At 45.8% G+C, this 466,464-nt stretch overlaps 186 protein-coding genes across 186 annotated transcripts; 97 read left to right on the top strand and 89 right to left on the bottom strand.

Moving 5' to 3' along the window:
- Nucleotides 1–15,096: 15,096 nt before the first annotated feature.
- Nucleotides 15,097–15,507, bottom strand: N7495_003465 (uncharacterized protein; the record flags this gene model as incomplete). Its single annotated transcript, XM_057206134.1, has 1 exon — nucleotides 15,097–15,507. The coding sequence occupies one exon, from the start codon at nucleotides 15,505–15,507 to the stop codon at nucleotides 15,097–15,099; it is 411 nt and encodes a 136-aa protein (XP_057066741.1).
- Nucleotides 15,508–17,134: 1,627 nt separating this feature from the next.
- Nucleotides 17,135–17,925, bottom strand: N7495_003464 (uncharacterized protein; the record flags this gene model as incomplete). The annotated part of the gene is made up of 3 exons (XM_057206133.1): nucleotides 17,135–17,511; nucleotides 17,563–17,665; nucleotides 17,716–17,925. The coding sequence occupies 3 exons, from the start codon at nucleotides 17,923–17,925 to the stop codon at nucleotides 17,135–17,137; spliced, it is 690 nt and encodes a 229-aa protein (XP_057066740.1).
- A 158-nt stretch (nucleotides 17,926–18,083) lies between these two features.
- Nucleotides 18,084–22,561, bottom strand: N7495_003463 (uncharacterized protein; the record flags this gene model as incomplete). Its single annotated transcript, XM_057206132.1, has 5 exons — nucleotides 18,084–18,133; nucleotides 18,881–19,880; nucleotides 20,136–21,080; nucleotides 21,282–21,487; nucleotides 21,550–22,561. Coding segments are annotated over 5 exons (3,165 nt in total), but the record flags the coding sequence as incomplete, so codon positions are not given.
- Nucleotides 22,562–23,459: 898 nt separating this feature from the next.
- N7495_003462 (NADPH cytochrome P450 oxidoreductase family protein) lies at nucleotides 23,460–25,571 on the bottom strand (the record flags this gene model as incomplete). The annotated part of the gene is made up of 1 exon (XM_057206131.1): nucleotides 23,460–25,571. One exon carries the CDS (start codon nucleotides 25,569–25,571, stop codon nucleotides 23,460–23,462), a length of 2,112 nt encoding a protein of 703 aa, XP_057066738.1.
- Nucleotides 25,572–26,551: 980 nt separating this feature from the next.
- Nucleotides 26,552–27,719, top strand: N7495_003461 (uncharacterized protein; the record flags this gene model as incomplete). The annotated part of the gene is made up of 2 exons (XM_057206130.1): nucleotides 26,552–27,579; nucleotides 27,692–27,719. The coding sequence occupies 2 exons, from the start codon at nucleotides 26,552–26,554 to the stop codon at nucleotides 27,717–27,719; spliced, it is 1,056 nt and encodes a 351-aa protein (XP_057066737.1).
- Nucleotides 27,720–33,654: 5,935 nt separating this feature from the next.
- On the top strand, nucleotides 33,655–39,323 carry N7495_003460 (ankyrin repeat domain-containing protein; the record flags this gene model as incomplete). Its single annotated transcript, XM_057206129.1, has 11 exons — nucleotides 33,655–33,736; nucleotides 33,808–36,815; nucleotides 36,914–36,928; nucleotides 36,978–37,112; nucleotides 37,167–37,205; nucleotides 37,288–37,344; nucleotides 37,407–37,761; nucleotides 37,827–38,134; nucleotides 38,187–39,002; nucleotides 39,053–39,158; nucleotides 39,238–39,323. The coding sequence occupies 11 exons, from the start codon at nucleotides 33,655–33,657 to the stop codon at nucleotides 39,321–39,323; spliced, it is 5,007 nt and encodes a 1,668-aa protein (XP_057066736.1).
- A 1,917-nt stretch (nucleotides 39,324–41,240) lies between these two features.
- N7495_003459 (uncharacterized protein) lies at nucleotides 41,241–42,665 on the bottom strand (the record flags this gene model as incomplete). The annotated part of the gene is made up of 2 exons (XM_057206128.1): nucleotides 41,241–41,837; nucleotides 41,883–42,665. 2 exons carry the CDS (start codon nucleotides 42,663–42,665, stop codon nucleotides 41,241–41,243), a joined length of 1,380 nt encoding a protein of 459 aa, XP_057066735.1.
- A 2,509-nt stretch (nucleotides 42,666–45,174) lies between these two features.
- On the bottom strand, nucleotides 45,175–46,045 carry N7495_003458 (uncharacterized protein; the record flags this gene model as incomplete). The annotated part of the gene is made up of 2 exons (XM_057206127.1): nucleotides 45,175–45,837; nucleotides 45,887–46,045. The coding sequence occupies 2 exons, from the start codon at nucleotides 46,043–46,045 to the stop codon at nucleotides 45,175–45,177; spliced, it is 822 nt and encodes a 273-aa protein (XP_057066734.1).
- Nucleotides 46,046–46,943: 898 nt separating this feature from the next.
- On the bottom strand, nucleotides 46,944–47,658 carry N7495_003457 (uncharacterized protein; the record flags this gene model as incomplete). The annotated part of the gene is made up of 4 exons (XM_057206126.1): nucleotides 46,944–46,953; nucleotides 47,006–47,180; nucleotides 47,227–47,481; nucleotides 47,538–47,658. 4 exons carry the CDS (start codon nucleotides 47,656–47,658, stop codon nucleotides 46,944–46,946), a joined length of 561 nt encoding a protein of 186 aa, XP_057066733.1.
- Nucleotides 47,659–49,579: 1,921 nt separating this feature from the next.
- N7495_003456 (uncharacterized protein) lies at nucleotides 49,580–49,849 on the bottom strand (the record flags this gene model as incomplete). Its single annotated transcript, XM_057206125.1, has 1 exon — nucleotides 49,580–49,849. One exon carries the CDS (start codon nucleotides 49,847–49,849, stop codon nucleotides 49,580–49,582), a length of 270 nt encoding a protein of 89 aa, XP_057066732.1.
- A 31-nt stretch (nucleotides 49,850–49,880) lies between these two features.
- On the bottom strand, nucleotides 49,881–50,243 carry N7495_003455 (uncharacterized protein; the record flags this gene model as incomplete). The annotated part of the gene is made up of 1 exon (XM_057206124.1): nucleotides 49,881–50,243. One exon carries the CDS (start codon nucleotides 50,241–50,243, stop codon nucleotides 49,881–49,883), a length of 363 nt encoding a protein of 120 aa, XP_057066731.1.
- Nucleotides 50,244–51,749: 1,506 nt separating this feature from the next.
- N7495_003454 (uncharacterized protein) lies at nucleotides 51,750–54,123 on the bottom strand (the record flags this gene model as incomplete). Its single annotated transcript, XM_057206123.1, has 5 exons — nucleotides 51,750–52,063; nucleotides 52,119–52,953; nucleotides 53,167–53,549; nucleotides 53,595–54,057; nucleotides 54,121–54,123. 5 exons carry the CDS (start codon nucleotides 54,121–54,123, stop codon nucleotides 51,750–51,752), a joined length of 1,998 nt encoding a protein of 665 aa, XP_057066730.1.
- Nucleotides 54,124–55,458: 1,335 nt separating this feature from the next.
- Nucleotides 55,459–56,182, top strand: N7495_003453 (uncharacterized protein; the record flags this gene model as incomplete). The annotated part of the gene is made up of 3 exons (XM_057206122.1): nucleotides 55,459–55,579; nucleotides 55,640–55,897; nucleotides 55,953–56,182. The coding sequence occupies 3 exons, from the start codon at nucleotides 55,459–55,461 to the stop codon at nucleotides 56,180–56,182; spliced, it is 609 nt and encodes a 202-aa protein (XP_057066729.1).
- A 687-nt stretch (nucleotides 56,183–56,869) lies between these two features.
- On the top strand, nucleotides 56,870–57,748 carry N7495_003452 (uncharacterized protein; the record flags this gene model as incomplete). The annotated part of the gene is made up of 1 exon (XM_057206121.1): nucleotides 56,870–57,748. The coding sequence occupies one exon, from the start codon at nucleotides 56,870–56,872 to the stop codon at nucleotides 57,746–57,748; it is 879 nt and encodes a 292-aa protein (XP_057066728.1).
- Nucleotides 57,749–60,960: 3,212 nt separating this feature from the next.
- N7495_003451 (3-methyl-2-oxobutanoate hydroxymethyltransferase ECM31) lies at nucleotides 60,961–62,098 on the top strand (the record flags this gene model as incomplete). Its single annotated transcript, XM_057206120.1, has 2 exons — nucleotides 60,961–61,413; nucleotides 61,475–62,098. The coding sequence occupies 2 exons, from the start codon at nucleotides 60,961–60,963 to the stop codon at nucleotides 62,096–62,098; spliced, it is 1,077 nt and encodes a 358-aa protein (XP_057066727.1).
- A 453-nt stretch (nucleotides 62,099–62,551) lies between these two features.
- N7495_003450 (homoserine O-acetyltransferase family protein) lies at nucleotides 62,552–64,117 on the bottom strand (the record flags this gene model as incomplete). The annotated part of the gene is made up of 1 exon (XM_057206119.1): nucleotides 62,552–64,117. One exon carries the CDS (start codon nucleotides 64,115–64,117, stop codon nucleotides 62,552–62,554), a length of 1,566 nt encoding a protein of 521 aa, XP_057066726.1.
- Nucleotides 64,118–65,467: 1,350 nt separating this feature from the next.
- N7495_003449 (putative DUF221 domain protein) lies at nucleotides 65,468–68,084 on the bottom strand (the record flags this gene model as incomplete). The annotated part of the gene is made up of 3 exons (XM_057206118.1): nucleotides 65,468–67,633; nucleotides 67,693–67,857; nucleotides 67,917–68,084. The coding sequence occupies 3 exons, from the start codon at nucleotides 68,082–68,084 to the stop codon at nucleotides 65,468–65,470; spliced, it is 2,499 nt and encodes an 832-aa protein (XP_057066725.1).
- Nucleotides 68,085–70,205: 2,121 nt separating this feature from the next.
- Nucleotides 70,206–71,291, top strand: nbp35 (Fe-S cluster-binding ATPase; the record flags this gene model as incomplete). Its single annotated transcript, XM_057206117.1, has 2 exons — nucleotides 70,206–70,293; nucleotides 70,345–71,291. 2 exons carry the CDS (start codon nucleotides 70,206–70,208, stop codon nucleotides 71,289–71,291), a joined length of 1,035 nt encoding a protein of 344 aa, XP_057066724.1.
- A 1,226-nt stretch (nucleotides 71,292–72,517) lies between these two features.
- N7495_003447 (uncharacterized protein) lies at nucleotides 72,518–72,850 on the top strand (the record flags this gene model as incomplete). Its single annotated transcript, XM_057206116.1, has 1 exon — nucleotides 72,518–72,850. One exon carries the CDS (start codon nucleotides 72,518–72,520, stop codon nucleotides 72,848–72,850), a length of 333 nt encoding a protein of 110 aa, XP_057066723.1.
- A 515-nt stretch (nucleotides 72,851–73,365) lies between these two features.
- Nucleotides 73,366–74,186, bottom strand: N7495_003446 (A4/G1 family peptidase; the record flags this gene model as incomplete). Its single annotated transcript, XM_057206115.1, is given in 2 exon segments — nucleotides 73,366–74,049; nucleotides 74,067–74,186. 2 exon segments carry the CDS (start codon nucleotides 74,184–74,186, stop codon nucleotides 73,366–73,368), a joined length of 804 nt encoding a protein of 267 aa, XP_057066722.1.
- Nucleotides 74,187–76,870: 2,684 nt separating this feature from the next.
- Nucleotides 76,871–78,059, top strand: N7495_003445 (uncharacterized protein; the record flags this gene model as incomplete). The annotated part of the gene is made up of 4 exons (XM_057206114.1): nucleotides 76,871–77,180; nucleotides 77,459–77,712; nucleotides 77,776–77,846; nucleotides 77,945–78,059. The coding sequence occupies 4 exons, from the start codon at nucleotides 76,871–76,873 to the stop codon at nucleotides 78,057–78,059; spliced, it is 750 nt and encodes a 249-aa protein (XP_057066721.1).
- Nucleotides 78,060–78,771: 712 nt separating this feature from the next.
- N7495_003444 (hAT family dimerization domain-containing protein) lies at nucleotides 78,772–79,986 on the bottom strand (the record flags this gene model as incomplete). Its single annotated transcript, XM_057206113.1, has 2 exons — nucleotides 78,772–79,632; nucleotides 79,684–79,986. 2 exons carry the CDS (start codon nucleotides 79,984–79,986, stop codon nucleotides 78,772–78,774), a joined length of 1,164 nt encoding a protein of 387 aa, XP_057066720.1.
- Nucleotides 79,987–81,518: 1,532 nt separating this feature from the next.
- On the top strand, nucleotides 81,519–81,921 carry N7495_003443 (uncharacterized protein; the record flags this gene model as incomplete). Its single annotated transcript, XM_057206112.1, has 2 exons — nucleotides 81,519–81,589; nucleotides 81,672–81,921. The coding sequence occupies 2 exons, from the start codon at nucleotides 81,519–81,521 to the stop codon at nucleotides 81,919–81,921; spliced, it is 321 nt and encodes a 106-aa protein (XP_057066719.1).
- Nucleotides 81,922–82,543: 622 nt separating this feature from the next.
- N7495_003442 (uncharacterized protein) lies at nucleotides 82,544–82,903 on the top strand (the record flags this gene model as incomplete). Its single annotated transcript, XM_057206111.1, has 1 exon — nucleotides 82,544–82,903. One exon carries the CDS (start codon nucleotides 82,544–82,546, stop codon nucleotides 82,901–82,903), a length of 360 nt encoding a protein of 119 aa, XP_057066718.1.
- Nucleotides 82,904–83,020: 117 nt separating this feature from the next.
- N7495_003441 (phf1/phf2 family PHD finger domain-containing protein) lies at nucleotides 83,021–84,259 on the bottom strand (the record flags this gene model as incomplete). Its single annotated transcript, XM_057206110.1, has 1 exon — nucleotides 83,021–84,259. One exon carries the CDS (start codon nucleotides 84,257–84,259, stop codon nucleotides 83,021–83,023), a length of 1,239 nt encoding a protein of 412 aa, XP_057066717.1.
- A 907-nt stretch (nucleotides 84,260–85,166) lies between these two features.
- Nucleotides 85,167–86,115, top strand: idi1 (isopentenyl-diphosphate delta-isomerase IDI1; the record flags this gene model as incomplete). Its single annotated transcript, XM_057206109.1, has 3 exons — nucleotides 85,167–85,407; nucleotides 85,490–85,828; nucleotides 85,880–86,115. 3 exons carry the CDS (start codon nucleotides 85,167–85,169, stop codon nucleotides 86,113–86,115), a joined length of 816 nt encoding a protein of 271 aa, XP_057066716.1.
- Nucleotides 86,116–86,348: 233 nt separating this feature from the next.
- On the bottom strand, nucleotides 86,349–87,048 carry N7495_003439 (DUF202 domain-containing protein; the record flags this gene model as incomplete). Its single annotated transcript, XM_057206108.1, has 2 exons — nucleotides 86,349–86,763; nucleotides 86,954–87,048. 2 exons carry the CDS (start codon nucleotides 87,046–87,048, stop codon nucleotides 86,349–86,351), a joined length of 510 nt encoding a protein of 169 aa, XP_057066715.1.
- A 1,129-nt stretch (nucleotides 87,049–88,177) lies between these two features.
- On the top strand, nucleotides 88,178–90,120 carry N7495_003438 (MATE family efflux transporter; the record flags this gene model as incomplete). The annotated part of the gene is made up of 2 exons (XM_057206107.1): nucleotides 88,178–89,260; nucleotides 89,314–90,120. The coding sequence occupies 2 exons, from the start codon at nucleotides 88,178–88,180 to the stop codon at nucleotides 90,118–90,120; spliced, it is 1,890 nt and encodes a 629-aa protein (XP_057066714.1).
- Nucleotides 90,121–91,195: 1,075 nt separating this feature from the next.
- On the top strand, nucleotides 91,196–92,292 carry N7495_003437 (isocitrate lyase/PEP mutase family protein; the record flags this gene model as incomplete). Its single annotated transcript, XM_057206106.1, has 3 exons — nucleotides 91,196–91,408; nucleotides 91,463–91,610; nucleotides 91,670–92,292. The coding sequence occupies 3 exons, from the start codon at nucleotides 91,196–91,198 to the stop codon at nucleotides 92,290–92,292; spliced, it is 984 nt and encodes a 327-aa protein (XP_057066713.1).
- Nucleotides 92,293–94,113: 1,821 nt separating this feature from the next.
- N7495_003436 (uncharacterized protein) lies at nucleotides 94,114–95,085 on the bottom strand (the record flags this gene model as incomplete). Its single annotated transcript, XM_057206105.1, has 1 exon — nucleotides 94,114–95,085. One exon carries the CDS (start codon nucleotides 95,083–95,085, stop codon nucleotides 94,114–94,116), a length of 972 nt encoding a protein of 323 aa, XP_057066712.1.
- Nucleotides 95,086–98,151: 3,066 nt separating this feature from the next.
- N7495_003435 (uncharacterized protein) lies at nucleotides 98,152–99,297 on the top strand (the record flags this gene model as incomplete). Its single annotated transcript, XM_057206104.1, has 2 exons — nucleotides 98,152–98,510; nucleotides 98,745–99,297. 2 exons carry the CDS (start codon nucleotides 98,152–98,154, stop codon nucleotides 99,295–99,297), a joined length of 912 nt encoding a protein of 303 aa, XP_057066711.1.
- Nucleotides 99,298–99,532: 235 nt separating this feature from the next.
- On the bottom strand, nucleotides 99,533–101,385 carry N7495_003434 (uncharacterized protein; the record flags this gene model as incomplete). The annotated part of the gene is made up of 4 exons (XM_057206103.1): nucleotides 99,533–99,831; nucleotides 99,898–100,644; nucleotides 100,696–100,878; nucleotides 100,947–101,385. The coding sequence occupies 4 exons, from the start codon at nucleotides 101,383–101,385 to the stop codon at nucleotides 99,533–99,535; spliced, it is 1,668 nt and encodes a 555-aa protein (XP_057066710.1).
- An 830-nt stretch (nucleotides 101,386–102,215) lies between these two features.
- Nucleotides 102,216–104,077, top strand: N7495_003433 (cytochrome P450; the record flags this gene model as incomplete). The annotated part of the gene is made up of 5 exons (XM_057206102.1): nucleotides 102,216–102,371; nucleotides 102,435–103,309; nucleotides 103,362–103,638; nucleotides 103,692–103,861; nucleotides 103,912–104,077. The coding sequence occupies 5 exons, from the start codon at nucleotides 102,216–102,218 to the stop codon at nucleotides 104,075–104,077; spliced, it is 1,644 nt and encodes a 547-aa protein (XP_057066709.1).
- Nucleotides 104,078–106,494: 2,417 nt separating this feature from the next.
- Nucleotides 106,495–107,829, bottom strand: N7495_003432 (glycosyltransferase; the record flags this gene model as incomplete). The annotated part of the gene is made up of 3 exons (XM_057206101.1): nucleotides 106,495–107,126; nucleotides 107,206–107,383; nucleotides 107,437–107,829. The coding sequence occupies 3 exons, from the start codon at nucleotides 107,827–107,829 to the stop codon at nucleotides 106,495–106,497; spliced, it is 1,203 nt and encodes a 400-aa protein (XP_057066708.1).
- Nucleotides 107,830–108,430: 601 nt separating this feature from the next.
- N7495_003431 (transporter) lies at nucleotides 108,431–110,563 on the top strand (the record flags this gene model as incomplete). Its single annotated transcript, XM_057206100.1, has 10 exons — nucleotides 108,431–108,578; nucleotides 108,643–108,779; nucleotides 108,835–108,917; nucleotides 108,971–109,068; nucleotides 109,132–109,252; nucleotides 109,305–109,692; nucleotides 109,745–109,875; nucleotides 109,925–110,258; nucleotides 110,319–110,424; nucleotides 110,490–110,563. The coding sequence occupies 10 exons, from the start codon at nucleotides 108,431–108,433 to the stop codon at nucleotides 110,561–110,563; spliced, it is 1,620 nt and encodes a 539-aa protein (XP_057066707.1).
- A 2,058-nt stretch (nucleotides 110,564–112,621) lies between these two features.
- N7495_003430 (SDR family NAD(P)-dependent oxidoreductase) lies at nucleotides 112,622–113,395 on the bottom strand (the record flags this gene model as incomplete). Its single annotated transcript, XM_057206099.1, has 1 exon — nucleotides 112,622–113,395. The coding sequence occupies one exon, from the start codon at nucleotides 113,393–113,395 to the stop codon at nucleotides 112,622–112,624; it is 774 nt and encodes a 257-aa protein (XP_057066706.1).
- Nucleotides 113,396–114,459: 1,064 nt separating this feature from the next.
- N7495_003429 (uncharacterized protein) lies at nucleotides 114,460–116,499 on the top strand (the record flags this gene model as incomplete). The annotated part of the gene is made up of 3 exons (XM_057206098.1): nucleotides 114,460–114,844; nucleotides 114,897–115,371; nucleotides 115,434–116,499. 3 exons carry the CDS (start codon nucleotides 114,460–114,462, stop codon nucleotides 116,497–116,499), a joined length of 1,926 nt encoding a protein of 641 aa, XP_057066705.1.
- A 1,551-nt stretch (nucleotides 116,500–118,050) lies between these two features.
- On the bottom strand, nucleotides 118,051–119,023 carry N7495_003428 (uncharacterized protein; the record flags this gene model as incomplete). The annotated part of the gene is made up of 3 exons (XM_057206097.1): nucleotides 118,051–118,305; nucleotides 118,400–118,894; nucleotides 118,988–119,023. Coding segments are annotated over 3 exons (786 nt in total), but the record flags the coding sequence as incomplete, so codon positions are not given.
- Nucleotides 119,024–120,642: 1,619 nt separating this feature from the next.
- Nucleotides 120,643–121,026, top strand: N7495_003427 (uncharacterized protein; the record flags this gene model as incomplete). The annotated part of the gene is made up of 1 exon (XM_057206096.1): nucleotides 120,643–121,026. One exon carries the CDS (start codon nucleotides 120,643–120,645, stop codon nucleotides 121,024–121,026), a length of 384 nt encoding a protein of 127 aa, XP_057066703.1.
- An 891-nt stretch (nucleotides 121,027–121,917) lies between these two features.
- Nucleotides 121,918–122,352, top strand: N7495_003426 (uncharacterized protein; the record flags this gene model as incomplete). Its single annotated transcript, XM_057206095.1, has 1 exon — nucleotides 121,918–122,352. One exon carries the CDS (start codon nucleotides 121,918–121,920, stop codon nucleotides 122,350–122,352), a length of 435 nt encoding a protein of 144 aa, XP_057066702.1.
- Nucleotides 122,353–123,231: 879 nt separating this feature from the next.
- N7495_003425 (uncharacterized protein) lies at nucleotides 123,232–123,496 on the bottom strand (the record flags this gene model as incomplete). The annotated part of the gene is made up of 2 exons (XM_057206094.1): nucleotides 123,232–123,399; nucleotides 123,434–123,496. The coding sequence occupies 2 exons, from the start codon at nucleotides 123,494–123,496 to the stop codon at nucleotides 123,232–123,234; spliced, it is 231 nt and encodes a 76-aa protein (XP_057066701.1).
- A 771-nt stretch (nucleotides 123,497–124,267) lies between these two features.
- N7495_003424 (DNA repair protein Rev1) lies at nucleotides 124,268–127,108 on the bottom strand (the record flags this gene model as incomplete). Its single annotated transcript, XM_057206093.1, has 1 exon — nucleotides 124,268–127,108. The coding sequence occupies one exon, from the start codon at nucleotides 127,106–127,108 to the stop codon at nucleotides 124,268–124,270; it is 2,841 nt and encodes a 946-aa protein (XP_057066700.1).
- A 1,288-nt stretch (nucleotides 127,109–128,396) lies between these two features.
- N7495_003423 (uncharacterized protein) lies at nucleotides 128,397–129,178 on the bottom strand (the record flags this gene model as incomplete). Its single annotated transcript, XM_057206092.1, has 3 exons — nucleotides 128,397–128,570; nucleotides 128,666–129,026; nucleotides 129,147–129,178. The coding sequence occupies 3 exons, from the start codon at nucleotides 129,176–129,178 to the stop codon at nucleotides 128,397–128,399; spliced, it is 567 nt and encodes a 188-aa protein (XP_057066699.1).
- A 3,661-nt stretch (nucleotides 129,179–132,839) lies between these two features.
- Nucleotides 132,840–133,187, bottom strand: N7495_003422 (uncharacterized protein; the record flags this gene model as incomplete). Its single annotated transcript, XM_057206091.1, has 2 exons — nucleotides 132,840–132,848; nucleotides 132,972–133,187. The coding sequence occupies 2 exons, from the start codon at nucleotides 133,185–133,187 to the stop codon at nucleotides 132,840–132,842; spliced, it is 225 nt and encodes a 74-aa protein (XP_057066698.1).
- A 617-nt stretch (nucleotides 133,188–133,804) lies between these two features.
- On the top strand, nucleotides 133,805–134,134 carry N7495_003421 (uncharacterized protein; the record flags this gene model as incomplete). The annotated part of the gene is made up of 1 exon (XM_057206090.1): nucleotides 133,805–134,134. The coding sequence occupies one exon, from the start codon at nucleotides 133,805–133,807 to the stop codon at nucleotides 134,132–134,134; it is 330 nt and encodes a 109-aa protein (XP_057066697.1).
- Nucleotides 134,135–134,165: 31 nt separating this feature from the next.
- Nucleotides 134,166–134,852, top strand: N7495_003420 (uncharacterized protein; the record flags this gene model as incomplete). The annotated part of the gene is made up of 1 exon (XM_057206089.1): nucleotides 134,166–134,852. One exon carries the CDS (start codon nucleotides 134,166–134,168, stop codon nucleotides 134,850–134,852), a length of 687 nt encoding a protein of 228 aa, XP_057066696.1.
- A 16-nt stretch (nucleotides 134,853–134,868) lies between these two features.
- On the top strand, nucleotides 134,869–135,209 carry N7495_003419 (uncharacterized protein; the record flags this gene model as incomplete). The annotated part of the gene is made up of 2 exons (XM_057206088.1): nucleotides 134,869–134,906; nucleotides 135,041–135,209. The coding sequence occupies 2 exons, from the start codon at nucleotides 134,869–134,871 to the stop codon at nucleotides 135,207–135,209; spliced, it is 207 nt and encodes a 68-aa protein (XP_057066695.1).
- A 2,385-nt stretch (nucleotides 135,210–137,594) lies between these two features.
- N7495_003418 (uncharacterized protein) lies at nucleotides 137,595–138,485 on the bottom strand (the record flags this gene model as incomplete). The annotated part of the gene is made up of 1 exon (XM_057206087.1): nucleotides 137,595–138,485. One exon carries the CDS (start codon nucleotides 138,483–138,485, stop codon nucleotides 137,595–137,597), a length of 891 nt encoding a protein of 296 aa, XP_057066694.1.
- Nucleotides 138,486–141,305: 2,820 nt separating this feature from the next.
- Nucleotides 141,306–141,680, top strand: N7495_003417 (glycoside hydrolase; the record flags this gene model as incomplete). The annotated part of the gene is made up of 1 exon (XM_057206086.1): nucleotides 141,306–141,680. The coding sequence occupies one exon, from the start codon at nucleotides 141,306–141,308 to the stop codon at nucleotides 141,678–141,680; it is 375 nt and encodes a 124-aa protein (XP_057066693.1).
- Nucleotides 141,681–141,803: 123 nt separating this feature from the next.
- Nucleotides 141,804–143,446, bottom strand: N7495_003416 (cytochrome P450; the record flags this gene model as incomplete). The annotated part of the gene is made up of 2 exons (XM_057206085.1): nucleotides 141,804–143,287; nucleotides 143,341–143,446. 2 exons carry the CDS (start codon nucleotides 143,444–143,446, stop codon nucleotides 141,804–141,806), a joined length of 1,590 nt encoding a protein of 529 aa, XP_057066692.1.
- A 665-nt stretch (nucleotides 143,447–144,111) lies between these two features.
- Nucleotides 144,112–144,401, bottom strand: N7495_003415 (uncharacterized protein; the record flags this gene model as incomplete). The annotated part of the gene is made up of 2 exons (XM_057206084.1): nucleotides 144,112–144,288; nucleotides 144,324–144,401. 2 exons carry the CDS (start codon nucleotides 144,399–144,401, stop codon nucleotides 144,112–144,114), a joined length of 255 nt encoding a protein of 84 aa, XP_057066691.1.
- An 814-nt stretch (nucleotides 144,402–145,215) lies between these two features.
- On the top strand, nucleotides 145,216–146,359 carry N7495_003414 (uncharacterized protein; the record flags this gene model as incomplete). The annotated part of the gene is made up of 3 exons (XM_057206083.1): nucleotides 145,216–145,339; nucleotides 145,398–146,224; nucleotides 146,291–146,359. The coding sequence occupies 3 exons, from the start codon at nucleotides 145,216–145,218 to the stop codon at nucleotides 146,357–146,359; spliced, it is 1,020 nt and encodes a 339-aa protein (XP_057066690.1).
- Nucleotides 146,360–147,166: 807 nt separating this feature from the next.
- On the bottom strand, nucleotides 147,167–147,717 carry N7495_003413 (uncharacterized protein; the record flags this gene model as incomplete). The annotated part of the gene is made up of 2 exons (XM_057206082.1): nucleotides 147,167–147,180; nucleotides 147,243–147,717. The coding sequence occupies 2 exons, from the start codon at nucleotides 147,715–147,717 to the stop codon at nucleotides 147,167–147,169; spliced, it is 489 nt and encodes a 162-aa protein (XP_057066689.1).
- Nucleotides 147,718–148,551: 834 nt separating this feature from the next.
- Nucleotides 148,552–149,336, top strand: N7495_003412 (BTB/POZ domain-containing protein; the record flags this gene model as incomplete). Its single annotated transcript, XM_057206081.1, has 2 exons — nucleotides 148,552–148,595; nucleotides 148,655–149,336. 2 exons carry the CDS (start codon nucleotides 148,552–148,554, stop codon nucleotides 149,334–149,336), a joined length of 726 nt encoding a protein of 241 aa, XP_057066688.1.
- Nucleotides 149,337–150,590: 1,254 nt separating this feature from the next.
- Nucleotides 150,591–152,538, top strand: N7495_003411 (nucleic acid/nucleotide deaminase domain-containing protein; the record flags this gene model as incomplete). The annotated part of the gene is made up of 2 exons (XM_057206080.1): nucleotides 150,591–150,957; nucleotides 151,016–152,538. The coding sequence occupies 2 exons, from the start codon at nucleotides 150,591–150,593 to the stop codon at nucleotides 152,536–152,538; spliced, it is 1,890 nt and encodes a 629-aa protein (XP_057066687.1).
- A 234-nt stretch (nucleotides 152,539–152,772) lies between these two features.
- N7495_003410 (hydroxymethylglutaryl-CoA lyase) lies at nucleotides 152,773–153,892 on the bottom strand (the record flags this gene model as incomplete). The annotated part of the gene is made up of 2 exons (XM_057206079.1): nucleotides 152,773–153,564; nucleotides 153,641–153,892. The coding sequence occupies 2 exons, from the start codon at nucleotides 153,890–153,892 to the stop codon at nucleotides 152,773–152,775; spliced, it is 1,044 nt and encodes a 347-aa protein (XP_057066686.1).
- A 1,821-nt stretch (nucleotides 153,893–155,713) lies between these two features.
- N7495_003409 (translation initiation factor eIF2B subunit gamma) lies at nucleotides 155,714–157,521 on the bottom strand (the record flags this gene model as incomplete). The annotated part of the gene is made up of 3 exons (XM_057206078.1): nucleotides 155,714–157,224; nucleotides 157,313–157,320; nucleotides 157,379–157,521. The coding sequence occupies 3 exons, from the start codon at nucleotides 157,519–157,521 to the stop codon at nucleotides 155,714–155,716; spliced, it is 1,662 nt and encodes a 553-aa protein (XP_057066685.1).
- Nucleotides 157,522–157,952: 431 nt separating this feature from the next.
- N7495_003408 (UDP-galactose transporter HUT1) lies at nucleotides 157,953–159,304 on the top strand (the record flags this gene model as incomplete). Its single annotated transcript, XM_057206077.1, has 2 exons — nucleotides 157,953–158,179; nucleotides 158,233–159,304. 2 exons carry the CDS (start codon nucleotides 157,953–157,955, stop codon nucleotides 159,302–159,304), a joined length of 1,299 nt encoding a protein of 432 aa, XP_057066684.1.
- Nucleotides 159,305–159,524: 220 nt separating this feature from the next.
- Nucleotides 159,525–160,790, bottom strand: N7495_003407 (uncharacterized protein; the record flags this gene model as incomplete). Its single annotated transcript, XM_057206076.1, has 2 exons — nucleotides 159,525–160,181; nucleotides 160,236–160,790. The coding sequence occupies 2 exons, from the start codon at nucleotides 160,788–160,790 to the stop codon at nucleotides 159,525–159,527; spliced, it is 1,212 nt and encodes a 403-aa protein (XP_057066683.1).
- Nucleotides 160,791–161,470: 680 nt separating this feature from the next.
- On the bottom strand, nucleotides 161,471–162,504 carry N7495_003406 (class I SAM-dependent methyltransferase; the record flags this gene model as incomplete). Its single annotated transcript, XM_057206075.1, has 4 exons — nucleotides 161,471–161,977; nucleotides 162,038–162,184; nucleotides 162,262–162,282; nucleotides 162,343–162,504. The coding sequence occupies 4 exons, from the start codon at nucleotides 162,502–162,504 to the stop codon at nucleotides 161,471–161,473; spliced, it is 837 nt and encodes a 278-aa protein (XP_057066682.1).
- Nucleotides 162,505–163,581: 1,077 nt separating this feature from the next.
- Nucleotides 163,582–164,924, bottom strand: N7495_003405 (NAD(P)/FAD-dependent oxidoreductase; the record flags this gene model as incomplete). Its single annotated transcript, XM_057206074.1, has 4 exons — nucleotides 163,582–163,724; nucleotides 163,781–164,302; nucleotides 164,364–164,630; nucleotides 164,681–164,924. Coding segments are annotated over 4 exons (1,176 nt in total), but the record flags the coding sequence as incomplete, so codon positions are not given.
- A 2,205-nt stretch (nucleotides 164,925–167,129) lies between these two features.
- Nucleotides 167,130–168,422, bottom strand: N7495_003404 (uncharacterized protein; the record flags this gene model as incomplete). The annotated part of the gene is made up of 5 exons (XM_057206073.1): nucleotides 167,130–167,409; nucleotides 167,463–167,496; nucleotides 167,553–167,972; nucleotides 168,043–168,182; nucleotides 168,361–168,422. The coding sequence occupies 5 exons, from the start codon at nucleotides 168,420–168,422 to the stop codon at nucleotides 167,130–167,132; spliced, it is 936 nt and encodes a 311-aa protein (XP_057066680.1).
- A 962-nt stretch (nucleotides 168,423–169,384) lies between these two features.
- Nucleotides 169,385–170,636, top strand: N7495_003403 (O-methyltransferase; the record flags this gene model as incomplete). The annotated part of the gene is made up of 2 exons (XM_057206072.1): nucleotides 169,385–169,552; nucleotides 169,611–170,636. 2 exons carry the CDS (start codon nucleotides 169,385–169,387, stop codon nucleotides 170,634–170,636), a joined length of 1,194 nt encoding a protein of 397 aa, XP_057066679.1.
- Nucleotides 170,637–171,349: 713 nt separating this feature from the next.
- Nucleotides 171,350–172,063, top strand: N7495_003402 (haloacid dehalogenase; the record flags this gene model as incomplete). The annotated part of the gene is made up of 1 exon (XM_057206071.1): nucleotides 171,350–172,063. The coding sequence occupies one exon, from the start codon at nucleotides 171,350–171,352 to the stop codon at nucleotides 172,061–172,063; it is 714 nt and encodes a 237-aa protein (XP_057066678.1).
- A 396-nt stretch (nucleotides 172,064–172,459) lies between these two features.
- N7495_003401 (P-loop containing nucleoside triphosphate hydrolase protein) lies at nucleotides 172,460–176,150 on the top strand (the record flags this gene model as incomplete). The annotated part of the gene is made up of 2 exons (XM_057206070.1): nucleotides 172,460–172,620; nucleotides 172,670–176,150. The coding sequence occupies 2 exons, from the start codon at nucleotides 172,460–172,462 to the stop codon at nucleotides 176,148–176,150; spliced, it is 3,642 nt and encodes a 1,213-aa protein (XP_057066677.1).
- Nucleotides 176,151–177,827: 1,677 nt separating this feature from the next.
- On the top strand, nucleotides 177,828–179,018 carry N7495_003400 (alpha/beta-hydrolase; the record flags this gene model as incomplete). Its single annotated transcript, XM_057206069.1, has 2 exons — nucleotides 177,828–178,681; nucleotides 178,742–179,018. 2 exons carry the CDS (start codon nucleotides 177,828–177,830, stop codon nucleotides 179,016–179,018), a joined length of 1,131 nt encoding a protein of 376 aa, XP_057066676.1.
- Nucleotides 179,019–181,151: 2,133 nt separating this feature from the next.
- Nucleotides 181,152–182,758, top strand: N7495_003399 (uncharacterized protein; the record flags this gene model as incomplete). The annotated part of the gene is made up of 5 exons (XM_057206068.1): nucleotides 181,152–181,268; nucleotides 181,324–181,585; nucleotides 181,636–181,827; nucleotides 181,878–182,269; nucleotides 182,321–182,758. The coding sequence occupies 5 exons, from the start codon at nucleotides 181,152–181,154 to the stop codon at nucleotides 182,756–182,758; spliced, it is 1,401 nt and encodes a 466-aa protein (XP_057066675.1).
- A 2,036-nt stretch (nucleotides 182,759–184,794) lies between these two features.
- Nucleotides 184,795–186,241, top strand: N7495_003398 (cytochrome P450; the record flags this gene model as incomplete). The annotated part of the gene is made up of 3 exons (XM_057206067.1): nucleotides 184,795–185,796; nucleotides 185,857–186,023; nucleotides 186,088–186,241. The coding sequence occupies 3 exons, from the start codon at nucleotides 184,795–184,797 to the stop codon at nucleotides 186,239–186,241; spliced, it is 1,323 nt and encodes a 440-aa protein (XP_057066674.1).
- Nucleotides 186,242–186,573: 332 nt separating this feature from the next.
- Nucleotides 186,574–188,187, top strand: N7495_003397 (putative serine--tRNA ligase DIA4; the record flags this gene model as incomplete). The annotated part of the gene is made up of 1 exon (XM_057206066.1): nucleotides 186,574–188,187. One exon carries the CDS (start codon nucleotides 186,574–186,576, stop codon nucleotides 188,185–188,187), a length of 1,614 nt encoding a protein of 537 aa, XP_057066673.1.
- A 365-nt stretch (nucleotides 188,188–188,552) lies between these two features.
- Nucleotides 188,553–190,117, bottom strand: N7495_003396 (putative MFS transporter; the record flags this gene model as incomplete). Its single annotated transcript, XM_057206065.1, has 4 exons — nucleotides 188,553–188,951; nucleotides 189,010–189,151; nucleotides 189,200–189,661; nucleotides 189,717–190,117. The coding sequence occupies 4 exons, from the start codon at nucleotides 190,115–190,117 to the stop codon at nucleotides 188,553–188,555; spliced, it is 1,404 nt and encodes a 467-aa protein (XP_057066672.1).
- Nucleotides 190,118–192,216: 2,099 nt separating this feature from the next.
- N7495_003395 (Erg28 family protein) lies at nucleotides 192,217–192,678 on the top strand (the record flags this gene model as incomplete). Its single annotated transcript, XM_057206064.1, has 2 exons — nucleotides 192,217–192,279; nucleotides 192,331–192,678. 2 exons carry the CDS (start codon nucleotides 192,217–192,219, stop codon nucleotides 192,676–192,678), a joined length of 411 nt encoding a protein of 136 aa, XP_057066671.1.
- Nucleotides 192,679–192,969: 291 nt separating this feature from the next.
- Nucleotides 192,970–194,253, bottom strand: N7495_003394 (UDP-glucose:hexose-1-phosphate uridylyltransferase; the record flags this gene model as incomplete). The annotated part of the gene is made up of 3 exons (XM_057206063.1): nucleotides 192,970–193,838; nucleotides 193,894–194,078; nucleotides 194,150–194,253. The coding sequence occupies 3 exons, from the start codon at nucleotides 194,251–194,253 to the stop codon at nucleotides 192,970–192,972; spliced, it is 1,158 nt and encodes a 385-aa protein (XP_057066670.1).
- A 391-nt stretch (nucleotides 194,254–194,644) lies between these two features.
- N7495_003393 (NADPH-adrenodoxin reductase) lies at nucleotides 194,645–196,349 on the bottom strand (the record flags this gene model as incomplete). Its single annotated transcript, XM_057206062.1, has 3 exons — nucleotides 194,645–195,493; nucleotides 195,551–195,985; nucleotides 196,062–196,349. The coding sequence occupies 3 exons, from the start codon at nucleotides 196,347–196,349 to the stop codon at nucleotides 194,645–194,647; spliced, it is 1,572 nt and encodes a 523-aa protein (XP_057066669.1).
- A 471-nt stretch (nucleotides 196,350–196,820) lies between these two features.
- On the top strand, nucleotides 196,821–199,952 carry cym1 (pitrilysin family metalloprotease cym1; the record flags this gene model as incomplete). Its single annotated transcript, XM_057206061.1, has 1 exon — nucleotides 196,821–199,952. One exon carries the CDS (start codon nucleotides 196,821–196,823, stop codon nucleotides 199,950–199,952), a length of 3,132 nt encoding a protein of 1,043 aa, XP_057066668.1.
- Nucleotides 199,953–200,720: 768 nt separating this feature from the next.
- Nucleotides 200,721–202,749, top strand: sidI (putative long-chain-fatty-acid-CoA ligase; the record flags this gene model as incomplete). Its single annotated transcript, XM_057206060.1, has 5 exons — nucleotides 200,721–201,126; nucleotides 201,199–201,496; nucleotides 201,552–201,931; nucleotides 202,030–202,359; nucleotides 202,412–202,749. 5 exons carry the CDS (start codon nucleotides 200,721–200,723, stop codon nucleotides 202,747–202,749), a joined length of 1,752 nt encoding a protein of 583 aa, XP_057066667.1.
- A 2,739-nt stretch (nucleotides 202,750–205,488) lies between these two features.
- On the bottom strand, nucleotides 205,489–205,819 carry N7495_003390 (uncharacterized protein; the record flags this gene model as incomplete). Its single annotated transcript, XM_057206059.1, has 2 exons — nucleotides 205,489–205,545; nucleotides 205,601–205,819. 2 exons carry the CDS (start codon nucleotides 205,817–205,819, stop codon nucleotides 205,489–205,491), a joined length of 276 nt encoding a protein of 91 aa, XP_057066666.1.
- A 624-nt stretch (nucleotides 205,820–206,443) lies between these two features.
- Nucleotides 206,444–208,087, bottom strand: N7495_003389 (uncharacterized protein; the record flags this gene model as incomplete). Its single annotated transcript, XM_057206058.1, has 1 exon — nucleotides 206,444–208,087. One exon carries the CDS (start codon nucleotides 208,085–208,087, stop codon nucleotides 206,444–206,446), a length of 1,644 nt encoding a protein of 547 aa, XP_057066665.1.
- Nucleotides 208,088–209,994: 1,907 nt separating this feature from the next.
- Nucleotides 209,995–211,246, bottom strand: N7495_003388 (serine/threonine protein kinase; the record flags this gene model as incomplete). Its single annotated transcript, XM_057206057.1, has 2 exons — nucleotides 209,995–210,164; nucleotides 210,376–211,246. The coding sequence occupies 2 exons, from the start codon at nucleotides 211,244–211,246 to the stop codon at nucleotides 209,995–209,997; spliced, it is 1,041 nt and encodes a 346-aa protein (XP_057066664.1).
- A 920-nt stretch (nucleotides 211,247–212,166) lies between these two features.
- On the top strand, nucleotides 212,167–213,719 carry N7495_003387 (HesA/MoeB/ThiF family protein; the record flags this gene model as incomplete). Its single annotated transcript, XM_057206056.1, has 3 exons — nucleotides 212,167–212,362; nucleotides 212,417–212,630; nucleotides 212,684–213,719. 3 exons carry the CDS (start codon nucleotides 212,167–212,169, stop codon nucleotides 213,717–213,719), a joined length of 1,446 nt encoding a protein of 481 aa, XP_057066663.1.
- A 105-nt stretch (nucleotides 213,720–213,824) lies between these two features.
- On the bottom strand, nucleotides 213,825–215,376 carry N7495_003386 (uncharacterized protein; the record flags this gene model as incomplete). Its single annotated transcript, XM_057206055.1, has 2 exons — nucleotides 213,825–215,222; nucleotides 215,272–215,376. The coding sequence occupies 2 exons, from the start codon at nucleotides 215,374–215,376 to the stop codon at nucleotides 213,825–213,827; spliced, it is 1,503 nt and encodes a 500-aa protein (XP_057066662.1).
- A 2,102-nt stretch (nucleotides 215,377–217,478) lies between these two features.
- Nucleotides 217,479–218,168, top strand: N7495_003385 (uncharacterized protein; the record flags this gene model as incomplete). The annotated part of the gene is made up of 1 exon (XM_057206054.1): nucleotides 217,479–218,168. One exon carries the CDS (start codon nucleotides 217,479–217,481, stop codon nucleotides 218,166–218,168), a length of 690 nt encoding a protein of 229 aa, XP_057066661.1.
- Nucleotides 218,169–218,927: 759 nt separating this feature from the next.
- Nucleotides 218,928–220,609, bottom strand: N7495_003384 (uncharacterized protein; the record flags this gene model as incomplete). Its single annotated transcript, XM_057206053.1, has 7 exons — nucleotides 218,928–219,350; nucleotides 219,537–219,575; nucleotides 219,690–219,932; nucleotides 219,978–220,037; nucleotides 220,092–220,228; nucleotides 220,283–220,383; nucleotides 220,434–220,609. 7 exons carry the CDS (start codon nucleotides 220,607–220,609, stop codon nucleotides 218,928–218,930), a joined length of 1,179 nt encoding a protein of 392 aa, XP_057066660.1.
- A 345-nt stretch (nucleotides 220,610–220,954) lies between these two features.
- On the top strand, nucleotides 220,955–221,542 carry N7495_003383 (uncharacterized protein; the record flags this gene model as incomplete). Its single annotated transcript, XM_057206052.1, has 1 exon — nucleotides 220,955–221,542. One exon carries the CDS (start codon nucleotides 220,955–220,957, stop codon nucleotides 221,540–221,542), a length of 588 nt encoding a protein of 195 aa, XP_057066659.1.
- Nucleotides 221,543–223,899: 2,357 nt separating this feature from the next.
- Nucleotides 223,900–225,011, bottom strand: N7495_003382 (NAD(P)-dependent alcohol dehydrogenase; the record flags this gene model as incomplete). Its single annotated transcript, XM_057206051.1, has 3 exons — nucleotides 223,900–224,197; nucleotides 224,241–224,670; nucleotides 224,729–225,011. 3 exons carry the CDS (start codon nucleotides 225,009–225,011, stop codon nucleotides 223,900–223,902), a joined length of 1,011 nt encoding a protein of 336 aa, XP_057066658.1.
- Nucleotides 225,012–226,061: 1,050 nt separating this feature from the next.
- On the bottom strand, nucleotides 226,062–226,576 carry N7495_003381 (uncharacterized protein; the record flags this gene model as incomplete). The annotated part of the gene is made up of 2 exons (XM_057206050.1): nucleotides 226,062–226,349; nucleotides 226,553–226,576. The coding sequence occupies 2 exons, from the start codon at nucleotides 226,574–226,576 to the stop codon at nucleotides 226,062–226,064; spliced, it is 312 nt and encodes a 103-aa protein (XP_057066657.1).
- Nucleotides 226,577–228,751: 2,175 nt separating this feature from the next.
- Nucleotides 228,752–229,252, top strand: N7495_003380 (uncharacterized protein; the record flags this gene model as incomplete). Its single annotated transcript, XM_057206049.1, has 1 exon — nucleotides 228,752–229,252. The coding sequence occupies one exon, from the start codon at nucleotides 228,752–228,754 to the stop codon at nucleotides 229,250–229,252; it is 501 nt and encodes a 166-aa protein (XP_057066656.1).
- Nucleotides 229,253–229,552: 300 nt separating this feature from the next.
- On the bottom strand, nucleotides 229,553–229,802 carry N7495_003379 (uncharacterized protein; the record flags this gene model as incomplete). Its single annotated transcript, XM_057206048.1, has 2 exons — nucleotides 229,553–229,694; nucleotides 229,732–229,802. 2 exons carry the CDS (start codon nucleotides 229,800–229,802, stop codon nucleotides 229,553–229,555), a joined length of 213 nt encoding a protein of 70 aa, XP_057066655.1.
- Nucleotides 229,803–230,991: 1,189 nt separating this feature from the next.
- On the top strand, nucleotides 230,992–232,167 carry N7495_003378 (uncharacterized protein; the record flags this gene model as incomplete). Its single annotated transcript, XM_057206047.1, has 2 exons — nucleotides 230,992–231,665; nucleotides 231,717–232,167. 2 exons carry the CDS (start codon nucleotides 230,992–230,994, stop codon nucleotides 232,165–232,167), a joined length of 1,125 nt encoding a protein of 374 aa, XP_057066654.1.
- Nucleotides 232,168–232,979: 812 nt separating this feature from the next.
- Nucleotides 232,980–233,869, top strand: N7495_003377 (uncharacterized protein; the record flags this gene model as incomplete). The annotated part of the gene is made up of 2 exons (XM_057206046.1): nucleotides 232,980–233,189; nucleotides 233,255–233,869. 2 exons carry the CDS (start codon nucleotides 232,980–232,982, stop codon nucleotides 233,867–233,869), a joined length of 825 nt encoding a protein of 274 aa, XP_057066653.1.
- An 84-nt stretch (nucleotides 233,870–233,953) lies between these two features.
- On the bottom strand, nucleotides 233,954–234,781 carry N7495_003376 (uncharacterized protein; the record flags this gene model as incomplete). Its single annotated transcript, XM_057206045.1, has 3 exons — nucleotides 233,954–234,279; nucleotides 234,377–234,480; nucleotides 234,534–234,781. 3 exons carry the CDS (start codon nucleotides 234,779–234,781, stop codon nucleotides 233,954–233,956), a joined length of 678 nt encoding a protein of 225 aa, XP_057066652.1.
- A 1,069-nt stretch (nucleotides 234,782–235,850) lies between these two features.
- N7495_003375 (FYVE zinc finger domain-containing protein) lies at nucleotides 235,851–236,846 on the bottom strand (the record flags this gene model as incomplete). The annotated part of the gene is made up of 2 exons (XM_057206044.1): nucleotides 235,851–236,255; nucleotides 236,412–236,846. The coding sequence occupies 2 exons, from the start codon at nucleotides 236,844–236,846 to the stop codon at nucleotides 235,851–235,853; spliced, it is 840 nt and encodes a 279-aa protein (XP_057066651.1).
- Nucleotides 236,847–241,319: 4,473 nt separating this feature from the next.
- Nucleotides 241,320–241,652, top strand: N7495_003374 (uncharacterized protein; the record flags this gene model as incomplete). Its single annotated transcript, XM_057206043.1, has 3 exons — nucleotides 241,320–241,355; nucleotides 241,376–241,456; nucleotides 241,548–241,652. 3 exons carry the CDS (start codon nucleotides 241,320–241,322, stop codon nucleotides 241,650–241,652), a joined length of 222 nt encoding a protein of 73 aa, XP_057066650.1.
- A 148-nt stretch (nucleotides 241,653–241,800) lies between these two features.
- Nucleotides 241,801–242,025, top strand: N7495_003373 (uncharacterized protein; the record flags this gene model as incomplete). Its single annotated transcript, XM_057206042.1, has 1 exon — nucleotides 241,801–242,025. The coding sequence occupies one exon, from the start codon at nucleotides 241,801–241,803 to the stop codon at nucleotides 242,023–242,025; it is 225 nt and encodes a 74-aa protein (XP_057066649.1).
- A 690-nt stretch (nucleotides 242,026–242,715) lies between these two features.
- Nucleotides 242,716–243,042, top strand: N7495_003372 (uncharacterized protein; the record flags this gene model as incomplete). The annotated part of the gene is made up of 1 exon (XM_057206041.1): nucleotides 242,716–243,042. One exon carries the CDS (start codon nucleotides 242,716–242,718, stop codon nucleotides 243,040–243,042), a length of 327 nt encoding a protein of 108 aa, XP_057066648.1.
- A 355-nt stretch (nucleotides 243,043–243,397) lies between these two features.
- On the top strand, nucleotides 243,398–243,634 carry N7495_003371 (uncharacterized protein; the record flags this gene model as incomplete). Its single annotated transcript, XM_057206040.1, has 1 exon — nucleotides 243,398–243,634. The coding sequence occupies one exon, from the start codon at nucleotides 243,398–243,400 to the stop codon at nucleotides 243,632–243,634; it is 237 nt and encodes a 78-aa protein (XP_057066647.1).
- A 474-nt stretch (nucleotides 243,635–244,108) lies between these two features.
- N7495_003370 (uncharacterized protein) lies at nucleotides 244,109–244,372 on the top strand (the record flags this gene model as incomplete). Its single annotated transcript, XM_057206039.1, has 1 exon — nucleotides 244,109–244,372. One exon carries the CDS (start codon nucleotides 244,109–244,111, stop codon nucleotides 244,370–244,372), a length of 264 nt encoding a protein of 87 aa, XP_057066646.1.
- A 1,082-nt stretch (nucleotides 244,373–245,454) lies between these two features.
- N7495_003369 (tetratricopeptide repeat protein) lies at nucleotides 245,455–249,352 on the bottom strand (the record flags this gene model as incomplete). The annotated part of the gene is made up of 3 exons (XM_057206038.1): nucleotides 245,455–249,016; nucleotides 249,065–249,212; nucleotides 249,262–249,352. The coding sequence occupies 3 exons, from the start codon at nucleotides 249,350–249,352 to the stop codon at nucleotides 245,455–245,457; spliced, it is 3,801 nt and encodes a 1,266-aa protein (XP_057066645.1).
- Nucleotides 249,353–249,928: 576 nt separating this feature from the next.
- Nucleotides 249,929–251,356, bottom strand: N7495_003368 (homogentisate 1-2-dioxygenase; the record flags this gene model as incomplete). The annotated part of the gene is made up of 1 exon (XM_057206037.1): nucleotides 249,929–251,356. One exon carries the CDS (start codon nucleotides 251,354–251,356, stop codon nucleotides 249,929–249,931), a length of 1,428 nt encoding a protein of 475 aa, XP_057066644.1.
- A 1,313-nt stretch (nucleotides 251,357–252,669) lies between these two features.
- nop12 (rRNA-processing protein NOP12) lies at nucleotides 252,670–254,305 on the top strand (the record flags this gene model as incomplete). The annotated part of the gene is made up of 2 exons (XM_057206036.1): nucleotides 252,670–252,801; nucleotides 252,869–254,305. Coding segments are annotated over 2 exons (1,569 nt in total), but the record flags the coding sequence as incomplete, so codon positions are not given.
- Nucleotides 254,306–254,649: 344 nt separating this feature from the next.
- On the bottom strand, nucleotides 254,650–259,374 carry N7495_003366 (NACHT nucleoside triphosphatase; the record flags this gene model as incomplete). Its single annotated transcript, XM_057206035.1, has 2 exons — nucleotides 254,650–258,037; nucleotides 258,095–259,374. 2 exons carry the CDS (start codon nucleotides 259,372–259,374, stop codon nucleotides 254,650–254,652), a joined length of 4,668 nt encoding a protein of 1,555 aa, XP_057066642.1.
- An 801-nt stretch (nucleotides 259,375–260,175) lies between these two features.
- Nucleotides 260,176–260,724, top strand: N7495_003365 (uncharacterized protein; the record flags this gene model as incomplete). Its single annotated transcript, XM_057206034.1, has 2 exons — nucleotides 260,176–260,241; nucleotides 260,362–260,724. 2 exons carry the CDS (start codon nucleotides 260,176–260,178, stop codon nucleotides 260,722–260,724), a joined length of 429 nt encoding a protein of 142 aa, XP_057066641.1.
- Nucleotides 260,725–261,100: 376 nt separating this feature from the next.
- Nucleotides 261,101–263,010, top strand: N7495_003364 (uncharacterized protein; the record flags this gene model as incomplete). The annotated part of the gene is made up of 4 exons (XM_057206033.1): nucleotides 261,101–261,202; nucleotides 261,252–261,585; nucleotides 261,649–261,969; nucleotides 262,076–263,010. 4 exons carry the CDS (start codon nucleotides 261,101–261,103, stop codon nucleotides 263,008–263,010), a joined length of 1,692 nt encoding a protein of 563 aa, XP_057066640.1.
- Nucleotides 263,011–263,664: 654 nt separating this feature from the next.
- On the top strand, nucleotides 263,665–263,892 carry N7495_003363 (P-loop containing nucleoside triphosphate hydrolase protein; the record flags this gene model as incomplete). The annotated part of the gene is made up of 1 exon (XM_057206032.1): nucleotides 263,665–263,892. One exon carries the CDS (start codon nucleotides 263,665–263,667, stop codon nucleotides 263,890–263,892), a length of 228 nt encoding a protein of 75 aa, XP_057066639.1.
- Nucleotides 263,893–263,910: 18 nt separating this feature from the next.
- On the top strand, nucleotides 263,911–264,130 carry N7495_003362 (uncharacterized protein; the record flags this gene model as incomplete). Its single annotated transcript, XM_057206031.1, has 2 exons — nucleotides 263,911–264,057; nucleotides 264,098–264,130. 2 exons carry the CDS (start codon nucleotides 263,911–263,913, stop codon nucleotides 264,128–264,130), a joined length of 180 nt encoding a protein of 59 aa, XP_057066638.1.
- A 587-nt stretch (nucleotides 264,131–264,717) lies between these two features.
- On the top strand, nucleotides 264,718–264,927 carry N7495_003361 (uncharacterized protein; the record flags this gene model as incomplete). The annotated part of the gene is made up of 1 exon (XM_057206030.1): nucleotides 264,718–264,927. The coding sequence occupies one exon, from the start codon at nucleotides 264,718–264,720 to the stop codon at nucleotides 264,925–264,927; it is 210 nt and encodes a 69-aa protein (XP_057066637.1).
- An 86-nt stretch (nucleotides 264,928–265,013) lies between these two features.
- Nucleotides 265,014–265,543, top strand: N7495_003360 (phosphotransferase family protein; the record flags this gene model as incomplete). The annotated part of the gene is given in 2 exon segments (XM_057206029.1): nucleotides 265,014–265,416; nucleotides 265,434–265,543. The coding sequence occupies 2 exon segments, from the start codon at nucleotides 265,014–265,016 to the stop codon at nucleotides 265,541–265,543; spliced, it is 513 nt and encodes a 170-aa protein (XP_057066636.1).
- A 441-nt stretch (nucleotides 265,544–265,984) lies between these two features.
- N7495_003359 (glycerophosphocholine acyltransferase) lies at nucleotides 265,985–267,671 on the top strand (the record flags this gene model as incomplete). The annotated part of the gene is made up of 2 exons (XM_057206028.1): nucleotides 265,985–266,901; nucleotides 266,969–267,671. The coding sequence occupies 2 exons, from the start codon at nucleotides 265,985–265,987 to the stop codon at nucleotides 267,669–267,671; spliced, it is 1,620 nt and encodes a 539-aa protein (XP_057066635.1).
- Nucleotides 267,672–269,948: 2,277 nt separating this feature from the next.
- Nucleotides 269,949–270,908, bottom strand: N7495_003358 (inositol oxygenase; the record flags this gene model as incomplete). Its single annotated transcript, XM_057206027.1, has 1 exon — nucleotides 269,949–270,908. One exon carries the CDS (start codon nucleotides 270,906–270,908, stop codon nucleotides 269,949–269,951), a length of 960 nt encoding a protein of 319 aa, XP_057066634.1.
- Nucleotides 270,909–273,258: 2,350 nt separating this feature from the next.
- N7495_003357 (putative C6 transcription factor) lies at nucleotides 273,259–275,391 on the top strand (the record flags this gene model as incomplete). Its single annotated transcript, XM_057206026.1, has 2 exons — nucleotides 273,259–274,579; nucleotides 274,631–275,391. The coding sequence occupies 2 exons, from the start codon at nucleotides 273,259–273,261 to the stop codon at nucleotides 275,389–275,391; spliced, it is 2,082 nt and encodes a 693-aa protein (XP_057066633.1).
- Nucleotides 275,392–276,847: 1,456 nt separating this feature from the next.
- On the bottom strand, nucleotides 276,848–278,602 carry N7495_003356 (cytochrome p450 61; the record flags this gene model as incomplete). Its single annotated transcript, XM_057206025.1, has 4 exons — nucleotides 276,848–276,883; nucleotides 276,936–278,181; nucleotides 278,241–278,391; nucleotides 278,449–278,602. 4 exons carry the CDS (start codon nucleotides 278,600–278,602, stop codon nucleotides 276,848–276,850), a joined length of 1,587 nt encoding a protein of 528 aa, XP_057066632.1.
- A 2,719-nt stretch (nucleotides 278,603–281,321) lies between these two features.
- Nucleotides 281,322–283,156, top strand: N7495_003355 (bestrophin family protein; the record flags this gene model as incomplete). Its single annotated transcript, XM_057206024.1, has 7 exons — nucleotides 281,322–281,564; nucleotides 281,638–281,785; nucleotides 281,856–281,940; nucleotides 281,995–282,120; nucleotides 282,174–282,523; nucleotides 282,579–282,752; nucleotides 282,804–283,156. Coding segments are annotated over 7 exons (1,479 nt in total), but the record flags the coding sequence as incomplete, so codon positions are not given.
- A 1,605-nt stretch (nucleotides 283,157–284,761) lies between these two features.
- On the top strand, nucleotides 284,762–286,286 carry N7495_003354 (argininosuccinate lyase ARG4; the record flags this gene model as incomplete). Its single annotated transcript, XM_057206023.1, has 3 exons — nucleotides 284,762–284,816; nucleotides 284,878–285,708; nucleotides 285,778–286,286. 3 exons carry the CDS (start codon nucleotides 284,762–284,764, stop codon nucleotides 286,284–286,286), a joined length of 1,395 nt encoding a protein of 464 aa, XP_057066630.1.
- A 1,807-nt stretch (nucleotides 286,287–288,093) lies between these two features.
- Nucleotides 288,094–290,391, bottom strand: N7495_003353 (TAPT1 family protein; the record flags this gene model as incomplete). Its single annotated transcript, XM_057206022.1, has 1 exon — nucleotides 288,094–290,391. One exon carries the CDS (start codon nucleotides 290,389–290,391, stop codon nucleotides 288,094–288,096), a length of 2,298 nt encoding a protein of 765 aa, XP_057066629.1.
- Nucleotides 290,392–291,246: 855 nt separating this feature from the next.
- N7495_003352 (DSC3 family protein) lies at nucleotides 291,247–292,260 on the bottom strand (the record flags this gene model as incomplete). The annotated part of the gene is made up of 1 exon (XM_057206021.1): nucleotides 291,247–292,260. The coding sequence occupies one exon, from the start codon at nucleotides 292,258–292,260 to the stop codon at nucleotides 291,247–291,249; it is 1,014 nt and encodes a 337-aa protein (XP_057066628.1).
- A 576-nt stretch (nucleotides 292,261–292,836) lies between these two features.
- On the bottom strand, nucleotides 292,837–293,290 carry N7495_003351 (uncharacterized protein; the record flags this gene model as incomplete). The annotated part of the gene is made up of 2 exons (XM_057206020.1): nucleotides 292,837–293,229; nucleotides 293,282–293,290. The coding sequence occupies 2 exons, from the start codon at nucleotides 293,288–293,290 to the stop codon at nucleotides 292,837–292,839; spliced, it is 402 nt and encodes a 133-aa protein (XP_057066627.1).
- A 365-nt stretch (nucleotides 293,291–293,655) lies between these two features.
- N7495_003350 (FMN-dependent alpha-hydroxy acid dehydrogenase) lies at nucleotides 293,656–295,371 on the top strand (the record flags this gene model as incomplete). Its single annotated transcript, XM_057206019.1, has 5 exons — nucleotides 293,656–293,683; nucleotides 293,753–293,811; nucleotides 293,868–295,098; nucleotides 295,150–295,223; nucleotides 295,285–295,371. 5 exons carry the CDS (start codon nucleotides 293,656–293,658, stop codon nucleotides 295,369–295,371), a joined length of 1,479 nt encoding a protein of 492 aa, XP_057066626.1.
- A 669-nt stretch (nucleotides 295,372–296,040) lies between these two features.
- N7495_003349 (UbiD family decarboxylase) lies at nucleotides 296,041–297,599 on the top strand (the record flags this gene model as incomplete). The annotated part of the gene is made up of 2 exons (XM_057206018.1): nucleotides 296,041–297,006; nucleotides 297,060–297,599. The coding sequence occupies 2 exons, from the start codon at nucleotides 296,041–296,043 to the stop codon at nucleotides 297,597–297,599; spliced, it is 1,506 nt and encodes a 501-aa protein (XP_057066625.1).
- A 119-nt stretch (nucleotides 297,600–297,718) lies between these two features.
- Nucleotides 297,719–298,416, bottom strand: N7495_003348 (GNAT family N-acetyltransferase; the record flags this gene model as incomplete). Its single annotated transcript, XM_057206017.1, has 2 exons — nucleotides 297,719–298,193; nucleotides 298,259–298,416. The coding sequence occupies 2 exons, from the start codon at nucleotides 298,414–298,416 to the stop codon at nucleotides 297,719–297,721; spliced, it is 633 nt and encodes a 210-aa protein (XP_057066624.1).
- A 367-nt stretch (nucleotides 298,417–298,783) lies between these two features.
- On the bottom strand, nucleotides 298,784–300,545 carry N7495_003347 (putative CECR1 family adenosine deaminase; the record flags this gene model as incomplete). Its single annotated transcript, XM_057206016.1, has 2 exons — nucleotides 298,784–300,366; nucleotides 300,425–300,545. The coding sequence occupies 2 exons, from the start codon at nucleotides 300,543–300,545 to the stop codon at nucleotides 298,784–298,786; spliced, it is 1,704 nt and encodes a 567-aa protein (XP_057066623.1).
- A 272-nt stretch (nucleotides 300,546–300,817) lies between these two features.
- Nucleotides 300,818–303,022, top strand: N7495_003346 (putative ABC transporter; the record flags this gene model as incomplete). The annotated part of the gene is made up of 2 exons (XM_057206015.1): nucleotides 300,818–301,517; nucleotides 301,578–303,022. 2 exons carry the CDS (start codon nucleotides 300,818–300,820, stop codon nucleotides 303,020–303,022), a joined length of 2,145 nt encoding a protein of 714 aa, XP_057066622.1.
- Nucleotides 303,023–303,653: 631 nt separating this feature from the next.
- Nucleotides 303,654–304,712, bottom strand: N7495_003345 (3-demethylubiquinone-9 3-methyltransferase; the record flags this gene model as incomplete). The annotated part of the gene is made up of 1 exon (XM_057206014.1): nucleotides 303,654–304,712. The coding sequence occupies one exon, from the start codon at nucleotides 304,710–304,712 to the stop codon at nucleotides 303,654–303,656; it is 1,059 nt and encodes a 352-aa protein (XP_057066621.1).
- A 688-nt stretch (nucleotides 304,713–305,400) lies between these two features.
- On the bottom strand, nucleotides 305,401–307,185 carry N7495_003344 (xylulokinase; the record flags this gene model as incomplete). The annotated part of the gene is made up of 2 exons (XM_057206013.1): nucleotides 305,401–306,615; nucleotides 306,688–307,185. The coding sequence occupies 2 exons, from the start codon at nucleotides 307,183–307,185 to the stop codon at nucleotides 305,401–305,403; spliced, it is 1,713 nt and encodes a 570-aa protein (XP_057066620.1).
- A 961-nt stretch (nucleotides 307,186–308,146) lies between these two features.
- On the bottom strand, nucleotides 308,147–308,896 carry N7495_003343 (rRNA-processing FCF1 family protein; the record flags this gene model as incomplete). The annotated part of the gene is made up of 4 exons (XM_057206012.1): nucleotides 308,147–308,228; nucleotides 308,283–308,645; nucleotides 308,717–308,773; nucleotides 308,826–308,896. 4 exons carry the CDS (start codon nucleotides 308,894–308,896, stop codon nucleotides 308,147–308,149), a joined length of 573 nt encoding a protein of 190 aa, XP_057066619.1.
- A 277-nt stretch (nucleotides 308,897–309,173) lies between these two features.
- On the bottom strand, nucleotides 309,174–310,697 carry gwt1 (putative GPI anchor biosynthesis protein Gwt1; the record flags this gene model as incomplete). Its single annotated transcript, XM_057206011.1, has 2 exons — nucleotides 309,174–310,538; nucleotides 310,602–310,697. 2 exons carry the CDS (start codon nucleotides 310,695–310,697, stop codon nucleotides 309,174–309,176), a joined length of 1,461 nt encoding a protein of 486 aa, XP_057066618.1.
- A 501-nt stretch (nucleotides 310,698–311,198) lies between these two features.
- On the bottom strand, nucleotides 311,199–312,647 carry N7495_003341 (TPR domain protein; the record flags this gene model as incomplete). The annotated part of the gene is made up of 1 exon (XM_057206010.1): nucleotides 311,199–312,647. One exon carries the CDS (start codon nucleotides 312,645–312,647, stop codon nucleotides 311,199–311,201), a length of 1,449 nt encoding a protein of 482 aa, XP_057066617.1.
- A 2,319-nt stretch (nucleotides 312,648–314,966) lies between these two features.
- Nucleotides 314,967–320,503, top strand: N7495_003340 (ankyrin repeat domain-containing protein; the record flags this gene model as incomplete). The annotated part of the gene is made up of 2 exons (XM_057206009.1): nucleotides 314,967–316,537; nucleotides 316,636–320,503. 2 exons carry the CDS (start codon nucleotides 314,967–314,969, stop codon nucleotides 320,501–320,503), a joined length of 5,439 nt encoding a protein of 1,812 aa, XP_057066616.1.
- Nucleotides 320,504–321,509: 1,006 nt separating this feature from the next.
- N7495_003339 (uncharacterized protein) lies at nucleotides 321,510–325,617 on the top strand (the record flags this gene model as incomplete). Its single annotated transcript, XM_057206008.1, has 3 exons — nucleotides 321,510–322,833; nucleotides 322,884–324,468; nucleotides 324,528–325,617. 3 exons carry the CDS (start codon nucleotides 321,510–321,512, stop codon nucleotides 325,615–325,617), a joined length of 3,999 nt encoding a protein of 1,332 aa, XP_057066615.1.
- A 7,628-nt stretch (nucleotides 325,618–333,245) lies between these two features.
- N7495_003338 (uncharacterized protein) lies at nucleotides 333,246–333,467 on the bottom strand (the record flags this gene model as incomplete). The annotated part of the gene is made up of 1 exon (XM_057206007.1): nucleotides 333,246–333,467. One exon carries the CDS (start codon nucleotides 333,465–333,467, stop codon nucleotides 333,246–333,248), a length of 222 nt encoding a protein of 73 aa, XP_057066614.1.
- Nucleotides 333,468–333,813: 346 nt separating this feature from the next.
- N7495_003337 (uncharacterized protein) lies at nucleotides 333,814–334,188 on the bottom strand (the record flags this gene model as incomplete). The annotated part of the gene is made up of 1 exon (XM_057206006.1): nucleotides 333,814–334,188. The coding sequence occupies one exon, from the start codon at nucleotides 334,186–334,188 to the stop codon at nucleotides 333,814–333,816; it is 375 nt and encodes a 124-aa protein (XP_057066613.1).
- A 2,161-nt stretch (nucleotides 334,189–336,349) lies between these two features.
- On the bottom strand, nucleotides 336,350–337,228 carry N7495_003336 (uncharacterized protein; the record flags this gene model as incomplete). Its single annotated transcript, XM_057206005.1, has 2 exons — nucleotides 336,350–336,763; nucleotides 336,830–337,228. 2 exons carry the CDS (start codon nucleotides 337,226–337,228, stop codon nucleotides 336,350–336,352), a joined length of 813 nt encoding a protein of 270 aa, XP_057066612.1.
- A 1,033-nt stretch (nucleotides 337,229–338,261) lies between these two features.
- On the top strand, nucleotides 338,262–339,884 carry N7495_003335 (MFS transporter; the record flags this gene model as incomplete). The annotated part of the gene is made up of 1 exon (XM_057206004.1): nucleotides 338,262–339,884. One exon carries the CDS (start codon nucleotides 338,262–338,264, stop codon nucleotides 339,882–339,884), a length of 1,623 nt encoding a protein of 540 aa, XP_057066611.1.
- A 216-nt stretch (nucleotides 339,885–340,100) lies between these two features.
- N7495_003334 (zinc-binding alcohol dehydrogenase family protein) lies at nucleotides 340,101–341,193 on the bottom strand (the record flags this gene model as incomplete). Its single annotated transcript, XM_057206003.1, has 2 exons — nucleotides 340,101–340,795; nucleotides 340,821–341,193. 2 exons carry the CDS (start codon nucleotides 341,191–341,193, stop codon nucleotides 340,101–340,103), a joined length of 1,068 nt encoding a protein of 355 aa, XP_057066610.1.
- An 898-nt stretch (nucleotides 341,194–342,091) lies between these two features.
- Nucleotides 342,092–344,423, bottom strand: N7495_003333 (putative pentafunctional AROM polypeptide; the record flags this gene model as incomplete). Its single annotated transcript, XM_057206002.1, has 2 exons — nucleotides 342,092–342,298; nucleotides 342,351–344,423. 2 exons carry the CDS (start codon nucleotides 344,421–344,423, stop codon nucleotides 342,092–342,094), a joined length of 2,280 nt encoding a protein of 759 aa, XP_057066609.1.
- Nucleotides 344,424–346,022: 1,599 nt separating this feature from the next.
- On the top strand, nucleotides 346,023–346,868 carry N7495_003332 (uncharacterized protein; the record flags this gene model as incomplete). Its single annotated transcript, XM_057206001.1, has 1 exon — nucleotides 346,023–346,868. One exon carries the CDS (start codon nucleotides 346,023–346,025, stop codon nucleotides 346,866–346,868), a length of 846 nt encoding a protein of 281 aa, XP_057066608.1.
- Nucleotides 346,869–348,590: 1,722 nt separating this feature from the next.
- Nucleotides 348,591–350,965, bottom strand: lysF (homoaconitase LysF; the record flags this gene model as incomplete). Its single annotated transcript, XM_057206000.1, has 2 exons — nucleotides 348,591–350,903; nucleotides 350,963–350,965. The coding sequence occupies 2 exons, from the start codon at nucleotides 350,963–350,965 to the stop codon at nucleotides 348,591–348,593; spliced, it is 2,316 nt and encodes a 771-aa protein (XP_057066607.1).
- Nucleotides 350,966–351,256: 291 nt separating this feature from the next.
- On the top strand, nucleotides 351,257–352,075 carry N7495_003330 (class I SAM-dependent methyltransferase; the record flags this gene model as incomplete). Its single annotated transcript, XM_057205999.1, has 1 exon — nucleotides 351,257–352,075. The coding sequence occupies one exon, from the start codon at nucleotides 351,257–351,259 to the stop codon at nucleotides 352,073–352,075; it is 819 nt and encodes a 272-aa protein (XP_057066606.1).
- Nucleotides 352,076–354,045: 1,970 nt separating this feature from the next.
- On the top strand, nucleotides 354,046–354,780 carry N7495_003329 (NAD(P)-dependent oxidoreductase; the record flags this gene model as incomplete). The annotated part of the gene is made up of 1 exon (XM_057205998.1): nucleotides 354,046–354,780. One exon carries the CDS (start codon nucleotides 354,046–354,048, stop codon nucleotides 354,778–354,780), a length of 735 nt encoding a protein of 244 aa, XP_057066605.1.
- A 641-nt stretch (nucleotides 354,781–355,421) lies between these two features.
- N7495_003328 (SCO family protein) lies at nucleotides 355,422–356,471 on the top strand (the record flags this gene model as incomplete). The annotated part of the gene is made up of 3 exons (XM_057205997.1): nucleotides 355,422–355,898; nucleotides 355,971–356,295; nucleotides 356,353–356,471. 3 exons carry the CDS (start codon nucleotides 355,422–355,424, stop codon nucleotides 356,469–356,471), a joined length of 921 nt encoding a protein of 306 aa, XP_057066604.1.
- Nucleotides 356,472–356,739: 268 nt separating this feature from the next.
- Nucleotides 356,740–358,268, bottom strand: N7495_003327 (thiamine pyrophosphate-dependent dehydrogenase E1 component subunit alpha; the record flags this gene model as incomplete). Its single annotated transcript, XM_057205996.1, has 5 exons — nucleotides 356,740–357,510; nucleotides 357,570–357,779; nucleotides 357,845–357,906; nucleotides 357,970–358,157; nucleotides 358,219–358,268. Coding segments are annotated over 5 exons (1,281 nt in total), but the record flags the coding sequence as incomplete, so codon positions are not given.
- Nucleotides 358,269–358,814: 546 nt separating this feature from the next.
- hmgX lies at nucleotides 358,815–359,576 on the top strand (the record flags this gene model as incomplete). Its single annotated transcript, XM_057205995.1, has 1 exon — nucleotides 358,815–359,576. One exon carries the CDS (start codon nucleotides 358,815–358,817, stop codon nucleotides 359,574–359,576), a length of 762 nt encoding a protein of 253 aa, XP_057066602.1.
- Nucleotides 359,577–359,773: 197 nt separating this feature from the next.
- On the bottom strand, nucleotides 359,774–361,301 carry hmgA (putative homogentisate 1,2-dioxygenase (HmgA); the record flags this gene model as incomplete). Its single annotated transcript, XM_057205994.1, has 4 exons — nucleotides 359,774–359,894; nucleotides 359,959–360,609; nucleotides 360,664–361,173; nucleotides 361,234–361,301. The coding sequence occupies 4 exons, from the start codon at nucleotides 361,299–361,301 to the stop codon at nucleotides 359,774–359,776; spliced, it is 1,350 nt and encodes a 449-aa protein (XP_057066601.1).
- A 1,896-nt stretch (nucleotides 361,302–363,197) lies between these two features.
- N7495_003324 (putative importin 13) lies at nucleotides 363,198–366,470 on the top strand (the record flags this gene model as incomplete). The annotated part of the gene is made up of 4 exons (XM_057205993.1): nucleotides 363,198–363,260; nucleotides 363,314–363,504; nucleotides 363,581–364,076; nucleotides 364,134–366,470. The coding sequence occupies 4 exons, from the start codon at nucleotides 363,198–363,200 to the stop codon at nucleotides 366,468–366,470; spliced, it is 3,087 nt and encodes a 1,028-aa protein (XP_057066600.1).
- Nucleotides 366,471–367,188: 718 nt separating this feature from the next.
- On the bottom strand, nucleotides 367,189–367,997 carry N7495_003323 (ubiquitin carboxyl-terminal hydrolase; the record flags this gene model as incomplete). The annotated part of the gene is made up of 2 exons (XM_057205992.1): nucleotides 367,189–367,895; nucleotides 367,946–367,997. The coding sequence occupies 2 exons, from the start codon at nucleotides 367,995–367,997 to the stop codon at nucleotides 367,189–367,191; spliced, it is 759 nt and encodes a 252-aa protein (XP_057066599.1).
- A 216-nt stretch (nucleotides 367,998–368,213) lies between these two features.
- Nucleotides 368,214–369,962, top strand: N7495_003322 (asparagine--tRNA ligase SLM5; the record flags this gene model as incomplete). The annotated part of the gene is made up of 3 exons (XM_057205991.1): nucleotides 368,214–368,482; nucleotides 368,555–368,675; nucleotides 368,739–369,962. 3 exons carry the CDS (start codon nucleotides 368,214–368,216, stop codon nucleotides 369,960–369,962), a joined length of 1,614 nt encoding a protein of 537 aa, XP_057066598.1.
- A 1,766-nt stretch (nucleotides 369,963–371,728) lies between these two features.
- Nucleotides 371,729–373,278, top strand: N7495_003321 (putative neutral amino acid permease; the record flags this gene model as incomplete). The annotated part of the gene is made up of 3 exons (XM_057205990.1): nucleotides 371,729–371,909; nucleotides 371,979–372,408; nucleotides 372,483–373,278. 3 exons carry the CDS (start codon nucleotides 371,729–371,731, stop codon nucleotides 373,276–373,278), a joined length of 1,407 nt encoding a protein of 468 aa, XP_057066597.1.
- A 964-nt stretch (nucleotides 373,279–374,242) lies between these two features.
- N7495_003320 (uncharacterized protein) lies at nucleotides 374,243–376,029 on the top strand (the record flags this gene model as incomplete). Its single annotated transcript, XM_057205989.1, has 3 exons — nucleotides 374,243–374,362; nucleotides 374,421–374,897; nucleotides 374,959–376,029. The coding sequence occupies 3 exons, from the start codon at nucleotides 374,243–374,245 to the stop codon at nucleotides 376,027–376,029; spliced, it is 1,668 nt and encodes a 555-aa protein (XP_057066596.1).
- A 674-nt stretch (nucleotides 376,030–376,703) lies between these two features.
- On the bottom strand, nucleotides 376,704–377,815 carry N7495_003319 (putative mRNA decapping hydrolase; the record flags this gene model as incomplete). Its single annotated transcript, XM_057205988.1, has 3 exons — nucleotides 376,704–376,951; nucleotides 377,012–377,689; nucleotides 377,740–377,815. The coding sequence occupies 3 exons, from the start codon at nucleotides 377,813–377,815 to the stop codon at nucleotides 376,704–376,706; spliced, it is 1,002 nt and encodes a 333-aa protein (XP_057066595.1).
- A 632-nt stretch (nucleotides 377,816–378,447) lies between these two features.
- N7495_003318 (uncharacterized protein) lies at nucleotides 378,448–379,431 on the top strand (the record flags this gene model as incomplete). The annotated part of the gene is made up of 1 exon (XM_057205987.1): nucleotides 378,448–379,431. One exon carries the CDS (start codon nucleotides 378,448–378,450, stop codon nucleotides 379,429–379,431), a length of 984 nt encoding a protein of 327 aa, XP_057066594.1.
- Nucleotides 379,432–380,048: 617 nt separating this feature from the next.
- On the bottom strand, nucleotides 380,049–381,450 carry N7495_003317 (HSP70/90 family co-chaperone CNS1; the record flags this gene model as incomplete). Its single annotated transcript, XM_057205986.1, has 3 exons — nucleotides 380,049–380,764; nucleotides 380,825–381,097; nucleotides 381,156–381,450. The coding sequence occupies 3 exons, from the start codon at nucleotides 381,448–381,450 to the stop codon at nucleotides 380,049–380,051; spliced, it is 1,284 nt and encodes a 427-aa protein (XP_057066593.1).
- Nucleotides 381,451–382,914: 1,464 nt separating this feature from the next.
- N7495_003316 (uncharacterized protein) lies at nucleotides 382,915–384,030 on the bottom strand (the record flags this gene model as incomplete). The annotated part of the gene is made up of 2 exons (XM_057205985.1): nucleotides 382,915–383,637; nucleotides 383,719–384,030. The coding sequence occupies 2 exons, from the start codon at nucleotides 384,028–384,030 to the stop codon at nucleotides 382,915–382,917; spliced, it is 1,035 nt and encodes a 344-aa protein (XP_057066592.1).
- A 511-nt stretch (nucleotides 384,031–384,541) lies between these two features.
- N7495_003315 (aminotransferase-like domain-containing protein) lies at nucleotides 384,542–386,527 on the top strand (the record flags this gene model as incomplete). The annotated part of the gene is made up of 8 exons (XM_057205984.1): nucleotides 384,542–384,655; nucleotides 384,756–384,792; nucleotides 384,862–384,893; nucleotides 384,945–384,987; nucleotides 385,040–385,207; nucleotides 385,266–385,342; nucleotides 385,393–386,217; nucleotides 386,270–386,527. The coding sequence occupies 8 exons, from the start codon at nucleotides 384,542–384,544 to the stop codon at nucleotides 386,525–386,527; spliced, it is 1,554 nt and encodes a 517-aa protein (XP_057066591.1).
- A 629-nt stretch (nucleotides 386,528–387,156) lies between these two features.
- N7495_003314 (uncharacterized protein) lies at nucleotides 387,157–389,782 on the top strand (the record flags this gene model as incomplete). The annotated part of the gene is made up of 7 exons (XM_057205983.1): nucleotides 387,157–387,417; nucleotides 387,481–387,485; nucleotides 387,538–387,722; nucleotides 387,773–387,857; nucleotides 387,916–388,417; nucleotides 388,465–388,867; nucleotides 389,337–389,782. 7 exons carry the CDS (start codon nucleotides 387,157–387,159, stop codon nucleotides 389,780–389,782), a joined length of 1,887 nt encoding a protein of 628 aa, XP_057066590.1.
- Nucleotides 389,783–390,513: 731 nt separating this feature from the next.
- N7495_003313 (THUMP domain-containing protein) lies at nucleotides 390,514–391,718 on the top strand (the record flags this gene model as incomplete). The annotated part of the gene is made up of 6 exons (XM_057205982.1): nucleotides 390,514–390,570; nucleotides 390,624–390,755; nucleotides 390,810–390,969; nucleotides 391,031–391,245; nucleotides 391,410–391,550; nucleotides 391,608–391,718. 6 exons carry the CDS (start codon nucleotides 390,514–390,516, stop codon nucleotides 391,716–391,718), a joined length of 816 nt encoding a protein of 271 aa, XP_057066589.1.
- A 916-nt stretch (nucleotides 391,719–392,634) lies between these two features.
- On the top strand, nucleotides 392,635–393,716 carry N7495_003312 (phosphotransferase family protein; the record flags this gene model as incomplete). Its single annotated transcript, XM_057205981.1, has 2 exons — nucleotides 392,635–393,530; nucleotides 393,593–393,716. The coding sequence occupies 2 exons, from the start codon at nucleotides 392,635–392,637 to the stop codon at nucleotides 393,714–393,716; spliced, it is 1,020 nt and encodes a 339-aa protein (XP_057066588.1).
- Nucleotides 393,717–394,331: 615 nt separating this feature from the next.
- On the bottom strand, nucleotides 394,332–395,471 carry N7495_003311 (SET domain-containing protein; the record flags this gene model as incomplete). The annotated part of the gene is made up of 1 exon (XM_057205980.1): nucleotides 394,332–395,471. The coding sequence occupies one exon, from the start codon at nucleotides 395,469–395,471 to the stop codon at nucleotides 394,332–394,334; it is 1,140 nt and encodes a 379-aa protein (XP_057066587.1).
- A 658-nt stretch (nucleotides 395,472–396,129) lies between these two features.
- Nucleotides 396,130–398,159, top strand: N7495_003310 (NupC/NupG family nucleoside CNT transporter; the record flags this gene model as incomplete). Its single annotated transcript, XM_057205979.1, has 3 exons — nucleotides 396,130–396,491; nucleotides 396,543–397,821; nucleotides 397,875–398,159. 3 exons carry the CDS (start codon nucleotides 396,130–396,132, stop codon nucleotides 398,157–398,159), a joined length of 1,926 nt encoding a protein of 641 aa, XP_057066586.1.
- Nucleotides 398,160–398,547: 388 nt separating this feature from the next.
- Nucleotides 398,548–399,229, bottom strand: N7495_003309 (putative ubiquitin conjugating enzyme (UbcK); the record flags this gene model as incomplete). Its single annotated transcript, XM_057205978.1, has 3 exons — nucleotides 398,548–398,650; nucleotides 398,705–399,037; nucleotides 399,120–399,229. The coding sequence occupies 3 exons, from the start codon at nucleotides 399,227–399,229 to the stop codon at nucleotides 398,548–398,550; spliced, it is 546 nt and encodes a 181-aa protein (XP_057066585.1).
- Nucleotides 399,230–400,118: 889 nt separating this feature from the next.
- N7495_003308 (2-oxoisovalerate dehydrogenase subunit beta) lies at nucleotides 400,119–401,395 on the bottom strand (the record flags this gene model as incomplete). The annotated part of the gene is made up of 3 exons (XM_057205977.1): nucleotides 400,119–400,156; nucleotides 400,210–400,775; nucleotides 400,842–401,395. The coding sequence occupies 3 exons, from the start codon at nucleotides 401,393–401,395 to the stop codon at nucleotides 400,119–400,121; spliced, it is 1,158 nt and encodes a 385-aa protein (XP_057066584.1).
- A 485-nt stretch (nucleotides 401,396–401,880) lies between these two features.
- On the bottom strand, nucleotides 401,881–403,305 carry N7495_003307 (acetamidase/formamidase family protein; the record flags this gene model as incomplete). The annotated part of the gene is made up of 4 exons (XM_057205976.1): nucleotides 401,881–402,736; nucleotides 402,787–403,075; nucleotides 403,158–403,176; nucleotides 403,231–403,305. The coding sequence occupies 4 exons, from the start codon at nucleotides 403,303–403,305 to the stop codon at nucleotides 401,881–401,883; spliced, it is 1,239 nt and encodes a 412-aa protein (XP_057066583.1).
- A 3,637-nt stretch (nucleotides 403,306–406,942) lies between these two features.
- N7495_003306 (uncharacterized protein) lies at nucleotides 406,943–407,326 on the bottom strand (the record flags this gene model as incomplete). Its single annotated transcript, XM_057205975.1, has 1 exon — nucleotides 406,943–407,326. One exon carries the CDS (start codon nucleotides 407,324–407,326, stop codon nucleotides 406,943–406,945), a length of 384 nt encoding a protein of 127 aa, XP_057066582.1.
- A 1,899-nt stretch (nucleotides 407,327–409,225) lies between these two features.
- Nucleotides 409,226–410,611, top strand: N7495_003305 (AAR2 splicing factor family protein; the record flags this gene model as incomplete). The annotated part of the gene is made up of 1 exon (XM_057205974.1): nucleotides 409,226–410,611. The coding sequence occupies one exon, from the start codon at nucleotides 409,226–409,228 to the stop codon at nucleotides 410,609–410,611; it is 1,386 nt and encodes a 461-aa protein (XP_057066581.1).
- Nucleotides 410,612–410,737: 126 nt separating this feature from the next.
- Nucleotides 410,738–412,650, bottom strand: N7495_003304 (uncharacterized protein; the record flags this gene model as incomplete). The annotated part of the gene is made up of 2 exons (XM_057205973.1): nucleotides 410,738–412,175; nucleotides 412,229–412,650. 2 exons carry the CDS (start codon nucleotides 412,648–412,650, stop codon nucleotides 410,738–410,740), a joined length of 1,860 nt encoding a protein of 619 aa, XP_057066580.1.
- Nucleotides 412,651–413,728: 1,078 nt separating this feature from the next.
- Nucleotides 413,729–414,813, top strand: N7495_003303 (uncharacterized protein; the record flags this gene model as incomplete). Its single annotated transcript, XM_057205972.1, has 2 exons — nucleotides 413,729–413,831; nucleotides 414,365–414,813. The coding sequence occupies 2 exons, from the start codon at nucleotides 413,729–413,731 to the stop codon at nucleotides 414,811–414,813; spliced, it is 552 nt and encodes a 183-aa protein (XP_057066579.1).
- Nucleotides 414,814–416,189: 1,376 nt separating this feature from the next.
- N7495_003302 (transcription factor domain-containing protein) lies at nucleotides 416,190–419,299 on the top strand (the record flags this gene model as incomplete). The annotated part of the gene is made up of 8 exons (XM_057205971.1): nucleotides 416,190–416,276; nucleotides 416,329–416,411; nucleotides 416,498–417,430; nucleotides 417,480–417,688; nucleotides 417,743–417,875; nucleotides 417,922–418,134; nucleotides 418,187–418,342; nucleotides 418,405–419,299. 8 exons carry the CDS (start codon nucleotides 416,190–416,192, stop codon nucleotides 419,297–419,299), a joined length of 2,709 nt encoding a protein of 902 aa, XP_057066578.1.
- Nucleotides 419,300–419,426: 127 nt separating this feature from the next.
- On the bottom strand, nucleotides 419,427–420,973 carry N7495_003301 (glycosyltransferase; the record flags this gene model as incomplete). The annotated part of the gene is made up of 3 exons (XM_057205970.1): nucleotides 419,427–419,697; nucleotides 419,757–420,380; nucleotides 420,453–420,973. The coding sequence occupies 3 exons, from the start codon at nucleotides 420,971–420,973 to the stop codon at nucleotides 419,427–419,429; spliced, it is 1,416 nt and encodes a 471-aa protein (XP_057066577.1).
- Nucleotides 420,974–421,702: 729 nt separating this feature from the next.
- Nucleotides 421,703–423,444, top strand: N7495_003300 (uncharacterized protein; the record flags this gene model as incomplete). Its single annotated transcript, XM_057205969.1, has 3 exons — nucleotides 421,703–421,804; nucleotides 421,856–422,132; nucleotides 422,174–423,444. 3 exons carry the CDS (start codon nucleotides 421,703–421,705, stop codon nucleotides 423,442–423,444), a joined length of 1,650 nt encoding a protein of 549 aa, XP_057066576.1.
- A 778-nt stretch (nucleotides 423,445–424,222) lies between these two features.
- Nucleotides 424,223–425,339, top strand: N7495_003299 (SDR family NAD(P)-dependent oxidoreductase; the record flags this gene model as incomplete). The annotated part of the gene is made up of 5 exons (XM_057205968.1): nucleotides 424,223–424,318; nucleotides 424,374–424,489; nucleotides 424,545–425,023; nucleotides 425,073–425,209; nucleotides 425,271–425,339. The coding sequence occupies 5 exons, from the start codon at nucleotides 424,223–424,225 to the stop codon at nucleotides 425,337–425,339; spliced, it is 897 nt and encodes a 298-aa protein (XP_057066575.1).
- Nucleotides 425,340–426,200: 861 nt separating this feature from the next.
- N7495_003298 (SCP2 sterol-binding domain-containing protein) lies at nucleotides 426,201–426,715 on the top strand (the record flags this gene model as incomplete). The annotated part of the gene is made up of 3 exons (XM_057205967.1): nucleotides 426,201–426,216; nucleotides 426,270–426,479; nucleotides 426,552–426,715. 3 exons carry the CDS (start codon nucleotides 426,201–426,203, stop codon nucleotides 426,713–426,715), a joined length of 390 nt encoding a protein of 129 aa, XP_057066574.1.
- A 237-nt stretch (nucleotides 426,716–426,952) lies between these two features.
- N7495_003297 (uncharacterized protein) lies at nucleotides 426,953–427,840 on the bottom strand (the record flags this gene model as incomplete). Its single annotated transcript, XM_057205966.1, has 1 exon — nucleotides 426,953–427,840. The coding sequence occupies one exon, from the start codon at nucleotides 427,838–427,840 to the stop codon at nucleotides 426,953–426,955; it is 888 nt and encodes a 295-aa protein (XP_057066573.1).
- A 4,112-nt stretch (nucleotides 427,841–431,952) lies between these two features.
- N7495_003296 (uncharacterized protein) lies at nucleotides 431,953–432,678 on the bottom strand (the record flags this gene model as incomplete). The annotated part of the gene is made up of 3 exons (XM_057205965.1): nucleotides 431,953–432,252; nucleotides 432,309–432,467; nucleotides 432,526–432,678. The coding sequence occupies 3 exons, from the start codon at nucleotides 432,676–432,678 to the stop codon at nucleotides 431,953–431,955; spliced, it is 612 nt and encodes a 203-aa protein (XP_057066572.1).
- A 236-nt stretch (nucleotides 432,679–432,914) lies between these two features.
- On the top strand, nucleotides 432,915–433,721 carry N7495_003295 (Ser/Thr protein phosphatase superfamily; the record flags this gene model as incomplete). Its single annotated transcript, XM_057205964.1, has 1 exon — nucleotides 432,915–433,721. One exon carries the CDS (start codon nucleotides 432,915–432,917, stop codon nucleotides 433,719–433,721), a length of 807 nt encoding a protein of 268 aa, XP_057066571.1.
- A 48-nt stretch (nucleotides 433,722–433,769) lies between these two features.
- Nucleotides 433,770–434,556, bottom strand: N7495_003294 (uncharacterized protein; the record flags this gene model as incomplete). Its single annotated transcript, XM_057205963.1, has 2 exons — nucleotides 433,770–434,360; nucleotides 434,413–434,556. The coding sequence occupies 2 exons, from the start codon at nucleotides 434,554–434,556 to the stop codon at nucleotides 433,770–433,772; spliced, it is 735 nt and encodes a 244-aa protein (XP_057066570.1).
- Nucleotides 434,557–435,673: 1,117 nt separating this feature from the next.
- Nucleotides 435,674–436,235, top strand: N7495_003293 (uncharacterized protein; the record flags this gene model as incomplete). The annotated part of the gene is made up of 3 exons (XM_057205962.1): nucleotides 435,674–435,680; nucleotides 435,703–435,977; nucleotides 436,065–436,235. The coding sequence occupies 3 exons, from the start codon at nucleotides 435,674–435,676 to the stop codon at nucleotides 436,233–436,235; spliced, it is 453 nt and encodes a 150-aa protein (XP_057066569.1).
- A 605-nt stretch (nucleotides 436,236–436,840) lies between these two features.
- On the bottom strand, nucleotides 436,841–437,443 carry N7495_003292 (uncharacterized protein; the record flags this gene model as incomplete). Its single annotated transcript, XM_057205961.1, has 1 exon — nucleotides 436,841–437,443. One exon carries the CDS (start codon nucleotides 437,441–437,443, stop codon nucleotides 436,841–436,843), a length of 603 nt encoding a protein of 200 aa, XP_057066568.1.
- Nucleotides 437,444–439,264: 1,821 nt separating this feature from the next.
- N7495_003291 (uncharacterized protein) lies at nucleotides 439,265–439,994 on the bottom strand (the record flags this gene model as incomplete). Its single annotated transcript, XM_057205960.1, has 2 exons — nucleotides 439,265–439,842; nucleotides 439,907–439,994. The coding sequence occupies 2 exons, from the start codon at nucleotides 439,992–439,994 to the stop codon at nucleotides 439,265–439,267; spliced, it is 666 nt and encodes a 221-aa protein (XP_057066567.1).
- Nucleotides 439,995–442,063: 2,069 nt separating this feature from the next.
- Nucleotides 442,064–445,094, top strand: N7495_003290 (uncharacterized protein; the record flags this gene model as incomplete). Its single annotated transcript, XM_057205959.1, has 5 exons — nucleotides 442,064–443,433; nucleotides 443,487–443,708; nucleotides 443,750–443,994; nucleotides 444,247–444,828; nucleotides 444,922–445,094. 5 exons carry the CDS (start codon nucleotides 442,064–442,066, stop codon nucleotides 445,092–445,094), a joined length of 2,592 nt encoding a protein of 863 aa, XP_057066566.1.
- Nucleotides 445,095–446,035: 941 nt separating this feature from the next.
- Nucleotides 446,036–446,876, bottom strand: N7495_003289 (putative EF-hand calcium-binding domain protein; the record flags this gene model as incomplete). The annotated part of the gene is made up of 2 exons (XM_057205958.1): nucleotides 446,036–446,757; nucleotides 446,816–446,876. 2 exons carry the CDS (start codon nucleotides 446,874–446,876, stop codon nucleotides 446,036–446,038), a joined length of 783 nt encoding a protein of 260 aa, XP_057066565.1.
- Nucleotides 446,877–447,377: 501 nt separating this feature from the next.
- Nucleotides 447,378–447,963, top strand: N7495_003288 (uncharacterized protein; the record flags this gene model as incomplete). Its single annotated transcript, XM_057205957.1, has 2 exons — nucleotides 447,378–447,393; nucleotides 447,452–447,963. 2 exons carry the CDS (start codon nucleotides 447,378–447,380, stop codon nucleotides 447,961–447,963), a joined length of 528 nt encoding a protein of 175 aa, XP_057066564.1.
- A 334-nt stretch (nucleotides 447,964–448,297) lies between these two features.
- Nucleotides 448,298–450,009, bottom strand: cp3 (carboxypeptidase C PRC1; the record flags this gene model as incomplete). The annotated part of the gene is made up of 2 exons (XM_057205956.1): nucleotides 448,298–449,463; nucleotides 449,520–450,009. The coding sequence occupies 2 exons, from the start codon at nucleotides 450,007–450,009 to the stop codon at nucleotides 448,298–448,300; spliced, it is 1,656 nt and encodes a 551-aa protein (XP_057066563.1).
- A 624-nt stretch (nucleotides 450,010–450,633) lies between these two features.
- On the top strand, nucleotides 450,634–451,697 carry N7495_003286 (guanine nucleotide exchange factor SDO1; the record flags this gene model as incomplete). Its single annotated transcript, XM_057205955.1, has 2 exons — nucleotides 450,634–450,700; nucleotides 450,766–451,697. The coding sequence occupies 2 exons, from the start codon at nucleotides 450,634–450,636 to the stop codon at nucleotides 451,695–451,697; spliced, it is 999 nt and encodes a 332-aa protein (XP_057066562.1).
- A 503-nt stretch (nucleotides 451,698–452,200) lies between these two features.
- Nucleotides 452,201–453,147, top strand: N7495_003285 (Voldacs domain-containing protein; the record flags this gene model as incomplete). Its single annotated transcript, XM_057205954.1, has 2 exons — nucleotides 452,201–452,472; nucleotides 452,565–453,147. 2 exons carry the CDS (start codon nucleotides 452,201–452,203, stop codon nucleotides 453,145–453,147), a joined length of 855 nt encoding a protein of 284 aa, XP_057066561.1.
- A 1,668-nt stretch (nucleotides 453,148–454,815) lies between these two features.
- Nucleotides 454,816–455,927, top strand: N7495_003284 (uncharacterized protein; the record flags this gene model as incomplete). The annotated part of the gene is made up of 2 exons (XM_057205953.1): nucleotides 454,816–454,972; nucleotides 455,029–455,927. 2 exons carry the CDS (start codon nucleotides 454,816–454,818, stop codon nucleotides 455,925–455,927), a joined length of 1,056 nt encoding a protein of 351 aa, XP_057066560.1.
- Nucleotides 455,928–456,533: 606 nt separating this feature from the next.
- Nucleotides 456,534–458,128, top strand: trm5 (tRNA (guanine) methyltransferase; the record flags this gene model as incomplete). The annotated part of the gene is given in 5 exon segments (XM_057205952.1): nucleotides 456,534–456,822; nucleotides 456,890–456,991; nucleotides 457,050–457,124; nucleotides 457,180–457,286; nucleotides 457,301–458,128. 5 exon segments carry the CDS (start codon nucleotides 456,534–456,536, stop codon nucleotides 458,126–458,128), a joined length of 1,401 nt encoding a protein of 466 aa, XP_057066559.1.
- An 877-nt stretch (nucleotides 458,129–459,005) lies between these two features.
- N7495_003282 (DNA-directed RNA polymerase II subunit RPB4) lies at nucleotides 459,006–459,645 on the top strand (the record flags this gene model as incomplete). The annotated part of the gene is made up of 3 exons (XM_057205951.1): nucleotides 459,006–459,196; nucleotides 459,328–459,455; nucleotides 459,506–459,645. 3 exons carry the CDS (start codon nucleotides 459,006–459,008, stop codon nucleotides 459,643–459,645), a joined length of 459 nt encoding a protein of 152 aa, XP_057066558.1.
- A 1,087-nt stretch (nucleotides 459,646–460,732) lies between these two features.
- N7495_003281 (ADP-ribosylation factor family protein) lies at nucleotides 460,733–461,568 on the top strand (the record flags this gene model as incomplete). Its single annotated transcript, XM_057205950.1, has 2 exons — nucleotides 460,733–460,781; nucleotides 460,859–461,568. The coding sequence occupies 2 exons, from the start codon at nucleotides 460,733–460,735 to the stop codon at nucleotides 461,566–461,568; spliced, it is 759 nt and encodes a 252-aa protein (XP_057066557.1).
- A 790-nt stretch (nucleotides 461,569–462,358) lies between these two features.
- N7495_003280 (putative regulatory protein Ral2) lies at nucleotides 462,359–465,028 on the top strand (the record flags this gene model as incomplete). Its single annotated transcript, XM_057205949.1, has 1 exon — nucleotides 462,359–465,028. One exon carries the CDS (start codon nucleotides 462,359–462,361, stop codon nucleotides 465,026–465,028), a length of 2,670 nt encoding a protein of 889 aa, XP_057066556.1.
- Between the last annotated feature and the right edge of the window lie 1,436 nt (nucleotides 465,029–466,464).

Raw genomic sequence — 466,464 nt, 5'->3', positions numbered from 1 at the left:
GGATATTGCAATCATGCAATACCATAAACCCGGAACGGAACAAACAGACCCCCGGTCACGGGGGAACAACTATAATTAGGAACTCAAGTAGCTAGATGAATCGAACACATTTCACACCACTTTGCACAACGTATATACTAAGAATCTAGGACGAACCATACCCTTTTCCAGTGTATATAGTGCAACGTGTGAACCCTGTCCTTTCAACGTAGTTGATCGACACTGATCAGTTGACGAGCTGAATCAGACTTGGAGGTTATATCACTAAGTTATTGTGAAAAATCCTCAAAACCACGAAAACTCGTTACGACGATAAGCCAAATTCGATCGAAGAAAATACGATAAAACACCGTTAAGAGCATGAATTGGCACCGGCAAGCCCATTCACTCTTCCAAAAACACAATTTTCAAGTTTGATTTAGAAAACTACACCCTAGTTTCTACCTTTCAACACCTCCTTTACGACTACTTTTCGAAGGACATTCGACTAAAACTTTTCCTTTTCGCATTGGAAAAACTGGGGATACTCAAAAACCCCTAAAAATCTTCCCCTCTTTGAATTGTGGGACACCAGAACCCACTGGTGACTTGTTCAACTTCTCCACTTGTGACTTGTCCGGCTCCTCCACGGATCCACGCTGGAATACAGCCAATCTCCCCCCAGCATCACCTGCAGGAGCTATATGGCACCACCAGCATACCAGACACCACAGTCAATCAAATCTGCACACCGTGAACGAAAGCGTAACAACCGAGGGCAATTCGCACGCCATTCCCCAATCACGGAAGAAGACCTGACCCCACGAGACGACGACGAAAGTTCAGATCCACTCACCATCATTATGGACGGAACACCGTCGTATAGACCACGCACTCGGGGCAGCTATACACGAGCAAGTATGCCCGGATCATACACGGAACACACTAGCCCTACACCCGCTTTTAACCAGAGCAGAGGCCAAGGGTACCCCGATGAACATGTAGATAGGGACCAGACCTACCGAGAGGCGCACGAATCATGGGGCAACATGACACAAGAGGAGAAAATCAGATTCTACCACAGAAATGGTTTTGACCCACGGGAATGTAACTGGGATCAGCGTGAGGAATATATAACCACACGATTTACCTACTATATAACCACGGGAGTTATGGACCGCGGACTCTGGGCCGACTTCCAAGCAGACTTCAAGAACTGGACCGAGGAGGACTTTACGAAACTCGAACGAAACACCCTCCGATTAGTGTACCATACACTCATCCAGCGCGGAGTTTATGTGAGATGGACACCAAAACTGGCCGACTCCCTAACGGAATGCCTTATAAGGGAAGAAGAACATGAATGGACGGACGCAGAAATCAAAAACGCCTTCAAAGACATCAATGGCGCTATGAGAACTCTAGCACTCCAGGACAAGTTGAATGACACACTGGATGGTCCAAAGGGAACGACCGCCACCCGACGCCCACAAGATCCGGTCAATCCAGCCAGCCAGCTAAGCCAAATACCGAAGGAAATACCCCCCACCCAGCGCAAGACCCAGAACTGGACCTCGCATGTTTTCTCATCACCTCGGCCGGAACCACACGCGTATATAAACGTCCCAAACAACCGAGAGTATATGCGTAAAAGCCAAATTGGAGGCGTACCACCTGCGACCTACACCGGAAACTCAGGAGACGATCCGGGTGACGATGACGATGATGATGATGAGAGTGATCGTACTCCAAGAGGAAACAACGACCCAGACAATAGTCGTCATTCCCGGACACCTCGATCTACTCCCGACCTTGCCTCAGATAACTACGTAAGGCAAACGACAACAGTCATGAAGTCGATATCCGAGAGCCAAAAATACGATGGAAGCACTAGTCTCGACTTCAAGATCAAGATCTTCACCGACATCTGCCAACGTGTGAGACTCCCGGAACAATCGTACATGGACGCATTTGGCAGTTTCCTTAAAGGACCGGCATTGGAGTTTTACTTCACGAACTCCCTACGGGAGAGAACCTTCGCGGAATCGTGCGAGAAACTTAGGGAATTCTTCGAAGGACCAGAGTTCTATAGAAGGCAGAAACAACTATGGGACAGCCAAAACCTTAGAACAACCATCCGAAAGAACCCCGACAAGAGCCTCCACCAATGCTTCAAGATGCTACTCAATGAGCTCTATAAGCTCCGACATGTAATCAATCCCTCATGGCGAACGGATGAATACTTGTACGAAAAATTGATTTCAGCATGTGAAGGAGTTGAAGCATGCCGAATGACCCTGGCACACCTACCACCGAACCTCCCGGGACTCATCAACGGAATGCAGACGTCGATAACCACCTGGGAAAACGAGAGAAAATATAAGGAGCCTGCCACCAACAACCCATCCGTATTCCAGGCGGAGGAACTCCCTACAACAAACTTTGTGGAAAGGAAGTTCATGCGCACAAACCCTATAAAACAACCGCCTGGACGATCAACGAACCCTCCCCGAACGAAATATAGACTGGGAACCGGCAAGAAATGTGGTGTTTGCTATAAACCGGACTGTATCTCATATAACCACACCAAGGAAGAAAGAGACGCGGCCCGAGAACGATTCCAAAGCAAATTTCAAAGAAATCAACAAGGAAGCTATAAACCCGCATACCAGCAATTCATCACCGATATGGAAGGACCACTGAACCAGGAGCCGACACCCGATGATGAGAGCGATGAGGAAATGGATATATTCCTGAACAACTACCCAACCACGAAAAGCATAGGACCCGAAGACGACTCGGACTCAGAAAATGAAATCCTCTTCACGACTGGTTACGGAGCCTTAACGCCAGGATTTGCGGAACAACTCACAACAGAGCTCTCCAATAACATTGTGTTAGAAACCCTCGCAAAAACTCCCTATACACAACAGGAGAACTCCATGGCCCAAGGACCAAACACACCCTGGACAGGAACCGAGGAGGAATCGCCGTTCAGTTACAACGCAACCGCAACGGCAAAAACCAGGTATACAACGACGACTTTCATGGGAATAATCATTGATACGGGAGCAGCCCGTGTATCAACCGCCGGGCACAACCAATTCTTGGCCCTACAAAATTCGGACCCCTCAGCGACTCTAGATACTTCCACAGCCAACCAGATCAAGGTTCGCTTCGGAATCGGAGAAGCATCGTCGGCTGGTTCGGTCACATTAGAGACCCCGATCGGTACACTCACCTTCCACGTTTTCCACTCGGATACACCATTCCTCCTATCCCTTGCAGACATGGATAGACTAGGCATCTACCTGAACAATCTGGAGAACCTCCTTGTCCGAAAAGATGGCCTAAAAGTCCCGATCATACGCCAGTTTGGACATCCGTTCATGGTTTGGGACCAATCACTCAGGGCCTATTTGTCAAACATAACCGGAAATGACACGACAGAGAGCCGATTGACCGATATCGCATGCCACTTAACTGACACGGAGCTGCGAAGACTACACCGCAGATTTGGACACCCGTCCGTCCCTCGCCTACATAGGCTGCTACGCGCCTCAGGACACGAGAACACCAATGTCGCAGCACTCGAACAACTCACAAAAGTATGCGAACATTGCCAGAGATACGGACGTTCCCCGGGCAGGTTTCGGTTTACCATCAAAGATCCAGACACTGTTCGCTTCAATTACAACATTATCATCGATGTAATGTATATTGAAAACTCTCCAATCCTCCACGTGATCGATGAAGCAACCTGCTTCCAAGCAGCACGATGGCTACGCGACCTGACAGCGAAACATACTTGGGATATGTTACGCCAGTGCTGGATTGACACATACCTTGGTCCACCAGACCTAATTACCACCGACTCAGGCACGAACTTCGCATCCAGGGAATTCAAACAGAATGCGAAGACACTCGGTACCCAAGTCAAAACTGTCCCAGTGGAATCCCATAATTCCATTGGACTCGTCGAAAGATACCATGCTCAGATCCGAAGGGCATACGAAATCATCATGAACGAGATCCCTAGTACTAATAGGGAAATCGCCCTTCAGATGTCTGTAAAAGCCGCGAACGACATATCCGGCCCACATGGTCTAATACCCACCCTTCTCGTCTTTGGAGCATACCCACGTATGACAGAACTGGACGCCCCATCACCCACGATTACCCAACGAGCAACTGCCATTCGAAAGGCGATGGGGGAAATCCAGAAGATGCGCGCCACAAGAAACGTGTCCGAAGCCCTAGCGACACGTAACGGACCCAACGTCACCGCAATCCATAACCTCCCACTAAACTCGCCTGTATTAGTATGGAGAGAAGGAAATGGCGGACAACTTGGGAAATGGGACGGACCTTTCGCGCTTTTGGCGCTTGAAGGCGAAACTTGCACGTTGAACCTACCACATGGCCCGACTCCCTTCCGATCGGTTGTCGTAAAGCCATACCACATAGACATCGAAGATGTTGCAACCGAAGCGCAACCTGAACCAACAAGGGTACAGACAGAGAACCCAGCCGACCTAAGGCCGAACGTGGCGGGAGAGAGGATGGAGACAAGAGCATCGCACAAAGAAAAAGAGGAACCCCCCAAACCAAAGAAACCTCGCCTCCAACAAATGCTGCATGTTGAAATCCCGATAATCCACCTGCAAATCGCACAACACACGCCATTCGAGAAATCCAGGCAAAAGGAGATTTCGGGCCTACTAGAAAAAGGAGTGTTTGAATTCGCAAGACGAAGCGACGTCCCACCAGGAACCCGGATATTCAACTCACGGTTCGTGGACGAAATCAAGCACCCAGGCACTGAGAAAGCCTTTGAGAAATCGAGACTAGTAGTCCAGGCGTTCAACGATGCCGGCAAAGAGACGATTCTCACCCAATCACCCACCATCCAACGCGCAAGCCAGCGAATCATCTTGGCTATAGCGGCGATGCAACCGGATATGAAACTTTACCTCCGCGATATCTCCCAGGCTTATGTGCAATCCACAACCAACCTGAACCGAAAATTCTTCGCACGCCCGCCGCGTGAACTCCGGGAGTTGTTCGGATTACCAGAGGACTCGATACTCAGGGTGATCAGACCATTATACGGGATCCCTGAAGCTGGAAATCATTGGTTTAAAACATACCATTCGCACCATATCGAGAAACTGGGAATGACAACATCGACATATGACCCCTGCTTATTGCACCGGAGCAATGCAGGGGAATTTGGAATCGTTGGACTGCAGACGGATGATACACTTTTCCTAGCCAACCTGGCCTTCGCAACCAATGAACAGAAGCAACTAGACAAAGCGAAGTTCTTGGCAAAAGACCGTGAGACACTCGACCACGGAACGCCCTTGAAGTTTAATGGAGGAATGATTTCTTTGAACCCAGAAGGAATCACGCTATCCCAAAAATGGCAATGTAAAAAGTTGTCCATAATTGGAAAAACCCAGCACGAACCGGCCAAAATCAAGGAGCAGTACATTGCCCAACGCGCGAGAGGTGCCTACATCGCGACCGTCTCACAGCCAGAAGCCGCGTTTGACTTGAGTCACGCAGCTCAAATCATCAACCCAACAGCTGATGATGCAAATAACCTGGATAAGCGGTTATCATGGCAGATTCAAAATGCAGCGAGAGGATTATCATTCATACCATTACAACGCGAATCACTCCAAATATTGGCATTCGTGGATGCATCGTTCGCAAATAACCCGGACCTCACATCGCAAATTGGCTTCGTTATTGTCCTTGCAACCCCAGAAGCCGAGGGCAAAAACGCTAACATCCTACACTGGGCATCCGTTAAGTGTAAGAGGGTCACCCGGAGCGTGCTCGCGTCAGAGCTATACGCAATGGCCAATGGTTTTGATGCTGCTATCGCCATCAAAACGAGCCTAGACCGGATACTGAATACCACCCTCCGACTCACCATTTGCACGGATTCGAAATCCCTGTATGACTGTCTCGTGAAACTAGGCTCCACAACGGAAAAACGACTCATGATTGACGTGATGGCACTCCGTGAGGCATATGAGCGAAGACAAATGGAGATCCTCTGGATCGAAGGCGACTCCAACCCGGCTGACGCAATGACCAAGTCAAAGCCCTGCGACGCACTGACGAAGTTGATAGACTCCAACAGAATCAACTTGAAAACCGTCGAATGGGTCAAAAGAGAGGAAAATCTCTCCACATAACCCACCATAAATCGGGCATCACCCGGCGATGACAAACGGCCCTAAAAATATCATCGCCAACCACTTTCTTTCAACCATTTTTCGGTATCCAACATACTTCTTTCATACACCCATTCAATGACAATTCGGCGACGGAAACACCAGGCCATTTTTCCTTTCAGAAAACCAGATCACACGATACCGTCAAAGGAAAAATCCCTGATTTCCCCCGCATCAGACACGGAAATCGCCCTTTTTCCCAGAAATAAAAGAAGAGAAAAGCCCCCTTCTCCTTCTCCGTTCGTCTATCACCCGAACACTCCTCCACCCATTATCTGAAGACCCCAACTGCCGAAAACCTTCCTTTTCCCACAAGAACGCCACCCCCAGAAGCCACTACAAACCACCCGATCGATGGCCGGAAGGGTGACGAAAGCAAAAGGAAAGGGAGCAAGAGGACCTAAAAGAGCGAAAGCTGCAGGTCCAGTGGCAGGTCTAGCGGCAGGTCCAGCTCCAGCAGCAGACCCAGCCCCAGCCCCAGGAGCACCAGCAGTGCCAGCGGAACCCGCCATAGTATTATCGCCGACAACCCCACGGGCGATACCAGAACAGCCAAAGTTCATGACGTGTATTGGATGCATTGGACACGAAAACACAAACTGGGAAGGAGAAACATTTCCCACGTTCAACTGCCTTTTCGATACCATAGCCAGCAAGAAATGCAACCGATGCAGAGGGGCTAGCAAAGCCACATGTCACCCACCACTGTTCGGAATCCAATACGATAGCTGGACATTCCACACACTTATGGACTACGCCAGAAATGCAGACCCTGCCGCAACACATGCGAGTCAAGGACTATCGGCACCATTTGGCACACCGGGAGCAACCAACGCAGCGTTCACCTGGGCAGAAACCGCACCCGAAACAGCCCAGGCGGCAGCTGGCAACCTGATGATGGCATTCCGACAGCTAATCACAATCCACTCGACGGAATCGGGGATCGAAACGGACAAGAAATATGACCCAAAGCTCATCAGGGAATACATAGCCGTCCAGCGGGAAAAGCACAACGCCCAAATCAGACTCCTACCGCATCCGATTCGCTTCCCGAACACCTTATGCAGACTGGAATCCTCAGAAGGAGGGTACACCATGTGGCAGTCCGCCATATTATCCTTTTTCCGGGAATTAGCAACGGCTCAACCTGCGAACGCCGCCGTTATCATGAATAAGGCAACAGAATACCATTTGCCATTCTGATCTCAGGGGATCAGTAAAATGCCGCCAGAGAGGACCACGGATAGAAGACGAAATGGAGACTGGCTTCTCTAGGAAAAGCCCACTTTCGTGTTGTCCACTTTTTATTATTTTTTTTCCCACTCACCACTTTCTTTACCCCGCACAAAGGCTGATTCTTCAACAAAAATCGGCCACCCAACAGATACAATATGCAGGGCACTCGGGGGCATATCGTGCACCTATCCACATTCATTTATTTTATCGATCCATGTATATAGCGACTCGAGATTTTAAAGTTGCTCCAGTGTCGGAACATGGATATTGCAATCATGCAATACCATAAACCCGGAACGGAACAAACAGACCCCCGAGTCACGGGGGAACAACTATATTAGGAACTCAAGTAGCTACATGAATCGAACACATTTCACACCACTTTGCACAACGTATATACTAAGAATCTAGGACGAACCATACCCTTTTCCAGTGTATATAGTGCAACGTGTGAACCCTGTCCTTTCAACGTAGTTGATCGACACAAACCCTCCGCCAAGCCGCGACTGAAAGCGAGGAGACTCGGCACCGCAGGGAGGGCGTTATTAGATATCAGGAAGAGCGCATCAACAGCTTATACGACAAGATTGTTGGGCTCGAAGTCGAAAAAAAATCAGATCCTGAACTCCGCCCTGCCTGCCGTACGAACCCCCCCGACCGAAAACACTCCTGCCCAAGGTATTAAGAACCTAGCAGATATCCCTACGCGAGAACTTGCACCGACTCCTACCCTGGGTCCCCGGTCTGCCTCCCTTAGTGAAAGAATCCCTGACCCGAAAGAGTTTGATGGAACTCGCAGCGACCTCCGCCGCTTTACGCAGCAGATCCATGGCAAGATGAACGCGAACCAGGACCGTTTCCCGATAGCCACTGTCAGACTTACTTATGTCGCGGGGAGACTCACTGGTAAAGCGTACGAACTAGTACTGCCAAAGATCTCGTACGGAGTTCCCCAGTTTATAGACTACCCGCAAATGCTTGAATATCTCGAGAAGGCCTTCGGCGACCCTGATAGAGTCCAGAATGCCCAGAACCGCTTATACCAGCTCCGCCAGAAGAATAACGACTTTAACACCTTCCTATCCGAATTCCAGCGTTTAGCCCTAGAGGGCGAACTACACGAAGAAGCTCTGACTCCCCTCCTGACACAAGCTATCTCGAACGAGCTCCAGGATATGCTCTTGCATAACCCAGCTCCGTCCCGCCAGTTTCATAGCTACACAGCCCATCTTCAGTCGCTCGATAACCGCTTCCGCCAACACCAGCAACAGACACACCGTGCCCGCCAACCCACGCCCTTAGGTAGTACACCCCGGGAGAAAATCGCAAGGACCTCGTACGCAGCTGCCGCGACAACGAATATACTACCTAGGACCCTGACTCCCGCCCAAGGCCCTAGCGAACCTATGGATCTCTCTAAGGCCAAGCTCACCCGGCGTGACCGGGGGGAGTGCTTCAGATGCGGATCCAAGGATCATCTAGTCCGGGACTGCCTGCTACCTGACACCCGCCCCCGTTCCCCTGCCCGCCTATATTCTAGCCGAATAGAGAACCCCGCCCAGGCTGACTCCGCTGCCTACGCTGAATCTGCTGAGTCTGACTACTCTGTACTCCAGCCAACAAATGGAGTAAGCCTGGCCTAAATCGCGACCAGGTGAAACCCAACCGCGTGCTCCGCCTATCCGCAGCTATGCTGGGAGACTCTATCGAAGAAGAGAACCTCCGCGCCGACGCTTTTATCCTGCCTATAACCCTGACCCAGAAAGAGACCCAGATCCCTACGTACGCTATGATAGATAGTGGTGCAGAAGGGAAGAGGTTCGTCGATGAAGATTGGGCCCGAGACCAGAGCCTTATATTCGAAACCCTGAAAGAACCTATCCGCCTGGAGGCCTTCGACGGCCGAGAGCCCGAGAAGGGCCACATCACCCATTTCGTACGAATGAACATGAGGGTAGAGAACCACTACGAGAAGAAGGCCCTATTCCTTGTCACGAAAATCGCTCACTACCCTGTTATACTAGGCCTGCCTTGGCTTAAGATCCACGATCCTAGTATTCATTTCGCGAACCATACCCTCGAGCTAAATAGCCTGTACTGCCAGAAGTTCTGTAACACCCCTGGTAGGGCCCCGAAGATCCGAGCCCTACATGATGTCCCGAAGAAAACCCGCCCTATAAACCTGCCTGATCGCCCCTCTGTCCTAGAAGGCCTAGATATACAGTCTATAAGCCTAAGGGCCTGCGCCGCGTACGCCCGAAGCGAGAAGGGCTATCATTTGTTCTCCGCGTCTATAGAGACACTGGACGAGATACTACAACCGAAACCTGACCCTGCCCTGCCTGACGAATTTAAAGACTTTGGAGATGTGTTCTCCCCTAAGGAAGCCGAACGACTTCCCCCGCACCGACCTTACGACCATGATATTCGACTAATGGAGGGGAAGGCCCTGCCATTTGGGCCCCTCTATGCTATGTCCCGCCCTGAGCTAGAAGCTCTGAAGGAATGGATCTCCGAGAACCTAAGGAAAGGGTTTATCCGCCCAAGCTCCTCGCCCACTGCCTCGCCTGTCCTATTTGTGAAGAAACCTGGAGGGGGTCTCCGATTTTGTGTAGACTACCGAGCCCTTAACACGATCTCGGTCAAGGACCGCTATCCCCTGCCCCTGACTAAAGAAACCCTGAACCAGTTAAAGGGGATGAAATACTTTACTCGCCTAGATATCATCTCCGCCTTTAATAACCTTCGGGTGAAGGAGGGGCAGGAGTACCTGACAGCGTTCCGTACGAGATTAGGTCTCTACGAGAGCCTGGTAATGCCGTTTGGCCTAACAGGCGCCCCTGCTACATTCCAGAGATTTATCAACGATTCCCTGCGAGATTACTTAGACCTGTTCTGTACCGCATACCTTGACGATATACTGATATATAGTCGTACAAGGGAGGAACATATCGGACACGTCCGTAAGGTCCTCGCCCGCCTCCGCGAAGCAGGGCTATTCGTGAAACTAGCTAAATGCGAGTTCTGTGTTTCTGAGACCAAATTCCTAGGCCTGATTGTAGGAGGCGAAGGAATCCGTATGGACCCTGAGAAGGTCCGGACGATCATGGACTGGAAATCGCCGACGAACGCGACTGATGTCCGAGCATTCCTAGGATTTGCTGGCTTCTACCGACGCTTTATAAGAGACTTCTCGAAACTGACTGCCCATATGAACGAACTCACAAAGAAGGATGTTGCCTTTGAATGGACTCCCGCCTGCGAAGAAGCCTTTAAGACCCTAAAGACAGCCTTTATATCCGCCCCGATCCTGGCACCATTTGACTGGACTAAAGATGTGATCCTGGAAACCGACGCGTCTGATTATGTATCTGCAGGCGTTATTTCCCAGTACGACGAAAAAGGAATACTGTTGCGACGGCCGAGAAACAAGGCCATCAACAGACGGAAAGTATTTCGGCCGAAAAAGCTTCTGCCGAGACAGCGACTCCGGAACTGGATTAGTATATCACGGCATCCTTGAACGATATGCATTCATCGCAAACGACACCCTTGAGCGATGTGCATTCGCGACAGTAATGTCCCGTCTTCACCGTCTCTTCTGTCTCGGACGAATGTTGACATTCGTCCAGAGCAGAGGGGCACCCATATACTATAAGTAGCTAGTTCTTTCATCAATGAAAAAGCAGACTTCACAACAACCACAATATTCAGTACTGTAGAGACCACTACACTTGGTGGTTTGTCTACGGTGTTGAGTAGTGGTTCGTTGGAGCTCACCGTTCTCAGACAAGATATTCGAATATCGCCAAGCGAGCGACAAATACTACATCCCGTTGCATTCTTCTCTAAGAAGCACTCAGCAGCTGAGTGTAATTACGAAATCTATGATAAGGAACTTATGGCTATCGTACGCTGTTTCGAAGAATGGCGCCCTGAACTTGAGGGCACGACCTCCCCGATCAAGGTTATCACAGACCACCGAAACCTAGAACACTTCATGAGCACTAAGTTACTAAACCGCCGACAAGCCCGCTGGTCTGAGTTCCTGTCCCGTTTCAATTTTACGATTATCTACCGCCCAGGTAAACAGGGCGCGAAGCCTGATGCACTGACCAGGAGGTCAGAAGATCTACCTAAGGAAGGGGATGAACGACTAAAGCACCAGAGTCGTATAATCCTGAAGCGCGAAAACCTGGACAGCCAGATCCAAGGAGAACTAGGAATACTGACCCCGCCTGCCTCACCACCGCCTGACTCCCCTCTAACCCTGAAACTAGACGCCCTGATAGGCCTAGAACCTAACCCACCTCCACCTGATACAGAAACAGTAAGAAGTGTACGCTTCGCAGACAAACTACAGCTAGAACTACCAGTCGCTGTGAAGGAAGCATACGAGTCTGCCCTACAAAGAGACCAGATATTACAGTCAATCCTAAGCGCCCTAGACGAAAAGAAAACCCGGCACCCAGATATCACGCTCGCGCACTGCGTGAGAGATGGGAACAACCTGCTATACCAAGGACGTATTTATGTCCCAGACAACGACGACCTTAAAGCTGAACTAGCCCGACTCTGCCATGACAACCCAGCAACAGGACACCCAGGTCGCACAAAGATGTACGAGCTTATATCTCGCGAGTACTACTGGCCGAACCTCTACCGTTATGTCGAGCAATGGACCAAAAACTGTCATACCTGTCGCAGAATTACCCCGTCCCGAGAAGCCCGTCAAGGAGTCTTACGACCACTCCCGATCCCTGCCCGCGCCTGGCTAGATCTGTCAATAGACTTTATCACACACCTGCCCGAGAGCCAAGGATTTGACGCAATCTTGGTAGTAGTCTGCCGCTTGACTAAAATGAAACACTTCCTGGCCTGCCACGGGACCTGTAACGCTGAAGACCTCGCCTGCCTGTTCTTGAAACACGTCTGGAAGCTACATGGACTCCCTCGTACAATTGTATCTGATAGAGGCCCCCAGTTTATAAGCCAGTTCTGGAAACACCTGACGACCCGCCTAAAGACTAAGAGCCTGCTATCCACTGCCTTTCACCCGGAAACAGATGGACAGACCGAGCGAGCCAATGCTATCCTGGAACAGTACCTCCGAGCCTATACAAACTACCTACAGGACGACTGGGCTAACTGGCTTCCGCTAGCCGAATTCGCCTCTAACTCCGTACGAAGCGAGTCGACTGGCGTCACCCCGTTCTTTGCTAATTACGGCCAACACCCAGTCGTTGGATTCGAGCCTGTCCGCCTGAGTAATCACCCCGCCGCCCGCGATGCAGAGAGGTTCGCGGCTCATATGGAGGAGATCACGAACTTTGTACGAGCCCAGATCCTGGCCGCCCAAGCTCGCCACGAAGAATTCGCCAACCGTCACCGCCAGCCTGCCCGAACGTTCACTAAAGGACAGAAAGTCTGGTTAGACGCCCGGAACATCAAGACCCGTCGCCCCCAGAAGAAATTAGACTGGAAGAACTTAGGCCCCTTCGAAATCACCGAAGTTCTAAGCCCGTACGCCTGCCGTTTACAGCTTCCCCCTGGAATGATGATCCACCCAGTATTTAACGTCTCCTTATTACGCCCTGCCGACGACAACCCGCTTCCCGCGCAGCAACAAGAACCTGCCCCACCTGTCGAAGTCGACGGAATCGACGAGTGGGAGGTAGAGGAGATCCTAGACTCCCGCTGGGAGAAACGTGGTCGCCGGGGAACACCACGTCTAAAATACGTGGTTAAGTGGACCGGTTACGATGACCCAACTGAAGAGCCTGCTGCTCACCTAGAAAATTGTGGACAGTTAGTGAAGAACTTCCACCTCCGCTACCCGTCTAAGCCAGGTCCTGTCTACGCCTCTACGGAGCTCGGCTCTAAGGAGGGGGATACTGTCACGGTGCCAGCTCAGACGACTACTGATTGATTAGATAGTGCGGGCCACGTGACCCGCAACCTCATGTAAACTCAGAACCTTGTCTGAATGTAGCTCTTCAAGCTACGTCTTCGTCTTAGCCTGTCAGTCAATGCAATACTGTCTGTCCAGTTCTAGTATAATTCTATTCACCTGCCCGCCCCGTGACACTGGGTGTGGGTTTTACTTCAAACCCATACCCAACCCATATGGGTTTTGGGTAAAATTTCTGACCCATACCCAGCCCATTGTGGGTTGGGTTGGGTTGGGTATGGGTTTACCCAACCCAATGAACATGTCTAGGCGCAACCCCGCCTTATGGACCAATATATCCGCTTTCACAAACTGAATTAGCGACAGTCAGGGAACAGATCGATGAAGGCCTACGAACTGGCCGGATGCGACCTTCAAAAAGTCCCGCTGGCGCCCCGATCCTTTTTGTGCCAAAGAAGGATGGCGGTCTACGACTCTGTGTTGACTACCGGGGGCTCAACCGTGTTTCGGTCAAGAATCGGTATCCATTACCCCTGATTTCGGAGATCCTGGATCGCCTTTCTGGATCCAAATTCTTCTCTAAAATTGATATTCGCGACGCCTATTACAGGATCCGTATCAGAGAGGGGGATGAGTGGAAAACTGCATTTCGCACTAGATACGGACACTTTGAGTATCTGGTCATGCCATTTAGGCTAACCAATGCACCTGCAACGTTCCAAAACTATATTCATACAGCACTCAGAGGTTTACTTAATGTTGTTTGTATTGCATACCTCGATGACATCCTCATCTTTTCGAAAACACGTCAGGAACATTCCGAGCACGTTTCGCAGGTCCTTCAGCGCCTACGCGAGGCTCAACTCTACGCAAAACCCTCGAAATGCACCTTTTACCAAAACAAAGTCGACTTTCTAGGATTTGTTATCGACGAAAACGGGATCTCAATAGACCCAAAACGTGTGTCCGCCATCGAATCGTGGGAGATTCCCACCAGTTTTCATGACGTCCAGGTATTTCTGGGTTTCTGTAACTTCTATAGGAGATTCATTCAAAATTACTCCTCCATCGCACTGCCCCTAACAGATATGCTAAAAGGGAGTGTGAATGGGAAAAAACCTGGAAAAGTCGAACTAAATCTGGAACAAACCCAATCATTTCGGGAGCTTATCCAAGCTTTCCAAAACGCACCTCTGCTTCGATACTTCGATCCTTCGAGACCGATTCGGCTAGAAACCGATGCATCAAATCTCGGTATGGCTGGGATACTGTCTCAGCCAGACCCAAAAAATGTTTGGCATCCTATGGCCTTTTGGTCAAGAAAATTTACGGGGCCAGAATTGAATTATTCAACCCCAGATCAGGAGCTATTTGCGATCGTCCAATCTTTCAAAAACTGGCGACACTACTTGGAAGGTAGCCGATTCACTGTCGAAGTGCTCTCGGATCACGCCAACCTCCAATCCTTTATGCGGCAGACCACATTAAATGGTCGACAAGCCCGTTGGTGTCTTTTTCTAACACCATTTGATTTTGTCATAAAACACAGGTCAGGGAAAACCAACCCCGCAGATGGGTTGTCCCGAAAACCAAATAAAGAGAGTTCCTCTCGAAACACTGACGTTCTAGGACCGATTCGAAATAGGATCGCAAGGGCGGAAGCGCTGATCACGACGAAACCCTTGACGCTACCAAAACTCTTCTCTCAGAAGAAAAAAATCAAAACCGAGTGCAAATCTCCACAGCGGAATGCCTCATCGCAGTCGAGTCGTGCGCCATTCGACTACGTTTCGGATGGTTGCCGGGGCCAACTCGCTGTAAACCCGGGGAAAGGAGAACCTGAGCGGATTCGTCCGTGTATGGCCTCCTGTAACCAAAACATTGGGGAAGGAGAACCTGAGCGGATTCGTCCGTGTATGGCCTCCTGTAACCAAAACATTGGGGAAGGAGAACCTGGGCGGATTTGTCCGTGTATGGCCTCCTGTAACCAAAACATTGGGGAAGGAGAACCTGAGCGGATTCGTCCGTGTATGGGCTCCTGTAACCAAAACTCTGGGAAACAATCTCCCTGGAGTGATCCCGCGAATGATGTGTTATCCACCCAGGATTCGCCTGGGTATCGGGACCCATTCGACGAGGACCCGGATCTTAGAGATCCGGCTATCCTTGAAAACCTGGGTCGCTCCCAAACCATTCCTCGCCAAGCCTTAGTTGCAGCAGCGAGGGAGGAGGACATTTTCTCCGAAAACCCAAACCTTGAGTTTGAAAACCTGATCGCCAAGGTCCAGGGTGACGATCCTGAGACTCGACAGCGTATCAAAAACCTTTCCAGTGGAAAACCCGGCCAAATCGGTTGGACCCTTGACAGCAATAACCTTTTACGGTTTAAGGAACGAATTTTCGTTCCGCAAGGAAATTTACGAAGGTATGTTATGGAACTTCACCACGACGATCCACATGCAGGCCATTTTGGTCAAAACCGCACTGAAGAGCTTATCAGGCGAAAATTCCACTGGGTGAATCTCCAACAAGACGTAGACGAATACATAGCGACTTGCGCAGTATGTCAGGGAGCTAAGGCCCCAAGGCACAAACCATACGGGAAATTACAACCCCTGCCACAACCAACTCGTCCTTAGAAAGAAATATCGCTAGACTTCATCACAGGCCTTCCTCCTGCAATATGGAAGGGCCAACACGTCGACGCGATTCTGGTCATTGTCGATAGGTTCACGAAATATAGCCTATTCGTACCTGTTTCGAGCACGATAAAAGCGGAAGACTTCGCCGAAATCCTCTACAAGCACGTTGAACTCCGATTTAGAGTCCCAGACGGGATCGTTTCCGACCGAGGAAGCATCTTCACCAGCAAGTTTTGGTCCCGAATCTGTTACTATTCGAGAGTGAAACGACGTCTATCCACTACATATCATCCACAAACCAATGGACAGACCGAACGGACAAATCAAGTACTGGAATATTACCTCCGATGTTTTGTCGGAACCGAACAGGTCGTTTAGCCAAAACTCCTGATGACAGCAGAATACGCATGTAATAACGCTGTCAATTCGACAACAAATCTGTCTCCATCCGAATGCCTTCTAGGATACCGCCCAGAACTCCGATTCCGCGACAGCTCAAATGATAAAGACAAAGAGGCTCCAAGCGCACAGGATCGTGTGAAAAAACTCCACGAACTACAACAGAAAACGGCAGAGAGCTGGCAAAAAGCAAATGAATCGATGTCAAAACACTACAACAACCGACACAAACCGATGGAATTCAGGGTCGGCGAACTAGTAAAACTCTCCACCAAAAACATACGCCTCGACCAACCATCAAACAAACTAGGTCCAAAATTCATTGGACCATTCAAGATTCTTGCCCGAGTCGGAACCCAAGCGTATCGTTTAAGCCTTCCCATAAAATACGATCGCATTCACAACGTCTTCCCAATTCAACTACTTGAACCCTGGAGGTCCCGAAACGGTGACGAATCAACCATGTTACCAAATCTACAAGACGACGAAGACTGGGAAATTGAAGAAATCCGGGACGAATCTGTCATTGAAAACGAAACATACTTTCTAGTCAAATGGAAGGGCTGGCCATCAGAGTACAATCAATGGGTCAGCCAAGACGATTTAAACACAGACAAGCTTATCAAAAACTTCCGAAAAAACAAAAAACGATGAACCGATTGGAACCCGAATTCTGGTCGAGACGCCCTCGTCAGAGGGGGGATGGCGATAATGAATCAGATCGAATTGGTGTATTTTGTGGCCATGTTCAAAATTGCCATCTCAACATTTACTGGAGGAACCGGAGCCCCATCAGGCAGAACAAATTCTTGAGAAATGTCATAGAAAAAGGCCTTGATCGTAGTATTCCACGAAAGGAACCCTGCCTCCCCGTGACCGATTCGACACAGAGTATCGGGAAAAACGATAGGAAGAACCTTTGTAGATAATTGTCTACGAGCCTTATCCTCCTGAGACGCAAAGTAATTTCGCAAGTTCTTAGTGTCAAAAGCCTTTTGGAGATCAAGCGCATGATCACTACAATGACTCTCAACCAAAGAACGGAACGCTACCGAAAGGGCACCGGTTGCCAATCGAGCCGCCGCCGTTCCTGCTGCAGTCCAAGGAAATATTTAAGGAATCACTCCAGGTGTCCCAAATTTACCTGACAAACCAGTACTTGGCAACGCTACCGCAGAATCAGCGTTCTTAGCCCAGTCCAAAAGCTCGTGAAACACCCAGGACTCGTATAAAATGCTAAACGGAACCTGTGAATCAGCAAAGGAATGATACCGATATCAAGCTGAATCGTACTCACTGAATGACAAACACCATGAGATTGGATACAACTATCGCACTTCTTTGAAGCCACTCTGCTCCAAACACAAGAGACAGTAAGCAAACGCCCTTCACGCCACGCACTCTTGGCCCTCCCGACGCAGGCGACGCAGGCCATATAATCCGCCGAATATATGAAATCTCGACCTGTTGCCTCTGTAGGAGCGGGAGCGGGACCAGCAGCAGCCATATCGAATGAGAGTCGATGCGATTTCGAAGAAAAAAAAAACTGTTAAGGAAGTTGAAGAAGAAAAATTATGGAAGAAAAAACGAGAACTGTCTTCTCCTTAAAACCATGACGGCTTTGTCCTCTGAACCATCAGGCAAACCCCCATCTCTTTGTCACTATCAAACACCCCACTTCTTCAAAATCCAAGATGCGCCCATCTTGAAAACTTCTTCCTAACACAAATCATGGACAACTCGGTCGCGATTCGTACGCAGACCAAGATGTGAGGACGAACCAATCTTTGCCTCACGGGGAAACAAAGGACTCAAAGGAACCTAGCCGACCGAGTCGTTCGGCATTGGGAAGGGGAATAGTTGTCACGGAGTTGATAATCTGGAAATCATGTGACCGTTATGTAATACCCACAACTACTTAACCGATCCGTACCCGGATCCCCCATGATTCTTTCAAGAATCAGTCTTGAAATGTTATCGAGTTCTTGTTCCCATCCTTGTCTTCTCTGTAAAATCCAGTAACCCTTACAGTGGTGAAGACGCTGGGTATCAGGAACGACAATACCGCGGCCTACCGAGAGGCCAAGGACGAATACATCGACAACTTCAACGAACAACAAAAGGACTGAAACGAGGGGAGGAGAATGCTATGAAGGGGGAGAGGGGAAACGAAGGAAGTGGGCTACTGGAGGAGAGCTACAGGTTACGATGCATGGAGGGCATTTTGGTTTAAAGAGGGATTTCGGTTTATGATGGCATGTAGCCATATTTCCTTTGTATCTACTATCTTGACATCCTGGCGTTTGGAATACTCTCGTTTCCGCCGGAGGAAACGCCTGCATAGCCATACGCTACTAGTTAGGCTGCATCAGGTTAATAGAGTATTGATTGATTGATTGATTGATTGACATCGGCTCCTTGCACTAGCAGCATCTGTGCGATCTTGCCGTGTCCTCTATCACAAGCAGCCTGAAGGGCATTTCCGTAATCTCCACCTTGGGCGTTGACATCGGCTCCTCGCTCTAGCAGCATCTGTGCGATCTTGCCGTGTCCTCTATCACAAGCAGCCTGAAGGGCATTTCCGTAATCTCCACCTTGGGCGTTGACATCGGCTCCTCGCTCTAGCAGCATCTGTGCGATCTTGTCATGTCCTGTGTAACAAGCAGCCTGAAGGGCATTTCCGTAGAATCCACCCTGGGAGTTGACATCGGCTCCTTGCTCTAGCAGCATCTGTGCGATCTTGTCGTGTCCTTCAGAACAAGCAGCTTGAAGGGCACTTCCGTAATCTCCACCCTCAGCGTTGACATCGGCTCCTTGCACTAGCAGCATCTGTATTATCTTGCCGTGTCCTTCAGAACAAGCAGCCTGAAGGGCATTTCCGTAAAATCCATCCTGGGCGTTGACATCGGCTCCTCGCTCTAGCAGCATCTGTGCGATCTTGTCATGTCCTTTATAACAAGCAGCCTGAAGGGCATTTCCGTAAAATCCACCCTGGGCGTTGACATCGGCTCCTCGCTCTAGCATCATCTGTACTATCTTGCCGTGTCCTTTATAACAAGCAGCCTGAAGGGCGTTTCCGTAATCTCCACTCTGGGAGTTGACATCGGCTCCTCGCTCTAGCAACATCTGTGCAATCTTGTCGTGTCCTTCGGAACAAGCAGCCTGAAGGGCATTTCCGTGTAATCTACCCTGGGAGTTGACATCGGCTCCTCGCTCTAGCAGAATCTGTGCAATCTTGTCGTGTCCTTTAGAACAAGCAACTTGAAGGGCTTTTCCGTAGAATCCATCCGTAGCGTTGATATCGGCTCCTTGCTCTAGAAGTATCTGAACGGTTTTATCGTGCCCATTCAGTGAAGCCCATATCATCGGGTATCTCTTGGTATTATCTGGTGTATTGACATCCCAGTTGTCTGTAGCAATTAATGAGCTAACCTGCTGCTCATGACCGTTAAATGCTGCCAGCTGTAGTGGAGTCAGTCTAGGCATCTTTTCATATGATCGCTCACTTTCCCTCCAAAAGATTGGAAACCATAGCCCAAATAGCTTTTCACTTATATCATATAATCGATTTAGCCGATCAGTCATATCCTGGTCTGAAAGGAAAGTCATGTTTCGTACATGATCGGCTCAATACACTGCTGAATATTCCAAAAAGTTCTGGGACGCATGCAGCTCCGTTTCTCGCTCTTCCAAGTCCATTATTGATAGGTATTGTACGCAGATAAGAGCCATTAGGTTCTCGGTATCGCTTAGGCCGCATGCGTATGCAAATCTGAGATCGTTCGAACTTGCCTGTTGGATAAGGAATTCCCTCGCTGTCTGGTGGATAAGGTAGATCTTGGAGTTATTGATGAAAACAAAAAGACCACATAAACGACGGAGCTTCTTCTCTAGTTGTAATAGATCTATTCCAGCATGTGCTGCCGCATGTGACTGTGGGGAGAGAGCCAAACCAAGCGCCATTGCCATTTCCGCTGTTGCTAAAGGCCGTCGTGCTCCCACAATGATCTGTAAAACCTTTCTCACGGTACCTTTCTGGCTTGAAGGTACTCGGCTAAGAATCTTTTTGTATGCCTCATTCACCGAAGGAGGTATCATTTGAATTGATTCTTCAGCAGGCCAAAGGCTATTCTCAAATGTAGATCGAATGTCTTCCATGGCTAAATATAGCCAAAGATAAGTACGATGCTCCATATTTAGAAGCTGGTTCTCAAGGCGCTGTTGTATCTCCCATGATAATGGTGCTGTTTCAGCCAGGTCCTTCACTCGCATCTTCACGACCAAATCTATTTCCTTCCGGATTTGATCATTCTCTTCCTCTCCCTTTAAGTTTAGATATGGGAAAGAGTCTGCAATCGGTCGAAAGTGTTTTTGAATATAGTCATAGGGACGGCTAGTGACCAGGAATTTCAAACAGGCATCCTGTGTCGATGAAAAGTTCTGGCGGTAAAAGAACTGGAGCTTCTCAATCAACTGATTTTGATCAACCTCTCGGCACTCATCAAGCGCATCAAATATGCATATCGTTTTTTGTGTTACATTAGCTGACGTTGCCGCTAGAAAAACCCGCCAAAGCTCATCGACCTCCTGTCGAAGCATTTCCCCATTCTTTTCCCATGAGTGCATGGCATAAGTCAGTAAATGAGGCTGCTGGTCAAAAATCTGATGTAGTATAGAACATAGAGCTTGGTCAAGACGGTTTTGCTCCTGATTGTCTTTAAAGAAAAAGTAACATATTGTCACTGCTGGACTCGAAGCTAGTAAGTGGTTATCGACAATTGATTTAGCTAGTACAGATTTCCCGCAACCTGGATCGGCGGATACCCAGAGTAGATCATTAGAGCAGCTTTCCTGCCAACGGACATATTCACGGCTCTGTAACGCCCATTGACAAGTTCCTTCCGCTCGGCGTGGATTGATGTTCTTCTGCTCCTCGTAGTTAGATGTCTTGAAAGTTTGGTGACACCGTTGTTGCTGCTCTGTTAAAGCTCTTATTTTCTGCTCATTTTGGTGTCGCTCTCTCTGCTTATACGCTCGATCTGAATTCTCATTGGTACTTTCCAAAATATCTGTATTAATCAGCGGGTTATAATTTATTAACGTGGCGATCATGAGATTGATCTAGACTAACCAGATAAAACAACACTTATCTTCTCCTCGGCCTCAACCCTATTAAGAGGCATTCTATGTAGAAGGTCTTTGGCGTATGCAGCTGCCGTCATCGCCGCATATCCTTGCCACTGTTTGCTCTTATGCGAGTCCGAGTAGTCACAGATACCCCGGATAACTAGACATGGGAACGTGTTCATCAGCCCGGCCGCTTTCATTTCGAAACAGAGAACGTCTTTTTCAGCAGCTAGTTTATCTCTTATTAAAGCATCCTTCATTAACTGGTTGGCAGAAGCAATCATGCCGTAATGAATTGCAGGGTTATCCTCATTTATAGAGCGCCCACGTCGCAAGACTAAATTTGTAGTATTATTTGCACACGATGCAGCACCGCAATCTGTTTCATGAATGGCAGTAGGCTGGAAGAGCCTATCCGTGATTGATTCTGGACGTTGGTACTTCTTGCGTAGTCTTCCGTTACTGTCAAGAATACTGTTGATAGCTTCTTCGAGCCGGTGTCCCTTCCTCTCGTATTGTGTTTGAATTCCGGTCATAGCAGTCCGCAAAATAGTGGGTGGTTGGTTTAAGAATCGTGTATGCTGAAATTCTTGGCCTTGTATCGACTTACCAAAGTCGTACTGGAAGACACCACCTTGAGCACCACGAGGTGCACTGACCACAACGTCGCCTAGACGAACATCGTGCTTTTCGCTTGGTACGCCGCCACCGATGCCGACCATGAGGCCTATCCTGACGTTGTGGAAGGTGTTCAGCATGTTAGTTGCTACATTGGCCGCAGAAGCTATGCCATATTCACCATCAGGCAAGACGGCGATGACGATGTTGTGCTCGTCCATCTTGCCTAATGTATAGTCGTTGGTGTCATTTGGCGACACAAAACTGGGTTTTTCATGCTCTTCATCGAGGAATTCTTGAGCGACAACATATTCCACAGGCAAGGCACATATCCAGCCTACGGTGTAGTTCGCAGGGTCAGACATGCCTGTTGCTCGAGCAAAAGGCGTCGAAAAAATGCCTAATTGCTGCGTTAAAGATTGGCTCGACGATACGACACGGTACACTGATAGTGTAAGGCTCTTTCTTAAACAGGAAAATTTGAGGGAACGTTTGAAGAAAATAGACAAAAAATTGTATGAGAGAGAGAGAGAGAAAGAAAGAAAAAAAAACCGTCACTATTGGAATGCTCAGCCACCTCATGAACACGAAGCGTAGCAGCGGCAAGATAAAAAATGTCATTGGTGGGAGGGGGGGGGGGGCCTGATTTAGCCCCCACTTCACGAAGAAAACACCATCTTGTTACTCTGTATACTGGATATTATATCTAGCTTTTTAGGGCCTAAGATAATATAAGTTTATAGGAAATTTAAGAGGTCAACTAAACTATTTACGGTGTACTCTAACTATAATTAGTGATGGAGTTTCGCTATATTAGACTAATTCCTACATATTACTTCTGATTACTTCTAATTCCCATCACCCCATGAGTTTTTTTTAGCGCCTCTCGAGCTTTTTATGACTCGTCTCATTAAATGAGAAAATAATCTTGTTCCGGCGTTTTCATTAGTCAATATGGTAGGAAAGCTCGGAGGGTCGCGGGGTCGCGGGGTCCCCGCGACCCGGGTCTGGCTGCTATAAAGGGGAGCCATTTTCGGCGCGGTTTGGTCGTTAGTGGAAATGAAGGGAACAGTTTGCCGAGGCCTAGCACAAATATCAGCTAGAAAAATGAACAAAGGCGTTTAGTGGGTGCAGAATAACGGTGGTCGAGGGCCGTCTAAAATTACGGGTGGAAAGACGGCCGTCCCTGGCTCGAGAAGCTGTCATTTTCGTCGTCATTTTCACAGGTCCTTATATTCTCTATGTAAATTGTAGTGTCGACCATCAAGATGAATATCATGTATTTGGAAGAAAAGACTACCCCCAAACATCCTCCTGCCACTTGTTTCTCCTCTTGATAGCCTTACTCCAGTCATTCACCTCGCTATCCGACCACCCCATTCTCTCTTTTATCGTTGCTCCAACAGTCTTTTCAACCTCCCTCGCCATGCCTGCCCTCCCACAAATATAAAAGCTAGCTCCCTCATCAAGGAGCTTAACAACATCATCACCAAGCTCAGCAACTCGATCTTGCACATATCGGCGAGGTAAATCCTTTTCTCTCGAGAACGCAGTCACTAAACGAAATGTATCTCCAAGAACTCTTTGGAACTCCTGCAGCTCTCCGCGGTAAATGAAGTCCTCATTGGGATTGCGACATCCAAAAAATAAAATCATTGGCCCGACTTCCTTGCCGATTTTCCGTACTTGACTTCTCTCGGAGAGAAATGCACGGAACGGCGCAATTCCTGTTCCGGCGGCTACCATGATCAAGGGTATTTTGCCGGCTATCGGTAACTTGAACTTGCTGCGGCGAATGTGGGCATATACTTTGCTTCCCTCCAGGCTATTTCTAGGCCCATTCAGATGATATGTGATCCCGTGTGGATGAAGCTGTGAGTTAGAATGTTGGGAGATGGAAAGGAGGTAGTTCGATGTTACTCCGTGAACTAACTCATTAAGATTCTGGGGCAAAGATTTTGAGGAGACAATTGCTGTGATTGATGGCTTACGGGGTGAGACCACACTGCTGGATGAGATGGAATAGTAGCGAGGCCGAATGTGAGGTAATGTCTCGACAAGATATGCAAGAGGCAGCTCCGACCAGATCTGACCTGGTGCAGCGAGCTGCAGAAGTCGGCCCAGATTCAGATGTGTATGGCGGATGAAATCTGCAAATGTATCTTTCTCCTGACCGAGCCGGGTCAGGTAGAGCTTCGCTTCTGTCGTTGGGGCAAACTGTGCGAGATCTCGGACATTGTCTCTGTTCACAGGCGCGCAAATCTCGAGGTAGTAGCGGAAGATAGCCGTGGCATTAGTTGGAGTTGGTACAGTGATCTTTGTGGCGGGATCGACGGGTCTGATTATGAGAGGAACATCGCGACGAGACTGAATTCCAAGAACTTCAAGTAGACGGTCAACTTCGCCGTCGGGGTTGCTGGGCCAGATGGCCAAGTGATCGCCAGTTTTGTATGTCAGCTCTGGCTCGCTGCTTAGGTCAATGTCCATGTGGAGGCAGTTTTGGTCAGATGCGGTGAAAAGCTCTCTGGAGCTTATGATGTTTAATGCGCGAATGGGGGAAGATTGAGCCGCTGTCTTGAATGTATCAACTTGGCTGCTTGGCTCACCGTGGTGCAAGTCAATCGGTTCTAGCGACTCGTCTTCGTCAACCATCAGGGTAGGAATATACTTGACTTCAACTTCTTGAAAGCCTAGCTTCTCCTTCAACACAGTGAACAGACTGTCTTTCCAAGCCATGAAGTCTTCCTCTGTAGTACCCTCGGCATCATCAGCTTTCCCAACCGGTAGAAGAGCCTGGGCTTTAAATCTCTCCAGACCTTCGACAACGACATCGACAACTTGATTATAAAACTTGTAGTTGGAGTTACCGAGTCCAAAAGTAGCGTATCGCAGATTGGAAAGCGAGATGTCACTAGCCTTAGTGATCCAGTTCCAAAATTCAGTAGTATTGTCACAGGGATCACCTTCGCCATAAGTTGAGACGATGAAAATGGCCAGTTTCGAGCTTGGAATTTCGGAGATAGTATGCGCATCATAGTCAGAGAGGTCAGCAGCTATACTGTCTTGACCCCAGCGAATGGAGATTTCCCTTGCGAGACGATGTGCAAACCCCTCGGCCGTACCGGATTGTGATCCCCAGAACACCACAATCTTCTTATCGGTTTGATCCAGCTTCTGTGCGATGTTCCTGGTCTCTCTATTGGCATTCGACCCAAATTGACCACCATTCTTCAGTTGTGGACGCTCGAATGCGAGGTGGTATAATGGGTCACGCTTGTCCCAGAGGATGCCTCGGGCAAAGTATGTCGCTGACAGACTAGTTATGACTGCCAAAGCAGCATAGTCAGCCATGCCGGTCGGCGTAGCGAACTTTGAAAGCTCTTTTAAAAGCTCTGAGGAGATGTTCATATTCGCAGTAATTTTGCTTAGTGGGTATGAAAACAAAAAAAAAAAAGATCTTAATCTAAAAGTGAATGTGAATAAATATCTGGACATTATGTGAGATAGAGCTATGTTCCTGGCGCCTAATCAGAATTGGTGGAAGCTTCCCTGTTAGTGAACCATAGAAAGTGCCCCGAATGATGAGAAACATAGGTCAGGAGGAAAATAGACTTTAGGACGGGGAAATATACTCTTCTTGGACGTAAAGGCTTTGATCTGTATTACGATTAACGGACCCTACAGTCCTTTGGTGCACATTGGGCAAGTGGAGCAAAATCCAGATGGGATCGATCGCTTAAGCGGGCAGCATTTCCATTTTCCACAAACCGCGGAAGGAAAGTACGCCCGTAACCTTAGATTAGCCCGAGCCGAAAGGCGGGGAAGTGTGGGGAAGAATATCTCAATCGCCGAATAAACTAGTTTGTGTATTCATTATCCATTCATTCCAATGAATAATAAAGGATTATAAACTCAATGCATCTGAGATGGGTGTAGACTTTTCTTATTTCTACTCCCTGCCTGCCTCGATCCTCCGCCTCTGGCTTACTGAGTCCTGACTGTTTAAAAAATAGTAATAGCTGGCTACACCTTCATGTCACGGAGTTGATAATCTGTCAGACGGTTACTGTTTGCTTTGTTTGCATGTTATTTGGACTATTTAGTTTCTGTGGATTTCCCACGTAATTAGCCAATCAATCAATCGTTAACATTTCCTTCCGCCCAATTTGCTGACAGTTATGAGCCCGGCTCGCTGTTAAATCCATAGAAATCACTGGTTTATACTATTTTCTACTCGATTTTACCTCCGAATAACCCTCAACAGCTTCAATTGGCGTGTTGTGAAGGAAAACCCCCGAATCTTACCCCTGAGTAGTCCTGAGTAGCCCTGAGTGTCTATCACTAGGTTACTCCTGAAAGATCGGACCATACGAAAATTCGATTCCGTAATGAGCAGCGAAAAGCTCAAAAACGTCACTCAATGGCCGAAATGGCTACAGAGGGTGACCACGCTTGCGGAAGACAAAGGTATACTGGAATATATTGACCCAGATCTCTCTGAGTCAGAGATTAGGCAACTTGGCCCAGAACCCAGTGACTTCCCTGAGAAACCAACCTTGAGGAGAGGAGATGATGAAGAGACACACAGAAAGAACGAACGTGCTCGCAGAGAATGGAGAGACGATGTCGACACATTCAAATACCATAAGAATGAGTGGGACAAGAAGCATAAAGCAATCGGCGAACTGAACCAGTATATTACTACGAATCTTGAGCAGACCCTCCAGGATCTAGTTCTATCTCAGAAAGGTCCGTACGCAAAGCTTGTCTTTCTCCAGAAACGCTTTGGAAAATCGACGTCGAAGTACACCAATATTCTTGAACAATGGATGAATGTCATGACGAATCCGCCAAGAGAAGGAACGAACATACTACTCTGGCTGGATGCTTGGGAAACCAAGAGACAGGAAGCCGAATCTGAGGGTATTGTCCTTGCAAAAGACAGCAAAGACTTACGTTCTCTCTTCATTCGTCTAACACGCGAGATTCTACCATTCTGGTGGCAGCAATGGCACTCAAAAGTTGTCATTCAAGGAGATAGTTCTGATATTCAGACTATTCTTGATGATTTTAGGACTACATACGAAGCATTTAACACCCAAACAACTCCCGGAACAGCCCTTAAAGGAGCATTCGCTACCTGGCAAGGCAACCCGGAAGCCGGGAACCAACCTCCTATAGATTTAAAGCCCTCAAGCTTTGAAGAAAGAGGATGCACATGTGGTATGCGACACTCTGTTGAACGCTGCTGGTTCCTAAACAAGAAGTCGAATCGTCCGCCAAACTACAAGCCAAATAATTCTGTTAAAGAGGCGGTCGAAGCTGCGTTCAAGGACGATCCTAAGTGGAAAGAATGGGTGTTCTCAAGAATAAACCGCGCAAATCAGAAAGCATCAAAGACAAGTTCTATCTCTGAGTCCTCTGAAAAATCAACTCCAACCAATACCGCATCGACAGACAAAGCCAACCTGGCGATGGAAGCAGCCTATTTCACAGGCAACAGCTTTAACATAGAATCTACTCGACAGTTATATAATGATCCTAACTTCGATCTAAAGGCTAAGATCACACTCCTGACTGGTCCTAACTCCCAAGGCTTGAAAGGCTCTTGGATCCTGGACACAGGAGCAACGACACATGTGTGTAATAACAGAGAAAGCTTCATCAACTTCAAACCGATGAATGGTCGATTAAACATGGGTAAAGGCTCTGTAAAGACTCTTGGACAAGGAACCTGTGTCATTTCCGGAGTCCACCCAGTGACAGACCAGAGAGTGAATATTACTATCGCAGATGTAGTATACGCTCCAGATTTTGTCCTTAACCTCTTCTCCTACTACGCATTTACGGATAAAGGAGGGGAATGGATGCCGGACAAAGAATACTTGAGAGGGAGAGATTTCAAACCTCTGATGAAGACCATTAGATTGAAGAATGAAAGACTCATTCTGATTGAACCTCCAGCTAAACAAACTGCTCTGGTCACATCAAACCAAAACACCTTACCAACGCGGCGTTCGATGAAGCAGCTCACGTCTGAAGGCAGCCAAGAGCTTTGGCATCGACGCCTTGGACATATCTATCAGGAACCAATCCTACAGCTTCCAAAGCTAGTAGAAGGCATTAAAATAGAGCGATCAGACGAACCTGAATCTCTTTGCGAAACCTGTCATCTTATACGAGCACCTCGACAGATCAGTCGACGCCCACTTGGCCGCAACTTCGGACGATTTGGACAAATCTCATGGGATTTGATTCATATGTCAATTGCGTACAACGAAGAGCAATGGATATCTCATTTCTACGTTGATGGTATCCATATGCATTGGCTGACCACTTTCAAAGGCAAATGGCAGACAAACGAATCTATCAGAATGTTTATTGCCATAGTCAAAAACTGGTGGAAGCTACCAATCAAGACTTTCCACTACGATAATGAGAAAGCTGCAAACATCACAGCAGAGAAATTCCTTGGACAAGAAGGTATCACCGTCAGTCATATTATCCCTGGACATTCTGAGCAAAACGGACCAGTAGAGCGAGCAGGTGGAGTTATTATACTACGCTCAAGAGCTCTTCTTGAGGAAGGGAAGCTCCCAGCAGAATTGTGGCCTGAATCAGTGAGAGCTGCAGTCTATATTCTAAACCGTACACCAACCAAAGTGGACGGGAAATGGATAATTCCTTGGGAGGAAGCTCGTCCGTTCGCAGGAGACAAGATGCCGAAGACAAACCTCTCGAATCTACGACTTTATGGTAGCCTCGCGTACTGCCGTATACAAAAGATTGCGAAGAAGGATAAGATGCATCGTCGTGCAGAAATTGGTTTTCTTGTTGGTTATATGGCATCTAATATATGGAGAATTTGGTTCCCTCACCGCGGAAAGGTAGAGCTAGTCAGAGACGCTATTTTTGACGAGAAACGCCGATATTCACCAAATTTCCAACCTTGGGAGGAAATTCCGATGCCTCTTCCTGCTCAATTCGACCAAGAGCCTGCAATTCTGGATGATACAGAAAGGGAACAGGCACTACAACAAGAAATTGGAGTCAACACTCACGAACCAATGCCAGAACATGATAGTGTACAAGATCTAAGCGAAGATCTAACACAATCAACACTGAATATAGTGAATTCAACACTAGATTCAGCAGATTTAAACATGACACCAGAATTGGATGGGAATAAGGCTTCAAACCCCAAATCTGCGCCAGATCCCATCCAAGTTCTAGACTCGAACGAACCACCAATTTCAGACGAGCAGAGATTACGATCAGATCGATCGGAATCAGTCCCTGGAGCACTTCCACAAGCCCCAGAAACACCGCCAATAAGGCTCCCTGACTCTCCAGTATCTGAGCCTACACCAGATATTAGACACCCGGTTTCAGATCAAGGGGTGGGAGACGCAGAAGATCCTCAAATCGAGCAGGATCTGATACCGGATGAAGAACAACTTCAACGGGATGCAGCAGGTCAACTTCAATGGGAATTTGAAACACATAAGGAGATCGGTTTAGACCTAGACGAGTCTAATATCATCCCTAGTGGGCGAACCCGTGGATCTGCACGTTTCGCCAGCTTTACTGCAAAAGATGAGTCGTACTTTAAAGCAGTTCAGGCGGAATATGAAGAAGAGCAAGAAGCTCCACTTCTATACCAAACCGCTCTCTTTACCAGAATGGTAGAACCCTCTTCGAATCAACATGTGCGAAGACATAGAGACGATTTGCCTCCTCCTCCACAGTCCTTTCGCGAAGTAAAAGGACATCAATTCGAAGATGGTTTTAATGATGCAATGCAGTCAGAAGTGCAAGCTCTGACAACTAAAGCAACCTTTCAAGAGGTGGATCGGCCAAATGACCGTTCAAAACAAGTCCTACCGCTTAAATGGGTTTTTACCTACAAATTTGACGAAGATGGCCTCCTCTTGAAATGTAAGGCACGAATCTGCGTCCGCGGAGACTTAGAGAGGATAACTCCGGACGAAGTCAAATCAGCTACACTTGCCATCAAAACTGCAAGAATGATCTTTGCACTAGTCGCAGCCTTCAACCTGGATCTGCGACAGAGAGATGTAGTAGCCGCGTTTCTGAACAGCTTCTTAGAAAGAGACGTTTACACACAACTTCCTAAAGGTTTTCAAGGGAAGTCAGGCAGAGTCTGGAAGCTGCGGAAAGCATTATATGGACTGCGTATCGCGCCTAAGTTATGGCAAAAGGAAGCATCGCGTGTTCTTCTTAAGCTTGGACTGAAGTGCCTGGCCGAGGACCCCTGTATGTTCGTTGGACAAGGAATCATTGTCTTCTTCTATGTTGATGACTTCCTGATCGCAAGTCATAAGAGCGCAGATGTGTACGCAAAGCTGATTGAAAAGCGCCTTGAAGAGCATTGGGAATTGACCGATCATGGAGATGCAGAATGGTTCCTAAATATTCGCATCATCCGGAATCGAGAAACCCACAAACTCTGGCTATGCCAAGATAGCTATTTGACTAGCTTAGCAGCCAAATTTGGGCTAAATTGTAAGGGTTTGAGTCCAATGCGGTTGGGCTACCGTAAACAAGAGAAGAACTAATATGAGAAGGCTACCAGAGGACGGAGGTGTGGGTGTGGTATCCCATAGGGCTCGATTCCACTAGGGTAAATTGGGGACAAGAACAACTCTTGAACTCCTTCAAGAGTCCAAAGACCTCAGAGAGTTAAATACATCATGAAGTGGCGAATCTCTAACTAGCTTATCCGGGGAACCCCTGCTTCCCTGGCAGCTGGTTCAGCCAGCTTATGTAGAGAGTCCATTGCCTCTCTCAGCCTTCTTGCAACCCACGCCGTTACATAAATGGTCGCCCAAAAGTCTCAACACCGCTCCCTGTTGAAGACATAAGACCATTTGAAGGAACAGCAACTGCGGCAGAAACGAAGCTCTATCAAGAAAAGGTTGGATCAATCCAATACCCTGCTTCGATTACTCGCCCAGACATTGCAAAAGCGGCCACCAAACTTTCATATTTCCTCTTAAATCCAGGACCTCAGCACCATGCAGCAGTAGACAGAGTCATCACCTACTTATACCAAACGCGGTATCAGGCACTCTGTTATAGCACCCCAAAACTAGAAACAGAAGATCTAGCTCTTCAGATCTCAAGCGATGCATCGTACGGCGATCATCCTGATCGGAAAAGCTCTGCTGGATTCGTCTGCTCCCTGTATGGTGGACCAATAGACTGGAAAGCGTCAAAACAGAAAACTGTTACGACATCAACTACAGAAGCAGAGCTTCTGGGGTTGTCCGACGCAGGAAAGACCCTGATTTGGTGGAGAAGGATCCTGACCAACATCGGATTAGAAATGCCTTTTAACCAAGTCACCCTTAACTGCGATAACCAACGCACCATTTCCCTACTCACCTCGGAAGATGGATTCGAAACCAAGCTTAGGCATGTCGACATTCATCGACATTGGCTTCGACAGGAGGTGCAATCCGGTACCATTAAGGTGGATTGGGTCCCAACCGCCCGGATGGTAGCTGATGGTTTTACCAAGATCTTACCCAGACAACGGTTCGAATCTTGGGTAAAGCTACTCAATATGGAAGATGTGGAAGAATTGATCGAGTAAAACCCCTTCATCAAGATTTTCCGCGTCGGTCTACAAAGACCAATCATGTAGGGACCTATGAAATATGGTTTCTATACCACAATTGAGCTCCAACAGCGTCAATTTCAACACTTGTTCAAAGGCATTCAACAAAGCCTCGTTTTTGTGCAATTTTATCGTGATATTAGTGTACTTTTCGCGTCTAGCTGGGCAACTTCGATGCTTACATCCAAAGTTGAAGGGGTGTGTCAGACGGTTACTGTTTGCTTTGTTTGCATGTTATTTGGACTATTTAGTTTCTGTGGATTTCCCACGTAATTAGCCAATCAATCAATCGTTAACATTTCCTTCCGCCCAATTTGCTGACAGATAGTGCGGGCCACGTGACCCGCAACCTCATGTAAACTCAGAACCTTGTCTGAATGTAGCTCTTCAAGCTACGTCTTCGTCTTAGCCTGTCAGTCAATGCAATACTGTCTGTCCAGTTCTAGTATAATTCTATTCACCTGCCCGCCCCGTGACAATACTGAAGGAATGGTTGGGAAGACGGGTTGAGGATAGATTAGGCGACAAAGAACCTGACCCGTCGGTGCCATCATTAGTCCATCAAGTCTTCAGTGGCAACTTCCATGCCGGAAATAATATGATTAACGGTGGCAATTTTAATGGCGGTAATACCTTTTGAAGGAAATATGTCTCTTTTCAGTTGAGGATAAAGTTGACAACTTATAGATGTATCTCGGATTTTATGTGTATGAAAGTATCGATTACTTCGCATTTTCTGTCAGAATTCAAATGCACCTTACTGCTGCTCTATTTATGATAGATAAATACTACATAAATAAATATTAACACCCTTTCCTGTCCAGAATTGCTGCCACGTTGCCGGTATTCTGCACAAAGTACAAACTGCACATACAATTTGTGCCTGCATGCTTATGGCTTTGGTTTGCTTCAAATGGTTTGTTTCTATTGGTGCCGGGATAGTTTACCGATTTCAAAAACAGCCGCACGGTCCGCTCGCATGGCATGATAGTGAGTTTCGCGGTGTGACGTTATGGCTTGCATAGGATCGCCGATCACTCTTGACTCGGTCTACCGGAATGTCTTTAGCGGAGTCTTGCGGATGAAGAATGTGCAGATATACCTTTCTCAGATCGATGTGGACGATGTGGGTGTTGAAAATATCATCTAGAATAATCATTTGTTTGCTACGGGCACCCCTGCGACATATTCAAAATAGTGAGCCCATTTGGATAAAGGAAAAACCGGACCGCAAGCTGGCTACGACGTTGGAAGCGGATGTCTTGCCTATATGAGGCGTGTGAGCCAGTATATCAAAGGACCGATTCCAAGTTTAGTTTAGTGCATTATTCGTCAGCTCCCATACGCTCTTTACTGCTGCAAGTACACACATACATATTTGACTACTTTGTTCCTATTTGCTCGCACGAATCCACTAGTCAGTCCTCATTTGACACAGTAATATAAATTTCACTAGTTACATCACACACATTTGTCAGCCCGCACAGCAGAGCCTCAGCTCCTGACATTGCATCTTCTATGGAGTAGATGTGTTCAATGCGTGATGATTTACAGCCCAATCTCATCAGTGCCGTGACTGATTAACTTGCAGCATCTGACTCGAAAGCTATCACATTAATGCACGTCGCTGTCATCTACAAAATAGACTCAGGTCATAAACCTAGTCTTTCAGAGTGGCGCAGGAACGTCATAGTTTGCCAAGCCTGCATCAGCGCTTAACTGAGGGGTTCTACTCTGCTTATTGAGTACTTATTTCCCTCTTTACTCTGTCTAAGCCTTTTTCTTATCGGAGCAATCTGAAAATTACTCTATTCTCTGAAATCCGCCTACGTATTCGTAAATAGTCCGATGACAGAGATGGCTGGTATTGGTCTTCCTGAGCATACGAGAAACGCCCCAGAAGGATTGGGAATAAGAGATACAACATGCGGTATTTGAAAATTACTTTTGATGCCACTGATTAGAACCCGTCTGACAAACATGATGATTGAGAAACCACAGAACCAGACCTCTCCACCTTAAATATTGACTCGGATCGAATTCTAGACAGCTGGCAGAGTCTTGAAGATGCGATTCGCGATGGTGACAATGTCGAAGCCGTCAAGAAGCTCTGGGAGAATCAAGAAACGCACAAAGCATTGTTTGAAACCGTACTGGTCACATCGCACCCGCGTCCTCAGAAGGGAGTGACACCTTTGATGCTGGCGGCAGCACTGGGCCGCACCGATATCGTTAGGTTTCTTCTTCAGCAGAAAGCAGAAGTCTTGTCAACTACAAATTTGAAATTCACTGCGTTTCACTGCGCCTGTGAAGAGAACCATATTGAGATTGCGGAGCATCTCTTGCGGGTGGATAAGAGCTTCTTAGAAATGGAATTTAGGCATGAGTACACGGCATTGAATCGCGCCTCGACTGTCGGCGAACAGGAAATTGTCGAATTTCTTATCGAAAAGGGGGCTAACATCGAAGCCGCTGATGTCGATGGAAAAACACCGCTTCACAATGCCTCGATTTCCGGCTTCCAGAATATTGTCGGATTTCTTATCGAAAAGGGGGCTAACATTGAAGCCATTGATAAGAATGGAGAAACCCCGCTTCATAAGGCCTCGACTTTAGGCAAACAGAAAGTTGTTGAATTCCTTATCGAAAATGGGGCTAACATCGAAGCCGCTGATGTCGATGGAAAAACATCACTTCACAATGCCTCGATTTCCGGCTTTCAGGATATTGTCGAATTTCTTATCGAAAATGGGGCTAACATCGAAGCCGCTGATGTCAATGGAAAAACACCGCTTCATAAGGCCTCGACTTTAGGCAAACAGAAAGTTGTCGAATTCCTTATCGAAAAGGGAGCTAACATCGAAGCCACTGATAAGCATGGAGACAAACCGCTTCATAAGGCCTCGATTTTGAGCGAACAGAATATTGTCGAATTTCTTATCGAAAAAGGGGCTAACATTGAAACCACTAATAAGTACGGAGAAACACCGCTTCATAAGGCGTCGACTTTAGGCGAACAGAATATTGTCGAATTCCTTATCGAAAATGGGGCTAACATCGAAGCCGCTGATGTCGATGGAAAAACGCCGCTTCACGTTGCCTCGATTTCTGGTTTTCAGAATATTGTCGAATTCCTTATCGAAAAGGGAGCTAACATCGAAGCCACTGATAAGCATGGAGAAAAACCGCTTCACAAGGCCTCGATTTTGAGCGAACAGAATATTGTCGAATTCCTTATCGAAAAGGGAGCTAACATTGAAGCCGCTGATATCTATGGAGAAACACCGCTTCATAAGGCCTCGAATTTGGGCTTTCAGAAAGTTGTCAAATTTCTTATCGATGAGGGAGCTAACATTGAAGCCACTGATAGGTATGGAGATACACCGCTTCATAAGGCCTCTTTAAATGGACAACTTGAGATTATCGAAGTACTTTTGACAGTAGACCGTGACAACCGTTTGATTCTTGCAATGAATTATGAGGATCAGAATGCCTTCATGATGGCGGTCGTGAGCGACAAAGCCAATGTTGCCGACTACTTGCTTCAAAAGCTACCCAAATACTCTAAAGATCAATTGAAAATGATCAGCGTAACGAGCAGATTTGGCATTAGCTCAATTGGATTGGCTGCTGTCTATAAAAACGTCTCACTTTTTCTCAAGCTTTTAGAGCTCCCTCCCTTTTTTCCACTTTCCCCAGCGAAAAATGATCCGTTCTTTGGAGGAACTCATTTTGAGACTGAAATCCACGAGCTGATTGGGGAGTATCTCGATGCCAAGGTCAAACCTGTTTCCGATACCAAGATCAAACCTGTGTCCGATGTCCTGAAGGCTATTTGCTATTACGCTGTATTGAATGGGCATGAGGACTTAGTGAAAGATTGTTTGGCTGCAGGCGGCGAGAATTTGACCTCCTGGAAGAAAGCAGAAGCGACATGGGTTCACGTTGCTGCCATCGGTGGAGCAGTCTCCACCATTCAATATCTGCTGGAAGAAATGCACTTGAAATTAAATGTTCCTGCGGATGGGAATATCACACCATTGCATCTAGCAGTTAGGTATGGGCATGTGGATACGGTGAAGTACATATTGGCTCAACTGGGGGACGACGACGCTCTAGACGTCATTCTTAGACGGACTGAGATTGACGAGTCAGAAAGCTCCAACATGATGAATGGCGAGAACGTAATCTCACTGGCTGTCTCTGGAAGCAATGAAAGGGAAAAAACTAAAACTATCGAGTTACTTCTGTGGGACGAGCTGAAAAAGATATACCAAAATCTCATCGAAAAGTCTAGCGCATCCAAAATTGACTCCCAAGTTGACTCCAAAATTGAGCTCATCATGGAGCTAGCAGCTGAATTCGAACTGCCACGAAAGGAAATCAATTTGATGTATTTCCTAAAGCCTTTGTCTCGCCTAAGGAAATGCCAGCACGATGAGTCAAACGCCCTCCATTTGGCGGTTTATCTCGAGCGCCCCATAGTCGTTTGGTGGCTTCTCTCCAATGGCGGCTACTTGAATCCAATGGATATCGAAAAAGCACTTGAGCTTGCGAAAGGCGACAGAATTAAGCAGAAGATGATAACAAGAATTTTGAAAGACCCTCCTCCCGTCCAAAAGCAGCGAGCTCCTTGGGACGACAAGTATCCGCCCCTTCCTCCCACTCCTCCCCCTTCGCTCACTCAAGGCGGCCCAAAAGGAGCAATAGTTGACTCTTATTCTGATGGAGGGCTTAAATTCAAACTCCGATCAGTGTACGATTTAATTTATGAAGAGGGGCCCCAGAAAATCATGAAGTTGGTTCAGAATTACGATCTCAAATCATTCCAGGAGGAGGTCAATTTTAGGACGGAAAAGCCAAACGCAACGGACAAAGAGGTCGATAATCACCTGAAAAAAAGGCAGTATGAAGCAAATTTAACAGCAGCGGAGACTGGTAAAAAGGAAAAAGATAGTAAAATTACAGATAAGGAAAACTGGAGATGGATCCATATTCCGGTGAACAATGTAAGTGCTCCGGTCCATCAACCTGGTACTCAAAGATTACTTGAGATAGTCAGTGTTACCTAGGGGTCAGTTAGTGGCATTAACTAATAATAAATCAGTTACGCTATGTTAAGGTAAATCCTACGGCACTCATGGCAACTAAATAACTCTAATAGCAAAAAGGATCTCATGACCTGCATCTCAATAGATCAGGGCATCAAAAAAGGGGATCACCGGCCCTTAAGAGAGTTTGTGAAGACGAGCTGGGCCCAACTATCAGCAGGGGGAGGTAAAAGCTACATGAAGCCACAATTCAAGGTAGGGCTTGATCGTGCATATCAGCTTTACCGTACTCGTGGTTAACATAACTAGATTATGGAGAGGGAAAGCGTTGACAAGATACCTAAAGACGTGTGTAATCCGTCATATCTAGCCCACAGTGGGCCTTGAACTTACGCTTACTGCTATTCAGAGACAACCTAATGGTGAACAGTCTAAGAGCTCAGCATCTAAGATAAAAAGCCTCGAAAACAGTTGGGTGGCTCTCTATGTTAGTCATGCCATGATATTATGATATGACTAATTGAAGACAGGGAAGCTAATCCACCATAGATGCCTTTTGTCTTTTGGGTCGATTATGAGGGTGATAAAGTCTTAACGCCCGACAGCTCTCAGGAAAAATCCTCGACAGAAACTATTGAACATCATTCTATGACTCTTGATCAATATTATTACGTGTCTTTAGAAGATACGAAAGAAAGGGATAAAGATCAGGTGTTGTATCGCTACATAAACCGTGCTTGCAAGAAGCCTAAAACACGCAGATATGATAAAGACCAAAGTTCAGCCGAAGAGCGAGGCAAGAAAGAATCTCTTTCAACGAGAAGAGAATCAAAGCTAGTCCAAATGCGCCCTAGGACAAAGATCTTGATGGTTCATCAGCTCTGGCTTTGGATTATTGATGGCAGTATGTACTCCCTGTTATGTTCATTTTGTTTAGATAGCTATGTTCTGAAAGCTAATCTTCTATAGAGACTATCATCACTAGCTCTACCAGCGAACCAGCCGATGCGACAACCAGCTTTTTTCAGCGCCTATTGACTGCTCTCCAATCAAAAGACAGAGTGTCAAACTGTTCTATTGGGCAATTTATGGAGCTTGCCCTTGTTGAGGCAACTAGTCTACTAAACGCCCGGGAGATCGAGATTAACATTCTCAGGCAAGAGAAGTCTCTAAGTAAGCACCCAAAAGAGATTGCGGAGGGTGAAGAGCCTGAAGCAAAACTTGAGATCATGAAAAAGTCACCGTTAGAGGTGTATCGTGAATCAATTTTACATGTCGTGAGTACAGTCTTAAAGCTATATTAACTCATATTTTAACGTAAAACCAAAGCGTGAACAAGAAGCAAATTTATTTGAGAACTTTCGCAAGAAGCTCAATGAGAAGGGGGAGAGAAAAAAGGTATGGAGCCTTAGGGGGCCAGTCAGTGAAGGGGGAGAAGGGAAAGGGAACAAGAAGTCAAAGGAGCAAAACAAAATTTCGATCAGAGATTCAAATGACCCAAAAGAGGCCAGCTATTTACCCGAGCAAACACCTGGCCTGGAATCGAAGCTATCTCAAAGAGCCCAAAATTTCCTGCAGCTTTTCCACTCTTTCAGTGAGGCAGGCCCGGCGAATAAACGCGATCTCGAAGGCGGAGCCCAGAGCAGAGATAATCTATGGACTAGGGCCTCTGTAAGATTGAACGAGGGTCAACGAGCACAAGAACACCACGAAGAAGAGATCGAAAAAGGTGAGCAAACAAAGAGCTCGAAGATAAAGAAATCACAGAAAGTCAGTAAGGTCGATAAAGAGCAAGAAGAGTTGGAAAACCCGTACGGCGATATAAAGGTAGAGACAAAACTATTACGCGAGGTCAAAGACATTATTGATGAGCTGAATATGCTCAAGAATCTCACTGAAGATCAGGAGCGGGTCTGGAGACAGATTTGGAAGGACGGGGAAAATCCTATACCTCTTTTCACCTACGAAACACCAACTGAAATCAAAGAGGATATCATTGAGATGATCAATGAGGCCGAATATGTGCAAAAGTCTCTTGACACTCTACTAGATCTCAAGCAGAAACAAGCAAACATACAAGAGGCACTCAACACCCGAGAGCAGACCGACACAGTAATGGTCTTCACAGTGATCACCATTATATTCGTGAGTAGTTCTACTAGCTGCTATGATTGGCTTTCTTACTCAGCTCATAGCTTCCTGCATCGTTTTTGACAAGTCTCTTTGCGCTGAATGTCTCCGAATTTCCTCATGTGAATGGCAACCTTCAGTATCGAGGAAGCCGGATTTTTCCCATTATTTGTGAGTCTTATAGTTTCGAGCTGCCCTACCTCAATACATTTACAACAATGCTTTAGCGACCTTGACTAACGTGTCACAGTCTGCATCTCTCTTGGTGTATCCCTCGTTTTCTCTATTTTCGCTTTCAATTGGAATTCATTGAAGAATAGTTTGATAAGACGGTGAAGTGGCTCTGGTCCTATAGATGAAACAATTAAGAAGTTTCAATTTGGTAAAGTTCGCCTAACCCATAATACCTAGGTAGTTGTCGGTTCACAGGGATCTCGATGCACTATTACTACTACGTTGATACGTGGAGTAATTATGCGTTGAGATGTGTGTTCGTTCTAAGTTCCCGCGATGGAATCGGATATGCCCCGATTCCACTAGTTCTATTCACTTCCTGAGTCCATTCACTGCAGTAAACTAGATTCCATTGGTTCTAACAGTAGTGTAGTCTGATAGTACTTGGCTTAAAAGATGCTTATTGTCTGCTTTCACCGACAAAATGGACAACGAGACTAATAAGGGATTATTGTCCCTAATCCATGGAGGTTGCTGGGATGTAGTACATCCTACCAAATCTTGCATATTACCACGTATTCTAACTATTTACCAGTAGTTGGGTCAACCCTCCACCCCGCCGCCTGTAGACTCTGAATATTATTCGTTACGCTTAATATGGATTAGTGGTCCTTGGCATTAGGGTTCAAGAAAGAGTCAAAAGAGTGTAAGTGGTGACACCGGTTTCCTGAAGTACTACCGGTGGATTCAATAAGGTTGATGAGAGGCTAACGTCCACTTCTAGCATCTATTACAGGTAACGCTTTACGCCCCTATAATATCTTTGTGTCTTCTTGAAGTGGTTGTAAAGTCTGAGTTTCATTCTTAATTTGCTAGCTATTATAAAGTGTCGATTTGATCACATGACTGCTTTGTTCCATATTCCAACAGCTATTCATAACCCAATTAGTTACTTCTCTATCAATAGTATGAGTCAGTAGGAGTAAGTTGAAGTTTTTTTCCCCCACATAAACTGGTTGCAAAATTGAGCTCTCATCCTAATTAATCAACCATTATGAGGGTACGTTTCGGTCAAAAGTTCCTTAAAGATGCTTAGTGTTGGATAAAAAGCAGTCACCATGCTCAATGATCGTCAATTATTTTCCCTTACCCAAATTTTGTTTCCAGGATGAAACTTGAACAACCTTCTACTCAAAAGCTCACACGAGTGCTTCAAAATGTGCTCACTGGGGCTGACTACTTGACTGCAGATATGGGTCCGGGACTTCTACCTTCGAAGGCCCTTCAGCCCGCTTTCCAATATCAAAGGGATAGAAAATCTAGCTCATTAGACAACGAAGTAGAAATAGGAGCTATTACCTTCGAAGCCAATCTAGGTCAAGCCTAAATCCTTCCCTTCCTATTATATCGGTTCCGATAAGTAGTCCTGTCTTCAGATCATCGACCAGATGGAGCTCCGCTTGAATTCGTGCGAAGTTATCTTCGCCTCGAAAAAATAGAGGCACTGAAACAAAGCGAGTCGAGATATGCTTGAAGCCTATTCCGACGATAAGGATTGGGGGGGAGTCTTGGGGTAAAAGATCCATGGATTCCGCTATTTTTGAATCTGTAATGGACATCACACAGCCTGTATCGAGACAGGCGAGCAGTAAGCGGAAGCGGGTCTGGGATTAATCCCTACTACTGCGGAAACGTATCTCCAGGTCCTGAATTCCGTACCTGGGATTGAATTTTGCGCTCTGTCTGATTGAATTTCGGCAAAGTCGGGGGAACTGCCTCGTCCTCTTCTCCTGGAGTCGTGAAGTAAGCCCAAGTTGTTGCGTCTAAAGCCGCCGCGGGATGCTTTACTTCCTCCAGGTGCCTGTGTAGCTTCTTATTCGACGCGTACTCGTTACCACAGTGCAAACAAGAGAACTCGTTTATGCCTAATTGCTAGGAGGATGGACCATAAAGGTCATCCAGCCCGTCGTGTCCGCCTCCGCTCTCTTCCCAACCAGTAGCGTAATGAACATCATCGCCAACATCGCCTGAATAAGCGTTCTGGTCGTCAGGACTATAACAGTATACGTCGTTCTCGCTTCAGCTATCGACGTCCTGCTGGCTGTTTGTTCCCGTATCTGCATCCTCGTTCCAAGCTGTTGCTCGTCTTTGGAACTGAGTGGATTGTGACGAAGGTCCGGCAACCGCTGGAGAACTTGAACCTGCCCATGGATGATTGGCAATCTGCTTCTGATCCCGCGAAGGAGGCATGTCGGTCTGTGTATCTGGGAAACGAGCTGTAATACGGCGTGGGAGGTTCTGACTCAGGTTTTGAAACGGAGGGTGCCCTTGAAACGGTTGCGTGGTATGCCGTTGTTGGACATAAGGCAGACAATTCTGGTATTGTCCTTGGCGCTGGTTCAGGTTCAGCCACGGATTTAGACGGTTAAGGGTCTGGCGTTGGGCGCTTCGGTGCTCTTCTTGAGACCGCCACTGCTGGTATCGTCGATCCAAGTCTTCTATGAATGTCGAACGAAGAGTCTGCTCGGTGGGTTCTGGGACGTCTTGTTGGAGGTTTGGATCCAGTCGAAGCCAAACAGCCGTAAGTTGTGCTAGCGTCGAATGTGTTCCTAGGGCAGCTTGGGCATCTCGGAAGAGCTGCTGAGCCCATCGGACGACGGAGACTCCGGCAAGTACCTCTGACCAGCCATAGCTAGCCTGCATCACTCACGCTTGGGTAACGGCCGGACGGGTCTTAAATCGTCGTTCTAGACGGATATACCAACCTCGCTCGAGTGGAAGCTCGTTAAGATCTTGGCGTTTGTCGTCTGAAAGCTCTCCTAACCACCATCCGTAGGCTTCATCACGGAGACATCCCACGATATTGGCTCGGATCACAGCTTGTTTCTTTAACGGTTCTTGAGCACGCAACACTGCGAGGAAGGTGTGGACGTTCAGGAAGTAGGTGATTCCGCGAATGGTTTTGATGTGCTCGGTAGCACTAGAATCAGGTGTAAAATACCCGATCTCCTCTGTTTTCCAACGACTACCGCTTGCAGAAGGCTCACCCGGAGCTCCAGCTGGGCCACGCTCGCCTTGAGCTCCCTGAAGGGGCTCTGGCTGCATAGCTAGCACTCTAGCCACTGCCGCGGCTATAGTCTGATCCAACTGTTCCTGGGTGATCAACATGGCGGCCATCAGTGCGATGACACTCGACAATATGTCTTCAGAGGAAGGGCTAGGGGTTAGCGAACTTGTAGGCAGAGGCTCACGGCTGCGACGTGTGTGTGGAGGGGTTCCAAAAACGGAGCTGTAATTTTGACCGGGTCTTAGGTTGTAGACTCTTCGCTGTTCTGTTTCTGGTAGCAGCAACGAGTCCTCTTCAATGGGAAAGCTCTCTCGAGTGTCCTCTTCGGTAGCTGTATCAAGCAGCGGTAACGATTCCTCAATCGAAACGTCTTCTTCGATGGAGCTGCCTTTTGAAGCATCCTCTTCGATAGGGAAGCTGACGTTCCCTTCGGCCATAGCGGTCTCTCTTAGGGGATTCCTGAAGCTCTTGAATCTTTAGTCGCAGTCTGAAGAAGACCTTTAGGGCGGTCTTGAAGTATTTCTGGTCTAACTGCAAGTCGGTCGGATAATCTGACTCTAGGTAACCGCGAGCAAGGGTATGAAGCTGTTTCGGCGATCGTCTGCCGGTAGGAATCGGAGATCTTGTAATCCGGATTCGCGTCAAGGCACTTCTGTAACTGATGTGTGAGCACGAGGGCTTCAGCGATTCGCTTCTTCTGATTTGCTTATCGGCGCCGAAGTGAAGTGCTCGGCATGAAAAAGGGAAAATTGGAAAGGAAAACGCAAAAATTGAAAAGGTAACGAAAGGGATATGAGTGAGAAAACAAAAGTAAAAGTTTAAAAGGTAAGAGCGAGCAAGAATGACGTGGTGGTGGTGGTAGCATTGCTCGAGGTGTAATTTCCATAGTCCCACCCAGACAGTAGATCAACACAATAGGTGGACTCACCAGATCGCTATCACAGGCTGTATTGTTCAAAGACAGGTTGACCTCGGTGAACAAATTGATCACATCAGGTTAGACAGACAGATCTGCGCGCAGGTAAGATGAAGGCTATCCTCATCGAAAAACTGGGCACTGCAGTCGGCCGTTGTACCAGTAGTCACGGGGCTGCCTACTGGGGGAATGACAATCGAACTACCACTGTCATCAGTGGTGGTATTATTGAGGGGCTGGCCAGTGTATTTGCCTCCTGGAGTGGAATTACACAGAGCTGAGCCCTAGTAAGGGACAGGACCGACCAGATTGCTGCAGTTCGCGTTGGGCTAGAGTTGAAATTGGTTACGTCTACTTTGAGAAGATCATAATCGGCGGCAATGGTGCTGCAGGTGACATTAGGCTGGACTGTGTAGATACTACAACAAGTCTGGGGTAGGTAGATATCGGACTATGGCCAGTTGCTGAATCAATTTGTGGGTTCCTTTGCCTTAATACAGCATGAATATATCACCTAGTAAATGTTTCCTCGTCGTTGATATAGCGGTGTTACGGTACTCAAAACTATGAAAGAATGTGCTTTGTACTTGAAAGTTCTTAACTAGAGAAGAAAAATATATAGAGAGAGAGCAGAAGACATCGGATAAATAGTCTTCACTCTTGCATTAGTCCAAGCCTGGACTCAATGGAGGTCATTGAATCCAAATCCCCCAAGTCCACACATTGCTGTTGAGACTCTCGGTCGAAAATTCGGTAGGCAGCACGAGCTGTTAATAGCGGGTACTCCATTCCAGAAAATCGTCGAATCGCTGTAGCTTCGGGTAGGTAACAGCAAGAAGAGCACGTACTGGAAACGATGAAGATTGGATCGATAGTAATCAGCACAAATGTGAGCCTGTGGTAAGATTCGAGTGCAGGTCATTTCGAACGGTGTAGTCACTGCATGTACGGGAGTAGGTGGTCGGTATTGCGGGGGGCGTCTCATGGAGCGGGGTTCACCGTACATGAAATGAAATTTTAGGCAAAAGCTCCGGATCATTAGCCAATCTGGCATATGAGTAGCCAATTCAAATAATACACTTGGTCGGATCCATACAAGGGCTTTTAGCAGAAAGTAGCTGTTGTAAAATCTTGCTGCGCCAAATTGCCGTCCCAGCGGCAGTAGTCCACCATGGCGATAACTTGACCTTTCACACCTCCGTTCTCCGACATGGTATCTTGCGTCTGACAAGATAGTCGATGGCTGGGTGATGAAACCATCAATATGTTCGGGTGAGACAAGTGTCTTTGGGCCTGGCAGTCAAGCTAGCCCTGCGAATTGCTGGAACTGGTCTTCAAGAATACGGATTTGAACAGAAAACTTGAATCGAAGGCATTGTGCACCGGCTGGAGACCACTGACATCTGTGTTATATCGGAGAGATGGGTACCTAGGTAGTCAATAGATATTTTGGATCATAGTGATGCGTATGAACGAGAAATTCTGCACTACCTGTGTTTCAAAGCTTTGAGCCCTACCTGCTTCTAGATGTCCCGATAAATGCTCCAAGATTGTGGCGCTGCAAATTTAGCCGGTCATTTATTCGTACATAACAGGATACTCGTAAGTCAGGACAAATTAAGATATATGGGTAACAATGGAGGAAGCGACTCGGAGAGCGGTTGCCCAGGTGGTTTGTATTGTGTGCCTGGAAAATCCAACATCACCTCCTCTGTCTGTATATTGATTGGGGTTATACCATTACCCGGCATTGCCAACACCCAGTTGTAACCAAGTGATTGCTGCAAATTTCTCGAGAATTAAACTGGGAATTAGTTGCAAAAGAGAGGTGCATAATTCCTTGCAGGGTCAACTTCATTGGAAGTTTGGTGGCGGGAAAAAAAGACACTTTGTTGAAACAGTTTTGAGAAGAGCGGAATGGAAAGAAAGTAAATATTAAGGAAATTGGAAAGAAAATAAATATTAAGGAAATATTTAAAGAAAATTGGAATTGTACATGGCTATTAGAAGTACAGACATAGAAATGACATCTACAACTTAGCTCTTGTAGGCGCAAAGTTCGGCCCAGACCCCTGCCCAATAGCATCCACAATAGCATCAATACTATTCAAAATCCAGACATTACCCTCATCACTCGCCAACCAAGTTACACCTTTGCTTTCCATAGCATCACCATCAAGAGCCTTACGGAGTCCGAAAATATGTGAGAGCACCTGAGGTCCAACTCCAGTCTGTGCGCGTAGACACGACACCGCCACGATGGAGGTTAGAATGCGACCAACTGAGGCACCCGTCTGCCGAGTCGGATCAGAAAGAAGTGAGCCATAGTGATTATTCAAAATTACTACGGGCAAGTCTGGATGTGAATCTGCAAGCTTATTGTAAAGCTTCATCTCGAAGGGCTGGTAGATCGAATCCCAGAGTTCACGACCGCGGGTGCTAATCTCTGTTATGTTGTCTGGTGTCGGTACGCGAGTAGGCGATCGCGAGAGCTGTGCACCGATAGACTCGGGGAGACTAGCTTTGAAAGCATTGAGGCAGTTGATTGTCCGGGGTATTCCATTAAAGCTGATGCATTTTAGCCCAACTTCGCGCATAAGCTCGGCGGTTTCAACGTCATTGGAGGTGGTTGAGGCGAGTTGGTATAGGATACTTAAGGACTCGGGTGAATTCATGGTGATTGTGGCAGCGGTCTGGAATGTAAGTTTGAGTGTTACCTGTCATTTTCCGCTTGCGACTTACTGACAATGCAAGCCATGATGGCTGCGACACATTTTGGGCCTCAGCGGTTTGCTGGATGTTGGCGTATACAGAAGCTATATTGGAAGGTGCCGGTACGGTGGATGGACGGGCGATGGGTGAATTGATCAGTGCCTTGAGTGCACTGGAGAGTCTCGACATGTTGTATTGAAGGTGTGTCTACCGAGGTAGTCGACGAAAGCAATACCGGGACCTACATTATTGAGATTCTGCAATCCCGACCGCCTAGATTTAGAACCAATTATCGGCTGTGTCTCCCACCGTTTTGGTATTCTGGCCAAAAATACAAGAACACATTTTCACTTGTTGGACTTTTGACAAAATTGGCACAAAGGTATAAAAGGAAAAGGGGTAAGAGTCACATCCAAAGAATGAACAACAAGTGAATTAGGGACTTCAGAAACATATATTCAAAGTTATCTCTCTAAGGTAGAGGTTGAGAAGCAGAGAGATGGCCTTTTTTCCGACAATCAATTACGAGTATGATAACCGGGATATCCAAATCTATCTCCGTGATGCACCTTCATACAATGTGCCTCGAGATGTACCTTCACCACCACCACCAGTAGCACCTTTGATTCGACTTCAACGTTGTTGAGCTCGAGGTCGTTGTGGCTGAACACCATGAAGAACCACATGAGCCTCAGCATAAGCAGCCCATAAAAGGTCAGCCATGGTAGGATGGAAGTCAACAATATCAAGAGCCTGTCCTTGATTTATCTTCAATAAGGCCGTCCATTCATTTTGTAAGGCCGTCTCCCATGCTTCAAATGCGTTTTCCAAACGATCATATCTTGTACGTCGTATCGGGCGTTCAGCCTCTATACGCTGATGAAAAGAATTATCATCGAGATCATCATATCCATCACCAAGACCACGAAGTCCATTTATCGGTAGCTCATTCAAGGCAATGGTAGGAGGTACCTGTGGGGGAGCAGGTCCCTGAATACGACGCTGGTAAGGGGTTACCGCCGCTGCTGGAACATGATCCCGATGGAAATTCTCACCCCACTGTCGTTTAAAGGAAGGATGTCTTTGACTAGAAGATACTTTTGTGTCAGTGTAGTCATGATCACTAGGAAATAATGAGGTATAGCTTACGCAAGAAAACTGCAGATGTCGGCGAGCTGCCCAACTATGCTTTGGATCGGGCCGCGACCGGGTTCGGCAACAAATTGGGCTTCGCGCCAGTCTGTGGATAACACATATCGCGCGAGGATATTATTTGAGGCCGCCCTCTCCTCGGCTGTTATAGATTCTGAGTCTGGTGGCAAAACTAGATATACTTAGCAACATCTTAGTAGAGGGCTAGAAGGACTTACAACAGCCAGTATGTTTCTCCCGGAAATGCCTATTCATCCTAGCATTGTTGAGAAAGGCGATGCCACACTGCCGACGATTTATAACAACTGGACACACCAAGGTATTCACCTTAGACCAGGGAAGCATGGGGTTCGGGGGTCCATGACCCCGTTGAATGTCTTCTTTGATGTGAGCGGCGAGGACGGGCTTTGATTCGTCATGGAGGTCGAGCCAGGCCTGGGGTGTCCAGCCTGGGTTTGGGTCCTCGATCGGTCCTGGAGATTAACCAAGGGTAAGTAAGCCAGTTGAGATAATATATTTTACAACTCACCATGGCAATATCCCCATTTGAAATCAGGATTGTAGGCGTCTTGTACATCATCTAAGAGAAAAAATTCTCTGCTAAAGCCTGTGCGGTATAGATATCCTGGGGGAGTACGGTGTAGAGACATCTTGATAATGAATCTTGAAGTTCTTGAGTAGACAGGAAAAGACTCAGTAACCTTAGAAGGGTTCTGTGGATAGAATATAAGAAAGAGAGAAAACGATGTAGATGGGTATATATTCTTTGAACCTCGGGACTATAGTACTTTCATTGAAGACAAACTTGGAAACGTTATATATGAAAGAGAAACTTATGAAAGAATCAATGACCAAATTAAGATCGAATTAGTGAAAGAAAAGCGATAAGAGCTTCAAAGGGAAGTCTAAGGTCTTTATTCTCCAGTCACAAGAGATACTGATGTTTGAAGTCAAAGATATATGGAGATAATTGATCCCTTATGCATCTAAAATGCTATACAAATCTATCTACCATTTAGTATTTAAAATTGCGATCGATTCTGGCCGAGTTCCTTTTTGTCTACTCTAAGAACAGAACTTATTTTTCCGAACCAGCTTATCCAAACCATAGCATAGTTTTCTTTAGTTCCCTCTACATATCCACTTAGACTCATCACTGTTTTGTTCCATTCAATTTCTGTGACAGCCCCGATCGTGGCTTTGTAGATTATTCACTTTCTTTTCTCTAGTTGGAATATATCGGATACCATTGTGCATTTTACTCTGATACCTTTATTGTAAGATATTGACAGCCGTCACAAGTATCGATTGAAAGATTTCCGAAGTTTCGTTACACGTTTGAGTAATAGGAACTTCGATACTAGGTATTCACCGTGTTCGAACACCTTGGGGGACTAGAGCTTGGTTGGGGGAATCGGATTTATTTGCGACCGTGGGAAATATGTGAGTAGGAAGAAGACCTTGTATAAGGTAGTTGAGATCTTTCCAACAACTCTCTCCTTTAGAGCTTCTTCTTCAATCTCCTTTTTCCATTGAGATAGAAGTGTGTCATCGTCGGGGTAGCTTTCATTTCCTTTATGAGTTCACCAATAGAAAGCTTGAAGAAGGCTATTACCAATTTAGAGACTGCGAAAAGATGCCAAGCCCCCATATTATCTGACTTCTAGTGGAAATTGAAAAGATTAAAGTCAGGAGGATATTCAGGAGGAAACCGCAGATTGTTGCTGGCCTCACGAAATGCGGCTTGATCGGTTATCACAATTGATATGGCGGTCTGAGTCGACCTTCCCCATCATCGTCACTAATCACGATTAACTTAGGGACTGTCCCCACGTTGTATACTTCAGTCAAACTAGAGGAGCCCGGCAACGATTGTAGGCGTATGGATAAGGCTTTAATTGCCATAGCCCCTTGAAGAAAACATCCATGCATATTCTTCGACAGGAGGACATAACTCCTTCAGCAGTCGTTTATTGTCCGCTGAGAATGACCCGCCAGTAGTCAACACCGTATTTTATATCCCTTGGGTCAACGGCGTCATCTCCTGTGATGGTCATGATTTTGGTGAGCAGCATTCTCTTTTTTATCAAAATCAGCTTCTGGCACACAGTCTCGGGTGGTACTTGGACTGTATGGATGTTTCTATGTTATGGGGATTCAAGATTTGACGTATGTGATGCTTCAACCACGAATTCAGGTTACTGGTTGCTATATGTGTTATTGGCTCACTTCCATGCATATGCCGTATGTGATGATCACTATATGCAATGACGGGTGCACTCACTCGGTTTTTGATGGGCTGTGGCTGTGGATAAAATGAGATGGTAGTGATATATGAACAGTTAGATTAAAGCTGTATTTATGAGAGAGAGAGTGCGAGAGAGAGTGCGAGAGAGAGAGAGAGAGAGAGAGAGAGAGAGAGAGAGAGAGAGAGAGATTGTAATGTTAAAAAGAAGATAAAGGAATATGAACTCGGCATCTCTCGTATTTGAATCCATTCTAAGATCAAATATGGCTCCAGGATACATGGGAGCAAAGACTCAGTCCCATCAGATATCATCGACGATCTGCTCACTGGACATACTCCTCGTTGTTCCCACCCTCATCCTCATCGTCACCATTTTCTTCAGTCTCCTCACAAGAATCTTCTAATTCCTCAAGCTCAGTGAGCTCCGACAACTCTTCATCAGACTCATTGTGGTCTTTCTCAACAGTCGCCTTCTCGCCAGTAGCGTTCTTCAAATCGTGTCCACCCTTGAAAACAAGCTCCTTCATGTGGAGGCTCAGTCGGCGCCATCTTTTGGCAGCCGCATTGTAGGTTATACCCAAGGTAGAGGCCATTTCGGCGTAGTTGGGCTATCAGCTCAAGGCATTAGTAAAGATAGCAAAGGCTCTGGTGCTTGGAGCTCAATTCATGAGCTGGAAACTTGAAACTTACGTGGGTCTTGCCGGTTGAGAGAAAGGATGCGTACATGAGCACCATATCATCATCGCGTTTGGACACATCACCGTGTACAACCTTTTTCACCCGCCCTGATGTGACGCGATTGGCAGCCTTCGCCTTGCCGGCCAGCTTGTTCTTGGTTTCGGTTGCTTTTGGGCTGGACGCAGGGGTCTTCAACGAGGCCACGTACTTTTCGTACTCCGCCATCCTGCCAGGGCTGCTGGGCTTGCGGCCTCCGATCGATACGAACTTGCGAGACCCGTCCTCCGCAATCCACTGCATTCTAGCCATTCTGAAGCTGTATCAATTGATTGAGAGTTAATAAATGGAACTGTGCCAACATGAAAGGACATCATGATAGATCATGATTGAATGAAAATATCTACTGCGTGAATTGTTGGGTGAAAGAATTGTTGTGGTGCAAAGCGAGGGGATGAGGAAGAAAGAGTCGAAAAAGAAACGTGTGTTGACATTTTATGATATCTGGGAGCGCGTCCCAAATTGAATTCTCCCAATTACCATACCGTAGGCTACCATAGCTATCTCTGACACTTACAGCGCACGCCGAGACAGAATTCAGCAGACGCTAATTATAAACCAACCTCAAAAGCACCCAAGTTGAATCGACCATATGCTTATCCATTTAAAGGTCGTTAGTGGCTGTTATGAATCGGGCTGCTAGTCATGGCTCTATGGCTAAATAAGAGGACATGGAGTGTCGAGTTTCTTGTAAATAAAGTATCATACGTCACATAGCAGTGCTGGAAATGAAAGGAATCCTGAAATATATTTCAATAAAATATCACTTACAACATGGCTGAATTTGAATTAGGATAGTTTCGGGTACGAGCCCAGAAACAACTCGCGTCTGTCGGGGAATATGTTGTCGAATACAAATAGCTGTAAACAGCAAGTTTCTCTTCTGGTGAGTTAACAGTCAAGCCACACGCTCACTGCCCTGGACCTAGTGTCACAGGCCATATTTCTCTCACTGACTCGCCAAAGGCTCATCTTCCAACCGAATTTACGAAGCGAGCCTTCGAACCTGAATAGCGCGTTTGCTGGTAATTGAAACGCACCTTCTACACAACATAAGGGCTTCCAGCTGTTCGTATACTGACAGAACAAGATCCTAGACGTATCCACAGTGATGATTGGACATCGGATCGATAATCATCGTTGGCTCACACTAATGCTCCGCACATTCCCTCTCATCTGTGTCAAGTGGATCGTCTCCGGTTTCTCAGAAGCCAAACAGACTTTGGAGTCAGAAAGAAGCCCAGATTTGCAGTGTAAAAGCAGCTGTAAAGCATAAGAGAGATATTCAAACAATAACTAGCTATCCTCTAAATCTGTTTCCATCTCATCTTCCTCAAAGAATCCATTTTTCTCCCCAAGCTCTTCAAGATCCTCTTTCACAAAGTTCTGTTTCAGCAACATCAACGCCCGTACTGATTGGCTATCCAAAAGAGAACGTCGGAGACTAACAAAATCCCTTCCTTCATTAAACAATTTTTCAACTGCAACTTCAGTAGACATGTTCATTGGGTTGGGTAAACCCATACCCAACCCAACCCAACCCATAAACCCATTTTTTTGCCAAGCCCTATCCTTCACGTGATATACATAAATTATGTGTATTTTTGGAAATTTATGCTGAATCATGATGTATTAATATTCTGTATTTTATTATTAAGTAAAGTGAGCGCCGAGATAATTATTATTTTAATCAAAAAAAAGTAGAATTAAAACTTAAAGTAACTTAAAGTATGAAATATTATTATAATCTATTCTAAATCACGATTCATCATCTGTAGTAATATCACCATCTTCAACATCTTCCTCAGCTTCCTCGCTATCATAATCTAATTCATGTAGAACTATACCTTTCCCCGAATTTTGTTCTGTGAACCGTAGTATCATCAAGTCTTTAATAGTCTCTGCTTGTAAACGACCACGGCGATAATGACAGATATCACGCGCTGTGTTGAACAGCCGTTCTACACCTGCTCCGCTAGCAGGAACAGCAAAATAGTCCCGGGCGATTTGAGCAAGTGTTGGAAATTGTCTAGCGTTATCCTTCCAGAAGCGAAGTGTCTTTGTCGTCGTATCTTTATTCATATTAGTATATTTACTTAGTAAATATTTATGTTTAATATTACTTACCTGAAGTCCGAAAGTGTAAATACCTTGTAAGTTCATCTTCTGATGGTGAAGAGGTGTCCCGAGTTAGCGCAAAGGGATCCTTTTTTTTAGTTCGCTTTCTCTTTCTTGATGTAGCCTCCGTTTGGCTTAGCAGGTTGGCTGGATTCTGAGATTGATACCGTACTAGCTGCCTCTCTAGACTCTCCCGATATATCCTCTTGTAATTCTGACTTTGATCTGTGGTTTCACCAAGATATTCCTTTTCTTGTTCCCAGGAATCTCCATCAAATACTTTGAGTCCAAAATCTGGCGCAAGTATAGTCGCAGTAGAATAGATCTTTCCTAATGTCTCATTCTTCACCTGGCCATAGTACTCTGCGAGTTTCTTGTGTGCTGCATGAAGAGACTGAAGTATTTCCTTTTGTCCAAGCTTTAGAGGTCGCCGCTTAAGTCGTTCAATCTGGGTTTCTAGGTGCTGAAACATCTGATTGTATAATGGAAAGACGAAGTGGGTGGTCACTTTCTTTGTCTGAGAGAGATGGCGAGTAAAATCAAAGAAGGGTTCCGTGATCTCAAGTAAGTATTCCACTTGCTCCCACTCATCGTCGCAAAGTGCCAATAGTGTAAGCTGCCTCTTGATTTTCTTGTCCGTGTCTGAGCATTCAGAACAATATCGGTTTAGGAATTTCTGAAGCCTCTTTGCACGTTGGAGCATTTGGTATGTCGAGTTCCACCGTGTTCGAACATCTTGTATAGGAACCAGAGCTCGGTTGGTTTGGGAAGATTCAGATTGTAAAGATAGAAAGGCTTCGCGGCGTTGAGGACTGGCATTAATGAACTGGGTAAGGGCTCGAATCTAATTATAGAGAATCATTAGTAAAGGGGAAATGTATGAGCATATACTAAGCATTTGCTTAGTATATGTTAAGTAAAGGTGTTGTATATGTGGCACAATTGCGACCGTGTCTTAATTGCGACCGTGGCTTAATTGCGACCGTGGCTCAATTGCGACCGTGGCTAATTTGCGACCGCGGGAAATATCTGAGGAAAAATGAGGAAGAACACATACCTTATACAAGGTAGTTGAAATCTTTCCAACCACTCTCTTCTTGAGAGCTTCCTCTGTATCCTCCTTTTTCCATTGAGATAGAAGTGTGTCGTTTTTCGGGGTAGCTTTCATTTCCTTCATGAGTTCACCAAGAGAAAGCTGTATAACATGATAAATACAAGGAACACGAATGATTGGGACTTGGGGTAACTTTTCTGCCAGTATATCTGTTGTCTCCTTCATTTGCTTTTGAAGGTGTTGTAGCTGTGCTGTATCTGTCTTCCTTAGATGATTTGCCTCGTCCTCGGAAGAATCTGCATCACTGTCTTCTAGATCTCCTTCCACAATTCCTCGGATATCTCTTGAAAGATAGAACACTAAGGTGCTATTGTTTGACGCATTATCTATTTATGTTAGAAAGTCATATAGAAATAGAGAATAATACCTACCAGTAGTAATGGTTAACACTCGTTGCTCAAGCTCATGTTGCTCAAGTACCTTAAGCACTATAGAGGCTAAGTGTTGTCCAGAATGTGCTCCATGTAATGGTTCGAAGCCTAGCAGGACCTCTTGATACTCCCAGTCCTTATCAATAAAGTAGCATGTGACTGCTAAAAACGCTTGTTTAAAGGGCGACGTCCAACAATCTAAGCTAAGAGATACCTTCGCAGTAGATGGAAGCCTCTTAATAAGTTGTTTCTGGACTTCTTCTGCTTCACTTTGGCTTAACCGTTTAATGGTAGATCTAGATAGATCTTCAATTAAGTTAGGATAACTCTTGCAAAACTCCATCAAATCCTTGAATGATGGAGATTCAACAAACTTGAACGGGAGGGATTGTTGAACAACCATTGAGAGGACTTTCTTGCGATAGTCATGTTTAGAAGGGGGAGCTTTTAGAGGATTTCTTGCCTTTATTTGAATCAGTTTAATTAGCATCTACTATCCTTTTACTAAGTGAATATAAAGACGTACCATATTTTGAATGCCCTGGAAAATAGAAGCTTGATGTGTAAAGCTATTGCCTTGTGCTCCTTGACAATGCTCTTTATGGCGCCGTAAGGAGCTTGTTCTAATGGAAGCTCTGGTCTTCAAAACTCTTTCACCTCCTTCTGATAAAACAGTGGTACCAGGTCTGAAATTAGGATGGCGAAGGAGTTTTTTATAATATTTACATCGCACTTTTGGCTCACCACCCCTGAGTGTAGAACCTTGATCAAAATTGGTCCACGCGTCACCTTTCTGCTCTTGCCAATTCAAAGTCCCTTTTTGTCCAAAGTCTGTAGCTAACCACCACTTAATAAAGTCATCCTTAGTCGTCATATCAAAGAATACAAAGTCTTTAGTTTGCCGAATTGATTGGAGAGGTTGATGCTGATTGGTAAAGGGTGAACAAGGTAAGGGGGCGGCCCGGATCGGTGAACTCTGGATGAAAGTAGTATTGATAGAGGCGGTTTCTGAAAATATGTATTCAGATTGTGCCTCAAAGGCAGATGATGATAGTAGATCTGACTCCATTGAATAGTTAGAGATCAACCTATAGTAAAGATGGTCATGTTATTCAAAATTACCTAGAGTGTTGATAATTTATTGTGGGAAGGTTAGACCACTACTAAACTTGATGTAGCTTAGTAGGATACGTGTTCACTTATGCTTCACATATACAAAACATATGCTAAGTAAGTGTGGTATGAAATAAAAATGGAATGAAAGAGTGGTAAATATAGATCAAAAAAAGTGGAAATGTATAAAGAGAACTGAAGAACCATATTTAGTAGTCGAAATAAGCTCTTATGACAGCAGGTAATAGGGTTAGCTGATGACATATAGGTCCGAAAAATGAGTTTCTAGTGAAAAAAAAAAAATAGATCCAGCTGGAATCGATCCAGTACCTTGTTCGTCAACTTATTAAGTTGGTCCAAGTAGGCTATTATAGCATTCTAAGTATAGAGAGACGTATTATTACTTTAATATTCCTAATTTCAAAAATTGGTATTAAATACTCTATGAACAATTAAACACTTCAGTTTTCTGTTCAAAACTTAGTCCTAGCACTCTTCTTTCACTATTTTCAGCATGTTTTCTAATTTAGTAGTATATTCTTTAATGAGAATAATATTTATCTTTCATTGAGCCTATAGAGGCAAGCTGACCATAATTATTCTCTTTGTTAGAAACCACCATGGTTCTGAGGTTCAAACAATATATTTCCCCATGATTTTCCCTCTTCCTAATTCATATTCTATCATCTACAGAACCTTTACTAAGTCTTACCATATTATCTACTCAAGAGTTTCAAGCTTTATTACCAAGATGCCCCTCCGCCCTATTACACCAGGATACCTATACCAAATAGGCCCTGACAGAGAGTTCTTCCTTTTAGATGATGTACAGGATGCCTATAATCCTGACTTCAGATGGGGATATTGTCATAGTGTGTTATAAGACATATTATTCGAAACAACCTTTTTACTAACCATTTGGAAATCTCTAGGACCAATCGAAGATCCAAATCCAGGCTGGAGACCACAGACCTGGCGCGACCTTGAGGACCCAACAGAGCCTATCCTCGTTGCGCATATCAAAGAAGATATTCGAAAGGGTCTTGGTCCTCCAAATCCTATGCTTCCCTGGTCTAAGGTTAATACCTTAGTATGTCCAGTTATTGTGGAAAGAGGTCAGCAATGTGGCATCACCTTCAAGGATAACGGCATGATGAATCGGCATTTTCATGAGCAACATACTGGCTGCTGTAAGACATATATAAAACATTTACTAAGGCATTGCTAAGTATATCTAATATCTAGTTTTACCACCAGATACAGCAGCGATAACATCTAAGGAGAGGGCGGACTCACACAAAATCCTCGCGCGTTATATGGTGAGTACCGACTGGCGTAACGCCCATTTTCTTGCCGAACCCGGTCGCAGCCCAATCGGGAGCGATATTGGTCAGTTCGCCGGCTCATCTGGAATTCATCAAACTCTCGATGGACTCATCAAAAAAGCGCAAGTCATAAGCGATAGAGTTCTTTGAGATTCCCTATCACCATCTCACGTGCCAATAGATCTCGCATCAGCATGCCATGCACGATACAATGATGATCTTCGTAGTTTCTTCTTCCCTATCTAATTCTTGATATATCTAGATTTATAAGATATCATTTATTCCAAGGTACAGTGTAGCAGTTGTCATCCGATCAGGAAACCCCAGAATGGACAACATCAATCTCAGCGCTAATCAATGTTCAATAAGCACCCAAGCGTAGGTTCGAACTCTCATTTTTAAATATCAAAGTCATAGAACGCAGGATCTGTCTTCGCGACAAATTCAGGGTTCCGCTATACTCGGAAGGAAATCTCTGCTACAATGTCGTTGTTTGGAAACGAAGACTTGAACGGCGCCTTACCTTTGCAGTGCTTTGAAGCTAGAATCCATTCTTTGTTCCTCGGCATAAAGAGTGTAAGACAATACATCTCCTCATTGAACTATACTTGATCAATGTTCTTTATTCTATATGAAAGAAACCTGCCTTACGATATCGCCTGCCACAAATTTCTCAACCCTAGCAAATCTTCAAGCTTTGTGAGGGTCTTGCTAGAAAATTATAAATAGAGATCTTCTTCCTCTTGCAGACCCTCCTTAATATCAAGTACGTCAACTCCATTTGTCTTATCAAGAACTAAACAGATATTCTACCTGATCAAGAAAATATTTGACGCAATGGATTCAATGCAGGATCTCGCCATGAAGGTCTTGGCTCAGCCCTATATAAATTGGGATAATGAAGTCCTAGAACTGGAGCGCCCTATTCCCGCTTCACCCAAGTCCCCAAGTACCAATAAAACTCTCGTTTCTCGATTGATGGAGAGCTCCCGCCATCCTTGGGGTGTTACAGACTATAATCTCTACCTTGCCGCTATTGAGAAGGATCACAACACCAAAACCCGCACTATGGAAATATTCTTTCTTGAAAAATATGGATTCAAGCGAATTTCATTAACTGAACTTTTTGACAGAAGGACTTTCGACCATGTTGCTACTGGAGCAAACCCAATCATCACATTCATCCAGTTGCCTCTTCTATATATTGGCACCGACGAGCCATCAGAGCAAAAGCTCGTTCTAGGTCTCAACATGAAGGCCCAACATCTCGTCGGTTATTTTTTCGAACAAGCACCCGACGAGCTAGCTGATTTGAGCGATGTATGGCATGAGGGACAGCTTATCATCGACGTCCACTTCGAGCGTTTTCTAGAGATGTCAAATTACACTTTGGAAGGACATTTAGATATCCTCGGCGTTGGTATATTCTCATATTTCCGCGAGACAAAGAGAGAGTTCAAAACTGGCATGGACCTGGTTGTCGTTATTCAATTCTTACAGTTCCTCAATGACTTTTACGAATTGCTTTTTAGGAATACCCCAGACTTTCGAGATCGCCACGTTTCTTACGAGGAGAAACTCCGACAAATACTGTCCAAATCATCGTATGACTCCTGGTTTGCCATAAAGAATGAGCTCACATTTCAACAGTATCGCGAGCAGAAAGTAAATGAGACTATCCCCTGCGACATCTTTTACGACCGAGCTCCAAATTAAGCAACATACCAAGACTAAGGCCTGGAAGCTCTTTGGCAAATGTCGACGTTCCAGTTCATCTTCATCTTCATCTTCATATTTTTTGCTCACCCATTTATATGAAACATCTTTACTCTAGCCAATTCATTTCTGAATTCTTGATACATATTTTATTTCCAGCTGTCCCACATGTAGAAAAGTTAGAACATTACTATTCATTTATGTAGGTACTTAGAATTAAATCAATACTCCCACCTGAGCAACGTATAGATAGATGCAGACAGGTAAACAGGACTGAACATGAGTAGTAGAATGAAGCTCTCATCTATGCCACAACCCTGAAGGGATCATTGAAACCCATTTCTACTTGATATGACCTCTAAGCTTCCAAATTTCTGAATTACCAAATTCGCACATCATTTATGTTCACATTGATCTAGAAAACATTATCCCTACGCAAAATACTGACAGGCATGGATCTTACAAGGTAGTAGTAATAGAAATCAGGGCCCGAAACAAAGAGATACAAGGGGCTGACAGTCTTGACCTGAAGCTATGATCCTTGGATGATCAATTCTCAAGGAAATACCAATGACTCAGCTCGCTGTAGTGGTAGTAGCTTTAGTAACAGCCGAGCATGCCGAGGCACTTGTGATAGAGCTGTATGACGTAGCAGTCGCGGTGACAGTACCACAAGCAAATATAGTCGGCGCGATAGTTGTAAAAATGGAGTCTAATCGATGAAATGCTATCAGAACTTGCTTGATGTATTCATGGAGATCTCCAGGCCTTCAACCTACCCCATTCGACTGATGCTGTGCTGGTTGCCCCAGAGCCATCAGGACATTCGCAAATAATCCATTCAGTAAGGTCACTGTCGTCATTCACGTCACAATTGCAGTCAGCTCCTCCGCTATTATCCATAGAAGTTAGAAGAGTGTTTGATCCAAGTTTTAGATCCCCTAGAATAACGCTAGAGCTGAAATATGTCTTTGCAACTCACTGTGCTTGTCCAATAATTTTGCCCCCAGAGTTGATAAGACAATCAGCCTCGGCTAGGGAAGCCTGGTATATAGTGCTATCATCGTAAATCCAATTTTCAATGACAAAATCTGGGTATTTGAAGCTGTTTTTGAAAGTTCTCGCGGTTGCAATGGCTGATAAAGCCGAAAATAAAAAGGGGTAGGTGAGTCAAGTACATTGTGAAGTTCAGGTAATTACAAAAGTGAATCTTGGAAAATAAACAATAACTAGATATTGCTAGATAGTTTTGGCGCTATACAAGAACTCTCGTTCGTATTTATAGCTTGCCTGTGTGGCATGTAGATACTTATAATAGAGGGTGAATCCATGAAATCCTGATCTTGAAGTTGAGATCCTAGCCAGGGGCCGGATGCAGCATAAGGCCGAGACCCTGGTGTAAGGAGAGAACCCTGAAATCTAGATTCATGGATGAGGCACCTTGGGATTTCTTCCAGATGTGCACTACCCACATGAAGAGGATTATGGCCCCAAAGAGGATGACATTTTGCCGAAGTGAAGGGTGCGGTGTTTCAAAGACAAGAAATATATCCCAAGCCTCGAAGGCTTGATGTGGGGACATGAGGTTATATAAATAGCCTTGGGACAGCTCTGCGAAGGACTTCTTGAAAGAACAGACATGGGCATCTAACTCCGGGGTTGGTTCTGGAATTCCAGGTGCATTTCCCATTTCTAAGGCTAACCACGGTTTCCCTTTGAACAATCAAATGATCGTATCTCCCCTGGCGAGATAGAATATAATATCTAGGTACTGCCTGGGTATAGACATGTCTATTGGAGTAGACATGGACGTGTGACATAACTGTATCAGGCCGCGAATAGTGTTAAGTCTTGCAACTCATGGAATCCGATCTTGGAACTGCTAACTCAGGCTGTCGCTCAAGACCATGTTTATGAGGAGTAGTCGACCAATTGTATCTGCTCTGTATAAACGATCCCAGGATTTCTGAGTGAGATAGATCTTACCATAGCCGGAGTTGGCGACTCGAAATGGAATTAAATTCACTTTCTAGTAATGGCTACGTGCAGCCTTGGAGGATTGTACGAAGAGATTACAATTGCTATGAGTTGTTTGTTAACTCGTGGATGTCGAGGAGAGAGTAGATGGAGTAGACGAGAGAAGAAGAAAAAGCTTCAATTTTGATTAATTAGCAAAAATTCACCTAATCAACCGGGGCGTTGATTGAGTTATAGACTATGCACGTAGTTTAGGAGATCTATTGTCCTATCCGACTCCTTAAAGTCCTCTTGTCTTCTCTTATATGTACTGAGGTAACAAAGTCCGGTAATTGTGGAGGGGAGACTTGCGCCGGAGATATTTATCGCCAGGGCTCCTATGCCCGAGGTAAATGTCTATTAGGCGATCCCGCAGAGGGAAAAAGTTACTCCAATTTTACCATCGTAACCAACAGGAATGGCCAACCCGAAATTGAAACATGAAGCTAGTGTTTATATTCACGTTGACAGCCCGAAGCCCGAAGCCCGAAGCCAGAACCTTGGAAGTGTGTTGAAGTCTATAAAGCTAAGGTTTCGGTAGAATGGATAGGATATGATAAATTAAGACTCTCATTAATCAGCCCCTTCCCATGTCTCTTTATTTAGTGTTGTCTATCAAGGCTTTGTGTAATCGTTCAGTTTATTGTTCAGTTTAGTTCGTTAATGCTCTGTAACTAAATAGTTCTGACCGTCATTAAATAGTAATGCCAAATAGATGATCTGGTTAAATAGATGCTGATAACATCATGAGACAATCAAAAGACTTATAGAATTAAAAAAATAAGATAAGACCATGATCTCAGATTCATGATCTTAGATTCAGATCTTTAAAGCTCTATATTAACTTCATCTAGATGTCAACATGCAGTGTTAACTCCGAGTGCCTATTACCTAATACCGAATGCCGCGGTCAACCGAGTTGCCTCTGAACGCCCTCACTTTTTTTTTTTTTTCTATGGAGATGCTCCCGTCTACGCCGCATAACCCAGAACGAACACCCGGACGAAAGGAGCCATTACTCGATATAAAATGAAGCTACATGAACTTGCTACCGATATTTAAATGAATTAAAAGACGAATCTCGTTTTCTACCCCTACGAATACCATAGACGGGTGGCGCGTTGCGCAACAAGCAACTGAGGTGTTCGGCTTTTGCGCATCCAGAGTCTCCAATTTGCTCCTACTCTGCTGCCACCATGGCCGGAGTTACAATGCGACCTCTATCGCGGTCTGTTCTAGCTACTCCAGTTAGCAGAATGCGCCCAACACATTTCACCCGACCCCAATGTCTAAACACCATTCTCGACCTCCGGTGCTCCTCCATTTCCTCCACGCCCGCGCTTCCATACTCTCAGACCCGATACAGCTCCTACTCCTCACCAGACCCCGCCCCGAAGACACCGAAGCGCAAGAAGGTCACTCTACAGACATTACGGAACCTCTATAAGAAGGGAGAGCCCATCTCCATGATCACAGCCTATGACTATCCCAGTGCGCATGTGGCTGACACCGCTGGTGTTGATACTGTTTTGGTCGGTGATAGTTTGGGGATGGTTGTGCTAGGATTGGATAACACTGTCGAGGTTAATATGGAGGACATGATTATGCATAGTCGGAGTGTGGTCCGTGGCGCGAAAAGCGCTTTCATTGTAAGTTCTCAGCTTTTAGTTCAATTAATTGAAGGTGGTGCAGTTATTGATGTTGCAATAGATCACAGATTTACCGATGGGTTCATACGAGGTTTCACCAGAGCAAGCGGTTAAGTCTTGCATCAGACTCGTGAAAGAGGGTCGAGTACACGCAGTCAAGATAGAAGGTGGCGCAGAACTAGCACCGACAATCAAACAGATCACTCAGGCCGGAATCCCAGTCTGCGGCCACATAGGCCTAACGCCCCAGCGACAAAACGCCCTCGGCGGATTCTGCGTCCAAGGCAAGACATGCAAAAATGCACTGAAGTTACTAGATGATGCGCTTGCGATGCAAGAGGCCGGCGTGTTCATGTTCGTGCTCGAGGCTATGCCGGCCGAAGTCGCAACGCTCATCACGCAGAAACTGAGCGTTCCTACCATTGGGATTGGGGCTGGGAATGGTTGCTCGGGCCAAGTGCTGGTCCAGGTTGATATGACCGGCAATTTCGAACCGGGGCGCTTTGTGCCTAAGTTCGTTAAGAAGTATGCTGATGTTTGGGGTGAAGCTCTTCGTGGCATTCAGCAGTATCATGCTGAGGTGAAAAGTCGGGCTTTTCCTGAAGTCGAACATACTTATCCTATTTCGAAGGAGGAGCTGGCTAAGTTTGAGCAGGCGGTGGATGAAATGTATAAAAAGTCATGATTGTATGATATCTCATTGTGGATTTCTTTTGTATCAAAATCACCTGTAAATAAATTATTTCGAGCTGTAGGCTGATATCAATAATAGAGTGGAGCCATTGAATCTACGATTATCAATTGCGTCTGTTTTGAAGCACCGAGGTTGTCAACATCGTAATCTGCCATCGAGGATATAATATATTCAGAAACATACTCTTCATAGACCACCTGAAGCTACACTCCTACTCCGATGTTAGCAAGCTGCGCAACCAAGTGCTTGACTTACAGAAGTGATAAAAAAGCAAAAATGTAGATTGTTATAACATTATAAACAAGAAAGGCCAAATGATCCTGGGAAAGAAACGCCAAGAATGCAATATTTTGACAGTCGACGCTGCGAGGCAATATGATACAAAAACATGGTGAAAAGAATTCACATCTAAGGTTAATACATGTTATCCCAATAGTTGAAGCTCTACTGAAGGAATCGGGCCAGAGCACCACCGATATTCTTCAGATCAAGTAAGAAAGTGTCGTGGCCGAACAGAGAGAGTTCTTCCCCGAGTTCGATGTGCTCGACAGTCTTGTTGCCGCCTTCGCGAAGGGTCTCAGCAATCTCTCTTTGCTGCCATGCCGGGAATAGGATGTCACTTGCGACGCCCATGACTAGAACGGGGTGGTTCTTCAGTGCTCCAAGGCCGGAAATGAGGTCTTGAGGCGGGCCGTGGGGTGTTTCAGACGCGAAGGATTGATCGGATGCTGGCACAGAGGCTCTCGCCTCAGGTTGTTCTTCATATGGCTTGTCGGGGAGGGTCAGGCTACAAGCGGAGTCTGAGACGCTGGGAGAGATATCTCCAAGGGCAATACGGGCTGTTATTTCCGCACGACGATTCAGAGTCTCGGTCTGATGGGTGGATCCGAGATCAAACAGGTCCATGGCCTTGGAGACGTAGAGCAGACTATTAGGATCATATTCCAGACAGAACTTCTCGCCAGCGTGGTCGAGGTATGTCTCTATCAGGAAGTCGGGACACAACGCGGGCTGCTTGCTGGGATCGGCGCGACGGCGGCCAAACCGCTTCTCCCACTCTGGTCCACTGCGGTAGGTGACTGTTGCAATCTCACGCGCAAGCTTCATACCGTGGTGGGGCGGGATAGCGTCGTAGTAGAAACCACGTGCCCAATTCGGGTCCATCATAAGCACCTGTCGCTGTGTGTGCCGCATGGCAATGCTGTATGGGTGGCTTCGTGCGCAACCGCTGATGCTGACAATCTTCCCTACGCGGTCTGGGAATAAAACACCGGCAGCCAAGCTCTGCATGCCGCCCATGCTGGATCCGACCGACGCTGCCAGTTTTTGTATACCCAGTCCATCCAAAAGTCGGAATTGGGCTCGCACCATGTCTTCCAGGGTAAGGATCGGGAATCGTGTCGCATATCGTTTGCCGTCTGAAGGGTCTATTGATGACGGTCCGGTGCTGCCGTAGCAGCCGCCGAGCACGTTGGTGCAGATAACGTGGTATTTATCCGTATCGAGTGGCAGACCTGGTCCAATGAACTTCTCCCACCAGCCAGGCTTTGGATTTGATGCTGTACTGTGGGCATGGCTGGAAGCTGACAATCCAGTGTGCAACAGGATGGCATTGCTCTTGTCAGTGTTCAGCTCACCCCATGATTCGTAGGCGATATCAAACTCTGGAAGAACGCCACCCCAGTCTAGGAGCAGCGGACTGTCGCAGTGGTATTGCTCATGCTGACCAGTTGTGTATGAAGGTTCGGGCCCTGATTCCAGCGATCGGGTGGAGAGAAGAGCGGATTTGGCCTCCTGGGCGTCGAGGCAAGGGAATGACATGGCCGGGTTTGTGGAATCCTTGGTCGACTGTGCAGTAACTGATGACTTTCGAGGTGGCACGGCGTGTAATGACCGGGTATACGCCAATGGCCGCGCGCAAGCAAGCTTGGAAATGTGTTCATTTGGTCGCCGCAGAAGCACTCTGGGCATGAACGGGACTTGGCGCACAGCGCTTTGGAATGAATGCATTGCGACACTATGAAATTGTTAATTGAGAGGCGGGGAGTCGATTATTGGAGAAGTCGTCCGTTATATCATTTCCCCGCGGATGGTGAACTTTTGTTGTTGCCTGAGGCATTAAAGCTTGTATGGCGTCATATTTGGTCACGGTGATTGGCGGGGACTACATCTGACGATGCTGGTCGATTTACAGATTAGAAATCATGTCGACCTGCTTTCGTCGGTCCATTCTCCAATCATAGCGATAAATAGTTGATTCCGAGGTATCGAATCTTACGCGCATTTAACCTTGGAAGTTGTAGTGATTTCTTTAATGTGCTGCATTTCTTGATTCACTATCTTCCACTGGGTAAGTGCGTGCGTGCTCGAGACTGTTAAATCTGACTAGGAAGATGGCGATTACCCATTGCTTCATCAACAAGAATCCAAGAAAAGGAATACGTATAAGGCATCATTGGTCCTGTTCAATAGGACATTGGAATCATACCACGTTGACAATGCTATCCAGCAAAAGAATCGAGCATTCTAGGTGGCAAGACGGTTGAGACAGTTGTTTCAATGTAGATCGGGTGAATTAAATTGAGATCATATAGTACAGCTATGTTTACAGTTCGATAATGTCACAGAGTTGAAGAAATCCAGAAATGGCATCCTAAATCGAGACAAGAGATCGAGAGCAGAAAGCTGCTCTGGAAAGAAATAGAGTAACAGAACGAGATACTGAATGGGGCATCGAAGTTTATAAACGGCTGGATAAACGAGAGAGAGATCAACAATCAGGCGATGTAAAGAATGCAAGTGAGGTATCAAAGTAGGCATTAACGTCGTATATCATCAGAGATCAAAGATTGATGCTCTAGGTCGATGCGATGGAGATTATAGAAAATGCCAATTTGAGGGCAATAACGAGAGTGAAGATGGGAGGGGGAGGAAAATGGGAATGGGATTGGGTAAGGGATTGGGTAAGGGATTGGGTAAGGGATTGGGTAAGGGATTGGGTAAGGGATTGGGTAAGGGATTGGGTAAGGGATTGGGTAAGGGATTGGGTAAGGGATTGGGTAAGGGATTGGGTAAGGGATTGGGTAAGGGATTGGGTAAGGGATTGGGTAAGGGATTGGGTAAGGGATTGGGTAAGGGATTGGGTAAGGGATTTGGTAAGGGGAAGGGGAAGGGTAAGGGTAAGGGGAAGGGTAAGGGGAATGGTAAGGGGAATGGTAAGGGGAATGGTAAGGGGAATGGTAAGGGGAAGGGTAGTGGAAAAGGGAATTGAAAAGTGGAAGGATGAATGGGTCTGAATGATTAGCATTCATAATTGAGATGTCACAAGGTCAGGGCCATGCTTGGTAGACGACAAAATCATCACACACTGGCTCGGACATTAGCCTGGGTGGCATTGTTCTCGCTAATCTGAGCACGACCGGGAAGCCAAGCATCTCGCAGCGGCAATATAAGACACGGATTAACGTATTTCTTCAAGCGAAGCCCAAGATCGTGCCCGCCAATTTGAATTGGAAGCGCATCACGTTCCAAGCCCGAGGGCGGAGAGAAGGTTCCCGAAAGCGAAGGGGAGCCGTTGACGCAGTCAGCATCGTTCCGATTGATACTCTTGAGAGCGATGAACTTCATGAGTGGTTCATAGGTGCGAGCAAACCAGTAGCTGAACCATACAGTAAAACCCAAAAGTGGGAGGAGAAGAAGAGGGCGGGTAGTGGTTCTGCGCAAAGCCAGGACTCCGATCATGGCTAGCTGGTACATGACCAGGCCGACAAAAACTCTGCTGCAGATCATTGGCCAGGCACGTCCGGTTGAGTGCTGCTGATGGTCCATGGCGTACAGCAGTTGGTACTTGTAGATGTACTTGCCGATGATGAAGTAGACCAAACCGAAGAAACAGATCAACCATGAGCTTGGGAAAACGCTGTACACGATGCAGATAATCAAAATCAAGATTGTCTGGGGAATCGAGAAGCCGTAGCTGAATTTGGGGGGTGTAGACAGCTCAGAATATTCACGAGGAGTCTTTGCTTTGAGGAGCTGAAACGGGTACAAGGCCACACTTCCAAACTCCAAAAGTCGGAAAGGAAATAGACCTAGTCCTTGTAGGATCAGAAGGTTGATATAGAACTGCGCCAATCCTTCTAGAGAGGTAGCCAACGCGAAGGCGACAGTTGTAGTATCCTTGAATGCATCGCGGAGGTTTTCCCAGAACGAATAGAATCCACTAGCTGTTCCAAAGACAGTGAAGAGGAGAAACAGGTTGAAGAAGGAGAAAAAGAAATTCTTGGAGATGATAGATAGTTCAACATCGCCTCGGGACATCATACCCTGGTTGTTCGAGAGCCATCCATATAAGTACGGAACAGCAACAGTCAACAGCGAGAAGGCCAATGTCGGCAGACCAGTCTGGACCAAAGACTTCAAGATGGGATGAAGGGAAAGAGTATCGGCAAGTCGAGGCACAATCTTGTGAAGAGTCTCAAGGTCCAAGAGAGTAGCGACCGGCAGTAGAAGCACTGACCAGAATACGGTCAGAAATCCAATTATAATTGTGATGGACCATGATTGTGCTATTCGCCGTGAGCGGGAGAGATACGTGTTCTTCCAAATTACATCCGCCGGAGCAGGGGCAAGCCGCGCGAACATTTGCATGGGGTGCGGGTCAAGAATGGCTTGGACGAGCATTTGAGAGGCGGCGGTAGACTCCATAGTCACAAAGGCAATTTCTCTAGGAGCATACTCCTTATCCCGGGCTTTCTGAATATCTTCGTCAATTTGCCGAAGCTTCTCCTCGAAGTAGTCGATGGCGTCGATTGAACGGAATCGTAGCTTGAGCGGACCATACCAAATTCTAACTTTGGGTCTCTCATGGGTACGTCGATATCCATTTGACTGCTGTGCATCCGCCAGCAACCTAGACCGCTCATCATCTTCATCGAAGTAAGTATTGACCGGGCGTGGCGGCTGAAGGGTCAATGGAAGTGTATTGCCATCGTTCCGTGAGTGTTTATATCCCACGTATTTGGTCCATGCACGTTCCAGCTCACGAACCATGTTCATTCGCTTATCGATGAGGGTGTCCAGCTCGCGCCAATTTCGGCATAATGTGACAGATTCCACTTTACCCACTAGAAGTCCTTCCACAAAATCCTTGACCTTGTCTTCGGCCAGCAATTCCGGTGGAACTCCAGAAAGACGAACAGTTCGATCAGTTGTGCTGGTTTGATTGCCGAGATAGTTTTGACGGACGTTGATGATATTGTTTGTCTCTTGCAATAGCAAGTAGATGGCCAAGCCGCTGAAGATGTATGGAAAAATGACGTAAATCCACAAGTACGGGGGGTCTGTGATAGGTTTCTCTACCTCCTTCCCCAATGCGACGAAAGTTTCGTTGATGGGTGAATCGTTGTCCCACCCAGGGACTCCATAATTTCCAGTGTGTTTGAAATGCAGGGGCAGAATGACGCCGACAGCAAAGACGAATACGTATGTCAGGAATCGGATCGCAAATTTAAAGAAAGATAGAAACTACAGCAGATATTGGTCAGCAGTCCTTTTTTTCTGATTAATAGTTTCATTGGACTCACGACATATGCATCTAGGCCGGCCGAGTGCAGAACTTCCTCTTCGGTGATTCGATGTAAAACGGGAATCCAACCAAAGAAGCTGTCCGGTAGTTCAGGTAGTCGTGAGGCTGCATTGCGCTGTCTTCTTCTCGCAGCATACAGTTCTGTCCATTTTGGTCTTAGTACCTTAAATAAACATCAAGGTCAGTAAAAAGGAGCTGCAGAGAACTTCATGGCCAGCCTACGCAGAAAGTTAAGAATGCGCCCAAGCCGATAGCGAAACTAATGACGAATTGGGTGTACAGATCACGCTGAGCTTTGGTCTGATCTCCCCATTTTCGCTCACTGTCAGGATCTGAGGTTTCGGCGAGAGCAGTCCATGCAGCAGTGATCGCCGAAGTTGTCAAGGACATGTTCTCCTTGCTAGTAGTGGCGTCTCGAGCATGCGAGGAATAAGTTGAGATATGCGTTCTTGTTTGTAAAGACAGCAAAATATGAAGAGAGATTCACCCCAAGCACAAAGGGGAAAAATAGACCGAGCAAAGGAAAGTAAAATTAGGCGGTATGGAGATGATGCGGTCTTTTGTTTTGAACTTGAGGCTGGTGACGCGGGACTGAGTCAGCATTTCATGATGTAAGAATCTCAAGTGAGCTCATTCACTCTTTCACTCACTTTTATACTTCTTTTTGTTTGGAATACACAGTAAGTACCATTTACTTCTTTTATTCTTGACCCACATAAATTTTCACTTAAAATTCAGAATGAGACTAGCTAATTTAGCTGATTTAAGCGATCCCGATGCCATCTCATCCATCTCCACCTACGTACCTTTGGTCATCACTTCCTTATCAGCCGATAAGAGATCACCAACAATTCATCAGATATCTAGTGCCATGGAAGATCCATCATACTTTTGAACTCTCTCATTCATTTACTATTTCTGGAGCTGTTATTAACATTGATTGACTTGAAGATGTTGAGACTGAGTATGAGGCCGAAAGAGCTTCAAATACCACGACAAGAAAGGAAAAATGTCAGATCAAGAGTCAGAAAACGACGATCATATGTGTTAGGGTGGCGAGAAAAAAAAGTCGTAAGTACATAATGTTCTCAAATCTTCAACCTTCCAAAGCTTCTTAGCATACATTGAATTTTGTGATGGCGATGGCGAGGACGAAGAAGAGGATGATAACATGGGCTCAACCACTCTCTTTTCACCCGCCTATCAAAATTGTCCCCTTCATCTCGTGAAGTAGATTGTTCTCCTTCTGGTCAACTGCATTAACATTCGTACCCCAGCTGATGATATGGTGAGCAGCATTTACCTGATCTAGATGATTCACTAGATAATGCAATGCTGTGTAGCCGTGTGCATCAGTTTCATTCACATCAACCAACCCAACATGCGGTCAAGAAAACAGGGGTAATTGATTCCGCCCAGCTGTAACTGCACAGTTTATATAGAATGTTGCAATATTTACTATCGCACAAACGGGCATCGGCCCCGCTGCATAGTAAGGTCTCAAGTAGCTCTGATAACTGCTCAGGTCTCACAAAAGCATCTTGAGCCTTGTCGATCACTACTGAGCCTTGGCTATTCTGTGCTTTCAATGTATCTAAGAAGTGGGTTGGCGCCCAAGAGAAACTTGATAGCATACAGTATTACGAGATGGGGTAATCTGGTGTTCATCGCATAATGGAAGACTGAATCATCGTGATCATCTGGCATGTTGACAGCTTCCGGGTTCGCGTTGAGTAGCAGTTTTAAAGTAGAAAATTAGTCAAATCGACCCATAGTCTTATGGAACTTGTCTTTCCCTCCTTACCTAAAGTAGAATAGAATCTAAAAGATCTGATATTGCTGGTTGATATAACATGACGCCATAGAATTAGTTATATATAATTTGACTAATTAGCGCGAATTTTGCACAGGCGATGTTGCGTGGTTTTCGGCTTTTGCGTTAATTACGTGTGCACTTCATACATACTTCTCTGTCCCCTTTGAGTGGTATCTCCTTGTATGGATCCTGCATTTCCGAAATAAGCCACGCCTGAAGTCTGATTTCCCGGAGAACCCTCTAACACGATGATTGTCGATGTAGTAAATATTAGTATGTACAATAAATGAATAAGCGCCCTCGGTCAATTTTTCGCGGAAGGCGATGTTTGGCTGGAGGGCGACCAGCTTGAAATTATGTAAAAATGCAACGGGTGTACAGAAAAAGTAAAGGCTATAAGAATTCTTTTTTCCCTTGGGATTTCTGTCTTTGGGTAACGAAATTGCTTGGCTTAGTTGGTTAGCCCCTCAAGAGATAATTCCTGATGAAAAAACTACCTGAAGTACAAACAGTGATTTTGATGTTGTTTTTCACTTTCAAAAATGAATATCAGACGTTAATAGACACTCCGACACCGCACGCCAATCCTCGCCGTGCGGTTAGTCAGCCTCGGCTTAGCAATCAACCTCCTCCGCCACTTATTTGGTCTTTTTTTTTTCTTGAGACATTCCACCGTTTATATCAATTCAATCGTGATGGCACCTTACGTGGAGGAGCCAAATGAGCGGGCATCATTTGCCACACCCTCAAAACATGCCCCCGACCTCGTAGCCCCAGAACCAGGTGAGTTACGACCCATGCGGGGAAAGTTGAGCGGGCACTAACATGTTCCAGAGCACTGTCCTGGTCCTGAATCAGAACAAGCAGGCCAAGGCGACGCATGTGCCGGCTGCCCGAACCAACAGATCTGCGCCTCTGCACCCAAAGGCCCTGACCCCGACATCTCAATCATCACCGAACGCCTCTCCCAAATCCGACACAAGATCCTCGTATTATCCGGCAAAGGAGGAGTGGGCAAGTCCACATTCTCCACCCTGCTCGCACATGCCTTTGCCGCAAACCCTGACTCAACGGTCGGTATCATGGACACTGATATCTGTGGACCTTCGATTCCGAAGATGATGGGCGTGGAGGCGGAGACGATTCACATCAGTAATGCAGGCTGGAGTCCTGTATGGGTGACAGACAACCTAGGCGCCATGAGTGTGCAGTTCATGTTGCCGAATCGGGATGATGCTGTTATCTGGCGCGGACCCAAGAAGAATGGCTTGATCAAACAGTTTCTCAAGGACGTGGACTGGGGCGAACTCGACTATCTTATTGTCGATACGCCCCCTGGTACGTCGGACGAGCATCTTTCAGTAAACTCTTTGCTGAAGGAGTCTGGTGTGGACGGCGCAGTGGTTGTGACCACCCCGCAAGAGGTATCCTTGCTGGATGTGCGCAAGGAAATCGACTTCTGTCGCAAAGCTGGTATCCGGATATTGGGTCTTGTGGAGAATATGTCTGGCTTTGTCTGTCCTTCCTGCACGCATGAGTCGCAGATTTTCCGTGCTACAACAGGTGGTGGACGTCGGCTGGCCAAGAAGATGGGCATTCCTTTCTTGGGCGCTGTGCCTTTGGATCCTCGCGTTGGTATGGCATGCGACTACGGAGAAAGCTTTGTGGACAATTTTCCAGATAGCCCGGCTTCGATAGCTATCAAGCGGGTTGTTCGAGCTGTTGGTCAAGCAGTTGGAGAAAACCCCGAAGATGTCCTTCCCGATGAGTTGGTTGGCTGATATGGGGATTTACTCAAGTCCTAGAGCGTTGTACATTTAATGGTTGGGTTGACTATCTGGGCGTTTGAACATAGAGCTTTCTTTGATACCATCGATTTTACGACTGACGAGCAATAAAATACGAAACACAAATCTTTCATCAATTCCTCACGAACGCAATGTTTCAGACGATGAGAGTGTACGCGCCAAGAATCTTGAGTCCTACATCACCACAGGAGCTATGTTTCGGGAATCAGTCGATCCCACAGCCTTCGCAATATTTTCTCTTGTCCAATCGAATGGACTTCCTTGTTCCAGTAAGTGAAAGATCTAGTGTTTGCTTTCGGAGTTAGAGTGCTGTCTGAATAGGTGGTGGATTGAGACTTCAGCTGCTGGGATTTGATTATCTGTTGCATCGAGCAGAAATTCCATCACCTCAATATGACCGGCTACAACAGCTAGTGATACAAGGACATCTTTATTCTTCCTTGATAATTTCCTTTTTCCTAGCGATTCATAACACAATCGAGCAATAGCCTCAGCATGTCGTGGAAGATAGCAGATATAAATAATCTCAAAGGCCATGCTTGTTAGCTCAATATTGGTTTCAACACACGATAAACATTGGTTTTAGTGATTGCATTAATGTCGTGATTGACGGAAGAAGCTGAGTTGACAAGTCGACGAGCATCTTGTCTTTTCAATGTTGGTAAGTAAGTAGCACTATCATCTAATCACTCCTAGCCCTGTTCTCCACATTCATCTCCTTACATTCATATCTTCCCTTTCACCACACTGTTCTTACAACAGGTTCCAGTGAACCCAAATTAACTCATTTCAGAAATGAATATATCTATCAAGTTAGTTCCAATCATAAACTCGCTTCCATCGGCTGAGGATGAGACGCAATATCAGCCGAATCCCCATCCTGATAATCTGCTTTCCAAAGCCATTCCATACCACGTCGATTTAACTGTATAGTCTATGGATTGTTCGGACAATGAATAAAAACCAATAGATTTACAACATCAGGAAAGCCTGGGTTCTGAGAGTTTCCTTTCCGAACGGAATTCCCTGGTTGGTATACTGGCTGTGGTCCTGTTTGGAAAAATCCTTCAATTCGTCATTACGTTCCATACTGCGATATATTGGAATCCTTCGAAGAGAGTTCTGAGGACAGTAAATTTCCTATGCCATGCATCCCTGGCTGAAAATTCTCTGTGCAACCTCACATTGCTCCAGACCCAATGCCACATGATGTTGACAGTCGAATCGACAAAAAAAAGGTTGCCATCATGCATATCACTGAGGATCACCTGCCAAATGTCCTCATAATTTTACAACATAACGACACACCATGTGTGAAGTTTATTGACTTAGCCAATGCAAATTATCTTGGCTATGATGTTCCTAGCAATGTTATTGGCGTTGTTCCCCATATCTCTTCTGACAATGCTGCTGACAACGTTCCCGACGATGACTATGACAATTATCGGAGGCTTGGTAAAAACTTTATGGCTGAATGTGTTCCACCTGAGGAGTTTACGTCTCACCTCTTCTTTGGTGGAAAGAGGCTTTAGGAAAAGCATATGAATATATCAAAGACAAGTGACTGAGACCCCTGGCTTGGATACTGATTACGTCCACGAAGCTGCAACCATCAAGCCAGAGGTGATGGCAATGTTTCCAGTAAAAGATCCCTGCAAACCTAACCGATTATTTAGAGCTTATAGGTTGGGAATTTCCTATAAACAGTCCATGTCGAGGTTTGCAGCTCCAAAGTCCCAAAGTACTAATTTCACCATCTGTCGGTTCTGATTGAAATTGCAGATCTACTCAGACTATGGTTTACATGGGACGGAAGTTTTTTTCTCGGCTTCATTTTTCCAGAAGACAATTGGCTATTAAGACTTGACAGCTAATCCGCTTTCTTTGGTTACACAGTAAGTGAATCAATCAGATTTATCCCCTTTCCTTCTTGCTTGACATGCCCGGCACCCCTATCCCCCCATACTGCCACATACCTCTCCACTCTCTTATGCCCTCAATGCAAATCAATCGTTCAATCAACAGCATTGAGTTTATAATTCTATGCTTAAACATAGGTAACAGTGACACTGTCAGAAGAGACAGAGGCAGAGGTAAGAACCTCACCATTCTGCTCGATATCAATGATCGTAGCACCAGATGGACCAACAGTGGAACCGCTATCAGTAGCCGACGCATCCGTAAAAGTAACAGTGCCAAAGTTGGCAAAGTTAACGAGAGAGTCGTTCTCCTCAAAGTCCTCGACAATCCACTCGGCATTGAGCTCGCCCAAGTCACCTTCAACATTGCCAGAGAAAGTGTGAGACACGCTCTTTCCTGTCGTCACGTTCTCAACAGTCGCAGTACCAGACGACTTAGATTTAGCTGTCACAGTCACCTTGATGACATCTCCAGCGGAGATAGTGATGCCGCTGAAGTCGTATGCGTAGTCAGGGTACCACTCGTACCAGGCGTCGTAGCTGACTTCACCATTCGAGATAGTGAAGTCGACGCCGGTTTGAAGGATCGCGTCGCCCCAGGTGTCGCCGTCAATACCAACCCATGCAGAGGCGGCGTAATCTCCTCTGCTGCTGCCACTTGGAGCCTTGGGGGTTGGCACAGTGAATTGACCGGTGACACTGGTGTATCCTGAGCCGATGAGGACGGCACCAGCCCAGTTCGAGCTGTATTCGACGTGGGAAGTCTTGTTGAGCTGGAGGACTTCCTGGGTGTTTGGCTTGTAGGGGGGTTGCTATGACGCTGGACTACTGAGCCCTCAGCACGAGCAAGACGACGAGCTTCAGTGCGAGCTTGACGCTGAGCAGTCAAAGGGGCAGCGAGAGCAGTGGCAGCAAGAGCACTGCCCAGAATCACGGTAGAGAACTTCATTGTCAAGGTTGGACTTGGTGAAGCAGAAGGCTTTGTTCGAAATTGAAGTGTTAGAGAAGATAATTGTTCAGATGTTGGAATGGGGAATAGAAATAGCTCAAAGCTTGAGCTTTATATACCCGACTCTAGGTCTATTGAGTTGAGCGCAGGTCCGATTTCTCAGAAGTGCATCCTCTCACCAGTCGTGCATATTGCGACAGTAATATCGATGCAACCTCAATATTCAAAAGAATCAAATAATAGGCTGATTATGACTGAAGACAGTCACTAAAGCAACCAAAAATCGTGTGCCGTCGGAGGCCGATGGGACATTTGTATATTGCGCCATACGCTAGTGTGATCTACAGATGTATGAAGAAACCTTGGAAGACTAAAGTCCGTCAGCGGTAAAGCTTAGCGGATTTCGTAAAAATAGCGCAATATATCATTGATGAGGGGGAATCGTGCTGCATGGCTGTAGTGATCAACAAGTAAAGCTGTTTATACCTTCGGGGTAAACGGAGGCGTAACGAAAGAAATGACTAAGAGAAGCTCACTTTATCGAGCTCAATGCACTCTCACTCATTACACATATTTACCTGCACATGCGAACTTGTCAAAATTAAATGTACTTGCCAAAAAACGCAACAGAGAACACATCCGAAAGCACCTGATCGAGGAGGCTGAGGGGGTATGGACGGGGCCAGACAAATCTCCGCCTGTGACGTGAGATGCAACATTATTGACAGTATTCTCGGCACAAACGGACCCATTCTATGTAGCTGTCCTTCTATTTAGAGAGAGCTGGGGTGGTATTGGGCCATGACTTTTGCAAATTCAGAATTGATGCCTCAAGTGAAGCGAACAAAGCATGGACATTCATTACTGATTTGTATATGGGGTCTTCTGAGTTGTCGCCATCTGGAGGTGGAATGAGAATTCTAGCATTGCTTTCATGATAATAGACAAAGGATTTATTGGCTAGAAACTTTTCAGGGTGAAGCTTTAGCTGGGTGGTCGATTCTGAGCAGCTGCAACCGATCTCGAAGGCGGATAATATGGGAGAGATCAAGGAAAGTTGGACAATGTTAAGCTCACAGTCTGTTGTGTCTTGATGTAAAAGGAAACCATTGAGATTCACGTCTTGATCTGATTGCACTGACTTGAGTTGTTAAGGGTAATACTTGCACTCATATCCGAATGCTTCGACCAAAGGCCATTATGATTTCGCTCTCACGAAATTATGTAAAAACTCTACTTATATACGTTCAATCCCAATCCTATACTAGAAATTGATAAAGAAATTGTACGGGAAAATTCATCTGTAGCAACTATCTATCTCATTGCATCGACCTGATCTCACTGCTACTCTAGAGTTGATGGCTCCTTGGTATTATCACTTTCAAAATACTTTCGATCTACACACAAGGCCACCCAAGCCATCAAGTGGCCATATTCCAAAACATTCGTGCTGCTTTAGTGGCTATCTAATTGCCTTCCGTTTTCATAAATTTTCGAACTGCAGTGACATATCACCGGTGTCAGCTTTACCGTGAGCTGCATCATAGAAAGCACCCTCTCTCTGAGGCATGAAGATTTCAACCTCTCCAACACTCAAAGGAGTGCCTTTAACGCATTAGCTCGACATCGAATCACTCTTGCCATCAAGTACGTACAAATCAAACTTCCAGTACCTTTTGGGTTCGTACAAGCACAATTTGCGTCAACGAAATCAAAGTACACGGTAACTTTATGACCCCCCATAGATCATTCGAAGATCTTACCATCAGAGAATTTGTTTCCGACGTTGATTACTAGGAATTTATCACCTTCCTAAAGTTATGAATTCAAGTCCGATTCCCAACTACAACTTCGTTCGCCGCGTAATAATGTGTAGATATAATGATTGGAACACCTGCATCAAATATATCCCGAATAACTTCTTTCATTTCCGAGAAGGGCACTCGTCCCAAAGGATCTTTATCTCGGCAAAGACCGCAATTTCATATGGTTCAGAATGTATCGCTACCTTGAGATATTTAACTACTGTTTGTCTTTGCCATGAGATTTTAAAGACGGTGTGGTTTTATCTAGAACATACCTGGCGGAAAAAATGGTATTATGCATTAGCTGATGATAATCTATTCAAACATGGAAAAGGCGAATATTTACTCCACAAATCTAGGAAGAAGAGATGTAAATTTCACATTATGAATATCACAGAGTAAAGCAACCAACAAAGGTTAAGAGGAAGAAAAAGAAGGAGCTCCGAATAGTTCTCTTTGACGCAGTACCAGAGAATTCAGCTTTCCCCTAAAATACCATGAAGTCACGGACCCGATTTCCATCATGGACCTCCTGCCGGCTCGATATTTAATGCAATCATTCTCAACCATGAAACATATACAACTTACAGTGAATGATATCTGGGATTATAGCCAGGAAAGGAAGAGTCACAATCAGTGGCTTGTGAGAAGGTTATTTACCAGCTCAATCAAGATGGCTGTCTTGGAGCCATTTATCGTTTTCAGTAGGATTACAAAAAGCATGACAACTAAGTTGTTGAAAAAGTGTCCAGTTATGGTATGCGCTAAAGCAAATACAGTTAGTCGTTATCTATAATCTCCACTTTCTATACTACCACTTTCTATGCTCCACTCATTTTTCAACTCCCCGACATATTTCCTGTCACAGGAAATTTCATCATGAATTCCGTGAATAATACTGTCCGAGAAGAAGATCAGGTGGATGAGCGAAATCTTCTAAGAGAAAAGTACAAGCGAGCAGTATCAGAACTACTGGAAGAACTCAAGTCTAAGCCAAAATCTGCCTACACCAGCGACGACATATCTAGCATTGGTGTTAGTCTTGAACTATTCAACCCAAACGACTCGAATTTTACTGAGTCAAAAGTTTGCTTTTTCAAGCCCTTCCAGTTGGACGAGTTCAGAAAGTTCTATGGAGAACTTTATGACGATGATGACATCTACCACGAAGTTGACGAGATATACCACAGTCCATTTGCATACAACTTTCCATCTTATAGAAATAAGATATCAAGACTCGGAAAAAGACCAAAGAGAAACCGGCAGGAGAAATTCTCGGGCCACTAAGTATTGCCAAAGAGCATAGTATGTCATAATCTATCTCCACTTCTGTGATGGTTGTCTCTTTCAAAAGAAGAAGAAAGAGTATGATCTTTTTATGGATCGTATTTCATGGGTGCTATTTGGGTAAGCTCAAAAGACCTGTTTATAATACCCATTACATATTCTAGTCTATGATGGAATTAGACATTACAATCCGCTCTACGACAGCGCAAAAGGGTTCCTCCTTGGACAGTCCCCTGTCTTCCATGCTGGAGAGTTCACGACGAACGCGAGTGGAATTCCGAATCAGAGACGATATATCCACATATTATGCTCACCCTAAACACTGCATACGGGCAATACCTGATGAAATGCTCTTCAACGAGCTTTTCTGTGCCGCACAGGCCATCAAAAACCGTATGAACCAAGAAGAGTTCAAGGATACTTCTCTCTTCCCAGTATGTGATAGCACGTTCTCGGGATTCCTACCGACATCAATTTGGTACTTTAAATTTCTATAGCTAGGTGTTTCTCCTTTCGGCTTTTGCACCCTGACATTGGCATGTCCTTCAGATCAATTACGACAAGTCCGGTACTTTGAAGGTGTGAACTTCGCCTATCTACCTTTTGATATATTTCTCCACTACTTTGGATTCATTCACAAGAATGTCCAGAATAATAATTTTACAGCCCAGGGAACGAGGACGATTCGCACCTTGAAGCGGCCAAGTATGTCCCCGTACTAGTATTCAACCAAGAAGGTGTTCCACCTGAGGATACCTCATCTCCCAAGTCCTATCATTAATTACACGAGAACCTCTACCAGGCCCGACGAACAAGTGTACGTTAGTAGTGTTACCGCTGCTTAGCTCATTACTGGCTTCAAATCCCCAAATTAAAGATAGAAGTTTTTCGCTCAATTCTGTTTATCAGGACATGCTGAAAAGCAGGTACCCCCTCCTAAAGGTCAAGTGTGCCTTCCCCTGATTCATTTCTTATCTTCCGTTTTGAGGTTGCTATTTTGGTTTTCCTGGTTATTTTGAGAAACGATCGATAAATATTCTCTGAGATCTTTCCTTCTCTGTCCTTCGCTAAAAATCTGTCAAGTTGCTAGTCAAATTTGCTAGCTGTGTAGGAATCACCATACTGTCACGTCCATTCATAACACTGTTCCGAATAAGTGGGCACTCTTCAAACCGCGCGGCAATGACTGAGCTCAAAAATGCAAAATCATTATGAAGACGTTCACCGGTCAAAGCAATGGAAATGGGCAGCTTACTTTAGATTTTACTTGTTCTAGTTGAAAATATTCGCAAAATCACGACCTCGGACCTCGGGAGCTTCGGCCCATTGTATAAAATGGAAGAGTCTATAAGGTCTGCCAATCATGATGAACTTCAAAACTATAAGAAGTCTGCCGCCGCGAACGTAAAGATTGCCGATTCTAGAATTTCCTATCTTTTGCTTATGTTTGAACTATGCTTAATTCAAGTCAAAAATCAAATTAGACACCATAACTATTGCGCGTGCATCTGAGATTTTAAATACATAGGATCCCGTAAGTTTTCACCACTCAAACGATGTCGACGTACTCCAAGAATATCTCTTTCAGTATTGAATGATCGCTCAACAGAGACTTTAGAGCACGGAACTGCAAGATAATCCCTGGCTACCTCAGCCATACAAGGATATTGATGAGCATTCACCCGCCACCAGTTCAAAGCCCACTGTGCATCTTCAATAAGTTGTTCATGTTCACCATCAATAGATGGCTCAGCTAAATATAGGTCGATATCAAGTTGCTTTGGTTCTTTCAACTTTCCAGCTGTCTTCAATCTATCCAAAATTCTGCGTTGCCCGAAGATCCTTCGCCGTTTGTCGGTTGGCTCTTTTTCTGCGACAGGAGGATTAGGAGGAGGAGATGTGATTTTTCTCCTATTCCCTCCATAGTGCGAATGAAGATATGTTGAGATAGTATCCATAATCATCTGGGCAGATTCACTATCAAGATCTTCATCCAAAATTCTCCTTTTGATTGCAGGTTGAGCGACCATACTAAGATAATAAGTAAGATTTGCACCCATCAAATCATAACACTTATTATACTTAGCAATACTCTCTTTCACAGCCTGCGCGATGTAAAGGGGTATATCTGAAAATACATGCGATCGATCCTCAATTTGATGGAGTAAATCATCAAGTTCATAATAAATATAAACAATATTGGATAAGCGTGGCGAATCTTCTGACACCATCAGTGTGTAAGCCTCAAACTTGCCCAGAATCTTTTCAAGATAAACAAGTTCGTTCCAATCATTCAAGGCCAAAGGTTTAAATGAGGTGTCATGAAAAACGAAATGATTTAAAACTTCTTTCGCCTGTGAAACTTAGTAAAGATTTGACATAGATCAGACATAAGTCAGACTTACATTCAAAGCATCTTGTAACATTCGAAAGGTTGAATTCCACCGTGTCTCAACATCAATCTCAATCAGCTTTTTAGGTGAGTTTGGGAAGTAGGTATCAAAAATCGACTCCCATCTAGTCTGTCGAACTGATGTTCGTTGGATATAGATAGCTAGAATTCGGATATTTGCAAGTGCACTCCCACCTCCAATATCATCCCGTTCTTCATCTCGTTCAGGGTGAGTTCGTGACTCTTTGTACTCCTCTAGTTGTTCATTCGCCTCCTTTGTTGTCCCACTCTTTAACGCTTTTATGAAATCTTTCATAATCAAGTTCAATACATGAGTAATGCATCGAATTTGGCCATGTTCAGCTGTAAACCGGTCGTTTTTCTTCAAAGATGATAATTGATAAGCCAGATCGACTATCATACCATCATTATTAGTAGAGTTATCACATGTAATAGCTAGCAATTTTGAAGAAATGTCAAGATCCTTAAGAAGATCAAAGACCAGGCTAGCCAAATTTGCAGAAGTATGGGAACCCTTAACTTCAATACGCTCGAGAATTTCCTCTCGATAATAGAAGTCTTCTGTGATCCAATGACCATTCACTGCAAGGATAGGGATACAATTTGTACTTGTCCAACAATGAAGTGAAAGAGAAATTGTTTGACAAGTTTCAAGAAGATCTTGTTTTAACTTCATGCACTGTGTTTGGAACCTTTTAATTAGGCTCTTTTGAAGGGTTCTGTGGGAATTGACTAGAATTAAATTAAAATTAGTAATAATATACATGGCATGGGTATAGATTCAACTTACAAGGAAGCTTAACTTTATGGAGTTTCATGAAGCTTAGGAAAGACTCTTGTTCAATGATTCTGTATGGTAACTGACAATCAATGATGAAATTCTGAAACAGATATGAATTTTGTTCTTGTGAAAAATTGGCTTTACTCTTTGACCAAATGTCAAGAGTAGTTTGTTCAGGAGGAAGCATGGTTCCAGGGGGCAAAACTCCATGAATCTTTTTGAGATGAGTACCTAGATCGGATGTGGATCCTTGTAGGCTTGATTTGACCCAAGTGGTTAAACATGGTTTACCCTCAACGTTCAGTTTGCAACTGATTTTGGCATCATGTGCCGTTACTTTGATCCTTTTCTTGTTTTTCCATTCCCATATGGATTCATACTCATGAACATCAAAATGTTCCCATACCCATGAGTCAGGCTTCTTTGCTCTTGTAGAAGAAAAACTTGGTATCCTACTCAAGGATAGGCTTGACAAGGTTGGCGATTGAGGTGGAAACATCGGACAAGAGATTAAAGAATTAGGAGGGAGGTCAGAGGATATAGGAGATTGTTGAGATGGTGGAAAGAAATTCGTGGATTGAGATACATTCTGTTGAGATTCAGTTGGAAGATCATTAGGATCATAGCCATCATTAAGAATATAACAATGGTCTGGATCTTTTTGATGGCGTCGAGTTGGCTCCATTTTTGGTTAGATAGATGAAGGGAATTAGATGAAAGAAAAAAAGTGAAAAATGGGACTTTAATCCGCTAAACTGCAACAGGAAAACATAACGGATTCAAACGGATTTGACGGATTTGACGGATTTGACGGATTGACTGACGGATTGATGGATTGACAGACTGTACAGACAGGTTGACGGATTTTACGTAATCAAAAATTGTTGGCGGACTTGTATCCGTTACCATCCCTACCGGCGTATGATAATAATGTGGTCATTCAGCAACAATGTATCGAGAAATTAATTATATGACAACTTCTTTGTTCGGATAATGAGCAAGTCCTAAAGCTTATCGCACATAGCGTAGACCCTGAACCCTTAAAAATGAGTCTCCCCGCCATCTGTCTCCACATAATATCAAACTTTATCTCTTCTTCTGATCCCTTGCCCCTTAGGTGAAATGACGTAGCCACTTCCACCAGAGATAACTGGCCATATTGTGTCACTTCTTGCCAACCCGTTAACCCATATAAACAGCAAGCTCGAATTGGCTCAATATGCTTCAGTGAATCGCAATTGGCAGGCCGTTGTCGAGGAGCGAAGCTGGGCGACACTACGAGTCAAGACAGGAACTCCGTTGAGTCTAGATCAGTTTGAAAGATTGACAAACGACCCACGACGACAGTCATATATTCGGAACATCGAGTTGATCGTGGAGCTAGAGCCTTACGATGAAGCTGCCCGAGCTCACTTCGAGACAGAATCTGAGCATGAGCGCAATAATTAAATCTTCTCCGAAGCAATCCGTTCAGTCCTTCATATCATCGTTAACAAGCCGGGGACCATATTACCAGGGATCTCGCTCTCCATCCAATCCCAGTCCCCTAGCGATCTGGTCGCTAGCCCTAATAGACTTAGGCGAAAAAAGGCCGCTCGTGCCGAGCGGACTACAGATATTTTGAACCGCAGATTTGAGAAAAACTATCTTCGGCTTGATGCATTTGAGAGCCAGGTAGAGCCACTCCGGATTGTGCACACTTTCACAATAGAGGCGTTATCTGATAGACGACAAATCGAGGCGGCTTCATGCGCTCGTCTTGCCTCTCAGTTTCCTTGCCTATATACACTTAACCTATTGTTAAATGACACCTAAAAACGCGATAAGGGTCTAAGAAAACGCAACCGCAACGGTATGTTCCATCTACAGGCTAAAATACTATTTTTCACTATGTATTAATGGATTAATCAGAACTCGCTGCTCATATTCACCTTTAACTTCACTTTTAATAACGAACCCCCCTCGGGATCACAACTTCTCCCCAGATACCATCACAGACCAAGGCGTGGATTCTCTCAGGTCGCGACTACATGAATTCTCTCAACAGTTAGAGAGACTCGGCCTTTACGGGATGACAATTGGAAATGAGCTTTCCTGGCAACCAGGATCAAGCGAAAAGCGTCCATCATGGCCCGATCTGATAACCATCGACATTCAATACACACCCTCAACTCCGTCCGGGAAATGGCTCTTTGTTGACCGCTCTGATCGCGATGAATACGATCGCTATGAGTCCTCAGATTCCGATCCACATGATGAATTTCCGGAATACATGAGAACGGTACTCGAAGATCGTAGCGGCAAGCCTTTCCGAGAAGTCAGTGTACCGGGTCTCTTCAATGAGTTGTATATGGCTGTGGGCCAGGCAGCGTTATTTATGCCAAAACTGGAATTTCTGAGCATGGAAACGGGCTCATGTTGCATATTATAAAGAATAAAATTGAACCCATCGCAACCAATAGCTCTTTCTGACCCAATCCCACCAATTGTAATGGATAATACTGAGGAATCACAGCCGTCAAGTCCAGCTTAAGACGGCTGTAATTCTTTAGTTCAGCACTTCGGGAATTAACATGTTTGAACCTAGGTAAGCCCAAGTTCGGCGTCCATGTACACTGTGACTGAATGCCAGGTACCCCTCCTCCTCTGCAATGATGTCAAGGTCAATTGGATCTGTTGAGGTCGCAAAGCCATTGCCAGGTCGAGGGTACAGTCGGTGGTCGTTGATTCGTCGGTGATGACCCTCAACTTTGACGCCTGCTTCCACATCTGGCTCCAACTTGATAGGAGCAGCGCAGTTGACATCAATCTCAGTTAACTCGACACCAAATACATCTTCATTCTTCTCAGGGTCAGGAAAATTGGCTGCGTTTCGGAGCGAGGGCTTGTCCTGTCGGGTCTGTCGGGAAGATGGCGCAGTAATAATGGGCTTGGTGACAATGGACTCGGTTCGCGCCCTCTTCCGGGTGGGAAACTCAGGCTCAGGAGCCTCAGTTTCACAGTTGTTCTTTCCAATGATGGCATTCAGCTCAGGCTTTGCAGGGGCCGAGTTTGTTCGGGGCCTTTTGGTGGTGAGGAGCTCCGGTTCTTTACTGATTGCAGTCGTGTTTGATGTCTTCTTTCGGACAGGAGGACCCACAGTCGAATTTTTCGATTTAAGAGGAGCTGCAGACACTGGGAGCTGAGAATGGGCAACAAATTGCGAGGCGAGGAGATCCCGCATGTTGCGAGGAAATATTGGGAGCGTGGGGTTCTGGCTCGAAACATGAACAACCAACTCCACAAGGGCAGCGTGAGACCGGCACGAAGCATACGCCCGGATCTCATCTGATGTAAAGAGTTCACCACCAACCTCCAGTTGAGGGGCGTGCTGAAGACGTGGGTGAACAAGGCGAGTAGATTTGCTCGCAGGTTGTGTAGGCTTGCGCATGAAAGTGATAGGACGACGCTTTGGAGGCTTACATTTCCGGCAAAGCCATTTTGCCTCCTTGACAGTGATCAGTTCATTCTCAATTGGAGGATCATGGCATTTCTGATGCCAGGTTGCGTCGCAACCGTCACAGTACACAATGCTGTTATTGAGAGGACTGTTTCCTCGCTGGCAGTACACGCAAACAACCGCGGTTTCTTTCTTGCGGCAAGCTCGTTTTGCCTTCAGTAGGCCAGTTACTGGAACATAAGGGGCCGGTGCCTTGCTGACTCTTCCAGCGCGAGTGGTGGTCGAGTCAACTGGAGCCTGTTGTTTCTGGCGGCGAGAGGGAACCTTTCCGATGTTAACAGGAGACATCTTGAATGATTTCGCAAGAGAACAGGATATGTGAAAGATCTCAAATTGGAAATTTAGAAAGAAGACAGGTTTGAAGGTGCTGGAGATTTTTTTGATTGAATCAAGAGTTCTCAAAAGGATGAGAGATTTCAATGTAGTCAAGTAAGTCCTTAGTCAAGTCAAGTTGTTCGTTTGAGAAGTTCTTCAAGTGTAAGTATCGAAAAAGGGTCGGAGGTTTGAGAATTCAAAGTTGAGCAAGGCGGGCTACGTAGAGAGAAGGGAAAGAGATAGACGTTTTATATCAGGACCCAGGTCAAGTCGACTTGGGACTTGCAAGTTCCGAGAGCCCTAAGCATGGGGAATTGATTCAGTCATGTGACTAATTGAATGAATTCTAATATTTGGCGTCCACTTGTACTGAAACTTATAATGAAATTTCTGGAAGTTGAAGTGGAATCCGCTACGACCCAAATGTATAAAAAAGCACGTGATGTCCCGTGATTTCGGACCGACCATGTCCTGATACTCTACATATTGATGAGGTTGATTTGAGATTAGTAGGCATATAGTTGATATAGTATATAAGAGTTACTCCCAGTCTCCCACATATGTGAGACTGTCAGACTGTCAGTGCCAGAGTCCAGTATTAGCTATTACAGAACATCAGTTCTTGCCAAAGCCGTTATCTGTTTTGTCACGCTGAGAATCGAGTACAAGAAACCATATGGTCGTCACGTGTGGTAAGCACTGTCATTAGGGGTCGTAGATGTCCTTCAATAAGCGATTCCAATAAAAAAAGAAGTATCAGAAATACCCCGTAGCTTCTGATCGCGGGGCGGCAGATCATTACCGCCTTGGGAAGCCGTAGTACTTTCCGTATTTTTACTCTCAATTAACCCCTTCTCTTGATGACCATTGACATGACACAATGAGCGCAACAACAACCATCACTGCTCCGGTGGAGATCACCGCTGACAATGTCGCCACCCTTTTCCCCGACGTCGACACCTCCCTCGCTCGTGACATTCTCCCATCCGCCACTAGCAACACCTCGCGAGAGGGTACAGAACTCGAGGGGTATGATGAAGAGCAGGTCCGTCTGATGGATGAGGTGTGCATTGTGCTGGACAACAATGACCGACCCATTGGCAGTGCTAGCAAGAAGGCTTGTAAGCTTGCCTCATCCCTATCCCTATATAAATAGCATGAAATTCGTGACAAATATGTTAATCTAACCTGCTTCCTGTACAGGCCACTTAATGACCAATATCGACAAGGGTCTTCTCCACCGTGCCTTTTCTGTTTTCTTGTTTGACTCCAAAAATCGCCTCCTGCTTCAGCAGCGCGCTACCGAGAAGATCACTTTCCCCGACATGTGGACCAACACCTGCTGCTCTCATCCCCTTGGAATTCCCGGTGAGACAGGTGCTGAACTCGACGCCGCCGTTGTTGGAGTAAAGCGTGCTGCACAGCGAAAGTTAGAGCAGGAGCTCGGCATCAAGGCTGAGCAAGTGCCTCTTGACAAGTTTGAATTCTTCACCAGAATCCACTACAAGGCACCCAGTGATGGCAAGTGGGGTGAGCACGAGGGTATGTACAACTGATCCATCACGTTTGAATGGCATCTCTGACTGCTTTTAGTCGATTATATTCTTTTCATCCAGGCCGATGTCGACGTCGTACCTAACCCCAATGAGGCCCGTGATATCTGCTACGTCTCCCCAGAGGAGCTGAAGGCAATGTTTGAGAAGCCCGGGCTCAAGTTCACACCATGGTTTAAGCTGATTTGCAACTCCATGCTTTTCGAGTGGTGGAGTCACCTGGGTACGCCGGCCCTAGACAAGTACAAGAATGAGCAAGAGATTCGTCGGATGTAAGTTCGACGATTCCAATTAGTTCTTTTTTTCGGTCGTGTTTATCAGCCTTCACGCTACATACCTTCAACATTCAGATATTATCATAATCGAGTCCTGTTTGGACTCACCTTGGACTCACCTTCATACATTGGTGTTTAGATAGACCCATGGATGCATTTCGGAACACACAAATTCGGTTATTTAAACAAATCTCCCCAGATCCTGGTTTACGAGTGTACCTCGTAAAATTATAATTATGATTCAGTCGACAAGAACAGAATACAACTTCCGAGTATAACAGTCCCAACAACCGTAAAAACCATCTGCGTCTTCCAACCACTCTGCACAAGAGCAGCCTTGCGACTATATTTCATAACAGTCCTCGCATAGTTAGCGAACCCACTAGCCAGACACATCAAACCTAACAGCCAGAAGATAATACCAAGCGGCAAAGCCATGCGCCGTTCCAGCGCAGTGGGTTGGTCACGAAAGTGAAAGGATATTATGATTGCAAGCGCGACGACAGCTAGGTACATTGATAAACGGAGCCATGAGAGGAAGGTCCGCTCGTTTGCGCAGTGGTCGCGTGCGTCGGAGGATGTGTTTTCGAAGAGGAGGGCGCCGAATATTGGGCTTGAAAAGAGGATGTGGTGCTGGTCTTCTATGTGTCTGGGATTAGGTTAGGGCGGGTCAGGAAGTGCGGGGATATAATAGGTAATAGACATGAGACATCCATGTTGCCTTCATATGGGAGGAGAAAGTTGTTCAAGGATGGACCATTGAAGTCTGATAGAACAGCGTCTGCTGCCAAGCATTCATAATATTGAAGGTATGCGCCTAATGTCAAATTGCGACTTACTCTTCTACCAGGGCCGGCTTGGCATGAATCGGGTTGATCAGTGGGTTGTACGGTCCTCGCAAGCTCCCTCTACCAGAATTGGTGAGTTGAGACATGGTGCAGGAGCAAGCAGTACAGAGACTGCTTATGTACTGGGTAGTTTTTTGTCAAGGTGAGGTTTGAAGACTCTAAGTAATTTGTCATGTGACCTCCAGGTGCCATTGGGGGCAATGAATGAGCAAGATGATGTCGGAGGCTTAAACACTTAATACGCTCCGACTGGGTATCGAAGTCTGTATTCCGTGCAACAATAAGTACTAAAGTACCACTGTACCAACTTCGGAATATACTGACTGTCAAATTAAAAATATACGGGTCAAGAGCTCTGTCCCCAGGGCTAGAAATGGTTCAATGTAAAAATCCAGCTGAATGGGTAACTGAAATCTGACGTGAAATCCCTCTTGTTTTGAAGTCACACCAGGAGCGGTACCTGCTAGTAGTACTTGCCACTTGCCACTTGCTGCACTGCAAACATAGTAGTAGGTAGTTGGTAGTACCACTTGCTGCGCCCATCTTGATATCACTGTATCTTGCAGCGAGTAGGAACCGGTACCGGGGACTTATAGCTTTGACCGTTTTACATACCGCCTTTCATAAGAAAATATATTATTGGCTGAAATCTATTCTGCACGCAGTATAAATGTAAGGATTTGTAACTTATGAAATATATTACAGTATTTCCTTTTGATATACGGAGTACTCCGTATAATAGGGATATCAAATGATTCCTCCCAGTACTCTGTAACAGAAGAACGGATTGAAATCATACAACATGCTTTGTAGGTACTTTGACCTGCACTAGTTTTAGTAGTTTCGATCTAAATGGCATGAAAGAGGAGAAGCCGAAGACTTAAGTTAACGAACGCCGGAACCGGAGATACTGTGGATCTAAATGCGTGGAGAAGTTCATCGAGTAATCGAGTCCGAGTCATCCCACGCACATTCTTATCTATTGATCTGACTTGATATTTTACTCGTTCATCTGGTCCTTGAAACCAAGCCCGCCGCTAGTACTTGCCTCTTATCGCTTAGATTAGCCATATCCATATCACTATACCCTTCATCTCCACACTTCGTTCCACTTCCCTTTCAAAACTTGTCAAGCTCTTATTGCCACTCTTATAGCTTCAGCTTGATGATGCTGGTTCTGATTTGAAACAGGTCCTTTCATCAATCTCCTCAATTATGACTCCTCGCAATATCTTGTATACGGAGTCGGAGCATCAAAGCCCATTCAGCCGCTCCTTTACCTCCAGTTCGCCAATTGCCGCTTCGGCTATTGCACGCGACCTTGCCCACTACGACGACGATGACTCCTCAGACATTGACGACGAAACTTCAGGCTCTTCAACCGTGCGCCCATCTAGTAGCCATGCCGGCACAAATCCTCACTCTTTGGCTGGATCTTATCGCCGTCCCAGTCATTTCACTGCTGGCAGCCATGCTACAGTGATTTCTAATAGCGGCCATGCGCAGCTGACAGATACCGAGCGCGAACGAGCTATCAGAGCCGAGGAGGATCTTCTTCACGATAACTTTGTCATTCCGACACCTAAACACAAAATCAGCAGTGCCATCTCTCACAAATCTTCGCGCCATTATGATTCTGTGCGCAGCTCGAATGGCGCTGGTCCACTCGATACCACACCTCTGCTCGGCGATGATGATGGTATACCACCGGAGGATATTGATCGCAAATGGGAAGAGGCAGTGATAGCAGGCTTGATCAACACGACGTGGAAGCGGGAAACAAAGGTGATCATTCAATATTCCTTGCCGTTGATGGTGACATTTTTACTTCAATACTCGTTGACTGTAGCGAGTATTTTCACAATCGGACACTTGGGTAAGGAAGAACTTGGTGCCGTCAGTCTGGCCAGTATGACCGTAAACATCACCGGAAGCGCAGTCTTTTCTGGTCTCGCGACGAGTCTGGATACGTTGTGTGCGCAGGCGTATGGATCTGGAAAGAGGAAGCTTGTAGGCCTGCAGATGCTCCGCATGATATTCTTCCTTTGGCTTATTTGTATCCCAATCGCCGTGCTCTGGTATTTCTCGGAGCATATTTTGCTCTTGATTGTTCCGGAGGAGGAGGTGGCTAGAATGGCCGGTCTGTATCTGAAGGTAGCGCTTCTCGGCACACCGGGGTACGCTTGCTTCGAAAGTGGTAAGCGGTACCTACAAGCACAGGGAATTTTCTCTCCGTCTTTATACGTGCTGCTCGTTTGTGCCCCGTTGAATGCGTTCATGAACTGGTTTTTTGTCTGGGTAAGTCGACTTCGAAATCTCTTCACATGATATTTTGCTAACACATCATTCAGAAACTGCAATGGGGTTTTATTGGCGCCCCTATCGCTGTGGCCATTACGGAGAATCTGCTCCCAATTTGCCTCTTTACGTGGGTCTACTTCCGAGTCGGCTCTGAATGCTGGTGTGGCTTCACCAAGCGCGCCTTTGAAAATTGGGGCCCCATGATCCGTCTCGCCCTGCCAGGATTGATCATGGTGGAGGCGGAATGTCTGGCATTTGAGGTTCTGACTCTGGCATCAAGCTACCTCGGCACGTCCGCACTCGCTGCACAGTCTATTCTTGGTACAATCTCGAGCATAACCTGGCAAATCCCCTTCCCACTATCCATTGCCGGCAGCACCCGTATTGCAAATTTGATTGGCGCCTCTCTGGCCGATGCCGCAAAGACGACGGCAAAGGTCAGCTTCTGCGGAGCCGCCATCGTCGGTATTTTCAACATGGTCCTCCTCTCGACGCTGAGATCTTATATCCCCATGCTTTTCAGCTCCGATCAAGAAGTCATCGATCTGGTCGCACAGGTTCTTCCATTGTGTGCTGCATTCCAGCTCTTTGACGCCCTGGCCGCGAATTGTAATGGTATTCTCCGTGGTCTGGGTCGCCAGGAGATTGGAGGCTATATTCAACTTTGCTGCTACTACATCATCGCCATGCCAATCAGTATGGGAACAGCCTTTTATTTAGGCTGGGGTTGTGAGGGTCTCTGGACAGGTGTTGCCATTGCTCTCGGCCTTGTCTCTGCGATTGAAGCTTTGTTTATTTGTCGGATCAATTGGCAGCGCTCGGTTGATGAGGCAATGGAGCGGAATGAGTTAACATAGCGATTATGAATCTAGTATGAAGCGGTGTTTTTATCAATTACATGTATCATTTTGAAGTGGACCTGGAATCGCCAGAGGAATGCTATATCAAATTTTCACATGATAGAGCATAACTTACCCAGGAATGATACGCCATCCCCTTAATTTGCAGTATAACGTCAGTCACCGTCAGATACATGGCATTTTTTGATCACAGGCTAGCAAAATAAGTATTCAACACTACGCTGACAGTCGACTCTTCGTTGCTCTAATGCCAAGCTAACGAAAGTAACGGTCTTGATAATGAGCATCTTGGCACCTGGGCATAAGCAACCCTTCCCCCGAGATCTACCAACAACAAGTCGCGAGCGTGCTTGCCAGGAACTTATGTACCACTGCTCTCAACGGAGACGAGTCTGCGCTATCGTCTGATACTTGCTGCCGCTTGAATAGTGTTGACCTCTGACTTTGGGGGGCTGAGTCTGCATCGACTAGGTCCAAAATTCGCGCACTAAACACTCAGTCTGTCTTGTTGGCAATGACGTTGCACCCACATCTCTTTCTAGATATGATCAGTCGTGCTTATCCGTCTCAGGATTGGACGATACAGGTATGTACCTGGTTCAGTAGAACCACGGACCATGCAACCCCTGGTGCTTATTTTCGTACTTATATCATTCTCATGCAGCAACTGATAAGAGGACATTTTAACTTCAAGAACAAGAAGAAGAGTTAAGACGCCTTCGAGGCTGAGCAAATCTCCTGAACAGCCAGAAAAAAAAGACGCAGTCATCCGGACTCACGAGGTCAGATCAGTACGACCTCAAGCTCAAAATCCTTGGAATATAAGTATATTGCGTCTTGGCGATGAGAGAGAGGTTACAATTCCAAGAAATCATCTTTTCTTTGAATTCTTATCTCGTTCAAATGTTGACATCCTTGTTTCTTAGCATCGACCGATTCTGTTTTTGCCACATGGCTCTTGATTAGCAAATATCCCATTGGCACTGACGAGGCAATATAAATTCGATCCTTTCGCTCCTCATCACTCCAACTGTCACTGAAACATTCCTTCAATCCTTTTGTACACATAGCCATGGCTCCTAGCATTATCACCGGGAAAGATGCAGATGGCTACTATACAATGAACGAACCATGCCACTCTACCGTGGGACTAGATCCTACTCTAGGGGCAAGCAAGCTGCGGAGAATGCTCGAAGAAACAACGGACTTGATCGTCTGTCCGGGGGTTTATGACGGGCTGTCTGCTCGCATTGCGATAGAGCTTGAATTCAAAGGTCTTTATATGGTATGTCAATCCACTCTCCTGTCGATCTACGCTCATGTGAATATGTTGTTCCAGACTGGTGCAGGCACAACTGCTTCTAGACTAGGCATGGCAGATCTCGGTCTTGCTCAACTCCACGATATGCGGACTAACGCTGAGATGATTGCTAACCTTGATCCGTACGGACCCCCATTGATTGCTGACATGGATCACGGTTATGGAGGTGAATATTCATCCGATTCTGAGATTGTTGATCTTGGAGATCGGAGCTGACATTGACAGGACCGCTCATGGTGTCTAAATCTGTACATCAATACATCTTGGCCGGTGTAGCTGGCTTCCACATCGAAGACCAAGTCCAGAATAAGCGCTGTGGTCATCTTGCCGGAAAGAAAGTCGTCAGTCTTGATGAGTACATGACGCGCATTCGAGCAGCAAAGCAAACAAAAGACCGGCTGCAATCGCAGATAGTCCTGATTGCACGAACCGACGCTCTCCAGCAACATGGCTACGACGACTGTATCCGTCGGCTAAAGGCAGCAAGAGATATTGGTGCCGATGTCGGTCTTCTGGAGGGGTTCACCTCGAAGGAGCAGGCACGTCAAGCTGTTCAAGACTTACATCCCTGGCCTCTTTTGCTTAACATGGTGGAGAATGGCGCAAGTCCCGTTATCACCACTGAGGAGGCTGAGGAAATGGGGTTCCGGATCATGATCTTCTCGTTCGCGTCGCTGGCTTCCGCCTATTTGGGTATTCGCTCTGCGCTGAAGAAATTGAAGAAAGAGGGTGTTGTTGGAACTCCTGAGGGGCTTAGTCCTCGTAAGTTGTTTGAGGTTTGTGGGCTTGTGGACTCGATGAAGGTCGATACGGAGGCTGGGGGTGATGGCTTCATTGACGGTGTCTGATCAATACCCGCGCACAATAGCTGGCTCAGTTTTATTTGGTTTTGGATACATGCGAGCTTAGTTTTCAGGACGGGATGATTGCAGTCCTAGAAGTTCAGATGAGTTATTAACGAAACACCTGATATTATTTGCTTCAGCAACATTTGTAGAACAAAATAAACCTGAAATGGCTCATTTAAGGACACTTTTGAGTATAGCAGTCGTGTAGACTGATAAGAGAGCTAGGTCAAAGAGTTCAATTATGTTCGAAGAAGAAGGAGGCAACGTATAAGCTTGAAATCAATACAAAGAGACTCAATCTTGTAACAGAAGAGACCTCCAGGGTATCGATTTGAGTAAGCCGCACTTCAAGAGTGACATCTGCATTGTTTCTGATATGATTTCATAACACACTAGGAAGGAGTTATATCTCGAGATAATATTTCTTCCGAAGTTTGCAGGTCCCTTGGAATAGCTGAAGGAGTGAATGTGAGATGATCTGAGAAGTTCAATAGGCATCTGATGCATCCTGAGGTCTGTGAGTGCTAGAAGATCTATTAAGAGTACGGAGGGGCTTGTGTGTGAGTTAGCATCACACCCATAAGTGAGCCCATACGATCAAGACTTTTGAGATGAGAATGGATTTGAAAGAGTGAATGACATCTTTGCTGTAGCTGTCCATATATGAGCTAGTTGCAAAGCTCAATGAAAAATTTGACTGAGCTGAAAGTATTATTGGCATGAAGATAAATTTCACATTATGTTGTCTATGAAATAGGATAAAGTAAAAGGAAACAGCGAAAGCTTTCGATCTTTTCGAGGTTCATCAACGGAAAAGTCCTCCCATTTTGATTTTGAGGCTTATCAACCCAAGATGAAGACAAAAGGCGACTCTCATTGGCTCTCCAGATCTATTGAATAGACTGAAGCTTCGTAGCTGGCACCGCGAACAGTCTGAGAATTCGACTTTGCCAACCGGTTAGTAATTTCTAAATGTTTCAGGAGACGTACCTGCGGTGTCACAGCGTGTTGTGCCTACGGGTGTCAGTGTTCGGGCTGCCCGCGTATCTGTGATGTTCAACATGTGTTAGCTGGAGCTTTTCCATCAGGTTCAAGTTGGACTTGCAAAACTCCGAGCGTGTTCGCATCAGACACTCGGTCTCGCTATCACCATTATAATATGGTCTGCCATACCCCGTCATCTTCATCTCGGTTTGTCTGGTCGTTAGAGGTTGGTAGAGGTCTGTAAGTCGGTTGATCGGTAGGTCAGGAGGAGGTTGTTTGGTCGTGGTCGAGTCGGTCTATTCTGTGTCGTATATTGGTAGTTCCGCAGGGCCTGGGTCATCAAGGTGCATCTCGAAGTTGACGAATGAGAGCGGTGGCGGTAGACCCATGACCCTACTGTTATTTACAAGGCCATCATCAAAGTCCATATCAAGGCATATGATCCGGTAAACGACCTTTCATATTCCCATGACAGAAAGGTCTAAATCACCAAAGACTATATCGAAGTTGGCGATTCAGAAGTGTGGCGGTAGACTCAGACCTCGCTTTTCGTATCTCTAGTTCTGCCGGGTCAAAGTCATATCTCTTAAGTTAGCGGGTGAAAATGAAAGCAGTAGACCCGTTAAAAAACCCCTATCCGTTACCGTAGGACCAGAGTCGTCACTGTTCTAACTTGAAGCTGATCAGACGACAAGAGAGAAGTCGGAGACTTGTGACCTACTTTCCAGTTCTACAGGGGCGGAATTATCGAAGTCCATCTCGAGGTTGGCGCGCCAATGAGAATGGAGGGGGCAGACCCATGCCCCTGCTCGACTGGTGTGAAATAACAGAAGCACACTAACAAAGCCACCAGTCTGCAACGTTCCAGAGGACGCTACAGCTAGCGATAATGACGCAGCTCAGGCAAGTGTTCACTAGAAAGTCGGCGTGCTTTTGTTGAATAGTCTTCTTCACAAGGATTATCTGTGCGGGAGTTTGCGCCGGAGATGAAATAAAAAATTCCCCATCCTCCTCGTGTTGCATGCGGCTATGCTGCTGGGGGATGTGGGTAAAGCCTTCGAGGGTGTGAATCCAGTTTTCAGCTTCATGCATATTCACATGACGACTGAAGGAAACCTTATGAGGCTTGCGCGGCTTAGTCTTGGTGCGGAAAGGACGAAGCAAATCGCACTTCATGAAGTACTCGGATGTAGGGTGTTGAGTACGACCCAATTTTGCGAGAGAAAGATGTGGCTGATCGATTGGAGCCCAGCGGTCAACAACATCATACACTGTATCCTCGCCAAATGTGACATTTTTGCGGGGAAGGGTGTCTGTTGCTAACTTCGAATTCATGATCCCCTTGATGGTATGCTTTGCAACCTCAGGCGTCACCATATAAGGGACTTGGCTAGTGACATGAGACGAGATGTCTGCAGAGAAAGCATCACGGAAGGGGAAAAGGCGGTCACCAGTACGATCGATGACCAGATGAAGGCCAGAATGGGGAACAATGAAGTCCTTCAGAACAGCCACGTCAAGAGGAACCTCTTCGCTAGGGACTATAGCCTCTGTCGTGACAGGAACACTTGTAACTTGACGGGAGACATGGCTGGGGATTTCGGGCGTGAAGTCATCCCGGAAGTTGAAGTTGGGGTTAGGACGCCGATTAATCGCCAAATGGCGGAGGTTGGCAGGGGTGGGGAAGGTGGGAAATCTCATACGCCCACTGATCATGATAGGTGTGAGCGCAGGAAGGCTGTGGCTTCTTATTCGGAGGGCGTACTGGGCGCGCCGCTCCGAAATAGAAAGGAGAGTCGGAAAAGGCATTTCAGAAGATTTGCCGAATAAAAGGGAAACGATATCCAGGCCACCATTCAGTACGTTCAAAGCTTGCTAAGCAGTAGAAGGGGCAGGGAACAAAAGGCTTGGGGTATGAGGAGAAAAGAAAGAGAGGAGTGGGAGGGGTGGTATTAAATAGGAGTGGCAGGCGCCAGCACATTTTCATGACTACAGTACCGGGTTCCAAGGGTAATGATATACTTGTGTATTGAATGGCTGCTAGCTTAACCTGTGTACGATTTAATGACAAATCATTTTGTATGCACTTTATATTTAACTACAGGGGAGTTTTTTGCCCTTCGTTGCCTGATGGCTGTTCACCGTTCACTACTTACACTGTGTCGTTAGAGCGACTGGACGTGTAATTTGACCTTACTGGTTATCATCCAAGATCCTCCAAAGTTTGACTGAACATGCGGGCTCTTTCTTACCTTTCCATGGTTATCAGCAACTGGTACTTCAGATATTCATTTTAACCATATGTGGTATCCTCTCAACCACAAAAACAAGCGAGCTGGCTGGTTTTTCAATAATGAAGGATTTAAATTAATTGCTTCCAAAGTTGCCAAAATTATGTGATGTTCGATGTTTTTTCAAATCTAGTGAGATAGCTTATCTTATCAGATATGAGCCGCATTAGAACCGCACGAGCCGCATTCTTGGCTAAGCCCGCCAAGCCAGAATGGATAGTGGCTCATGTCAAGATCATGTGCAGATGTTATAGTGAAATATTGTATCCAGCTTCCATTTTCTTATCATCGAGGTATTAAAGGATCCAACCTTAGTACACTTGACACTTCCCAGCTCATGTCGTTCGTTACGAGCTGCCTTCACCCCAAAGGTCAGAATATTTGGCCCCGTAATTCTGCAGAGCAAGAGTTTAATCTCAGAGGTACTTATTCTCAGGTAATTTCTAAGCTTTGGATTGTGTGATTCTCGCTTCCAAGGCTGCTCAGAATTGGGGTCGAGAATTGGGGTCGATATGGGACTGCCGTCTGTGGTGGTAGAGGTAGTCGTTGCAAGTATATATCTCGAGGTCCGTCCATCAATCCATGGATAGTACCGCTTTATCTACAGTATGAAGGACAAAGTGGTCTGGGGCGGCAGTAGTACCATTTATCTAAAAGTTGTTATAGTTACAGAATGAACACCACACCACTTCACTTTTTGACTCCCTACTCCTACTGAGCTTTCCCTCGTGGTTGTGGTTCGTTTTTCCTAGCTAAATCGACCTGCACGTTCCGACCGTGCTGCCTAGAGCGTTCCCATTTCATATGGTGACCTACGCAGGGGACTTCGACTCATAAGGTGGCTGAACACGTGGCTGAACACGCTGGAAGAATCACGAACGACGAAATCGCTAGTGAAGCAAGGGAGGATGAGAGAGGTCGGCCTTCAGAAAAGTAGGAGACAAGCTTGACTCCGAGAATCCATTTAGGAGCGGGGGTTCAGCTTCAGTTGAAATCAGCAGGTGAGTTTTTTCTTACCGGACGACTGATTTGGCAAAGATAGAATGGTCGTGTTGTGCCACGAATACCTCTAGCTGGTGTGTTGTCTCTTAGTAAGCAGGCTAACAGAAACGAACGAGCTTAGAGAGTTGGTTTAGAAGGCCCCGCGGGAACTACATTTTTCGGCCGAAAAGATTTGGCCGGGTTTTTATAGAGTATGGGTAAACCTGGTTATACAGCAGGTGTACTAGATGTCCATAAGAGTTTTGATAAACATTTCAATCCGGAAAGAAAGGGCTGGGAGGACCCCGAAACCAGGTTCCAGGAATACCCTAGCAGAAGTGGCATTTTATGCAACATCCTCGGGGATCAGTCCGGAGACCACTCCTTAGAAAACGCTTTACTTTATATAGGGGATGGCTAAAAAAACACCACCCCTCCCGAAAAAAGATATTCATGCCTTATTTTCGAGGAATTATTGCCTAAAGAGGATTAGATCGAATCTTTAACCTATTTTGAATTAAGAAAAGGTTGTCCGACTCTATTACCGCCTTTTTAGTTTTGAACGCCCAGTGATGAGATCTACGCATAACAGAAGGCATCTTTAAATGACCGGACTACGCAGCGGGAGCCAGCGGGTTTTGAGCTTATAGATGAGAATCTATACCAGGGGTCAATAACAGGTTCCCTAGATGCCCTCGAAGAGGGCCTGGTCGTGGTGGTGGTAAGACACGAGGTGGGAACAGACGTCAGCAGCTCTCACAGGAGGAGGTTCAAGTCTTGGACATTTCAAATAGTTCAAATACGTAAAGGTGGTGACAGGTACACGGCAGAAAGAGTGCATGTTTCCCGGAGTAAGAGATACATCTATGCGTAGACCTGAGATCATCACTGCCATAATAATATTCTGCCGGACAGAAAGAAAAGAAAGGTCATGCGATTTAAAACTAATCCTCTTTAGGCAGTAATGCCTCGAAAATAAGGCATGGGATGTTTTTTGAACCAACTGGGTGTTTTTTCGTGAGGGGGGTGTTTTTTTAGCCATCCCCTATATATAGGTCGAGGAGTTCATCTCCGAGTTCAAGGAACAGTTCTGTTTTTGATTCAGATTAGACATGTTCATTGGGTTGGGTAAACCCATACCCAACCCAACCCAACCCACAATGGGCTGGGTATGGGTCAGAAATTTTACCCAAAACCCATATGGGTTGGGTATGGGTTTGAAGTAAAACCCACACCCAGCCCATAAACCCATCTTTTTGCCAAGACTTTTATTTCACGTGATATTTGTCACCTAGTTAGTACTAGATTGAGGCAAAAATTAGGCACTAAGGCACTAATTACCCTAATTTAGTTTAGGTTGAGGCGAAAATCAGGCATTAAGGCATCAAAAATACCCATATGGGACCCATACCCAACCCATACCCACGTGGGTTGGGTTGGGTATGGGTATGGGTTTACCTTACCCCTGATGGGTTGGGTATGGGTATGAATTTTGACCCATACCCAACCCATGCACATGTCTAATTCAGATTCGGAAGATACTTTCAAATCCTCATAATCGTGTTACTCTTACTCATCTACCTGTTCATCGACCTCTAGTAAGATGAGCCCTCTTGATCCATCGTCTATACCGACTAGTGCAGACAGCATGTCTCCTAGTATTGTCCTGCCCTCTAAAGGGTATCGCGAACCAGATCTGATTGAGTCAGAAACGTCCGGCGAAGACGGTCATGGGGGAAATCGAGAAGCTCCTCAGTCGACGGTGGCCAAGAGTGCCCTATGGCAAGGAACCCCCCTACCACCTGGATGGATTTGGTCCCCATTAGGAACGATTGTGAAATTCCCACCAGAAGATCCTGTGGTTACCCAGCCTATAAGACCAGCACCAATACATCTCTTCAGCGCGCCTATGCCGGACCCAGGATCTCCAGGAGCTCCCTGTTTCGATGGCAAGGATGTGACGTACGCCATCAAAAGATTTGAGAATATGGCCAAGAGAAGGGGGATTATCGACACAACTTTACTCTGAGAATGGTTCCCGGACTACTGCGAGAAGAGAATTCAGCTTTGGGCAGAGAGTCTTGCGGAATGGAAGGGCCGTGAATGGGAAAGCTTTAAGAAAGTGCTCTGTGAACGCTATCGGGACCAAGATGGCGAGTATCATAGATTCACGTGAGCAGCGTTGGCGAACTTAAGAGACCAGTCACACGAAACAGATGAAGAGATACGCCATTTTCTTACAGAATTCTCTTTAATCTCGGATGTGTTGATGTCTCGGGGTCTGATGCCGGAACTCATGAGGTGCGAGTGGTTGTTACAGGGATTACCGACTTGGCTCAGCAGTGAGGTAATAGAAAGGAGAGAGATCTATTTCGACGATCCTTCTTCAGTAAGAAAAATCCACCTCTCGTGGCTGTTGCAGGTTGCGATGGACACTCTGAATGCCCAGAGGCACAATGATCTTACCATGAAGATCATCGAGCAACAGGGGCCAAAGAAGGTTGGTTTTTCGGCCGAAAAACCGCTTATCTTGACGAAAGCCTGGGAGGCCTCAGGAATGCATGAACGGGATGTTTCCAACGAGCGGTTGACAAACCAGATTGCTGATATGATAAAGGGCTTTGACCAATTAAAACTCGCAGTGAACAACCTATCGTTAACGATAAACGCCCAGAGGAACCCCGCTCATGTCCCTTCTGAAGGTCATGGACCTTCACAACTTCGTCTGCACTCTATGTACAGCAAATAAGACAAAAAAGAGCGAGATTTATGAATAGCAGCATATCTGGACCTGCTATACTCACCTTGGAAGGATTGCTACCATCCGTGAACTCTCCAGGTCCCTGAATAGTTTTAAGGCTAGAAGATTGCAACTACATATTTAAAGAAACAGGATGCACATCGATCGATCACGCCCGTCAAACACTTGATAGAGCTAAAGATTGTTCCTAGATATACTCCCAACCAACAAACCATGAAAGAGTTCACCATCTATTGCTGGCCCTCGGCTCCATGTCCAGCCATACTGGCTCGCAACAAATGGCCGTATTATCCTTACTCTCGTTCAGCAGCTTGTATCCATCCTCTCCCTGCGCCAGCTTTATATCAAAATTATTGACCACTGTTGCAATGGCGTTCTTCATCTCCATATAGGCAAACACTCTACCAACACAGCTGAAGGGCCCCACGCTGAATGGAATCCAAGCCTTGGTATTGTGGTTTTCCGGGGGATTAATGAAGCGGTAGGGATTCCAGGTGGTCGGGTCCGTGAAGTTTTCGGGGTCTTATTCAAGATAAATGTTAGTTGTTGATAAAAATTGAATATGATAAGGAAATGAGCTGAACTTACCCATTTGAATAGTCCAGGTCGGGGAGCTGACGCTGACATTTCCAGGAATATAAATCTCGCCAAATGTGATGCCTTCAGGAGGAGTAAAACGTGGTAAGCCACCTGGTACTGGCGGATGCATTCGGAGGGTTTCGTTGATGACTGCTTCCAACAAGGGGAGACCCTTGAGAATCTCCCAGTTGAGCTCAGACGAGCCATTAACTGCGGACTCAGTCTCTTTTCGAAGTGCAAGCTGGATCTCTGGGCTGGCTGCGATATGATACATAGCAAATATCAATGTTGAATTGGCAGTATCGCTTCCACCAAGCTGTAGGAGCATTGTGTCTTCAAGTTCCTCTGCTGGACTCAAAGGCACTTTGCCATCAAATACATATTGCAAGACATCCGGCTTGTCAACTGGAGACGCTTTTCGCTCTGCGAGAGATGAGGCTGCAAAGTTTGTCAAGCCTTCCAAGTGTTTGGGTACACCGATTATGCTTGTAATCAGTCGCACCAGCCAGGGAAGGGGAGAAATAACCACGCCCATTGCAATAGCAATCTCCATGTCGATGATTCCCTGATGGATTATACCTGTCTCCAGACAGCCGTATGACTTGCTGTACCCCAGTTCGCCCATCACATCGAAAGAAAAGCAAGTGAGCCAATGATTGATCAGGACGCGATTCTTATTTTGTCTTCCATCTTCAGTGATTTTTCTAGCTAGCAGGTTGGTCATGACTTGAAGCTGGGGCAGATATTCAAGAGATCCTGAGTCATGGATTAGCTTGCGTACCCTCACGAATGACCAGCTTCACTCACTCTTGATACTCAACGCCTTTTCCCAGGGGGGTCGCCGAGCTCCATGTTTCTTCAAATCAGTTTCTGTCTGAAGGCTCTTTTCATCCTTGATGTTGTAAAAGGTATTTGATTTTCCACACTTGGTGCCAGCACCATAGACCTTTGTCAATCCATCGATTCTGTTAATAGACACGAAGTTTGGCGCTGTTAAATCAGATTGTGATTAGCTTGAAAGTTTCCAGTGGTCTCATTAGGCATCTGAAATTCCGTACCGATTCGAACTATATCTCCATACTGCTTATGCAATTCATGATGGAGCTCATACTTGTTTGCTCCTCGAGCAATCTTGGAGACTCCCCACCAAGAGGTCAATCTTGCGAGACTTGGTCCAGGAAATGACCTCAATGGATGGAAAAACAACCTGTATATCGAGATACTAGTAAACAAAGGTGCAAAAAAGCTCAGATTAGCGAGGGAAATGAAAGTGGCCGAGGAGAGAAGGTCACTGCTCCGAATAGACAGCCATATCCAGAGACAAATTTGACTGCCAACGTAGGGAACAAAGCCTTTGCCCACAATTCGATCAACATCATTATAGCGAACAAAAAACATATGAGACGTGAGACCAAGAAGTGCGAGAGTCAGAAAAATGTGCGATCCCTCTGCCGCATCTGCCTGTTGACTACCCCATGGTACTGCGAATTGAGACATCCTGGTGTACTTTCAGTGCTCACACAACCTTGGAAGGATAGAAGGTCAATGTAGAAATTTCCAGTAAAACTGATCGAATTCAGCCTGGGTATATGACGCTTTTAGAGATACAGACAAAACTATATGTTGAGATTAGCACACCCCTCACATTACCTTCAGAAATCAACATTCAGCTCAAAAAATGACGTTCATCAAAAATTACCTATCACATCTTTCTGTAGAATTCTATTTACCAAGACATCTTTAATGAACCAGCAGAAGCAAAAAGCAAAGCGAGGTAAGTGTTACACTGCAGTCAACTTGCATATACTTCAGCTGGGTCCACTTTTAAATACATCCAATAAAGTAGATGCAATAATATTAGCGTGCGTATTTAATACAATAGCTATATGCAACGAAATGGAGTGTAACTTAAAATGGCCAGATCAACTAGGATTGGCATGTATGCACGATACTTCAAATTTGGAATAAAATGAAATCATATCTATCTTGCGTGTCGATCAGCGGAAACTTTCCCGAGTAGGATAGGTGATTATCTCTCCGGCTTTATTTCGTCAGATTTGGATTGATCACACTGAAGATTACGCTGTTTCAAACAATCTGTATGTTTACACGAAGATAAACACAAGTTTTCGGGTAATGGATAGGTATTCAATGTAAGGTGGAGGTGAATCTGTTTAACACGGACATCAGATGACCCTTACCTCAGCTCCGCCTCTTATTTTATCTCTACTTAAACGGGTATGAGATCCCATTATTTTACTCAACTTAACAGTCATTTTATTGCCTTTTGTTTGACTTTCAGCATGTCCATTTTGACATCTGAAGTCATGGAGCCACTAAAATTTCACTTGCACAAGTTGCAGGGCTCTGCCGCCTCCTTTATATCACCTGGAGTCATAGAGCACATCGAGAAGCTCCAATTTCACCTGCATAAGTTTCAAGGCTCTACTGCATTCCGCTGGGAAGTTGTAGTTTCTATCTTGGTGAGTTGATATTACTTCTTATCCAGAACTCATAAAGCTCATCAATCGTTGACTGTTGATTAGCTCACTACATGGGCGATATACGATGTTGTATATAACCTCTACCTTTCTCCATTGGCTAAATTTCCCGGCCCCAAGCTGTGGGCTGTGTCGAGAATTCCATATCAGTGGTGCATCATGACAGGCCAAAGTCATCACAAGGTATTGGCTCTACACAATAAGCATGGTGCTGTTGTCAGAGTCGGCCCCAACGAGTTGACCTTCAACAGCCCAAAAGCCTTCCAAAACATCTACAAAGCTCGTCCAGGACGACCGCAGTATGCCAAAGACCCTCACTTTTACGGCTCGGCTCTGAATCCAGTGCGACAGAGTATAGTGGGACCTCACGATGACAAGAACCACGCTAGACATCGCCGCCTCTGGGCGAATGCCTTCTCTGAGAAGGCTCTGCGTGCCAATGAAGAAACCATTTCGCGCTATGCGGATCTGCTAAACTACCGACTACGAGAGCGCACCTCCAAGGGAGAAAAAAACCAACACAAGGCAGACATTAAAGAATGGTTCAACTATATTGCGTTCGATGTCACCGGTGATCTGCTCTTCGCAGAGACCTTTGATTGTTTAGAGAAGAGCGAATTGCACCCTTGGATTGCCCTTATCTTCGCCTTCGTCAAGGGAATCACGTTCCTCGGTGCAATTAACCAGTTTGCACTTCTGAGAATGGCTCAGGAAAAGTTCCTGCCTGATGCCCTGCGGCAGCAAATGTTGAAGCATTTCAGTCTTGCCGCCGAAAAAGCAGATCGTCGGCTGACCCAAGGCACAGCTCGAACTGATTGGATGTCTGCTCTCCTCAAGCAGGGCCTTGTTGATTCTCATGATAAATTTGTTGAAAACGAGGCTGTTATGAGCAAAGAGGAAATCCATGCTAATGGTGCCTTGTATGTTCCCATTTACTACTACTGACTCCATATAAGCTAATTGGTCGCGCAGTATTTCGATTGCAGGAAGCGAGACATCCGCAACTACTCTTTCTGGATGTGTATACTTCCTCACCAAGAATCCCGATACTCTCCGGAGACTTTATGAAGAAATCAACAGCACATGCTCCTCGAACGATGACATTACGGCTCAGAAGTGTGCCCATATGAAATACCTTAATGCTGTTATTGAGGAAACCTTCCGTTTGTACCCTCCCGTTGCAAGTAGTCTTCCTCGACTTGTCCCCAAGGGCGGAGATCTCATTGACGACAAGCCTGTCCCAGAAGATGTAAGTTTGCTCTTGAACAATTTCTCTCAAGGCAATTGACTGAAACTATCTAGACTGTTGTGTCCACACACCATTATGCCTCTTACCACGCCGATGCGAACTTTGCTCTTGCAGGTGAATTTCATCCGGAGCGATGGCTTGGAATCGATGAAAGGTTCTCTGCAGATAAGAGAGACGTTCTTCAGCCATTCAGTCTGGGACAGAGGGGCTGTCTTGGCAAGAAGTAAGCTACCACGATCCTTTCTCAGATTTCATAACCTCTAACTTCTTTAGTGTGGCTTATGTTGAGGCTCGTATAATCCTAGCCAGATTGGTCTACAACTTTGACATCCAACTTTGCCCGGAGAGCTCAAACTGGATTGACCAGGAGATGTATGTGAACTGGGAGAAGCCACCGCTTATCGTCAACCTGAAGGATAGACTGGCTGGATCTGTTTGATGTTCAAACACATCTGGGATGAAATACTCTGTTGAGGTTTGCATTACGTATGAAAAGGGGATTGTAGCTGTTGAGTTTACTTTGAACTTAGACTAGATAGTTCTATAGTTCTACTTAGAATGATAGAAGTTTGTTTCGGCTAAGTGAGTCTCTACTTGGGTACTATAATAAATGATGTTCAAGAAGTATTCAAGTTCATACCATACGTATTATTGAAGATATCCAAGTTGTCGGAATGCTGATGGCTTTGGCAGATCCCTGAAGGCAAGGGTGCCATGGCAATTCTCTTCGCAACCTACCTAAAGCGAGGTACTTTTCACTACCTACGTCGTATTATCGAGTTATTTCAAAGCAAAGAGATATGATCGCAATTGGCTGAGGCGAAAATCACTCGCATGAAATTTGATCGGTCAGACACAAGAAATTTCGATAGTGGAGATGTTCGGATATCATCAACCCCGTGAACTGTACATGGACATGTACCGAATATGGCGTAATGATCAGAAATCAAAATCCAGCCGCAGCTCCTGCAGTCTAAGAGTCAGTCCTTTCAGATGATCTCTCTGCATCGAGCTATTGAGCTATCTACATCCTCATGGAGTATGAAGCTGGTAATATATGTATTCGAAAGTGGACCCGTGGACCTATTAGTGAACGCTATCGACAGTTCTGTTGATAGAAATAAACCAGGCCCACTTGAGGGCCATTTTTAGCCACATATTGACTTAGCAAGAACTTATTATGAAGTATTTGGGCGCTGGTAAACAACCCTGAGGGCTCTCAAAGGCATCTAGGTATGCTTGGAAAATCCGGGCGCTCCTGCATATGTACCCCCCTTGATATGACATTCGACATCGGTGCCTAGCTTTTTGATACATTTGACCTTCCTTAGTGTGCATATTTGCACGGAAATCTGTAGATATGCAGTCTTTCATGCTTGGTTACATATCTAGGTAGGTACCTAATAGCCTATTTATCCAGCTGGATATGTGAGTGCAACGATCGTCTGAGTATCTGAGTTGTGAGCAATGGGAATGAATTTTCACCCAGCCGCAACCTTGGAATCAGTGCGATGATGACAGAGCCCTCGGGGCTAGGAGCGCATAATGAAACTCAATTCAGCCAGCCACTCTCTTGGAATGAGGATGAAGTAGACCGATCGTTAATCCACTCAAAGGTGGACAATCAGAGGCCTGGAATTGGCATGTATGTATCATATTGCACCTGCAAAGTGATGTCTGACATGGACCGACTGCGATCAGCGATCTTTGAAGTCTATTACACGAAATCCTATATTCTTCTCCACTGATTTTCCTGGGTCCTGGCATAACATTTGCATGCTCAAAATTAGCAATTTAAAATACATACTAGTCTTAATTTGGTTAGTGAAGAAGGTGGGATTTAAAGTGGGACATCATGCAAAAGGATCGGTGGACCCAGGCTCAAGATGATAGATCTGATTTTAGGTACGAGCTTTTTCAGCTTCTAAGTGGTCAATCGCTATCTTGTATCTTTCAAGCTCTTAATCTGGTGGCGTCTGCACGACTCGTTCTGTGTAGCCAGCGCTTTTTAGCTCGATTGCTGATCGTTCATGTGGGTACCCTTGGTCCACCTGGCTTATAGTTACGCTGAACGGAGTCTACAGGTACCTGAGTATAGAATAAAGGAATCGTGGAAGTATGAGCCTAGGACTGGATTTTAGGACACATCACATTCAATACCTGTGGTCATTTTGTTGAACATCATATGATAAGCCGATCAACAGAGGATTAACAGACCCAATATTTAAGAGCTTGACAATTTCGATAAGACATTGTGACGCACACTGATAGGTAGAGAGATCACTACTGTGTATGTATATACATGTGCATGTACACAATGTGCTTGAACACCGTCAAAAGAGGCTACCTAGCTATGACGTAGGCGCTAAAATGCATGTCTTTGCCTTCAAATGTGTGACAAAGGGATATGGAATTTCCACCGCCGTCAAGGGATCTGCCTCTCACTACCTCGTAGAGCGATCGTGAAAAGGTGCTTACAATAGATAGTTTTGAACTTTTAGTGCGAAGTTGACTTGTCTCTAGGCTCTTGTTTTAATCACATTCAGGGCTCATCTTCTGTCTCTGGCATTTGTACGCTTCCTGATTTATTTTGATTTACCATCCATGTATATTAAAAATGATCTTCAACAAGAAATAATTTAGGTGTAAAAGAAAGACAGCTCTGGAAATTTCAAGATTGATTCCAATTTGAAGCGCTAAACACTCGATGCTACCAGCATTGTCTTGTCTGCATTTTTCAATTATCAATATCACATCGTGTAGAGCATAGTATTTGATGCAATCTTTCTGAACTAAATACATGGTATTCATCTGATTTGTATGGCGAACTTATGACCAGAGAGTCAGTTTGAACTATTAAACCTTTGTAACAGGTTCAAACAGTCCAACTTCCGTGATAGGTGTAATTTGAGGAACTACAATCGGTTCGACTGTTCTTGTCTGGCGGAAGTGAACTGTACCATATCGGAACACTTCACCCCATGTTCCAGGCAGAGATTCTTCGTTTGCATGTTCTGGCTGATCCCAGACCTTTGCTGCTAGTCCCTTCACTCCAAATTTAGCGAATCCAGAGTAGAACTTATACGCAGACTTGCCAGCCAAAGTGCTATGCACAAGCTGGGAGGCCTCCTCTTGATCCTTCTTCTCTGTCTCAGAGGCATTTTCATCCTGGCTGTAAGGGGTCAGCAGGGCCTTCCGGAAGTCGGATGCACTGAGCTCAGGACCAGCAAACTCTGGGACATCAGGCAAGACAAAGAAATGCTTCTGGAAGTATGCTGGCCCATCAAATCCATCCTCACCAGGTTCACGGTTGTCCTTCACCCGTGCGCAGCATTGGGTAATTGCACCATAATCAGTCAATTCTTCCCAGTCAGTAGTTGGTGGGAAGATGGGAGATTTGATCAGCCCGAGGTGGCTGATAAGTGGGTGATGACAAATCCCTTTGGCGGTTTCACGATTACCCCATACTTCCAGGAAGAGTCGCAGCCCTAGCATCCGGTGTTAAATGATTAGAAACGGACGAGGTTGAAGGGAGGGAGATTTTCCAAAGAACAAAAGATAACTTACATCTATGGACGAAGGGGTCTCCTTTGCGTGCAGCGAGGAAATAATTGACAAGGGCAATCTTGCCCACCATCACTGCACAAACCTGATAGGGTGAACTAGGATCTTCTAAAGTAGACCAGCAGATGTCATCGAGATCGCGGATAGGCATGATTCCAACGTCCATGTAGACACCACCGTGCTGAAGTTATCGTTAGATCTGCGTCTGAACTGAATGGAAGTGAAATTACTCACCTGGTAAACAGTTGAAATGCGGAAAAAATCCGCGATCGCTTGGGCGTGTTGACCGTCAGAAGAAAGGCCCTCATACAATCCAGCTGGGAAGTATGCAGAATCGATGAAACGACTGATATGGTTGGGTGAACTAGGCACTATATCTAGCACTCGTACATCCCAGCGCTTGCCATTACGTCTAATCCAGTCGATGACATTTCTCTGTCTCCACGCTGGCATGGCATCAAAACCCTTGTCCCAATAGGCCCAAACGTTTTTCTCCGACTGAACAGGAACATGACTGTTGAGCTGAGCTCTGATTTCTTCCTCTGGTCGAAGGTCAAGGCGCTCCGGTGGATTCAGCACAAGGCCAGTCTCCTCCATAAGACGCTTCTTGATTTGGTCGATTGCCATTTTGCACAAAGACTTGTGATGATAACAGGCTACCTAGAGGGAATACTGGCTGAATTTTGAACTGGGAATGGAAAATGAAAAATGAAAAACCTTGGAATGAAAGATTGCTGTCTTGCCGAACTCGATATTTATGTATCTTTGTCGGCACGGGGACTCTACTTTTACATCATTTCCATATTAATCAATTGATGCATTTAAATACCCCTCATCTTGAGAGAAAATACGTGGACAATGAGGACCATGGCCCACGTGAAGAAAATAAAATGGGTGGAAAAAAGGAAACCTGTTTTGTTATGCATGCGGTGAGGGATATCACAATATGATGCATCCAGTGAGGGGAATACCACACCCGTGAAGAAAAGGAGGTTCACGCAATGCTCGACCAGTAATGATAACAGAAGTACCAGGTAGCCCAGACATATTACGGACTGTTATGATGTATAAACAGATAGATAGAATAGATAAGCGACATAAAAAGCAATTATATAGGTACCGCGTACGACTTTTCAGATTCCTTTTCACCCATCCTCCAAGTCCCTGAGACCCTTTATTTTCTTCCCTCTGGTGTGAATCGGTCATAATAAATCGTGAACTTCACAAGATGGGTAACGAGACTACTATAGTGGACGAGACAGAACCGCTCGTGGGATCATACCGGACAAGTGAGAGTGACGCTGAGCTTTCCAATGACGGTGTCGACAATCCAAAGGCCGGCGTGGGCCTTGGGTTCTTCCTCGTCGCCATGCTGGGTACGTGATTTTGATTAATGATCGACTTTTCAAAACAAGCAGGCTGATATTATCTTATAAACAGGGGCTTTTATTGCATACGCGGATGACTCTTTCATGGTATCAACCCATGGAGAAATAGCGTCACAATTTGGCCAGCTGGCCCTGGGTCCGTGGCTTATGGCAGCATACAACTTGGGATACGTGGTTGCTCTGCCAATGGTGCGTACATTTGGATTGATCATGTCAAAGAAGCTTCTGCTGATGATTGAAACAGTATGGAAGAATCTGCGATATGTTCGGCTACAAAAAACCCCTTCTATCGGCATATTTGATCTTTTCAATTGGATGCCTAATTGCGTACGTCAAAAAATCTAGGCATGGTTGTCGTTATAAGTTGCTTACTTTCACAGGGGTGGAGCCAATTCGATCTGGATGATTATTGCAGGGCGATTCCTATCCGGCGCTGGTGGTGCAGGTATGGTGGATTTGATCAGTGTTATCTTGAACGGTAATAGAGCAACCATTTCTCATCAATGAAGGCTGTTGGAACATGCTGACGGAATCATCACAGACATGGAAACCCTTAGAGAGGTCGCGATGCTGAGAAGCTATCTTGGTATGGTTACCACGGCCGGTGTCAGTGCGGGTGCGCCGTTGGGTGGACTCATTGTTGATAAGTTGGGCTGGAGATGGTAAGTGAATGAATCCACCTAAAGTTACAGTTCTGACCATCAATCTACCTAGGTCTTTCCTCATTCAAGCTCCGCTTGGCTTGTTATGCTTTGGATTTACTTTCTGGGCTTTCCGTTCTGGATCTCGCCTCCAGCAGCTTGAAGAAAACGAGCGTTCAAACTTGAACGTACACGGACGCAAACTGAACCTTGTGGGCCTGATACTACTAGCTGGTACACTGGCTTCAATTATGGTTCTCTGCCAAATCCTTGGAAATGAGAGTCTTTCTGTGAGAGTCATTGTAGGGGTGGTAGGTGCCGTTGTCGGCTTCGCTCTGTTGTTCGGGATAAACGAAAAGTTCTTAACAAGTGATCCACTTATCCCACTGAAGCTTTTCGGGACAAATAAGATTGGTGTCATCTATCTTATCCAGTTCCTCGTTCATTTCGCCTTTTTTGGAGTAAGTGACCAACGAAATATCTTTGCATTTTGTCGCTGACTTTTTGGAATAGATGGTGTCCAACATAACCGACTTTTGGATCCGGACTCAGAATATCAGTAATGGTCTCGCTGGTACTTTCGCTATTCCAGTGGCAGTAGGAGCTTTAGTTGGAGCAACGATACAGGGACAAAGCATTCGACGGTACGTGTATCATTCCTACTTTGTTGCGCTGCTGCTGACATGAATATAGTACTGGAAAGTACAAAGTGTTGTCGCTTGTCAGCTGGTTGGTCGGAGCTGTGGGCTATGCATTGATGCTGGTTCGATGGCCCATGGGCCCGAGCAGATGGGAAAATATGTATCCATTCATTGCTTCCATAGGAATCTGCGGCTTCCTCGTTGGTCAGTATGTGGGCTTGTCTGCAGTCCTTCCTGCAGAGATGAAAGCGATGACTATGACCGTTTATTTCATGTCACAGCAACTTGGAATCATGTTCGGTGTCACTGTCAACTCAACAGCGAGTCGAAAGATTCTCCAAAAGTGTCTGCTGCACGATCTTGATGGAACTCCAAGCTTCCGTGACGTAAGTCTTCTGAGCTCTCATGTTTCGCATAGACATTCCTAACGTATGAATTGGTTACAGGTTATCCATAAAGTTATGAGTGACAACAGATATTCATCTTGGCTGTCTGAACCATATCAAAAAATCATCAGAAGCTGTTTCCTGCAAGGCTACCGAGCAGTTCCTAGTAAGTCATTCCCTGAAAAGAGTATAATTGGAGAAGTAATTGGCTCTAGCTAACATCTAACAAAGCTATTGGATTGTCCACTCTCGTACTGGTATTCCCAATGCTGGTATACCTTCCAGAGAACTCATTGGATGCATAAATAGATGTATCTTTCTTCATTCAAGGTAACCTGCCCAGGTAGGTATGCAATCACAGAGCCATATCATGCTTCTCTCCAAGTGCAATACCTCTAACATAATTTTCGCATTCTGTCTTTACCATGACTTGAAGGTGCATGCTTTTCTTTATGTAACACGATGAACGAAGACATGGAGAGTTGGTAAGAGCCAAAAATGCGTATTGATGTACTTTATCATGGATATAACTGGCTTAGAGGGATTTTTGTTTAACTAAGTCTGTTACTCGGACCTCGGGATGAGTAGCTTCCTTCTTTTAGTTTTATTTGAGTCCAGCAGAGGTGTATTGCATTTGATTCCAGCTTTGATCTTTCGCACTACCCAGAAACACTTTCCTACGTACAATCTTGGAAGAGGGAGTAGTAGGATTCATTGAAGATATCGAAAATTTACAATAACGATACCGAAGGTTGAAACCACTGAACATAAATGGATGAGAGTTTCGGAAGAACCTATGGGATAACCGTCAAACCATGGTGTTCTCAAATCTGAGGTATCCAGCACTGATCAGAAGTCTCCAACCCCAAAGGTCCCAGGTGGAATAATTTCCATAGACATCGAGATCCATGCCAATCCTTGGCTGCTGCCCGCCGAAATATTTGATGTCCATTGAATTGTCCATTGGATTCATGCATGACCAATGCTCAGGTGGTACCATTGGAAGCAAGCAAACTGATTTTGAGCTCATCTTTCATGTGCTCCTGGGGTCCAAAGGTCGACTTGTCGGGCGATAGATTACAAGGTTAAATGTAACTGGTTACAGCATAAAGCTGAGGAGAATTAATGTGGAAAAACGAAATACAGACAAATGCCTGATGAGCTCAACTCTGCAATGTGAGGTGAATCCTGCAGTTGATACTTTTCAATACCTCCTCTCTACGCCTCATTTGATCTCCAATTTCCAGGAGCCTGAGCAGCCCTGACAATCAGCTTGTTGAGGGCAAAGTGACTCCATTTGGTATGCATTTACATCTGCAAAATAGAAACCACGAATACACAGCACCTCGGTAACAGGATAAGTAGCAAATGAACCTGACAGAGTAATCAATTCAGTCCACAAGAAAAAGCAATCCTCTCAAGTGACCCCGGTGATTTTTTTTCACTCGTATGGATTAAATTTTGATAGGCAAACTAGTTCCTCTATACAGTACATCAGTGTACGTCAGTGGATCTATGCAAAGAGAGCCCCTCGGTTAAAGTCCCAAGTCCCAACTTCCGGACAAACGTTTCCGGAGGCTGATCGTCGATCGCTGCAGGGGTGTTATTGTGATTTGATCTGTCAATAGTATATGCATAGAAGCAAAAATGAAAAACGCCACAGTATGATCTGCAGTTTGTAAATAAATGCATAATAGCGGAGTACGCTAATTCATCTTAAGATCAAACACGCTATCTTGCGTTTATGTAGATAAGCTTACCAAGGCCTGTCAATCAGCAAGTGTAGATGTATCGCTTCGTTTATAATACAAAGATCCACTAGTGGTAATATATGCAGGTAAGTAGGGAGCTATCAAGATATTATAAAGTTTAGCCAACCAGGGATATGATCGACCCAAGGCTCTGCGACCAGGCATAGTGCTCGCTCCAGAAGACCAAAAATATACACGAGTGGTCAATTCTGTGAAGGATACATTTTTTAGCTCTGGGCTCGGTCAGATTGTACCTAGGTTGCTCGATAAACAATGTAAAATATGTCTTGGCGAAAAATATGGTTTGTTCAGGGTAAACAAAGTTCTAAGATCAGCGATGCCCTAAAGTTACATGATTTACGTAGCTTGTCAGGTATTTTGCATCAAAATCGCGTAAAAATCACGAAATAGTAGAACTAAGAGGTAAGTGGCTGTTCATTACATCATTCAAGTAGGGCATGCTAATATTCCGAGAACTCTTATTGCTACTAGCCATTTGTTTGCTATAGCTTTTAGAAGATGATTAGGAGCTGGAATTTGGTATCGAGGTACTATTTAATGAGCTATCATAGATACACTCATGAAATATCTGAGACAAATACAATAATCACATCACATGATAGAGAACCCACCATCCACTGGAACTGTGACTCCAGTAATATAGGAACATTGATCCGACGCTAACCAACCTGCGGCATCAGCAATCTCCTCCGGCGTAGCAACACGTTTGAGAAGATAAGCCTCCGCAGCATAGGCATCTTCTTCCAAGTTCATCAGTTTCAGTGCGTCTGTGAGCATCTGAGTTCTAGTGGCACCCGGTGCAATAGCGTTGACCCTAATCCCGTGGCAACCATTTTCGAGTGCCGCAATTTTGGTCAGCGTCACGACGCCTTGTTTCGCAGTAGAATATGCAGGAAGTTGAGCGACTGGGCGAATAGCAGTAATAGAGGACATATTGACAATGGATCCACCATTCCCTTGCCTGATCATTTGTTGTAGCTGCCATTTGAGAGAAAAGGCTACTCCAGACAGGTTGGTGTCGATTCTCTTGGACCATTCCTTCTCGTCGAGGTCGGATATCTTGCGGGAGTCGGGTGGGACAGCAGCGTTGTTGATAGCAATATCCAATTTTCCGAAAGTACTGACGGTCTCCGCGACCATTTTCCGGACACTCTCCGAGTCTGTCACATTGGTTTTGACGAAGTGGGCGCGATGCTTGGCTTGTAAAAGCTCCTTCGCTGTTTGCTCGCCATTTTGCTCGTTCATCTCTGCGACGACAACACTCGCCCCGGCTTTGGCGAACGAGTGTGCAATGACTTTTCCTATGCCACTACCGGCACCTGTGACAATAGCCACCTTACCCGCGAGGTATGAGAGTCCAGCCATAATGAGAAGAAACTGTAGTCCAAGGTGATTGGGAAGTGTGATAAAACTTCAAAGTGACAGACGGATGAGGTGATTTCAATATATCGTATTTAGTACTGGGCCTGGAGGATGGATGTATCGCACTTTGAGATCAGCCAGGTTTGAAAGGACCTTGGTTTGGATCTAAACCTATTGGGGAATCATTGCACCGATTGCAAATCCCCATAGGCACCTGGAGATACGTATTGGTCCTTGTGGCGCTCCAGACTCAGCTGAATCATGATAGTTTGCATAGCAAAGATGCAAGGATAACTGATCAGGCCGTGGGGGAATCCACTTTCACGAGAGAAACCGGAGCTCAGATGAAGGTAAACTTACCTCAATGGGATTCGTTTCACCCATTTGGGATAGTACCATATGCGATATGGTAGAGATAGACAGCTAGAACCAATGGATAGATTTGTAGTGCAACAATATGCAAGATGCGAGGATTACCTGTATGCAGATGCGGGTATCTCGAATTTACGGGCGGGCCCATGATACAAGTGGATCTGTATGATACGATACTTAGCTTCCCCAATCTTTTGCAGGTGTAAGTTTCGAGATAGACCTGATATCGAAGCGAGATGCATCATCTTCCTTTGTGATCGATCTCGATGCGGCATCTTCCAAAATTTAAGACTCAATACACTCTTTCTGCTGGCTTTGAATGACCCAAATAGTAAAACAAGCAAATTATTGGAAGGGCTCATGATATATGGTGGATAAACGGCACTAGCATGGAGGTTTGAGTTGATTCCTCACAGCTTGCTAGCCAGGGGCTATCTAGGTACGTGGTGGCGGATCTGCGGTACTTTGCGTACACCAATCTGTTCACGCAGGAGCCCGCAGAAATACCTCAATATTACATTTTTGGCAATTAAGTTCGAAAGTTTCAGATGTAAACTGAATCATGAAATTTGTAATAAATCACATAGGTAATGGTCTATGAGTGACTTACTATATATAGGGAATGAATGCCCGAACAAGCGGCCCCATTCTCGACACAATACCCTCATTCCCCATACTTCAAGCATACACTGAATATGGCGATCGTGGCAACCCGGATTAAGCTGGAGCTCAATGCTCTTACCGAGCCTAAGCCCTTGAGCCAATCCAAGGCAGCTCGGTACCTGCAAATGTTCAGCCTCTCTGAGCTGACTTGTGAATTCTCTCTTGCTCTTGATGCCACAACCAGAGCAATTCACCATGCGGAACTGGAGATTTGTGAGCCCAAAGCACTGGCTAGAGCCATTGAACGATACACAGGGGGTACCATGGACATTGATTCACTGCCCAAAGCTTCGAGAAACTCATGTTTGGCCTTCCTGGCTCGTGAGGTCGCCAATGAACACGGCTGGCTTGAGGGATGGAAATGTCTGGCGGAGGCTTGTCCTAACAGTGGAATTCATCACAATCTTCTTGAAGACGGTATGAGCGTTTAAAAGCCTAACACAGTAGAAAAGTGCTAACATGACTCTAGTATCCCTCGGAGTCGACGTATACAACCAAATCAAGGTCACAGAAGACACCCGTCCCCGGGCTGATTTGGAGTTCTCAGTTGTTTCCTCCCCGGGTAAAGACAGTCTTGGCGAATGTGGTCTTAAGACCCTTGGAGGCAGCTCCTGGAAAAATGACTCTTTGTACAAGGAATGTGTGGCCAAATGGATGACACCAAAGGATCTTGTCATGGGGCCGTGTCCTCTTTATGGCTGGATGTCGCAATGCAAGAAGGTTCAAGCTATTGATGATGACGAAACAGCCTACTATTTCTGGACCTCTCAACTTCTGGGTATTGTGGACTACGATCTTGACAAGAACGACAGTATCATCCCAGGAGGAATCATGAACGCAATCAACAGAACTGCCGAGTTCTCAACAAAGGTCACAGGAAGGATGCGAGGCCACGGATGGACCGGATTATTGACTCTGGACCAGCAGCTTTTTACGCGCCACATGTAAGTGAATTGTTTCTAAAGACTTGGGATTTTTGACAATCAAGCTAACATGTTTCACCTAGGCAAACTGAATGGGCACGAGAAGGAAAGGGAAAGCCAAGTCGTTCTCTTGGGCCTGATGGAATCTCACCTCGGGACTTTGCCATCGCAGTCTACGCAGACTGCGCAGCCCTTGGCCCTTTTGCTTGCCAGAGAGCATCGACCCTTGTGCAGAGTCGAATGACCATGTTTGCCGCTGTTGTGTTTGCAAGCTTGCATGATCTTGTTTTTGACATTGGATACTCCAGCAGAATCTCAGGTGTGGCTTACGCTGAGCCAACTGGAGTTTTTGACCATGATCTTCCCCAAGCTTGGATGGTTGGAATGATGGATGGGCTCGCCACTAACATACTTCTTGATGAACCCAGTCAGACATCTCTTTATGGAGACAATGCCCTTTGCGCCACCGCTCAGTGGTGCCTCTTCAATGTTCGATACAGAGCATGGGATCGCTTTGTCAAGTATGTCAGACTACTTCGCCGGAACGATTCTGACGAGGCAGCTGCCGTCCTTCGTAGAGCGGAGGATGGCATGGTGCTTTTGCCTAAAGATGTGTCTCAGGATCTTGGGCCTGCTTGGGAAATGGTTGTCAACCCGGCCACCGCCTCCAAGCTAGTTCCCAGGAAAAACTTCACTCAAAGCTATATTCTCAACCTGGAGACTGATGACTTAGTCCCTCCTGAGATTTGTGCTCAATGCACTGCTCCTTTCCGTGAGGCTTTTGATCGCAAAAACGACGAGGTTTATGCTGTCCACGGCTTGCCCGAGAGTGTGACCCACTCTCGTCCTGTTGCTATTGCAGTTGCCATCCGCCGTGTTGCCCTGTGGGCCATCTCTTCAGAATGTTGTGATGGTTGCGCTTGTATCCTTGCAGATTGGGCCAATACCATCGGAGATAAAGTGCTAGTTGCTTTGATGAAGAGCGAGCTGGATGTCTCCAACCAAGACTGGCTACTCCAGAACTACTTCGCTGGTTGCGTTGCCTTCTCGCCTTTGCGCCTTGTCTCAATCACAACCGGATTTGACCTGATAGCTAAGGTGAGTTACGAGTCGGAGGCAATGGGTGAGAGAGACAATATCTCAGGATGAGCGCAACATCCTATTCACTGGTTGAAACAACTGATCCCCAAGATGACGTTGTCCGTAGCGGATTTGTGTCAGGGCAAATGTGACTTCGGCCGATCCACCTTCTATTTAGATTATTTCATATGTTACGAGGTGCAAGAGGCTAGAATGAATTCACCTACATCACAGCATGATTCCAGATGTGGTCCTCGGTATAGGTAGCCATGAAGAGTTATAGAATCTCGAAGTAGAGGCACGGTTATGGGCATAAATTGCGTGGAGAACATGTTGGCCGGAGGGGCGTTCGGGTTTTGCACGGCTTAGATTGCAGCCTGCGGATCTGCGAAGATAACCAGTTCGCGTGGGGATAGGTCGGACTTACTAAAGTGACTGATTGGGATATGATCTAGGAACAGGTCGGGCTCCTGTTCCTGGGCAGCGGCGTCTATCTTGGTAGAGAGGGTTTTAGTTTGGGTGTCGTCGTGTGTTTTGACCGCATTCTCTGTGTCCTCGATCACATAACGTATCCTCAGTTACCACAGTGCTAGCATGAAGGCTGTTCTTGATTCCCACTCTTGCCTATATGTGTTGTTTAGGATCTGACCTTTCTTTTGGAGAGCTTCAAGGGGTGAGAGCCCCCTCGCTTAGCGTGTTCAGGTTTACGTGGCCAGCGTGTGGTCAGGCACTCTGGTTGAGCCCACTTAGCTCCTGTTTAGATTCGGATGGCTGTTTCTTCGATGGTTTGGCGCATTTGTAAGTGGATTGGCATCAGATAGAGCTTCACGTTAAGCGCCGCGGCAGACATGCTTTTGAAGGCACCGGCGATTAAGATCGACGCCCGGCGTTGTATTTCAGTAAAAGTATGGATTGTTCTGTTTTCTTCCTTCTTTGGTGCAGCGTTTGGTGCAGCGCAGGAGGCTGGAGAGTACCATGCAGCTACCCTGTAGAGCATCTGTGGCACTACTACCGCTTGGTAGACCATTCTCATGGCTGTGAGCGAGGTGCCCCACATGGAGCCTGTCATGCCCCGGAGAGCTTCTAGACTGCCATTTGCCTTAGCTGAGAGTTTCGCGCGGTGGGTGTCAAATAGTAGTCGCCTGTCAAGCCAAATGCCGAGGTATTTGGCATAGTTTGAGGGTTGGATAGTTTGATTTGCTATTTATACTAGCATAAGGTCGTGACCAGGATCTTCCTTGGAATGCCTGTTTTAGTGGCGAATAGTTCGCTGATAAAACCCGGCAGCTTAAGGCGCATGGATCTGTCTGTGAGGAAAGATTACACCCATGGTGTAAATTGCCCAAGCTTAAGCATTCGCATATTATGAAGTAATCGTTGGTGAGAGACATTATCGTATGCTCCAGAGACATCGAGAAGCAACATACTCACCTTCTGTCCGTGACCCCAGGCCCGGTGTGCATGGTCAAGTATTAGCTGAATCGCGTGATCCACTGAGATGCCCTTGCGTTCCCCAAGATGGGTTGATGGCAGCAGAGAGTGTTCTTCGATAGCCCATGAGATCCAGCTTGCGACCACTGCTTCTAGAAGTTTCCCTAAGGTGTTCATAAGAGCGATTGGTCAATATGATTTTGGTTTGCGGAAGTCCCGGGGGCCTCCTTTTCTTAGGACGACTGTGATCGACTGTTGGAAGTGTCGTGGGTTGTATCCTGTTCGTATGCAGGTGTCGAAGATCGTGGTAAGGATTCGGGTGAAGTCTTTACACGCGAGAAGAAGCTTCCACACCCTGTTTGGTAGTTCATCTGGCCCAGGGGCCTTATCTGGTGGCGCTCTCCGGATCGCATTGATGACTTCTTGCTCAGATATTGGTGGGAACTATAGTTGCTCTTTTATCCGGCATTAGCGATGTCGTCGAGGTCGGAAGCTCCGTCGAGTGTCCTTGATCACTTTTGTACATTCGGGTGTCCACCCAGGTTGTGCCCATGCTGATGGCCGGGCCCAGGGTGTAGACTCCTGTACCCCTTGCTATATAACACTGAGGAGGTGTTCGACCGCCCTGTCGACATCCCTTGGACTCTCCCCTTGAATCCCCCCTCTTACCTAGTAGGTTCGCTGACACAAATTCTAGGAATTTTTTTGTGTCCATTACCTTCCAGCAGCGCCGGCGAGCTTCCTCTACACACTGCGTACTTAGATCAATCTGGGTGACAATTGGCATATGATCTGAGTCCGCATGTGTGTCCTCGCTCACCGCGCACGCTATTAGGCGTGCTTGGAGCTTGTGTGACGCTAGTACCAGGTCGATTGTGGTTTGGCTCACTGCATTCATTCCCGTCGGGACCCCAGGCTCTGTCCAGAGCTCTAGGTTCACTGTATCTGTTAGTTCCAGTAGCTCCTCCGCCTTCGCATCCTCCACCGCATTAATCCCCTCCCCATACCGGGTGGTGTAAGTTGAAATCCCCGACTATCACATATGAGAACCCCTTCTGCTCCCTTGCTGGGCTTATCAGATATTTCAGGAGGCTTAAACCGTCCCCACTCCGGTCCGAATTCTCACTTCCTGCACATCCCCTGAGTGTGCGTAATATGTCCACCCTGCTAATCTCATTGATATATACATATATACTCTGGCCCGTTGGCCTGTCTCTGTCTCCGCTGGCCATAGTAGCTTATATGTCCCTTTAGCGGGGTGTAGACATGTGCATGGGTTGGGTATAGGTCAAAATTCATACCCATACCCAACCCATCAGGGGTAAGGTAAACCCATACCCATACCCAACCCAACCCACGTGGGTATGGGTTGGGTATGGGTCCCATGTGGGTATTTTTGATGCCTTAATGCCTGATTTTCGCCTCAACCTAAACTAAATTAGGGTAATCAGTGCCTTAGTGCCTAATTTTTGCCTCAATCTAGTACTAACTAGGTGACAAATATCACGTGAAATAAAAGTCTTGGCAAAAAGATGGGTTTATGGGCTGGGTGTGGGTTTTACTTCAAACCCATACCCAACCCATATGGGTTTTGGGTAAAATTTCTGACCCATACCCAGCCCATTGTGGGTTGGGTTGGGTTGGGTATGGGTTTACCCAACCCAATGAACATGTCTACTCATATAAGTCTAGTAATTCCTATTTACTATGAATTACATGACCTCCTTATAGAAGCAGCTTCTTTTGAAGGCGACTTTACAGGGCTTAGTCCTGATATCTCTTCTGCTGTCTTGGTTGGAATGCAAAAGTATAGGAAATACTATGATCTTATGGATATGCAAGATATCTATTATATAGCTCTTGCTCTTGATCCACGTGTCAAATTTGCTCTTTTAGAACAAGAGCTTGAAGATGGGGTTATCCAAGGAATCATTCAGAGCATTAAGGTCTTTCTTCATAAGAAATATCCCCCTTTGGCTACCTCCATCTCTAGTTCTACTTCTAGAACTATGGATCCTCCTGCTCGACCAGGTATGAGAGCTCGTCTTCTACAAAAAGTACATTCTCAAGAAGTATCTCGGGCTTCTGATATTGATCGCTATTTTGATGAGCCTCCTATTCAAGTAGAAGGATTAATAGAAGACCAAGATGACTCTAAGTGGCTGCTTTCATGGTGGAACGCTCATAAGGATAAATACCCCAGGATGGCAGCAGTTGCAAGGGACTACCTTGGTATTCCAGCAGCTGAGGTTTCAGTTGAAAGACTTTTCAGTTCTGTAAGGGATATCCTGGGTGTTCGTCGACAATCTCTAAACAGCAAGACTATGAGAGAGTTAGTTTTGTTAAGAAATATATATAATATTGATTCCTAATTGAAATTTCTTTTACTTAAGAATTACATGAGATTTATAACTCTATAGACATGGAAATATATATTAGAACTGCATGTGGTTCTAGACACGTGATATAAGCTACGGATATTACGGATATCCGTACGGATAGAGGGCACTTATTCGTAACCGTAACCGTAGAGATTTTATTCGTATCCGTAACCGTAGAAATTCTACGGTTACGGTTACGGATACGGATATCCGTAAAACCGTGCCGACCTCTAGCTGCTCGTCCACGCAGCCGATTTGCCTTGGCAGTCATCTCGACAGGCGTTTCGCGTCGGTAACGGTTGACTGCCTCAGGGTCGTTGAGGCGGTCTGTGATCGCTCGATCTGCGGCAATATTGCTCACCGCCGTGGTCGCAGAATATGCAGAGCCATAAGACGATAGATGGTGCGCTGGGGCTGGCGCCGCTCTCGCGAGGTCTTCCCAGCTGCCTGTGCTCATCCGAGTTGGCAGATGCCGTTCGGCCACTGCTCTCACTGCAGTGAGGTCTTTTCGCATCTCCAGCGTTTCCTAGCGGAGCTGAGAAAACTCTGCACGCCAGTCAGCACCTATGGGGTTCTTAAGGAGGTCCCCAGTAAGTTCCTCGATCGATTTGAGGTGCAACAAGACCTGGGTGGGCACACGGTGCCCTGCTTGCTTGTCTATAAGATAGTAACTGCTTTGTGTCGTGGTTGGCGTTCAATAGTCTGGCTGTGGTGTCTGCGGGTGCCGTGCGGCCAGCCCCTCCTGAGAGGGTCGGCCACGCGGATGCCGGCACTGGCATGCTGATACGCTCGAAAATGGTATCAGAATGTATCGCCGGAAGTAATTACAAACTTCCCGCTTACGGTGGATCGCCAAAAGGCTTGGTTATGGAGATATTTCAAGAATTCGATATGCCAAGAGATATGTGTTTTTGCTGAATCGACCTACATGTTCCAACCGTGCTGCCTAGAGCGTTCCCTATTTTACATGGTGACCTAACCAGGGGGAAACGAGATATCTACTCAAAAGATGGTTGGACACGCTAGAATATTCAGGAACGACGAGATCGCTAGAGAAGTGAAGGAGAAAAAAAGAGAGGTCGGTCATCAAAAAAGTGGGAGATAAGCTTGACCCCGAGAATCTATTTGGGAGCGGGGGTTTAGCTTCAGTTGAAATGAGTAGGTGGGTTTTCTACAGGGCAATTTATAAGGCAAATATACAGAATGTTCGGGCTATGTAGCGAATACCTCCAGCTGCTGCGCCGTCTTATAGCAAACAAGCTGACAGAAACGAGCGAGCTACGGGAGTTGGTTCTAATTGACACGCGAGAACTACATTTTTCGGCCGAGAAGATTTGGCCGGGCTTATATAGAGTATGGGTAAACCTGGCTATACAGCAGGTGTACTAGATGTCCATAAGAGTTTTGATAAACATTTCAATCCGGAAAGAAAGGGCTGGGAGGACCCCGAAACCAGGTTCCAGGAATACCCTAGCAGAAGTGGCATTTATGCAACATCCTCGGGGATCAGTCCGGAGACTACTCCTTGGAAAACGACTCGCGTAGTACATACAGGTTGAATCTCAGAGGTTAAGAAACAGTTCTTTTTTTGATTTGAATTCAGAAGATACTGTGAAGGCCTCCAGATTCGTGTCACTCTTATTCTCCTAACTATTCATCGTCATCTTCAAGCAAGATGAGCCCTTTTGATTCAGTGTCCATACCAGCTAGTATGGACAGCATGTCTTCTGGTGTTGTTCTGCCCTCTTTTGAAGGGTATCGCGAGCTAGATAGGGTCGAATCGGAGGCTTCCAGCAAAGATGATCATAAGGGAAACCAAGAAACTCCTCAGTCGCCCGCGGCTAAGAGTGCCCTATGGCAAGGTACCCCTTTACCACCTGGGTGGGTTTGGTCCCCGTTAGGAACAGTTTTGAGGTTCCTACCGGAGGCTGCTGTGACTACACAGCCTATGAGACCAGCGCAGATGTCGCTCTTAAGCATACCTATGCCGGAACCCGGGTCTTCAGGAACCCCCTATTTCGAGGGCAAGGGTGTGACGGAGACCATCAAACGGTTTGAAAAGATGGCGAAGCAAAAAGGAATCACCGACACAACGTTACTCGGTGAATGATTCCCAGACTACTGCGAGAAGGGGATTCGGTTTTGTGCAGAAAATCTTGCGGAATGAAAGGACCGCGAATGGGAAAGCTTCAAAGAAGTGATCAGCGAGCGCTATCGGGACCAAGACGGCGACTACCATAGGTTTACGGGAGCAGCGTTGGCGACCTTGCGGGACCAGTCACATGAGACAGATGACGAGATCCGCCAGTTTCTTATAGATTTCTCTTTAATCTCAGACGTGTTGATGTCTCGGGGTGTGATGCCGGAACTTATGAGTTGTGAATAGCTATTACAGGTATTACTCCCTTGGTTCAGTAGTAAGGTAGTCAATAAGGGTGGGATCAACTTCGACGACCCTTCTTCTGAGAGGAAAATTCATTTCTCGTGGCTATTAAAGGTTGTGGTTGACACTCTGAACACCCAGAAGCGCTATGATCGTACCATGACGATCATAGAGCAGCAGGGATCAAAGAAGGTCGGTTTTCGACCGAAAAACCCCTTATCTTGACAGAGTAAAGGATATCTCTTCAGAAAGGAAATAACGGGACTCCCCTAACAAGCGGTTAACGAGTCAAATCGCTGACATCATGAAAAGCCTCGACCAACTAAAACTCATAGTGAATAACCTATCGTCAAAATTGGATGCTCAGAGAATCCCTGCTTATGTCCCTTCTGAAGGTACTAGCCGCACATCTTTAAAAGGATATTACTTCTGTGCTGACCTGGCTCACTATTCGAAACCTGGGATTTGTCCTGTATTAGATGAGAATCTCCAGAGTGGTGTTATTCACTATAGGGATGACGGGAAAATATACCTCGGAACGTGTGACGCTCCAGGACCCTTGGTACGGTTCGTACGGGGACGACCTACAAAAGACCTCATCCCTGCTCAGTTAAGGGCTGGAAGGGTAGTGCGAATGCTATTCCAGTCAGCACGGTGCGAGGTTTTGGGAAGGATATACTGCAGGTGCCCGCGAACCTCATCCAGCTCAGACTCAGTGCCTGACCAGATAACACCGAGATTGACGAGGAAGACGAACTTGATGTAGGGGATGATCTGTATTTGGCAGGAATCTATATAATGGATACACGGAGTTCGCAGGATCCCGCCAGAAAACGTCGCAGAGCAGAAGGTGTCGCTTCCACCAAAACATGGCTGGGAGGGCGTTATGAACAGCCTAGAGTATCGGGGGATATGAAAGATCGGGTGACAGGTGGTGAAAAGGATTATTGGGACTTATAAAACTGCGTTTACAAATGTAAATATCAGATGGACACGCTAAAGTTCGTCTTTGTAGAACATGTCAACGACGATACAAAATCTCTCATCCAGGATATCGTGTAAGAAGGTAAGTGGAATCGTAGTGGGTCAAAAACTTGGAAATCTTGATACGAGGTATCAAGCCTTGCTGAGTTCAGCAATTGGCGCCGTCGTGGCAAGTCTGGTACTCAGCTCATTTCCAAGAGGTGACGCATTGCAAGGATTGCCACTTGGTCGAACAATCGTGGCAGGATCTTGATGAAATTCAATATCGAAGATGTTTAGTTATTCATTCGATATTTACCTTCGATGGGGACTCTCAAATTCCTACCAAATACTTATTGAGCTTCATCGTGGTTGCTAAATTTTGCTAGTTTTTGGGCTTTCGAACTTTCTTGACGCTTACCAAAATACATTATTCTTGTTCTCGCATCTTTTATGTATAGACTTTTGTCCCAAATCAACAGGCAATTCCGGTATGAATGTAGCGCTCAATTAACATGATGATCATATATTCGTAATGACGTCATATCTATTTTCAAACATGCGCATAATTCTATCGAAATATGCAAGCAGGCATCGGCAAGCACAAGCATGTATATAATAGGCTGAAGTTCAATGAAGCTGGAGCTCACGCGGGGGATCGTGGGATGTACAAGAAATTTCATTCCAAGTCCACTGGTGGCAAACCTCGTTCTTCCATGGCATCCTGTATGTTCCTATGTATGATGGCAACGGCTTCTGGCCAAGAGATGAGCTCATTTTGAGATTGCGCGGATTGTCTTCTGGCAGACCATTGCTGGGTAGAATCATTAATGAGCCACATCAGCCACCGGACAGTTGAAACAGCTTTATCAATATCCCTTTCATCGGCAATTACGCGACGAAGGTAAGAACAAAGAACCTTGACATCCTCATCGTATGGGCCTTCGGTCACAAATGTAGAATACCATTCGCCAATAGCCCCTCGAAGATCTGATAATTTAGATAGACCCTGCGAGGTGAAAACAGGTCGAGCCGCAAGTGGAGGAAGGGGTAAAGATTTAGGAATTGGTGGTGGAGGCATGAGAACAGAATCTGGTATCTCCATTAATTCAGATGCAGGTTCAGATACAGATTCAGGAGCAGGAGCAGAAATAGAACGCAGCATACGAGAACGTTCTTGCTGCTCTAATATTTCTTGCCGGATATCCTCGGGCAATTCTGCTAAGAACTCAGCTGAGATTTCGGCTGTTTCTTGAGCTAAGGACAGTTGCTCCGGTACTGGTTCCTGTTTGACGGCAACTGTTCGCGGAGCAATAATGCTCGTCTGTGTCAGGTTCTTATCGATCTCGGCTTGAGACACTTTTGGAGGGCGTCCGCGTCTTTTCTTCGGCGGTGAGGATGTTTTTTTCAACGTTAGAGAGCCGGAAGATGTTGGATGCGCACGGGACACTTTTTGTGTAGCTGTAATAGCGACAGGTTGTTGATTATAATATCCTAATACTTCATTGCGTACATCATCTGGCAATGAAGCCAAGATCTCAGGGTCTAACTGAGACTGTGGAGGAAGGTTGAGCGCAGTCGATTGAGCCACTGAGCGGGATGGTGGACATGGCGATCCTGGAGGCGAATGTTGCTGCGGCATCGCCTGAGCGACAAGTCTTGCTCTGATATATTCAGGAAGCTCAGCAAGCACTGATGGGTCTACTTGCGAAGGCAAGATGAGTTGAGATCCAGAGATATGCAAAGCTTTATTGGAACTGTTGCTAAGCATAAGATTGACTTGAGTCGGTGTTGAATCCCCTTTGCGCGGCTGCTCTAATTTTTCGATTGTCCTTTTGCGCGAGGGAGATTTGGTAAAATTCAGCTTTCGCTGGCTGCTGTCCAAGTTTGCAGAAGAGTTGGACTTGACTGGCTCTAGCTTGGTCATTTGCACCCCCAATCCGCGTAAGTCTCCAGGGGAGAAGTTGAAACTCCGTAACATGGAGACAGCCTCCTTTCCCAGAACATCTGTGGAATTTGTAGCCACACCGATCATAACACTTTTATTGAACACATCGCACTTTCCATGGCCAAGATGCTTTACTGGCTCAAGAGGTGCGTCCAGTGACCGACGCATGACCTTGAGAGTCAGCTGCTTTCCCCTAACCATACTCTCAACCAGTCTTCGGTTGAGTTCCTCACATAAAGATCGCATGAAATCTTCCGCTTGGTCCTGATTGATAAATCGAATGCCCCAATTGACTTCTGCCGAAACAGACTTTCTCACAATGTCATTGCCAACTTCAGACTTATCAATGCCCCGTGCATACTCTGCCATCCGTATCCCAGTCTTTGGTCCTAGGAACGAAATCAATCTATCCCGAGAAACTTCTCTCATCTCCTTGACAAGTTGTACCCCTAGCTCTTCAAGTTTTCCCGCGAGACTGTATCCAACCCCTGGGAGATCTCGAACACTTAGATCTCCAATGAAATCCAATACAGCATCTGGCGTGAGTTGAAATTGCCCAGCTGGCTTCGCCTTTCTCAAAGCAACTCGAGCCAGTAAAATATTTCCACCAATTCCCACCGAAACAGCACACTCTGTTATCTCCTTGATTTCATTGCGCAGTATATGCCCGATTTCATCCGCCTTGGTTTGCTCGCGAAGTATGGACTCTTCAGATACATCTCTGCCATTCGAGCCACCAGCATCCAAGCATATGTGTGTGATATCGATAAGAGCCTCATCAATACTAACACTCTGGACAATGCCATCAACGGCCAGAACTGCATTATAAAATTTACGACTCGCTTCCTCGTATGCTGGAAAGTCGTAGGATAAAACTTGAAGCTCTGGACATGCTTCCAGGGCACTTTTCATCCACATACCGTTTTTGACACCATGACCACGCGCAACGTAATTACAGCTAGCAATTTCAGACCCGGGACCGGCACCGTGGGCTATTGCAACAGGTTTGTTTTGGAGGTCTGGACGTTCCAAAAGAGAAACGGCCGCAAAAAAAGAATCGAAGTCAACATGGAGAATGTATCTTCTTGACCCGGATACCGGCTTCTTTCGAGGTTCGCGAGATTGTGTTTTCTCCCTAGCTGCTGCCTGAAGTTGAGCTTTTAATTCTGCTTTCCAGGTCGATAGATGATGAAGCCGGGACTCCCGGTAATATTGTTGAATAAAGTCAGGGTTTACAACGCTCGACTGCCTCATTCGTGCATCGGACAGCAATTGCTTGTTGTATTCTTCAGATGTAATTCGTGGATTTACGGGGTTCAGAGGGTTCGATGGAGGGAGCATATTGGCATTGTCATTATTTAACTCGACTGGCAGACTCTCAGAGGTATTTTGCGCCTTGGACAGAGCAGGTGTGGCTTCCATATTGTTGTCGGTGGAAATTATCTCATTTTCCTCCTCGAGAGCACCAAAGCTAGGGAATTCGCCATAGTCTGATTGAGGATACGGGCTTGAAGGACTTGCAGAGGACTGGAGTTGCCCCAGGGACCGCATATTTTTATCATCTTTGGTCATCGTCTGCAATGATTAATTGAGCGCGTAAATATGGAGCTAACTTGCTTGGATGAAGCCTTCGTAGGTATTAGATCATTAAATAAGGCTTATCAAGGCTCTGTCAAGCGAGCTGACTCGAATGGTGATTGAATTAGACGCTCTATAGAGCCAACTAGTATGCTATGTCAAGGTGATGTGGACTCAAGGTTGCCATGGATTTTCGCGCTAACTACTTTAGGGCTAGTGCCTCTTCCAGAACGTCTTTTTGTTTCGTCAACTACTCGACCATTACTATCATCTACACATTCAGAATGGCTTCGACTACCTGTGGTTCAAGTGCTTGTACGAAACATGGCATCCTTCAATGTACAGGGTACATAAGTTCTTTCGATAGATACTGGTCGGCCAATTGAAAGAGCACAAGATATATTGCACTGGAAACGAAAAACATAACTGCATCTTGAGCCTCGCCTCTCCTCATCTTGGCACTGAACAGTTCGGGCCATTTCCTCTACGATTATATCGTGATTGAAATGTAGAAATGAATGAAAGCGGAGACTGAGTTAGCGTGGGGTGGATGAAGCCGACAAATTTCTATTCTGATCTGAACGTCTACATATGGTATTATTACGTCTACTGCCTAATCCAATCCGCAGCTAGCTTTCTCCCAAAAAACTAAATTGGAAGTCGATGCATCGGAAAGCCTGTCTTTGGAGACGTCGCGGTCGTCAGATCGGGAGCAGACTCTGGACCATCTTACGAGGAGTGTTTCTCCAAGCTCGATTTGGAACGGACTGCAGAGTTTAGAGTTTTACAATTCCGCTGATCCAGCAAGGGTTTCCACGGAATGCGAATTATCACAGTGGTCGCACCCTATGGGACAGCTATATCCAAAACGTGCACATGCAGCGCTAAGGGCAGCGTCATTCAAGGGGTGAGGCTCAGGCTAGGCATGTTTGGCTCAAGGAGAAGGACTGTGTACATAAAGGTGTTGGGACTGAGGAAACAGATCTAGGTATCAATCTTCAATTTCAACATAGCTTTGCTGTAAGTCTGATACAAGTCACTGGGGAGTCATTCATAGTAATTTATTCAGAGTCGTGAAAACATACAAGCCAAATTTATTTAGTTTCCACTTGATGCATATCATTACATGATCAAATCCAAGCTGACATGTGACTATACCTATGATGTTAATACGCTGCAGATGCCAAGAGATAACCACCATCACTTCCCATTTCTCATAATAGCAGACAACAAATATGCGCCGGGTATATATAAATTTCAAAACAAGACCCCGAAATGATAATTACAGAAGATCAAAATCATCTAGCTTCTCACGGTACCGCATGATGTTGCGCTTGATCTTGCTAGAGTCGACCCAAGTCACGAAATCCTCCATATTGCGAGTAACGAGAAAAGCGGGGTCTGTGACAACCTCTGTTCCAACACGAACATGGCCCTGTTCAATGAAAGTAGCAGCCTGCCAGCCAATGTTAGTAAGTTGCTATGCAAGTCCAACAACACTGCAACAAGGCCACACAAGCGGTGCAAAGAGACGAGAGTTGCAAAACATACCGCTTTAATAGTCTCAACCAAGCCACTCCGTACCATCAAGACAGCTAAGCGGCGACGACAGAATGCAGAAACGGTGACTTCACGTTCAACGCGTGATAGGCCTGCACCCTGTTCGCGCGACTGCTTCAGGATACCCATTCGCCATAGCTTCTCCAAAAGCTCTGACTCAAGCTTCTTGCGCACTGGGTCGGAGTCAGGGTCGAGCTGTGAGAGCTTGTGCGCAAGCTGGCGCAGTGATCCGCACATGGCATTGTATTTCCGGTAGTCCATAGGGTCTTGGAGGAGGTAGCGCTGACGAACTTGATGCTCACGGTGACCACCATCGGACTTATAGGTATGGAAATCAACCTTCCGGAGAAGCCTTTTTAGGATCTTTAGTTAGTGAATTGTAATTGACCGACGATTTGAAGGTGGGTAGCGGAGATTGAATGTGGGGCAGGCTTGAGTCCAAGGGCTTTTTATTCGTGATTGAAGGACTCACTTCTTCTCATGGTGCTTAAGTTGACGGACCATCCTAATGACTAGACGATACCTGGTGATTGATACTAGGGAATTAAGAATTTGAGATCAGAAAAGAGAGCGATAACGAAAATTGTTATCGAGCGGTGTGTATTTCTGCCATCCATCTGAGACCCGTGCACGTGATCTTCCCCATATGCGGAAGTGTGCGTAATGGGCAGCCGAAAAACTGTCGCACACGTGATATTTGCCAAGCCTTACTAATCTCAATAGCATTACTAATTCAAATCAAGTTCAATTCTTCTAAGTCCGATTCTAACTACTGTAAATAAACACCTAGTGGATGATCGTGCTTCCGCCAAGTTTTAGGCATCGTCCGCATGCTCCGAATAGTTTTAGCTTCATTAATCAGCTTCTGGGTTTGAGTCCTTTGGCTTTTGATATACTGAAGCCACTTCTTTGCAAACCTTTCTCCTTGATCATCAACCATTGATATAGTATCAAATTGGAATTGGCGCAGTTTTCATGTGGCACCAACGGGAGGCTTTACCGCCTTGATACCCCATCAAAAACTGTAATTCCAGTTGAAATTGAGAGTCTCTCACTACTACACCATGAATTTGTCTCAGATCATCATAATATATTTATGAGTTTTAAACCTATGCTTTCTTTATAAACTGTCTAAATATGGACTAAATCTATTATGAAGTGGAGCATACTCCCAGTACCTACTGCCTACCTTCAATCATTATACTCTCCTCTTGATTCTTGAAGCCTCTCGACGTTCTTCTCCTGATACTATGGAACAAAATTACTGCGAAATCAACGTATTAGTGTTGATAGATGCCGATCAAACCTATAGTATCTTAACTGGCACTACTATTCGTTTCCAGGTTTTCATGGATATTCCTTCCTATCCAGGTATAATTCTTATTCTACGGTCTACCTTCACTTTCTATCACTAATATCTATAGCTATTGCGAATCTAATCATTCCGGAAGATGTAGTATGCCAATTATACTTCTGGAATGGTGAGAATGAGCAGTTTAAGCCAGAGCAGGCTTTAATTGCCATTAGGACGTTGATCGTTGTTGAGCAGCAAGGAGGCCCGCCGAGCCTTTACTTTAGGGCTGATGCTGTACATGTTGCGACAGCCGAGAAACAAGGCCATCAACAGACGGAAAGTGTTTCGGCCGAAAAAGCTTCTGCCGAGACAGCGACTCCGGAACTGGATTAGTATATCACGGCATCCTTGAACGATATGCATTCATCGCAAACGACACCCTTGAGCGATGCGCATTTGCGACAGTAATGTCCCGTCTTCACCGTCTCTTCTGTCTCGGACGAATGTTGACATTCGTCCAGGGCAGAGGGGCACCCATATACTATAAGTAGCTAGTTCTTTCATCAATGAAAAAGCAGACTTCACAACAACCACAATATTCAGTACTGTAGAGACCACTACACTTGGTGGTTTGTCTACGGTGTTGAGTAGTGGTTCGTTGGAGCTCACCGTTCTCAGTAACGAGCGATTAGCTAGCTACGCTCGCTAAGCGAGCGACAGTACAGCTATGAGTAGTGAATTTCCTATATATTCTTAATTAACAAGACTAACCTTTCTTTATAAGTGTACCTGGGGAGCTATCTGAGGATGCCTACTACGAAAGCCTCCCAGCCGCCTGGGCGCCGAAGCTGACCATAATAGGGGCAGTTATCGGCGAGGCTACTGATCCTCTAGGTGCTCGCATCTTCGTCCTCCGCCAGACTATACATCATGCCTTTTGTGAGGCAGATCTAAAGCATACGACATTCCACGTGGCTGTTGTTCTCCCCAGTACTAGCCGATTCAAGAAGTCACCGTTGCCATATATTGGGCGTCATGTCCTCGCATCTGGCCAGTTTCTCGGCTTCTATCTACACGAGAAGACACAGATACTCTGTATGGTGGCAACCAACTACTCCTTCCTGCCGTCTACAAACAGTGGCCGTGGAGGCGCAGCTACCGGTGCAGCTACACCGTTGCTACTACTCCTCGGCGTAGACGTCTGCGTACTATTGGTAATTTTAGTGTAAATGTTGCGACGGCCGAGAAACAAGGCCATCAACAGACGGAAAGTATTTCGGCCGAAAAAGCTTCTGCCGAGACAGCGACTCCGGAACTGGATTAGTATATCACGGCATCCTTGAACGATATGCATTCATCGCAAACGACACCCTTGAGCGATGCGCATTCGCGACAGTAATGTCCCGTCTTCACCGTCTCTTCTGTCTCGGACGAATGTTGACATTCGTCCAGAGCAGAGGGGCGCCCATGTACTATAAGTAGCTAGTTCTTTCATCAATGAAAAAGCAGACTTCACAACAACCACAATATTCAGTACTGTAGAGACCACTACACTTGGTGGTTTGTCTACGGTGTTGAGTAGTGGTTTGTTGAAGCTCACCAACTCCTTTCTACTGCAGTAACCTCCAATTCCCTTTTACTGCAGTAAGGACTCGAGCACCGTTCTCAGTTATCGGCGACTAGCTAGCTACGCTCGTTAAGCGAGCGACAGTAAACCCATCACCATCTGTGAACCGATTTCGCGATGTATCGCCTCCTGCATCCTTGAGTCAGCTTATGCAGGCAACAGATATTGCTCCAGTGCATGCCGAGGCGCCTACTGAGGCGCCTGCTGATGCTAATGACCAAGGTATATCAACTAGGAGTAGAATTAGGCGCTTCCGATATACCTAAGTGTTAGTTATTGGGTTTATGTTTTATTGGTTTAGGTGGTAGTATTGGTTGGACTTGGGTGATCTTTTTACTTTCATTTGAGGATATGGGCTAACATACACAATTTAGGCAGGAAGAGAAAGAGGAGGAGGAGTAGTAAGGGTAAGAAGGCGGCTACTATATCTAACTCTTTTGCTGTCTCAAGTGAATTATCCGACATGGATTAAAGGCAGAATCCTATATTTAGATAGCTAATTTCTGTACACTGATTAGTAAAACATAGCTACTAAAGGAGACGAAAGAAATATTGGATGCATAACTGGAATGTTTAAGTATAAATAAAGTATCAAGTGAACCTAGTTAACTGGCTCTAATTTCATTAATTCAGTCACATTATAAGTTTCAACACCTATGTTTTATCAATCAGTGTACAGAAATTAGATGTAAATTTAAATTTCCACTAGGGCCGCGCAATGCGCGGCCCCAACCACTTGTCTTTAGATATATATAACAACATTGGCCTCCTAGCATTTTCTCGTGTGTCCAACCTTGGAACCTATTGACCTACTGCCCCAGATGTTTATGTTAGTAATGACTTTTCGACTTCAGATTCTGATACGCTTAATAGCTCACTTTGGAGTGGCCTCACCGTATCGGAGTTGATTAAGGCTGCTATTCGAACTTACGTTCAGAATGGTGACGCCAATAGCGCGGCTGCGGTGGATGTCAGCAACGATATCACACTCAATGATCTTAGGGATTGAGATATCACCACCCCCGGCTTTATTCGCATCCCAGTGTGTAGCGAGACTGTTGCTTGGGCAGCCTGAACTGGCACTTCTATCAAAGACTCCGTGTCAGCTGCTTCATTTTGTAGACTTCTCGTTCATGACAGCAATTAAGAATCGGCAAGGCGCTCTCATTGATTGTTCACCATATCTCCTTGGGCTCACTGATTGATAGCTTGGGAAGTGGTCGACTTGAGAAGAGTCGCTGACATTAGAGTGACTGCTAATAATATGAGAATATTGCTATGGATTGGATCTTATTATGGACTATATTCACCAAAATAAAATTCACTGTCTAGACTTTGGCGAGGTGGGTGAAATGAAGAAGTCAGCAAGTTCTTACGCATCTCAAAAGAGGAAGGATGCCAGTCTCTTCCAACGTCTGCAGGTCAGTGTGGCTCCCATTACGAGTATACCTTTGATGAACTGCTAGAAGTTGCTTGAGGTCGTCGATGTAGAGGGAGTAGTCACTCAACAACTCGTTGACAACTTGATCAGATTGGAAAATGCTACTCGAAATTGCATTATCCAATGAAAGGTGATCTCCGTTCTTGGCCATTCTATCTCACTACTTAGGCATGCAGGATTAAGAGCCAAAACTTGGGTCAAAACCATCAATCTCCAATGCATAAGCCGGTCATTACTTATCAATATCAAATTAAAGCCAATATTGAGCTTCAAACATTTAACAGCACGTTTACCTTCCACTCATTACACCCTCATTTAGACTCGCTCTCTCAACTTCAATCAATTTTAAATTTCATCATTGGTTCTCTCATGCTGTGTCCCAATTTAATTTGAATTTCACTTACACTCCATCTCATATTATAAAGCTCAATCTTCAACTACACCTTTCCACTTCCATTTCACTTTTACTTTAGTATTTTCTATTGTAAGCTTCACCCCACACGACTTCAGATCACCTTACTTCTATTCACATTAATTCCACGTTCAGCTCCGCATCTACTTCCACTTCCACTTCCACTTCCACTTCCACTTCCACTTCCACTTCCACTTCCACTTCCACTTCTACTTCTACTTCTACTTCCACTTCCACTTCCACTTTCACTCGCACTCTTACAATTCCTGATGCAGTTTGAACTTCGAAGTAGAACTATAAAGCTCTTCCATTCCCAACTGTAAACCTCTTCTTCCTTTTCTCCAAATCTTTTCGAAATGGCTAACATTAACTATACCCGTGCGTTTTTGCAGCTCTTTCCCCAATTTGCCATCTCGGGTATTCATTGGCTGGTCCATGGATACCTGTCTGCTAGCGGGCAACTGTTTGGGAATGGACAGGCTGGGCTGCTCGATACCCTCATCTGCAGCGGACCCCCAGATTCCTGCATTGTTGTCCTCTGGTACAGCCATGGCCTGTTCCAAACCCAGATCGTTATGATCCTCAATCCACAGACTGATCACAGTCGGCTGATCATGCTGGTAATTTCTCCTGATTTTCTGTGGATTGGAGCCACTGATGTGATGTTTTGCTGTATGTTACATTAGCTCACTCCATTTTCGGGTATATGCTAACATCATGGCAGTGCCTTTGGAACAAGTTTCAGTTGGCTTCGAAGAGGCTATCCTGGCTCGGGATTTTGATGCCGAGTCTACCTTGACATGCCCGGCTTTCAGCCCCGGTCAGTGGGAAGATCTTCGAAGCCATCTCGACTACTTCTTTGGTGGACAGGGAGTTGGATACCTGGCCAGTATCCTTTTCCCTGCGGCATTACCTGAGCTTGTGGCAACCTCTCCAATGGACACCGCCACCTTCCATGATGATGGTGAGGACCCTATGGAGTGGGTTTTTGAGACTCCGGCTCCCGAAGATAGTCCATCTCTCCTGATACTGAGCAGCCCCCGCAATGATCCTGATCCAGACATGGACTGGTGCGGTGAAGAGGTTCCCTCGGATACAGACAGTGAGTGGGATGAGGCTTCGGGTACGCTCGTTGCAGACTCTTCTCTCCATGTACCGACTAGAAAAATGTCTTTGGACAGTTCTGTCGATGTACCCTCCTCCCCTCCACGCCCTGCGACTCCACCATGTCTGGTGACCGCCCAAGTCTTCGACGAAGGATTCAGCCTGGGTACTGAAGCCACCTTCGACTACGCAGCGGTTGCTCGGCTGCTACAGCTTTGCGACGCCGCCCAGACAATCCAACAGGCATCGCACCGACCTCCCTCCCCTCCTGTGGACCGGGAGTCCTCAGAGGAGCTGTAGTGCAGGGTATTGTTGGATGGGGGATCTGGAAAAGCCTGTCCGGCCAAACCGATGGTATGTTCTATTCTATTGCATTTTACTGACCTCATCTCACTTACTTTCTACCTCTAGCCATCCCGGCCAATTGCACAGCCCACCACGCCACAAATGGCATGCAGCTGTTCCTCGCAATTAAGTCAGCAGCCCAGGGCAGATCCGCAAGTCAATGCCCTCGTGGCGCCAGTCACCGCCATATATGCGAATATGGCGAATCTGACTGCTCGAGTCACGACCCTCGATACCAACGGGACTGCCGGATTCACTGCGATGGAGACTAGACTGACTGCCTTGTCGAAGTCAGCAATAGTCACGCAGTGACGACCGACTTTCAGTTGACACCTCTTCACAGCCTTCGGACAGGGAAGCTCATCGCAGAGTGTCTAGTAAACCTTGGCGACCTATACTAGCTGAGCAGTGAGTTGTTTTTCCTCCTTTAATATAGAGTATTGCTGATAATCATCATTCCTAGGCGCCATTATTGAACGAATTCTGACGGAGCTGTAGTTGTCGCTCCAGCTGCTAGAATGGAGGTTGCCCGCAATCTCTCGCTCGCTTTTGATGTTCGTGTCTCGCGTCCGGGATTGATAATCTAGGGGGGGTGTGTTCTCTTGTTCTTGTTTTTATACTTCATATGAATTCCTCCTTGTTTAACTATGCCTACAGGCTACATACTTTATTTCCAAAGGCCTTAACATCCTCTAATATCTTATCGTGAGCTAAATCGCTCGGGCGTAATTATTAAAGGAGATTTGCATAATAAAAGAGTATACATTGAACCTATGGAGATTAGAGACAAAAATCTATCAAGTTTAAATTGTCTTCTCAGGCTTTTCAAATATATCATACCTTTCTCGCTGAGAGCCCGCGTCTCTCTTACTCTCTTGCTGGGAAGATATCTCGTTGGAAGAGCTCAATGCTTGTTCCTTCTTGAAAGGGGTTCCCTAGCGCTCGATTGTATTTATTTGGCTTAAAGCGATAGCCTGCAATTAACAAAACGGATTGTGATATCTCTCAATAGTGAAGACTCGGACAGTGATACGGCAAGCTTTGGCAACTATAGTAAAGGTAGGGTAAGTGCAACGGAATCCTTGAGCATGAGGCCCAATACATGGCGAGATATAAGGTGTCTTTGATAGATTATTCATACCCCTAGGCTACTAATAGAATGCAGAATTCCGAATCTTTGATAAGTTACATTGAGGGATAAGGAGTTGGAGTATCGCAGCGTACAGGCGGATTCGGTGTATGTGGGGGCTATGGCAGCCTCCCAACAAGAAGGGGTCGCTTTCCCCACGACATTTTCAAAATCGTTCGATCCTTTCCCTTATCAAGAGTTGATTATTATGATCATTTATGCAAATTGAAAATGGCTCGCCGTAAGCGCCCATCAATACCTCAGCCTGTTATCAAACAGGAAAAGGCTTTGCTTGGATATAGTGGATTGAAGCTGGCCATAAAGAAGCGCCTATAAATGCAACGGGTATAAGAGAGGCCTTTAGATTAGTGGCTGAGAAGAATAAGACGGACCCATACACCACCGCTGTGTGGCACATGCCATCGGTAAGGAGCTCACTGCAATTTTTGCTCTTGTCATCATTTAATCGTCTTTTAGGGACATGAGGGACATAAAGAAGGAAGTTCCCACAAGTACTAGTGGAGAAAGGATGGCATCTGTCTACCCGTTTTAGGAATGATGTGCGTGGTTTCAAGAGTCGAGAAGGCCAGTATACTATGTCGGTTCAAGTATTCGCCCCACTTATAAACAATTAATAGATGACGATTCAAGCAACTTTAGCGAGACTACCTCACTAGTGACAGCCAAAAGTGTACCGTCTATCGAGTCCGAGGCAACTGGTCCAGAACCTTCACAATAAGCAGCTGTCTCTTCCACATCCCATTCGCAATATTGATCGAGGAAATACGATAACTCCACGATGATGAATGATAAATTAACTTATTTCCAGAGCTTACAGGAAGTGTACATGATTTTACCCCCCACCGATCTCCAATTGCTTTTAATTGGGCTCATCAGCCCTTCTTGCTAATGGAGCCCTTTCATCCGCAAGCAAAACTATTCATCATTATTCCTATCACAACCTGAATCTACCTCTACTTTGCTGGCAGTTGCTTCTATGTTCATATATATTGGTATGAGGAGCTAAAGAGGGCCTGTTATTCTATGTTTGATAAGTCACAGTTTTTCAATTCACGGGCTTAGACTTTCTTCAATGTGCTATCCCGCACACACCCTAGTGATTATGCACCATACAGCCTGCTCCATTACCTGTATCTGTGAGATTACGTAAAAGTGATACCGCTCAAGTCGCCTTTTTTCGTGAAGATAAAATTAAAAATTCATCGCGTTTGTCTGGTCTTAGCCGGACGGGATGTCACTCATGCCCAGAATACACTAAGGTGGGCGAACATTAGATGGTTATACAGTATACAGAGCTGAGCACCCTATCAAATCTGATTGACTGAAATTCATGTCTAATAAAAGCAAATTATAACTTAGAGCATATCAATTTGTCAGGCTCGTACGATAGAAAAGTCACCGGGATACAGTTGAGTAGTATGGTATTGCTGGGATTTACTCCACTTATCAACCGTTTGATTCACTCGAACGGTGAGGTACCTAGGTATACTGCATCCCACAAGATCCGATCGGATTGAATGACGTGACCCTTGAAGCTATCACGCAGCCTAGGCCATATGAACTGTCATAACCCAGATTTTATACTCGGAGAAGGCTGTAATATAAGATGGAACTTTCAGACCCAAGGCGTTTGGGTAATTGATTGATAAGAATGCTGTGCCAATGCCATTGGGACTCCCAAGAAGTGCATAAAATTCCTCATCTTGAGGAGTCCAGGTAAAAACCACAGGCTTGTCTTTCTCTTCTTTTGCCATACCTCGTGTGATTTCATCCAATAAAGTTGTCGTATCATCGTTTGCAATGGCTTCTTGAATAATGTAGCCTAGTTGAGAGGGGAGGGTATTTTGTAGAGAGCATTGTTGAACCCATACAAGCCACGCGATATCAGACCATTTATCTGGCGCACGAGCTTTTCCAACTTGACCATAGTTTGATTTCGCCACAATGACCCCAATTTTTGGGCCATAATAGTTCCTATATCGAAGCTTTGAGTTCGATTTCAAGTAAACAAGGATATCCTTAAATGTGTTTTGGTTCCACTTTATCCCAAGATGGGATAGCTCAAAATCACTGTATAGTTCAAGTTCCTCATCATCGCATGGGATTTCCTCATCTTCTGACATCAAGGGGTCATCGAGCTCAGCTGTGATTTCTACCATCGTCCAACGATTGGAATTGATAGTGCTTGGGCCTGGGTCTGTGGACGGAGGCTTTTGGACAGTCTGCAATGCAATATTGTATTTCCCATGGCCCTTTGCAAGATATTTTTGGTATAGTGTGCTTGTTTCAGCCAGAGGAGTCTCGATGCGGGATACTCTACGTTTCTTGAGACTTAAAGCCGGCAGAGACAAGGTGTCTACGAGTGAGGAGTCGGCGATCGAAGATAGCTCCTGCTCAAAAGTAGTTAGTTTCCATCTCGAATTCTTAAGACCAACCATTTAATGGCTATATTTTACGTCAGGTTGTGGTATGGGCGTAAATTCTCATACCGGTGAGGTCGATGGAAGCCATTCTTTTTGTTTTTCAGTAAATGAAAATTGGTTACTTTTAAGGGCTTGATCTGCAGCTATAAAGCCAAAGAGGTATATCAGAGTAAACCAGATACATAGAATGTGAAAGCCGCCTCCTCTCACAGAGGGCGCGAGATATGGACTGGGTCTTAGAAAGAAGTTCATCTCAACAAAATACTGACTGAATTGAATAATACAAGAGCAATGAGGGAGAAAATGTTCCTTATAAATTTTTTACCTTCAGTCCTTGAAACTTTAATTAACGATCCTGAGGGATCTCCAGGGCTCTTCATTAATCTGGGGGATGAACGCCCTCCACTTAATTGCAATGATCCTACTGAATCCGGCTTGATAGGTGCCAAATCTTCAAATTAGGCTATGTAATTACCTTTAGTGCTTGCTTGGAAATATCACCTTTCGTTTTTTAATGTATTCTTATATATATATATATATATATATATATATATAAGAGCTGGCACCTTCATCTTTTCGCAGTTGAAAGAAAGATAGCCCTAGCTCTCACGCTATAAATAAGTTGTGGGGCTAGTAAGTTGAATTAGGCCCCACGGGTAGGGCCAAAAGCTCCACATGACTCGCAACGACATCTTCGGGTCTTCTTTCAGCCTTACTGTCAGATGGCAGGGATCTAATGGCAGAGAGGCTACGTAGAGCTCGGCACGAAGACGAATAATTCGCGAATATTTGAGTATTCGAGGATCTTATCCTAATTAGGTTTATATAAGGTGCGGAAAAGCTTAGAACGGTAGCGATGACGACTTTCATCGACCAATGAATTGGCACTTTTGTATCAATAAAGAGATCACTACATGTTTTACAAAGGGAAAGGAGATATGAGTGGAGAGAGAAGAACTGCGGAGTAATTTGGTAATTGATCCTGATGGCGACTATCGCCGTGCAAGCCTTAATCCTACCCACTTGGGGAAGCCTATGCCTGCCTAGTACCATTAGCTATGTAATTAGAACTGCCTATATGTGCCTTTTAGTTCCTCAAGTAATTTAATGATTTGCATCCGTACTTGTTCCCTGCAAAGCAGACACACTAGTACGCTCGCACTATATACATTCTTTGTGATAAAGTTTGCGGAAGAAGGTGGCTTCACCACTAGGCACTCAATATCATAACCATCTTATAAAACGACACGATTATAACCTCTTATTGGCCAAATCTGCATGCGTAATTAACCTTCCTCCTTAATCCCCGACCTGGTTGGTGTTGGTGCAAGTGGATACTGCTGTTCCCTAGGAGCTTGAGACCTCTAAAGTTCGTCCGATGACACATCTGTATCTGAAGCTGTGTGACCCACTCTTTGAAGGGTATACTTGCCCTCTCAACATCAAAATAGAAGCTAGACGGGTTCAAGCCAGGAGAAGGCTTTGTATCCGGCTGCCCGCGTTCCGTATATAAGCGATCTTGCAATATTATATCTCTTCCCGGTACCCAATCTTGGACAGTTAGATGTATTGCAGCTTGAGATGATCTGCCCAAAATTCAAAAATGCGCTTCCAGAGCCCCTGCATCTCATTTTTGACTTTGATGGATAATGAAGGGATCCAACCACACTGTTTTCAGTCAGGAGTCCTGGATCTGGCGCTAATATTAGCCCATCAACTAAACTAACTAACCTCAGACTCAGTCGTTTCAAGGTTGGGGCTGCTATCCGTAGAAATCCTTTGAGGCTATTTACTGTCACCTCGATCAAATAAAGATGAAGCTCCTCTAGCTGGGAAAACCGAATTCTCTGAGAAAGATCCTTAAAGTAGAGTGGAGATAATTCTTCTACGGGACTCTATTGGGCAAAGGTCAGGGTTTTCAGTGTCGGTGCAACTGTGACTAGAACATTGAGAGGACGTTTAGAGGTGTCTTCATCAAATGTCTCTTGTCTTGTTCGTGATCTTAAGGCGGATGCGTATATTTAGAGTCGTCAGATCTTTTAGGAGTGCAAGAAGTCATTGATACCGTGACTCTATCAGTCGAAAAGAGCTTAACTTCATGCCGCAGGTGTGGAGGGCTTGGACCTTTCGACTGGATTTGATTATGGCGTTGAGCTGTTGTGAGAATGCCAAACCGTGAGTAATGTAGAATGTCTCCTGCCAAAAATGGGGTGTTGGCCAATGCTTGTAGCTGTCAGTGGTGCTGAATTGGCTCCTCAATGCACGTAAGCCTAGGCAGCAGCGAAAGCCGGTATTCTTTAATCCACCGAGGATTAAATTTGTTGTATAAGACTGTGACCCAACGGTGACAACGTTTTCGAGACAAAGTAGGTATTTTTCAAGGGCACCAAAGAGTCCCGAATATTCGAGGATAGCAGGTGTTCTGCTAGTGTAACTTCATAAATGAAAAAGACAAGCTCGAGCTTAGCCTCAACTGCATTCGATTTTTCTTTTCTTGGACGTCGTCCCAATTTCAACAAACTCTTCCTTGGGTCCAACTGTGTAAGCCTTGCATTGTCCATGTTTACCCAGTTTTCGGACATAGGTGATATACTTATCAGGTTTCTGTCCTCCATATTCATCGATTCATCTATAAGAGCCAGGCAGCAAGCTCTCATTTTTTCGAAGTTCAAGTCGTTTTTTGTCTGGCATGGGATATATGAAAAACATCTCTTCCCTTCTTTATTGATTTTCTTATTCATTCCTTTCATTTATTTGTGCCCCTTAGGGCTTCGTTTGTGGACAATGTTTGAATTCTTGCCTCGCCTTTCAAGATAACCATAAAGCCCAAAGCTAATGTACTCTTTCGGCGGGATTGCGGCCAGTATTCTGGCACTCGGTACCTTTGCTGGTCATACTTTCGCGAAACTGGCTGGACGGCCAGCAATTTGTCTAGACACCTGCACTAGCTATAACCTAGTTGACTGGTTCGCTTTACATGATGTCCAGCAAGTCACTCAATGTAATGGTACTATGCTACCTGATTTCAATATTTTCAATGATTTGAGCGACCCTTATTCGCGATCTACCATCCATGTCTGCGCTTCCAGTGATCTTGATCAACTGCGAAATTTGTCGGTCACCAAAACCGCCTCATCCGCTACGTCAACTAGAAAAGCCGTCCAAATGAGTTTGAGAAAATCAAGCACCGCTGGCCTTTCAGGAATATGAGACGTTCCACCAATAGATAAAGGTCGACAAAAGGTTGATATAAGTCCTCAATGTCAAATTAATCTTATAAGTAAGCTATAAAGTAGAAAAAAAAATTAAATCCTAAAAAAGAAGCCAAAAATATCAAGCAAGTCCTCCCAAATTACGACGCCAAATCTTCACGGGCATCTCGCCCAAAATCAGATTCATTGTCTCCTCACGCTTCAACTCCCAGCCCGGATATGCAAGAGCGATATCATAGCGATGCACCAAGGATGCAACGGCCTTGGTCTGCTCCAGATAAGAGATGTTTCGACCAATGCAAGACCGAGCACCAGCAGAGAATGCAATCAGATATGGCTGTAGAGCCTTTCCCTCTTCTCCAAGCCATCTTTCTGGGATATACTGGTCTGAATTGGGAAAGACTCCTTCATCACGATGTGCGACCAAGGCAGACATACTGACAGATGTGTTACCAGCTACCCACTCCCCAAGAATGTTTGTACCTTCGGCCGGTGTTTCCCGAGGAAGGCCATGAGAGGTTGGTGGGAAGATCCGCAGAGACTCGTCTAGACAAGCACGGAGGTAAGGGAGATGTTTCACTTTGTCGTAATCAGCCACGACCTCGTCGTCGTCAAGAACGGCATCTAGCTCCTCGCGTAGCTTCGCTAAAGTGTGCGGATTTCGGAGAAGCTGGTACATTACGTTGGCGATGGCAATCGCTGTCGTCACGCTGCCTGCATTCATCATAATATTGCATTCGGCAATCACCTCGCCCCATTCCAGGTTGTTTGAATTGCCGTTCTTGTCTTCCATTAGAGCTTGGAAAAAGTCGTCGAGCTTCTCGCCTGCTTCGTAACGCTTCAATCGCAAACTACCACGCTGCCACATGATATTGTCCCAGTCATCTGAGGACTTTTGCATGCGAGCGAAGTATGGGATAATGTTGATGATCTTGTTGATGGTAGGATACCACGCGTAGTTCCACAGGATAAGAGACTGTTTGCGGGCTGTTGGGTAGAGAGCTTCACGGAGGCTGACCTCATACGTTGAACCGTCCCTTCTCTGCGCGATGCAAGAATCACATCCAGAATCTAGGAAGCCCAATTGCTCTGAGAGCCCGATATCGGCAATAGCGTCAAGTGTGAAGAAGTTTGTCCAAGCCCGCAGGTCCAGGGTGAGATCGTTCGGGTCTGGGGCTATTTTGTCAGATGCAACGTCCTCCTTGGGTGGCAATGTGCAGACTTTGTCGAAATGCTTAAACATCCTCTGCACCTTGTCGGTGACCTTATATTCCCAGCTTTCAAGGTTCTTGAGCGCGTATGCTGACGAGAGGACCTTGCGTTTTCTGGCGTGATCTGGCTTGTCCACCACATCTGCCAGATGGACGTGGGTTCCCGCAGTGACGGAGTACGAGCCATCCTTAGTGCACTTTGTGTTATGGCCGTAGATATCTTTGATGGCTCGGACATCTCCATATGACAAGGTGTTAGGCCCTGTTCGAATCACAGGATGCTTCTTGTGCTGCTCGATTAACTCCATGGATCGAAATCCCCTTGAAGCAAGCAACATGAACGGCACAGCAGAGAATCCTGAAAAGGCAGAGAGATTTGGGTATTTTCGTAGCCCTCGGAGCTTGTTAGCTAGGGGTATGAGCTCTCGGATGTTGAATTTAACATACCTTTAGGGTCACGAAGATACTCAACGTAAGGGTATCCAACCAGGTAGACGAAAAGAACAAAGAGAAGCCCAGCCGCATAAGGCGCGGCTGCAATGAATGATAGCATCCTAGTAATCTGTACCTCGCCAGTCAAGCCTGGAAGAGAAGGGTAGGTTTGAGTATGGTGTCTTCAGCTCTGCAACTGTTCTACTAGGTTGTGGTAAAGGGTCCTCTTCGCAGGAAGCTGGGTACGCTATATACAGCAGATCAGGAAGATTAGATATGACATACCTGGGTATCATCGTGAAAGTTCAGTGCCCTTCAAGGTAACTCAGTCCGCGACGATATTCAACAGCTTTTCGAAATGTATCAGGTAGAATAGCACTATGGCCAACCGCTCTTTGCTAAGCATAAGCCTCTAATAGTCGATTTCAAACCCACAATACGATCCTATGATGACATCGTACCAGGCAAGCAGAGATATGTAGATAGGATCTAGATCGTGAGAGTGGGCAAAATTTCCCTTTTCCATAAAAGGAAAGAATGCCCGCACTGCAATTGATCCAAACATACAATGCGGGGAAATGTGGTGAAACGATTTCAATCGCCGACTTCATCAACCCCATCCTTCCATCTTTTGGGTAATTTTGTCCATCTCCACTTACCCATCTGGACAACCTTGAAACTTGGCCCCTGCTTGAAATCCTTCCGGCATGTTCCAAGCCCCATGGATTGCTCCTTGATTGCATCAATTAATAAATATGTCACGACCTGCGAATTGCCTTCTTAGGTTTAGCGCCTCAATACACCACTGCGGACTCTGGAGTGGTTCACATTGCGCGGTTGGATGTGGTCGACCCAGCGGCGGTCGATAAGGAAATCTGGGGTCTGATGATCTGCCGTACAAATCTCGCCACAAACAATCATGGTTACGGCCGATACCTCAAGAGCGCCAAATGCATGTGCGAACTGCAAAGCTAGCAAGAAGTGATGTGACAAGTCACTGCCGCGCTGTCACTACTGCGCTGATTACGATTCAGCTCTATAGGGTAGAATGCTACTGATCTGCTGCCTTCAGCCATGATCTTAGAGTCTTGGAGATGTTAAGTAATCTGCCCGCAGATCGCAACCGCAAGTCTTTTTGCCTACTAATACTGATCGCAAATTTGCGATCAACGATTCTTAGAATTTGCGATTTTGCGATCACAGATCGCAAATTTATTATATAATCTATCACGTGATAAAAAACCTTTGTCAAATGGGTGGTGGTTTAGGCTCGATTGGGCCTAGTTAGCCTGATTTGGCCTGGTTTGTAGGGTTTGCATTACCCACTTTGTATCACTATTTTAGGCGAACTTCATCCCTAGTTTAGTAATTCAGTTTCATTCATTTATGGCATTTGAATGATTGGCCAGTCTGAACCAGTCGACTTGACAACCTTCTTCAAACTAGTTTCTAGTAATATTTTATAAGACTAGAGATGGCTTCAGAGAAAAGGATAACCCGTGGAAATGGGGCTGATCCAGGTGGGAGATTCATTATACTCGACAATTGGTTTGAGGATAATGAGGAACCTATTGAGAGTCAAGAATCTTCCCCAAATAAGCCCCTAAATTCTTATGAGTCCCTTTCATCTCAAGAGAGACCTATCGATTCTCAACCACAATCTACCCTTCCTAATTCTCCATTCATATTTCCCAGAGAATCCTCTATTGTGAGTACAACATCTTCTCAACAGAAATCTCAGCCTTGGTGTTACCGATATCTACAAGCAACTGTAATTGAGAAGAGATGAGTTTCAAGGAGAGGACAATCGAATTCGCTACATACTCACGATATTAAATATACCTGTGCGATTCCTGAGTGTTCTTTTGTGGCCTTTAAAAGCGAGCTTGAATGTTCTACAACAAAACATTTAAGGCATCTTGCGATCCATGGTATTTTCCGCCAAAAGGCTCTAGCTCTTGTACACCTATTGCCGTGGAGAAAAATGACGATCCAACACCAGAAGATATTCTCGGTACGCTCTTTATCTTATATGTATTATCTATGTATTACTTATTTTTTTTCTGTTTTAGCTTTCATTATCTCCGCAAATCTTCCTTGGTCGATTATCGAGAATCCCTTTTTCCGTCGCCTCATCGAAGGTCCAAGAATGAATAGAAACCTTCCTTTCGAGTCCCGACAGTCCGCCCAGGTCTATACCCTTTCTCTTCTCGATTCCTACACGAAGGATTTAAAAGCCTCTCTTTCCTCGACATGCCGTACAATCGCAATCTCTCTTGATTGTTGGACAAGTCCAAATGGCCTCACTTTTCTTGGAGTTATTGGCCACTGGCTTACAGACAACTTTGAATATAAGCAACATACGATTGAGTTTACGGAGCTTCGAGGGCACCATACTGGGGAACTTCTCGCGACCACTGTATATTCTCTTCTCGAGGATTTCGGTCTCACAAATAAACTGATCTCAGTGACTAATAACAATGCTATAAACAATGAGAGTATGGTTGCTTGTTTAACAGAGAAACTTAAGGGGGCTAATAACCCTTTCTGGCAACCCTCTGATGGTATTGAGAAATCAGCATTTGACGGCGACCATAGCATGATCCGTTGTTTTACTCATATTATCAACCTAATTCTCAAGGAGTTGCTAGGTGTCTTGAAGATAGGTACAATCGCTGAAGCAAAAGATCTCCTCGATGGGCCCTCTCTTCGTATTCCTCGCTCAATGAATCCGCTTCAAAAAATCCGTGTGATTGCGATCTGGGTCTCACGGAGCCCTCTTCAACGATGTTCTTGGAAGGAAATCTGTTTCATCAAGGAACAGACTGAAAAGCTGATTCCGACAGATGTGGAGACTCGCTGGAACTCAACATATTATATGTTGGAAACTGCGTTAGAGGTATGTGTGACATATATGCATTTTATATGTAGTACTTAGGTATACGTATGCTAACTTCTATAAAAGAAGAAAGAGGTAGTGAATATCTTTGTTCGTCTTCAAGACGAGCTCAAAATAGAACTTGGAGAAGAATAATGGCTGTATCTTCAAAGTCTTAAAGATATTCTCTTTTTCTTTGAGCGGCTAACTAGACTAGACATGTTCATTGGGTTGGGTATGGGTTTACCCAACCCAATGAACATGTCTACACAGGATATTGTGGATGCTGTACAAGCTTCTCGAGCAGTCTACTCGAAGTATTTCGACATTATGAATAAATCGGATCTATACTATATGGCAATGGTATTAGATCCAAGGTTCAAGTTCACTATCTTTGAAAAGTACTTTGATGATCAAGCCCATCTTGATTCTCTAAACAGCCAGTTGAAAGAAAAGCTTGAGAATCTTTGTCCAGTTCAACATCAAAGAGATACTTCTTCAGGATCTTCTTTTCAACCAAGTCCAAAGAGCCAGAAGAGATATCTTCAGGATGAGTTTTATCGAGATTTGTTCCAGTTACGAAATAAACGAGCAAGGCAAGAGGAATCAGAGATTGATCGTTGGTTTAATCAACCTCCTCTTGAGAATGCTCCGGATGCTACCCATCGTGGTCATGATCAATGGTTATTTGATTGGTGTCGACTTAATGCGAGTAGTTGGCCCCGCCTTGCAGTTGCGGCTCGCAGTTTTCTTTGTATCCCATGTTCTGAAGTTTAGACATGTGCATGGGTTGGGTATGGGTCGAAATTCATACCCATACCCAACCCATCAGGGGTAAGGTAAACCCATACCCATATGGGTATTTTAGTTGCCTTAATGCCTTAATAATGCCTTACGCTAGTCTGAAATAGAGCTAGTTTACTTAGCTAATTATACATTATAATGCATGTAATTTTTGTTGTTTTAATCAATACCATCTATAATTAAAATTCAAACATTCAAAATTTGATACTAATAACTTAACACTAACTAGAACTACCTTCACCAGCATCACCACCACCACCACCACCATCGCTAGGTAGAAGGGCGCCATCATCACCACCACCACTACTATCATCGCTAGGTGGAGGGGCGCCACCACGAACACGAGCAGCTTGTCTTTCACGTCGACGTTGTGCTTGACGCCGAAGTTGTGCTCGAGTTGGTGGTCGAGCTTCTAGTAGTGGTGGTCGAACACCATGAAGCGTAAGATAAGCCTCAGCATAAGCATTCCATAAAATATTAGCTATAGCAGGACGGACGCTATCAAGAGATGGAGCAGTTGCTTGATTTATCTGTAATAAAGCTGTCCAATCGTTTTGTAGGGCTGTCTCCCAAGCGTGAAATGCGACCGTTAAACGATCATATGTTACTTGTCGTATTGGGGCTTCAGTCGCCATAAGTTGACGAAAGGCATTATCATCAAGACCATCATATTCATCACCACGACCAGGACTTCGACGGATTGTAGTCATTGGTAGCTCATTTGAGGTAATAATTGGAGCTACTTATGGGGGAGCAGGTCCCCGAATGCGATGCTGATAAGGGTATTACCGCTGCTCTTGGAACATGATCCCGATGGAAATCCTCACCCCACTGCTGTTTAAAGGAGGGATATTTTTGACTTAGAGAAAACTAGATATTAGTATGATCATAGTTATTATTAGGGAATATGAAGGTATGACTTACGCAAGATAACTACAGACGTCGCATCGTTCTGTACGTAATAGTCTCGGTCTGCAGCACTCTTGAATTCTACGACGAATGCGCGTGTAATGCCATTCTGCATCACGACAAGAGCATTGCGTTAGAAAATTATCCTGCTGTTTCCCCATTTTCTGGTGTCCCAGATGCAGATGAACCAACCTGAATACTTTCGGGCGAGTTATCCTCCCTGCCAGATGCCGATTTGATTTAGGGCTTCTGCGATGATGAGTGGGGGCAGTTGTCCTTCAAAGCAAGCATACTCTGACAGGCCTTTTTGAACCACTGCTTACATCCAATCTAAATAGCAGGTAACCTATATCATGCGTGATTTTCTCATAATAAATCGTACATTGCGGATAACCTCAGCAGCCACGTCTTATTTGAACCGGAAAAGAACAATATAGGTAATTGACATTCTGGGTGCTTCTTTCAGAGAATATGATGATGATGAAGGGTGATAGCAGGTCAAATTATGACGTCCTAAATAGTAGCGGTAATGAGGAATGATAAGTAGCTATTACAAAATTTATCAAAGTATGATAAGCTGTCACTTTTTACCCCTCTTTTCCTCCTTCGCATTTTTCCTATTCAGACTCGAAGCAATGACCAACCTAGACGAAGCAGGTGCTCATGAATTTGCAGCAACGTTAGTAGCCCACTAAGGTATTGTCGAGAAGAATGGTTGCTAAAACTCCACTCACTCAGCTTTCTTCCACTATACCATCATCCTACCGTCAAAATTCGAATAAGCTCTAGCGACTATGAATACGAAATTTCCAAATACCTCCTTTGCAAGGACTCTACCTATTTTACGGCAATGTTTGAAGGTAACTTTGTAGAGAGAGAACAGCAAGTAGCATCTCTGGAGGAAGTGGAAGGAGTGGTTTCGGTGCGAAGTTTTGAAGCACTCATACAGTGGCTATACATGTGCAGGGTCCAATTCGATTCCGAAGACCCAGAAGATCAAATATCGACTATTATAGAGCTCGTCAGGTTTGCAGATATGTGCAATATTACAGGGATGGAATCCCAAATGGCTCAGTATATCAAGGATATACTTGTTGCCAGTCCCAAAGACGAGAACCTCTGTCGACATATCGATACCAACACCTATTACCTCACACGACAACACATTATTTGGGCAACATTTTTGCCCCCAGGGCATTTAGTGCGTCGCACCCTAGCGGCAGCCTCGGTTGAAGGATATCTTCGAGGCGAAGACTACAAATTTGAGCAGGAAACCCATGAATATCCCAGCTTCGGAGCTGACCTACTTCAAGAAGTGAGGTCAATACTAGATGGACTCAATGTCATATATGGGGAAGTCACACTTGAAGACCCTATCAGTGGAACAAAAATAAGTATCAACCTTGATCTGGACTTTTAGTATACTAAAATACGGACCTCTGTTTATCGAATTGTGAGTGACCATGTTGTAGACTTAGGTTGTAGATATGCCCGGATTTATCCTCTTTGATCCATATAGTGTGGAAATATACTAGACCCTAGTAGGCCCCGGTAGACCCTGAGTTCTAACTAGTACTGTTATCACTTCCCATTAACACCAGCTGGATCACCGTTGAGCTTCTGACGGCTGTACTCAAAGGAATCTATACATATTGTTGAACGTTGGGGTACAGTCTATGACTAAGACTGTTGGAGGTTTCATATTATTTCCTGAAATCGGTTTCACCAGCTACAATTTCTGATCCTGTTGCCATGACACGCTAACGTATCTAAAATTTGTTCAAATAATATCACTGATTAAGACATTATACAGGATGGATCGAAGTCGGTTTCATCACTTGCGCATAGAATCTTCCTCCAGGGGCAGAGGAGCTGTAATAGGTATGGTGTGTTTCAAAGAGAGGGTTCGAGAAAGAATCTCTGTACGCGAGTGGTGAAACTGATTTCGATCCATCCTGTACCAATCGGTGCTACTGGAATCGATAGTCGCCACCAACCATTGCATCAAGCAAAGGGCACTTATGCTATTGGATATACAAAAGCTACCTTCGTTTCAAAAAAAAATTCGTTTTTTGCTTCTAAAGGCAAGAACCAATTTAAGAAATACACATCTGAGCTAGGATCAGGCGCTCTTTTCTACAATTTAGGGTATAAGATTGATCATATAAGTCATAAATATAGAATTCTTTCTTTTCGTGAGGCAGATGTTCTTACTTTTCTCGACCAAGGACGAGAAACTAGATGAATAAACCCGTGTACAGTAGTTCTCAATATCAGTTTTACCATGAAATATTACAACCTTTTCCATAAATTTTGTGGCCAGTGACCTACCTATGCTGCTAGTTCTGAACGCTTAGATTAGTTAATCTCTTTTAAAATCCATATTACATATGAGCACCAGAATACATCTGAACAGGGGTCACTAGGAAGCACAATCAATCCCCCTTACAACCACATCTTATGTAACTGACCCCTCACCTATGCCGAAGAGGATTCTGTCTTATCATATGTATATACATATGGTAGTGTAGTATGAAGTACCAACTCCACCATGTACTTGAAAGCCTGCAGGTGCCTCCCACCAGCTTAAAAATCGAAAATCGAGACCTCCCACCTTCCCCTCCCCAGAGCGCTCCATCTTGGCCTAGACACTATCCTTTGATTGTCGGGTCCCATGGATATGAAAACCCCTGCCCCCGCCAAAGTATGTGCTGAGCATATAGCTCTCACCTCTTTTTTTTATCAGGTTCCTGCTCCCGTCGTTCGAAATGTATTCAACAAGTCGTTAATCAAGCAAGAAGATTACGTCTTGCCTTTTTGTAAAGAGCGTGGGCTAACCGAAGCTCTTGCATTCCTGGCGAAAACTAAGGATGGATGGGATCACATACCTGCAGTTTGCGTCGAACAGAACCCGGCTGGGACGGTTTTGAATGTCATATTGGCTATCAACAAAACAAAGTATACTGATGGAGATGGACTTCTACAACAACTCAAAAGAGGGTTTGAAGAAATATTTTGCGTACTTCATGATTCACAATATGGTTAGTCCTTACTATTTCGCATCTGAGGGTAGATTTTAACAATTTCCAAAATATATAGATAATCCCGAAGTCCAAGAGGAAATTTTTACCTCAATTATCACCATGTGCTCAGCGCGAGTGCTATGTCGCTTGCGACTCGATCGGAAGGCAACTAAGATGTCCATTCAAAATCTCTTGAAAGCGGCCATGTTTAGTATTCGACAAATTAGTCCTCAGAAACTTCAAGGCAAAGAGCTATCAGTTACATCATCATTATTCATTTCAGAGGCAAATAAGGTCATAAAATTGGTTGATCAATGGTTGCATCACAAAACTCTGGATGAGCTAGGTCAACTTGTTAGAGGAATATATCACTTGCAACAAACAGCACCACGCTTTCACGACTTGATAGATCTCATCTCCAACAATGATATGGATCCGTCCTCGAGATCAAGTTTATTGAACATCATCAGGAAGGTCTCGAGGTACTGGGGAACCGCCAGGCGACTTTATCGAACGGCAAAGAAATATATATTGGTCCGAAATATGAAAATTCAACTGGCAAGCCTACCCCAAAAGGCATTCGAAAGTCAAACAAATCCTAGCGAGTTCTCTGACCTATGTTCATGTTTATCGAGGCTTGCATTGGCCAAGGGGCAACAAAATAGAGTGCGTCAATTATGCCACAATTTGAAACTTGATGAAAAGGCTGCTCGTGCCCGGTTTGAAGGAGCCCAAAAGGCTCTTTCAGCATCCAAAATCCATGCTGAAATTCAGATTGTCGGCTTTTGCGAAATAAAAGCCCCGACATTGTTTCCACGAGTGGTCAGTTCAAGTAAAGATGCATGCTTTCTCTGTAACACTTTCATCCAACTACACGGACGAATGCATACCCCAAAAACCCACGGTCGGCTTTATCCCGGCTGGAGACTCCCGAGCCTGCCACAATTTACTGTCCTCCAGCAGAAACTCAACCAGATTCTTCTTAAAAGTCTCCAACACAACATTTCTCTTGGTTTAGCTCAGGGGAAGCTGCCTGTTCATCCGTTTCCCAATGAAAGCACCCTTCTAACCTCATCAGCTTCGGCAACAGTGATTAGTATACCGGAGCTCGTGTCAGAGAGCTTCAAAGGAAATATTTCTTCGAGTGGCTCATCTAAAAACGTGTCGGAGGGTCGACAAAGATATAGTCCTTTGGCAGTTAGCCAACTTTCAACCAGTAAGACGACTTCGTGCAACTCCATTAACACCGTTTACCTGCTCGAGGGAGGACTGGTCAAGGATTTTGTCGAATATGGCAGACGTTCTCATCTTATTATCACAGAATCCCTTGAGGTACACCTTAGCCTTGAGCATGAATCAGCTTCTACAACTGAGAAAGAACCTTTGGGGTATGGTATCAAAAGGATGACAATCGATAGTATCAAAAATATGAGTGAGACATGTCCTGTTATTGATGTGCAGCGGCTCGAGGGCGAAGTTTTATGTTCATTGTCCGAAGATAATGCAATTTTTCTGGTTGCTGGGGATGTGGTGTTGAAACTAAATACTCATAGATTGGCCGAGGAACAGAAAACAGCTCTTCAAGCGCCACCGCAGTGAACAAACAGGTCATACTAGTCATCTTACTCTCGGGGCATGCCAAAACTGTAGTTACTAGTCTGAGAAATGAGTGCTGTTTAGACGCCTTTCTGCTGCATAAAACATTCCAGGTTGACTTGAGTCGCTGACCTTAGCAAATATGACGTCAAGATACAGTTCGACAGATGATTACAATCAGATATCCTAGTTAAACATAAAGTAGATTTGAATGCTACTGTTTTAGATATGACTTTTCTACTCCGACAAACGAGCCAGTGTAGCCTTCCCAGCACGACTATCGTTCGCTCTGCCCAGTTCCTGACTGATCCATGACCCAATACGCGACATCTCTTCAAGAGAAACACCAGTATACATACCGAGACCATGAATCGTATGAACGAGGTCTTCGGTAGAGACATTTCCTGTAGCGCCCTTGGAGTATGGGCAGCCTCCCAAGCCCCCGACACTACTATCGAAGATCCGAATGCCATGCTCTAGACCAACAATAGTATTGACGAGAGCCTGCCCATAAGTATCGTGAAAATGTAGAGCTAAGTCTGAGGTGGAAATGCCGGCTGCTTTGAGTGCTTTGAGAAGCTCCATTGTCCGGGGCGCTGTGCCCATGCCCGTAGTATCCGCCACTGACACTTCGTCGGCGCCCATCTCGAGTAGAGTAGCAGTGATATCCGCCACCTTGATCGGGTCCACGTCAGGGCCTTCGTAGGGACACCCTAGAGCCACTGATACATATCCACGCACTCGGATGTTCTTTGTCTTGGCCAATGAGACTATGGGCTTGATGCGCTCGAGAGATTCGGCAATGGTGCAATTAGTATTGGCTTTTGAGAATGCTTCGGTAGCTGCAGCAAACAGGGAAATCTCCGTTGTTGCTGCGGGTGTTTCCGCTGGAACGCCCGTGGCTTCCATGATCCTGACTAGGCCTTCTAGACCCTTGATATTCGGGACCAGGTAGTTGTAGGCAATTGTGTCTTTGGACGGCGGTGGTGAGAGAAGGAGTGTTTCGCAGATTTGAGCAGTGCTATCCATCTATTCATAATCAAGCTGGTTAATTACGTCAATGATTCTTAACCTCATGATCTTGATCTTGCAGAAAATACCGCACCTGTGGCACCCATTTCGGAGGCACAAAAGAGCCCGCTTCGATTGTTGTGACGCCAGTCTTAGCAAGCCGCCGGATCAACTCCAGTTTCGTCTCTATATTGATAGACTTTTTCTCGTTCTGAAGTCCATCCCGAGGGCCAACCTCCACAATGCGCACATGATCCGAGGTTAAACTCGACTCGGTCGAAAACCGGCGCAGGGGGAAGAAAGCTCGAAGAGCTGAACGTGTCGATAAAGGTGGACGATGGATCATGATAGAAGTCGATGTATAGCGAGTTCAAGGTTGAAGACAGAGAGAGTCGAGAGAGTGAGGGGAATGCGGAGAGCACCTTTCCTAATTTAGACTAGCATATGGCCATTGAGGAGTCAGGGATATGACTCAGCAGCTATAGCCAGTAACGTAGTGAACCAGGTAGGCGGTCTACGGCAGCAGAGCCGAGTTAAAGTAAATCACCACCGAACCGAACCGAGCCGCCATCACTACCGAGCCGCCACCCCAGAATACCATAGTAAACTCGAAAAAAATTGAATATCACATCTTAACAACCGTGACACTGATATAATTCAAATATTCGGTGAGGTATAACTATAAGAATATTCACAAAGAATCAATTTATCTTAAGTAAATTAAATAGAGGGATCATAGTAGTATCATAAATTACGGTATAATTTATTTATTTTAGCTTCAAGTACACTTTACTCGATGATTTCCTAATCCTTTTTTCTATATATATATATATTTAATCAACTAGTAATAATCCGATTTCGAGACTTGAAATAAATTCAACTAGTGGTTGTTGAAATATGATATTCAATTTTTTCGAGTTTACTATGGTTTTCTGGGGTGGCGGCTCGGTAGTGATGGCGGTTCGGTGGTGATTTACAGTGGGTTGCATTAAAAAGTAGAACACGGTAGTTACAAGCCCCTTACCTTTCTGCCAGGCAGAAACCGGCAGAAGCCTCTAATTCATTGAGATTGTGTAGTATCATGCGCTCACGCGTTGTTTACCCTAGACGGTGTAATCGATACAGGCGGTGTAAGTAGGCGGTGTAATTCCAGATGTACCGTGTTCTACTTTTTTTTGCAACAAAACTGTACTTTATCATTTATCTAGAAGTTGTGATAAATAGCTCCAGAATGGACACCTTTACATGCCTTTTCACTTTTTGACTCCCTTCTTGTCGGAATATCTGACGCGTCTTAATGTTGCATATGCATCTACTTTGTAAATGTATCGTTGCGAGTTGTAAGAGGTGTGTTATTCAAGTCCACTCCAAAACTGCCTAAAGTACTCCGTAGTTCCCCATTCATTAACCGACCAAACCAATTAGGTGCCAGAGATTTACTGCAGTAAATCTGGGCCCCACTCGTGATTGAAACCACTTTCAGTCCATCGTATCAACACTTCTTTCATTGAGCTTTCTGTTGTGATTGTGTTTGGTTTTTCTTGGCTGAATCGACCGCCTAGAGCGTTCCCGTTTCGCTATTTACTTTGCACCTTGTAAACATTTATTTAGTTAGTTATTTAATTAGCGGAGTTCCGTTCCCAGGATCATCCGTTATATAATAAATTACACTTTCATTTCAGGAAATTGAAAATTTCTAGTGATACGGGGAACAGGACGTCCTAGCTAGTCTGCGAACCTGGCTAAATCATGGAGTATGGTAGATGCAGTCAGAGTCCGTCCTCTAGGGGCTGTGTGGGAGAAAGGAAGGAGAACCAAGGGGTAGCTCAAGAAGGTAAAGGTAGTCTGATGGTCTAATCTCTCAACTGAATGCTTGACTCTAATGTTCTCACGGAGACTGAAATCGATGGGGTAATCTAAAATTGAATTGCCAATTACGAAGATGTTGGTGTGACAAATATCATTGCTAAAATCATCGTACATTTCCTTTCGAATGCACAGTACAGCTCTTGACAAGAGCTTATCCCCGCTGAAAAGTCACATTTTTTTTGTTTTGACCATTCTTATTTGAGGGAAATCCGAGCATGGAAAGACCTGATATTTTTGTATCTTTATCTCATAACGGCATCACGGTATATGAAACATTTCGCTGTCTTTAAACCTGAACCTAACTGTCATAAGAATCCTCAGACATATCATCCATGTCATCCTCTTCATCATCAAGACCTTCGAAGATCATGAACTTTTCATTCTTCGCATCAGTATCTTCGGGGACCACGTTGCCATCCTGGACTTCGCAGTCCTTCAGGGAACACTCTCTGCCGATCTGACTGCGGCGTCCAATGACGCAACCTGTCAATGTAGCCCGTTCGGAAATGATAGCACCGTCAAAGACAACACAGCGGGTCAATCGAGCTCCGCTGCCAATAGTCACGTTTGAACCAATGCAGCTCTCCTTGATAACACACTTCTCAGCCACTGTTGTGTTCTGGCCGAGAAGACAATCGCTTTTCGTAACAGTACAGCGTTGAGCTACACCCTCAGGGTGGGCAACCTTTTGGTTGTGAGCAAATGGCGAAGCTACTGTGCGGCCAACATCTTCGATAGATTCTAGCTTTGCTAGGCGGAGGGATGTGGTTAAAAGAGTAGCGGTGCTGTCGACACGTCTAACAAAGGGCGCAGAGCTTCTTTGGACGTATGCAAGCATAGGTGGAACCTTTTCAGATTTCGTCTTTGAGGCTTGCGCCTTAACACGAGAAGCATAGATGGAGGACTCCGAGTTGACTTCCACTGTTGTGGCAGACTTGGGGAGGCCGGCTTTGGTGGTGCTCAAACTGTGAAGGTCAATCTCATCCTCGAGTGACTCGCCGTCATGGCTTCCACTGTCATCGTTGCTGTGACTCTCCTTCTGGAAAATCTTGTTTATTCCCAGCTTGTCTCCAAGACCTCTTTGCCACTCGGCCTTCGCCCAGTAGCCAATCAAATCCTCACTGACTGATTCGAATTTCTCCTGCTCACGCACCAGAGCTTTAATCCAGTATGGGAAAATGTACAAATGCGCATCTCGGTATTTTGTCAGAATCTTCACTTGGGGGTGGGTTTCGACGAGTGAATGGCGCATCAAGAAACCCTTGTCTTGTTCCATCTTTTCTTTTACGGTATCCATGGGCATTGACATGACTAGTTTCGATAGTCCAAATCGTAGTGCAGCAGGGCCATCGAGTGGGTGTGATACTGCTGGTGCTTCATCTTGTTCCAATGGTGCAGTGGCCACCAAATCAGTGGGCTCGCCCTTGACACTCTCCTCTCGTCCTTCTGTCTGATAAAAGACGCTAAGGCCACCTCGGGGCCTGAATTGCTCAGCACCTGGTCCTGAAGACAGACCATAGGTATGGCGAGGTTCTTGAGTAGTGAAGTCGTCTGCGACCATCCATGCTTCCAGCAGAGATTCACCAGGAATTTCGCAGATAATATCGCAGGGTAGGAGAAGGAAATTTGATTTGATGCAAGCCTGCACTTCCGGAAGACGAAGAAGCTCGGCAGTTCCAGTGGTCATTTCCAAATCTGCAGGTGCGAGGATCGAGGGCGATGGGGAAGAAAGCGAGGTAAGGTAGGGGTTTTGCTGCAGAGCAGCTTGGAGCGGAGCTGCGGCAGATGGAGGAGTGATCAAAGTGATATCTAAAAACTTGTTAGGTTGTCGGGTATACCGATAGTACCGAGCAGCCAGAAAGGCGTATATGTCCCAACTATAAGACGATAGACATACCAGTGATTCTGAAGGACAGAATGTTAGCTTGGTAACTTAGATTTACGGATATAGAAGCAAACATACCCTGCTTTTTTGCAGAATTGCAGTGGGTAGTACACCATCGGCCTATTAGCAACCGGGATGAGACATTTTGGGGAATCTTCCTTCGAAGTAAATGTGGTCAACGAAACACCAGGGCCACAGAGGATCACAGCTTGGAAGCCCATTGAGGGCACAGGTACTGAGTGTGGCATAATTGATATAGTGATCAGTGTACGGCTTGTCCTATCAGGAAAGCTGAGCACAAATTTTGGGAATAAAAGAAGCTGCGGCGCATTCAAAGTGGGATGTCTCTTTGATGCTTTTTTTGATGACTCGACAAAGTCACGTGCTGATAATGAGTCGGCACTTTTGATTGTTATCAGTATCAGCAAAACAGTGCAAACAGGGGCGGAAACACCTATTTTTGGGTTCTGCCGATCATTATGCAGAGCGCGCTGCGCGAAGTAAGAACACATCGCATCTTTGTTCCTTTTTTTCCCCCTCAATTAATCCTCTTCGAGGTGCAGTAGCTTCATGCTCCAAAGCTAGGCCAACTTTCCAGACCCTTGGCTGACTTCTCACTATATTTATCAATCTATCCTTTCGATCTGATACAATGGGCCGACAAAAGCAAACAACACCGCTCCAACGAGCTCCCTCCTCAGATTGGGTACATATACCGGCGAATGAGTCGGAGGTTTCTGAAAAGCTAGAAAATGGCAGTGCAACAACTGTTTCACAGAGTGCTTACAGAAAAGTCACGACGGAACCTATAGAGACTGCTGCCGACACCCCTGGTCTGACACAGCTTCTCATCTGCGTCCTCGGTATCTATGCAGCATTGTAGGTTATTGGTCCACCTGCGAAGGTCTAATTCAAAGCTCACATGTCAAAAGCCTTTCATGGGGTGTTCTACAGGAAGCTATCACCACAACTACCTACCCTATTCATCCTCCATCGGCCGTAGATCCAGAGCCAGCAACGGAGCGATTCACCTACTCTCTTGTACTAAACACGGTCCAGTCTTCGTTCGCTGCCATTACCGGCTTCACTTATCTCTTTTTCTCTACACCCAAGGGTCAGAATGTTCCATCAATCTTCCCTACTCGCGACATTATCTTTCCCTTGCTCCTTGTTAGCATCTCTTCATCTCTCGCATCACCCTTTGGATATGCCAGTCTTGCGCATATAGACTATCTCACCTTTATTCTCGCCAAGTCTTGTAAGCTTCTGCCGGTAATGATCCTCCACCTCACCATCTTCCGCAAAAAGTACCCGTTGTATAAGTATGGTGTCGTGTTGTTAGTCACTCTTGGCGTGGCCACATTCACTCTACACCACCCCGGCACGAGCAAAAAGGTTGCTGCGTCAGCAGCGAAACAGTCTGGCTCATCTGGATGGGGTATCTTTTTACTTTCTATCAATCTGCTTCTGGATGGGTTGACAAACACTACCCAAGACCATATTTTCACTTCTCCAAAGCGTTACACTCGCTTTACGGGACCTCAAATGATGGTCGCGCAGAATGTGCTATCCACTTTGCTTACTGCTGGCTATCTCCTCATTATGCCGCATCTGTCTCAAAGTGGTCTTTTGCATAATCTTCTTCCGTTCCCTATCCCTCCGTCTAATGAGACGGAACTATGGTCTGCGATTTCGTTCCTCTCGCGCCACCCTGAGGCATTGAAGAATGTGCTTGGCTTTGCGGCTTGTGGTGCCGTGGGCCAGCTGTTCATCTTCTACACTCTGTCTCGCTTCTCGTCCCTACTTTTGGTCACTGTCACGGTTACCCGTAAGATGCTCACCATGCTTCTCAGTGTGTTTTGGTTTGGCCATTCCTTGTCGGCTGGGCAGTGGCTTGGTATCGTATTAGTCTTTGGTGGCGTTGGCGCTGAAGGCATCGTGCAAAGACAGGAGAAGAAAGCGAAGGAACGGGCTAAAGCTGAAGCTTCAAAGAAGGAACAGTAGATTTGACTTGACCTTTCACTTTCACCTTTTGCCGTTTTCCTACATTTTCTTACATTTTGCTACATTCATACCACAAGACATATATTATATATACTGGACATCGAATGCTATTTTACGTTCATTAAGTATCATAGGGCACAAGGCACTACCCAAGTAGCCCCTCGTCACGGGAGTCAGAAAAAGAAATTCAAAAAAATCTATAGCGCAGGTTCCCAGGTTGTTACTCATCAAACTGGTCGGCCCAAGTGCCAGTCACAGGAGACATCGTGGCCTCCAAGGTTTCCATACTAGGAGGTGGTTTTGTAACAACAGGCACCACCTTTTCTTTCTCTGCAGCGGGTTTTTCTGCAACAGGTAGAGAGGGAAAGTCGGCATCGTCATTGATAGCAGGTGATTTTTTTTTGTTGGCATTGACTTTCTTTTCAGAAGGCTCTTTGGAAGATGAACGGTCTCCGCGCGATCCACGACCCCGACCACCTCTTCCTTTGCCACGCCCTCGACCAGGGTTGCTATGAACGACAGTCTCGTCAGAGCGGCCTTCATCAAAGTCGCGGCGGGTGTGTCCAGATACACCTCCATGCATGCCTCGTCGAAACTGACTACCGGTCCCACGTGGATTGTAATCCTCTTCCTGCTTTTGTGAATCCCATTCCCGTCCAGTTTGGGCCTTCAGTTTGCGCTGACGATTCTTTTCACGTTCGTTATCCATGATGCGACGGCTCGCCAGCTCCTCACGCCGTTTCTTGGCCGCGACCTGTTCGCGCTCCATGAATGATGCCTGGTCAGCCTCAGCACGGGCATGAGCTGCGGCTTTCTTCACAGCATTTTCTTTGGCATTCGCAATGCGCTTGGACAGCTCTTCCTCGGTAAGTTTTGGCTAAAAATAGCAGTCAGCAAACCTGTCGCAAAGCCAGATCAATTCTCTTCCCACCTTCCTTATTCCTCCTGTGGCACTTCGATCGCCACGAACAGCAGGCATACGTTGTGACTCAGGCGCTGCGGGTGCTGGTGCAGCTTCACCCTTGCTCTTATCTTTATCTGACTCCTTAGATGTATCATGCGTTTTATCGGAGGCCTCGCTCGCTCCATCCTCTTGTTCGCCTACAGGCTCCACGGAAGGAGCAGAGCTTTTTGTCTTTGGCTTTTGCTTATTTTCAGCTGGCTTGGGCGCCCATCTTGATTCTTGTAGACCGCGTCCTCCTCCCTGTCCTCCCTGTCCTCCTCCTTGTCCTCCTCCTTGTCCTCCTCCTTGTCCTCCCGTTTTCCCACGACCCCGGCCACGATCACGACCTCGCTCGCTGGTATGAGACCGTGAAGTTTCTGCGCGCGGAGAAGTCTGCTTCTCGACTATGGGTGGCTCCTCCACAGGTTCGGGGTCTTCCACCGGGACAATCACTTCAGGCTCAACCTGTTGCTCTGAAGATACAGGAACGATCTCATCGTCAAAAAGGTCATCAGCACCACGTGTTTGAGCAAATTCGTCCATTTTTGCTGTATAGGAACTGAATACTAAATGCGAAAAGATATTTGCGAAATTTGGAGCGGGTCGCTAGCTCCGTTCACTGAGTTGTCACGAATGCGCCTTCGAGGGGTAGCTTGGATTGGGGGCTGGAAGGGGTGTTTGTGGGGAGGCTGGGAGCACTAGTTAAAGGAGTATGTAAATTCAGTGAGCTTATTAGTTTGAAATAATGCAAATGAAAACCAGTATATTTCTATCAAACAGTTACACTTAAACAGCTGCTCTCTGATGCTATCCAGTTCAATAATCGATCTCATTCCCGCCAGGCGGTAAGAGGCTTGTTATTTCCTAATTTGGGTTAGCTCCTACATACCAATTTCAAGCTTCGAATAGTATACTCGATTCATGGTCTTGTCGGATATACTGCTTAAAGTTGTAGCAAGTTTGGGCTCCATATGCAGATGTATGATTCACAATCACTGCGGTGATATCTCAACAAAATTCAAGCTTGACGAGTACAGAGCCTCTATCAGGCTTCTCCAAGCTGTTTATGCTTCGCTTTGCCCAGGGAATTATGATTGAAACATGGATATTCTGGATCAAACATATTAAATGAAAACCTGAAAGGCAGTGGAATTTTGATCCCCCTAACTTCAACTGATTGAGAAAGCATCCTTAATCCGAGCTATAAGCTGGAGTTTGAGCTTCTAGCCCCGTCGAATGATTGAGCCAAGCATATAAAGACCTGGAAAAGGGTGCTTCCAAGCTAGCTCACTCTCCTGTTCCCACGTCTCAACACTCAATTTAAGACTTGTTTCCCTTTTAACACGCTCCCACAGCTTATCCCAGCTGGCCAGGTCGTGAAAGTAATAAGGAAGACGATCGGTGGTGGCGTTGACTGCATCTTGATCTCGACATGCAACGACTCGGCACACAAGTAAAGAGCCAGGTTTATCTTCAAGCAAGTCAAATACGCGCTTCAGCACAGTAACTTGGTGATCAAAATCAAAGACATGGAGAAGCTGCGAAATATAGACAATACCGAGTTGGTTCGCCAGGTTGTGAACAAGCTCTGAATCATCAGCTAGCACGTCAGCACTGATGAAGTTTATTTTGCTGATTTCGCGATCGCGAAATAGGTCGTAGCCGAGATCGAGGAATCTGGGTTGCAGGTCTAATCCATAGAGATTTTCAGATGGCGCGCCGTCGTAGATCTAGAATTATGAGTTCTCTACTCTATTTTTGTTCCTATAGGCTCCGGACTTATCACTTACCAGTTGTCGCAGCTCTTGTCCAAATGCACACCCAAGGTCAAGAAGCTTCTCTCCATTTTTCACTCGCCCAAGCATCTCCTGGTATACAGGCGACGAGGCGATTCTCAAATCAAGGAAAGCAGCCTGCCCAATGCAGGCATAGGGAAACTTTGTCGCCGGTTGTCATGTCAGTGATCCCCGAGTTGCTAGATATAAAAAAATCTACAATACTTTAACAGACTCACAACTTCGAATGCGCGATCTCTCTGCTAAAGTCAGCCATTCTATTGTCTTTCAACTTTGGGGGAATATACGCCACTACACACCAAATCGGTGACATGCTGCAGGATTTCAGCAGCCGGGATCTTGCTGTACTCCTCAAGGATTGTTCGAGCAGGCTCATTGACTTTGGTCAGCTCCAAAGCCAATAAGCTCTTTGGATTGAACCCATTTTCCAAGGCAGTTTCAAGTTGAGAATCTGGATGCATGCTGAGATGAAAATGTAGTTAAGGAGGGGAAAATAGCGTGTGTGGAGGGGCAATATAGATTAGGGGTGATGGCAGAACAGCGAATGGAATTGGTTCCTTTTGAGCCTGAGAATCAAAAGTCCAGCTGAACACTCGATTCATTTTATTTGTTGGTAAAATACGAATAAACCTTGAACTGTGATAAAAAATAATGGAACAAAGAACCCGGGATGTGATGTCCATAGTACATGAGAAATGCATCGTGCATGTCATCGATCTTCTCCCTGGCGAATCAGATAGCCGATGATCCAGCCACTGGGTCAGACTGTAGATTCTAGTAAAGGATCAGATGAGCGGGTTGAGGCAATGTATGGCATGTATAGTACTTTAAATGCAGGTTATTGAGAAAACAGGATCCATGAATATGGGCGGTCCTCGAATTGTACTCCTGACGTGCTCCTATTGGCATGATATGTGGTGGATAATGATTTATCGCCTAGCATTCTGCATACAGCATATATCTATGCACGGACGACCTCGGGAAATCCAGGGATTAGAAGAAAGGCAAGCGACCAACATTGGAACTTTCATATGTCAATGCTTGAATTGTGGTGGTAATAAGAGAGGATGCGATGTGAGTGGGAATTGGTGGCTGATGGATGGACATGGGTTCAGCAGTGAGACCTGATAGATACGCCTTGTAATAGATGTATGGAGCTGATAATACCAACCCGAAAATGTGCCAAGGTAATTAATCTGAAAACAGGGTATAAGGGCTGGATCGGATCGCTCCCGCAGACTCCACTCTTATGCAAGTCCCCTTTTACGCAGATAAGAAGAGTACGAACTTGCTCATTTTGTGGATTGTCTCTGATTCAGGCTTTTTCTACTGTAAAGAAAACTTTGGCGGGATAAGCGTTTCAATGAACCAAGTCAATAGATATAGGCTATTATATAGCCTACATAGACACGACTGTTGATGTAAAAGCTATTTCCTGAAGCATGCGGTTTTTCATTTCCAAAAGCTGTCACTAAATTCCACATTTTCTAGCATCCAACCCCGATTTTTGGAGCACTAAAGCTCTGAAGCCTTCAATCTTATTCTTGGATTAGAGCGCGTCTCCATTCACGTTCAAGATTATCTCCAATCGCACTGTTAGCCTCCTTCTCAAGGTCGCGCAGAGAAATATTACCCTCGCGCTTGGAGATCTTGGACTTGGACTCCTCACGAGACATTTCAACTATGAAAGATTTCTGTCAGCAATTTTGAACAACTTGCAGCTAAGCGAATACTAACCATGAATGTAAACAGCAGCACGCTTGCCACTGAACATAGCATGAGGAACGTTCGTGGAACCATCGGAGTTGGCGTCGCCAATAGCGAAAACCCCAGTTTCGTTAGTTCTCATCGAGCTAGCCACCTTGATTTTGCTATTATCAATCTCTAGTCCCATCTCGTATGGGAGAGTGGAGGTCTGGTTGGTGGGGAAGTCAACAAGGAAGGCGTTGCGCTCGACAGGATCACCCTCCGTGAAACGAATGAGAAACATATCGTACTGTTTTCCCTGTTCGTCACGGTTTACGCTACCATCCTGGGTACGCTCGAAAGAGGAGATAGTGCGGTCGTCGATGGTGACATTCCAGGCTTCCAGTTGCTTGTTCCAGTCTTGGGACTTGGCTTCGGCTTTAGCCTCATTTGCGGGGGTACGGGTACCGTTAGTGAATGCTATAATGTCATTATTCAGCGTGTGGACTTCGAGAACTGCCCCAAGAACATTCTCAACGCTAGCAACAATGCCAAAAGACTGGTCACGGTGCTCTAGTAAGCGTTAGAAAAATGTATATTAAACTTAATTCAGAAACTGTGATGTAGTACGTACCATGGCCATCACACCACGGGCACCAGAAGATTCCCTTGCCAAATGCATCTTGCAGGCCGGGCGTCGAAGGGAGCAAGTCCTTCAAGCCAGTACCAAGCACGATTTTCCGCGCCGTGAAATTCGAACCGGTATCATCGGTCACGATGAATGCTGAGAAATCTCCATCCAAGGGGATAATAGACTCCACTGTCTGGTTCTTGAAGTGAGCAGTATCGTACTTGGAAATCTGCTCTCTAGCCAAGCCTCGGAAAGTAGCAGGAGGAGTGCCTATCAATAGTGAGTATGAAGAATTGCAAACACCAAAAGGTAGGGCTCACCATCATTGCCAATCACATCGTGCATCTCTCGAGTTGGAGCATTTCGGTACTGTTGGTTGTCGAACAACAGAGCAGTGCGTTGGACACGGGAGACACCACTGAGAGCAGAAAGACCCGCGGGACCTCCACCAACGATAATAACATCATAGTCAGTCTGTGGAACTGACACAGCGGATGCTAATGTCAGTAGTGAGAGAAAGCCTGTCTTCATGAACATGGTGACAAGTGAATAACGCTGCAGGCTCTAGGGCACTAAGAACACACGAGAGGAGATTATTTATAGACCTCGTCGAACCCCAAGGTTGGAAGGTTTATGGTGATCAGTATTTGTACCACTTTGTTAAAACTATTCCGACCTCCGCTCATGATGTCATCAATAACATGTCTATGATCTTCACATTATCAAATGTTACACTGTGACACAAAAGCTCAGAGAAATGGAGCAAGACATTTAACCATGAATGGCTTAGTGCTGCTGATCTTATTTCGATTGGCATATTCTTTGGTCGATGGATAAAACGCTAAACTCTCTTTTGCACCACGCTATGACCACAGCTTGAACAACGAACGAGCTCCCCCAATACCACGATCCTGCAGCTTCTTGCTGAAGGCCCTGATCGTGAATCTTAGACAGCGCATCCCTGACAATCTATATTTTGGGAAGACACGGTGCACGGTGCACGTCATACATGAATCTCTCGTACTGCAGAGAGGAAGGAGAAGTTTTTTGACATCTAATGTCGTTCGTGAGTAATAACTGACCGTGTAAATTTGAAATAAATATATCAGTTAATATAGTCAAATGGATAATTTTGTTAGAAAACATGGATGATCAAATGACTTTGGTGAAATTTTGGTCTGTTTACATTAGTGCTACACTTCACGATTTATTCCTTCTACCACCGACTGGTCCTGCGGATATGGAGTCGGGCTCTTTCCTACATCTTGCATCAAGTTTTCCTCCAGATCGATTTGGAAAAGACTCACGTTTTACAATTCTGTTGGTGATCCAATCGCACTCTATACTGGGTGCAAAAAATCATTTTTCTTCAAAATCAACTTATTTCTTGTCGGGTATGGATTTTACTCCTGCATTCGCCTAGACATAGATTCAATGACTTTCTTCGAGGTTGTATCGGGATTGTTCGATAAACTCCTATACTTATATCAATTTAACCTTAGAAATGATCGACATTGACACAGTTCACGGGTAATGAAAAGTCCGAGAAAAATTGCAGAGCTGGAGTGTGGGACACCTTAATTTAGCCAGCTTCACATCGTTCACACGTCGAAGGAAAAGTTCTGACGGAATTTATGTTCAGTCAGACAGACGCAATGAACAATGGTAGGTTTCCACACTTTTGATTTCAAGACTGTCATCAAGGCGATCTGCGAACCACTAAAGAAAGTCCCGATGTTCCTGACGTTGACAATGAAAAATAATTCAACTACCCAAAGAAGGTGATTGGCGAAAAAAGAGAATCGATAGTCTTCAGGGTCTCTGAAAATACTGGCTCAATACAAGACATTGTTGCTTTGGATACATGTACTCCGTTTTGTTCGAAATAAGTTTGCTTTCCAGTCAATCTACCTGCTAGTTAATGTTCGCAGAAGCCACACATGAAACCATATTCAAAACGATTGAAGTTTGTCGGGCAAATAGGAGTCCATGTCCTAAAACAGGGGATGGGCGCAGCACGAGTGAGCTCCTACGATCGTCTCATTTGCTTTTTGGGCGTCCATCTCCAACCTTCGATAGTTACACCGATCAGCAGTCATCATGGCGGAGATGGACCGAGAAGCAGTAGATTTAAGATTTGCTGCAATTAATCCTTTACACTTCTTGGCAACTTTATATTTGGAACCTTCTTAAAACGAACAGGAGTTGTTGTAAATGTGAGGCATCAAGATCAAGCGTACAGTTTACCTGGTAATGTCAAAAGTACATCGTAAGATGAATTTTCGGTGTAGTTATCCTCTTTGGTATATCCGAATTTACGTAACAGAGATCATACTATGGACCTACGCATAGTTAGTTACCCAAGTCTCCGGGTTGGTAATTTTGTAGTGGGGTCCAGAAAGGGGGGTCCGGGTCTCAGGCCACACAGACCCGGACCTCGGAACACTTCCATTCTCCACTAGTCTGTAAGTAGTAGATACTGCAGACCCGAGGTCAAGGTCTGTATCAACTCTGAAGAATCGAGACCCAAAGTTGGGTATTAATATATGCATCAATTCAATGGACATGGTAAATATGTAGCATGATCTTATAAATATCAGAAGTATTAATGTTCAGTACTCAGGTCCTCTGAAAATTAGTATAAGACATAAATCCCATGCTTAACGCCTGATCAAGTGGTGGAAGAAATGCCTAGCTATATCTAGTATGTGCTCCGTATACCTCCCACCATTAGAATCAAAATGTTCTCATGCAAATATGACCCCCGAATCACACCTCCATTCCCCGATTCAATATATCCTGCTGGCTCTCGTTGCTCTCCTCATCGTGGCTCTTCAGTCGTGAGGTGTGGTGTGGAAAATCTGCTAAAGCACTAGGTGAAAGCTGCTCGGAAGAGGCATGTATAGGCCTCGTTGAAAGCTTGATGCCGAAATTTGACAATATTTGTGATTGTCCATCAGATGAACCTTTGGTACTTTTGAATGTCTTGCGGAAGAAAGGGCGAAGGGTCGGGATGCAGGCGGCAATAATTACGACGTTTTGTTCAATGCTAAGTAAAAGTTAGGAAACTGCGCATTGTGACAAAATCGAATGGAGACGTACAGGCCCCATAGAACTAACGGTACCACGTTCCATACTGTATCAGATGTTAGTCAATAGATCAATATAGGTTGTCAGTGGTGATATACTGACGAGGATCTTCTACATCCGAAAAGAGGTGTAAGTATGTTGCTTTGATGATAGTGACGACAGCGGACAGCATTGTCAAGCCCATCATAATGCAAATTCCGAATTTAGTCGACTTTCGTAGTTGCAATCTCCAAAATGCAGCAATAGGGACAATAGCCAAGACGATATCAGTAAATGTGGTGAATGCGCTGACCCAGTAGGAGTAGTTATCAAAGATATTGACACTCCAGCATGTGCCTTCGAGGGTATGCATCCACAGCTTCTGCGGCGGGCTGCATTGGAAAAAGACAATGAAGACGTTGACCACGGCAGACACAGCTTGTAAAATGACCATTCCATAGAGCAGTCCTGCGCGAATTGGATTTGGGTCCAGAAGCTGAACAATGAGAATGGCGATAGAGATGTTCGGCAAACTAAAGGCACCTATATCTAGTCAGCTTACAGCAAAAAGAAGCTTGAATATCTAGGTTCTTATAAGTTGAGTTAAACGTACCGATATTGAATGGGAACCCGATGATCTGCCACTTACCAGTCTCTACGACTCGTTCCTCGCCAAATTCTTTAGCGACCGCGGCTGTATGACGGCCTAAACCAAGGACCGTTGAGTATGAGACAAAAGATGTGGCGAGAATGCTAAGAGCCTGTCAGATTTTGAGATGTTGGTATCCAATATTCAAAGGAACAGATGAGATAGAGAGCTCTTACCAATGAGAAAAAAATGAAAAAGTCATCCCAACCAATTCTTTTAGACTCTACACGACTAAAAATCTTCAATGCAACTAATATGATGGCAATACCAGTAAATACCCACCCAATGGTATGTATTTCTACCGCGAGGCTCTCACTCAAATCAATATCTGTTTCGAGAGCCATGGTCAGAGCCAATTCAAGTCAAGAGCGTGCACGCCATGAGAAACCGCCCAGTTAGACTAGATGCGAGATACTCAGACTCAGACTCAGGAGTTGAAATGAGGCAAGCTTAGGTAAAGATCTCGTGACGTAATATATACTACCAATTTATCACTTCTAGTAATTGATTAAGTGAACCAAAGTTCAGTACTCGGTCCATTGTACTTGGCTCATCAAAACTCATACAAGCCTAAGATTCATCCCATTTATAACGGAGTTAAGTAGTGGAATTTTACAAGGAGCAATAGTACGTGGCGTTACACCAAACGTACTTAGTATAATTGTCCGAAACAAAGTACCAACTTGCACTAAGAACCTTGTTAAGATAGAACAACTTTTCCAATTCCAAAAAAAAGTAAAAAAGAAGCAATGTTTCGTCAAACTTGATATCAAAACTAACCCTAAATCAATCCTCGATCTTCCCCAGAGAGAAGGAATTTAGACATATGGTGGCTGAACGAATGGTGGGGACATAGCCCCACAACTAGTGTTGTAATCCGCACTTACTCCGTGTGGAGTAAAAGATATTAACGTAGTATTTCTGTTAACATCTTATTTCTTGGTCCGAATCATAAGATTTCTGTCGGCTTTTAAGCCCACCCACTATTGAACTCACTATTGAACCCAACTTCAATCGCTCAGCCTCAGTACCGATCTAGTTCAACACTATTAACTGGAAAGAAAATTTCGCTTTAGCACCGACCTAGGAAACAGATAAGCCACTCAAAGTGCTCTGGCATGAACGCTAACCAGCGGCTAAACCTCTAATAGTATGCCATACACGCGGGACCTATCTCAGTATGGAGAATGCTGATTAATGAGCGGTAGATGGAGGCTATGGAGGGGTATTAAACTGCTCCTCCCCCATCCATGATCATTTTTCTAGCATATCAATTGCAAATTAGATCTGGAGAGTCAATGCAAATATGGCCCCTACATCAGTTTCAGAGATTCTGAACGGAATTGCCTCTGCACGTGTTTCTTTTGACAAGAATGAAGCAGGATCAAGGGAGGCTTTGATCGACTATAGCCGTTCGCTGATTTCATCCCTTGAGATTCCAAGCGAGTTTCTCCAGCGCACATTCTGGGCAGAAGTAAGTAAAGGAAAATTATCATCTTCAGTCTTTTTGATAATAATGATATATCCGTTAGCCCGCTCAATCGGCCATTATCCGCCTCGCCGTCAATGTCAAGCTATTCCAGCACCTTCAAGCAGCCGGTGATGCTGGACTCATTCTATCGGCGTTATCAGAGAAGACCGGGATTGATGTCGTACTGCTACAACGTTTTACAAGACACCTTGTAGCCATGAACTTGCTCACCTTCTCTGATGGCGCTATCCACGCAACACCACTGAGCAATGGCCTCGCAGCAGAAAACTATCAACAGAGCATCTGTTTCTGCTATGACACATCTCGCCCATCATTCAACAATTTCCCTGACTTCTTCAAGAAGACTGAATACAAGCCCCCAGCTCCCGGCGGCACAGATGGCCCATTTCAGGATGCACACAGCACCCAGCTTCGTTTCTTCGATTGGCTGGTTGCGACTCCGCCAAACCTCCTTCATTTCGATTCTTTCATGAGTGCCTACCGTGCCGGAAAGCCCGACTGGTTTGACTATTATCCCGTGGCAGAGCGCCTGATAGAGGGGTTTGATTCCTCCAATAACGAAGCTCTTCTCGTTGACGTCGGTGGTGGCCGAGGTCATGATATGACTACTTTTGCAAAGAACTTCCCCACCAGACCTGGAAAGATCATCCTAGAGGATCGAGAGCCTGTTATTGCCGCTGTCACTGCGGCTAATACCGAGCTAGACTTCGATGTCCTCGCTCATAACTTCTTCACACCACAGCCCATTGTTGGTGCTCGTGCATACTCTCTTCACTCTATTCTTCACGATTGGGGTGATGAGGATAGCATTAAGATCATTGAAAATCTTGTACCTGCCCTGAAGAAGGGATATTCACGAGTTCTATTCAACGAAATTGTACTTAGTGAGGAGAAGCCTACGTTGGCAGCGACAAATATGGATATGATGATGCTTGCTCATTTCGCCGTTCGGGAACGATCTGAAGAGGATTGGAAGATTCTTTTGGCTAAGGGTGGATTGAAGGTTGTGAAGATTTACACAAGCCCCGGTGTTGCAGAGAGTTTGATTGAAGCGGAATTAGCTTGAATAACCCAAGTTTGCTGGATATATATGGAGTTCAAGTTATAGAACAGATTCAAAGGTTTCATTACCTACTGCCATTGAGTTCCGAAGTTGAGTTTCATCTACTCTTACAGCTATCTAGAATCAAAGTGAAAAATTTTAAGCTAAGAAATACATACCATGGAATTAAATACCTAGGTAATATTACTTCCTATCAATTGTCATCTACTTGGTTGATTTTCTGAAGTACAATTCAAATTCTTAGGAATCTGGTTAATTGGCAAATAAGCGATTAGCTTAAAAAAATACAAATTACAACACTCAATGGATTGATTCTTAGCTGACTGTTCATATTTAAATCATGGGTTAATCCATACTCAGGATGATATTAGTGTTTGAGCTTCTTGGCTATTTTTTGCCTCTAAATCCAAGTCTGTCAGGAACTAAAATATCTCGGTGATTGTAGTTGCGTCAGCTTTCCGAAGTTATTCCTGATTAAAGCTATAAAACTTGAAGAGGCTGAAGCTTAAGTAACTCCATACAGTATTGTGGGTCCAAATAACGCCCTTCTACCTACATCTGACAAGGATCTCCGGGTTATAAATCACCTTTATTTTCTTCAAACGCCTAAAATTTGATGTCACCTCCACATTGATCACTGATCAGTAATATAACAGCCCATTTTTGCCTACAGAAGAGTTCCACGATTGTGTTTATTTTCGTTTGAATCACTAGCCATGACTCAAACCCCCAAAATCAAGGCAGTCTTCTTTGATTTCATGGGCACTTGCCTAGACTGGCACACAAGCATTGTCAATTCTTCGCCCTCATTCTGCCTCAAGGATGATGCTTCCAATATCGCACTGGAATGGCGCAGAATATTCTTCATCGAAATCCAAACACGGTTCCGGCAGAGTCTAGATCCAGAGGATATTGACGTGACACTAGCTCGTGCTCTAGATATTGCACTCGAGAAATTTCCCGACTACCAATCAAGCTTCCATCCAGATGCCAAGAAACAAATGATTGAAGCCTGGCATTCCCAGTCCGCCTGGCCAGATGTCCAAAAAGCTATTGAGACCCTACGAGGAGACCTTGATCTCGAGGTATTTGTGCTCGCAAACGGAACAACTCGTCTGCAGCTGGATCTTGTTCGCTCTTCAGGACTTTCTTTCAACATGCTCTTTTCTAGTGAGCTGCTGGGACTTTACAAGCCCCATCAAGAAGTATATAAAAAGGCCCTGCAGCTTGTGAAGCTGAAGCCTGAGGAAGTAGTGATGGTGGCCGCCCATGCGTACGATTTGCGTGGGGCTCAGGGTTGCGGGTTAAAAACAATATATATCCATCGATGGACCGACGATGTAGATGAGGACATGGAAAAGGTTAAATCGGAGTTCAATGCATTCTTGGAGTATATGGTGGACCTTCCGTTCGTGATTGAACATTTGTGAAAGATTGAAAGATGTCATGAAGCCTGTAATCGAATACAGTAATATTCAAAATTGGCTTCCATATTTCAGTGAGCGGACTTCGATGGGTTGATATAATTGCAGATTGTTCTGAACCATACTCAAAGGAGGGCTCGCTTTGGTTTCTGGATGATCTCTGAGAAAATGGGTTTCCACTTTACTCAACACCGAATATTCCTAGAGCCATAAATGCCCTAGTCACCTGACGGCGCGGTACGGCTGAGGGTTCTGCCTAGCATGCTCAATACCACTTCCACACCATCTTGATAATGACTTCCATAACGTTCGGTCCAAACTCAGGGCTCCAAGTGGGGATTAATCATGGTCCAATTTATCCTTTTGGTAGGCTCCACAGAACCGTCTAGATCAACTCAGCTAATGACGCCAGAGCGACCGGAAACCCCGTCGGCCCCGCTTTCGACGGTTCCATTTCGTCGCGACCCAGACTTTGTTAATCGTGGGACTCTACTTGATCAAGTCCATGAGAAAGCCTCATCACCTGGGTCTCGCACTGCACTGGTCGGCCTAGGCGGCGTTGGGTATGCTAGAGAATGGTCGGCGGGTTCGCAATTACTAATAATTGGATAGAAAATCGCAACTTGCTATCGAGTACTGTCATCGAATTCGGGATCGATCTACTGAAACGTGGGTTTTCTGGATCCACGCGAGTAATAAAAGTCGGTTCGAGCAGAGCTGTCGAGAGATTGCCGACCGAGTTAAGATCCCCGGCTGGCGAAACCATCAGGTCAACATATTTCAACTCCTTTACCATTGGCTACAGGATGAGAAGCATAAATGGGTCCTTGTCTTTGATAATCTTGATGATGATCAATTCCTTCATGAAATTCCACTGGTAACATCGGATGATCAAAGTCAGATCCTACCTCAGTCGATCTGGGCACACTTTTCTCAGATATCAAGAGGCTCTATCGTTATCACAAGTCGGAGTAGGCGTGTAGCCTTACGATTAGTGGAAGACGAGGAGATCATCTCAATTAGACCAATGGGCGAAACTCAAGCATTTGCCCTTTTTGAGAAAAAGCTAGGTACCCAAACCGATAGGGAAGATATCATTCAATTGATCGCAACGCTTGAGTTTATGCCGCTTGCGATTGTGCAAGCAGCAGCCTATATAAGGCAAAGGGCACCGCGACAATCCGTCCGACAGTATCTCGAAAACATTCAACAAAGCGATTTACAGAAAATCGCTCTCCTTGATAATGAAGGGGGTCACCTCCGCCGAGACCTAGAGGCCAAGAATTCGATTCTTATCACATGGCAAATCTCCTTCGATTTCATTCAAAAAATCAGACCAGCTTCGGCCGATCTATTATCTTTGATGAGCTTCTTCGATCGCCAAGGGATTCCAGATTATCTACCTCGACAGAGCAATAAACGACAAAAAGAAAAAACCGAAAGTAGTGATCAGAAGGAGAGCGAACCTAAGCATGATAAGGTCGACTCATTTGATGTCGACACATTTGAAGATGACATATTAGTACTAAGAGACTTCTCTATGATTTCTCTTAGTATAGATGGCAAAAGTTTTGAGATGCATCGATTAGTCCAGTTAGCTATGCAAGAGTGGCTTAGGGCGCATGAACTACATGAAAGATGGCATGGGGAGTTTGTACAACGGCTTTCTAACAACTTCCCAAATGGTGACTACGAGAACTGGCCAATCTGCCAATTACTGTTTCCTCATGTGCTATGCGCTATAAAGCAACAACCACAAACCCAGTCTCTATTAGAAGAATGGGCGTCTCTACTATATAACGCGGCATGGTTTGCATGGAAGAAAGGGAATTTCCTCGATGGTAAAAGAATGGCAGAGGAGTCAATCAAAGCAAGAAAAGAGTTATTCGGTCACAAAAACCCTAAGAGTCTTGAGAGTTCAGAGATGTTAGGATCGATACTACACCTTGGGGGCAAATGGAAGGAAGCCGAAGATATCCAGATGCGGGTCATGGAGACCCGCAAGCAGGTGCTTGGGCCAGAACATCCTAACACTCTGATCAGCATAAATAACGTTGCATCGACCTACTCGAAGCAGGGACGATGGAAGGAAGCCGAAGAGCTTGAGATGCAGGTCATGGAGACCCTCAAGCAGGTGCTTGGGCCAGAACATCCTAATACTCTTAACAGTATAGGCAACCTAGCAATTACCTACCGAGATCAAGGACGATGGAAGGAAGCCGAAGATCTTGAGATGCGGGTTATGGATACCTGCAAGCAGGTGCTTGGGCCAGAACATCCTGATACTCTGACCAGTATAGGCAACCTAGCAATTACCTACCGAGATCAAGGACGATGGAAGGAAGCCGAAGATCTTGAGATTCGGGTTATGGATACCTGCAAGCAGGTGCTTGGGCCAGAACATCCTAATACTCTGATCAGTATGGGCAACCTTGCAATGATTTACCAAGACCAGGGACGATGGAAGGAAGCCAAGGAGCTTGAGATGCAAGTCATGGATACCCGCAAGCAGGTGCTTGGACCGGAACATCCTGATTTTCTGACCAGTATGGGAAACCTTGCATTGACATACTTGAAGCAGGGAAGATGGAAGGAAGCCGAAGATCTTGAGGTGCAGGTCATGGAAACCCGCAAGCAGGTGCTTGGACCAGAACATCCTGATACTCTGACCAGTATGAATAACCTTGCATTGGCATACTCGGACCAGGGACGATGGAAAGAAGCCGAAGAGCTCGAGGTGCAGGCCATGGATACCCGCAAGCAGGTGCTTGGACCAGAACATCCTGATACTCTGACCAGTATGGGCAACCTTGCATTGACCTACTCGAAGCAGAGACGATGGAAAGAAGCCGAAGATCTTGAGGTGCAGGTCATGGATACCCGCAAGCAGGTGCTTGGACCAGAAAATCCTGATACTCTGATCAGCATGAATCACCTTGCATTGACCTACTCGAAGCAAGGACGATGGAAGGAAGCCGAAGATCTCGAGATGCAGGTCATGGATACCTGCAAGCAGGTGCTTGGGCCAGAACATCCTGATACTCTGAACAGCATAAATAACCTTGCATCGACCTACTCGAAGCAGGGACGATGGAAGGAAGCCGAAGATCTCGAGGTGCAGGTCATGGATACCCGCAAGCAGGTGCTTAGACCAGGACATCCTGATACTCTGACCAGTATAGGCAACCTAGCAATGACCTACTGGAAGCAGGGACTATGGAATGAAGCCGAAGAGCTTGAGGTGCAGGTCATGGAGATCCGCAAGCAGGTGCTTGGGCCAGAACATCCTAACACTCTTATCAGTATAGGCAACCTAGCAACGACCTACTCGAACCAGGGTCGATGGAAGGAAGCCGAAGATCTTGAGGTGCAGGTCATGGATACCAGCAAGCAGGTGCTTGGACCAGAACATCCTGATACTCTGACCAGTATGGGCAACCTTGCATTGACCTACTCGAAGCAGAGACGATGGAAAGAAGCCGAAGATCTCGAGGTGCAGGTCATGGATACCCGCAAGCAGGTGCTTGGACCAGAACATCCTGATACTCTGACCAGTATGGGCAACCTTGCATTGACCTACTCGAAGCAGGGACGATGGAAGGAAGCCGAAGATCTTGAGATGCAGGTCATAGAGACCCGCAAGCAGCTGTTTGGGCTAGAACATTCTAACACTCTGACCAGTATGAATAACCTTGCGTTGACCTACTCGAAGCAGGGACGATGGAAAGAAGCCGAAGAGCTCGAGGTGCAGGTCATGGATACCCGCAAGCAGGTGCTTGGGCCAGAACATCCTGATACTCTGATCAGCATGGGCAACCTTGCGTATACCTTACAGTCATCAGGTGAACACGACGCTGCTTTGCTATTAATGATAGAATGTGCCCAACTATGCAGCCAAAAACTGGGCCCTGACCACCCGTATACCCTGTCTTCGATTTCTATCCTTAATGACTGGTGCAGGAGGAGTCATTCCCCACCTGCTCAAACAGAGGAGCCCATGGAGAATAATACCCCAGCAACTTCCGACCCAGTTTTTCAACCTAGCCGAAATCACAAGCGAGCAATCTTCTCCCGTCTTTTCAGCAAAAGATAGAGATCTCCCTTTTTCAAGAGGTTTTTGATGTATAATAGCCAAGAAATAACCTAAAAATCATTTATTACCAAGACGGACGATAGCATTCAAGAACTAACTTAGATTATGATGATTGATGTATCTCTGATTCGAATTGCCCAATGAAATTTTCAATTTCAATTTGGTATTTCCATTATCTTACAATTTATACCCTTGAACCTGTGGTTCCCACATTACAGCAAATTTATCCAAAGACAGTAATCGTAATAGTATTAGACATATATGGTTTAGTGCGTTTTAACATAGGGTTTAGTGTTTAGTATGGAAGTCAATTTTGAATCTTACTGTGCATATACATGTCTGTGTCAGGAATGATTGAGCACTTGCCTGGGCAGGTGAGATCTTAAAGATTTGAGTCAATTTGAAGCCACTACGACATAGGCATACGGATACACTACGTACCGTATTGTCTACAACGAGTGAGGCTTTCCTATTTCAGATGCCGCCGCTTTTATGAGGGCAGAGTCAGGCTCACCGAGCTGCTCAAGTTACCGAAGATGGTATTCTCTGAGTCTAAGATTTGGACGTTGACTCTGCCCAGCAACCTCAATGCTACTTACATATCGCCTTGATAATGACTTCTACAACATTTGGCCACTCAAAGTCGGGTTTTCAAGTGGGAATTAATCAGTGGTAAGTAGGTTCCACGACCGGACATCCCAGTCCCACTTTCCACCGTTACTTTGTCAGTCGTCGGACGCTACGTGATCGGCTAATTAGCGCGCTAAAATAGCATAGTTTTTTCGCGTTTCAAGGCAAATAGTCTATATGATTCTTTGTCTTTTTCAAGCTTAGGCATTATGATTATGGTGTTTAGGTCAAATTTGAAGATGTTTTTTCAAAAGAAATATGTTGATTGTGGTGGCTAGTGCGAAAAAAGACAGACTACAAGAGGCAGGGCAACAGATAGTACGGACTCCGGAGTACTCCGTATTGGTTGTTGGCTAGTTTCCTAAGTCCTCTTATCTACTCTGTATCATGCAATGCTAATTATGGAATTCAGATTATAAATCATTACTAGTTACTTTCCTCGAGTCAGGAACCCTTGTTTTCTTCCTAAAAATCCGATTTCTAAAATCACTACTCATACTGTTACAGCTACATAATAATGCACATATTTTCAAACAAGCTGTATCTTTCGTTTCTTTGCTGGGTGAATCTGACCTCCGCAATATCTATTCCGCAAAACCTTCTATCTAACTCGGGTTTTCCATCACACCACCTACATGAACAGAATGACTCTATCTGCGATGCTGGCTCACGGCAGTGGACTGGTTCAGTACAGGTCACTCCGGAGAAAAACCTGTTTTTCTGTAAGCTACTTATGTTTTATTGATTATAACATCAAGTTGATAATTTAAATAAGGGTTCTTCGAGAGTAGAAATGATCCTGTAAATGATCCAGTCATCGTCTGGTTAACAGGGTATGTAACTTTGACTCTACACATTACTTAAGAATATAAAAATAACAACTATTGATAACAGAGGGCCAGGTGGCTCATCCATGCTTGCTTTATTCACTGAACTTGGACCATGTGTTCTTTCACCTGATAGTCAGACCACGGTCTTCAACCCTTATAGCTGGACAAACAACGCAAGTGTCATATTTCTTGAGTTCGTTTCCATAAAATTCTCTAAATGGAAGTTATTAATCACCTTGACAGTCAACCTGCAGGAGTGGGATTTTCAACCGTCAAGAATAACCAATATCTCCCTGGTACATTAAATGAAGCTGCTCTTGATTTCGCCCGTTTTCTGAAAGTCTTTTTTACGGATGCGTTTCCTACGCTTCAGTCCAATGATCTCCATATTGCAGGAGAATCGTTTGGAGGCCACTGGGTACCTTATTTTGTTCAGCTTATTGAGACAGAGAGACCACATCACAACCCTGTGCTGTTTTCTGGTACAATCAGGTCTGTGATATACGTCGATGGGTATATTGACCCGGCGATATATGCAGCCGGCTACTATGACCTTCTCTGCCATGGAGCCCAGGCTATATTCAATCAGTCTACATGCGAGAAAATGGCGAAGGCTGTCCCAGAATGTGAAAGACTTGGTCGAGATTGCCTCGAGACCTATGATAAAGACATATGCACACAGTCAGCCAAAATCTGCGATAACACAATGAAATTTGCATACGATACTGAGATTTCGGCTGGTCGTCGGAGTCCTTTTCACTGTGAGAAAACTCGTGTTCTTCGTAGCAGACTACTTGGACTGACTTCTTCCATAGTAAAAAAAGGATGCTCGCTAGAACATCCTTGTGAACTACCTGATGAGACTGATCCAGCGGTGTACCTTAACCTCCCCCATGTCAAATCCCTTCTTAGAATGCCGGATTTTACATTTAGCTGGTCGAATGACGATATTGAGCAAGCTTTCATGGAGAGCGGAGACATGTATATCCCATCGACACGTGAGGTTATATATCTTCTCGACACTGTGGGAATTGACACACTCGTTCTCAATGGAGAGCTTGATGTTGTAATGTAAGTTAAATCCAATATCCTCAAACATAATTGGACAACACTAACTCATTGTAATTAAAGAAATACGCCAGGGCAAATCCGTGTCTACGACTCGCTTCCCTGGTCTGGTCAAGCTGAATATCGCGCTACTGACTTTCATGATTGGCATTACAACTCCACAGATACAGCTCTTTCCAAAACAAAATTTACAAAAGGCGGAAGGATAAAGGGTACGAACAAACTACTTTTCGCAACAGTAGAAGATGCCGGACATATGTGTCCAGCCGACCAGAAGGAGGCGGTCGAGCATATCATCACATCTTGGATACATGGCAATTGGGCCTCACTCTTCGATTGAATATTATTCATGATGATAGACTACTCCAAAACATAGATGAATATATATATACAGGTATTTAACTCTGGAAGATATATGAGAGAATATCTTGTTAGTGATCTCTATTCTTGATCGAACCGTTTCTTAACTCAATATGTAAGAATTATGGAGACGAGTTCGTTTTTTGGTACATAGATCCTAATCTCATATATGGTTAATAAAACTCTGGCCTCTACTTCTGGAGCAGGGGAGATGAACACAAGGGCCAACGTCGATTTATGATTATCTAGGTAAATTTCTCATATCGGAAGCCATTGATTAGTTGGTGGAAAAGATCTACAAGAAGTCATAGACATTCTGAACCAGGGCTTCCAAAGTTCTTACCGGCCCGGCCCACCGGCTGTTAACAAGCGGAATATCCACAATGCACTAATGAACCTATCATGGACAGAGAATTGATAACCACGAGGTGTTCATAAATTCTCTGGCTATTTTGTGTCGGATGTATTCCGTTCTCGTAACTGAAAGTGAAAGTAACTTTGGAGAGTTCCAAAGTGCTTTAACTACCCTATACAACATTTAAAATGAGATGTAGAGGCCGGGCCGGTGCCGGTTGCTAACCGGTAAGATCTTCGCCAGCTTCACAGCTTATTCAGTCTTTTATTCTCATGAGTAACGGGTATGTGTCAATTAAATTAGAAACACCTCTCGTACATAGGTAAGCGCGGTTATCTCAAGATCAGCCGGGGGTAATCACAAATTTTAATCTGTTTTGGGTTTTCCCCGGTGGCAATAATCAAGTCCTTATTCGCGAAGAGGTGATTTTTAATTAACTATCGCAGCCCGCGTCCACTGCATCTTGATGATTGGATAACTTTAGAAGTAATTCCTATAGTATTTGATATATAGTATGGGGAAACCAAAAGTAGCTGGTGGAAACTGGAGATTATCTACTCCAGGGCTCCGCACCTAATCCGTGATGTTTCAGATCCCTACAATCCCGGGGTCACGTTCATACATATTCAGGATCTGCGTAGTTGAGCATTTTTCTTCTCTGATTTTGGTATTCTTACGTCAGTATCACAGGTCCCACATCAATGGCAATTGAGTAGAAAATGAAAGTATCGAGTATTCATATTTGCGTCGGTTAATATTCGGGTAGCTCAAATATGCATAGAACATGTATAGAATGAGCTTATTCCGCTCAGGTTGTGTAATTCAATGAAATACATCCATCTGGAAGCGTCTGCTAAGTTGGGTTGTCAGTTCCCAAGACCAAATTTCAAGTCAATTGCTCGTAAGAAGTACTTTAAAATACTTCGATGAAAAATACTGTGGATCATTAAACTCAGAATGATTCCCCTGAAAGTTATCCCGATTCGCTAACTCAGAATAAATATGGGTCTTCCTATCCTAAAACGGTCTAGTGGAGGTTTAGGCTGTACGCCCTGGTTGAGTTTACACCTGCGGCTCTCGGCCGACGACGACCAAAGGATCTTCTTAACGGCAAAACGTTAACGTAATAATAGAGGAAGAGAACTACAAGTTCAAGTCGAGATTAACTCTCGCGTTTCATCATCCCGACAATTCTGCACATATATTACATAAGTATCATTGTCAATCAATTTGTTATGCTTACACGTAAATAAAGATAAGCTCTTCATTAGACGCAATTTATTGCATGGCTGCTGTGGATCAATATTGGCAAGCAAATCCACTTTGCCTTCATAGATCCTTCGGCGTGGTTACGAATGTAAATAGGTACATTCATCTACACTTAGCAACTTTCGAATAAGGCGCCAGGAGCACTTAGCGACTGTCTCGCTAGATCTGTTTATGCAGTTAAACTGACTTTTTACGGCTCGTAGTTCTCTATATAAAATATGATACTGTTTAAATGCAGAGAATTGTATATCCGTTTATGGATACGATCTCCGAGATTTTCATTTCAAACCCCTTGGTTTGGAGAAAAAAAGTGGAAAGCAAAATACAAAAAAGGAAATGCCGAAACATCCATGGACTGCTTGTGTGGCCCTGGCTTACCCGCCAGAAACCAAAACTCTGCCTAAAAAGTTACTTTGACTCTTTCTTACTTCTTCATCTGTCTTCCACCCTTACATGTTGCCTCTATTTGGGTGGACCTCACGACTAAAAATGTCTGAAAAGAAGCAGGAAGATGATTACATCTCAGGCCCTGTCCTAGAAGGCGACTCAAACGCTCGCGATGAAGTTTTTGGTGAAATTAATGGCGAGGGCCCCAATTACCGTAGTGTATGTCTGTCATGATCTGGTCTATAATAGTCCCTCTCAACTAACTCTCTTATAGGTAGGATGGAAGGGCACGGCTGTTCTGATGATGAAAACTCAATGTGGACTTGGTGTTCTTTCAATTCCTAGTGCTTTTGATGCCATTGGCATTGTTCCAGGTGTTATATGTTTATGTGCCATCGCCGCCATCACAACATGGTCCGACTATATCATCGGTGTTTTTAAGCTTCGCCATCGTGAAGTCTACGGAATTGACGATGTTGGAGGTATGCTCCTGGGTCGCACTGGAAAGGCTATTCTTGGTGCAGCTTTTGTTCTCTGTGAGTCCATCTCATAGATAAAGTTTTCGCTCTCTTCTGACTCATAATAGGGTGGACTTTTTGTGCCGGATCTGGCATGCTAGGGCTTTCAATTGGCTTGAATGCTGTTTCCGACCACATTACCTGCACTGCAGTCTGGGTAGCCGTCTCTTTTGTTTGTGCGGCTATTTTATCCAGCATTCAGACTCTTGGTCGTATTTCATGGCTTGCCTGGGTCGGTTTATTTTGTATCCTCACCGCAAGTAAGTTGGACTACCCCTGGTAATATCGAACTAGCGTCTAATAATCATAGTTATGAGTGTTACTATCGCAGTCGGTGTTCAAGATCGTCCAGCAGGTGCACCACAGACTGGGGTCTGGAAATCCGACTATGAAATTGTTAAAAGTCCTTCATTCAGTGAGGCCGCGACTGGTTTGTCGACTATGGTTTTTGCCTATGCCGGCACACCAGCTTTCTTCTCGATTGTTTCGGAGATGCGCGAGCCCCGCCACTATGGCCGAGCTCTCGTCCTCTGCCAGACCACTGTGACTCTATTCTATCTTGTCGTCGGCATTGTGGTTTACTATTACTGCGGATCATACGTGTCTTCACCTGCCCTTGGATCAGGCGGTCGCGTTATGAAGAAGGTAGCTTACGGATTCGGTATCCCTGGATTGCTCGTCAGTACAATGCTCTTTGTCCACGTAAGTATACCTTTTTCCTTCCTACTAGAGCTTGAACTAACTACCTCGAAGTTATCCGCAAAGTATATTTTCATCCGAGCTATGGGTAACTCCAGGCACCTTGGTGCAAACACCATCACTCACTGGGTTGTGTGGCTCAGCTGCACTATTGGTGTTTCCCTTGTGGCATATATTATTGCTAGTGCGATTCCCGTGTTCAGCGACTTGGTTTCCCTGGTCGGAGCCCTATTCGGCACTCCGTTGTGTTTCCAACCCATGGCAGGCATGTGGCTCTATGATAACTGGTCTCAGAAGCGGTCAGCCAGATGGATGCTCATGGTCGCCTGGTGCGGCTTCATCATCATCGCTGGAACATTCCTCATGATTGGAGGAACTTATGGGTCTATTGTGAGTATCATGGATGATTATAAAAAGAATGGGGGTCATCTGCTTGGTCCTGTGCCGATAACTCCGGCTCCTAAGATACTGAGAGACATTAAAAGCAGTTAATAGAATAAATAGCATTATAGAGGCCATAGAATGGAAATCAATTTATACTTTCATATAAGCTACCTGGGCACCACGTGACACTGAGTGCTTGACAGCGGCGACAGCTAAAACAAGGTAGTAACCCATTACAAAGGAGCAATTACCAATATTACAATGTAGACCTTAGAGAGCTTGCTCAAGGGTACCGCTCCCATCTCCTAATTTACGGGTTCTAAGTTCTTATCTTTCTTCTTCCGTTCTACCTACTGTAATAAGAAAAAAAAGTAAGTGGAGTAGTGGCTGACCTGCAGCGCCAAGCTAACAAGTCAGGAACTCCTATTACTGATCTAAGAAAACACAGAAAATAGGGAACCTGTCTCGTAAAAGTAAGATTTCTATACAAGAATTTACTTGGGATCAGAAAAATGGCGGGGAATATGTTTCTCACTATATCGCACAACAAGTGAAAAGGAAAGAAAAAGTTGAAGGAAAGCTGCCTAGGACTGTCTAATATAGAGTATTGGAGGTGATCAGTACAGGTAGAACCCGGGATCCCGGGCTTTATCTCTCAATACTAAGTGCTTGAATCAATCAAATGCGGCACGCTTCCAAGGTTGATTCTATGTGGCTTGGACTGTAAGTCTAACCTGATATTGAGACTTAGCTTAAACAATGAGGAAAGGTATTTATTACTTAAACTGAATGTTTTAACTAGTTAGAGGGCAATGACCCTTTTATATGAGCGGTGTGGAGCTTGTCTCTTTTTTTTTCTCTACCTCAGTAGGTACGGAGTTGTATACTAACGACAATCGTCATTATTTCAGCTTTACATACGCCTGCAGGGTGTTTAAGGGCGGCAGAAATATTTTCCAAGATTGTTCTCATGACCGAGATTCCACTAAGAATTATTGAGCTATGCGTAACTGGCAAAAACGGGAGAAAATATTTAGATTCCTTTATAATGTAAGATTGATTCTGTCACCGATGATCAACAGAAGCTTTCAGGATTTTACGCCCAGGTAATTCTGCCTAAACTGTAAAGAGATAATTGTGGACCCCGCATTAGATGAGGGGCAGGAAGGATTGAATCCTGCATAAACAACCCCATTGCATGACTGATCTAATGCCATATTGAGTGTACAAGTTACCTTGAAAGAGCATATTAGTGTAAAGTATTCTCTTCGATTTGACCTATTCCTTGAAGCGGCCGACCCGTAAGTCAAGAAATATTTTGAATCTAACATGAAAAAGCTTGTAGAAGCCTCCAAAAGCCACCAATAAAATCTGCAGCGAGCTAGTGTGCTCTTAGTGCACGGGCAGCCGCTGTCATGCTCTGTCATCATTCAGGGGCTACAGTTACACAATATGAACAACGAGGATGTAAGCCAAAGGGCTTTGCAAGTTGCATGACTACAGCAGATTATGACAGGGAAGTATCACATCAGAATAGGTGTCAACAGTCATAAACCGTAACACGAGGTCTCTGAGCAAGTGGCTATGAATCATTTATGCCAACTCACCTGGTGTATAAGGTGGAGGTTATTCATATCTCAGACCTCGCTAATCACGTCAACTGCTTAGTTATCTGAGTGTCGCTTAATTATCCAGTAGACTAAGTATGGCTCCATGGCTTGGTGGAGCACTTCGGATAATGATGTGTTCGTCTATAAGAAAAGGATTTTACATGATAATATCTGGGATTCATCAAAAATTCCTTTCGGATATCTTTGCATCTGCATTGTGATACAAAATCTGAATCATGGCGATCACCCATGCTTCAGGCTTTTCCGATAGCAGGATGTTGTCTCTGCATCCAGTGATTGCTCTACCTGTTGTGACACTATTTATTGTGAGTGATAAATTAGGTAGTTTTCAATGGAAATTGAAGTCTTATTTCAGTGACCATGTGTTGAATTAAATGATGTCCATACTAAATTCCAATATCCTAGGGTGCTGTTTATTTCATAGGTCTGATTATCTACAATCTCTACTTCCACCCCCTAGCCAAATATCCTGGCCCTAGGTCTATGGCAGCGACAAGATTAGGTTATGCACGAATGATCATATCAGGTCGTGCTCCTCATGATTTACGGGCCCTGCACGAGAAATACGGCGAGGTAGTGCGCATTGCACCGGACGAACTGTCTTTCATCAACAGTGACGCATGGAAGGCAATTTATGGCACTCGTACTGGTCATAGTCAAAAGAAAAAGGATCTGCGATTTTACACACCCACCGCAAATGGTGCCCCCAACATCATCCAGTCCAGTGATGCTGATCACTCGCGCTTCCGTCGGTTACTATCACATGCTTTCTCTGACAGCTCGCTGCGTGGACAAGAGCATATCATTAAAGGCTATATTGATCTCTTCATACAACGTTTGAGAGAAGTTTCGGAAGGTGGTAACAAGACAGTTGATATGGTCAAGTGGTACAACTTTATCACTTTTGATATCATTGGAGATTTAGCCTTCGGTGAACCGTTCGATTGCCTGAGAAACTCCAACTATCATCAATGGGTTCTTATGGTGATTGGCTGGATGAAAGTAGGTGCTTATGCAAACATCGCTCGCCGGCTCCCAGGCTGGAAGTTCGTCCTTCCACTTATCACGCCGAAGAAGGTGATTGAGCAAAAGAACGCGCACTACCGTTTAACAGAAGAGAAGGTCAAAGCCCGACTACAAAAGTCGAATGAAAGACCAGACTTTTTTGGAAACATCCTCAAACAAAATGGATCAGAGAAAGGGTTTAGTTTTGAAGAACTGATCACGAATGCGAGTGCTTTGATCATAGCTGGCTCTGAAACAACAGCCACCCTTCTCGCCGGCGTAACTTATCTTCTGCTCAAAAACCCTCAAGTTTTGGCCAAGCTTCAGGATGAAGTTCGGACAGCCATTCACGCAGAGGATGAGATCACCTTTGATACCTGCAACCAGCTACCATATCTCCAGGCCGTGTTGACGGAAACCCTGAGAATGTATCCACCAGTACCCAGTGGACTCCCTCGTATTGTCGATGCCCAGGGTGACATTATTGCAGGACACTGGGTGCCAGGCGGCGTAAGTATTCTCCTGAGTTCTGATCCTTGCCCAGGCTAACCACATATTGAATTACTATAGACCGTCGTCTCAGTCCCTCACTTGGCCACATATTATTCAGCAAAGAACTTCAAGTACCCAGAAAGCTTTATCCCTGAGCGCCATCTTAACGATGCTCGTTTCGAACATGACAACAAAGAAGCGCTGCAGCCATTCAGCTTCGGACCGAGAAACTGCATTGGTCGCAAGTATGTTTTCTGCCTCTGATGACCTAGAATCATTCCGTAGTTACTAACTAATTCCTGCGTCTAGTCTTGCTTACGTGGAAATGCGCATCATTCTTGCCTGCATGGTCTACAACTTCGATATGCAATTGGATCAGCCTGATGTTGATTGGATGAACCACGATGGTGGCATACTTTGGGACAAGCCACCCCTGGAGCTCAAGTTGATTCCAAGGATTTAGACTAATGTTGGGATGATGTTGGCCAAGAGGATCTGACGTCGCCAGTGTGACCGCCTTGAACTTCATTTTCTGCCTATTATGTAATCATTTATGCTTAATTTGTCAACAGACGTATTTATTATTTATCTAGCAGTTAACTAACTCGAAGGATGATATACAAGAAAACTCTCAGTATTATCCAATTTTGTCGGCCAATGCATAGTAATCCTAGTATTTTTTGTATATAAACATGATCCATATACTAATACTCAGTTCTGATACACTTGGACTGTGGGAGCGGATGATCCACTCCTTCGCATTCTCCAAACATTTCTTTTCTCAACCTTACCACCATGGCACCCTCTCCTTCCCCATACCTCTGCGTCAGTTGCAGATTATCGTCTAAAAATGATGTGAGACAACTATTATTACGCCGCTCCTTCACCCTCTCCTCCAACCGACGAAGCCAGCAGGTGGTACGACCTGCGACAGCTCCGAAGGCCACCCCGGACGTCAAACACATCCGCCAGAATCTTGATCGCTACTCACAAAACTGTATTGAACGAAATTATGCCGGGAATTCTGGCTATCCGTCACAAATAGATGCCTTGTCTGAGGAAGTGCGCCAGCTCGATCGCGATCTAAGGGCGCCGCGATCCAAGATCAAGCACCTAGAGCAAACGATTGCAAAACTGACCATTGCGGCCCGACACAATATACAAAACGATGAACAAGAAGGTCAAAACTCAGATCGGGAACTTGGAAGGTTGAGAATGGAAGCGCAGAGGCTCAAGGATGAGTCTTCGGCCAAGTCCCTTCGCAAGGCTGCTTGCACAGAAGAAATCAATCAGCTGGCCCTTGCTCTTCCGAACCTATCGTCCTCCGAGACCCCCGTCGGCGACAACCCACGTTTGATCAATTACATCAATTTTGATCCCCTGGCGCCTCCGTCATGGACGCGCCTCTCTTCCGCAGAGCTTCAGACACGTTCGCATGTCACTATTGGCACAGAACTAGGCCTCCTCGACTTCACAAGCTCAGCCACGACAACAGGATGGGGCTGGTATTTCCTGATAAACGAGGGCGCGATGCTGGAGCAAGCATTGGTCCAGTATGCGCTGGGCGTAGCACGACGCCGTAGCTGGAAGATGGTCACGCCGCCATCGGTCGTTTACTCATACATTGCCGAGGCTTGCGGATTTCAACCTCGCGACCAGAATAATGAACGCCAGATCTGGTCAATCGAGCAGAGCGAACGAGACCGCGAAAGCAAACCGCCTCGTTCCTTGACCGCTACCGCCGAAATCCCCCTTGCCGCAATGTATGCCGGTCGCGACATCGACGCTGCCGATCTCCCTCTCAAGATGGTCGGTGCTAGTCGATGCTACCGTGCAGAGGCGGGTTCCCGTGGTGTGGATACTAAGGGTCTTTACCGTGTTCATGAATTCACAAAAGTCGAAATGTTCGGCTGGACGGATAACCTCGACCCATCTTCCGAGACTACTAACTCGAAGGACCTTTTCGCAGAACTCATGGATATTCAAACCGAGATTCTAACTTCGCTCCACCTCCCTTGTCGGGTTCTAGAGATGTCGAGTACGGATCTAGGAGCAAGCGCGAGTCGCAAACGTGATATCGAGGCACTTTTCCCTTCCAGATTCCGTCCTGAGTCTACTTCAAACGCTGTGGACCCAGCAGCTGAAAAGCTCGAGTCTGCTTGGGGCGAGGTAACCTCCGCCTCCATTTGCACTGACTATCAAAGCCGACGCCTGGGGACCCGTGTTCGTGGTGGTTCTGCCAAGGACTCTCGATTCCCCCATACTGTCAATGGCACAGCAATGGCCGTCCCACGTGTCCTGGCTGCCATCTTGGAAAATGGGTGGGATGCCGAGCGTGGCGTGGTGATCGTGCCGGAGGTTTTGCGGCCTTGGATGGATGGGATGGAGACGATTGGCGGAAAACGCTAAGAGTCTTCTTTAATTGTGTATATTAATGTGATATATATCCGCAAGTGTGGGTAGACAGATATTTTTGAAACCCGACTACTGAGCTTACTCATGATTTAGTTGACTGTCGCCTCTAAGCGCCTACTTAGGTAGGATGTGAGGTAGTAGTATCATATAATATCATTCAAAGTTTGCAACTATTCTAGTATTCTTGAAAGAAATATGACGTTTACCGCGTCTCTAAAGGGGCATATTCACATACCTTCATTGCTGCTCACAAGCAAACTCTTCAAAATCTAACTCATCTGATAGAGAGAGCATCGATTTACTGACTCGAAAGCAAGGCACTAAACAGAAACTTCAATCCCTGACACAATGCATTGGGATTAATTCGCTTCATCATCATTGTCTCGAGAAGTCGCAGCAGCCTGCTTGCGCTGCTTGGCTTCAATGCCGCCAAATGTGAACAGCATGCCAAGATCGTAGATGATCTTCAAACCACCAGCAATGATGAAGGAGACGCCGAAAATACCATTGCGAGATAGAATACCGGTAAGAAGAGGGCCCATACTTGTTGCGGTGGTCTTGACAACATTGACTGCACCCATAATGGCAGTTCGCTTATCTGCCGGTAGAACCATAGCAAGGAAGGCCGAGCGAGGTGCCACATCCATGCTTGAGGTGCAGGCACGGAGAATAAGGAACGTTAAGGCCAGAGGTAGGCTATTAGGGACAGAAATGAGAGCCAGGCAAATTGTCGAGGGTAAATGTGTGAAAACCATAGTCTATGTGGAAAGATTAAGAAAAAGACCTTTATGAACCGCGTGAAGAGAAATGGCCTACCTTCACATTACCAAATCGCTTTGCGATTGAGGATGCGACAAGCATAGAAGCCGCTGAAATGGTGCTGCAGACGAAAAATATAGTACCTAGCTCGCCCTCGAGCAAATCAAACTTGAGATGGAAGTAGTATGCCATCCAGGACCTGATGCCATTAGTAATTTTATACATGTCCAAAGAAAGGAACACTTACAAGGAGGCCAATCCAGAGGCAAATGCATCTAGACCGAACAGAATGAACAGACGGATGATAAGAGACCACATACCAGTCTCTGCAGACGACCAGATAGATTTCTTCTTGGGAGATTCATCCTCGGTTGGATTAGGCTCAGCTAGCAGGGGACGAGTCTCACCATTCTGCGATTCCGATGAAGAATTCGACTCGACATTCTGGGTCAGTGTCAGGGTCAAGGCTAATTTGATAACACCAACAGCGGCATATACAAAGAAAACCACTCGACAGGAAGAAATAAACTTCCATCCATGCAACTCCCGGAGAGAGGTGATGACCCAGCCGCAGATAAGCTGACCCAGTGCAGTTCCAGCAGTACCAACGAGCGAATACCATGCAAAAACATCTGGTAAACTCTCATGGGGAGTGAGATGAGCCAAAGTAGACTCTTCCACGGCACGGAAAGGTCCAATTTCATTTCCACTACAAAAAGGTCAATACAAACAATCGTCTTCCAAAAGAAAATCAGAAGGAGTACCTCGGACTGATAACACCGAGGACAGCAGCACCCAATAGCACCCAATAATTGCTAAATGTAGCAAAAATGACACCACTTCCAGCCATTAGAATCGATCCAAGACATAGCACGGCCTTGCGACCCATGGCATCGGCAAAAAGAGTAAGGAAGAAGCTAATGACAACATCCCCGATCAGAGTAAGGGTCATGAAGAATCCAATTTTATCGTCAGGGATCCCTAGGGCAGATAGGTATGACACTAGGATCAGAGTCGAGCCACCATATGCGAATAAGCGGACGAAGCGCTGGGCACAGAGGAACTTGACGTCGCGCGTCGACTTCCACATTGCGACGAGACCAATTTCATGAAGCACATTTTTGATGTAGCGTAAGGGGCGCGACGTACTATTTCCTCCTTCCATTTTGTAATGAAGAATACCTAGATATATGGAAAGGAAGGAAAAGATGTTGTCGGAGTTGTAGCCTTGTCCTTTTTAACTCCGAGGTTTTAAGTTCGGGCTTCCTATTCAGATTAGCTTATCCGAAGGGGTCATACCGTTGGATACCGGGAAGCCGAAGATGATGCTAATGATCTCTCGAATGATGCTTTGGAAAAGACTACTTGTGGACGATGGATTTGTTGCAATCTGTCAAGATTCTATCAATTTCTATGCTTATTTTGTAGTATCCAGATGTGTGTCCCATCAATGCATTTTGGTCATGGATATGTTTAGATTCACACCTACCACACTATTTTTAAGACGTTGTTTTCCATTTTCTATATTGTCATCGGGAGAGGGGCTTCCATGATCACTTCCAGTGTCTAAATACATGCTCCGCTTCTGTCACTCTATGCAGGCTCTCCCATGTCCACCTGGGCGCCGAGCATGAGACCATATCGACCCATCATATCCATGCAATCTTACAATCAGGTCAAAGACATTAAGCAACTTTGTCAGGCCTACTTCCATGGACACAGTCCCAGTTTTCCACTTACCAAATGAGATTTCTAGAGTATTGAGGCGAAGGTAAACCTCTTATCTCTAGGTGTCTCTCAGTTCCTATGCTTTGAAAGCATACATCACAGGCAGGCCAACTAGGACGACACCGCTTCACAGTTCGAGATACTGGTCAGTTAATTAATCAATACTTTATTAACCCAATGTAGCCTAGCTAGTAGCGTATACCTATGCAGGCGTTTCCTCTGGCGGAAATAAGAGCATTCCGAGCGCCAGAACGTCAATACATTAGATACAAAGGAAATATGGCGTCATGCCATCGTAAATTGAAATTCCACTTTAAATCATCACGCCTCAATGTAATATATCCCGAGAATTGCTTTCAGCGACCCAATTCCTTTGTTTTCCTTCTCCCCTTCATAGCATCATCCTCCTCCTGTCTCGTTCTCTTTTCATTCGGTGGTGGTAAGACGTATTCGTCCGAAGCGTCTCGGTAAGCTTTGGTTTTTATGTTCCTAGGACCCAACGTCTTCACCACGCACTGGTAGTAGGCCCGAGGTGAGAGTGAGTTAATTGATTCCAGACTCTTAGTACACCGACATGCGATTTTGTTCTCTTTGGCAATATAAACAGTCTCTTGATAGTTTTTACCGGGGCAGATAATCTACTGTTTCTAGGTAGATCTTCCATACTAGTTAACTCTCGTAATGGCTATCATTATACACCACACCCCGCAAGAGCGAAGACCTTTCGTGTTACCTAAAGAGGTCTCACTATATTAGACCGACCGCGTCTCTTCAGAGAGTCCTTATTATATATCCTATATAAGTTACTCCCCACTAACCAAGCTTGGTCATCGGCTCATAAGATTAATAAGTTACCAGTGGAAAGCTTGAACGGGACTTTTAGATCTCACACAAGGTTCACTAGATACCATTTTCTGCCTATATCACCAGTTAACTATGCCTCGCCGTTTACACGATCCACGACTATATATAAGCTTTGGGGTGTCCTGTGTACTTTCTGAGGACAGGCATCACATTCCACAGCCACTAGCAATGCAAGACTAGCTATAGACCAAGCCCCAAACATTTCGAGCTGGTCGATGTGGATGATGTATGTGGAAGCCATGGAAGCTGTTGGAGCTAGCGTGGTATCGTGGTCTGATTCACTTCGCTGCCTGAGTTTGTGGGACAACGCGTTGAAGTGGGTAGAGATCAATTCCGGCCTTAGAAGCAGTGGAGCGGGTCAATGGTAAGTTTATAGAGCTAATAATAACTGATGTGACAAGTCACAATATCAATCTGAAGCCAGCATAGAAAGGATCGAGGAAACTTGAAAACTTGATGAAATAATGAAGAGTATAAATTCTACTTATTCAGCTATCAAAAGATTTAATTACAAGATAATTATGGCCTGATATGGAGTGTGGATAGGGGGTTGTTGGGGAAAGGTCTATCACCGCCAAACCTAAGTTCTGCCTCTTTAGCTTAATGAACTTCACCTCACTCACAACTCACTTCTTTACTTATTCTCCACACCAATCTCAAATTCTCACAAAAATGGATCAATTGCTTTCCTATCTTCCTCCTTCTGAGGGCCTGCTGCCCAAGTGGCTTCTATTCGTACGATTCTTCCTGGCTACAGGGAAGGCAGTTCTGCGCTAATCGTCCCAGGTTTCCGTTGTCTCCGCAGTCAACAGTGTGCAGTCATACGTCTCCCCCGATTATACTTCCAAGCTCTATACAAACGGTGCTTTGGCTGTTGGAGCACTCCCCGGTCGCGTGTTCGGCACCTGGACTTTCCTGTCCGCCGTCATTCGCATGACTGCCGCTTACAACATTGACTCGCCCATCGCCTACAACCTCGCTATCTGGACCTATGCCATTGCGCTTGCGCACTTCACCGGCGAGCTCATCTTTGGAAATGCCGTGTTGAAGGGTCGCTTCTTGAGTCCTTTGATCGTCGCTTCATCGTCCGTGGCTTGGATGCTCACACAGCGCGAGTTCTACCTTGGAGCTTAAGCGATTAGAGAAATAGGGTGATGTCCGGAATACAACCGGCAGGATGAATTCTTCTTCCGTATCTCATATTGGAGTTATCGTGGAAATGGTCATCCCACTCTTCATCAAATACGAAATAGATTTGGACACGAGTCACGGCTATGAATAATGCTGCTGAAAACATTTCAATTCTTCAGCAACAAAACGAAATAACTTTGTAATACACAATTTTAATCCTACAAATATTCCGATGTCTAGAAATTAGGTTAACTAATAATTCTTTCTCACTACATCGATTGAAATTGAACTGCCTCAATCCAACTTCCTCCGATACAGCTCGCCGCCACAGTCGCGTAGCCGGGCAGCAGCCTGCTCGGGCGTGATATCACGCTGAGGCTCAGCCAGAAGCTCAAAGCCAACCAAGAACTTCCGAACAGTTGCACTGCGCAGCAGCGGAGGGTAGAAGTGCAAATGCAGGTAAGAAGCCTCAATTTCCTCAGCAGTACCATCAAGCGGAGCTTGGTGAATACCCATGCTATAAGGGAAATGAGTCTCGAACAGGTTATCATACCGGCGAGTAGTCTCCGCAATAGCCTCAGCGAGAAGAGTCTTATCAGCCTCACTCAGGTCAACCAATGCACGCTTGTGCGTGCGGCTGATAATCATAGTCTCAAAAGGCCAGGTAGCCCACCAGGGGCAGACAACCACGAATCCCTCGTTCTCAAAGACGACACGTTCTTGCTTGCGGCTCTCGAGCGCAGCATATTCCTCCAGCAAATGCGAACCATTATTTTCCTTGCGGTACTTGCGTAATTGCTCCATCTCTGCGGCAGGCTCCTCGGGTAGATTGCTGGTGGTCCACACTTGGCCGTGGGGATGGGGGTTTGAGCAACCCATAGCTGCACCCTTGTTCTCAAAGATTTGCATGTAGCGGTACTGTTCCTTAGGCTTGGTGATGGGGGTGTTGTGTGAGACGGGCTGGATGGTCGTGGGTGGAGAAACCTGGGCAAGCGGGGAAGTAGGCGCGAGGTGAGCAGTGTAAATTTCAGTCCAGGCATTTATGACAGGCACAATCTCGATGGGAGAGAGATCAGCCAGGGTCAGATTGTGTGAGGCCGAGAAAGTGAGGACGTAGCATTTGCCAGTCACAGGCTCAGCCTGGAGAAATTTGGACTCGAGATCTGGTAATCATGAGTATGGTGATTAGAGACTGAAAAAAAGGTATGCGCAACATACCATCCTGGTTGCTGGGATCATAGGCTGCTTGCTCCTCCTTTACAGCGCTGTAGTCATTGACAAAAACAAAAGTGCTGTCATACTTGGGGTTGACGTCACCCTGCGCACGCTGGTTTCCAGGGCATAGATAACAGGCAGGATCATAGGATGGCAGTGTGGTTTTGGAAGGGCTTTCTTGTTGTCCTCTTGAAATTTGCTGTCAGAGACATGTCTAATGTCATGTGCCTAAGTAGTGGCATGTCACGTATAAACTCACTGCCAGGGCCGCTTAGTTCGGTGCGGAGAGACTAGAATGTAAGACCCGCGTAGAGGGTTGTATCTCCGATGGGAGATATCGTTAAGAACGTTCTCGTCCGCCATGAAGAAATGTTCCTTGATATGATATGAGCCTGAAAGAAGAAAAATATGTTGAAGAAAAGAAGTCCCCCGCCTTGAGTGGGACGGAAACGGTGTGGAGACGCGGGGTGTTACATGCCACTCGGTGAACCCGTCAAGTAATGATCGGGGCCGAACCCTGCAGAACCGGGGTTGAATTAAGGCACAAGTGGGGATAACGAGATGGAAAATTATGGGCCAATTATTCCATACAAATCTGCGTCAAGTCCTATACTTGTTGATGGTACTAAACCATCTGATTATCGATAACGAGGGGAGCAGTGCTATGATATGGAAACCTCATGGTATGGCCGTTTGGACTGGAATGGGACCACAGATGGTTAAAACGCTGGAGTGAATCAATTCTATACATCAATCAATTCAGAGCGTCAAGCATTTCTTCTACACGCCCAAATTTACTCCGGACCTTGCCATTTTTCTGGCCTCGTTCGCGCTCTAAGGCATCGATGCGTTGCCAGTCTTGCCAGGAAGTTGTTCGAAGACCGCAGCTTTCTGCTTCGGACTTGACTCCGTCCCAACCGAGACCACTGCTCTGCCCTGGAGCATGGATTAATGACTTGGAGGTGCCAGCTGCTGTGAGATCCTGAATAATGGTATCCGCTGTGGTGAATGCATCCGTCATGGTCGAGGCAATGACTCCAGTTGGACCTCGCTTGACCCATCCAGCGCAATATAATCCGGGCAGGTGGGATATTAAGGAGTTATCCAGGAGCTTCTTGTTCACTCGGCCGAATCCATCATTGGGAATGAGACCGCGTTGGGAATCAAATTCAATTCCAAGATCCTCTAGCCCGGGTAGGGGAAGGGATTTGTAGCCGACGCTACGGAAGAAGATGCTGGAAGATAGATTGACATAAGCCTTCTTGCCACTGGACAATAATTTTGGCGATACTTTGGCAGTGGGGCTGTGAGGGTCAGAGGGATCGAGCTCGTTGCGGAGGAACTTTGTATGAGTGAGGTGGTAGGGGTGCATTGGAGACCAGTGGAGAGATTCCGGAGAGAGAAGAAAATCCAGCGACCATGATTTGCTTGCAGTTTGAGGATCATTCACTGAGCCTTTCGCGAGAAGCTGCATGAGTCGCTTCTGCGGCCGCGGTAGTCCATTGACGATATCTTCTGGAGGAAGCAAGCCTTTGGATATTGGGTCAAATGAGACGGAAGGTAGCTGGAGAAGCTCTCGGACTTCCTTGATAGTGAATGCAGCCTGGTAAACAGTTATATGAGCATTGTGATCTGATCACTTTCCAACTTTGCGACTCACCTGCAATGGTCCCCGACGACCGACAACTCTCACACGTTTGATTCGACTCTTTGACAAAGTTTCCAGTGCATGATCTGCGATGTCCGTACTTCTGAGAGCATCTACATCAGAGAGCAGAATCCGAGCAACATCCAATGCCACATTACCCTGACCAATAATGACAGCATCTTCGCCGCTCACCAAGTCTGGCTCAAGATCGCGGTGCTCAGGGAGGCCGTTATACCAACCCACGAAAGCACGAGCTGAATGCACACTTTTAAGGGCTTTTTCTCCCGGAATGCCAAGCTCCTTGTCCTTGGACGCTCCATATGAGAAAAGAATGGCATCATAATGAGGCTTGAGTGCAGCAAGAGGAAGGTCACTTCCAATATCAACATTACCAATAAAGTTGAAGCGCGGAGATGAGGCAACCTCATTGAATTTATCTTCACAATTCTGATAGAAAGGATGTTAAATGTCTAGATACTACTTGGGTAATATTCATCAATGTTCAGATCTATAAAGTACATACCTTCACCTCTGGATGATCTGGAGCTACTCCGTATCGAGCCAATCCAAATGGGACTGGAAGCTTCTCATACATATCCACAATGGCATCTTGCTGTTTGCTCAGAAGGCGTGCAGCTGCATAGAAGCCAGCGGGTCCAGACCCCACAATAGCAATTCTAACGGGTCGGCCACTCGAAACAACAGTACTTTGTAGACGCTGCTTTAATAAGTATGGCTTCATGGTCTTCGTCCGAAGAGCCGGGCGAACCAGATGCATGTTCTTGGAGCATACAATGGTTCGTTCGAGCATTGTGTTGTTACTCGTGAATTCGCTGAGAACAAACCTCAGGATATGTCCGATTTAAGGTGATCCTTGAAGAACCAAACCAGTTTTATGCCAATTAAGACTGAATTTGCTTGACAGCGTTGATCTAAAAAAGACGATGAGCGATATTAGGTCACGTGAGTACGTGTCGCGGAGAGCTCGGCAGACGCAGGAGAGGGAAGTTTGAAGTATTACAGATAGGCCGTAACAATTTGCGCGCAATTAGAGAAGAGTGAGTGAATCAGGCAGCCAGAAAAGCCCCCTCGATGAGTATAGCGTTGGAAAAGACTCCGATGAACGGCTTTCAGTGTTCAACGGATAACGGTAAAATTAATACTCCGAAGCCTCCGCTGCTATCTCCGGTCCAGCAATCAACAATTCTCTGCTCATAGCCCCCGTTGGATCTAAGTCGCCAACTTGTTTATCACCATATATTGCTGAAATACTTGTAACTCAATGTTACGCTGCTCAGCCGGTCTCCGCAGGGCCGGAGCCCCTGCCTTATACCAACGCTCTAAGCTCTGTTCAACATTTCCTTCTGCGCATACCTTCACAAGAGCCGCATCGACGGTGACAGATTTGAGCAGCTTCCCGGATATTGGCGAAAAGCTCCATGGCTTCACTGTCCAAGAGAAGAAACATGTTCCGGAACTCCACCTCACAGCGGTGCGATTAACCCACGACAAGACTGATGCAGACTACTTGCATGTGGCCAGAGATGATAAGAATAATGTGTTCGGAATTGGTTTCAAGACAAACCCTCCGGATGCTACAGGTGTGCCTCATATTCTAGAACATACAACGCTATGCGGTAGTGAAAAGTACCCCATTCGCGACCCATTCTTCAAGATGCTTCCTCGATCTCTCTCAAATTTCATGAACGCCTTTACCTCCTCAGACCACACTACCTACCCTTTCGCCACAACGAACGCCCAAGATTTCCAAAATCTCCTTTCCGTATACCTTGACGCCACCCTTCATCCATTGCTCAAAGAGGAGGATTTCCGACAAGAGGGATGGCGACTGGGCCCCGAAGATCCACAGGCTCTTCTGACGACACCAGAGAAGAAGGCTGAGCTGGAAGACATCGTCTTCAAGGGAGTTGTATACAACGAGATGAAAGGACAAATGTCGGATGCCAACTACCTCTACTATATACAATTCAAGGAAAGCATCTTCCCAGCCATGAACAACTCGGGAGGTGACCCAGAGTACATTACGGATCTCACCCACAAACAACTGTGGGATTTCTCTAAGCGCAACTACCACCCTACCAATGCCAAGATTCTGACTTATGGCGACATGCCATTGACCCGCCACTTGGAGCAGGTCGGTGCTGTCTTGGATGGATTTAAGAAGGGACAGGCGGACACTGACGTGAAGCTGCCTATGGACCTGAGTAATGGACCAGTGAATGTGACGGTCCCTGGACCTATCGACACATTTTCCAGCGAGGACAAGCAGCACAAGACTTCTACCTCCTGGTACATGGGCGATTCTACTGATATTGTGGAAACCTTTTCCGTCGGACTTGTGTCTTCTCTCCTTCTTGATGGCTATGGGTCACCTATGTACCGTGCTCTGGTTGAGAGTGGAATTGGTTCTGGTTTCACTCCAAATACGGGTATCGATCCTTCTGGCAAGATTCCAATTTTCTCGGTCGGTGTTACTGGTGTCAGTGAATCCCAGGCTCCTTCAATCAAGGAAACCATTCAGAATACCCTCCGAGAGTCCGTCTCGGCTGGATTCAGTAAGGAGAAAGTCCAGGGCTTCCTTCACCAAATGGAGCTTGCTCTACGTCACAAGACTGCCAACTTTGGTATTGGAGTCATACAGAAGACCATCGCATCCTGGTTCAACGGGTCTAACCCGATGAAGGAACTGGCTTGGAACGATGTGGTTGACGAGTTCAAGAGACGATATGAGAAGCCGGGCTACTTGGAGTCGTTGGTGGAGAAGTATCTCCTCAACGACCGCTGCATGACATTCACAATGGTCGGTACCCCGACATTTAACACTGATCTGGATAAGAAGGAGGCTATTCGCAAGGATCAGAAATTTGCTCAGCTCGTCGAAGAGCATGGCTCGGCTGAGAATGCCATTGCTAAGCTCAGTGAAGAAGAGTTGCAATTGCTGAAGGTCCAGGAAGATGCACACAGTGCTGACCTCAGCTGCCTTCCTTCCTTGCGGGTGAAGGACATCTCAAGGGAAAAGGAGCGGAAACCAGTGCGCGAGTCGAAAATTGATGACATCGACCTGGTTTGGCGAGAGGCCCCTACCAACGGCCTGACCTATTTCGAAGCCGTAAACGCGTTCGAAGATTTGCCAGACGATCTTCGCCTGTTGATGCCGCTTTTCAACGACTGTATCATGCGATTGGGTACAGCGAGCAGGTCAATGGAACAGTGGGAGGACTTGATCAAGCTAAAGACTGGAGGTATCTCGACATCGTCTTTCCTCGTGTCGTCCCCGACTCACCTGAATGAGTTCAAGGAGGGCCTGAACTTTTCCGGATTTGCTATCGATAAGAACATCCCTGAAATGCTGGAAATGCTTTCTGCGCTTGTCTTGGAGACTGATTTCTCGAGCCCCGCAGCACCGGGAATGATTCAAGAGCTCTTGCGACTGACCACAAATGGTGCGCTAGACTCCGTTGCTGGAACTGGTCATAGATACGCGGTCAACGCTGCAACTGCAAATCTCTCCCGGAGCTTCTGGGTCCAGGAACAACAGTCTGGACTGGAGCAATTGCAAGCCACAGCAAATCTCCTTCAAGACGCAGAGTCATCTCCAGAGCGTCTCCAAGAATTGATTCAAAAACTGCGTCTGATCCAGTCATTTGCGCTCTCCAAGACCTCCAACCTCCGTGTTCGCATGGTTTGCGAGGCGGAAAGTGCTGCTCGCAACGAGTCTGTTCTGCAGAAGTGGATTGTTGGCCTACCACAAGTCCGTTCGCCAAGCGGCATTTCCGGCACGTCCACCTTCAAGTCCGTTGAGAAGGCATTCTACGATCTTCCCTACAAGGTCTACTACTCCGGTAAGGCCAGTCAGACTGTTCCTTTCGTCGATCCTTCCAGCGCACCGCTCACAGTGCTGTCCCAACTTCTCACTCACAACTACCTGCACCCTGAGATCCGAGAAAAGGGCGGTGCATATGGCGCTGGTGCGAGCAATGGACCCCTCAAGGGCGTATTCACATTCATGAGTTATCGGGATCCCAACCCTCTCAACTCGATGAAGGTGTTCCAGAATAGTGGTGCCTTTGCCAGGGACCGCGCGTGGTCGGAGCGGGAAATTGAGGAAGCGAAGCTCGGCATCTTCCAAGGCCTTGATGCGCCAGCGAGTGTTGATGGGGAGGGCTCTCGTTATTTCATGAGCGGCGTCACCCATGAGATGGACCAGCGCTGGAGAGAGCAGGTCTTGGATGTGACAGCCAAGGCTGTCAACGAGGTGGCTGACCGATTCCTAGTGAACGGCTCCAAGTCAGCCATCTGCGTGCTCGGAGAGAAGAAGGACTGGGCCGGGTCTGACTGGGAAGTGCGGAAGCTGTCTCTGGGTCAACAACCCGAGCCGATTCCATCCGAGTAAGTTATCTGCATCCTATATCATGGACTGCACCCCAAATGTATTATTATATTCCATATGTTTGACTATTCATGCATCTCCCTGTACAAATATGTAAACTAGCCAGTTTTTAAAATCCCCAACTCTGTCAATTGCCGAGAATCTTGTCTATTTTTCCAATACGTGGGTGGATAATTGTGGATATCAAATTGCCGATATCGGACTGATTGATAAGATTTTTATCATGATTAGATCCGCCAAGAATCATGGGAATAAATTTCCACACAGGACCACCTCCTGGGGCATGTGGCTTATGAGATAATTTCTAATTGTCCCAGCATCAGGCCATACTCGCATCCTTGACCATTCAAGATGCGGAACTCTTCCATGACCTGATCTCCAGGATTGTCTTCAATGGCTAGAGCATCATCTTGGCGAATCCTCTTAGCCAATACATCTTGGTATACGCTGGGTTTGAAGAACTGCTGATTTAAATGAGTGGATCTGTTCGCAGCAGAAACTTCCGGACCTCGGGTCTTCAGTCTTCCTGAACATCCGTAATTGTACCTTTAAGCGAATCTTATGCTAGAATGTGGTGGAGCCCTGATCCACCATGGCTTATCTGATTGAACAGGGCGCATCGGATCTGATACGGGAAATTATTCCCAGCTTAGCGGGCTCAATGTATAGGGGCGTGCATTGTGCGTCATTTTTTAGCCTACACTCCAGGAAATCTTTTTCTCTCGTTCCACTTACTCCCATTTCACCTGCCTTAGGGCTACCTATTTCAAAATGGCTGCTTCTCAACGGCTTATCCAGACGCTGTCACATCTACAGCCCGTGCCGACACGGTTGGAATGGTCCATTGTATCTGGCCCAACAACACCCAAACTACTGGAACTCACACTCGGAGAACTTCTCACTGTGCAGGCACTGCAGTATGGGGACTACGAATGTCTCGTATTTCCATGGACCGGGACACGCTGGACCTATGCTGACTTGAAGAATGAGTCCGATCGTGTCGCACGGGGTCTTTTGGCCATGGGGATTCAAAAGGGCGACCGTATTGGCATCATGGCGGGTAATTGCGAGCAGTATGTCTCCGTATTCTTTGCTGCAGCCCAGGTCGGTGCCATCCTAGTCGTATTGAACAATACATATACCCCGGCTGAGCTATACTACGCTCTCAATCATACTGGTAATAACTTTTCTCCTCCCCTGCCCCCACTTATTTCATCTTAGCTAACTCACATGGCACCTAAACTTTCAGACTGCCGAGCTCTATTCATGACCCCACGCATTGGACGACACAACATTGAGGAAGTCCTATCCAAATTCGGTCCCAGCCCCAAGCAAATTGGCACCTCTAAATTCCTGGAGGAGATTATTATCTTACGTGGGACCTATGAAAATTTCAACACATATACCGATGTCATCAGCCGTGGCCAGTCACTGCCCATCCATTTACTTCGGAATCGCGAGGCTACTCTAAGCCCATACGATGTGTGCAATCTGCAATTCACCAGTGGCTCGACTGGAAACCCCAAAGCTGCAATGTTGACTCACCAGTAAGTTATGCATACAATGAACGACTGCTGATATCTCCTGCTGACTTGAAGACAGCAATTTGGTCAATAATTCGCGCTTCATTGGTGACCGCATGAATTTCACTTCATTCGATATCCTCTGTTGCCCGCCACCACTATTCCATTGTTTCGGACTAGTCTTAGGAATGTTGGCTGTCGTTACGCACGGCGCTAAGATCGTGTTCCCAGGCGAGACATTCGATCCTGAAGCTGTATTGCGTGCGATCTCGGACGAAAAGTGCACTGCCATGCATGGAGTCCCGACCATGTTCGAGGCCATCCTTAGTCTCCCCAAGCCTGAAAACTTCGATACCTCTAATCTCCGCACGGGAATTATCGCTGGTGCACCCGTTCCTCGTCCGCTCATGAAGCGACTGTTTAATGAGTTGAATATGACTGAGTATACTAGCAGCTACGGTATGTATACTGACATCCTAGTGTGGCTCCAAGCTGGTTACTGTCGAGTCAGCGCGATTCACCGTCTTCTCCGATCATTTCCACTGACACAAATCTAGGTCTCACCGAGGCTTCCCCAACCTGCTTCAATGCCCTCACAACTGATAGCATTCACACCCGTTTAACCACTGTTGGCAAAGTTCTCCCCCACGCTCGCGCGAAGATCGTCGATGCAGATGGAAAGATTGTTCCAATAGGCGAAAGAGGTGAACTTTGTATGTCCGGATACCAGATTGGTAAAGGCTACTGGCAAAATCCAGAAAAGACAGCAGAAATGTTAGTGCAGGACTCAGACGGAGTGACGTGGCTCAAGACGGGCGATGAAGCTTCCTTTAATGATCAGGGCTACTGCACGATAACAGGTCGCTTCAAGGACATAATTATCCGAGGTAAGATCTCAAATTGAATGCCTCTCTTGAATAGATAGCTGATCATGTATAGGCGGCGAAAACATTTATCCCCTCGAAATCGAAGAGCGGTTGGCTTTACACCCTTGTATCGAAGTCGCATCTGTCATTGGAGTCCCTGACCCCAAATACGGCGAAGTCGTTGGTGCGTTCATCCAATTGGCTGATGGACAAACCCGCCCGTCTGACGAAGATCTTCGTGTTTGGATTCGTGAGACTCTTGGGCGTCATAAGGCACCACAATTTGTCTTTGTATTTGGAGAGGAGGGTACTCCCAGTACTCTTCCTGTCACAGGAAGCGGAAAAGTTCGAAAAGGTGAATTGCGCGAGATTGCTGTGGCTGTGTTGGCTCGGCGGAATATTCAAGCTTAAGCCAAGCTTGAAAGAACCTTTTTTGAATGAGCCCAAAACAGAGTCTTATGATTCCACAGCTGTACATGATTTGTCTATGGTAGGACATGGGTGAACATTTTCCATTTCCTACGCCTGAGAATATGTATGAATGAGTATATCTTGTCGTCATAGATCTCAACCCTTTAGGGTTGGAAGCAGCTTTATGGATGAATCACTGTCATATTGAACATTTGAAAATTTGAATGCCCTCAATGTTTAATACACTAATAAATGAAATGCATGCAAATATTAGACGATCTTCTCGTTAACATAAATCAGTACCACATTTCAAAAATCAACCTTAGCAAAATAACTGGATACTCTTTACGGAAGAACCTTGGAAGCTGGCCTGGAAGTACCTGTGGAGGCCTCACATAGGCCCATTATCTTAGCCCTGGAAACCTTGCTTGAAAAGACAATTAAGACGAAGGATCATTCTTCCCACAGCTATTGAGATAAGGAATTGAATATAGCGTAGCCAGATGGTCAGAGTTGGGTATCTGGCTGTGTAGTTGAGAATATTTAGCCATTAATCGGTAGGAAGATTCATGCTCTGATAAATTCATATATAAGCAAGGCTAGCCATCCTAGTCGGAGTATCGGGGTGCTTAAAGCTAAGCACTTGCTTTCATACCTCTAACATGTGTAGATCAAACTTTCAGGCTTCCTTCCATCATCCCTGACCTGAGTATGTCGCGGCTATTACCTGAACGCTTTCAAGGGTTTTAAAACCCGTTTAGCCAGATAACTTCCTCTTCATGGAAATACCAAGCTGCGTCAAATAGTAAGCATTCAGTTTGAGGTTGTTGCGTAACAGCACATCACGCATAACGCATGAGCGAATATTTTTAGCAAGTTGATTAGCTCTCGAAGCTCTTATATAGGACTATATCATAAAGATGTTGTGAAAGTCTTCTTTCCTTATGTCAAGAATATCATGCTACTTCGGCCACTCTTGCAAAGCTACTTGGATCAGTCGGTGCCTCCCAAAGTGCTTCCATTTATGCCAACGGATATCAGCGAAGAGTCTCTTAATACTATGATGGGATGTCGTCCTCTAGGGAGATGTCAATCTCATTAAATTCACTTTTATCAGATTCGTTGCCACTCTCTCCTTGGTCACTATTGTCGTTTTCATTGCTTCGCTGTCTTATTTCCTCTGAAGTAGGTGATCAGGAATCCCATTTTATCGAAGAAGCTTATAAACAGCAACAAATCAGCCGAAACACATAATCGGAAGGTATTTCTTTCCCGTTCTTGGCTTTGAGATCTCGACGGAGATGACCCTACTAGGCTTTGAGGAGATTCACTTTCTGCTCATCGCTCTTCTGGAACTTTTTGAGATACTGAATCTCGTGGTGCTCTTCGCCTGATATAGGCCGCTGCTTCCACAGTCGCAAGTGACATAAACTCAAGTGCTGCAATCAGTTTAATGGCATTTGGTGTAGCGATGGCGTAGTCTACATTTGGAGAAGTACCTCCATAGCTTGTTGGACCCCAGACCTTTTCACAAAAAGCGCAAATATTCGGGTTTTATCAATTGGCTCAATCGGGATGATATTCTTGTCTTCAACAAATCGTGAGACAGCGCGCCTGCTCCGACTTGTTATGACAATTGAACGCCCTGATAACGGAGAGAATTTTGCCTAGACTGAGAGTGCCATGATTTAATATCACCCGTCGAGTTTGATGAGAAAACACGTCTTCATCCAGAGTGTCGAGGACGAGGACCCATTTGCGCTTCATGTTCTCATCCTGCAGCCAATTACGAAAAAGAGCTTAGAGACGTACCTGATCTGTCAGCCTTTTATTTGACTCGATCTGCAATCTCTCGGTAGCTCAAAACTAATTACATTATTCTAAGGGATCCAAACCCCCCAATTTTCGGCATCGACATCTCGAATTCGATAGAATTATTTGATCACAAGTTGTGATTTCCTGTACCGCGCTAGTCATAGTACATTTGAGCCTGATCTATGACTTACCGAACATCATCTATATTGACCAGTGTGATACGAGACCCAGATACTGAGTATATTTCATGCGGTTGAGCAGTTGATCAAGTATTGACTCACAACTAGCAAAGTCGGGGTCACGATATTGGAACATTTTACAGTGGGTCCGGAGGGGTTTCTGGTTACTCTATATAGTCAGCTGACTGCCAAAGCTATGGAAAGATTGATTGAACCATTATTGATCCGCAGTTGGAATCTACGGTTTGGACCATTTCCAAGGTTCCAAGTCGATATGGTTGTGCTCATGGGGATTTATACAAAGACCGATATTGATAAGCAACACATAGCCTGTCTAGAAAATAGGGGAGTCCAAGTTCGAGTGTATCGGCTAGTTTTGGATCAAACTGATGCCATGAAATACCATCGTCTCCTGGATCTTGAATAACTTATTCCTTTGATAATTGGCAAAGCTGGTATATTTTTGAAGGCTTAGGGAAAAGCGAATACTATTACTGAAATACGGTAAGGTGAAATATAGAAAGCACTAGACGATAAATGAATTTGTCAAAATTAGGTTCTAATAGGTATGAAGGCAGAGACCATGATGATAAGGGAATGAAAAATGGCACGCCGCATGTAAAACTGAGTACAAAATGTGGAAACAGATGATATACAACAGTCGACACAGAACTGCATTCAATTCGATGACAGTCTAGTAACAGATGAATATGGCTCATATGCGAGAATTCTGAGGTGAATCCATTTAAAGGACCTCGTTGAGGGTGCAAGAGAGAGCAACGTTGAGGTTGACGAGACCGCTCTGAGAAACCGATTAGATCAAATTGATACTTGGACCAACGAAGATATATTCTTACCTGGACATCGCTGTCCTTGCAGCAGTAAACGCTGCCACCGGAGCAGTCCCTTCCGAGGGCACCGGGGGCGATGTTGCCAAGGGTGATGAGACCACCATTGCCGTTGTTAGAGCAGACGACACTCTCTCCAGTGGCACAGACAGAGCCACCTTCAGCAGCGCGGGGAACACCGGCGAAGGCGGTAGCGAAGAGAGCAAAGGTAGCGAGGATGAACTGCATGGTTGCGGTGGGAGGAGAAGGTTTTTGTTTGGAATTGAGAGTGTTGGAAGAGATGGATTGGATGATGAGATGATGAGATGATGATGGGATGAGGATTGAGATGGGCGGCACATTGACTGTCTTTAAATACTATTCCACTGAGCAAAGAAGACATTTTGAGAGGCGCCATGAATGCGGAAGGCTTTTTTTCCAGGGAATGAGGAATGTGACCCTTGATACACGAGGAAGGGATCGACCTTGAGAATGTGAATCTTCGTTTTCATTATGGTCAATATCCGGAGTAGTACTATGGATCGACAAGTAGGGATGCGCGCAAATGAAAGGAAACTTGATTTTTGCTACTTTATCTACAACCTTTTTTAGTCGATAATTTCAAGGCTAACATGCGCAATGCGCCACCTACAATTACCGCAAAAGAAGTATGCAACCTGAAATGTAGAATAAACTCTAGCAATCGTTGGAAAAATAATTATATCACTGAATTTGAGAAATCAAAGTGATTTTCAAAGCGTAAACGGACATCTATGGTTGGACGAGAAATCTAGATCTAGTGTGCGAATCTGAAGTCGACACTGGAAGGGAAGAATTAGTAAAGTTTAAATCCAAGGGGAATCAAGTCGAGTCTTACCGTTTGTTGCCAAGGTGGGCATTTTCGACAACATATCGCTCTCTCTCCTCGCTGCTCATCTTATCCCAGATCGCAGCTTTCTGCTTGTTGCGCCAGATATAATAGAGCTTTGCGACTACAAACAAAGCCAAACTCCACACAGCAAGGCCGATAAGAACCTTGTTGCCTCTCTTGTAGTATGGTTTATCATCTTTCCGGTAAATTTGACTACTGATGATAGTACTCAACTGGACAGCCATGTTGTAGAGTGCACTAGCCACAGTTCTCGTGCGAACTGTTCCTGCGTTTCGAGATGTGATTGCGACAATTACTGCGTGGATATAGGGCATGCCGATGAGCAGGGTGATCAGAGCCCAGCGAACCCAAGCTCCAGTAGAGTTGGGAATTGTCTCCAGGGCAATCAAGAGAACTAGCGCCCAAATCTCAGCCATAACACCCAGAAGCAGGCGCTGGTTGAAGCGTTCAGAGATCCAAGTCCAGAATAATAGGTTAATGATGAAGATGACATATGCGGGGATAGTCAGAAGATTAGTGTGGAAAGTGCTAAAGCCCAGGGACTTGAGCTCCAGAGTGATATAGCTGGTGACAGGTGAGGCAGGGATCAACCATGTAAGTCCGATCAGGTAGATAATCCACATATCGTAGTCCTTGAGTGCTTCCCAGAGGAGTCGAGCAGTGATAGGCTGGCGGTTGTGCATTCCACCCTTGCTAGGGTCATCGCGGAGTACACGGTTAACCATGATCTTCTCTTCATGCTCGTTGAACCATCCGTCTTTTCCCCGGAGTCCTCCCTTGGTTTGTGTCGGGGAAGCTGGCATCCAGAAGATAGCGATAATACCAATGACACCAGTGATAAGACCTTCAAAGGCGAAGAGGTAACGCCAACCGCCACCGCCCTCGGAGTTATGGATATGGAGGAAACCGTAGGCCAGGAAAGCACTGACGATCGCGGTGGCTTCAAATGCCATCCAGAAGAAGCTGAGACGGATAGGCAGCTCCTTCGAAGTATACCAGAATGAGAGGAAGAGGATAGTATCTGGGATAAATCCACCTTCCAATAGACCTAGTAGGGCTCGGAAAGCGAAGAAGGTGTTGCGGTCTTTCATGAACGCTTGCATGGCGGCGACAATACTCCAAAGAACCATCTGAATAGGAATCCACCGATCGGGACCAATCCACTTTGACAACAATTGCGAAGGAAGTTCCGCAAATAAGAAAATGCAGTAGAAAATGGATTGTCCGTTATTATAGTCGTTGGTTGTCATACCCAGGTCCTCTAGCATGCTGTCTGAATTGGCCTGGACAATATTTCCTCGATCTAACTGGAGTGCGAAGAATGTGACACAAGCAAAGGTGCAAACTCTCCAGTCAATCTTCCTCAAAACAGCCTTCTCCTCCTGCTCAGTCCACTCAAACTCAGGATCCCAGCGATGGAAGCCCTCGTATTCGGGGATAGGCTTATAGAAACGAGGATCCTCCGTTGTATCGAAGGTGGTACTGATATCCTTGACATGTCCACGGCGTCCTTTGAATGAAGATGTAGACTCAGAGTCACTGCCTGTAGCCAGGACCTTGGACTCGATTTTAGATTCAGTTTCACCGGTACCGCCGCCGGCGGAGCTAACCTCGTCGATCACCATCGTTGCGACTGTAGATCGTGTTGTTGAGCTTTGGCGGATATCCAGCTACAGACCGGGAACTACGAGATTTAAATCTAGACTGGTGGTTATAGAACCCTGCAATAACTAGATCACGCCATTTAAGTGGCAGATGTTGCAGGCGAACTGACCATATAGCGAAATTTCCTGTTAGCTGAGATTAGGTCTGCCAGGGTTCAAGACGCTTAACCTAGATAGGAAATATTAAAGACAAAAAAACTTGTTGATGGAGGTAGAGTTTTGCAGTAGATAAGATCACGCAAGAGCATGAAAAGTGACGTTAGTTTGGGCTTAAATTTGTTTATTGCTAACCATGTTATCGTCGAAGATTAGGGCGCAGATAGATCCACTTGTGGGGTAATGGGCCAATAACTGCCATATGAATTACTACCCCACTTGGATATTTCCTAATACGTACTAGTGTCATGGCATCATGTCTGCGGTCTTCATTATTCTCCTCTTGTCTTGCCTCTCAGTACTATTGTCCCTCTCCTAATCAGAATGGAGAGTTTGACCGATTGGTTTGCTTCACTCTAATTAGTTTTACCTTTTGAATTTTTCCACCCGAGGTGCTCGGTTCAATGGCGACATCCACAACTTAGACCACCAATCAACGGCATTTTGAGTATTTCAAGGGACTAGATGGCCATTTCTTTGATCTCAAAGTGCAATTCAAAACCATATGCTACATCTTACCTCCGTTTCGAAAGTTCAAATCCAAGGGATATTTCATTTATCTTGTCATATCTGGGGCGATAATTTATCCTCGGTCAATTCAGGAAGAGCATCTTCTTCAATATTCAAAGTGTGGCTGAAATCTTGGCGCCTTGGTTTTGCAAAGGCGTGCCCCAAGCCAATTAATCTTCAATAAAGAGCTCATGAACCTTTTATGGCAGGATCATTAGACATCTCCATCAGTTTTGAAGGCATCATGGAGTGGGTCGGTTTCTGTAACCGAGTATCCTTGATTCGAGCACAAGTAGACACGTCGGCAGTAGTTAACCTCTAGAAAACAGAGAACGGTCCAGAATCAGCGGGAGGTATGGCTTTAACACACGGGAGTGTACGGAGTACCTTTGAGCTTCAAGAATTCGAAAAGGCAGGTCTTTTGAGGTCACATGATTAGTGGGATTGCGGGTCCTTCCCGCCTTCCTTCCCTCAGATCTATTCCCAGTGTAGTGTTTGAGGCTTGATCAGACTGCGCCGTCCGGTGCCTCTTCTCGTATTCACCGAATGCCAAGAACAATAAGCATTGAATTATATAATAACTATTAATAAGGTGTCACTCACTTCGTTCCTTGCGTGATATTGTTCTGTAGCTTATTTTCACCGAGTCAATGCGATTTCGGGATAGTAAAAGTCCGAAGTCGCTTCTCCATAATTTTTCATCGAAAACACCAGAGAATGGTGCAGCAATTTAGATTCCTTTCATAAATCATAAGATTACAGGAATTAGTAACGCTAAAAGATTCAACTACCATCATTATGTTTCCAATTGCTCTCATATCATCTTTAGGTTTTGGCTGTCTAGGGAGCGTTCCACACCTCCAGGACTACATTGTTTCATGCTCAGGATGATAATACCCCGTCAAATAGGAACAATAAACGAGAGACGATGAGCCAATCATGTGGGCAGAAACTTTACAGAAATCCCAGTGAGCAAATGACATATTTCCTTGAACGCCCAGAAAGTAGAACTTCATGCAAAAATTCTAAGAATTTGACATGGTTGCTTATTTTCAAAGCGTATTTGCTTATCTTTAGGGTCAGGTGCGATTTATTTGTCTAATTCAATCAATTATTGTAGTATTAAAACTGTCAGTCTAATAACATATAACATGCGTTCGATCTGGCGGACGTCGGCAACGCCACCGTAACTGTAGCTGTACTTACGTACTTGTCAACAGCGCATTAAACCCTTCCACGTACTGATCAATATTGAATCTTTTGTTAGGTTCACAAAGAACATTTGATAGTAGCTTCCGCTCATCTTCGGTGAAATCTGTAGCCTTGAAGTGTTCGCTCAAAACTTCTTCAATCATTTCTGGGCTTAGCCACTCTGTGCTCGTGTTATTAGGGCTCACAAGATCTTTCCAGAGTGGATAAAAGTCTTCGGTCGGGATATCATGCATCATAACATCCATATATGTCATTCCAAGAGCAAAAATGTCAACTTTCCTGGTATATGAATGACTAATAAGAATTTCTGGAAGTTCATACCGCTTGTTAGTTGATTATAGAATTCTAAAGCAGGATTATAATAAGCTTACCGGGGGCGAGAAATCCTGGCGTCCCAATGCCCAGCTGCGTAGATCTTTCTTGGGTTGTCAAAGTATCGAAATCGGCGATTTTAGGAGATTTCCCGAATAGCAGAATATTGCCGGGTTTAATGTCGCGGTGCATGATACCCTCTGCATGCATTGCCTGCACGCCGAGGAGTATTTTTTGGAATACTTCTTTGAAGGATGCTTGCTTCATACTTGTATGGTCCCCTAATGTTCCCCGATTTGACATTGGCATGATTACAAAGGCCTCATTGTCGTCCTTGACATAGAAATAGTCCCACACCTTAGCGACATACCGGCTATCAATTGTTTGAGCCAGCATTGACCCGATGATCATCTCACCGGGTTCGATATTTGATGTTTTCACTGCGGCGGTATATCGTTCCCAGGCATTTTTTGTTTCATCCCAGGCGTTCATGGTGGCTTGGTAGACATTTCCGAATGTGCCACTCCCGAGTTTTTTGCCTAATTGAACAACCTTCCTGACTGAGACGCAGTCTATGTCAACATCAAATGAATATGACGGAAACCCGTTGTATACCACTTGAAAATTCTCTGTTCCTTCTGGGGTTCCGTAAGGAATAGCTTCGGCTGGCGTTTTATTCTCAATTGAAGCCTTCTTATAGCTCTTCCAGATGTTCCAGTTAGAAATCACAGCGGGAAGACCCCGACGATTCAGATGATTGACGCCATTTTCCTCCGCTTGGATAAAATATCTGGTGGACGGGAATTTTTCCAACAGCGTAGTTGTTTTGTGTGGCAAATTGTCTGTCTTTATAGTCGGAGCGGATTGGATCGAGGATATCCAAAATGCGCAAAGGCTAAGCAAAAGCAGCAGGAGCCTATTTCGCTGCATTTTGAATCGAGCTGTACAGTCGGCTCTCGACAAAGTCGACCTAGGCAAATCTATTAGAAACAGAAATCATCCAACCTTGGCAGACTTAAAGGAATCTCGACAAAGAAATGCGTCTCACGTCCAGCCCTGGAGATAAATCCTGCTCTATCATGTTAAATTTAACATCCAATCCTAGATACCCAGTGAGCTTATAATAGGTCATGGTGGACGAGTTTCAATTCATGTGCTGTGCCGTAAGGGATTCTAGAAGGATTGGATGTTTCACAATACATTAGGGGCAGAAAAAATGTATCCTAGGCCGCCTAGACTTGCAAGGCTCAGGATTTTATTCACCTTTATCACCGATTAGCCCCCACTGGATCTCTAGTCTTAGGTAAGGTCTCGGGAAGAGAGCAGTGTGGTCTAACTCTGTCACTACCTAGAACTATAGTGGAGACCAGGTGTTTGTTGGCTTTCGGGGGCTCAACTGCCCCCTTGTTTACTTATTTTATCTTTCCTTATTACTCTACCAGATGGATATTTCCAGGATTGTTTCAGTACATTTATTTACTGGCTGCCCAGTAAGAGGAATTCAATATGTTTTATCCGAATTTTTAATGAGTGAAGTTCAACTTTTTCCAAGGTTGTTGGGTTTCTACCTTCTGGAAGATGGTGCAAGATATATATAGATCACAACAAACCATACATCTTATCCGATCAAACCACTTTTTAGAACGAATTTAGGAGATAAAGTAGTCTGAAAGTTCAATATATTGACAATATATCTAGCTACGATTTAGAAATGAATATACTCGTGTGTGGTGTCCATCTCAAGTGGACAGTGAATAAGATAACTCAGATAAGAGCGGCGATAAGAAGTATTGGCGGTGAAGCAATTATTTACTGCCACATTCCTAAAAGTGACTGCACATACCACCACAATGGCAGGTCTCGAAGATAAATGCGTCTCTCTCCGGGCACAGATTGCTGCCACTGAAGCACAGCTAGCTGAGCTAAAGCAAGATCTCGCCAATACCGAACATGCGGCTGCTGAGAGTTTCAATCGCTGGCCATTGTTACCGGAGGAGTATCGACGATATGGACGTCAGATGATCGTGCCCCAGATTGGTCTACCGGGTGAGTGAAGCATATTGGAATACGTTTTATTAGAGCAAAAAACTGACTGGTCAGGTCAACTGAAACTCCGATCGGCAAAAGTCTTACTTGTCGGCGCAGGTGGACTTGGATGTCCAGCTGCCCAGTATCTTGCCGGAGCTGGCATTGGCACTATTGGTCTGATAGATGGGGATACGGTTGAGATCTCAAATCTGCATCGCCAAGTCCTACACCGAAGCCATAATGTCGGCAAGTACAAGGTGGATAGCGCTATTGAATCACTTCGAGAGTATGTGATCGCATTCCCAGTCACGATCTAGACTAATGTATTTGAATGGCCAGACTCAATCCTCATCCAACATATATCGCGCATCGAAAGCACCTTACGCCCGAAGAAGCACCAGCGATTTTCGAAAAATATGATATCATCCTTGATTGCACGGATAACCCCGCAACACGATACCTTATCTCCGATACATCTGTGCTCACTGGTAAACCATTGGTTTCTGCATCTGCTCTAAAAACCGAGGGCCAGCTGATAGTACTGAATAACCCGCCTCTGCCACCAGGTGATAAAGCTGGAGGACCGTGTTATCGCTGCGTTTTTCCAAAGCCACCGCCAGCCGATAGCGTTGTCAGCTGTGCCGATGGCGGTATAGTGGGTCCAGTAGTTGGTACTATGGGTGTTTTGCAGGCGCTGGAAGCGATCAAAGTTATCACATCAAGCACTGAGGGGACAGTTGGCTCTTCACCCACGCGGGATCAGCCATCTCTGCATATCTTTTCCGCATACTCTTCTCCCCTTTTCCGTACGATACGTCTTCGTTCTCGGCGAAAAGACTGTGCCGCTTGCTCCGCCGATGCAACCGTCACAATTAACTCGATTCAATCAGGATTAACTGATTACATCTTCTTTTGTGGCTCGGCGAACCTCCCGAATGTCCTAGGACCAGATGAACGCATTTCTCCACGGGAGTATCGAGAAAAGCATCCTCAGCCTACCTCACAAGGAGATTGGCTAACTGACTCGGTCAGTGAAGGCTCACATACTATTCTGGATGTCCGAGATAGGGCACAGTTTGGAATATGTAACCTAGACAACAGTATCAACATTCCAATCTCAAACTTTCTGGCCTCACCAATTTCCGCTGGCGATCATTCTTCACCTCAAAATACTCCTTCTTGGCTCCCTTCAAATCTTACTGACTCCAACGATCCAATCTATGTGGTCTGTCGTCTAGGGAACGACTCACAAATCGCCGTTAAGAAATTGAAAGATCTGGGATTGGATCGAAATGGACAGAGATTTATTGGAGATATTCGAGGGGGACTCCGCGCATGGCGAGAACAGATAGACCCCGAGTGGCCGGAGTACTGAAGATAGAATATTCCACTATGGTTTTCTAGACCAACCTCTCCGTGTCCTTGGATAATTGAAAAAGATAAAAGAAAATCGTTTAATATTCTAGATACGATCGCAACATCACAATGTATGCTGCTTCAAGAAAAAGCTCAAAATAAATAGACAAGCATAAGCGCCCGCCACTATCGCAAACAACGGAACAGGATATATCCCAATCGTCAAACTATACGTAGCATTTAACGCAGCAGGAATACTTATCCGCCCAATGGCATTCAAAAAGCTCAATCCACCAAGTATCTGACCAGACTGATGACGAGGCGCATGTGCCGTGAGACAAGACGTAAGAAGAGGAGCAAGAGGCGAAGCGGAAACCGCAATGAGTGAAGTTATCACATAGGAGGTCGGACTCCGAGCCAATGCCATGCCCATAGTGCCTATGACTTGCAGCAGCAAACTCACTTGGATAGCACCTAGTTCCCCGATGTTGAAAACAGCTGAGATATTAGTGATGCCCCTGCGCATTCCCCATCGGTGAGCTAGGGACATGGCAGTGGGGAAGATGACAACAAGCACAAAGATGCTCCACGAAAAGAGTAGCGCCATGAAGAAACTCTGCGTGGTTGGCTGCCAGTTGAACCAGAATGCGCCAAATCTCAATTGCAGAGGCATTAAACTCATCATAAAACCAATGACGAAAAAGCCTAGTATGGCCAATATGACCATATTCGCTTTTCGGGACGCACTCGATGTCCAGAGAGATTGGAGCGATTGGAGTAGACCATGGACGGAACTCGTATCGGACTCATCAGTGTCACTGCCTATAGGCTTGTCCTCTCCTACCAGCTGCGACCAGCGGGATTCGGGCAGGATGTGCAGGAAGACCATGGCCATGAATGTATTAGCACAAATGGTGATTCGATAGATTTTGTCAAGGGGGTTTTGCGTCTTGAGGAGGAAGCCAGAAACCAAAGGCCCCATCGCCCCGGAAAATGACATGGATGCATATAAGTAGCTGAAAAGTCTGGGTCGGTCAGTATGGTGCGCGATATCGGTTATATATGCCGATGAAGTGGACATGGCGACTATCATTGATCCTGAGAGGCCATCAACAGCATAGCCGACTAACAGCCAGTTCATATCCACTGTATCGGCGTGTCTCATCACGAAGAGAGTCAAACACTGGGAGAACAGTGGCCCTAGTACGGCCAACGCCATGATTCGCCTGCGCCCGATGAGGTCGGATAATGAGCCTAGAAACGGGGTCGAAATGGCGCCAAGAATACCGCTGATGACTTGGTTGTATACGAAGAACTTGGATTGATCCGCCTGTGCATATTTATTCCCTAAGCATCGTCCCAGCTCGGTATACAGATCTGGGTTGGTGTGTTCATCTCGCGGGGCTCGGCGTTCTGGGTACTTCTGGTGACATATAAGGGCAAGGGTGGCGTTAAGTTCAGGAACGGTCAAGATTCCAAATACGAACTGGTAAATAGCGAAGGTACAGATAATCCACGCTGGCTACACTGACTTAGTTTTACCCTGCAAAAGCGTAGAACATCAGACTTACTGAAGGTTCGCGAAACCGCTCCCAGCGAGACTTAGGGTTACGCCTCGGCCCGGTAGCAGGGTAAAGGCCCGTAAGTAGCGGGTAGTTCTCATCTTCACTGCGCATGTTGTTTGTAATGATAACAGAGGGCACATTAACATGGGAAGGGGTGATCTAGGAGCTTTATATGTGATGAGCGAGGGGTACAGGGCATTAAATGGGGATGATGCCTTGGAAAGGAATGCATGAAGTCCTGTCTGCAGGGTCATGCTCAAATGTTGGCAGTTTAAAGCAGTTTCAGGTACGAAACATGAAAGTCTATGATACATATGGAGCGGTGTGTGTTAGATGTATCGTGTCTGATCCCTGTCGATGCAGGACAATGCAGATCGTGACCTCAAGATCTCGTAAATGACCAACGCAGACCGGTTTTCTTTTTTCGTTTTTTCTTACAAAGGAATCAGCTGTGCCTCATTCCAATAATTTAAATGAAATCAATCTAGGTATAAATGGATTTATAGCTGAGCTTGAGATATGGAATGAGTCCGAAGTGTCACATTATGCAACTGTCGGGTAACGTGTTTGAAGTAAGCAGATCGAGCAGATCTACCGACTAGATTCGATCTAGATTCCATTAATTCAGATCCAGATCCAGATCCAGTTTTTCAAACGGTTTCCCCAACATGTGGGGTTAATTCATTACAATCTACTCCACATGCCCTAGTAGGTTGAGTACACTATCTTATTGTCTGGCGTCATACAGGTTTGGGCAACAAAATAAGAGATCATAAGGCCTTTACGCCTTATCCAGATGCCATAGTCACACAGAGATCGCAGTTTGCTATGAAAGTTCGTTACTAGATATGTTGTGTATCGAACACCAATGGTTCGCGACCCTTTAGTTTCCTTATCCGATCTTCTGACGAAGCCACGGCGTTTCAATCCCTTATCTAGCCCTTGTGATCAATTTAAACAGCTGGTCTACAAGAAACTACACAGATAAGAGCAGGTACCCCAATCTTCCTGCAAGATATGGTTTTTCAAGGCTCGCGTATGCACATGTGGCGAGCCACGACGTGGTCATGTCAATAGGAACTGCGGCTGTTATCGCGAAGCGCTGGCCAAAACAAACAAGTCATCATGCGTCGGATTTTCCGGTCGGACCTCGGCGGTTCGTACCACATGGTGTGAATCAAGAATGATGTATGTATTACTGCCGAGGTAAAATATGTCAAGGAATTATAGTTACTCCGTGGTCGGATTCCCCTTTGTGACGAAGGTGTCTCATTACAGCCAGGACCAGCAGACTTCTGAAGATGCTCTGGTATTCGGGAAGGATTGCTATAAAACGCAACTGAGTTGCTTGTAGGGATGAGGCATGAACGCTGCCTACACCTTCTACCCTGAAAATGTGACACAGATAAAGTGATTCCCCGACCTCGACGGGACCGTAGATTGGGTCAGAATTTCTGTATTCAAATCGGACTCAGACAGCCAATGTGCTTCCACACTCCATGTTGGATACCGACGTAATAGCCTTTCTCTGCCACACTGTGATAGATCACATGACGCTATCTCATTTAGATAGCCAAGTAGCTTGGAGCAAGTTTGCTGTTTTTGTTTGAAAGTGAGCAGGTGGCAAGTGCACGCAGAAGTACTAGTAGAGCTCGGCACGAATATTCGCATGTTCGCAAGGCATACAATACCTCTGCCAACTCTTGGCGTTCCCCTCGCTGCTTTTGCTCACTAAGTAGAACTGAGCACGCCCCTTAGCACTATAAACTACTCGTAATATTTTTAACATGTCTGAAGCCTAACAGCTTTTATATCTGATGATTTGCTTTTATGAGTGCTCTCTCTATATCTTGGCAACTATTCACCAAAGCTGTAACATGAGCACCTTTGCCATGTAGTTTACTTAAGTGAACCATACATAAGTCTCTAAAGAAGTAAGCATGTGAAGCTAGAAATTACAAGTAAACATATGATAACAAAATATTCGGGTTTCGTAGGCATTGAGTTGTTAGATGTCATTCTTCCTTCGCTTCCCACTGTTCTTCTTCCCATTGAAGTAATGCTTCTGAATTGGATAAAGTATCTGGATGGCTGATACCTATTATTTGTTTCTGTTGTGCTACGCAGTGTTTCAGCAAAATAATGGCTTTGGCAATGTGACCTGAAGTTTTCCAGGTAAAAGCGAGATTAGCCATACTGGTCAGCGTGTCGGGATGGTCCTCGCCGAGCTTCGTCTTGCTCGTCTCCATCACCTGCACCTCGAGCTGCTCGGCCTCCTCCCACCGGCCCTGGTTCCTGTATGTCGACGCCAGGTTGGCCATACTGGTCAGCGTGTCGGGATGGTCCTCGCCGAGCTTCGTCTTGCTCGTCTCCATCACCTGCACCTCGAGCTGCTCGGCCTCCTCCCACCGGCCCTGGTTCCTGTATGTCGACGCCAGGTTGGCCATACTGGTCAGCGTGTCGGGATGGTCCTCGCCGAGCTTCGTCTTGCGAGTCTCCACCACCTGCACCTTAAGCTGCTCAGCTTCCTCCCACCGGCCCTGGTTACTATATGTCGACGCCAGGTTGGCCATACTGGTCAACGTGTCGGGATGGTCCTCGCCGAGCTTCGTCTTGCTCGTCTCTATCACCTGCACCTCGAGCTGCTCAGCCTCCTCCCACCGGCCCTGGTTACTATATGTCGACGCCAGGTTGGCCATACTGGTCAGCGTGGAGGGATGGTCCTCGCCGAGCTTCGTCTTGCGAGTCTCCATCACCTGCACAAAGAGCTGCTCAGCCTCCTCCCAACGACCTTCATCAAAGTGCACTTCTGCCAGTGTTTCCTAGATGAAAACTTCACTTATATCTATGTCACTCATCTGCTTCAGGTTAATGCCTTTCACAGCTGGGAGATGCACCATTAAATGCCGACGGAATTATGGCTGATGATATTCTCTTATGGTTTAAGAGCATACGGCAACAATGAACCTGATATACCACCACTGCCACTGTTGATTTTGCTCATGATGCATTGCCCTCCATTATACTAGGCTATGCATAGTCGTACCAGGCCAGTCTCCGTGCACTCGCTGTATCAGACTATAACGTATTAGGATATCGCGGCTTTTGCGATACTGGAAATCGTCCCATCTCCCTTCGATTGCAGTGAAAAACGTTTGAAGTCCTGCAAAATCCTCTTCCCCGAGTTCGTCATTGACAATAAATATACCGAGGCTTGCTAGACAAAACATCTCATCTTGGACGATAGTACCTTTAAAGTGAGCTAGGAGTGATAACAATAGATCAGGCTGAGAATCCTTATGATCTCTTTCGAGTTTCTCTAGAGTGGTATCCCAAACTGTCCACATAGTCTTTTCCGCAGAGGTTAGCCCACGAAGATCATCCATCTTCAGGAGCTCATCTCAATGCCTCTTATAGTCTTCCAAATACTGAGTAAGAGACTGTTCAGGTGCGGAGTCATTCCTAATATATGCACCAGCAAGATCAATCGCCAGTAGTAAATATCTAAGCTTATTTGTAATTTTATCGCATCCCTCTTAAATAGCGTTTGAGTGTAAATTGATATCGTCTGGCAGATGGCGAAGAAGAACCTTTCTTGCTTCTCCTGGTGACATGATACCAATTTGTATCTCTTCACAGCTTCTGTCCACCAGCTTATGACTTTAGCTATCGCGGCTAGTAATAATGAGTCGTCCCTGAGTTCCCCTCGGCATAACCTTTTTGATGCCCCAGGTAAAGTCATCGGCATTATCGATAATGGCCAGCCATTCATCATCTCTTTCATTCCGGTCACGAAGCCATTGAAGGACACTCTGAATGACCCGGTCATCCTTAAGCAATAAGCTATCGTTGTTGCCTTTTTCGTCGGGTAGTCCAAGATTTGTTACACATCTGATAAAACTTGATCGGACGGTCTCCTCGCTTATTGCGTCAATCCAAAGAACTGGATTATATCGATCTGTGTGACTTTCCGCATATTTCAGGGCTAACTGTGATTTTCCAGCACCACCTAATCCATGAAGAGTGACCGCGTATGGAATACTAGCATTATCGTGTCGTATCTGTAGCTTTTCTCTGAGCTCCTCCTAAAGCTGATCTCGTTGAATAAATGTTTGCACTATCTTAACTGGGACAGCATAGTGGTGCCTTAATGGTTGAACTAAAGGGGTCATTATCTTAATGAGCTTTGACTTGACGCTATTATAACATTCATTTTTTGATCTAAATTTGTTGAGTCCGTAGTGGTCGACAGGGAGACCAATTTTACTGACCGTTCTCCCATCATATGTAGCAGATGTCTCAGGGACACACTAAGTACATAATTAGTAAATAATTTATTCAAGGATATGATCACCCACAAATATCTGCCATTGAATGAACCATAGTCGAAGAAGACGAAGTGGCCTTTGCTCAAAAAAGTTTACCACTTTTAAGTCATCGTGTATGCTGGCTATAAAACTCTCGTAAAGATCGCTCAGGAAAACAGAGTCGTATTCTAGGTTAGCAAGAATCAGAGGATTAGATCCCAGAGGTTGTAAAGCAGATGCCACGAGCCAACCCCAAGGGCCAAAGCTAGACCCGCGATGCGGTGTACCCAGAAAGAAGATCGCTTTTGTTTGCTCCATAATATGGTTAAAGTCGTCTCTCCGTTTAGCTTGAATAAGCGCCTATCAAATTAGTGACGCGTATTAAAGAAAAATCGGTTTACTTACTTCTTTGATCACTAGACCCCCATAACTATGTCCTACAAAGACCAAGTGTCGACTCCGCTCCTGTCGTGGATTTATTAGTAAGATCCTTAGCACCTGGATGCTATCAAGACTCACATCCTTAGACTGGTGAATCTGTCCGTTAATATGCTCGAGGAGACTATTGCCAACGCTGGTAAGACGTGTGTAGACCGCATCCCTCTTCCAATATGAGTCATAGTTATAGAAGAAGATACGTGCATCTTTACGGATCTCTGGGGGTAGGTCGTGTGGAAGAAAGTCGCTGACCCAGTTCACGTATTACTCACTATTCGGTTGTCTCGGCTCGGTCCGGTCGGGAGTGTTTATGGATGTTCTCGCTCGCCATGTGGTATTAGGGTTGGATCCGAGGCTATGGACAAATATGATACTATTCATGTCAGTAACCCCAAGACTCACGACTAGCTAAGTTCAACCTACTCGATCCCACTAGCACGCGCCGGTAAGGTATAGTTATCCACTGGGACGAGCTCGAATCTCGACGTTGGCGCTTGATTGGCAATAAGCCGGCTGGGGATTCCTTTGGTGATCAGATAATAGATGAATGCGACCGAGAGGACGAATGTGAGTAGGTATAAAGTTGTGGGTACGTCCATAACTGATGTTCTGGGCTCCGTGGGTCGCCCCTTTTCGGCGGAGTTTATTTAGTGGCGTCCGCGAAGATCTTCAGTAAAGAAAAAATGGAGAAGATATACCGTCGCTGGGATGGTAAGCAGAGCTACATATCTGTAATGAGTTCGATCTTTTTCATGACGTGGCCAATGCAGCTACAGGCAACCAACTGCAGCTGAATCACCGGTGCTAAGTGCTCCGCGTGACTCGTCGCCGTTCAACTTTGAATTCGAATTACCTAGGCAAGATGACCACGCATTTATAGCTGATCATCTCGGTTTATATATCAGTACAATTACAGCTCATATACATCTTTGCGTTGAGATCTAATGTCTATTTCCACCAGCGCTCCATTTCCTCCATCTTGTGCTCTGAATAGAGACCCTATTAGCTGCCCTTCGAGCGCGACTAATCAACCTTCACAAATACAGAGCGAGCTAGAGACTATACACCATCTACCGGGAAATCCCGCTGTCAGCCTTCGAACTGATGAGGTCCATGGTCACCTCTTACATGAACTAGCAACTCCACTCCTAGATGAGCTTTATGCTCATCTGTGGCTGGTTGCAAAGAAATCTGGTCTTCATATCGATGCGCTACATAGGCAAAGAGTCAAGAGACGCCCTATCATCCCGACTGAAGACCCGAAGTTCCATCTCGTTTGGAGCAGAGACAAAATCTATATCAAGCCCGTGCCTCTGTTTTTGCTGAATCATGATTTTTGGGTGCGGTATTTACAGCCTCCAAGGCGACTTCTATCGTCGGAACATTTTCCGTTTACTCTCCAGACGGCTTCTTGGGCGCTCGATCGCTCGATAGCAATGGGATTTATGCGCTCATATGCATTACTTGTGAGGTACCCCCTTGACCTTGCAATCGCGAAAGAGTCTTTTCTTATCCCGCGTGAGGTTGATTAGGACCAATGGTCCATCTTTATCAACCACTTTCGAGCAGTTTCAGACGATAGTGTTGTAAAGCGATACCATTATGGTCAGCTTCGTCTTTCGCGATTGAACTGGGCTGTCCGACTCTTCAATCCTCGGCAAACTCACAGCCGATGGTTTTATGAAACTCCTTACTGGTCAGTTACCGAGCTCATGGAGAGCGCAACCTTCCCGTTGGTCTTCCTATTTGCCAGCGCTTCACTTGTACTTTCATCGATGCAAGTTACGCTGGCAGTTCCGGTAGACGAGCTTTGGTCGGATGGTGATCTACGAGCGATGAATAGAGCATTTTGGCTCTTCTCCATCGCTGTGGTCATTCTATGGCTAGTGATATGGGTCCTCCTCCTTGGTCTCCCACTGCTTGTCTTGACTCGGCAAGTTCTCTGGGGATTTAGAAATCGAGAGGAGAGGTGACGCATGCCTGTACTGTCTAGAAAGACCATAGTTGATGCCATGACCGCGCTATATTAATATTTGATAGATAGTCTTTGTTTCTTACTTCGTAATCTGCTAGCATAATTTTCAGGATCCCGGAGTTGCAGAGGAATGGACATCATGAATTAGGAAATCAATGGCCGTAAATGATTAGAGACACTAGTTAGGTAAAAGTGAGTAACTAGCTTACGGAAAACATGATTATAAAGCAATGAATTTGAATCATTTTCCTCATCCACCTAATCAAAGCTTCCATCACTTCAAATGTACACCCATCCAAGCCCCTATGTCTATTCGTTGATTTTAGGTGGGTCGCCTAAGCTTTTCAACCCGGGTGTGTGTAGACATGTAACCAGTCGCGTGGTTAATCTCTTCCACTTTAGTATTTAACCATTCTATATTTATCTGGTAAAGCAAAAATATGATATGCCTTCACCTATTTCGCCATTCTTTGTTGAAGTTCTGATCTTAAGTACGTATCGTACTATACTGCTGTTAACTTGTCGGATATCACTTCTAACATATGGCGAAAAATTTTCGACACGAGAATTATACAAATAAACAATACATAGTGATAGGCAGAAAAAATCAAATTGATAGAGGAAGAGAAGGAAAATCGTCACGGTGGAATTTAAATAACAAACTAGAACGTTCTAGCACACCATTTCTAGTAGATCTTTATTTTCCCAAGAAACTAACAGATCTCCTTAGAGAACTTCTGGCTCCCGCGTCTTAAATCTGCAATGGAATCTTGCAAAATGAGATTATAGATATGACAGAGATATTGAATAAAGCTATCAACACCTAAGATTTATACTGGTAAGTAGTAAACCCAATAGTAAAGGAAATGTAGAGAGCTTTCCTGTGAACCGCGAGTGAGTCGTATTTTGAAGATAAAAGGACTCGGACATCAAGGTATTGTAATATTCTGCATTACCAGCGTAATTCTGAGCAACTTTGGTGAGATTTAGAGCTCATCTGATGTCTTATGAAGCTGCTCTGCCATATTATCACTAGTATAAGACCCAAAGAGTTCAACAAAATCAGTGATTCGCTCTTGGTATTGGAAATCAAGGTTTAGCCAATGACGAATATTGCTTTACCATTATGACTACTCCACCCATCATGAGAAAGAGCAATTGTAGAACAGGTTTCTTCAAGGTCCTTCATTAATTGACTAGATATATAGAACGGTTTTTGAGATTAAATCCTGTAGAATTGGACTAGAAGTTGGCAAAAAAGGAGTAGGAGACTTAGGAGTAGAATATCCTAGGCCAGAGGGACCTTGGCTAGCTAAATCATCTGGATAAATAGAATCATCTAGCGTTGTTGAATTTGAAGACTAATCCGATACATCAGATCATCACTTTCAACATCACTTCCATTATTGATGTCGATATAGTTCCAAAATTGTCGTGCCCGTTCAGGGCGTTGACCATAACTCATGTTAAAATGATTGAACGAAGTACATGTAGTAATAGGAAAAAAGTGATTAGCCCCTTCATATGATTAAAATATGTATAATTAGGCGGTGGCAGAATTTAAGCAAACATTTGTGGACATGCAAACATAATAGCTGCTATGTTCGCGCTGAGCTCTAATTGCCACAATCTTGCTGTCACCGATCTACCACTCGCCCTCGATGAAATGACGAAGGGTTTCGACCGTCCATAAAACTCTTGAGCTGATTTGCTATCCAAGGGACATGCTAGCTTCCAGCACAAGTGGTGACAACTCATAATTCCAGAAACTGAACAGCTCACGTGAGGTGGACTGAACATGGACGCGGGCTATCGAATATGGAAATAAATGGCCGGGGATAATAACTGCAAAGTGTGTATTTATTCTATGAAGAGTTGCTTGTCTATTTTAAACGCCGTTCCCACATGTTATATTTACTGGCGTACAAGAACACCACGGTATCTCATCTTGCCAGTACGGAGGACCTCCATAGCATCTTCGATACCACCCTTATCAAGAGGGAACTTCATAAGCGTGGGGGTAATCTTCTTCTCAGCGGCAAACTCAACCAAAGAGCGAGCAGATGCCCGAGAACCAACAAAGACACCCTGGATACGGATACCATGGTTGTTCAGGGATAGAAGTGGGATGGGGGCGTTGGAGTGGTCGACGGTCAATGGGAAGATGGTTCCGTTGTAAGCCATCAAAGGCAGAATGCTGATTTGAAGAAGACTGTTAGAAGATGAAACAAAACTTGAAAGAAGAGGAAACTCACCTGGGGTAGTCAACGTTGGCGCTTCCACAAAGCAGAAGGTGGTCGACCTGCTTGAAGTTAGGAATTTCTTGTCCGGCCTTCCAGACGTAGTACTCAGAAGCACCAAAGGACAGTGCTTCTTCGCGCTTAGCCTCAGTGCTTGAGAGGACAACCACTTGGCAGCCCATAGCAGCAGCGAGCTTAATTGCCAAGTGGCCGAGACCACCGATACCCATGATACCAACACGGTCTGTGGAGCGAACGTGCTCACTCAAGCTAGTCCAAACAGTCACACCAGCGCACATGAGGGGTGCGGCATCTGCAGAGTCGTATCCGTCGGGAATGGGAACAACGCAGCTAGCATCCCAAACAACACCCTCACCGAAGGTTCCGATATCGTGATCGTGGCTGCCGTAGTGCCTAACTCCGCCTTCGCAGAACTGGTCTCGGCCTAATAATGAAGTCAGTTTAAAATTCTTTTGGTTTGGTCTGTAAAAGGTAATGCTTACCATTTAAGCACTGCTTGCAGATTCCGCACACACGATGGATATAGCCATATCCAACACGGGCTCCAACCTTGACATCAGTGACACTAGAGCCGATCTGACGGACAATTCCAATACCCTCGTGACCGAGAGCCATTCCGGTCTTCAGGTAGTGCTCATCGGTACCGCAGAGACCTGAGTGAGTGGTCTCAATGTACACCTCAGTAGGCTGCAAAGTGCGGGTAGTAGTATCGGGTACGATACTTCCATCCTCAGAACCGCGGAAGACTTGGAATGAGACACTCATTATGTTGGAAGTACAGATTGAATGTTTTTGGGAAAAGACGCGGATCAGCTCCTGTGCCTTTTAATGGTATTTAGACCGTCATTTCGGTGGGTCCGGGATTTGCGATTAAGTGATTTCTGAAACCACAGTACCTAGGTACGGAGTGGGCTCCTCCGACCTTTTGAGGGTTTGTGTTTAGTTTTATTTTTTTCCAGGTTTAAGGCGGGCCGAAAAGCCGTTAAGTCCGGGCAAGGATCAAATAACATTCAAGAAATAAGATTCGGTCCGATCCCATGAAGCCGGGACCCCGGTATCTCTCGGAAGTTCGAGTCTCGGCGACTTTTATGGAGGGTCACGTCATTTTTATGGTCTGAACGGTACAGATAAAGGCGATCTCTTGCTAAGACCAAGCCGTTGGCTCAGTCATCCGCTGATGGCTCCGTACTCTGCTCAATACTCCACACCCACAACTAACCAATGGATTGCAAGCACTCTTGCCCTGATCAGTCGGATCAAGGGGGCCACGAGCACTGCTTCCAGTCTCCGACTACTGGTTGATGAAGAATGGCTCTAAGAAATGAATATATGATGTGTTCTGACTCTGCTGTGGCTGCTAAACTATCCCGCTCAATGCCTGCTGACTTATCTGCTGACTTATCTGCTGACTCCTCCTTCCCGATCCCTCCTCATCAACGTCCAAATAAGAAGTGCGGGGCCTTACATACGCGAAGCGGGGCCTGAAATAAAAGTGTAATTTATGTAATGTATATTTAGTAAAATGGGGTGCATAACCAGATAAGATTCCTCAGGCCATGACATACTGCATAGATGAGGTCATAAGTAGTGTGTTGTACTCGGATATGGAGGAAAATATTGATATTTCAAATTCGACAGCATAGTTCAGGAGTGGTGTAATCAAGGAATCGTAGATCCTGTTCACCGCTTCATACTGCGCTTACACCAAGTAGATCGCGAAGGAAGATGGGTTCTATCATTCCTTGATAAGGCAAAGAATAAGGCGATTTCGAGCAGAGATGGTACTAAACCGCTTTTGCTGCGCTCAATGCTTCTTCATCGCTGTTCCAACTGCCTGTTCAGTCTAATATCCCGATCATCGTAGATTTGGCCATCTGCAGTAGAGGTGAGGCGAGATAGGAAGATAGTGAACGCTTGTATGACCTTCGTCATGCTAGCATTCAGGAACTTAATAGAGTTATTATAAATCAAGCATTGTATCATGCAGTCAGCGAGGGCCGGATGACGCGGCTCTCCACTATTGACTCCCTGGCCAAAGCCATCAATACCTTCGCTGGTGGTGTCGTCGTTGTATCCCACGATTTCCGTCTCCTCGATAAGATCCTAAAAACATCCTGGTCTGCGAGCAAGCCATATGGTACTATTTGGTGAGTGTTGATAAATATTCCTTCGTAACTCTGGGATCTTGATATAAACCATCCAGTCGACACATGACACGTCCGCACAAATTGAAACTTAATAGTTAATTCCAATTTACCCGTAAATTATCATGGAATCAGTCAAAATTGAGGGAGCGTGAAGCGCACGCGCTCCGTGTCCATACTCTCCATGATCGTGAACATGGAAAGGTCTGTGACGCAAGCTGGAGAAAAATACGGTGGTGTAGACTCAAAAGATGGAGTAGTTTGATGGTGGTACCGGTGAGTTATTATTCACCTAGGCTATTAGATGGACCATAATTGAGAGTAAAGAGTGGAAATCGAAAATTTGAAATTAACCCTAAGAGAAAGAGAAAATAGAATGTAGAATGAATAGATATCCATTGTAAGCCAATCTCTGTTATATATTTGTGAGTACATTGTCAATGATGGCGTCACTGCAAGAAGGGTGGGATTCGTTTGACCCTGAGGGTTTATGTGTCTTTTCTTCCATGGCTTTCCTTCACTTTGCTCCTCACGCTATTTACATCTTTCCTATCTTCCAATTCTTTATTTTCCACATCAAACTTATCCAAAACCTTGAAAGGGAACCTCAAACGCTATATGCTGATTTATATGTTCAAGTTTCATCCCAAGTTAACGATTTGCGTGCTTATAAACCCTCTACTTCAAGACTAAATGAAATGTGATGTTATAATAATGTTCAGTCCTTACAGACTAGGTAAACAATTAAATGCTTGGCAATCGGTAAGTTATACAAAGCCATCGCTGAGTCTGTTTTGTACATTCCTGAGTTTCAAGGCTTCTTACAGATGAAAGATCGGTAGATATTTCGGATACTCTCGGGATGCTTATCTATCATCAGAAAACCTCTGACGATCCAATCTAAGCACTTAATATAAGATAACACAATGGTTTGATGTCTGAATTGACCTAGGTATCAGCGTCTAGCTAAACCTGAAATCCGGTGTTGGGTTTTGATATGGCGATTGACATTGTCTTTTCGTCCACTAGAATACCTATCGCAAAAAGGGCACTGGTAACCGTCGGAGTTATGCTTTGCATGAAGATGTTGTTTAAGGATCCTTCTAGTTCCAAATTCCATGTCACATATTTCACACTTGTGAAAACATGTACGTGTTTTCAAGTGCTTGCTTTTGATAGTTAGAATATTTTAAGGCAAAACTGATTGTGAATAAAAGACCAAAAACTTACTTGAGCCTCCCGGGACTTGAAAATATCCTTCGGCAGTGCTCACACTGTAGTGGAGAAAGGTCGACTGCCGCAGAAGAGAAGCTAGACTGCTCATATCCTGAATCAAGAGCCGTGTGGACAAGGTTTGCTTCTGTCTGCTCATTTTGAGAATACAATTCCGGTTGTAATGTGTCTTGCTGCTGATGTTGCTCTTCATCGTATGTTGTGTTGTCTGAAAACTGGGGTTGCGATGACGCTGCTTTTGGACCAGTAGTATCCGATATATGTAACCACTGTGGAATGACAGTCCCTGAGTCGGAATTGGATGATTGTAGTTGTTTCTGTTCGAGATGGGACTGTTGATCGGTGGCTTGTAATTGGTCTTCTGGTATGGGTCTTTGCCTCGAAAAAAAGTAGAAAAGGTAGTTTCCTTACTTTAATCCCAATTTCAAGACCAACGAGAGATGAATGGTGGAAGAAAGAAAAGGTGTCTAACCCAGATTCTCTCTATGAGCAGCAGGAAGAAAGGTATTCTTTTCAATGAACGAATGAAGAAAAGATAAGTAGATTTAAACGGAAAGGACTGGTAGTGGAAGCAGATGAAGGAGAGCCCGCTGCCCCTGGGGAAGTGATATGGATTGAGAGAAAGACAGCTTTTATGTTATTCGAGCACAAAACCAGATGACCTAACTCTGATTATCTACTGCAACCTGTAGTACTGAAAAGAGAACCGTGCGGGGGAGGGCCTCAAAATGTTGCATTCTAATTGGCACGGAATTGCTATCTCACAGGCTGACCGGAGTATCAGGTTGCACTTCCACAAATGACCAGGAATGTTCAGTAAATTTGATACACAATTAGACATTGATAAAGTCAATCAGAAGGGGGCCTCAAAGTAAAGAGACATGATTGAACGATCGGCGTGCGGAGTACGATATTGAAAAAATCTCGTCGTTCAAGTATGCACTTGGTAATCATTCTCAGCCCGTTTGCAAATATCTTGAGAGCAATTATTTCAAATCAAGAAGATGTGAATACTAAAGACGAGCTTAATGTGAAGGGTATATAAAGAGATCATCTCCTCTAGCTGAAATAGTCTCATCATTCACACCGGAATTTGAATAAAGCCGTGTAGTTTGAAGAACTGTTACAATGTCTTCCATCTTTTGCTGCACTTCTCTATCTCCTTACCGACCGGCCGTTTTAATGCACGAAGCCAAGTTTCAACCATTTATCGCTTGGGCCAAACGATCTGAATCATCCTCCGCTGTCAACTCGACCTCCTTCTTCCAGGATGCTGATCATCTTGCCCCTTATGCTGTCCAACTTGTACAGCAGGTCAATTATGGTGCTATTGAGGCCAAAAGATACTTCATCCCTTCCAGTAATGCAATTGGGGGTCAGGGAGAGTTCGTAGAGGTTACCGAGCAAGATTTGATCACTTGGAATTTCCAGAAGCTCAATTCGTATGTGCATATGAATTCTATTTTCCTTGAAAATAAGCAATCTGATCAAATCGATTATAGGTACAAGAACTTCAAGTGTGAGACGCATAACAAATTCTTCGAGCTCAATCTTTACCAGAAAGACCCCGTCAATAAGCACCATTGGCGGCTGAATATTGCTCGACCGGGTAGTGAAATTGATCTTTAGACATCATACGACCTGATGTTACAGATTGCAAAGTTTCAAAAAATCCAAAATTTTATTTCTATACTTACTGAGTCCTCTACTTCCAAGTATGGTGACAAAATCAGCTTCATTTCTTCAATCCCCTGGATTAGTTGTCAATCTCTATCTTGGAAAATGTTATCCCTATTAAGGCTACACTACTCCTGACACTATTGGCAATGTCTCAGTACGTAATAAGTAATCGCTTAGAAATAGATATCGTATCATATTTGTATGAGCTATGCCTTATTTAGAACCATTCACTTGCAAACCAGCCAAACATTATTCGGCAGGAGTTTGGTCTATTGTCTGGCCACCTTTGCATCTCTCAGCATCTTCTGGCATTCCCGAATTGGTGAAGATTGTTGCAGATGTTGACGATTGAACGCTCACTGTATTCACTGTATCCAGCTGTTTGGGACATCTGCGATATGTAAGAGATTTACTAAGTATGATGTTACGGAGCATCTCGAATCTCGAATTTTGATGCGAGAGTAATGGCAACATTTACGGAGGGATTGTTGAAGTTCATGATGATGGAGGTGGAAATTGCCCAAGGGAAATTAAATTAACCCGTCTTGGACTCCATGCTCACCCCTGATCACCCCTTCTAAGGAACAGGCATATAGGCCAAACTATTGGATAAAGCACAAAGGTTGCTTTGTTTTACAGGTGACTCAGATTTGCCATTTTATTCCAAGGTAGATACCATAATTGGACGTTGAGATTTAAGCGCCCAAAAGATCATCTGGCGGCGCGGTTGAATTGTTTGTCGAGTCACAATCGTCAACCATTTTACTGTCCAATCGTCAAATGTTGACGAAACTGCATATTCTATCTAGAGGTGAGAATCTGGTAAACATACGCCCATTGTGCTACTGCAAACAGTACCAACAACATCCCCCTCTCTTTTCCAGGTAAGCACCCAATTTGGTGGTGTTGAGTAATATGTCACACTAGCTTTATTTCCTGTCTTCATTACAATTTAGTCTTCATTCCAAGGTTTAACAACAGGGAAACGTTCAACCTTGGAAGCCTTGGAAGGTACCTAGCATTCAGAACGCAAACTATACTGTTCACTAAAGTCGCCACTTTATCCAAAGCGCCGCTGGAAATCAGTGAGACTGTCAATCGATCCATCAATGACCATCCACAGAGTAAGGATCACCAACTATGATACTACGATAAGAATTGCCTTTGTAGGTGTGAGGGATTCGGAGTGGGACGGATTTCCCCCGAGCCGGGACGGGCCTATCTGGTCAAGCTCTGGATGAACACGAATCTCTGGGGAACTAGGGTGGATAACTAGAATACAGGATCCTGATTCCTTCAGAGCTTGCTTGGCCTTGCCACGAGAATTTCAAAGCTGGACTTGCCTTCTAATTTAAGGAAAGGAGTGCCACATGACTTCCCTGGTCATTCGGTCCGGGTGGAGCCATACCGATCAGGTGACCGGTATATAGATATCAAACCCTAATTTTGGAGCTGAATACATGATAACAATAAACATCCTATATTGTTATCGGGATACGGTCGATATACACCGTCCAATAGATCGGGACTTTATGTTCCGTGTTTGGTAGCATAGTCAAAATGATAATCTAAAGGTTATATAGAAGAGTAGATATCTCTCGCTTTGAAAGAACACAGACAAAGCACTTTCGATAGAGTCTAGCTTTCCAATTCTGTATCTATCTTACTATCAGCTTCATTTATCCAACATGTCCTTCTTCAAGAACTACTTTGGCACCACTGTCTCTCCAGTGAAAGAGAAGAAAGAGGAGAACAAGCCCATGCGTGCTCTGCCCGCTTCCTGGTATACCTCTCAGGACATGTATGAGCTTGAGCGACGAGCCATCTTCTCCCGCAAATGGCTTCTCACCACGCACAAGCACCGCGTCCCCAACTGTGGTGACTACGTCCAATATGATGCCGCTGGCTTCGAGTTCATTGTCGCCAAGGACCAGCAAGGAGAGATCAAGGCTTTCCACTCTGTTGATATCGCTCCAGTCCACACTCATATCGATCGAAATGGCTTTATCTGGGTAAATCTTGATGCTAAGGAGACCCCCGAGGTTGCCTGGAACGACGATTTTGAAGGTGTCGATGAGCAGCCCCGATTCGACCACTACAACTTCGAGGACTACACATTTGACCATACATGGGACCAGGAGGGTGATTTCAACTGGAAGATTCTTGCCGACAACTACAACGAGTGCTACCACTGTGCGGTCGCTCACCCCGATATCCCTACCATTGCCGATCTCGAGTCTTACTACGTCAAGACCAAGGATGGTCATATTCAGCACTACGGCGCTCAGCGACCTGACCAGGTCGCTGCTGGCTTCCGAATTGCCACAACATACTTCTGGCCCAATGCTTCTTTCAACATTTCGTGAGTACACCCAGCCTCCTATTAAGGTACCAACAATACTGACTCTTCCAGTCCCAACTTCTTCTTCATGCAGCGATTCACTCCTACCAGTCCCACGAAGTCCGTCATGCGATATGAAGTCTACCGCCACAAGGATTCCACTGACGAGGCCTTTAACCTCATCAGTGACATGTACAAGAGAATCATGTCCGAGGACAAGTACCTCTGCATCCACACCCAGAAGAACCTGAACGCCGGTGTTTTCGTCAACGGTGAACTCCACCCCACCATGGAACAGGGTCCTCTCCACTTCCAGAAGACTGTTCGGGATGTCGTTATCGAGCACCACGCCAAAGAGCAGGCCGCTGGTCACGAACTCTGGCCTGCTGAAGAGCACACTGCTAAGGCTGAGCCTGTCACACAAGACAACATCACTCTCCGGACAGGTACGTATACTTTCAGCACAGAGACTGAGGGTATGGATGCACTACAAGCAAACGTTGCACTATCAATTGCTGTCTAGAGAGCTTGGAGAAGTTTACGAATTTTCAATGTTAGCGTTGCTTTTTGTTCTTCATTTTGAGCATAGTTTTTATAAATATCATCGGATAAATTGACATACATCTTCGAATATTATTTCCAATTATTGAATAATTTTACTTAGTAAAAACACGTGGGGCTGGTACTTCTTTTCGACTGAAAAACGAGTAAAGATAGATGACAACCTTCGAAAGCAGGCTTAGTGATCTAGGGCTTGGAATCAGACCTTATGATCTAATCAAGAAATATTGCGATGTCCCAAGGTCTGAATCTTCTGCGAGATGTCATATTCATTGAAGTAAAATGAAAATCCTGATTAAGTTCTAAAAACTTTGGCCCGGGGGTACACATCACCCTCACAGAAGAACAAAAGTTATCCATTTGGCAGGTGTAGACGAGTCCAAGCTTTAGACCTGTGGGAATCGATATCAGCTGATATGCAAAAATCACATGATTCTTGGCATACCCAGAGTTATTTATTCCACAGAGCCAGTTAATTGAGCGATAACTTCCAAAATTTTGCCCAGGATGCATATTACTATTATCCAATGATAAAATTGGCCAATATGTGCTTCGAAACAAGATGTAAAACATAAAACATTTCAAAATGTACGAAGAGCTCCGCACTGCACTCTGTACAAACAATCGACATGTCATAGTTGACTAGACTCCACTACAATCTAGACCAGCCGATAAACATCACGTGAACATCCGGAGCTGGATCCCCGCTACTTCACGATATTCACTTATAGACTACATTGGCTTCTTTTAAAAGCTTTCTAGGTTCATTTCACAATGCTAGCTCCAAACTATATCTCTCCTATACCGCCAGATCCTTGTATAGAGACTGTATCGAGCTACTCCCCTAGCGAGGTCCCATCCAGTGGTGGTCACGGAACTCTGGAGATTCTAGAAGTCACTCGATACTTGGAAACCCATGGAGTGGAGTGCTGTATTGTTGCAGTCTCAGCATTAATATTTTATGGAGCTGGACGGACACGAGACGTACGTTATCTAAACCCGGAGGTAGACATGAATTAGTATCGATCTGATCTGACACTATCCTCTAGGAATGGGATCTCTGCGTCCCAGACGACAAATTGAACGAAGCAGTCTCCCTCCTCACATCCGAATACATGCAAACGAAAATACGAACTGAACCTCCAAACCCAATACCACAACCCTCATCTCTAAGCCACACCTACCACCGCTTCAAAGGCGTAGGCATCCACTTTTATTTCGTCCTCGTCCCAGCCTACGACGTCCACATCCCCAGCAATCCATTCCAACTACAACGCAGCTTAAACGGCCTCCCTTACCCCACATTACCAGTATTGATACAAAGCTTCCTGGACACGAACGACGACGTCGCCCTATGCGACTGCATCGACGGTTCGGACGTATCTGAGGAGTGGGGACTACGCAATTTAAAGCTGGACGGGACCAATGATCTCGAGTGGACAAAACGGATGAATGACAGAGCTACCGATGCTGCAAGGGGGAAGGGGTGGCTGTTCATCCACTACTTCCCCACTTCAACTATAAGCAGGCGGGAGAAGTGGGAATCAAGGGTCCGTAATAAGAAAGCCAGACTAGGCTGGACAACGCCGGAAGAACTTTTCGATACGCGATTCCGTCTTAAAGGATCACCGGACCCATGGACTCAGAAACGTATATCATGTTAGTCATAAGTTAAAATAATAATAAAATAATTACTACCACATTCATCTGTTTCTGCGAGTTTTCATCATTGATAGCCTAGGGTGTCATCATAGCCCAAGTAATATTCTCATGTTATCAACCTGATCCGGAAATCCCACATATTTGCCCGTGTAATGAAGCCAGAAATGCCTCCGCTGCTCACTACTAAAGCACTCCCTGAACTCGGGTATCTGCGTCGCATACTGCGTGAAAAGGAACTCCAGGTCCACGAAATCCTTGCTCTCCTGTTCTCCGCGCCTCGCAAATGCATCTAGCTTCGCATGTATTTGAAAAACAAGCCCTAATACCAGCACTGGTGAGGCTAGCGGTGTAGGTCTATATGGATTGATGGGCTCGCGAGACGAGTGCAGATCCTCGGGTGTACCTAAATTGCCTGTGGCATCGACACGTCAATAACCAATGCTGGAAGTAAGGTAGAACAGCAGACAGTGGGAGAATGGAGTACACACCACTTATTACAATATCCATACTGACAGCCAAATCCGGCACATGAGGAAACTCCTCATCAAAAGTCCGCCCGGTGTCAATAAAGATCTGAATAGAAGTGCGGCCATGAACAGCCGGAAAGTGAATACTAGCGAAGTTGGAATCAGTTCAAATCTTAGATGAAGGAGACAATGGAGATACCGGGGTTGAGCGGTTAGTATCTGTTTCAAAACATTCATCGGACTCGCAACGGCGATATCAATATCCTGGGTGCTCCGGCGACCGCCGCGCAAATATACAGCCCATCCTCCAATAAAAGCATAGGTAATCTGATAGGACTCGAAAAGGAGAGCTACATATCTGGCTGCTAGGCCCAGCTGCAGGAGGTCGGCTGTGTTAGACGGATAGTAGAGCTCCGCGAATCGGTCCGTATTATAAATCTCGGCCATGTTTTAAGGAGGGTGGATTAAAGGAGTAGAATTTTGTATGAAATCAATATGTTCAAACCCTTGGCCCCTCATCTCCGGCCCTTTTGTATCAAAGGAGGGGAGGCTGACGACAGCTAATGCTGCGATGACTTGACCCCTGCGCAGAGTTGATGTTCCAAGTCATGGCCTGAGGCCCCACGTGATACTCCTTCTACTTATATACCTCTACCTCCATTTATGCATGATTTGATTGATGAACCCTTTTATTGATTCGCTCCGAGACTACCGATCACCCGAGAATCAACTCCGATCTTCTCAATGCTTTCAACCAGGCAGTTCAGGCATGAAGTACATGAATTCAACCTGCTTACTTAGTACTCCGCTTTCTCCGTTCAATCTGAACGGGATATCCTCCAGGACCCCTCCATGTACCTTCTTGGAAGTTGCAACCGGTTGAGGCCCTGAAGGCCTCAACAGCTCTTATTCACCGGGAACGCTATTTCTACGTTTTACTCAGGACCAGTTCGTTGCGATGAAGTCCTGTGTGGCGCCACAGTCGGTAGTTATCACTAAATCCTCACGCTAACGACGCCCGATCAAATAAGTGACCGAATCCACCTACGCGACTCCACTTGAAATTTGAAAGATACACTAAACACTTGATTTATTTGTAGAGACATTCAAGATATTTGACCGATAAAGTCCATCCGCACGCATTGCAGACATACCAGGCAGTAGTAAGGAGGAAAAACAGAAATAAAATTGCAGATAAAAATGTCGGGGTATTCTGATCAAACATAAAACGCAAAACGCCACTCATTGGTATCGAAGTAGCAGAGAACCAGAAGAAAAAGCAAATAAGAATGAAAAGATGCAAGATCAAAGTTCAACCCTGATGTAGAGCAATAGCACATTTCAAGAAATGCCCTTGATGTTCAAGGGCGATGAGAACTCCGAAGCGATGTCGCAGGAAAAGCACAAATCGGTATCAGAAAATAGAAATGGAAAAATGGGGTCGTGAGAAATGAATATGGTCTGCTTTCAAGCCCGCCGATCGCAGTAGAGTCTTAATTAAAGAGATGGAATGCGGTCAGAAGGTGCTCCAGTGCCAGTCACGGGGAACACTGGCTGCAACTTCGGTCTGACCAAGGTTAGGTTCCAACATGGCACGGCCAGTCTGCTGGCTACCCTGGATTTCCTCGTGTTCAGTGGTCGCACCGACATCGCTGGTCTTAGCATCGATTGAGTTCTGAATCCTGTTCAGGTTGTCGCTGCGAGTCTCCTCCCAGCGCTGAAAGGCGCTCCAGCACAAGTCACAGGCGCGGGAGGCAACGCCCTCAGGATGGAAGCGGGCATCTTGGTCGAGGGGGACCACGTGGGGTGTGTGCGAGGAGCAGAAGACGTGGCCGCAGTGGCGACAGTGGTGACGACGGAGGAAGATGCCAAAGGAAGAGCGGCAAGTTGGCGAATCGCAGTTGGGAGAAGCCGAATCCGCCTGAAATGCATGTTAGCAAATAGAGCCCACATACAATTTGAGCACGTGATGCTGTAGGATGACGAGCGCGCATCACGACATCGGCAAGCGCATATTCGCCATCCCGATTTTGTATATATAGAGGTAAAAAAAAGGAATGAAGGACTATAAACTCACTTTCCAGTGGTCCCGAGTGGGTAGGCCAGTTACTTCACCCAAGTGCTCTGTTCGCAACCATTCATGTTCGGCCACCTTGCTGATGCTGCTTGGGCGGCTTTCCATGGTGGAGCGGCGGCTCATGGTTGTCTCGGCCGAGTCATCATTTAAACTGTCCAGGGAGCCATGCAGACTCCGGGGGGGCGTGATGGGAGATGATTTTTGAGGACGCTGAGTCGGACGCAGTGCTGCAGGGACATAGAGGGGACCCTTGGGTGGGCGAAGTTGGCGAGACTGCAGAGGGAGCTGGTGGAGAGTGGCCGAAGACATATTGGGTGATGTGGGAGAGTTGTTGGAAGTTGTGTTATTTGAATGTGTGGGAGAATGTTGACTGTACATGGCGATCTGGTGAGAACCAGGACCAGGGACAGTTGCGGTCAAGACATGAGTAGCCATTTTGGGGAAGAAGAAGTAATTGGAGCAACGGAATGTGAAGTTGAGTAAGAAGTTGAGGATACAAGTGAGATGTTGAGGATGGAGGAAGCTAGAATGATAATGTCGGGGCGAACAGCGATAAGTAAATTAAGAGGCAAAAAGAATAGACGACGGGGACCGAAGTGGACTCTTCCAGTGGAGGCTGGATAGCGTTAAGAGGAGTGGATTAAGTGCAAGTGGAGTAACGGAGTAGATGGATGGAGGAAGGAGGAAACAAGATGGAGATGAAGGTTTGGCTTAGAATAGAAGAACAAAACACGAGAAAAAGGGAAATTAAATAGAATCGTTTCAGAGATAAGGATTAAAGGGAGTTTAGTATTGCACACCGATATTTGGTTTAACCCATAGATTCTCAGTAAAATGATGTATTCTATAGATCCAGATTGACCGCTTGTTTGCTTATGATATATCATTCCTTATCTGAACTGACCTTCCGTATTCGAACTTCTAAATCTCGGCAACATTTTCGAATCCCAGCGAGTCCATGTCGCATCCCACCAATCAATTCCAAGTGGCGCAACAGACTAGATATATCGTTGTAGTATAATTGGCTATGGGCTCCGTAGCTCTAAACCGAATTAGGAAGTCATGAACCGTCAATTTGGATCCATCAGGTTCTTCTAATCCAATCATTTATATTTCATAGTAATTCATTCCTTTCGTCCTGTTTTACATCCTACACCGAGAATTTCCCGATCAAGTCCATGTACTTTCCGAACATAATACTTTCAAGGCTGAGACTGGTCTGGGGATAGAACTTAGCCTTGAAACTGTTTTATTCATTTCTGTACTCCGTATATGTGGATTTACCCCTTATTTAAACCCTGACCGTTATCGGAGATACGTATCAAGTATTCAGTACCATCTCTCCGCATATTTTGTTGATACTTGGTCTGTGGTTACTTCTTCACTAGGAATGTAACATTCTCCGGACATGATTTCCTGAGCTTCTCCGCATATACGGGGAAATCACCGCATTCAGCCTTGTACTTGCAATTTGAGGCTAACTTATACTACTGCAACGTGTCGTCATATAAAGTATTTCACCACTGAACGGGTCACACTACTGAACGGGTCAGTTTGACCCACTTATTTTTATGAATCCCAATAACTCCATTATTTACTATGTAATATAGTAAAAAAAAACTACTGAATGGGCCTACTAGGACAGGTTTCCCTCCTATGTCCAGGTGTCTTACATATCCCACACCGGCGTTGGGTTACAGGCGCCCTTACAGGCGCCTGGCCCTCTTGTAAATTGGCATCATTAAGTTTAGGGCCACCATTCGACGCGTCAACCAGGTCTAATCCCTCCTGAATTGTAAGACCCCCTACTACTGTTAATTGACGATTCGGACGTTCTTTTTGTTTTTTCTTTTTCTCATGGGCGGCGCGTAAATCTCTGTTTTCCAGGCGTAAGAGAGCATTCTCTTGATATAGGTAATTTGCACCCTTTACTATCTGGTCTAATGCTCTCTTAGATGGTGTTGGTGGCGTTCGAGATACAGTGCGTAATATAGCTTGGTGTTGACGTCGTAAATCTTTCTGCGTCCTAGGCGTCTTAGGTGTCCAATTTCGACTTGAATCGCTTCCTATAGAGGGTGGTGGTGGTGGTGTATCGACGCGCATAGTAAGCTTTTTTAACACCCTAGTAGGGTCAAGTGGCACGATTCCAGTTGCAGCAAACGCATTAGAAGCAGATGCAAATGCTTCAATACGCGCAGTAGGATATATCTCTAGGAAATCTCCTTTACTAATGTGGGAAAAACCAAGCTCTACTCTAGACTCAACCAGCCGAGAATAAGAGCGTTTTAACACCGCAAAACACCCAACATCAAGAGGTTGAAGAAGATGAGACGCATGCGCAGGCATACATAATGGTATAATATCATGCTCCTGGCAGATTTTGTCGAAATCAGGTGTTAAATGGCTACCATGGCCATCTAAGATCAGAAGGCGATACCGTCCTTTAGTACGAGCAGTAGCAGGTATAAAGAGCTTTTCAAGCCAACGGAGCCCTATTTGATTTGATGTCCAGCCATTAGGACTAATCTCAAGACGCCAATTAGGTGGTAAACCTAGATCAGGAGCAAACCAGCTCTGCATCATCACCTTACCCTTAAAGATAATACAGGGTGGAGGTGCGTAACCAGACGCGCCTAAACACTCTATCACAGTAACCCATTCCCGGTTACCAGGCTGTTTTTTTGCGCGTTTACCATAATAACCAGCTCTAGTAACCACTCTCGCGGTCGCACATCGTCCCATCGCAAACCCAGTCTCGTCAAAATTATAGATATCGTCGGTGGTGATACCATATTTTGCGATCGTGTTTTCAACCAGTTTGAACCAATTATTGATCACATTATAGTCCTCTTGACGCGCACGTGTAAAATCGCGCGGTGTTGAATAGGTCGTCTTAAGTTCAGGTAAACGCGTCGCAAACCTAGTAACCCAGTTTTTACCGATCGTAAGAGGAGGGTTGGTTCCGCGGTCGGCGAGTAGGATATTAGCCATTCTACCAACATCTTTAGTTCTAGGAGCACAGCCGCGATCATCTAGAGAGACGACCCATTGAAGTAATGAATCCTCTTCAGATTCAGTCAGTTTAGACTGCGGTGGGTGTGTTTCAAGACGAAATTGGACACCAGAATGGCGGCGTTGGAGGGTTGAAAATGGTATATTAAACATAGCTGCAGCTTTACGCATTGATGATATATCGCCATTCTTGTAAGCTTGGTAAGCTAATAAGACCCTATTCTCCTGATCCTGTTTGTCTTGGACATATAGAGCATTTAGGGGGGGCATGGTGGGTAGTTGAAAATGGAAACACCAGACTGACGCGTAAAATTGGTGGGGTGACCCGTTCAGTAGTGTGACCCGTTCAGTGGTGAAATACTTTACACAGTACAACATCCAAAAATTAGTGCGGTTAGTAAGTTAGTTTTAACTAGCTTGGAACTCCCTCGGTCCACCGGGGCAAAATAACCGGGTTAAAAGGGGACAATGCACCGACGCTAACTGCCGGTAATTGAACGCCATAAACAGTTTACTTTTGATGCTTATTTTACTTCCCTTAGTCATACACATTCACGTGATTATCCCGAACACTGCTCGCTGTCACGCGCTCTTGCACTTTATCAACCAAGATCTCCACTCGTATCCTACAAAGTAGATCATTTTGCCGAGGTTTATGCCGCAACCCGTTTATGGGTGGATTCAATAGAACACCTGACCACATTATAAATTACTAGCCATGGACAGGATCACAGTTGGCAACTATTAACTCGGTTTTAACTCCTAGCTTGGACTAGGACATAGTGCAATGTAGCAAGTTCCAAAGTTTTGAAAAGTAGTTCTCTTTTGCTACATTGCTTAGCTTCATCAGGGAATTTCTATAGTTTCTAAAGCCTACCTCAGCTCTGTCATTGCCATGCTCGCCCTTTCCCGAGTTCATCTTGATCATCTGATCTGCGGTGTGATGAATTCTCGATGACTGCTTCTACATCTATAATGAGACATATTCTCGAGCGGCAATCGCGGATTTCTCAATTGCTAGTTTTGGAGATATATATCTTCGTATATCGGTTCGCCACATTCAAATGTTCCAGTTCAGATTCAAATCCATTTCGAGCTATGAAGTGCCTCGCCCTTGGAATTGTATTGCGATAGGCTAACCGGAATCAAGTCGGGAATTAATGTTTTTGAAGTTCAAACTTTCTACCATGAATTGTAAACGAAGACAACAATGCTTGTGGGTAAGAAAGTTAAGTTTCCCTTGAAAAGTGAAGCTACGGAAGATGTGGATTTAACAGACCTTGGATGTGAACTGAGGATGCGAATTGAGAAAGTGAACTGAGAAAGTGGAAGGCGTAGTTGGTATAAATCGAAGCATTATCTTCACTCTCATTCAACTTCTTCAATTCCCAACCTGCCATTTCCACAATTCATACTTGGATATCTATCTTCGGAGCTGGCTGGGCTGATTTTCAACAACATGAGCGTCCCGAGCCGACGAGGCCTGAGAAAGACCATAACTTCCATACATTCCTTCCAATGTCCTTGCTATATTCATAGACTGGCCCGACTGACGTACCTTGACAATCAGAGTGCCGAGTTCTGGACTCGCTACAGGGTGAAAATGCACGAAGTACGTGAGAAATGGAATCTGATATCCAGCAATGCATAGGTATCGTCTTCACCTTCGTTTCCGTGTTACATCACTTCATTCTTAATCTTCCCTCTACCTTGTTTGAACTGCACCATTTAATTATGGCTTCTGTCTGAGCTCCCACCCCTGCTCTTCAGGGTGAAACTAACACTTATATCAAAATAGCACCAACGAACATTCGGTTGAAACTTTGCTTGGTCCTGGTCAATGCAATTTGAAGCTGATCATGACGACACCTCAGCCACTCCAGATACTTACCGATGATGGATCCTGCGCCGAGAAACCCGCAGAGGGCCAAGGTATCTTCTGCAGTTTATAGTCAACAAAGAAGACCACACCCTTGACAACTTGCTGGAAGGCCGACCGATCCGAAGCTAATATTCACTTGGCTGTATACAAGGTAAGAGACTAACCATTTCTGACAGGAACTAATGTGCGAGGCGATCAAATTTCAGGACCATTGATGTTGAATAAAGCTAATTTCATTCTAGGTGGCTCTACCAGAAGATCGATTCTTCGAACTGCGTGTGCAGACTGATACACTCGCCAACGCTATTGATACCTCCAAGACCATATCAAGAGATCTAGGGCCTTGAGGCCCTCCCAATGACCAGTGGCATTCGCTCTCTCTACAGAGCCACGAAGAATATAAAGTGAAACCACTGCCTGAGCTTGATATCCGGTGGCCGGTCCTACACAGATGGCTGGCAATGTGGTCAGGTTACGGAGACTTCTCGTCTTATCATGAGAGGTTCCATCACGAAGAGGCGAAGTTGGACTGCTCCTGCGCCGCTGCACATCGCCCTCTGCAGGAAAGTACAGGGCAGTTTCCAACTATGGCCTAAGAAGCCTTCGAGGACGCCTTCTAACAAGGAGGAAGCTCTCAAATACTTATCGGATCTCGAGGCTAAGGACTTCCAGGAGTTGGTGGACACCACCGGCTTCTTCGCCATTATCTGCACACGGTAGTGCACCTGTCGACACAGTACAGGAACACTCCATGCGGTATGCAAAAGGAGGTGGAACCTCACAACACGGGCGTCCTGCCCCATTAAAAGTAATGGCACACACCATCAAATTGCCGTAGTCACCACTGGCTCATGGTTGCTTCACCAGGCAGCACCTCAAAGTCTGAGATCTTAAAATGCCGTCAGCACCACACTTACCAACCGCGCCCGGACTCATGAGAAAAGCGCAAACTAAGTCTTGTGGGGGCTGTCGACATTGCTAGATCAGATAACGAAAGCACGATCAGGCGATGTTGCACAATCAAGTGGATACATAGGCGAGGAATACCTACAGTGGCAAGATATCATATTGCGAGTAACCAATTCGCCGAACATCCATGACATCAAAGCCGAAATAACTGTGAGGTTTGAAAAGGGCCATGAGGATCGGCGAAACAGCGAACATACCATCTATCTTCGACCTCTTCCTTCCCCCGAAGATACGTATATGTGTCATATCGCTTGGCTACTCATTCATGCCCTCCGTTTTAGCCTAGTCGAAGGTACCAATCTGAATGAGGTTCTGCAAAACGTTTTCAACCGCCCAGATCGTCAAGTCAAATGGTTATTTCCAAATAATCCAATTCTGCCGGCCTTCAACCCTTCCACACGCCAGTGCGAGATGACCAAAACATAGTAAGCTCGCGGTTCCATGGCAGAGATGGCCCGAGCAGCAAACATGCTGGGACGTGTCACTGCATATGCCATTCGACGAGGCTCCGCAAGAGATATTGCTTTCTTCCCTAAAAAGCAACAGGGTGGAGATGGAATGTCGACAAGTGAAATCACAGAAGCGCTGAACCATAAGAACTCCGCAACCTCGATGACACTTGCTCGGCATTATGTCGGCGGACATGTTCGAGAATTTTATAATGAACGTGCGGCCAACAAGAATATTATTCATCGAAAAGAGCCTAAGTTCAGTAACAATTCAGCACATAGTATAGAGTACCCCAGTCACCCCAAAAGATGTGGATAACAGGATAGAGGAACGCCAAGAGAACGATACTTCTGGTCCTCGAAAGATACCACTCACAAAACAGGGAATCACCTATCATATTCGTAACGAACAGATGGTACAATATTAAGAAAGCGTCGAGGAACGCGACCCTGAATCTTCGGATGCTTTAAAAAATGCGGTGGCCCTATCAGAGTCATTTAAAGCCGGTTTTCCATCAACCTTGGCATAAGAAGATAGCGCTACCCTGCAAGCAGCAGCCTCCGAGGCCGAGGAAGATGTTACCAATGAAATCGGGATCCTCTATGATATCGATCAAGAGAGCTTACTCCATGTCAACGAGTTAGGACCGCACCAAATAGAGGCTTTTATCAGCATGTTCTCAAGAATCAATGTTATCAAAAATACAGCCTTTATACCACTCTGGATTCAAATGAGTTGGTATATTTATGGCAGTGATACATTCGAGAACAAGGATCCACACAATAAGGCAGATGATATCATCTGGGCCAAGGCCCTTCTCACTTGCTCTTCTGGTAGCTCAAGAGATAGTCTCCCTTCTAGCATCGGTGTGAAGTATGCGGGTATACGACTCTGCGATTACGCCAACTAAACCGCCACCGAGACTTTTCAACGCGGTGTAACAGTCTTATTACTAAAAGTCGCGTTCCCTGTCTTTTCCTTGAATATATGTCAAAGAAGAAGACATATCCCGCCAGTTCGTTGTCTACTCATATCAAAAACGTCCATCACTTCACCCCAAGACGCTGTCTCGAAGATGGATGTTCCGATGGTACGACTCACATGAATTTCGCAGTGGCATAAACGCCAGACCCTTCATGCCACAGGGTAACCCACCTAGTGCGTGATTCCAGGGTATATAGAAGTGACCTGGTTTCCAACCAGAGATGTTCTAAACCATCATCTGACAAAACATGGTATTCGTGATCGTGATAAAAGCAATTATGTACTAGTACACATGGTATGGGCATTACAGCCCTGTGTGATCGAGGAGTATACTTTTCAGTCAATCTGGAATACGAAAAAAGACATGGACAGACATCTCATCTCTAAAGCGACTTATGGAATGTCCGAAGAAGCGGCAAATTTACTCTGTCATAAGAAAGGCATATTTTGTGAAGACCGCGACCGCGGAAAAGGCCTATATAAACCGATCAAATCAGCGCCAGGTAATTTCTGGACTCAACAGAAATGCTTCATCGACGGGTGCAAAAACGAGAAAGTCTACACTTCCAAGGCACTACTATTGATGCACCTGATGTCGAAACGGGCCCCTAGTCATGCGATGCCAGAAGATGAGACGGAGTCAGCAATTGAGGATAAAGCCTAATATCATCAACGAGGCGGCCAGATTATTCCAGCCAAACGAAATCACGAAGGGTAGCAGTTTTAGAGGTTTCCAGGTTCTGGGGCTTTGATGAATCGCAAAATATGTCAGCGGGGGAATTATGAACTAGCTATTAGTCCCGTAAATAGTACATTTTCAGAACTCCACTATCAATAGAGATCTGTTAAAGAAGTAGACATGACAATTTGATCACATGACTGCTTTGTTCCATATTCCAACATTTAGTTCTCTGCCAAATTGTCTATTGCCTTCATCGGAGAAGTAAGAGGAAATTGGCGTCGTCTCAATGTCACTCAATCCATTCAACCGGGCGGTAGCATTTCGAATACGGCGAAGACTATAGTTCGGTCAAAAACTACCACCGCGGTCAGGCTTGACTATTGTAGTAGAGGCGCATCGTAGATCATTCGTTTCTTTGATTTTTCTTTTCTTCACTTATATTTCTGGACTACTGGCTGCTATTCTACACAACAACCATATGCAGCTAAGAAAAGATGGGTATTCAGGAATCAGAGAAAGCGGAGGCTACTATTGCTCATGATAAGCCTCGGGTCAGTTTTTCTCGACTATCTCCAGACAAGGAGAGGCTTTTTCAGCTCCAAGTGGAGATTGGGCGCTCCAACCTCGATTCAACAGATCTGCGGGATGACATATCTCTGAAAGAGTCTCAAAAGAATAAATTTTGACAACAAATTCGCGAGGCTATCCGTCCAACAGCTCTCAGGTGTTCATTTTATATGCTTAGCCGAGGTGAGAAGAAGAGAACAGGCTAGGTTAGCAGTGGAAGTCCTCGTGGCGGGATGACCGGGTTGATAAACATTGTGGGTATCTCTAGCACCGAAACGAATGATTAAGAAGAAAAAGACGCTCTTCGCAATAAGGCGATTGGAAAAGAGGGTTTAAATCACATCTATCAGCCCCGCAAGGGCTCGTATGTTGCTAGGCACTCAAAAGATACATCTGGTACATCCTAATATCACAGATTCAAAGTCATTGAATAGACCATATTGAACTACATATTCTCACAATGACGAATTCTTCCATAAGATAAAATAGACAGACTTTCACTTTTTTCGGAAGAGACGGGAGAAAATTGCTCGTCTGCGATGTTGGTCAGGTTGAGAAACTGGTTCAGCGGTTGCCATGGTATTTTTTGCAGGAGAAACGTGTGCTGCGTCAGTCGTTTCCTGGGTAGTTTGAGCAGAGACGTGACTCTTCCCACTCCAGTCATTGAGAGTCGATATTGAAGATAAAGTATTCGGGTGGTTAGGGCCGAGTTTTTGACTGCTAAGTCGGGCACATGCTGTCATCAACTGCTCAGCAGCGTCGTGCCCACCTAATGACTTCAACGTATATGCTAAATTATTCATACTGGTCAGAGTGTCGGGATGTTCTGGCCCGAGCACCTGCTTACGCATCTCCATCACCTGAACCCCAAGCTCTTCGGCTTCTTTCCATCGTCCCTGTTTTCGGTAGGTCGATGCTAGGTTGGCCATACTGGTCAGAGTATTAGGATGTTCTGGCCCGAGAACCTGATTGCGCATTTCCACCATTCGAATATGAAGCTCTTCGGCTTCACTCCATCGTCCCTGAGCTGAGTAGGTCGACGCTAGGTTGGCCATACTGGTCAGAGTATCGGGATGTTCTGGCTTAAGCACTTGCTTACGCATCTCCACCACCCGAACCTCAAGCTCTTCAGCTTCTTTCCATCGTCCCTGGTTTCGGTAGGTCGATGCTAGGTTGACCATACTGGTCAGAGTATTGGGGTGTTCTGGCCCAAGCACCTGCTTACACATCTCAACCACCCGAACCTCAAGCTCCTCGGCTTCCTTCCATCGTCCCTGATCCCAGTAAGTCGATGCTAGGTTGGCTATACTAGCCAGAGTATCGGGATGTTCTGGCCCAAGCACCTGCTTACGCATCTCCACCACCCGAACCTCAAGCTCTTCAGCTTCTTTCCATCGTTTCTGGTTTCGGTAGGTCAATGCTAGGTTGGCGATACTGATCAGAGTATCGGGGTGTTCTGGCCCAAGTACCTGCCTACTTGTCTCCATTACCTTCACCTCAAGCTCTTCGGCTTCTTTCCATCGTCCCTGGTTTGTGTAGGTCGACGCTAGGTTGGCTATACTGGTCAGAGTATTGGGGTGTTCTGGCCCAAGCACCTGCTTAAGCGTCTCGACCACCCGAATGTCAAGCTCCTCGGCTTCCTTCCATCGTCCCTGGTCTCGGTAGGTCGATGCTAGGTTGGCCATACTAGCCAGAGTATTGGGATGTTCTGACCCGAGAACCTGCTTACGCATCTTGACCACCCGAACCTCAAGCTCTTCAGCTTCTTTCCATCGTCCCTGGTTTCGGTAGGTCGAAGCTAGGTTGGCCATACTGGTCAGAGTATCGGGGTGTTCTGGCCCAAGCACTTGCCTACTTGTCTCCATCACCTCCACCTCAAGCTCTTCGGCTTCTTTCCATCGTCCCTGATTTCGGTAGGTCGATGCTAAGTTGATCATACTGTTCAGAGTATTAGGATGTTCTGGCCCAAGCACCTGCTTAAGCGTCTCGACCACCCGAACCTCAAGCTCTTCGGCTTCTTTCCATCGTCCCTGGTTTCGGTAGGTCGACGCTAGATTGGCCATACTGGCCAGAGTATTGGGATGTTCTGGCCCGAGCACCTGCTTAAGCGTCTCGACCACCCGAACCCCAAGCTCTTCAGCTTCTTTCCATCGTCCCTGGTTTCGGTAGGTCGAAGCTAGGTTGGCCATACTGTTCAGAGTATCGGGGTGTTCTGGCCTAAGCACCTGCCTACTTATCTCCATCACTTCCACCTCAAGCTCTTCAGCTTCCTTTAATCGTCCCTGAGCCGAGTAGGTCGACGCTAGGTTGGCCATACTGTTCAGAGTATTAGGATGTTCTGGTCTAAACACCTGCTTACGCATCTCCACCACTCGAACCTCAAGCTCTTCGGCTTCTTTCCATCGTCCCTGGTTTCGGTAGGTCGATGCTAAGTTGGCCATACTGGTCATAGTGTTGGGATGCTCTGGCCCAAGCACCTGCCTACTTGTCTCCATCACCTCCACTTCAAGCTCTTCGGCTTCTTTCCATCGTCCCTGGTATCGGTAAGTCGATGCTAGGTTGGCCATACTGGTCAAAGTATCGGGATCCTCTGGCCCAAGCACCTGCTTACACATCTCGACCACCCGAACCTCAAGCTCTTCGGCTTCCTTCCATCGTCCCTGAGCCGAGTAGGTCGACGCTAGGTTGACTATACTTGCTAGAGTATCAGGATGTTCTGACCCACGCACCTGCCTGCTTGTCTCCGTCAACTGTAGTTGGACCTCTTCAGCTTTCTTCCATTCACCCCCATACATAAGTGATAGCCCTAACACTCCTAAACTATCAAGGCTCTTTTGACTCCGTTGACCGAATAACTTATTCCTCACTTCTATTGACTTCCGTGCCATTATTTTGCTATCGACGAAATTCCCTATACCATTTGCAAACCGTGCCGCTCTATATAGCAGTGAGGCCCATTCTTCTAATAGGGATTCGGTGTTAGGCCGTTGTTCTAGAGCATATAGCACATGAGCGAATAGTAATTGACAGGTCGGCCAGTTCTGAAATTCACCATCAGGAAAATTATCACAAAGTCGTTGTATAAAGTCTTCTTGCCATCGCTCAAGCAGTTTATGTGCCTTAAGCCACTCTTGGATAGAGAGTTGGATGAGTCGGTGCATTTGAAAGTTCTGTCCATCTGTACTGACGGAGATCATCGAGAAGTCTCTTAGTACTAGGATATTGTCTTCAAGTATATCGACCTCATCAGGTACACTTTCGCTTTTGTCCTGTTTATTCTCTCGGAGTATATAATCAGGAATACCTTGTCGATCAAAGAAGCTCATAAGAGATAACAAGTCTGCCGATTTTGGCCTGATTCTTTGGATGTAATCGAATGAAATTTGCCAGGTGATGAGGATCGAGTTCTTGGACTCTAGATCTCGACGGAGATGACCCCCTTCATAATCAAGGAGACTGATCTTCTGGCGGTCGCTCTTCTGGAACTTTTTGAGGTATTGTTGGACCGACTCTCGTGGTGCTCTTTGTCTTATATACGCCGCTGCTTGTGCAATCGCAAGCGGCATAAACTCAAGTGCTGCGATTAACTGAATAATATCTTCCTTATTGGATTGGGCGCCGAGCTTTTTTTCAAAAAGTGCGAATGCTTGCGTTTTGTCCATTGGTTCGACCGAAATAACATCTTCGTCTTCCACTAATCGTAAGGCCACACGCCGACTCCGACTTGTGATAACGATAGAGCCTCTTGATATCTGAGAGAAGTACGCCCAGATCGATTGAGCTAGCGTCCTAGTCTGAGGGGTTTGATGAAGGAATTGGTCATCATCTAAATTATCAAGGACGAGAACCCATCTGTGCTTCTCATTCTGTAGCCAATCCAGAAGGAGTTCTAAGATGTTCGCCTGAGGGTTCTGGCGGCCGAAGATCTTGACTCGGTTGGCAATCTCTCGGCAGCTTTGCATAAACCGATTTGCATTACTCGCGTGAATCCAGAAAACCCACGTCTCGGCAGATTCATCTCGAATTTGACAACAATACTCGATAGCAAGTTGCGATTTTCTGCTTGGTTATTAGTGATCGAGATGCTCGAGCCATCCCTTAACATACCCAACACCACCTAGGCTGACCAGTGCAATACGAGACCCGGGCACTAAGCCCTTTTTATGTAACTGGTCAAGTAACGTCTCACGACTAACAAAGTCAGGGTCACGACGAAATGGAACCGTTGAAAGCGGGGCGGGGGAGTGTCCGGTCGCTCTAGTTGTGTTAGTAATTAAATCAACCGAGAGCCTTGTGGGACCTACCCGCAGGAAGATGGAACTGCGCATTAACCGTGCCATTCACAATACCAGCCTGGAGGCCAGAGTTTGATGGACCAAAGGTTATAGAAGTCATTACTGTTACGGGTATTCTTTTGAACTTGAGGTTGTTAGAGCAATCAACCCCCAAGAGAGAAAACCATTCTCAGACGCACCATCAGGTGATCTTCTGGGCGCTAAAAATCCCAAAGTCCCATTCCATTTCTATCTTCTAAGCAAAATCATAAATTGTAGTCACTACTTGATATAGACACAGCCCTCATTTTCTACATCATCCGTTGAGAAACTCTCTATAGACCTCATCCCCGTAACTCTTTAGTACCGACTGATGGATTAATATCAAGGAAGAGAAAGGTACCTTTCACCCATGGCCTTGGCGTTAGGGTTACAGAAAGCTTCTCGGTGGAAGACATGCCAATTCTGAATGTTACAACCTACTGTACCACTACCACCATTCCTGCTGATATAAAACTCCTGCCTGGTGGAATGAGATCTTAGGGTGGAATATTCAGATTTGTTGACGAGTAGTCGGAAACCCACAGAATTTGATATGAAGAGAACTATAAAGCATACTTGAATTCAACGCCAAGCTATTACGAAAACTAGTTTCAATGAGTGCATGCGCTAGATTGATGCATTAATTTCAAAGTAATTACAATCCTAAGCCTGCATGACCAGCCGCTTGCAAGTCTGCATTGACTTCATCCAGACGATCCATGAAACCACCTTTGAAATCATCCCAAAAGTCATCTGGCTGATGCTGGAGTTTTCCAGTGCGCTCAAGAGCATATTTTGTCAAGGATACATGCGATGAGATATGCATCATAAATGCCATAGCACCCTCATTCACGCGCTGGGGCTGAAGATCCATACTCGTAGCTTCCTTCCACCGTTCAAAAGATTCTCCGTGCGGCATATAGCTGGGCTCGTACGTAAGGCCGCCAGGTTGCAGGGAAGTTGCAGACCCCGACCATGCTCCGTATGGCATACCCATAAGTTCTGTAGCTACATTACGGTGGTAATATGGAGGACGGAAGGTGTTGCTAGTGACGCTCCACTTTGGAGTGAAGACTAGGAAGTCGGACAAAGCCACTCCTGGCCACTTCGATTTTGCTGTGAGCACACAATAGATAGAGGGGTCGCTCTGGTCGCGGTCGATGGTGGCAGAGTTGATGAATTTCTCCAGGGCGTATTTATACGGGGCATAGTTTCCGTGCCATGCGACGACGTCGAATGGGGTGTGGTTTTGTTCGTATGTGAAAAGCTCTCCTGTCAGCTTGACAATGATCTCCCATTTCGATTGGTCGATGTCGAAACTTGCCATAGGGGTCTCGAAGTCCCGGGGCATGGCCATGCCGTTGGATCCGACAGGACCTAGCTCGGGAAGTTCGTAGTGGCTTCCGAAGATCTCTTGAATGTACCCACGTGAAGGACCATCTGGTAGTGTGACTGTGAATCGCATACCAGCTTGGATGACAGCCAACTCGCCTGAGCGCACCATCATTCGGCCGAACTCGGTCTGGATATCAAGTCTTCCCTCCTGCGGGATAATCAACATATCACCGTCATTGTTGCAAAATGCTTTCTTAGACATAGATTTATTGGCCATATACATATGAACTGCCAATCCTTCTTTAGACGCAGGATCTCCATGCCCGCCAATGGTCTTTAAACCTTGGATAAAGTCGACCGACTCCGATGGAGCTGGGAGACTAAAAGCATCCCATCCCATATCCTGAGGGGTAAACTCAACTCTCTCATTGCCAATTGCGAAATTCGCCTCGAGATCTGGATTTTTGGGAAGCCGCTTCAACTTGTAGTGAGCGACAGATGGCCGGATGCGATAAAACCAGGCATTCAGCAGCGATGCTCGTGGAGAAACAAAGGGAGTACCATTGATCTGCTCAGAGACCAAATCATACTTGCATCGCTGAGGGGTATTGCAAGCTACAGGCAATGTACCAGGGAGTGCTTCCGATGCAAACCTGTTCCCAAAGCCTGGCTGATAGTGATAAGGATCTTTTTCGGTAGGTATTGATGTAAATGATACAGTTGCAGATGCGCCTGGAAAAGGAGACATGGCGGGTATATGAACAGACAAAGAAAAGAAAGTTTGAGGAGGAAGAGAAAGAGCAAGATGGTTTCTAAAGAATTGCCCCAAGTTGTACTACAACAAGCCCCACTGTTATCGTTATCGTGCTTGTTTTTGCCGCCTTAATTTGACTCCGGCAGTCGACACATGTTGCCGCCAATCAGAGCCTATCAAAAGAGCCAGCCGTACGGGCAATTCTGATGATCTGAGCTAGGGCAATCTGGTGGTCGATCTTGCATAGGACCACACGATACTTCATACACAGCGCGATACTTCTCCTCAGCCCCGTACTTGGGATATCTCGAAATCTGTATATTAACAGATCTTGATAAATGTATTGTGAAGGAATAGACCTGATATGATCATATTTATTCTTCAACTGTTCAGGCATGCTGAACTGAATCAGCTCTTCTAATAAAATAAGAAATAAAAAGCGCGCACACGGATTCGAACGAAACTCATATTTCTACATGATCCCCCAACTAAGGCCGTCGGTATTACAAAAAAAAAAAAAAAGAAGTGGGTGGTCTGCTTGACAAGCACGTCTCTCTTCGTGCAGGGGGCTAACCTCTAATTTTGCCGCTTGTCCATTGTTCCCGGCTACAACATATTGGATCATTTCATGTTTTATATACTACCTCTTCTACATTATGCCCTATGATACCTCTCTGATATACACTGCTAAGGACGAAGCTGTTTGAGCTACTTTCGGTTTGTCCGGTGTGAGATTTAAAAGCCCATTGTTAACTCCCACCTTGAGTCCTGAATTCGAGCCGGCAAAAGAATGACTTCAATCATTTATATATATATGAAGGGGTGTTTTGTGCTTACTGCACCTTACAACGGAAATAAGGTCTGAAAACTGACTGGGATTACACGGAGGAAAGGCTCAGAACCATCAGGTGACTTCATCAGCGCTAAGTGGTCAAACAACTAGTATCGCCCCAGGCTCCCTATAGGAGCCCTAAGAGAAACATGCTCATCAATACTCTATTTGAAGATTATCAGATGATGATATCGGATAATGCAGGTGTTCGAATAGTTGATTTTAAACGCCCTTATCCATTAATTCTCGAGTCTATGGCGCTTGGTTTGTTGGAATCAGCAAGCTTGATACATCTTACTTGACATTGGTCGTAACGCGGTATATCTGATGATCCGTGTTTTCACGTGACCTGTAATAGATTGTAGCGCCAAGGCCGATAAGCCTCAAAGGAAAAAAAAAGTTCGGGAGCTTAGATCAACGCAGTTTGCACTCTCAACGCAACAAAAACTCACAGAGACTCTCTATTCAAAAAGAATACTCTCTTCAACCATCTAAAATGGGAAAGAAGTCCAAAACACAGTCCAAAGGGGATGCCCAACCTCCGAGTGCGGGATTGCTGAGCGGCATTGCAATCGACCCAACATTGTCTTCGCTCTTCGCGAAAAGTGTAAGTCTTTAATTTCAATACTTGGTTGAAACTTACTTGAAACTCACAATTAATCTGATCTTTACAGTCGGGTCCCGTTCAAGCACCTGCTATCAAATATGTCAAACCCTCAGCTCCCAAATCAACAGAGAAGACCGAAGAAGATGAAGATATCGACTCAGAGGAGGAACCAGCTGACTCAGAAGATGAGGTGATGGGAGATGCATCTGACGAGGAGGAACCGGCACCGGAGCCTCAAAGTCGCAAGCGCAAGCGCGGTGGTGCCGAGGAGGTTGAAGAATCATATATGCGCCGTCTTGCTAAGGAGGAAGAAAAAGACGACGAGAAGAGAAAGGCCGAACAAGCCAAGCGCCAAAAGCCCGCTGAAAAAGAAGATGGCAGCGACGCTTCGGAAGACGACGAAAAATCAGAGGCCGGCAGCAGTGAAGATGAGGACGAGAGCAAGGCTCCCGTGCCCGTCCATGAGAGTCTTGCCGGTGGTGCCAATGCCAGTGCCAAATCGAGCGAGGTTGAGAAGTCAAATCGCACAGTGTTCTTGGGCAACGTCTCTACAAAGGCAATCAAGTCCAAGTCAGACAAGAAGACCCTTCTTCGTCATCTGGCTTCTTTCTGCTCAACTCTGCCCGAATCAAGCGGTCCTCACAAGGTCGAGTCGATCCGATTCCGATCCGTTCCATTCGCCAGCGGTGGTGGAATTCCCAAACGTGCCTCCTACGCTCGACGGGACATCCTGGATGAGACCACTCCCAGCACCAACGCTTACGCCGTTTACACTACTGCCCAGGCGGCTCGCAAGGCTCCTACTGCATTAAACGGAACAATCGTCTTGGACCGCCATCTACGCGTTGACAGCATTGCGCATCCTGCTGCGATCGACAATAAGCGGTGCGTGTTTGTCGGTAACCTTGACTTTGTCGACCAGGAGAGTCCCGAGGACGAGAATGGCAAAAAGAAAAAGGCCCGCGCTCCCGCTGATATCGAAGAGGGACTCTGGCGTGTCTTTAATGAGAACACTGGCGATACTAAAGATAAGAAGGCCAAAAAGAATGTGGAGTCTGTCCGTGTAGTTCGCGACAGCACTACCCGCGTCGGTAAGGGATTTGCCTACGTACAATTCTACGACGGCAACAGTGTTGAGCAGGCGATTCTGCTCAACGAGAAAAAGTTCCCACCCCTTCTTCCTCGAAAAATCCGCGTGACCCGTGCTAGGAAAATGCCCAAGAAGCGCGATGACTCTGGCGGCAAGAACCCCCGCATGGCCGAGGCTCAGAAGACGCTTCAGGGTCGTGCAAGCAAGCTTCTTGGACGGGCTGGTGCTGCCAAGGTCAAGGAGCAAGGCAAGGGCAGCATTGCTGGAAACGGAATGGTGTTTGAAGGTCATCGGGCCACTGAGGGTAGTTCGCGTGTCCTCAAAGTGAAGTCTAAGAAGAGCAAGGGCAGACCTAAGAACCGGAGTACCTACCGGGCTGCGGCTTACCGAGCCGCAGGTGGTCAGAAGCCTTGAGAGTCTGAAAATTGTATTTTTGCAACATGATTACAGCAAGCATCCGACTAAAATTTGATAATTATTCCTCATGATTCTCTTCATTTACTAAAGTAATCTGAGTCGAGCATATTTAGAGCATTGCAATGGTACGAAAGCAATTAGTCACTCTGATTGTTCATTCTACTTGTTTTGTACAAAATCTGAGCTTCTATCCTTTATCCGCCACTGTGGTCGGATACTTCAGCATTAGGCATACCATCCTCAGCTTGCCAATCATTTGTAAATAAGTTATGATAGGTCATAAGTCCGTACACACGGGAATTAGCCCACTCACTTAAAATATATGTAATTATTTCAGCTAACTATATCTGCACCACGTTTTGATGGCCTTCAAATGATGCGGCCTGGAGTGCATTGCCATAGAGTCCACCCTGGGCATTGACATCGGCACCTCGATCTAACAGCATCTGCGCCACCTTTTCATGGCCTCCATCTGCTGCGGCCTGGAGTGCATTGCCATAGAGTCCACCCTGGGCATTGACATCGGCACCTCGATCTAACAGCATCTGCGCCACCTTTTCATGGCCTCCATCTGCTGCGGCCTGGAGTGCATTGCCATAGAGTCCACCCTGGGCATTGACATCGGCACCTCGATCTAACAACATCTGCACCACCTTTTCATGGCCTCCATCTGCTGCGGCCTGGAGTGCATTGCCGTAGCGTCCACCCTGGGCATTGACATCGGCACCTCGATCTAACAACATCTGCGCCACCTTTTCATGGCCTCCATCTGCTGCGGCCTGGAGTGCATTGCCATAGCGTCCACCCTGGGCATTGACATCGGCACCTCGATCTAACAGCATCTGCGCCACCTTTTCATGGCCTCCATCTGCTGCGGCCTGGAGTGCATTGCCATACTCTCCACCCTGGGCATTGACATCGGCACCTCGGTCTAACAGCATCTGCGCCACCTTTTCATGGCCTCCAAGTGCTGCGGCCTGGAGTGCATTGCCATACTCTCCACCCTGGGCATTGACATCGGCACCTCGATCTAACAGCATCTGCGCCACCTTTTCATGGCCTCCAAGTGCTGCGGCCTGGAGTGCATTGCCATAGTCTCCACCCTGGGCATTGACATCGGCACCTCGGTCTAACAGCATCTGCACCACCTTTTCATGGCCTTCATCTGCTGCGGCCTGGAGTGCATTGCCATACACTTCATTCTGGGCATTGACATCGGCACCTCGGTCTAACAGCATCTGCGCCACCTTTTCATGGCCTCCAAGTGCTGCGGCCTGGAGTGCATTGCCATAGTCTCCACCCTGGGCATTGACATCGGCACCTCGGTCTAACAGCATCTGCGCCACGTTTTCATGGCCTCCATTTGCTGCGACCTGGAGTACATTGCCATACTCTTCACCCTGGGCATTGACATCGGCACCTCGGTCTAACAGCATCTGCGCCACCTTTTCATGGCCTCGAAGTGCTGCGGCCTGGAGTGCATTGCCATAGTCTCCACCCTGGGCATTGACATCGGCACCTCGGTCTAACAGCATCTGCGCCACCTTTTCATGGCCTCCATTTGCTGCGGCCCGGAGTGCATTGCCATAGTATCCACCCTGGGCATTGACATCGGCACCTCGATCTAACAGCATCTGCGCCACCTTTTCATGGCCTTCATCTGCTGCGGCCTGGAGTACATTGCCATACTCTTCACCCTGGGCATTGACATCGGCACCTCGTTCTAACAGCATCTGCGCCACCTTTTTATGGCCTCGAAGTGCTGCGGCCTGGAGTGCACCGCCATACTCTACATCATGGGCATTGAAATCGGCACCTCGGTCTAACAGCATCTGCGCCACGTTTTCATGGCCTCCATTTGCTGCGGCCTGGAGTGCATTGCCGTAGTATCCACCCTGGGCATTGACATCGGCACCTCGATCTAACAACATCTGCGCCACCTTTTCATGGCCTCGAAGTGCTGCGGCCTGGAGTGCATTGCCATAGCGTCCACCCTGGGCATTGACATCGGCACCTCGATCTAACAGCATCTGCGCCACCTTTTCATGGCCTCCAAGTGCTGCGGCCTGGAGTGCATTGCCATAGCGTCCACCCTGGGCATTGACATCGGCACCTCGATCTAACAGCATCTGCGCCACCTTTTCATGGCCTCCATCTGCTGCGGCCTGGAGTGCATTGCCATAGTCTCCACCCTGGGCATTGACATCGGCACCTCGATCTAACAGCATCTGCACCACCTTTTCATGGCCTCCAAGTGCTGCGGCCTGGAGTGCATTGCCATAGTATCCACCCTGGGCATTGACATCGGCACCTCGATCTAACAGCATCTGCGCCACCTTTTCATGGCCTCGAAGTGCTGCGGCCTGGAGTGCATTGCCATACACTTCATTCTGGGCATTGACATCGGCACCTCGGTCTAACAGCATCTGCGCCACCTTTTCATGGCCTCGAAGTGCTGCGGCCTGGAGTGCATTGCCATACACTTCATTCTGGGCATTGACATCGGCACCTCGGTCTAACAGCATCTGCGCCACCTTTTCATGGCCTCCAAGTGCTGCGGCCTGGAGTGCATTGCCATAGTCTCCACCCTGGGCATTGACATCGGCACCTCGGTCTAACAGCATCTGCGCCACCTTTTCATGGCCTCCATCTGCTGCGGCCTGGAGTGCATTGCCATAGTATCCACCCTGGGCATTGACATCGGCACCTCGATCTAACAGCATCTGCGCCACCTTTTCATGGCCTTCATCTGCTGCGGCTTGGAGTGCATTGCCATACACTTCATTCTGGGCATTGACATCGGCACCTCGGTCTAACAGCATCTGCGCCACCTTTTCATGGCCTCGAAGTGCTGCGGCCTGGAGTGCATTGCCATAGCGTCCACCCTGGGCGTTCACAGTTTTGGATAGCGCTGAATCCACAGTTTCAGACGGTAAGATGCTGTTCAGGACTAATTCTAGTCCTAACAACGCGGCGTAATATAAAGGCGCTGCCATTTCAGCAATCGGAAGTTCCAAGTTTTGTGACGCTGCAAACAGTTTGTCCATGTTATGCAAGCGTATCCACGAAACAAAAGCCTTCGTCTCGTCTTTGAAAAGCTTTGACGCTAGCTCTTCAATTGCTTCCTTCCCCTTCCCTGAATTTGTATAATGATGAAACCAATAACGAGCTGCGAAAGAAGCAAATGGGAACTCCGTGAGCTTTACTTCATTAAATACCCCATCAGAGAGAGTTGGCTCCAGGAGATAGACAAGGCATAACTGGGCTATCTCTGTGTTTGCAGGCGCACTTGACATAGCAAAAATTCTTGATTTTCGTTGAATGATCCGATCTGATTGGAGATACTCCTGAACCGAGAAATGCGCTATGCGAACAGTCAAGGTAGTTTGTTGGTTGTCGTTTTCTGTGGCTACGACCTCAATAAGTCCGAGGCAAATGTCGACAATATCATCCTGCTCGTATGAGCGACCGTCGCGATCAAGCTGTGAAGGCTCATTCAGGTCAACTGCATGAGCGTCGATCAGCTCATTGATCGTGAGCGGTCGGCTTGAGAAGCAAAGTAGAGTCAAAACCCGCCGCACGTCCTCGACATATTCATTTGCAATACTACACAGAATTCGCTCGTATGTTTCATCTAAACCACTGGGCAACGTGCGTAGGCAGTCGTCAAGCTGATTTCGATTTCGCACCCGCCGAATGGCGTTAAACTGACATTCAACATATCTGAATCTGTACCTCATTTTGATCAGAATAGCGGAGACTAGGTATTTGCTGTCAAACACTTACACTCCCTGCGCATCAGTTGCCAATTTCGTCTGAATCTCCTCGTGACGCGCTTCCCATTTTTGAAGTTTCGCGTCGTTCTTGAGCTGATAGGAGATAAAATCTGTAATATCTTTGTCTATTTCCGGATTTCTGAGTGAAGTATCTTGGCCACAGGAAGGACTTAACGACTCTCGAATATCTAGCTCGTTGCGACTGGTCACTAAAAGATGAACGCCAGGTATCGACCAGTCGCGTATCACTTGTATAGCTTTTAAAACATCTTCCCTTTTGCACTCTCGAGGACTCTCGTCAAGCGCATCTAGTAGAATATAAGCATCGCGGAATCGTTCAAGGAAGCGTCGAAGTAAGTCACGCAGCGCAACCATTGGGGGAGACCCGGATTTATATAACGCATGTAGTTGCTCTAGGTCTCTTTCACCATCTGGTAGCTGTACTGATAGCTGCAATAGCAATGTGCGTAACATGCCGTTTTCGTCTTGCTTTGCCTCGTCACTAAAGGAAAAGTAGAAAAACGCGATTCCGACTCCATGTTCATTTCTCATCTCATGATATATACTCTGGATTGCAGTTGAGCAGAGGACCGACTTGCCACATCCTGCGAAACCATTCAGCCATAGGAAAGAATTGTGTTTCTCTAGCCAAGTCCGGAATTTATCACCGTTGACGAACCATAGACCTGTGCTTGGATGACATTTCGCACATGTGGCGTTGTGGTTAGAAGATGCATCCGGCGCCATAAGCCAGCAACGAATTGTAAAAGAAATTTGATTAGCATTTGTTCGCTCGACGAGTGATTTGATTTCTGATATGCCATCTTGGATTTGAATCTGGCTCTTAAGCTGTAGGACATCGAGTCCGAATAACAGATTTTGACGTATATCGCCCACGTCTTCTTCGAGTTTCTGTAGGGTGCTTTTCCGGAATGGATAGGCTGCGCGACGCCCGGCAACCTTAACGCGATCCTTGAAACTGGCAGCCGATTCTTTATGGAATTTCTCGCACTCGCTCTGTAGCTCGGTGATGATTTCCTCACATTTATGTACCGCCTTCTCGACTTCTCGGAGTAGATCTTGCGTGTTGGCCTGTGGTCGGCGTTCCTCTACTGCAGCATCGAGGGCTCGGAAGAGGTTTTGAAGATTATCGAGATTCTGCGTAATCTTTGCCAGATCCGTGTCTTGGTCTTTGTACGCCGTGTAAAAGTTGACTAATGATTGGGTGACTTGAACACCAAGCGAAAGCAACCCCGCAATCCCCGATGCGATAGAAAGTGGATCAGCCATTATGATTGATAGTACTCTTTGAGTTGGGGAGAGGAATATTGGCGATTCAGCTGTTAGTTCAATATATGTATTATCCGCTATCTTAGAAAGCTTCAGCCGTATTGAGCAGAGGCACAGCCACTTTAGTTGATGCCCAAAGTGGGGCTAGGCATAAGCCATCAATCAATCAATACTCTATTAACCTGATGCAGCCTAACTCACAGCCCCAACTAGTTATGAATTCTACTTATGGGACAAACAATAGTAGGATGGAGCTGAGCTTGATGGCACTGGTACCTCTTGCCTATTGCTTAGTTAATAAACAGAATATTCAGCCTAATATGTATCAAAGAAGAAGAGCAGACCCAGGGGCAATGCCATATATTCTCTATGCATTTCTTATGAAGCTTAAAGGGTTTAGATTTGATCCAAGCATTTTTGCAACTGATAAGGATACAGCAGAGATTAGAGCTATTGGATTAGTATGGCCAAAGACTAAGCATCAGCTTTGTTACTGGCATGCGAAACGAGCTATTAGTATGAAGTTGAAGGACTACTAAGACAGCAACGCTTAACCACTATGATCCAGAGGCTGCTGCAAAGGTGGTTGGGAATGATCATGAGATTTTCTGGGGATCAATTCCACATAAACGGCCTAAGGAGTATGAATTCAATAGTAAGTTGGTTTCTTAATTTTAATTTATATTAGTCCTGGCATTAGCTTGGCCATTAGATTATATATTTACTAATAAATTGCCCGAAAATTTGTATTGAAATGATGAAAAAAGCTATTGAGGGCGATCTGGTGCGCACACAGGAAATATGTGTATGGGGCGCGCGAAGCAAATCCTTGTTTTGAACACGCTAGTTCTGTATCTCGAAAAAATGGTGGGACCCTCCCAGCCTGATTCTCTCAGAATAGCCTCTTATTTATTCCAACCAAACATCGAAAATTAGCCATCTCGAAATACGACTTTTGCTATGAAAGATGCCTAGATACCTTAAGAGTTGTTCAATTCATTTCACCGGCATAAGGAGATTGGGAATGCGAAATCCCAGATCAATCAAGCGGAAGATCAAAAGGACAGCTTGAAAATCGCTGAGCCATCGACTTATAGCCAGCCAGCAATCCAATCAATCCCGTCAACGGCAACTGAAACCTTCCAGCCAAAAGACCTATGGCAAACTGCCTATGACCAGCTCGATGAGGACCTGCAGCAGATTTTGTTATGCACCCAAAGCTCTACTGAATCAAGTGATCAGAAAGCTGGCTCGAGAGAGCTGGTCGACGAGATCATCCAGGTGACAAAACAAAAATACGAGGAATACCAGCGGAAGTCAGATCAGACACTTCGAAAGACTTCGCGGTAGATCATCGATGCGTTACTTTCCTATAAGGAAATCATTGGTGCGGTTGCTGGACTTCACCCCACACAACATGCAGCCCGCGCTTGGGCGGTCGTGTTGGTTGGTTTACAAATATGTATTGCCGAACATTTAAGATGGGCTAATTGCTTATTATCTGATTGTTATATTATCTGACTGGTATCGAAGATTCCCCAAAACCGCCATGACGCACAAAATGCATTGTTTGAATCATCGGAGTATCTGGCGGATGTCATTACACGATGCGCCTTCATCGAACAGAAAATCTACCTTTATGTCGATTTAGATATTCGGGTCCATGTGGAAACCGCGATGATCAGGCTCTATAAGGCTATTATGGTCTATTCAGGACAGATTCGGAATGTCCAAGACCCTAGCATCGGAAGAAACCTCTCGGACTGCTTCACTGCTATTACTGGGCATCCTTTTACGCAGCTTAAAACCTCAGTCGAAAAAGAAAGAGGTAGTTTGCGCCGGTGGATCGAGGTTGTGGATACTTACACCATGAGAAGGATGCAGAAGAGATTCTTTCCAAAATCGATGAGCTTGACAAATCTCTGAAGCTTCTTGTGGAACAGTCTAACCTTGAGTATCTATATGTTGCAAAGGGAGCACCATATTATTCTCGTGATCATGAACATGAGACTTTCTGTCTCAAAGGAACTAGAATTGAGCTTCTTTCTCATATCACGTATTGGGCGAATCGCGACGATAAATTCATGTTTTGGTTAAATGGAATGGCAGGGACCGGGAAGTCTACTATTGCACGCACAGTTGTACAAGGGTTCAAAGAACGAGGACTGCTTAGTGCGAGCTTTTTCTTCAAGCGGGGCGAAGCTGACCGTGGTACTGCAACATAATTGATAACCAGTATCGTAGGCCAGCTGGTGACTAGACACAGACAACTAGTGCCTGAGGCCTTGACCGCCATTAAGAATGATCGGAATATCACATCGAAGTCTCTGAGGAATCAATTTGACCAGCTTCTCTATCAGCCTCTTCAGAAGCTGCAACCAGGCCAATCTACCACGATTGTGATCATTATTGACGCCTTAAATGAATATGATGGGGATGATGATATAAAACTCATACTTCATCTCTTGTTCAAATTACAAGAAATCCAGTCAGTGCGCTTACGAGTAGTCTTGACAAGCAAACCTGAACTTCCGATCCGTTTGGGTTTCCAAGAGGAAAAAACTATCAGGCCCTGGTTCTCCATGAGCTTCCTGCGTCAGTAATCGATCACGACATTCGCCTATTCCTGGAACATGAGCTTTCAGTAATACAACGCGAACACTCACTTTCTTCTAGCTGGCCTGGGAATCAGAAACTTGAGCAACTGGTGCAGATGGCTCTCCCTTTGTTCATCTTGCGGCCACTCTTTGCCGCTTTGTCGGGGATGAAGACTGGCTTCCTGACGAGCGGCTTACGGCCGTTCTTCAAGATAAAGCATCAACAGCAACATCAACATCTAACTTAGATAAGACATATGTACCAGTGCTAAACCAACTCTTTATAGCCAAAAACAAGAAGGAATTTGAGCAACTCTTAGAGGAGTTTCAGAATATCATCGGCGTGATTGTTCTTTTGGCTACCCCTCTTTCAGTTACTACTCTTAAGCAATTGACGAGGATACCTGAGAAAAAAATTACTGATCGATTGAAAAAATTTCACTCTGTCCTTCATGTCCCAGCAGATCTCGAAGCACCGGTTCGCATTCTGCATCTTTCATTTCGAGACTTCTTAACTCATACAGAAGGCGACTTTCGTATTGATGAAGAAAATACACATCGACAAATAACATCTGACTGTCTCCGCGTCATGAACACTCAGCTCAGAAACAATATATGTGATCTAGCAAGTTACGGAATACAGTATAAGGATATCGATCCTCAGATCATCCAGCAGCGCCTCCGAACTTACTTACAACACTCCTGCTATTATTGGGTGCACGCAGCGGCAGACTCTAGAGGGCCATTTAGATCGAGTCACATCAGTAGCCTTCTCTCTCGATGGACTCACGCTAGCATCGGGCTCGGACGACAAGACCATCAAGCTCTGGGATACGGCGACGGGTACACAGCGGCAAACGCTAAAGGGCCATTCATGTGCGGTTATATCAGTGGCCTTTTCCCCCGATGGGCTCACGCTGGCATCGGGCTCGGAAGACAAGACCATCAAGCTCTGGAATACGGCGACAAGCACGCAGCGGCAGACGATAGAGGGCAATCCAAGAGACATGAACTCATCGGTCTTGTCTCCTTATCCTGATGGGCCTCTCGAAAAAGCTCCTGAAAAATTACAGATATCATTATCGAGTAACTGGGTTAGTTTCGGAGGTGAGAATTTACTATGGCTCCCTGTTGAGTATCGTTCATTTTCATGCCAGGCTGTCAAGAATGCCACACTTGCACTCGGATTTATAGATGGACGAGTCTTGATTACGGGATTCCATGCACATATATCATAAGTTGTGTTGTTTGTGTTTTTCTACTAAAGTGTCTTATTTGTTAACACTTTTTACAAAAGTTGAGTTGGGGACAGCTGAGGTTTATATACAATTTTTTCTGTTACTGAGTAATTTTCAAATCTAGGTCAGCAGAGTTATATAGTTAGGTAGGACCCAGTCCATCTCTAGAGGTATGAAATTACCGCCTAGGCATTGCAAGGATCATTCGCGCCGGATGTGAGGAATTGTTGCAGGTGAATTACAGCTGTGATTATGGCTGGCGTGGCGCACCTTCATAATGCAACGTCCTGGATTGCAGGAGCTGGCCGACAATTTATGTCTCATACTACAACGAAGCATACGATATGCTAGTTGATTGGATAGCTGGCCGACCATTTGTCCACAATACACATTCATTGATTCCTCGTGTGAATTCCACACAGCGTACGAAAAGCCTCTGACTTTTTCTCCTTTGGATGGATCATTTCTTTTTTTGGTATAAGGAGCATTTGTTCGCCCTTCACTGCGATGTCAAAGAGCATCGAGAGGACCTCCGTATCTCCTTCGTTGGTCGTAATGCCAACATCCTGAAAGACCTGATCGAAGAGTGCCAAGAAAAGTATTTCGAGGACACCCAAAGAAAGGTCTCTGTCTTTGAGCACCGCGAAGGAGAGTGGAAGAAAGCCAGATTGAGACCAATTTGACCCATCTCCATGGTAATCATGGACAAGGAGGTGAGGGATGATATAACAATAGATGTGGACGAGTTTCTCGACCAGGATATGCAGGACTGGTACGCAAAACGGGTGTTCCGTACAAACGAGGCTACCTTCTTTTTGGACCCCCTGGAACCGCGAAGTCCAGCTTCAGTCTATCACTTGCAGGGAAGCACGAACTGGATATTTATAGGCTTCAATTGTCGATCTCACCGCCGAGGAATGAGTCAATAAAGCCCCAATACAGTCATTTTACCTCAACAGAAAAAGCTAGTCGAACTCGAATTACATGTTGAGGATAAATGACAAATACGAATAAGTAATATCCTTTTTCATGTGCTCCCCTAGTTCCTAGTATCTAAACAGGGCCGATGGCTCGCCTGTGGCAAAGCCTTAACGAGGCCCATTGTTCAACATTTCCCATCTGAGAAATTTCAGATATCTGATAGAAGACTGGGAAGGCGGTCCAATGCCACCCCAGCCAACCACCAATATCTTCCAAAGTGTCTCCAAGGGCTGCTTGTCTAATGAATTAAACACAGCTTCAGCCAGCCCAAGAATAGACCCGGCTCATATGATATCACGTGAATAGTGCTAAAGACACCTTCGAAATACGAATCGTGCTAGATACTAGGGATAACCACCACTATCACTTCCTATGAAATACTCTCTTTTCCAATACTATCCGTTTTTTACTCAACCTTGATTTACTAGACTCCTTTATATCCAATAATAAGTCCCTTTTGCAGTCTAGGAACAAAGGTTTCCCGAAATATTCTTTTGAACATTTCCCTTCTGTTGAGCACAATCATAATGTCGTCGCGTCAAAAAGGTCCCTCCTCGCCATCCGTTGCTTCATTTAGTGCATCTAAGCCATTCGAGAGCAACTTTCTGCATCGATATTTGACACATATAGCTATCCAAATCCTTAAGCGTATTCGACCTCGACAAGGAAACGTTCTCCTGTTAACGGACGAAATATGCGTCAAGTATGGGCGCCGTGTTCATTTATCAGAGGCATAAACAATACGGTTTATATCGCAGCATACATCTGTCCGGTACCAAAAGTTTAATGTGTATTTACTCGATCCGGGTGGACGTATATCATGATGGAAAGGATTCAGGGAGATATAATTGGCAGAGGCTGGGTTGATCGAAGTAAGGATTCAAAGGCGAAACTTCTTTTGCAATTCGCTGAGAAAATCCGCGAGATGCGGGAACTTCAGCCCCCACAAGGCAATATAGTTGCTTCTATTGATGGCGAATCGCTTTTTGACTGTCGTGTTCCAGGCCTTTCTTTGCGCTTCAGTCCCTTTAATCCTATCCAGAGCTTCCATCGGCACTTACGCATGGGCATGGAATTTGATTCAAGGATTGACTCTGAAATTCAGGGTCTTATCAAACAGCAAAGCAAAACTTGGCCTTTGGTATTTACACACGGCGACCTTAGCAGCCGCAACATTCTTGTTCGTGGAGATGACATTGTTGGTATTATTGATTGGGAAAATGCTGGTTGGTATCCCACCAAGTCAACCCACAAAACTCTTTATGGGTCAATGAGATTGATAAATTCCCACAACCAATGCCTGAAGAGCTGGCGATGGAACAGGTCCGTCGAAAATATTTTGGCGATGTTTAAATGATTCTGAATTGTAACTCATATGATGATCTCCTTCCGCTCCACTATTAGTCTGCTTATATAATACGCCGGTGGCTACAATTATGTCATCAGTTCCGTACTTTTCGAGTCTTTGTATGATCACCTGAAGCGGATAAGCGGACCAACCAGCTTACACCACTCAAGCACACGCTTTATCTGTTTATTTCTGCTGGTTCTTTGATTTCCTTTCTATAAAAAGTGGTCTCTATCTATCTTCGTTTTCATACGTCCAGGTCTTTGGTACTCTGGGTTTAGGCCCCTACTGATCCTCTCTATCGCCGCGTGAGCCGTGGTCGTGACAGATAAGGTAAACCGCGCCTTAATTGCCTAGTCCCGCTATTATATATACAATAGCAATAAAGAAGATGGCGGCTCTCGCTGTCTTCGAAATGCGTCTCATTCTTTCACATTCATGTTACCATGGTGATGCTGACATTCAATCACTTCTTCAGCCGCGCTCCACCCACTCTACGCGACGGTCCAACTATCTTTTCCTTCCAACAACAATTCCTGATGGAAGAATCGAGTTCAAGTCGCAGACAATCAGACGCCATGGTGCCTGTATCTCCGATTACTGCAGCATTGGTCGATGATCTCGATACCCCCTTCGATTATCCTGACCAGGACGACTCTTCCCCTTCCGCTACTCCTGGGAATCTATCGCGCAACGGGTCCTTTTCCAACGGCAGCTCATCGTACCAAGAGGATTGGGAGACGTTTCCACCTCTCGACAAGCTGAGCATCTTCGACCTCCTCGACAATGTACAGGTCACACAGCGTTTGGAGAAATGGCAGCAGACAATCAACATGCAGAGGGAGAAAGTTCGCAAACGAAGCGAGAAGCTTCGCTCGACTGGTATGATCGCGAAGGACCGGGTGGTGGGCGAGTGGAAACGACGCGTCCCTACAGCTGAAGAGAAACTTGACAAGTACCGCCAGCGCATGAAGCAGAGCGTGGAACGCTTGGGTAAACAATGGAGCGATACGGCCACTGTAACCCTGCGCGAAAAGTTCGCGTTCATTGCCGGTGTTCTGAATATTTTTCTCAGCGGATACATCTTGGGAGCGTTTCCGGAGTACTTTCATATCTGGTATTCCGTCCAGCTGGCCTATTTCATGCCTCAACGATACTACACTTACCACGCCAAGGGCTACCACTACTTCCTTGCCGATCTATGCTACTTTGTCAATATGCTGAACATGCTCAGTATCTGGGTATTTCCAAGCTCCAAGCGGCTATTAATTAGCACATTCTGCCTCACTTTCGGCAACAACGCGGCAGCTATCGCTATGTGGCGCAATTCCCTAGTCTTCCATAGCGTGGACAAAGTCGTCAGGTACGTTTTTTTTTTTTTTTTGCAAAGTACAGCACTTTCTACACGTGAACTAATTTGCCTCTTCTAGTCTTTTCATTCATATCATGCCTCCGGTCACTCTACACTGTATTGTTCACTTGACGCCGGTCGAAGTGCTCAAGGAGCGGTTCCCCGCTGTATATGCCATCAAGTTTAGCCAGCCTGGCGACCCAGAACATTATTCTCTTGGTGCTATGGTGATCTGGGCTACTATCCCCTATCTGGTCTGGCAGCTCACGTACCACTTCCTCATCAGTGTGCGTCGCGCCGACCAGATCGCCGCAGGCCGCCCTACCAGCTTCACATGGCTTCGCAAGTCGTACTCCAAGAGCCCTCTTGGACGCATCGTTCTCAGCCTCCCCAATAAGCTACAAGAGCCTGCTTTCATGTTGATTCAATATGCCTTCGCACTGTCAACCATGCTCCCGGCTCCGATCTGGTTCTGGTCGCGATGGGCAAGTGCGCTCTACCTCACCGCCCTGTTCACTTGGAGCATTCACAACGGAGCAACGTATTATATTGATGTATATGGCAAGCGATTCCAGAAGGAGCTGGAGCAACTGAAGCAAGATGTTGCACGTTGGCAGAGCTCTCCAGAGGGGTCTAACAGCCCATATACACCAGCCACAGCAGCCATCCCCATGGAGAAGCGCAACAGTGTTGACCGTATTCCGCTGCTAGATTCTACTATTGCTGCTTCGACCGCTGTCAGTGATCCTCAGGTTGCCGACTTCACCGTTCGAGAGAGATAGGTACTATCTACCTCACGTCTTTCCTTAATATCTTCATGATACCCATGCCTTGAACAATCTGTACCCTCACTGGTCTAGCAACCGTCTTGTACGGTATTTCCTTCGTTTGTTCTGCTTTTTGTTTATATGTTGAAATGTTGATATGTTTACGTGATGTCCGTAGCTCAGTCCAGCCCATGCTTGATGACAAAATCGGCAGATGGACTGGGCGGAGCCATTGATAATGAATATACGAGCGAAGAATCCTGTTTTTTTTTTCTAATCCTCTTTGATTTCCACAGCTGCACTCTGATAGAATTAATTGATGACCTCTTTTTTGCATGACTTTGTCGGAGTTTCAAGCAGGTTGATCTCAACCTGAGATCGAGATATCTCAATATTGCATTAATTTGAGAATAATGAAAACACAAAACGTAATGTAAAAAAGAGATGGTTCTTGTTAATAATCATACATGCTAGCATACAAGGGCCGCGGAAAATTCCAAGCTGATTTTGGTGGCCAATACTATTTGAGCGACAGAATGCCCAGATATGATTCTTCGGAAAGAAAGCTCAATTGCTTAGGTCCTTCGGCAATTTCGAACCGCGTTAAAACAGCTCTTATAATTCTCATAACACGATGCGCTGCCCCAAGACCATCCCTCTATATATTCCTCTTCTTCCATCGCCGATTGCCTCTCCATTCTCAACGTGGCTCTTACTCCCTACCGCCCTTGGAAGCCTGAGACTTGTCGCCGCCTGTTATTCAACAATTTCGCATGGTGAAGAATATGCACAAGGCCATCTTTTTAAATACAGTTGGATTGGTGGTGCAAAGTCACTTGAAAAGTATGGTCCGAGGGGGCTATCATCCTGACACAATGGGGGATGTGTTGAGGAAGGTGTGCACAAGTATCGCGAAAGCGTGGAGGTGAGTTTGACATGAAGTAAGCAAACGCCATTATTAATTTCATGCGTTGAATGTTGGTATTCTGACCTGAAGAAAGAGTAAGACTAACAGTCAAGGAGATCCTACAATTGGAGTAGATGGCTGAATGGATGCTATCTAAATTTAAAGAAACTTTACATACGAAGTAGATAGGCAGCTCTATGTTATTACTAACTGCATCACATACCTGGTATATTATCACTCTTGGTAATGCACCTAGATATTTTAATGCCCTTCACCTACGAAAAGCTAGCTCTCGCCGCTTTGGTTCAGGATCCAAGGTCATCATCGGATTCCTCCAACTGCGAGCTGATAAGGGAGAATGACGACACAAGAGAAAAGAAACATGCGTATAGATCATGCAGATGCTAATTATTCATGAAGTCTCAGCAACTTCCAGCTATGGAGGTGCATTGATACACTTGAATAACTCACTGGGAGCCCTGCACATGAAAGTTGCAACAGATCTCAATTGACTGTTCAACCTCAAGACTGGCATTCTAAGTACCTGAGTATACCTATGCAGAGTTCAAGCACCTGAGAGTAACCTTGAAAAATCAGTTTTTCCCCCTCATAACTGATCATCGAGCAGGGCTTAGAGACTAATCGGAGCTGATGCAAACTCCGGCTTGCTTAGATCTACCACAACCACCCAGGTCGGTTATTGCCAGCCAGTTATGTGATATTGGCTAGCAAAGCCTCGAAGAGTCCCGACCTTGGAAGTTCTAGACCAATTCACAAATGATTTGCAATGGTCTATTTAATACCTATCTTAGTAGCCGGGCATATTCGCCGAGTACCTGCCTAAGATTCAATTCCATACAACATGAATCTAATGTTTAGTCTCTCTGCTCGTGAGTGGGTCCTCACTGATTCAAGACATTCTTTGATTTCTCTTGAAAATCGTTAAAATGGGAGTGGGATTTGACAAGGAATGAAAGATGAAAGAAGCAATGGAGTTGAAAAATTTGGAACACCTTAGAAGGGCTCTGATAACCATATAATCCTACTGACTTTGTAAGCCACCTGCACTTTAGCCAACTGTGCTCACTTCCCAAGCTAACCGTCCCGCCGAGGGAGTTGATTAGTTTCATTGACATTTCAATGACTTGGAAGGAAAGGTATTGAACATTGAAGGCTCGCATGAAAAGTATATTTGGCAAATTAGAGATGATGTGAGTTAACCAGTCTGCTAGATTTTGGCTACAATGTTCCAAGATTACAGAGGTCATATTTATCCAGTACAGTTGTATCGCTAAAATCTCATTCAAATTTAGTAACTAAATCCCGAAGCGCTAGAAGGTCGTAAAAGGACATGAAATAACCTAAAACCCCTCATCATCTATCGTTCACCATCGGATGACTTTGTTAGGGAAGTACTCATCAATGAGCTCCATGTAGTAAGGCTTTAGCTCCTCCGCACTAGGAACATCATCACTCTTGCTGTACAGGTCATAGGGATTGAAGGCCTTCACAGCACGTAGCATTTCTTTGTCATGCTCATCCATCAGCTCATGATAAGCGCCAGCATTGTGCCATGGGTAGAAAGAGTGATAGCGAATCATGGCAAGAGCCTCAGCAGGCAGGGTAGACTGCTCCTTGACAATGTTGTATAAGTACTCATCATGACCCCAGGACAACATGACTTTATCAAGGCCACAGCCAGGGCTGTAGATGCCAAACTTAGTGTCGTAGACCGAGTGGCCAAAGTCTTCGTTCTCGCGGAAGGAGTCACGACCGTAGATGATACGCTCGTCGAAGGCGCAGCCGACGGGGAAGGTATCTCCGACTACATCCCACTGGCCCTGGGCATCGAAGAAGAAAAGCAACTTGCCCAGGTCGTGGATCAGTCCAGTCACCTGCATCCAGCGCGGCTTTCCGTCTCGACGGATGGCCTCCGCTGACTGCAGTAAGTGCTCGATTTGGGAAAGGCTAGTGTCTGGGTCTGATTCGTCGATTAGTGTGTTGAGCCTCTCCATTGCTTCCCACACGGTCATCTCGGCACGGGTCTTGCTTTGGAAGTCGTGGCGGGCTTTGAGGTTGTATGCGACGGTTTGCTTGGTATGTTGCTCTTTGTAAAAGTTCTTCACACGGTCACAAGCGTCTTCATACTGGCGGAAGTTGGTCTTGTTCTTTTCCTTGTCGAATGCTGACTCTTCATATAGTCCCTTCTCTTGGACTTCCTTCTCCTTCAAGTTGGTCTTGAGAACATTCACTTCATCAATGGCGTCAGACAGCTCTTCCAGTGCCATGCCATCTCGAGCATTGTTGAAAACCGGGGCAATCTCTGCAGTAGCGACGGGTGCCATTTTGAATAGATATTATTTCAAGAGAAATGGAAGAGCAATCTTGATCTCTAGATGCATCGATATTCGCTACTCTTTAGGTATATATATAGTCCTATGGCCTAAATTCCCGATTTCCAAGCACTACCTGGGGAATTATGGGGTAATTGCCCGGAATATGGACAACGCGGATTCCAGTATCCGTACTATTAAGCCCTAACAAGAACGATAATGGCCCCATAATAAATAAATGAGGGGACCAATAATAACACTAGAATTGTCGGCGTGATGTCAATAGGATTCTGGTTTCCGTGCTGACTGATCAAGGGCAACTAAATAACCAGTTCATGTATATCTGTAGTTTCTTGGAATACCCTAATGCATGACACAGATGTGGCAAGAAGACATTGACTGGATAATGAACTACCTACTAAGAGCCCAAGTCACATGGTCGTAAACATTTGATTGTTGTCACAATGTTGTAGAATATAGTTCTGACGCCTGTGGTGGCTCCTCAGCTTTGGACTCTCCATCTTAACTGAAAATCTATTCCCCATGTGAACAGCACTTTCCATTGCTGTTGAGTGGCGTTGTTGGAATTTCTGGAGCCTTCATTGTGTCCTAGCCTGCCTTATGTTGAGCGGAGAAATCTCTTGATACTTTTTATTTTTTCAGAATTGTTTTCCTGGGGTCGCTTATTGTCCTCCCAGAGAGTAGACAATCTGTCGTCAAGTCGCGTGTAATTTTGATTGATATCATCATAGTATTGATAAATCGTCTAGCTGGTTGTTGCAAGTTCTCTAAAACGACTCTTCAATGGTGTCGGCAGACCAATTAAGACTTTGATGAAGAAATTGTGCGATGTAGCGGAAAAAGACCCAATAAGGGAATTGTCTTTTGTCCTTACGTATGGCATTTAGATCTCAACCGTGACAATTGACTAGAGGTTCCCTTATGCTGGGGTGAGCTCAGTCAGATTTAGGTGCCACCAATCCAGATTCTTCGAGGAGGTTTCGAATGAGTCTTTTTGAGAGCTAAGACATGCGCGAATGTATATGTGACCAAGAATGAATACTTGCTGATGCAATCAAAACCAGCCCCAAATGGCTCGAAATCCCTTCAAACACGAGGGCTTAAACATGACAAATATTTTGTGTTTTCGCTAATCTCGTTGAAAAACCGCGTTAATCGATTCCTGGTACCATACATGATGAGAAGTCGCCTCCCCTTGAAGATACATGTTAGTACAGGCGGTCGTCTAGTAGCGCTGATTACCTCAATAAAAGTGTATGCCAGTTTCGATGTGATATCGAACTGATTTGTTCCATTTGTTTTGCAACGCCGGTATTGAATTCTGGGGCTGATAGAGGGCCTGTCGAAAATACAAACTCGTCAATGTTACAGATGATCTCGGGCTGAATTTAATACTCGCCAATTACGATGTGTACATTATTAATCCAATTCGTGACGGTTATTTCATCGCGTTATAGTGAAGTACCATTGTGGCAACTTGGTCGTGACCATCATTTTTGAAGCCGTGAATTGAGATTGGTAAAGTCATTAATCCACTTTCGTCAATACTTCAAGGCGAAGTTTGGTGGTTTTCTAGTATTGGATTTGCCATTTCTCGTACAGCAGTAGGTTTTAAGTATGCACCCTTTTCAGCATGATACGAATCGAGTCCTCCAGGGCTTTTATTTCAGTTTTATCCAACCGATGGTTACTGGTATAGTCATCAATTCTATCTGTTGTGTCACATAGTCCGATAGTCGGCCGTGAAGAGTAGATTCTCAGGTACATCAAATGACATCGATGGATTGCATGAGCCGCGGTTTCTTGATTCTCGGCTACTTGCGCTCACACGTCGCAGTCTCAATTTCTTTCTTCTGAGTTGGATTCATGTTGCTAGTAAAGGGGTAGAGTGATTGAGGCTTATGAAGACAGTGCACGCTAGCTGTATGCAAATATATGAAACAACGACAGCGCTTGAATACAGATGATATCTCTAATTAAGATTACAAAGAGATAAAAAAGATCTAGATCTATATCGAAACGTAAGGTGGGTTTGGGCGGTGAGATGTTGACGCGGGGTTTAAAGTCAATTTTGTATTTATTTTCATCTGTAATTCTTCGACTTCATCTGCATCTTCATCTAACTTAGAAAGACTATTCTTAACTGCTCCTTCCACCCCTTTCCATTCTTTCCTTTTCTCTTCAAATAAGGTTCAAATAGAGTACAGGGTCGTATTATAAGCTCCTGCCTTTCCCGTGACTAAACTTCTCTATTTAATTCTCCGTTCTCTTCCTCTTTAATCTTCCCAACTTCTTCGTATGCACGGGATGGATTGCGGTTCGAGCCGCCGTTATAACGAGCATGGGTAACAAGGACTTCCGCAACCAGCTGGGAAAGTTTCGTCTGGACTCATCGGAGACTGCCCGCTGGCCATCGCATTCGGAGCCGACTGCCAATCCACGTTCGCATTCACAATCACTCTCACATACACAACTTTCAGACTCTATTTCTCCCGAACATGGATTATCCACTCCACGCACGAAGCGTGTATCAACAGCCTGTGATTTCTGTCGAAAAAGAAAGAAAAAATGTGACTTTCGTTATCCCAACTGTTCCGCCTGCACCCGCGCAGGGGTTCGCTGCACTATTCCCCCGCCTGGCCCGCAAGTGGCCAATGCCTCTGTACCACGCGACCAGTTGGAGAATCTGCAGAACAGAGTTCGATGGCTTGAGGAGGTGGTACGCCTAAAGTCAGGCACAGAGGTGACGAACGTACCTACTGGAACTCCAGTGGATGTTGAAGAGAATCACGACTGGTGGTTTCAGATACCCACTCTGATCGCGACTGGAGTGAATCATGCGTCGAATGTATCAATGCCTAGCCCAGCGGGTAGTGTACGGTCTTCGGCCACAGCCGGGCCCGCAGGGTCGGATTCTTCAACTGGCGCAGATACGAAGCTACCAAATATGGGCGAAATCTTTCGAAATCAGTTAGAGCACCGCCGACCGTCTTCAGCTCACCCCAATAATGCGTTACGGGTAATGCGGCTCTCGTCGCTAGAGGAAGCGGAGCAAGTGGCGGGGCAGTATTTTGATAGTATGGGCTACCAATATCCGTTCATATCGCGGCCAGACTTTATGGCCAATATGCGGCATATTTACACAGACCAGGTGCCATCACCGGAGGTACATAATAGCTACCATATTGTCATCGCCATCTCACTGCTCATCGGATCTGCAGATACGTCGCAGGCTGCAGATTTCTACCATGCAAGCCAAGAAACTCTGCCCCTCGTTCTGCAGAACGAAGATCTACCGGCGATCCGTGCTCTACTTGGCTTGGCACTATATTCGATGTTCGCGACTTCAGGGCCTAGTATCTGGCACATATTAGGTACAACAATGCGATTAGCAACCAGCCTCGGTCTCCACAAGGCAAGGCCATATACAGATCAATTAGAGGAAGAGATGAGCAAGCGGGCTTTCTGGAGTCTTTATAATCTGGATCGTCTCATCGCAAGCACCCTAGGCCGACCATTAGGAATTGCCGACGAAGATATTTCAGCGAGTCTCCCACGCGAGCTGAACGATGATGGATCCGAAGTACCAGGGGGTAGCGCGATGACCATTCCGCTACAGGTGATATGTCTCCGACGCATTTTCTCGCGCATCTATCGTTACCGTGAGTTTTGCCTTCATTACCCATGATCGCATTACTGATTAATGCATGCAGTGTACAGTAACCTACCACAACCACCACCGCAAGAGGTCGCCACGACCCTTGGTCGATTCCGTCGCGAAGTCGATGAGTGGCGGATGTCGGCTCCACTATACCCAGCAGCTCTCCTATACTCGACATCCTACTATGACTATCTATATTATACGACTCTTCTTCTTATGAATCGTCCTAGCTCGCGAAATCCCACTCCGGATGCGACCAGTATTGTCAGCTGTGGAGACTCCAGCATCCAGGTGATCAGGTCATACTGGGACAGTTACTCAGTGGGAAAACTAAAATGGATCTGGTTGACATTAAGCCAGGTCTACTTTGCAGGTATCACTATCCTGTGGTGCCTCGAGCAGAACGCACGCTCTCTCCGTGGATTTCAAGCACCACCCTGGAATCCAGCTGAAGAAGTCATGCGGCATGGCATCCAAGCCGTCGTTGTCTTACTAGCGGAATTTGGCAAGCGACGTCCTGGAGTAGAACAACTGGCAGAGACCTTTCGCCATCAGAGCACAATGATCTTTAGCCAAATGGCCTACCAGCAGCAACATCAGCCACCACCGCCACCCTTGCTTATACCCCCTCAACCTCCCAGCATGTTTACTCCACGTTCGCATCCACATTCGGTCCCCTTGGCCCCCGTCCTCGACGACGTTATGCTAGTGGATGGCAGTGGAGTGCCCATGATAGATCCCCAAATGGCTGATCAGTTGTTATTTTCCTATAATTGGTTCCAGGAAGAAATGCCTAGCTATTATACCCTTTGAGCGATATTATTATTCTGTATTTTAGCAAAAGAAGTATCATTCAACTCTTCATTCAACTTGACTTTTTATAACTGCCAATTTTCATATCTCACAATTTCAAGGCTTATTATCAAAATCAGTTCCCGAGATGAGCAGTCTGCAGCTCACTAGCCCCCTTCCATCCATCGACAAAGACAAGCCCTTGACGATTCAGTGAACCAACAACAAGATCTCCAAGTGCAGGAGGCTCCTCATCCTGCAGAATATCCAAATCAATCCGATAAAGGCGCGTATCATGTTGCACACCGATCGGCACATCAACAAACACATGTCCATATATATTCCCCCTTCTATCCCGAAAGAACCTTCCATTTAATCGTCTTCAAAAATTCCTGCTCACTCAGACGTTCATGATCAAGCTTAAACCCGTAATACTCGTGGTCTATCTCATCCATTCGCCATCATTCACCGTCAGACAAGGTCACATAACCTCGATACCTAAAGCAATATTTGCATTTGGAAAATCCAAGATAATCAGTATCAACAATACCTGGGGTGTGCTCTTTCTCGAACAGGATCGAGACGTCATCTTTTTCCTTTCGTAATGCCGTGTCATCGTCATAGCTGGTCACAATCAAGTCGTTGCGACTGAGTTTACATAGCTCTGAGTTTCCAGGGAGTGATAGCGAAACCCCGGGAAACGTGGGCCTCCAGGCGTTATACACTATAAATGAAGTTCTTTTTCTCCATGAGGAAACTTGTTTTGTTTGGATGGTGAGCTTGGGGTTTGATGAGTGTAGGCCCCAGTTCCAGGTGTTCAGCTCGAGGTGAGTGATTCGGAGCACATGGTTGCATTTAGGATTTGATGCGGTTTGAAGAGCTTTATGATTTGCACTGGAAGTATAGACCAAATATTGTGTAGATTTTGTATGTTTGGGAATCTATAGCTTATTCTGATGCGAGCTCTCCTCGGCTGGAATTATATTCATGAATCAGGAGCAATAAGGCAGAATATATACTTGGGGTTTCCAAGGTTGTATTTAAAATATAGTAAATAGCTTGGAAAAAAGAGTTCAGGACCCTTAGCTTTATCAACAGGGGATGAAATGTAGCACTGAGGGGCTAAACTTCGGCCAGCTGGAGACGATTCTGAAGTTTAATGTTACTGAGTTTCAGGAAGCCGATAAGCTTATATCGCATTCCATGGTTCTTACCACTTGCACAATGAGTCAGCTAAGTAGATATTAGGTACTATCCTTTGGTTTCCTTGGTTAGCAAATTAACGTTCCAAGGTTGGAGGGACAGATGTACTACAATTGAGTAAAAATGTTAGTTCAACTTGAGCGCCAATGTTCAAGTAGAAAGGCTTACAATATCTATATTATAATGCTTAATTTAAAGAGGAGTAGACATGAATTAAAATACATAATTGACTCAGGACCTTTCTAGCCCTGACACAAAAAAGGAAGACTTTGATCTAAGGTCGCTTTTTGAAGACCAACGGACAGCCATCCTAAACAAAGGTTAGTAAAAGCCAGCATCAAAAGATAGGTGAGCAAACGTACCATGGGGAATAGAGTCGCGAAAACCCGGATATCTTCCGAGGTTTCTGTAGCGTAGTGTGTCCAGTCGAGCTCCAGTGCCGCTTTGCCGATCATCGCAGCCATTGATAGTGGCACGTAGCGACGAGCAAGACAGTCATGAGCGCCTGCGCCAAAGACAAGCCAGTTCTTGGTCTTCGACTCGGCATCGCCGGTAATCCAGCGGTCGGGGTTGAAGACATCCGGTTCAGGGTATACATTGGGGTCGTGGAGAGCTGGGTAGCAGGATGGGATAACCATGGAACCCTTGGGGACGGTGTAGTTGGGAGTAACGGGGAATTCCTTTGTGGCAAGGTAAGGGACGAAGATAACCGGGGGTCTGTGGCGAAGAATCTCCTTGATGACAGCATTGGTGTAGGTAAGACCTTCCAGCATTGGAAGATCGAAGGACTTGTTCCGGTCACCACCTCGAGCAGCCAGGTTCTCCTCGCGCACCTTATCAAGTACATCGGGTCTTTGGGCCAGAACTTGGAACACCCAGGTTGTCGAGCTACTAGAAGCATCCTGAGCTGCAAAAAGGAAGGTGAAAAGTGTTTCGGAGATTTCCTCGTTTGTGAATTCGCGGATCAGATTCTTGGGCTTTTCAACGTCTTCGCCGGCAGCAATCTTCTCGCGATATCTTTGAGAATCTATCATGTGAAGCACCCACTGGTCAAGAATGCAGTTGGGTGCCGCGCCGGTTGCCATATTCTTCTTGCCAGCTGCTGCACATTGCGCAAACTCCTTGTGAACTGCATCCGCAATTCGCTTTCCGTACCATGGTTTTGTGAAGGGGACATACATTGAAAAGGGGACGTTAACCAATTCAAGCGCGGCTGTGACAAGGTAGAAGTCGTTTGCAATTCTCTCCACTGCGTCTTGCGAGATGTAGTCACCGAAGAAAGTACGGCATGAGATAGCACAGTTGATTTCGCGGAATTTGGTCATGAACTCCATGGGTTGGTTTCCGTTGGCCTCGCTGGTGGCAATGAACTTGGCAAAGTATTCGTCGAACACCTTCTCTTGAACTGGCAGGTATGATGCCAGGGCCCTGTTGGTGAATAGAGGTGTCAATCCTCTGCGATACTCGGTGTGCGCTTTTCCCTGGAGGAAGACCCAGGACTTGTCGCCGAGGATATCTCTGGCAATCGGCACAAGACAGGGTTCGGCATAGGTGGGTGACTTGAACACTTTGTGGGCGATGTCTCTGTCGGCGGCAAGAACGACGAATCTTGGAGAGAATGGTAAGAATTGATAATCTGAGAACAACGACCTTGGGGCAGTACATACTTGTGGAAAACAGAGACACAGCTAAGGGGTCCACTCGCCCACTGGGCAAGATACTCCTTGAAGTTCGGGTTAAGCGCCTGCTTGAACGGACCCATGAGGGGAATCTTGAACATGGGTCCTGCAATTGAGCCCTTTCGCTTGATATACATGACTAGATGAGAGGTCAATTGACCGATAAACCCTATATAGAATGAGAAATTGAACTCACCTTGATCGTATACAACCACGCCAACGAGAGCAGTGATGATGTATTGCCAAGTCGCCCATCCCGAAAAGAATGCCGGAATAGCTTCCTGCAACTTGTGCGCATTCAAAATCTGCTGAGGGCTTCCTGCCTCAGAGGTGTTAAAACTTTCTATCATGATTGTAACAATGCTGATCCACCGAATGCGAGGAACATGCAGAGAGAAAGGAATGAATGAGTGAAGAGAAAGAAGAAAGGGGGAGCTGATCAGTATATGGATATTCCTCCAATAATATTAAACTCTTTCTAGAATAGGTTGATTTACATACGGCCCCATATCATCGTACGATCGTATGATCTAAATCGATTACCGGATCGGGACTAGAAGATGTTGCGGAACGGCTTTACCGAATCAAATGCACATGAATAAGCACGAAATCTAGTGAAAATTCCCAAGTGGCGTGATAAAGCTTGCATTCGGCAAGTGGAATTGGTTCATGGTAAGGTTGGTAGATTTGGGGTACTTTAGTGACCCCTATCTTCTACCCCCTTTCCTTGCTTTAAGATATCATCAAGTTCCTCGTCGCTGTGCCTGCATGAGCCAAATTCAAATGCTACGAGCTTGTGTCTTACTTGCATCAAGCATAGGGGCTTTGAGGGTTGCTCTGTATATGTACCTACTCCGTATGTACCATTATGCACAGACCACAGCGGCATCTCCGGGAGGCACATCAAATGTCGGTAGGGGTCGACACTCAGATGAGGATGCTCGTTCAAAAAGCGTCAACTCTGACATTGAGCTGAAATTACACGGTGAATTGTTCATCAGCAAGAAGCATCAAAGCAGATCTCCTCAGAACTGCTTCCAAGGTTTAATCTAGGTGTTCCTGTCTTTAGAACAGTCGATGCTGGGTATTTAGGGGCTCTGCCCACCATATTCACCACGGAATTGATTTCCGAACGCTCCTGCTAACAATTAAATATCTTGGAAGTCTTTGAAGCTCTAGTGTACTCAGTCCACTTTCGAAGAAAGATAGTCGAACTTGTACTTATCGCTATGAATAAACCGTTCGAGGAGTAGCGGTCTCAGGGAATTTTCCAAGGGTTGAACCTTGGAAACTTAATTGGAAGAGTCTTGGGATGAAAAGTCTTGGGATAAAGAGTCTTGGGACAAAGAGTTTGGGATAATAAGTAGCTCACGGAGGTAAAAGATATTATATAAGCTTGGAAGATATTCGAGGGATATGAAGAGGATGCAAAAAGAATACGATCTCAAAATAAAGGAATCGCCGTGGCAGATTTGACAGGTTGCAGCTGAAAGAAGAGAAACCACGCGCCGTACAACGTGTTGAACACTTGGGCAGGAAAACGTTTGAAGGATGTCAGCACTAGTTTGTCTTCTGGTGATTAGTTTGGCAAGGCAAAATTAAACTATGCCAAATGTAGGCAGATAAGGTTGAGCTTGACGAGCTAAATGTTCAGCTCTAGCGGCTTACTCCGGAGCCCCCAAATCGTATACCTTAGCTTCAAGTTCCTTGGGTCATTTCGTACAACGAAGTAGCAGCATGGGCTATCGATTGATCAGTGCGTTCAGGATCGTCATCAATTGATCATCGGTCCAACTCACTGATGAGAAGGGGACCTGTGTATTTTCGGCATGGCAACTTGGCATATTTCTCCATGGGTGGTTATTTCACAAATGTTGCTCTAGCGTTTGATATTTCCATTAGGAGCCACTTTGATGCTGCGCCTTCACTGATCTTTATATAGCACAACTCATTCTTCAGTCTTCGGATCAATAAGAGTCAATTCTAACTATTGAACTCACCGCTCTATCGAAAACTAAGAATTGGCGTTAATATGGCTTCAAAAGGGGGTGGAGAAAACACGGGAAAGAAAGTCTTGGTATTGAAGTTGCAAGGTTGTTCCCGTGGAAGTTTCTCGGAGTATATGATTTTACAAATTTCACTATATAATTTCACACAGAAACAGTCCTGGAGATATCATATTAAGACGTTGGAAATACGAGAACAATAGTACAACCCTTCGGAGCTCGAAAAAGAAGAATCTTCAAATGGAAATTCAATTAGAAACATCCCAAAATTACCGCTCAGACGTGGCAATGCATATCCACATTGGCGCAATAACGTGTTCCCGTTCGACGGTCTAGATCCTGATGAAACAGCCACTCCCTGTCAGACTTCCGTTGCTACTACAGGTCTGTCCCTGTGGGTTTGTTAGCGCGGTACTTACTCCCTCTTACCGCCTTACTGAGACTAGTCCTAATATAGCCTAGTGTAATACACCATATTTCAGGGACCACGTAGTTTCAACCTATTACTAACCTCGTCGTCGCACCTCGTCGCCTACACGTCGCCATTATCCCTGTCCTGCTATGGCCACAACTCCTAATTAGATGAAATATTGGATAGGGAAGCATTATCTACGTGCTATAACACGAAGCTATCTTTAAATGAGTCCCGAGAGGTAGTTTATTGGGCCTCCAGAGCTGTCCCAAAGGAGCCTCCATGTCAAAGTAAATTAGCTTGATGGTGGCGATGTTTCTTTTTATACAAATTACAAATATTCAATATGTTTGTAAAAAGCAATTTGAATACCACAATCGGTATTTAAAATATGGCAGAAAAGTGGGTCGAGAAAGTACTGGTTTAACAAACCCACAGGGACATACCATAGTAGCTTCAGATTTCAGATCCTTTCTTGTCCCTAGTTTCTTTCTCCAGGTTTCATTTTCCCCTCTCATACGTTCCTTTCTTTTTCCTACTAATACACACTCATTTCCCTCTATACTTGAGGATCACACTCACTGAAAACTCAACCGGTCCATCCGGAGATTATATTTCTTTCCTTTTTCTTGGCTTATCGCGCATTCTAGCACTATGGCGGACGAAGCTGGCCCTCACCAGTCTCATTCTGATGCCCCAATGGCAAATGCTACTAACGAACACAACGCTCCTGTTCCTGGTGACGTGCGTGATACTAAAGCACCGGGTCATCACACACATGAGCATGATGTCGGGCGACTTACTCCAAGACCGACATTCATGGAGCATCTGGCAGCTTCGCGTGACGAGCAATTCCATCTCAAGACGCGGAATAGCGATATCGATCGCTACTTTGTACGTGAAAGACTCGACAAGGCGAACCGCAAGACTGATTGAAAAACTCTTGACTAACGTGTTATTCATATAGCATGGACCTCGAGACATGGAAAAACACACAAAATGGCCAATCTTTATGCGTATGCATGGCAGTGTTACTCCTAAAATGATTGTACCGCTTGTCTTTGTAGCTGCTTGGTCGACTGCCATTACTTGTATTTCCCACTTTGTTCACGATCGTGAGTTACTCTACACTTTTTTAATACCATGTGAATTCGCGTCTGACTGATATGGCCTTGGATTGAATAGTTGGTATCAATGACATTCTACTCACCGTGCTAGGTTTCCTGGTCGGTTTGGCGTTGTCATTCCGAAGTTCAACTGCATATGAAAGGTACGTAGTTAATCTGGATGAGACAAAGTCAGTCATTAATTTATCATACTATAGATGGGCCGATGGTCGAAAGTACTGGGCTCAGCTCGTACAAGTGTCTCGTAACCTCTCCCGTACTATTTGGGTCAACACCAGCGAGCGCCCAGGCGATGCTGGCAAGGAAGACCTACTGAATAAGCTGTACGTGAATTGAGTTCATGTAGTAAACAGTACGGTGGCTAATACTCTTATAGGAGCGCACTGAACCTCATTCTCGCATTTGCCGTTGCTCTGAAGCACAAGCTTCGTTTCGAACCGGATGTAGCATACGAGGACTTGGCTGGTCTTGCAGGCCACATGGACACATTTGCCCGAGATGCCCATGACCCTCACATCGTCAGCCCTCCTCGAAAGACGCCCTGGAAGGCAGTTGGCGAATACCTGGGTATCTCATTCGCCGAGTCCAACCCTCGTAAGCTCATAAAGCGGTCTAAGAAGCCTTTGGGTCATCTTCCCCTGGAGATCCTTAATCATCTGAGCGCATACATTGACTCGTGCGTGGCTAATGGCACATTGACATCTGGTCTACACCAGAGTCAGGCTAGTAAGTTATGGCATATTGCACTCCTTGTTTGAGTATGCTAACAAGATCTCTTTAGTTACAATGATGGCTACAATGACTGAAGTTCTGACGGGTACAGAGCGGGTGCTAGACACCCCCATGCCCTCAGCTTACAGCATCGCCATTGCGCAGATTGCCTGGATCTATGTGCTGGTTCTTCCATTCCAGTTATACAGGCTGATGAACTGGATCACCATCCCAGCCTCAATGGGTAAGTCTCCCTTCCTAGTGAATGGAAAGACCATCTCTAACAAGCTTCTAGTGGCTGCGTACATTATTATCGGCCTAGCCACCATCGGCAGTGAAATCGAAAACCCCTTCGGCGAGGACGTCAACGACCTCCCACTGGACCATTACTGCCGTCAAATTGCCGGCGAGATTGATGTCATTACTGCCACTCCCGCGCCGAAGGTCGCTGACTTCATGACGCGGGAAGATAACTTGGTCTTGTTCCCTCTCAGCGAAAAGGGATATCCTGAGTGGAAACAGCGTAGTGTGCAGGACATTCGTGCGGCACTCAAAGCGAAGGTTATCGCCAACCCGGACACAGCTCCATCTGACGGTTCTTCTACTCTCGTGGGACTCACTTCTCTGACAAGTAAACAGTCCGTTTAAAGCGGAGAAGAGAGCTACTACGCAAAATAGAAACTGGAGAGGACGAGCATGTAGGAAAAAAAAAAGGCTCATATTTGTTATCTTATCAAGCGGAATCGGAATCTTAGTTAGACCAGACTGACTTAGAGTATGCACTAGGGGGAGTTACGGCGTCTTCATCGCACTCATTATTTGTGATTCATGCATCCCAAGAAATTTCAAGGTTGTATTATGTATTGCTGTTTCAACAATTGGTTTCATATAATTGCTTATTGCATAATGTTAAGTTGTCAGGGACACATACTCCTAATTTCTCAAGGGAAATGCAATTTGCAACGCCAAGTCCAGTTGTCTTCCTCTTTCGATAGGAGAGTAACTTTTGTTCTATTTTTGCAGAGTTTCAGTTCCAGAATCTCTAATAAATGGCTTGGTGGGTCACAGTGGCGTTTGAGGTTTCATAAGCCGCGCGGCGCGATATGAAGAACAAAGTAGAAGAACAAAGTAGAAGAACAAAGTAGAAGAACAGGTCTCCACCACCGGAAATTAGCGTCTCGTATTTCCGCAAAATCACAAGAGGTCAGGGCCATGAATAAGGTCAATGCTACCTTGGCACCTGGGCAAGCCATGGATTTTTGATTTTCTGACAGGTCAAGAGCTTCAGAGCTTCCAAGACTTCAGGAAGGAACAATTTTAAACAATTTTGAACAATGATGAGCCTTGGAGGCCTCGACCTCGGGGACATTTTAGTCAAAGAAGAGAAAAACACGAGTTCATGTTCCTCTAACGTTGGGAGGTGCTCATTGAGGTAATATCTTTAACTACCAGCTGGGTTAGGAATCTTGGACAAAGACCTCGGGAATTTTCTTCTTGGCATGTCCAGGTGATTTTCACTTGAGCTGCTTCCAAAGGCCACCTTTCAATTGATGACATTAAGAGAAGGTAGCTTCCAGTATTGAGGCTTGTCTCCCACGTATCTATATGGAGGGATATCCTGCCACAACCTCGGAAGGTCCGGAAATTTGACCTCATAACTTGATGTTGAAACATTGAGTATAATATTCCAATTGATGTCCGAATCGAAACTCAAAGAGACCTTGGGAGAATCTAGATAGGATTTGAATATTCTCGAGGTAGTATATGCGGACGGATAAGGACGGATTGATCATTGAAGGCACCACCAATCCGTGGATGGATTACCTAGGAGCTGCTGTACTCATGACTCCATAGCAGACCTGGAAACAATTTTGTATTGAAAGAATATATGACCTATACTAGAGAGGTGGTTTCCAGGGTGAAGATGGAGTATTCGGATACTCTGTTGCTGTGATGATGACGAACTTGACGAGACAAAATCATCCATTCGTTTACCTCGACCGTGTTAGGGATTGAAACCTGCGCTGACAGTTATTGATAACACCTTGAAAGTTCTATGTCGCTAACAAGAATATTGGAATGTAAGTGTGTAATGTAGGGGGAGATAAAGGTAAAATGTACTTCCTAAACCGGTTTAGCGTTCCGATTATCGGGCGACAGTTTATCAGTCATTTTTTTGATATTCTCATTATCTTTTCCATCCTTCGTTCCAATCCAATTCTCTTGTGCTTGTTCTCTCAGTCACTCATCAAAATGAGCGCTCAAACAGGTGTTGCCGAAAACATGCTCTGGGGAGGTCGATTCACTGGTGAGTGCCATCGCAAGCTCAATGCCCAATGTATAACCAGACTGACTCACCAAAACTCCAGAGGGAATTGACCCCCTCATGATGCAGTACAACATGTCGCTGCCCTACGACCGCATCTTCTGGAAGCAGGACATTGCCGGATCCATTGCATTCGCCCGTGCCAATCTGAAGAATGGCATTCTCACCGAGCACGAGTTCGCCGAGATCGAGCGTGGCTTCAAGCAGATTGCCGAGGAATGGCGCACCAACACCTTCGAAGCCAAGGAGAACGACGAGGATATCCACACCGCCAATGAGCGCCGTCTCAGTGAAATCATCGGCAAAGAGGTCGGCGGTAAGCTGCACACCGGCCGCTCGCGAAACGAGCAAGTTGCTACAGATATGCGATTGTGGCTGCGTGATGAGCTCCGCTTGCTTGACAACCACCTCTGCAACCTAGTCAAGGTCTCCATTGCCCGTGCTGAGAAGGAAATCGACATCCTTATGCCCGGATATACCCACCTCCAGAAGGCCCAGCCCGTCCGCTGGTCCCACTGGGTGTTGTCGCACGCTACCGCCTTCGCCAGCGAACTGCAGCGTCTGCGTGAGGTTATTCGCCGTGTAAACCGCAGCCCTCTCGGCTGTGGTGCTCTGGCTGGTAACCCATTCCAGATTGACCGCGAGGCCATGGCCAAGGAGCTGGGCTTTGATGACCTTCTCTACAACTCCATGAACACTGTCGGAGACCGTGATTTCGCCATGGAGACTATGCAGTGGGGCGCTTCATTCATGCTGAAGATTTCCCGCTGGGCTGAGGACTTGATCATCTACAGCAGTGGAGAATTCGGCTTCGTTCGCTTGTCCGATGCTTACTCCACTGGCTCATCGCTGATGCCTCAGAAGAAGAACGCCGGTAAGGACATCTGCTCATCCCAATTATGCCACTGGTAGAGCGAAATTTACTAACCAATTTCAATAACAGACAGCCTGGAGCTCCTCCGTGGCAAGTCCGGCCGTGCTTTCGGCCAAATGGCCGGTCTGATGTGCACAATCAAGGGCCTGCCCACAACCTACAACAAAGATCTCCAGGAGAGTATCGAGCCCCTGCTCGACCACATCAAGACCGTCAGCGACAGCATCCAGATCGCGACCGGTGTCCTGTCTACTCTGACCGTGATCCCGGAGAAGATGATCGCCGCACTCGCACCTGAGATGCTGGCCACCGAGTTCGCCGACTACCTAGTGCGCAAGGGTGTTCCCTTCCGCGAGGGCCACCACATCTCAGGCCGCGTTGTTGCTCTTGCCGAGCAGAACAACGTCCCCATGGACAAGCTCTCGCTAGCTCAGCTACAGGGTATTGACTCGCGTTTCGGCGAGGATGTCCAGGCTTGTCTGGACTACGAGCGTGCTGTTGAGCTGAAGGATGCCATTGGTGGTACCAGCAAGCGGGCTGTTCTAGAGCAGACTGCTGTGCTGAAGAAGTTGTTGTAGATGTGTAATTGAAGGCTCATATACCGTACTGGATGACCTAGGTACGGTGTTTTGTGCTCAGGGGAGTTTTATGTTCTGTGTCATATACCATGAAGAAAATGTAGCGTGTTAAGATCAATCAATCTGGTTAGATGAAATATAAAATTGTTTCTTATCTTCTTACGCTGGAGACGGCGACCCCCCGAATAGCAAATCGAAATTGTACTTGAATATGGAGCTGAAACAAGACCTGAATGACTATTGGAGTTCTTCAGTACTTCTGTCACCTGGGCAGTGATGTAGATAGCTTCCATAGTGCCATCAGAAGTTTCCTTCATATGTGAAGTCACATTTTATCACTGCTGTAGTTGCGAAAACAAGGATGTCGCCGCTCTCAGAAAATATATTACGGCGAAAAGGCTCTCTCAACTTGCTGGACTTCTCGTTTAAGATGTGTAAAACATGACGAAAACGCAATTATTGGTCAATATAAGATGAGCCACAATCTCATTGACAGAGTTGGGGGATATCAAAGGGGAAATTTTCGTTTCTGATGACAAAAGTCAATAGTTCTGATCATTTGCAGCATTGATCAGTCGAACCACTGGCTGATAGTGGAGTTTGAGGTTGCTTGAGACTGATATCAGGCTCTATCCCATCCGAATGTAAAGCTAGTCCAGGAGAAGAGACGATGGCTGATAGATATGAAGAAGCCGCTCGTCGCTTTTTGTAGAAGATATCGATCATTGGTAGCTATTATCACACAGATGTAAAGCATGTCGAGGAACAAGCTGTTCATTTACCGCTGGAAGGTAGCTGGTCTGTCTGTCAGCCAAAGAGCCATCACCTTGAAGTTGTAATTCCCGTATCAAACCTGAGCACTGTGCAGTGACATAGCAAGGTAGTTACCTAACTACAGTCTGTTCATGATGGTATTGTTGATAGGAGTGGCGCATCTGGGCACAAGGATATCCCAAGTAGCCTTATCGATTTTTTCACCCCTGTCACTTGATTGTAAAATATGTATTACCGAGCCTGTATTGCGAGGACCTAGGTATCATGGCTAGCAAGCGGAAGTTGGGGTGTATACCTAGGTAGCTATGGAGTGTTTATCTTAGAATCGAGGGACGTTCTGAAGCGGTCTCGGTCAGGGATCTTTGAACCCTCCAAGATAAAAGTGAACGAAGTCAGCTGGTGGAAGAAATAGTCATCATCGTATTATTTTCCGGTTCTCATCTTCTAGAGGCTTCCGACCTCTGGAGTTTCATGCTATCAGAGTTCTCTTGATAGTGGTGTCCATGTGTATCAAGTGTGTGATATATATTGTGTCCTTCCGGATATGTCAAGCAAGTACATAGGTTTCTTTGATGGCAGCGAAACTAATTTCAAATGGAATGATTCCACTATAGAATGGATGGGTTCTAAGGCTTTTGCAATATCGAAGAAAGAAAAAATGTGAATGAGAGAGAATGCAAACGAACTCCAGAATATATGGGCTCGAGACTTGTATTGAATGGAAGAAAGCGAATGAGCCAGTTGAATGAAGCTATCAAAGTGCGAAATATTAATCATTTTAAGATTAGTTCAAGATCAGTCAATCGATTTCAGCTTTCTTGCCTTCAAGTCAACTTTAAAGTATTCAATATAAACTTGATGGGGTATGAGCAGACTAAGCCTCCACGATATGACATTTCTATTCATACACCACCCTTCTGGAACCAGTAATCAATTTTTCCAGCAAAGGATATATACATACTCATGGATGTAAGGATAAGATAGTGAATAAACTCAGCGATTGGACGTAATCGCAAGTATGCATACAGCACGCTCACCAAATCTTCTTCCCAGACATTCCATACCGTTGAACTCGATCAATGTCCAAGTCCCCGTCCTTGTTTTTATCCTTTTCCTCTTTCTCCTTCAAGCGTCGCAGCCCCTCAGGATCATCATCATAAATCCTTCGGCGGGTCTGTTCGGTAACTTCCGTCATTCCCCAGGGCCCGACCCTAAGAGCGCCTTCGACATTGAACTCAGTCTTTATCTTGCGCTGCTCTTTTTCGGCACTTTTCATTTTCTTGTACCGGTTGCGAGAGAAGACAAGGAGTCCCACACCTAGGAGCAACTTGACGATCAGGAGGACGATAAAACCTGTTAGGAGGAGAATGACGGTGAATATTTGGACTGATCGTGCTGGAGAGGGAATAGCATTCTCTAGAAGAGATTGGAAGAGGGCGTTGATGTAAGCAGCTGATGCTGGGAGAATGTCACGAAGGATTGATGGGGACATAGATGGAAGAGGTATGGATGTGTAGTGATCGTGAATGGATGTCAGGGAAGTCGATCCCAGCGCGGTTGAAGAAGGATTTTGAGGGAGTAGAGACTCCAGGAACATTTGGTATGTCTGCACCGAAACACGGAAGAAGAGACAAGATAGGGGGATGACTGGCAAGCCGATGCGACGAGTGAGGTTTTGATCTCCGAACGCATTGGTGTAGTAATCCTTGGCAAGAACATCAAGGTACTTATTGTATAGAGCCGGACGATAATTGTTGAACTTGTTGATAAAGGCATGTTTCAGCCAATCCACAAGTATCTCAGATCCCAACACAATCAAGAAGGGTCCCAGGACTTGAGCGAAAGTGGGGAGAAAAGAGTTGACACTGCTGACAGAATAAAAGATGGAGGAGGGGAAGAAAGTAAAGGATCGAGGGAGAATGGATGTTGCTGTTCTTGGGGGCGTCGACAGAGGTGTGCTGTTGGTTGCGGTTGATAAATGGACTGAGCCAGATCCCAGACCAAGATCTCCAATAAAGTTGAAAGCACCTGTCTCAACGAAATTGCGCGACGCAATGATGGTAAGCATGAGACCCAGCTGAAATCGCTCAACAATGTCGGCGCAAGTAAGCTGGAACAGATTTTCTTTTTCGAACTTGCGAAATACAGTTGATTTGATCTCAACGAACTGATTGGACAGCAGAAGTGTAATGAGTGCGTTCGAGTAAGAGTTGACGGCCACATTCAGAGTCATGACTTGATAGTATAAGGAGGTTGAATGGACCACAGTGTAAACCAGCGCCGTCCAGAACAGCCAAAATGGTCGAGATATTCGAATCTTTCCATTGGAATCACGTTCAAGCGCTTCCTTTGAGAAAAGACACTCGAGAATATCCTGTCCGACAGCAGACAGAAGTCTGTCGCTCACTTCCAAGACGTTGTATATCACGTATAGTTTAATGGCGGCCTGCCCACGAATCCAATGATACATGCGGCTAGCATCGAGGAACATCAAAAGAGAGCAGGTGGTGATCATTAAAAGGCCCTTGAGAATGTCTGCTTTTTCTTCTTTAAGCAAAGAAGAGGGCAACAACATCTTCCTTCGGCGGTGATATATGCGAGATTCAAAGATCCGCTGTCTTCGTTTGAGTGGCTCAGAAGATCGGTGTTTAGAATCTCGGTCTATGGTGACCGTATCTGAGCTAGCAGCTGTATCAGGTTCACTCTCGCGCCGATCGGTGACCTCGGCGAGTGGCTGTCTCCTTCTTCGCCATACTCGTCGAACACCACTGCGAACGAACCTCCATAGAAATGGAACCTCGGCCCTCAACTTCATCACCCAGGACTCGAAAAGGATGAAGAATGCTTTTACAAAGCGCAGCGGTAGTATTGTAAAAGTGTAAAGCCATGAATCTAGACACGCGAGGCTTCCAAAAAGGAGGATCCGCTCGAGCGCGAACAAAACAAACCAGAAATTCTTCAGTCTCTCAATCCTCACGCCGTATGTTTCATATAGGGATTCACTGGTGTTCGAGCCCGGCTCAAGATAACGAGAGAGACGGTAATTCAACAAATTTTTCTCATCATGAGAAGGAATTGAAGCGAAGGGCGGCGACTCGTCGATCTGAGGAGATGTCGCAAGTCGCTCTTTTTTCAACCCCGCCAATGGTTCGTTGTCGGCCGATGAGGATGTTAGGTGATCTTTGAAGTTTGGCGACGAAACTGCTCGAGCTACTCGAGGCTGTTGTGGTCGAGCAGCGTTATTCGATATAGTTCTCCGCCCAGAGCTGGACTCTACCTTGGGAGAAGGAAGTTTGGCAATCTTCTTAGGCGACTTGTCAGGGGGGTTCATTTTCTCATGAACCACGCCATTACTAATATTCTCCGGAGAGATCATTTCGCAAATTTCTGAAAGGATCCCGCGACTAGCTTTTAAATAGTATCCTTATTGAGAGAATGCGAGCATTGTTTCATTGTTCGACCGCGTCAGACCAAGGAGCAGGACTGCTGGATAATGGGAGGTTGAGAAGGCGGAACAGTATGAGGATTTCTAATAATCTAAGTCGATGAGTTCGGGGATTTTTATGAGCTTGTAAACATTTTCTAGGCTTACCTGGTGAGCTGGAGAGTGCCAAGTTAAGAAGCAGCGATGCGGACAAACATCTCCGGACGATAAGGAATGATAGTGCACTTCCCTGACACCTCAGGCCACAACGCTATACACTTCTCCCTCAAGCAATCCTATGTATAATCATATCTCCACCAAGTGTCTCAATATAGTCTCGAAGATTTAACAGGTTATACCCTGAGTTTGATTTCGCAGAAATATATAGCCTGACTCATATCAGTTCATGCTCTATTTACGGATCTTCCTAGATATACAGGGGTATATTTCGATTCTCTCCTGGCTTCTAGAGTCCAAAAAAAAGACGAAGCATGAATAGGATACCTAGATATACTAATCACATAAAGATCTATAGATGAAGTCTATATTATAAGCCGCATAACCAAGAGGAATTCATCAAACTTCCGATATGGCCAGCGGAACGCAAGACTTGAGAAAGAGATCAACTTGGCATCGCCCCGTTAGCCCACACTGAATAGATGAGAGCCTAATAATTAGTATGAGTGGTTAGTTCTGGGACTGGCAACATACAGGATCTCAAGATCCGGAACGTAGTGTCCACGGCCGCTTTTTGTTACGTTGCTAACCCATAGTCTTCGTAGTTCCCAACAAAACATTAAAAATAACCCCTGCGACGACCGCGACTCCTTTCCTCCAACTCCAAATTCCCTCTTCCCTACGCAACCACATAGCACAGCCCACGGGCCAAAAGAAGCCCATGACGGCTCCCCATAGCATATCATCGATTGCGCTGTGTGAATTGGATCCTAGTCCACCATCATCGTCGTTGGCACCTGCGCCATCGTTGCCACCTTGCGCCTGCGCAACTGTGGATCCCTCATCCATCCACCGATCCTCTAAATCACGCAGCTGCTCTCCCGTGGGCATGGTATCGGGAGTGTGAGAAACAGACTGTACGGCCAGGAACTGTGAGCGCAGGGCTATGACCTCCGCTGATGTAAATCCAGCGGAAAGGAGACGATCGAAGCCACGCGGGGCGGGTGTAGTTGATGTCGTAGTTGCTGCCTGACCAGAGGTGCGCTGAGATGTGGGGTGAATGGAGGCTTTGCGAAGAGGGTTGGGCTTTTTATGCTCATCCTGCCTTTGTTCCTCTATGAGAACTATAGAGGCTATGCCTGCTTCAAGAGCAAGATCGGCCTCTGAGAGCTCGATATCACCGATAGAGCAGTGGATGTATATGCGTGGGCGGACATCTCGTACGGCCTGTTTTCCCTTATCTTTTGTCTTTTTATATAGGACGCTTGTTTCTGTATTGGAGGAATCGTCATCTGAGTTGTAATCTGGGGTATGGCGGGAGGTTCGAACTAGGGGTGGGAGCTTGAGGGAGGTAGTCAAGGCAGCTGCATCTTCTAGACCACGGCCAGCATATATGAGACGTAGACGATGATTTGAGAGCTCGGGAGGTAGTTGAGCGCGAATTAACTGTTTAAGGCCTGCTCCCGTCGTGGATTCTGGCGCTGATACATCTAGAGGGAGATCGGGTATTGAAGCGGAGAAGCGAACCGTGACAAGAAGAGCGTCAATATACTCATCATTGATTTTACTTGCGGAAAAGGGGTTGCTGTTTCCATCCATATTTATGGTGAAGAATCAAGTTATGAGGGATGTTAAGGCGAGCTTGGTGAGCTCAGGCGGCAATCGGGCCATTCTTCCTTTTTAGGTAAAGCGCATTTTATCTCCCGTATCAGTTTACGGAGTATGGAAGACTATATTATATATACATCACGGAATTCCCAGATAGTAGAATTGGAATAATTTGCGTCGAAGGTCAGGCTAGCTCGGCCAAAGAATAGTTTTTTTTTTCTGCACGATTCCTTTTTAACGAGAAGTATGCTCAGCCTAATCCCTTCCATCTCGAATGACACTACCTTTAGTGGTATCGCGGGGGAGCTGTCTCGTAGTAGTTTCCAAATCGATCTTGGCGAACGACTCATCGCATGGTGGTTGTTCATTGTCAAGTCCTCAGAATGTTCCGAATCATATTAGGAATGAGGCTCGATGGAGGCTTTCAATGGTCGCGTGAATACTCTAATGATTGAAAGGGATTGGCTCATGCAACAGAATTCAATTATATATGTGTTCATCTCTGCAGTTATGGAAGCAGTAACTTTCTGACCGCTAAGCATGTCGGACTCTCGTTATCACGGTTCACTATTGCAGGTTCAGGGTCAGACATATTAAGCAGACGTACGCCGCAATACTCAACGCAGTCAAGATCATGACCGCATTTCCACTAGTCCTGAACTTGTGACGATGGATACCATCCTCGCCGATTTCGGAGAAGAACTGGCGATTTCCCTGCGAGCGACGGAATAGCCCAATAGTCAGAACCCCGGTGCCGTAAATGGCGAACAGCGCACCAATACTATAGAACTCGGCGGTGAAGATTTTGAGGACGACGAGGGCAAATGAGAACTGGGACAGAGCCGTTCGAACATAGGCACCCTCAAAGGTTCGTTGGGCCGCTCGTACCTCGACTATTTGTTCGTTGGTCAGCACGGCCGACTGGGCACGGTGCATTCCAACATGATATCGGCGGCGTGCCTAGATGAGTCAATCAAAGAAATGTTGAGATATACATGAGATCTTGACTCACTTCAAACATGTCATGAACGTTCGAAGGTTAGAAAAGATGGAGCAACATCGCACATGAAACGTCACGGGGTGTCACGTGGAACCCCAACTATATTCGTGATTTCAATTCAAATGGGAGAACCATTTCCACTGAAGGAGATGTCGTTGGGTCAATCATTGAACATTCAACTCCGATTTATCCACCAATGATATGGTGTAGTTTCTAATAGATTCGGCTATCGAAGTTGCCCAAAGCAAAGGCTATTCCCCACACTCCACTATCACCGGCCTTTTCTCCGAACCCTTGTTCACCTCTAAAGTCCCTAAATTTTTCTACATACTTCAAGATACTCTAACAGGGCAATCTGTACAGTCACTATAATCATCTGAACAACAATGGCAAAAGTATTTGACGCGGCAGAAGGTAATTGTTTTCCCTCTTCATCTTCCCCGCACGGGCAATCGCTCATCTTTCTAATTCTATTGAATCCAGTCGCAAAACATAATACCCCAGACAGTTGCTGGGTAATCCTTTATGGCAAAGTTTACGATGTAAAAACTTCTTCCTATCAGCTATTCCGGAAGAGAAATTAACTTAGTTTGTTTAGGTGACGGATTTCCTGTCAAACCACCCTGGCGGTGCAAAGATCATTCTGAAACTCGCAGGCACAGATGCAACCGAGGAATTTGACCCAATTCATCCACCCGGCACTCTGGAGGAGGACCTCAAGCCTGAGGCATGCTTGGGAACCGTAGATAAAAGCACATTACCCACGAAAGAGACGCCAGCAGCTAAGCAGGAGCCGACAGGGCCCCCACCAATGGAAGAACTTCTTAATTTGAACGAGATTGAAGATGTTGCCACGAAGCAGGTCAGCCAAAGGGCATGGGCTTATTATTATTCTGCATCCGACGACAAGGTCACCAAGTCTTTTAACACCGAGGTGTACCGCTCTATTCTACTACGTCCGAGGGTGTTTGTCGACTGCACGCGCTGCGAACTGAACACTTCTGCTTTGGGGTATAAACTGGGAATGCCCATATATGTGTCACCGGCAGCTATGGCACGTCTCGGTCACCCAGCAGGTGAGGCGGGTATTGCGGAGGCTTGTCGGAGCTTTGGAGCGATGCAAATCATTTCGAACAATGCATCTATGACCCCAGAACAGATTGTCAAAGATGCAGCACCTGATCAGGTCTTTGGTTGGCAACTCTACGTCCTAACTGAACGGAAGAAGAGCGAGGCCATGCTGGCTCGCATCAACAAACTGAATGCGATCAAGTTCATCGTTCTCACCCTCGACGCCCCAGTTCCTGGAAAGCGTGAGGATGACGAAAGAATGAGTTTTACTGGGGGAGTATCATCTGCACCAAAGGCTATCCAGAGTTTCATTGATGACACACCCGATATTACGCAAGGCACTGGTGGAGTTGGACAACAGCTATTTGCTGGCACCGATCCATCTTTGACTTGGAAAGTGACATTACCATGGCTTGCTAAGCACACTAGTCTTCCAATTGTCTTGAAGGGACTTCAAACCCATGAGGATGCATACTTAGCATCATTGCATACTCCACAGGTGAAGGGCATCATCCTTTCCAACCATGGCGGACGGGCCTTGGATACGGCACCACCAGCCGTACATACGCTAATGGAGATCCGAAAATACTGCCCCGAAGTTTTTGACAAATTGGAGGTCTATGTCGATGGCGGTATTCGTCGTGGCACGGATGTTGTGAAGGCTCTTTGCCTGGGAGCCAGGGCAGTGGGCATTGGACGCCCAGCTCTTTGGGGATTGGGTGCTGGTGGAGTTGATGGTGTTCGTCGAACATTGGAGAGTATGGTTTGTTCTGTTTTCAATTTGAGCCTGATGCTGACTATCTGGATAGTTTTGGCCGACGAAAGCAAGACCTGCATGCGGTTGCTCGGCGTTGAAAGAGTCGAGGACTTGGGTCCCCAACATGTATGTTCGCAGATCTCTATTCCAATCCTTTCAGCCAATACTGATATCTTAATCTTTCCAGATCAACACCCGTATTGTAGAGCAACAGATCTACGACGGCCCTTCCGGTCTTGCTTCTTTACGAAACATTTTCCGATCGAGACTATAGATACAAGAGTTTGATTTCAACTTTACTTAATCGACATCATACATATGAGATTATTCATATCTGTGGTCACATTATCAATCTCTTATTTTACTCACATGGATTCTTTCCAGTCAATCGCTCCATGGGATCTTCAAGGAAAATGTATCACTCAAGGTCCGCCATGAGAACAGAATTGGCGTCAAGGGCCATAAATTTGCATATAATGTGAAAAGTAGCATTCAATTCTAACAAAGCACCCGTGGACTCAAATTTTGCCGACTTTAAATTTCAGTCGTTCGTAGTGATGTGCTTGAAGCCGTGCCTAATGTATGCCGTGCAAAGAAGCCGGGCTGCAAGACGTTGATCGAACCGAAGCCGAAGCCGAGATATTCCAAGCTTCCGAGTTCCTGATCGATAACAGCGTGGTTAACCACATTCGGAACTCCTCGGATCTCGGAGGCTCGGGGGACTCGCGGTTTCGCGGCAAGATGAACTAGATTTATGCCATTAAGTTGGTTTGAAATGGGGAATTGCGGTCTGCAACACTCTAATAAGACCCACAGTGGCCTGTCTATCCCGATTTTACCGTGAAGAGTGGCTTTATGTCCCAGGTGAATATGGATATAAAGAGTTGGCCTCCCCAATCTACATCTACACAGTTCAAAGAAACAAAACCAAAGATACTTCACGATGGTTAATACTGAGCCTCACCTCTGCTTCCGATCCTTCGTCGAGGCCTTAAAGGCCGACAACGATCTGGTTGAGATCAATGACCCTGTCGACCCCAACCTCGAAGTTGGCGCCATCACTCGTCTGGTTTGTGAAACTAACGACAAGGCACCACTCTTCAACAACGTTATTGGCCAGCAAGATGGTCTCTTCCGTATTCTCGGTGCCCCAGCATCACTCCGTAACTCCCCCAAGAGCCGATATGGCCGTCTTGCACGCCATTTGGCTCTGCCACCCACCGCTTCGATGAAGGAAATCCTCGACAAGATGCTGTCAGCCAGCGAAATGACCCCTATCACTCCCCAGGTTTTGCCTACTGGCCCTTGCAAAGAGAATATACTGCTGGAGGACCAGATTGACCTTACCAAGCTGCCCTCCCCTAAGCTCCATCAGCATGACGGAGGAAAGTACATTCAAACATATGGAATGCACATTGTTCAGTCCCCTGATGGAACGTGGACCAACTGGTCCATTGCCCGTGCCATGGTTCACGATGACAAGCATTTGACCGGACTGGTGATCGAACCGCAGCACATCTGGCAGATCCACCAGATGTGGAAGAAGGAGGGCAAGGATGTGCCCTGGGCTCTTGCCTTTGGTGTTCCCCCAGCTGCCATCATGGCTTCTAGCATGCCCATCCCCGATGGTGTTAGCGAGGCCGAATATGTCGGTGCCATGACTGGCTCAGCTTTAGAGCTTGTCAAGTGTGATACCAACAACCTCTACGTGCCGGCCACCTCCGAGATTGTATTCGAGGGCACATTGTCTATTAGCGAGACTGGACCTGAGGGTCCCTTCGGTGAGATGCACGGTTACGTTTTCCCTGCCGACACCCACCAGTGGCCCCTCTACAAGGTGAACCGCATCACATACCGTGATAATGCAATTATGCCCATTTCTGCATGTGGTCGCCTGACTGATGAGACTGTAAGATGATACCCAACCTCAACCCTCCAACCATGTTACTAACTTCTGTTAAGCACACCATGATCGGAGCTCTGGCAGCAGCTGAGATTGGCAAGGTCTGCAAGTTGGCAGGCCTCCCCATCACTGACGCATTCTCACCCTTCGAGTCCCAGGTCACCTGGGTAGCTCTGAAGGTCGACACATCTCGCCTGCGTGAGCTGAAGACCACCTCGAAGGAATTCTCCAAGCAGGTCGGTGACGTCGTTTTCAACCACAAGGCAGGATACACCATCCACCGTCTGATCCTATGTGGTGAAGATATTGATGTTTACGAGGGCAAGGACGTCATGTGGGCTTTCAGCACTCGTTGCCGTCCTAATATGGATGAGACCTTCTTCGAGGATGTCCGTGGATTCCCTCTTGTTCCATACATGTCTCACGGAAACGGATCGCCTATTCAGGGTGGCAAGGTTGTTTCTGATGCTCTGATGCCGACGGAGTACACCACGGGGCGGGACTTCGTGGCTGCTGACTTCAAGAACTCGTACCCTGTTGAACTCCAGAACAAGGTTTTGGAGAACTGGACCAAGATGGGTTTCCGAAACGTTGAGTAGAGAGGATTCATATGCATCCAATTTAGCAGTCGACTTGTACATATGTATAGCATAGAACTATAGAACTCTCGGACTTTCAGCAGTTCTTCTAAGGTTCTACCTAGGCACTTCCATCCGAATTAGATGTAATGATACAATTCCTCGCCCGCATCTTGGGATGTCGGCTTCGCAAGAACATAAAGATACATTTCCTCAGAGTGAATCTCATCCACATTCTCGAACCCACATTTAGCCAAGACAGCCTGACTAGCCGGATTTGTCTTATAAAAAGAAGCATAGATCTTCTCCACTCGATCATCATCACCCGAGCTTCGTCTAGGCAGGTCCCACCACATCTTCAACAACATTCTCAAAGCCTCAGTCGCAAACCCCTTACCCCACGACTCGGGAAGAAGCGAGTACCCGATCTCCGGAGATGGTTCTACGACATGTATACATACGTATCCAATGACCTGTTCTTCTGTGACCGGAATGGCCTTGTCCACAATAACAAAGCCGAAAGAGCGGCCAATGTACGCTGCTGGCTTGGTGAATACCTTTGCTGCCCACCATTTTCGCGTTTGTTCAAGGCTCAAGAACGGCTCTTTAGGGAAGCTGGTTTATAAGCAACCTAGCGTCATGGGCCATTTCTTTAAAGTAAAGATACAGGGGCTACTCACTTCGTTACCGCGACTTCTGGACGGCACCGAACAGCGAAGAGTGCTGGCATATCGGCATCAGTGGCTGGCCGGAGTATGAGTCGACTACTCTCTATTGAAGGTGCGACTGGTGGGACAATAGCCCGAGGAGTCTGATATGGGACTTCGAAATCCAACATGTTACGATCTAAATTATTTGCTGATGCGGTAGAAGGGCCAAGGTAGAAAGAACTGCGACTTTTGAATATTTACAGGTATCAGATGGAGGGGTAAAGATGCTTACATTCGTTTTCTATAAGGGAGCTTAACCTAATTGAGAGCCCGCCTTTTAAAGTAGTATAAAGTGAAATAACATGCAATTTAGTTAGTTCATTATTTGAGCCAACCCCGTCCTAAATACTAAAGGAATTTATCGTAATTTTCATTCGTTTATGCTGCTGCTTGCTCTCTACTAGTGAGTGGCAAGCACCAGGTAAGCACCAAACCGTAAAAAGAAAATAGGTAAAGGAAATCTAGTATCTAGATATTTCCGTGATGTTGAAATATTCAATCATCATCGTCAAACTCTGCAAACTCCAAGACAACCCACTCGCAAAACTTATCAAAATCAGACCACCATTCTTGCAGGCGATTTGCCTTCAGTCCTTCCCCAAGAATACCATCTCCGACTTCACGTTTCCATTCAGTAGCTGACTGGTCCTCGAAACAGCTCCACAAGATAGAATTTTGTACCATCATTGCCGCACCGGCAAGGTCAACATTCTGCAGTCCTTGTATGGCCTGCCAATAATCGTGCGTTAACCCATTTCTGCCATGACCAAGAATGGCCGGGTCATCGTTGCAAAGCGAAACCGACACACCCCGGGATAGCAGTGCAGGCAATGGGTGGGACTTGATAGAATTTGCCAGACGAAGAATTTCGTTAGAGATCGGACAACATTCGACAAGGATTTTCTTCTCCTTGACAAGATCAATGAGTAGCGGGTGTTTGTAGAGCGAGAACCCATGACCAATTCGCCTTGTTCCTAGCAGGATAGCGTCGAAGAGATTGTGATCCGTCTCGTCGCCATCACCAAGACATTCGCCCGCATGGAAGAAGAAGGGAATATCGACTCCTTCCTCCATACATGTCTTGCGAAACCAAAATAGAAGTGGCACTAGGTCAACTAGGGGCCGACCGGCATCCTCTTGACCGACCATATCAAATCCACAGATCAGGTCGGGGAATTCGTGCTTGCTTATGATGCACTCATTCATAGTCTGGACAATGTCCTGATTTGAAGTCCTTCGTAGGCCAGCCCATATGATTCGTGCCGCGTAAAACCTCTTCCCTTCTTCTGTTTTCTTGAAACGTTGGATTTCCTCTTCAAACACATCGAAGAATTTTATGTAGTCGTATTCTGGTTCGTCCTTCCCTTCTGTTCTAAACTGGAAGAGAAAGACGACACGAAACTCCACATAACGAATCCCGTCTGCCGCTAGTTGTCCCAGCATTCGACGAAAGCAAGCCCGAAAAATGGGCTCGTACATTAGAATAGAATTGATTATGGGGAAAGTTCCCATAAACACTTTCCATATGGCATCGACTCCATCGTGGTATTTGTATGCGTGCTCGGGTAGAAGCATACATCGACGCGTCAACCATTTTCGGAAGCCATCTTCCCCTCCCTGGGGAAATGTGGATGCTGCTGTCTTGATAGGGATCAGTGATGAGGATTCATATCCATCAGTCCATATAACGGGCTTGTTATCAGCGGTAGTCGACTGAGACGAGAATTGAAATGAAACGGGCGCAGTCTCATAATCTTCTGAAGTAAGCAGAGGCTTGGGTGCGGATATATGGATTCCAGGTGTTGAAAATGCTTGATCGATCAAAAAATCTATATCAAACATGGCATCCATATGAGCGTGAAGAAGAGAGCCTTTGGGCATTTTTTCCACAATCTTCCAGAGATTGGTTTTCTCCATGCGGCCTTTTGCATGATGAAACATAACTCCTGGATAAATGATCTCATCTTCGCCATCTAGTCCTTGAGACCAGAGTTCTCTTTGCTCGCGAGCCCGGATCTGAGACACGATTTTACACGCGCGAGCAGCAATAGGTGACATTGATTTGCGAAATACCGCATCTTGAGTCATTGTTAATATTTCAAAGCGTGTCCGCGAGGTTTGAAGAAGCTATATTACCATGACGTCTCTTTTGCTCTTCAGCAATCAAGGCGTTTCGTCCCTGGAGATATTGTTGAATAAATTGATCTTCAACCTGAGGGATTCCCTCCGCTAGTTCCCAGGCGGTATCATCACTCATATTGATGCCCGAGTAACGAGTTGCACTGGACTTTTAGTCTGTCAAGAAAGTCTTTTGAATGAGTGGATGGTTATTTCTAATTGGTTAAAAATGGTTATAAAATCGTGTTCAGGAAGAAAGTAAAGAGTAAATGATGGGCTCTGACCTTGTTAAGTAGGCTTCTATCTTTGGTGCCTGAACTGGCCTGGCTTATTCAGTTATCAGGTGACGATAGCACGTGACGACATATCGCCAGTGCACAATCGGTGTCTCCGGTTCTATGAGAATCGAAGATGTTTCTTCGAACAATACGGGCACGAGCCCTACGCCCGACCTTACTACTGCGAGGTGGTCGTTTCGTGTCTTCGGCACCACTAATCCAAATCAACAATGGAACATTCTATCGACAATACCCATCGGAGAGCGATAATGCCGACAACGCACCTCTATACCCTGGGTTTAACTTCAGTATCTCCTCGGATCGCACTCCTTCAGAGCTAAAGCACTGGGCAGTGATTGGTCCTTCAGGTAAAACAGAACTTCTCAACATCCTGCGCGGCCAGTATATCTCAGTCCCGCCTAATGCACGATCATATCCATATCTCCGATCCGACGAGATTGCCGCAAAGGATCCCAATCTGCGCTATACAGAAAATGCGATCCAATATATCGGATTCAGTGGTGAGGGTGCTGGAGCCATTGGTGGTACCAGAGGCGCGTACTTAAGTGCGCGATACGAAAGCTTCCGTGAAGAAACCGACTGGAGCGTGGAGCAGTACTTAAGAGGTCAAACCTCGCTTAACCCATTAGAGGGCGAGGAGAATGGAACACTGAAAGACGAGAAGCTTTTTCAAGAAGTCGTTGCTGAGTTATACCTCTCTTCGTTGCTTGACATGCCTGTCGCAAACCTTAGCAATGGCCAGACTCGCCGAGCGCGCATTGCTAAAGCTCTTCTCCAGAAGCCAGAACTAATACTTCTTGATGAACCCTTCAGTAAGTTTTCAGATTGAGATATATTATAAAATATCATAACACTAATTGGGAACTTCTCAGTGGGATTGGACCCTGCCACGGTTCGAAGCCTCTCTGAGCTACTCCATCGGCTAGCAGCGAAATGCTCACCGCGGATAGTGCTTGCTCTACGCCCTCAGGATACAGTTCCTAAGTGGATTAACCATGTGCTTCTCGTGGGAAATTCCCATCGAGTCCATATGCAAGGTCCACGGTCAGAGCTTCCCCGGACATTGCATGTTTGGCGACATCTAGCGACAACGAAGGCTGTGAAAGGACTTAAAAGCCCAGAGGAGAAGGATATATTTCGCAAAGCTAAGAGTGAAGTTAAGTCTGGTGAACTCGATATACAGCTTGTTGAAGAATTCCTTACTGGTCATGAGCATACTCCCCTGTCTATTCCGGAGACAGTGTCAGATGGAGAACCGCTAGTTGAGATGGATGGTGTGCATGTACAGTATGGCGATAAAGCTGTTCTTGGTCACTGGACCCAGACTGTGGACGGTGTAGAAAAAGAAGGCCTGCACTGGATGGTTCGTCGAGGCCAGCGCTGGGCAATTCTAGGCGCGAATGGGTCTGGTAAAACAACTTTGCTCTCCCTGATCACATCTGATCATCCGCAAACATATGCTTTGCCGATTAAGCTGTTTGGACGCTCTCGCCTTCCAGAGGCCGGCAAGCCTGGAGTTTCCATTTTTGAGCTGCAATCTCGACTCGGTCATTCTTCGCCCGAGATCCACGCTTTCTTCCCACGGCGATTGACAGTGCGAGAATCCCTCGAGTCTGCTTTTGCAGAGACCTTCCTCTCGAAACCAAAACTTACCTATGAAAATGACCTCGACATCGATGCAGTTCTACGATTTTTCCAAACCGAGCTCGACATCAATGCAGCCAGCGCCATACCTGATAAAGTCAAGATCACAGACGATTTCCCTAAACTCACCTATATGAAAGACGAATCTCAGTTGCCCATGGACCATGACATCGAGTATGCGTATAATATCACATTCGGCCAGCTGAGTACTGCTCAGCAGCGAATCTTGCTGTTCCTGCGTGCTTTGATCCATCACCCAGATATTGTCATTCTTGACGAACCATTTTCAGGCTTAACCGCTTCTCAGGTCGAGAAGTGCATTCACTTCCTCGAAAAAGGTGACTCTCCACTAAAGCCGTCATCCACACCTACATCTCACATCCCACGGTTCCACGGTTTGACAGAAGACCAAGCCTTGGTTTTCATCAGTCATTTAAAAGAAGAAATCCCGGCCACTGTGCGACACTATATTCGACTCCCGTCAGATGCTGGCGACGAGACTGAAGCGCTAGACTTACGCATTGGAAGTCTCCAGAAAACTAGTGTCTTGAGCAATCCCGAAGTATGGGATCTTGTATGGTCTCCGCCATCGCATTTCCAACAACACGCCATTCCATTGAAAGGGCAAGATGGATCTTCGGACGCCAAATCTTACGATTGGTGGTCGATATAAGTACTTTGATTCCTGGCGGCGCTTACGTATGTGTATATAATTTGGCCATAGACTGCACAGTGGTTTATATAGAAAATATTTACAATTTCAACTCAATCTCATTAAATAAATGAATTATTTCAAGGGGAATTAGAATCAACCTTGGAAGCTTTCCATTTTGCTCGTCCTGAGCTCCCCTCTCGGCAGATCCTTATTATAAAGCCTTTATATTAAAGTCAAGCTTGCAAATAATTATCTGAAAAAGTGATGCCATGTTGTTGCATTTACAGCAAGCTAGCGAATTAGCTATCAAATAACCAGCTCAATAGTAAATCAATAGGCTGCCTTCTAATAAGCTGACAGCTAGGGCAAGCTAGGGTATCAGCCCTGCCCTAAACAACGCTAGTATCGCGATTGAATATTGCCATACGGCATGCCATTGAACTCGTGGAAAACAGCAAAGACACCGACGTTGGTGTTAAAACCAGGTTGTACGACCAGAGTTCGGTAAGGCAGTGGATTTGGGGTAGGAAGGTGCCACCCAGGTGGTTTTGTATCTTTTAGGATTCAACATCAATGAAGTCGTATCTCATGGTAAAATACATATAGTAAAACAAAAAAAAAAATTATATTACAAAGTTCTCGATGAACTCTAGATTCCCTTTTGCACAGCCCAGAAGTAGTTGCCCCAATCCTCGGAGCCAGGGACCATCTTCCACCCCAAACCAGGCACATAGATGGCACCGACACACTTCCACCGCATATCATGCAAGACACTTGGCCCGGCACGCGTGACACCAGAGTCAGCAGTACGCATCAAGCCTTCCTGTAGCCAACCGTGAAGTTCGGCAGGATTCACAAACTTGCTCCACTCATGCGTACCACGGGGCACGACTCCAAAAGGCCAAGGAGCCTCAGCAATGACCCGGTTCAGAATGAAAGACGGGACGGTGCGGGAGATTGTAGAGCCAATGAGCCAGCCACCTGGTTTTAACGCGCGTAAGCAGTTTTCCAAGAATGCAAGTGGTGTTGTGGTTGTAGGATCGATGTGTTCGAGGACTTCGAAGAGGGTGACCATGTCATATTGCGGATGTTTGGGTTTTGAAGAGGGTGTTGCTGATTCGGACGAAGCGGGATTTGTAGATGCGAGGACATCTTCCAATGTGGTGTTTAGGTACTGGAACTTGCCACTGCGTAGGTGGGAGTCAACTAGCGGGTCTAGACGGGCGTGTTCGCGCGCGACTTGGATTAATGACGTTGTAGGATCGATGGCTGTCATTGATGCGGCGCGCGTTGGCGTCGGTGCTGGAGCGGATGGGTCGAGAGGGATAGTGCGCGCTAGTGATTCAGCGAAGATGCCGCCGCCACAGCCTATGTCTAGGTAGTGGAGATTTGCGGAGGTCTCGGAGGACTCTGGAGAGGTTGGTGGAGGACTATCTGCTAGGCAGGATGCAATGAATTCGTGACGAAGTGGGTTCATCAGGTGCAGAATCCTGGATGAGCCCATTGGATCCCACCATGAGCTGGCGAGAGAAGTGAAGTGGGTGACTTCATCGCTAGAAACGGAAGATGTAGAGTGGTTGCGGGCTGTGGGAGGGGTTTGTAGCGCGGTGGAAGATCGTGTAGTGAGGAATCGGCAAGACGGCCTTGTCGTTGTGATTGGTGCACGGAGAGCACGGAGTGTGAGAGATCGAAGACTAGTGGGCGCCATTTTGGACTTCTGGCTTAGCCACGTCGAAAGTATTAACGGTCGACCTCTAGCTACTTTTCCGAATTTCCACTGGGCTGCGGTTAAGAGAACGTGGTTAGCAAGCCTTGTTGTTATGCAGGCGGTTTTCATCCTTATGCGGGTAGTAGCGCATATTCAAGAGCACGTACAGAGAATCTACAGGTGCAGTATAGGTGTTATTAGGGTAAACTTGGAAGCCAAATGAAGTTGCAGAAGACTTGAGAAAGTTGAAGGTATCCAAGCGGGTCCGGATGCACCACGTGATATTTAATCCATGAAGTAACTTAGCTAGTTTATCGATTCTTCTCCATGCCCGTGTCAACAAAATAACTATAGGTATTTTCCATAGTAGGTCGGAGGTAAGTTGACCAGGAAAAAATACACATGCAATGAGGAAATCAGAAAGAACAAAGATTGTCCCTGTAGCGTTGCCAATACTTCACACTGTATCTTCGAAGGTTACTTGACTCCAAGTACTAGTGAAACTGGTAATATGAAAGACCTTACAAGGTTCCAACATTTCGAGGGTTGGGGTATGGAATGGGTGCTCGCTTCCTCTGCTCTCGCCCGGATGTCTGCCATTCATTGCAGTATCTGACTCCAGAACAATCTATAGACAGGACTTATCCCGATGTCCACTTGGAACATCATTGCCATGTAATTTTGTGCATTATTTCCCCTGGTGTACCTGTCGCACAACAAGCTCTTCCATCTTCGCAAAGCCCTCAACAGCCTTCCCATAATGTTCATATACACCCTTCTGGTAGCCCTCAGCAATCTTCTCGATGAACTCATCTTCCTTCCATCGCTGACCAATCAGGTCCTCAAAAGTCTGATTTGGCTGCCGTTCTAAGCCCCAAACAGCCTTGTAAGCTGCACCGAGAGCGCACGCATTGTCACCGACATCGAGCTTGTAAACACCTTCTACACCGCCGAGGATCTCACCAGCAATCTGTGCAATTGCCTTATTCTTTGATCCGCCACCGACGAGGTAAACTCGTCGTGGCTGGGCCGGGAGATCGTTTCCGGGGCTCTGGGTGAGTTCTCGCGACCGAAGGCGCAATGAGAGCAATTGGCTTTCGACAATCGCGCGAGCTTCCTCTTCGGGGGTCAACCCGTCAGTGGTCTCTAGGTTTCCTGTGGCTGGGTCGTAGGTGAAACGCCACTGTCCTGAGGGGAGGTTAGGTACAATTTCTGGACGGGGGAAGAACAAGCCCAACTTCATGGGATCAGTGCGGTCTTGCTGGCCCAGGGCTGGAGTTTTGAGTGCGATCTCATCGAAATTGGCCCAGGGATGAGCTGGGGTATCTTTTTTCAGTTGGTTAATGGCATCGCGGACATGCTCGCGTGCGAGACCGCCGTTCTTGTAACAAAGCATGAACATATATAACCCAGGTGTGGTGGGGTGGTTGAAGAAGTGAGTGGCCGGATCAGGCTTATAACTCGGAGTGGACATAAGGAAGGTTGTGGATGTCCCCAGCGAAACCATTGCATCTGACGGCAAGAGTGGCAAGGCGAGGATTGTTGCTGGATTGTCGCCGGTTGCTGGGATAACGGTGCAGTCGGAGCTGAACCCGTAGCGCTGCGTAAAGTATGGGTGAACAGGGCCGAGGTGTAGGCCTCCATCCTCTGGCACCTCTCCCAGTTTCTTCTTCAGATCTTCCACGCCGAACTTGCCTGCGCACAGCTTGAGAAGACTTTCATCATAGGCGCCTTGCTTGATATTCCATAGATCCATTCCACACACGTCCGAGATATCGAAGGGAGCGATGTGGCCGAGGAAGAGCGAAGCAAGGAAGGAAGAAACTAAGGAGATACGTGCTGTCTTTTGGTAGACATCTGGGTGCTTTCGCGTGAACCGAAGGATCTGAGGGCCTGTGAATCGCTAGTGGAAGTCAGCCTCAGTCCCAATCCGCTATACGAACGATGTGCGTAGAAATAGAAATCGATCTCTTACATGATGAGCCTTGCTTCCTGTAGCCTGAGCGAGCTGCTCTTGTCCTCCAAGACAAGCATCAAATTCATCACATTCCTTCTGTGTGCTGGAATCTTGCCAATTGGGACTGTATGGGTGGGAGAACGCATCATGGAGCTGTTCTTCCAGTGACTTCTTAGAGTCAAGACTCTTGAGAAGCTGCTCTGCCTCGGTGTTCCAATAAACACTTCCATGCTGTTGTCCTGCAGCGCTAATTCCCTTCACGCGCTTAAAGTCTAGACCCTGCTTGCGCAAGCTGTCCAGCACAGTATCTAGGGCCTGCAGCCACAATGCGACTGGAGCGAATACTTCATGCTCTGCTTCATTGGTCATGACACCCTTTTTGATTGAGAAGCCGGTGGAATCGGCATCGAAGTCAAATTTGGCGATATACTCGACTTTCAGTTCAGAGTTCACTACCAAGCCCTTCAGCTGCTGGGTAGAAAGGTCAAACCCGATGTAGAGGGGTTGTGAAGCCATTGTGTACGTGGCTATTTATCACACAGAGCAGAAATGTAGGATTGAGAGTTATAAGCAAGAAATTGAGTAGATTTATATAGTGAAAAGGTGGACGTACGGGGTGATTTGGGGTAAAAGCAAGTGCGGGATATGGGGCAATGATGTAAACGGCCCCGCCAGTCCCACTGAACTAACCGGTACTCCAGAGCATAAGTCCTGTTGTGTAATAGACTTTTTGACTGTATAAAGCTGGGCCGTGTTCTGATCAGTGCGATTGACTTCTTTATAATTTAACCGGAATCAGTATGGACTCTTTTTTCGTCTTCGCCAATCAAATAGATTTTTAATTGTCGAAAAATCGCCAATGCTTCCATCTCGGCTAAATAAACCCTGCTAAATTAAAAAAGTCACTTGACCCTTAAAATACAGGTCACGCGATTACAGACTGGCTAGTGAGTCTAGATTACAAAAGCCACATCAACCTGTTGTTGACAAGAATGGAAGTGGTGGTGATATATCCCGCTCATCAAGGTAGAAGTCAGCTACTTAGAGCTGAATTGGAGATGTGCAGGTTGATCAGAGCTCGGACAGTTGGAACTGGCAATTCTATATTCGTAACTTGATGGAGTTCCAAAGTTATTAACACTAGTGTGTCTATGTAAAGAGTTCAACATAAGACGAGAGGAAGAGATTCCCAAAGTCGCCTCTGAAGCGGAAGAGTTCATCAGGACATAAGACTTCCCGGGTCTTGCGCATGGAGTTGTATACCATGATCGAAGCAAATCCCGATGAAAGCTGGGATATAAGATTGGTTCATGAATCCCATTGATGCGCCGGTATAAGAGAATTGGATGCGAGAGCAGAGATGTCGCAGATTTTTTTAGTCCTGTTCAAATATGAGAGCGCGGAGTGGGGCTGCAGGGCGTGAAAAGGCAGCTTGAACGATCCGAATTGATCGGAACAGTTGTGAGATTAGACATCTTCACTTCTCGGGTGCATCAGGGAGACGTTCGATAACGTATTTTCCACGGGCGACGCTCATGATGGGTGCTCCAGGAATTTTACTATAATCTGTCGTTAGATCAATTTTCTTGCACCCCAAGGTATAATCCGCCTACCGAATTCGTCTCTTTAAATCGCGATCGTTAGTAGCGGCAATGTAAACACGATGCTTAACGAGACGGTCAACAAGGCAATCATCAGCGTATGTGCCCTTGTGGTCGCAGCGGAGTCGCTCAAATCGTGGATCTTTGGCAACGCGAAGCGCAAGTCGGTATTTCGGTCCCAGCTTTTCTAACTCGGCAAGGACGCAATCGGTGATGACGGGTATACACTTGGCATAGAGACAGTCCATCATTGTAGGGATCATGTCAAGTTTGTGCTGAATAGTGTGAGAGATGAAATTGGTATCGACGAGAACGGAGTATGGAGGTGTGAGAGCGGTATTGTATTGGAAGAACATGGACGAAGGAGCCTGGGGTCTGGAGGTAAAAAGTACATTAGCTTCTGAATCCAGCTCAGCTTCCTTGAGCACTGATTCGGTGATCCTTACGCCTCTCGAATAAGATCATCCTTCTTGGGTTCTTTCTTGTCTTCGGATTTGTCTTTTCTGCATTTTTTGAATTAGAGGTCAGTCGTCAAGAGAACGCGATGAAACGAACAGGCGGTCATCACGCATTTTAATAGCGCGCTTTGTTTGCGCAAACTTGCGGCTTTTCTTTTGGACTCCCATGATGTTTGTGAGTAGATATAGGCTGATAAAATCGATGAGTGAAGAACGGAAAGATTTTTGTCCAAAACTTTCGTTATCGCGACTTATCGCTGAATGACTAATATTGACGCCTCAGGCACTAACAATTCTCAATTACAGTATTGAAGTTTTGATAGCATTCAAGGGAATGTTGTTAGATTCATAATGCCTAATTGTGATGGTATAATGAACTAGGTAGTAGGTTCTATTAGACTAGACAAGAATGCTTTTAAAAGCCAGAATGTACATAATACTACATCTACAGGCGCAACTTGATATTGGCCTTAACCATGAACAGTGCAATACCTGTCAATATAGCGGCATAGATCACCAGTATTGCCATTGCCTGTGGTGCGCCAATATCCAAAGTAGGGATACTCAAATTGACTGCACCGGTCAAAAGATTTGCAATCAGGAAAATTGCCAGGCCGCCATGATTGAAGGCATGTAAGATAGGGCTTGTCGCGAAGGATGTTTGCTCGTCTCTGCCCCCTTTGCTGGTGGCACGGTTGATAGCCGGGAAGAAAACAGTCTCGATCAGACAGAACAGAAAGAGCTGTGCACTATTGAAGGCTGCCACCCATAGGACATACGGCATATTGGCAAGGCGACGAGAAACTGGGATATTTGCGCCATAGCCAAATGCGTAGGTAGAGTTGAAAAAGAACAAGGTTATCCAGAACAATGTCTGTAAACCTATACGTTGCAACACTGATTTCCGGTTTTCGCGAGTGATTATACGAGCTCCCACGCCGCGCCCCGCGAGAAAGATGGCTAAGTACCCGAGGAAAGAGAAAATTCCCTCGCGGTTTTTGGAAAGCAAATCAGCTCCGCGGGGAGAGATGAGGATGTATTCCTTGAGATTAGTCGACTCGAGAGCCACCTGGTAGAGGACTGCGATGCCAATGGCCAACGCCTCATGCCAAGGAATGAAAACAGTCATGAGGTCGAAAATTTCCACAAAAGGAGGGAGAAAGCCTAGTGTGAAGAAAAAGTTCCAATGAACTCCATACTCGGTAACGTGCTCTGCGTAATCCAGCCCCTTCACACTCCACAAGCGGATCAAGCCTAGCACGAGCAAAGGGACAGAATGACGTATAGAGCCGACTAGTCTCTGCACCACCGTCTTAGGGGACCGAGAGTCACGAGACTTCAAAAGTGCACGCGCCGAAACAACACCAGCAGAGAATACAAACGAGCCAACGCCCATATCCATCAAAGAGGTTCCCCAGTTTTCGACCTTAGCCAAGCGGCGTGGGAAGACGCGGAAATCAACGGCGAGAATGGCGATACAGGTAATTACCATCATTGCTGATCGATAGGCAGTCAAGAATGGATGGATTGGCAGTGGCTCTGCCTGTTCTTGGGAGCGGTCATTCTGCACGACTTGTTTGCGGGGAGGTTTCGCTTTTTGCGGCGAGCGTATGCGGGGTTGTGTGAGGAAAAGTAAAACGGCCGGGGTAGCAAGAAGAATATTAAGAAGGAGTGGTGCTGAGGAATAGGCTGTTGTCGCGAATAATACAACTAGCACATTAAGTAGAAAGTCCGTCACGAGTGCCGCGGGCCCGTATGGCGTGAAGAAAGACAGCCGGGACTGCAGGGCAGACCAAAGGAGAACAGAGGTCTAGAATAACAGGACATGGTTAGATGTTGATTGCGACTGAGAGATCGGAGCTGAGGTCAGTACCGGAACGACCAATGAAATCAGATTGATGTCTGAAATGCTGCTTCCTGAGAGATTGGACACGAATGCCTCTTTTCGTGCCTTGTAGCTTGGGTCCATATTGAGAATAGTTGAGATATGAAGGCTGAGAAGCTGAAAGGGGTCAAATTCGTTCCATTGAAGACCTGGATCTGAAGGGATGATCTACAAATTACATAGGCCAACAACGGTTGAGTATAGTAGATCTGAACAACGTGGCGATCACCTGACGCCAATCCACTTCTACACTTCAATTCAAACACTTTCAGGAATACCATTTTAGAAAATTTCAGTAGCCCAACCACTAATTCTTCATTAAGAGTTCGTCTCAAGGTCATTTTTGATTCATTGAATGACACGGATTTGATCTATCCTACATCATGGAACATAGGCTTCTTGGTCACCTTCGCCGGACTATTATCTAGTGATATAGGATTCTTTGTAATTTGTAAAATTGGGAATAGGTTCAGGGAAAGAAGCAGAATATTTGAAATATCCCAGCTTCTAGCTTTATTGTACATATGATAATGAATTTTTAAAACATGAGGGGGAGTGGCGAGGAAGGACCAAGTCCAATGTGGCCTATGTTTTCGAAAGTCTCTTTAATGCGGTATCAGCCATTGAAATCCCTTCTTCATATCCTAGTCCCTGGGCAAGGGACTTAGCCTCAGTATAGCGTTGCTGAGCGATATCCGGCTTTTTCTGTAGCTCGGCCAATTCACCCAAGTTGTAGGTTGCCACAACGCAGGTTAAATCACACTCCTCGTCGCGAATCGGTGGCGTAATATGGGCTGCAACATCGAGAGACTTCAGTGCCCATTGTCGAGCTGCTTCAACAGACTGCTCTCGTGACACCGATTGCTTCTGCTGGGTTCGGGATGGCTGTTGTAGCTGGCCGGCCAAGGCACTGGCAACGTCATTCAGTAGTACAACTTGCTTGCATGATGGTGAATCACCCTCAACTGCACGGATCATATCCAACGCGCGCAGGTATAGCGGCAGAGCAAGATCATAGCGCTCATTAGTAGTATAAGTAGAGGCAAGTTCGGCCAACGCAACTGCAATCTCGCTCATGTTCAGCCAGGAGTCGCCCTCGGCGCCCTCGGTAGCTCCTCCACCAACAGGGAGGCCAAGCTTTTGCCGGCGGTGCATCTCCTTTAGACACAGCTCGACGGCAGCGACCTGCGCAGCCTCGGCTTTCTTCTCATCTTGGATATGGTCGCTGGAGTATAGTTCAGCCAGTTTCATTTGAATTCCAACTACCTTCTTTAAGGCTCGATCCCGTTGTTGAGCCTCAAACTCTTGTAATTCCAGCAATTCCTGCTCCTTATCTTCTGAAGCTTCCACGTTGATTTGAATATTCTCAGTTATGGGTTTCTTCTGGGCTGCTCCATCCTTGAGCTCCGAGATTCCAGATGCGACAGGCTCTATCCTTCTCGCTTCGTCTATCCAACTCAGAGCCTCATTTTTAGTCCGCTCCAACACATCGATCGCCGGCTTCACTAATCCAGCTTTCTCCAGCATCATCGCTACCTGGAGTTTAATTCCCAGGACCTCATCTGAGAAAGGGTGCATGTCCATCTCGATAGCTATCCGCAGGGCCTCCTTGTAAGACTTCAGTGCCTTAGCCGGGTTCAGGTCAATTTCGGTATAGTATATCGCCGTGCGCAAAGAATCAGCCACTGGTGGTGGAAACTTCGTGTACTGTGGGCTCACGCGCGTGATTTCGACATAGGAAATATAGGTAAACGCAATAATTCCACCGACAACTGAGACAATGGCGAGAGGAAGTAGAACCGGGTTTTTGCGGAATATTCCTTTCGATGCTTCACGGAACTTTAGGCGCACGCGCTGAGCGATGGAGATATATCTCGGACTAGGAAACGAACGGCTCAACGTGTTTGCGTTGCCGGATTTTGATTGGAGAGTAGGGCGCACATTATGGGCGTGTATTGATCGGGTCAAAGTCCGGGGTGCTTGGACAAGTCTGGGGAGATATGCACCCGTGCGCCTCGATGCCGCGCGGAACATTGAGACTGGAATGCTCTTGTGCAAGGAACTAATCAAGCTTGTTTGTAGGGTTGAATCGAGCTTCAAACTGCCTAGGTATGTGATATCACCTGAGAAGGTTGAGAAAGTTGCTACTTGATTTTCTGCCAAGGTTTCCCTCTCCGCTCTCCACAATTAGTTATGACGTGCAGAATAAACTTCTTTTCAATTAACGCGACACTACACCTAACCAATGTCACAATAGATGACTTTTAAAGATCTCGCCATTGAACGCTCTAAACTTTACAACAAGAAAGCGAGGGCGCTACAGACGTGCAAAACTCAATTTGTTCAAAAGTGGTGGGATACCTCATACGATGAGTATGTTGCTGGAAATGACTTCTCAGAACGCGATATAACACCTCTATTCGAGATCTACAGAAAATATATCCCAGAGCGTTCCAGACTGAGCGAGAATTTATTCAAAAAGACAACATTAGACAGTGAAATTGGCCGATAGTGCTTAGAAGACATGGTATCGCTTTACAAATCTACAGACCGAGTCGTTTACTACCCCGGTATGTCGCCTATCGATGGGCGATGTCCAACATGCTCGAAGTCTATGACAGAGTATGTGGTCTAATCTTTGGGATATGATGTTTTATTGCTTATCCGAATGACAGTAAAGCTTTGATGCCCGATTTGTCTGTCAAACGAACATTTTTATTCCGGCTCACGATTTACACTGCTCAACCAATATATGGCGCAAGAGAGAATTCGAGCTCAACCTTAGAGCATGTAACGGTAGGGACAAGGTATATAGCCTTATTTGTCCAGTTTTGGCCGTGATAGCGAGCATTTCCAAGAAACATATCATATGCCAACACAAATATTGAATGTAAAACGCTTAGTGCATAATTGGCCTTGGTGATACCGTTACTGAAAAATGATGGCTGAGGGAGTGAATTTGGAGAAAAATACGTCGAGCAAAACGGGCCCAGTTGCTTACTAGGCCGGTTGAGTGTCCGGCGAGAGCGATGTCAATAGGCTAGTCCCACTGCTAGGTAGCGTAGTTTCACATACATCTGTGTGCGCAGTACTATGATCATACCTGGAGTGGCCACAATGCGGGCTTCTCTTTTTGTTCCGCTGAGAATGCAAAAACTGCACGCCCGAGTATCAACAGTAGCTATATATTGGAGGCTCGCGGGAAAATTTGCACTGAACAGCCTATCGATGAAACCAACGAATAACCCGTGGGATTTATCCTGAAATTTCAGCAGCGCTGACATCCATGAATGATAGACTTCCAAGGTTGAAATATTCATCTTACAGGAAGGAGAATATGGATCGATCCATGGATGACGAGTTGAAAGTTCTCGTCACCAAATCTCATTACCAAAATCACTATGTAGGTCTTGTTTAAATTCCTAGGTAACTATACGTACCATATTTCCTCCACCGGGTGAGACTTTCCTATCTTAGTTGCCGCCGCTTTTATGAGGGCGCTCAGTAAATTTTAGTCTGGGGCTCAGACTCGGTGAACTGCTCAGTACCAATCGCAGACCACTATCAATATTTGTAAGTGCGATCCTCTTTTTGAATTTCTTAGCACTGCCTCAGGACTTTTACAAAGTATTGCCTTTACCATGCAATCTAGGACAGTCTTCCAGCGGGGCCAGCAAATAATGGGACCCTGGTCGAGGATTTACTGCCGAAAATTTGCTGTTTTATTCTCGAAGCCGAAAGGATGGATTGCACGAGGAACGTATGATGTATAGGCTGAGAGGAAGATTGAGTTGCTGACCATCTGTGGTTGCGAAATCCCAGGCAGACCTCGCCAGCTGAAACTCCTTGCAGAGCCAAATGATGGGCAAATAAAATCAGGAACTGGAAATTGAAAGCATTTTTAATAATGAAAACGAGAATGTGCCCTAGATATGACACAGTAAGAGGGAATGGGGTGCTATCATTAATAGAAGATTTTCGAGCTTGTACATCCACCCACCACTGGTATTGCGCCGGATTAGCCATGGATATATGCACAAATCAACTGTAGTCGAGGGGAGAGTGGCGCAGACAGCCGTAAGCGATGTGATTTGTTTGCGGGAGATGCGTCGGTCATGGGCGGCACAGCCTCACCTAGCCGAGATAGGATCGTTTTATACGCCAATCAGGGATATTCGACGCTAGCACCCTCTATGGCTGACTTCCCCTCATCTGCAGTTGAACTTGGGGCAACTTCTGAAATCCACTTGAAGGAAGTTACGGAGGACCATGATCAGATCAACGTAGTTTCCTATATCTGCACCCTCAAGAAACTTCAGTTGTCTTCATTGTGTATTACACGCAGTCTCCCTGATGGCTCTTCAACTGTCCCGGAGAGTAAAGCATCAGGGGGCAGACCCAGCAAACTCCCTCAATAAAGCATTGGAGAATTTTCAGAATATATTGACAGATGAGCAGAAGCGAGATTTCCAAGGAAACACCACAACCCCGGATATTGGGAGTGTCATCGAGTTTGTCGCACAAATCGATGCTAAGAACAGTAGCATGACCAGGAGATGTGTGGCTCCCCGGTTGTGTACCTTCCTGGAGGCAACACAGCAGTTCGTCGGTGTTGTGGACACATTCGTCAGCTGTAATCCGACTATCGCTGCCCTCGTCTGGGGTGGTGTGAAAACTGCCATATTGACGGCAAGCAATGTCGCGTCTTACTTTGACAAAGTTACTAGCATGATCATGGAAATCGGCAAATCCTGTCCGACATATCAACTATTTGGCCTACTATATCCCGGCTGCATTAGTCTCCAACGTGCACTTTGTGATTACTATGCCGTCATCATTGATCTGTGCATCAAGATCATTGAAGTTTCCCGTCGGACCACCCTCAAGCAAACTCTTTCGTCGATCCTGGTCCCATTTGATTCCGAATTTAAACTGTTGCTGGATCGACTTAAGGAGGCTAAAGATGAGATAAAACTGCAGATATCACTCGCGTCAAAGCAAGCAGATCAAGAAGCAAAACAGCTGCTGGAGTATGAAAGCCGACAGAACTCAAAGTTTCGACCTTCGGCCCTAAACTTCTTCCAAACATCACTGAAACACCAGGCTGAGGTAGACAAATTGCAAATTGATAGGAGAAAGAGAAAAACAGCGACATTGAAGATGAGCATTCGAAATAACCTTTCTCTCGTCAATCATGTTTCTCCTTGGAGACAGGCTTTGAGGCAAAGGGTTTCGACCACAGCTGAGTGGCTTCAGAATGAGTCAATCTTCTGTAGATGGAATGAAGATCCACAAACAGTGGTACTCTGGTGTTCAGGAACCATTGGCATGGGTAAGACAGTGCTCATGTCTAATGTGGTGGCTCAGCTGCATGCGGTGCGCAAGAGCAACGAAATCTTGACTTATTACTTCTGTCGCGTCGACGATGAAGCATTTTTGTCCGCGAGGAACATCCTTGGAAGTTTGGCTCGTCAAATGATTGATAATCAAATTGATCAAGGCAAATATGAAACTCTACTTGCTTTAGAGGAGAGCAGCCGGAACCTCAGTACGAATGATGTCATTTCATTTTTATTATCTCGTCTAGAGGCCGATAAGAAGTACTATGTTATCTTGGATGGTCTGGATGAATGCGAGGACCATCAGATTCAAGCGGTGGGACAGGCTTTGGCTGAGCTCTGCAACAGCTGTCTTGAAGGGTTCAAAATCCTTTGCGCAGGCCGGCCTGGCCTTGAAAGGAAATTGCTCAAAGCGAACATACCGCAATATATAGTCACTGTGAATAAAGAAAAGGTTGAGTCGGACATAGATCGCTATATTATCACAAACTTAGAAATTTGTCTGGAAGAGAAAGTTTTGACTCTCCGGGATCCAACGCACATTACGAAGATATACAATACCCTACGGGACAGAAGCGACGGAATGTGAGTATTCAAACACTACCTAACCGGAGATCTATGGGAGGAACAAGTTTTATAACTCGCAATCCCAAATGCCTTACTAACAGACAAAAACCCCATAGGTTCCTTTGGGTTCGTCTCTGCATCGAAGAGCTTTGCGCACAGAATTGTGATGATGACATCTTGGAAGCACTGAAAAATCTTCCAATTGGCTTATCTGAACTTTATGATCAAAAGCTTCGTCGTGTCCGAGAAGGACGGGCGACTAGTCAGGCAATTAAAGTACTGGAATATTGCGGGATAGTAAAGCGGCCATTGACAGTTACGGAATTTCGAGAGGCTCTCAGCGTCTCGCTAGATCAAAAGTCTTTTGACTACGGAAAGATGCCCAACAATATGCATAAGATTTTCAACGGTTGCTATGGATTCATATTCGTCGATGAAGAGGAAGACACTGTACACTATGTGCATCACAGTGTGAAGCAGTATCTTTTTATCACCAGCGATCTACACAAAGCCATATTTGACATTACAAAAATTGATCAGGATTTTGGGTTCCTTTGCATGACATATCTGGACTTCAGCAACTTCAAGTACCAGCTAACGAAATTTAACAAGGGTTCCGATACTCCCATCAACCCCCTTCAGCTTGTTACTCTCCCCGTATACTCATCCAGCGGAGTGAGCAGTAAAGTGGCCCAGAAAATTCTATCTCAACTTCGCAGCCTGCGCAATCTCAGTGCTCGAGAAATAGAGAGGACGGCACGAGATGCAGTTGGATATGAAGAGTCTGTGCAGCTGAAGCTTGGAATCCAGGAGCAAGGGTTTCAGTTTCGAAACTATGCTATGGATTACTGGCTCTATCATCTAAGTGATTTTACCGACGATGCGAGCAGTAAGAAATGGCAATTGTTTTGCCGATGTATAGAAGGGAATGACATTGCTGCATGCAAACCTTGGGAGCCGAAGCAACATACCCACTTCAAGGCAGATAATATGCCGAACGCGATGCAATGGCTATTGTCCCGTGAACATTACGCATTACTTTTATACTTTGGGAAACATCAATCTCACCTTCTGACCGACGAGATGAAGCATGAAATTCTTCGCCGCGCCGACATTCGCAATCGTTATCGCTACACTGAGGTGTTAGTGAAGTTTCAGAATACCAGCGACATCTTGGATCGTGGGTTGTCGCATGCTGCCGCAGATGGATGCAATCGTTCCTTGTCAGTGTTGCTCGAAGTAGGGGCTAGCGTCGATGTTATATTGAATGGCCGAACAGCTCTCCAAACAGCAGCAGAAGGTGGTCACCTCGAGGTCGTGCAGGCACTACTAGCAGCTAAAGCCGATGTTAACGCATCTCCTGCTAGAAGTGACGGCAGAACAGCCCTTCGAGCAGCAGCAGGAGGTGGTCACCTCGAGGTCGTGCAGGTACTACTAGCAGCTAAAGCCGATGTTAACGCATCTCCTGCAGATTATTACGGCAGAACAGCCCTTCAAGCAGCAGCAGGAGGTGGTCACCTCGAGGTTGTGCAGGCACTACTAGCAGCTAAAGCCGATGTTAACGCATCTCCTACTATATTTGGTGGCAGAACAGCCCTTCAAGCAGCAGCAGGAGGTGGCCACCTAGAGGTTGTGCAGGCACTACTGGCAGCTAAAGCCGATGTTAACGCGTCTCCTGCTGGACATGACGGCAGAACAGCCCTTCAAGCAGCAGCAGGAGGTGGTCACCTCGAGGTCGTGCAGGTACTACTAGCAGCTAAAGCCGATGTTAACGCATCTCCTGCATATTATTACGGCAGAACAGCCCTTCAAGCAGCAGCAGGAGGTGGTCACCTCGAGGTCGTGCAGGTACTACTAGCAGCTAAAGCCGATGTTAACGCATCTCCTGCTAGAAGTGACGGCAGAACAGCCCTTCGAGCAGCAGCAGAAGGTGGCCACCTCGAGGTCGTGCAGGTACTACTGGCAGCTAAAGCCGATGTTAACGCATCTCCTGCAGATACTTACTGCAGAACAGCCCTTCAAGCAGCAGCAGGAGGTGGCCACCTAGAGGTTGTGCAGGCACTACTGGCAGCTAAAGCCGATGTTAACGCATCTCCTGCTGGACATGACGGCAGAACAGCCCTTCAAGCAGCAGCAGGAGGTGGTCACCTCGAGGTCGTGCAGGTACTACTAGCAGCTAAAGCCGATGTTAACGCGTCTCCTGCTGGACATGACGGCAGAACAGCCCTTCAAGCAGCAGCAGGAGGTGGTCACCTCGAGGTCGTGCAGGCACTATTGGCAGCTAAAGCCGATGTTAACGCGTCTCCTGCTGGACATGACGGCAGAACAGCCCTTCAAGCAGCAGCAGAAGGTGGTCACCTCGAGGTCGTGCAGGCACTACTAGCAGCTAAAGCCGATGTTAACGCATCTCCTGCTGGAAGTGGTGACGGCAGAACAGCCCTTCAAGCAGCAGCAGGAGGTGGTCACCTCGAGGTCGTGCAGGCACTACTGGCAGCTAAAGCCGATGTTAACGCATCTCCTGCTGAACATAACGGCAGAACAGCCCTTCAAGCAGCAGCAGAAGGTGGTCACCTCGAGGTCGTGCAGGCACTACTAGCAGCTAAAGCCGATGTTAACGCATCTCCTGCTGAACATAACAGCAAAACAGCCCTTCAAGCAGCAGCAGAAGGTGGTCACCTCGAGGTCGTGCAGGCACTACTAGCAGCTAAAGCCGATGTTAACGCATCTCCTGCTGGAAGTGGTGACGGCAGAATAGCCCTTCAAGCAGCAGCAGGAGGTGGTCACCTCGAGGTCGTGCAGGCACTACTAGCAGCTAAAGCCGATGTTAACGCATCTCCTGCATATTATTACGGCAGAACAGCCCTTCAAGCAGCAGCAGGAGGTGGTCACCTCGAGGTCGTGCAGGCACTACTAGCAGCTAAAGCCGATGTTAACGCATCTCCTGATAAATTTGACGGCAGAACAGCCCTTCAAGCAGCAGCAGGAGGTGGTCACCTCGAGGTCGTGCAGGCACTACTGGCAGCTAAAGCCGATGTTAACGCATCTCCTGCATATTATTACGGCAGAACAGCCCTTCAAGCAGCAGCAGGAGGTGGTCACCTCGAGGTCGTGCAGGCACTACTAGCAGCTAAAGCCGATGTTAACGCATCTCCTGCATATTATTACGGCAGAACAGCCCTTCAAGCAGCAGCAGGAGGTGGCCACCTAGAGGTTGTGCAGGCACTATTGGCAGCTAAAGCCGATGTTAACGCGTCTCCTGCTGGACATGACGGCAGAACAGCCCTTCAAGCAGCAGCAGAAGGTGGTCACCTCGAGGTCGTGCAGGCACTACTAGCAGCTAAAGCCGATGTTAACGCATCTCCTGCTGGAAGTGGTGACGGCAGAACAGCCCTTCAAGCAGCAGCAGGAGGTGGTCACCTCGAGGTCGTGCAGGCACTACTGGCAGCTAAAGCCGATGTTAACGCATCTCCTGCTGAACATGACGGCAGAACAGCCCTTCAAGCAGCAGCAGAAGGTGGTCACCTCGAGGTCGTGCAGGTACTACTGGCAGCTAAAGCCGATGTTAACGCATCTCCTGCAGATACTTACTGCAGAACAGCCCTTCAAGCAGCAGCAGGAGGTGGCCACCTAGAGGTTGTGCAGGCACTACTGGCAGCTAAAGCCGATGTTAACGCATCTCCTGCTGGACATGACGGCAGAACAGCCCTTCAAGCAGCAGCAGGAGGTGGTCACCTCGAGGTCGTGCAGGCACTACTAGCAGCTAAAGCCGATGTTAACGCATCTCCTGATAAATTTGACGGCAGAACAGCCCTTCAAGCAGCAGCAGGAGGTGGTCACCTCGAGGTCGTGCAGGCACTACTAGCAGCTAAAGCCGATGTTAACGCATCTCCTGCTGGAGATGACGGCAGAACAGCCATTCAAGCAGCAGCAAAAGGCGGCTTTTCCAAGATTGTGGAAATACTAGAACTGTCTGGCGCAAAATGACAATATGCTATCTTCACAGTGCTCTTCTCCTGTATTGTATCATTCCTTTCGTTGATAAACTTTTACAAACATCTTTTTTCCTGGCGTAGTATTCTACAACGATAATACTACATAGATTCTATTAGGCAAAAGCTGATGTTAATTAAGCCCAAAAAACAAGTCTATCAAATATTTTCCGTCACGGGTTGAATATTCATAAGCCTGATTATACATGGGCATTGGTTTTTGGTTTGGTTTGGGTCGAAGTATATCTTAACATATACATCTGATGTTAAAGCTACTCAAAATGACCCTACTAAGCCTGATTTACCAGTTTTGACGCCGAACAGGCGGCAAATTACCTGTTCAGGGTGCCATAAGAAGGGGTTTTTACCCTCTGATAGCTAGACGATACACTTCTATGCACCTATTCTACTACGTATTCATATTGACTCGGTCGAGTAAAACTCCCTTCAGGCTCGACTTGTGAAACGCATGGCACTGTCCTTCAGACGTAGTCTGTCGACAATAACACACTAGCTTAGGTGAAGTGCTACATCAGTATCTTGGCCTAGTTAGGCGGACTCGGAGGTTCGCTAGCCATCATACTAAGGCATTACTTTCGTGAGATAAATATTCTCAATTTTGTAGCAGAGCACCTTGAAGTTGTCTCCGTCATACATAGTATCTGGGTTGACCCCCCAACATGTGGGGTCGATAATGATCGGACTCCGCTTTACCGGATTAGTTAGATGGAATAACAATGTTGTAAACACCGATTGGAACAAACAGCTGACAGGGATATTGCAGTCCTGCATGCTATAAGAAGTAGAGAAGCCTCAGTGCATTGTGCACAAATCAGATTGTTAGCTTGATAGAGAAGAAAGATAGAAGGAGGGATGAAAGTTGGGCGATGAAAGATAAACGAAACCACGTGACACATCAGCTTATGCCTAATAACTGACAAGTCCAACCTCAACTACTGGCTTGTCACACCCCGTGAGGATTTTACCGAGAGATTGTTACGATGGCTGCGGCCACACTGCGTGGCTCCCCTGATATGGCAAATGGAAGTTCGAACTTACAATATGCCAACGACCCTCGAGCAACACAAACAAGTCACAAGTACAGCACAAGCGAGTTGAGCATCGCGAGCTATAATGATGGCGCGATCGTTGGTTCTGAGTCCAATCTCCCTGCGCCCAGTGGGCCATCAGATTTAGGCACTGTCGAAAATACAAGGCGATCAGTATCAGTCACGTCAAAGAGCCGTGAATTGTCGGCGGGGAATCTGAATTATACAACACGCAAGCCTATACCAGACATGCCTCCGATCTTGCCACAGAAATCAGCTAGCCCTCGAGATTTTCGACAAACATCCAATCCTCCTGAAATCTATGTCAGCTCTCGAGAAAACGTGCAACCACCGGGCTCTTCTACAGCTACAAGTGTGTCATCGCCGACTACGAATACAACCCATTCCACATCAGACCAGCGGCGGGATTGGGCGTCTGATCGCTCGCCTCTTCAAAAGCTTGAACTAACTCTCACTGGAATCAGCAAAGAGGAGAAACGAGCACGGGTACAAGCTGCGGAACAACGTCTTCGCAAACGGCTCGCTCGCCAGAAAGCCGAGAAAGAGCGAGAGGAAGACTCAGCAATCGATGATCCTCAACGCCCACATCAAAATTTAGGGACGGAAAATTGGAGTGTTTCTGACCCAGCGGTAAACAATCCGCCAAGAGACGTAATTCCAGAATCACCCAAGCGAAATGTACCACTAGGTCCTCGACAACCAGGAAATACTGTAGCTCGTCACAACAGGGCTGTATCCATGAATCCTCAATACAAAACCATACATCGCCCGAAAGAGGCTCAGCACCTGCGAGCGGAGGATGCTATTCCACCATTGGAAAACATTGTTAATGTTCCACGGAGACCAGTAACGATAAGTGGATCGGCGGCAAAACCAGCACCAGCTATCAGCAGTATGAAAAGTCCCTACTCATCGCAACAGAAGCCTCAAAAGCTCGGCCAAAGCCCTATTGTGTCCTCTACAGCCATCGTTAACAATGGGGGAGAGGAAGTCTCACCAATATTACGCACGGCCCATGATAGCGTGGAGTCTTATTCTAAGCCAAAGGTGTCATTCAACGTACCACCGCCCACACCTCCACCAATTTTTGAATGGAAAAATTCACCTATTTTACGCCTCGACTCGACAGACTTTGACTTCCAGCGTCTTGATATGGCTCAAGGCAAGGCGTGGTGGGAAGGTGCTGGAACAACCAATCGAAGACAGAGCAGAGCTCTCCCCAAAAACTATAAAACCCCAGCTCAGAAGTTGACAGGTGAGACATATTTGGTTATTCTTCTGAAAAGGGACTAACACGTAAAATAGGAGTATCTGATCATAAGAACTTCCAGCCCAAACTTTTCTTACTATGTGGACCTTTATTGCGTTTTACAGGCATCAAGAAAATAAGTGAAGAGGGAGCCGCGGACAAGGAGTTATGGCGAGGTTCTATTATGATCGTGACAAAAGATTCTCTCTCCTCTCGGGTCAGCCCTCCCACATTGAGACTTTTCTCCCAACCGATGGATCTCCTACCGCCTCCACCTACCGAGATAAGTGAAGTGCGACTAGCGCCTGAGTATGTTGACCCGATAGCCGGTCTCATGAAAGTTGGCCGAGATGGACGACCACTTTACGTCAAGCCCGTCGAACATCTCGATGAGGGATTAGACCTTTCGGCCATGGAAAACGACGATGGGCTTTACGAGTTGAAACCCAGCACCATCGACTACAGTGTCGAAGGGGCGCACCAACCCGTTCCTTCAAATCGCATTCATCCTACTGATGGCGAAACAGAAGGGTTGCAACGACAGATGCCTGGAGTCCGCCTCTATGTCGATACTGCAAGGGATGTGACATTTTGGAGATTTAACCTTGAGATTGAGCTTAACTCCACGCAGCAGCGCATTGCGTACCGAATCAATCAAGGGCCTGCTCTGGGATTCTGGGTGCCTGCTATGGGTCAAACTATGAATATGGTGTTCTATAGTGGCAATGGATTCAGCCCTTCTGTTGACTCAGATCACCTTTGCGGGCCTGATCCACTCTGGCGTGATATTCTGAATGAACATCAAACTCGGCCATTCCACGTGATTATCAGCGGTGGTGACCAAATATTTAACGACTCTGTCACAAATTCCCACTTTTTCCATGAATGGATGAAGATCAAAAATCCTGCAGACAGATATGGCGCACCATTCACGCCAGAGTTCCGAGCTGAGATCGAAAAATTTTACCTAGAGCACTATGCCTCTTGGTATTCCCAGGGTCTATTCTCCCTTGCTAATTCACAAATCCCAATGATCAATATGTGGAATGATCATGAGATTTTTGAGGGCTATGGATCTTATCAGGATGAGTTTATGTCAAGCGTGGTCATCTCCGGATTGGGAAAGATTGCCTTCAAGTACTATCTGCTGTTCCAACACCACAGTGTTCCTGATGAAACGGAAATAGATGAGCCTAGCTGGATTCTTGGTTCACAACCAGGTCCTTACATCGAACAGAGGAGCAGAAATCTGTTCATGTCTCTGGGTGGTGATGTGGTTTTCTTGGGTCTAGATTGTCGGACTGAGAGACGGAGAAATGAGGTGCTTTATGAGGAGACGTGCGATTTGATCTGGGATCGATGCCACAATGAGATTCATAGGGGAAGGACGAAGCATCTGCTTGTACTTTCAAGTGTGCCTATTGCCTATCCTAGAGGAGCAATGATCAAAAACTTCCTCAATAGTCGCAAGTCTCTTGGCAAGTCGGGTATACTTGGTGGTCTTGTCAACCGATCTGGTGGAAATGTGGAAATGTTTGATGATCACTGGGCAGGCAAACACCTAAAGGCTGAGCGAACATGGTTGGTTGAAGATTTACAAGACCTCGCTGCAGAGAAATCTGTCCGAGTCACGATCCTGAGGTAAGTCATTCATTCAAAACAAAAACTATGCCGAGTATATGCTAATACATAATGTACAGTGGTGATGTTCACCTAGGTGCTATTGGACAGTTTTATTCTAACCACGCTTTGAATATCCCCAAAGACAAGGACTATCGGTACATGCCGAATGTTATCTCGTCTTCCATTGCTGATATGCCAGAGACTGATTTGGTCTCAGATATGCTCAACAAACGGAATTCTGTGCATCATATGGACTCAAATACTGACGAAGATGTTATTCCAATCTTCACTGAAGACACAGATGACAAGCCTCGAAACAACAAGAAGCTACTTCCACGCCGCAATTGGTGTTCCATTCAAGAATACCGCCCAGCATCAAACTCATCAGCCAATCTACTATCAACTGCATCACTTCCTCGGGGCCCTCGTCCAGGTATGCTCCAGCGAACACTTTCTCTAGGACGAGGTGATAGGAGAGATGAGAATGGGCCTGGCAACAAGTCTGATGGTCTTCTTCGAAGATTTTCCACACGACGTGGACCCCCTCCCACAAGAGAGATAAACTTTGAGCCAAAAAGTGGCATGATACGTCGACGCGCAAGCATCGATTCGTCTGTACCCCGTCCGTATGAAAACGGGGACAGTTACTTCTCCGGTGCAAGTCAATCGTCGGAACCCCGCCCTGGCATGCTCCGACGACCGACTCACTTAAACGAGAGCGCTGGCAAAAAGGGAGCTAATACAGACGATGCTGCAGGCGCCTTTATCAACCTCGAAGGGGGACTATCCATAATTTTGAACATGGAGGTTTCGTCACACGATCCTTCAGGTATCACAGTACCATACAAGATGCTCGTCCCTGCACTTTACTACGAGGGAACCGAAAATGACCCGCCACCTACGCAGGTGGTCAAGGGCTGGAGAAAATGGCTCAGAGTGCCACGGCGCAAAAAGACCGTCCCAGCAAGTGCCGCTAGCGATGACGACCCTGATGATTACGAAGATCACGATACTATAAAAAATACCCGCGCCAATGCGGCTACTGCACAACATCAGTACGAAGAATATTCAGGAAGTGAGGACTCTGACGGCGAAGTTCCACAGCGGTTGCCGCCGGAAGCTCTTGTTGATTCGTCTATCGGCGAATATGATGAAGATGATGATTGAGGAGAGACGGATTCAGAGCGAGCTGGCTTGGAGTGGTTTGACGTATATAACTATGATTTTTCACGCTACTTTGAAATTTCGGGTCTGATAACACAGGCGACCCATTGAATGCATGAGATAAGGAAGTGTTTTCAGACAACTAACTTTGATCTCATGATTCTACTGTCATGTAAATTTCTATAGACTGTAGTTACCTAGATAGGTGATTACCACAATCAACTTCTGGTTACTATTTAGTACGATAAATACTCTTTACAAGTTTTTGCGGGAGAAGATTAAGCAAGATCTGGAGTGTTTTATCTTTGCTATCGAAAATATGATTAGTTCTTCTTGCGATGTCATCTATCTGGAGACAACTTTCATTATTTTTAGAGTCTACTTATTAGTATGAATCCATAATTATAATTGAGTTTTCTATTAAGGAAATGAAGACGTGACTAATTACAACAACGATAAATGAATGATTGGATCAATGGCATGGAGTTGCTAAATCGACGCAAAGAATTCCGATTAGGGAAGCGTCGATTTATCAACTCAATCAATAATTTTACGTGGAACTTTAGAAACCTAATGATATAGGACCTTAGGACATTTGGAAGACCAGCTTGAAATTGACAAGAATTTGGATAAATCGACGTTAAACTAGTTCCTAATCCGGCACACTCTACGTTGATTTATCAAGTATTGTCAAAGGAATGGTTCGGGACCCACTTTTAGGTGTGTATTTAAGCCAGATTACGTTCTAGTTAGAAAATTCAGTTTCATTCATTTGTGGCATTTGAATGATTGGCCAGCCAGTCTCAGTCTATTTGACAGATATTTACAACCTCTTGAAAGAAAACATATATTTTTGAGATGAAAGGCCTCGGGATGCCACACTTAAACAAGTAAATCAATGCTCAGGTATCCAGGAAAAAGACTTATACTACTTGCCTTAATGAAAACCGCAACTTCAAAAGAGAATCGATGGAATCTCTCTCCTCGCATAAAATGCTCACCATATACTCTCAATCTGGCTTAGTACTCCCGACATCCCGTAACTACCTTGTTTCTCGCGGATCTGGAAGAGAATGTGAAAGTGAGGTTGAGAGTGAAATTAAAAGTAGAAAAAAAGGTGAGACTGAAAGTGAATATGAATTTGAGACCCATCATTTACTAGGTTCTCTTTATTTCGAGACCACTTCCACCGGTGCAGTACGCTCCGAAACTGGTGCTAGTTACCTATCCACCTACCTGAATTATAATCTATGGGACAGTCGACAGACTACATCTGAAGGACAGTGCCATGCGTTCCACAAGTCCAGCCTGAAGGGAGTTTTACTCGGCCAAGCCAGTATGAATACGTAGTGGAATAGGTGCATAGAAGTGTATCCATTCAAGTCTAGCTACCAGAGGGTAAATATACCTTCCAGAGTGGAGCTCTCGTGACCTGCTTACTGAAGCTCGTAACTCCAAGTTCCAACGTCAGACCAATGTAATTGCGTACATATGTTCCGACAGAAAGCCATCAGCCTTAAAAGAAGAACCTGGTGAATGTGATAAAACAGAAAGTCTTTCGTAAAAGAAGATTGAGATCGGAGAAAATGTTGGAACCAATGGAATCCGGTTTACTTCAGTGAATGGACTCGGGAAGTGAATAGAACTAGTGGAATCGGGGCATATCCGATTCCATCACAGGAACTTAGAATGAACACACATCTTACCGCACAAATTATTCCACGTACCAACGTAGTAGTAATAGTGCATCGAGATCCCTGAACCGACAGAAGACATCTACAAATATATGACTATATCCTAGGGGGTTGGCAATTAATACAGAACCATTATCGTACCATGTATAAAAAATGCCTTTGCATTCGCATGACAGTGAAGGAAAACCTAATCAAATAGGGAAGACCTTGACCAAGACATATAAATAACACTATTCAATCTAAAAGCCTAATCGTTTCACCACACCCAGCTTTCGTCGGAAAAGGCCTCTGCGATTCGGAACTGCTAGCAGATATATCAATAGATGTTAAAGTTAACTTGGTTCTCAGTCCTTACGTCGATAAAGTTTCTTCGATATTGCAGCAACATGCATATCCCATAAAAGGAGGTATTTACTAGGTATGATTATTATAAAGGCCTTGTCCAGTTATTGCTCACGCGGGAGAGGGTCAAACACTTACATCCTATCCACATTCCATCTCTATTAGCTTGTATATTCTCAAGACATCTCTCAAGCAGAACGGGGTCAAACACTTACGTCCTATCCACATTTTATCTATTAGCTTGCAAATTCTCAAGCCATCTCTCAAGCTGGACGGAGTCAAACACTCACAGCCTATCAACGTTCCATCTTTATTAGCTTGCATATTCTCAAGTCATCTCTCAAGCCATCTCTCAGGCAGGACGGGGTTAAATACTTACATCCTATCCACGTCCCATCTATATTAGTTTATGTATTCCCAAGCAAGACAGGATGGGGTCAAAAACTTACAAGCTATCCAAGTTTCATATCTATTAGCTTGTATATTCTCAAGCCATCTCTCAAGCAAGACAGAATCAAACGCTTACAGCCTATTTACATCCCATATCTATTAGCTTGCATATTCTCAAGCCATATCTCAAGCAAGATGGGGTCAAACACTTACAACCTATCTACGTCACGTCTCTATTAGCTTGTGTATTCTCAAGCCATCTCTTAAGCAGAATGGGGTCAAACACTTACATAATATCACATTCCATCTCTATTAGCTTGTATATTCTTAAGCCATCTCTCGAGCAATACAGGATCAAACACTTAAATTGTCGCTCGCTTGGCGATATTCGAATATCTTGACTGAGAACGGTGAGCTCCAACGAACCGCTACTCAACACCGTAGACAATCCACCGGTCTGGTAGTGGATTCCTACTAGTTGAATATTGCGGTTGTTGTGAAGTCTGCTTTTTCATTGATGAAAGAACTAGCTATTTATAGTATATGGGTGCCCCTCTGCCCTGGACGAATGTCAACATTCGTCCGAGACAGAAGAGACGGTGAAGACGGGACATTACTGTCGCGGATGCACATCGCTCAAGGGTGTCGTTTGCGATGAATGTATATCGTTCAAGGATGTCGTGATATACTAATCTAGTTCCCGAGTCACTGTCTCGGCAGAAGCTTTTTCGGCCGAAATACTTTCCGTCTGTGGATGGCCTTGTTTCTCGGCTGTCGCAACACTAGAGCAACTCTAAATGTCATTGAAAATAGAGAAACAAGCTTCATCATTTCGTGCAGAACGCGATGCCAATTGTACCAATTTGGGTGCATAAATATCATGTAGGCCGTAATTCGTAAAAGTTGTAGTAGGAAAAACTTAACGTTCGACCCAACCAAGGGTCTCTAAGTCGATCTGATTTGTATCAATCAACTCCTTCAGTGCGTTTCCACACTTCTCCTTCGTCATCGCATCGGCAGGATTTGATCCTCCTGCGATCCACTTGAGCTCCATCTGGCGTCGTTCATATGTTTGACGTAGTGCCATGATGTCGATCATAAGTCGTTTTTCTTGTGTAGTCCCGAGACGTGTGACTGCATCGTATACTGAGCGTGAGTCTGTACAGAGTGTTAGGGGAATTCTGGGTAAATGCTCTACCGCACGCAGGATTTTATTTAAGGTTTGGTTGACTACGAAAGCGATATCCACTCCATATGATGTGGCATATAGCTCGGCGGCGAGCACACTCCTAGTAACTCTATAACATTTGATGGATGACTAGTGTAGGATATTGGCATTAATGACCTGGTTTTGTCCGTATCCATCAGCCATAGTGATGATATATCCGATCTGGCTGCTTGAATCACGATTTCTTGCAAATGATGCGTCAACGAATGCGATAAGCTGTAGCGTGTCTTCTTGAAGCTTAACAAAGTGAAGTCCTCTCGCTTGATTATCGATTTGCCATTAGATGCGCCTATTTAATCTCTCCGCATCTTCCTTTTTTGGGTTGATGACTTAAGCTGAAAAGGATAAGTCATATGTGGCTTCTGGTTGGCAAACTGATGCGATATAAGCTCCACGAGCGCGTTGAGAGATATATGCATCCTTTGAAACGATTTTGGTGGCGATGGTCTTTAGGCGTCGGCATTGATCGATTTGCGAAATTGTAATCCTGTTTTTGCCTTTTCGGATGATGCTGCCGTTGAATTCAAGTGGATTGACCTCTGTGAGCTTTTAAAGCGGTTTCGATAGAAGCTGCGCCTTCTGTAGTTCGTCCTCTTCCTTCTTAATGAATGTAGCATTCGCGAGGATCAAAGTGTCGTCTGTCTGTATTCCAACAATTCCAAAGTGTTTCTTGCTATAGAGGAGGCATACATCATAGGTGGATTGCTCCATTCCTAGCTTTTCAAGATGATGCTTATAGTATGTCTGAAACCAATGATTGCCTGCTTCCGGGATTCCATAAAGGGGCTTTAAGACTTTTAGGACGGTGTCCTTTAGTAAACCAAATTCAGTAGGGGGTCGCATATAGAATTATCGGTTCAAGTCTGATGTCGACTGCACATATGCCTATGAGATATCACGAAGGTATAAATCTGAATCGTCTCGCATCGTAGCGATAGATAGAATTATTCTTTGGCTAACACGTTGAATCGTAGGTGCTTAGGTCAGAACAAATTCTTTTCCGTGGTCGTTATATGCCTGCACCACGAGTCGTGACTTTTCTCTCGCTTGATCTGTTCCTGCGTTTTTGATCTCATCGACGAACCTGGAATTAAAGAGTCGAATTCCTTTAGGCATTTCTGTTCGAGGCACGAATTTGAAGACTCCTTTAGCTAGTAATCCATTGATTTCGCTTTATCGAGAGGCGCGAAAGTCTGGCGTCGGGGTGTTCAGGAAGATAGTATTGATTTCATCTTCCGAATCTTCTTTATCTATGTCTTCGTCTTCTTGGCGCTTTAGATGTTATGTATATCTTGGTTGTTGTAAATTCCTGCCTCTATTGTCGATGATGACGCTAAATGGTGGATCCTTATACAGCTATATATTAGGCTATGTATTAGGCTATATATCTGGACTATCATATTATATACCATTATTCTGTGCGTCTAGTGGCGTATTGGTTTGCTGGTCTTCTTCTTCTAGGAATGGCTTCACGATAGTTATCTGGAACGATCTTGGGCCTTTGACGCTGCTATCGACAACACATATGTCTCCGTCGATTGAGAGTAGTGGGAATGGCCCTATCCATTTTTTCTTCTTTTCTCTCTAGACAAGAACAGGAGAATTTAGTGGTAATCCTCGTGTAGCGGCTGTGATAGGTCCATTTCGTATGTTCATGGTGTCTTGAATTTGTCGTTTTGCTCATAGTTTCTTGACTTCCTGCATCGCTCTTGTAATAGCTGCAGCGCGCTGTATGACTGTTGGCGATGGGGCGTCTAGCTCCGCGAGTCGCGGAAACGCTCCAAAAACAAGTAGTGTAGGGATAAGACCATTTGGTCCGACCGAGTCGTTGATCGCTTTCCATGTCATCTGGAGAGCTAGTTCCTTATCAACATTGGCTTCCCCTATTCCTATGGAGTCACTAAGCTCTCGTCTAATAATGTTATAGACTCGTCGTACCATAGCATGGTATCGCTCGACTTTTCCCACAGAATTATGCGCTTCGACTAGAACTGTCTTTGCTGTGGTTCCCATAGTTTTTGCAAGATATCTGAATTCTTTGCTATCGAAATTGGTTCCTGCGTCGTTTATGATATTGTCCGGGGGTCCTTGATAAACATCGATCCAATAGAGTCGTAATACTTCCCACGCATGTTTAGCTGTCATGCCTTTTCCTTTTTGTAACCATCTTCCACTTTGAAAGCTTGTGGCCTCGTCGACAACATGAAGAACTGGATCTCCATCGATACTCATTACATCAATAATGATGCTATGATTGAAACATGCGTCGCCATCCTTGTCTTAAAGGGTAAATCGGAATCGTCCTGGTGATTTCCCGAACTTCTGGCAATGTTCGCAAAACTTGGTGATATGTTTAAGCGCATTCCTCTCTACCTCATGTCCTGCTCTACTCAGAATTGCTTTAAGGCGGGCGACGGCAGGATGCCCTAGTCGTCGGTGAATTCTGCGTAACTTAGTATCTGTTAACAGACATTCGGCAGATCCTTGAACAAATGCTATGATATATATAGGAGCTGCTTTCTAGAGAAGGAATGGATGCCCAAATTGTCGTTTTACTAGTATCCGAAGGCCTGTCTTCCCTATTAGGACATCTTATAAATTGTCATAATAGATCCCTAGACGGTCTAGATCAGCGAGGCATAATAGGAATGGCGTATCTACGTTCACGACGTGGAATTGAACTGTTCCTATAGGTGTTTTGATGTCTGTTGATCCGATTGATCCACTAGTCCCGATGCCGAATTGAACATTGATTTGTCCGGCGGTCGATTTATCGAGTTGGATACTAGGTTCTAGTTTCTGTAAAGCTAGAAATTGACTATACCTAGTTGTTGAGTTTCGGGATGCGCCTATGTCGATCAGAATACCGTAAAAGATATCTGAATTATACCGCGATGTGGTAGTGGTGTATGTAAATAGATCGCTCTTAGACTCTTAGACATAAGGGCTTATTCTATATAGATAAGCTTGATTCATGAGTTGATTGTGCCAGATCTGTGTATCTGATATTAGTACTAGCCCAAATGTTGTTAGGAACGTCTCGGAGTTATCATCATTATCACTTGATTCATCGGATTCGGATTCTGATTCAGGTTCGGATTTGGAGTCTGAAATAGTAGTTTTGAAGGCTTCAATATCGAGTTCTTCACCTTCGCATGTAACCATATATTGTCGAAACTGTCATTTAAAATCTCCAGATCCATTGTTTCTGGTGAATCGTTCACGATATTGTTTCCTAGCTGCTACGCGTTCCTCTGGTGAATGGTCCTATGATCGGCATTCCGTCTTTCCGTCGACCTAACATCTTCCTTCAGCTCGTGAAGATGAAGAGTCTCTTTTCCAGGTAACCTGCTTCCGTCGATCTGGTCTCTATTTCTTATGGAAGGTTCGATCGGTAATCCATGCTTTATCTAATGTGTCCTGGGTATATTGTTGAGTCCTTTAGCGCGCGTTTTCGTAGGCCGCGATTGATGTCTTAAGACTCATAATCATCATATTCGGATCAGACTATGGTATAGAAAGTGCATTTTGATAAGCTGGGACGTTTTAGCAATAGATGCTAAGCTTTTACGTAAATCCTTCTTCGTTTTGCATATATTGACTAAGTGCTGGACGAATTCTGAGTAATTGTTCAGTCATTTGTTCAAAACACTATAGGATTGTCTGCGACGGATTTTCTTGGATTGTTTTCGAGAGTGAGATATTATTCCATTGGACCATCTTCTAGGTCACATAAAGTGGACTCTCAAAGTGTGCCTTGATTCGCCTACATATTTCTGTAAAGGACTTTGAAGATAAGCTATAGGTATAATAGAATTCGCTGGCTTGGCCGGTAAACATTGCTGAAAGCGCTTTTTCGTATGCCTCTGGTGGTAAACCAGAGTGTCGGCAGATGTCTTCAAAGATAGCGAGTTTCAGGTTGAATGAGTCCTCTAAGCCACTATACTATTGCTCTTTCTTGTATGTTTTTCGGACATTCATTGCTTCCTTCGAGTAATCTGTTCGTCGCGGGTCTGGTTGTGGTTCTGGGTATATGTTTTCAGGTCGTCGTTTATTCTGTGTTTCCCAATCTGGTTGAAAAGGTGGTGGACCTCTATTACCGTGATCTTGGCTTGGTGGAAATTTCGCGTAATACTCCGCTCCTGGTTTGACTTCTCTAGGTCCTGGTAACGACGGATATCGGAGGTTTCCTTGCGCATATTCCTGGTGCCAGGCGTCTTGAGTAGAAAATGGGTTATCTATTCGAGTTGGTCGGACATAAATTGATGTGGTGTCCTCTCGTTCCATTTCCTATTGCAGTTGTCGTATTTCGTCATTTTCCGCTAATTGTCGCATTTCGTCCTTGATCCTTTTAAGTTCCATATTGACTTGATTTGGGTTATTTGGAATAACTTTAGCAAGAGATTGTTCAATCTCATCCATCGTCCAGTTATGCATTTCACATGTTTACGCGAGGTCGAAGAGTACTTGGCTTAGCTCGTCTAGGAGCGATGGCTTAACATATACTCCTCCTTGCATAAGGTATTGTCGAATGTGTGCTTTCAGTCATATAGGAACTTTTTCCCATGTCTCCATAGGAAAGAATTTGAAGTCAGCGATGAAGTGGTACCATAGTCTTTGTCTGAAAAGTTTCTGTCGTGTATAGAGGAACATCGCAGTCTCGATATACTCAGCAACTTCAAGGAGTGAGGCATTGTTAGGATCTTCGTTCATTCTTTGGTCGAATTGTGCGACTCTCTCCTTCCATTCTTCCTCCATAGGTCTGAACAGTTCCTTGATCTCATCAAGAGGTGTAAGGCGTATAGGAGGTGTTGGGGAGACAGGGTATTGGCCGGGTGTTGGATGTTGTCGCATAGGAGTTCTTGGGTTTAGGTGTTCTGTGTCGCGTTCTGAGTCGGGGGGCCTTCCTGGAGTAGCCATGGTGGAGGTTTCAAAAAGGGATGATGGAGGTGGTGGTCTTTGATCAAAGAAAAGGATGGGTTCTCAGTTCCCTGATCTATAAACAAAATTGGGAGTGAGAAAAGGTTCTCTAAGAGTGAGAACTGATCAGTGTCGCTCGCTTGGCGATATTCGAATATCTTGACTGAGAACGGTGAGCTCCAACAAACCGCTACTCAACACCATAGACAATCCACCGGTCTGGTAGTGGATTCCTACTAGTTGAATATCGCGGTTGTTGTGAAGTCTGCTTTTTCATTGATGAAAGAACTAGCTATTTATAGTATATGGGTGCCCCTCTGCCCTGGACGAATGTCAACATTCGTCCGAGACAGAAGAGACAGTGAAGACGGGACATTACTGTCGCGGATGCACATCGCTCAAGGGTGTCGTTTGCGATGAATGCATATCGTTCAAGGATGTCGTGATATACTAATCTAGTTCCCGAGTCACTGTCTCGGCAGAAGCTTTTTCGGCCGAAATACTTTCCGTCTGTGGATGGCCTTGTTTCTCGGCTGTCGCAACATAAATCCTATCCATGTTACATCTCTATAAGCTGGCATATTCTCAATACATCTTTCAAGCAGAACACTTACAAACTATCCACGTCCCATCTCTATTAGCTTGTGCTTTCTCAAGCTATCTCTCCAGCGGGACAGGGTCAAACACTTACTTTCTATCCACATCCCATCTTCATTAGCTTGTATATTCTCAGGCCCTCTCTCCAGCAGGACGGGTTCAAACACTTACTTTCTATTAACGTCTCATCTTCATTAGCTTTTTATTCTCAAGCTATCTCAAGCAGGGCGAGGGTGAAATACTTACTTGTCTTTTTTCGGCTTGGTTTATTACATGGCTTTTAGCCTGCGTAGGTCCTCCAACCGCAAAAGCGACAAAGCCCACTGTACAGAGGATAGCTAAGAACTTCATATTGCTGATGACTTATTTATTCCGGATGTAGAAAATGGTTTAAGAGATAAAGCTTTAGAGCAAAATATCGAAAAGAATAACGAACACTATGGCTAGGGAAGCATCATCATACAGAGAGCAGGGGAGGGGGCGACTGTATACTCTAAGGACATTCATCTAGTCACATTAATAGTATTACTGAGTAATGTAAGGGATAGAAATATATATTTATTTGACATTTTAGTTACGCCACATCACAAAATCTGCATGAAATTGTAGACCAAATATTACATCATCATACATCGGGGAGTAGATTTCCTTTCGACTTACTGACCAATTTTACACCTTACTCAGATTCTTCATTTAGTGATAGTACAGTTAGCCTGCTTCTTTTTAAATCTTGGCAAAATCCACCTCAGTCTACATTTAGCATAGATCATCTTAGACTTCGAAACCACAGATTGCTAGCGTGTCAGCATTCCTGCATATTTACAATAATAAGCATCAGCAGCCAGTTATATTATAGTCACTGCCGGTTAGACAAGAAATTCCAGTGGGCACATCTAACATATAACCAATGGACTGCGCTAAGCAAGGCCAATATCTTATTTGTCAATTGCCCTGGCTGTTTCCCTAGATAAGAAAGAAAATTAGCGTCTTATGGTAATCAAGAGTGGTGCTAGTCTCCGATGCTGAGAAGGGGGAAGAGGAAGATGGATTGCCAGACTGTCCAGGCACAAGCAAGTCTACTGCGGTTTGCCTTGTTTGCAGGGAAATATCTCGAAGCTGGGACATTTATAGAACAGATTCTACAAAGTAAATGGTGTTACGCTATATGATCAAAGTACGCGTGGAATCATCAGTCCGAGATAGGAAAGGTTGTAATCTTTCTCCTGCGGAGTTCGTCATATTGACCCAGCATTTCATACAAAAAAACAAAAGAAATGTGGTCTCCAGCGATGCCACGCGATTACTAGTGGTAAGTTACCACCCCATTGCTCCGAGAGGATATAATACAGCGTATGCCTTTGAACAGAGTGGATTCATCAAATGACTAGGAAAGGACTGGTAGGCACAGACGAAGTAAGTATATACGGCATGCCGGTAAGGTGGCCAATGGACAACAGACAACAAGAGAACGTAAATAGTTAACAGGAATCGGCAATGACAGGGCGCTATAGGCTAGCTAACACACAACAACATAGCCACCTGGTCCATGACACCAGGTACATAATTACGAACCTTTGGGAAGGTCCGTCAAGGAACTAATCTCCCGCCATTCCTTAATCACTGCCAAGGTCTCAGATGCGGCCTTGGTAATCTCTTCGATGTCATCACTTCCTAAGGGCAAGAAAACAGGTAGGGGTTTCCCCTCGGCGACTCCCGTGGAGGTGGCGACGTCGTAGATAACTTTCGCGCCCTTCACAGGGTCACCCAACTGGGCGCCGTTAAAGGCGGCGAAGTTGGAGTCGGTGGTGTCGTTTAACTCCTGGTAGGCCGATAGACGCGAGGACTTGGCGGTCGTAGTAATATTGGCTGTCGGATTCAGTAACTCGGTGCGGAAGAAGCCCGGTTCGACTAAACAGTGGCTGATACCGAACTGGGAGATTTCACCAGCCAGCCCAAGTCCGAGCCAGCGCAGGGCGGTCTTAGAGGCGTTATAGAGATTGCAGCCAGCCGTAGGGTATCAGGCGGCCATAGAGCCGATAGTAACCAAAGTGCCCGACCCCTTAGCGCGTAAATGTGGCAGTTGGGCGCGGTAAAGGTTAAGTGGGCCAAAGGTATTAGCTTGGAACTGACGCTGAGTCTCTTCTGGGGTGGTTTCTTCAAGCACGCCTGTCTGCACGTAGGCGGCATTGTTGACGACAATGTCGACCGTGCCATAGACGGCTAGAATAGTCTTGACCGCTGCCTGGATCTGGGCTGGGGGCTCGTTGTGGTCTAGGTAGACAGCCTTGATGTTAGGGTTGGACGACTCGAGCTTGGCTAATTTATGCGGACTACGTGTGGTGGCTAACACGCGGTCCCCGTGCTGGGCAGCCACTTTAGCCAACTCCAGGCCAAATCCGGACGAGGTGCCAGTGATAAGCCAGATCCGGGAGGTATTAGCCATGATAGATAGATAGATGGATGGATGGATGGATGGATGGATGGATTGGGTGTGTTCTCAAAGGATGGTGTTGAGATCAGGAGGGGCGTGTGCTGCTGGGAGGAGGGGAGGACATAAGGGGGTCACATACGTACCTGCCAATGATATCTGCGACAACATGTCCTTTCGTCTTTATTTTGAACACTTGTGCTGAATTCCTGGAAGATTATTTGATGGCCTAAGGACCGGGGTCTACCATTTGGGTACTTTTGACCTCACTATTTTTCGACGAAAGGGCACAGCTCACACATACTATTGGAGCAAGTTCATCTCTTATCTTTTTGTGATATTAGACTAGGGTGTGGTTGATACAAACTCACTATCACTCGTAATATTCAATTTATCGATTCAAATGTTTCACAAGACGTCGGAGTTGCTAAATCCTCGAATTACAATTGCATACTTACATACTTCTCAAGTAAAATAGCCTAGTCTACTTTAGGACTAGCCTTATATCTTGGGACTTGGATGCCAAGCCACGTGACCAATGAGTATCAGATCTACACAGTCTGAACTTTGTCTGAGCTCCACTTATTTTTAAGCTGAAAAGCTCATTGGTTCTTCTTTGTCTTTGTGCTTATCGTCATCACCGACGATCTCCAGCTATGTGAAGCAGTTACATTGAACCCTTCGGCCCCCTTTCCACCGAATGATTGGAATGTTAGAATTATGATATCTGAGATCTTCAATGTAATGGGTCAGTTCTACCATGATCTATTTACCAAGGATGATCCTTGGCTGATAATTGCACTTAGTATATTTGAGTAGCCCATAATCGGATGTGCCGACCTTGCCGATTGTGGGTCACTTGCAACCTGTGAAATTATCTATCCTATTATGTTCATTAGTTTCTGACTTTTATGTCTGACGACATCAGGAGCGAAATGATCAAAATCGATGTCCCCCGTGGCGAAAAGTACGTCCCTGTCACGTCTCTCTTTTCAACGTATTCCGCCCTGCGCCAAATTTCCTGGGGAAATTCCCCAAATTACGTCCAATGTTAGCGTTAAAAGATGGGGTGAAAGGCTGTGTACCATCATCCAGAATTCCTTATTGGCGGATGGTCTTTGACCAGGGCGCTGTGAATCAAAGAGTTATCAATGCGCCATATGAGGGTAGCGGGACTGATGATGATCCGTTTATCATTGTTTCCTGGATGTCGGAAGACCCCAGGAATCCTTTAGAATTCAAGAACGGCCTAAAATATTGCGTCACATTCATGGCCTCGATGGCCAGTCTCGCTGTCTCGTTAGGCTCATCCGAATACGCAGCTGGCGTAAGTGATATTATAAGCCATTTTGGATGCAGTAAAGAGGTTGCAATCCTAGGACTTTCGTTTTTCGTCCTTGGATTTGCATTAGGACCGTTATTGTGGGCGCCGCTGAGCGAAGCCTATGGACGGCGCTTCGTCTTGGGCATGAGCTTGATGTTCTTCACCGTTTTTACAGCTGGATCAGCCGGTGCTCAGAATATCTGGACTCTGATTATTCTTCGATTCTTCGCTGGCAGTCTTGGATCTGCTCCGATGGCAGTCTCTGGCGGAGTTATCTCTGACATCTACCCTGCTATTGACCGCGGTCTTTATAGCAGCTTATATGCCGCCACGGCATTCCTTGGCCCAACACTCGGGCCTATTACAGGCGGCTTTTTAGTTGAAAGCGGAGGTTGGCGCTGGTGTCAAGGATTAGCAGCAACCTTCGGTGGTCTCATGTGGCTGCTCCTCCTTATATTCCTACCAGAAACATACGCGCCAGTCCTGTTGCGGGAGCGAGCGAAGAGGCTATCGAAGTTGTCGGGGCAATCATATGCCTTTAAGCGTGATATTGAAGCTAAACATACCCCGACAAGCACTAAAGTCAAAGTTATCCTATCTCGGCCCTTTATCCTACTTATCCGCGAGCCGATTGTGCTCCTTCTCAGTATCTACACCTCTATTATCTATGGTACTCTATATCTTCTCTTCGACGCCTACCCTATCGTGTTTGAAGAAGTTCGTGGCTGGAATCCTGGAAAAGGCGGCCTTGCCTTCCTAGGCGTGTTGGTGGGAATACTATTCTCAATTGTCTATAACGTACCCGTTTATTTCAGCTATAGAAAGCAAACCCTCGCAGCACCAGGCCGCCTAGGTCCTGAAGCACGCTTGCCTTCCGCTTTCTTCGGTAGTATCATGCTTCCGATTGGTCTGTTCTGGTTCGCCTGGACCAATTCCCCTTCCATCCATTGGATGTCGTCGATCGCCGCAGGTGTGCCATTTGGATTTGGTATGGTGACAGTGTATATGCCCATTCAAAATTATTTGATAGACACATACACAATCTATGCCGCCTCCGTGCTGGCCGCGAACTGTTTTCTACGATCTTCGTTTGGGTGCATCTTCCCACTGTTTACCTCGTACATGTACCAAAATCTTGGTATCCACTGGGCATCTTCTATTCCGGCATTCCTCGCTCTGCTTTGCACGCCCATGCCCTTTTTCTTTTACAGGTATGGGCCGCTTATCCGCGAGAGATGCCATTTTGCTGCTGAGGCAGAAGCATACATGCAAAGTCTTCTTGAGCATGCCAAAGGTACAGCTACACCGCCTGTCGTGGCCAACGAAGAAAAGATTTCAAAAGTTTAAAAAATGGAGTGATTTAATATCGTTTCGGAGGGATCCATGATTCATAACATACACATATCTTATCACTGTTCGGAATAGATTAATCAATGCGCTTGCAAAAAAATCTGGAAAAGCTTGTATTTGGAAGAACTGCTCCAGCAAATCGAATAATACATTGACAGTATTCTAATATTGGATTGTAGAGTTGACAGACAATAAAATATATTGACAGATCTATCAAGCTGAGTCACTCTCCAGCTTAACTACCAATTTCTTTCCCGAAACCTTTCCAGCCCGAAGCAGATCCAGCCCATTGAGGATACCATCAAATTGCCCTGGCAAAATTTCCACAGGACATGGCTTCAGTTTGCCAGTATCAACCAGTACTTGGATCGCACGATACCAAGGTCGAACCCAAACTCCAATTTCAGGTTGAGGAGGGATACCGTACGGCTCCGGAAGCTCGACACCCTTTCCAGAAATTGAACCTCCCATCACCAGCTCATGCTTAATAGTCTTGCGAGAACAAAGAGCTTCCTGGTACTGTTCCAGTGCACAGTATCGACCACCAGTCCTGCCAATCGCCTCATGGCATATTGCCAGAGTTTTCGTTTCCGAAAACGGATCGAGCGCATAGCGAAGACCATTTTTGGTTGCTGCACGAATATCCTTTGCACAGGTTGGCGACTTGTAGTCAAAGACAAGATCAGCCCCGTATGACCTGACAAGGTCAAAGTTGGCAGGGGAACACGTTGTTATCGCCCGATGACCACATAACTTGACCATCTGGAGAGCGATTAGTCCGATAGTACTACTACCTCCGTAGATGAGCACATCTTCCGCTTTCTGAGCTGGCTCATCCAGTTTCCCGGGTATCTGGAGGGACCAGAACAGTGCAACTCCAAGTGTTGCAATGCCAGTAGGTGAGAAACCTAGGGCGGTGGTAAGGGGGTAAACCTTCGGGCAACTTGAATGTAAAATCCGATTCGGATTTTAAATACTCGCAGTATGCTCCGGACTGGCGGTCGGCTAGGTTGGAGCCTTGCACGGCGCCGAAAACCTGGTCTCCGAGTTTGAATCGACCATTTGTGGCGGCTTCACTGCCTAGGGCAACGACCGTGCCTGCGTAATCGCATCCGTCCCATAGTCCTGGAGTGGGAAACCGGAACGGCATCTTGAAGTCACAGGGGTTCAGAGCCACGGCATTGTTCTTTATGAGGATTTGATTGGGCTCGAGCTGTGGAATGGGTAGGCCTGGAGTGATTTTGAGCTCTCCCGCTTCATGTTGGATGATGGCAGTTTGGTGCTCTGGTATGTTGAATGATCCCATTATTATGAAGTTCCAGGTAATTTGATTTTGTTGATGAATTAGGGATATCAAAATATCCAGTATTCGCTTGAGTGTAGCTTGGATTGTGGGCATTCAATGTTTAACACTCGAACGAAGTTTGCTATGCGAAACTTAGGAAATGGTCAGATCATATATGCCCAAGTGTGTCGTGAAAATCTTGGAAAGTCTCGATTTCAATGTTGGAAATACCTCAGTATTATGAAACGGACGGTGACACGGTCCGGTTGGATATGATATCGTATCTCAAACAACGTTCGGTCTGGTCGCCTAGATGGATGTGAGCAGTTAATATAAACGTTTTGGACTGCCCAGGTGGCTTTCTATGAACCTGCATACCTGATTAAATGTGGAAGACCCAAAAGATGCAGGGTAAGAGCACACCTGAGCTTCTAAAGTTGTGGCTTATAGTTTAATATTCAATGAGATCGAACAACAACCGAAAATTGAACTCAGATACGCCACAGCTTGAGATAGTCACCTATTACTAGGTGAAAGAGCATCCAATCGCTGAACTGGCTAATGTGTCATCGGACTGGGCAACCAATGTAGGGAAAATCTGATTTTGAATCTGTCCTAATCCGAAAAAGCACTGAATATTACCGAAGCGCAGTGTTGGGTATTTAAAACATCATGATTACATTTACAGTTCGAACAAGGAACCTAGCTAGTAAGACCAGCATATTGAGTCTGATTTTATGCAACTAAAAGGATAGTTATGTTCCCTGACGAAGAAATTGGAATGATGAGGCACCTGTACAGCTCACAAAGTCAAGACCAAATCGGACCTCTGAAAGTAATCGTTTGTGTCCGATATTTTCAGCCCATGAGCCCCCCTGGTGACCTCAAGAATATGCGAATAGCTTTTCAACCTGGAGTCTTACTCATGGACATATCCAAGCCGTAAAGCCTCTTCCTGGATAGCACGGCGCATCACGTGGATTGGGGCAGGCCTTTTAGTGAAAAGTTCATATTGAGCAATACCCTGCTCAAGGAGAACTTTGAGCCCATCTACCACTACCCATCCTTTTGATTTTCGAGGTGACATCTGCTCCGTGAGTAGAGTGAGAAAAGGGCCGTATGCAATCTATATTTCAGTCAAATTTAATTCAACTATCCGGACAAAGTCAGGTACATACCTCGACAAACACACCTCCTGTTCGACTTTGTAACCATTTTTCTGATATCTGGAAAGCCACAGGTTGTCGGTTATCGATTTGAAATGGTGGAATGCAAGCCACAACAATAGTAGGGAGGCGAAGATGTGCTGGCCAATCGTCTTCTGCATGGAGCACGGTCAGCTGAAGCTTTGTATCAGGTTTGGATGCTGCCCAATTATTATAGTAATCTGCGAGTTTCTGCGAGTTCTCCGATGTTCGGTTGTAAATGCAAATTTGCTGAACTCCTAGTTCATAGCAAGAGTAGACTGCAGCATGGGCCATTCCTCCGGCGCCAACAATCAAAGCAGTCGTCCCATCACGTACCGCATTTGCGGGGGAGAGATGCTTGTAAATACAATTTCTGATTCCTATGTAATCAGTGTTGTAGCCTTTTCGATATATGAAAGGCTCTCCATTGGAGCGATGTCTTTGTTCCATGACCACTGTATTCACAGCATTGATGTCCTTGGCATCTGGACTGGTCTCGTCGAGAAAAGGTAAAATTGCAGACTTGTATGGAAGGGAGATTGCGACACCAGCATGATTTTCATCATTCAAAAGTTCGTGAATGTCTGCAAAGTTTTCTGTCTGAAGGGTGTGATACTGGTAGGGTAGTCCACAAACCGAATAAGCTAAATTATGCATCGCTGGTGAAATACTATGTTTCACAATCTGGCCGAAGATGGTAAAGTCTTTTCTGGGTTTCAGGAAGCAGGAGCTCAGTGCTTGTTGCGCTTCTTGGACAGTAACACCCTCAGATTGTATCGAGCGCAAGACTACTGGCGATAAAGTAGGGTTTAAGCAGACTGACGACCTGCCTAGGGATCCGGTATTGTATGCAATGACGGGAATGTTCAAGATCTCTGCGATATTCTGCGAAAAACAGAGACAGGTATTATGATCCATTATTGACACCGATTGACCGGTTACACATATAGTGTCAATTTTCAATTTTTGGGCTTGGTGACAGATTGCCGCAGGAGATAGAAGTCTGCGCGAGCAACCCACAGGGGCTACTTCACAGACAGTACCAATAATCCGTGTATATCCCTTTGAGGCATTCAAATTCGCTATCAATTCGGCATCACAATCAAGAGAGCAAGTGATGGCGTCCGGAGCGAGCCGAATTATCATTTCTATTAGTTTAGGGTAATCGTTGGAAGTTGTTCGCGCGAAAGGTGATGCTGCCACATCAATGATTATTGGCGCGTGAGAATGGATTCTCAAAGTCGCAACATGCTGTACAATTCGAGAAAATAGTTTGTTTGAGTTGAGATCAGCAGGGCTGATCACTAAAGTGATGGCATCAGCGCCGGTCTCTAACGATTCCACGTCTTGCTGTGGCTCATCTAACCAGGTAAGAGGAACTTGTAAAGCATATGTATATGATGCAGAGAATGGATCAACTTTAAAGACTGGACGATGAATTTGGCCATAGATGCGATAAAGAAACGTCACAAACACGCGCTCTGTTTCCTTTAGCTTCAAATACATCGGAACTGCCCGATCTGCTGGTGGTTGCTGCCCTTGGGTGTGGTTGAAGAAATCAAAGTTAGAGCAAGACTCGAAAAATAAATTCCCAGCTTCAAACATTCGTTCAAATTTGTCTGGTGTTGTCGAGACAAACTGCTGAAGGTCCGACTCGCTTCTTCTGACGTAGATAACCGGATGCTGCTTGGCAAATTCGGCTAATAGGATATTCTGTGAGCGACTAGCACTTCCACCCAAGCCAACAATTATAGAATCTTTGCTGCATCTTTGAAGAAGGTCGCGGGATAGGTCTAATTCGACCTCGCGATATCGTGCTAGCCCATGGCGACTAATGAAGTCTTGGGGCGATAAATGGATCTCTTGTTGGAAAAAGGCAGCAAAATCAATAAATCGCCTTCGTAAGGCCACCGAAGCTATTATACCCAGAGTTTTTTTTCCAGCTCCAAAAAATCCTACCAACAATATGGTAGCGTCAGGGCTATACAGTCGCTGACCGCCCAGAGCCTTACTAAGTGGTGGTTTGATGGATGCATGCTGCTCAAATTCCTCAATCGTACTCATTTTGATGGAGAAATATGCCGTTCAATTGATTAATAGAAATAAAAAATGTACAAGAGTGCAATTATTTACCCAGAAACTAAATATATTTGTTCCATATTGCCTTCAAAGAAGACACGGAAGGGGTGGCGGTTAAATCTAAGACCGATCACATGACCTACAAGCGAAGTAAGTGGGCGGATTATTAGATTCACCGTCCCATATCCTATTGCTTAATCCTTCAGAAAATCGAAATTTCAGCCCTATTCATGTTAAAATTCTCCTTGACATCATGTCTTCAACATGACAGCATCAATTGATCTTGCATGTCATTCTGGGTTAATGCCCACTCTGTGAGCTCTGCAACATTCCAATAATGGCGATGGGAAGCAGTTTATTGTTCCATCAAGTGAGCGATATCGTCTTGGCTCACCAATTATCATAATTGGCGATACTACTTCAATACTGGGCGTCGTCAGAATCTTCTTGGCATCTTATCAAAGACTGATCATGGCTATCATATTCGCTCATGATATCTTTATGTCCATACTGGTGCTTTCTCAATGCTACCCAGGTACTTGGCGGGTCGATATTATATGGCAAAATCTCTTCAATGTGGGGCTCTAGATAACTCGAACAACTTTTTTTGGATTGTCAGATTGGTATACTTGACATCGGAAGAAAGGTCCGTGATGTTGACCACGGAGGATATTGATTCGGGTATTGCCAAGACCTAATCACAACCTTGAAACTTCGAGCCTCAAGTTTGAAATATGTCTCGCAACTAGTCTTTTAGACGACTTCTCTTACATTGAATTACATACCAAACCAATGAAAATGATTCTTACCAATAGCTGCCGGCCAAACAATAGATCAACCTTTTGCTTCGCCATTATCTATGGAAGCCCTATACACACACCTCACATGAATTGGTGGTAACACAAGTGACTGAATAAGCAACCTTGTAGTTAGGCAGATCTATTTACGTCGATTCTTTTTTAATATCAGCCGATGCCGTCATTTGCGACTCTTGGCACCTTTATCACTGATACAGAGTCTTGTTTTTCTGACAGCTCTTATTTCTTTTTCGTCAGGCAGCATTTTGAATAAGAATTCTGATGCTCCAATGTTACACTTTTTGATTTGGGTATCATGGGATGATGATACCTAGCTATCTAAGCTTTGAAAAATGCCAATGATATTGACCTACCGGGTGAGTTGCCTATCTAGGTAGTCACCATTTTACTTCTTGCCCTGGTCATTCTGGTCGAAAACATAGATTTCTGAGATAGCAGACCTATATGTGTGACGAGAAAAGTACAGCTCCGCGGCTAGCGCAATTATTGTGGGATGTTGACTTCGATCACATCAATTCATCCATGTACTGAACCAAGCGCGTGTCCTCATTAGGTAACAGGTTCAATGAATGGCTAAAGGGGTATTTATTCCCCTTCAACCAATTTGGAATGCTGTTTTGCAAAGCAAGATCTACCAAGGCTGAAGCTCGTGTTAAAATGATAGCTATTCGATCATGGCTCCGCTGCCCTCCCGTTGTTTTTCCAGGTACTTTTCCAATTTCGATTATCACTCTATTGGTATTAAACTAGACTGAGAAGAGCTCTAATGAACAATATAGTGGAGAGAGGACGTCGTTTCTTTGCGAGCCTTCCACAGATCCAAGCCGGTGATGTCTCATCATCGCAGGATGCAAAGCATGTTGAACAAATCGATAAACACTTGAAAAGCAGTGGGATCGTTAAAATAAACCTCCAATTCGAAGACAACAGCAGCTCATACCTGGGCAACCTCGTTTTGCAACTCCACAAAAGCCATGGGCATGGGCTACCTATCACCCACAGTGCCTCGCGAGGATGGTTTTGGGATGTTCGCCCACAAGCTGCGGCTCTTGAGAAAGCCGCTACTGTGCAAGCACGTTCTGAGACTATGGAAACTTTCCCTTGGCACACCGACTGCAGCTATGAAGTTTCACCTCCTCGTTTTTTTGCCTTGCAAGTCCTGCAGCCAGACCGATGTGGTGGTGGTACCCTCTCAGTGTTAGATTGTCTCCGACTGGTGTCACTTCTTTCCCGAGATGCACGGGAGACTCTTATTCGGCCCGAGTTTCGAATCACTGTTCCACCAGAATTTATCAAAAAGAAGGAAAGCACACATATCATCGGGCCTCTCCTTTGGCTAAACGAGATTCAGGGCACTGCCCAGCTCCGGTTCCGAGAGGATATTATCACACCCCTCACTGGGCGTGGTCGAGCTGCCTTGCAAGAGCTGCATGAGATTCTCAAGAGTAATGAACTGAATAGACAAGTGATGAATCTTACGCCGCAGATACTTCCACGAGGATCAATTGTTGCTATGGATAATAGACGTTGGATGCACGCACGAAATACTGTCTGTGATCCTCATCGCCATCTGCGTCGCGTTCGATGGGATGCACAGCCTTTCAGTAAATGATTGAAGATTCTGAGTACTTAAGTCTACTCTTTGGATATTTGTTCTGCAGCCAGCATTAGATTCATGATGTTTTGTGATTTTTAAAGGAAATGATCAATAAATGGAGCTCGGAAGTGTTATGGATATATCTTGTAATTTTCAGGCTAGCAAAGTAGCCTTATTTTGAAGGATTTCAAATAGAGCATGACCTACCCAGGTGCGTAATAGTTCTGAAGCCTACCTCGTGAGCGCTTTTGCTGTAATATGAAGATGAGTTAGGTGTCATAAATAGCACGCCAAGCATTAATATAGGTACAAACTATTAAAAAGCAAATCTCTCAATAGCCACCGTTTACGCACAACTCCAGAGTAATATTCCAGTATGTTGAAGTGATAATCGAGATCTTAAAGTGGAAATGGGCTGTGTATATTCTCTTTGGAGGTCATTTTCATCACCGCATTTTGTAGAAGCCTGGCTCTAGTGAAGTGGGTATACTCAGAATCGAGTCTCAATTGAAAGTCATGGATGGCATTGATAGTGTCATCAAGTGAAGTTGGGCAAATTACATGTGTTCCTGGGGCAAAACAAAGATGTTCAAAGGCTTTGGCGGAACTAGGGTGGAAGTCGAAGTCGATGCTATTGCGTTGTCGTTCCTGCCGAGTCTAAGTCTATCATCATATCCTTAGATGTAATTTCCACTATCGTGAATCAGACTTGAAAATCAAAAACTGACAGTGGATGGTAGGACTTCAAGCCGGTTAATAAATGAGGCGATGATGAAAGACGCAATAGAGTTGGAAAAGGTGTGGGAAGAGAAATATACTTGTCAAAAAACGCTAGTCTATACCAAGTCTAGTGTTGAAGCAGATCGCCGATCTTGTCGGCCCGCTTCGATGGCTACGACCTCGGCTGTATACAATAATCTGGTTGTTATGATATTTATGAAACAAGATTGACGAGTACGAACTACATAGACCCTATCAACTTATTGAAATAGAGCGACTCTTACAGGGTTCCTGACCTCAGGACAACGACTATCATCCATCTATAGATTCTGTGGGTCACAAGGTTACCTGAACTCCGCACATTCAAGGAAATCCATGGAAATTTATGGAAGGGCTGCTCAAGTGAGATATTCGTTCCCTCCAGGGCTCAAGAATAATCTGAGCCACCAGGCTCCTGCAGCTTCTGAAGATCATCGTCAAATGACCCTCGCTGATATCTCCATCACTTTACACTTTCACGTAGATTTAAATAGTAAAATTTCATATATGACTGCATACTCAGTATTATCGCTTCTCGGCCGACAAGTATCTATATAAATGGGGAGCACGCTGCTGACTTGGGAAAGTAATAAAGTGCGTAGAACACTCCATTGAATGGGAGAATTCGGCGATAATACGAGGTTCAAAGTTTCGTTTTCGAATGCCCGAGAACAATGCCCTGTATCTCATCGATGGAGTCTGTATCTTCTCCTCAACTGGAAAAAATGGATATAACTCCGACATGATTTGGCTTGAACGAAAACGCTCCTGTTGAGTGAATATTTGACACGATAGGTAATGCTACATGAATGAAAGGTTGAACCTTGGAGCTTATGAGAAAACTTGGAGGTAAAATGCAATCAATTCTTTTTTGTACAGATCCGAGCCATCTCCATATTATAATAAAAACACTCAGCTCGAACCGACTCTATACTAGGATCATAAAACGCCAGACCTTAAGAACAAAGCCCAACGAACTTATACCTCGATAGCGTTCTTAACCCACTTCTCCAAACCTCCCTTAGCGATGATTTCCTGCACATTGGGAGGCAGCTCTCCAACCTTGTGTGTCCACTTGGGACCGTTCTCTCCCTCCTGTACTTCAATACGGCTGCGGCGCACATCCCATGTCAAGGTCCAGCCAGTGCGACGAGTGAGAGCCTTGTCATCACCAAAAGTCTCACGGAGACGGCTGATCAAGCGGGGAACCTCCAGACCCATCAGCGCATTGTTGATGCTATTTCGGGAAAAGATGTTGCCGAAACTACCAGCAACAACTAGGGGAATCTCTTTGGCCAGAAGGGCAGTCGCGGCTTGTTCACGCGAGCTACCACAACCAAAGTTGTAGCCAGTCACAAGGATATCACCTGACTTGGCAATCGACGAGAAAGAAGTGTCGTAGTTCTCCATGCAGACCTTGGCCATGGTCTCCACGGGCACATTATCCTGGTAGGTGTACTTTCCTGGGTAGATACCGTCGGTGTTGATGTTGTCGCCGTCGCAGAACACGATTTCTCCTGAAACGCTTTCAGGGAAACCAGGGTAGACTTCTGTTAGAGCATCATCTGAGGCCTCCTCGACCTCAGCGGTAGGTTCAGCAGCAAAATCCTTCTCACCGACGGCAACAAGATCTTCCATCTGACCAAGGAGCTTCTCCAGAGCCTCCTCGGTAGTGAGCATACGTTCATCTTCATGGATGCCGTCACCCTCACCACGAACCACACCATTGTAGCCCTCGGGGGTCTGGTACCAGCCGGGACCAGACAGCTTTCCACTCAGCGCACTGGCGGCCACAATCTCCGGGCTACCAAGGTAGGCCTTGGCATCGGTGCTACCCATACGACCCTTAAAGTTACGATTGGAAGCACTGATGCCAACCTCACCAGGCTCGAGCAAGCCAGTGCCGAGGCCAATACAAGGGCCACATCCTGCAGGAAGAGCAGTAGCACCAGCATCGAGCAGAGTCTGCCAGTCACCTGCACCCTCTGCGGCAATCTGCTCAGGAATAGAAGCAGCGGCAATGTAGAACTGAACACCATCTGCAATCTTAGGAATATGGCCTCCGTTCTTCTCAGCGGCCTCCTTGAATACACGGGCAGCGGCAGCAATATCCGAGGCACGAGAGTTAGTGCATGAAACAAGGTACGCCTTATTCACCTTGATGTCAGCAGCTTCCAACTCACTCAGAGGAGTCGCCACCTTGACCGAGTTAGGTCCCGAGACATATGGGGAGAGAGAAGAAAGATCCAAAAAGAGCTCCTTGGCGTACTTGGCACCCTTATCAGCTGTGAGTGGGTTGGCAAAGAGCTCGTCCAGGATGGGGTGGGTGAACTTTTGGGGAGCAAGAGTCTTGAAAGGACCGTCAGCCAGACCCATAGCGGCAGTGGTAGCCTTAGCCTTGAGCCAGCCCTTCAGAACATTATCAATAGGGAACAGACCAGACAGAGCACCCCATTCGGTAGTCATGTTAGCGATTGTTAGGCGGTCATCCACTGGCAGACTTTTCATAGTCTCCTCTGAACCAGTAAACTCGATAGCATGGTTGAGCACGTCGTCCTTGTCGAACAGACCACAAAGGGCAACAATTACGTCCTTTCCAGTAACACCGGCGGGCAAGACACCCTTCAAAGTGACCTTAGCCACAGGGGGAATCTGCCACCAAGTCTTTCCAGTAGCCCAGATACTAGCACCATCGGTACGCACGATTGGAGTTCCTAAACAGCCGACACCACCGTACATGTTACTGTGACTATCCGATGCTACTACCAGAGTTCCAGGCCAAGCGAAACCTTCCTCGACCATAATCTGATGTCCAATGCCGCGACCAGCCGGGTAGAACTCCACGCCATGAAGCTTGGCAAAGCTTTCAATTTGCTGGTACTTCTGCAAGTTCTTTTCTGTTTTGTTTTGCACGTCGTGGTCGAGGGTCATAACAATCTGCTTGGGGTCGTGGAGCTTGGAAGCGCCAATGGACATGAACTTGAGAGCTACAGGCCACGAGTTGTCGTGAGTCATGCATCGGTGAGGAGAGATTGTGACATAGTCGCCAGACTTGACGAATTTGTCCTTGGCGAGGCCAACGGAGTATTGCTGGACAATCTTTTCTGTCAATGTTTGGGGCACAGCCTTGGAAGTCTGTAGGGCTGAGAAGACAGCTGCGGTAGCAGGATCCTCGAGTTGTGAGTGAAAAGCCTGAGAGAGAAAGATCCGAGAAGTCGCTAGGGTCCTACGCAGAGCAGGGAGGCGCATCGACGCCCAGCGCCGGCCGGTAGTAGACTGCATCAATCGAGACTGGTAGGAAACAAAATGTCAATATTCAATTAGCAATTGAGCGCAATGGAAAGACTCACCATCTCTAGGTCACGTGAGATTGAAGTCAGGTTTTGAAATGTCTGTCTTTCTGTAGGCCAATAATAAAGTAATGTTGCACTAGCCTATTTACGGCTTAGCTCATTCTTCCGTTGTTCCTGGGGTTGCGACATCGGGGACTCCGAGATCGGTGATCTCGCAGAGTCAACGACCCTATCCGCTATCGACCTTTGATCTATATCTCTAAAAACATATAAAGTAGCAAGAAAGACCGAAGGAATACGAAAAAGAGAAAAAGAGAAAAAAAATACCAACCAGTGTCTTAATCCTTCATGATGGCGAGCAAAACCGAATCAGCTGTCTACACCCATGGCCACCACGACTCAGTCGTCCGTTCCCATGCCCGAAGAACCGCCTTGAACTCAGCAAGCTTTCTACTGCCCTACATCAAGTCAGATATGAAAATATTGGATATTGGCTGTGGCCCTGGTACAATCACTGTCGACTTTGCGGCCTATGCCCCCCAGGGACACGTCATCGGCCTTGAACGAGTCGGTGAAGTTCTCACTAAGGCACGAGCCCTCGCACAAGAACGAGGCCTGACCAACATTGAATTTGTCGAAGGTGATGCCAACTCCCTTTCATACGAAGACGGCACCTTCGATATAGTATTCTGTCACCAGGTTCTACAGCATGTTGGTGATCCAGTTGGCATGCTCCAAGAGATGAAGCGTGTTACCAAGGTTGGCGGCATAGTCGCTGCTCGAGAGGCAGACTATGGTTCCTTTGTCTGGTATCCTGAGACCCAGGGACTGAATGAATGGAAAACTCTTTACGATCGCGTGGCACGACACAATGGTGCTGAGCCAAACGCCGGTCGTATGCTTCACGCTTGGGCGAGGAAAGCTGGACTTGAGAATGTCAAGTGTAGCCTTACCTCTTGGTGCTATGCGACACCAGATGAGATTAAATGGTGGAGTAGCTCGTGGCAGGAGCGGACGCTGAAGTCATCGTTTGCCACAAGCGCTTTGGATGGAAAGCTTGCCTTAGACAGTGACCTTCAGCGCATTTCCGAGGCCTGGAAGGAGTGGGGTCAGGACAGTGATGCTTGGATTTCTATTCCGAGTGCAGAGATCATCTGTCGGAAGAATTAAGTTGGGTTTATCGTATCTTATAGCTTTTAGTATCTTGCTACCCACTAATAATGAGAATGGTCATATATTTTCTATCTGGCAGATTTAACACACATCCATGGATACATATACATGCCACTATTGAGGATGAATGATTTGCCTTTACATCATCTTCAAATAGGCGTAAATCCATACGTAACTTGAAAGGATTCATGGATCTAAATGATGAGAGCACGTCCTCCAGGGCTTATAATGCAAATCGATAGTTAATAACTTTCAAGGCTCAGATGTAATAAGATCTGCATAAATGATCCACCAACCGATCCAGGCACTGGCGTATCTGCAAGACAGATTCTTAGCCGTAAGTCCTGACGTGATTGTCGAAAGAAGGTTGATCATTTTAGATGTTAATCGACTTCACCTGGCTCTACCAAAGAGACTTGAACGCATCCACAAAGCATAAACCAGCGATATTTGACATTTTCAAATATCTATACAACATCAATCGACCTTTATCGCAACAATCTATCATTTGGACGAGCCTTTTCCTCTCGTTGGTAAAAACGTGTATTACTACGAAAGCCCTGACATCGAGTGTGTTTCAGGAGACGACTGCCCTAGCCAATGGCTCATAATAGACTGAAAGTAGTTTTAAACCCACTGGGTTTCTTCTGAGATTAACATCTGTTCAATATCTTGAGTTCAAGCCTGCCTAACTATCGCATGAAGTGTTGTAACTTTCTCAATTTCCTGTTGAGTGGACTTCTCCTATTTGGGGCGAAATAAGCAACTCCTGCCAGCGCGGCTGAATATGATCATCACTTCGGGACAATCGTTAAACATCATAAAGAACTGGATACTGCTGAGTCTATTCGAGCGACAAGTTCTACGATTACTAGGCAGATACTGTCAGCACATACACATCAGAAAATAGTGCCTTGGTCGACAGATATGAAAACCAAAACGGGCTTATAGCGGGGTATGGACTACCAGCTTTGCATTCTGTATTGAGCTTGACCGGGATTGACCCTCTAGTAAGGGTGGATTGAAAAATAGATCTGGATGGACATTTCAAGAGCCCTTGGGGTTACTTGTGTATGATCTTTTGTAGATCACTGTACAGCAAATAGTTAGGTATCAATAGTTATCCTCGCCATCTAAGGTTATGACAATGATGGTGGAGATCAACATCATCGTGCTCCAGTGCTATCTGAAGCTCACGTGTCACGCTACGCTCCGCCTTTCTATCTAATCTCTTAGAAAACGTCATGGAATACCTCTTTTGACATCATTATTGATCTCTCTTCAAATAACGTCGAGGATACCTAATAGTATCAAGAGAAGCTGTGGAGGACTTTCGCGAGATGTAAATTCTATGAGAAAAGATCGTCATCTCCAGATTCTGAGATCTCATGACTATGTGAGGACTATGAAAGCGACAAAATTCGGACCATTTAAAGGAAGGATGAAAGTGCAAACCAATGATCCTCGTCAAGATATCAACTGTTAATATGGTTTTGACTGTGGATAAGCATCAATACTAGTCCGGCCCGATACGGTGATCTCGCGTGTTTCTCGGTACCCGAAATGCGTCCGAGCCGCATTTTTCTTGGCAGCGACAGCCAAGTTAAGGTACTGTCGAAGCAGTCTGAATACCCTACTTTCGAATAGATATTGCAATCATTTGACGATCAATGAAAAGTTTTCTATCTCTGAGCTCCTTCTCTTAATTGCGCAAAAGGCAGTGGAGTCTTTCACGAAGCCGGTCGACCCAGATATAGTGCTTAATGCTCCCGGAGTCGTGGGGACGAGGACAACATTCGGTAGACTTTCGGCTCACTCGCGCATGAATCGCGTTAAAAGAATGTAGATAAAAGGCACCTCACCCATGACCTTAACACTCCATATCAAACAAATATCCTCTCAATATTTCCAATCAACTCTATTGTAATAAGTACTTGGACGTGACTATACATACCATCACCAACATCATGACAAGCTCCAACGTCAAGACAGTTGCTTTCTTTGGCGCCAGTGGTGGTGTCGGTCTCGCAGCGCTCCAACACACACTCAACGCTGGCCACAAATGCATCGCACTCTGCCGAACTCCCTCGAAACTGACAGCCGTAATTCCCGAATCAACACCAAATCTCAAGATCATCCAAGGCGATGCACAAGATGCTACTGCAGTCTCTAAGTGCCTCCTAGCCGACGACGGCAACTTTGTTGATATCATCAACAGCACTATAGGCAGCAGACCAAAGCTCAGTTTCTCGGTTCTTGAAGATCCACACATTTGCGAGAAAGCTTCCAAGACCTTGATCGAATCTATCTCCCGACTGCGCAGTGCCGGTGTCACTGGTCACCCGCATATTGTCACTTTCAGCACTACTGGATTATCGAAGTTCGGTCGCGACTACCCACTCTCCTTGTACGTTGTTTATGCGTGGCTACTCAAAGTTCCTCATGATGATAAGACGATAATGGAAGACACATTTGTGAATAGTGGAGAACCTTTCACTATTGTTCGTGGTTCTTTGCTCTATGATGGCGGTGCTACTACCAAAAAGGTCCGAGTTGGCATCGAGGATGTTAAGACTGGAAGAGAGTCTGAGGAAATTGGCTATATTATTTCACGAGAGGATGCGGGGAGATGGGTTGCTGAGAATCTTATTCTGCGACAGGAAAAGGTTTACCTGAACAAGATTGCGATGATCACGACGTGATAACACTTTTTTATTTGCGATGTTCGTTTATGCTAGCTGTTTATTGGAAGATGGAAATGAGGTAGTCTCTCTGTACTTAATTCAACTATTTTAGCTCCGACTTTCCATTCTCAACTTCAAGTTGGAGCTTTCAGTACACAAGTAGCTTTCTAATGTTTCGATGGACGGGACCAATTATATATCTTTCGTGAGGCCACACCGTAATCCTCTTTTAGTTCGATCTTCTTGGGTTCTATATTTATTGATTTGACAAGTATATCATTCTTCAATCTGATCCAAGTCTGGGTAAAATGACATTGGAATGCATCATCCACATAAAGTATTCTGGCAGAGAACCGTAATAGTAGCCCTGGAGGATTACAGGCCAGACCGTTCCGGTATGTTAAATGTTTATGGATGAGGTAAGTGAAATTTGCTTGAAGGATACGTAGATAGAGTAAGCTTAGGTGAATATGATATCAAAACAGTGGTGCATAGACATTAGGTAGAAGAACAATATGTAACTAACTAAAGTAGGGACATTGACTCATGATCACGAGCATTACATAATCACATTAGTATCGATCAAGCGGAACTGGAGATTATCATCCGCAACTCCGAAGATCTTTCGATTCCCCCGGCCGTCATTGACAGAAGGAAATATGTCGTCCTCCTTGCAAATGGCCTCGGGCCTTCTTGCTCGATCAAGCCGCAATCCGATCGCCCTTGAATCAGCCTCACAACGCGCCTTCGCCATTCCCCGAACAACTATCAACTCGCAATGTCGAGCTTACACCCAAACACAACGACCCCGGTCTCCGCAGAGCGCGTGGTACATGCTCTCTGGTCGGAATAACTTCTCAACAACCGCATTGCGAGCTGCTAGCAAGCCAACCATGGGCCAAATCAAGCAACGCAACTTCACCGGCCCATTCTCGTGGAAATCTGCTCTGCTTTTCGCCATCACAGGTGCGGGCATGATGCTGTACTTCCGTGTTGAAAAGGCGCGTTTGGAGCGGAAACGTATCGCGGAGTTGAGTAAGGGTGTTGGCAAGCCGAAGGTTGGCGGTCCGTTCGTTCTGAAGGACCTTGAAGGAAAAGAGTTCACGGCGGAGGATTTGAAGGGGAAATACAGCTTTGTTAGTTTGGATCCTGGAAACACATTTTCGTATTATTGCAATACTCATATTTTCTTTTTCGCTTTCTGACAGGTTTACTTCGGCTTCACTCACTGCCCCGATATCTGCCCCGATGAGCTGGATAAGATGGCCGAGATCATCGACAAGGTCAAGGCTGCTACCAAGAGCGACAAGGCCTTCTTACCCGTCTTTATCACCTGTGACCCCGTCCGTGATACCCCTGAAGTTCTGCGCGAATACCTGAAGGAGTTCCACCCGGATATCGTGGGCTTGACTGGTACTTATGCGCAGGTCAAGAATGTCTGCCGCCAGTACCGCGTTTACTTCAGCACTCCCAAGGACGTTAAGCCGACCGATGATTACCTGGTTGATCACAGTATCTACTTTTACCTGATGGGTAAGAAGCATTGATTCGATATTGGACGTGTGTATACCGATTACTGACTTTCTCTAGATCCTGATAACGACTTTGTTGAGTGCATTGGCCGACAGGATACCCCGGAGTCTGCGTCTAAGGTTATTCTGGAGCATATCAATGACTGGAAGCGAGAGGGTAAGCCTCTTGCAGAGTAATGGAGATAAACTTGTATGAAAATTGTACCATATATACTGTCAAAGTCTTAAATACCCCGCTCAATTTACCCACGCTATGTGACGCTGACGCTGTCACATGAAATAACAGAGTTCTCAAGTATAAGGCTGAATGGTTTGAATTGAAGTGGTTATCCTCTCTGGGAATGTGTTTCGAGACTTATAGCTACGTAGGTAGCTGCTAGCTTGCAAGTTTATGTCTTCTTCCTCCAAGATGACATAGGTCTCCGCTGAAGACTACCTAGCTCTCCTAATCCAACCCATTTATTCCATCTTTATATGTTTGCAAATCATACTCATCTGGGTATGTGTCAAGAATACGCCTCAATTCCTTCATATGCTCCGCCGCCTCCTCAGTAATATCCTCATAGACATCAGTAAAAGCAGATCGGAGAGGCGGCTTCTTCTCGACCTCCGCCTTGCTGAACTCATCCAGAACAGCTTTACGCAGCGTATCCCTCGTTTCTTTCTCGCGGTCCTCGTTCCACAATCCCTTATTCTCAAGCCACTTGCGCAGCCGAATAATAGGGTTATCCCGACGCTTCCAATCCTCTACCTCCACTCTGGCCCGATATGCAAAGCTATCGTCGCTGGTACTATGATGCGAGACACGATAACTCATCGCCTCTATAAGAACTGGTTTCCCGCCCTCACTCAATGCCAGTCGTCGAGCCTCCTTCATGGCCTCGTTGACAGCAAAGACGTCATTACCATCTACTCTGATGGTATCGATGCCATACCCGACACCTCGACTAGCAATTCCATCGCCGCGATACTGCTCAAGAGTCGGAGTGGAGATTGCGAACCCGTTATTCCGGCATATGAATACAACAGGGCATGACCGAGTCGCTGCAATGTTAAGCGCTGCGTGGAAATCACCTTCGCTGGCTGCGCCCTCGCCGAAGTAGCAGGCGACTATGCGGCGTGGTTGATTAGGGTTATGTAGATCTTGAAGCTTCAAGGCATAAGCCGCCCCAGCTGCCTGTGGGATCTGGGTTGCCAGTGGGGATGAAATAGTATGCTGTCCATTTATGAATTAGCTACGGCTGGGTCGTGGTTGAGGGGGAGAGAAGTACTGACTATACGTGGGTACTTTTGGCCATAGTGCACTGGCATGTTTCTCCCTTGACCTGTATCATTGCAATTGGCGAAGAGCTGACTCATAAAGTTTTTCAGTGTAAAGCCTCGTTGCTGGAAAACACCCGCTTCGCGGTATTGGGCAAAAACTACATCGTCTGGGATCAACGCTGCAGCAGAACCGACCGCAATGCCCTCTTCGCCCGCAGAGACCTATTGAATAACGAATTTTTAGAAACAATATAAGCGTTTAGCAAATTTCCATGGGCTGTAAATACCATATAAAAGCTCAGACGCCCTTGTCTTTGCGCTTCAAACATAACCACGTCCATAACACTCACTAAGTAGAAGCCAGTCAGCCAGCCTACTTCCTCCATTCTTCTAGTAAAGCACCTTCACAGACCTGTCAACATATTCTTATACCATGTTAGAACCTCTTCATCCGAAATATCAGGCGGAGCCCTCGTCTTATCAACCAACTGGCCATCCGAGTTCATAACCCGGTATGTTGGGATCGATGGTAAGTCGGAGGCTTGAAGGAATGATATCTTAGACGTGAATTTGGAATTGACAGCTCCTGGAAAATGGACTCTGACGGGGATTAGCATGATGTTCCATTGGATTGCTCAGTAATGAATGATCCTCTTCATACCGATCTGAACCTGGTCGCTGTGAAATGGAGCTTCCCCATCTTTGAGCGGGCCTAAAAAACGCGTTCTGCTGTAATATGCCTCCGGGGTAATGTCTTACAAGTTGAAGACGCTTGTATGACATACTGTAGCCTGTGTGGATAATGAATGAATAAAAAGGGTGAGGTATGGGTTTAATAGTGGATTCAAGTTCGTGTGGGGTAAATGCGGAGGAGCTCGGTTGGCGTCGGCTTAAGTCACATGATGGGGCTTTATCAATTGAGTGATAACATCATCCAGTATTCTTTACATGTAGTCACCAGATCATTAGGCAAATCCCAGTAGGAGGGATTTTTGTCTTGAATTTATAAATCGAGCTCCTCATTTCAAATCATTTGGCTCCATTAGAAGACTTTTGGAAAACGCTTAATTTGTCGGATTTCTGTCTCAGCTCTTACAAACGATAGACTGAACGAGTGCGGGGACAAACCCCTTCAATAGCCGGTATTAGCCGGAGAATTTTATCCCATTATCTAAGTCCTCGAATTTATTTACTTTTAATCTCTTCTAACAACCTAGAAGCTTTCCCAGTAAGATCTCACATCTTATTATTATCGTCATGACGACTATCATACAAGCACGCCCATCATTATCATCCAACGATGCTGCTGTCCTCCAGGCACTCTTTGACGCCGAGCCACAATCAACCGGTATAATAATTGACCCATCACTGCCACCCTGGCCAGAGAAAGTGAATATTTCATCATCAGTCCTCGCCTCCCTCAAGAAGAGCGAGACAGAGATCATTCTAAAGCTACACAACGAACCTCCAAGCCTGGAGACTTTCAACTCCACAATTCGTGAATTCGACTCCATCATTGATCAGTATCCAACGTACCCCTCAGCCTATACAAACCGAGCCCAGGTCCTCCGTATGTTGATAGATTTCCAGTACAACCAGTCAGAAACAGGAGTCAGTGAGGCAAGCGAAGCTCTATTCGTGCCAAAAGCCATAGATCTCTCAACACAAATCCTCTCAGATCTAGGCCAAGCAATCAACATCGCCACGTCTACCTCTCCAGAAGATTCCGTTTCAGCAGCCCAAGCTAGACTGTTAGCTGATGCGCATACACATCGAGGATACTTACTGTTGAAAGCGGCGCGGGAAAAGAAGAACGAGCCTGGGAATTTGACTTTCTGTACGGAGCATTTGAGAAATTTTGGGGCTGACCAACTTGAGGAGATGGCTAGTCAGGATTTCTTCTTTGGTGGGAAATATGGGAATAAGGTTGCGCAGCAGCTTGCTGTGCAGACGAATCCGTATGCTAAGATGTGTGGGGCTATTGTCAAAGAGGCTATGAAGAAGGAGACTGAAGGTTGATTTCATGGATTGAGAACAGTTTTTGAATCTCATCAGGTGGTTGTACTACGAGCTTATTATAATACAATTGCGCTGACTTCAAATATACATTCGTTATTCCTAAAGTTTCGTACTTATTTGATGCAAAGAAGATTCTGGTAAAAATAGATGTTATCAAGATAAAATATTGTGTCTTCATTCTCCACTTGTGTAGCGTCTCAAGATTTATTTGGGTTGACAAAGTGGCGTTTCAAATGTGTCCAGCTATGCTCGTTATACTCAGTCTGTACTTTCTCACAAGTCTTCAAGCCCCATTCAGAGACACCAACCATGAGTGAACTATAGCAAGTTAGTAAAATAAAGAGCGGGGAACTTCATCTACAACCTTGGAACATTTGCTTACCTCTCAAACATAAAAGCCAAACTACCATCGCCAACCTTGACCGGTTTCAACTCAGCATTGCTAGCACCCTCAAATGCATTTGCATCTGGCCCATGAGCACTCATAACATTATGCAGACTGGCACCAGCAGGCTGAAAACCACCTCCCGTTTTTGCATCATAACTTCCACTGATCAGACCCATAAACTCCGACATCGTGTTGCGGTGGAACCATGGTGGACGAAATGTATTTTCAGCAACGAGCCAGCGAGGTGGGAAGATGACGAAGTCCGCAATTGCGGTTCCAGTGTGGTCGGAAGGGCCAGTTAGTACGGTGAATATTGAAGGGTCGGGGTGGTCGAAGGATATAGATCCGACGGTGTTGAATCGGCCTAGATCATACTTATACGGATAGTAGTTTCCATGCCAGGCGACAATGTCAAATGGAGTGTGATTCTGGCGTGCTGAGAAGAGGGAGTTGTTAAACTTGCTGAATAGCTTGTACTCGGTCGGTTCTTCTTCGTCATCGAAGGAAGCGATTGGAGCTTGAAAGTCACGGGTATTGGCGAGGCAGTTTGATCCAATTGGACCTAGCTCGGGTAGTTGGAAGTGACCTTGGTATAATTCACATATATACCCTCGCACAGGGCCGGCTGGGAGTGTAACACGGTATCTTTGTAGTGTTAGATAACATTAGAAAAGTATTGAACTTCCAAATATTGCTTACCTGACACCCCGTGGGAGAACAGCGATCTCATTCGGCCGTAACAGAATACGGCCGAGTTCTGTTTGGATGTCTAGCACACCATGTTGCGGCACAATGAGGAAGTCGCCATCGGCAGAGTAAAAGGCTTCTTTGCCCATATCTTTGCCTACCGCATAGAGTAGGATACCCAATCCTTGCTTCAGCGTTGGATCTCCTGCTCCAGCAATCAAGTGCAAACCATGCACCCAGTCGACTGTCTCATCCAAATCGAATGGATTCCATCGTAGCTGGTTGGGGATGTGATGTAGCTTATGGGTCTCAGTAGTCATACTCGTGTGATACGAATCGGCATCCTCAACTACAAATTTCTCATGAGAAGAGCCTGGGAGTACTCTATAGACCCAAGTTTGCTGATTCTCATGACGAGGAGCTGTAAAAGCAGTTCCAGATAGCTTTTCGGTATACAAACCATATGGGGCTTTTTGCGGCGAATTCTGACCGATTGGAAGGGCTCCCTTGATAGATTCAGACCTGGACGCTGATTAGCAATTTCTTCACAGTTATCTGCTACATCCTCCACTGAGAACTCACTCGTGGTAGGAATTAAACCCAGTCTGGTAAGTGTAAGGGTCCTTATGGGTGAATTTAGTGACAGGCATGGTCTCGAATAGTTTAGTAACTGAGAAGTGAATTTAATGGGAGTTCAGTATTAAATGGCTTATTAAATGACTTGAATCAAAGGATTTATGTCACGGTAAATTATCCCCGCGTTTACCCTGACTTATCCTTGAAATGCGGGGAGACGGACTTGTTCCGCCCGGAATCAAACCGCTTTTACTTGCCCATCACTAGCATCTATTAAACAACTAGTCCACTAGTCTACTTTCAGTCGATGTTCAGTCGATGTCAATACCTAAGGAACATTTGACCCCACAATGCTATTTCATCTTGTGAGGATCCCTTCGTTTCTTTTAGAATATTCAGAAAACCAGAACGTGTGTTGGTCCACAGGTAGGGGCTATACAGATTCCATTCGAGACGGACACAAGTTTCATATGTAAGCTACTCCGTAAGTCTGGTCTAACATCCAAGGGTGAAGGATCTTGTCCAGGTGAATACCAAGCAGCTAAATTTAAGAGGTACGCGCCTGATCATCTAACAACCTTGGGACTTTGGTTCAGCCATGCCTCAACTTCACCAATACTTTCTCGGAAGAGCAGGTCCGAGTAAATCCTGTGAAATAATCCTAGAGTCCGCCAGGCAGGTGAAAGAATGGTAGATCTCGTAGTACCGGCGGTTGCCTGACAAGAGAATCTGAGAATTACTTGATTCTTCGACTTGTCGTCTTGTCCCGGCCTTAGGATGGAAAACCTGTGACTCCCAAAGAAAACTGATTGATCATTTCCAAAGCCAATATCAATGTAGCTCTCATTCTCTTTTAGTGCATTCACCCTCTGAGAGATCTTGAAGTCAAGAACTTGAAATGTGCCGAGAATTTTCGTGTATAAAGCTGGAAGGGACACTGGAAGGTCCTTGGGGGACCATACATGTACCACTGGCATTGACGCATCAACCCCTATCATCGGGTGTTAATCCTGATAAATTGGTGTAGAAGGTGATATACTGACCAGAAAAATGAACAAAGTCAGGCTGCAAAGTCTGAAGAATTATACGTTCTGGGCCAATAACCACGCCATCGAAAAAGCCCCTGATGAATGTGCTGAGTAGCTCCTCGTCCGTGATAGTCCGTTGATGAGAAGGGATATTGATGGTGATGGATCGCGAATCATATAAAGATGGATTTCGCGAGGGATTCACGATGTTGTTGAGATATTTGGTTTTTTGAAGTGAGTCCGCAGGATAGGTCACAGTAGTCATGCGTCCTGGTTCTACTGATTTTATGCGTCTATGGACCAAATAGGCGTAGATTCCAGTGGTAGCTACAGCTACCAGTGTTGGTACTGTAGAGATACTTCTTCGTAGCATATGAAATGACAAAGTGAGTCGAGAATAAGTTTGAAATAAACAGCAGGATTAGTGATGTTAAGCGGGCTTCAGGATGATCAAATTAAACCAATAAGTTCCGTGGTTATTCGAAGGCCATTTATACTGAAAAATGCGGGCAAAGCCGGTGTAAATGAAACTGATATTCGTGACCCCCGAGTCCGCCCATATTGGAACTCCGCAACTCCGCAGCTCCACATCGTCACGAGGGCATCAGGACGAGAACAAATATAGATATGACAGCTTAGTACCGGACTCGGTCAGGTTGTGACAATTTTTTGGCCTCTCTAAGACTCTCTTAGTTCCGCATCAGCTTACACTTGAAGTTGGTTACGATGGTAACTTTCTGTAATTATTGGATTAGTCATCAGTCATTCACCGCCCAAAATTACCGCCCAATATTGATAGCCTATCATTGGCTCTTAGCGCAAATGAATTTCTGTCGGCAGAACATGCGCTATCACCACGTGATGTCTTGTATACTATTTTCCATTTCCAATTCCAACCTCACTTTCATCTCACCTGGTCCATGAGAAAGCCCAACACTAAGCATGGCGAATTGTGCTCCCAACTTGGGTCCCGGGGCGCAAGAGCTCACTTCTGAAGCTAATACGGTATGGCACCTTCTCCAATTCGTTCTACAGCCTGCTAAACTTGCCCCCACCAGCTTGTGACCCAACTCTATGATCCCGTCAACCAGCGAAACCCCACCAAAGTAAAAAACATTCAAGCGCGGTTACAAAACTTGCAGAAATGCGATCATGCGTGGGAAATCGCAGACTCTCTCCTTCAACAGCGTTCCGCACATCATCGGTTCATGGGAGCTCTCACGTTTACAGTGAAGGTGAACGTATCAGGGTAAGCCGGACTATTCCATCCCACAGTACTTCAGCTTACTGATTGGCGAAGAAATTATTTCTAACAAAATAAATAGTGCCGAAATTGAAGAAGCCGCCACCTGGCAAATCCTCGAGCGTCTCACGAATCATTTCATTGCCATTGTGAATGAGGGTGAGCAGACCATGGTGATCAGGAAGCTCGCTTCCAGCCTAGTCACCATTTTCCGCCATTCTGCAAGTACTTGGACACGCGCTATCTGGCAATTGGCCGCTAGTCTTGCCAACGGAAGCTACGTCGGGGAACAGGAGGCACTAACTGTGGACCTTTTAAACACTTTGCTGCCTGCTTTAACTTCTTCAAAAGCCACAGCCTTGGTTTTCTTCTCGGTCGCTCTCGCGGAAGAAGCCATTCGTCTGGAAGCAGAACCCCAGGGTTCAGTGGGGCCGATTATTGAGCGAGTGGTGGCAAACATCAAAGACTCCTTCTTGCTTGTGCAATACATTCTACCGCAGATTTCATATACTGTTCCTGTGCCCGAAAATGAGAACGCTCAGTTAAGTCTAGGAATTGAGGCTATAGGTTCCTGGAAGGTATGAGCTAATCTGACATTCATCTGACCTTGCATGCTGACTCTTGTTTACTAAAAGACTTGGCTTGGAGTCTATGGTAACCACCGTAATTCAATCGAAAAAGAAGCTCGTGATCTGGCAAAGTCTTGTGGACGCGGTATCATAGAGATGCTGAAAATTCCCGACTTCAGTGAAAGTACAGCGTCAATTTTAAGTTCGGCCATTGAAACTCGCTCATGGGTCTTTGATGACAGCTCAATTAGCGCTCTGTCCAATTTCATCTCAGACTCAATTGTCACAATACATATTATGGCAATAATCAAGGGAGATGAAGGTGGTGAGAGCATGGCATTCATCGACCTTCTGGTGGCATACGTCTCGTTCGTCGACTTCCGGATATTCACCAGCCCAATGATGCCCCAGAATGCTCAAATCCTCTTAATACTACAGAACCTTCTCAAGACACCAGGCTATGCGGCAATTGAGGATACAGCAACACCCCGAGTCTTGGAGTATTGGAGTGGAATTGCTGAGTCCCTCATCGATAACTTGGAAGCTGATGACCCCAGATTCCAAATTGTGAAAGGACAACTGGCAGATGTGGTGATGGGATTATTCAGTAAGCTGCTCTATCCTACTCCTAAAGATTTGGTAGAATTTGGCGACGACGAAAGAAGCGAGTTTAACTCGTTTCGCTACGATGCCTGCGACTACTTATTAGCAGCCTATCCGATCCTGGGTATCGAAATGATAAATGTCTTTCAAGAGAGTGCAAGCAGCAACTTGACAAACCTGGACTGGCGCAATTTTGAAGCTGCCATGTTCTGCATCGCCCAGCTTTCCGAAGCAGTTGATGAGAATGGACATGCAGATCAGTGCCTAAACTCCATCTTTGGCAGTGAGGCTTTCTCGCAACTTTGCCGCGGTGGAGAAACAGGAATCCCGCTCAAGGCACGCCAAACTTTGGTGGATACATTTGGAAAATATGAATCGTATTTTGAACGCCATAGCTTCCTGCTGCCGGGTGTTCTTAATATCCTATTCGAGTCTCTAAATTTTGAATCGTGTGCCCAGGCGGCCGCACGGTCCATTTTGACTCTGTCAAAGTCATGCGCACGTGTATTGGTACCTGAGCTTCCGGTGTTCCTCGACTGGCTTGACCAGTTCCGCGCCAAACCAACTGCAACGGCATCAATAATGCCCAAGGTTCTTGAAGCAATTGCCACAATTATCCAAAAGTTGCCTTCTGACCAGGAGAAAGTGCAGACTCTAGAGCGGATCCTTAGATTCTTTGTCCAAGAAGCCAACAGGGCCCGTGGACAAGCTGCTAATTCTGCCTTTGAGATCGCTCAAGCCCAAGCTCATCTTATTCTGAGCTGCATTGCCAGTATCGGCAAAGGCCTCCGTGTCGATGCCGATGAACCTATCAATGTTGATGACACAGAGGGGCAAACCCCATACACCCTGTCCTTTTGGAACGTTGGACCAGGATCTAGGGCACAACAACTTATAATGGAGGCAATGCAGCTCCTCATCGTGGATTTCCCGATTGATAGCGGCATTATCGATTCGGCATGTGACATTCTGAAAGCTGGCTATACTGAGTCTTCGGGCCTCTTCGTCTTCTCCCCTTCATTAACGGTAGACTTCATTAAACGATTCCCTCTTGGGATATCGGGCACAAATGTCATCATGGCAACTGCATCCTCATTCCTCGCATCACACGCTTCTCATCCACTGCAGATTCAAGAACAGGCTACAGAATTAATCGTTCACGTGTCTCGATTGTTCTGCCTAATGCTCGAGAACGCAGATAGCTACGACCCAGAAACTGCCAATGCCGGCATCGACTTCCTAGCCCGTCTCTTGCCAAAATATTACCCGATCCTCTTCTCCCTCACTCAACCCCTCCCCGACTCACAACAGGGCACCCCGATCTTCGTGACCCTCTTGAACTTTACTCTCCACGCACTAACCCGCCCCGAACCACTGACCATCCGCTCTGGTTCTACATTCTGGGTAGCTATGATGGACCTCCGCAGTAATTCTCCTCAAGAAACCGCCGCGCTTGATCTCGTTCTACAACAGTTCATGCCCACGCTGTGTGAAACACTGATCCTTCAGATCTCAGGCCGCTGCGCCAGATCGGATCTAGGATCTCTGAATGACGTTCTCCGACGCACAATCTTCAAAAAGATGGCGCTGGCTCGTCCAAATCTGACAGCTGCTCTCAATGCAATGAACGCTCAGGTCACGGATGCAAATGGGAACCAAGTTCCCCTTCTCTCTCCACAGGAGAAGTCTCGGTTCCTGGAATCGCTCATCATTGCCAGAGGTGCAAGGTCGCAATCTATGGAGATTGTGCGGTCCTTCTGGTTGAAATGTCGGGGCATGAACTTTGATTATGCTCAGTAGGCGCTGATTCAAATGGCATAATTTTTGTTAGTATAGTTTAGAACCGGCTAACCCAGGTTGGTTATGATCACAAATTAAGATATATTTTAACAAGGCCCTGGACAAGCTGTAGCCGAAGTTCTGTTGTTGCATGGATAGCTCCCGTAGTTTTTACCAAAATTGTACAAATCTTCTCCCTCGAAAAGTCATCCGATATCTACGTATCATATCACTTGCGCAGGCACCATCAAAGTGCCCAGAAATTAGCTAGCCCTGGCTCTGATAGCGTCAGGGCAACGGATAACTATTGATGATTGTGCTTTGCAAGCTATATAGAGTTTCGGTATCAACTCTAGCTCTTTGTATTTTGTAATGCAACTTTGGAAACCATATTGGATGCCTAGGTCAACGGTTGTACTGTTGACATTCCCGAGGTCTTCGCGAAGATGACTTTTGCCTGCCCAGTTCGTCCTAAATTTACATTTCCTGAAATTTTTAATATCTATGCACTTCTTTCTGTGTTTATATATGTTGTCTTCACATATCAAATAAAACTATTTCAGTAATATTGTTAATCTGTATTCTACCTAGATACTATCGTCACGATTTATCGATATCATGATTCATATTAATTCATCTATTTCACCTTCCAATCGCCTAGCTCTCAATTGTTCAGGATATTCCGATTACAATTGATGTCCAACCCCGTGATTTCAATCATTAGAAAAACCATAGAGATTTAATCAAAGAGAGGCCCCAGGCTAACAAGGCTAAAACGTAAATCCGAGCTCTGACTCTCAGAGCCGGCTTCAGTCTTCAAGAAACGCCGAATACCCAAGTCCAACGCAGCCTCACTTAGCGCATCCTGATCATCAGCCAACACACCCCTAGCCAAAGGTCCCTTGCGCCGGCCATCTAATTCCCACAATGTACCATCATCTCCTTTAACGAAAGCCACGAAATGGAGATCAACACGATCCTCAGCCGATGGTGCGGCTGTATCGCCCAACTTGGCAGCATCAGCGTGCGCACTCTCCAACGCCTTACTCTCGTACAACAGATCTGCCCGTTTAGCAGGCTCTAGGTTCTCCGCTTCACGAAGCAACTGATCTAGATCAGAGCCTACAATGACATGCTTTCGAGACTTGCCATTTGCGACAGCGTGAAGCAGTCCGATGAGACCGCAGGCGTTCCGAATAGTTTGCTTAAACCAAGTGACTGGTTCTGCAGGGCCAAAGCCACTATATTCAGGTAAAGCAGTATCTTCTGCTATGCGGGATTTTTCATAGGTTTCTGAGACGGGAAAAACGAGAAGGAGAGCATGTGAAGGGCGTGGGACAAAGGCTAGGAGGTCAGGCTCATCGATTGAGAAAACGTCTGTGAAGCCGAATGTTTGAGGAAGGCCTAGTTGATGGACTAGATGGGACATCACTTCTGGGTTGTTTTCTTCGCGTTGCGTTAGCTTTCAGAGCATTCGTGCGGGGTGGGGAATCTACCCAGTGGCACGAAAGCCTTGACGTTGTCAGGAACATCGGGATTATCGCTCATGGTTGGTGATATGTTGTTTTTAACTAGCAGTGAGGGTAGATAGAGAGATGAAAATGAAGGGTTGTTGGAATTAAGATGGAGCTGATTGATAAGGGCTGTGACGTCCTCACTAGTTATTAGTAGCTCGATCACGGGGGGATCGGTGGTGCTGATTTTCCTTACCCGTTCAACCTCGACATCCGACCACAAACCAGCCCAACCCGCCTTGACCCAGCCATGCAGACATGGCGGCGGACCCTCTCTACGTCTGTCGCCAGATTTCATTCTAGCGCGACCGTCAATTCCCGAGCTGCTACCTTGCGATGTGCGCAGATCCTCCAATCTAGCAAAAAAGATGCACCTTGCGACCTAGAAGACAAGGAGATCAAGATCAATGGGTTTATTAGATCTGTCCGAAAGCAGAAGCGGTTTGTATTTGCAGAGATCTCAGATGGCTCAACAATTGAGCCATTGCAGGCGATATTAAAGCCTGCGCAAGCAGCTGAGTACGTCACGCGCAGGATCTACAACTACATTCCTCTCGTCCTCCCGTCCTAACCAGTTCACTTTTACTTCAGTCTGACTACTGGAGCCGCTGTTGAGATATCGGGAATATGGAAAGCCTGCCCACCTGGCAAAGAGCAGACGCACGAGCTCCAAACAACTGACGTGACCGTAGTCGGTACAGCAGACCCGGAGGTACGTTCGCAACTCGAAAAAAACAACCCAGGCAGCAATCTGACAGAACAATTTCGATCGCAGACGTTTCCAATTCAAAAGAAATACCACAGTACAGAATTCTTGCGCCAAATCCCGCATCTTCGTATCCGAACACCCTTGAACTCGCTTCTTTCGAGGTTTCGGTCCGAGTGTTTATTTCAGCTCGGCAACGTCTTCCATTCATATCCCCACGGAGGCTTCACGCAGGTGCAGCCCCCGATAATCACATCTTCTGATTGTGAGGGAGCGGGTGAAACATTCACATTGGCTCCACGTGGTGCCACTACGGCTTCGACTGAAACGGATCATTTCTTCCGCGCACCTAAATACCTTACAGTGTCATCTCAATTGCATCTGGAGGCTTACGCTGCAGAGCTAGGAAATGTTTGGACTTTGACGCCTGCTTTTCGGGCGGAGAAGAGTGATACGCCGCGCCATTTGAGCGAGTTCTATATGCTCGAGGCTGAAGCCAACTTCATGCATGACCTAGACTCACTTACAGACCAAGTGGAATACCTCCTTCGGGATCTCACAAATCGTTTGTATAATACCACTGTTGGTCAGGAAATCTTGTCTGTGAAGCAGACTGCCGAGTCCGAACAGGTAATCAACCCTGACGAGTCGCAATCGAGTTTGCGCCAAAGATGGACTGCCCTGATGGATGGCCCAAGATGGCACCGGGTCTCATATACCAAAGCCATTGATATGCTGCAAAAGGCGGTTGCTGAAGACTGTGCCTCGTTTGAAGCTGCACCCACGTGGGACGGAGGTCTGCAACTAGAACACGAGAAGTACATCGTCGAGGTACTGTTCAAGGGTACTCCGGTATTCGTTACAGACTATCCAAAGGCCATCAAGCCATTCTACATGCTACCATCGCAGGTCAGCGATGAGAAGACTAACGTGCCCGGTGAGACGGTCGCATGCTTTGATCTGCTTCTCCCAGAGGTTAGTGAAGTTGCTGGTGGATCTCTACGTGAACATCGCCTCCCGCAAATCATTCAAAACATGCGTGATTACGGGCTCATCAAACCCCGTGTTCTTGGAGATGATGCTCCAACTCTGTCGGAGCCATTATACCCCCACCTTTCCCCGACTGAAGATCTTAGTCATCTGCAGTGGTATGTAGATCTACGGCGCTGGGGCTCTGCTCCTCATGGCGGCTTCGGTCTTGGGTTTGATCGGTTGCTGAGTTACTTGTCTGGCACGTCTAGTGTCCGGGATACAGTGCCGTTCCCGCGATATTTCGGCCGGGCTGACTGTTAAGATGGAGTCCGAACTGTACGATATTTAGAAAGGTTGAAGACAATTTCTTACGCTACATAGGAGAAATGTGTATTTTTTATTTATTTATTGGATGTCTCTTCTCACAGGCTACCTCAGACTCAAAACAAGATGTATTCGTACCCAAATGGTATTGAACAAGCTCGCTGACTCTTATTTTCCGCAGCCGTAACGACTCTACTGCTGGCAATGGCATTAGTACTAGCACCGAGCAAAGTATTCAAATTAACGCACATTGCTCTTCAGGGAGTCTCATTCTCTGAGTCGCTCTATCTATCAGTATGCCGGCAGAAGCTATGTCGACCAAAGAAGCGCTGCTCTCGACATCAGGGCAGAAATTTATTCCCTTAATGAGCCTCGGAAGAATGTTTTTCTATCCTTCTTCAATAGAAATTCTGGGTATCTGAATACTTTTCGGACGTCCGACAACCCAAAATATACAGAGTCCTCCGATGAGGTGCTAACCTGGAACATTTGAAAGTATCTAAAAGTTGCTACAAAATACTAGTTACATGACGAGTACCTGCTCTGGTAGCACTGGCCTCATCGTTATCTTTCGCCTCGTTGGTTGCATGGTGTACCTAGGTATGGTTTGATAGTAGTATGTTCTCTATCGAGCTCCAGTCAAATCTCACCTGAGTTCATAGAGATCTTTTCTTTGGAAAAAGACATGGCTTTTAAAGAGTTTTAGGTAAGTTACAATTCTCTTTCCAGTTGGAATAGGTAGGTGGAAAAAATGGAAGAGAACGATTAGCATGGATATCTTTTCATCGAACACAAACCCATGGGTACCTCTACTTGAATACCTAGGTAAATAACCTTGGAAACCAAAAAAAATTGTTGTCACCCGCATACAGCCTACGACTGTATTGTGATAGATGATAGCTGTTCCGAAGCTGATGGCTACCTAGTTATGATAAAATTGAACGCATATGCTCCCTTGAGATATCGATTTCCCGGAAACTAGCCAGGTACTTTTGTGCCTAGCTATTAAGCTTGATTCAAAGTTTTCGGAACCTTGGAAGTATCCAGATCCGTCGGATCGTCGGGAGGAGCCTTCCGTATATGATAATAGAACCACTAGGATCTAGCCTTGGAAGTATCCTTTGGAAGCTGTATGATCAATAGTCAGCTTTATCTCGTACCTAGATAGAAACTGAATGCTGAATGAATCACTGGATCGACTATCTCGAGGGTGATAGACATGGTGGCTGAGTTCTGGACACTCATACATATTACCACTCCAAATTCCACATGAAAATATTTATTTTATGGATAAAACATGATAAATTTCATGATTTCAATTGCATTGCCTCCAATCATACCTTATATTGCCTCTATCTGCCGTGCTGTGTGGCCTGTGGGCCTTAACCATTCCCCCGACGCCATTCCCAATTTGGCCCCTACTCCGCCTGACAGCTTCAACTCAGACTCCAATTCTATACGTCAGTTCTGTTATCAGAAACTATGAGTTTGTGAGTGAATATAGTGGGTGGACCCCACTCTCTGGTGCCCTTTATCAATGTTAGAGATCGATGATTTCAGGATCTCCACTCTTCCAAGCGCAAGAGGGGCTTTGACCATCCCATGCTTGGAGTAATCTCAGAGTGTGCGATAAGGTGCGGGTTTTTGACCAGTTGTTTTCAATATGTTAGACTTAAAGAGTCTCAGCTGCCCTTGGCTTCAACCTCGGAAGGGTAAATATTATCTTCAGCGTTTCACCGCAGACGTTTGATTCGACTTTCACCATGTCGAGCATACCAGACAATATCAAAGAGGCCCCTGGCTATACGGTCGACTTAGACAGTCCCGATATCCAAAAGGCTGAGTTCAGTGACGAAGACCAACATGAGGTTTTCAAAAGAGGGGAGAGTCAAGTCAACTTTCGCACCGTGAGCTGGATCCGGGCAAGTATGATTTTTCTGAAATGTAAGGCTTTTTAGTTCTGTTTCTCAAAGGAGTTAAGTCTTCTTCGGCTGACTACTGAAATCCCAATAGTCATCTTCGCAACTGGTGTTTTATCCATACCATCTTTGATGTATGAACTGGGTGCCTTCCCCGGTGCCATAAACGTTATTGGCTGGACCCTTCTTAATACGTACCTGGCCATTGTACAAGGTAATTTCCGTAATGCTTACCCAGAATGTCACTCAATTGCCGATATGGCACAGATTGTTGGTGGTCCGATCTTAAAGGAGGTTGTTGGCGTGCTATTCATAGTCAGCTATGTGATGTGTGCTGCTTCTGGCATTATCACTGTCTCTACAGCTTTCAATGCACTATCGCTGCATTCAATTTGTACTGTTTGGTTTTCATTCATTGCTACTGTCATCATTACTGTTGCTGCTAGTATACGGAAATTCTCTCATATCGGCTGGCTTACGTGGGTCGGATTCGCCAGCGTATATATCGCCGTGTTTATCGTCGTGTAAGATGTCCTGAAGTCCTTGCCCTGTGGACAAAAACTCTCTTTCCTGGATAATTTGCTAATAAAAATATTAGAATCGGTGTAACAACAAGGGACCGTCCTGCTGCTGCACCTCAGACAGGAGATTTCGACCTTGGATACGTAGTAATCGGAAACCCAAATTTTACAGTCGGTATCACGGCTGCTGCTACAATCTTTGTATCCAGTGCCGGAACATCGGCATTTTTGCCTGTCATTTCAGAGATGCGAAGACCTAAAGACTATCCGAAAGCAGTTTATCTCTGCATGACATTGGTGACAGCATCATACTTGACATTCAGTCTAGTCATCTACGCCTGGTGCGGCAAATGGATTGCATCGCCGTCACTCGGCAGTGCAGGTACAATGATAAAGCGCATTGGCTATGGAATTGGATTACCAGGCCTTATCGTTAGCGGATGTCTTTATGTGCATGTCGCAGCCAAGTATATATTCGTGCGGATACTAAGAAACTCGCCCCATTTCCAGGCAAATACGTTAGTTCATTGGGGTACTTGGCTCAGCTGCACTATCGGATCGGCTGCTATTGCGTTTGTTCTGGCAAGCGCAATTCCCATTTTCAACTACATCATCGCTCTGTTAGGCAGTCTTTGCTTCGGGCCCCTGGCCATCATCCTTCCTGCTTGGCTTTGGCTGTACAGTCATGCAGATTACTGGAGAGGAAATTTACTCCGCCAGACTTTCTATGGATTTCATGTTTTCCTGGTTCTGCTGGGCATTTTCTTGACAGTTGGTGGCACGTATGGAGTGATTGTAGAGATCAATGAGGCCTACGAAAATGGCCTCATTGCGTCAGCCTTCTCATGTGCAGATAACAGCGGGTCGTCATGATATTGGTATTTGATAGTATAGTGTTGTAAATAGTGATTATAGCCACGGCATTTACAGAAATTTCTCCACTTTAAAAACCTGAGGGTCACATACAGCCCGCTGTGAATCACTTGGCGGATATTTCATCGTTACTGGCCAATTTCCGACGCTATTTTGTACAAGAGCCCATGAACAATATAAAGTAACATACAATAAATGGGACCCCAGGAGGCAGAAGCAATTACTAATGTAACCAAGGAGGAAGGGAAATCAAATTCAGTCCATATACATGATTGTACAACTCCTCATACACAACTCCTCATATGGGTAGGAGCTCTAGTTGATATTGAAATCCGTCGTTTATTTTTGCTCTTTAGGACTGGGAGATACCTTGGAAGGAGCGAGCTGGAAAAGCAAGCATTGTCTACTGATTCAGTGTGGTATTTGATGCTGACAAATTTACTTCCTGATCTCCTGAATCTATATTATTTGATAGTAATCATGTCTTTGATCTCAATTTGGCTTTGCGTCTGCATGTATCCATGGATAGTGAAAGTGTCCAGATCTGACTGAGGTCTCCATCGCTGGTTCATGTTAAAATCAAGGAATCTAAATCATATTTATCCCCACTATCTTCCTTTCATGCATGAATCACATACATTGTAGGTGGTCCGTGACCAGGGATATAATTCACTGGCCAGGTATTAATGACAATCTCGGCAATTGCGTAGGCTTCTTCAGGTGATCATATTCAGTAACGCTGGACGTGTTCAAAGACAGGACACATATGTTAGTTACTACTTGTATGTCATATCATTTGCCACATGAGAGGTTCCTGCTTTCAAAGAACTTTCTAAGGCTGGAAGGCCGAGACGTGGCTTGAAATCAGACATATAAAGACCCGATTCTACCTACATCCATAGAATCCTGCGAGTCAAGCTACCGACAATTCATTTCATCTATTTCCCCACCTGCAAAAAGAAAAATGATGATCTTGACCTTATTCATCTTAGCAATTTTCTCGACCTGCGCCTATGGCTCACCTGAATTTAGGCTTCCAGTGGTTGATTTAGGCTATGAACTCCATCAAGCAATCTCTTTCAATGTATCCATTCTTTACAACTTGCCTTGACTCCTTTGTTCTTTCTAACCTCGATTTCTAGAGTACCATTGGTATTTACAACTTTAGTAACATCCGATACGCAGCACCTCCAGTCGGTGACCTAAGATGGAGAAAGCCTGTAGCTCCTCCAAAAAACCGAGAGCACGTTCAAAACGGTACCATTGGTCGTGTCTGCCCCGGCGGTCTGCCATTATGGGCAGGGATTGCAGTATCGTGGCTAGATAGTTATACCCATAACAAGACCGTCACGGTGACTTCAAACGTCTCTTCTTATCCGTATAAACCTCCTCCACAGGATGGACGCACAACCGAGGATTGCCTCTTCCTCGATGTTCTTGTTCCCAAGAAAATATTTGATGACAAAGACAAAAAGAAAGCAAAGTTGGCACCTGTTCTGGTATGGATTCACGGCGGAGGCCAAATATCGGGGGAAAAAGCTGCATATGACGCCACAGGGTTGGTCCAACGCAGCATGAACAACGGTGATGGCATTATTTTTGTTGAGATAAACTATCGGGTATGTGATGAAATAGTGACTAAATCTTTACTTGGGAAGCAAAGATCTAACCTCCCCAAAGCTAGGCGTATTTGGCTGGCTGGCTGGCGCTATCAAATCCGACGGCATCGCTAATGCCGGGCTGTACGATCAGCGATTTGCTTTAGAATGGATCGCTCAAAACATCCACCTATTTGGCGGTGATGGGAAGCAGATTACAGTGATGGGACAATCTGCTGGAGGAAGTTCGATTGTACACCAGATTACGGCATATGGAGGAACCAAAGGCCCTGCTCCTTTCCAGCGTGCAATTCTCCAAAGTGCCGGCTGGGTTCCTGTTATTACCAACGCGCAACAAAATGACACATATCATCAATTCTTGGACCTTCTAGCCGTTGACACAATTCAAGATGCCCGAAAATTATCAACAGAAAAATTGATCGCGGCTAACGCATACCAGGTCTACTACTCCCCATATACAACTTTCACCTATGGGCCTGCAGTGGATGATACCTTCATACCCGATTTCCCGTGGAGACTCCTGGCTGAGAAGAAATTTGACAAAAATGTAGACATCTTGATTGGCTTCAACTCAAATGAAGGAATGCTGTTTACCTCACCAGAGGATCGAAGCATCGATTTCGATGCATTCGTGTCAGCTGCAGTGCCTATCTCCGCTGAAGATGCGAACCATTTATCGACTGTTCTATATCCTCCAGTATATGATGGCTCGTATGGATATACAGATGAAGTGCATCGCGTTGCGCTTTTCATAGGGGAGTGGGCGTTGGATTGTAATGCCGACTACCTACGCCGGGCATACAACAACCAGACCTACGGGTATCGGCTGGACATCCCGCCAGGGTATCATGCTCAGGATGTTCCATATACCTTCTTCGTCGAAGGATCTCCTATCAACAGTGAAATATTTAATATCCCTGTTTCTAACATCACTGTGGCATTGGCGATGCAAGATTGGTTTACCAGTTTCACACAGCATGGTTCGCCAAAGTCGGATCTGGCACCTGCTTTCCCTCAACACGGGTCAAATGCACGCCTCGTTGATATTCGTTCGGATTCTTTTGAGATTATCCACGACCCGACTGATAATCCTCGGTGCCAGTTCTGGCCGACTTTGTCGTATAAGGTTTAGGGCTATCTACTCCATACCTTACTCTGAACTATCACTATCGTTCCTTCTTCTATCTCAGGTACCTCATCAGGATTATCTGAAACATTAGATGGTACCCAGGGATAGCCACTGACGATTCATTTCCAGCATAGGTGTGTCCACGGGTGTTCAACACACTCGCGAGCGGGCCATACGTACTGCTTTCCTATACTTCGAGGTCATGAATTTTATTGAAACGCCCACTTTCCTCTACAAAATTAGTTTCTGAAGAATCTAGACCTCCAAAATTGAGTATTCCAACCAACAAGGGTGTGCCCTTGTGTAAGCGAAGAATGGAATGCAGCTTCACATAGTTAGCACTGACCCCAACCTCAAGGCCAGAGCAGTCTTTTTCAAGGTCGGTCGGATGTAGTCATAATAAAGCTGAAAGCGTTCACATTAAAAGATCCTAAGAATACTCTTACCAGGCAGTTGAAATAGCCACTTATCAATCACGCTTTGACCACGCGAAGAGAAGTTTCAATATCTTCCGAATCTAGGGATACAGATCATCAATCCATCCCCTTTCCTCCAACGGGTGCGTTAGGCTTAAATGGTTTTGTGTAGGAACGGAGCTAGATTTTAATTTATCATAATGAGATAATCTTTGAAATTTTCTTTCTTTCTGTTATTAGCATTTAATTGACTAGACCTTTTTAGTCAGTAGATGCAGGCTGGAGTCCCTGCTTCAGTGGGCTAAATATTCTAGTCCACAGCTCATTTGCCTCACCAAGGTAGTAAGTCAAGCTCACATCGGCCATACTGACATATTCACCCCCAGGCATAGTATCTAATTGAGAAATCAGGTTCTCTAAGCCAAAGGCTTTTCCAGTAGACTGGGTAGCACCAGCCTCCAGCATGACATTGACCACATGGATATGGAAATGGTAGTATGTGGGTTGGTCTGGAATCAATGTAAGTCACTTAACATCCCCAAAATGAAAATTCAGGTTCATATACTTACAATGAACGTAAAGCTTGAGCTGGTCCTGCTCTAAGCCAGGGTACATCGACACTGTAGCCTCTAGCACACGTTGCCGTAAGTAATTCAGCCATGGAACATGGCGTTTCTGAAGATCCCGAAGACTCCAAATATCTCGTCGATCTACCAGAGCGAGGAGATGGAGTGAGTTCAAGGTTTTTCTATCCCAGTTCAGATCCGGCAACATCAAGAACCCGTCTTCGGGGCCTTGGCCAGCATCACGTAAAATGACATCTTCCTGCTCAGTCCGACCCTCAAGGATATTGAAAACCCAGTTTAAGCGGCCTTCCTCACGCTTGGCTTGCATATAGGGTCTGACATGTTCTTTGTAGATCTTGGGAGTCTCAGTCACCATGCGAACTTGCTGGGCTGAATATTTCTTGATATGTTGTTCCGAGCATGGCCAGATCAAGTTTATTTTGAGGTCATGTTGGAGACCAGAAGACTTGTTTGAGTCTTCGCTGCCGCTAACAACATTTGAAGACGCGAGATACCATCGATAGATATCATTGTCACCCAGATTATTGATCCGCGCGATGGCGGCCTGGAATGCCCGAATCACTTCCAAGGACTCCGTTGCAAATGCGGCTCGCTCCACAGTCATTATACCCTGCTTCTCATCTATTGATCCAAGAAGCGTCATACGCCGACCATTTTGATCTGCTCAGAGTCAATCTTTATGATTATGCTTTACAAATTGCGGGGCATACCTTGCTGTAGAAGCTTGCTTATCTGAAAATTGGACACAAGTTCCTCAGTTGCTTTTTTATTTTGTGCTTCGGACATTTTTAGGGCTTAGGCAAGACACCTGGGCAGCTGGCAAAAAGGTAGAATTCAAGATGTGATAGATCGTACAGAGCAAGTGATGGTGGACAAAATTATGAAGAGGCGGTCAGGCTTATCTAAGATAAGGGTATACATAAGGCATCTATCTTTCTTGTTTTCTTTGTTCACAATTTGTCATCTACATCTTGATTTATTTACTATGGAAAAATCAATGGAGGATTACGCACTGCACATGCAATGATAATGCAATTGCCCGTTGTATTTGTCGATCAGCACTATAATTAGATGCATTACAAGGACATCCCCGTCGTAGACGGCCTAGAGGACTTTAAGGAGTGCACCCTCTAATTCCCTTCATTCGATGATTCAAAGGACAAGGGAACCTTGTACTGGGTCCCCCAAGAAAAGGCCACCAATAATCGACAGTGGAATGTAGGGATGCTCTACAATAATTACGCAATTGCACCGAGAATGTCCTTTATATAGTGCTATGCAGCCGCATACAGAGGCAAGGGATAATTCCTTTCAAATATTTCGAAACGACTCCCCTCGCTAGAAATCCTATTATATATCCCGAAGTCGTGTGAAAGCGAGTCAGCTCCAAGGGCATTTCACTCAATCACATCTTCAATATGCGCTTCGCAGCCGCAGTTCTAAGCAGTCTCGCACTCTTACCACTATCCCTAGCAGCAAGTCCTTATGGAAATGAAAAGCCCAACGTGAAAGTAGAAACTCTCTTTCAATTCGAAAATAATGGCTCATGGATTGGTAACATTGTCCTTCGACCAGACGGCAATCTCCTCTTAACTCGCCTCGACGTCCCCGAGGTATGGGCCGTCAACACAACTAGTGGAAATGCAACTCTTGCCTACTCTTTCCCTAATGTGACAAGCTGTTTCGGCATCAGTGAGATAGACACCGATGTTTTTGCAGTTGTTGTCGGAAATTTCTCAACAAAGACTTATGCCCCTACACCTGGGACATTCGCTGTTCAGCAATTGGATTTCCAAGCTCAGGGTAATCCTGTGGCTTCAACGATTGCTGCTCTTCCTGAGGCACAGGCTCTTAATGGAATGACCACGTTCACGAGGGACTCGCGCTTGGTTCTCATTGCCGATAGTCCGAAGGGTGCAATTTGGAAAGTCGATGTCGATTCGGGCGAATATTCTGTTGCGTTGAATGATACGACGATGACTCCCTCGGGAGATGGACTCCCACTTGGAGTCAATGGATTGAAGTCGCTTGATGGATATATCTACTATTCGAGCACAACACGAATGCAGTTCTGCAGAGTCAAAGTGAATGACGATGCAACTGCAGCTGGAGATTACGAGGTTATTGCCAGTGGCTTCTTGCCTGATGGCCTCGATGTAGCCCCAGACGGTACAGCATACATTGCCACAGATCCTCAGAACTCCGTTGTCCGTGTCACGCCCTTCGGTCAGATCTCCCTAGTTGCTGGAGGTCAACTGTCTACCAAGATTCCTGGAGCAACTTCGGCCCAGCTGACAGATGATGGGAAAATTCTATATGCTGGTACTAGCGGAGGCCAAGTATCGCCTGTTCTGGGAACTTTCATGGAACCTGCGAAGGTGGCGAAGATTACCTTTATATGATTCCTCCTCGTTGGAGTGCTCAATGATGGAAACTTGGTTATTTATTATAAATAATTCTTTCGGTTTGATTCTGTATCTATGAGACTCATTTTCATTTCTATCTGCTATTGCCTTTAATTTTGCCAAACTTGAAAAATAGCCAATGTGGAATGAGAACATTTGAAACTGCACGATTCATATTTATTTGACAAACCTTGTTGATCGAAAGTATCTAAGTGGAAACTTACCAATCCTAATGCCTGAACCTACTCATAACAAATTGTACTGAGCAAAAGCTATACAAATTTGATCTATGTACAGAGTAATGTGTATATCAAAGGGGTATCATGTTTCGCTGTTATAATACTGAGCTGGAATGGTGTAGTAGGTGCTAGCCATGTTGCGCGTGAAATTCCAAACACATGGCGAAATCGCCAGGCGAAGAGATATTCTCTGTCATGACATAGCCAATTGGGACACCGCCTCATAGGGCTATTTGCTCAAACAAACGAGCAAGAATGTGAGCTAGTGGAATGTTAGAACAGATGCGGTGCCCTTACGTCTAGCCAAGAGCGCCGCAGTGGTGGAATCCTTGGCATTTTACTTAGTTGATGCTGGGAAAAATGTAGTGTCGGCTCTCAAGTATTTTTGCGAGCTTTCATATCGGCGATGAATGCCCCGGTCTTGGAAATTGGCACAACGAATATGTTAACCAGTTCGTCAACAACCTCGACTTTTCCACCGGTAAGGATCTGTAACAATGGAACCTTCTTGCCCGCCTTGATCAAGCCACCCGACACAGTCTGCATAAAGCATTCAACATTGCCGAGGGAGTATTCATTTTTGGTATCCCAGGGCAATGGGAATAGATATTCAAGATGATCTTCAATACAGCTCAACTCCGAAAAGCCCTTGATAAAGTCCGACTGCGCATCCATGGGATACAGCATCACGGTCGGGAACTCAATTGAGCTTTCCGGGGAAAGAGGGTCAGGAGTTAGCCTGATACCAGCATCTTCCATCTCGGGAGGTTGATCAGTTTTGCGAGTGAAGATTTGGCGAGCACGAAGAGCCGTGCTAAGAACAAGATTTTTCTTGCGAGCAAGCTCGTCCTCTGCCTTCTTCCGCGCTGCGATACGCTCCACTGCAGCCTTGCGCTCAGCTACCTTCTTGGCGGCGCTCTGAAGGGCTGTATTGCTAGGATCAACAGCCAATCCTCGCGCGGCAGCATCTTCAGCTTCGGCAATCTTTTCTAGTTTCAAAAGAGCCATCGAAGAGCGATAGAAGGCTTTGACACTCTTGGGGTTGAGCTTCAGTGTTGCGGCACAGTCAAGGGTGCAGGAGCGATAGTTGCCTGTAGAATTCAGTAGATTAGCAGGCGTATTCCGAAGCCATGAGATACTACACAACATACCTAGCTCTAGATTGCAGAGTGCTCGGTTGAGATGCGACAACTCTTCCATCTGGCGCAATAGCTTTTTCTCCTTCTCAAGGTCCTCGGGTTTGTCCCACTTATCTTCTTTGGCGTAAATGACAGCAATGCCCTTGGTATAAAATTCTTTAGCGTCAATCCATCGCTTTTCTTGAACTGCTTCGTTGCCCTGTTCTTTGAAGGACTGAGCAACCTCGCCACGGGTTCCTTCGTTCTGAAGGGCAGTGAGAGCATCCAAAAAGACATTTTCGCCCTCTAACCAAAGTCAGTACATCAGTCCGTATACTTGAGCCGCGGGAATAAGTTCACATACGCTCATCGCCTGCGTTCTCAATGTCCGTCATGAATAATGGAGTCTTGTTCATCATGGCCAACAATTCCTCTTTCGAGTGTGACTTGACTGACGCCATTGCCGGTGGCATTTTTGGTGCATTTGGGTCGCTTTCCAATTCTTTCAGTCTCTCCTCGTTAATGGGAAACGGCACCTCATTAGATGCAGCAAAGGCGTCGAAGGCAGGCTGCGGCAGGTCTTCTGCCACCTGAGGGGGCACCTCGTTGAGGTTGAGCGACTCATCAAAGTCATCCGGCAGCTCTTCAATCCTCGACATATTGTATAGTGAATGTTTCCAAATTGTCACAAGAAGCTTTGAGGCTCCGCGGGGAACAAAAATTCCAGTGTCATAACAGAGGCAAACAGTGCAAACATAATGATATGGTCACGTGATTTCATTACATCTACAGCAGTTTTAGAAGCTTCTAGTAAGCATCCTATAATTTTTTAACACCCATTTAGCAAAAATTAAGCAAATTAGCATTGGAAAGTATCCAAGGTTAGATTCATACTCTGTCGCTTGATCCCTCTAATTTTATACCGGATCAATCATTCAATATGTGACATTTGAGCTATCAAGAGCAATGATAGCACGATCCCAACGTTTTGCAGGCTTTTTTTCTTGATTATCCCAAAAATTTATCAGAGCATGCTGCAGCCCACTGAGCCCAGTACAACTTAACACTTTCCAAGTTAATTGCCGAAAATTGTTCGAAAATAAGAAGCGCCCGTATACGATTTACAATACTTTTAACAGAAGCATAGCGCACTCCAAAAAAAAATCGGCGATTTACCTTCTGGCTCCTTCTGTATGGGTCAGGTGGCCTGTCATAATCGATCTCTCGGCTCATGGAGCAAGCTAGAATGGCTTCCCGCCTTAGTTTTAAGCTGTTACATCTGCGAGCTCTTCCAGTTACCATCGGTCGAGCTTTGGACCGGATTGACTGGGTGCCTATTTTCCTACTAGCCGAGATTTTGGCCTACTTATTGCTTTTCAGCAGCTGAGATACGAATCTAATTCTAATGAGTAGTGATTTCTCACTATGTAGTCGATACCTAGCCTCCTTCCCCACAATATTCATCCTCCAAACCATTTTTCCAATCATCTACCTATGCTCCCTAGGTCTAGTTCTTTTTTATAGCCCATCAATCAACATTTCTGTCAAGTTTTAATCTACGCCTACCGTAAGACCTGTATCTTCCTTGGGGGCTCTAAGAAGTAATATGAGGATCACATTTACCTCGCCAGGCGTCTCTCTGGCGAGGACTCATTCCACACAAAAGTAGCTAAATTTCACGTAACTTTGTCAAGATTATTGCCGAGGGTGCCACCGCAATTCTCAGACCCTCTCAAACGTGAGAAGTTTCTCGACCAGTCAAAGCTTGGAACGTCATGCTTGGGGAAGCTATTGAAACGACCAAATAAGATATGATTGTTCAGATCAATCAATCACACCTAATTATCATTCTAACCTTGAACTCTTAAATAACCTCTGAATGATGCCCTTAGCACTAGCTAGTATGGATTCTGGTCCATGATTCTACTGGCCTGTCTGATTGATACGATAAGCTTATTGCGCCGATGCCGGCGATAGCCTTATCTAGGCGGGGGATAATGTGTATCATCTGTTACAATAATACGATCCCTACGCCGCCTACAGTGCCGTCTGATAAAAATTCGCACAAGGTACAAGCCCCACTTATTTACTGCCTAGCAGAATCTTCAAATCTTCAATCATATTCAGTATTTAGTATGCCAACCATGGTTTATTATGACCTGAGCTACCCTACGCGGCATAGTAAGAGCTAGCTTTTCCATAACATTAAACCCAATATTAGACCATGCTAGCTGAGCAGTATCTACTAATAGCTCTAGCGTATCGTCATCATTAGGTAAATATATGAGCTCAGGACGTAATCTTAATATCTCTGCCTTTAAAAGCGCCCATATATTCTCAATAGGATTTAGATCAGGCGAGTAAGGTGGCCATATCATTACAATAAAGCCAAGTGACTCTAGTGTCGCCTGAATAAGACGCGCGGTGTGTACAGGAGCATTATCCTGCTGAAAAATAGCACCTTCAATACCATTCATCAAGGTCGGTAAATATCGACGATAAACAGCATCAATAACACGCGCAGAAACACCACCTTTAGCAGATTCAGGGTCACCATCTAGAGCAACTAGAGGTGTGCGTCGTAAAGAGCCAGAAAACGCACCCCAAAACATCTGCTTAACCTGTTTACCGCGCGCAGGAATCTGCTGAATTTGGCTTGTTTCAACACCATTAGGACCTTCATATCGATCGCATTGATCCTTAGGACGTATAAAAGACCATTCCGGACGCTCTCCAATACCCCTTTCAACCGTAGTCTCATCAGACCAGAAGACGCGACGCCAGTCGTCAGGAGAAAAATACTCATATTCACGCGCCCATCTTAGACGTTTTTCCGCGTGTATTTCCTTTAGTAGAGGACGTCTTATCTTCCTCCATTTCCGGAGATTCCGAGCTTGCATTAGACGTCACAACGCATCACGTCCAACCTTATTATTAATAAGGGCAAGAAGCTCTCTAATCAAGATATCAGGATTCTGCTCAACCGCGGTATAAAGAGACGTTTTTTCAGCTTCAGTAAGCTTAGAAGGACGCCCAGAACCAGGAACACGGTGGTTATCGACACCGCGTTTAGCTTCCATTCGCAGGGTGCTCTGAATAGTAGACACAGGGATATCAGGAAAGGCATGCTTGTTAATAAGACGTGCTCCCCAGCCATTCATGCGTTTTAACTCGCAAATTCTAGAGCGTGTCGAAGGTGACAGCTGAGCTTTAGGTTGACGACGTGGAGGAGTAGGCATAGTAATGGTAAGGTGGGTAAATAGTAGAGTAAATAATAAGTTGAACGCAGACACGTTTGTTTACAGCTAGGCGGTGTAAATAGGCGGTGTAGAAGGCAATGTACCCATGTGCGAATTTTTATCAGACCCCACTGTATTTGCGACGGAAGGATGTATTACATTGTATAGGTTATCCCATACCTCGTACGCCTTACTATTTACGCCTTACGATTGACGAGGTCACCGAAGTCCAAAATCTGCAGGATGAATGGATAAAAATTGACAATACAGCTGGCTATGAGCGGCTATCATCATCTTACCCCTCATGCTACAAAGAATTTGCAGATCGTGTATTCCGAAGAAATATATTGATGAGTCATGTGGGCCCGCTGCTAAATATCTCCAACTCGCCGATTTTCGTTCGTAATTCCGCGCTTTCCATTGTTGCTTGACCCTTTTGCATAAAAGCCACTGTTACCTACTGTCAGACTGATACATACAGCGTCACTCAATCTACCCAAAATCCGTTACTATGAGCTCTCCCGAAGCTTTGACTGTCAATGGCGTTCCCGCCTTGCGCGAGAAATCGGCCCCGATGCCTACCGAAGTCGCAGCGGCGACTAACAGCGATATGTTCAAGAGTCCGGTACGATATGAATGGATTTTGGAGTTGAGAGAATGCAAAGGAGAATTACTAGGTGGTGAAAGAAAAAAGAACTGACCAATTGCGGTTTTTGGCTATGTAGGCTTGTCATACTAAGCCCAAGGCGAAGCGGTTTGATCGTAAGTCTTCTATAAGCCCGGCGACAGATATTGGCGCATAGTGACAGAATACTGATGTTTTCCTTCCAGATTTTCTTTCAACCGAATCTAAGTCTCGCAAGGTTGGTGCCATAATGCTCTAGCCAGAGCATCAATGTTAATTCCATTATCAGGCTTCAACACTGAAGAATGCTGCGAGATATCTCAAGAATGAAGGTGAGACTTGGCAAATTTAAGCCCAGATATTGACAAATCTAATATTTTACAGGCATAATCTCACTCGGCGGTGGTCTGCCTTCTGCTGAATACTTCCCCTTTGAGAGCCTCGACATCAAGGTTCCTACTCCACCAGGATTCACTCCAGAGGCGACCCAGAAGACCGGATCTACTTTGCACGCTGGAAAGCACGATATTAAAGAAGGAAGCAGCGCTTATGGTGCGTAGTGATTCATCCGCATTGTGGTAAATATGACTGTTGCTAATCAAATGTCTAGACTTGGAAATTGCTCTTAACTATGGCCAGGCTACCGGATCTGCTCAGCTGCTTCGTTTCGTCACTGAGCACACAGAGGTATCCATAATCCTGAAGCAGATATCGAAATTCATACTTATTTTCACTAGATTATTCACAACCCTCCATACGCTGACTGGCAATGCACATTGACCGCTGGCAGCACTTATGCTTGGGACACTGCCCTCCGCATGTTGTGTGAGCGAGGTGACTACCTAATGATGGAGGAGTACACCTTCGCCAGCGCTGCAGAGACCGCATTCCCTCTAGGCGTTAAGCCGCTGGCCATCGCAATTGATGAGCAAGGTCTCATCCCCGAGGCCATGGATGATATTCTCAGTAACTGGGATGTCAATGCTCGCGGTGCCCGCAAGCCCCATGTTCTATACACTATCCCAACAGGACAGAACCCCACCGGAGCTACTCAGTCAGCTGAGCGCCGCCGTGCTGTGTACAAGGTTGCACAGAAACACGACATCTACATCGTTGAAGACGAGCCGTACTACTTCTTGCAGATGCAGCCGTATGTCGGCGATGGAGCTGCGGCTCCTCCTCCCCCAGCCAGCCACGACGAGTTCATCAAGGCGCTTGTTCCATCTTTCCTGAGCATGGACGTTGACGGCCGTGTGTGCCGATTGGAATCGTTCTCCAAGGTCATTGCCCCTGGTTCTCGAGTTGGTTGGATTGTTGCCTCTGAGCAGATGGTTGAGCGCCTGGTCCGCAACTTCGAGGTCTCCTCGCAAAACCCCTGCGGTATCTCTCAGCTTGTCCTCTTCAAGCTTCTGGATGAACACTGGGGACACACTGGATATCTGGACTGGCTCATCCACGTTCGTATGCAATATACTGGACGCCGCGACGCGCTACTACATGCATGTGAGAAGCATCTGCCCAGCGAGATTGCTCACTGGGTCCCCCCTACCGCGGGCATGTTCGTAAGTTACATTCTTTCCCTCGTTCGTGAATCAACGACTAACGTTCGATTAGCACTGGATTGAGGTTGACTGGCGCAAGCACCCTGGTGCTGCCAGCGGCAAGACTTACGACCAGATCGAAGAAGAGATCTTCCTGGCTGCCGTCGACAAGAATGTCCTCTTGTCTCGCGGTAGCTGGTTCAAGGCTGACAGCTCAGCTACAATGGAGAAGATGTTCTTCCGCGCGACCTATGCTTCTGCCAATGCGGAGAATATCGATAAAGCTATTAACCGCTTCGCAGACACCCTGCGGACTCAGTTTGGTTTGTAAATTGACCTCAGTGGTACCTCGTACAGTCAGACTTTTTGGACAGGGTATTTAATTATGACGATTTATGTGCTAAAAGGGAGATGTTGTTCATAGATTTAGGTCCTTAGATGGGTGGAGAGGCTTGTGAGCTGGCGCTACAAGACCTTTTGGCCTTTCGTTTTACATATTGCATCAATGTGACTTATTCAATTCCTTAATTATAATACCTATCTAGGTACCCCACATCGTCAATCCGAGCAGGTCGTCACTATTGATCTGTGCCCTGATAACTCAGCACAAATATGAAGATCCGGATGCACCGAGACATTTCCATGGATACCCTGTCCAATCAGTCTCAGTGGGATGAAATATTCGTTTCAACGTTCCACTTGGGCAGGGCTACCCTCGGGGAATTATACATTCATGGTAACGATCTTCAACGGTGGTACAGTTCTTCAGATTTCGTGTACCATCAAGTAGAAACAGTGCACTATAGACAGAAGGCCATTTCAAAGATTCTAATGTTCATCGTATCGAAACTTCTTGAAGTAAGCTAGCATAAATAGGCATTGTTAAGATATCACAGGAATTTTATTTTGCAAGTGTCGTTTTAAATCTACCAAAATCCATTAAACCACAGTCCATAAGCGATGGAAAATCACTGGAATCGAGTGCTGTCAATTATCGTGTTGTTGGTGTGTCTTCCCAACGTTTGGGCTGATCATCCTGGAAAGCATGAGGCTATTAGGACCAGCAGTGGTCTAATCCAAGGCCATGCTGCCTCTCGCAAAAGAGAGGTCACTGAATACCTTGGTATTCCATATGCCTCTCCACCTATTGGGAAGCTTCGGTTCGCCGTACCTGAAGCTTATAATCTCAATGTCAACGACACAATTCAGGCGAGCTCTTGGGTGAGGCTTGTGAATATCGTTGCGTGCTTCTCAAGCTCCGAACTGACCTCTGTATGAATCTAGGGACCGTGTGTACCTCATTACAAGTTATAATATGGAAGTTAATCTGATAGACAACAGGAATTGCCCTGGCACATCTGGTGCATTCAATCCTTACCCACACGCCACTCCACAAGCCGCCAGAATTCTAAAAAACTTTGCAAATAATCATGGCATAGACAATGAAGACTGTTTATATCTAAATGTGTGGACACGACCATCGAAATCGATTCTGAAACCGGTTATGCTGTGGATTCATGGTGGTCGTGCGTATTGCCAATTAGCCTCTCATGAATTGGATACTAATTCTGTGCAGGATTTGAAGTTGGTGGTTCCCATAGCCCATACTACGACGGCCAAGAATTAGTTGCTGAGCATGACGTGGTGATAGTAACCATCAAGTAAGATCATTCCAATTTGGGCATGGAACATTGACAGTACTATACTTACCAAATTCAGCTACCGAATGAACATATTTGGATTCTCAGGAGCACCAGGTTTAACACAGAATGTAGGACTGCTCGACCAAAGAATGGCGATTGAATGGGTTCATCGCAACATTGCCGCCTTTGGTGGAGATAAAAATCGAATCACTCTCTTCGGGGGATCTGCGGGTGGTGCTTCAATTGATATGTACTCATATGCTTATGCACATGATCCCCTCGTGCATGGCATTATTTGCCAGTCTGGCACGGCTCTAAGCTTTGTGCCTAATACCGCCGAGCAGTCTGCTAGTTATTTCAATAGTGTTTCTTCCATGCTTGACTGTGGAGATGATGGGGACCAGGCAGTTGAATGTGTCCGTGGAAAGCCCTTTGAAAGCGTTCTCAACGCATCAAACCAAGTTCCATCTGCATACTCGCCCGCACTGGATCAGCCGCTATTCCAACCAACGGTTGATGGAGTGATCGTGTTTGACAACTATATTAATGCTTCAGCGACAGGAAGATTCGCCAGGATAGTGAGTACCAAGCCCCTTTTTCTAAAACTGACACTAATAAGTGAAAGCCATTGCTTGTAAACAGTAACAAGAACGAAGCAGGGTTCTACCGCATAATCGGATACTCGTCGAACGTTTCTCTCACTGATAAGCAGTGGCACGAGTTTAACCTTGCCGCTTTCAACTGTCCAAGTGCAGCTACAGTGAGAGATCGAGTCAATCATCAAGTCCCGACATGGCAGTCTCGGTATTTTGGAGACTGGGCCAATCTAAGACTCTACCCGACTAGTGGGACATATCACGGAGCTGAAGTGCCCCTATTGTTTGGAAATGCTGAATTGATTAGTGGAATCAATAATACTGATCAGGAAAACAAGTTCGCTCGCTACCTTTCATCGGCTTGGGTGGCTTTTGCGACTGATCCGAAGAATGGATTGAAAGCGTTTGGATGGCCTCGATACAATCCCCATAGTAGGTCTTTTCCCAACATCTGTCGAAGATCATCCCTGACACTGGTAGATAAAACTCTTGTTGGTTTGGCATATCAAAACAAAGATCGAGTTCTTCTCAGTCCGGTAGATTTTGATCGGGATTGTGCGATATTGAAGGGTAGCACTGTTCTAGGAACGGGTGCAATCTAATGTTTCCACAATATGGTGCGAGCAAATTATAGCACGATCAAATTCAATGACACTATGTTTCTGTCATTGTCAGAAAATTGCGATTGGATTACGCACATGAAGACCCTGGAAAATGAGTGTACTGCCATGAAGAGATGTATTTAAGGAACCTTCAAGAGTCGAATACTGCTTAGTAATACCATGCATATCGGAGAAGATGGCGAGAATCATCCAGTCCTCTTGGAAGTTTATACATATAGAATACGAAACAATGAGGCCTCTACCATTCCCATTCCCACTCAATATTGGGACAGACATAGTTCACCTCCCACGTATCGCCTCCCTCCTCACACGCCATAACCTAACACGCTTCACGCGCCGCATCCTCTGCGACGCGGAGCAGTCCGACTTCCAAACCCGATTTAAAGAGACTCTCAACCTCCACTCTCTCAATTACATATCCAAAACTACACCCTTCTCCGCCCGCCAACCACCAATAACACCCGACATGACGCGCTGGCTTGCAGGCCGATTTGCCGCGAAGGAAGCTGCGCGCAAAGCCGCGCCGGGCGGAGCTGCGTCTATTGGGTGGAAAGATGTTATGGTCAGAGTTCAAGACGTTGCGGACTCGACACATGCTGATGGGGTTAGTCGCCCGCCCGAAATTGTCTATTTGGGTCTAGGGGATGGGACTGCGAGGGTTGGGCGGCTGTCTATCTCGCATGATGGGGAGTATGTTGTTGCGACTGTTTTAGCTGCTGGATGAACTGGACCGCTGCACTGATATCGCATCGCACCAGGCTATTAAGATGCATCCATCTGTATCTGCTGCGATTGTATAGCTTCAGCTGCCAGGAGATTCCGAGCCTGCACGATTTTGATAAGTTAGTTTTCTCGTACCTTTCGGCAACCGTGTAAACCATCAGTCAGTCTAGCTGCTGCACCAACACAGCACACACCGCAGAGACCGATTATTTTCCTACAATTGGTAGAAAGGCCACTCTGACAGCTCTGATGCTAAAAAGTTGGAATATCTACAGAATCAACCTAACCAAATCGAAATGATACGATGGAGAGGTATCTGCACATTACCAGACGTCGAGTTAGACTTGGCCAGTGAATTGAAAAAGGCCTCTGTTAAAACCTTTGAAGCATTAATCTGAGATGAAACAGCTCACTATACAGCTTAACATAGAAACGATAAACAAAATAGATACATAGAAATTCGCAAAAGATATTGCGCACGATTTACGTACTTTACCCATTAGTAGAATAAAATGACATCCTTTTTATATTGATTTTGATAGCGAAGAATAAACATGGAGACCTGATTTACAACTAAACCCAATCCAATCACACAAAATCCATCTCGATCATAGCCTTGAGCTTCACCCCACCTTCCACTTTCCTCAAGCCCGGAACACCGGATTATCCAGTTTTTCCTGATCGGTCATCGATATCATCACCCGAACATCTAAAATCGAACATCCAGTTTTGATGGGAGAGAAACGAAACATGCCGGGCAATTTGAACCATTCGTCCAAGCGCAGAAAAGTCGGTTCTTAGTTCCTGATATTCATAATCCCACTTACTAACCTCTTACCAAGGGTGGCCCTGGAAAGCCATGGCAGCAACCTCGCAAAGGTGCCATTGAAAGTGGTGAATGGGGTGTATTTGTGACCTGTGATATGGGCAGAGAGTCGAAATGCATCCGCGAGACCTTAGACGTCTTCTCCCAGGTTAGTCATCATACATAGAGGCGACATTAATTGCCCTCCTAACACATTGTGAAGAACGTCGAAGACGCTGCCGAACAGAAGGATGATGATGAGGACGATGGCGATGAGGACGACGATGATATCGAAGCCCAGATCCGACGGGAGATTGAAGGCTTGCAAACAAGCAAGACAAAATCACGCCCATTTTCTGCCACACAGCTCGATATACCATGTGGTATGCACCTCTTCGCTTAAAGCGCTTTCTTTGGGCAACTTCCGTACTAACATGCGAATAGTTACCTTTGTCCGACTTGATAAGTCAATAGAGCCTGTAGAGCTGGTTCACCGTTTGTGTACAGAAGCACAAGCGAACCCAGAGAAGAAGAGCAGCAGATACATTAAACGCATGACGCCTGTTACTGAGATTCGAAAGACTCTCAGTGTGGATCTAGAAGCTTTCGCAAGAGAGATTCTTAAACCTCATTTCCATTCCGGAGGTCCGCCGAAGAAGGTATGTTTTTTCTGATTTAAATTTATGATTTAAATTTTCCCGCAAGCCACATTCCGCCATGAATCGGCAAACTATTAGCGTGTGCTGTTGGCGTTGCATGGCTAATATTTGTGGCTTTTTTAATTTTTTTTTTCTTCTAATCTTTCTAATCTTTTTAAATCTAGTATGCCATTCTACCTACTCTCAGAGGAAATGATAAGTTCAAGCGAGACCCTGTTATCAAGACAATCGCCGATGTTGTTGGTCCTGAACACCCGGTTGATCTGAAGAACTACGATCTCATGATCCTGGTTACTGTTGTGCAGGTGAGTTATCAGATTACCTGCTAGTTTACCCCTAAACACGAATGCTAACCTTGGCAGAATGTTATCGGTATGAGCGTTGTAGGAAGCGACTATGATAAACTAAAGCGGTATAATTTGGCTGAAATCTATGATCCATCACCAAAACCTACTGCAGAGACCAAGTCTTAGTCTTCTCTGGCACTGAAAATGCGGCCAATCAACTCAAAATATTGTTTCTTTTGGATCGAAAGTACTAGGTATTTAATAAGTTATGACGAATGTACAAGGCTTGCTGTCCTTGCATCACGTCGTCCCACTCTTACCCTTAGTGGGTATACATACCCACATGGTAGAGGTGCGGCTGATATACGTTTTGTATATGGAATCCTCAGTGCATACAACACATACAACCAAAAGTGATTTGCCGATCAGCGGCTCAGTGCGTGTGGGAAGGTAGCATATTTATGGCTTATGGAGGATTTTTGACTTGAATTTGGACGGAGCAAATTGAATCATCGCAAAAAGAATAAGATCGGAGGTCTGATAATAGTTGAAGATCTGTTGTTCTGTTGTTCTGGATTATTCCCAATTAGGTAAATTTGACTGGAGACTGAGTGGATCTACTTCGGTAAGAAGACGATATGATTGGATCAAATCCGGGCTCGGATAGATTCCGTCGCTGAGAGTGGGATGCTTAGGCGAGAGACTGTTCCTTATTTCTTTAATTCCTTTATCTCCTTTTTCTATCCAATCATCTACTCTATCCACCGTCTTGTTTCTATTAGTTGCTAATTTCAACCCCCTTCTTCTGGAATGACGAATCCATTCTCGCTTACCATGGCTATCCAGTCCATGTGGAACTCAGATGACAGGCGCCATCTCTCCGTATCTCGCGTAGTAAAGCCTACCTGGGTATATTGCCTCGGAAATAGTCATATTATGTGGGCCTTGGCTCTCTACAGCGGTCTACCTACCTTTTACGTATATAAGATGAACCCAACACAGTATTCGGAAGCTATGGTCTTTTTAGTCGCTAATAAAAATGTGGCCCAACATCCTCCTCCACCCTTGAAATTAAGAAGTTATTGCTCTTTGTAGATTAAATATGCAGTTCTGCTTGAAAACAACCCCCGGCTCTTCTTCCCTCACCAGGTCCGACATGGCTCGAAATCCAACAGCCCACTCAGACGAGTACAAAAGTCTCGATGCAATCATGTCTTTACTGTTCCCCTCAACGGTCCGAGTGCAACGATCACAGATAATTCTAGGCTGCATACATTCCTTGAACCTGTTAACACTGTCCAACGGAGTCCGCTTAATGCTAAAGGGCTCACCTCTCCCTGGAACTCCCCTTCTCCGACACGAGCGCTACTTTCTCGAGACAGAAGCTCGATTCCTGGCTCTACTAGGCCAAAGTGCCAATCCTTGCATCCCCCAACTATACCACTATGATCCGCATGGGAGTTCCCTCGGCTCTGCATACTTGATAAGACAGTACATCAAAGGAAAATCACTCGCGCAAATGGAAGACTCAATATCAAGCCGCCAACGCAGCGACATAGATCGCCACCTGGGCTTTCTCGCAAGCACAATCAGTCAGAATGTAGCTCCGGGGTTCGGCTCGCTGCAGCAGGTCGCGTTGAGAGCTGGGAAACGCTCTTGGAGAGAAGCTTTCACTGCTCTTTTCGAGAGTGTGCTCCGCGATGCTGAAGACATGTTCATTCACCTTCCCTATGCGGGGATCCGTAACGAGATTGCTCGACTTTCTCGTGCCCTTGATGATGTCACACTTCCGCGCCTGGTTGTCAGTCAGTTTGGACGGCCATCGCACGTCTTGCTGGACAGTAGGTCGAACCAGGTATCGGGCGTTGTGGATTTCAGCAGCGCCCTTTGGGGCGATATGCTTATGGCTGAAATCTTCGAGAATCCCACGCAAGCCGTGTTGGAGGGAGCAGGCCTTCCAGAGAGACGAACTAAAGGAGAGGAAATCCGAGTTTTGATGTATGATTTTCTCTATCTAACTACAGCTTTACTTGGCGATTCGTTGTGCTTACTTCCTTCAGGTACGCTTGCTATCGACTAGTCTCCCAGATTACAATCCAATATTATCGAAACCGCGACGAAGCCAAGGAGTTCGAAGCCCGCCGCCGACTTATGGCGACAATAACAGATCTCGCCGCCTTTTAACACTCACGACAGAAATATTATGATGAACACAGCTGCATTTTTTTTAGCATAGTTTAGGCCCGGTCATATACCCCTGTTGTTCTTGCTCCTGTTCCTGCTCCTGCATCCTCATTTCCAAGTGCTTTTGTATATCAGTTATCTATCTCATTTCCACATTTCCTCTTTTGTTGTCTGACTTGGTACTTGTAACTTGGTGGGTGGGGCATCCGCCACTTTTAGATGTAAAGTTGCGTCAGACAACCCAGCATGTCATCATCTTCATAAAACTAGAGATGGGACCATATGATCTAAGATTTGGATTGGACTTCTAAGAGATCTCAGCTTGGCTTCCAAGCTTGGACGGTTGTGACGGGGATGCCGAAGATGGAATTCCGAATTTACCGCATAAATTAATAACGGGGGTCCGCTATAAATTTGTAATTTATGAAAGGGGGTTGGTTATCTATGAACTAGACTGTACGTGGCATTTGCTAATGTACTTAAAAGCAACATTGAACTACAATGGTCTGAACTACAATAGCTAATTGAGATATACTCCAGACAAAAGTAATTGAATTCAAATTCTAGATAACAAGACGAAAACCCTTAAAAAGTCATCGGGGTTGATAACATAACTTACTGGGGAGGGTTCCAAAGTCGTCTAGTAGGTACTAGTGGGCTATAACAATTCTTACTTCCACAGTAACAAACTCGGCTGCCGCTCCAATAACCTGGGCCATAATCGATAGTGAGTTCTTCATGAAAGCCGATATCTCGTTCCGCGATAGCGACCATAACCACCCGATCTCCAGCAACAACAGGACTGAAGTAAGTAGAAGCCTCACACGAATGATTGATATAGCGAGTCCAATTTCCTAAAAATACAGGGTCAACGTAGTAGATGTGTCTTAGTTCCTCTCGACCCAAAGCGCCCATCAGAGCATAATTAGAGTAGTCGGGAGCATGTGAAGGTAGGATCTCACCTGTAAACTCGCCGATAATATCTCCCTTCTTGATGTTGCATAGGGCGCGAACCCCAATTCCTTTCATGCCATACTCTACCAACTCGACCAAGTCACCGATCATGGCGTTGATGCGACAGCCGCATCCTCCCTCGACTGCGCCGCATAGATCACAGGGTGGCCAGCCTGGCTGGCGCATGGAAGGGTCTGGTTTCGGACACGAGGGGTGTAATATGTTCGAACTGATGTTAATCTGAGCACAACCTGCGTTCTCGGGTCTGCGAAGACTACCGGATGCCGTTTGGACTGTATGGTGCGGATGCTCAGTTGCAATATTAATATCTGATCCTAGCGCGGCGAGAAGATAAGGCAGGCCACATTTCTCATTCGCTTGCAGGGGTGCTTTCCACGGTAATTCTCGTGCGCGAGCAAATACATCGATGCTTCGAGCATTTTGCGAAATGAGATTCTCGAGTGCAGACCACATGGTATCGTTATATTCCATCAACGCTCGACGGAAGCTCTCTGAAAATGAGCAGATGGTATACATCATCCAGCCCTCCATCTGAATGAAGGAGATGCATCTGCTAGTTTTTAGGGCTCTTGTGGCAAAGAGCAGGTTGTCTAGAACTGCTTTGTTAATGAAATCTTGGATCGGTTCGCACATTTGATTGTATTGCTTTTTTTCCTGTGCTGTAGGCCTATCTTGGGTGATTTTATAGAATTGGGCAAAGGCGTTTATGTCCCAGTGCATCGCTGCCAGTGTTTGGTCAGCGGTTGCTTGGGCATTTCCTGGAGCTTGGTTGGATTGCATTATGATGATCTCTGAATTTCTAATGTTGTTAAATGTTTGGATGTTTAGATGTTTGATCTTCAGATGTCATTGATCGGAAATAAGTTGGGAGGTTGAAGCAGTCTTTTATAGGAGTCTTCCAAAGTTGAGTCTCAGGGAGAATGAAACAATTGTATTGGTATAGATTCAAACAAAGGCTTTTGAGGCTTCATTCTTTGTTTCATTATCACGGATCTGATCAAAGAGCCGATTCCTTCTTGTTGCTTACAATTGTACATCTTGGAAGACCTCGGAAGAGTTGAAAGAGACTCGGAGGTTATCCATGTCTCCACCTCGGAGCTTCATTTCTGTTATTGTGTAACTTAGGTAGCAGTAAGATAGGAAGAAAAGGCCTATCTGATTTTAGTGTTGCACTGGGGTGTTATTGACGTATTGTTGACACGTTGATATCCGACAGATCGAAGACGTGGATGACATTAAACTGTTTAAGGAATGCTCAATTCCGGACCCAGCCACAGTAAAGCTTGAGTACTTAGAATACGCGGAGAAGGTGAGATTCTATTTGAAAGTTCTGTGCAAACCATGGACACCCGGCCTTGGTAGTTGTTTACCCTCTTCGGCCACTTGACTTTCTGAACTTCAAAATTCTCTCACAAGTCTTTCTCACAATACTGCCAATATGACCAAAGATTTTGCAGAGGCTGATATAGCCCATGTTCTTCCCCATTGTCCTCCTACCGCTCACACCTATGTTCACAATGACTTCGTCCAAGATCCTGCGCTCCTGTCAGAGAATCAACATCACCATGAGTATCAGAATCACACTGCCTTTGCTGAACGAGGCAACGAAGATGGAACGGCCTTCATTGAGGATGAATCGGTCGACAAAATTGTCCCAGAACCAATCAGCCTCGACCATGCACAGAGTATTAAGGTTGAAGAAAGTGGAGAAATTGAACTTGCTAAGAGAACCTGGAAGCGACGCCTGTTGAAGCATTGGCCACTGTTTGTCCATGTTGTCACCTGGCTTCTGTTTACCGGGTAAGTCCATCAATTCAACTTGGCCGAGTTGTTGCTCACTAATTCTTATAGCTGGTGGATTGCTGGTTTGATCTTGCACAGATACGACTATGGATGGCTGATTCCCTTCCTTCTCTACTTAGCCATTACACTGAGGATCGTATTTTTCTATGTCCCCATCAGTGTCGTCACAAAGCCAATCCATTTTATCTGGAGCAATACAGCTCGGCCTTTAGTCCGCATGGTACCAGAGAATATGAGAGTACCCACAGGAGGCCTAATCTGCATCAGCGTTATTCTGGTCGGCTCGTTCGCTTCGCCAGAGACTAAAGACAACACTCGCGCAAACCGTGCTGTCAGTCTCTTTGGTCTGGCAGTATTCATCCTTATCTTATGGGCCACATCACGCGACCAAAAGAAGATCGTATGGCACACAGTAATAGTAGGAATGCTAGCCCAATTCCTCATTGCGCTCTTCGTACTTCGGACAAAAGCAGGCTACGACATCTTCCACTTTATATCAACCCTAGCCCGCGATCTCCTCGGCTTCACAGTCAACGGCGTCGAATTCTTCACCAGCAAAGATTTTCTCGAACTGAACAACGACAAGCCAGGCCTAAACCCCAAGAACTGGTTCATCATCACGGTGCTCCCGGCCATAGTGTTCTTCATCTCAATCGTCCAGCTGCTCTACTACAGCAACATCTTACAGTGGTTCGTCACAAAGTTCGCTACCTTCTTTTTCTGGAGCATGCGTGCTTCAGGCGCAGAGGCCGTCGTCGCCGCTGCATCCCCGTTCATCGGCCAGGGCGAGTCAGCCATGCTAATCCGACCCTTTGTTCCACATCTCACAATGGCAGAGCTGCACCAAGTCATGTGTTCGGGCTTTGCCACTATCGCCGGAAGTGTGCTGATGGCCTATCTGTCTATGGGAGTCAATGCGCAAGCCCTCGTCTCATCTTGTGTTATGAGTATTCCCGCCTCGCTAGCCTGCTCAAAGCTACGTTGGCCCGAAAAAGAGGCAAGTCTGACATCAGGCTGCGTCGTCGTTCCTGACAACGAAGAGCACCGTGCTGCGAATATTCTGCATGCATTCACGAATGGAGCTTGGCTGGGCCTCAAGATTACTGCCATGATCGCTGCTACCCTGCTCTGCATCATTTCTCTCATTGGCCTGGCTGATGGGCTTCTCACCTGGTGGGGCCGGTACCTGAATATCAACGATCCCCCTCTAACCCTCCACATTGCTGTCGGGTACATCTGCTATCCGATCGCGTTTCTCCTCGGTGTCTCACGCGATGGAGACGACTTGTTTAAAGTTGGCCAGCTGATTGGTGTCAAACTCATTTCTGTAGGTCACATCTGAACATCAAGATCAGTGACACAGCTAACGACTGATTCTAGAATGAATTCGTCGCTTACAGCGCCCTTCAGACTGATCCTCAATACCAGGGTCTCTCAGATCGTTCTCGTCTGATTGCCACATATGCGCTGTGTGGGTTCGCGAATATTGGATCGCTGGGTAACCAGATTGGAGTGTTAGCTCAGCTCTCCCCGAGTCGTAGTGGTGATGTTTCTCGTGTGGCTTTCAGTGCCATGCTCACTGGAGCTATTAGCACATTTACCAGTGCGACTATTGCTGGACTGCTTATTACAGATGAGAAGCAGTACTTCGTATCGAGTCACTAATCTTAGGACAGGAGATTGGAGGGAACTATGTGGAAAGTCCACCATGCAAGTATTTAAATATCCAAGATAGACCTCATTGTATTTCAATCATGCTTTCACTGGTAATAAGAAGTTATGTGGAGACGACTTGAAAAAGTCATTGAGTAAAGCACCGTGCTGAAAGAAGCCTTCGTGTGAATATGAAAAGGTCCAAGGAATTGGTATCCTAATCCACACACCTACACTTGAATGCGTGTAAATAAAAGATAAAAGCCGGCTTTGACCTACCAGCAAACAATAAAAAACTCCAAGTCCATTGTTTGGACCAATGATGCATGCGTAAAACGTGTGCGCTCCAAACATCGCGGATTCAGACCAGCCAATCGCCATTAGCAGCCTCATTAAATATTTACTCATCCTCAAGGTCAAGGTGGCGAGCAAGGACCTTGCGCTTGAATTCCTCCTGGTCAGTATCCCAAAGCTCTGCCGCCTGGCCATTCAAGGGGCTCGCACTAGAAGGTTGTTAAAAAAGGAACATGTCTCTTGTTAACTCGTTCAAATCTTACTTGTTCGGCTCGCCCAGCAGACTTTGCAGACTCAACAGCACAGTCTGCACATTGTAAACGGCACTCCACTTCTCTTTGAGAATGTCGAGACAGATGCGGCCGGAGAAGTCAAAGTTCGGGTGATAAATGGGAGTCTTGAACAAGACAGTGGGAGGAGCATAGGGGTAGTTGTTGGGGAATGTGAAAGAGAGCTTCAGAATGAGGCCATCGTAGGGAGTCTCGGTCGGGCCGGTGATAGTCGCGGTCCACGAGAGGAGGTTGCCATCAGCATCAGGGAAGGCAGAAATACCGGGTGAAGGCGACATCATGAGCTGCATCAACTCAGACTGTAGGCTGTAGGGCGAAATGAGTCAGCGGGCGTCTCGATTAATCGACGGGATCCAAGAAGGCTGTTGTTATGGGCAAAGACACTAACCGCTTCGTCACGCTCTGTGTGTTGTCGCTACGCGAGGGAGTGTTGTTCAGCTTAGTAGCCTCCAGCGCTTCGGGCGCCGAGTTCTGGGTATCTTCCATGCTATAATCCATCGTGAAAGAGCCTAATGGGAGTGAACTCCTTTAACTTGATCTTGATCAGATTCCGGGCGTGCCTGGAATGTGAGTGGTTGCTGTTTGGAATTGTGGCCGAAAACAGTTCAAGTTGACCCACTATGACCAAAACAGTCCGATAGACGCAAAGAGAATAGGAAAAGGATAAGTGAGGCTTGCAGTTAGGAGAGTATGTGCTCAGGGTTGGAGTCTTGAATAAATATGGGTGGAGAAGGGAGGATGGAACATGGAAGAAAGAAGGTGCAAGTCAACACTAAGGCTTTTTGTTTACTAGTGCCCCAGCAACCAATTGGCCCCGCTTTGGGTTCTAGATCGCATTTGGCCCTGCTTTTAGTAAAAGCTCATTTTGTCAATTTCGACTCGATAGGTATTGTTACTAGAGCAATCATCTCCTTTTTATGTCATAAATTTCCAGGTATTGAGAATGAGCCATCTTGTGTCATGTCCTCTCGAAATTATTTAGTCACGTGATCTCTGGCAATCTAGATCGGAATTTTTGTATTTTATGCTGCGTGTTTGATTTGATCTCAAGCGAGCTGCAGTATGCCGAACTTATGATTCAAGTTTAACTGGTATCTGGGTGCAACAGCCCTAGAAGGACTTGAACAAAAACATATTATATTAGGGAGAGGACCCATTCTCATCCGATCTCTGTCGGTGCAAATATATATTGAATCTTCGTGAAAACGTAGACATGTGACGTTCATAAATCCAGACTTCGGAGTGAGGATGCCCTAACGTTTGAAATGAAGTTGATAAACATGCTAGTAGCAACAATCTAACCGACCGAGCACCTTGTATGGGTTTCAGAAATGCAAGACACAAAACCTCCTTGTGCAAAAGACCTCCGTCCCTCACTGCACACCAATTAGTATTCAAGAGTTTGTTTGATGGCATCATAAATTCCTGTAGAGCAATATGTTAGCAACTCATTGGGTTAAGGAAAAGAGGCGACTTACTTGCAACATCGGGCAGAATAAATGACTCGTAGCTCAACCCAGTATGGGTGCTCCAGCCAGCAACTCGCTTGACCGGAGCTTCTAAACGAAGAAATGCCCCTTCTTGTATCGTCGCCGCTACCTCGGCCCCAACACCATAGTTGATCATGCTTTCATGTACCACTATGGCCCGTCCTGTCTTTTGGACACTGTCCAAGACAGTCTGGCGATCCCATGGATAGATTGTACGAAGATCTATAAGCTCCACATTCACACCCTCCATCTTTTTCTCGATAGCTGCAATCGCAGCTGAACAGAGATATAATGGTTGGCCGTATGAGATCACTGTCAGATCTCTCCCTGACTTGATCACCTCCGCTTTGCTCAGTGGAATAGTGTAGTATTCAGTCGGGACATGCTCTACTGCGGCGCGGTAGAGGATCTTCGGCTCCATAAATATGACAGGGTCGTTGTGATTGAATATTGAGGATAGGAGGAGTCCCTTGGCTTGTGAAGGGGATCGGGGCATAACGACACGCACACCAGGGACATGGGAAAAAAGAGATTCTGGCGATTGTGAGTGATACCTATTCAATTGGGTGGGTTAGAATATGCAGATGCCGAGACATGGAGGAAAAATATCGGAAACATACAGCGCACCGTGTCCCACCGCACCGCAGGGCATTCGAATAACTAGACCACCGACATTAATGCCAGTCCCACCTTCTCGATATCTAAATTTGGCAGCTTCGTTGACGATCTGGTCAAATGCGGGGAAGACATAATCAGAGAATTGGATCTCCGCCACAGGCTTCATTCCCTCAGCAGCGGCACCAATTGCAAAACCCACAATACCTTGTTCTGTTAGCGGCGTATTAAAGACTCTGTCGGAGCCAAATTCAGTTTGGAGGTCCATCGAGCACCGGAAGACACCGCCAAACGCAACATCCTCTCCAAATAGTATGACTTTATCTGAGGTGGATAAAGCTGTTCGGAGAGCAGAGTTGATGGCTTGGAAGAAATTCAAGCGTTTGCTAGTTGTTGCAGCTGGGAAATATGGAACAGTGGATATGGACGAGGGAGTGTGATGTAGCAGTGGAGTCGACTTGTAGTCTATCGGCAGGTTTAATTTTGCTGTAGGTGATGGAGCTACTGAATAGAGGCGGCGAGAGATTCTCATGAAGCGTGATAAATGAGAGAGCTCCATCTCGCTAATACTAAATTTCCAAAAATTAACAGCATAAGAAAGGTTGGGGGTTTATAAATCGATTGAATGGCAAATTATAAATGGAAAATGCGGGTAAGGCCGCGAATAACCGACATGCAAACAGGCCAAACATTACAGATCTACTAAATATAAACCCTATCTATTTGAACACTAATCACATACAGGAGTTCGCATTAGACAGGTAGATGGTACAGGAATAGGGGGGTTGCCCATATGGACTCTCTTTCCATGTGCTAGAATGTTGGAATAGTTTTACGAGGGAAATCAATAGTGATGCTGTGCTTCAAAAAAGGTGAAGGGCGCCTTGCAAGTGGATCCCGAGAGGTATAACGTCACACGGTCCTGGAATGGAGCCTTGGACTGATGAATAATTAATTATGCTAGATTATGTCAAGTACTGCACGAGAGTTATCAATTTGAAAATTGACCCAGAAAGGCAAACGTCAATACATATGACGAACGAGCTATAAACTAGTAAATGCACAAGTTCCCATATCCAACTTAGTTACCTCAGCCTCAGGCCTGATATCGAAGTCAAATATATCCATCGGGAGACCAATAGTTGTGCACGCGTTTGGAACATCCACAATGCCAGCAATATGTCCCTGGATGGGTGCGGAGCTAAGCAACATATAAATTTGATAGTCGCTGTAGCCATACCGCCGAAGGTATTCCATAACACGCAAGCAGGTTTGTCTGTAAGCCACGGTAGCATCCAGGTAATGTTGCTTGCCGTTCTCGTCAACTGAGAAACCTTCAAAGGTGAGATAGCGGCCAGGACCGAATTGAGGCTCTACAGGTCCAGCATGGAAGATTGGCGATTTCATATCCAGCTTCGCCATTCCGTTCTTAATCACATTGAACTTAAGAGTTATCACACCTGCCATTTCGATAGCGCCACAAAAAGAGATTTCACCATCACCCTGAGAGAAATGTAGATCGCCAACGGAGAACTTTGCCCCGGGCACGTGGACTGGAAGGTAGACCTTAGAGCCACGGGAAAGATTCTTGATATCACAGTTTCCTCCGTTTTCAGGGCGGCCGGGAATGGTTCTCGCACCCTCTCTCGCCACCTTCTCCTTGATGTCGTCAGCAGAGCTGCCAGCATGAGTGTTCTTAGGCTGTGGTGGCTGTGCGACGACTCGATCAGCGATTGTGTTGGCCGCGATGAGCTCACCCTCACGGCGGTTCCATTCCGCAAGAATCTCTGCTGATGGAGCACATCCCAGAATTCCGGGATGAATCAAACCTGCAAATCTGACGTGGGGGATATGGCGAGACGAGCAGAAGATGCCTTCAAAATCCCATATTGCTTTTGCTCTGTGATATAGTCAGAAAATGTTCATGTTATCAAGACTATTCGAACTTACGCTTTAGGGTAAATTTCATCTAAGAATCCTCCTCCATTCTCTTTGGCAAATATTCCCGTAAAGCCCCACGGCTGGTCCTGGAAAGGTTGAACATCCTGGATCTCAACCACTAGAACATCGCCAGGCTCGGCAGTTTCAATATCAAAGGGGCCCGAGAGGTAGTGGATCTCGGTCAGATCGACATTATGCACATCGTCGGCAGAATCATTGTTTTGAATTTGTCCACCAGTCCAGTCTAGACATTCGATTTTCACGACTTCACCTTGGGCAATTTTCCCACAAGCGGGGACTGTACAGATGATGATGTTAGTATGTGGAGGAAGCTCCGATCTGAAGGAAGAAGCTGGGGTTCAGCCTAGCATTCAACATACTCTCTGGATGCCAACGGTTCTAGAAAGCTGTCAACATATGAACTTAGATAACAATAGGATGGAGTAGTCATACATGTAAGCCCGGCTGCTCCCTCGCGTGTTTCTCAAGATCTACCTTGAGAGCAGTACGAATTCCCTTGATACCCATATTGAATTGACGAGTTGTGTGTTTGTGTCAAGTATGAAAAGACGTCGATTGGGATCTATTTTACAGAAGTAAGGGTGCCAGAGATAAGACCCAAACTTCCCAATGGCTTATCGCTGCTTATCTTCGTCGGATATTGACCGAGGTCCGCTTTCAGCGAATCAACCTCGGAAGCGTTTTGTCCATAACTTTAACCATAATCAGAATAAAGAGAATGAAGAAAAGCTAGGGACTTTGGGAATCTCAGCTATAGTAGCATAGAGTAGAGCCTTTAGCAGGCTCACTTCGTGCTACATCTTTGAAATATAATATTAGGTTCCATCAAGTGATTATTGATTGGTTTAATCCTAATGTGGGGGTGCTGATATCGCGGATCAACTTCGGAGGAGATATATGGCGCTAAGGAAGTAGCTTCGTTCATGGTGGCCAGTCTTTTTCTGGCTTCTTGATGTATCTTCTGTTAATTCTTATGAGTCAATTGTTTAGCATCGACTCTAAGCGTAGTTAGGGCTGGAGAGCAATGACGGGATCTACACTATAGAGTGCAGATCTGAGACTTCAGCAAAGCACTACTATTTCTGCCGTAGCCCTGTCACCGTCTAACTAACCGTATTCGGACTAGCCTACTACAGACTCTTTCGATTTTAAGACTATTCTCGGGTGTAGCTATTCCTTTTTATGTATAATAGTGGAGGCTGTCTTGGGGAAAAAAGCGCTTTAAATGGTCCAATACACCAGCGGAGGAAATAATTGAATCTTATCTGATCTAGGAGCAAAAATTGAGTTGTAACTAAGTTGAAGTTGTGATAGACATGTTCATTGGGTTGGGTAAACCCATACCCAACCCAACCCAACCCACAATGGGCTGGGTATGGGTCAGAAATTTACCCAAAACCCATATGGGTTGGGTATGGGTTTGAAGTAAAACCCACACCCAGCCCATAAACCCATCTTTTTGCCAAGACTTTTATTTCACGTGATATTTGTCACCTAGTTAGTACTAGATTGAGGCAAAAATTAGGCACTAAGGCACTAATTACCCTAATTTAGTTTAGGTTGAGGCGAAAATCAGGCATTAAGGCATAAAAAATACCCATATGGGTATGGGTTTACCTTACCCCTGATGGGTTGGGTATGGGTATGAATTTTGACCCATACCCAACCCATGCACATGTCTAAGTTGTGAAATGTACTTTAAGAAAATATGAATAACAATGTCTGAGTTCAACGACAGAAAAGACGGTTTTGTATACTTAATGTGCAAGAGCATGGTGCTACAATTACTTAAACCATGTCTACAGAGAAGCGCACGGTGAACATTTGAGTATCAAAAAGTTCGATTTGAATAAGTTTATGAAAGTTTATTTTGAAATCTCAAGGAAGTGTGGTTGGCAAAAGTTCAGTTGTATTAACATGCACGATATGATGCTTATGTGGGTAGTTGAAACACAAGTAGGAAGGAAAGAGCCGACTCACAGCAGCAGAACATGGACGTAATTCCACATCAGCTGTGAAGATCATCGTGAACACAACCAATTTTAGTCAGTGTTGCAGCAGTCGTCTTATATCTCATCATATATCACATCTTGCAAGCAAGGAGAGAGGCCAGGGAAAGGGGAAAAGGAAGACCATCGGTGTAGCAGAACATGGACGCTTTTTCGAAGCAATCAGTTACGACCGCCAGCAATGCAGTGCCAATTTGTAATCCAGTGAGCCCGCTCGAAGCAACAAGGCTCCTCGGCGAGACCCACTGCCCAGTTTGACCTTCAGCTGCGTCCGGGTGCTGGCCGACTAGCCATCCATATCAGCGATGCAGAACGTCGTGTATACACCTATTTTTCAAGATGTATCACATTCATCCGTCTTAGAAAATTCGTCATAGGTCAAATCCTGCAAGCAGGAGAAAGAGGGACTCAGAGCAGCAGAATATAGATGGACGCCATATCAGCTGTAAAGATCATCGTGAACAAAACCAAGGCTGGCCCGTGTTGCACAGTTGTCTTTTATATCATCACAGTCAGTGTTCACCTTGCAAGCAAGGGGGCGAGATGAGAAAGCTAATGTCAAGGGTTAAAGACGTTGGAAACTCGTGGAAAGGGAAGAATAGATGAAGATGAGACATGAGAAAAAGAGTGAAGGAATGGGATAATTGAGAAAAAAGAGATGGATGAGGAAAAAAGATGTGGACGAAGAAAAACGGATCAAGAGAGAAAATGAAGAAGAAAAGATGAAGAAGGAAAAGAGATGAGTGAAGAAAAAGAGATTAAGGGAGGAAGATGAACAAGTAAAGATGAAGAAGGAAAGATGAAGAAAGAAGAAGGAAAATAATTGTAAAGTGGGATGGGGATTGTTCTTATAGGAGAAAACGAAGCTAGTGAAAGTGGAAGTCAGCAGATGTCAGAAGCAGAAATTGATTTGAATGTCGGTGCCTCATTAACTACGCGCGTCAATATTGAGATCACCTGGAATATTTTCATATTTCCACCATTGACATCGGAAAATCCAGCTTAGCCTCATAAGATTTAATATCTGCTGTCTAGATGGGATCCATTATATGCTACCTTGGAGAATTGATATCTGTGCTTGTCAACACTACCACGGGTGGCAACTTAATATGTTGTATTGTATTTGAACAACCTTTACTTAAGTACATTTTTCTTTCCACTTATCTTTCTCGCTTATAAGACTTCCAATTCAAATTAATCTCATGAAGACTTAGTAGACTGCAGAGGCTCGGCGGCGTCCACCATCACTTACAAAGCGGTTGTGTGTCCGGCTGTGCATTTAGCTGTGATTGATTCTGTAGTACTCTCCATAACTGGAGGTTGGGGCGGAAAAATAAAGAGTGTAATCAAACAGATGAGTGAGGATCAATCGAAGAAGTTGTCAAAAAAATACAATTGAGAAAGGATGCGATAGAAGAAAATTTGGGATGAAGTGAAAGAGCCGAGTTAGAGCCTTGGAAGGTATGAGGTATGTTGGAGTGGGAAAGACCTACCCTTCCAAAGGTATGCTTGTCTTCTACGGTCTGCTATTCTTGGTGATTTATCCGATAGTTTTTCTCTTGAGCCGTCACTATAGATTCATCCTATGTGGCGAAAACTGAATCCTTAAGTCAATTACTCCTGGGTCATCATATGCTGTTTTCATTGCTTTCATTGGAACAATTGATTGATTACGCTATGATACCTAGATTAGCAACATCTTCCAACAACTAGAGATTGAGTCAACAGATCCACAGATTAACCAGACAGATAATTGAGCAGGTGAATCGAGAAGCTTATTTTATGTTGAAGGGGATGGAAAATCGGAATGAAGAGCCAAAAGAATAGGCGAATATTAATATGGGTGGAGAGTCGGAGAGATAAACGGGTCAAAGCTATGGTTGAAGGGACAGGCCGGGAAGTGAAATGGAGATCTGTCTTCGTTGTACATGATCGTAGACCCCGCTTACTGATTAACATAGATCTCAGAGTAATGCAGCCGAAAACAAGTAGCAGAGCGGAAATTAGAAGGTTATGGTTGACAGCACAATCACAAACTCTTCTAGTTTCAACGTGTAGGAACATTGGATGGTCTCGTTGCATCAGAAGGGGGTCTCGTATGTGCCGTTGTGTACCTGTGTAACCGAAGGTAAGATCTATTTTTGATATTTCTTGTCAAAGCCTTTCCGATACATCAATGGGAAAACGTAGTCCCCATTTTCGTCTTTGGTGTCAATAAGGTGATACCATTCTGATTTTGCTCTCAACAGGCCGCACTTAGTAAAGACCATAGAAAACTGACCACGCTTTCGCCGACAGCAGAACATCAAGCTCAAAACTTCTTGCGCTGTTGGCTCGTATGTTGCTCGTTCTTCCGGGAGTATAGCTTCAAGTGCAGGCGGCAGCTTCTGGAGTGCAATTCTCTTGGTCCGGGGTTGGGCTGTTGGTTCAGTTTGCGAATCTGGCTGTGCTTGATTTTGTGGGTGATCAAAGCTCATCTCAATGGCTTGAGTTTGAGTGAGACCGATAAATGGGTCCATCGGAAGAATTAGGCGTGTTGTGATAACACGGATGGAGAAGTTGGTGGAGATAAAACAGATAAACAAGGTGAGCAGAGTGCGAGAAAGTGGAAAAATATGATGTGAAACGAAAACGCGAAGACGTTGAAATCCGAGTGAAAGTAAATAGAGGCGAGCGGAGGTGAGAAAATTGAGATAAACCCAGACCACGAAGATGATGAGAGCAGAGAAAGAAATTCGACGAATTCCTCGCGCTAGATATCTCGAGACACGAGGGCGTGATAAGGGAAAATTATATACCATTTTTAATCTTTATCAAAATTTTGAACCTAGCCGCAAAGTTATCAAGCAAAAAACTTATCGTAGGTAGATCGAAAGTGAGTCGGAAAGTTGATCTTAAAGAGGATGACTGTAATAGATGAGAGTGAAAGATGGAGTCCGAGAAAGCAACAAAGAATACATTTTGAATGAACAGATTGTCGTAAGATATGGGTGACTTCCTTTACACGTGTATTCGTAAGAACTGCAGTTGTAGAGATGATGTGAAGTGTAGATTCTACTACTGCTAACTGAAACTAAAGAAGACCTCTGTCCCACTTATTTGGGAGGCTGTGTCCAATGGGAGTCGCTGGTGGAATCATTCAATCAGAAAGGATGATTCCGACTTCCCATATTCGGACACAGATCAGTTGTCGAAAAGCTCGAATATGTAAGAATTCAAAAGTATAGAGTCATAGTGAAAGATTAGGTGATGTCTATCAAACATAGGATTCTCAGGAGATGACAGGAAGGTAAAACTAAATCATGACGACTTTGAAAGCTGAGTTGAAACCAGCCTTGGAACTGTATAAGATCTTGGATAGAACTCTGAAGTGGTAGCCTTCGAAGATGCAATAGCGTAAATTTCATATTGTCGTTATCGCAATTGATCACTCACCTCTTGTTCTTCAGATAAATAGATTTATGGTGAAGAGAGAATCCAGTAACTATTTTTTGATGCCAAATCTGAATCCGCTATAACTCAGCCCACTACCATTTATCCTGCGTGTGATCCTGGAAAGAATCGATTTCGCAAGCGAGGACCGGGCAATCCTGATCCTTCAATTTTGGTCTACCGCAACCAGAGATTTTCTAGCAGTGTGATAACCAATATAGATCCGGGATTCACTTTTGGAATTTGGTAGTGCTGCTGGACGCTCCTAGATGTAGTATGTTTGGTCTTAAATACTGTATTGTGCAGACTGATAACCAAACCAAGTAGTCAAATCAGACTTTTGTAATCATACTGCTACTCTGGAGTTTAACACATCTGGGTGAAATCAATAATTTACCAGAGGCAATTGAACTACAAGAAACAGCCCTTCCCGCACCACTTAGCAATATCGAACTTCGGATTCGCCTCGAGGTTAGACATGCATTTCATCATCCTACCATACGCTCCGATCTTCCTCAAGGCCTGTGCCTTTTGATGTCTGGAATTTTTTTTTTTCAGACTCTGAGCCACGAAATCATTAATCGTCATAACTCGCTGTCGTTATGCTGTAATGCCTTTACGTGTTTACACCGTAGATCGCACAACTTGGACGAAATAGACAAACAAGCTAGCTAAACCGGGATCTTAAGTCAGACACTATCCACCGCGACACAACCGGTTCGGCACTTCAGTTCATTACCACCTGGCCGCGTGCCACTACCGGTCCCACAACACCCCCACAGTAAGCGGTCCGTCCCGCTGCCAAGGACAAATCAAGGATCAGGTGACATGTTTAGCCGCTAGTTAGGTTCAACGCACTGAACATCACGTGTTCAAATTGAGCCTAGATAATTTGTTCTCCATAATCTAAATTTAGGCGTCCTCTCCAATTTCTCGAATCTTGTACCCTATATCTTAAACACCGATCATCAGTGAAGTCCATAAAAATGCAGCCCTCATTTCACCCGACTCCGACGATTCTTTTTCCTAAGCTACCTCCGAACATCCTGGTCGGCATCGACCTCATCACCCTGACATCGGCACCCAAATTTTACGGCATCAGGGATCTGCCCACAGGATGGCATTTGGTCTATACGGGAACAACAGAGTCTCTGTCACTTCGCTGTGGGGCATGGTTTCACGTGAACGATACTGGCGCGGCCAGCGATGATGAAAATAGCACAGCACTCGTCGCCGCACCCAACCTAACCACCCAGCCCGAAATCTTCATTTGGAAATGGAACTCTGACACAGAGAGTTTAACTTCCTTGCTAAACAGGAACGAAGATGACCGCCGAGAATCCATGCAATACAAAGCCAACTTGGGTGCTATCCGGCGGATGGGGGGTCTTTTCCGATACCAGAGTTGTGTGCCTCCATCCATGCTAGCCCATAAACCTGACTTGACAAAACCTGCGCCAACACCGACGAAAGAAGACGAGGAGGTTGAGAAAATTGCTCGCACCGAATGGCTGAACCTGACAAGCTACATATCATCATCTCTTCTCTCTCGCATCATTGGAAGCCCGGAGGTGAATGGAGATGATCATTGCCGGTGGTTAGTTACGACTGCGAGCTCGGCAGATCGTGATTCAGATCATATCCCTGGCCTTAGCATTCCTACTGCTGGATCAGGAGGATCACCGTGGGCAGTGGGTGAGCTGGAAAGGGGACTCGATTTTCTCCCCGTTGATCTGAAGCGAACCTGGAGAGAAGGGGCAATCGGGAGTGAAAGAACAGAAGGCGCGCAAGATAAGTCTTGGGCATTGGGAGATCTTATTCAACGCTACTCTAGCTCATCGTCTAACGGAACAGCTGTGGATCAGCGATCGGGAGAAGTGCAACTACTCGGTGAACTCCAGTTCACATTCCTTACAGTATTGACATTGATGAACTATTCGTGTCTACAGCAGTGGAAGCGATTGTTAGAACTTATTCTGACATCTCGCGAAGCAATCGTGACTAGGGAAGCCTTCATGAGCGATGTGGTTTCGCTACTGCTACGACAATTGAAGAGATGTGGCGACGTCGAAGGCGGAATTTTCGATATCGATAGAGATGATGGTGGACAATTCGTCCACAATCTTCTTATTAGATTCAAACGATTGGTGGACCAAGTTCTTCCAGATAACACCGAGTCGAAGGTTAAAATGGAGTTTGCTAAGTTACATGCGTGGGTAAATGAGGAGTATGACTGGGAACTGACACCCGCAGCAATAGTCAAAAAGGGGATGGTTCGACTTGAAGATGGCGAAGAGGTCGAATTGGATTTGGATGACAATGATGAATACGAAGAAACTGGCGAATATGCGCCGATGATTGTTGAGATTTAATCAGCGACGATCGATTTCTCATTACTCAGGTATGGTTACTAGGTACTAAGCTGGAGATAGATGACATTTGCATTTTGTACTATGCGGCGGGCTGCACTCTAAAAAGTTATTTCTAACTTGAACTATCTATTCTTCCGGCCAAGCAGTTGGCGTAACAAGGAATTCCCCTTCCTTTGCACTCACACAAACACACTCCCCCGTATGCCCATTCTGCAAGAACAATTGGAAGGTCTTTACCTTGCCACCCCATCCATCCCTCTTAAAGAACTCATTAGTGCAAGGCACCTTCCTCCGTACTGTCAGAGCCTGGCTCACATCTTTCTCCGAAACAGGCAGCAGTCCCCATACGGCAGCCAACGCGTTGATATTCGGTGTGAGCTCTAGCGTATCTGAAAAGAAGAAGTTGCGTCTCATCGTATCCCCCGGGTCGATCACCGCAAAGCCTGTATCCTCCCCTGCAACTAGCAGTTGCATTGGTTCTGAAGAACCATACCGATACAATATCGAAATGGTCTTTTGATGTCCATATAAAGGATCAGGAGACGCAATGACGTGGACATTCCTTGTGTCAAATTGTAATGTCTGATGAGATGTAATGTTTGCTCGCACAAGATTCGTGATGTCTAAACCACCCCAATTTGCACAGAAAATTTCTAGGAATGGGGGGATCTGGGCTGAGGACTCTTCAGTCACAGTCTTTACCTCGCAATGTGATAGTGCTGCCGCGGTATCTGAGTACGTGTAGGTCACGGACAGGATCTTCACTTGTCCATAACAAGGGTCTGGGTTGATTGCAAAGAATTCGTAATTTGAAGCCTTGATTTCCGGTCTCGGGTCGTTCGCCGTTACCATTGCTACGTGCTCCGTGACGTCGATGTTATGCCAGCTGGCATTCAGGATGTAGATCGAACCCCGTTTACGCGATTCCGAACTCTCGTGGATCGGAAGTGGAACAGCGATATCGATGGTAGCCAGTTCATTTTCTTCCGCAAAGACTTTCTGAGGAGCTGAATAAAGGTTTCCATAGGTTAGTCGGATCGCTTTTCGCCAGATCATTGAGAATGCCTTGGTATTGTTGGGCCATGGATCCTCGCCGAATGTCTCATTGTTAATTGAGAAAGTGATTTTGGTTATATTGAGACCAGCGTGCGCATCGATAATGTGTTTGATAGTGTCTGTGACGACCATTGGTCCATACACAGCGGAGAGGACTTCAATCTCCTCTTTATGCGCTCCTAGCCCCAAGTCCGCACCTATCATTCCCTTCGGCGTGATGGCCGTTGGTGAATCTTTCGAATTAGACGAAGGCGCGCTAGATGCACGAGCTGCCAATGTGCGAATGAGTACTTGGTTCTGCTCTGCTTCAGCCTCCGTTATTCCAAACTCGGTCATCCGGCGGACGAGTTTAGGCCAGTCATGATAGTCCTCATCTCCGTCTTCGTTTTCGACAAGAGTCGGGGTGGTAGATTCGCATACAGAGGCAGCGGATGAAATGTCATCGTTCTTTTTGGTAGTCAGGAGGAAGAGATCCAGTTTATCCAGGATCTCTTGCTGTTTGTCGACTCTGTTTCCAGTTAGCAACTGACAAGAAGGTAGTGGGAATGTGATAAGACTCACACAGGAACCCTTGTGGCCATCTCTGGAAGTACCAAACTACTATTGAATGCACCGATAATTGCACAAAGAGACGTAATTCTGGACCGTATAGAGTCCACTTCACCCTGCGTCCACTTGAACCGGTACAACCCTCTTGGCGCCAACGCATGCCCTTGTTTCTGTTGTAATTCCTCAAGCAGGGTTCCAGCCAGGTGGACGAGCTCATCCAAGCCTGAGGCTTCATCGGATGATAAAAGAGATTCCTCAAGATTATCCTGATGGAAATCAAGTCTATGTGCAAGTCTTCTGAGAAGAATTTCAAGTCCTTTAACGTCGCTTGCGAGATCTTTGAATCTTTTCGGGGCACCTTTGTACGTGTCGTAGACTTGGTAAGCAAGTGTGGCCAGTGACAGTATGTCAGGGGTGCCCGGTGCCGAGAACATGATTGATCTGTGTTGCGTGAGATTCTTCCGATTCGGTTCTCAACCCTCAACTGCAGGCCTTTGCCACAGTCGCAAGGCTTGAAAATTGGAGATGAACGTGTCTAATATTCCCGATCGTCATATTGATTTTCACAATACTTGTCCGTATGATAGCGGGGTTATTCAGCCTCAACGTCATCTGACACTTGCAAGGATTTAGCCGAATTACATGAGGCTACTACGATCGCATTTCGCACACATGTGGATAATATTGTCGAACCGATCAGATCTGGTACATGATCCTTCTACTTCCAAATGATATTCGTGCCCATTATCAATATATCAATGTATCCTAGAAAGTAGAGAAAAGGCAATTGTCGTCAAGATCTCATATTCTGAGCTGTCATTCTACTACCCCTGAAATGTTAGTGAACTGACTAGCGATTAAGGGTCCATCCAATCAGCTGATATTTTTCCACGAAGGCTTCAGTCTTAGCTTTTCTGACAAGCGATGTAAGTTAGATATTCTCACAACTTGCTATATTAACTTCGTCATGAAATCTTATAATAATAACTAGTTACCATTCAACTAGGTAACGAATTTTATCTCCGACTCATTCAAGCATGAAAAGTGGAGAAAGCGGTTGAACCTTAAGAGCCAATGCGGTTCGAGCCGCAGCGGAACAGCCCATATGCTTATCTTTTATTTCTTAGCACATACATTTCTACCATTTTAATTTAGTGTAGTTACAGGAACTAACGTGATTCCCAGTTGTGAGGCCACCCCATTAATTTTGAATCTCCATAGCAGCCCTTTATCTTCAAACAACCACCATGCCTCCAAATCACTCCCGGAGCCGACAAAGTTTGATCAGCAGGAGGGCAGTCACTATCCTGGGCGAGCGGATTTCCACTGACAACGAAATGAGAAGGATGACCGTCGAAGCTTGGGACATATTGTATCCATATTTTCCTTAATATTTACAGTGGACAACCGTCCAGTGGTTCTGCTTCAGATTCGAAGACGTCCTCATCAAGAGACTCATCGCACTGTAGAGATACTCACAGTGGTATGGAGGCGTATGCGAAGAACAACCCCATGTCTGTTTTTCTTGGGTTTATATCGGTTACTGTGAGTTTCAAGGACCCTATTAGCCGTCTCGCTGAGAAGGACAGAGTTATCACCGCGACCGGGAACCGTTGTCACCTCGTCGGGAGAATAAGCAAGCATGACGCCATGACAGCGATGTTTTTTCAAGATCCCTCAAACGCATTGCTCACTATATTTTAGTAGTCTATAAGACTGGCAGAGATATATTCAAGTCTCCGAAAGTCACTCACCAAACAAAGGTGCTAGACGACAATCTCTGGATCAATTGTAGCCGGTTGGCGAACATATATGCGCATCTGAATCAGACTTCCTGGAGCATCAAATAGCCATTGAGAAACACCCGTAATGATGTAGAATTTATGTAATCCTACCAAGAGCGCAACATGGTTAAGGACTACGTCGAGATCTTGATAATAGACAAGCACCCAGGGCGCATATTTAGCCTCTAAAACCTTGTTATCGATGCTTTGATGATGCTTATCAATAACCCAACCGAAGGAGAGATCATGAGAAGCGCCATTATCAAGTCAATACCTGAAGACCAACAAAAACAGTGGATAGATGCCCGCTCGTTCGAAGAGGCATCCATCGAAGACAAAGATGTTGGCAACATTCACTATTAAGGGACCCGACTGCGAGCTTGGGACGTGCAGCGAAATCAACTACAACTTATCCGCGGTTCGCTAGATATCAAAATCTCAATCCGAGACCGCCGGCTGATATGCGAAATTCTAGGAGAAATGGAGGCCAGCCTAAAAGACCTCTACTTCCACTATGACTTCGGTCCAACTAACGAAAATGCACTTGAAGTAGGGTCCCTAGGCACTTCTCTAGCAACCGGCTCACTAAGTCGCTTCTCTCACGGGTTACAGGTGGCGCATCTAGACGCGATTTTCGCCAAAGGAAGGGTAAGCGTTCACTACTGCGCGTGGCCAATACTTGCGGTATTCCCTAGTGCGTGGGGTGTTCCTACTTTTTATACAGCGAGCGGTACTTGTATCTCTGGAATTTTCACCCGTTCGACTTTCCGTTATGCCAGCGCGAGTGGCAGAGTTATGTTGAACATACGATAAACGGGAGATTCCCGTTTGTATAATACGTGAGACAACGTTAGTTATGGCTGCTACTAGTTCGGGGGAGGCAGGGGAAGAACCTTACGTTGATGATTGATGCGACGAAACAGAAAGGGTGGACATTAACTGTTCCATAGTCATCGAGTTGGATAGGGGATATTGACAGTTTGGCGTTGTCGACGTTATGGGCTGGAATATCTCCGATCGTATAGGAGATACATACAACCAATGTACACTATCGAATCCTGCCAACCATTCTGTTCGATTTGCTTGCAGGTTAGTACTTCTATACACTCGTAATACGATGCCTGTTTTCTATCATTACTTATCATCGTACTAACATACTGCCATAATATTGGCCACTGGTAGACTAACTATAAATGGGATGGTTTCATGCAAAATGGAGGTCGAGAAAGAATTGAAAAAAAAGGTGAAACTGATTTCGAGTGCGTCTGTATCTGGGTTGCAATATTCACCGATATATATCCTGAGCATGCCAAGTATTAAAGCTCTCTACATGAATACCGAAATACTGGTTTCAAAATAGATGGGTACGAGTAGCTATATCCCGAGCAGTTAATATCTTCTTGTTTAGAGTTATACAAATATTTAGACCCAATGCCAGCAGTGAAGCTGTCGCCAGAAGCAGCCTAATTCCCAATCCATGAAAAATCTAAAGGACTAATTGCAGGGTAACGAGCAGAATGTGTATTTTTCTCAAACCTTCAGGCTGTTCATGCAACTAAGAAGAGCTTGTTAAGTCACAATCTAGGCACTTTCTGTATCGGCTACGATTCTGATAACCAAGGTAAGTTAAAAAAAAGTGTTAGTCCAATATAGTCAGTGGCGTACTCCATCATCACGTTTCTCTCACCCTAAAATTTGCGTGGTCGTTCTCGTGCTCGATGTTATCCTCGTATCCACTCAGAGGACCTGAAGCTATTGGTAGGACGAGAATTGGAACCTGTGTTCATCTCTTTTCAAGAAGATCAAAATTCACAGCCTCTGATCTATACTCCCGATACGGTGACAGCCACCAGATTCTCTACCAATATCTTATCTAGAATATTCTAATACTGTAGATATCACAACTTCTTGTTGCCATTTTTAGCATGTATTTCCCCCCATTTGAATCACGTGTTCCGTGGTGGAGCCTCCCCGCCCCCGCACTCCCCCGGAATGTTTTGTTTCAAATTCTCTTGAATGGATTCCTGACCTTTTGCAAACATCTTAGACGATGATACTATTCTATGCTATTGAAAACGCAGCCGAGCTAAAGACGGCGACTGGTCGAATTTTTTTTTTTTGTGAACCCGAGCGGTAATTGCTATAAAGTCCAAGTTCCGACGCAAATTGCGAGAAACCACACCCCAGCTATGTCGCCGGACCCTGAGAAGTACCAAAAGGTCCCGCGGAAACATGTCACCACGGCCTGTGTGCCATGTCGAGAAAGCAAGATTCGGGTATGTGGCATTTTTGCAGTAAGATGGGTATATCTAACATTACGGCTCAAAGTGTGACGGATCAACGCCATATTGTCAGAATTGCCAACGCAAGGGCAGAGATTGCAAGTATCAGCACGGAGATGATAAACGGAAGTATGTCATGCAGAAATATTTTTATACTTCGATACGTCTAGTCTCCCGATATGGAGTGGATCACAGTTAGCTAACTCTGACTCTAGGGTGTCTCTTCGAGCTGCGACAGAGCTGTTTTCCGCTCGGATCGATCAATTATGCCAGTTTATCTATGATCAAGGACTTTCACCACCTTTAATGAATCCTGAAGATGAAGCTGGCTTGAACAGGGTCCTGGATACACTACAGATCTCACGTCAAGTCATGAAAAACACCAAAACCGTCGGAAACGACGAACAGGGAGCATCAGGGACCAAATCGGCCAATAGTTCTGGAACATCTCCTTTCCAAATACCGCTGCTCTTTGACTCATCGACCCCTAGCTCATCTAATTCAGGAGGTGCTCAGCCATTGTCTTCAGCAGATCCATTCGGTATTACTCAAGGCGCGCCCGGTAACACAAGCTTTGTCCATTGGGGTTTCACACTTCCGACAGCAGAAGGTATGGACACTATCTACGCAAATATTGATGACGGTACCGGAATGCCGCCCAGAACAGGACTGAAACCAGATGGCTTTCTGTTAAGTGAGGACATGTCTCAGCAGTCCGAAGCTATTCAAGATCAAATACAAATTAACCGGGATTATGACTCTGAAAGTGAAGAGGAAAACGAGGCTGAAAGCGATGTGATTGAACAACTTTCGAATCGAATTGGAAGTTTAAAGATCGCAGGAGACGGTCATTTACGATTCTACGGTGCCACCTCTAATCTTAATCTAGTAGATGTGTCTGCAATACAGCAGCGACAGCGGCCAGATGCGCGTACCGTGAGACATGATGGTCAAGATATATTAAATCACCTTCGGGTCGGCCAAACGGTTGATCAACCTTTGGAGGATCATCTTGTCGAGCTATACTTCACTTGGCAAAATCCCAGCATGTACGTGGTGGACAAAGAAATGTTTATCTCTGCCCGATCTAAGTGGCGGAATGAATATGATGATACGCCATTCTACTCTGAGGTTTTGACCAATGCTATGTATGATTGAATCGGGTCTTGCCGTACTTCAGACACTGATTTGTTGCAGGTGTGCGATTGGGAGCGCCTTCGAAGCGAGATACCATCCCACTTTCATTACATTTCCAAAATCATTAGCTGAGTTTTTCGCAGATAGAGCCAAGGCTCTATTGGAGATTGAACTTGATTCACCATGTGTTGCAACGGTTCAGGCTCTTGCGCTTCTTAGCTACCACGAGGGTGCATCAAGCCGCGATGCTCGGGGCTGGCTTTATAGCGGTAAGTGAGCTGAGATTCACAGAAATTGGATCAAATCCTAACATATTTTGAAAGGAATGTCGATGCGTCTTGCCTTTGACCTTGGCTTGCATCTTGACATGACGCCCTACGTCAAGCAAGGAGACATAAGTCCACACGAGGCTAACGTCCGACGGGCAGCCTTTTGGGGAAGCTATGTCGCAGACCAGTAAGCCAAAGCCCTTTTATTGTTTTTTCTTGTCTAATGTTTGTAGCTTCTGGGGCTTTTATTTAGGTCGCCCTTTCCGCATAAATGCTGGAGACATCACCGCTCGGAAGCCCGCTTCCACCGTAGGAGTTGAGCTGGAGGGAACGTGGCGTCCCTATGGCCTTCAAACTCCCAGCAAAGAGCTGAGTAATCCAACAGAACTCATCAGTATTCAGTTTATGGTTTTGTGGGAAATGATTTCTCCCGTCGGACACATCTTGTGAGTCCGTGTTCATTTACTCGAACTCCTGAATACATCTGACCCGACCTAGATACGGATGCTCAGAAATCTCCAGGCATGACCTTCAAAGACTCTGCTTCCATGTGACAGAAGATTTATTTACCTGGAAGGCCAGCCTCCCGTCAAATCTTGACATTGATCTAGATGACGATACAACACCAAAACTACCCCATCTGTTAATATTACAGTAAGAAAACTAATAGTCTATTGATGTATCCAATTACATTACTTGAACTGACAAATCTCCAGTATGCAATATCACCAGATTGTTATTTTCCTACATCGGCCATGGGTCTCCAAGAGCTACATCCAACCACGTAGTCCTCGTCAGGGACCCGGCTACCACCACGCACGCCGTATGTGCATCGAGTCCGCTATAGCCGTCGCACGCCTACTGCACATATATGAAAAACACTACACATTCCGTCGAATGAATAACCAGGTAGTCGCCATAATTTTCAGCGCAGCACTGATGCTGCTATTCGTCACGGTATCTAGCTCCCCGCTCGTACCCACCAGACCTGGAGAAATCAACAGTCCCCACCCTCGCAACGCCGAGATGGTGGCATATCTCAATCTCTGTTTCCGCGCACTCGATGAACTAGGCCAGTCATTTGAGAATGCGAAACGGACACGTGATTACCTTGTCACTCTTCAGCGGCGCTGGCAAGCCGACATGCGTCGAACAGGGACTGCTTCCAAACGACACCTTACCAGTAACAATGTGTCATCAAACTCATCAAAGCCCTTTAAATTGAGACCAGGCCGCCATAACCAGCTACCTGATTCACTAAACAAGAAGTCTCGCACTGGCGAGCATAATTCCCACCTATCACTTGCCAATTTCTCGATGCCTGCATCATCCACTCATGATTACTCTCAGCCTGCTCGTCCTATTCAGCAAGATCAATTTTCTTTCCCATCAGAGCCATTTTATTTGCCGTCTCAACAGATCGATCTCGATTTGATTGGGACGGAGGATCTGAACGCTCGCATCGGAGCTGAAAGTACAGATATTGGAAAGCTGGACTCCATCTCCGTAGCCCAATTCCCAAATAACTTGAGTGAATTTCCGGACCTTGGAGACATTGACGGATGGTGGGGATCACCGAATGGAAATTCGGGATTAGGGCCTATTGGTTAGACTACCCTACACGGTTGATGATAGTAGCCACATAATTCGGTTTGGATTTCAGATCTAGGTACGAGTACTATCTTTGGATTCTCTCTGACTCCTTTTGAGGCAAAATTTCAAGTGCTGAATGTTTTATTCAGTTGAAATTTTTTAAAGCATATTCTGCAATATGGTCATGCGCCACCACACGACCCTCAGTGTATTGACACAGATTTTTAATAGCAAGTGACCTAGTGCAAATACGATCATCATGAAGTACTCGCAACACAGCATTTGAGAACTCTATCGCATCAATATCAGGTGCAGCTTTTCTGCTCCCCTGGACACCAATCCCAAGCCATTCCACCCGTGTGGCGCAATCATAGGTGTCCAACCACTGTGGTAGAACAACCTGAGGGATGCCGACTCTAGAGAGATAAATCAAGTTAGTCGCTGTGACATTAATCGAAAGCTCGAATCAACTCACTTGCACGCTTCAAAGTATGAGTTAGCACCTCCATGATGCACATAGGTGACAACTTGCCCAGTTTCAAGAACGGACATGATATCGGATTCGATCCAAGACACGACCCTCACCGATCCAGCTGTGATTGCAGGGCCCAAAACCTTCTTGAATTCCTCAGAACCCTCCCAATCGTATCTTAGCTTCCATAAGATTTGTATATTCGGGCAATGCTTTTCTAATATGATTTGTATCCCTTTCGCCATCTCAATAGCAACCTTCTCTTCCGGCTTGACGTGTGACCCGAGGCTGATGAGCACTGTTGGCCACTTAAGCCATGCATCTAATTCCGGATCGGACTCTGAAAGAGGTTCACATTCTCGAATAATCGGACCACAACTAATCACATTGTCTGGAATGAAAAATGGAAAGTCCATTTCCCTGAATGCCGGAGTCAGATTCAATGAGTTCTTTTGGTAGGCATTCTGGAGAGGAAAAGGAGTTCGAGATGTATGTTCATGTGCGGCTGATGACTTCTTGTCTGGTGATGACTTTGAAAACATCAAAGCAAAGGCAGCGCAGAAGGCCAAATAGATATTTGAAAGAATCAAAGTCCACGGAAGTGGGAAAGGATATCCTGATCCGGTTCTTATAGTGAATCATCAGTTGGTTTCGATCATTATCATCCATATAGTGCCAACATGTCCGCGTAAAACTCACATTGGATACTTCCAAAATAGTCCGCCATTTGGCTGGCTCATTATTACCACATCCTTCAGCGGTACAGGCCATAAGACCACCAGTCTCACGTTGATAGTGTAACACGCATCTAAACCGACATGTAGAATCGGATCGACAACAACCACAGCCGGACAAACACTTTCCAAGATGTCCAAACAGCTCTGAAAAGCCTTTCCATATTCGGACGGTGTCCAGCTCGACATAGCTTTCCTAACCTTTTGAAAGCCCTGCATAGCACCCTGAATACCTGGCCTGTGATGCAGAAGGCCGACATTAGTACGAACGGCAAGGTCAGTCATAGACGGTCCCCATATCTGATGGAATGTCACCCGCTGCGCATCACTGACTCGCTCACTCAATCTATCTACTCGCTCAGCAAGTGGACTGAACGAAGCAAAATGTACACGAAATTTACCCCGACGTAGGAACTCTTCTGCAACTGCGAAGGCCACATTGCACTGGCCGAGTTCGCTGTTGGTGAGGAATAAGATGTTTTGCATGAGGTTTAGAATAAAGCAAAAGCTGCCGATATTCAGATTGATACGAACATTCAATTTAAGTAGTCAATAATAGCTTACTCTAGATGCTACTTAGAAATGGGTTACTCGAACATTGTATGTATTTACTATTGCTGGTTCCTCTTCAAGCGGTTGTACTCCCCCAAGTCACGTATTTGATGTCACAACATGATGCAACAGTAATTTAAACCATTATTCTCGAGGCCTTTCTTTCAGACCTTTGCAGATATTTCGTCCTGATATACGCCTTACCGGTTGGATTTTGAGGTTATTTTGTCGGCCCCGGATATCGGTGCAACCAATTGCTTGTTGGGACTATGTTGATGTGTTACTTTACATTCAATTGTCTCATTATTGAGCGAAATCATACCATTACGTAGGGATGAATCTGTAGGGTGAAGTCCATCACAAACATGTCGCGGCTGGCGACGTGCAACAGGTTCGTCCACTCCGCCTTAGCGGCATACGCGATGGGATAAAAAGTGACATGGAATACATTAATAAAACCCTTATCGTAGTAATCAGACCTTATCGAGTGATAATTAGTAGAGAAAAGTATGATCGGACAGTCCGACAGTCAGAAAGTAGAATGTGTACGGGTAGCGCGGGGTTGATAGTCGGACCTTATCTTATAGTTGAAGCTTATACTATTTAATCTTATGCTGTCCAACCTTCATTTTTAATCTATCATTTCTAGATACTGCCGACACAATGATTGATCTTAAGTTGGAAGACTACTTAGCTCAATTTGGTTTAATACCCCGGGCTTATTACTGGGCTTTGATCCCATTGACTATCTTCTTGCTTTATCGCGTAAGTCTCCGGCCGAAAGAGAGACGGGAATCCATACTAAACAGTTCCTAGTGGACACTTGCAACAGATGTTCCGCATATAAAAGGTCTACCTGAGATCCCAGGCGCAGTTCCAATCTTTGGCCACCTTCTCAAACTCGGCGAGGACCATGCAACTGTCTGCGAAAAGTGGTGGCGACAGTATGGCTACTCCGTCTTCCAAATCAAGCTGGGTAACACCCGAGCTGTTGTAGTCAACTCTTTTGACGACTGTTGCAAAATGCTTTTGGGTCATCAAAACGCCACCATCGACCGTCCCAAGTTGTACACCTTCCACGGAGTTGTGAGCAGTACTCAGGGCTTTACCATTGGTTCCTCGCCTTGGGATGAGTCGTGCAAAAGAAGCGCAAGGCCGCTGGAACAGCCTTGGGAAGACCTGCTTTACGCAATTACCACCCAATGTTTGACTTGGAGAGCTTCTGCATTATCCGCGATCTCTACCGTGATAGTAAGAACGGTACTGTTGAGTTGAATGTGCGACCATATATTCAGCGATTCGCTCTGAATACCACTCTCACTCTTTGCTACGGTATTCGCATGGATGCCGTGTATGACGACCTCTTGCGCGAGATTCTCCACGTCGGCTCAGCAATTTCACTTCTACGGAGTGCTTCGGAGAATCTTCAGGACTATATTCCCATCCTGCGGTATATGCCCAATAACGAAAAGACTGCCCGGTCGAAGGAGCTCCGCGATCGTCGCGATGCTTATCTAAATCTCTTGCTCGACAAAGTCCGCGACATGATCAAAAAGGGTACTGATAAGCCCTGCATTTCTGCTGCTATCCTCAAAGACGAAGAGACAAAGCTGAGCGGTGTGGAGGTCTCCTCAATATGTCTTTCATTGGTATCTGGTGGCTTTGAAACCATCCCTGGTACATTAACTTCTGCCATCGGCTCCCTTTCTACACCAGAGGGACAGATCTGGCAAGATCGGGCATACGAGGATATCAAGCGACACTACCCCGATATCCGCGATGCTTGGACGAGCTGCATCAACGAAGAAAAGGTTCCATACGTCAACGCGATCATAAAAGAAGCAGGAAGATACTACACAGTCAGCTCAATGAGTCTTCCCCGGAAAACAGTAACAGAAGTAAACTGGAACGGCGCCATAATTCCACCCAAGACAATGATCTTGATCAACGCCCAAGCAGGCAATCACGGTAAGTCGACAAGCCTACTCCTCAATCCGCTCATGCACCAATCTAACAATCCATTTTTAGACGTGGACCACTTCGGACCTGATGGAGGAAAATTTGACCCAGAAAGATGGCTCGAGTCAATCGACCCACCATTAGAGAGAAAAGTCAATGGCCTGCCTCACTTGAGTTTCGGCTCTGGATCACGCTCCTGCTCTGGCCAATTCATCGCCTCCAGACTCCTTTACAGTGCCCTCATCCGTCTGCTTGCCTCGTATAAGATTGTTGCTAGCGAAGATCAGCCGCCAAACACTGATTACGTCGAGTATAATCAGTTCAAGACGGCGCTTGTCGCGATCCCGAGGGACTTTAATGTTCGATTGGTCCCTAGAGACGATGCCGTCACGAGTGAGTGCTTAAGCTTGGCAGATATGCGGACAAAAGAGCACTATAAGGAGTAAAATAAGTACATTTATAGATTTCAATTTGAATATATTACCCTTCACACTAGGTTCCAGAGTTATTTACAAGCTACTATTTCTCTAGCTCATAAGGCATTTCTAACACCAGAGTAAAGGGAAAACCACTGAATCTGGATTTTGGCGAGGTAGGTTTAAGAAGAATAATTAGCATGCAGTACGAACATACGACGTGGGACATCACTTGAGAATATTGCAATTGGCTGACTGAAATTGATCTAGAATTTATAGATGATACATAATAATCTCACTCTTCAGAACCTACGTACAGCTAGGTATATTAGGTAGGCCAACCTGAACGACGGTAATGGATAGTTTGTATATTTACGGTTGTCCATGGCTAAATCCTGCTACCGTGCTGTTAAACCATTACCGATGTAAGAACTGCCACCAACGACTGCTGTCACATAACCTTGGAACACTGCCCAGGTACAGGGCTGCTCCCAGGGATTCTATCTGCTACGTCTTGGCTTAGGTTTCCCTAAACCTCTATGCGAATTCGGAGACTTCTTTTATCGGTCCCCTTCCAACATGAACAGTATTAGGTTAAGAAGATTTACCCTCTCATCTTGGAATCTTTGAGCCTGTTTACAAGAAAAGAAAAGGGTTGAAGAGCCGTTATCTTCGGGCTTCGGCTGGCCCGACAGCCCAAATCTTATACTTCCCCGCATTCCGATTCCTCCGATACCATATAATACACAAGTAGTCTACTACAACTCCAAGTGAATGAAGGCGTTTCGATTTTAATTCTGTGTACACTATGGCATCTCTCGCTGCTTTAGATTTGTTTAATGTCAAGGGTCGTGTTGCAGTGGTCACCGGCGGGAGTAGTGGCATCGGGCTCATGATTTCCAAGGTACGAAATAGACCTTTAAAATGGTTATGAAAACTGATAGAGAGTAAAATTGAAGGGTTTGGTCGAAAATGGAGCGAAAGTTTATATCTTGTCTTTGCCAAGTGATCCGATCGCCGACACTGTTGCAGAGTTGAACGATCTAGGACGCGAGACTGGAGGAAGTGCTGAAGGGTAGGTCCCATCATTGATATAGCACAATCTGCAAGCTAATACAAGAACATTGAAGATTCCCCTGCGATCTATCATCGAAAGAGTCTATACAGGAACTCTCTCAGATGATATCTTCGAAAGAAAAGACACTTGACATACTCATCTCCAATGCTGGCATTCGCCGCGACCCTCCAAAAGCATGCAATGTCCTCGCAGCTTCATTGGAAGAGCTACAAGCTTCTATGTGGTCTGTACGAGCAGAGGACTGGTCAGACACCTTCAAAATTAACACGACTGCGCACTACTTCCTCAGTGTTTCATTCCTACCTCTACTCGCTGCGGCTGCTGAGAAGCCCACAATCGGCGGTGGTAAGGGTCGTGATGAAGGTAGAGGGGTTATTGTGGTGACGAGTTCTTGTGCTAGTATGCATAACGCAACAAATATTGACTTGACAAGCTATGCGACAAGCAAGGCAGCTACTGATCATCTTGTGCGATTGCTGGCGGCTAAGTACAATCGGTTTTATGTTAGAGTGGTTGGAATCAACCCTGGATGTGAGTTACAGCCTTCTTCTCAGCAATCAACAGGACTAATATCGTTTAGTTGTTCCGAGTAATATGAACCCTATTGGTGCAGAGGGCAACATGTTTAGTACGCTATTCGATAAAGTTCCCGCCAGGAGAGCAGGTGCATCGGAGGATATTGCAGGCACAGTGCTGTACTTGGTCAGCAAGGCAGGAGTAAGAGATCTTCCCCGTGACCCTATTTCCGATACGAAAGTAACTAATATCCTGGCGATAGTCGTATGTTGATGGTATCTCACTTTGTGTGGATGGAGGCCGGATTTTATTGGCAAATGGACAGGAGTGATGAAATTATATTGATCTGGAGATACATATCTTTGACCTTTCCATTTAGACAGAAGTATTTTACTTCTTATACTTCAAGTTCCGTACTTGAATAAAAATGAGATTAAGCTTGTTCATCCATCTTTTTCCCCAAGTGGGATCTACCAAGCGAATCAGCAGTTTGTAGGACATATTCACCTCGATATCGATAGAGTACATCGCAAGAACACAGCCCATGTCTCAGATGTCAGGTTGCGTAGCTATACCAAGACTAGCCAACAGCTATATGTCAACAACTAGTGACGAGAGCTAGAATGAGACAATAGTGAAGTATTGTTTGTTTTTTCGACACTGATGCTTGGGGTCCACTATTGCGACACACCCTTGCTTGCTATTGATTGGGGAACGAGCCGGATCATGCGGCGACTACCCCAATATGCTGGGCTGGCAATTATACTAAGGAGCAGCGAGCAAGCAGACTCTCTGAAGGGGCAGTATTATTGCGCATATAATTATTGTAGTATACCGAGTTATCCGTGACCAAGTCCGGATATGTCATCTGTATTGAAGCTCATGCGGAGTTTACGATCGTGGGGTAAGAGATAAGTGATCAATGGAGGAAAAGCCGATTGTCGGATAACGGGTGGACGTAGACATAGAGTGAGATAAATGATCAATGGAGGAGAAAAAGCCGATTGTCGGATAATGTGTGGATGTAAATGTAGAGTGTGAGATACTATGGCAAGTTAAGTGCAAGTGTTGAATTGTTGGGCGGTCGCATGAAGCAGCCTCGGCCTAATCAGTTCATTATTTCACATGCCGATCAGGGTATTTCATCGCCTCCCACTTCTTCCCTCTTTCACTTTACATCAACCTTTTCAATATGTCTTTCAAGAAAGGTAGCTACTTTCAATATCTTCTTCTCACTACATCGCTGATTTCCTATTCCTAGACTCCCACCCTTCATCGGCCGCGTTCGACGTGATCCAACAAACCCTCCAATCCGATGATGCCGAGCGCAAATCTGCGATCGAAGGCGCGAAGGCCATCGTTTCCTTCAATATCAAGAACAGCTCGGGTGAAGAGTCGGCCTGGTACCTCGACCTGAAAAAAAATGGCGAAGTTGGACATGGTGCTGCCCCCGCCAACACCAAGCCCGATGGTAAATCCGACACTATGAAACTTGACAATATGTGATGACTTGAAATTTACTGATTTGTTCTGCATTATTAAGTCACCCTTTCCCTTTCAGATGAAGATTTCGAGAAGCTTGTATCCGGCAAGGCCAATGCCCAGCGCCTGTTTATGGGAGGCAAGCTCAAGATCAAGGGTAACATCATGAAAGCCACAAAGATGGAGCCTATCCTCAAGAAGGCTCAAGGAAAGGCCAAGCTCTAGATACTGGATGCGATTTTATACCATGGAATATTCCGACGAATACTTCTTTACATCGTTGCTTCACTCCACAATTTCTACTATATGGTTATTAATTTTTGAATATCATTTTGAGCGAGAATCATAAGGCACACCTTGAAGTTGAGGCTTAAGTCAACAACATAACTATTTTCCAAAAAGCACAAAAAGAGTTACATAACTAAAACAAGTACAAACTGTCAACATCAGCATCTGAAGTTATCAATTGATGTCTTCAATGTCAAATCGCATATGGCTTGAGTAGCATCCTACAGATGGCCATGTCCATATTCTTGAGATCCGACGGGTACCTCGGGGAAATCCACCCAAGACGATGTAAGATACTAATCTGCCGATACGCGTACCTAACAAGGCATCATATTCAGGCGTACCGCGATTCCAATAAAACCTACAATTGGCCTCGAAATCTTCCTCGTCATGTGGCCATACAAGACCATTTTGTGGATAAATTGTCTCCCTGATAAACCTGTATGTGTTATGGTTCACCACATCGGTAAAAAAAACATACCTCAGTGTTCGGATGAGGAAGTCCCTTTTGTATGCGGCAAGACTGATTTCAGATATATGGACTGTGCCTTCTGCATCGTGTCGTCTGATGTTATCAAGAACAATAATTCCCGACCCTGTGTGGCCATAGCACTTAACGTCTTTATCGTTGATTTCGAAATATCGAAATGAAGAATTTGCAGCGCCGAATCCGTTTGGGAGTCCTAGTTCGACTCGCTGGTCACGAAATCCTCTGTCGGTGCCACGGTGGCGCTCAATCTCGGCACCATACTCCATTTCGAGATATTCGAAGGTTAATGAACAATGTGGAATCTCGCAGCCAGGCTCAAGAGGGTCTTCCATCCATCTCCGTCGCCGTGCCCCGTCAACTTGTCGATATCCGTATCTAAGTTCAGTTTCCACGCTGCTGTGAGAATTCGATTGGCGCAGTAGTGAAGATTCTTCTGGGTCTGGCTCGGGGACAGTCCATGTGTGGGCTGCGAGTGAAATCAATCGTGAGCTTCGGGACTCACTCTCTGGACGGTAAGAACCTTCCAAGAGCAGCGATATCTGAGCCCTGATATGATGCCATTGCCTCGGCATCTTAGATAGTTGGCTTTTACTTTTTCGGAAAATATAGACTCGGTTTCAACGATACCGTTTCTTGGAAGTGGGAATTGTTTGAGTGTTGATATTTTCTATTGCAGGCAACTGAAGACTAATATAACTATACTACACTGCAAGCAGTATATTCCGTGAATGCACCTTCCAGGTTAAATGATCCAGATCTGAGACTGCGAAGATCATTGAACTTGTTGTATCATTGTCCTATAGAAACAAAAGATTTGAAAAGGGAAAAAGGCTCTTTATCAGAAACTTGAGACTTCTTTGACCAATGACTTGGGAGAGACATGCGGTCATCTTGTAGTAGCACAGTACCCGACCTAGGCACTGTCGGTAAAGCAAGGCATTACCTATATGGGTAATCACCCGTAGACTAGATATCTGTGCAAGGATGGAGAGAAGTGCCACTCACGCCTACACCTACTTCGGGATGACCCCTCAACTAGATATTTCTTTCTATTCTTCCAATCAATGTTTCTACTATTACATAAATTGATTTTTACGGTAATTTTTGACTTTCCTACAGTAATGTTGTACCCTGGACCAACCATACATAGGTAGCTCTACGTACTGGATTTTCTTTGACGGGTGGGGATTTCCTATTTGGGTTGCCGCCGCTTTTGTGAGGGCGCTCAGACTCAGGCTCAGTGAGTAAATTTCAGTCCGGGCTCAGGCTCACTGAGCTTGCTCACCATGATCACGTGATACAACATCGACGCTCAGTGATCATGATTGGCTGCTCACTGACACCAGTAGCCGCTGATTACTAAGGGGCATTTATTGAACACCCAGTCTACTGCCAGTCTATCCCCAAAGAAGCTTAGGTTCCCCATACTGATAACTGACCCATCAACATTTTGATGGTCCTCAATTTCCGCACCGTCTGTGCTTCATGTGGTGCTGAATCTCCTATCTCCTCTTCTTATTTTAGAACACCATGAAGTAAATCTAAAACATGTCGTAGTGGTTTGTACTAGGCAGCGGAAGAGAAAAGATTCAGTCATCTGAAGATAATGGGATATAAATACGACCCCAAGTCCCGCGGACCACCTCCAGTCACCCAGCTTTCTTACAATATTCTGCCCTTCGCCGAATGCTGGATCCGCTTCGATAATTATGCCTAAGAATTTCTCTTTTGCTGAGGTCAATCAAAGAGCCAAAGAGCAAGGCCAGCGACGACGGATAGACGACGGCTATGTCTTTGGCGCTCATGCGAAAGAAGATTCCATCAGGAAAAAAAAAAAAAGATTGCCAACAACCAAGGGAATTTACTCGACAGGCTTTGATCTATGGATGGAGTGAGTTGACGTGAATTCTTTATTCAAAATTCTCGCCGAATGAGTTATTCATCTGCATTTAGATTCGCTGATAAGTATGGCCTCAAGGGCTACAAATTGGGTCCGGATTGTGCAACCCCAGACCACACCGACATGAAAGAATTTATTCGCTGGTACATCCACAAAACAAATGGCCGAAAGAGTGAGAATGGACTCCCGGTGATGTCGAGTGTCGTTAATTGTGCCGAGAGACTTTTTGGTGGCTTCGAAGAAACAGTGGGCATCACCATTGTAGAAGAAGATCGAAGTGAAATCATTAATGTGAGACAATATCTGCCGCTGGGTTGGACATGGTAACAGAGACTAATTTTATTGCATTCACACACAGTGGATCAAGAAAACATTGACAATAGACGAGAAGCTAATTGAAGATGTCAAGTCACCAAGCCTAAGCTTTACCAAGAAAGACTTTTGTCGAACAATATCCTCCTTATGGCAGACAGACCATCCTCGATTCATACCTGGTTTACTAAAAGTCACAATCTTGCTTACTCTTCAGTTGTTTCTATTCACTGGAGCAAGGATCGGAGCTTTTATTCCAGATCATAAGGACAAAAAAGAAAGAGGCCTTCGTTACAAGGTGAGGATACCTCAAAAAGGCATGGTTCTCTTGCTGACCTTTACTACAGGATATCGAGCTGGTTTTGTTCCCATCTTCCACGGCTCCCTGGAAAGTGGAATGGAAGGTGAATCAAATTTGGTTGAAAAATAATCGAAATCCAAAGTATACAGTGTAAGTCAGCGATGGAAGTCAAAGTTGAAGAGATCTCAATTCAAAGTTTCACGCACTAATCGTTCCTCTAGCTTTGGAATTGGGATCCGGGATTCGAGGAAGCCGCAATTCGCAGCCGGCTACATTCTACTAGCGCTAGCGCTCAACCATGGTGCTCTATTTGGCATTGAGTCTGTGGAGGACCTAGCTCAATTCGACCTTTCAAATGGACCAATTCCTTTACGCTGGAATGAGGATTATCTAGAGAAACCCGTCCTCAGACATGTCACAGCTGATGGTCCAAAAGATGTACCCCTCACAAAAACTGTATTTTGTGAGTGTTTACGTGTGATTCTCACTGCCGCGGGGTACACCAAAAGACCAACTGTCCATAACATTCGCAAGAGCCTCGGGAGAGTGATTGAAGGTGAGTCAGAGGCATACGATAGCCTGATTCAAAAGGTGTGATCTTCTAACTCATATGCAGGAAAGTATGGCTCGGCCTTGGTATCTCAGATCTACGGACACAAAGGACCAGGAACCTATGCCAAGGATTATGTCTTACATTGCTCTTCAATCAACACAGTTGCCGCAGTTTTGGATGAGGATCCGGATGCAGAAGGGGGGTCGGACCATATTGAGTATTTCCAAGGTTTTGACAGGTACTATGAGCCAGGCCTACCAGGCAAATTACCTGCTGAAATCGAGCAAAGTCTTTTGGAGAAGCCCGAGTTGAAGGAGATCAAAGACCGAGTTGGACATCTTCTGAAATATGGCAATGACAAAAGTCTGATAGCTTTGGAGAGATTGAACTATAAAAAATCTCTGCTCAGAATCCGCCTATCCGAACTCAAGGAGTATCAGAAGCGTTGGGTGCGGGAAAGGCGGGATCAAAGGATTCTCAGCAGGGGGAAAGAAGACTTTTCGATTCATGGAAACGATATTTCTACACGCACTCAAGCTTTGTTAATGCCGGAAACTGCTAGAATCGCAACGGCCATGTCTTGCACGAAAGAGCAGTCCTTTGAAGAAATACTCCTCTTTGTGCAAGATCTGAAAACGCAGTGTGCTCGGGATTTTGATGTGGTTTATCGCCATACCATCACTCGCCCTGGCTACTGTCCATTTTGCTTGTGGAATGAAGTCTCGACAGCGACAACAAAAAAGATAGCCAGCTCAAACCCCTAAGGAAGCAAGGCATATCCTCGACCTTGTCTCATTCTTCGCAGGCTATGGATGAGAATACGCGGGGCTTCCTAGCCCAGGCTGTGCGGGGAATATTGACGTTATCTGGTATCGATAATGACGAAGGCTACATTGATTCCCTCGTCTCTCAAGTAGATATTGATAGTCAGTAAAGCTTTCAGGCCCTTGATGATTATGTGTTAACTGTTTTTAAGTCCTTTTGGCTCGTTCAGCGACTATCGAAGGCAAGGCGGGAAAGTCTGAAAAGCTCGAGGTGGAGGTTGTAAGGACCTGCGAATTCGACCAGAGGGTGGTGATGGGTAAGAGGACTCCTAGCCCGCAGCTTCATGTGCTACGAATTAAATGCTGATGCTCATGATTATAACCGAATTTTTCATGCACGGCGATTACCAACTAGCATATTGCCCGATTGCTCAAATGATCTCGTTTGCTTTCCGCGATGGAGTGTTTGTCTATACTGACCTCACACCCAAGCTCGTTTGAACAGTACGTGCTCTAAAATGAATGGCACTGAGAAATGACGGTGCTGGGTTATACGATATTCACTTAGCTTCATCAACTAGTGATGATGATGCCCTGGGGGGTGCAATGCAGTTGGAAATCCTGCAATGGCAATCGCTCTAAGGATGGACAGGTATTAGGGAAACGAAACTTCCACGAAAGCAAATCGCCATGACTTTAGTATTACTCTGGCTTATTCTTCAGCGAATGTCCACTTGGCCTGTTAGTTCGTCGTGGTTCCAAAGACACAAAGTCTAACATAAAGCGATGAAAATCAGTGATGAACACTCGGCTAAGCTTCCACATCTCTAGTCTGAAAAATTAAAGAGGTGGAGCTAATTCAGAGCCAGCTTCGCAATCCACCAGGCTTTATCTCTCCCAGACGTTCGAGCCACGTCATCCAAACATTGAAGTATAACATTCTTCTGAGACACTGAAAGTACAATGGGCCCCTTGGAACTAAGATCTTCCAGAAGTTCCAAGGCGTCAGTTGCATCACGCAACTTTTTCCCTGGCGTGGGTCGTAATCCGCAGCTGTTGATCTTGAAGATGAGTAGATCTAGCTCCGAGATATACGGCAGTGCATTCGGTCGGACAGTCGATATGGGTATCGCTGCGGAGGGGACATAGGGTGACTGTAGGCTATCATTGATATCATACTGTTGAAAAATAATGCTACCAACGGCCTCACCTGCCAATCAGGAGTGATATCTATTTGAATTAATTTGCCATTGGAGCTTTTGTAGTAGAATAGCTGAGCTCTTTGTTGGAATGGAGATGATGGCAAAGCAAGCAGTTTATCTTTGACTGCTTTGGGAGCGCCCTGGACAGTTATGAGGAAGTCGACGTCCTATTAGTAATGCTGTCAGCGGCTACTCAAAGTCCATGATTAGCTCTTGAGAATGAACATCAGTTGTGCGGTAATTGCGAATGTATTTCCAGAGACCTAAGCCCCCGATGACAACGATTCGGGAGTTCGAGAATTCCGGTATAGTTTTGAGGATTTCAATGACAGCCCCGGCAGCTGCCTCCAACTCAGCAAAGGACAGCCCGCTAGACATTGTAGTTATTGGAACTCTAAATGAAAGAAAGAACTATTTTTTGGAAATGATTTGTGCCTAGAGAGAATGTTCTTGGTTATCTTTCTGAATGCTGTTGTTTGCCTGGTTTTTGTAAATCCGTCTCATTGAATGTCACATGACTAGGGCGCCAACCAAGACATATTTAGCGCTGGAGACCCCGCATCTTTAGGTAACCTCACAAACTTCGAAACAATCGGTGTTGCATGTAACCGCTGATGGCTGAGACGCAATTCCAAATGATTTCTGACCTCCACCTGGAATCCCCAGCTGCATACGATATTTTCCAAGTCAAACCCCGAGCGCCATATCTGGCATTGATCGGCGACATTGGCTACGTCAAGGACGAGGGCTTCTTTCATTTTATTCGCAAGCAAATAGAAGCCTTCCGCATCGTATTCCTTGTTCTTGGCAATCACGAACCATATCACAGCAATTGGGCTCAAACAAAGTTACGTGTGAAAATATTTGAGTCCCAACTCAACGAGTCTTTCAAACGAGGCGAAACGTCGGGCCAGTTTGTTTTCCTCGATCAGACACGCTATGACCTTTCACCGACACTGAGCATCCTCGGCTGCACCCTATTTTCCCAAATAGCCCAAACGCAGATGGAAGGCGTCAGTTATGGCTTGAACGACTTCTATCATATTAGTGATTGGTCAGTTGAAGCACACCAAGAAGCACACCAAACTGACCTTGAATGGCTCAATCGTGAAGTAAAGTCTATTTCGCGCTTGGAACCTAGTCGCAAAATCGTTGTGCTCACCCATTATTGTCCCCTAATCAGCGAAAACGTCGTCGATCCGAAGCATAGACATAGCAAAATCTCCTCTGGTTTTATGTCTGATCTGTCAGGCGAATCCTGCTGGAAACAGGAGGTTGTCAAGATATGGGCTTTTGGTCATACCCATTTCAACTGTGACTTCCGAGACGCAGAGACCGGGAAAAGGGTGGTTTCAAACCAAAGAGGATACTATTTTTCTCAGACAGAGGGGTTCGACACTGCCAAAATCGTTGAAATATGAGCCGCCGAGAGAGGATACTATGAAAAAAGCATGACTTTAAAGGAAAGATTAGTAATTCTCGATTCTGTGCACCTGAAGGCGCTCTACAGTCAATTCACTGCGGAGATCATCTAGAAGGAGATACATCCTTGAGAAATCTCCTTCTTTGAGTGCACGATAGAATAATTTATAGGCTTCGCCCAGGCTGTTCTCATCAAACAAAACTGTTTCGTCCACATATTCCAGAATATATGTCAGAATTGCCATCCAGTAATTTGCAGATCTGGTGCCATTATCTCGACAGAGCAACATGATTACAGCCTCACAGTATCGAACAGGGTGAGGAATCTGTACAGAGCCAAATTCAGGTGGGAAGCGTCCTCGGCCACGGCCGGGTACCGCTGATGGAAGCCGTTTGTCTGATGCATTCAAAATGTCGAGGCTCCCTTCGGAAAAAGATAGTTCCCACAGCACATCGGACTTCCGGTATACTGAGATTACAAGTTCGTCATCAATGTGCAAATGTTCAAAGGGGAGGTTTCCCCGACATCCATCTAAAACAGGGCAACATAGGCCTTGTGGACAAGCGGCAAAACCAGCTTTCCGAATCGAGGTCAGGGCAATCTTCGTCGATTCGTCGGGTACAACAAATGCCACACCCTATAATTAGGTCAAAAACATTTCATTTGGACGAAATAAAAAAATCACGTACGTCAACAATAGTGGGAACGCCATATACAGTCAGTAAATAGTTGCCCCAAAGGATGTTCGGAACACCAGCAGAGGTAAATATACTAGAGATCGTTGCGACAAGGCTTTCGTCCAGCGTTTGAGCTTGCGTGTGAGCGTCAGACATAGTGAAAGATATGTAGCATCTCAAACATGATAATAAAATTTTGAACGGTGTCGCGGGTGCAGCAAGAGGAAGCAAAGAAAAAGGAATTCAGCTCAGGGGCAAGAAGATAACCGGTCTCGGTATAAGTTAGTTAGTTATTCAGAATGCTTAGGTCATCGCCGCCACACGGATCCGGCAGATATATTCTTCCGGCAAATTACGTTACTCTTGTGCCAAATGAGTGTTGGTCTTGACTAGAAGCGTAAATCTACGACCCCAAAGGCGATCTTGTCAGTGTCAACAATCGGCATAAGGTATACGCGATAAGCGGAGGATACAGACCCACATGGCGCATCAGTTGCCCAAATTTTCTGAGACGATCTACCCAAGAACAAGCTTTTACACTGATATTCATCAGTTTTACCTCCAATCTCTCTCTTTATTTCCCAAGGCCCCACCTCAAGCGCACTAATTCTTATTAGGATATCTTTCCGCTGGCCTTACATTCCTCTATGTAATTTTCGGTAAGTCCCCGTAAATTACAGTACTGCTTTTGACTGGACGCTCGGAGAGCAAAAGGCAAATGATGTCATGGTATCTGACTCGCGCATGGGGCTTCTCACCCCCTCTGGTTTTTCTGACTTTACTGATAGCGCGGTATCCTCCACCTTCGAATCCGAAACTTCCTGGGAGCCCCAAAGTAATACCAAATATTTATTGATGTTCTGTGAATTCTGAGTTTCATGACTCTTCTTCATCTTTTTCACCATGTTTATTCCTGTCGTTTTCAATCAAATAATGGAGGTCATGTTGCTTCCAGCTTTACTAGCACGACTCCTAAGCTATATTAAAAGACATGAAGTGGGAGCAGTATTTGGACGCTGCTCTTTCTATCACCAATATTTGCCTACTTATCATCTTGGCGGTTATAGAAAAGATGACAAATGATGGAAGATTTGTCTAATTCAGAATTCATTGTGAAAGCTAACAATACATCAACGCAAAGACCAGCCTATTTTACTCCCCATTGTTGGTATATTTCCATTCTTATTCGAGGTGCGGCTCTCAAGGTAGCTTTGATTGCAGCTAGCTTACTAAGTCACTAGTGTTTACAGATGAAAGTGCTTGTTAAACCGCCATGTCACGTACCTCAATATTCATGTATAGTGGTAGCAGTAGTCTCGAGTTCGACTCAATTGCTGTCTTATCTCCTAGGTGTCCAGAACGCATCATCTCTTCAATATGGCATATGCATTGTTGTTGTGATTGAGTACATTTGCATTGCAGCTGTGTACTTTGCACTTTTTCGGAAGACAATACCAAACTATCATGGGCGGAAGAAATTGCGTAGGGGTATACTACGCACCCTTGCGATCGCTGCTGGTCTAGTATATGTCGCTGTTCCCGGTATTGTCTCTAAAAGCTGGCGTTTATCATTCGAGGTAGGTGCAGTCTTCAAGAATTCTTTTGACTCTCAGTGTGCTACTTGACTGACTGAATAGTCTTAAATGTTAATATGTTTCTATTAGGCAGTGCGCCATCTCGCTAGCCGCAATGTTGACACATCAGTCAGCTATTCAACTCGGCCCCAGAGCTATGTTAACTGTCTTTCAACTATGAACACGGCCTCCGTGACCTACCATAGCACAATATATCAAATCGAAATTAGGCAACAGTCTTCGCCTAAGCAGCAAGCTTGAAGCCAGTCAAATCACCGAGACAATACACGTGGGCTCTAAAAGAGCACTTTTATTTTGCTCTAATCACTGAAATTGGATCTTGTGGCTTTCGTTTCATAAAACGCTATAGGGGTGCTACATTGATCAAGCAATGAATCTTAAAAGACTGCAAAAACGTCTAGCCTTTGCGAGTAATAGCCAGTACAAGAATTATAAAGGAATTTCACTTTTGAAATTCAAACTAGCCGCTCCTTCGAGTGCAAAAGCTCTCCAATAAGATGTAAGGTTACTATTACTCGCCAACAAACATGGTGTCATTGAAGAACACACTTCTCTTTGTACTTGCGTGAATCCAGAATGCGGACTTGAGGCTGGTTTACTTTTGAAAAACAAATTACGGAGACATGTAAACGGGCAATACGATCTTCAAGTTCCTGATCTTTGATATCCTCAAGATCAAACAAAGGTGTATTGTTCTAGCTTCCCAATCGAGCGCCCGCAGTCAAAGGCTCAAATTTTCTCATTCAGTAAGCTCCGAGTGGACACAGGTGCTTTTGACTGTATCTCTTCCAGATAGCATGTTCTAAGTGAACCGGCTGCCTCTGGTTCTTTCGGTCTTCACGATGTCATTTGGTCTCAGGTTTCATCGTTAAGACTTCTCTCATCCACTGGAAGTTAGGATGGTCCACACGAACTATTCTTCGCGATAGTGGCGTCGTGTTATATATCGCGTACTGGCAAATACTCGTTGCAATCTTCTTGGGAGCTTTTGCGATCGCAGTGTCCCAAATAGTGATGGTTCGATTCGTACTGAGCATCAGCTTGTGCTCAGTGTTCGGTGGCCACATACTATCAAAGTGAACTAGAGCATGAGCGGGTAATCTGGCGTCCACTTCAAGTTCTCGAGCAATTTCGTTCCTTGTATATAACCAAGCATAGACGACAACATAGCGTCCGTCCGATAAGTGACGAAGATCGGACACCTTAGCGTAATCTATACCTTTTGGACCAATGTCCACGATCGCAATATCGCCGCGGTGGACTGTCCACCGTGGAAGGCGTGCTGAGGAAACAACAGAGAGGCTTTTCCATGCAGCAGCTCTATCCAACGGGATCGGCCGGAGCTGTGCGGCGCCATCCCCAATGACTTGATATAAGATTTGAGCAGAAGGCGCATGCGCGACCTCGACACTTGCTGTATTCTCCTTTCTCTTTTCCCTCCGTTTCATCTTTCTATTCTTCGCAGAAATTTTCTTTTCTTCCTGCCGACTCAATAGTCAGCGGCAAGATTTGACGGTCCTCTCTTCATTTCTTCATTTGGATTGTGGCATAGTTATAGTGGTTGGCTTACTTCGGGAGGTTGTGTGCCATGTTTTTGAAGTTCGGCTGGTATATTGTTAAAATGTCTTCAATAAGACTGCATGCTCGGCACGTATGCTTACAAGGCTTGTTCAAAATGGCACTGATGCTCATGGGATTGACTGGCAACATGTTTGGAAAGTTCGAGGTTTCCATATAGTTTCTGCTTGGCCAGGTAAATAGCATTTAACGCTTGATGCTTAATCAAAGAGGATTTTCGCAAATGAGTTTCTATAGATGTCCGAGACTCTGAGCTATAGGTGGCCTTACAACTACCTGTCACTCCATATTTAAGTCGACAAGCGTAGTAACTTTCCACCGCGATGAAAGGCAAGTGCTCGGAGAGTCATTAATTCCAGGTGTCCCACATGAATTGATCATTTATCTCAGTGAGAAATCAGCCACGGACAAACGGTCACACTCCTACACCAAAAAGTATTTCACGACTCCACAATTGATTGATATATACATGGTATGTAATGAGAGTTGCCAGCAGATGTCCTTTACCATACATAGCCTCGGTCTCATATAATGCGAATGAGTATCTTGGTTCTTCGCAAGCCCTAGATCGCTGATAGAATTGCACTGGTTCGGTTAATTGAGAGATAGAGTGATGGAATCCAGGGTTCCAGTGATGAAATTGAATTTGATCGCTAAAATCGTTCCATCTGACTTCTAAGCAAATTGCCATGACAGTAAGGCGGAAATGTATATCCCTGAAACAACTCAATGGCCCAAGGAAAGAAACAATCACACTTGCTCTCTGCTTTTTTAAATCATTGTTAGTCTGAAAGCGCGCTTTCCGAAGCAATCATAGCCAGAATACAAAGCCATAGGTTTTTTAGATCTTTGACTCTCTAGCCACGCCAAGCCAGCTTACCGAGCATAAAATGTCCTTCCTCGAAATTGATTGGATAAAGAGCTCAATAACATAAATTCATCAAAAAGTTAAACAGCTTAAAGAGTCATTTTGCCATCTTAATTAATCGGCCAAACAAAGTTGTCAAGAAGGATGCTCAAGTTCTGATACCTGAGGAGCCATAGAAATTTGAATGCTCATTTCCAAAATCCAGGATCTAATTTTAATGCTCATTTCCCAAATCCAGAATCTTGGCCAGATTCTAAATTTCATGCCTGAGCAGATAATTTATTAAGACAACCATACACGAAAAGAATTACATGACAGTACCATACATGTTTATTCGATTCATTAAAAAAAACATCGCGATCAAATTTGTGGCTGGTTTATAATGTATTGTGGCTGTGTATAATTGCAATACGTAGCTTTCGGTGCCATAGGAAGAGATCAATCATTAGACATGCGCCTCAAACTGTTATTGCATGGTAGATGAAAAAGGAATAGTGCGTCAAGACTGAGATTCCAATGCTGTTCCACGAACGATATATTCTTTGTACACAGGAGAAAGATTTTCGATTGAAAATGCCTCTTTCCGGGCACAAAAGCTCCGCCTTTGTCTCACGAACTTCCCAGGTCTTTCGTAGTAGATGAAGATAGAGGCTCTTCAAGATACACCAGCTCGGAGATTTCAGTTTATCGTATACAAAAAAGGACGAAAGGAATACTCACAGTCAAAATCAAAGACCCGGTCAAATGAGATCAGCATGTTGTAGCTCCTTTGATGAACAGACAACGGCGCCAGAAGAAAATGTCTTTCTTACAATTGCAGACTTTAGTCATAGAACTGTTCTTCCTCTGCCATGCACTTCCCTTTCCGCTGAGTAGAAGCCAACGTGCCGCATTGAGCCAGATCACTGCTTGCGAGGACTTCTGCGACAATATCCTCACAACTGCGTTGCATAAGTTTAGCTCCGAACTGTATTGCGACTCGCAAACTCTCAGAATCATTATGGGGCGCATTGAAATAATCGGAAAGTTGCTGCAAAAATATTATCATGTCGTTAATAACCTCCACGTTAACCATAACATGGTCTTTTCGATTTCTCTTTCGCCCCGCTTGAGTCCAGGTGTCTAATTCAAGCTTGGAGCAGCGATACGGCTTGTTTGGTTTTTTCAGGGCATCTTCAATGCTGATATCAAGAAGACTTCGTTTTGCGCGATGGTCATTTGGTGACGTCGACTCCCTAGAAGTCGCCACTTCCGTGGCTACAGGCGAAGTAGCTGCAGCAGGCCCAGGGGCGCACGGAATGTATGACAGATGGTTGGTTTTGTATTGGCGGTGATCTTTGAGAGCCACGGCATCGAGCTCATCAAGGTGCAAACGCGTACGTTGGGAAGGTTTGAGTTCTTCTAGTAGTGAATTAGATCAAAGCAACGACAGTCGGGTGACAAGATAAAGAGGTAATTAACCCACCATCACGAGCTTTGTTATTCAGAGGGTAGAAATCAAAGGTCGTGGGTTTCCTCGTAAGAGTCGACTGGGTGCATCGGTCTGAATCCATGGTACTTCAAAATCCAAGGAAGATTCGGACGCCCGGAAACAGAAGTATTTTTTGGCCTCCATACCGAGGAAGACGATCCTTCTTAAATAATTTTTTTGGTTCTCCCATCCAGCAGGGTCTTCAATTGATGGTCAAGAAGCAAGAAGGAGTTGAGGCGCCCCAATGCATGGCTGTTTGGTGTGGCACATACTGGGTCTCCTGGGACGGGTATGTGGCAAATTTCAATAATTGCGGTCGATACTTTGTTCCCAGGAACTGGGAAAAGCCAAACACGCTTAAGCGAACTATGATACTTCCTAGGAACAAAAGATCAGACAGGTGATACTTGAGGGGTAGCCGAGAACAAATGAGCAGAGCTGAGTGTTCCTGGGAGCAGAGTGCTACATAGAAGCTGATAGGTCAAAATTTGCTACCCGGTCCGTTTGATCACGTCGTTCATTGTCAAATGAGCATAGTAATTAGTCAAGTGGGCATGGCCATATGCTTTTAATTGGGATGATGAAATTCTTGTTTTGAGCGAGTGGGGCCTTGAGGCAGCGTAGTGAAATTCGTTTTATTGAGGTAGCCCACGCATGTGATTGGCCTCCTGTGGAGTGCGCTCAGTGAGCGAATCCCATTACTGCGCAGGCTCAGTGAGCCGGGCCTGAGCAGACTGATCGGCTCACTGAGCATGAGCAAGGCTTATGTAAGACTCACTGATCCGATCACTGAGCCGGAGGCCGTGCTCAGATCTGCTCAGTGAGTAAAAGCGGCGAGGGGGTGAGCACTAATCCGGAAAAGGAAGCCAAAAATCGTCAAAGGAAATCGAAATCCGGTATATAGGTAAATGTTGCATGTCCCGACAGAAAAAAAGGGAATGCCGTTTCCGCCAACTACACTATTTGCGCAGTTCCGGAATTCCAGGTACGTAGCCCGTCTTTTCAATACTTGTATCCTTGGCAATTATTTTCTTCCTTTTTCCATGCAATTCCATACACAATTTTTATGATCTTCACGACTTTTTCCGGCAATAATCATGGTAGTTAGCCGCTCATTGCCAAAGATAGGTAAGCCTTTTGGGGTTGACGCGAGTGCACTTAGAGCGGATTTTGGTGGTCCTTCTGACGATTAGTGTAGATTAGGCGAGGGGCTTACGGTTTTTCAGAGCTTTGCTGGGGCCTTATTCTGCCGCGCGGACTCTACCTGGCGAGCTGAAGGGATGACGGGACGGCAAGTGGACGTCTCTATTTTACTAGATAACGAGACATCGTTAGGACGAAGGAGATATGGAGTTCGACAAATTATGGGAGTAAAACATCACTTTATGCGTGTCTCCGTGATTTTGCCAAGTGGTTGTCGTAGATAATGGTCCTGCTGGAGCTCAGGCATCATGAGCACCACTAAGCTTACAAAAAACAAAAGCCGGTCGAGCCGAAAGACACCTCGCAGTTAGAGCCGGTGAAGACGAGAAGATATTTCACCTTAGGAGTTAAGCATACAGGGACGTTATTTCATCGGACATAACCCGAGATGACTGGGGATTCCTGCCTGTCTGATGAGAAAAAAATAAGACCATTGATATACAAAGACTACAAAATAACCAATGAAGTAGTCAAAAATGTCGTGCTTGTATAAACAAGATCATAATATAACAGGAAGAATGTTAGGATTACAGTTGAACACAGAAGCAATGGGCACTATGTAGATGTTTCAGCCATTTTCTTCAGCCAAATCAATCGAAACGAGGCGATCAATCGCCGTAGACTTTCAGCGTGCTGATATAGAATCGATATATCTGAATTCTATCTTCCAGAGTATTTAGTTTGGCGTAGGAGTCAGGGACAATTAAATACCTAGGTACGATAGATTGTCTGTATTGACATAAAAACTTTCAGAAGGACTGACTTGTTGACGTTCCCTGGTTTCCACGCCTACTTCCATTTCAACTTCCACTTTCCTTTGGTCGCCCATTCTAGCCAGGCACCTTCGTGTTGAAAGCTATATTTTTCCTCCGATCAATTCTTCTTCCGTTTCCATTCCACGTTTTCTTCGAACTCAACACCTCAACTCGATTTCGGAAAACTAGTACCATGGATATCAGCTACTATCCTGGCATTCAACAACTCACCATTCCCCTTGAAGAGATCCGCTTCCTGGCGGATATCTACCTCAAGGGAGGAGGTCATTTCCAGCAAGGACCTGGGCTGTTGAAGCCATTGTTTGAGCCCCAACAGGGGCCAAGCGTGCAACCTCAGTGTGTGATCCTATGGCACGATCACACTCTGTTCTGTACAGAGATGGTTCTTTTGATGGACCCAGAGGAGAATCACCCGCGAATCATGCGCGTGATGGTTTATCGGAATTCTCTCTGGCTGCACCTTTACGAACAGTGCGAGTCTCACACGTTGAGCTTTTTCGCCGAACAATTTGAGCAAATCCGTGGAAAGTGTCCTGAGTCCACAGCTCAGCTGGTACCACCACCTTTGCTCAATCGCCTTCAACCAGTCAACCGGCCTGACTGGGATAAAATTCGGGGATTCTTCGACCAGAAATTCGATGGCTTAGGGACTGGACGTTTGGCAGATGTCCTACCTTTCCTAGTTTACGACCCAGATAGCCTCTTTAGTGAAAACTTCTCTACAGATGCACCTTGCCTGCTCCAAGATGCCCAATCCGGTCCTTGGACCCCTCCGAGTCCGCCACCGAACCCCCAGCCATCCTACTGCTTTGATGTAGATACGTCACACATGGACCTTTCTGGAGACATACGTGAAGAATATATGGCTAAGGCGGGTGATTTGGTTGTTGATGAGGTGCTTCCTCCGGGTCCTAAGGGCCGGCAGCCTTCCTATACCCAGGCCCCTCTGATTAACCTGACTCCACCGCCAACCCCCCAGTCATACTATTTTAATATGACACCTATAGACTTCACTAGAGACATGAATGATAACCACATGGCTGAGGCAAAGGTTAAGGTGATTGTTGACGAAGTGGCTCCTCGGGGCCCTGTAGTCCAGCCATTCCCATCTATCCAGCCGCCTTTTACCGACCTAACTCCGTTGATGAACCCCATGGTATCCTACTTTGATGCAGGAATTACACCTGTGAACTTCACCAGTTCCATGAGTGGTCAATACATTGCTGAGGCAAGCGAGGTGGTTGTTGATGAAGTGGCTCCTCAGGGCCCTGTGGTCCAGCCATTCCCATCTATCCAAACACCTTTTACCGACCCAACTCTGTTGATAGACCTCCAGCTATCCTGTTTTAGTGCAGGAATGACACATGTGGACTTTACCGGTTGTAGGGGTGGTCCATATACGGCTGAGACAGATGAGGTAGCCGTCGAAGTCGTGTCACCTCAGGTGCTTACTATGGCCGAGAAGCCTCAACACAATTGGGGCGGTGATGAAAGGACTCAAATCGTGCCCTCTCCTCTTTGCGCTTCCGCAGAGCAATCCAGGTACCATTCTAAGATTCTTTGCTATGTATCAAATGTTAACCATATATTTTTAGTGACCCCAGTCCAACTCCAAACCCCCAGCTATGCGACACCAATGGACCTATTGGTGATCAAGCTATGGTTGAGGCGGATGAGGAGCTCTTTGATGGCGGGTTACCTCAGACTTCAATACTGTCATTGAAGCGTCCTCATGATGGGAACGATGATGGAGAGGCCCGGGCCGCACCTTATCTGCGTCCTGGGGCGGACAAGCCCAGGTATGTCGCAACTCTGAGGTTCTTTTTATGTATCACAAATGCTAACCATATATTATTAGTCACATCCCTTTGGCTGACCCCAGTCAGGCCCCAAACCCCCAGCTATGCGACACCAATGAACCTACTAGTGGTCAAGCTATGGTTGAGGTGGGTGAGGAGCTCGTTGATGGCGGGTTACCTCAGACTTCAATACTGTCATTGAAGCGTCCTCATGATGGGAACGATGATAGAGAGACCCGGGCCGCACCCTATCTGCGTCCTGGGGTGGACAAGCCCAGGTATGTTGCAGACTCTAAGTTTCTTTGTTATGTATCAAATTTTAACCATATAATTTTAGTCATATCCCTTTGGCTGACCCAAGTCCGGCTCTAGACCCCCAGCCATGCGACACCAGTGGACCTACTGGTGGTCAAGCTATGGTTGAGGTGAGTGAGGAGCTCTTTGATGGCGGGTTACCTCAGACTTCAATACTGTCATTGAAGCGTACCCATGATGGGAACGATGATGGAGAAGCCCGAGCTGCACCTTATCTGCGTCCGAGGGCGGACAAGCCCAGGTATGTTGCAGACTCTAAGTTTCTTTGTTATGCATCACAAATGCTTACCCTATGTTTTTAGTCACTCGATCGACAAGGGCAAAGGAATTGACCGGAGTCAGCACCCTGGCATGTTCCCGCCCGAGCCGCCGAAGGAACCGAAGCCGACACCTTCATTTGCTAGCGTTGGGGGGCGACGAGTTCGTCTTGAAGCTTCGGCACCTCGCCCGTACCCTGGTATGTACCCGCCTGAGCCACCAAAGCCCTACCCTGGCATGTATCCGCCCGGGCCGCCAAAGGCACCAGAGCCAAAACCTAAGCCGACACAGTCATCTGCTGGCTTCGGGGGTCCACAAGGTCCTCCTAACCAGACACCCCGTCGCAGTAACAAGCGTGCACCGCCATCACCATCGTTTGCTGGCTTTGGAAGTCCACAAGGTCCTTCTGGGACTGTATCACACTGCTATCGCATCGATGATCGTGCTCCAACGCCCGCAGAATTTCTGAATATGCAGGCCGCTGGAGGGCCCCCTGTTCCTTATTCACCCTCAGCGCCAATAACCCCCTTCCGGCATACCCCAATGTCGAGGGAGGAGGTTCTGCGTTCTTGCAGCGGGCACCGATTTGTACAGGTGAATAAAGCAAACCTTCAGATGTCGCAAAGGGGCAATAAGAAGAAGCCATCCATGGTCTAAGTGGTCATGGCCGCCTATCCAACCATGGACAACGCTGGTGCCATTGGTGGGACTGAGGTGGGTGAGGTCGCTGTTGGAGACGCGGTAGCTACAGCTGCCAAAAACATATCAGATGGCCCCTGCATCCTGGACATCTTCCACGGGATTTGCATGGCTGATCATGATAGCACTTAAGTAATGTGATACTTGAATCCAGATTTTGGTAACCAAATCACAAGGTTGGCATGACTCCAACACCAATCCCCCAGCCATTCGGCCTTGGTGCCAGCAACACCCATGGACCTGGCTGGATCTATGGGTGGTCAAGATATGGCTGAGGTGGGCAAGGTTGTTGTTGTAGACGTGTCTTCCTAGAGATATCCTTGAATGTCTATTCTATGACTTACCCGACTCTAACACCGAACCCCTAATCATTCCATCATTTACCTCGCCAAAGGCATTGGTGGTCAGGATATGACTGAAGCGGGTAAGGTCGTTGTTACAGACGTGGTGGAAATGGCGGTTAGTCATCAGCAGCTAAGTGACTATGAAATAGCCCGTGGAGTGAGGACGGCCCTAATGGCCTACATACATTCTGTGGTTGATATTTGAATGAGTTTCAATATAGCATAGTATCACTATCATAATATTATTAGTCGATCATACTCTGCCGGATGCCCAGGTATGTAGCCATAACGTAAACAAGGCTTAGAGGTTAGGGTCTTTATTCGGTAGCTGTCTCACAGTTCTACAAATTTATTTTATCATTCTTATTTCCGAATATGTTGAACAAGGTTAATAGTGATATGCAAGTAGTTATTTACGAGGTCAGTATGGCTCTAGAGGTTGCATCTTTTCAACCTTGAGAATGAGCAGAATTCAATATATATTCTCCCAAGCACGTGGGGTTTTCACCTTGGCACCATCCACAACAACAACCGAGTATTGGAGTTACCTGAGTGCCCAGAACATACCTAGGTAGCCTAGGAAACTATGTATGATTGAGATTGAGTTGCGTTTCCTGGTAATTTATTCTACTGGCCCCAAGCTTGTCTATAAATCTCGAACATAAATCAACAATGTAGTGTAACGTCCAGAGCGAGTGATACAAACCCGCAATCCCTCCAAGTCTATCTCTATCTCGTAGCCTGATCCAAAGCCCACTCTACCAACTCCGCCAAAGACCTATTAACCTCTCCACGGCGCGGGATCTCATGCCCACCATCATGGTTATAGCACCTGCGCTTCTCAGCCTCACAAATACCAGACAAGTGCACACCAGCCGCATACCGCGGATCCTTCGTGCCATAAACATGAACAGTAGGGATATCAATACGGAAAGGACTAGCAATCTCAGCCTGCAATTGCTCTTCAGAAAGCCCTCCATCAAGAGATTTAAGCCCAGTCCATCGATTAGCACCCTGAGCCAAAACAGCTGACGAGCCAGCCTGCAGCGCCAACGCAGCCCGCGAGTTGAGATCGCGCTCACGTGCCTCGGCTGAGACGTGGAAGCCCAGCTCTTCGAGGACGTTTAGCGAGGCACCGCCGCAGATGAAGATGGCCGTCTTGAATGGAGGGGGTAGGTGGGGGGTTTCTTCCTGGTGGAAGAGGAGGAGGCTCGAGCCCAGGACGCAGCCCTGCGAAAACATCATTGCGGCGTCGTAGGGGCCGTTTTTTGTGATGTATTCGTTTATCTGGCTGCAGGCTTGCCGTGTGGCTTCAACTCCGTCGCCGCTCCACCATGAGTAGTATGGGGGTTCGTAAAACAAATCGATGCCGGCTGCGGGTCCATCATCGACATGGCCGTCGAGGAAATCGAACTCGATGTTTTTGTCGGCGAGCTGCGCCCGAAATGATGCTTTATACCGACATTATTCAGTTGTGGGGAGGGTTATCGAGGATAAAGGCTGCCTTACAGGTCTGGGATCGAAATATCGCACCGCTGGTGCCTTTTCCATGAAGACAGAGGATCTTCATTGTAAATGTTTAATTTTGTTGAGAGTCAGTGTGAGCCTCAGGTGCTGTGAGGAGGGGTAATTTTGAAAAAGGCGAAGATGATCAGCGCCAAGAGTGATCTTTAGTCTAGACTTTGGCAATTGAGTCTTGAGAATCGGAGAAAAACAGGCGTTCCGTTATCCTCTTTCAAAAGCAGTTGTGTAGGAAATTGGTCTCGCAAGCCTCAATGTTGGAAATATGTAGCATAAAAACTGTCATATGACAAGTGGAGGGGTAAAGGGATTGGGACTTCCGAGTTTGGGCTCTCACTTCAGGCGTGCGGTGTGATATATCTCACTTGCATCGGACTAGGATCATGTAAGTACAAAGTAGGTTGAGTTTGGCTGGTTCTACAAATAGTAAATAAGCAATTGAATAATTCAACTTATTGGTCAAAGAGGGTAAAAAGTGGGGGCTAACGAAGGGAAGGCAGTAAAACCCCGCCCTCATCTCCACATTCTTATCTCCTCATCTCATCCAACCATGTATGAATCTTACAGTGAGTCGCCAGCTCGAGTTATCTTAACTGCTACATCATAGCTGATGAACTCATCCAGGACCTCATCTACTTTTGGCCCAAGTGCCTCTAACCGTATCCCCCTTCATCAACCTCCCCACCTCCGTCACGCTCCCATACACCTATAAATCAGTACCTTCAGCCCTTCCTCCCTCCGTCACAGTCGATCCAACCAATCCTAATGCAAAGACCCGCTACGTCGTCTCTCCTAATGGTGAACATTCCGCCTACCCAGACGATATATTGGCAGCGTGTCAATCCCTTGACCAGCACCTAAAGAAGAATAGGGCAGATACCGCTGCTGCAATCAAGGCGTGGGAAGAATCTATTCAGCAGCGAGATATGGCTGAGAAACGCCGACTTGCACCCGGATGGCTGGACAGTGACGAGAAATTGCTACAACCAATGCGAGCTGCATCTTCTCCCGATAGGGTTATGGAGAGTCTGCTAGATAGCAACTCAGCTGAACAGAGCTCAACGACTATACCTTCTATGCTGAGGGATGAGGGGGAGGAGTTGGACCGGGCATTCGGTGGACTGGATGTAAAATGAACAAGGCTCGCTACTCTCGTGGCACCCTACTACGTTGTCTTGAATTACCCGTGGACAATTATTATTAACTATAAAGGGCTGTGGCTCAAACCACTGATGAGCCTTTTGATCTGATGAAGGAGTACAAAAATAGAAGGCATTCTATAGCAGAAATTGATCTTGATAATATTTATAATGTCTAATTCACAAAGCCTAGATGACCTAAGCAAAAGCCAAAGTATAAGGGAGAAGCTGGGACAAGATTAATGACAAACCCTGATACACAGATTAACTCCTTACAGTCAATGATCATAATAGCAGTTTCTGTAATGGGTAAACAATAATGGCAGGGTTCTCAGAACCACTCGCCACCCAACCAGCGGTTGAAGAACTCAAGGCTGGACTCCGGCTGGTCCATGGGAACCATGTGACCACCACCGAAGATACGCATGAAGGTGAAGTTGCCATGAGACTTGACCTCACCGATCTTCTTGCCCTTGTTCTCGTTCTGCTCGATGTTGAGATCCTCCAACTTGGCAGCAGCGTACTTAGCCTTGCCGGGCCACTCAAGAGCCTCAGTCCAGGCCTTGTTACCAAGCCAGTTGCAAATGAAATCGGCATCACCAGCGTAGATGAGGACGGGGATCTGCTCGAGTATACCAGGGACTAGGCGGTGGTAGGGCTTCATCCAATCTCCGTGGAACAGGAAGTTACGGTTGATGTCGAAGTTGCAAGAATCATAGCTATCAACCTCGGCACCAAGAGCCTCACGAACATCGGCTTGATTAAGGTAGTCGGTGACGTAGTTCATGCCCTTGTAGCATAGGCTGGATTCACCGTCACACTTGGTGCGGACATCGTAGGGGTTCATGCCACTGCGCTGATAGGGGCCCATGAAGGCATTGTTGCAGTAGATGGAGGCGGGGACACAAGACCAAGCACTCTCGCTATTGTAGCAGGCCTCGATCATCGACTGGCAGCGGCCCAGAGCGTTGTCCATGGACTGGCAGGTACCCTCATCAAGGACAGCGGGGTAACCACCCTCACCGCAAGCCATGGGGCGGTAGTACTCATACTGGGTCAAGCCGTCGGTCAGACCGTTTCCAATGAGCACAGACTTCAGGTTAATGTTGCGTTTCTTGTGGGAGAGAATCTCCGACGCGAAGACGGGAATGTAGTGACCAGCATAGGATTCACCAGCGATGTGGAAGTCCTGCTTGGCATACTGGGGGAACTGCTTGAAGAACAGGGACAGAAGAGCATAAATGTCCTTGCCAGCGGCAACAGTGTCGCTGACACTGGAGCCACTGTAAGAGTAACCAACGTTGACGGGCTGGTCAAGGAAAATGACAGAGGCATTGGCATTCCAGGAGAATTCGTTATAGACAGTCTTGATCTTAGCGTTGATGGAGCTGGGTCCAAGTTCCATGAACAATCCAGTGAGGGAAGAGCAGCCAGGGCCACCATTCAACCACAGGACGACGGGGTCGTTCTCAGGGTCATTGCGGGACTCGAAGAACCCTTGTAAATGTTAGAATCCAAATAGGAGGGTAGAAAGAAGTGACTGGGGATCTTACAATAGAAAAGATGCTTGTCGTTCTCATTGTCGTCGAGGTAACCACTGTACTGCTTGACGTCAGGGTCAACACCCAGAGCCTTTGGGTCCACCTTCTTCACACGGAGATCATAGGACTCCAACTTGCCATCAATATCACGCTCTTTAGTACCACTAGCACCCTCAACCCAGATGTTCTGGACATCTGCACCACGAACAACGTGGTCCCAATGGGAGTCAGGGCGGCGAGTGTGCTTCTTGGGCAGCGAGAGCATCGGAGAGTGGTCCAAGCCTTCTGGGTAGAGGTTTGAAACCTCCCTCCAAAGCTCACGGCCCTCATCGGTGAGAGTCTTATAAGCATCCTGAATCTTCTGGAGCGGCTTGGACAGGACATCTGCACCTTGCTTGGCTAAGGATTCGACTTGCTCACGGTGACCACCCATGACCTGTTGCATGGGTGAGACCGCAGCAGAGGCAGCTCCGACCAGCAGAGTAGTAGAAAGAACCCTCATTATGATAATAGTTCACGAGAATCGATGAACAATGATGGGTATAGGTAACTTGTTGATGAGGGTTTCTGTTTAGGCAATGACTTCAGGCAACGACTCTTATCAGCGATCATTCCATCCAAACTGTTGAAGTAGAGAGAAGATATCCTGGAAGACTTACGCTATCAGAATACCCCGCTTTGAAAATAGTTGATATATGTTGATGATAAGGCAGGGCTTATGATCGAGGAAAGAGGAGAGAGGAAGAGGAGGAGAGAGGTAGAGGAGAAGAGGTTGGGGAATGGAGGCAACCCTGCAGAACGATGACGCCGGTCCGGGTGATACCGTGATAAGCGGGAACCAATCATAATCTTAAACCTTGTTGTGGCTGAGTCATGCGGGGTCACATGGGCAACAGGGTACTTTCTGCCATCTGAAGGCGGTGAACTGATAATTCTAGATCTTGAATAGAAAACATACGGTCAACTTTTTTCCACTGACAAACTTCCCACCCTCTTTAACACACGTCATATTTTTTCACCTATATATTTTCGCACTCAAGTTATCCTCTACATCCAAGGCACCCACTTATCTGCCATATCTAATATTTTTCAACATTTCTCGCAGCCCTCACGAGGCTTCCCCACTATGCCGATCAACCAGCCCTCCAACCAGATCAAATTCACTAATGTGTCTATTGTTCGCCTCAAGAAAGGTGCGTATCGGATCCTCATACTAATTTGAGGTGAAGGCAATTTCTAAGCTATCCCGTCCTCTTAGGCAAAAAGAAGTTTGAGCTCGCATGCTACAAGAACAAGTTGCTAGAATACAGATCTGGTGCTGAGAAAGACCTCGACAACGTCCTCCAAGTCCCCACAGTCTTTTTATCAGTATCCAAGGCGCAAACTGCCCCATCAGCAGAACTAGCCAAGTCATTTGGTGCCAATACACCCCGCGACGAAATTCTCCAAGAAATCTTGCGTAAAGGTGAGGTGCAAGTTGGTGAGCGTGAGCGCAAGGATGTTCTGGAACGAGTTGAGAAGGAGGTACTAGATATCGTATCTGGGAGACTAGTGGATCCGACGACAAAGCGCGTGTATACGTCTGGTATGATCTCTAAGGCGTTGGACCAATTGAGTTCAGCCAGTGGTCAACAACAGAGTGGATCTGATGCCAACGGAACTGGTGATGAACAATCTAAGAAACCAGTGTGGACTGGTGTTTCTGCCAACCGATCCTCAAAAAGTCAAGCGCTCGATGCTATGAAGGCACTGATTGCATGGCAGCCGATTCCAGTGATGCGAGCGCGTATGCGTCTTCGTGTTACCTGCCCTGTGTCAATCCTCAAACAATCAGTTAAGGTTGCTGGAGGTGTAGCGGCTGCTAAGGAGAAGGAAGCCGCCCAAGGTGGCGGCAAATCCAACAAGAAGGGAAACAAAGGAAACAAGAAATCTAATCGTGATGATTCTGATGTTGAAGCTGAAGCATCCAGTACAGAGTCTACACAAAAGGCACCTGGAACTGTGAAGGAAAAGATTATCAGCTACTTTGAATCAGTGGAGTCTCAGGAAGTGATTGGTGGCGATGAATGGGAAGTCGTTGGATTTGCCGAGCCTGGAGCCTTTAAAGGATTGAATGACTTCATTGGCAATGAGACCAAGGGCAAGGGAAGAGTAGAGGTTCTAGATATGTCAGTGACACATGAGGATTGATCTGGGTCATAGACCTGCATATCGACGAAAATAACCCTAAAATATCCTGATCAATAATTGGGTTTCAACAAACTTGGAAAAATTCCGCCAGAAAAGGCTCTATTCCAACAATATGAGATCATCTGACTTACCTTCCAAGGCAATGATGAAGCTTGAGGTGAACTCATGCTTAGGGCTGAGAAATGCCACTTCATGTACCTTCCAATGCTTCTCACAGTCATTGCTGTACTGCGTATCGATTTACCGTAAGCATTGCCGACTTTTATGGCTTGGGTGACCAATTAGAATATGAATGAATTAGTTATTGGTGAATCCTAGTCTACTGTGTTGAAACTAAACTGAATCCGGCATGGGGATCAGGCTGGAGGTTAGCTTGAGACACGTGACTTCTTATCCGATAAGCTTTTCTTGAGCTCCCGCAGCTTTTTTCCAAGCCCCGCCAACGTATTTCAATTAACTTTGAATCTTAAGTTCAAATCGCTAGAAAACCTGATCCTTTCAAAATGGAGGCCCTATTGAGCAGCCCTGATATCTCCACATTTGTTACACTCGCCGACCACCAGTCGCGCACCCCAAGCTCCTTCCACTCCGGTCCCCCAGTCCTCCATTTCCACAGCAAGCAATGCAAGGTTATTGCTATCGAGAGTGAAATTGCGGCAGCCCCAGCTTTGAAGTCACTGCGAAGTGCAGATGCCACAAATGGAACCGTTGATATAGCTGAGGACAGGGAGAAGCAAATTATCATTGACGGCGTAGAGATCTGGGTTACATCTGAGTAGGTCTAGCGTGCACGCCAACAGATGGCGGCGACCTATCCAAACTCTTGACGATTTGAAGATCATGAGCTAATTTTCACCTTTTCTGCAGTAAACTCTTCTTGTTCAATTCCGAAGCAGCTGGCGTATCAATCCCTTATCCGTCTATTTCACTGCACGCCCTCCAGCGCCTACAGGTCCCAGGGTCGTCCACTGAAGAAACGGGTGTATATATGCAAATCGCTGTACCCACTTCGTCATCTGAGGACGACTATGAAGAAAGTCTCACCATTACAATTGTGACCCCTACCGAGACAGCCACAGAAGCCACAGCTGATGACCTAGTAAACGACTCTGTTGAGTCGACCATTCAACAGCTATTCGACGCTATCTCTGCTTGCTCGTATCTCCACCCTGACCCAGTCGAGCCCGGCGATGAGGATCATGATGATTCTATTTTCTCTGATGAGCCATTCATATCCTTGAATGGTGATCTGCCACCTCCGGTCAGCGGCAGCTCAGGATGGATTACATCAGAGAACATGAGCCAATTTTTCGATGAGCATGGCAATTGGATCGGTAATGGAGAGCCGTCCGCTTTCCGTCTCGGCCCTGGAGCTGGATCTGTTAGAGGCCGTGAGACGGATGAGAATGGAACCAACGACGAGGAGACCAAATGGCAGCGCACTGATTGAACAAATGAAATGTAATGCTCAAAAGTAACGACCAATATGACTTCCGTGCTGTTATTAAGCTATACTTCCTCGATATAGATATTGTCGGCGATAGATGGAATTTGCACAAAGCAAATTGCATGCTTCCATCTCTTGCTTCGTCCTAATCTCAGTCAGCATTCTGTGGACCTCTACGGATAGCAGTATTTGGGGTTTTATCCTCCTATCCATTTAAGCATGTCCTCAATTCCTACCTACAGCTTAAGGGATCTTCTAATTGGGTGACTAAATCTTGGTTAGAAATTAATTGGTGGTTCGAATTGTTTCCAACGACCAGTTTAGGCTAACCAAATATATCTCTGGGAAGGTTACAGGTAGAATATTGCCTTTTCTTCGTATACAGGGTACTATAAGTAGTTAGTTACCAAATGCGAGCTTTGTAATCCCCGAATCTCTCCCACATTCCATACTTTCTGGCCAATCATTCCTGACAATTAGAGTCGTCGAATCTGGATGGACCCATCAGGATCTAATTTCGACCTTGAAATCTCTAGATGTCTCTCAGCTGAAATTTGGCATTGAGAACTGACCTTAAATAACACTCCGTAGATATAGGCAAAGTCTCTGGACTCTCTTATGTAAAGTTTCAAATCCCTATGATAGAAAATCACCAATCAACTCCCATTCCAATTCCACTCTACTTCAATTCTAGCCTCTCAATTCCTTACAAAATGGATACTCCCGTTCGTCATATCATCACAGCTCACGACTCGAAGGGCAAGGCCTTTTCGCCTCAGATGACTTCCTCACTCCCAACGATGCTACAACAGCGCCTGCATTCACTGCCTCTAGCCCTTACTCTGCCTTCGATTTAGTATAGATCCACCGTTCCCGTGGATTTCCCGTGGACAACATGCGTCCCCTTGTCGAGCCCACAAGACCCTTGTTCCCCTGACTGAAATCCTTGACTGATACCAAGGTACCCTCTTGCCGCATTTGGTTATGCCTCCTGCCGAGCAGGGATGGATGCACCGCACACTGAGCTTGGATTATTTCGTCATCCTTGCCAACACTGTTGTTCTGATCATAGATAGTGGTTAAGAGAAGACTTTCAACTCCATGATGTAGTTTTCTGTCGAGGAACCAACCACGAGTTCGTCAACTGCGGAACAGAGTCTGCTAAGATTTTTGATGTTCTGTTTCTAGAAAGGAGATTTTACTGGAGATGCTGTGCAATTGGAAAAGTCACAGTCTGGGACAGTCTTTGACCTCAAGAATGAGGATGATTAAATAGTTATAGAAGCAAAACGACTTCGAGAAACATTGGAATGTACCCGTATGAAGTGTAATAACTCTCAACTTGGTTTCCTTTTAGATTTCATGATTAATTGACTCGACTGATGTTATTCAATCTCCATGGCTGCCACAACCTGCCAGGCGGCAGGGGCTTACCTAAGTATTTTCACTTTCAGTGTAGGAAAGCTCATTGTGGAATCTCCCTCGTGGTACTCCATATGGACTATGGTTGGATCCATTTCTTAAGCTTCCGGAAGGACACTGACGTCTGTTGATCATTCGCGATAAGCAATCCGATAAGAGTTTCCTAGGTGACAAAGTATTGTACACTAAATTCATTCGCTTCTTTCATCTCAGCTTCCACAAACCCATGTGGATCACCCAGTTATCACTATGTTCTCTCCAAGAAAAGCCATTCCAAACTCGCCACGAACGGTAGCGCCCTTAAATGGGCTGTTCAAAGATGGCAGCTGGCGCTGCAACTGTAATGATCGACCTATCGCAGCGAAGTACGAGGTGAAGAAAGAAGGTCGCAATAAAGGTAGATTCTGTAAGTCGAGTGTGGACTTATCTCATTCCTCCAGGCTTTAGTTGATTCTATCACAGTCTATACCTGCCAGAAGAAAGGTTGCACGTTCTGGCTTTGGGCTGATGAGGCTATACCCCGCGAGAGCAATATGAACACCGCCAATACTACAAACGATGCCGACAATGGATCCCAGAATGGCCGAGCATGTGCGGGCTGGCTCCCCTCTACTCCCACCAAGTATATTCAACCAAAGATAACTGGCCTCCTTACGCCACAAACTGAGCGTAAAGCGCCATCTACCCCTGCCAACAACGAGTTCAAAAAACCGCTGCTGAGTGCCAAAGCCCGCATGATGGCCGAAGACACCGATGACTTTGGCTGGAATGATGACTCGGATGAGAATGATGAACTGACCAATTTTCTGTTCAAAAGCCAAGTTGAGCTTAAAGAAAATGGGCCGCTCTTTTCTCCAAAAACTCCCTCCTGTCTCCCGGAAACCCCCTCAAAAGCAGCGCGCACTCCTCAAACTACGTCACCTGGAAAGCGCAAGCTATCGGAATTCACTGAGCCCGGAAGCTTTGCGAATTCCTCTGCTGTGAAGGGTTCACCCGCCCGCAGTCTTTTCTCATCAACCTTTCCCCCTTCTTCAATCGAGATGTGTCAAACTCCCACACCGAGCAAGTACCGCGATGTACTGAGCTGTGACTCTCACACAGACACTTCAGATTTGGCGGAAGATGCTATTGCCATCCTAGAAAAGCACAATGTTGTTCTGCCGAATGATGCGCGGAAAGACCTTGTTGCTCGTCTCAACAAAGAAAAGCTCAAAGCGTCTGGCATTTCACGCGGGCGGGATCTTCTTCGCGAAAAATCCAAGAAGCTGGAGCTTGAGATTACCAGCCTCAAAGAGACTGTTGTCAATCTTCAGGCACAGCATGCAATGGATCAGACCTTGATTGATTCGCGGGGTACTTAACTCCAATACCTTCATTATAATAACCCAGATAAAACTCTTAACATAGTATGTTTCGACTCTTATATGACGGCACGATGGTATTAAATTGATTTGCGATATTCCCATCTATACCTCTCATCATTTACCAATTACACTCTTGGTCATTGCAAGCTTGGACTGGTTCCACATATCTTCCAGATATTTTCTCTTACCATTTACCATGACTCATGAGCCTTTAAGCACTGATCAGTGAATCCCTGGCTAGTTCTTATTTCTTTTATTTTCAAAGTTTAAAAGCGCAATCCAGATGAAGGCTCGGTTTCATCTTTCGACATATTTTAGCGTTATACTTGTGGCCATTGCAATCTCGGACTTTTTCATCTTATCTTCCCCTTTGAACAAAGCACATAATCCTCAGATGAAGTCTCAAAATGAAAATATCATTTACTCTTCTCATTCCTCTTTTATTGCTATAAAGCAGCAACCTTAAAACTTCAGGCACTCATAGATCGGCGCTGATAACGTCACGTGGTCGATAAGAAATAAATTGACTGAGCCAAATAACAACTCTATCAATTAGCCAACCTCAATTTGCTCCCCAGTCTAAAGGCATCAACTCTCCTTTCGATGGAGGCTACACCCGAAGTACGCCAGCAGGTTCCCCGCGAACTCCCTACCATGTTTCGCCCACCCATCAACCGCGCAATGCGCACCCTCGACCGGACCTTCTTCCGCAAAACCGTACCGATCGCCGCAGCCAAGATCTTCAATAATTCTGAGATCACTAAAGTGCGCAAAGAGCTGGGAAACAGTTCTGACTTGCTAGCTTTGCCTAGATTGAGTGGAATTCGCGAGATTGCAGATCAAGATGGACCCCGGAAAGCACTGTTGCTGCGTCACGACTTGAAAGCTGATGGTAAGTACCTATGAAAATACTGCTGCTATTTAAAGAAAGGAGAATATAACTCTGATTATTGGATTAGATAAGACAACGTGGTCGCCTACGATCAATGCGCTCGTTGAGAAAGGAACTGTTTCTGTAGCGCCTTATGATCTTGTATTGGATTACGACTATTGGGGATATGGTATGGGATCAAGATTCGGGTGGAAGGTTGAATGACGAAGTTTCTAACTGCTATCCAGCTGAAATCGCCTCCTCAATCTTGCCAGAGGATATCGATGAGGTTCCCCAAGGGTTTACCCAAGTGGGGCACGTTTGTAGGTTTATGCCCGATGACATATGAAAGTTTCAATTATACTGACAGATGAATAGTGCATTTAAACCTCCGAGACAAGTGGCTACCGTACAAATATATCATAGCCGAGATTCTCAAAGACAAAAACCCTCCTATTCGAACAGTCATTAACAAGACCGAAGATGTTGGCTCACACAGCCAATTCCGCACATTTCCTTCGAACTGCTCGCAGGCGAGAACGACTTGAACGTTGTTCAACACGAGCAGGATTGCGAGTTTCACTTCGACTATGCGCGCGTTTATTGGAACAGTCGCCTGGAGACGGAGCATCGCCGACTTGTGCAAAAGTTCCAGCCAGGCCAGATGGTCTGCGATGTGATGGCCGGTGTAGGACCGTTTGCTGTACCCGCAGGCCGGAAGCGCATCTTCGTCTGGGCTAATGATCTGAACCCACACGGGTATGAGGTGATGCAGGATGCGATCAAGCGTAACAAAGTCCAAGACTTTGTCACCCCATTTAACAAGGATGGCCGGGAGTTCATCCGCTTTACAGCGCAGTCTCTCTTGGAAGCTGATCCTTTGACTGTCACCATCAAGCCCAAGCAGCGCAGAAGTGAAAAGCAAAAGACAGATGGTCCCCCACCGAAAGTGTATAACCGTCCGTCTATTGTCGACCATTACGTGATGAACCTGCCTGCTACTGCTATTGAATTCCTTGATGCTTTCCGTGGCCTCTACACCGGCAAAGAAGCTCTCTTTGCACCTCAAACCTCTCAACTCCTACCCATGATCCATGTCTACTGCTTCTCAGGCCACTCTGAGAACGAAGTGGATGATCATGCGGATATCTGTGAGCGAGTATCTGAGCGCATTGGTTATACTATTACTCCGGAAGACCGTGTTGGTGGCAGTGGTGATGCTGCTATTGAATTGGCAATCCACAATGTCCGTCTTGTCAGCCCTAATAAGCAGATGTTCTGCGCTAGTTTCCGTCTACCACCCGACGTCGCGTTCCGCAAGGAGTAATACACGCAGAGTATAGAAATTATTGAGACGTTCTTATGGTATAAACAAAAGCAATAGTAATACCCTTCTCCTCATTCTTCATCTTGTGTATTCATTTGTCGTATCAAATTCTCCCCAGGAGATTATTGGGTTCCGAGGTGAAAACTTCCAAGCTTAGACTCCAACCGCAGTTTCTTCGCGACTCTGGGAAACCAGGACTAGCCAATAAGCTCGCAAGAGGGACGGAAGGACAAAACACCCAATCGATTGTTGATATAGTGCTAAAGTCATTGTCAACACAAATACCGTTCACGCTTCAATCTGGGTAATAGACAGGAGATGGATCAGGTGAAGTTGGATAGCCATTCATGCGCTGAATGTTGAGATCTTGGAGAGCATCTACCACAAGGGTGCAGTCCAACCGATTCTCCGCCGAGACTTCAGGTTCTGTTGCAAAAGGCCCACGAGAAAAATCCTCTAGAGAATAACGTTGGTGAAAGAATATGATCCCAAGACATACATTCCCCCAACCCTAAATTGGATTTCCTTCGAAAAGTAAGCCAATGCGGTCAAAACGAACTTGATACAAGTTTCCACATGATTTAAATCAATTGTGACAATACTCCCAAGGTTTCATTTTGTCTGCTAGATCTAGACGGCCAATTGAAAGATTAGTTGTCCAGATCTCTTGAACAGGCTATCCTGGCGCCTTGCTCATCAAAATATAGGGAATACCAGAAGATATAACCATGGCATACAAATCAGTACACGTGATCAAGGTAGTGGGGGTAGCTATCTTGCCGCCTCATACACCGCCCTCGGAATATGCAGTACTTCTCTATTGCTGTTTCAACCATTTTTTTCCCAATTCTATCTGCAATTTTTACAATCAATCATCATGAGTGCTAAACTTCCCCCGCCCACTCATCGCAAGCGCGTCTTGCCCCAGGGTGAGCTGGAAGCCGCGTCGATTCTCAAGCTCGGCGAGGATCAAGACACCCCCACCCTGAGCTTGTCTGAGGCCCGCCTCATTATTCGCAAGCTACAGGAGAATAAAAAGAAATCCGGTCAAAACCGTGAAGAACCTGAGTTAGTAGCCCACCTAAAGTCCCTTCTCAACACGACCCTGAAACCGAGATGAACGAGGAAAAGAAAGTGATCTTGGAAAAAAGAGGAGAACGATAAATGGTTGCATGTTACTGATTTCCTGGCCATATCAGGAATCTCACTCAAACCATGGAATATCTTGAGGTTTTTGCCCGCTTCAAGGACGAGGAGAGCATCAAGGCAGTCGAGCGCGTTCTGAATGCCTACCCTGAGTTGCTGAAATTTGAAAAGGCGCAGCTAGGTAAGATTGATTGCGCCTTTTTCATACTTGCTTGAAAGTTATTGACACAGCCCGTGCTTCAGGAAGTCTGTGCTGCGACAACGCTGAAGAAGCCAAATCTCTTATCCCTAGCTTGCAAAACAAAATTGCCGACGCCGATCTGCAGGAGATGCTTGATGAAATCACCAAGTTGCGCAACTTTTCCGAATAAATTCACCCATGTATCCTCTCAACCGCATTCGCCCTCATTGAATTGAGGGATTTTCATGAGAGCCTTGACTAGAAGGCCATAGCATGGAGTTTCAGGCGTTCCTATTTTCAACTTTTCCCCATACTTTCTGCCCCCGATATGGGCAACAATGCATCGTTTGTCCCCTGATTCTGTTTCCCATACTTTCTGCCCCCGATATGGGCAACAATGCATCGTTTGTCCCCTGATTCTGTTTCCCACAATAAGTCCCCATAATTGAATCCCATACAACCCCAAGTTTCAATTCTCTCAGCTTTTACTCAGCTTCCTTCATTTCGGCTTATACGTTACATCTGATCCCATCTAAGTTCTCGATTCATGGCTCCAGCGGCTGAAATATTTTGATGACATGCAAACGCGACATCTCGATCATACCCTGTTGACCACAATTGCATGGGATTCCTTCTGCCCAGTGTTTCCACGTACAGTTGCAGAAGAAGCTATGAAGTTACTGATTTGCGCTACTTTACCGAGTAAAACATATTAAACACCATTTCCATAATTTGTGTCAATTATAATTTCCTCTATGCTCGGGCTAGTCAAAATTCTGCTGTTGGTTTGTCTCTCGGGGTATTTTGAGAAACCTATCGGATCTTGGGACATTTTCTTTAAGGCCTTGATGTTTCTGAATCGATAGCCATCTAACTATCTCATTGAATTTACCCATCTAGGATTCATGATTAATGAACCGCATAACTTCATGATGCATTATTACCTTGCTCGTCCCACTTGCAGCGATACCATTTCTAACCCAAGTCGCCACATACTACGGGGTTGAAAGCAATGAAGTTGTAATTATTCACTCCTATTTGTAGTGTCTTGATTAGAGTTAAAATCCGCATCTTAAATACGCAGTGTTGAGTCGAGCTTATAGTTCTAAAAATAGAAGATATCATCTGCTGTAGATGCCCTAAGCCCTAGCTTCCTAATCGGGCAGCCTCCTGGCGCAATGGATAGCGGCGCAACTAAGCTCCAACGTCATCAATGCAGGATTTCCCCAGAAATTCGCTGACTTGATCGCGCTGGCCTGTGACGCTTCCGCGCGATCATGTATCATCTGGCCAAGTCACTATATACATTTGCGACCAGCAAAGAGGGTAAGCCACTTCCCGCGACTCCCCGCGATTCCCCGTCATCGCCGCATAATGCTTATCGCCGGTCCTGTTCACCATAGAGTACTCTGTCCTCCTCTTAGGCCTGGATAATGCCGGAAAGACTACCCTTCTCTCTCAAATCAAATCGCTCTATATTCCCCGCGCTGATGGTGTCCCCGCACCTAACCCCGGAAAGACCGTCCCCACCGTTGGTCAGAATGTCTCAACAATTCCCCTGTCAGATATGAATCTCAAGATTTGGGATGTAGGTGGTCAAATATCTATGCGGGGTCTATGGCAGAGCTATTACACTAGTTGTCACGCCATAATATTCGTCGTGGACAGTGCAGATGTGGGCCAAGATTCCGACATCACACGACTTCCCTCAGCACCCGGGCGCCGCACTAGCTCCGTACCAGGTTTGAAGCGTGATAGTACAAGCGAGCACTTCACAGAACAATCAGTCGGTATCAATGCTGGTGGAATCGAGTTTGGACGACTAGATGAGTGTCGACAGGTTCTTGAATCAGTCTTGCAGAGTGCCGACGTAGCAGGGGTACCGATCCTCGTGCTGGCCAATAAACAGGATCGTGAAGACTGTGTCGAGGTCGTTCGAATCAAAGAGGGTTTCGTTCGCAAGGTCTTTGAAGGGGAGACAGGAAGCGGCGTCCGAGACAGTCGCGTGCTGCCGGTCAGCGCATTGATGGGATCTGGTGTACAAGCAGCGGTGGAGTGGGTACAGAGTCGTGTAAAGTGGAATAAAGAGAGCCGGCCACCGGTGATGCGGTAAACTTGAGATGGAGTATGTTGTTGGATCTTGTCTGATTTGCGCTGATTAGCATCATGGCGTTCTGGAATACCTGCTCATAATATTATTATACCAACGACTCTTGATCGGTGAAAATCCTAGTAATCTATCAATATCATGAAGCATTCATTATGGACCGGGTTCACAGATAACACTCCAATATGCTCCACAGTACGGAGCACGCGGGGTACTGTGAAGTATATTAAACTACCTAGGGACACATCAGATCAAATAGCCTCAAATTACAAATTACGTGGAAGCTCTATTGAGTTTCATTCCTTTTTACGAATGAAAATTATCGATTTGTCATCGCTATATCTTCCACTAAGGGATCAGATATCCTTAAGACTGCTATCTAGGCTAAAGTAGGACGGGCGGGGGAATATTCCCGCAAAACGTTGAGACCGCCTTTTTATGCCCATCCCACGTTCTCGACTTTACAACCTTATCTTTCAACGTCAAGTCTTGACTGTTAGTGCCCTACGAGCTTGGTTCCTCAGTTCTGGTATATCGGTCTACAGTCCAAATCCCCCAAGATCTCGACGTGGGGAAGACACCCCTCCCCCTGGATTCCACCAGGCCACCCTCCTGCGAGCTCGTACGCTTAGTTCGACTCGCATACACCTGCATATAATCAATCAGTTCATTCTAGCAGTTCTGAACTATATTCGCATATTACTGGCTGATACTTTATTGTTTCCTTCAAGACCAACCATAGAGGGAAAAATCGCTTCAATTGCGGTTCTGCAGGCTTAGCAGCCAAATCGCCATCATGATGTCCAGGAGTCAGTCCAGCCTGGGCTTGGATGTGGGCCACGAACCTCCAGCTACAGGCCATTCGCCCTCTTTTAGCCAACCGAGCTCATCTGGGCCGATTAATCTGTCCGGCCTAGTGTGCAATGTACGTCGAACTACGGGCAAGGAGCCTCACCCTTTAGTTGGGGCGACTACGACTATTCTGGGGGACAAACTATATGTCTTTGGAGGCCGGATCCTCTCACGCACTGCCCCTAAACTGACTGCCGATCTATACGAACTGGACTTAATCCGCCGCCACTGGACAAAGCTCGAGCCAACAGGTGACATTCCACCACCGCGCTATTTCCATAGTGTTTGCCCCCTTGGCGATAATAAGCTGGTGGCATATGGTGGAATGTCACCGGTACATGGGTCACTCATTGAACCCCCTAGTGCTGGGGCTGAGGCTCAATCGGAGGTAGTGGTCATGTCAGATATTCACATATTTGATGTCCCTACACGCACGTGGACTCGAGTCTCGGCGCACGAATCCCCGCAAGGCCGATATGCTCATTGCGCCACGATATTGCCATCTAGTGCTTGCTTCACCTCTGCTAGTGCTCCGCTATCAGCTATCCACCACAATCCTGAGTCAACTGACCCTCATCGTGGTTCGATTGGCGTGGATATTGATGGTTTTGGTGGTGCTGAAATGGTGGTCGTTGGTGGTCAGGACAGTTCAAACCACTATATCGAGCAGATTAGTGTATTCAATCTTCGGAGTCTTAAGTGGACCAACACCAGCCCCCTAGGACGCAGCTGTGGCGCATACCGTAGTGTTGTTGCTCCCTTAATAGGCATGGAAGTTTCGGATATCGGCTCGTCTGTACCTGACCGAGAAGCCAATAAACCTATCGAAAAGTCTGAGTTACCGGGATGTCCTATGCTGATATACTCTAACTATAACTTTCTGGATGTCAAGCTGGAGCTCCAAGTACGCCTGCCGGACGGACGCCTTGTTGAGCGACCAATGCAGAGCCAGGCTTCCCCGCCTGGACTACGATTTCCCAATGGTGGCATTATAAATGGTCACTTTGTCGTGAGTGGTACTTATTTAACTTCATCAAAACAGGAGTACGCTCTTTGGGCTCTTGACCTGAAGACCTTGACATGGGGGCGCATTGACGCTGGTGGCTCGGTCTTTGGCCAAGGCAGCTGGAATCGTGGTGTGCTCTGGCCACGCCGAAGCGCTTTTGTGATACTGGGTCATCGTAAGCGAAGCCTCGTGGACGATTACAATCACCGCCGAATCAATTTCTCGCATATCTGTTTAGTCGAGCTCGAAGCCTTTGGACTTTACGACAACCCAGCAAGAACGTCTTCAACATCAGGATACAAATCCTATAGCTCACCATCGGTCCCTGCATTCCTGCAACTGAAACTGGCTCAATTGACAACCGGTGGACGTCCTTTATCTAAAGTATCTGATGAGCTAGGCGAGATAGCACTTTCAATGAACGGAATGGCCGACATGGAACTGCAGGCTGTAGGTGGAGAGCGGATATCTGTGAACTCTCGCATTCTGGCTCGACGATGGGGACCATTCTTCATTCAGCTGCTGCGCGAATCGACAGATGAGGGCGCTGCAGATGGAGCCACTCTTCGCTCGAACTCAAGCCATCCGAGCCGCAACTCGAGCATGACCATTACTGCTCCACTTGGACATAATATCATCCATTCTAACTCACCGACATTGATAAACGCCTCTATCCCGTCAAAGGCCCTCTTGGAGAACTTGGAGGCGCCATCCGCCCATGGCCTTGCCCCGACCTCTCGACCACGAGTCCTCTATCTCCCTCATACGATCCTCACACTTCAGGTGCTCATGCAATATCTCTACACCTCGGCACTTCCCCCACTCGGCTCATCTCTATGTACGCCACAAATCCTTTGTTCGCTCCTCCAACTTGCACGACCCTACCAGGTAGATGGCCTACTAGAGGCGATCGTGGAAAGGCTCCACCAGGTGCTTGATGGGCGTAACGCAGCTGCAGTCTTCAACGCAGCAGCTATGGCAGCAGGTGGTGGTCGCGGTACTGGATTTACTGGTGGGCTAGGCGGTACACTCGAGGCGTTGAACGGCACAAATGGCGGTCGAAATGGCAATGCACTGGGTATCTCCGAAGCCACCACATCCCAGCAAAGTGTACTAGCATCCGACTCATCTGACACCGAACATGGTGGTATTCCGCCCTCAGCCCTCAGCAGTGCTGACGACCTAACAAACTCTACGCGTGGCCTACCTTCTCTCCGAATCGACACCAACATATCACAACGTGGCCGCCAAGCCAGTAGTATCAGCCATGAGCGCACAAACTCGGCCAGCGCTAATAGCACTGCAACATCCGTATCCAGCGCCAGCCACGATCAGTCTGACTCGGACTTCGTCAGCGACAGCGATAGCCGCTCACAAGCGCATCATCAGCGCCGTGGTACCAATGCAAGTCAGCCGGCTCATGAGATTTGGACTGGTGACTTGAGCAGCGTGATCGGTCTTCAGAAACGCGGTCTCCGTGGACTGATGGAGGGCCGTCGGCTACGTGAACGTATTGTTAAGCCTTCGAGTGGTAGTGGGTCGAACTCTGCTGCACCGTCTGCAATCAACTCTGATCACCACCTTCCAACACAAGGGGTGGCTGGATGAAAAAGTTACACGGCCTAGTGCTACTATCTTCTTTGTATATATTTACGTGATCTGACTGTGACGATTTAGGACGGGCATGACAATCGAGACCCAAGACTTTGAGGGTATTCATTAACTTTCTAAGCTTTCCCAATTTATTTGAGGGACTTTCATTCCTCTGACTCCAGGACTCACCCCCGTTCTTCCTTTCCCTTTTCTCTTGTCCATACATATAGTATCTTTGTTCATATACAAATTCTTCATTAAGCTTCCAACCAATGATATACTGCTGGAAATCTATCCATTCCAAAGAAGACAGCAGAGAATCTTCATCAGATCTGCTTGAGATGGAATCAAATGCGAAAAGCCATTGTAATCGCTGGCAATTGCCCGCTGATGAAATGAGATCAAGGTCTAGATAGTTCCACTGTTAATATAAAGTCAATATTAATACCATCATGTACCAACTTACCATGACAATAATCTCGGGATTTGGAGCACGCCCTTAACGAGTCTCCGAGTAATCTGATACGTGAGCCAAGCGGCGAACTTAAGCTCAGCTGACAGAGCGCGTATAAGATCTGAGATATTGAAGGAACAAAGACGGTCGTACATGGAGACACACATTTTGAATAAAACCGTCCACGACCACGTGGAAGAAACGTGGTGCCTTGTACTGCCTTCTGGAAAAAGCGAACTTTGGGGGTTTATGGGGGGTTTTAAGTTGGAGTCGGATCTGACATGACGACCTTCATTTCAATGTTCCTGGGGGTCTTATTTCATTTCATACTATTTTGGGGTCTGGCAGTGGACTGGTGGAAATTCTCCGCCTCTTTTGCCAGGGTTCGTTCATAGGTGTAGTCCAAGGTTATGGGTACATATGCAATACATGCAGTGGACTTTGCAAGGTTTCAAGGGTGTCATATGAGGTCATCTTATATTCCTGGATAGTTCGTTTCTATTGCTCAAAGTTTTCACCAGAAATGAAATATTCTTAAGATTTTAGGTGATTTGAGTGTTCAAGACATACTCCAGACACTTCCAGATGGACATCTAAGACTGCATAGTCCAATGGTTTTGAGATAGATCCATTGAAGCGCTGGTTAAATTTAGTAGTCTTTATACATTTGCAAGGATCTATGGGTGTATTTCAATTCGTGCTGGTCTCAATTATACTCGGCGTATAATATGACCATACGGCTACACCTCGCTTGTTTTTTTTCCACATTGCCCCTCTACTAGCTATGTGGATAAGATATCTATGACCAAAAATCAAGATTGAAGATATCCAAAGTTTTTTTGGACGATCAGATGGACCAAAAAGCGAAATATATTTCTACGTAATTTACCGTGGACAAATCACGGTGTGGTTTCTTGACCTGTCACATGACATGGTACGCCCTAGAAACTAGTCCAGAAGTCGCTGGACATGAACGCTCTGAATATGAAACTAGTTT

Source organism: Penicillium taxi, assembly GCF_028828555.1.
Source record: "Penicillium taxi strain IBT 34144 chromosome Unknown utg000002l_segment0_segment0, whole genome shotgun sequence".
Classification (NCBI taxonomy): domain Eukaryota; kingdom Fungi; phylum Ascomycota; class Eurotiomycetes; order Eurotiales; family Aspergillaceae; genus Penicillium; species Penicillium taxi.
The sequence above is the reverse complement of the archived record's forward strand: the minus strand, read 5'-3'. Positions and strand labels throughout refer to the sequence as shown.